Below are 576716 nucleotides of genomic sequence, written 5' to 3' on the forward strand. Positions count from 1 at the left end.
CCCTCGCTGTCATCTCGAGTTCCGCTCTCACTGTGCCGGTATGACGGCTTTCACCCAGGCACTCGTCCCTCTTCCTTGTTACAGGATAGAGGATTGAGTGATTTAATAGTGTGGATGTGGCTCCGTTTCATCTGTGTCAGCTCTTGGGTGGTGTCGACAGTTACAGTGGAGGTTCATGCACTGTAACTGTGATTATTTGAATGTGGCTTATTTACACAAGACGGTGGACATAGACACATTGGGGATATGTACATGAGATAAAATAAATATATAATAACTTCTTATAATATTTATAATATACATAGTATAATTAAATGCTAAAACTGAATGGAGAATGCATATAATTATGGAAATAAGATAATCATAATTATGGAATAAGATATATAAATAAAAACGTATATAGACATAACTAAATATAATAATAATGAAAATAAAAATAAAAATAATAAAACTAAATATAAATAAAAATCGAAATAAAAATAAAAATAAAATAAAACTAAGAAGTAAGAGTAGAAATAGAAAGAGAAATTAAAAATTGTTATGAAAATAAAGGTTAATGTGTATAAAATAATAAAAATAAGAATATGAAAATGATAAATGATACTAGAATAAGAATAGACAAAAACAAAACCAAAACAGAACAAACCAAAACGGAAGCAGGAGCAACCTATGAATATAACTACGACTATAACTACGGTTACTATGGGGATTCCTTGTCAAGTTGTATGGTATGAAGTGGACATTCGGGTTATTACTGTGGTTGTTTGGGATAGGCCTGAAGAGGCGGTGGCGGCCCCTTGACTGTTTCATAGGAAGGCTGCTATATCAAAGTCCACGTTCAAACCCTTGGGGGTTAATGTTCCCATATTGTAGATGATCTTTGTTTCTTCTTTGGTTAGGTCTTTGTCTTGATTACCCCCTCTCCAGTCGATTTTCACTTTCTTAAGGCCGATAAATTTCAGGGATCTTGGATCGCTGTTGTGTTTTTCTATATAATGTGTCGGAACGCTGTGATTGGTCTTTTTGTTGGTGATGTTGCAGATGTGGTCTTGAATGCGTGTGTGTAATTTCCGCTTTGTCTTCCCTATATATTGAAGCCCACAGGGGCATTCCAACATATAGATCACCCCCTCAGTGTTGCAGGTTATACGGTCTCTGATCTTGTGGGTTCTTTTGTTCGCTGTGGAGACTACTTCTTTTGTGATTCTTGTGCCAACAGGTGGTGTTTTCTTACATGCTGTGCAACAGCCGCATCTTGAAAATCCTTTGGTGTTTGATATCGATTTTTGATTCGAGATGTTCGTGGTGGGGTCCAGATGACTCTTCACTAGTGCCGATCTTATTGTGTCTGTTCTTCTGTAGACAATATGAGGGACTTGCGGTAGTACGTCTTTCAATTCTTCATCTCCCTGCAGGATATGCCAGTGTCTTTTTAGACTAGCTTCCAGTAGTCTGCTTTGGGTGGAATACTCGGATATGAACAGGAGCTTCATATTTTTCTCTTCCTTTTCTTTTTCTCTGTATGTGAGTAGTTCTTCTCTTTCTAGTTTGTTGACTCTCTTTCGTTCGTTTTCCAGGAACTCGGGGTTGTAGTCTATCTGTTCGAACTTCAGGATCATTTGTTTGGATTGATTCTCATAGTCCCCTTGTTTGGAACAAATCCGGCGTATCCTTCTCAACTGTCCACCAGGGATATTCTGTTTCCATTTTTTGTGGTGGTTACTGGTGGCCCCTAGGTAGCCATTGCAGTCTGTGGGTTTTATGTAGGTTCTGGTTTCGATCTTACCGTTCTCCACAAAGATGTCCAGATCTAGAAAGTTCACGTTTGTGCTACTGATGGTGCTTGTGAATTCCAGGTTGATCTGGTTGCCATTGATGATTTCTATGAACTTTTTCAGGTCAGCTTCTTCTCCATTCCATATGATTATGACATCGTCAATGTATCTCGCCCATAGGCGTAGATTACTTCTATACATGTTGTTATTCCATATGTTCTCTATTTTCCAATGTGCCAAGAACAGGTTTGCATACGATGGGGCAAATTTGGTCCCCATTGCTGTTCCCTGGCATTGGCGGTAAAAGGTGTCTCCGTACCAAAAGTAATTATGGTTGAGGATGAAGTGGATTGCTTCGATAATGAACTCGATCTGTTCCGAGTTTATCTCCGAGTCCTCTTTCAACCTTTTTCTCACATGCTTGCATCCATCCTCATGTTTGATGCATGTGTAAAGTGCCTTAATGTCACAGGTAGCTAACAGGTATGTGTCTTCCCATTGTACATCTTGAAGCATATTCAGTACCTGCGTTGTGTCCTTGATATAACCCTTCTGTTGTGTTACGATGGGTTGTAGGAACTTGTCGATGTAACCTGATAGGTTTGATGTAATGGATCCGATACCCGCGACTATTGGTCGTCCTGGCGGTTGGTTCACGTCTTTATGGATCTTCGGCAGATGGTAGAATACCGGTATGATGGGGTTTGTTGGTAGAAGGTGGCCATGTTCTTGTTTATTTAGTATTCCTTCTTCCAATCCTTTTCTTAGTAATTTCTCCAGTTCTTTTTTATAAGGGTTTGTGTGGTTCATTCTTAGTTGTTGGTATGTGGTTTCATCTTTCAGTTGTTTTAATGCTTCTGCTTCGTATGCCTCTCTGTCCATTACCACTATACCCCCCCCCCCCCTTTGTGTGCTGGTTTTATTATTATGGAGTATTTTTTTCTTAAAGACTCCATAGCTTCCTTTTCTTGTTTCGTTATGTTCCAATCTGTATTCCTGATTTTTTTCTGGAATTTGTTCAAGATCTTTCTCCACCAGTTTCTCTAAGGTTTTTATGAAGGATCCCTTTAGGTGTCTTGGGAAGAACACCGACTTGTTTTTCAGGTCCGTGTGTATGAATCTGTCTTCAGGATTTCTTTTGCTTTCTTCAGAGTTTTGTTCTTTGTCCCTACTTGTATTGGTTTCTTCCCCTTCTTTGTCCTTCCTTCTGAAATGTTTTTTCAGAGTTAGCTTGCGGACAAACTTGTGTAGGTCTATGAATGTGTTGAACTTCTTTAGTTTATTTGTTGGGGCAAATTTTAGGCCCTTTTCAAGCACCGTGTATTCGGAGGGTGTCAGTTGATATTTGCTTATGTTGAAGATGCCCTTGTATGTCTCTTTTTCGTTTCTCTTCTTTCCTTGGTGTGGCGATTTTTTCTCTTCCCTCTTAGTCTTTCTTCCTCCTCGCTGTCCTCGCTTGTGGAGGTACTTCTTTTTCTCCTTTGTCCTTTTCTGTAGTGTGGTGGATGCGTGGTTTTTGGGATCGCCCCTTGTCTCTGGTTTGGGGCCTGATCCCCATAGACCTGATCTAAAAAATGATCTAGATATTCTTCGGCCGGATCTTCCTCTACTTCAGAGTCCGATATTCTGCATGCAGTGTCTTTTAGCTGTATTCATTTCATCAGGGTGTGGGCCGAAGTATTGTATTCTTCCCTCTCCTGATCTTTTATTCCTTGGTTGAAGCTGATGATCAGGGTTCTGTCTTTGGGGTATTCTTCCCTCTTTCTTTCTTTGTGGGTATGTGGCGGGTTCTTTGTTCCTCTTTTCTCCCGGGAGTCCGGGGAATGTTTGTGTTCTCATCTCTGTGGGTATCGACCTGTGTGGTTTCTATTTCTTGACCCTGATCCTGGTCGGAATCTTGTGTTTCTTACTTCTTTTGTCCCTGGCGGGCCATAGTCTGTTCTTGGTTCTCTTCTGTTGGTTCTTTCTGTTTGCCAGTTTCTATAGTCTTTTTTATAGTCTTCCACATCTCTTCTGAATTTTTTCTTCTTTTGTTCGATTACCTCTTCTTCAATTCTTTTTAGTTTGTTTTTCGTTAATGCGTCTAATCTTTTGAAGTCCTCATGATTTTTTAGAGGTTGGATTTTGCTTTGGATTTCTTCCATTTCTTTACCCAGTGTTCTTATGGATTCTTCTCTGTCTTCTATAATAAGTTTGATAAGAGTGTTTGAACATACATCTAGTGTGGTATTCCATCTTTTGAGGAAATTCTCGTTGTTTGAGAGGAATTTGGGTTTCTTGATGGTTCTTAGACCTCTTGGTATCATCCTTTGTTCTAGATATTTGTTTAAGGTGGTGCTTTCCCACCACTGTTTGATTTCCAATGTCTCTAATTTTTCCAGTCTAAGGTACAGTAAGCAGAAGCTCTCTGCAGAGGTAGGTGTCTCTGGTGACTGTGAGTAACCTGCGGTGTCCGCGAAGGTCTCCAGGTGCTTGTACCTTTCTTCTCTGTTCAGTGCCATCCTTTTTCAGGTGTGATGATTTGGGGGTGGGGGAAATTAGGGCTGAGGGGGGGGCGGGGGTCTGGTCCCTCAGTAGTGTCGGTTTTGGGGTGGGATAAGTATCCCAATTATTCGGTTGGGCTGCTGTCACTCCAGTAGTGTATAGAACAAGCAGAGGTGGGGGGGGGGGGGGGGTGAGATGACTGCGCCACAAACCTGTGAAATTGTGAGTTAGCTGCTTGGTGTGTGGGTACACTACAAATACCCGAAGTCGTATGGAGTAGGCAAGTGGGGATGTACACCCTGCGCTTTACTAACAATATTCAAATAATATACATACACGTAGGTTGTGATAAAAAAATTTATTCAATTTTATTTCCAACGGATTTAACAATATAAAAGAACAGTTTGAATAGCAATAAATTATCACTATAATGGTGTTTAAAATACTCTAAATAATGCTCAATTTAAAAATAATAATAACTAGATGACTGCTACTACCGGTATACACACACAAAAGGACAGGGGGTCACAGGACAAACATTTATAGTCCTGGTGCACTGGCCAAGTTGGTGTAGATATAGTAGCTTTGTTCAAAGTCTTGAAAGCTCGTTAGAGCGGTTGGGAGAAAATACCTGTTCCCAGGGTACAAGGGGTCTGCCGGCAGACTTACCCGTCAATGCCGTGTTGACATAGGCAGGATCTCCACATGCATCGACTAGTTTCGCCAAACAGGCTTCTTCAGGATGGTGTGTGTGGTTTGTGCCCCTGCAGGCTGGGGTTTAAGTACGATTTTCCTGATACTTTTTCATTTGCAAGCTGGTCGCAAGGTGATTGACATGAATTGGGTGTGTGGGGATGGTAACCATGCATCTCTTATATATTTAGCCAGATCCGTCACTCAAAAGCAGTGTAGGTAATGGTGGGCGGGGTTCCACGGGTGATTGACAGGCCCATCCACCGTTATCCACAATGCAGAACCTGCATTACAAGTTCTACACATCCTATGTCCTACACAAAGCTCCTGTCCCTTACTCTCCCACCACTCCCCATGTCTGGCCAAATACCACCCAAACCCCGCCCCATGGCTGAACACCACCCCTTCCACCCGAGCACACTGACTGTGACCCAGGAGCTCCGTACACAGGAGGACAGCGTGCACTTTGGCAACCAGGCTGCAGTGGCTCATCTGTACTCTCTCCTCCTGCCAGCTCCTTCCTCCCTGGCCAGACATCCACAGTGAGTACTTCTGTACTCAGCGTACAGCCCCTCCTGAAGGTGTCATGGCACCCCCCACATGGGGGGGTGCCCGCGATTTTCAGTAGGGGGGGTCGCTGGTGGGGGGAGGGGTGCCCGCGATTTTCGGGAGGGGGGGTCGCGGGTGGGGGAGGGGTGCCCGCGAATTTCGGGAGGGAGGGTCGCGGGTGGGGTGCCCGCGATTTTCGGGAGGAGTGCCGCCAAATTTTGGGAGGGGTTGTCGCGGGTGGGGGGAGGGGTGCCCGCGGATTTCAAGAGGGGGGGCGCGGGTGGGGAGAGGGGTGCCCGCCAATTTCGGGAGGGGGGGTCACGGGTGGGGGGAGGGGTGCCCGCGAATCGGGGGGTTGTGTGTGTCATGGGTGGGGGGAGGGGTGCCCGCAAATTTCAGGAGGGGTGTCCGCGAATTGAGGGGGGGTGTCGCGGTGGGGGGAGGGGTGCCCGCAAATTGGGGGGGGGGTGTCATGGGTGGGGGGAGGGGTGCCTGCAAATTTCGGAAGGGGGGGTGCCCGTGAAATGGGGGGGGGTGTCGCGGGTGGGGGGAGGGGTGCCTGCGAATTTCGGGAGGGGGGGTCACGGGTAGGGGGAGGGGTGCCCGCGAATTGGGGGGTTGTCGGGGAGGGGTGCCCGCAAATTTCGGGAGGGGGGGGTCACGGGTGGGGGGAGGGGTGCCCGTGAATTGGGGTGTGTGTGTCGCTGGTGGGGGGAGGGGTGCCCGCAAATTTCGGGAGGGGGGGTCTCGGGTGGGGGGAGGGGTGCCCACGAAAGGGATTCTCTCGCTCTGCGATCTATCTCTCTCTGCGATCCCTCTCTCTCTCTGCGATCCCTCTCTCTCTATCTCTCTGTGACCCCTCTCTCTCTCTGCGATCCCTCTCTCTCTGCGATCCCTTTCTATCTCTCTCTGCGATCTCTATCTCAATTACACTAGATCTCACACTCACATATATTTCTACTTCTAATGGGGCGTAGCCCCTCACGACGGTGTGAAGAGCGCCCGGAGGGCGCGATGAATCACCTAGTTTACTATAAGTGCCTAAAAAAATGCCAGGAGTGTCAGGGAAACTGCTAGGGGTGCCAAAGGCTATTATAGAAGGGTGTGTGACATCATCTCCAGCCCAGATATGCCTTTGTTCCTTACAGCGTAGAGTAAAGCTGTGTAAACATGGGGCGAATTTAAGCACATATTGCTGGCAATATGGTCGCTGAGCGACTATATTGGCAGTGATTTGTATGTGCTGTGGGCGATAAATCGCCGGTTGCGCACTCCCGTGTTCAGCCCCTAATGGTCGCTGGTCGCAGGAGCATGCTGCGGCTTCCCCGGCAGAGTCTCCATTTCATCAGCGACCATCTCTGGTCACTGATGAAAACGGGACACTGAGCAATATATTGCACCGTGTGTACACAGCTTATGTCTCTGGCTAATCTGAGCCTGTGATGACTTGTGTCTAGTGTAAAAATCATTAGATGGTGAGCCTGTTACATTGGGTTTTGGACATATGGTACTTGTTTCCTAGCACGGCGCCCGTCTTGTTGATCGCATGCCTTAAGTTTAAGGTACTTAAGGCATGCGATCAACCCGATGGACCTGATTTTATGTCAATCACCAGTGTATTTGCCGGTGAAAGACAAAATCGCGTTGATCGGGTCCATCGCGGGCCATTATAATGGCCCGCGACACGACCGACGCGATCAACGCGATTTTCCCATAGAGAATAATGTTAAATTACTTTTTAAAGTTAAAATCGGGTTGATCAACCCGATTTTACATAGGGAACAATGGGATATGGGTCAATATGGCCAATTTCTCATTGTAGAGGGTTAAAAAGTATGGTTAATGTCCCCCCATTGTTAACGCCACCCCACTATTGACGCCAACCCGAAGCGTGGCGAGCGCAGCGAGCTTGCGAGGGGCGGCGGTACGTGTCCTCCGACCTTTTCATACCCCCACTATCCACCTCGGCGTGGAGTTGATTTTATATAGTGTGGCAAGCGCAGCGAACCACCGTGCCCGAAGCGTGGCGAGCGCAGCAAGCCCCGCGAGGGAACGCGTATACCTGTGAAGTTATGCGCGTCCGTTGGCCACGCTTCGGGCTTGCCACACTATATAAAATCAACTCCACGCCGACGTGGATAGTGGGGGTATGAAAAGGTCGGAGGACGCGTACCGCCGCCCCTCGCGGGCTCGCTGCGCTCGCCACGCTTCGGGTTGGCGTCAATAGTGGGATGGCGTTAACAATGGGGGGCCATTTAAAGCATCAGGGGGGTTTGCTATTAAAATGGGGGGTATGGGGCTTTTTACATTGAAATCAATGTAAAATCGGGTCTCAGGGACCATTTTACATTGATTCCAATGTAAAAATCGGGTCGATTGCGTCGGTCGCATCGCATGCGATTTGGTTGGCATGCGATACGATCGACGCGATTTTTCCGACCCGATCAATACAATCAAAATCGGTGGTGCCGTGCTAGGAAACAAGTACCGGACATATTTATTTATTACCTTTTATTTATATAGCGCACACATATTCCACAGCGTTTTACAGAGAATATTTGAACATCCACATCAGTCCCTGTCTCACGAGAGACCGCCTGTGGTGAAACACCTTCTTATCAATTCTTATCAATTACCTAGCTCCCCAGGAAGCGGTACATCTGTCAGAACAGACTTAGGTCTACAGTCATTAGGTCGACCCCGGAAGGTCGACTGTCCCCAAGGTCGACAGGGTTAAAGGTCGACATGGCTCAAGATCGACATGGGCCAAGGTCGACATGGTTTTAGGTCGACAGTCATTAGGTCGACGTGAGTTTTTCACTGTTTTTTGACCCGAATGTCGACACAGTCGACATGGACACAGTTGAAGTTGAACCGCAGCCCCTCGCATCGCTCGCTATGCTTCGGGCACAGTGCCTCGCTGCGCTCGGCACACTATTTTATTCTCCCACCACGCCATAGTGGATGGTAGGGCATGAAATACCGCCTGTCGGCACATGTCGGCTCAAAAAACAGTGAAAAACTCATGTCGACCTAATGACTGTCAACCTTGGCCCATGTCGACCTTGGCCCATGTTGACCTTGAGCCATGTCGACCTTGAGCCATGTCGACCTTTAACCCTGTCGACCTTGGGGACAGTCGACCTTCCGGGTCGACCTAATGACTGTCGACCTAAGTCTGGTCTGACAGATGACCGTTTCCCGCTCCCCACAGGTGATGGCAGGGTAGAGACTAGATCCCCTTCAGTTTTGATTACAGGATGTGATGTTCAGTGAGGGAGGAAGTTGTTAGATGCCCTCAGAATGTTTTTTTTTTATTTTATCTGTAATTCACGTAGGTGTAGGTTATTTTGTTTCATTTTAGCTACGCTTACACGCTTCGGGTACGGCCACAGATTTATATTTTCCCTCCACAGATTTACATTTCCCCTCCACAGATTTATATTCCCCCTCCAGGTATACGTGGACCAAGGGCATGATGGGAAAATTGTCAAAACTGAAGGGGATCTAGACACTACCGTGATTTTTTTGGGCAATCATACAGTACATTACCAGGGAACAGGGCCGCCGACAGGTGGGTGCCCTGGGTACAGCTGTCCCGGGCCCCGGGCTCTGGAGGGGCCCGGGCAGCTGTTCACAGACCCCTGCACCCAGCCACCCTCACCCGGCGCCAGCGGTCAGGTACGCACAATACACAGTGCAGCCTGCAGAGTGCAGAGTCTAGGACACAGGCTCAGCGCTCTGCAGGATGCACTGTGAAGTGTGAGCGCCGGACCTGTGGACACTGAAGGAGCCGGAGGACAATGCGCTGTGGGTGATGGTAAGTAATGGTGGGGTGCTGTCATGCGGGGGGGGGGGGGGGGGGGGCACGGCAGGCGGGTGAAGTGGCTGGGGGTCCGGACTGTAAGTCAGTCCAGGGCCTTAAAATTTCTAAACTGTAAGTCAGTCCCGGGCCCCATAATTTATAGTGGCGGCCCTGCCAGAGAAGTTCAGGAACAGAACATTTTCTCTCTGAATGAGAGGGTCGGGTAGCAAGTATGCTGTGTAGTATGCTGTGGAAGTAAATGGACGGGATGCAGTCAAAATCCCGACGGTCAAAATCCCGACAGGGTCAAAATCCAGAATGGGTCATAATACCGATAAGGACAAAATCCCGACATGGACAAAATCCCGACATTTAAAATCCCGACAGGGTCAAAATCCCGACATATAGAATGTACAAGTGAAACAGTCTACATGACTTTCGGTCGACAGGTGCGAGGTCAACATGGGTTTTTTCACTTTTTTTGAACCGACATGTGCCGACAGGCGGTATTTCATGCCCTACCATCCACTACAGCGTGGTGGGAGAATAAAATAGTGTGCCGAGCGCAGTGAGGCACCGTACCCGACATTCGGGTCAAAAAACTGCAAAAAAACCCATGTCGACCTCGCACCTGTCGACCGAAAGTCATGTAGACTGTTTCACCTGTACATTCTATATGTCGGGATTTTTACCCTGTCGGGATTTTTACCCTGTCGGGATTTAAAATGTCGGGATTTTGACCCTGTCGGGATTTAAAATGTCGGGATTTTGTCTGTGTCGGGATTTTGTCCTTGTCGGTATTTTGACCCATTCGGGATTTTGACCGTCGGGATTTCATACCGAATCCAAATGGACTGCTTTTCCTTACAACTGCGTCAGCATTTTATTTGGTGGAAGGTTACTTGTTGTTCAAACATCAGTGCATTGGGGGTGAATAGCCACATCTATTTGTATAGGAACCCATGGGCCTTATTTTGGTTCACTCTTTCTGACAAAATCCTTCTTAGATGGACAAAACTATGTGCACTGCAGGGGGGCAGATGTAAAATGTGCAGAGAGAATTAGATTTGGGTGAGTTATTTTGTTTCTGTGAAGGGAAAATACAGGCTGCTTTATTTCTACACTGCAATATAGATTTAACTTTGAAGTAAATCCCCACCCAAATCTAATTCTCTCTGCACATGTTACATCTGCCCCCCTGCAGTGCACATGGTTTTGTCCATCTAAGAAGGATTTGGTCAGAAAGAGTGAACTCGAATAAGGCCACATGTCCCTTCTGGATGCACAACTTCCCATTTCTCTATTTTCTGACAGACCATTTACAATAAAAGTGGCTAAATAAAGCAGGACTCTATTTGGAAACTATGTCATGTTACTAGTAGAATACAGGCAAAGCATATTAAGCACATTATACAGAGCTGGAAGGAGTTCCAAAACCCATATTATAATTATCTTTCACGCTTTTGTTATTCTTAGGCACGATCAGCAGTAATCATACCTGAATAGCCTAGGGCTGGGGGATGTGCAGCTGAAGGGCAGCCAGTGACTTTAGCAGGCAGCATGCACGAAGTAAGCATAAAAAAGTAACATGTGCCGCCGGCTACTGGGAGGATCCATCTGTGACTGCTGCAGAGACATTGCTGCCACCATGTGACCACTGACCGTCAGAAGCTTCAGCTATATATAGAGCGGAGGGGAGCACAGTCCTCCTAATCTCTGCTGCAGCAGCGCACGGCTCCATTCATTCACCATGGTGGAAAAATTCTTGGGAACATGGAGGATGGTGGGAAGCAACAATTTTGATGAATATATGAAAGCTCTTGGTGAGTACAAAGACAGGGAGGAAATACATGGCTGAGGTGAATGCTGCGCGGAGATATATATATATTCACACGCACGCAGGTATATAGACATACATTTTCCTACATGCTTGTATTAATGAGTGACAGATGTGCATTAATACCTGGTTAAATTGAAGCTCTAGCTCTAATGGGGGGGCGTCACTGACATATACATAAGTTGAGTCAGAGGTGGTGCTGGGTACCGGTGCATGTAGCATTGCAGCAATGGATTGCACTGTACTGTGCTTTGCAGGGGGATGGAGATGGGCCATGTGCGCAGGCTAGACAGAGCTGAGATGGACGGGAGGGGATGGTGCGAATAGGGTGAGGCAGGGTGCACTGCTACTCTGTTCTACATAGGGCAGGTCTGTGGAAAAACACCGGCTATACAATTCGGTACACAGGTTGTATGATAAAAGTACTATCATTCACATAAAAAAAAAAGTTTATGTGGAATAATATAGAGAAAGAGAAGTGGCAAATGTATAGCACGGTTTGTTTTGTGTGTGTGTGTATATGTATGTATATATATGTATATATATATTTAGAGAAGACTCGCTAATGAATGCAAAAGCATTGTGTTTTATTAACATTATAAGCTGTCCAAATAGATACAAGTCAAGTGACCGGATGGCTTTTTATTTTGTTTACATAAATACTTTTATAATACATTTATGCTTTTTGAGCTGTAGTGGTGCTGAATTTTTGTTAATAGAATTTGGTTAAGGCTTTAAAGTGTGTGCTGATTTTTTTTCTGGCTGGATTATATATATTTCTACACCTAAATTTATACACCATTAATCCAATCCCCGAAACCGGTTAGCTGCAAATATTAAGTATCCCCCTAATGTATAATGGAGGGACCGCAGTATGAATCTTCGATCCCTGCTGCCACCCCTCCTTTCCCACCGGCAGCTGCTTCCCCCATAGGTTTCTATGGGGGATGCGATGCGGCCTAAAGTATAAACATCGAGCAGCATCGCATTGGGTCCTGGGGCTGCCGCCATTCTGATGTGGCGGTAGCCCATTGTTATCTTGGTGCTACAGACCACACAGCCGGAAGTGCAGTGTGGTCAGTGTGGCTCAGCCAGGGGTCAGCACTAACCATGCATGCGCAGACCTCAGGCACCAGGCAAAGCAGATTGGAGCCGATGCAGGGACATACATTCGTCTGGAAAGATTGCATATTGCAATGTGATCCTGGGCAGTAGGTCTAGCCCAGATCGCATTGCATATGTGATCCTATAATAAATAGGCCTCAATATTGGGACAGCATAGGATATTTGCACAAAAGCAAGCACTTTTCTGCGAATTCCGTCCACCGTAAAGTATGACTGCTGCCGTGGTGATTCGCACTCGAGAATTTACCACAATTAATACGATTGACCTCGTATAAATTCCTTAATGTCATATGTTTGTGAAAGGTATTGAGCATCAGTAAGGACATTGAATGCAGCATTTTGCCAAAGAGCATATGTATACTGTGCTGTTAGCTGTATATATTGGTACAGAAGGTGTTGGCACACTATCACAGCACCTCTTAATCCATGCAGTATAGCTTGCGAACAGTTTGAACAATGCCTCTGCACCTAGTTACTCATTCCTCAGCACACTTCCCATAGTTCACTGTGACCTTCGACTTTCCTCTGAGGACATATAACCTGTTTCTGTCTATACTAATACATATCTGCACACTTGACATATTACTCAGGGATTGCAAAGTAGATTTGCCTTAAGTAAAAGTAAACTCAGTAGTTCCTTTAACACACTTGGCAATCCTAAGATCTTGTCTCCGGTTTCGGACCAATGCAATGCGGTGTAAGCTTGATTTGTGTAATTGTCATTCTCAGCAACTGGAAATGACACAAGCAGGGCTGTCCATGACCATTGTGGTGCCCTGGCAAGCATAGGCGTGCGCACGGGGGGTGCCGGGGGTGCACAGGCCCCTCCTAATGACCGGTCAAGCAGTGCATTTTATTTATTTTTATAGCGCCCGGAGTGCTGAAAGCACTTGCTCTGACACCAGTCTGACCGCGCACAGGAAGTGTCAGGGGGTCTCGACTCCTGAAGCCTGCTAGTGCTTCCTGTGCGCGGTCAGGTCCACCACCGGCTCCCGCTTCTCCTGAGAGCCGAGAAGCAGGAAGCCACAACTGTGCCGACTTCCTTAGAGAGATGATGTGATCCACACAGTAGGGGATGGCTGCTGTAAGGAGGGGGCGGTCCGGGGCACGTGATCTCAGCATCAGCAGCCGCTCTCTGCAGAACACTGATGAATCTGTGTCCCCTGCCTGTGGCTGGCCGGCTGCTAGAGCAGGTGATGCAGGGCAGGCAGCATACAAAGAAGGTCAGTGTGGCATGGGTGCAAAGAGTGGAAGTGTACAAATTTCAGAGCCATGACATCTGCCATACTAGCCTGGCTGAGATGCACATCTATTAAAATAAATGTGCATCTCAGCCAGGCTGGTGTGGCAGATGTCATGTAGGGGACACAGTAATATCAGGGGTGGGGGTGAGAGAAGCATGTTCCGCCTGTGTGTCATTACAGACAAGTACAATGCCTGTCCTCTGTATACACCGGAGCCCAACGATCACACCTGCGCGATTTAGCGCCTATTTTACTCTAAGTTACAGGCCAGGGACCCACTTTTACAAAATGAGTTTGTCCCTGGGGACACGCTCTGCTGGACAGCGGCGGGCGGAGGGGAGAGGGATATGGAGACTTGCAGGGATGCTGGGAGCCAATGATAGCCTCTCCTCTTCCCCCTCTCACCCCACATCAACTCATCCCCTCTCACCCGCCATAACCTCACCACCTTTCGCCCGCCATCAACTAACACCCTCTCGCCCTGTCACCACAACCGCTCTCACCCCGTCACCTCACACACCCCTGTCCCCCCACTACCCCCATCACCGCACCTGCTCTCACCTCCCCCCCTGACATAAATAAGTCACCTTCTATTTAGTTTGCATTGATGGACATGCCCAGTAGGTGGTGATGGACATGCCCAGTAGGCGGTGATGGACATGCCCCTCCAATGGTGCACCCCCTAACAAAATGGGCTGCGCACGCCTATGCTGGCAAGATTTAAGCTGGTGTCCTCCTGGAAATAGTGATGCACAAGACCTTACTCAGTACAGTGTTGCCGTACAGTAATTATTGAGTGTATATACAGCCAAACATTACAATTGTACATTACTGGGCATTGTTTCTACTCCCTAAAAGTACTGTAAAAACCTCTGCTATTAATTCAAATAGTACTTGGCACAGCTAGAGGTCGCCTAGTCTGTATATTGGGGGTTATTATAATTCAGTTGATCCCCCGCACGTTCGCGTCTGCACATGCACATAGGTTTTTATGCGCATGTGCAGCCGCCCTACGCGAGTGCCCACAGTGTCTGGGCAGAGGGGTGTGGGGAGGCGGGTCGAGGAATTTGCCTATGGGAACGCCAAGCTTTTCATGGGCGTTCCCATAGTAATTCCCTGATGGTGCGAGGGGGGGGGGGGGGCAGCTGACATCAGCGGATGTGAGCTGCCCACCCTGACCTCGCACAGGGCACCTGCAGATCAGAACATAGCAGTGTCTCAGATCTGCGAGCGCTGAAGAAATAATTTGATGGTCGCTGACCATCGAATGATTTCTCCCCCACACCCAAGGCTGCGAATGGATGATTATGAAATCATACATTCACATGACTGGGGGGGGGGGGGGTGGCCTCTGTGCGGGCGGCGTCTCGGGGACTCGCAAGGCTGCACAACCCACAGCCTTGCGAGTCAACAAGAATAAGGACCATCATCTACCACCAGAGGGCCAGGTGACTGAGGGCTATAAGTGTATATATACTAATCCTCTGTATGGCTGCTCCACAGTAAAGGCAAAATACATTAGGCCGACTTGATGTGCCAAGTTTTGCATGTGATGAATCGCTTGCAATTCATCACATGCAGTCCCACGGGGAGCTGCTGTCAGAGGGAGCCGGGAGGGGGGGGGGGGGCGCGGGCGCGGGCTGCAAGCACAGAGCCAGAGGCAGTGAGTTTACTTACTGCACTGTGAGGGGACCAGATTGCCAGGTAGCGTAGGGGAAGCCGGACCGGGCAGCAGTGAGCGCACATAGTAATAAAACACACAGAAATGAATGGACAGCCAGTGATTGGCTGGGAGCTCTCTGACTGAGAGACCTTTCAGCCAATCACTGACTGTCTCTTCATTTCTATGTGCGCCCGCTGCTGTCCGGCTTCCCCCACGCTACAGGGTCTCTGGTACCCATCACCGCATTCACCGCTCCGTCGCTGCTTGCGGCGATCACCGCCCACTCGCCCAGGTCAGTGCGCCTCCCCTTGCATCAGCCCGCCCCGCTCAGATCCCCATATGCCGCGTCCCCCGCCCGCCTCCAGGCTGCACATAAGATTTACCAAATCTTATGTGCAGCCCGTCCGACCTCCCGACCCGATGCGCACGGGACCGCGCATTGGGTCGGATGGCATGTCTGCACATACGATTTGGCCCGATTTCACTGCCCGATCCATCTGAATCGGGTGAAATCGGGCCCAAATCGCACAGTGTATGGGGGCCTTAAAGGTGAAATAGGAATTCAGTTCAGGTTGGCTGCTGGAAGAACTGCAGTAATATATGCTTCTGCTGTGTGCTGGAGCAGGATAGTGTCATTTGTAAATATAGTAGGCAAGTTGCGCACAATGCGATGGGGTTTCCATAGTCGTTATTGTCACACTTTATTATACAAGAGAGGGTAGTATATGCCCAGATCACTTGCAAGTCGATTATTTGTAATCAATAAACCGTACTGTTAGCAAATTGTAATTTGTCTAATAGCAAATGCCAAATATTAACATCTTTCATGGTTTCTCTGTGTGCACAATGATCCTAAACTTATTGAAACAAATGCTTGATAAATACCAGTACTAAAGTAACATGACCTTTTAAACTAAAGCCCAATACAAATGGGGCGATTATGCATAGCCTCCCTGTGGAACAAAGTTTTTTAGGGAAAGACTGAGAAAAAAATATATATACATTTTTGTGTGGTGCAATGTTATGGGGGCTGAGAGACAAAGGGATCCTTGTACAGGGAAAGAAACACACATACATCCTTGTGCAGGGCCCACGCCAATCTTGAATCAATAAACAGCTATTTGCATATAGTGCCATATGGGCAATCCAAGGAACAAAGAGCACATGATATTCTGCATACAACTGTTTTCTGTCGATGGATTCATCATGTACACATTGGGCTTTGCTATACAAAGATCCCAATGTTCTAGAGCTACTGTACACCTAAGTAATCTTCTCTCACCCATAAAAATTACAACATGTAAGTATACCTGCCAATAATAGGCTGTGTTCCCATGTGCTTATGAGTTTGAGTAGCATCTTAAGCAGATAGGAAAATAGAAATTATTGTAATAAATAAAACATACATGTATTTGTGCATATAACTGGAGTTTTCAGTCCACCTAATGGGCGGCAGGGTAGGGGAAGGTAGACATGGACATTAGGTTGACACATGGGCTAGGTCAACAGTCAAAAAAGGTCGACATTGGGTTTTTCACTTTTTTTCAGAACTGACATGTGCCGATAGGCGGTATTTCCTGCCCTTCCATCCACTAGGGCATAGTAAGGAACTAAAATAGTGTGGCAAGCGTAGCGAGGCACCGTGCCCAAAGCATGGCGAGCATAGCGAGAGCGATGTAGGGGCATTTTTTAGCGATCTAGTGAGATTGCTTAGAAAAAGCCCATACATCGCTCCATGTGTAGGTCCCATAAGTCTCATGGATGTGACCATACATACCTGATCATTGATATGCCTTCTCTAAATGTGTGTAGTGTTAGCTGTTTACATTACTTTGGCTCAGTGTGCTTTTGTGCTTGGATTCAGTGTTGAGAGACAATTGTTACATTGTTATTGTGTCCGGGCTAGCAGATATCTTATGAGTTTGGGGGAGGTGTGACGGTTCATTTTGTAGCACACAAGCTGTGTAGGCTTCACATTGTGTTCACAAGCAGCATGGAAAATGAATTGCTTTATTCACCGCAGCACAGCTGGCATAGAGGGAAATGACATGGTTCCACCATGTCATTTCTAACAACACGAATATAGTTAATAGAATTAGTGTAAGAATATTAGTGTACATGAGCTTTATCATTAGAGAATATACATTTAATAGATATTTCTGTGTTTTTATACCATCCCTGTTGTACACTGATTACTGGAAATTAATATCAGCAGATGTCTAATCTAATTATTATCAATATCATTGGTCAAGAATTAATGATTTAATTCTATATATAGATAAATCACCAGAGATGACAGTGGGAGAATATCTATTTTAATTTCATACATAATCACTAGGTTGGGATAATTTGGTCGACAGTCATTAGGTCGACATGGTTCTAGGTCGAAAGGTCATTAGTTCGACAGGTCATTAGTTCGCCATTGTCTAGGTCGACAGTCAAAAGGTTGACATGAGGTTTTCCACTGTTTTTGACATGAATGTCAACACAGTCGACATGGACACAGTATGAAGTGCACCGCATCCCCTTGCATCGCTCGCTGCGCTCGCAATGCGTCGGGCACGGTGCCTCGCTATGCTCGGCATACTATTTTATTCTCCCACCATGCCCTAGTGGATGGTAGGGCATGAAATACCGCCTGTCTGCACATGTTAGCTAAAAAAAAACAGTGAAAAGCTCCATGTCGACCTTTTGACTGTCGACCTAGACAATGTCGAACTAATGACCTTTCGACCTTTGAACATGTCAACCTAATGATTGTCGAACATAATGCTGTAGACAAAATGACTGCATCCCTTCACCACTATGTCTTCCTTTCTCACAACACAACACTATACTTTGCTAACACCTATAAAAGTTATGTTTTTAACATGTTTGTTTACATCTCAAATAATTGGGACTTAACAGATACACAATTGGTTCAATCAATTATCAAATGTGTACACGGCACCATGCGATTCAATCCGATTTGATTTGCACCCTGTGAACACTGTTGAACACGTTACATCTGCCCACCTGCAGTGCACATGGTTTTGTCCATTAGAGAAAAAAATTGCTTCGCGATCAGGTCTGAATCAGGCTCAATATCAGGACTACATGTGAGCAGTTTATATTAAGTGCTTTCATTTGATCTATCTTCATGCCAAGAATGTAGAATGGGGGCTTGCCAAATCAAAATCACATGCACTATCTGAATGGCTAACATTATATTCACTGTGTGTCTGACCTTCTCATGAAGGTTGTGAGATAAAAGTATGGAAGTTAGTTGTACTTAGCAGGTGTTCATTTATTTTGTTCTCAGAGAGTGTAAAATAGGAAAAAATGTAAATAAACGGGTGTGTCATATATAATGTGTGCTAGGTTTAGGCACTAGTTGGGGGCTAAGAGTCAGGCTGCAGGGGATGGGAGGTTAGTGTTTGGCTGGGGGACAGGGGATTAGGGATAGGTGCTTAGAAGTAGTAAGGTGGTGGGGAGGGGGGTTAGATTTAGATGGTGGGGTGTGAGGCTTAGGTTTAGGCACTAGAAAGTGTTAGGCTTAGGCTGACTAAAAGGATTCCATCCATCGGGATCCACATGTATCCCCCCTCCTATACTGTACCTAGCCTCAATATTCCATGTGGTGGTGTGAGATGCCTGGCACGAGTGAGCCACACCAAGAGGTAGATACTTTGGGGTATATGTACTAAGCCTTGCAGAGTAATAAGTGGAGAGAGAGAGAGGAGTTGATTGGTTGGTACAGGCTGTGTTTAATAAAATGGAGAGAGATAAATTACCAGCTACTACTCCTGTCATTTCTCACTCTCCAAAGCTTAGTACATCTCACCCTTTGTCTTATTCACACAGCCGGTGCAGAGAAACACCATTCAATCTGGTGTTTCTGCACCAAGCGAGTAGTTTTAAATATGTACAGAGTCGTAGATAAAACACATTGGAGCTTGGTGTGAACAAAAGCCACGGCCACTGCATTGTAGCACTTGCATACAGATTCATACTCATTTGCTTACAGCTATATAAGTTTAATATATTAAATTAACCAGTTTTGCAGCTAAGGCATATACTGATAGTGTTCACGCTAGGTTTTTGAGCGGGCAGGGCGCCGGAGGGCGGACCGGGCCCGCCGACGTCACACTTGTGGGCGTTCCTGGGCCGCCGACATCACAAAAGGGGCGTGCCCAGGCTGCGACGCCATGAAAAAAAAGTTGCCGTGATGCTGGGGAAGCGCCGGGCATCGCCGTCTAAGGCGGCGCTGGACTTCCCCGTGCAAGCAGTCGGGGCAGGCTTCAGGCTGTTTTAGCGGAGCGCTGCTAGCGGGGCAGGGCGCATTTTGCCCTTTAAAAATCGGGTAGGGCGTAGCACCCCGCTAAAACAGCCTAGCAGGAACACTATACTGGAGAACAGAAGAGATGGGACCAGGTACACTAAGACGGGCTGTTTGGTGCGACTGAGGCAAAAGTGTATGAGGACACATCTGTATACTGTAAAGTAGCTGTTACAGGAGTCCTGGAGCCTACCCTGAGAATATAATACAATAATTTAGTTTGAAGAGAGTTGTACATGGATTTGTTTATTATGATTTTGTGTTTTTCAGGTGTGGGATTTGCTACCCGCCAAATAGCAAATGTCACCAAACCCACAACTATAATAAGTGCAGAAGGGGACCTTATTGTGCTGCAGACACAGAGCACGTTCAAGAACACAGAGGTGAAATTTAAGCTTAACGAGGAATTTGATGAGACCACGGCAGATGACCGAAAGGTTAAGGTGAGATAGTTTCTTCTTTACCACGTGTACTCTAATGTAATACAGGTCGAGTATCCCTTATCCGAAATGCTGGGTACCACGAGAATTTTGGATAAGCGGTATTTACGTTTTTTTGGAATACTTTTGTTTTTTAATACTTACTATACCTGGTCCCCTGGTGGTGCCCCGATGGTCCCGCAATGTCCACAGTGTCCCCTGGCTTCCAAGGAGGTCTTCAGGATCTTCTTCAGCGGTCCCAGAAGTGCATTGCGCGAGATCGCGGGTGCGCCGTTGATGTCTCTGGTGCTCCCGCGCACTCACGCAATGCACTCCTGGGACCGCTAAAGAAGATACTGAAGTCCGTGTGGACATGGGTGGACTTGGTAAGTATGCAAAAATGGGTAGGGGAAAAAAAACACAGTTTTTGGAATATTTCGGATAACGGATCTACGGATACGGGAGACTCTACCTGTACCAATATAAGGGGAATGTGGATATTCAGTATTATGAAATTAGTTCTATTCTCCTTTCTTACATGATACTGCAGTAAAATAAATTTCTTTCTTGTTGATCTTGTTTTTACCAGGACTTTTTTGTGGAATCCAAAACTGTGTTGAGTACTAAGGGGGTTATCTTGGTTGATTCGCAAGGTTGCGCATTCGCAGCCATGCAAGTCTGCTCAACTCTGAATTGCGAATGATGGCCTGGCCGCCACCCATTTTCGGACGCACTGGCTGTGAATGGATGTTTGACACAAACATCCATTTGCAGCCTGCGGGGGAACACCGACATCATTCAATTGTCGCTCAGAGCAACCTTAAATGTGCATGGGCATTCTGAAGGAAGTGGGCGGGCAACCGACATCCGGTGATGTTAGCTACCCGCCCCTGGCACCCACGTCATCGGGCGTTTTCCATCGGAAAGCCCATGAAACCCTGGGAGTTCCCATGGGCTCCCCACCGGACGCAATATTGCCGTGTATGCACGCACCTTACGCATGCATATGCACATACGCATTTCAAAAACATTGCGCTTGCATGCGAATTCGAATGCGAGCAAACAGACCTGAATAAGAGCAGGACCTTGTACCATTATTATTCTCTGTTCTTGGACCTATGGTGAAAGTTTAAGGGCCCATAAACTATTAATTTTGGCACTGCTGCGACTATTATTATAATTGATATTTGATTTTTTGGTACTTGTTTCCTAGCACGGCGCCCATCGCATCGTATACCATAAGACTAAATATGGTATGTGATGCGATGCGATGCGATGTTGTACAATAAAAAATTGTGTGGCATTGGATGCCATACAATGGCATACATTGTGATGGTATACAATTTTTTTATTTTTTTATTGTACAACCACCCTGATGGGTCCTTACAATGTTAAATGCGCGCCCCCCCCCCCCCCCCCCCCCCCCACACTATCAACGCCAACCCGAAGCGTGGCGATCGCAGCGAGCCCGCGAGGGGCAACGGTATGCGTCCTCCGACCTTTTCATACCCCCACTATCCACGTCGGGGTGGAGTTGATTTTAGATAGTGGCGAAGCGTAGCGGAAAATATGTTAAGTAATACGCATCCCCTCGCAGGGCTCGCTGTGCTCGGCACGCTTCGGGCTCAGTGGCTCGCGGCGCTCGCCGCACTATCTAAAATCAACTCCACGCCGACGTGGAAAGTGGGTTTATGAAAAGGTTGGAGGACGCGTACCGCCGCTGATCGCCACGCTTCGGGTTCACGTTGATAGTGAGGGTGCATTTAACATTGTAAGCACCCATTAGGGTGCTTATACAATTAAAAATCGCATTGCATGCATCGTATGTGGCTATATGGCATGCGATGGCATAAGATGCCAGAAGATGGAAATCTTGGGCGCCGTGCTAGGAAACAAGTACCGATTTTTTAATGGAAAACTGCAGGAACCCGAGTAGCAGAGGAGTGTTTCAGGTTTAAGAAAGATCCTTCCAGAGAAATGTGGAATGACCGCTGTCTCTGTATGGAGGCTGCAGGAGGGATTGGAAGATCTATCCTGCTGCTATAGCTCTAAGTAAAGCAGTCTAGGCCTCCTGACCTTCGCTTTTTAAGAGTTTGGTATATAGGAGTCAGATTGCAGTTCCCCATTAAAAATATTAGGGTCTGCGATGGGCAGGGCTAACTATATTTCTGCATCAGGCTGTTAGAACATAGCAGGCTACCTAACATTGGGCCCGATTCAGGTTGGCACGGTAAGCAGTGAATGTACACTGCTTACCGAGCCATTAGTCACCACCCTGCCGAGGGGTAGGGGGTGTGTTCACTAACACATCCCCTTGCATGCGGCCGTAGGGGATAGAAGTCATTTGATGGTCTCCGACCATTGAATGACTTCTCTCCATGTCGGAAATAAGGAGTCAGTCTAAACTGACTTTTATTTCCCTCGAATTCGACCAAAGACTGGGCGGACGCTGACATCATGTAACAACAGCTGCCCACCCCTGGCAGAGATCGGCCCACCTGCGTCCCCAGGGGAACTCCCAGCGTTTTTATGGGGATGCCCCTGCTGCCGCCCCCTTCCCTACCCTTTTTGAGTGAACGCAGGGCCACTGAACGAAGGTGTTTGTTCAGCGGCCCTGCACATGTGCAAATAGACATATATACGCCGTGGACGGAGCATACCTGAATCGGTTCCATTATGCAGAAACTGCAGTTTGTACATCATTTTATGAAAATAAGAAAGTTGAAAAATAGACCCCTTACACTCACTGACATTTCTGCTACATCATGCCTCTTCTGTTCTCACCAGTAGTTTAGTAAGAGGAAAAGCTGCATACACACTGGCCATTATTCTGGTGCACTCACAAAGCCAAATTCCTTCCCAAATGGACAAAACCATGTGCACTGCAGGGGGGGGGGGGGGGGGGGGGGGGGGTTTTGTCCATTTTAGAAGGAATTTGCCTTTGCGAGAGAATCAGAATAAGGGCCACTATGCGATATGCAGCACTGCTGATATTGGCGGTGCCGCATAAATAAAATAGCTCTAAAACACTGAACAACATCTTTAATTATAGCGGTCAGTGACGTCTCTGGGACCTCCACCAAACCTAGTGTCACTGACGATGTAGTCAGAATTGACTGTATGTTCAGGTGACAGAGGGAACTGTTAAAAACCCATGGGAGGGGGCATCATTAACAATATCATTATTGTGCATAAAATTGCCATTTATTGCATAGTGTGTATCCAGGGTTGCACAAAGCAAGCTTCTGTGTTTGTACACATCCCAATGAATGTTTATGTTCAGTTCAAGTTTCTGTTTACACTACTAACATCTACACATGGGGTAGGAGGGGCATATTGTCCGTGTTAATGTAACTTTTACCTTGTCACACTTGCTACGAGGAAGAATATTGAGGAAGGCTGTGAGCGGTATCGAAATACAAATCCATTTGAACAACCTCCATGTTTTCTATTTGTTAACAATTCTAATTTTTATTAAATATTTACTCTTCTACATATTTATTTCTGTTACTATATTTGTTATTGAGGTGTTGATAGTTAAGAGATAATAATAAACTTTTTACACATAGCCTTTGTAACTTCCATGTTAGTGCTTTACAAATGTAATATTTAGTAAGCTAGTAATTAGTGCCCGAACCTAGCCGCCTCCCTCTATAACAACACCCTATCTTCGTCATTGGACTCTGCCTTCCCTCCCTCCTCTATCCCCCTTTGGTGCTCCAACCCCCAACTGTGGCACTCGCCTATCACCCGATTCCTTAAAAAGTGCTCTCGCACTGCTGAGCGCTTCTGGAAGAAATGACGCTCCCTTGCGGATTATCTCCATTTCAAATTCATTCTTTCTTCCTTCAGCTCTGCCCTTGCTCTGGCCAAGGAATCCTACTTTAAGTCCCTCATCCTTTCCCAATCATCCAACCCCCGCAGGCTCTTCGCCACATTCAACTCCTTGCTCTTCCCCCCTCCTCCAGCTCTTCCGTCCTTCATCGTAGCCGCTGATTTTGCTACCTACTTTTCAACCAAAATCTCCTCTCTAAGGACTGCCATCACTGCTGCCATGACCTCACCCTCTCCCTCCTCCCCTCCTACATCTCCACTCCCCTCCGTCCCATCTCCTGGTTCACCTCATACCTCTCCGATCGCTCCTTCTCTGTCTCCACTCCGAGCTCCTCCTTTCCTACCACCCCGCAGCCAGTTGGTGTTCCCCAACGGTCAGTCCTTGGCCCTCTCCTCTTCTCCCTCTACGCCACCTCTCTGGGCAACCTCATCAGCTCCTATGGCTTCCATTACCACCTTTATGCTGATGATACCCTAATCTATCTCTCCTCCCCCAACCTATCCCCATCACTCCTGTCCAAGGTCTCCGAATGCCTCACGGCCATCTCAGCCTGGATGACCCAACACTTCCTGAAACTAAACATGGCTAAAACTGAACTTCTAATCTTCCATCCCACGAACATCCCCTCTTCGCCAACTATCTCCATCAGCATTGGTGAAACCGAGATCACCTCCACCGACCAAACGCGCTGCCTCAGTGTCATCATTTGACGCGACCAAAATTCTCATTCACTCTCTTGTCATCTCCCGCCTTGACTACTGTAACATCCTTCTCTCTGGGCTACCTCTCGCCCGCCTCGCCCCTCTCCAATCCATTCTTAACGCTGCTGCTAGGCTCATCTTCCTCTCCCACCGCTCCACCTCCGCCTCCCCTCTGTCTATCTCTTCACTGGCTCCCAATTCCTTTCCGGGTTCTCTTTAAACTCCTCACCACCACCTACAAGGCTCTCTCCTCCTCCACAGCTCCTTTCCTCTCTTCACTGATCTCTATCCACACTCCCTCCCATCCTCTTCGCTCCGCCGCTGACTGACCTCTCACCTAATCACCTCCTCCCACTCCCGTGTCCAAGACTTCTCTCGCGCTGCACCCCTGAACTGGAACAACCTCCTGCCACCCATCAGGCTTTCTGATTCCCTTACCTCCTTCAAGCGCTCCCTCTAAACCCACTTCTTCCGACTGGCCTATCCCTCCTCCTCCTAACCTCTTTTGCTCCTCCTATCCTGCCTACCCTACCCCTCCATCCGTTCCTACTAATCCTATTGTTTTTCGTTCCTCCACCCACCTCCTTTTAGTCTGTTAACTCTTATGAGTAGGGCCCTCCTTCCTCAGTACTCACCCTACCTCTTTACCTCACCAGTGCTCCTGCCCTGTTCTTCCGTTCCTCTACTTCATCTTCAGTCTCCTCGACAATTTCAACACCTACTTCAGAACTGATGCTGATTTTAGTTCTACCAGCTATACCCTATTTATGCTGTATTTTATCAACACACCATGTACGTTACCTTGTAATTTGTTTTTTGTTTGCTATGTACGGTGCTGCGGACACCTTGTGGCGCCTTATAAACGTACTACTACTAGTGATGGGCTTATATACAACAAGTACCTTGACTCCTTGAAAGCACACTTTATAAATAACTTACAACAGAAGGCTTCATGGGGTTCTCATTAATTATAAGTAAATGTTTTGTCTATTTGATCATGGCTGCAGGCAATGCACCTTTCTTACTATGCGTTGCATCTTCTGTGATGCTTAATTTTTTTCATGATATTGCCAAAATTATACTGTGGCACAAAGAGGTCCAGCATTATCAATATATCAGTATTAATTTGCCATTGCATGCCATTATTTACCATTATTTGCCTACTTACTTTCAGTAGGTAACCATCTTAATACACTCTCTCATTGTATGCCTTCTACCTGCCTCCCCTATAAAAACTGTTTACTCTGTTTTTGCTTTCCTACCCACCATTTGTACACTTGTTGTCCATCTCCCTTACCACCACTTGCTAGTGCAGGGGTGGGCAACTAATCAGAGACAGTAATACATAAAAATATGATATGGTAAGACAAAGAGCCAATATCATGCAGAAAATGGGCATGGCCTAGCTCCCACAAGGCCACGCCCCATGTATTAATGAGTTGTGGTCTAGCTAGCCCAGGGCCATGCCCCATTTTTGTGTTCATGCCTTTAAAATGACATTTGTAGGAGCATGACGTTGTGTCATACCTTAGTTTTCAGTTATGCTGAGGGTGAGACAAGCACATTGAAAATGCTAAATTTACATAATCTTCCCAATTAAAAAAAAACTATTATCTTTTCCCTTTGCTGTCATTTTTTTTTTTTTTTACTTGGACTTCTGACAATCCTTGTTTTCAAAAACTATTTTTAATTCTGGCTTGTATGTGAAGCTGTCTGCAGTAATTCTCTCACATGTCCCAGTAAGAACAGATTTTCTGGCACTTATTTCAGTGTTGAAAAAAGAGCCCCCCACACCCTCTCTGCTATGCAGACCTGCTCTGACATCCAGTCACCGAACCCACTCTGCCATCTTGCCACTGCACTCAGACTCTCATCCCCTTGTTCATGTCTCATGTCATTTATTTGTCTCCACTCTCCTACCATTAGGTCGACATTCAAAAGGTTGACCACTAATGGTTGACAGTCAAAAAGTTGACACATGAAAAAGGTCGACATGCATTAGGTTGACATGGGAAATGGTCGACATGAGTTTTTGTGTGTGTGTGTGTGTGTGTGTGTGTGTTTTTTTTTTTTTTATCTGACTTGTTCATACTTTACCATCCCAGTGGGCATAGTGGGGGAATATAATAGCGTGCCGAGTGCAGTAAGGGTCCGCAGTACACTTATACGTTGTCCATGTCAACACAGACACCAAAAAAAACCCTTAAAAACTAATTGTGATCATGTCGACCTAATGCTTATTCATGTGTCGACCTTTTGACTTGACACTGTCGACCTAATGACCATACCAATCCTACCTACTGTTCTCGCAGCCCTCTCCCCTAGCACCTTCATGGCAGCTTTCACCTACTAAGTGGTCCTTTAGCACAAAATCCCTCTACTCCTGCTAGTCATGCTGTCACTATTGGGAACAGGTTCCATCCTTTACTCCGTCACTCACCTTGCTTCCCAGCTGTATTGTGTACTGAGGATCATGGTTCTAATTATTAAGCCCTGTACACACTGAGCAATTGATCAGTGAGCTATATATCGGTAAGCCGTAAGCGATATATTGCTCAGTGACCAAATTGCTGAGTGTCCCGTTTTCACCAGTGATGGTCGCTGATGAAAATGAGACACTGTGCTGGGGGAAGCCATTGGCACTGGGAAGCCGCCGGGGAAGCAGCTGGTTTGCAGGTGCATAGTCCTGCAACCATCGACCACTACAGGGCTGGTCGTGAGAGCGCACTTCCGTCGCCCTGTTTGCACGGGGATATGGTCTCTCAGTGACCATATTCCCGGCGATTCTGGCTAGTCCCATAAGTAAGGTGCTGTGGACCACTTGTAGCATCTTAGAAATAATGTGTAATTGTAATAACTGCATAATTTATACAGCAGGGAAAAACTATGCCATCTACCTTTGTGATTGCTACTGCTGTGACTGTAGAGATGTTCTGCTTGTAACCTCCTCACTCTTCTCTTGATGCTTTTTGAAGGTGAAATGTTTAGGCCCATTCAAAGCACCTTAGACTAATCGTCAGTCCAAGTGTAGAGCAAGTGGTAGCTGAGAGATATATCGGTGATGAAAATGAGACACTCTGCCAGGGAAAGCCACTGGTGCTGGGAAGCCGCTGGGGGAAGCAACTGGTGGTAGACCAGCGACTACTACAGGGCCGGTCATGGGAGCACACTCCCGGTGACCGTCGCCCTGTTTGCACCTCCTCACTTGTCTTAATGCTTTTTTTTTTTTGTATAATCTGTTTTTATTGAAAATCTACAGAAAGAACAGTCTGAGATAAGTTATAAGCATAGATCCATGTGTCTCGACACAGCGAGGCAAGGACATTTTAAATAAAGGAGACATGAATTAATCACATCTAGTAAAGTTGCAACTTATCATTAAATATATTACATTCTAAGAAATGTGGAAGAACAAAGTAGGATATATAGTGTACAATCAAAACAGTGTAAGGAAATGAAGACATAAGGGATTCTTTTTTTAAGGTGAAATGTTTAGGCCCGTTCGTAGCACCAGGCTAATTGTCAGTCCCAGTGCTGTTAGAAATAATAGTGTTGGGATCGTCCATAACCATTACAATGAAGGACATACGCTGTCACTGGTTAGAGGTGCATCAATGTAAGTAATTGTGGATACACTGAAAGTTAGATTAAGTACATATGCTATAAGTTGTAAATAAATTGTGGTTAGTGAGATATCAACCATTCATTGAGATGCAACAGTGCAACTCAAGCACAGGTTCTTAGTAGTATAGTGTTTTAAGGACAGGCTGCAACTGTGCCAAGAAATATTTATCAGCTGACATCACAAGCTCTGGAAAGAAGTAGATGGATTTTGCATGGGCTTTAGAATGGAAACTATTTTACAGGCCGACTGTTCCAAAGTTGGTGGAAAGTTATGCATCTTGGCTTATCATCAATGTGTCTGGAAGTAGAGTGGCTTGGAATTCTAAAAACTGCTTCGGGAAAGAATGTTAAAAATGTATCTTTTAGATTACCCAATGGTGACCTGAATTTACCTTGTATTCTTCTAATTTAAAAGGGCACTAGAACTATTGAAAAATGCATATTTTGCATTATTATTATTATTAATTATATAATTATTATTAATACATTTTAAATAAGTAACAAAAAATATCTCCATTGATCTGACTTGTTTTATTTCTGAAGTTATGCACCTGTAAATAGCAGAGGAAGGCAATGGTAAGGCAGTGCTTTTCAACCTTTTTTCAACACAGACCACACCAAACAAGATTTTAACCACCATCAGGCCCCCACAGGAAATAACAAACCCATTGCCCCTCATATGAATAAACAATCACACTGGTCCCCACAGATAACAAAATAAATACAACTTTGATGGTGGCTGTAAACTGGTGTGGACTAGATCTGGTGGCACACTTGAGAACAGCTCAAGGCACACTAGTGTGCCATGGCACAGTGGCTGGAAAACACTGGGGTAAAGGATTGCATGTGCTGTACTTCTTTTCCTGCAACTAGTAATGCCTAAACTGCTGACTTTTATTTAGTGCCTGATCCTTGCACCAGATGTCACTTACAGGTCTATTTACTAAGCTATGAAGATGGATAAAGTACTAAACAAATATCTCTTGTAACATGGTATTAGGTGTTGATTGGAGGGTACTTTTTTATCTCTCTCCAAGGCTAAGTAAATAGACCTCATATATGAATAATTGTATATACAGTATATCTCCACATTCTGCAGTAATGTAGGATGTCTTAGCACAGCAATGTATTTAAAAGAGTATTATGGCAACACACCTCTCCGGTGAATTCTACCCAGCTATATCCTATAAAGTTCTGATGGCCATTTTGCATCTGAAGGAGATCTTCGTTCAAGCAAACTATGCATGTGTGATGATGTCCAGAGGACATGGGACGTATAAGTCACCAAAGCGCAATCGTCAGATAGTGCTATGTGTTATTAAACAAAAGCTCAATAGCTTTTTTTACTCAGTAGGTGAGGTACATGCTACGGTAAATTTTCTGGAAATATCAGAAGCCAATGAAGTCACCAATATTTTTGGAAAGTGAGAGGGAGTGCACACATCTGGAGGAAACTCACGCAAGTACAGGGAGAACATGCAAATTACCAGGAGAGGGCCCTGAATGTGAACCCATGAACTCTAACCCAGGAACATAGTGAAGCTAAGGGTCAGATCTACAACTTGATCAGCCCTTCCACATGTGCACTTGCAGTGATCGATATGGATGACCAACTGTTAGGATACCATTGGTCAGGATCCTGATGCCGGCATTCCGAAGGAGAGAATCTCCACAGGGATCTTGCAGCTTGACCTTAACCCCCACACCCCACCACCTAAACCTAAGTGCCTTAACCTAACCCCCCTCTCCGCAACCTAACCCCCTAACCTTCCCTTCCCCACAGCCTAACCCCAAGTCCCAGCTCCAGTGGCTAAATGTAATACACCCCAGCTGCAAGCTAGTGGCCCCCTCATACTAAGTGATTGGATGGTGGCTGTCAGAATTCTGGAGTCGGCATCCTGATCTATTTGATGTTCCAGCGTCGGTCTTCTAATAGCAGTCAGCATCCTGAACGCCGGGATGCGGCCTGTATCCCGTCTAATGAGTACTACACAGTATACCAGTTTAAGAATTAAAAAAAAAATTGCCTTTCAGAACAATGCATTTGTAATAGGGATCAATACAATATACAAACCTAATTCCATAATAAAAAAAAACAAATCTCCATTAATTGTTATCCTTCCTACACACATCTGCCTTCTAAATCTAAGATCCTGTGACTGAGCCTTCCAGCCATAAAGAATTTGGCACAGGAAGAACTTGCTGCTCACATGTTTTTGCTTTTCTGCTCTGGTAATTGCTTGCTGAATGTAGCTGTCATATGAGTGAACATCAGAACTGTTCCCCATCGCTCACCTTATATGCCCATAATACCCATGTTAGCAGCCTGTCTGGATGCCAGGCCAATAGTCTCCCCTCTTATGCATGGAGAAATAAACATTTTTTATTTTGCAGTGAATAAAATCTGTTCCCACACACTATTCAAAGAAAGCCCTGTGTCCCCCTAATAATATAAACAATTAAAACTGTGCTTGGGCACCTAAAGGTGGTGGCTATTGAAATAGACACACTGAAACCCTCCACATTTGGTTATGTAGGTGTGAAACCTCTATGGTCATTAAGTGGTTACAGTGATGAAGTACGGATGGTGTAATGGTTAGAATTACTGCCGCCCTGAGGTTCACGCGATTTCCACCATGTCCCCGTACTTGCGTGTGTTTCCTCCGGTTACTCCAGTTTCCTCCCATATTACAAAAATATACTGGTAAGTTATTTGGCTCCTGACAAATTAACTGTAGAATGCCTGTGTGTGTGCGTGTACATGTGGTAGGGAATATAGATTGTAAGCTCCACTGGGGCAGGGACTGATGTGAATGTTCAAATATTCCCTGTAAGATGCTGCGGAAGATGTGTGCGCTATACAAGAAACTGATAATAAATAAATAATAATACACAAATCTCCCTGCTGTGGACACATCACCAGCTGTTTTCATTTACAGTACTGGCTCAAGCGCAAGACCAACAGGAGAGCAGCGCTCAGGACAAATGTAATCCAATAACCCTGACTCCTGGGGCATCACTACAACTTAACTATTCCTATACCCCAGTTTAGTAGCAACAGTGATTCTATATTGTAATAACCCTTCTACTTTGTAGGGGGCTGTGGCCCCATGTAAATAAAGGAGGAAGATGATGATGATGATAATTTTGTATGTATGTATGTTCCAGCATAAACCTGGAATGCCTGGCGCAATTTACACCAATCTTTGTACACCTATGACATGCAATCTGAAAAAAAAATACTGTGACACCCCTAGCACCCCGGTGGGCCCAAAAAGGGGTCTGGCCACTACTCAATGTGGGTCAGAGTCAGGGAAGCAAGATATGACAGATGCATAACATAGAGGGGGTGGAGGACATTGACTGGCGTCAGATTAGGGACCTTATTCCGGTCGACAAACAAAGCTGCAAAATCAACTGCTTTGCTGCCACAATGAACGCGCCCCCCCCCTCACACACTGAGATCCCCTGCACGCTGCAGATGGATGTTTAACTTAAACATCCATTCACAGCTGGCTTGCAGGGAGGAAATCATTTGATGGTCGCCACCCATCAAATGATTTCTACAGTGCTCACAGACCTAAGACACCTCTATGGTGTGGACAGCTGATGTCAGTGCCCCTCCCCCGCACCCACGTCTTTGGGAAATGCCCATGAAATCCTGAGCATTCCCATGGGCACAGCCCATCACCGCCGCTCCCCCTGCCCGCACTGCAGTTCGCCTTGCTCGCTCACAACAAGCATCTGCACAGGTGCATAAATACACATGTGCAGACACTAAACAGCGCTCTCCCATGCGAATGTGCAGGAGAGCGAACCAATTACGATAGCCCCCTAGGTTTACGTCCACTTAGATCCCCAATCCCAACCCTGTCAGGGCCCCAAAAAAGGGGTCCGACCACTACATAGTGGGTCAGGGATCAACATATGGCAAAGTTGTATAACATAGAGAGTGTAGAGGATATTGATTGGGTCCAGATTAGGTTCACAACCACTAACATCCGCAATCCCGACGCCGCCGGGATGCCCAAAAAGGTCATTGAGTCCTGTTAGAGAAAGTGCGCACAGCCAAACCCGAGCAACACCAGGTACCTCAGCTAGTAATAATAATATTGATGAACCTGTGATTGAAAATGAAAAAGCCATATTTACAACACTTGGGTGCTCATTTATCAACTAATTGTGACTGATAAAACTTGTGTATAATAAATGGGGCTCCAGCCAATCAACTCCTTGTGTTTGAAAAATTACATTTGGAAACTGGCTGGAGCAGTATTTATCATACGCAATAAGTTTTATCTTTCACAATGAGTTTTAACACTCGTTATTAATTGGGCCCCATGGTCAGAGGATTGGACCCATTGCCACTGTTGATAAATTGTGTTTTGATTGTGTATCATTAAATTCTCTCCGGTGGAGCTTAACATATAAACATTCTTTGTTTAGTCCCTGGTGACTTTAGAGGATGGTAAACTAAAGCATGTGCAGAAATGGGATGGGAAGGAGACCTCACTGGTAAGAGAAGTTAATGAAGACAAACTTGTTTTGGTGAGTACATAAATATCGTATGTGGGTGTGTGTGTGTGGATAAATAGATATATCTGCACACATTTGCAAGCAAAACCTGTAAAGTTGTTGGAATTTTGTATATTTTAGACTTTTTCTTTTCCCCCTCAACATTTAATAATTTTAGGCTACAAGTGAACTGACCTGTTCTGTATGATTTGACCTCTACACCTGACATTGGGGCAGATGTATTAAACCTGGAGAAGAGATTAACTGGAGATAAAGCGGAAGGATATAACGCACCAGCCAGTCAGCTGTGTTTTGAAATATGACAGTTGGGAGTTGATTGGCTGGTATGTTATCTCCTATCCACTTTTTCTCCAGTTTATCTCTTAATACATCTGCTTAATACTTCTGCCCCATTGTATGAAAGTTGATCTACCTTTTACCTTTAGTTAAAGCAATTAATCATGTGTATTTGCTTAGGTATCTTGGTTAAACCACTCTTAACCCTTGTGCCACTAGAAAGGAATGCAAGTTAGCACATGCCTACTACTGAGAGAGCATTCTGTTCCCTCCAGTGAGTAACAGACACGATACTTTGATGAAATGAACCCACCTAATGTAATCTAAGTACTGCAAACTACATAAGGAATATAAACTAAACTAAGATGTCCTTCTGGAATTATCCAGATTTAATCATCCACAGAATTTGTGTAAATCATTGTGCCCCAGATTAAAGGTACCAGGGTGGATCAATAAGTACCTGTATTTGAAGACAGGTGGCATTGTTGAGGAAAGTTGGTATTAATATCATGTACTACCATCTTTCAAACAACGCCATACCAAATTTCAGATCGATTCATAGGTTAGGTTTTTTTCCCCACGACAATGCACCAGCTCACTCATCCGGAATTGTTGCGGTCAAATTGCATGAATTGCACTATGAATTGTTGCCGCATCCACCATACTCGTCCGACTTGGCTCCCTGCGACTTTTCTGTTCCCTAACCTGAAAATGTGGCTCACTGGATAAAAATTCAACTCAAACGAGGAGGTCATCATCGAGACGAAGCCTACATGAGTTTGACAAACCGTATCTTTTAGAGGGTTTAAAGAAATGGCAGGGACGTTGGGAAAAGTGTGTTGCCACGAAAGGAGATTATGTTGAAAAAGAAATAAAACATTTTGTGAAAAATTTTCATCTTCATTCTTAACACAGGTACTTATTGATCCACCCTGGTATATAATGGCAGGCCTATGCCATGTTGCATATGCTTGTTGCATTCACTATCCCCATACCCTCTAACATCTCTGAGGTAAAAACCAGTACAGGAGGTGTGGCCATAGATAGAGAGGCGTGACCATGGCTAAAGGGGGAGTGGACATGCCCCCTTTACTATCCACTAAACAAATTGGGATACGTAGAGTCCCATCAGTCACTGCTGATTGGCTTCACAAGGCATGCAAGGGCTTGTAGTCTCCCCGCAGCCTGCCATGATGTCACCTCACTGCAGTCTATACCCAAGCAGGGGGCGGCAGGCTTACCGTGTACGGGAGATGTAGTCCTGGCTGGACCCTCCCGCATGCTTCCCGTGGCGCAACCTGCGGTGTCATGAACTACAACTCCCGGAGTCCCTGCGGCCTCCTCGGCTGACTGATAGTGGTACTGGGGTTTTTAGTTGGTTCAGACCGCTTAAACAGTACTGTACCGGCTAAATCTGTACAGTTGCAGGCTAGGTATCTCATTGGTGCTATTACTATCAGGTACAGCTACAACAATCTAACAATTATACTTACTGTTTTCCTTTATGGATAATTGTACGCTGGACAACAATCTGTGTAATTGACAATCAAATTGAGTGAATTCAGGAGTGTCCCTAGCAGTGTTATCAGTTAGAATGAAACAATGATTATAATGCTGGTTACACACTAAATAAGCCTGAATCGTGGCAAACAAAATGATATGTTGGCCAGGCGCACACCTTAAACAATATATTGTGGGACTGCCCGACATACCTGTATAGTTCAGTGGCCTCATCCTAGAACATGCTGTCTTTAAGACATCTTCTTATCTGCCTGCACTGTAAGCAGAAGAGAAGTTATAAACAATGCCCAGGGGCACGCAATAGTGCTTACACACTACATGTCTCAGAATGACAAAACATACAATATATTGTCTAGTGCAGCGGTTCTCAAACTGTGGGTCCTGACCTTCTCAGCATGGGGTCGCGACTCCATGTTGGTGGCCATCAGACTGATGACTTTTCTAATCTCAGTCAGTGATTCAAGGAGTCAGAACAATCTGTTGAATTGTCTGTTATATTAGACTTCTCCCATCCTGTGTTCCTCCACAATGCTGCCATGTCTGCTGCCTACACATGTGATGTGATGACCTTCTGCCTCAACTTGCTGGGGTCCAGTAAATATTTTGGTACTTATGTATTATCTGGACTCCCATGTTAAATGCACCCCATTTTTTCATACCCCTACTATCCAACTACGCATGGAGTTGATTTTATATAGTGTGGCGAGCGCAGCGAGCCACCGTGCCCGAAGCGTGGTGAGCGCAGCGAGCCCCGCGAGGGGACGCGGTCTCATAAGAAAAACGGGAGTCCAGATATTACATAAGTACCAATATTTTTATTGTCTGATGGGGTCCCAGAGCAAAATAGTTTGAGGACCCCTGGTCTAGTGTGTGCCCAGCTTATGTACTTGTACTTGTGTTTCTTCAACCTGCCCCATCATTATATCCTTAGTACATGGCTCACATGACTCTCAAATGAAAAAACAAAACCAGATAATCATGTGATCTGAAATTGTTCTGCCCATAAAATCCACCTCCTACATCCTTTTTAAGGTTTTAAATAAGTTTAGAGGTCTATTCATGAAAAAAGAGGTTACCATCAACAAATGTGGGCTATCTCCAGCGGATCTCCTGACAGTGCAGCCACATACAGTAATATGAGTAATTATGTTGAAAGTACAGAAAGCACAGCTTTCTGGTTCTCTAATAAAATTTGCCATCTCAGTATTGAGTGCAGAGGGTCTCGATGTGAGAAGATGTATCTTGGGCATTGATGTATCAAGTAGGGAAGTTGCCCATAAAAAAACGGAACTTTCATGTAGCACCCTTTCGCAGGCGTGATATAGTAACCCTATAGGGCGGATGCACTAAAGGAAAAATGCGGTAAAATCCATGTTATCAGGGTTGGTACTTGTTTCCTAGCACGGCCACAAAAATCTTTGGGATCGTGTACCTTTAAGTTAAGGTACACGATCCCCGCGATGGACCCGATTTCCTTTAAAATCAGGTCCATTTTGCCGGCAAAGGAAAAATCGGGGGCATCGCGTCGGTCGGGACCATTAACATTGGTCCTGACGCGACCGACGCGATGCCCCCGATTTTGCCATAGGCTTCAATGTTAAAATATTTTTTAACATTGAAATCGGGAGCATCGCGTCGGTCTTGTGCCATTATAATGGCACAAGATGAGATGGACTTGATTAAGTCCATCTCACATAGGAAAAAATGTGAAATGGGCCAATATGACCCATTTCACATTATATATGGCCCCGTCGTCACCCCACGATAGACGCCAACCCGAAGCGTGGCGAGCCCGCGAGGGGCGGCTGTGCGCGTCCTCCGACCTTTTCATTCCCCTACTATCCACGTTGTGTTGAGAATATATAGTGTGGCGAGCGGACGCGTATACCTGTGAAGTTATACGCGTCCCCACGCGGGGCTCGCCACGCTTCGGGCTCGTGGCTTGCTGCGCTCGCCACACTATATATTCTCAACTCCACGCCGACGTGGATAGTAGGGGAATGAAAAGGTCGGAGGACGCGCACCGCCGCCACGCTTCGGGTTGGCGTCTATCGTGGGGTGGGGTTTACGTTGTAAAATTTGGGGGTCTAGGGAATATTTTAAATTGAATCCAATGTAAAATCGGGTCCCAGGGACCCTATTCACATTTCATTCAATTAAAAAATCGGGTCGGTCGCATCGATCGCATCGCATGCGACCAAATCGCATGCGATGCGATCGACGCGATTTTTCTGACACGACCACCCCGATGGAAATCGGTGTGGCCGTGCTAGGAAACAAGTACCTCAGGGTTTTTACTGCATTTTTGTATGCCTAAAAATCTGCACAGTGGGTTTTCGCTGCAGGGGGTATTGCCAGAAAAGGCTGGTGATATCCCATAGAATCCTATGGGCTTCTTACCGTGACCCGCCGCTGCCCTTCACAGACCCCGCTAACTGCCCCACTCACCTGTGTCCGAGCAGCCTCCTGCTGTGCTGCATGGACCAGTGACCTTCTCCTTAGCTCCGTACATCCCCTTCCGGATGCAGGGAGGAGGAGGAGGCAGAGCCCGCCCTGCAGCAGCAGCCGGGTAGGAGGAGGGGGGAGCCACCGGGGACCCGCTTACCCTCTGCCGGCTGCTTCGCAAAGGAGAGTGGGGCAGTGGATGTTAGTGCATTCCCCCCCATAGTCCTGTGCCATATTCATCTATGTGTACATTGATGAGAAACAGGTGAACTGTATACTCCTGCACATAAATATCTAAGTGTATAACAAAATCTAAATTGTAGAGAATATGATTGGACTCTGTTGTCTAACAATTGTTTTTCTCTCTTGAAACAGACTCTAACCCTGGGAGACGTTGTCAGCACGCGCCATTATGAAAAGGCTTAACAACCAGACACACTCTACTTTTTGAATATTGTTTTGTTCAATCGAAGTTGAATGTCTTTGTGATTATAACACTCCTTCATCTTTTCCTGTGTCCTTTTACACCCGATGGGCTGCAGTATTATATACCTACAGTATGTGAATTCTGAGTGTAGCAGTCGCCATAGACTTGGCTAAAACGCTGTTTTACTCCAGTGCCAAATATGGCTGCTACCTGGTTTTTGCAGATTTTTTCATTGGTACTGAACATGGAGATTATCCACTTCCACCGTACATAAATGGAATCCTTCTGCTGTTTTAGATGGATTAAGTTGAAATGTGACTTATCCTGTGGATGCCACAATCTAGTTCATGTTATGTCACATCTTCTGTCTCCTCCTCTGCTAGCTCTCTGTTTCTTCTCCTTTCAGCCTCCAGATATTTTCCTGGCTCTAAGTCTCTTCTACTATTCCTCTCTATTTTTATTTCATCCAATAAAGTCTGAAAAACATGTATGGTCTTAGCTGGACAGCAATCATTGAACTCAATAGAGCTCTGCTGGATGTACAAAAGCCTGTACACACTGGGCAATAACATGAGTAATATCTCTAATTTTAGCCCTTCTGAATGATATTGCTAGTTTCATCACCTAGCATGTATGCTGTACCTGACGGCCGATGCAATAATGACTCCCTCCCCTGTCTATGCATGTACAGAGAAGGGAGCGGATTGTTAATGAGGGCAGTGCTGCAGAATGCCCCGCCATTGCTTGTCGCCTCCCAGAATCGGCATGTGTGTATGCACTTGCCGATGGTGGGTCCTGCTACCGCCGATATCAGCGGCAGTTGGGACCGCCCACTGTGTACGGGCACTAAGATCCAGTGCTTCTATATTCCACACGTGTACACCAAGGCATTATTGATCTACACCATTAATACAAAAGACAGGTGCTATTGTCAAAGTTATTGTCTAACAAGAAAAATGAGCCATACACACAATAAAAGTCTTGACTGTGCCTTGTAATAGGCTATTAAGCAGAGTCCTTTTAGTAGGTTGCTGTGAGACAAATAACATTTACTCATGTGTTGGCAAAGCTACTCCTCCTACTATACCACAGGTTCCAGGCATAAGGCACATGACCAGCTAGTGTATGTGACCTTGGTAATAATAATATTACCCTACTTCTAAATTTCTCATAACTGCCTAGAAAGGGACACTTGTGAATGATATAGGTTATTACAGGGATGGAGTAAGTAATGTTTGCTGTGCTTAAAACTTATGGGGTTTACTATATCATTTGGAGATAATCGAGCTAGAAGGTGTTGAAAATGATAATACAATGTGTAACGTCAGTGTTGGAAAGAAAAATATGCTTGCTAAACTGCCGTATAAACGGCCCAGTAGTTGTAAGCTACAGTATATAAAGAAAGAAGTCAGTATTTCCCCCTGCATGCAAGAAAAATTGCATTTTCACCTCTTATGCCCCTTTCAGACCGCACCTTTTACCCGTCATTTTGCAGTTTTTTTACCGTTTTGAAACGGTAATTTGTGCAGTCTGAATGGTGCAGAGTGAATTTATCGGTTCTATTGAACTGGTATTTCTAAACAGTAATAAAGCAGGGTCCTACCCGTTTCAGACCCGTTTTTTTTTTTTCATCCACTGTTTTCTATGGATTAAAACTGGTTCAGTGTTGTGAAGGAACAAAAACTGCATTGAAATACCGTTTAAGGACAGAAACTGCACTGAAATACCGTTTAAAGACATGCAGTTTGAAAGGGGTTTTAGCTGGCAGACCCGTTTTTAGAAACATTTTAAAATACCTGGTCAAAGCCAGTTTTGCGGTCTGAAAGCAATTTCATCTTGATGAGGCATAGACTGTTTTTTTCAAAAACAGACCAATACCATATCTGTGGGTGCTGTCCTAGCTGCTGCTACAGAGGGGAGTGTGAATCCCTCTAAAGAATATCAAAACAATAAAAAAAAGAGGGGATGGAGCAGCGCTGGGTTTCAGAGAAGGAATAACTCATACACATGAAAAATTAACAATTTATTAAAAGCAAATATATTTTAGCTCAAACATAAAAACAATGTTAAATAAGATGAGAAGATTATTCAAACAAATTCAATACTGCATTTCTCTATTTTAAGAGTGAGTAAGATCTCAAATGAGATAAAGGTGAAGTCTCTATTGAGACCTGAATGTTTCCCAAAGTTGGATTGAATTTGAGCTCAAATATACTGTATGTGCTTTTAATAAATGGTTAATTTTTCATGTGTATGAGTTATTTCTTCAGTGAAACCCAGCGCTGCTCCATTCCCTCTTTTTTTATTGTTTTGCTAGACTGTTTTTTCCCCTTCCAGGTTCTAGATTGTGGCTTTACTAGAAAGCCCTTAGGGTCATATATTTTTTTCTCCTGCAATAAGAGATGATTGATGGTCTTTATTTATAACCTACTTTCTGGGCCAAGTACCTTTCTGGGGAGTGGGTACAGGATACTGGTAGTCAACCATCCCATTGTTGTAACCTGATCCAACCTGGCATACTTACGTTCAGGATTTCAGCTGTTGGAATTCCAGCATGGCAGTCCGACTGGTGTCAGAATCTCATCCTTGGGAAGCTAACAACGTCCCCTTCTTGGATTAGGAGCCGGTCCCTACAATGTTTAAAAGTAAATTGATGATGCGATCAATATTTTTTTCAAGAGACCAGTGGCCTACTGTGTATGTGTGATGTGTCGGGGAGATATCTAGCTGGGGAGACAGCTAGGTCTATCTGACTAGCTGCTGAGGCCAAGCTCCAATGCCATAGCAGCATATGGGTACTACTTTGCAGTCAGAAATGGTGTGACAGTTGATAAATATGTCCAAATAAAATAGTGGCACTTCCGCAGTTATAAAGCATTAAAGCCTTATTGTTTATTTAGAAGAACAGTAACTAGTCTACTCTGCCTTACTATTGCCATAGTCTATAGCTACTATTTTCACTGACATTATAAACCTATTTGCCCTCTACATAGTTGTATGGATATTAAAGGTCTGAATAATCTCAGATGCTTAGTTTTAAAATGAATAAACCAATGGTTATGTCAGTATTCTGTTATATGCCTGTTGTGGAGGTTACACTACATTCTGACCATTACAACTTAGTATGTGTTTGCTGTTATGTCTGTTTATAGCAGGACAATGATTCACACTCTGATTGTCATTTCAAGTGGGATCTTACATCATACTTGGCTCCTCTCCAAGAATACATACAGATAGTGGTAGATGCTCAAATTAGGTCAGTAAAACTTTTCAGGTGCATGCAAGGGAGGGGTTAATACTTAGTAAGTAACAAGACATTGGTTCCCCCGGCACACTGAATAGTTTTAGCAACCAATCTTGAACACTACATGATAATAGAATTCAGAGATATTGGTTACATATACCTGCGCAGGTGTATGATATGCCCCCAAGCCGCGTCAAGGCTTCTCTGTATATTGGGGGTCCCTAGCGCTATATCTAGGTGCAGGGTGTGGCACCCCAAAAACTATCATAAGCTAGGAGGCCCAGTGCAGCATGCCAGTGAGATACTAAGTGTTAATAATTAGTGATAGGAAGCCGAAGCTATACATAAAGAGAAAGATAAATGAAATGTAATTAAAATAAGAGAGAGAGAGTGTTAGTGAGGGAAAAGTGTTAATAGAATGTAAGGGCATGCCGCACTAAAGCCACCCAGCCCATCCAGTCCAGGAGCACCGCACCCCACACCACTGTTACCCTAAATTGGGTTTACAATTAGTCAGCAAGGAGCCACATGATAATGGCTCCTTACTTGGTATATCTGAACTAAGAGCTACCTACCTTGGAGCAACCCTAGACTACTCCATGTGGCATATCAGGACCTACATCTCCGCCTAATACAGGCTCCTCTCTGCCTCTCACAACATACATACAGATAGTGGTAGATGCTCAAATTAGTTCAGTAAAACTTTTCAGGTGCATGCAAGGGAGGGGTTAATACTTAGTAAGTAACAAGACATTGGTTCCCCCGGCACACTGAATAGTTTTAGCAACCAATCTTGAACACTACATGATAATAGAATTCAGAGATATTGGTTACATATACCTGCGCAGATGTATGATATGCCCCCAAGCCGCTTACATTTAGGGGCCAGGTTGCTGAGTGGGCGGCCGGGCTGATTGGGAGGCCGGGTTCGCTGAGTGGGCGAGTGGGAGTCCTGCTGGGTTGCCGGGCTCATACAGCATGGTGGCCGGGAAGGCTGGGTGGACGGATGTGTAGGGATGGCCATCAACTATCAATGATTCAAAATCATTAATGGTTCATGGCCGATGTTGAATACTTTTGCCATCGATGGAACAGCAAAACAACTGAGCATAGCTCCGCCCCTGACACCCTCGAAGCCCTTCCCCTGTGTTTTGATTGGCCCACAGGCCAATCAAACACAATGGATGACCATCGATATGTAAAAATATCGATGGCCATCCATTGCATAGTTTAGCACTATTGATGGCCAGTTGCCGAATTGCCATCGATGGCAATGGCAACGATGGCCATGCCTGTGCCCTGCGCAGTGCGACCTCGTCACGCTGCGCAGTACGACCTTGTCACGCTGCGCAGTGCTGCACTGCCGGAAATGAGAGAAGCCGGGCAGCATCTGAGCAAGTGCTCAGACGCTGCCCGGCATTAGACTGCGCATGCGCAGTCTAATCCCGGGATTGGAGTTTCCAATCACGGGATATAAATCATTCATTTGCAGATTTTATTATTCCCATGTTATGTGTTTTTTGTACTCCCAAAATGGTCTCTGACAAAAAAACAACAACAATAAAAATGTTTGTTGAAATATAAAATTTACTTCAATATGAAATGTACTGTATACGCTAGCTAATGTGTCCAGTTTCAGATGAGCAAAGTTTTGCTGGATGGAACATTTTACCCCTTTTGAAAATCCCTGCTTAATGGGTGGGTGCAAATAACTGTCACAGTTTCCACAATGTCTAGAAGGTGATTTTCCAGAGCACAATGGTGATGCATTGTAAATAGCAGTCAGACTATTTGCCACATAACTCCCAAAAAGAAGCAACTGATTACAATGCCAATATAATTCTGAAAAACTATGGACCAAAAGCTTTAATTTTGTATTTTAAGTCACTCACAAAAGCCATCCTTATGATGTTAATATATAGATATTGGCCTTTACCTGCAACTTTCTCTGCATGTATTTTGTATTTAATGAAGTTCATGTTACTGTAGAGCATCCCTGTATACAATATTTGTTTTTCGGCTGTATTGCTTTTGTAATGCACTCATTACCTCTCTTCTTATCGAAGTTCTCTTCTTGAAGCACTTGTAGGTAAGTCATTTTCTCAGACACAGAGTCCAAGATCAGTCAAACACAATAATCTTTAAACAAAAGGTCACGCGTATAAGGTGACATGGTAAGCCTCTCCTTTAAGTAGGGAATACAATGAAAGCACAGTAACCAGGTACAACAAGCGATAACAAAAGTTAGTTATTAAAAAGAATTGTTCACAGTTACAATACAGTTACACTCACTATGGACACCAAATAGATATTTATTGCACTACAACTGCTTATATCTTGCTGCTGTAAATTAAAGTAGCAAAAGATTGGGCCTGATTTCCACCTGATTGCATGGAAGTGAATTAGCATCCCCTTGCGAATAGTTAGCCTCCTCCCTGTCTAAGTATTGTACTGCCCTTCGCACGTGTGCAAATAGTGCTAGATCAGTTTTACTGCTGCAAATCCATTTACTAGCTGTTCCCCATCAAATAATTTTACACTGGGCACCACCGTTCACAGCCATCGCATAGCTCAGGACTTACTCTGCGCCTGCGATGAAAGCAGCCTAATCAAGGCCAGAACTGATATCACACACCGTTCCCTAAAACTTGGGCACACCTGCGTTAGCACTTCCACTACACGGCCCATTGACAACACCAGACACCAGCTTACTGTCAATCACCTTGCGAATGGCTAGCGAAGGAAAGAAGTATCAGGATTCCTTTGCTTGCAGGCTTCACACACGTGCATTGCGACCCAGATGCATGTGCAGATGCTTGACAATCGGCCATGCTGCGAATTCGCAGTCTAGTGAATAAGGCCCATTGGGTGACATTCTATGGGATGAGATAAATTCGCTTTTTTTTATCGCAAAACTTCGCCCTTTTTCAAATCGCAAGATTGGGCAGTTTTTCGCATATTTAATGAGATGCGAAAAACGGGCCAAATAGTGCGAATAGGTGCAAGGTGGTGCGATGTCTTTAGTCCTGCAAATGTGCGATTTTCATGTCTGAAAATCGCACTTTTGCAGGGAAGCGCAAAGTAAAAAAAAAAAATCGAGCGCGGGGTCCCCCGCCAGAGCATAACCAGCCCCGGACTCATTGAGCCGGTGCTGGTGACATAAAATCAGGGTCCCCGACAAATAGGGGTCCCCTTGATTTAATGAAACCAGCACCAGGCTCAAGGTCCGGCGCTGGTTCCCAAAATACGGGGGACAAAATGACTAGGGGTCCCCCGTATTTTAAGAACCAGCACCGGACCCAACCAGCCAGCAGGGTAATGCCACAGCCGGGGGACACTTATTATATAAGGTCCCGCGGCCAAAGCATTATCCCCGTGGCTGGTCAGCATGGGCAGGGGTCCTGGGGAAGTGGGGACCCCCCCAATGAAGGGGTCCCCCCCCTCCAGGACTTACCAGCCCATGCTGAAAGTACGGGGCTGTCCCCGATGCCCCTGGGCGGTAGGCATCGGGCTGATGGATTGTGTAAAAAAAAGAAGATAAACTATTGTTTTCTACTGGCGAACTATGAGTCCCAGCAAGCCTACCCCGCATGCTGGGACTTGGAGAACCACAAGTCCCAGCATGCGGGGCATTAAAGGGCCCGCTGGCACTTGTAGTTCTACAGTACAAAAAATAGTTAACAAAAACACACTGACACCCTGTAAAATAAAAGTTTAATACACACATAACACACACATACTGATACTTACCTACCTTGAGCCCGTAGGTCGGTCCCTGGGTCCGGGCTCCAGGGCAGAAGAGTCCGGTTCCGGCTCCTGATTGGCCGCTAGCCGGCCAATGGAATCATTCTGAGAAGAGGCGCGGAAGATGAACATCTCTGCGCCTCTTCAGTCCGAGAGCGGGTACCACAGCAGCCGGGAGCAGCGCGTCTGCCGGAGAGGATGCCGATGTCGTCGCCGGGGACCAGGTGAGTAGGATTTCCTTCCTCAGGTACCCCTGTGGACTTCATCGGATCCTGGACCCCGGAACAGCCCCGGAACCCCAGGACAAGCCCCGGAACCAGGACCAAGGCCCTGGAACCGGACTCTTCTGCTCTGGAGCCCCGGACCCAGGATCCAGGGACCGACCTACGGGCTCAAGGTAGGTAAGGATCAGTATGTGTGTGTTATGTGTGTATTAAACTTTTATTTTACAGGGTGTCAGTGTGTTTTTAACTATTTTTTGTACTGTAGAACTACAAGTGCCAGCGGGCCCTTTAATGCCCCGCATGCTGGGACTTGTGGTTCTCCAAGTCCCAGCATGCGGGGTAGGCTTGCTGGGACTCATAGTTCTACAGTATAAGACAATAGTTTTTATTCTTTTTTTTTACACTTTTCATCAGCCCGATGCCCACCGCCCAGGGGCATCGGGGACAGCCCCAGACTTTCAGCATGGGCTGGTAAGTCCTGGAGGGGGGGGACCCCTTCATTGGGGGGGTCCCCACTTCCCCAGGACCCCTGCCCATGCTGACCAGCCACGGGACCTTATATAATAAGTGTCCCCCGGCTGTGGCATTACCCTGCTGGCTGGTTGGGTCCGGTGCTGGTTCTTAAAATACGGGGGACCCCTAGTCATTTTGTCCCCCGTATTTTGGGAATCAGCGCCGGACCTTGAGCCTGGTGCTGGTTTCATTAAATCAAGGGGACCCCTATTTGTCGGGGACCCTGATTTTATGTCACCAGCACCGGCTCAATGAGCCCGGGGCTGGTTATGCTCGGGCGGGGGACCCCGCGCTCGTTTTTTTTTTTTTTAACTGTTTATTTATTTATTTTCACCAGAAACCTGCACAGAACATTGCGATCTGTGCAGGTTTCTGGCTAATTCGCCCATCAGAACCTGGTCTGATTTTTGGGCGAATTATAGTCACACTTTATACAAATCGCATACCATTAAATATGCGATTTGTATACTTTTCCATGTAAAAACATCTGGATGCGATGTGCTGCGAAAAGCAGCCATCGCATTTCCAGTGTGTCCAACTTGTTGCCAAAAATCGCAATTTTTCACATTTTCGGACCTCATTAAATATGCGAAAATGTAAAAAAATGCGATTTCGGAAGTTTTTGCGAGAAAATTCGCAAAAGTCAGATTATCTCATCCCATAGAATGTCACCCAACGTCTCTTAGTTGGTGCACAAGAAAAATTTATTATTTGTTAAAATATACCTTTTCATTCTAAATCCCTCCGTTTTGTGAAATATGAAGGTAAAATCGAAAAGGGTGCAGTGATAAAAAAGATATTAAAAACGTGTCGCTGTATGTTTCTTATATCTTTTTAATTTATATTCAAATATAAGATTATTTTACAGATATGCCAGTGCAGATATAGAGGAGTGTCAGTCAGTTAAACAGAATTGTTTTAATAGCGAGCAGAACCTTATTAAACTGATCTTACTGGATAAGAAGCTGCAATGAGGGCTTGTGCTCTAAAGGCCCCCATACACTATTATGATATGGCCCTTTTTCACACAATTTCGACTGATGCACACCTTGAAAAAGGGGTTATCTGGCTCTGCAACGTCGGACACCATTCTACAAATAATGTTTTGAACAAATTAACTCATGGTGTGCCGCTAACATCTACATATTACATCGGAGGGCACCCACGGCAGCCGACCACCACACAGAGAGTGCCAGGCTGATTTCCCCAAATCTAACCTCTGTACATGTTACATTTGCTCTATCTGCAGTGCAGCATGATTTTATCCATCAGTAACAATTGCAGCCTTGCTGACAGGTCTGAATCAGGGACATTGTTTGGGTCGGATGCAGTGTCAGTCTGATACAGTGTGGGTTGGAAACAGTGCAAGTCGCATATAGAACAGTTTGGATACAGTGCGGGATATAGTGTATTGGATACAGTGCAGGTTGCATACAGTATGGGTCGGATACATCCATAGTACACTTGCTGTGACATGGGGTGTTGGCATAGGAGGGTTGCTGTCTGTGACCTCAGAGTCGTATACTCAGTTCAAGGGTGGCAGTGTCAGAAATTGGAGGGAGAAGATGGTGTCGGCAATGTAGGAGTGCTGACCTACACTGCCAACGTCTCCCCACTCTGCAGACTAGGAGGGTGCCAGCGGTACTTCAGGGGCAAACGCAGGATTTTCAGAAGGGGGTTTCCAGAGGGGCGGAGCAAAGCACGAAGATGGACACTTAGGTGACCCAGTATATGCCGGATCAGTTAAAGTATTATAGATAGACCAAATGTATATTAATAATATATATATATATATATATATATATATATATATATATATATATATATATATATATATATATATATATATATACACACACACACACACACACACACATATATATATATGGAGGATGGGTAAACCGCACACACAAACTTGAAGGAAGGACTGAGTGCCAGGCTCAGATATGTGGAGTAATGTAGCAAAGACAAAACTGATAGCCAGCAACTTCCGATTTTTTGAAAAAATATCAAAACATTTTTTAATTTTTTAAGTGCAGAGTGACAAAAAAAATCATAAAGAGGAGTCCAGTGTAAGCATAGTATACTTCGCGGTCATAAAGAGACATAGGGGATAGAGACCGGTCCTCCTCCACCAACGGTCATCGCACGACAGATGTTTCGGTGCTAGGACAGCACCTTAGTCATGTGCAAGAGACCAGATAGATCTGTGTGGATATTTAAGTCAGAGGGGGGGAAGCGCTGATTGGTCCAAAAACGCGAGTAGAAGCGGAGACGGCAGAGACCGGAAGCCGGAAGTGCCGCGACTTCCGCCCAAAGTTGCCGATACGTCATTCCGGCAGACGTCCAGTATGCGTCAGCAGATGCAACGCTCCGGAAGCGTAACCAAGGCAACCTGCTATGATAACAATAAACAAATACCGCTACGCCCAACTAATTACGTATTGCAAGTGTTAATTCACTGAGCGGGCATAAGAGCGGTTTAAAGAGAAAAAATAGCACAGTATCGACCATAGCCAGCGCTTTCCCCATGACCTAATGACACAAACATATAAGACATAACAAACGGACAAAGACAAACAAACAGGGAGTAGACAGAGAGATCGGTACATGATAGACATAAAGAAGTAATGAAAACATTTTTAGAAAACGGGAATGCATATTAGTACAGTAGCGAACGCAGGGGGGGTTTCTGAGTACCCAGAAACCCCCCCCAGGAGTCTAAGGGCCCTAGGCTGAAAGCTGAGGGTCCCCTCTTTTCATGGGTACAAGAATTTTAAAAATCGGCCCTTGGGAACCGGAGATATCTGACTTCAAAGCAGTGGTCCCCATCCAAGCCTGTTAATTGCTCTTCCCAGCCAGATATTTCAGGTTCTGTCTGATTTAGAGTATTTCTGGGGATATATTCCAAAAGCTAGGACTCTCCCACTTTGAAGGACACTAGTAGCTTGTATCTACTGTTCCCAGAACCAGAGATATCAGCCTTCCAGCAGCTGGTTACTGCTCCAGTTCCACACACCTGGTATGTAGTTTTATATACTCGTTGGTAGATTGCTCTGCCTCCTGAACTCTGATCCCCTAGTCCCCAATACTATTTGGTAGGTGGGATTCTCTAGTTTTTAATTCCATTAAAATCTAAGAAATCTATTTTTAGGAACTGGAGATATCTGCAGTCAAGCAAGCTGTCCTCCCACCAGAAAATTATAAATAATAAGCCCACTCCACTATACACCCCTCCTTATGGATCAGGGCCCCTTCATTCAGCCCAATGCCCCCTTCTCCCACCCCATCTCCCACCATCTGTGCAGTAAAGGGGTAATAAGTGGAAATTACTGATCCAGGCCCTACATGCTGAGCGGTTGATATAATACCCCCTACCACCCGTGGGACATCAAAGCCTCCCCCACCCCTACCGCTGGAGGATCGGTAGGTGCCCCAATACATTGCTATGCCCAGGGGTCTACACTGCTGTTGATGCCCCTGTATGTATGTATGTATGTATGTATATATATATAATTATTATTTATATACATTTGGTATATCTATAATACTTTAACTGACCCGGCATATACTGGGTCACCTAAGTGTCCATCTCCGTGCGTTGCTCCGCCCCTCTGGAAACCCCCTTCTGAAAATCCTGCGTTTGCCCCTGTAGTAAGCCACCATCAGGTTCAGATCATAGAAAACAATGAAGAGAAAATTCTTCATTTAAGCCATGCGGAGCAAGGGAATGTAATCTGTGTATCCACATACACTCCTTCTGTAAAAGCAGCTTGCCCCTATCCCCTCCACGCCTCTGACAGCGGGCGGGCGGCAGTATAAACAGCTGCTCCCTGCATCGTGCACACACTGTCCTCCTACTGCAACCTGCCCCCTCTTTCTCATGGACACTTGCGCTGAGGCATGTAGCGCTGTCTATGAATGCCTGGATGACATGTCATGTCCGGATCTGCCCCCTACCCATTGCTCCCTGCACCTGACACCTGCACCTGTCAAACAAATGACGAACAGGCAGCAGCGCCGCCCTTCCTTCCCTTCTCAGTGTGCTGTGCAAGTGCCACTGCCAGTCCTCAACACTCCGCCCCCTCCTCTCCTTTTCTTCCATCTCCTCCTTCTCTCCCCTTCAGTCACGAGAGGGGTATAATGGCATCCTCAGCGCCTGCCTACGCAGATAGAAGAGGAGGGACTGCACAAGAGTTAAACAGCAAAAAACAGTGAGTCTTTTATTATACATGTTTATAATTTTTTTTTAATAATTGTAGATTTTTTCTCTTTTAATTTAGCCATTTTTTAAATAATGGGCTGGGTTATGTTCCTAAAGGTTGCCATACACACTGCAATAGCAACGTGCGATGCGATGTGCGCTCCCACGGGCATCGCATCGCACAGTACAAAAAGTATGTGCTGCATATACTTTTTGTACTGCTTTCGGATTGCATCGCACACACATTGCATGCTTGCCGTGCGATGCGAGCTAGCACATAATGTATGCGTGTCACACCAGGGGACTCAGTCGACAAGACTGAGACCTCTGGTGGGGACCTGGACCGGTACCTGAACCGGGGAGGTTGGAGAGGACCCTTGCGCATGGAGTGCGCGACAGTGCACCCAGAGCCAATAAGCAGTCAGAGGTAAAATACAACCGGAGTTTATTTGCAGATGGTTGTAATATAAACAGACAGTAAAGTATGCAGGAGAAATAACAGAGTTCATGCAGATTGCAATACTTTACAGATGTGATGTGATGTGGGATCGATGGTGGAACATCGGATGTGAAGACTGTGGGTCCGGAATGACGGACGGAAGACTTGAGCTTGACTGTGGGTCCGGAATGACGGACGGAAGCTTGGCTTGGAGATCCGGAATATCGATGATGATGTGGGAACATCGGATTCGGGTATCGGATATGGAAGGAGACTGTGGGTCCGGAATGACGGACGGGAGATGACTGTGGGTCCGGAATGACGGACGGAAGCAGGAGATCCGGAATATCGGACTAGCGATGAAACATCGATGGTGGATGATGCTGGAGCATCGGAAGGACCAGAGTCCCGGAGCTAGGCTTGGTCGCTGGGCTGAAGAGGTAGGATCACAGGCGATGGAATAACCTGGACTTCACAGGAGATGGAACAACCTGGAACACACTGCAGCATGGAAGACAACACCAGCATAGAAATACACTTGCACGGAGACAAGGACAGCTGACCATACACTGGAGACAACTGAAGCACTAGCAATGGTTCTGAGAGCTCCCAGCATACTTATCCCCACTGGGTGGCCAGGACTGGCCGAGGAAGTATGACAGGGAGATCAGAACCAACAGGATTGGACAGCACAGACATGTGACTGGGAAGAACATGGCAGCCCCCATGTCTGCTATGGCGGGAAAGTGTGTTTGTGCACACCATGCTGGATACTGGGAGCAATGGCGGCGGACAGGTGGATTGCCGTGCACTGGGGACTGTCACTGGGAGACAGGAGGCCGGCAGAGATGACGTCTGGACCGCAAGCTGAACCTGCGGAGCCGGTAAGAAAGTCTGTCTGACAGCTCGGATCGTGACAGCACCCCCCCCCCTTTAAGGGTGGCCCCAGGACACCTTTTAGGCTTGCGGGGAAACTTGGAGTGGAACGCCCGGATGAGTCTGGGAGCATGGACATCGATGGCATTGGTCCATGATCGCTCTTCGGGGCCGTAGCCCTTCCAATCGATCAGATATTGCAGACGACCATATCGGATGCGAGAGTCCAAGATTTTACTGACCTCATATTCTGTTCCACGCTGGGTGCAAACCTTAGGAGCCTTGGAAAGCTTGGAATGAAAGCTATTCAGAACCAGCGGCTTGAGCAGCGAAATGTGGAATGTAGCTGGCACTTTCAAATAGGGCGGCAACTTGAGCTTGTAAGCTACTGGATTGACGACTCGCTCAACTGGGAAAGGACCAATATATCGGGGAGCGAACTTCATCGATGGCACTCTCAATCGAAGATTCTTGGTTGACAACCAGACACAATCTCCTGGACGGAGGGCTGGCACAGCTCTGCGTTTCCTGTCGGCAAATTTTTTGTACCTGCTTGAAGCCTTCAGAAGTGAAGAACGAATGAGCTTCCAGGATTTGACGAATTGCCGGATGGTCGTGTCGACCGCTGGAACAGAGGACACAGGTTGCAGAGTGAAGTCAGGAACTTGAGGATGAAACCCATAATTGGCAAGGAATGGAGTGACATTTGATGAAGAATGATATTGGTTATTATGACAGAACTCTGCCCATGGAAGGAGTTGAGCCCAGTCATCTTGGGAAGAAGAGACATATGTGCGGAGAAATGCTTCAAGGTCCTGATTCACCCTCTCCGTTTGGCCATTGGTTTGAGGGTGGTAGGCTGTGGAAAACTTTAACTTGATTTGAAGCAAGGAGCACAGGCTTCGCCAGAACTTGGCTACGAATTGGACTCCTCTATCGGAGATGATTTCAAGAGGCAGCCCATGAAGCTTGAATATCTCTTTGATGAAGAGCTGGGACAGCTTGGAAGCTGACGGAAGACCGGTGAGGGGAACGAAGTGAGCCATCTTGGTGAACCGGTCAACAATCACCCAGATGGTGGTGAACTTGTCAGACTCTGGAAGATCAGTTACAAAGTCCATAGAGATATGCGTCCAAGGACGATGTGGCACTGACAGTGGCCTCAATTGCCCAGGAGGAGACTGACGACTGGTCTTGTGCTGAGCACATTTAGCACAAGAGGAAACAAAGTCCTGTACATCCTGTTTGAGGGACGGCCACCAGTAGGACCTGGTGATAAACTCGTAAGTTTTCTGAATGCCTGCATGGCCAGCGAATTTTGAAGAATGCGCCCAACAGAGCAACTTCTTTCTTAGAGCTGGCTTTACATATCTTTTCCCTGTAGGGGGCGTGAGATTTGAAACTCTCGTTGCGGAGAAGGCCACTGGATCAATAATGAAATGTTGATGTGTGGACTTAGACTCACTTTCTTGCTCCCATGAGCGGGAAAGGGCATCAGCTTTTTGGTTTTGTGTCCCTGGACAGAACGACAGCTTGAAACGGAACCTGGAAAAGAAAAGTGTCCATCTGGCTTGACGGGGATTTAAACATTGAGCAGACTTGAGATACAGAAGATTCTTATGGTCTGTGATAATTGTGATCTCATGAACAGCGCCCTCTAGAAGATATCTCCATTCTTCTAATGCCAACTTGATGGCGAGGAGCTCTTGGGTCACCGATGGCATAGTTACGCTCTGCAGGCAGGAACTTACGGGAGTAGAACCCACAGGGATGAAGACGACCATCGGGCGCTTTCTGCGAGAGGACTGCCCCAACACCCACGGAGGAGGCATCAACCTCGAGAATAAAGGGCAAGGTGGTATCAGGTTGTCTTAAAACAGGAGCGGAAGTGAACCTCTGTTTCAACAGATGGAAGGCTTCGATGGCTTCTGCCGGCCACTTCGCTGGATTAGACCCCTTTTTCGTTAAGGCAGTGATGGGAGCCACAATAGACGAGAAATTACGAATGAATTTTCTGTAATAATTGGCAAAACCCAGGAAACGTTGAATACCTTTCAGCGAAGAGGGAATTGGCCAATCTTGGATGGCCTGCAGTTTTCCTGGGTCCATTTGAAGACCAGAACCGGAGACAATGTACCCTAGGAAGGGTATAGACTTCACCTCGAAGACACACTTCTCCAGTTTACAGTAGAGATGATTTGCTCGCAGCCGGGACAGAACCTCTTTGACCCAATAACGATGTTCTGTGATGTTATTGGCGTAGATTAAAAGGTCATCGAGATATACAACTACATGACGATACAGAATGTCCTGAAAAATCTCATTGACATAGTGCTGGAACACGGCTGGGACATTGCTGAGCCCGAAGGGCATGACGAGGTACTCATAGTGGCCATCTCGGGTATTAAACGCCGTCTTCCACTCGTCGCCCTCTCGTATGCGGATGAGATTATATGCACCCCTCAGGTCGAGTTTCGTGAAGATGGTTGCACCGCTGACACGGTCAAACAGCTCGGTGATGAGGGGCAACGGATATCGGTTCTTAACTGTAATGTCATTGAGGCCGCGATAATCAATGCAGGGACGTAGGCCTCCATCCTTCTTCTTTACGAAGAAGAACCCTGCGCCAGCAGGGGAAGTCGAAGGACGGATGAATCCCTTTGCCAGATTTTCCTTGATGTAATTGGTCATGGCTTGAGTCTCTGGAAGAGAGAGAGGATAAGTTCTACCTCTGGGTGGTTCTTTGCCTGGGATAAGGTCGATAGGGCAATCCCACGGTCTGTGAGGAGGTAGGACATCAGCGCCAGACTTGCTGAATACATCTGAGTACTCTTGGTAGGGAAGAGGCGGAAGGTCTGCTGCATCGGCTGAAGAATGACGAGCTGGGAGTACCTTTTGGAGACAGGTACCGGAGCAGGAAGGATCCCAGGAAAGGATTTCCGATGTCTTCCAATCAAGACGAGGATTGTGAAGACGGAGCCAGGGTAAACCCAGAACCAGAGCATGAGTGGCTCATGGTAAAACCAGGAAGGACAAAAGTTCAGTGTGCAGGACTCCCACTTTTACTGTAAGTGGCAAAGTTCTGCGGGAGACTGTCGCATCAGGAATCCTACTGCCATCCACAGCAGTAAGGAAGACAGTCTTGGAAAGACTTTCAGTGGGTAACCCCCACTTGCGGACCAGATATTGCCCGACGGAGCGGGATCCCTGTCTGAGACGGAGGAGTTCAGTGGAGGCAGATGCTGATCGCCCAGGCTCATCGAAGATACGCCGGAATGTTGACACAAAGTCCTTGTAATTGGACAGGATGGCATCAGATCTTTCCCATAAGGGAGACGCCCATTCTAACGCTGCTCCACACAGGAGGGAGATGATGTAGGCGATCTTGACCCTTTCAGTAGGGAAGTTGCTGGGTTGCAGCTCGAAGTGAATCTCACACTGATTGAGAAAACCTCGACAGGTCTTGGGGTTCCCATCATACTTGGTGGGGACAGACAGATGAAGGCGAGGTGCAGCAGCCATTACAGGAGGATGAACTGGACTTGGAAGTTCTCTGACAGGCTCAGGGCCACTGAGAGTGGTCTGTAGCTTATCCAGCCGGGAAGACAGATCTTGCAGACAATGAATCACTTGGCTCTGCGCAGCCTCTTGCTGATCCAAGCGAACAGCCAGTTGCTGTACAGGGCTGGGTGGAGATGCTTGGTTTGCGGCTGGATCCATTTGGCTAGTGCTTACTGTCACACCAGGGGACTCAGTCGACAAGACTGAGACCTCTGGTGGGGACCTGGACCGGTACCTGAACCGGGGAGGTTGGAGAGGACCCTTGCGCATGGAGTGCGCGACAGTGCACCCAGAGCCAATAAGCAGTCAGAGGTAAAATACAACCGGAGTTTATTTGCAGATGGTTGTAATATAAACAGACAGTAAAGTATGCAGGAGAAATAACAGAGTTCAGGCAGATTGCAATACTTTACGGATGTGATGTGATGTGGGATCGATGGTGGAACATCGGATGTGAAGACTGTGGGTCCGGAATGACGGACGGAAGACTTGAGCTTGACTGTGGGTCCGGAATGACGGACGGAAGCTTGGCTTGGAGATCCGGAATATCGGACTATCGATGATGATGTGGGAACATCGGATTCGGGTATCGGATATGGAAGGAGACTGTGGGTCCGGAATGACGGACGGGAGATGACTGTGGGTCCGGAATGACGGACGGAAGCAGGAGATCCGGAATATCGGACTAGCGATGAAACATCGATGGTGGATGATGCTGGAGCATCGGAAGGACCAGAGTCCCGGAGCTAGGCTTGGTCGCTGGGCTGAAGAGGCAGGATCACAGGCGATGGAATAACCTGGACTTCACAGGAGATGGAACAACCTGGAACACACTGCAGCATGGAAGACAACACCAGCATAGAAATACACTTGCACGGAGACAAGGACAGCTGACCATACACTGGAGACAACTGAAGCACTAGCAATGGTTCTGAGAGCTCCCAGCATACTTATCCCCACTGGGTGGCCAGGATTGGCCGAGGAAGTATGACAGGGAGATCAGAACCAACAGGATTGGACAGCACAGACATGTGACTGGGAAGAACATGGCAGCCCCCATGTCTGCTATGGCGGGAAAGTGTGTTTGTGCACACCATGCTGGATACTGGGAGCAATGGCGGCGGACAGGTGGATTGCCGTGCACTGGGGACTGTCACTGGGAGACAGGAGGCCGGCAGAGATGACGTCTGGACCGCAAGCTGAACCTGCGGAGGCACTTAGCCGGTAAGAAAGTCTGTCTGACAGCTCGGATCGTGACAATGCAATTCTCGCAGTGTGTATGGTCACCTTTTGTGCCTGCAACATTTTGCGGACACAGCACTGAGATGGTGTATGCATACATGTACATGCACCCGAGATCCTCCATAGGATCGCATGTTGTATTTGCTCCCACAATCGGGCTGCAGCTTGTTGCAATGGCAATGTGAAAGGGCGCAAAATTTATGGTTTACAGGAGGGCGCCGGACACCCTAGCACCGGCCCTGCCCGCGGGTGGTAGGGGGTATTATATCAACCTCTCATGTAGAGCCTGGATCAGTAATTTCCACTAATTACCCCTTTACTGCACAGATGGTGGGAGATGGGGTGGGAGAAGGGGGCATTGGGCTGAATGAAGGGGCCCTGATACATAACTACCAGGGTGGTAGAGGATGTTTAATACGCAGAGGAGGGGTGTATAGTGGAGTGGGCTTATTATTCATAATTTCTGGTGGGAGGATAGCTTGCTTGACTGCAGATATCTCCAGTTCCCAGCAATAGATTTCTTAGATTTTAATGGAATTAAAAACAAGAGAATCCCACCTACCAAATGGTATTAGGGACTAGTGGATCAGAGTTCAGGAGGCAGAGCAATCTGCCAACGAGTATATAAAACTACATACCAGGTGTGTGGAGCTGGAGCAGTAACCAGCTGCTGGAAGGCTGATATCTCTGGTTCTGGGAACACTAGAGACAAGCTACTAGTGTCTATCAAAGGGTGAAGAGTCCCAGCTTTTGGAATATATCCTTAGAAAAACTTTTAGTCAGACAGAACCTGAAATATCTGACTGGGAAGAGCAATTAACAGGCTTGGACGGGGACCACTGCTTTGAAGTCAGATATCTCCGGTTCCCAAGGGCCGATTTTTAAAATTCTTGTACCCATGGAAAGAAGGGACCCTCAGCTTTCAGGCTCGGGCCCTTCGACTCCTGGGGGGGGGGGGTTTCTGGGTACTCTGCGTGCGCTACTGGTACTTCCATAATGAAGATATGTTGTGTGCAAGGCACTGCTGGCACACACCTAGTTATGGCCCTGCTGCATGTTTTTTCAATAGTGTTTTACAGGGTTATATAAAAGCAGTCAATAATTCAAGCAGTGAAACTGGTTGATACAGAATATTTAGAACAATGTCCAGCATACATCTTTATGTGCACATGCAGTAAACTATTCCATCCCAGAGGTCGACATCCCAGCTAACTGGTAAGCTGGGTATATAAACCACAAAGTTATCAGGATACTCACAAATGGAGGGATAAAACCTGGAGTATTTCAATGTGCTATCTGTCCACATATATTTGACACTAAGAGGAGCTTTTTGCTAGCAAAAAAAAAGTAAAGTTTACGGTTGGAACGTCAATAGCATCTTATAGTGCCAAAGTTCCATGGGTCAGTAGAGAATAGCAACTAACATAAGTAGTTAGCGACAACATTTTTATGTTATGCCACATACTTGAACACTTCTCACATCCATCCATTCTGGTACCTCATGTGATCACTGGCTGCATTTGTCTGAAGTCTCCAGAGAAAATGATTTTGGTTCCGCCCATAAATCTGCCGTCATTTGTACAACATTTTAGGAAATAAGCTCAATGGCACTTTTTAACTCTTGTACGTAAGGGTTTACTTTATCAAGTATTATTTGTAGCTCTGATACAATGGGGGAAATTTACTAAGAACGAACGGGTACGAATGGTCAAATTCGTACCCATTCGATGTGAAAACCGTAAGTATTTCACACATTGACAAATTTACGAATGTACGAATGCGAACAATTCATATTTCTGTCATATGTATTTTTTATCATTTCTAAAAAAATATGAATGGATACACCATCGATAGAATACAGCCATTAAAACCTATTCTTTTCAATGGGACCGACAAATTTACTAATTATTCGTACTGGAGAATACGAATCACTAGTACATATGAATTTCAAATAGACCATGTTTTTTGGTCATAGTTAAGGGATGCCTGCATGGATCAGTCAGATCTGTTCAGGCTTCTTAGTGTAAAAAATAGAATAAATAAATAATTTTAAAAAATAGCGTGGGGTCCCCGCCCCACAGCTAAACCCAGCCCCGGGCTCAAAGTATCGGTCCTGGTTTTAGAAATTGAGAGGCCAGAAATGTTGGGGTTCCCCCAGATTTCTAAAACCAGCACCAGGCTCAAGGGACAGTCCTAGTTCCCAAAATCCAGGGGACAAAATGACTAGGGGTCCTCTGTATTTTAAGAACCAGCATCGGGCCCAAATAGCCAACAGAGTAATGCCACAGCCAGGGGAAACTATATTAGTTCCCCCGGCCAAAGCATTCACCCTATGGCTGGTCAGGCCAGAAAGGAACCCCCCCGCCCAAATGAAGGGGCTCCCCTCCAGAATTAACTATGCTCATTCTGAAGCCCGGAGTTGTAACAAACGGAGCACCAATACCATTCCAAATAGTAACAAGCACTGAATGTAGTGTTTACATTCTCACTCCGAAGTGCGCTATTGGCTGCCTAGCGAACAATCAGGAAGCTGACTTACTAAAAGCCGGCTCCTGATTGGCTGCTAGGTGGCCAATAGTGCACTTCAGTGTAAAAAGAGTTGAATTTACTTGAAGTACCTGGATGCCTACAGGGAAAGGGAAGGACGTGATTTACACAAAGGTGTAATTTCCTTCAACAGGTACCCTTATGGAATATCTACTTTACCAGTGGACGGATAACTACGTGTCAAGGTAGATGAGTATAGTATGTATAGGTTGTGTGATAAAGTTATATATTTCCAGGGTGTCAGTGTGTTTATTTAACTATTTGAAACTACAAGTTCCAGCGGGCCCTTTAATGCCCCCGCATGCTGGGACTTTGGTTACCCAGGTTCATGCATGCAGTGCAGGCTTACTGGGACTCATAATTCCATAACAGTACATAAAAGTTACCATTTCCATCAGCATGGTGCATAGCACCCTGAGGCACCGGGGACAGCCTCAGGCTGGGCAGGGTTAATTCTGGAGTGGGGACCCCTTCATTGGGGATGGTCCCCACTCCCCCAGGGTCCCTGCCTGGATTGACCACCCATACGGTGAATTCTTTGGCGAGATAAACTAATATAACTAGTTTCTCCCGGTTGTGGCATCACCCGGCTGGCTGTTTGAGCCCGGGGCAGGTTCTCCAAATATGGGAGACCCCTAGTAATTTTGTCTCCTTGGTTTTGGGCTCTTAAGTGATGTGCTGGTTTTTTAAATCATTTTTCGCTTCTCAATCTCTAAAACCAGGACCAGGTATTTGAGCTCGGGACTGGTTCTTGCTGTGGGGAAGGGGGGAACCCCTGCCTTTTTTTAAAATTAGTTATGAATTATTTTTTTTACAATAGATGGGGGGGGGGGGGCAGGTGCTGGGTAGAGACGTGGTGAACAGATGTGGGAATAGGGGCAGTTGCAGGGCAGAGGGGTCAGATGGTGCGGAGATGGGGACAGATGCTGGGGAGCTACTGATAGGGGGAAAGATGATGGGCAGAGAGGGATAGGGGGAAATGTGATAGGCAGGGCAAGGGGGCAGATACTGGGAAGGGAGAAGGGGACAGGTGTTAGGGAGAGAGGGGCAGATGGGCATATGCTGTGCAGAGAGGGTGGACATATATGGGGAGAGGGACAGATGCTGGATAGAGAGAGGGGGTACATATGTGGGGAGAGGGAGCAGATGCTTGGTAGAGAGGGATTGGGGACAGGTGATGGGCACAGAGAGGGGGTACAAATGCTGAGCAGAGAGTTTGAGATATGCTAGGCAGAGACAGAGGGGAGAGATGATGAACAGCGAAAAGTGGACAGATGGTTGGTAGAGAAAGGTGGACAGATGGTGGGAAGGGAGAGGGGGGACAGATGGTGGGCAGTGAGAGTGGGGACAGATGATGGGAAGATTGGGGGGACAGATGGTGGGCAGGGATAGTGAGGACAGATGATGGGAAGATTGGGGGGGGGGGGGGGCGGCAGATCCTGGACAGGGAGAAGGGGACAGATCCTGGCCTGGGAGGGGGGTGAGAGAGTGAGAGTGAATGAAGCTGCAGGAAAAAGCCGGAGCTACAGAGACAATGGAGCCTGGAGGCATATTCACAGGCAGGTCCATGCTGTGAAATCCTCTATTTTTCACAGATCAGAGGAGCTCCTCCAATCAGGGGCACTTCTATCCAGCATGTGCCCTACTGAGTTGAAGGTGGGAAGGGCTATCACCGCAGTAAGTAGGAAGGTGCTGGTGCAGGGACTTCCTCTGCTGCTGCTCTCAGTACCCAATGTAAGCCCTCTCCCCTCTGCTGCCAGTACCGATGCTGTTCTACAGGCACAGCAGCAGTCAGCGCAAATCCCTTCAGACAGCAGCAGAGTTGCAGAGCAGGGAGAGTGCCTATACAGCCCGGCACCCAGCGGCGTAACTATAATTTGGGCGCCCCCCCTCCACCACCCCGGCGGCGGCCGCCCATGCCCCCCCCCATCCCCTGCATATTTACCTGTATTCACTGCGCTGGTCCCGGCTCCCCTCCTGGCTTCATTCTGATGCTAAACACGGACCATCACAAAATTGCCGCCCCCATACAGCAGACATTTTCATAGAACAGTTTGCTATATGGGGGCGGACATTTTATGATAGCCCGTCGAAATAGCATCAGAATGAAGCCAGGGGAGCCGGGACCACCGCAGCGAACATAGGTAAAGCTGCAGGGGATGGGGCATTATAATAGCACCGCAGCCTCCCGGCGCCCGCACTTACCCAGCGCCTCCCCACGACTGCGGGGGCTGCGGTGCTGTAGTAATGCCACTGCCGGCGCCTCCCTGCTTTGCAGGCTCTGCTGTGCGGGTAGCGCCGGCCCTGCTGGTCGTACTAGTCACTAGTGCAGCGGTTCTCAAACTGTGGGTCCTGACCCCAAAGTGGGTCCCGATCTTCTTAGTATGGGGTCGCGACTCCATGTTGCTGATCATCAGGATGATGACTTTTCTTTTCTCAGTCAAGTGTTCAAGGAGTCTGAAAAATCTGTTGAATTGTCTGTTATTTTAGACTCCTCCCATCATGTTGTGCCTCCACAATGCTGCTATGTATGTGCTGTCTGCTGACTACACATGTGATGTGATGACCTTCTGCAAAAACTTGCTGGGGTCCTGTCATTATTTTTATTGTTTGATGGGGTCCCAGAGCAAAATAGTTTGAGGACCCCTGCACTAGTGTGTACCCAGCCTAACTGTCATTGTACAGACTGTGTTTGAAAAATTAATTGATTGGCTAGGGCTTTATTTCTGTCCTCTTTATCTCTCTATGTTCTTATTAAAAAAAAAGTGAATTTACGTTTTGAATATGGAACATTCTTGGTTTGAGCCTGTAAATAAATAATCTGCAATTACATATATACAAAGGAATTTGTATCATTGATTGCTGGTTGCACAGACCCTACAAGATAGTAAGTTTGCTCTGGATTTTATACATAGACATTAATGGCCCGATTCAGAACTGAACGGCCAGATCCAAATTCGGATGCTAGCCAATGATTGGGTTATTTAACATCCCCACAGGACTTTGTACAACAACCTGCAAGTCTGGGGTGAGATAGGGCACAAGTTGCAATACAATGCAGTGTATCAATGCCAGCAACATCAACTTGTCCCCACAGTCTCTGGCCATAGTGCTATGGGAAAGGCTTTCTGTTGCAGGATTTAAAACACTTGTCAAAACAGAAGATGATTGGAAGGAACATCTGTTTACAAGAAACCTTGGATTTGGGAGGTTTATATACAAACAGGACCCAAATCATACAGCAAAAGCCAAATGGGAGAATAGCATAATTTAGCATAAAACAGCATAATCCCATACACAAATTTTATTTTATATACATAGTGGGAATAAGGAAATACTGAGTAAATACTAGGGAATTATCTCTGGGGAGGAGTCGCTCATACTTTCTTTTATAAGATCAGCACCTTCACCAACCATAGCGAACACTCTCCAAGCAGGGGCAGATTTAGGGGTGAGGGCGCCCATAGGCACAAAAATAATGGTCACCCCCCTGCCTAATTGTATTATTTTTATTGACTAGTTATAAGTTCTCATTTGATGATTGCCAATATAATAGAATAATAAAAAAAAGCCACCAACTGTAACATTTTTTTTTTATTATGTATACATATTTACTAAGTAGGATAACTTACAGGGGCGGTATATACATGTCCTATCCATTTAGACTCTATTGAAGATGGAACATCGTAGAGTACAGTGGAAACATTTTGCAGTTACTGGTACATTTCAGGCTGATAGTACTATCATATGCATCCAAATGCCACCCCAAGGCACGTGTCACGGCTAAAGGGCTGGATGGAGTCGTGCGGTGCACAGGAACCGGAGACGGACCAGGAGGAGTAGGATTGAAACGTGCAGGTTTAATAACTGATTTCATAAATGATAAACTTCACTCAAATACTTCTTTAAGTGACAGTTGGAATAAATTAAATAGAGTCCAGCACAATACTAATAACGGGCAGGGAAATCTGGAAACGTATACTTGGTGAGCCAGAGTACATAGATGAGGATCCGGAAGGAGGTTGATTTGATGACAGAAGAAATGGATCCGGATGACTGAAAGATGATGGAATGAATGAGTTGTATGAAGGAGGACAGCGGAAAGCTGTGCAGGGTAATTCTGGGACACAAGCAGGAATAAGCACTAGGTAGGACTTGCAGCATTGGTGTCAGGAGAAAACTTCCTTGTAGCAAGATGCAGGGAGCAAGGCACCAGAGTCAGGAGAGAAAGAGCCAGGATCCGGGAATCAGCTAGGAGTTGTGAATGACTCCAAAGACTCATTGCACTGACACTGAACAGCCTAGGCAGATCCCCTATATCCCCAGGGGATGGCTGCCATTGGCTGTCAGCACAGGATGAGGAGGGAACCTCCACTCTGGGCCAATCTGTCTCCTGCCCTCAACCAAGATGGCGACGCCGGCCTCCCGGCACCACTACTGCTGCCATCCCTACCCAGAGCTGCTGCTACCCGCACACCGCAGACCGGAGCCTGCACACGCTAGCCGGCGGCGGGCGCGGACGGGTGAGTACTGTACCCGCCGCGCTCCGTCGCGGCTACGTGTGACAGTACCCCCCCTTTTCAGGGTGACCCCAGGGCGCCTATGGGCCTTGTGCGGATTTCTCTGGAGAAATTGCTTTACCAGTTTTGGAGCGTGCAAATCAATGGAATCCACCCAAGAGTTCTCTTCGGGACCAAACCCAACCCATTCCACCAGATACTGGGTACGAGAATTGCGGCAACGAGAGTCTATAATGCGTCTTACCTCGAATTCAGACCCACTTTCGGAGTTAATCTTGGGCGGTTTGGGAATCTTCTTTTGATAAGAGTTCAACCTTAAAGGCTTGAGGAGGGACACATGGAAGGAATTCGAAATCCTTAGGGAAGGAGGAAGTTGAAGTCTATAAGCGACAGGATTAATGACTTGGATGATAGGGTATGGCCCAATGAACCGGGGAGCCAGCTTCATAGAGGGCAGACGGAGGCGTATATGGCGGGTAGACAGCCATACCCGGTCTCCGACTTTCAATCTGGGCGCTGCCCTTCTTTTCCTGTCTGCCATCCTCTTGTATCGGGCGGAAGATTTAAGAAGAGCGGTGTGGACATCCGACCAGATTTTAGCAAAGCGTTGTAATGAAGTGGTTGCTGCAGGAACTTCGGAAGAGGATAATTCTGAGAAATCCGGAGATCGTGGATGTTTGCCGAATACTGTAAAGAAGGGGGTGGTTCCGGAGGAAGAGTGATAGGAGTTGTTATGCATATATTCTGCCCACGGGAGAAGATCCACCCAGTCATCTTGGGACGACGAGACAAACAGTCGGATAAAGGCCTCCAAGTCTTGATTCACCCGTTCTGTCTGGCCATTGGTCTGGGGATGAAAGGCAGTGGAAAACTTGAGTTTGACCTGTACCGCGGCACAGAGAGCTCTCCAGAACTTTGCAACGAACTGTACTCCGCGGTCGGATACAATCTCTTTGGGCAGTCCGTGAAGTTTAAAAATGGTTGAGATAAATAGCTGAGCCAGTACTGGAGCAGAGGGGAGACCTTTTAGTGGGAAAAAATGGACCATTTTCGAGAATCGGTCGACCACTACCCAGATTGCGGTATGACCTTTTGAGGGAGGTAGTTCGCAAATGAAGTCCATTGACAGATGGGTCCATGGTTCTGTGGGAATGGTTAGAGGGCGGAGAGGACCAGCGGGAGTTGTTCTGGGCACCTTATGCTGAGCACATCTTACACAAGAAGCGACGAAGTTGGTTACGTCGTGGCGGATGGTTGGCCACCAATAAGAACGTGACAGGAACATCAAGGTCTTTTGTGCTCCTGCGTGCCCTGCGAAGCGGGAAGAATGTGCCCATGACAATATTTTCTTGCGGAGTTCGGGGGGAACGAACGTTTTACCTGGAGGAGGAGATGGCTGTACGGTTACTTGGGCGAAGACCAGCGGATCGAGGATTGGACGAGGAGGTGTCTCTAGGTCAGAGGTCGTCTCAAAGGAGCGGGATAGAGCGTCTGCCTTAGTATTCGTGGTTCCAGGTCGGAATTTAATTTGGAAGTCAAAGCGTTCAAAAAACATGGCCCAACGGGCTTGGCGGGCAGTAAGGCACTGAGCCTGTTTAAGAAAGGACAGATTTTTGTGGTCTGAATACACGGTGATCTTATGCCGTGCCCCCTCCAGAAGGTATCGCCACTCCTCTAACGCAGTTTTGACTGCAAGCAACTCCTGTTCCCCGATGGGGTAATTCTTCTCTGCCGGGAGGAATTTTTTGGAGAGGAAGGCACAAGGGTGTAATTCTTGATCCTCACCTTTTTGTGACAAGATGGCCCCGATCCCTTCCGAGGATGCGTCCACCTCGAGAATGAAGGGCCTGTCGAGGTCTGGTTGGAGGAGGATTGGTGCCGTTATGAATGCTCTCTTTAACTGCTGGAAGGCAGAGGATGCTTCTGGCGACCATCGGCTTGGATCAGCTCCCTTGCAAGTGAGAGCAGTGAGGGGAGCAGCGATAGTAGAGAAGTTCCGGATAAATCGCCGGTAATAGTTTGAGAACCCTAGGAATCTCTGAATTCCTTTGAGTGTTGTGGGGGCTGCCCAGTCTTGGATGGCTCTCACCTTTTCTGGGTCCATTTCTATCCCAGTGGCGGAGAGAATGTGACCCAAGAATGGAATGGACGTGACCTCAAAAACGCACTTCTCCAACTTGCAGAACAGTTGATTTTGGCGAAGACGTCGTAGGACTTCGGACACTGTCTGTCTGTGAAGTTGAAGATTTGGAGAGAAGATGAGTATATCGTCTAGATAGACTACGATGGAGTGGTACAGCAAGTCCCGAAAGATATCATTTACAAACTGTTGGAAGACGGCGGGGGCGTTACAAAGGCCGAAGGGCATCACCAGGTATTCATAGTGGCCGTCGCGCGTGTTAAAAGCCGTCTTCCACTCGTCACCTGGACGGATCCGGATCAAATTGTAGGCCCCTCGCAAGTCCAATTTAGTAAAGATTGCTGCCCCTCTGATCTTGTCGAATAGTTCTGCGATAAGGGGTAAGGGATAGCGGTTTTTAATGGTGATGTCGTTCAGGCCCCTATAGTCGATACATGGCCGAAGACCGCCATCCTTCTTTTTCACAAAGAAAAACCCGGCCCCGGCCGGAGAAGTAGATGGTCGAATGAAACCTTTGTTTAAGTTCTCTTGAATGTACGAGGACATGGCCTCAGTCTCAGGTAGCGACAGGGGATAGATGCGGCCACGAGGAGGGAATTTCCCGGCCACCAGCTCTATCGGGCAGTCCCAAGGACGGTGAGGAGGCAGGGTGTCGGCACCACCTTTACTGAATACATCTGTAAATGAACGATATGGTGCGGGTATCGACAAGGGTGGAGCTGAAGAGGATGAAGGATAGTTACCCTCACGTTGTGGATGGGTCTGGTAGACCGGAAGGATCTGAGGAATGCAAGTAGACTGGCAATCTGTTCCCCAGGCCTTGACCTCCATATTGGTCCAATCGATGTGTGGGTTATGTTTGGAGAGCCAGGGAAGGCCCAGGACCATTTGGTGTGAGGACTGTGGAAGAATGAAGAATTCGAGGGTCTCTTGATGTAGAGCTCCTATGAGCAGTGTCACCGGGGTGGTCTGATGGGTGATTTGTCCACTACGAATTCGACTCCCATCCACTGCAGTGAGGACCAGCGAGTGATCCAGGGGTTGCACAGGCAGGGCATGTTGGGTGACAAAAGAAGAAGAAAGGAAGTTTCCCGCTGCTCCAGAGTCCAATAGGGCCTGAACTCTTTTTCTCCCTTGGGGACACACAAGGGTAACCGGAATGGTGGAATCAGAAGAAGAGGGAGATGGAAGCAAGACTCCTAATCGGACCTCCCTCGGGGAGATTAGGAGCGGTCGTTTCCCGGCCGCAGCGGGCAGGAAGCCAATAAGTGAGCTGAGGAGCCACAGTACATGCATAGATTCTCTCGCCGTCTTCGGGACTTCTCTTCGAGAGAGAGACGGGAGCGGTTGATTTGCATGGGCTCATCTGTTGACACCGCAGGAGGCGGGGTTGGTTTGGAGGCTGGTGCGACATTGGAAGGAAATCGAGGGCGAAGGCGATCAGAGCGATTCCTCTCAAGTTGGCGTTCTTGGAGTCGCAGATCGACTTTGTTACATAATGAAATGAGTTCAGCCAGGGTGGAAGGAGAATCGCGAGTTGCTAACTCGTCCTTGATGCGCCCGGCTAGGCCGTTCCAGAAGGCAGAAACGAGAGCCTCTTCGTTCCATCTGAGTTCGGAAGCCAGGGTTTGAAATTGTACGACATATTGTCCCACTGGGCGACTGCCCTGACGAATCCTTAGGATCTCTGTGGCTGCGGAGGACACTCTGCCAGGCTCGTCGAAGATGCGACGGAAGGAGGCCACAAACTCTTCATAGTTATTGAGGATGGGATCCGCACGCTCCCAAAGGGGGGACACCCACTCCAGGGCTGGACCCGCCAGTAGGGACACGATGTAAGCCACCCGAGTCTTGGGAGAGGGGAAATTGGAAGGCTGGAGGGTAAAATGGACGTCACATTGATTCAGGAATCCTCGACACCCCCTCGGGGACCCGTCATATTTACTGGGGGTTGACAGGTGTAGATGGTGAGGAGCAGCTGGCCCAGGGGGAGCAGCAGAGGCCGAAGCTCCGGAGGTTGGTGCTGCTGAAACTGAGGGAGCCACCTGAGGTGATGACAAGGTCTGGAGAAATTGAGCCACTTGACGCTGGGTAGTCTCTACTTGTTCCAATCGAGCCATGATGCCTTGAAGAACATCCGTCATGGAGGCCTGTGCTTCACCCGATTCCATCGGGTCAGTGCAAACTGTCACGGCTAAAGGGCTGGATGGAGTCGTGCGGTGCACAGGAACCGGAGACGGACCAGGAGGAGTAGGATTGAAACGTGCAGGTTTAATAACTGATTTCATAAATGATAAACTTCACTCAAATACTTCTTTAAGTGACAGTTGGAATAAATTAAATAGAGTCCAGCACAATACTAATAACGGGCAGGGAAATCTGGAAACGTATACTTGGTGAGCCAGAGTACATAGATGAGGATCCGGAAGGAGGTTGATTTGATGACAGAAGAAATGGATCCGGATGACTGAAAGATGATGGAATGAATGAGTTGTATGAAGGAGGACAGCGGAAAGCTGTGCAGGGTAATTCTGGGACACAAGCAGGAACAAGCACTAGGTAGGACTTGCAGCATTGGTGTCAGGAGAAAACTTCCTTGTAGCAAGATGCAGGGAGCAAGGCACCAGAGTCAGGAGAGAAAGAGCCAGGATCCGGGAATCAGCTAGGAGTTGTGAATGACTCCAAAGACTCATTGCACTGACACTGAACAGCCTAGGCAGATCCCCTATATCCCCAGGGGATGGCTGCCATTGGCTGTCAGCACAGGATGAGGAGGGAACCTCCACTCTGGGCCAATCTGTCTCCTGCCCTCAACCAAGATGGCGACGCCGGCCTCCCGGCACCACTACTGCTGCCATCCCTACCCAGAGCTGCTGCTACCCGCACACCGCAGACCGGAGCCTGCACACGCTAGCCGGCGGCGGGCGCGGACGGGTGAGTACTGTACCCGCCGCGCTCCGTCGCGGCTACGTGTGACAGCACGTGCCTCATGTGCCTAATGGAAAATTCAGCACGGTCTCCAAGGGTTCCAACAGGTTGAGGAGGTTAGTGTAGAAGGGTGATTGAGGGAACAGTCTGTCTCCATTAAGCAGTGAAAATTTATTTTGTGCATCACTTTAAGATAGGGGGGAGATGCTGCTTGTTTCCAGGACTGTGTGTGAGCAGCGAAGGCTGCGATGCAGACATGGTGTAGATTAGGGTATTGTGCGGAAGAGGAACATCAGCTTGGGAAGTAGTGACATCTTGAGGGCAGCTATCCGACCCAGACAGGATATCTCCTAGTTAAGCCAAGATTTGGATATGGATGAAATTGAGTTTAGGAGTGGGGGGATATTAGCCTCAAAAACTGAGGAAGAGGGGGGGGGGTGAGAATACGAACACCTAGGTAGCGAAAGGCAGCAGATTGACAATTATATTGGTATAGAGAGCGTAAAGTGTCAATGGAGTGGTCTAAATTAATGGGGAGGGCATCGGTCTTGGTTGTATTCAGTTTATAATATGACGCTAAGGAATATGCATTTAAAATGTTATGTAAATAGGGAGGGGTTTCAACCGGTTTCGACATTAGTAAAAGGACATCATCCGCAAACATGCAGAGCTTGTGGGAAGCTAAACCAAACTGAAGCCCCGGGAAGTGCGGGTCCGCACGGATCTTAGCTGCTAATGGTTCTATAGCTAGCACAAAAATAAGGGGGGAGAGGAGGCAGCCTTGTCGAGTCCCATTGTGGATTGGGAAGGGGTTGGATTGAAAGCCATTACTATAAACACAAGCAGATGGAGAACTATAGAGAGCAAGAACAGAGGAGAGTATCCGATCTTGCAGGCCAAACCTCATTAAGACCTTGCGCATGTAAGTCCAGTAAAGGCGATCGAAGGCCTTCTTCGCATCTAAAGATAGTAAGAGAAGGCCCTGGTCTTTTGAAAGGGAGTCAATGAGATCGAAAACTGTATGGGTGTTGTCTGTTGCTTGTATCCCAGGGACAAATCCCACTTGGTCTGGGTGGATCAATGAGGAAAGAAGAGCATTTAAATGGGAGGCTATGAGTTTAGCATAAATGTTTACGTTACCATTTAATAAGGAGATTGGGCAGTAGTTTTGGCAGAGGGAAGGGTCTTTTCCAGGTTTGGGTATAGTGACAATTTGGGCTTCTAACATTTATCTGGGGATGGTACCACAGGAAGTAATTTCCTTATAGACGTTAAGGAGTGTGGGAACCAGGAGGTCGTGGAAGGAAATGTAGAAGTCGTTAATAAAACCGTCAGGGCCAGGCACCTTATTTTTGGGGAGGGATTTAATAGTAGCGAGAATTTCGTCCTGGTTCCATGGGGCATTTAGGGTTTCTAATTGTTCATCAGTAATGGAGGGTAGGTTTAGGTCGGCTAAGAAGGAGTTGATCGTTGTGAGAGTATTTTGGGGTTTGGAAATGTCAGTAGTAAGGTTATAGAGCTGGGAGTAGAAAGAGGCAAATTGGTTAGATATTTCAGATGGGTTGGAAATCTTCGAGTTAGTGGGTGTCTTAATACATTGAAATCTATTTCTAGCTTGTTGTACACGCAGTTTACGGGCAAGCATTTTACCCGATCTATTACCTACCAGGTAAAACTTTTGCCTGAGTCTATTTAGATCAGCTTGTGTACGGGCTAAAATGAGTTTCTGGAGTTGGGATCTAACCTCAGTAAGCTTTTCTGGAGAAATTTTGAGGGTTTAGTTTTGTTTTGATTCTCCAGATCCTTTAAGTTAGATTCAAGGTCAGCTATCTTTTGATGGTGTAATTTTTTAAGCCTAGCTCCTGCCTGTATAGCCGCTCCCTTGGTAATTGCCTTCAAAGAGCACCAGTAGTTCATGGTAGACGTGTCTGAGGTTGAGAATGACAGTGTTGGAACAATTTGATGGAGTCTGCGATAATCTGTTCAGACATTGGGTCGGTCAATAGGTGGGGGGGGGGAGCCTCCAGGGGGGGGGGGGGGGGGAGAAAACTGTTGAAGAATGTCCCAGTGTGAAGGGTAATTGGAGCATGGTTCGACCAGGTGATGGGGAGGATATCACTTGATCTAGCTAGTTGGAGGGTCCATTTATCTGAGAGAATATAGTCAATACGGGGAGTATGTGTTGTGTACCGGGGAGTGGTAAGTGTACCCTCAACCTGAGGAGTTATGTACACGCCAGATATCATACAAATCATATTCCGCTGTTAAGTTCCGAAATGCTAAAGAGGTGGAAGAGGGGATGGCGGGGCAGAAGGGGGATTAGCGGACTTGTCAAGTTTAAAGTCTAAAGGCCCCCATACACTAGGGCGACTTGTCCTTAGGACAAGTCGCCCCTGACTTCCCCCTGAGCTTCCCCGGCTGCTCCCCGGGGGAGCTTGATTAGATTGGCACTTGATGTGCCATTTTTTACATGTGATAAATCGTCTCGATTTATCACATGTAAAAAACCCGGGGAGCAGGGGGAGGGGGGGCTTCAGAGCAGGGCTGCTGGTGGGAGCAGGGGGGGCTGGGGACGCTGCGGGGGACACAGGCGGCACATAGAGACACAGGCGGCACATAGAGCCGGGCAGAGGGAGCTGGGAGCTGTCAGTGCTAGAAAAAAAGCCTATACAATGAATGGGCAGCCTGTGATTGGCTGAGCGCACTCTCAGCCAATTGCTGACTGGCTGAGAGAGCGCTCAGCCAATTCACAGGCTGCCCATTCATTGTATGGGCTTTTTTTTTAATTCAGTGCTGACAGCTCCCGGCTCCCCCTGCCCGGCTCTATGCCGCCTGTGTCACCCACAGCTCTATGCCGCCTGTGTCACCGCAGTGTCCCCAGCGTCCGGCTGTGTCACCCCAGCGTCCCGGCTCTATGCCGCCTGTGTCACCCCAGCGTCCCGCAGCGTCCCCAGCCGCTGCGTACCCAGCATCCCGCAGCGTCCCCCGCTCCCTCCACCGCCGCCCCACTAGGTCCCAAGTCGGGTGGTCGGACGTGCAGCAGGTCCGACCACCCGACGCAGATCCGATGCGCACGGGACCGCGCATCGGATCTGAGGGGACATCAAAACTATACGATTTTGGTCCGATTTCGCCCAGATCCGACTGATCTGGCTGAAATCGGACCAAAATCGGCTAGTGTATGGGGGCCTTTAGTCAAGGTTAAAATCTCCCATAAGGAGGAGGGATCCTTTACAGACTCTGAATCTCTGTGCAGAGTATACGGAGAAAGGGTATTTGGTTTGAATTGGGGGCATAGACAGAGACTAAAAGTAACCAGCTTATCATCTAGAGATCCTATTAAAATAAGATTGTGCCCATTTTTATCTGCTATCTGGGAGTGCAGGGTGAAAGAGAGAATTTTTAAATAGTATAGCCACCCCATTCCTTTTGAAAGGACCATTAGTAAAATAGGCGGTAGGATACTGGCGGTCTTTGAGTACAGGGGGGCGTAGGGACGAGAAGTGGGTCTCTTGAAGTGAAACAATGTCTGCTTTCTGTTTACTAAAGTATCTCAACGCTAATCTCTGTTTATTGGGGGAGTTCAATCCTTTGAAATTAAAAGATATAACTGTATGAATGGGAAGGTAGAAAATAGCTATAGGGGTCGCACGATATACTAAATGAAGTATGTAGAAGTTGGGCAGAGGGCAGTGAGACAATGTTGGCTAACCTGGGGAGGTTGGTGACCAAGGGGAATCTGCGATCTTGTCTTTGAAGGTTTCCAGGTTGATTTGTTGTTGGTCATGGGCTGTAATAAGGTAATTGTGAGAGGAAACTGGTTGCTCCAGCTTTCTTTCCAAATGGTCAGTGCTCTCTCCAATAGCCCTGACATCTGACTTAACTTTGCGTAACGCAGCTGAGAAGTCTAATGATAACTCAGGGCCTTATTCTAGTTCACTCTTTCTGACAAAATCCTTCTTAGATAGACAAAACCATGTGCACTGTAGGGGGGCATATGTAAAATGTGCAGAGAGAATAAGATTTGGGTGGGGTTTTACTTCAAAGTAAAAAGTAAGATCTATATTGCAGTGTAAAAATAAAGCAGTCAGTATTTACCCTGCACAGAAACAAAATAACTCACCCAAATCTAATTCTCTCTGCACATTTTACATCTGCCCCCCTGCAGTGCACATGGTTTTGTCCATCTAAGAAGGATTTTGTCAGAAGAGTGAACTAGAATAAGGCCCTAAGTTTTAAGTGTGGCTAGTGCCTGATAGAGTGTCTTCACAGTGAGAGGAGATTCAGATTCAGGATCAAACTTGGGTAATGGAGGGGAGGATTGCGAGGTGTTCGCCATGGGTGTTTGAATCTTAGACTTCCCAACTACTTTAGTGGAGACAGAAGTGGGTTTCTGAGAAGAGAAGGTCACCTTCGGTGGGAGAATGCCTTTAGATCTCTTTGACAACATACTGATATATCACAATGTCCAGGGCGAGAAGGGCTGGAGGACAACCTGATAGATCGTGTAGGTTTATTAGGTAAGCATCAGAGCCATGGGTGGCAAGAATGCATCGCAACAATTAATGCAGCAGCACTTATATAGATGTAGAAAGGAGGCTGACCCGTAGGCACAATAGAGTGCTTTATAGGTAAGTACCAGAAAGAGTAAGTCAGCCCCTGAGATGGGCAGAGGGAGGGGAAATGCCTTGCCAATTAGAGGTGCTGGGGTTCAGCAGTGCGGAGGTGGTAAAACAGCGCAGAGTCTGGGCTAAACCTTGTTACTCCTCTGGAGGATGTGTGTATCTGTACGCCCAGCAGCAGAGGGAAAGGAGGACCCACAGGTGCAACATAAGGCCACAGCAGCACGGGGGGCCCCTGCACTACCCAACACCCCGGCCGCACCGCAGACAACAGTGCACACTCAGCAAGTCAGAGCAGGACTGGGCAGCAGAGCGCAAGGACAAGCGGCACGACGCTACTCAAAGCTCCCCGCTGCCACACTTTCGCTCTCAGCAGTCCCCACAGATGTGAGGGAGGCGAACTCACCAAGGGATAGCCGGGTCTGCATGGCGTAGCAGGGGTGTGCGGAGTCAGTCCCAACCCCCTGTAGGCACCACCGAGTGGATCCAGAGGTTTCTGGCGCCACAAAGCTTGGCACCCGGGGAGGCTCCAAACTCCAGGTCCCGGAAGAAGACCTAGGCCGCAAGCCGCAGAAGCCATGGGAATGGCACCAGAGCCTGGTGATGTTGCTGCTAGCTGATATGGCTGCCAAGCCACGCCTAAGCAGATGTTTTTAAACCCTGCTCAACACTATCAAATTTAAATAATCCATTTCAAATCCTACACTATTTTGAAGTAATAAAATTCAAATTGTATTATCATTTTTGGAGTTTTTTTTTTTATGAATACCTACATCCACAATCCAGATATTTGTGGTTTCAGAAAGGTAGATTAATGCCGATGCAAGAACTCCAAAGTTAAATTTTGGTGGTGGATTTATAAAGCCAAACCATCTACACAGATTTGTTTGCAGTTGTGCTGGGTCAGTAATTATCCCAGCCATTAAGGAAAAGCAGTGGGCTGCTGAGGTAACCAGGCAGATGCCAGGTCCACATCACATAAGCCCAGAATGACCTCAAATTTAAGGCCCCCATACACTAGGCAATTCACCTGCAATTTAGGCTCATTTTCTGCTATTGCAACGATCAATGTCAGTAAAAGACCACAAATTACAGGTGAATGAAAGGTTTTATGCACAGTCCCATGCACATAGCACTGGAGCCTGCAAGTTGCACCGGCTGCACAAACAATCTCTTGGATTGCTTAAGAGCTCGGTGGCCTTGGCCAGGATTGCATGCGTCACGGGCGGCTATAGGGGTGGAATTGCAGATGACTTCTCCATGGAGAGAAGTACCTGTAGTGTATGGCCATTTTTAGAGGAAGGTGGTAAAATGCACTTCCCATTAGACCAGGCATGTCCAAGCTGTGGCCCCTCAGCTGTTGCAAAACTACATATCCCATCATGCCTTGTCATAGTTTTTGCTTTCCCTAATAGCAAAACTGTGGCAAGGCATGATGGGACTTGTAGTATTACAACAGTAGGAGGGCCATAGTTTGGAAATGCCTGCATTAGACATTACTGAAGGCCTGATGCAGTTCTATTACAGAAGTCAGTTTCCAAATACATAATCAGGTGATCTTTTAAAATGCTCAAAGTGTTATTCAAAACTTCATACAAACAATGCAGAACTATCTTCTAGGCCAGTGGTTCCCAACCCTGGTCCTCAAGTACCCCCAACAGTACACATTTTCCAGGTCTCCACACAGAATAACATGTGAAATAATTAGCGCCACCTGTGGATCTTTTCAAATGTGCCTGAATAAGCTGTGCACCTGCCGGGTGACCTGGAAAATGTGTACTGTTGGGGGTACTTCAGGACCAGGGTTGGGAACTACTGTTCTAGGCTGAGTGACATCATTGGGTGTAATCTGTTATAGCTTGTAAGCATTGTGAGTGTTAACATACATGTTAACTGTCCACTACATACCATTGATTCTACCAGTTTGTCCAACAATAACTTTCAGAAATCTTTTTCCAGTAATAAAGGAATAGCATTACATACAAGTTATATTCAGATGGTGGGACTACAGCTACTGTATTGTGCACAGCTCTGCCGAAAACTAAGGGCCACAAGGTACAATATGCAGTTTAGTTTGTAAAAATGACAGGTATCAGAGAGTACCATAGTTGGTTGGGAGGGTACAACCTGATAGAATGTTACTCCATGTTTTTGAAGAAAATAACCATGCCTGACCCTATATTCATGTACATACAAATGTAGTTGTGCTGATTTTACCCACAAGCTACTGCATCGTGATTGTGTCTTGCCTCAGCAAGCAGTGACCCCTTCACCTGATCCTTTAGATTGCAGGTACCTGCACACACACCCACGGACAGGATATTTGCAGAAAATGAGTTGTGGTTGCCGCAAATAGAATGCAGGATCAGTGCGGACACACCTGTAACTTTTGGAAAAACATGTCAAGCATTGGGCAGATTCATTTACACAGAAAGGGTGTGCTTGGTAAGAACCAAATATAGATCGGACTTTTCATTTTAACAATCCGTTTTTAATATGAGAATGCAGCCTTAAGCCCACACTGGGCCCGCACTAGAAGAACTGAAGAGCGTAAATGCCATATAACCATCTGTAACTACGTTGCTGGAGAAGTGGCTTCCTGCTGCTCTGGAAAGGACATAAAAAGCAGTCTCACGCTCAGCAGGCCATAACTTGTGACAGTGGCCTCTTTGCTCATTCCCTGTGTTTGTGCTTCTTGGGTTTTTTCTTCTTTTTCTTGGAGCTCTTTTTGTTCTTCTCAGCATGGCGTCTTTTCTTTTTGGAGGGCTCAGATTCTGAACTACTAGAACTGGAGCTTGAGGAGTTGTCGGAGTCAGATGAATCCTCTTTGTCTTTCCGGTGTGCTTTTCTCTTCTTCTCTTTTTCCTGTTGTGAAAACAAGAAAGAAGACCGGATGATGCCGTTATGAGAACTAAAACTTTGAAAAAAAAAAACACTACAAGATGCTTAAAAATTCTTACAGTAAGGTCAGAGAGTTAACATGGCTTCTGTGTATCACAAATAAGTGAAATGAAAAAGGACTTGGCTCAGTTTTAGGAGAAAGACAAAAGAAAAGCTTGTGTGCATGTGGTGAGTTGTAACACGCAGTCACTGCCACAGCATTGCCATTTATTTTTTACATTAAAAAATGTAAATAAAATGACTGAAGTTTCCATGCTGCTGACATTGTAGTGACATTATTGTAGGCGTAAGGTCAGAACTCATAACAGGCTTTATACACTATGGTATGAATGCACACATACTTTTGACAGAATATGAATGCATATTGTATCCTACAGCTTTTAAACTTGTATGAGCAGAGCCCTTTTCCCTTTGTCCTCTATAGGACACACACACACACACACACACACACACACACACACACACACACTGTAATTTGGTATCCTATTGTCAATTTTATCCCCATGTATAGTCCATATAATAATAATAATAATAATACTAATATTGGCTCAAGTGGAGGCACTGGAGGATGAGGTTTACAGTGGCACAGGGTCACAGTCCCTCTCCTAGAAAGCGTGCTGCTCCCTTCAGACTACACCTCCTTCCTTCACAAAGGAAACCCTGTTTGAGAGTACTAGACCCTCCCAAACTGAATAACCCAAGCATGGCCAACACACCCAGTTAGGGTTCTGGTGACTGAACTCTGCTCGTTAGTAATTATATCAACCCAACATAAGTATACTAACTTCAGAACAGGAAGGATAGGTACGCCACTAATCTTTTTAGAATCCATCTATTCGTTTTGTAAATATTTGCTCATGATGTAATGGTGGTGGCACTCCAAATTTTTATTGTCTAGTTGCACTAACTGTCCAGCACCCAAAGGGTGGGTGCTCTAGGAACATTTTGGAAAGTCTACGACTTAACTGACAGGACACACTGAGGAACTGTTTATTTATATTGTTGCAGTGTCACAAAGTAGCATCTGGAAAATGGCAGTAAACATAAAAAGAGTAGAGCTGCTGTTGTAATACAAGAGTGATCAGACACCCAGCAGTCTCCCGGATTGAAGGTAAGGGTGTACACACGATGGGATTTCGGCACGTGATTTTGACTGTTCAAAGTCTCCTAGAAGGTTAGCCAAAATCACATGGTTTTAAACATGCAGCCAATCCTGATGCACCAAACCACTAAGTCATAATTGCCTAGCAAACTAGACTGTGCAGGCAAGGCAATTTTAACTAGATCACAGACTATCATAATAAATATAGACAAAATTGCCAGTGCATCTAGTCAAAATAGCTTAGACATAAGCTTAGTGAAAATTTGTGCCATGTGTACACACCTCTAGAGGGAAGAGGTTTTCCAATCTGCATCTGATTACACTTACCAGACCCAGGAAACTGTGACCAGTGCAACGGGAGGGCTGACGGTCATCAGATCTGTGTTGCTGTTGTGACCACAGGTGCCATAAAGTGAGCTGCGCAGCTTCGCTTCAGTTCTTTATTATTGTACTATGTGCTGCTCACAAACAGCACAGTGAATGTTTTACTCCAATTATTACTGATAAATGCTCCACACCTACCCAAACCTCTGTGTTACTACAATGGGTTATCTGTACAATATATTACCTTCTTTTTTTTCTTAGCAGGACTGTCACTCTTCCTGCGATCACCACCCTCATCATCTTCATCCTCCTCTGGTAACAAACTGTATTTTGTTCCTCCAGGCTGAACATAACAGTCTTGAGCAAAGTGACCTGCAATAACCAGTGCAATAATGTAGCTAGGCAATTGTTTTGTTATGAACATAAATATCTCATCAAATTCAAATCCTGAGAAAATTCTATTTTTAGGAATATTTTTGTGTAGCTGTAGCTATAAAATAGGAATAATCTGCCTATATGTTGCCCTACATTTACAGTACTTTATACCATACTGGTATCATTTATAGAATGTGTCCATGTGACTCTGAAACACTGCCATCTGTTGGCAGCAAGTGAAACTACATCTACTAACTTTGGAAGCATTTGCCTTGAGCAGGCTTACTAGTATACTAGATGTCCTCATACAATATGGGCCTTATTCAGGTTTGTTTACGTTAGCACAGAGGATGATGTTTTGTTAGTGTGCATTCACATTTCTGCGCATGTGCATAGGCAGGGTGCATGCACCCACGGTGAACAGAATCATAGTGGGGGGGCGGAGAGAGGCATGGGGCACCAGGCAGCACCATTAGCATATGGGAATGCCCAGCATTTCATGGGCATTCCCATGAAAATGCTGGGCATGACAGACTTGCGGGGGGCGGGCAGCTGACATCACCAGATGGCAGCTGCCCGTCCAATTCCCCCTGAATGTGCACGCATATGTACAGTGGGGATCGAAAGTTTGGGCAACCCAGGCAAAATTTTATTTTAATGTGCAAAAAGAAGCCAAGGAAAGATGGAAAAATCTCCAAAAGGCATAAAATAACAGATTAGACATTCTTATAACATGTTCAAAATAACAGAAAACAAAAAAATGGTGTCTGCAAAAGTTTGGGCACCCGGCAGAGTTAATACCTTGTACTGCCCCCTTTGGCAAGTATCACAGCTTGTAAATGCTTTTTGTAGCCAGCTAAGAGTCTTTCAATTTTTGTTTCAGGTACCTTCGCCCATTCTTCCTTACAAAAGTCTTCCAGTTCTTTGAGATTCCTGGGCTGTCTGTGACGCACTGCTCTATTAAGGTCTATCCATAGATTTTCAATTATGTTGAGGTCAGGAGATTGTGAAGGTTTACACCTCTTGATGTAATCCACCGTGGATTTTGAGGTGTGTTTAGGATCATTATCCATTTGTAGAAGCCAGCCTCTCTTTAACTTCAGCTTTTTCACAGATGGCATCAAGTTAGCGTCCAACATTTGCTGGAATCTTATTGAATCCATTTTGCCTTCTACTCATGAAATGTTCCCAGCGCCACTGGCTGCAATACAAACCCAAAAGCATGATTGATCCACCCCCATGCTTAACTGTTGGACAGAGGTTCTTTTCATTAAATTCTGTGCCCTTCCTTCTCCAAACGTACCTTTGCTCATTCCGGCCAAAAAGTTATATTTTAACCTCATTGGTCCACAGAAATTGATTCCAAAATGCATCAGGCTTGTCTATATGTTCATTTGCAAACTTCAAACGCTGATTTTTGTGGTGAGGACATAGAAGAGGTTTTCTTCTGATGAATCTTCCATGAAGACCATATTTGTATCTCTTTATAGTGGAATAGTGTACCACAACTCCAGTGTCTGCCATATCTTCCTGGAGGGATCGTGCAGTCAAACGTGGATTTTGACTTACTTTTCTCACAATCCTGCGAGCAGTTCGGTCTGATATTTTTCTTGGTCTTCCAGATCTTGCTTTAACTTGCACTGTTACCAATGACCATGCCATTTCTTAATTACATTCCGAACAAAGGATATGGGCATCTGATAATGCTTTGCTATCTCCTTATAGCCTTCTCCTACTTTGTGAGTGTCAACTATTCTCAGTTTCAGTGTTCTACACAACTGCTTAGAGCTGGGGTAGCCAACCCTAGTCCTCGAGAGCTACCAACAGTGCATGTTTTGCAGGTCTCCTCACAGAATCACAAGTGAGCTAAAGCTCCATCTGTGTATCTTGTAAAATGTGTCAGTGATTAATGAATGCAGCTGTGCAGCAGCTAGGTTGTCTGGAAAATGTGAACTGTTGGTAGCTCTCGAGATTGACATCACCTGGTCTTTTCAGACGATGATTGACCATGACACTGTCACTCACTCAGTGTCACTCAGCTGTTCAAAGGGGGTGGTGCATGCTATAAACTCTGCAGGGTGCCTAAACTTTTGCAGACGCCATTTTTTGTTTTTGGCTATTTTGAAAATGATGGAAATAAAATCAAAATTTTTTGACATGTTATAAGAATGTCTAATCTGTAATTTCATGCCTTTTGGAGATTAAAATTATTTTTTGCCTGGGGTGCCCAAACTTTCGATCCCCACTGTATGGTTGCTCAGAGCAACCTTACATATGCGTGCACCTTCCACATCTTTCGATGGTCGGCGACCATCAAAAGATGTGGGAAGTTCCCCCTGGCCTGCGAATGGATGTTACTGTGTAACATCCATTTGCATGCCCTTGCATGCGAATCGTGTTTGCAAACGGGTGGCACCAGCCAACCATTGGCATGGTTGGGTTTGGTGGACTGGCAAGGGTGCAAATTTGCAGCCTTGCAAATCAACCAGTATAACCCCCTATTGCTGCAGATGTGCTAAACAGCCCTTCCCCGTGTGCCAGATGCACAGTCTCTGGTACAGACTGAGTGGTGCTTATCTGCGTCTGCGGAGCAAATCAGACACAAATGTAGAGAAAACATTGCTCACTCATGCAGGGCATCTCGAGCCACATGGCGTATGACCACACATCTGTAAGGGAGATGGCATTGTAGCTAGAAATACAGTACACAACTCCCGCTATATGGATCTAGTGACAAAGAAGGGAATCTCACCTGATCTAACATTCAACAGAGCCTACTGCGCATGTGCAAATCTCCGGTAAAATGGCGCGACAGCCATTTTACTGGAAATATCCAGTGCTGGACTGCGGAGGGTAAGTATTAAAAACAAAATGTGGGCAGTGTGCGATTGTGGGCCCCTCATACTGCCACATTATAAATATGCCCATGTATGCTATGTTTGGATTATTGAATCCCAAGATCAGGAATATATTACATTAGATAAAAAACACACACAGACTGGATTTAATCTTTTTTTCACATCACTATGTCTTTTTTTTAATACACTTTACTGTATTTTATAGACTCTGATATTTTGCTCCATTTAGCTCTGACACAGGGCACTTTCTAACTATTAAGACGAGACTTGGATATACTCCCTATATAGCTACATGATACTAGACTAGGAATGGATTTGTTTCTTGTGGAAGGACAAGTGAATCCTTTTGAACTGGATTTCTATTTTTCTACTTACCTGATTTCCAATAGATGTGGACACTTTTGATCCCTCCTGAGACTACAAAGGGTAAACCTTTATCTTGGTGTGGGAATCCCTTACCTGTATTGATCTATAATCAGTTTTTATAATGTGCTCTCAAATTGCCCGGTCTAAGGGTTAGATTTACTAAAGAGCTTATAGAAATGCTGATGTTGCCCATAGCAACCAATCAGATTCTACTTCTCATTTATCTAGTTCCTTCTAGAAAATGATAGCTAGAATGTTATTGGTTGCTATGGGTAACCGCTTCAATTTTGTGAACCTGCATTTTAGTAAATATACCCCTAAAGATGGCTATACATCTACAGATGTATTGCCCGATCGGGATTATTGGAACAAAACCTGGTATTGGATGAGAGCAAATGACCATTTGCTTCAAAATGCTGGAAAACGGCCAAACTGTCATTCAGATATTACCAGGTTTTTGTTCCAACCAGCCAGATCTGTCAATAAATCTGTAGATGTGTGGACAGCTTTAGTCATTAACTCTTAAGTAAAGTAAAAAAACAATCAGGTCAGTATTTCCCACCATGGAATTGTGGTGCAATATATAAAAGAATAACAACTGAGACATGTACTTGAAGAACCAACCTTTACAACCGCACTTCTTACACACAGTATTCAGCACGGCTTCCAATATAATCTTCTGCTTGCTGTAGTCCGTGAATTGACGTCTTTTCCGGTCATCCTGCCTAACAGAAGGACAAGTCAGTGTATGATGGGGTAAATGTAATGGCCTGCAAACTGCAGGCAATGGCAGGTACCCAGCAAGTTACACAATGTTTTTAATAGCAATCTTTTAAAAAGTAAAACAAGCTAAGAACCCACCAATGTTTGCAGCACCTAGACTATTACATTCCCCATTATAAATGTAATGTCAGCAGACTGCATTTCTAATGTTCGAAGTGGAATGGCAAGATAATGAACATCACTTACTCCAAAATCACATTGTTTGAGTCCAGATCTTTCCCGGTTCCTTGATTCACGACTTTCATGGATAAGGAGATTTTTTCCTTTCCATCTCTTATCTGGAATATGAATAAAAGCCATCAGAACCTTGCTTTCTTCTATTGCCAATTGTAGTGCTGCCACCTATTGCTTACAATTAGTAGCTACTTATCACAGGTGCTTACTAACACGTCAATGGCTGGATTTGGTAATTACGTTCTGTAGATTGGCCAGGCTAGAATGTGTATTGTGGAGTAATCTATTTGTTGTTGTTTAAGCATTGCTAAATACTGTTTAATGTGTACGCTTTTCACCCCCTATGTACAGCATTATGGAAATGGTTTGCAAAAAGCCATAAAACTGCACCACACCTATAATGGAACTGGAGTCTTACCTTCAGCTATTTGGAAAGAATGAAGGTGATTTTCTCTGGACAGCTGCCGACCTGACCTGTTGTGCGCCCACTTCCTTAGCTAGTGCACCCCAACCTGCTGTTCCTGTAAAGCCATATCCTCCCCTTCTGAATTATGCAGCAATGCCTTAGCAGCGGTGTCTTACTGGGAATGGGTCATTGGGTCGACAGGCCTTAGGTTGACACATGAAAATGTTGACATGTCTATGCTCGACAGGGTCAGAAGGATGACACAAGCATTAGGTCGACAGTCAAATGGTCAACATGGGTTTTTCAATTTTTTTTGTCCCAAATGTCAACACAGTCGACATGGGCACAGAAAAAGTGCTAGGCTTCGGGATTGGCACACATCTATTCTCCCTCCACACTCTAGTGAATGGCAGGGTATGAAACACTGCTTGTTGGCACACGTTGGCTCAAAATAACCCTGAAAAACTCACGTTGACCTTTTGATTGTTGACCTTCCCATTGTCAACCAAAGGCTTGTGTCGACCTTTTGATCCTGCCGACCTTAGGCATGTCCACCTTTTTCACATGTCGAGCTAAGGCCTGTCGACCTTAATAGTGGCGATCTAATGACCGTATACTGTCTTACTGCCATATTCTGCTTAATTTCATATTAAAAAAAAGTGTGCGTGCAATGTGTTTATTTCAAGTGTTTTTGTACATTAGAAGACGTGTGTGTGTGCGTGCGAGAGACTGGTAGCGAATAGCTTTCCATTAAACATTAAAAGTAACTAAAAAATAAAAGAAATAATTTTCTTTGATTTCTGACTAAACTGAATTTTTATACTTATTTCAAATCCTTTTCCCTAGTCCATTGGAAGACATTAGATCATATAACTGCACCTTCTAAGATATGTTGTACCGATTTCTTGCAGATTTGAACAGTGTTTGCAGTTCCTGTTATTTGTCAATGTGCAAGCATGTTTATATCATATTTATGCATGAAAATGATATTTGGGACAGACAAAAATTTTTTTATCTGAAAGATAATGGAGTATTATATGTCCAGTGCAATTGCGTAATCAGAATGAGGCTCAAATCTTTCTGGTGTGTATCTAGATAAACTTAAAACGTTCAAGGTCCTCCCCTCTACACCCCAGTTGCTGCCTAGGAGTTTAGCATTTTCCTTACAAAGCCTCAAAAGGTTAAAACCAAAGGTAACTAATGGGAGAGCAGAGAACAATGGCCTCCAATGAGAACCACAATCTGAAGGATATGAGAAAGAAACAAAACCAAAGAGCAGAGGAGTCCCAGTGCCCCCAACAGACTACAAAAAAAGATGTTGCAAATGTACAAAAATCCCATTTTCTCTTCTATCCACTGGAGCATACTGCATTACCCTGGAGAGGTCTCTAAAGGCCCATACACACACTGGGCGACTTTGAGCTCAAAGTCGCTCAAAACAGCAAGTTTGAGCAGCTTCCAGCTCAAAGCCGCCGAGTGTGCATGCCCCGGCGGTGAGTGCTGCTGCGCACTCCCGCATCATCATCGGGAAAGCTGTTCATCTGCTCGTAATACCAGCAGATGAGCGGCTTTGAGGACGGATTTGCATATCGTTGCGCTATGCAAAGCGGTCCGCCCTCGTGTTGACTGCGCCGGGCAGGGGGAAAGCTGCTCAGTGTGTATGCACTGAGCGGCTTTCCCCCCAGTGATGAACGTGATCATCGCTGTTCATACATAGTGTATGGACCTTAAGGAAGAATATTCGCAGATGTTGTTGTTATCGATTATTTCCAATCAATCCTTTATGTAAAAATATATGACCAGATCTTGTTTGTACCTCACGACTGATGACCTTCACCCACACTCTCTCGCCAACATCAACCACTTCTGAAGGCCGGTCAACATGGGAGGATGACATGTGTGTCTTATGTACAAGGCCTTGTAAAGAGAGAGAGAGAGAGAGAGAGAGAGAGAGAGAGAGAGAGAGAGAGAGAGAGAGAGAGAGAGAGAGAGAGAGAAGAAAAAAATTTAAATGGGCTGATTCAGAGTTGCATGCGGATGGTATCTGTGATATATTGTACTGAGAGGCTAATGCAGGTTGGATCAATAAATAGAGGAAACGCAGTGGACTGCGAGCAAATAGCTGGCACTCAGTATAAAAGAAAAATGCCCAGCGCAAATTTGCAAATCACTATGCATTCGCAATAGGTAAGACCTTAACACTGAGTAAATTAGAGGCTTCTACTAATCTGCGAAAAAGACAGGCTCAAAATATTCAGCGCTTACGTCAGAGGTCCTCCCTAAAAATGCCTTGGCAATCCTGCGTCTTTCCAACCACTTCCAGAATGTTTTGCCAGCTTCCTGTCAGTAAAACTGTGGTTGCAGTTTAATACGCAGTTTCAGCCTGAGCAGTTTGACGATAATGGTTCGATTTGCATTTTCTCAAATCAGCAATCCATCCTGGATTATACCCTGTGTTTGAGCAGAGGAGCTTCTTAGCAGCTACGTTGTTTCACAGTCATACGTATCTTATTCATATCTCCACTTGTGGCTGTATGGCTATAACAGAGTGGCAACTGGGCACTTGCATTCAGAAAGAGTGGGCTAATTAGAATGGAGCATACTTGAAGTTCTCAAATAGAGCACTAGTACAAATATACGCTAATAGTCATGGTGCTTTCTCAGCAGATAGACTGGGGCAATGCAGTTGTGTAAATGCAAATTATTCTGAATTCATATTTGTTTAAAAGGAGGCAGAGGGGTACATTTACTAAAGTGTGAGAGACGTTGCCCATAGCAACTAATCAGATTCTAGCCATTATCCATGGCTAGAAGGTGCTAGATAAATGACAAGTAGAATCAGATTGGTTGCTATGGGCAACATCTGTCACTCCTAAAAACTCCCAATGTATTAAATGTACCCCAAAGTGTCCGACTTCCTTGCAATTCTGAAAACTTTATGTATGCAGTCATACAGATTATTACCAATTATAGGAATGGCCATGGCTATAAAGCATAACTTTGCTTACCTTGCTTTCTGCAGCCTGGAATTTTAATAAATGCTCCATAATCTGTCACATTTGCAACCTGTGGACAAATAGACAATGTTATTGTTTAGAAGAACTTTTGATATTAACTTTTGATATCCTTACAAAAAAAAAGGATCAAATATGGTTGGAGGTAACATATTTAAAAAAGGGGCAGACTAGATGGGCCAAGTGGTTCTTATCTGCCGTCAAATTCTATGTTTCTAAGAAATGGGTAACCAAAGTAATGTTACAAAGCCATGGTTCTGTTAAAACTTTCTAGAAGAAATGAGTGTATACTATATCAGTATGGGGTCCCTGAACGGTATGGATGCCAATCCTGGAGCATCCCAGGAATTGGGATTGAAAAATGCTCAATCACAGGATTGGCATTCCTGATTTTAAAATCCCCCAAAATGGCCACACCGCACATTCAGGGGTAGATTTATTAAACTCGGAGAAGTGATAAACTGGTTTTTATCACCAACCAATGAGTTCCTACCTGTGAAGCTACAGGCTTGGTTTGAAAAATGACAGGTAAGAGCTGATTGGCCGGTGATAAAAACCAGACAGTTTATCACTTCACCGAGCTTAAAAAATCTGCCCCTCACTTACTAGCCCAGCGGCCAGAGCGGGGCAGGAGACAGGGGTGTGCGACTTAGCTGGGATGCCATTGAAAGCAGGCGGCCTGGTGCGTGAGGCTCGTGGCCCAGGACAGCGGAAGTTGGCAGATGGGAGTGACGCGGCCTGCGCAGTGTGACCTCTGACAGTCACGCTGCACAGAGCTGCAGGCCGGGCATCGGGATTAGCCAGGCAGCATTTGAGCGGGTGCTTAGATGCTGCCTGGCATTAGACTACGCAAGCGCAGTCTAATACTGAATTTCCTGGATTGGATACTCCAATCCTGTGATTGAAATCCTGACAAATTTGGTGCCAAATCCCGGAATCCCCCCGATCCCAATCCCGGGATTGGCCACTCTACTGAACAGTGATCAGGATCACTAAATTATATTTTTAAAATATCTTAAACTGTTTATTTGCCTACTGTAGCCCATATATCATGTTTATGTAAGAGGGTGTTTTACCACTTATATCTCAAATACTGGCATTACCTTTAACAGACCTATATTGCATGGCTTACATTTATGGAGTGTAAGGGGCCTACACACTGGACAATTTCCGCCCATTTTGTAAGCGATTTGACTAGATCGCTTAGAAAACGACCCACATTGCTCCATGTGCAGTGGCATTAGCTATCAGCAGCTCAGCATGTTGCTATTACTGGGCGATTAAGATCTTGCATGCAGGATCAATTCAGTTAGATAGCCGTTCAGTGCCAGTGTTCTCACCGGAGATCATTGGCCCTGAGAGATCCCTTAGCACACATCGCTGTGCAGTGCTGAGTGATCTACATTGCTCAAATCGCTCAGCACAGTCACCCCATATGTAGGCCCCATAAGGGACTAGTTTTACATGGCAGAAGTATCACACTGAAGATCTGATTTATAAAGTAGACTTCTAAGCACTGTAATACTCTCTTGTTTTCAATTAGATTTCTTTTGGGATAAGTTGGGAAACCCCTCTAGTTCTCTTTAGGGCATTGAGATTGGGTAAGCATTGGCGCTGCCCTTATATTCATATTTACAGATTCAAAATGAGTAATACATAATGCAATATATTAAGGAGACGTAAATCTTTTACCTCGCCTTGAAAGATTTCATATAGTGCTGGTACATCTTCCATTGCTGTTCAAGTTTGGTATTATAACCGTGGCTTCATATTATTCTGATCTAATAATATGTCTGTACCTGCAAAAGAAAGTGCCATTGTTAGCTTTGGTTTCTTCATTTTACATCATGCGAATGGTTTAAGCAATTGACTAAGCAATTTTGGCTAGATGCAGTGGACATTTTTTAACTAAGCAATTTTGTCTAACTAATGATAGAAGACCTAGTCAAAATTGCTTTGCCTTCATATAACTATGCTAGGAGATACTGACTTAAGCAAACGTGGCGACCCAGCTATTTAGCTAAGCGACGTATTTCAGCAAGATCGTGCAGCAAATATCGCATGTGTTCCGTGATATTTTGTGCTGAGTGGAGCACAATATATATATATTTCTATAGGCAAAGTCCTGTGATCTAGTGAAAGAGAGTGCTTTCCCTGCAGGAGATAGCGATGCACGGGACAATGCACCGCCATCTCTGCACGGCATACAACACAGAGTGATCATTGCTCCATTTCTAAGCGATCTAGTCAAACCGCTTAGAAAAAGGTCTGAAATCACCCTGTGTGTATGCCCAGTGTTTTTATGTGGACACCCATAAAATGCTGGGTGTTCCTCTGCTACAGTCCCCCGCCCTCCCTACACGCAGTCCATGGCCCAGCGAGTATGTAACTCGTCAAAGCTGTCCGGTGCCGGGGTAAGCAACCTGAGTTATTGCCATGTCAACCAGGGTTGGTTTGCGGTGTGAAAAGACCACTGACCAAATTCCTGGGTCAAGCAACCCGGCATTTCTCGTGAGGTAGCTCCGCTGCGGCTGTTGGTTGCAGTAGCTCTCAGCTGTCCCAGTGATTCAGTCCTCCCGTTCTCCTCCAAGGTGTGGTCTGCAGCCACAGCCCCGGTGATGTCGGTGAGTAATCCATACAGTCAGCGCCCGGCCCCTTTTACACTGCCCTTAGCTTCACCGTAGGTTTGGGGAGGAGACATCTCCAGCAAGAGGCCGGGGATGTTTGTGGTTTGGGCTTGGCAGCACGAGCAGTGTCTATATAACCTCAGCACACGACCCTTCCCTCTCCTCAATGTGGTCTAATCCTCAAAGTGCAACTGAAGCGTGTAGTGGGTTCCTTTCCTCTTTTATGGCCCCCAGCTTCTGGTGCCTGTCTCCATATCCCCATTCACCTGTCTCCATGCCCAGTTTCTGCCTCTGCATTGGTCTACATGCCTTCTTTGTCACTGTCTATACATCCTTACTGCTACTCTGTCTTCATGCCACCTTTGCCTCTGTCTTAATGCCCCACCTGCCATTCTCTCTGTCTCAGCGTTCTGTGTCTGTTTAATACGAACACTAACCATGTGCGACACTGGGCATGGCACAGTGATATGTGACTGCATGGGCTACTCAGTTAGAAACTTTATTTGGGGGCCCCCTAAAAATGTTGTTATTGGTCCTACAAAGTTCTAGTTACGACCCTGATTGGTACGAATACGGTCAATTTATCCAGCGGGTTAGAAATGTGTATAGTTACCATTCCATGTGCCAAGAATTTTCCTATGTTACAGGTCTGTTAATAGCATGTGCATTAAAGACAGCACACAGTGCCTTCCTTTTTGCTTCCTCTTCCTGCGCAGTGTGTGTACACAACAGCACACGTTCCACCCACCCAACACTACACTGGTTTCTATTAGCCCACTAGCCTGTCCTTCAACACACACAGCCACTTCCTGAGTTCGTGGACGGCATCCGGTTAGCCAGCTCAGAGTAGCGGTGATAGCTGGTAGGTAAGATGCGGCTTCCTATGGGTCCGCTATCACTGACTATGCTCTGCAGCACGCCGCTAACGTTGTCGTGTTTCCCCAATCCCCAGTCGGACTCGGATAGACCGCAAAGCAGTGGGAGGGGGCGGGACCAGTAGCGCTGCTGCGTCATCATCAGCACATCCTCTCGTGGGATCTCGCCTCCATAGTCTCTCTGCTCTCTGCCTACAGGTTTTTGGTTTCACTTTCTGTTTGGAAGCGGAGAAGTCAGCGGCCAATAACCAGCAGTACAGCAGGAGACTGAAGTTCTTATTCGGCCAGTCTCTTATTCACATCTTATTCGAGCTCCAGCTTTTCAGGACATTCACTTTTACAAGGGTTGATGAGTTTGGGCCATAAGTTGCCTACCTGACCCTCTGCATGTGGGAGAAAATGCTCTGTTCCTGGACTTCCCTGGTAATGTATGATTGCCAGCACCTGTATACCTCCCAACATGACCCTCTCCAGGAGGGACACATTGCTCTGCTCCTGGACTTCCCTCTTAATTTTGATTGCCATCTCCTGTGGAGAAATGCCCTTCTTATTAGTTACCCTGTTCAAAAACAGGTGATGGCAATCATATTAAGAGGAAAATCCAGCAGCAGAGTACTTTGTTCCTCCTGGCATGGGTCATGTTGGGAGGTATGCACCTGTGGGGAGCTAGCGGTAAAGGTATTTCACCACAGGTAATTACCAGGCAGGGAAGCACAGGAACAGAGCATTTTCTCCCGCATGGAGAGGGTCAGATAGGCAAGTATGGTTTGGGCCACAAATTTGACACCTGAAATCAACAGAGGGGTGCATACTTGCCTACCTGACCTCTCCGTGTGGGAGAAAATACTCTTTTCCTGTGCTTCCCTGGTAATGTATGATTGCCATCACCTGTGGTGAAACACCTTTACCTAGCTCTCCACAGGTGATGGCAATCATACATTACCAGGGAAGTCCAGGACACCTCAACAGAGGGGTGTTACTAGCATGTGAATCAAAAATGCGGGCAAAATGGGCACATACACCATTTTGTCTTGTATCATTTTGAATAAGCTGCAGTTTTACAAGGGTTACCAAGTCTTGGGCCACAACTTTGCCACCTGAAATCAACAGAGGAGTGTCACGAACATAAGACCCAAGTGTATTTTGCCTGGCCCAATGCAGATTTGGCCATGAAATACATGGGAAAAGTGGGCAAATACAAAATAAGTAAAACCACATGATATTGCACAGACTATCTGGGTAAATGCATCAAGTATACATAAGTGCAATTTCAGAATCCAAAAACCAACGATCTTTTAACGACATAATGCAGATTTCTTGTACATGAAAAAGAAAAAAATATACAGAAGGACCTTATACTGTAGTAGGTCTAATATTCAACTTAAAGTCCAATATTACATAAAACGTTCTTAAAGGATGGCATGGTAGGGATTCCCAAAGTTTTTGAATTCTGGCACCCCAAAGGATCAGAAATGTTTCTTTATATCTCATCCTTAGGATCAGTTATGTGGTAATGGACAGGATTCACTGCTGTTTGTCCAATTTTGACTATTATAATGGACATAAAAAACTTGAATTGGTCCTGGACCACCAACCCAGGGCACCCCTGCAAGTCCACCAAGGCACCCCAGGGTGCCACTGCACACAGTTTGGGAACCACTGGCCTAGGATCTATAGATTTGTGATGTGTAGCTTCTATGGATGTACCTTTGGTGCATATATTTTAGCAATGGAGGCTTACATGAAGCATACTTTATGTAAATGCTTAATTTACATATAAAGATATCTTAAATGCAAGAGTGCTTTAGGATGCTCAAAGCTTACATGTATATGTGGGTTATCCTCACATCAAGGTATCTTTATTATCGTCATTCGATATCTGTCAAACAAATGGTAGTGGCATATAAAGTATTTTTAAATATAAAAAGAGATAAATAAAGGTATGGAGCAAGCCACAGATGTTATGAATCTAAACACAGATAGCCTTGCTGGGAGAGATGGAAAATAAAAGACCCGGGTATAATGCTGACCAGTAGGTTCTCTGTGGTAGTGGTGGCAGCTCCAACTATAGCCAGTAACATCACACCAATGCGTTTCTACACAACGGGTGAGATTAAATGCCGCCCGCGTTCAGTGACAGTGCGAGTTCGGTGGACAATTTTTAAAGGGGAATTAACTTACAAGGCAAAACCATACTTTGAAAGTTAATTCCCCTTTAATAAAGTCAGAGTTCAGCGGACTGCTCGCACTGCCGCTGAACTCGGGTGGCTTAAATCTTGCCCAAAGTGTCTTTTTCAAGGTGATCTAAAGTGGGCAAATAGACATAATAATGTATCATTTTGAATAAATAGCTGTACTTTTGCAAGGGTTAATAAGTCTTGCGCCACAAATTTGACACCTGAAATCAACAGAGGGGTGTCTTACATATGACCCAGGTGCATTTTGCCTGGCCGAACGCTGATTTGGGCATGATATACACAGGCACAGTGGGCACAGACATCATAATGTCTCATTTTGAATAAGTAGCTGTAACGAGTCTTGGGCCACATATTTGAGACCTGAAAACAAATTTGATTAAGTAAAAAGTGTCCCCTGGCTGTGGCATGACACTGCGGGCTTTTGGAGCCCGGTGTTGGTTCCAAAATATGGGGGTCTCCCAGGTTTTTGTCACCTATATTTTGGAACGAGGACCGGTCCAAGAGTCTCGGGCTAATGTCAGAAATACAGGGGACCCCTATGCTTTTTTCCCCCCTTATTTTTGGGGAATGCAGTCATTTGGTCTACAGCATGATGGTTGACGGTCATTAGGTCGACATGGAATAAGGTCGACATGGGTCTTGGTCGAAAGTCATTGGTTCGACAGGTCGTTAGTTCGACAGTGTCTAGGTCGACATGGGGTTTTTCACTGTTTTTTGAGCCGACATGTGCCAACAGGCGGTATTTCATGCCCTACCCTCCACTAGGGCATGGTGGGAGAATAAAATAGTGGGCCGAGCATAGCGAGGCACTGTGCCTGATGCACTTTAAACTATGTCCATGTCGACGGTGTTGACATTCAGGTAAAAAACTGTGAAAAACCCCATGTCAACCTTTTGACTGTCGACCTAATGACCTGTCAACCTAATGACCTGTCAAACTATGACCTTTCAACTTATAACCATGTCGACCTTTTCCCATGTCGACCTAGATCCATGTCAGCCTAATGACTTTCGACCATCATGCTGTAAACCAAATGATCCCAACTTTATTTTTGGAACCCAGTTCGGCTCAATGAACCCAGGACTGGTTATGCTCATTAGTAGGGACCCCACGCCATTTTTATTTATTTTACTAAATACTGCACACTTCCATGTTTAAAAAAATCACATGTCTAAAAATGTGCACATTATCAGTACGGATAGTGTAATGGTTAGCATTACTGCCTCACAGCACTGAGGTCATGGGTTCGATTCCCACCATAGCCGTAACTGTGTGGAGTTTGTATTTTCTTGCTGTACTTGTGTGGGTTTTCTTCTGGGTACTCCTGTTTCCTCTCACAATCCAAAAATATACTGGTAGGTTAATTGTCTCCTAATAAAATGAACCCTAGAACATCTGTGTGTGTGTACACATGTGGTAGGGAATATACTGTAGATTGTAAGCTCCACTAGGGCAGGGACTGTTCAAATATTCTCTGTAAAGCGCTGCAGAATATGTGTGCGCTATATAAGAAACTTAATAAATAATAATGATTACTAAAATATCACACATGTCCACTAATTTGCATTTTCATGACTAAAACTTTCCACCCACAAATTTGCATTCCATTTAAATAGTTGATTTTTTAAAACAATGTGCAATTTCGAAAAATACAATATTGTGCAATTTCAGAACCTTACTAAAAATTGCATCTCATTAAATGCCACCCTAGATGGCAATTTGGATTAATATAATTTGTTATAATACGACATTAATTTACATGCAATTTCTGGGGTTTGTGTTACTATTGTGCCATCTACTTTTTGTAGTTCAACGACTGTACTAGCATTTCAATTTCCTTGTGCAAGGAAAGCTAGGTACAGTAATTGCCTGGTCTATCTCCTGTAGCATATAATGAATGCGAGGCATATAAATGTTTGTAGTGTACTTTTTCTACCAAATAGTTTTTCCACTACCTCTGATCACCAACCAAGCAATCCTGGAGGTATCTAACCTACCGCTAAGGTATTGCAATTCAGCTGTAACACAGCCGTTTTCTCATTCTATTTCCCTTTTCTTAAAAAATGTTTTTAAGCAAGAGACTCTTTTAATCAAGTCCCTTGAAGGAAAGTATTAAATGTAGCACATAAAAGCACTGCAGATACACCATCAGCGTTTATTTAAATAAACTCTTTCCATGCAGCCTCTAAATCTGAACCTGTTCCCATGCCTGTTAAGCAGAAGAGGTTACATTTCCGGGTTGGGATCATTTGGTCTACAGCATGATGGTCAAGTCATTAGGTCGACATGGGAAAAGGTCGACATGGTTGTAGGCTTCCTGAGGAAGCCACTGAAGGAGAAACGCGTTGAGAGGGGACTTAAAGGCTGATATTTTCATCAAGCTATCGGATTGGTCTCGTATATGATCGCAGTGTTGGCGGTCGGAGAAATTCGTCGCTGAAACTACAAGCTACAGATACCCCTGGATTACAATAAGTATTACCACAATACTCATGTGCACATGTTGTGGGGACTTGAACTCTGACCTTTAATCCTACTAATTAGCTCTGTCAATGAGCAACAAAAATCTGCAATTGCATGCATAACAAAACTAACCAGTTTGTGTGTTTTGTGTGTCTATATTGGCCAAATATCGTATTTTAATATGTAAATTTTATTAAATTTTTCCTATATTCAGTACAGCGCTGTTCCTTTTTTTTTTTGCTTCTGTTTAGCTGTCCTGCATGCAGCAGCCCTCTACACTTGTTAATGTATCCTGGTTACCTGGTGACAGCACAGCCCACACATTGCTGGACCCACGTTATATTTTATTTGAAGTCTCATGTGACTTTTAAGGTTATCTGGACATTCCTATTTGTGCACTCCAGTGGTGTGCTAGCCACCACCATTTTGCAACCCTGTCGAGATGTCCGGTCCCTTGCAAAGAATCCTCCTGGCTATTAACGCCTCCACCCACAGGCTCCTCATTAAAATCAGTGCACTGATGGCTGAGCCTGTGAGCCCTAACCCTGTGGTCTGTGCTCCTCTTGTGACAGCTCCACTTCTGGACCCAGCTACTCAGGATGGGGCCTCCCCTGCATCTGTTACCAGCCTTCTGATTCCTACTATTGGGGAATATTCACAAATCTGTTGTACGGCTATACCACTAGCTGTGAAGCAACGACACCTTTTGCTGCATTGCTCCTTTTCCCTATCTATTGGTTGTTGGCTGAATGGAATAACCTTGGTTCTGGACACTTATTATATACTTAAGCTGGAACATTCTACTTATGGATCTTCTCTACTCCCAATATCCAGAATTAGTTTCATGCCTGCCTTCAGAGCCTTTCTGCAACTCCTGAGCTCTCCGGCTTCAGGTCCCAATATTTCTGCTCCGCATGTAAATATCCTCAGGAACATGATGGAGCAAATACTGACTGATCTCCTGCTTTTTCCCATGCAAGATGGGTCAATACTGGCCTTCTTACTTTCGCCGTTATTGGTTCTAAATATTGACCAGATTAATAGTTGGTAGATATATTTTGTCTTACTATTATGTATACGCACCTTATTTGTATTTTTGCAGCAGACACTTAGAGGGAAATTTACTAAAGGAAATTTGTAAAAAAAAAAATAGGTGTATTTGTATCCAGAAATACACTTATTTTTGACATTTACTATCCCGAAAATATGTCAATTCGTATTCATATTGATGTGCTATCAATACGAATACGAATTGCCGTATTTTCGGGATAGTAAATGTGAAAAATAAGTGTATTTCTGGATACAAATACACCTATTTTTTTTTTACAAATTTCCTTTAGTAAATTTCCCCCTTAATCTCTAATATGTGTCCCTGTACTATATCCTGTATAAGTAAAATTGTTAGTTCTGATGGTGGAAAAGCTGCATTCTGATCTGCCTCCACTTGAGGTCTGAGTCCATTGCCCCCCGACATATCCTTATTACAATACTCTGACATGGGGGGGGGGGGGGGGGGGGAGGGAGGGAGAGAGAGGGCCTTATTCGAGTTCACTCTTTCTGACAAAATCCTTCTTAGATGGACAAAACCATGTGCACTGCAGGGGGGCAGATGTAACTTGTGCAGATCTAATTAGATTTGGGTGGGGTTTTACTTCAAAGTGAGATCTATATTGCAGTGTTAAAATAAAGCAGCCAGTATTTACCCTGCAAAGAATCACCAAATCTATTTCTATCTGTACATGTTACATCTGCCCCACCTGCAGTGCACATGGTTTTGTCCATCTAAGAAGGATTTTGTCAGAAAGAGTGAACTCGAATAATTTATTTGGTTGTATTAATATTTAAAATTATAACTCTGTAACCGTGCTCCATTATCTCCTGTGTTATGTATGCCCGGATGGCGCCTTCGGGCTAAAATGCTTAATTCAGAGTGACAAAAGGAGCCAATACAGCCTAATTTGTTTTTTCTCTGTATATATTATCCTATGTACACTCAAGATATTGCTTTTTTCGTTAAGCTATTTGTTCACCTTGTCGCTGTCAGGAATCTGTATGTATGTTCTCAAAAATGCAAAACGTTCAATAAAAAATTACTGAATAAAAAAAAAAAAGAAAGAAATATAAAAGATACTATAATAAATCACTAATAATTTACAATAAAAAGATAATAATTAAAACATCAGTCCTCTTTAGGAAGGAGGATCAGTGCGAAATGGGCTCTTTCAAAAGGGTTCTCCGCACCCAATGTTTGCCTCCAAATAAATTCTTGGAGGTATGACTGCAACATGTGGCGTGCCGTACCCCTCTGACGCTTGTTGCGCCACTTGCACGCTCCCCACATGTGTTCGATATTTTGCATATGCACGCCTGTTGTAGGATCTACAAAATTGTACCTATGGTTCACTTGTGCATGGTAATACCCTGCACCTTGCAGTTCCTCAGTGGTGTAACCCCTCCAACAGTCACTATAAATAGTGGTGCCTGCCTCGATGTTGTCCACAATCACCGCCATCAATGTGGCAGCATCTCTCCGAGGCACCATACACAGAAAGCACTGGCCCATCTCATGGCAGACGCCAAAAACCCACTGCTGTGGGAGCATGCGGCCAACATTATATTTCCTGTGGACAAACATGGATTCGTCGACCTCCACGATCTTCCTGGGCCCGCCAATCTGGCGCTGCGGCTGCGCCAGGAGGTCACACTGTTATATAAGACGGCAGTCTTTTTCGACATATCCAGCTCGTCCTGGCAAAACTGGATTGGCCCAGGCATAAATGACCATGGTGACGAAAGACAAGCAGCACCCCGGGAACCAGTGCACCGCTTGCACGCTCAACTTCAATCTGCAGACTTTAACGTAGCAGCACCACATGTTCTCTCGGACAGAAAGCCTCATAGCGTGTCCGTTATCACACATCTGCACCACGGGAAGGAGGTTGTGCCCTTGAAAGAACGCTATCGCCTCCTCCTCCGACTGATGCAGCGTAAACAAATTCAGCGCAGATGCCATTTCAGCCAAAATAAGCAAATCACCAATAGAAATAAGCAAATAAGCAGGAAAAAAGCACTAGCTCACAAATGCACGTCCTCTCCTCTCACAAAATCACCCTCAGAGTGATTTCTGTGAGGATGTGACAGGGGGCGGGATTACCAGTGAGGGTAAACATTGACCCAGATGAGGTAAACAGTGATCTAGATGAGCCAGACAGCGGGAAACAGTGAGCGGGAATGGGAGTGAGTGAAACCGCATCGCATGTCACTATATAGCGGCATGAGATGTGCTTTCACTACGTTAGCGTACGTAGAAAATCTGAGCGCTGTGCTAGGAAACAAGTACCCAAGATTTTTACCACATTTTCACGTTAATGCATCCCATCCACTGTCCAATGAAGTATCTATGATATTATTGTAATCACCTAGACATGGGGGGTTATTCTAGTTCACTAGCAAAGGACTAGTGAACTAATGGACAAAACCATATGCACTGCCGGTGGGGCAGAGAATTAGATTTGGGTGGGGTTTGTACTTCAAACTGATATCTATATTGCAGTGTAAAAATAAAGCAGCCAGTATTTACCCTGCACAGAAGCAATAAAACACCCAAATCTAACTCTGCACATGTTACATCTGCCCCACCTGCAGTGCACATGGTTTTGTCCATTAGAGAGTGATTGTGCCACTGCGAGTGAACTAGAATAACCCCTATATTGTAGAGACATCGGTGAAGAGGCCATAAATGCAGATGCTTTTTTAATAACAAACTGCGAATAAGGAGGTGGCATATAGACTGCTAATGGGAATGGAATTTAAGCAGCATTTTAGGAACATATCTTCCCCATGGGTCTGTTTGTACATTTTCTTTATGAAAATAGATACCCCCCTGTACGAAGATGTATGGGTAGAATGAAAAGCCCAACAAACCTGGGTTTTTTCAAGAGTTGGGATTGTATGGTTATGGATCATTAGGTCACCAGCAAGTAGGTAGACACCACTAGGTCGACCTAAATAAAGGTCGACATGGGTTAAGTTGACAGGGTCATTAGGTCAACATGGGTAAGGTCAACAGTGGAAAAGTCTACATTTTTTTTCACCCATATGTCGACACAGTCAACATAAACACGAAAACGTAGAACCATATCCCATCGCATGGCTCGCCATGCTTTGGGCATGGTGCCTCTTTATGCTCGGCACACTATTTTGTTCTCCCACCGTTCCCTAGTGGATGGTAAGGCATGAAATACCGCCTGTTGGCACATGTTGTGTCTACTTGCATACCACCGTGCCCCCTCGCATGGCTCGCTGTGCTTGCCATGCTTCGGGTACGGTGCTTCGCTACGTTCGGCACAATATTTTATTCTCCCACCACGCCCTAGTGGATGTAGAGCATGAAATACCACCTGTCGGCACATGTCGGCTCAAAAAACAGTAAAATAATTGTCGAACATTTGACTGTCTAACCCATGACCCTGTCGACCTTACCCATGTCGACCTAATGTCATGTTGACTTACCTGCATGGTGTCAACCTAATGCTTTTCAACCTACTTGGTGGTGACCCAATGACCGTATACCGATTTTTACCACCCTCCAGGTGAGTCTCCACGAGGCAGATTATATCAGAATTACATTGCTTTATTTGCCGAAGAACAAGAGATCTCTGTATTTTGTTGTTAAGACCTCTCACATTCCATGAGAGACTACTGATTGTAGCCATATTAAACACGGAATGGTAGTTCAGCAGCCGTCCAGAAAACACATTGTCAATTGAACATCTTAAATCTTTATTATAACATTTTTAATAGAGCCACACAAACACAATACACATAAATACATAACTGAACTGGCTTTTATCTGGGCTGGAGATGGCTGAAAATGTGATGCCCGCATAGACATCAGTCCAATGGCATTCCCAGGGGAACACCCATAAAACAATGGGTGTTTCCCTTTCCCACCCCTGCCCAGATGAATACCTGGTGGGTGTAATACTTGCCGAAGGTGTTCGCATAGCGGGACTGCATATGCGCATTTTTCGCATGCGCAGACCTGCACCATTGGACCCAGGTACGAATTCAGAAAGGTAAGTATGAATCTAAATCAGGCCCTATGTCTCTTCTCTCTCTCTCCCAGGTTCCCCTATTCATTCTCTCCCCCCTCTCACCCTATTCCTTCTCTTTCTCCTCTCCCATTTCACCCTATTCCTTCTCTCTCCCCCTTCCTCTTATTTGACCCTATACCGTCTCTCTCGCCTCTCCCCCTTTTTTCTTCTCTCTTCCTCCTCTCCAATTTCTCCTTATTCATACTGTATCTTTCTCGCTCCCATTTCTCCCTTTTTCTTCTCCCTGTATCCCATCTCACCCTATTAATCATCTAAATCCCCCATCTCCTCCTATGCCAACTTTTGCTTTCTGATCTCCTATTACTTCTTTCTCTCCCGACTATTACTTGTGTTTTGCTCCAACATTTCTTTCTATTTCATATCTTTATTCTTCCACTCTTGCTCTCACACAAACCCATTTCCTACCTCCCCCAATAGGAATCATTATGGGTGTGTGGTGTGGAGCGGGGGTTGGCACTTGGCCCGCCTATTTGTCTGTCCCAGGCCCCACAATTTCTGATGGCTAACCTAATCTCTCTGGCACTAATATGGGAATTTTTCTAAGGGGCACTAATGTGGGCAATGTGTTAGGGGCACTACTGGGGAAATTATCTGTAAAGGACATCACTGGGTGCATAATATGAAATGGGCATTATGGTGTAATGGGAATTACGGTGTGTGGTATAATGTGTAATGGGCATTACATGTATGCCATAATGTGTAGTGGGTATTACATGGGTAGCATAATGTGTAATGGGCCTTAAATTTTAAGTAAACAAAACAAAAATACACTATGCATTTTTTGTGTGTGTTTGCGGGACGACCATATTTTTGCATCTGGGCCCACAATTCGCTTGTTCAGCCTTCATCCAGTCCTCACCAGTGCCCATCGTCAGGAGCTCCCAGCAGGCCGAGCCCCCCAGCCTCTGCGATAAGAAGCGCTTGTGCTACGATTTCCTGGTAAATGAAAAGGGGTGCCCAGAGCGTGGAGCAAGTGCAGGCACCGTGAAACCCTGGAGAGGATCTATCAGGATGGATGAACAGGAGAGCTCCACACACAGCATACTACTCCATGCTATGTCATGGCAACTCTCCCCAACATCTGATATTTTAATAACTAATCTTATCAATACACAATAATATAATATTATAATTTCGGATCCTGCGCCAGTAACACTAAGATTTTCACATGCCACATCAGCAGACCATTTATTTAAGCTCTATTTAAACACAAAATGGGCAGAATATGTTGATGACAACATTGAACATTGGTACTCTCCTCTTTTATTTTGAGAATCTTCGAAGACAGACATATAGGCCCTTATTCAGAACTGATTGCAGTACAAATTTGTTTGGAAAACGGACAAAACCATGTGCACTACAGGTGGGGCAGATGTAACATGTGCAGAAAGAGTAAAATTTGGGTGGGGTGTGTTGAAACTGAAATCTAAATTGCATTGTAAAAATAATGCAGCCAGTATTTACCCTGCACAGAAACAAAATAACTTACAGAAATCTAACTCTCTCAGCACATATTACATTTGCCCCACCTGCAGTGCACATGGTTTTGCCCATTTTCCAAACAAATTTGTACTGCGATCAGATCTGAATAAAGGCCTTAGGGTTATGTTGCTAGAATGAGCAAATAATCTGTGACCATATGTAATTCTTTTAGAGATGATGTCTCCTCTGTGTATTCTTCAAGCCCGGGAGATGATACCTTGGAGTCTCATTAACCAGCTTGACAATTACTGGAAAGTTTCCTCTTGACTCAAGCCAAAAACTTCTTTGAAATATCCAAACATAAATACTACAGATGGGCTAACAAAGTAGGCAATTGCTGGGCTCTATGGAGGTCATACAAACCTGTTTGCAGGCCGATTATCAAACAACAGCGCATGTGCACCGATGCAGTGTGCATGTGCGAGACAGTTGCCCAAATGCAACGAGCAAAGGCTAGCTTTTGCTCGCTGCTCGCAGGGTGATTGGCATTTAGGGGTGTGCTGCTGCCATTTTATTGGAGTTCCCCAGAAAATGCAGGTGTCCCCAGCCGTTAGGAGGGAAGGACGCTGAGCACTAAGGGAGTTCTGGCTCACTCAGCGCTACCAGCAGGGGGGGGGGGGGATCATTCAATGGTGAAAGATTTTTTCCAGTGTACACAGCTGCATATGCATTCGCAGTCGTGCACAGGGACAGGGGAGTGCGCGCATTTAGCGGGCGGTGGCTACCTGCTGACTGGGCTCCGGACACTTACAGCCCAGCAAGCAGGTCTGAATCAGGCTCGTGAAAATCAGAAATCGTGTAGTGGCCATTATATATTTGAGAGTCATAAACCTGTAACAGACTCTAAACATACCTTGGATCTATTTAATTAATATCATGATCATTCATATACTGCTCATACAATAGATCTGGATCTTTGAAACCATATTCTACAAGAGGCCCGTCTTCGACAATTGTCACATTGCTCAACGTGATCAATTAAATGAAGAAATTACCACAAAAGGAAATATCTTTGGTTTTTAAAGGCCTTTAAAGGCCATAAGGCTCCAGCCCTGCCAGTTTGACGGGTGACTATCACATAATTCTGCATATAATTAATTCAAGGCCAGGAGAATGGGTACTTATGTATTATCTGGGCTCCCATGTTAAATGCACCCCATTTTTTCATACCCCTACTATCCAACTACGCATGGAGTTGATTTTATATAGTGTGGCGAGCGCAGCGAGCCACCGTGCCCGAAGCGTGGCGAGCGCAGCAAGCCCCGCGAGGGGACACAGTCTCATAAGAAAAACGGGAGCCCAGATATTACATAAGTACCGGAGAATGTTATACAGATACTCTCCTCACTACCCTACATTTAATGAGTCATGCACAATATTATTACCAAAATAAGGAAGAGATCCTCAATTGTTAGGTAAAATTGTTAAACATAGATGTAAAAATGTTATCTAAAATAATGGCAAATAATTTGCAAATAATTTTGCCAGTCCTGTTACCGAATCATCAATTGGGTTTTGTAACTGGTATTTTGTAAGAGCAATTAGGTCTGCGTTTTTAGCCACGGTATCTTCAGAGCAATGCGTATTTCATAAAATCTATCTTTTTTTTTTATTATTATTATTGGTCCGCAAATACTTTGCTTCTGATTAATGATTTAAATAATTACAAAATAATTATGCATAGAGGTACATGCCAAATATGTCCTCTCTCACACCTAGTATCCATCTATCGCTTGATCCTTCAGGGTTGGACTGATTTTCAGGGAATTATCATTGGCTCCCACACAATATCACTCATTATAAATTATACACTTATGACAATGACTCTGGCTTGAAGATAGACACAAATAAGTCAGTAAGTATATTGTTGTGTTCGGAAGGCTCCAATAAATTGTAAAGAAATTTGTTATTTATAAGATAGGCATCTCCTCCTCTGAGCTCCCTAGGCATTACCATAACCAAGAATCTAGCTGATTTATACAAATATAATATACTTAGGACGAGTTTAACTCGAGAGCTACCAACAAGTTAATGTTTTCCAGGTCTCCTCACAGAATGGTAAGTGAAGTGATGTTAAATTGTGTTGTTAGTGACTAATGAATGCATCTGGGCACCTGCTAGATGGTCTGGAAAAAAATAACAGTTGGTAGCTCTCGAGGACTGAAGTTGGCTACCCCTGGTTTAAGGGATGGGAACACTATGGGGCAGATGTATGAACGTTCGATATGGGGGAGAAGGGGTATTAGCGCACGTTATGTGCACTGATACCGCTTCTCCCCCATGTATGAAGCAGCCAGCGTGTGGTAATGGACAGGGGCGCTATGCTAGCAGGCCGAATGTATGAACGGTCAGCATCGCTGACCGTTCCGCACGAAGCCGGTTTTGGCTTCGCCAGCATCATGCTGGCGAAGCCCTATCTAAACAGCAGGGACAGCGCTGTCCCTGCTGTCAGCTGTGGGCTGCGCTGGGGATCTCGCGTGAACAGCGAGATCCCTCGCATGCCCAGTGCGGCCGGCCGGGGGACAGGAGATAGCGCATCAGTATTAACTGATGCGCTATCTCCAGAAAGGGACATCGCCGAAGGGGGGAGTTAACGCTCCCCCGCTTCGGCAGACAAGATGTTAATACATCTTGTCGATGTCCCTTCCTGCTTCGCCTCGCTATTGAGGCGAAGCAGGAAGTATCATAGCGGCGCGATAAGCGCTGCTATGATACATCTGCCCCAGTATTTCTACCATGATGAGAACTAAGGGACCTAGACTAGGATTATTCATTGGATAGAATAAAAAGCAATTTCTTAATCTGAATCTTCACACATTCCTGTTGACCATACTGCCTCACAATCTAAGATGGGACAATGATTATTTTCTCAACTCGTGGCATTTCCTTAAAGTCTCTTGCAAACTCCTATATTCTATTTATATACATATACTATATAAATAGTATGTGTGTGATTTAAACTGGTCCGTTTATTATTTATTAACAGTTTCTTATATAGCGCAGCATATTCTGTTGCGCTTTACAAGTCTCAGCATTCTGCTCTGCATAAATCCCCTATGAGCCCATTGCAGCAGTATACAATGTATGTGATTTAAACTGGTCCGTTCACTACAAGTCTCAGCATTCTGCTCTGCATAAATCCCCTATGAGCCCATTGCAGCAGTATACAATGTATGTGATTTAAACTGGTATCTAAAACACTATAACTGATAATCTGTATTTTGGCCATTGCATAACAAATGTTGTATTGTTAATGTGTTTCTAGTTTTATAGTACCTGTTTGAAGCTGTGTTCAGTGAGGCATAATTTATTGTAGTATGTGTCTTGGCTAGTGTTTATGTTACACAGGCCTTGATTAGCTGGTCATGTGACCTCAGCTGTAGTCTATCCTAATTAGACCTGCTATATCTGGTCATATAGAAGGCAGTCCACTGCCTGGGCAGTTCTTTAATTGAGGAATTTCCGAGGTGAAAATTTACAAAGTGGGATTTACTTATAAAGAACCGTTATAAAACAGTTGAAAAACATTGAACAACATCAAACACGGTAATACAATACTTATTCCACATTATTTCAAAACAATATCCACTTTACCTAGTCACCAACAGACAAACTATCACATCATGCTCACCACAATGCAAGAGAAAGTTTGCCTTAGGCGCTAGAGATAACTGGGGTGTAACTTGCTACCCAGCAGCCACCACGTGAGAGGGTTGCCAACCTCTAAAATTACAGAAACACAAACAAAAACGTGGGGCGCTCTTGGGTACCAGGATGATAAAATTTATTAAACACACAGTATTACAAATAACACACAATTAATACACAATAATGCATGAAAAATAAAAAATTTCAAATTAAAAATAAGAATAAAAGTAAAGATAGAAGATAGGTAGATAAAAGCACATCCGATTAATTAAGGTGCAAATATTTACTCAGATTTTTCCACAAGAGTGACTTTCTTCTTTGCCCTTTTAATAGGGTCTAGCAGATGGATATACACAAAGGTATAGGATTCAGTTCCTTATATAGGGATTACAGTGTCCACTTATTTTACTGAGACCAGGTGTAAATACAGATGGCTAGTGTGCACACTATAATTGATGTTGCAGGGTAGTGCTTGGCAAAAAGCGGTATTTTTGAAGTCAGACTGGGAACAAGGACTTCTGTTTTTAAATATGGTGAAACAGTGTCCGTCCTATCTCCTTTTAAGTTCTTACCAGTAGATGTTTGCTGGCGTTTCAAACTTTCACTGGATGGAAGGGTCAGCACCGCAGCGCCCGCTCTCTCTTTCCTCCGCTTGGCTTTAGGAAATGATGTTACCATTCAGCCGGTTAATGAGATGCAGCAAGAGCCGCTTCCTCCTGCAGCCTTCTCCGCTTGGAGACTCACACGGCACTCTGCCACAGCGTCCGTGGGTAGCGATGGACTTTGCGGCTTGGAGGGAGTGTATGTAGTCGGCTCAGCGTCTAGCGGGTATTCTGGTGTAGACAGGCACACAACAAGCCCTTACAGATCTCATAGACAACATTAATGACCGTGAAGGCCCTATTAAATTTACCTACCAGTTAGGAGGACAGAAGGTGAACTACTTGGATGTGAACATAGAGCTAAAAGACAATCGGGTAGTGACCACAGTGTTCCATAAAGAAACAGACAGGAACACCCTGCTGAAAGCAAATAGTAACCACCCACCAGCTCTCAAGCGTAGCTTGCCCAAATCACAGATGATGAGGGTGGCCAGAATCCATAGTGACACCACCACGGTGAGCCAGGAATTGGACAAAATGGTTGACAAGTTTGCTTCAAGGGGGTATGCAAGGTCTATCCTTAATAAACAAAAACAACAGGTAATGGAAATCCCACGAGAACATTATCAATATACAGGAGAAAAAAACTGGGTGTTACAGATGCCCTTCCTGCACCGCCTGTAGCTATGTGGAAACTGGCTCTACGTTTAAACACCCTCAGACAGGCCAGACATATCAGATCAAGCACGTAGTGAATTGTAAGACACCTTACATTATATACATTATTATGTGCCCTTGTGGCAAATTCTATGTGGGCCGGACGATAGTTAACCTACGTGTCCACTCGGAAATCTTGGCTTGTCTACAAGGAAAAGAAATAAACCAGCCGGTAGCCCGACACTTTAAAAACAGCGGGCACACATTGGCCCAATTAAAGTGCAAAATCATCGACCATGTGCCACCATTGGTCCAGGGAGGAGACAGACAGAAGATTCTAACACAGCGAGAGTCCCAGTGGATCTGCAGATTGAATACGATGGCACCACAGGGACTCAATGAGATGATCGCCTGGAACTCCTTTGTGTAAAACCAATAACAGGCAGAGATATTCATTTATAACCAAGTGGGAATGGCAGTTGGTAGTCGCCCTTGTAGTTGTAATATATGATATTGAGTGTATAGTCGCCCTTGTAGTTGTAATATATGATATTGAGTGTATTGTGTTAGACAGGCTTGTTATCATCACGACGATACAGTAAATAGAGATATTATAAAATACAGCCACATATCGGAGGAGCGCTTGTATGTCCACACGATGCAATGTGCATACAGATCATTGATTTATAGTTCAATATTGCGGTGAGAGCTATTTCAATATTTGTATACACACTGTCTTTTAAAAAGTAGCTCCAGCACGTTTTTTGTAAGATTGTTTCACAGTATTTTTATCCAACCGAGTTTTAACAGTTGGTCTTATGTTTTACACACAGACACGGCACGTCTAGCAGAAGCCGGCACCAAGCATCCAGGGTTACCAGGGTAACGGCCTGACGTCACAGTGGGCTGCGCCCGTGGTCCCGGAAGCTGGAGACCGCAGACGCCGGCATGTCCCCACACAGCTACTAAAGGTAAGAGAGCAGACTGCTCTGGTTTATTCACTGCACCTTTGGCACCATTTGCACATAACAGCGCATCCTGACGAAAAGGCAACATGCCTTGAAACGTTGAAGATTATGCGGTACTTATGTATTATCTGGGCTCCCATGTTAAATGCACCCCATTTTTTCATACCCCTACTATCCAACTACGCATGGAGTTGATTTTATATAGTGTGGCGAGCGCAGCGAGCCACCGTGCCCGAAGCGTGGCGAGCCCCGCGAGGGGACACGGTCTCATAAGAAAAATGGGAGCCCAGATATTACATAAGTACCGATTATGCTGTAACCTATTGCACTTTGAATAGATTAAACCTTATTACCAAATCCGTGAGTGCCGTTCTCTTCCCCTGTGCCTGGGCTCAGGACAGGGGTCCAAGATTACCTATATATATATATATATATATATATATATATATATATATATATATATATATATATATATATAAAAATTGAACAATGTTTGTGTGTGTATGGATGTTCCAAGATAACTCTTGAACGCATTAACTAATCATCTTCAAACTTTGCACACTGCCGTATCATCTTGAGGGACCATCTAAGTTCGAAGATGGGTTTAATCTGACGACTTGCCGTTATAAGGGTCCATGTTATTTCTGAAGTTTTCATGCATTGTGATGTGTCGTTGGAATGCTTATGAATTTCGGAATACAACACAATAAACAGACTCCCTTAAGTGGACCCTTAAAGGCCTATAAAAACTACAAAACATTTGACAAACTGAAATAAATAAGTGACAGAGTGGTCTGTAAATCAAACACTGTAGATATCCTGTGAAATCCATGTGAGACTGATCCCCAGTCCGTAATTTTTTTCTCTTGATTGTTTGCTTATTCATTGAGGGTTTTTGGATCTTCTGTACCTGCTGCAGCAGCTCCTGCCCTGCTGTTTGGCAAGGGTAGGTGGATAGTTGGAGATAGTGGCAAGGGTAGGCGGAAAGTGGCAAGGGTAGGTGGATAGTTGGAGACTTGCTGTGCCTGTTACAGAAGCTTCTGCACTGCTGTGGTTGGGTAGGTGGATGTAGTTGGAGACCTGCTATGGAAGGAGATCCCCCCCCCAGACGGTTCTGGAATATACTGTAGGATTGACTAAGTTTAGGCTGACATTGCCATGATCGGCCACTAGTGGTGGTTGAAGGTGTCTAGTTAGATGCCTAAACCTGGTCTAAAGTGTCTAGTTAGACAATGACAGGAAATTGAGTAGCAAGGTCAACATGAGTTCTTTTTTGGTGCCAAATGTCACAGGGGTCCCTGTGGACACTTGCTGCGCTCACCATGCTTCCCAGATTTAGGGATATATTTACTAATGTGCAAGTATACAGTACAGAAGTGCAGATGTTGCCCAAAAAAACTACTATTAATCTATTATCTTCTACAAGATAACATATAGAACCTGATTGGTTGCTTTTAGCAACATCTCCACTTCTAGAAACCTAAACTTTGGTAAATATACCATTAACTGTAAAATCACATTATATACATCTGTGAGAAATTCATTTACAACAAGGTTGTAAACGTAACAGAAGGTCTGCGACACTCTTGTAGTTAAGCAAGCATATTGGTTGATGGACACAATGTTTTCGGTCTTCTATTTACTGCACAAAATACTATATTGTATATCATCTAGATACCTTGCTGGTAAGGTATGCGGTCATTGGGTCTACAGCACGTTGGTCGACAAGCATTGGGTCGACACTGTTAGGTCGAGATGGTTCTAGGTCGACAGGTCATTAGGTTGGCGCAAGCATTAGGTCAACAGTCAAAAGGTCGACACTGGGGTTTTCACTGTTTGTGAGCCGACATGTGCCGACAGGAGGTTTTTCGTGCCCTACCATCCACTAGGGCAGTGGTTCCCAACCTTTTTTCTCTCCCGTACCCCTTGATTAGGCTTTTCATTGATAAGTACCCCCTCCTCTCATTTTGAAATATGGACAGTACTTCGCGGTATGCAGAGCCTCATGCATGTCCTTATATTAAAGAGGAGCGGAGGAGTAGTATACAGCAAGGAATCATGCCCTTCTGTGTCTAGACACTGGCGTGTATTATCTCCAGGATTCCAGCTAACACCGGTAGGATTAATGCCGCTGCTTCCTCCATCTTTGTTATTGCTGGGCAGATGACTGCTGATGTCTGAGGGAAGCATAGGAATCTACCAGTGGATTGCTGGTCAGACATATGACACAACATGGTTTGTCTCCATGGCAATGGGTCTTCTTCAGCCATCAAAAGACCTTTTCATCGCCATTACCAATATTATTTTCAAGTCCCCCAACTGGTCTGCAGAGTACCCCCAGGTGTACTAGTACCCCAGGTTGGGAACCACTGCACTAGGGCATGGTGGGAGAATAAAATAGTGGGCCTGAAGCATAGCGAGTGCTGCGAGGGGATGCGGTGAATTGGAAACTGTGTCCATGTCGACATTTGTGTAAAAAAAATCCCATGTTGACCTTTTGACTGTCAACATATACACTGTCAACCTGATGCTTGTGTCGACATATTGACCTGTCAACCTAAACCCATGTCGGCCTAGAACCATGCCGACCAACTTGCTGTAGACAATTGATCCCAACCCGCTGGTGAGAGGTCAATAGAACAGAAACCAGCACAGACAAAACTCTTGTTAAATCTGTGTTTCCGTTTAAAAAAAAAAAAAAGAAACCAGCAACATGAGCACCATCAAATTATCTATATTATTCCTTAAGGAAGGTGTCTCTGATCTTCTGGTTGCTGCCTCCGGTGAGCCACACACCTCAGTTATCTCTCCTTCTGGGATATCCTCGGCTCATCCTCATACCCTGGTGGGTAATCCGCAACCATCTTGTCTCCAGTCATCCAATTCTTAAACACCCAATCGTCAGCCATTCAATCATCCAAGGCTCCAATAGTCAATCATCCAATCGTCAATCATCCAATCTTCACCTCTTTCAGTGGTCAATAATCCAGGTATTCCTATTCATTTATTCAAGTATTCATATCGTTGTTTATACAAAGGACTGCATCCAAGTTATCATCTTTCACAAGATTACCATCTTATTTAGTTCTTGAAAAACCAAAGACTGTTATTTTGTTTATTACCGTATACCAGAGACTCTTTGCTATTATTATTATTCCATCTATTCCAAGAAGTATTGATGTTTGTATGACTTTGTTTATTAAACCTGCTAATTTTAACCATACTTCTGCTGGTCCCGCCTCTGTTCCCGAGAACCACACGACACCATCAGAACCCATAATTGCTACAGTTTGTTTTGACCTGATGGAGTCAAGCAGAGATCAGGGGACACCCATGGATCTCCTACAGAGTGTGGTTAGTCGTTTAGAGCAACTTGAATCCACACAACAGCAGATGGGCCAATATCTACAAACTTTGGCATCTTCCATGGCCCTATCTACTACTGCCGCCAGTTCTTCATCTACTACAACAACCATTGAGACTTCTTCAGCTTCCTCCTCTCAAACGGCTACTGGGCATTTATAGTTACCTACGCCCAACAAATACGATGGATCTCCCAAAACTTGCAGAGGTTTTTTAAATCAATGTGACGTCCATTTCACGCTGCAATCATCTCTCTTACCAAATGCCAAGGCCAAGGTGGCTTACATCGTCTCCCTTCTTACAGGGACAGCTTTGGAATGGGTTTCACCACTGTGGGAGAGATCTAATATATTACTTTCCAACTATTCTGCCTTCATTTCCACCTTCAGAAGAATATTCGACGAGCCGGGCAGAGTATCTTCTGCGGCTTCAGAGATTCTACGAATCAGTCAGGGCAGTCAGCCTGTCGGACAATATGTTGTTCAGTTTCAAACCATCCCTTCTGAATTATCATGGAATGAGGAAGCTCTGCCGTCTGTGCTCTGGGACAGTTTGTCTGGCCGTTTAAAAGATTAACTTACCATCCGCGACAGACCCGATACTTTGGCTGAATTAATTTCACTTTGAAACAAAATAGATCTTAGTCTACAAGAACGCCAGTTGAAAAGAAATCGTTTTGGTCATTCACGTTCTCGGTCCTTTGCTGGCCATACATCTTCTTCTAGACCTACATCTACCGTGTCACCACCTGCTGATGAACCTATGCAAATCAACCGATTTCGTTTATCAGGAGAAGAAAAGACTTGTAGAAAGAAAGAAAATCTGTGTATGTACTGTGGTTCAGCTACCCATCTTGTCACTTCCTGCAACCACCGTCTGGGAAATGATCGCTCCTAGTCGCCAAGGAGGAGTACCGACTAGGAGTATTATTGCCATCCTCCAATTCAGTTGATTCTACCATCTTTGTCAACCTTATTATGCCACAAAGAATAATCAGAATAAAGGCCCTGCTAGATTCTGGAGCAGCAGGGAATTTCATCTCTTCAAGACTCACTACTCAATTCCTGTACAGACTTTAGACCAACCAGTCTATCTCCCCCCCAGTAGACGGCAGTCAAATTCTCCATGGACATATTTCTTTTGTAACACATCCATTGGAACTCCAGATAGAGCCAGCCCATCGTGAATTCCTAGAACTCCTTGTTATCTCCAAAACTTCCCATGATATTGTTCTAGGAATGCCCTGGCTGTCTAATCATAATCCTCATATCGACTGGTCTACCATGAAAATAAAAGCATGGGGTTCAAGTTGCCTTCCTCAAACAATTCCTTGGTAGCAAGTCCTTTCATCAGCGCCTTCGTCATCATCGTCATCCTCGTCACCATCTCATTCTTTGTCATTGTTACCTCCACAATATCAGCAATTCTGTCTTCAGCAAAGGTGGAGCCTACACTCTTTCTCCTCTTTCTCCTCACCGACAGTGGGACTGTCCCATCGAGTTAATTCCCGGGAAGACTCCTCCCAGGGGTCGTGTTTACCCTCTGTCACTCCCTGAGACCAAGGCCATGTCAGACTATATCAAGGAGAATCTTGAAAAAGGATTCATTAGACCTTCCACCTCGCCAGCAGGAGTGGGTTTCTTTTTTGTCAAAAAGAAGGATGGTTCCTTGAGACCATGCATAGACTACCGTGGCTTAAATGACATTACAATTAAAATCGATACCCGCTTCCACTCATCACAGAGCTGTTTGACCAAGTTAAGGGTACCACAGTTTTTGACAAATTTGATCTCCGAGGTGCTTATAATTTGATACACACACAAGGAGACGAGTGGAAAACCGCTGTTAACACTCGTGATGGACACTATGCGTACTTGGTAATGCCCTTTGGTCTCTGTAATACCCCTGCCATATTTCAACAGTTCGTAAATGACATCTTCCGAGACATGCTGTATTCCTCTGTGGTAGTTTATTTGGACGACATCCATCTTTTCATCCAATCTACTTCAGCATAGAAGAACGGTGAGAGAAGTATTACGTTGCCTTCGACAAAATCAACTATTTTGCAAATTAGAAAAATGTATTTTTGAAGTCTTCTCCATCCCTTTCCTGGAACATATCCTGTCTAGTACCGGCGTATAAATGGATCCTGAAAAGGTAAAAGCTGTGGTCGATTGGATGGCTCCCAGTACTCTCAAAGGAATCCAGCGCTTCTTAGGCTTCTCCAACTATTATAGACTATTCATCAGAGACTTTTGTACCATTGTACCAGCACCACTCACAGCTCTTACCAAAAAAGGAGCAGATCCAGCTCATTGGTAGCCTAAAGCACTCCAAGCGTTTCAACTACTCAAGCAAGCCTTTATTTCTGCTCCCATTCTTTTGCAGCCCAATGTTACCAAGCCCTTCGAGCTAGAAGTGGATGCCTCTTCTGAAGGGATAGGGGCTATTCTTTCTCAGCAAAATGAAAACCAAGAACTCCATCCTTGTGCATATTTTTCAAAATAATTATTACCAGCTGAAAAGAACTTCTATCGGTGAAGAAGAATTACTAGCAGTTAAATTGGCCTTTGAAGAGTGGAGATAGTTACTGGAAGGTGCTCGTCATAAAATTATTGTGCACTCTGATCATAAGAATCTTTCCTTTCTACGTAATGTCTTACATCCCGACAAGCACGATGGGTGATGTTCTTTGAATGTTTTAAGTTCCAGATTAAATTTCGTCCAGGAACCCTGAATGGGAAAGCAGATGCATTGGGGGAAATTTACTAAAGGAAATTTGGGTACTTATGTATTATCTGGGCTCCCATGTTAAATGCACCCCATTTTTTCATACCCCTACTATCCAACTATGCATGGAGTTTATTTTATATAGTGTGGCGAGCGCAGCGAGCCACCGTGCCCGAAGCGTGGTGAGCGCAGTGAGCCCCGCGAGGGGACGCGGTCTCATAAGAAAAACGGGAGCCCAGATATTACATAAGTAACGAAATTTGTAAAAAAAATAGGTGTTATTGTATCCAGAAATACACTTATTTTTGACATTTACTATCCCGAAAATACGGCAATTCGTATTCGTATTGATGTGCTATCAATACCAATACGAATTGCCGTATTTTCGGGATAGTAAATGTCCAAAATAAGTGTATTTCTGGATACAAATACACCTATTTTTTTTTACAAATTGCCTTTAGTAAATTCCCCCCATTGTCTCGCTCTTTTGATTCTATCAAAGTGCAACCAATTGCTCCACAGACCATTCTCAATCCTGTTGTCTTTGCTCAAACTTCAACTCATCCTGTACCACCTCCTGGCAAGACGTTTGTACCACAGAACCTTCAGAAGAAAATATGGTACTTGTTTCCTGGTGCGGCGCCAGTCGTGGGTCATCGCATACCTTAAGTTAAGGTATGCGATGGATGCGACCAACGCGATTTAACATTGAATGCATTGTATTCAATGTTAAATTCCTATGTAAAATCGGGTCCATTGTATGCCATTATAATGGCATACAATGCGACCGATGCGATGGACCCGATTTTACATAGGGAACAATGTTAAATGGCCCAATGGACCAGATTTTGATTGTATACCCACCCTGATGGGTAATTTGTATGTAAAATGCCCACCATTGTTAACGGCACCCCACGATGAACGCCAACCCAAAGCATGGCGAGCGGCGGCGGTACGCGTCCTCCGACCTTTTCATACCCTCACTATCCACGTCGGCGTGGAGTTTATTTTATATAGTGTGGCGAGCGCAGCGAGCCACCGAGCCCGAAGCGTGGTGAGCGCAGCGGGCCCCGCAAGGGTATGTGTAATAATGGGGGGGGGGGGCATTTGACCCATCAGGGTGGGGATACAATGAAAATTGGGGTCTGGAGGGCATTTAACATTGGGGCCAATGTAAAATCGGGTCTCAGGGACCATTTTACATTGGTTCCAATGTAAAAATCGCGTTGATCGCATCGCATGCGATTTGGTTGCATGCGATGGACGCGATTTTTTGGGACCCGATGGATACAATTTTTATTGCTGGCGCCGTGCTAGGAAACAAGTACCGAAAATATTGGCGTGGGCTCATTCATCTCATTTCATTGGTCACTCCGGCATTCAAAAGACTTTGTCATTTCTTCTTTGTTCTTATTGGTGGCCTTCTATTCAAGCGGACGTAACCAACTTAGTCTCTTCCTGTGTGAGATGTGCCCAATACAATACATCCTGTTCTTCTCCTTCAGGTCCACTTTGTCCGCTGCCAATACCCACAGAGCCATGGACTCGTTTATCTATGGACTTCATCTCACTCAATTACCTCCTTAAAAGGGACATTCAGTCATCTGGGTTGTCGTGGAATGATTTTCAAAAATGGCTCATTTCTTTCCATTAAAATCTCTTCCTTCAGCACCAGTTTTAGCACAACTTTTCATTAAAACAATCTTTAAATTACATGGACTTCCAAAAGAGATCATCTCGGATCGAGGTGTAAAGTTTGTCGCCAGATTCTGGAGATCCCTATGTGACGCAGTCCAGATTAAACTCAAGTTTTTCACTGCATACCACCCTCAGACCAACGGGCAAACTGAACGGGTAAACCAAGATCTGGAGGCCTTCATCCGTCTTTTTGTGTCTTCTTCACAGGACGACTGGCTATAACTGCTTCCCTGGGCAGAGTACGCCCATAACAATTCTTATCATTCTTCTTCAGGTACCACTCCATTCTTCACTGTGTATGGGAAACATCCTCGTTCTCCAGACTTCACTGATCTACCTGCTGTTGAAGTGCCTGCTGTAACATCCTCTCATCGGTTTACTAAAATCTGGTCAAATGTGCATGAATCTCTTCTCAAAACTTCAGTGCAATATAAAATATATGCAGATACAAAGAGACGTGTTGCCTCTTTCTTCCAGAGAAATCCTCACAAGACTCATAAGCGTCCTGGGTCCACTCTGAAAGTAGGGGGTACTGTCACGCGCCGCGGTGGCTTAGCACGTCCGTGTCCGGCTGGCGTGTGTCCACTGGGGTCCTGATCGGATGAGCAGTGATGGTGATGTGCAGCTGTGAGTGGCACGCAGAGATTCAAACAAGAGGCGTGGCAGTCCAGCTGTCAAGAGGCTGACACCGAGTGTAGTGTCGCCATCTTGGTTAAGGGCGTAAGCAGTATTTGCCAGGTCAGGACTTTCCCTCCCATTCTGACCAGTTGTCCTATGGCAGTCCTTCCCTTGGTATAAAGGGGAGCTGCTAGGTTCATCTGTGTCAGAACATCTTGTTTCGTGAGCCTGCAAGCAAGAGGAAGTTCCTGGCCATCCTAGTGCCTATGCACTGTGCTCCAGCTGGTTGTTCCTGCTGGTCTCTGATCTTCTGGTTGCTGCCTCCGGTGAGCCACACACCTCAGTTTTCTCTCCTTCTGGGATATCCTCAGCTCATCCTTATACCCTGGTGAGTAATCTGCAACCATCTTGTCTCCAGACATCCAATTCTCAAACACCCAATCGTCAGCCATTCAATCATCCAACCATCCAGTCCTCCAATCATCCAATTGTCAATCATCCAATCTTCACCTTTTTCAGTCGTCAATCATCCAGTATTCAAGTATTCATATTGTTGTTTATACAAAAGGACTGCATCCAAGTTATCATCTTTCGCAAGATTACCATCTTATTTACTTCTTGCAATACCAGACTGTTATTTTGTTTAATACTGTATACCAGAGACGCTTTGTTATTATTATTATTCCATCTATTCCAAGAAGTATTGATGCCAGTTAGATTATACTTTGTATGACTCCTTTTATTAAACCTGCTAGTTTTAACCATACTTCTGCTGGTCCCGCCTCTGTTCCTGAGAACCGCACGACACCATCAGAACCCATAATTGTTACAGAAGGTGATACAATCACAAATAATTAAGTCGTATAGACGTAGCAGATTTTTATTTTGCGTAAGTTATTAACACCAAACATATAAACATATAAACAATCACAAATCTTATGATATTTGAAAGTGGTAAATTGTCCAACAAGTACAGTATAACAACATATAACATTTTCTTAAAACGTATAAAACAATAAAATGAAACTCCATATCCCGTATTGTTGCCTTGTTTTCTACTTGAAGCAGAGTTTCTTGTAGACTCTAAAATAAAAAACAATTGTAGGTAAAGTTAAAAAAGCAATACAAAAAGCAAAAAAGTACTTATCTAAGCTAAAACAAGGCGATTTAACTCTTTAGAGATCATAGCATTTTATGCCTTAACGAACTTGGATCATGCAAAAAAGTGTGCTTGATAAAACAGATACTGTACATGTATTGTTTTCAATTCTGTGTAGGACACAAGTGAAATAAAGGTGGACTGTCAGCCAAGGGTCCACTGCTGGTACACATCTAAAATATTATTTGAAGCCAACACAAGACAGTTCCCTCAGGACGATCCAACTGCTGTGCACATCTCTTCAGGTTATTTCTACTAAAATATCAAATACATCTGTGTACACTTCTTACTTGTAAACCGCAGAGCAGGGGTGGCCAAACCTGTCCTCAAGATCTACCATGTTTTCCAGGCAACCTGTGGATCTATAGTAGGAATGAATGCAGCATGTTTTACAATGTGACAGTTAGTAATGACTACAGCTGTGCACCAGCTAGGTAACCTGGAAAACGTGGACCGTTGGTAGATCTCGAGGACCGGTTTGGCCACCCCTGCTGCAGAGGAATCTATCTGGTGAATCTTCCAGCAAATGAATGGTTAAAGGACTGTATTACAAAAACAAAAATAATTGTGACAACATTACTATCTATATCTACTTCCAAAAAAGAATTTTGGGTTAAAAGACTCAAATCGATATAACTTTAACACCACCCCCCCCCCCCCACCAATTTTTTTTAATTATATTTAAAAAAAAAAAAAGAAGAGAAATCACCAGTCATCACAAAGGCAGCAAATGGAAAAAGGTCCGGTGAATGGACAAAGGCCCTTATTCAGATCTGATCGCAGTACAAATTTGTTCTCAAAATGGGCAAAACCATGTGCACTGCAGGTGGGGCAGATGTAACATGTGCATAGAGAGTTAGATTTGTGTGAGTTATTTTGTTTCTGTGCAGGGTAAATACTGGCTGCATTATTTTTACACTGCAAGTTACATTTCAGTTTCAACACATCTCACCCAAATGTAACTCTATCTGCACATGTTACATGAGCCCCACCTGCAGTGCACATGGTTTTTGCCCATTTTGAGAACAAATTTGTTCTGCGATCAGATCTGAATAAGTTCCAAAGTCCATTATTTTAAGTAATCAAAGTGAGTCCATTGTTATGATGTCAAATTAATAATTCACACACACTATATATTTTCCATAGACAACTAAAATATTGCAATTTCACATGTCCCATAAATTTTTCCGGTGAGCACACAAATCTGTGAATTCACAGAGCCACCATTTTGTGAGTGACAGTAATCTTACCCAGAGAGTGCTGAATCTGCAGTTACCCCCAACGGGGTAATGGAAGTTGGGTTCTTTGATAAGATAAGACTGCATATGGGATAACTAGGAACAGTATAGGAACTCCATATAGGCGTAATGATGAAGTCACTGAAGAGGATAACAGGTAAGTATGGACTGGCTCTGATTGATGCTGACCCAACAATGGAGACTGCTTGAAGAAGTCACTGCAGGTAAGTATGCTCTGGTAATTATCACTAGTGTAGTCACTGGAGAGGTTCACCAATGATGATAATAGCAACAGCAGATATCTGCCTATGGTGGAAGTATTGATGCTAAAGTGAGAATTAGGAGCAGACAGGATCCGATTGCAGGTAGACTGAATAGCAGGTATTGTAGATGATCAGGTAGAAACATGTACACTGTAATGGAGGATGCAATATCCTATACTGGATTCAGGTTGCAGCATAGTGAGTGGAAAGCCGCAGGTGCTTGAGAATAGCAGAAGTACTCAGAGAGTTAAGAATGCTGCCTCTCTAAGGACAACATTGCACTGACTGACTTCTGGGTTCAGCCTCTGCCTTTTTATCAGCAGAACATGCAGATGATTGGCTGCAGAGGGATGATGTCAGAGATGGCTGACTGAGGATTGGCTTGAGAGCATGTCAGTGGATCCAAGATGCCCACGACTGGCTTCCACATGGAGAGGCCTGAGGCCTGTACTGGAGCGGGGACCCAGCATCAGATGCCGCACTGACCAGGACGCACCCGCTGAGATGACATCGTGGGGATCACTGGTCGCGCACACCCACCGCTGGACAGGCACTGGAGTGCTGCAGGAAGATGGAAGGTGACCTCGAGCCATGACACCCACAGGGCGTGATGGCATACCATATTTGTAATGACTTCCTCTTTCATTATTATTATTTTTATAGCGTCACAAGGGATCTATAGCGCCCAATTACAGAATACATAAATAAATAAGCAAAATAGTAGATTACAGAAGAGGACAACTACAGGGTAAATAAATATAGCTGCATCAAGCAGAGGACACTGAAATAACTATAGGATTGGTGCCATCAAAGAAGGTGGAGAAGCAGAGAGGGATAAGTTAAAAGAGAACATGCCTTCTCCTCCTTAAACCCCATTTCTTATACATCCCTTATCCTTCTAACCCCCTCTCACATACATTACTACCTCGGGACCTGATGGACATAATCTTTGTGTGTAAATATGACAACTGTGCTATAGAGATTAAAGCAATTATTTCTCAGAATTTATGGTCCATATATTATGTGAGTTTTTAACTCCAAGACCAGAGCTTTTACCTTTGAGAACAGATATAGGAAGAATAGAACTTTAAAGAATATATTAGCAGACAGCCATTTTAAAGCTAGAAAAGATAATGGGACTCTAAATAAGTATGAATGGTTACCAAAGAAACCATCTGGATTTTTAGATGCGATGAGTCAAGATGCACAATGTGATCATAAAGTGCACTTGGAAAGTATTCACAGCGCTTCACTTTCCCAACATTTTTTTATGTTACAGCCTTATTCCAAAATGGAATAAAAATTTTTTTCCCCAAAAAAATTCTAAACAAATTCCCATAAAAATGTATAAAAAAATATAAGAATGTATAATAATTCACAGATTTTGCTCAATACTTTGTTGATGCACCTTTGGCAGCAATTACAGCCTCCAGTCTTTTTGAATATAATGCCACAAGCTTGACACACCTATCTTTGGGCAGGTTCACCCATTTCACTTTGCAGCACCTCTCAAGCTCTATCAGGTTGGATGGGAAGAATCGGTGCACAGCCATTTTCAGATCGTTCAGGAAATGTTCAATCGGATTCAAGTCTGGGCCACTCAAGGACATTCACATAGTTGTCCTGAAGCCATTCCTTTGATATCTTGGGTGGGTGCTTTCGGTCATTTTCCTGCTGAAATATGAACTGTCACCCCAGTCCTGAGGTCAAGAGAGCTGCATTCATCTTTTCCTCTATCCCAACTTGTCTCCCAGGTCCTGCCGCTAAAATAACATACCCACGGCATGATGCTGCCACCACCATGCTTCACTGTACGGATGGTAATAGCCTGGTGATGAGCGGGACCTGGTTTTATCCAAACATGACACCTGGCATTCACACTGAAAAGTCAATCTTTGTCTCATCAGACCAGAGAATTTTGTTTCTCGTGGTCTGAGAATCCTTCAGAAGCATTTTGGCAAACTCCAGGCAGGCTGCCATGTGCTTTTTACTAAGGAGTGGCTTCCGTCTGGCCACTCTAACATACAGGCCTGATTGGTGGATTGCTGCAGAGACGGTTGTCCTTTTGGAAAAGTCTCCTCTCTTGACAGAGGGGGATTCTGTAGCTCTGACATAGGGCCTTATTCTAGTTCACTCTTTCTGACAAAATCCTTCTTAGAAGGACAAAACCATGTGCACTGCAGGGGGGCAGATGTAAAATGTGCAGAGAGAATTAGATTTGGGTGAGTTATTTTGTTTCTGTGCAAGGTAAATACTGGCTGCTTTATTTTTACACTGCAATTTAGATCTCACTGTGAAGTAAAACCCCACCCAAATCTAACTCTCTCTGCACAAGTATCATCTGCCCCACCTGCAGTGCACATGGTTTTGTCCATCTAAGAAGGATTTTGTCAGAAAGATTGAACAAGAATAAGGCCCATAGTGACCATAGAATTCTTGGTCACCTCCTTGACTAGGGCCCTTCTCTCCTGATCACTCAGATTAGACGGCTGTCCAGCTCGAGGAAAAGTCCTCTTAGTTCCGAACTTTTTTATATTACGGATCATGGAGGCCACTGTGCTCACTGGGACCTTCAAAGCAGCAGATATTTTTCTGTACCCTTCCCCAGATTTGTGCCTCAAGACAATCCTGTTTTAAAGGTCTACAGACAATTCCTTTGACTCCATGCTTGGTTTGTGCTCTGACATGCATGTGGAACCTTATATAAACAGGTGTGTGCCTTTCTAAATCATGTCCAATCAAACTGAATCTAGCCAAAAAAAGTCAGAATTTGCATGTTTTGTGTAATTCGCACGTGTGAATTGCTGTATAGATTGCACTTTTTTCTGTGGAATTCGCACATTTTGACCTGTCGGTTTTTATTCACACTTCAAGTCTCATCCAGATGTTTTCCCATGATAAAGTATATAACTCGCAAATGTTATAGGGTGCGATTTTTGGTAAACGGTTCAGGGGAGGAGCCAAGAAGGTCAACAAACATCTCAGCTCCTGTCCCGGTGATGTCTACAGCCTAAGAAGTGGATGATCTTTGCCGGAGGCCTCGGGTGAGTATAATTTCCTTCAACAGTGACACCCAAATGGATTCTACATGGAAAAGAGGACTGGCCTTAGGTGGAATCCATAGGTGAGTATGAGTGATTGAATGCAGAAGGAAATAAAGTTTTATTTTCCTGGTGTGTCAGTGTGTTGTTTTTTTATGTTTAGATGTTGGTCCCAGTCCTAAAAGATCTCATTATAGTATGAAAAATCATATATACAAAATGTCAAGCATTCTGGTTATGGGAGACTCAATTTGTATTACATTATGGTTATATTTGTTGCATTATATATTATTGAGGCTCCAATAAGTTCATTTGTTTTTTTTTCTATAAATTGTGAAGATGAATAGACCTCATATCAGTTACATACACCACATTATGGAGGACAGGAGTAATTTCTCATGCCCAGCTGCTAAATCTGATTCCACTCTGTAATATCTGTGAATGCGGCATACTTTACAGGACATTAATGTACGGCTATGGCTTAATTAATATGGCTACCCATGGGTTCCAAGTGAAGGTAAAACAGATACCTACAAGTTAAAGTTATGTGGTAAAACTGAATTTCCAAAACTAGACCAACTTCTCCATGTTTTATTCTACATAACCAGTTAGACAGATTTAGACCTCTAGTTTCATATAAATCTAGTAGTCTGGTCTTGTCAAAGATTTTTAAACCTTCTGAAAACTCAGGAGACCCAATCGCCAGACCAATATAGATGAGTATATGCTCCTGCGACTGGTTTGTCCAATTATAGTGCATCAGCAGCAGCCGGTGTGGCAAAAATTGAAAGTTTATAAAGTGGCACAATCCTTTCAGCATATGAAGATTGGAGATGTGTAGTAAAACTGAAAAGATGTGTACACATAGACTGGGTGTTGTATTTGCAGCCTAGGTCTTCAGTACGAATGTGTCCTTCATTCTGGTCTGTGGTTAGATACCCACAGGACAAAGACTTAAGATAAGGTTAAGAACAGGGCATGGCATTGCCAAGCAGCAGACTTGCCTTTTACAGACCGCTCAACTCACCAGTGCAAGCAATGAAAATATTACTCATTCACAACCACTACTAGTATTTTTAATGTATGTAGTCAAAACTTTGGTCAAAATGTAATAGGGTTCAAATTGCGGTAAAATGTTTAACCTGTTTGAGAAACAAAAATAATGGTCTTGGTTACAAAAATACGGGGGGAAAAAAGACTGGGGGTCCCCTGTATTTTGGAATCAGGACCAGGCTTTAACATGCCACAGCTGGGGGGACAATTTTTTACACAAATCCGCACACTCCCATTAAAAAACCCCGTACATTTCCGATTCTAAAAACACCAGCGAATTCTGACTTTGTCTAAAAAAGTCGCACCCTATTTTGGGGCAAAAATTGCTGTGACATTTGCGATTTTTTAGCAGTCTAAAAAAAAAAAAAATAATCACACCCTATTACATTTTGTCCTTTGTGGTCTCTTATACAGAACCTGTGATTATTCACTGTACCTTGAGTTGGATCTTTGGACCATTTGCGGAGAGTTGCACACTTCTGTACTTTCACAGTTAAAACTTTGAGGCAGCAACTCTATGATATAGAAAACAGTTGCAAAGTTGACAATTTTTTTTCTGATAGGCAAACATATAAAATGCACAAAGGCGCAACAGACGACCAGATGTACTATAACATCACTAGCGCTAAGATGAAAGAACATCTCAAATACCGGAGAGGAAGAGTGAACCCCCATCCAGCCTGGCGATTCCTCTCAGACCCCCCCAAATTGCATCAGCCTAGGGCTGATGCGCTTGTGTCTCAGCCCTAGCTTGCTCACTGGTCATGTGCCAGATCTCAAATGCAGCCCAAAGCCAGCAGCCGCAGCAACCCTGAACAGAGCTGCCCCTGCGGTGATGTATTGGCAACGATACCGGAAGCTGTCAATATCGATAGCTGCAGGAGTCAGAATGCTCAGTGCTACTGACAGATCACACATTGCCCGGCATATCTACGCAATATTTTAGATAGCAGCACCAATAATGACAGGGACGCATGCGGTCATACATGGGGAAGTAGTATCAGTACACATAACGTGCAATGAAACCTATCTTCCCCATAACAAGTGTTCTTACATCTACCCCCTTGACCTTATTTCCAATAAAGATCATACAATGACAAAGCTTTAAAAAAAAAAATAATAATAATAATTTTACTTACTGGGTGAAATAGGGCAGGTGAACGACATATGAATTGGTAGAACGGAGTTACCAGCCTAAAAATTTAAAGTATTAAAAACATATTGAAAAAGTCATAAAAAAAGTAAATATTATTTCACATGGCACCATAAGTATTACAATATAAATGTACTGTATATGTACTCATCGTGACATCTATCATGTCTCCACAGTAGCTGAGCTAGCCCTAATCTGCTCTGGGCAAAACACACTAGGCAATACCTACTTCTCTTCAGTAGGACAGAAACTTCTAGAACACACTGCAAAACAAGCGCTGCAACTCCTCTAAATTTTATCTCTAGGTCGCTCTTCATAAAATGACCTTATTCTGATAGAATGTGATATACAGAGGCTGAGAGTATAATGCTACCATTAAAGGGACCCCCCTCAGTTAAAAACAGAATGGTAAACTTTCCAAATCAATAGTACCACACAAGTTTAACGGTCCAGCAGGATACTGTACATCAGTAAGCCAACTTTTATTACCAAGCTGGGATAGGCGTCCAAGGACAGAGACATATATCGTACCCCACAGGACAGTTTTGATGATGGCTTATTCATTTGACACTGGAAATAAACTGAAAAATGCACAACTATAGCTATCTGATGAGGATTACTATAGTTTGTCAGTACTTTTTCTGATTCATATTAAAGATTCTGAAATAATAAGAATATCAAGACAAATCCCATACCCAAGAACAAGGAACAGTATTTTGACTAGATCAGTTAGATACAATTGCTCAGTGAAAATCTCTTGTGCATCTAGTAAAAATGGCAAAGTAAAAAATTGTCTGTGTGTGCACTAATAGGAGAAACACCGGGAGATTTTGGCTAACCTTCTAGGCGATTTTGACTATCAGGACAAATCTCCTGCCAAAATCTCTGTGTGTAGTCCCCTTAAGTGTTCTGTATCTATATCTATGCTAATCACAAGATGTTCCCTAGCTGTATGCATGACTTAATCAAAGTCATTAAGGCCTCTCTCTTGCAGCTATAAGACAGATAAAACAGTTAAGGCCCCCATACACTAGGGCGACTTGTCCTTAGGACAAGTCGCCCCCGACTTCCCCCTGAGCTTCCCCTGCTGCTCCCCGGGGGAGCTTGATTAGATTGGCACTTGATGTGCCATTTTTTACATGTGATAAATCGTCTCGATTCATCACATGTAAAAAAAAACAAGGAGCGGGGGGGGGGGGGGGGGCTACAGAGCAGGGCTGCTGGTGGGAGCAGGGGGGGCTGGGGAAGCTGCGGGGGACACAGGCGGCATAGAGCCGGGCAGAGGGAGCCGGGAGTTGTCAGTGCTAGAAAAAAAAGCCTATACCTGTGATTGGCTGAGCGCTCTCTCAGCCAATTGCTGACTGGCTGAGAAAGCGCTCAGCCAATCACAGGCCGCCCATTCATTGTATGGGCTTTTTTTTTTTTTATTCAGTGCTGACAGCTCCCGGCTCCCCTTGCCCAGCTCTATGCCGCCTGTGTCCCCCGCAGCGTCCCCAGCCCCCCCTGCTCCCTCCACCGCCGCCCCACTAGATCCCAAGTCGGGTGGTCGGACGTGCAGCAGGTCCGACCACCCGACGCAGATCCGATGCGCACGGGACCGCGCATCGGATCTGAGGGGACATCAAAACTAGCCGATTTTGGTCCGATTTCGGCCAGATCCAACTGATCTGGCCGAAATCTGACCAAAATCGGCTAGTGTATGACCTAGAGTTGCCTCATAAAAAAACAGTGCAATATTAGGCATACACACACACACACACACACACACACACACACACACACACAGAGGTGTCCTCTTGTGTTGCTGTAGCATTGCTTGCTGCAATGTAATGTTATGTCACTGAATGCATTTTGTAAGTCACACCCACAGGTAGTCATGTGTCTGCATGCTCCCACTATCCTTTGCGATGCATGCCGACAGCATAACAAAAACACACACAGCTGAGAAAACACTTATTAAAAACAACAAGGAATTCACTTACTGCATGCGGCACTGGGGAACCAAAACCGATTTCCGTGGAAAACAGGGTACTTTTTGCTCCTAAGTTAACTTTTTGATTTGAGGGGCTTATTATAAAAGTTTCATCTATGTTCTTCTTCCTCTTTAACAATGAGAATGACAGATCCTCGCATGCTGCTCTTTTGACTCCTGGAGACTCTGGCGAATTAACCAGAGAAGATACTGTTTCTGATATAGGAGTTTTAGGTTTACTGGGAGTATTCAGGACTAACTTTCGATACAAACTTTCAAAATGCTCATTTGGTTTAAAATGTCCCACTCCAGGGCTGTGTACTACAGGCGCTGCAGAAAAGGAGTGTTTTCTATTTTCAGTGCAAGTCATTTTTGGAATCTGCACTGGTGTTGTGGTGGTTAAGGTCTTTGTTTGGCATACAGTCCTGATATCTTTACTAGGGGTCTTCATTATGCTCACAGATCGATTATTCATGTTGTCATTTGCTTTGGAGATATTTTTTCCAGAGCTGGAAATGTCAGAAAAAGAGTTTTTTCTTGTGAGAGAGAAATTCAACCTAGGAGACTGTATCATGTGTTCTTTGCAGACAGGAGAGTACACCTCCTCATCATCATCATCATCCTCCTCCTCCTCATCATCATCCTCCTCCTCATCATCATCATCCTCCTCATCCTCATCATCCTCCTCCTCCTCCTCATCATCAATGTGATGCTGGTCAATCTTGCCTATGGTTATGGTCTCGTTGTTCAAACTACAATTTTTCTTGGAATAACTTTTTCCAGGGCTGCATACTTTAGGTAAATCAGAAAAAATGGGGCTTCTTGGTTCAGTTGATGTCACTTTTGTATTATGCTCCAAGTATTCTTTGCAAAAGGTAAATGTTACCTCATCAATTTTCTTCAGCTGCTGTTTAGCAAAGGTCGTTCCTGAGAATAGGGTCATTTTACCCATGTAGTAAACAAAGGTCTCATCTAGGCTTGTACCTTTATTACCTTTATTATTCAAGCTTACTCTTCTAGAATTAATGTTGGATAAAAATGTCTTTCCTGGACTTATGCCTTTATTACCCTCAATGAGCATGCTGGCCTTGTTTAAGCTCCCTTTTGTATTATTCACATTGCCATGGAAGGTATTGTCATGACTTGGTATCATATTACTGTTGTTATTCCATGTGAATGTTCCATCCAAGGTAGGAGCAGCTGTATGTAATGGGATACTGCTGGGTAACGAACCAATTTCTTTGTGGTCTACAAGATGGGTTTCGTTCAAGTGCCTTTTCTGCCAAAAGGAGTCATCAGAGGCCTGAGGCATGGTTTTGTCTTCTGTTTCTTCATCACTAGGTCCAGAGTATGGAATAGACTTGGAACATGTTCTGCCCCCAGTTTTCACGCCTGACATTTGTTTCTTTTTAGACTCTGGGTATTTCTGTGAGAGAAGTCCTTTTATAGTAGGGGAAAAAAAATATGTCACTGAGTGTCATTCATATACATATCTTACTGAAATCTTCAAAAAAGCAGCTGCATTAGGAAAATACTGCACACTATACATGAATGTATTTATAATGTTACCATTGTCCATGATATTGAGGAGCAGAAGATGGAGTTATTGGCAGCTAACCAGTGCAGAGTCTCAGCAGGATGACCAGAGCAAAATGGAGTGTTCCGGATTGTGACAATTAGTACTTTTCTTATTGTAGGACAGAAATAGCAACAGGTTCTTTGCTCTTAAGCAGTGTTGGAAACTAACTTATCTGATAGCTTTTTATTTTAAAATGACGGATCTGATATCCAGGTTAGCAGATGGAGGGCTCATTACTTCTGGATGCAGCACTGGTTACCATTTGTTGGGAGTAGGGTGGGGGGGGAGAAAAAATGCTCTTATTGATTTACTTTATTTTTGTTTAAACCAGTTAATCTTTGCATTAATATATTTATGGAAATAAATAAATCATGTATTAGAAACCTTGATCAACCATGTTTTAAGACAATGTTGCTGTGAGCGATCCTCAAAATATCCGCTAAAAATGCCAGCATCGCTCACATAGACTGTTCTTTTAGCATAAATAAATACACATACAGCCCAGTCAATTAATTGAAGTTTAGTTAAAAATTGCACCCAAAAAAGGAAAGGTTGCTGTGAGCTGCGCTGCCATTTTTATAGGATATTTTGAGGATCTCTCACAGCAACGTCGGCACTCAGAGGGTTTCGGAAAACGGTTCGCTTGGCAATTTTCACTCCTATTTCGCCAGATTCCATTGACACTCAAAGGGTTAATGCTGTCTTACATTAATAACATTATTTGGCTTTAATTTGATTTGACATCTTCCAATAAAACTATTTTTTTTATAACATTATATTCCTATATGGGGGGGGGGATCTTTTTAGAAGCGGTACTTTGCTATGGCTTAAAGGTTCGCCAGCGGATGCCCTGTCAGACCCAATGCTGGTGTCCCCTCCCCGATACATGCTCTTATAGTATTAAGTACTATGCTACACATTCTAAAATACACAACGCATAATCTCGATAAGCAGCCAGACCACCAGCTATAACACATGAGATCAGAGATTGCAGGCAATATTACAACAGATAAAAATGGCCTCTAATTGGATACCTACTTATCACTTCTTATAATGAAATAAATCTGATTAGTAATACAAAATGCTAATCACTTTTCAGAGAAACACACACATGAGGAGTTTAGCATTAGCACTGGCATTAAAAAGTTTGACTAAAACACCTGTATTAGTATAATAGCCTTGTATTTGAGAAGTCACGGCACCGTGCCAGTAGTCACAGAATAATAATAATTAAAAAAATTAACAATTGGTTTTGAAACCATGGAATACACCAAGATGGTTTAAATCAGTCAACTGTGGCTGTGAGGAACCAGTTCTTTCTATGATAGCAACCATGCACCTTTGGCCAAAATAGCACTATCAGTATGAGCCTTGCCTAATCTTATTTTCTTCAGTGTTTTTGGGATGGTTTTGGAGGAATGGCATTAGCCAGAGAATCATTACACTATTAAACTGGGTACACACTATGCAATTTTCGCAATTTATATGCACAATAACGATATTATTAACAATATTATCATGCACATGGTCTAGTGGGTGCCCAGTATATCGTTAACGATGGTCACTTCAGCGGGTTGTTAAGAATCTCCCGGTCATCAAAACATGTAGTCAAATCTGACTACATCATCGACGACTGCACAGAATCTGAAATTGTATGCATCTCACCATTCTCAATGCCGATAAAGAGAATTCCTTTACCTTTGTTTTAGTACTGAAAAAAATAATCAAATAATGGTTAATTTCACTCATTCACTTGCTTGTTTGCTTTTTGAAATTATTTGATTTTAATCTGTGAAGGCATGTGGAAGGTAGTCTACACTATGGCTTGTTATAGAATATGAATCTATCATGGTTTTGTAAAAAAAAAAAACACAGAACAATCTCCATGACACAACAGCAATCCGTTTTGGTTTACATTCTACTGATCACTCTAGGTTGCTAGTTTTCATTTAGGAGACCATAAATGAGGATTAACCTATCTCAGGTCTTTTCTCTTTCAGGACAGAACAATTTCCAGGTTTTGGCGACTGGCTCAGGAAGCAAAAATGTTTTTAATACATAATTTACAAGTACAAGAGGTGATCATTTCATGCATTTTTGTTTCAACTCTAACGGACTACTGGTTACTACAGGGGTTCCCAATCTTTTTTGATTCACGGCACCCTAGAGAATCTGAATTGTTTTCACGGCACCCCTAGGTCCCAAAAAAATTTATTAGATTGGGTTTATATGCGATTCTTAGCGTCAGTTATGTGGTAAAGGGCAGTATTTGCTTCTGTTTGTACACATTCTATGACTGGCAGCCACCAGCACTGGTTTTGCTCATAAATAATTAACCATTAATAATTTGAGTTGGTCCTGGACCACCAAGGCGCGGCACCCCTGCAAGTGTCCCGAGGCACCCCAGGGAGCCACGGCACACAGTTTGGGAACCACTGGGTTACTATCTAGAAAAAAGAAATATTCATGGTTCAAACAAAATGAACAAAACTGTAGAGCAAGTATCAATGGGAGCATAACTGTCAGTTACACCAAACTATCTTGCACAGCATGCTACAGTATGTGGGGAGCGTAAAACATTGAATGAGAGAAATTGGAGTTAACGTCTTTTACATTGTGCATGTCACATAGTCAAAATTGCTTTGCATTCACAGTCTATTTTGCGATGCCACACATTATAACCACCTGCTGGGGAATAGGGTGTACACACGGTGCGATTCTGGCTAACTTGCTAGGCAATTTAACAAAATAGTTTGCCTAGCACATCGCACCTTGTGTACATGGCTTTAGAGATTAACATCAACCTGGTAGTAAGAAAATTATACAGGAAAACAGATGCAAATTTATACCTGACTAATAGCAAAGAGTACATATTGTAGAGAGGAATCAACTTAAATAAAAAAAACATAAGTATTGTGTAACAAAGTGGTTCCCAAACGGTGTACCACGGGCGCTTGTGTGGTCCTAGATCAAATGATTTGGTCTGACATCTTTAAAGTCGTGCACTGGCAGTAGCCATAAGGTGCCCCATACATGGTGCGTTTCTGCCTTGCCCATCACATAGTACAAAAGGTATGTGCAGCCCATACTTTTTGTACTAGTTAGCATCACATCTAGATCAAAATACACACTGGAATGTATTCAATGCTAATATGTCGCCGTAAATAAGGGTGAGTGTGCATGTTTTTTTGAGAGTAGTGAAGTTTTCTCTCCTATTTTGTGCTTCCCTGTATTCAACTCTGTTGCTTCTCCAAAAATATTTTGCGAAGCTAACTCAGTTCACCCTGCACTTCTCCCCGGTGTTCGCAATGTCTGTTCAATGGGGATTTTAGTGTCTCTCTCAAAAAAAGTATTCAATGCACAAATTGCGAGTCCTGCTGGTTTCTTTTTTTAGAGATTTTTCCCTCGGCATCTTTTTTAGGTGAACTGTAGGGTTATCTTTGTTAAAGTTGTTATTTTTTTTGTTTCTTATGGTTTATAAATTAAACAAAATGGACTCTAATGTATTTATTGCAAGTGCCATAATGCTGTACTTCTATATTAATTTATTTGGAATTTAATAAGTTATTTTAATGGTAACCAATAAGAAATCATTTTGGAATGCTCCTAGTAATTTCCCATGCTTCCTCTCTTCTTCCTCACCTAACCCCCAAACAGGCTTTTAAACACGCTAACAATTATACAATAAATTAAATAAAAACACAGGGCAAAGAAACAATGCCAAAAGCACAACACAAGGATAAAGGCCAAACAGAACAAAATACACCCGTCTGCACAAACCCAATTAAAATAGTCACACAGCCATTTGTTGTAAAATAAATACTGAACAAAACATTAACCTTTCTAAACCTTTGTAAAAAAAAAGTCCACAAATGCGAGGAACACGCTGCTGAGATGAACACCCTGCTCAGGAATATCCCAGTCTGACCAGCTCACGTGGAGAGCAGGAGAAAACAGATCTCTCCAGTTACAGCGCTCCCATTTGAACTCGCATAATTATGCTAAGTTCGCAAAAGGGGCCGGCGAGCTGGCCACACGTTGAATACTGAGGAAGTCAGATATGAGGAGATAAGAAAAAGTGCCGAGCACTTCAGCGAGATCACAGGGACACAGAACAGTGAGCGGTGAGCCAGACTCTCAAAAAACATTGAATACTCCTCACTGTTGTAGCGGGTCGCATGGGTTTTGAACTAGATGCAATCTACTAAAAAAAACGCACAGAGCATTGCACCATGTGTGGGCACATTTAATGAGACATGGTGGTGTACACAGGCTGCTGCTACACTGCTAGTGTATGGCCATATCTCCCAAAGTCTCTGCCTCCTCTGTAAATGCAGCTTCCAGCAACAGGATGCACTGTACACATACTCCTGGCACCCTGAAGACAGCTATGGAAGTAGTATAAGAGTAATTCTTTCCATCCCCAACTCCCGTCCTTCATGTTTGTTTCACGTCATCTTTAGTTAACTCTCTTATGTCTCTCCATATGTGACTTATTGTATCCGCCTTGTTATGGCTACCACTGACCACTCTGTTGCCCCTCCTCTTTCTCCAACCACCCGCTGTCTACTTGTATAATTTCTCCCATCTTCAGGCCTTTCCTTCTTTTCTGTTCCAAGAAATAGGCAAAACCAGCACCGGCGCCTTGCTATCAGAAGTGTTATAGCTTAACAGCACATAAATGATAATTAAATCTTAAATCTAAAAATGTCAAGTAAGTAATATTTTTGGATTTGAATCAGGTTTGTTCAGTAGCTCAGTATGATTATTTTGGGGAAAGGATCTGAAGTGCAAAAATCCATCTGAAAAAACCCAAGCATAAGACAAGTTTTGCTGCGGAATAGCATATGAAGTTCAGATGGAATCTTTCCACTTACTGTATATCTTACCTGACCTAGGGGTGCTGTGAATAACATTTCTGGAGGCCCGGTCTAAAGGCCTCATTAATTATTAAAGATCAGAACGACAGGTGTAAAGTGTTGCAGAAAATGCACAAGGTAAAATGTTTTTCTAGCGAAAGAAAAAAAGCTGTGACATACATAAACATGATATTAGGTAAACTTGTTCTTTAAAATGTATTTAAAAAAGTGAATACCCTTAAATGAGCACTCTATTTCCACTGGAGAATGTAGAAGGGTGGAGCACATTTTGCGTGAAGAATTTTCACCCTAAAAAAAAAAAACTAATTAGATGCATTTTTCCCTTTATACTTGCTTGAGTGACCCCATCCTTTGTTATACTCCAAGAGATGTTATGCTTGCTATACATATATGTAGAGCATCCAGAAGTGAAAACACACGCACATACATATATGATATTGATACAGGGGGCACAACACTTACCATAATAAACTAACTCACATTAATATACAAATAATCAAATAAATAATTGGGTTTTAGTTCATGTATTGATCAATGCATTTAAGCTTACAGCCCATCGCCAAGGGACCCTATTTCACTGCAGGGCACCTTTTTAAATATGTGGTTGAGATATGTAGATAATTAATACATAACTTTTATTAATATCACTTAAAATTAGCAAAAAGCAAATTGGTATCAATTATACATAATATACAGTCAAGTGGAGGTGATTATTTCTCATTAAAATTAGTCTTAGTTAAATAAAAAGGCGCAATGATATCCCCAAACAATTATTTCAGCAGATGATGCTGTAATAGCAAATATCAAGATAGGGGACAAAGTATTGACTTTTTATTCCATAGCAATGAATTAAATAATGTTTTCAATCAATCAAAAATAACCGTTGCTATTGGAGCAGTACACCACCTATGCTTGCTAATGCATAGGTGGTAACTGGTACACTTGGAAGAAAAGGATGAATAGCTGTGTTCACTGTGTTTGGTGGTGAAATGACAGATGCTTAAACTGAAGGTGGCTTCATTATTTCTGATGTTTGCATGGATGGGTGGTGCAATTTACTGCACCAGGTATTCTTTGGAAGTCAACAAAAGAAAAAAGGGAATGTGATGTCGCGGGTTGTGATGTGCGTATATTACAAAATTGCAATATAAATGAAGTATAAATACTGTCTACTATATCTGGACTGTCGCATCATTTGAACAAAAAAGGTGCCAACCCTCACAGAAAAAAGCAATAATTTTGGGAAATAAATAATAAATACATAAATATCATTTTTTACAGTATACTTCAGGGGTGGGCAATAAGAGGCCCTATTGCGGTTGATAAACTACACATCCCAGCATGCATTACCTTAGTGTTGCTGTTTGGCCATGCTGAAACTGATGCACGGCATGCTGGGATGTGTAGTTCTTTAACAGCTGGAGGGTCGCTTATTGCCCACCCCTGGTCTATTTGCTCTAAGTGCAGCACTTAATTTTTCCGCCAAAAATTGTTGCTCCTTCCTTGGAAGTCTCATATACAAGTATTGGCCTGGCCACTCACTGCTTGGCTTCCAAGATGAAATGAGATTAGGCATTCCAGTGGGGTATGGCAGTATGATGTCGACTAATAGAAATTAGAGTGTATGGTTGTCAGCTTTCAAAGCAGAAAAGAGGATTTTATATTACCTACCAGTAAATCCTTTTCTCGTCCATAGGGTATACTGGGGAATCAAGTAGACAATGAGGTATAGATGGGTTCATAGGAGCTGAGGCACTATAATAAAATTCAACATCCTGTGTGATGGCTCCTCCCCTCTATGCCCCCTCCCACAGCCCAGTCTAGGAAAAATTGTGCAAGAAGGAGACGGTCATCATACTCAGAGAGGAGAAACATTAGTAGAAGTAAACACAACATACAAGCAGTATAACAAGACAAAAAAAAAGGCAATCAAACCTGACCAACACAGGGAAAACGAAGCACAGCGGAGAGCGCCCAGTATACCCTATGGACTAAGAGAAATGGATGAGTAGGTAATATAACATGCTCTTTTCTCTAACGTCCATAGGGTATACTCGGGCATCAAGTTGACAACGGGGACATCCCAAAGCTCCCACAATGGGCGGGAGATTGCGGAGTCCCTTGAAGAACAGAACTGCCGAACTGAAGATGCTCTGAGGCCAGGGTGTCAAACCTATAGAACTTTACAAAGGAGTTGGGTACCCAACCAAGTTGCCGCTCTGCAGAACTACAGAACTGAAATTCCTCGGACAACCGCCCAAGAAGAGCCCACCGACCTAGTAGAATAAGCTGAAATAAAAGCACGACCTGGACAGCAGCTTGTGTGTACGCCTGCTGAATTGTCATCCTAATCCACGTAGCGATAGTTTGTTTTGAGGCAGGATAGCCAATCTTGTTGGCTTTGAACAGGAATAAAATTTTTTTATGATTTTCTGGTACAAGCAGTCCATGAAACATTTTAAAGCCATAACCCCATCAAGCGACTTTAGAGTAGCGGAACCAGCCGTGACCGCTGGTACCACAATGGGCTGTCTGATATGCAAGGCCGACACCGCCTTTGGTAGGAACTTTGGCCTCGTACAAAGCTGAAAGATTAGGTACGGACTTCTGCAGGAAAGGCCCCCCCCAGCTCCGAAACTCTCCTCGCCAAAGCCAGCAACAGAACAGTTTTCCGCGTGAGAAACTTGATATTAACTGAGGACAGAGGTTCAAACCATGAGGATTGTAAAAACTCCAAAACCAGGTACAAATCCCAAGGCACCACCAGTCAAACAAATAGGGTCTGGATGTTAAGTACTCTTTTAAAAAACGTTTGTACCGCAGGAATTAAAGCCAGTTGCGTTTGAAGGTAGAGATTTCTGCTTTATCTATATTCTTCGAGAACCCAGACTTAGTACCAAATCCACAATAGAGTGGAGGTGGATGCGGACACTGTGCTCCAACAGGACTCTGGTAGAAGCTTTGATCAGGAGGTCGTCCAGATAAGGTACAACATTCACCCCATTCAGACGAAGAAATAGCATCATCTCCGCTATGACCTTGGTAAATATTCATGGCGCTGTAGACAGCCCGAAGGGCAAGGCCCAGAATTGATAGTGGTCTTTTTGAACTGCAGATCAAAGATAAGCCTGATGAGGCGGCCAAATTGGTACATGGAGATAGGCATCTAATGATACCAGAAAGTCCTTTTCCTCCAGGCCCGAAATCACCGCCCTTAAAGACTCCATCTTGAACTTGAAAGTTTTTAAGTAACTGAATCAGTTTTTGGATGGCCTCTAATAGAGTCTTCTGAGATTCTTGTAAAACGGGCAAGCCTGACTTGAAGAATCTGAGAGGAGTGAGAGATGCGAACTCTATCTTGTACCCCTGAGTAATCAGGTAGAGCACCCAGAGATGCAGACAAGAAGCCCTGCAAACCAGACTGAAGTGTTGTAGCTGTGCCCCTACCAGTAGATCCCCATAGCAGGAAGGAACCATCATACGGAAGGTTGTGCGGGAGCAGTGGCAAGTCCCTGCTCTTGACAACCTGCTGCGGTTGGTCTTCAGGGTTTTCCTCTGGTGCCTCTGGCAGCATTTGAGGCTCCTCATGCTCTTGACCAAAACCTAGCGGTACAAAAGGACTGCAGGGAAGGACCGGGGTAGCTCTGTCGTTCAGAAGGAGGTGCCCATGGCAGATAAGTAGATTTCCCCGCAGTGGCCTGCGATATCTACTTGTTAAGTTCTTTGCCAAACAAAGCCTTCTACCCCAATCCCCCAATTTTGATTCGGGGTCGGCTGCCCACTGGCGTAGCCATAAGGTTCTACGGGCAGACACAGCCATAGTAGTCGTGCATGCAGCCACAATGCCTATCTCTTTTAGGGCCTCACATAAGAAGTCAGCCGACTCCTGAAGTGTAAGCATGTCCACTTGAGGAACATCCTCCTGCAGGTCAGCCTGGACCGCAGCGGCTCATTTGCTAATGGCCTTTGTGATCCAACATCCAGCAATGACAGGCCTCTGCAAAGCTCCTGCTACTACATAAATAGCCTTTAAAGTAGTGTCTAACTTTCTATCCCGGCGTCTTATAGGGAGGCCATGCACGGGACAGTTAAATCTATCTTTTTGGACAGACGGAACACAAAAGTATACACTGCTGGTGTATTTTCCCATACTCTCCTGTCCTCCTTGTCGGGGAGATTGAGCACTTCCCTAATAGCAAAAATAAGAGATTCTACTCCTTGAGAATGGGCTTCCTCAGGAGTATCCACCTCCCCCTCCTCCTGGTCTCCCTCCTCTGAGTCAGATCTGAGGAGAGGGGGGAGTGTGTGATTCTGAGGAGCTAACCTAGGAGGCTGTGACCTATGTGTAGAGGGAGCAGCCATTAAATCAGAGACTGTCTTTTTGCAGATCCAGTCTCTCTTCCTTTGCAACTGCAAGTTCAGAGGAAACGGAGGACATCATATCCTTTATAAACCTTTATAAACTCTAGCCAAGCAGGCTCTTGAACACTGCTACTGCTCATACTGCCTTTTAATAGAACAGAACAGTAAAAATAAACTGTACCTATATATACAATGCAAAGGTATGACCTCCCAGTAAGCTGCCCAGACCCTGAGAAGGAAGGAAGGAGGGAGGGAGTGAGAGGGAGAGAGAGGGAAGGAGAGAGAGAGAGAGAGAGAGAGAGAGAGAGAGAGAGAGAGAGAGAGAGAGAGAGAGAGAGAGAGAGAGAGAGAGAGAGAGAGAGAGAGAGAGAGAGAGAGAGAGAGAGGGGTGGTGGGGAGAGGGAGAGGGAGAGAGAGAGAGAACCGGCACAGAAGCCCCTATGGAGAGATTTATCTCTTCCAGGCTTTTTGTAAAACACAGACTTGAAGAGTGTGTCCTGCAACAGGACTATCGACTCTCAATATGGCCCCTATAACCTAATGTTACCAGCACAGTGTATCAGGGCCCCAATGCTGCATAGTTGCAGTGCTTGTATCCCTGTAGAAGATGGTGCCGGCTGCTGCTGGTACCGCTCCCCAGAAGCTCCGCCCCCAAGAGAGTGCAGATGCTTCACTGTTCAGGAGAGCGCTTTCACTGCCAGACAGTCTGGGAAGTCCCGTTTGTGGAGATCTCGGCAGCGCTGTGTTTGGCGCTGAGCTGCGGGTGCGCTCGTTAGTCACCATGCAACTGCTGTGCATCACCCTTCAGGAACGGAGTCCTGTCAGTGGGTCACAGACCATTAACCCTGAAAGAGGTTGTACCATGAACAACCTCAGCGCTATAGACAGACTGGTAGTGAGCCAGTACTGTCTGTAAAAATAAAATAAAAACCATTTCCAAGGAATAGAGGGGAGGAGCCAGCACACAGGATATTAAATTTTATTAAAGTGCACTGGCTCCTATGGACCCATCTATACCCCATTGTCTACTTGATTCCCCAGTATATCCTATGGACATAAGAGAAAACCAAGATAGCACTTCTGCTTTCCAGTGTATTACAGACTGAAGGGTTAATCAGCCATCTTGTTTTCATTGAAGGGTTAATCAGCCATCTTGTTTCTCTATGTCTGTCCCTGCTGATTTCAAGGTGGTTATATCCTGGCTCTTTTCCAGTACTCGCTGCTATCATAAACTTTGTTACTTTCCTTAGACACTGTACATTCTGTGCTTTCTCATAACTAACGAATACTACACAAGGCGATGTATAAGCCACCCCACAAAGACACTGCTATTTCCCTACCTCTGCACCAAATATTAACCAATCATGTAATTGAACCAGCGTCGTTTGTTGTGTATAAATATGTTGTTTTCGTCATCATTAAATCAGAGTTCAACCTTGTATCTGTGGTCATCGTTACTGGTCATATCATATGAGGTTACACTCTCACGGAGCTCTAAGGGGTCTTCACACTGAGGTCAAATAAGGTAATTAATAGATCAGACAATCGATACATCGGCGTATGATCGATTCTCTTCAAGTGGGGGCTCGGCCACCGGGATGCGAGGTCCATTCCTACACAGATGTCATAAAGATTTTACAGTCTGCCTGAATCTGTTGTGAGGTTACGGACATACTCGATCCTGAACCTGTGACACCATGCCTGGGGTATGTTGAATGTCTTATATAGAAGTTAGAGTCTTCTATCATAGAAGTTAAAGTCTTCTATTTTTGTGCACATAACCTGATCTGGGATCAGATGCCGTACTTGGAGTACGAAGGAGACCTGGGGTCTTTAGTCTAAATAGTACCTCACTTTGAACGCCCATTCTTTATTGGCCAATTGTCTTTATTGTATTGTCTTAAAGTATAAGTTTTTCTTTCATTCAATATCCCTGTGTGATTGGTGAGTATACACACTCGTGATATCTGTATTTCCTTGTAAACCGTGCGGCTGGTAAGTTCACGCACAATAACTTCACCATTTGTCTAATCTGACTACTGTATGCCAACAGACTTGCGGACTTTATGCTCTCCTTCTCGGAGTAACGCAACGTGAGGCTTCACATACAGTTCTCAGCAACATAACAACAAGACTCTGTCCACCGTCACGTAGACGGTCTGTTGTTTCACTAACATTTTGTACTTTTATATTTAATGGGATGTATCTAGAGGAAATATAGTTCATATAATATTCAGATAAAGACCAACCCTCACAGTCTGCTGCCACAGGTCCCGACCTGCCTGACTGAAGACGGTGCCCCTGGTCTGAGTATTAAGAACTTTCCACGCTCCCATTCATAGTCAGAAATATTGATACACAATCATACCCCGACATGGGTGGAAATAATAGTAAGAATAAAACAGTCTATCCACCCCCATTACCTAGTGAAATATGTAAGGAGTATGTTGCCCACAAATTATTACCTTGTTAATCCATGAGGTGGACAATATAATAGATGGGACTGGAATCAAGTCCCCAGTATTAAAACCCCGATCCCTGCAATATAGTAAACAGCTGCAGATTATCCCCTTAACAAAGCACAGGAGATAACTGACATGTGGAATGAAATCACCGTACACCAGTTCAGCTTTGAAAGATCTATTTTCTATTGAGCTCTCAGGGTGTACGGCGGATTCCTGCTAGGCTTCTGTGTCTTTGCTGGAAGAGGGGGGTTTGAGGGGGAAGCTGCAGTATTGGTCTCTCTCTCCCTAACACTGAACATCGCTGCCTATTGCAGTTTCATGTAAATAGAAACCTACAGTCACTGAATTTTGGAAGAGATTTAAAAGATGCTGGACTGAGGAAACGGGACTATTTCTTGAAATATTCCCTTTACTCATTTCCACCTTTACCAATAACCTACACCCCTCCATTTCCACGCCAGTCAAACAGAATGTCTCTACCTGGACATCTGACAAACTCACTGAATTTAGTGAGCACTTATATGAAAAAGAATCTGCTGGATGTTTTGATATGAAGAAGACTGTCGTCACTTCTACTCACAACTTCCAAAATAATAACAGAGGCCCACCAAATAGACCAAATAGGGGGATCCCACAAAATAACCAGAAAAGACCATATAGACCCCCTCAGGGTCCAACACCCCGTGCGCCTCCATACAACAGAGATTACAACAATACTGGTGCAGTACCAAGACAAACAACTTGTTTCAACTGTGGCCGGAATACACACTGGGCTAGGGACTGTCCACTCCCTCCCCAGAAACCACAACAACCTTACACTCACAGACCCCAACAGGGACCATACAGACCACACTCAACATCAGTTCAAGACCATGTACGTTTCAGAGTGGACTGGTCTGACCCTGCACATTGACGGGGCCCGGAGGAGGGTATCCCATCTTTTGCACAGTTCACTACTCATTGGGAAGATTCACCCCTCATCACATTATATGTTGATGATAAAAAACTGTCCTTTCTAGTAGACAGTGGGGCAACAACCAGTGTTTTGTGTTCTCTTAACTATGATGGTGAACTGCAAAAGACTACTCCTTCAATGGGAATCAACGGGATACCCACTGACACATACCTGACTGACCCAGTTATCATACGCTCTGACAAGGGAAAACACTTAGGGATACACCAATTCAGGATCATCCCAGAATGTCCTGTTAACTTACTGGGCCGTGACTTGTTTAGTAAATTCCACATCTCCATCTCACCCTCTCCACAAGGGAGTGAGCTCCAAGTCACCTCCCCACACTTTGTGTCACTACAAAATACTCTGGACAACTCACTTGATCAAATTGATGATAGAATTTGGGCCATTGGCCCTTATGACACTGGCTTCATACCCTGTACACCATACAAAGCCAAGCTCAAACCAGATACACAACCCGTGTTTTGCAGACAATATCCACTCTCACCAGAAAAGATTGAAGGTCTTAGACCTATGATACATGACTTCCTCGAACAAGGCATACTCAGGTACATTGTCTCACCTTACTCGACACCTATCAACCCTGTTGCTAAGGCCGATGGCTCTGTTAGATTCGTACAAGACTTGAGAAAAGTAAATGATCTCATTGTTCCTATTGCACCCATAGTACCTGACATCAATTCACTCATCTCAGCAATCCCTGCAAACGCAACCCACTTTAATGTCATAGATTTGAAAAACGCATTTTTAGCATTCCTATAGACACAGAGACCCAATTACTCTTTGCTTTTTCATTTGAAGGTAAACAATTAACCTGGTGTCGTTTACCCCAAGGCTATATTGACTCTCCAGTGGTCTATAGCATAATCCTCCAAGCCACATTGGCTCCATGGCACCCCCCCCATAGTTCTGTCCTGCTACAGTATGCAGATGATCTGCTTCTCTGTAGTGTCACCGAGGAGACCAGCCGGTTAGATGGAATCTCATTGTTAAACTGGTTAGCAGAATGTGGACACAAAGTGTCAAGAGAAAAATTGCAATGGTGTAAAACGCATGTCAATTACCTGGGTTTTGTACTCTCTGAGGGAGAAAGAAAAATCAGTCCACAACGCATACAGTCTGTATTGGGCCTGGTCACCCCAACTACCCAGAAGGATATGTTGTCTTTCTTGGGTATGGTAAGTTACTGCAGACAGTGGATCTCTGATTGTTCCTACTATGATAATATCTTGAGACAATGCACACTCAAAGACAAACCCAAGGTTATACAATGGTCAGATGAAATGTATTCTGCATTTAAAAAATTGAAAGAAATGTTAGTACAGAGTCCCGCGCTTGGTCTCCCGGACTATATGTTATCATTTCACTTGTTTGCAAGGGACACATGTACAACTATGGCGGGTGTACTGACCCAACTTCATGGAGGCAAAATGCGCCCAGTCGCATTCTTCTCAAAGGTAATGCCTGTCACTGTGCAAGGAATGCCAGCTTGTCTTCGAGCACTGGCTGCCTGTGCAATGGTTGTTGAGATGTCCACATCACTTACATTGGGACATCCTACTGTGTTACATACCACACATAATGTCCTCTCCATCCTCAAAGGTCTACACACACAACACATGTCTGCCCAAAGACTCAGCGGCTATGAAGTACTCCTACTAGGGAACCCTTCTCTCACTGTAAAATACGCAACAAACACAGAAGGACCTGTCCCTGTACTAAACGCACTTTTAGGTCTTAAAGGACCTGACGACGAGGCGCCGCCTCAACATGACTGTACTCTGACAATTGACTCAGAAACTTCACCCAGACAAGACATGTCGACTGTGCCTATCCCCGATGCCGACATAATATTTGTTGACGGCTCCTGCAGCCGTCCCAATGACAACACGTACCAGGCAGGATATGCAGTGGTTAAACTTCCAAACACCACCCTTGAAGCAAAGACAGTCCCCTTACAGTCAGCACAAGCTGCAGAACTCATTGCACTCACTCGAGCTTGTCACATTTACAAAGACAAACCTGTCACAATTTACACAGACTCCAAATACGCTTACGGAGTTGTTCATGATCATGGTATGATCTGGCAACGCCGAGGCTTCACTGGCGCTGATGGGAAAGGCATATCACATGCGCAACTCATCACAGATCTCTTACACGCAATTACATTACCATCTCAAATTGCCATCCTTCATTGTAAAGCACACACTGGAGGAAAGGATGATATCAGCAAGGGCAACGCTCTTGCTGATACCGCTGCTAAACGTGCTGCCACTATAGCAACATATAACCTCACTCTTGCTGTCATCTCGCCTCCTTCGTTAGATGATACATACCTACTGACAGAATTACAGGCTGCTGCCTCTAATTCAGATCTATCAGATTGGACATATCCAATACTGCAGAAGAATCCACGGACTGGATTAATCTGCAAAGAGGGGAAACCATGTATACCCCAAACCAGTGCATCATTGTTCATAGCACACTACCACGGAGTAGGACACCATAGTATAGTAACAACTACTTTACTCCTCTCCAATGATTTCTACATTACTAATGCAAAAGATCTCATTAAACAATACATCAGTAGATGTATAATATGTCTCAGAAACAACCCAAATAACCCAGACAAAGCAAGACACCAGCACCTAGAATACCCAACCACTCCATTCACTCACCTGCAAATCGATTTTACACATATCAATAATGCAGGAAGACAGGAATATGCCCTGGTCATTGTCGACATGTTTTCTCGGTGGCCAGAAGCATATGCCACTAAATCAGAAGATGCAAAAACAGTAGCCCGCATACTCACGCGAGAAATCATTCCGCGCTGGGGATGCCCGCTTTAAATTAATAGTGATAAAGGTTCAGCCTTCACAGCCAAGGTCACAGCAGAACTAGTCAAAGCACTGCAAATAGAATGGAAGTTTCACATTCCATATCATCCACAGAGTTCCGGTATCGTGGAACGCATGAACCGTACTCTTAAAGATAAACTACGTAAAGCGACAGGAGGTACATTTGCAAAATGGAAACAAGTCCTTCCTATCGTATTGGCTGAAATTAGAATGACACCACAAAAGACTCTAGGTTACTCCCCCTTTGAAATACTAATGGGCAGACCTTTTCCCACGCCCTGGGCAAAGAAACCACTAGTTACAACTGAGGGAGATCTAGACGTAATAAGAGAAGAGTACATTAGATCCCTAATAGAGAAACTTAATGAGTTAGAACAAAATGTTATCTTTAAGAATCCTTCTCATCCACAGATACCCACTCACCCATTCAGGGTTGGAGACAAGGTCGTAGTGAAAGTGTTGCCGAGAAACAAGCACCCCGGAGATTTCACCTACGGTCCAGAAACAGAAGTGGTCGCGGTTACCAGGACGGCTGTCCTCACCGACGAAGGACCAACGTGGATCCATGCATCCAGAGTAAAGAAAATTCCACCTCCACCACACGTCAACACAGAGGTCGACACCGATCCCGAGACTGACACAGACGGGACGAGAGAGGTAATAACGGGAGCCAGTGGCTCTGACCTCCAACTTGGAGAAGACCTGCCGGCTGGAGGTGATGAGGAATCAGGGGTACAACATTCTGAAGCCGAGGACGACGCTACAGGATATGACTCCCCCCACCTTAGCCCTAGTGATTTTATTCGGGCTTGTTCTTTATAACTGTTTTGCTGAAGTTGATATTACTCAGAATGATGGACGTTTTACCTTCTGGTATAATTCTTCTAGTACAACTGTTGCTACTTTCATATTTTCTTATTGTGATATTGTATCTTGTTCAAACAATCAAGGCGGGAATCGAGAAGAACCACCGCTGCCCTGGCTGTGTAACATCCAACACACACCACACGCTGTAAGTCACGTATATATCTGTGTCACTAGTACTTACTGGGGAGATTCTTGCAACTCATGGGGGGCTGTTGGGTGGAACACTAGAGCAGATACCACTGCCTTTAATATCAGCCAAGACTGGGGATATTACCCCGATGTTGGCATCCATAAATGGTCCAATGGTCGATCCTTACTAGCCCGTATGTCCCTACGAAAAAAGGGCACCTGCAATGGCCAATTTATCATTAACTTAGAAAACCCGGCCCCCGGTGATGCCGGACTATATGTCTTGGGTAAATATCAATCAGGGGAAAACGGGGGCCCAAGAGGAAAATTCCATTTAAAGGACATGTACGATAACCCAGAATACACCGCCCTCAAAGCCACTGTAAAACCTAAAACACCACCATCATTCCTTAAACCACATGTCACTACTTTTAATGATATGTTAGCCATTAATAATCCCACGTATGAAGATACCATGTCTATGGAAACAGGTTTCTCTGATGTAAACTATTGGTTAGAATGGATGAAGAATAATGCCCGCAAGGTTAATCAAACTGATTGCTATGTGTGTGGAAAGTCCAGACCCCATTTAGGTACTGTACCCATACACATACCACCTGAACAGGATAAATGCTTTTTTTAGTTTATACACTGACACTGTAATAGAAGAAGCCAAATGTGAACAATGGAAAAAGGAATACCCCATTATGACAAAGAATACCAACCCTGGTAGTACTATAACTATTTACCCCGGTAATTACACTTGTTATTTCTCTAATAGTACTGATCAAAATGTTGTACAATTGAAATTGTTTCCTGATGGGTATTGTGCTGAAAGAAGACATATCACCATACCCACCATGAAGAAATCTTTGGGAGATATTTATTTTATTTGTGGAGACATGAGACTCAGGACAAAGCTGGATAATCCTTGGAAAGGAGAGTGTGCCCTGGCAAAGATCATTATGCCCATACACATTCTCCCAGCCGATTTGCCTGAGCCTCCTCCCACAGATAAACCTAACACAAACTCCAGAAACAAAAGAGAAGCTCCAAAGGAAAGCTTCGATCCACACATATACATAGACACTATTGGTGTCCCCCGGGGAGTTCCAGATGAATTCAAGGCTCGAGATGAAGTCGCTGCTGGCTTTGAGTCTCTGCTTCCCCAGGTGACAATCAATAAGAATGTGAATTGGATAAATTACATATATTATAACCAGCAACGTTTTGTGAATGATACTAGAGATGCTTTAAAAGGTATAGCTGAACAGTTAGAAGCCACTTCTCAAATGACTTTTCAGAATCGTATGGCTTTAGATATGATGCTTGCCGAGAAAGGAGGAACCTGTGTGTACATAGGTAAGATTGATGGATGCTGTACTTATATCCCAGACAACACAGGTCCTAATGGGAAAACTACCCTAGCTATTAAACATCTAGAAGATTTATCCATCGAACTCAAGAAGAACTCAGGTGTCACGGACCCCTGGAGTAGCTGGTTTGGATGGCTAAACGATTGGAAACACGCACTAACACAAATAGGCATGTTTATTCTCATTATAATTATTGTACTTATGATAGTAGGATATTGTGTCTTTCCCATATGTAAGAAGATTGGTTCCAAGTACCTGGATAATGTAACACCTGCTATGTACACTGATCTCGCCAAAAGCCTTCCCTCACCAGAAGATTATAGTGAATATGTTAAAATCCATCGTACCAAACAAGATGCCATCTACAAGAATCAAATTGTCTAAAAAGGACATTGATTCTAAGAGGGGATTGAAGGGTTAATCAGCCATCTTGTTTTCATTGAAGGGTTAATCAGCCATCTTGTTTCTCTATGTCTGTCCCTGCTGATTTCAAGGTGGTTATATCCTGGCTCTTTTCCAGTACTCGCTGCTATCATAAACTTTGTTACTTTCCTTAGACACTGTACATTCTGTGCTTTCTCATAACTAACGAATACTACACAAGGCGATGTATAAGCCACCCCACAAAGACACTGCTATTTCCCTACCTCTGCACCAAATATTAACCAATCATGTAATTGAACCAGCGTCGTTTGTTGTGTATAAATATGTTGTTTTCGTCATCATTAAATCAGAGTTCAACCTTGTATCTGTGGTCATCGTTACTGGTCATATCATATGAGGTTACACTCTCACGGAGCTCTAAGGGGTCTTCACACTGAGGTCAAATAAGGTAATTAATAGATCAGACAATCGATACATCGGCGTATGATCGATTCTCTTCACAGACTCACTGGGGCTCCCTGTTACTTCGTATTTATTTAGCACCTTCTAAAATATAATAGCTAGAATTTGATTGGTTGCCCATAGCAACATACCATCTGAAATAGAACTCCCATCTTATGAAATAAACCCAACGGAGTGTGGAGTAGGCAGCATTAAATGCATGAACTACAGTAAGGAGTTGCATGTAGGAACAATAAGAGCACCTATGGGGAATATATGGCTTTTAAATAGATTGGCCATAGAAAATTACTACTTTTGGGATTCAGCGTCCAAACCATGGCAGATCACTGTGCTAAAATGAAATTCCCTGTAAATTCAATTAAAAAGATTGTCACAGACCATATTCCCATCCCTGTACAGCAGGGCTGGGCAACACCGGCCCTCCAGATGTTAGTGAACTACACATCCCAGGATGCTTTGCATTAGTTTTGCTATGTGGCCATGCTGAAACTGATGCAAGGCATGCTGGGATGTGTAGTTCACTAACATCTGGAGGGCCGGTGTTGCCCAGCCCTTCTGTACAGGGTAAGGAATCAATCACTGGGAATTAAGAAAGATGATTGTTAAACTAAACACCCCCTTGGACTCATTCAGCAATAACGCTATGCATGTTTATTGTAGGCCAGACCCATTCTATATCCTTAGATTAGTTTAGTCATAACATTAACATTATTTTTATCATTATTATGGGCCTTTATTATCCCAATTTTTACATTAGCATGCGGTGTTCAATATTTTGTCCTCTTCTTTTCAATACTGTTCATGAGAGCACTTGGGGGGGAGGAGGGGTCTTTCAGTATATGACCTGACATTATAGGACTCCTTTATGGAGTGCTATGGCTATTTGCTTCCAACAATGTACTATGTTATTTATTTAGCTCATATATCTCTCTGCTGCTTTTGACAATGTTAACCACACACTTCTCATACAAACACTACAATCCCTAGGTCTTAAAGACACAGCCCTCTCTTGGTTCTCATCCTACCTATCTAACTGCTCCTTTAGTGGTTGTTTCTCTGATTCTACCTCCTCTTCGCTACCTCTATCAGTTGGAGTACCTCAGGGTTCAGTTTTAGGTCATCTGCTTTTCTCAATCTATACCTCATCTCTTGGCAAACTAATCAGCTCTTTTGGATTTCAGTATCATCTGTATGCAGATGATACTCAGCTCTACCTATCCTCCCCGGACCTGTCCCCATCTGTATTGAGCCGTGTCTCTGAATGCCTTTCTGCTGTTTCATCCTGGATGTCATCTCGCTACCTCAAACTTAATATTTAAAAAACAGAATGAATTATATTTCCGCTAATAGTAGTTACCAACCTAATATCTCTATTGCTGTTGAGAATATGACAATAACTCGTACCTCTCAAGCTCGCTGCCTAGGTGCTGTCCTTGACTCAGAACTTTCCTTTGTATTCAACATTCAATCTGTCACAAAATCATGCCACATGCACCTAAAAACATATTCAAAATTCGCCCTTACCTTACACAAGATACTGCAAAACCTCTAATCCATGCGATCATCATCTCACGCATTGATTATTGCAATAGTCTCCTTATTGGCCTTCCCCAATACAGACTCTCACCACTACAGTCCATCATGAATGCAGCTGCAAGGCTAATCTTCCTAGCCAGACGTTCATCCTCTGCAAAGCTACTCTGTCAGTCACTTCATTGGTTATCTGTATTCTACCGTATTCAATACAAAATTCTTTAACTTACACACAAATCCATAAACCAAACTACACCAACATACATATCATCTCTTATCTCAAAATATCTTCCAACACGACCTCTACACTCTTCCCAAGATCTAAGTCTCATTCACACTCATTACTCACTACCATTCCTGATTGCAGGACTTTCTTCGGGCTGCACCCACTCTGTGGAATGCCCTCCCAAGCACAATAAGACTCTCCTCCAGTCCTCAAACCTATATGAGTTACCTAAAAACTCACCTCTTCAGGCAAGCTTATCAAATTCCAGAACCAGTCATAGAACCTTGCATTCTGGTGGAATCGAAGCAATAAAGAATACAGTATCTATTCTATCCTTAATGTATCAATGCCTATTTCCCTATAGATTGTAAGCTTGCGAGCAGGGCCCACCTAGCTTTTGACCCTGTTTGTTGTATCACTTTTGTAAAGCACAACGGAATATGTTTAGCCACCACCCACTTGCCTGCACCTCTTGTAATCTGTCTGTCTTCCCTTCCTATTAGATTGTAAGCTCCTCAGAGCAGGGCCCTCTTCCCTCAGTAACCATCTTTGTCCGCATACTCCTCTCCATCATTGGCCACAAGCCTCTAGTAGTATGTTGATTGAGTCCTCACTACTTATATTTAAGCTGTAATGTGTATTGAACTGTGGCGCTCTTTACCTGTACTCTATTTTTGTTATTTATTCAATGGAATGCCAAGTTTTGTCTCTCTATACTGTTCCTAAGTACAGCGCTGCGAAACACTTGTGGCTCCTTATAAATAAAATTATAATAATGATAATAAGCTGTGCTATATAAGAAACTGTTAATAAATAAAAATAAATAAATATCTCAATCTTTTCTGATCTGGGATGGATTCTCCTCTATTTTGACGATTTTTAGACTTATTTATACTTAAGAGCTATTAAGACTGTTGGCTTATTTTATTTATATGTAAAAATTCAGAATGTAAGCAAATGCAAGATCAGAGGGCAAGATCAGAAACCCTTCGGTTCTATTTTAAGGTCTGTGGCAATGAGTGATTCAGGTTATCCTGTAAACGCCTGTGTAGATACTGAATTCTCTTGATGAAAGTTGACATGGACTTTTATAAACATTAGAAAATATGGGTTATACCAGAATATCTAACAATATCTAACAAGTATTCAATGCCTTAAGTAAACCCTGATTTCTATTGAAAGTGGATTGCTTTGATCAACAAGTGCTCAGTGGAGCTTATGCACCCTGTAGGAGGAATATACTGATTGCCTGAATATACACCAGTGTCCAGATAATTGGATAAGCAACTGCTTACTTTTATCCCTCGGACCGAGCTTACAATCATAGTATGGAAGAGCTTTCAAATCCCCATACAATGTCACTACAAAACAGCTTGTTGGTTGGTATAAATATAATCTATTTGAATTCACCTTTTGCAGCACCAACTCATTGCCAATATTTCCTCCTAAGAGAAATAAAAAAGTAAGAATTACTTTAGGGCTATTCAGACGAGCAATAATTTTGGCTAGCCGTATACACTGGATCAGTGGTTCCCAATCTGTGTGCTGTGGCACCCAGGGGTGCCTTGGGAGACCTGCAGGGGGACCTTAGGTTAGTGGTCCAGGACCAATTAAAATTATTTATGGTCAATGCAAAACCGGTGCTGGTGGCTGCCAGTCATAAAATATGTGGACAAACAGAAGCAAATCTTAACCCACACTATTAAGGATGACATCTACACAAGATTTACTTATTTTAATATTAATTTCTAAATTTATCAATAAGAAACTTTTCGCCTAGGGGGCTACAGGTGCCGAATGACTGCTGGACAATCAGAATTCAGACTGACATGGGCTAGCCCACGACCCCCATAAAGGAAGAATAGAACCTGTGGCGAGAGTAGCAAGCCCCCCTCCCCCCCTGTCACAGTACTGGCGGTCAGGATTCCATACCACACCCGGTGCTGCAAAATAAAATTTTGATACTCTAGGTGTCATGATTCAAAAAAGTTTGGGAACCACTGTACTGGATAATAAACAAAAACAAATCCACTAGCATTCTTACCAATGAAAGAATCCTCACTGCAATCATCATCTGGCAACTGTAAAACAAACAAAACAAAAGAAGTGTTAATCTGGCCTCACAAACTGATGATTAATTAATGATCATTAATTACAGGAACAAAACTATGCTTACAGTACATGATTTCTTTGGTGCTATATTTTCTGCACTTGGGGAGGCTTTTTGTATATTCTAAAACGGTTTGCTTTGAAACAAGCTTGGTAATGTGACTGTGGTTTGTGTGGAGTCTATTTTCCCATGCACCCCAGACATACTCATATAACAGAACACTTAACTTAAGCTGGGTACACATTGAGCAATATATCTGCCGTTCCATCAAATGGCTAAAATATTGTGAGCAGACTGCGGGTGTGTACATTCGATATGTCTGAACAGCCAAGCTCACAGAAATAATGCCTTATCCCTGCAACACGGATATATTTACAGATATATTGGGGCATCTGGCCAGTTGTGCAGGGACGGACATCACAGCTGGGCAGACAAAATCAAATACCTGTCCTGCAATGACATTTGGACTGCCATATCAAGTGGTCAATCAGTAATTGCTTCCCCTAATGCTCTGTTAGTGGAACTGCAGAAAGTCACTGTGGTGTGTACACAGCTTCAGTTACACAAAAAGGAATTTATTAATCTACTTTCATTAATTGCTGTATTTAACTGCATGTAAAATTACCATGCCATTATACTTTTAGGTCATAAGAATTTTTAATACTAGCTAAAGTTATATTTTAAATGTCATACTCCTTTATTATCACATTTTTACAATTATCTTTAAATTAAGCTTTTACTAGAGAATATGAAAAGTACACAAAATAAATCTTTGCAAAATCAAGTATACAATATATTCACCTTGTCCTGAAGCAATGGAGTAGTATCGTGGATTTCACTTAGGTTGTTAGAAGAGCCTTCTGTTTATAAAACATTTTTGTCAATCAAACGTGTAGGTATGTTTCAAGAAGAACAATAGCAGTACATGTTTGTTTTTTTTTGTTTTTTTTTAAAGATATTTGGCAGAATGGACTGCAAAGCAGTCATCCTGTGTCTCAAAGAACAAAAACAAAACAAGTTCTCTGGTTTTTACGGGACTGACCATCCCTCTTCAGAGCAGCAGCTGGGTAAAAACAGCTCCTGTCAGGCGCCTTAGGTCCCATCTCACCAAGTGAGCCGGGGCCACACCCCCCTTTTTCATCCTGTGTCTCAAGTACAATAAGCAGTCTGCCCAAAACAGCCAACCAATTCATGGAAATTCAACCATGAGATAACTGGTGCAGGCTAACTGCAAATTACCACATTCATATCAATGTTATCGGGTAATTCAGTTAAGTCCCTTTATTTATAAAGATCTCCGTTACTGGAGTATAAGAATTTTCCTTGCCGTATTGACTGTTTGGTACTTGTTTACTAGCACGGCGCCCATCGGGTCCCATCGCATACCTTAACTTAAGGTATGCGATGGGACCCGACGGACCCGATTTCGGGCTTTTTTTGAGGTTTCCTGACAAATGTAAAATCGGGTCCATCGCATGCCATTATAATGGCATGCGATGTGACCGACGCAACCGACCCGATTTTACATTGTAAGCATTGTATGTAATGTTAAATTCCTATGTAAAATCGGGTTATAATGGCATACAATGCGACCAATGCGATGAACCCGATTTTACATAGTAACCAATGTTAAATGGCCCCCCCATACCCAAGTTTTGATTGTATACAAACCCTGATGGGTAAATTCTATGTCAAATGCCCTCCCCCCCCCTAATGTTAACCGTTTCATACCCCCATTATCCACGTCGGCGTGGAGTTGATTTTATATAGTGTGGCGAGTGCAGCGAGCCCGAAGCGTGGCAAGCGCAGCGAGCCCCGCGTGGGGACGCGCAATACGTCTGAAGTAATGCTCGCCATGCTTCGGGCTCGGTGGCTTGCCACACTATATAAATACAACTCCACGCCGTCGTGGATAGTGGGGGTATGAAAAGGTCGCTGCGCTCGCCACGCTTCAGGTTCACAATGATAGTGGCGTTAACAATGGGGGGGGGGGGGGGGGGGGCAGTTTGCTATATATATATATATATATATATATATATATATATATATGTGGAGAAGGTGCGGCACTCGGCGATGTTACAGAAATAAATCACGGAGCCATATGAGTGGACAACGTTTCAGTTGTATTAAACAACTTTTTTCAAGTCATACATGCATACAAAGAGTGAATAACATACCTTTATAGAAGACATGCATAACCATAGTGAGCAGTGCAGGACGGCGCCGGGCAGGACACAGCGTCAGACCGGGGGCCGCCACTAGTGATGACGTCATTGCGCAGCCGCGTCATTCACGTCAGATCAGTGTACCCTGTCACCATGGGAACTGGTCAGGGAACAAAACAGGAGGACATAAGAGTTAGCAATGTAGCTGTAATGCAACAAACTGTACAACATCATATAATAAGCAATCACAAGCAACGATGTGTAACAGGACAATTACAAATAGAAAACAGAGGCAAACAATTACAATTTAGCGAAAACACGCATATGACAGCATCTCATTAAGCCCTTTGGGAGCAATTACATCTAATTTATGAATCCACTTAGCCTCACATTGGATGAGTTTAAGGGCACGATTGCCACCTCTGATAGACAGGGGAATGGTATCAATGATACGGTATCTCAATGAAGATAAAGGATGCTTGGCAGTGGCGAAATGGCGCGCCACAGGTTGTTCACTAGTGCCAGTGGTGAGGGCTTTGCGAATAGCAGAGCGGTGGGCTGCCATGCGATCCTTGAATTTACATTCGGTTTTCCCTTGTGGTCGACAGAACAAGAGGCAACCAACGTGTTCCGAAACCCCCCCTGGGGACAAGTCGCTAATTTTCAATTTATCATCACATACATTATCTGCCAGTGAGACCAGTTTATTGAACAAAGGACTTTCATTTGTGCCGACAGTCCCTTTTGATCAATTTCAGTGGAACCTTGAACGCACTAACCTGCATCGCAATCTCAAACTCAAAGAGTTTTTTGCACTCCAAGACCAGCCTCAAGCTCCTTTACAGGTATCACTTCCTTCCCAACTCCAGCAATTTAAAGCCCCTTCCACTTTCGACCCGGTGTCGTACAATCCCAGCATCAAGACTTATGTAAGAATGGTTGAGCAAGAGGTTGCTGCACATACTGTTAAACCTCCCCCCATTCATCCTAATCTGACCCCAGCAGAACGTTATGCACTCAAAGCTCTGTCAGAGAATAACAACTTAATAATACGTTGTGCGGACAAAGGAGGAGGCATTGTCCTCCAGGACATTACCGACTACCGCAGGGAAGCAGAATCCCAATTGGCTGATAGAGAGGTCTATACCTTATTGTCTAAAGACCCCACTCCTCTTTTCAGACGGTCCTTGGCCACCACGCTTAAGCAAGCGGTACATTCTGGACTCATGACCCAAGCCACTTGTGACATTCTCATCCCATCTTTTCCTTTGGTCCCTTTGTTTTACACCCTCCCAAAAATCCATAAACGTTTGGTCAATCCCCCCGGGCGCCCCATCATCGCCGCCCGCGATTCCCTTTTCCAACCCACGGCAATTTTTTTGGATTCCCTTCTTCAACCGTTGGTTCAACGTGAGAAAAGCTTTTTGCTGGACACTGGCTCTTTCCTATCAAAGCTCAAAGAACTGCAACACATCCCTGTTAACTGTTGGCTCATTGGACTGGATGTAGTAAGTTTGTACACTTCCATCCCCCACTCTTTTGGTTTACAAGCTACTAAACGTTTTTTGATACGTAGAAGTTCTTTTTCTCTTGATCAAATCAATGTGATTATTGACCTGGAATTGACCTGGAATTAGTCCTCACCAATAATTTTTTCCTATATGATGGGCAGTTCTACAGGCAAGCTCGGGGCTGTGCGATGGGTTCTAGCGCAGCTCCGAGCTATGCCAATATTGTAATGTATGCTATTGAAGATGATGTTTTTTATAATCATAGCAATATCATGGAGAACACTGTATTCCTAGGTCGCTATATAGACGACGTGTTTATTATCTGGTCTGCATCCCATGAAGCATTTGCCTCTTTGATAGCTACCCATAACGCCTCCTCTTGCCCCATCAAATTCACTTTCTCAGCAAGTCAAGAAACCATGAACTTCTTAGACGTTACTGTTTCGCTCACTAACAGTGACATTTGTACCACCCTTTTCAAGAAGGATACCGATAGGAACCTTCCCCTATTATCCTCTAGCTGTCACCAGTCTGGTCTAAAACGCGGTCTGCCATATTCGCAGATGATTCGCATCTTGCGTATCAATAGCAACCGTGAAACTGCCATTGTACAGATAGATGACCTCATTTCCAAGTTTTTAACACGAGGATACAGGTATCCTGACCTTGTCAAGGCCAAAGAGAAAGCTCTGCTGTTTAACCAAAATTCCTTACTTAAGAAAAAGGATACTGCATTACCCAAAACATCCAAACTGCCATGGGTTAACAAATATAATGTTGCTTCTCCCACCATTAATTCCATCTCTAAAAAGCATTGGCCGGTCATTCAGTCTGACCCCCAACTGCCATTTTCCAACTCCTCGCTTATGCCATGCTATTCCCGCGGGAGGAATCTCAAGGACTGGCTGGTTAAAACAGATTTGTCTAAAATTAAACATTCTCATGAGACGGAAACATTCCTGAGTTCGATGCCCATGGGTTGTACCCGTTGCGGATGTGTAACCTGTCAATTTATGCTGGCAGGGAAATCCTTCCCTCACCCCCACACGGGTAAAAGCATCTTAATTAAACACCATGTCAACTGTGATACCACATTCGTGGTTTATCAAATTTTGTGTCCCTGCGGTTTATCCTATGTAGGGAAAACCGAATGTAAATTCAAGGATCGCATGGCAGCCCACCGCTCTGCTATTCGCAAAGCCCTCACCACTGGCACTAGTGAACAACCTGTGGCGCGCCATTTCGCCACTGCCAAGCATCCTTTATCTTCATTGAGATACCGTATCATTGATACCATTCCCCTGTCTATCAGAGGTGGCAATCGTGCCCTTAAACTCATCCAATGTGAGGCTAAGTGGATTCATAAATTAGATGTAATTGCTCCCAAAGGGCTTAATGAGATGCTGTCATATGCGTGTTTTCGCTAAATTGTAATTGTTTGCCTCTGTTTTCTATTTGTAATTGTCCTGTTACACATCGTTGCTTGTGATTGCTTATTATATGATGTTGTACAGTTTGTTGCATTACAGCTACATTGCTAACTCTTATGTCCTCCTGTTTTGTTCCCTGACCAGTTCCCATGGTGACAGGGTACACTGATCTGACGTGAATGACGCGGCTGCGCAATGACGTCATCACTAGTGGCGGCCCCCGGTCTGACGCTGTGTCCTGCCCGGCGCCGTCCTGCACTGCTCACTATGGTTATGCATGTCTTCTATAAAGGTATGTTATTCACTCTTTGTATGCATGTATGACTTGAAAAAAAGTTGTTTAATACAACTGAAACGTTGTCCACTCATATGGCTCCGTGATTTATTTCTGTAACATCGCCGAGTGCCGCACCTTCTCCACTTGTATTATTCCACTCGTGAGGGCACCGGACGCAGTTTTCATCATTGTTGGGAGTGCCTGACCTGCTATCTTTTATATATATATATATATATATATATATATATATATATCCAAATGCCCGGCACTGCCTCCTTAGCGTATACGTTCTGGGTGCCCGCACTATAGATGCATGTAGAATCCCAGTGTAGGTGCGGCACTCCAAATATGCACGATGGCGGTAGGTAAAGAAATAGCTTTTATTTGCTGCGTTTCGATGCTACGCAGGCATCGTTTTCAAGCAGAATATATATATATATATATATATATATATATATATATATATATATATATATATATATATATATATATATAGATAGATAGATAGATAGATAGATATAAATATATATAGCACAGCAGAGGGGGGGAGTTTAGCACTCCAGGCGACTTGTCAGTAATAAATACACTTACTCCACAGCGTAGCGGCACTACATATATATGTACACACACTATTGAGTATTGCGCACAGCACTTAGGTGTTTGATAAATAATCATTACTAATTGACAGACTCAGAGTTATGTTATAACTCAGAGCAAAGTTCAAGTAAAATATAATCGGACTATGGGTCTGATTCTTGTTGGCTCGGAAGGGGCCAAATTCGGACCCGATCCGATGGTGGGGGGGTCTGCGCATGTGTGCATGTGAAAACGCCGGCAGTAAATAGCTTCGGCCCAGGAGCAGCAGTCCCCATAAAAATGCTGGGTGTACCCCTGGGAACGCAGACGGGTCGATGCCTGCCGGTAGTGGGGGGCTGACAGCACATGATGTCAGTGCTTGCCCTGTGTTCGGTGGACACAGATGGAAATAAAAGTCAGTATATACCATCATTTGATGCTTGGTGACTGTCAAATTATTTCTCTCCCCTACGGCTTTCATGGTACCGAGGGGATTCGGCAGCAGGAGCGGGCGGGCATTCAGCCGGCATTAAGTTGCTCAATAAGCAGCAAATGGCAACTGCTTAACAAGCGGTACTAAATCAGGCACTGTATAATAATATATGATGACTTTGCTCAGTGAATGTGTGTCATTTTCACAGACTAGTTAAAGTCAGATCAGCCGTGCATTCTCTAGACTCAGGATCCTGCAGTCTGAGGAGTGGGTCGGTGGCAGGAATAATTCTTCCAGACCAACACCATGTATAAAGTGCCAATGTGCAGTGGCTGGCAGGCAGGCAGGCAGGCAAAGATGTGCAGCCGCTGGGGACCATGGTCACATGACATCCACATCCAACACGCAGAGCATCTTACACCTTTTGCACTATTCAGTACGTATGCCGACCCCCAAGTACCTGCAGCCTGACTTCCCCAGGAGGAGCTCTGCAAAACAAGGCTATTTGTGCATCCCCCAATTCTGATACAATCCCAGAATATCTGGGATGTATAGCAACTCTAATCATAAGGCAACTGAAGAAAATGGCAAGACTATCATTAATCAGCATAGTGGTCAATAACATAAAGATAGGTAGAATGTGGAAGCCATGTCGCATTGCTGTGTAACTCAGATATTACCGCTTTCACATCGCAAATGCATGGCCGCACCCAGGTTTTGGACACGGGTGCGACCCAACATCTGCGCTAACTGCGGCTCACAGCGACCCAGCTTATTGCTGACGTCATCTGAGAGTCAGAGTGGTGGCACATCAGGAGGGGGCTGGGGAGGAGGCAGCACTAAGGTGACGCTGCTGGCTTCTTCATAGAAGTGAATGGGACCCAGGTCGCTCAACCCAGGTTACACATTCACACTGCCTAGCAATCCGGGTCCGACCCAGGTAAAATCCTTCTTTTAACCTAGACCCAGGATATTTCAAAAGGTCCTTTCACACCGCACAGTGACCCGGGTCAACCCGGCAACAACCCAGGTCGGACCCAGGTTATTTGTGCAGTGTAAAAGGGGTATTATGCTGCTTTCACATCGAAAATGCTGGGTTGCACCCGCAATTAGGATACGGGTCCGTCCTGGGTGCAACCCGGTATTTGCGCTGACTGGGGCTCAAGGTGACCCAGCTTGTTGCAGGGTCGCTGAAATCATCTGGTGTGCGGAGCGACAGTGCATCAGGCGGGGAGGAGGGTGCACCCAGGAGACGTTGCTGCCTCCTCCATAGAAGTGAACGGGACCCAGGTCACACCCTTTTTTTCACCCGGGTCGGATTACCGGGTTGCTGGACCCGGAATTTTTCAAAAGGTCCTTTCACATAGCACAGTGACCCGGGTCGACCTGAGTTAATTGTGCGCGGTGAAAGAGGTATTGGTGTGATGGACACGGTACATGCTGATAAGAAGGGATAACAGAAACTGCCACTAGATCAAAAATGGCTACTGACATAGTTACATAGTAGTTAAGGCTGAATAAAGACTTGCGTCCATCTAGTTCAACCTACGTTTTAATAGCTTATCCCTTGTAAAAGAAGGAATATGGTTCTTATTAGTACCCCTGGATATTTTTATCCAATAAATGCTTGTCCAACCTTATTTTGAACGTATTTATTGTATCTGCCAACACCACCTCTCCAGGAAGAGAGTTCCAAAGTTTGACTGCTCTGACCGTAAAGAAATTTTTTCTTTTGAGGGAACGAAATTTTCTTTCCTCTAATCTAAATTCGTGCCCTCGTTTCCTAGATTCCTTTCTTGCAGTAAAAAGGGTGCTTGAGAGTTCCTTATATTTGCCCCTGATATATTTGTACATGTTGAGCATGTCCCCCCTTAAACGTCTCTTCTCTAGTGTAAATAGTCCTAGCTTGCTTAATCTCTCCTCATAGCTTAAATTCTCCATTCCCCTAATAAGCTTTGTTGCTCTTCTTTGGGTTTTTTCCAATTCCATGATGTCCTTTTTATAGTGTGGGGCCCAGAACTGTACTCCATATTCAAGGTGTGGTCTAACCAATGCCTTGTACAGTGGCATAATTACTTTTGAGTCCCTAGTTTCCATGCCCCTTTTAATACATGCTAGAATTCTGTTGGCCTTTTTTGTTGCAATGTGACATTGAACACTGCACCCCAGCTTATTATCTATATGGACTCCTAGATCCTTTTCAAGTGCTGAAGTACCTAATGCCTCCCCGCTTAGGTTGTAACTTGCACACTGGTTACGTCTCCCGAGATGCATAACCTTGCATTTATCCACATTGAACCTCATCTTCCACTTTTTAGCCCACTCATCTAGTTTGTTAAGATCATTTTGAAGTATGTTCACATCCTCTGTTGATTCAATAACTCTACTCAGTTTTGTGTCATCAGCAAAGATGGATACATCGCTGAGAATCCCCATCCCGATATCGTTAATATAAATGTTAAACAAGATGGGCCCCAGTACCGAACCCTGTGGCACTCCACTTAGAACTGGTATCATAGTTGATACTGCGCTGTTCACAACCACTCTTTGTTCTCTATTACACAGCCAGTTCCCTACCCTATTATATTGAGGTTTTCGGAAGTTGATTTCCAGTGAGACCATGTTGTGGTCACTGTTCCCTAGGTGTTACTCTGGTGTTTGAAACTAAATCTATGTTATTTGTTAATACTAAGTCCAATAGTGCCCCATTACGAGTTGGAGCATCTACCGTTTGATTGATAAACTGATCCTTGAGCAAGCTTAGGAACCCACTGCTTTTAGATGATTTACATGTCTCATTTTTCCAGTCAATATCTGGTAAATTAAAATCCCCCATTATTAGTACATGCCCCTGATCTGATGATTTTTTGATTTGGTTTAGGAGTAGAGACTCGTCCCTATCGTTCACGTTTGGCGGTCTGTAGCATACCCCTATTAAAATTTTATTATTGGGTTTTTTATTTTTATCAGTTATCTCTGCCCACACGGCCTCCGAGTTATCTTCTTCTGTATCTGAGATCATAATTTGCCCACAAGATGTTAAGTCCTTTTTTACATAAAGGCACACCCCCCCCGCCCCTTCTATTTTCCCTGTCTTTCCTGTAGAGTGTATATCCCTCCATGCTTAGCGCCCAATCGTGTGACTCATTACACCATCTTTCTTTTATACCAATAATGTCATAGTCGTCCCTAGTGGCCATAGCTTCTAGTTCCCCAATTTTTCCTGCTAAGCTTCTTGCATTAGCCAGTATGCATTTGAGTTTGTGTTTATTATTAGATGCTACCGTTGAGGCTACGTTGGGATCTCGTTTCTCTAATGATTTCTTACTGACTCTATACTGACATATAATGAAAAAAATACACATTAAAGTATTTTTGGTAAACTATACTTAACACTGAAAAAACGTATTTTTAACAATTTAAAGAAAAACAACAATACACATACCACTGGCATATCAAAATATATTTAATCACATAAAAATCACAAAACCTTACCAATACAAGTCCAGTTCAGAGTGACAGAGGAATCCTTAAAAGTAACAAAAAAAAGCAGGTATTAATTTAATTCATAGATTATAGTATGGAAGTGCAACAAAACATGGTATACATCAGCTTTATTGGCAATATCCCTAAAAATTAGTGGATCCTGTGATGGCACATGTGCTTTCCCATGGTGGATACAGTTCTGCAAATGCCAAGCCAAGACTTAGTTAAGCTAAAGGGCTTTATAAAAACTGCAAAACACAGCCAATACAATCATTGCCTTTTTCAGTTTTCAGTATCAACACAATCAGAAGTGCCGGGTTTTACAGCCAGATGTTTTATACATTAATCTCCCTCATTACCTAACACTCGAGAGTCTGACTGCTGAAACTGTCAGGAGCCAACAGATTAGCACCACCTTCAAGGCTGTTCCGTGTTATACCTTTCTGAGGAAGCCGCCGGTAAACAATGCGGAGAAAGGCTTAAAGGACTCTTTGCACCCCTGCCGATTACATCACCGCCCGCTCACCGTCCCGTGGAAGAACCCTGAAGGGCTGCATACTTTGGCTAGGCACCAGCAGCTGGGCTGCCACGTTTTGGATGAAAGGAAGCATTGCAGCTAAAGTGAGGCTGTCTTGTTAGAGCTCACAGGAGCTCATTAATTAATACTGCACCGCATATTCATTTGACTGCTTATTAATTGCGAGTTTTTCAAGCTACTAATCATGCATTCTGTTGACATCTGACCTATCCATAATCAACTATCATATAGCCATGGGAGAGCTAACCAATTGGCTACTTACCTCTAATCATTCCATACATTTCCAATGGAGCTACAGACTTGGACTTACTAATAACTAACACAAGGAGAACTAATAACTGCTGTTTTCTTGCGACTAACAAAATAACTTAAACACTACCTCATAAAGGGCCAGATTCTCTAAGCTTCAAAAGTGATAAAATGGAGAGTGATAAACAGCCAGCCAATCAGCTCCTACCTGACATTTTTCAAACACAGTCTGTGACATAGCAGCTAGGAGCTGATTGGCTGGCTGTTTATCACTCTCTATTTTATCTCTTTTGAAGCTCAGAGAATCTATCCCAAAGTTAGATTTAGTTTGAAGTGTTTATGTGGAATTTTATGATTATATGAATGCATGATATGCTTCTTTTTTAGATTTACCACCCGGTGATTTGTGCAAACTGTATTATTATTATTAATAAGTAAAATATTTTATTTTATATCTCCGAACTGGCGCTGTTTTTTCTTTTGTTCTGTACGCTATTTATGTCATTCTAAATTTGGCTGTAAAATTGTGCACACTCCTCCAATGTGCATTAAGCTTCAATGTTCCACACAGAATTCCACCAATAATTGTATTCAGTGTTTGCCCACCATTGGCTGTTCTTGTCCTGACTGAACACATTCACTTAAATGTTAAGAAAAATTGTATGATTAGCTAGATATTATTAGATATAAGAAAGCACAAAAATAAACAGCGGAATCAGCCACTCAGACTAGTTAGGAAGCCTCTTTTCAGAAGAATCTTGAGATCACTTAAAAAGGTAAATTGCATAGCATAATACTGTATATAAAAAGTATATATATGTATAGGTCTAATATGTGTCTACATTTTATAAACCGTATTATGCTATGTGAATGACCTTCTCAGCATTATTTGCTCTCTTTGATTATTACTGGTTGAGTTCCAAAATACTGTATATAGCTGTGTACATACGGTGCATGCTCCTGCGACCAGCTATTTCCCCCTGAGGCTTCCCCGGCACAGTCTCCTTTCATCAGCAACCATCTCAGCAATATATTACACAGTGTGTACACAGCTTATGAAATATTTCACATACGCTGTCAAATAAGATTAGTTAAATGCCTGTTAAAATGGCAGACACCAGGGCTGGAATATAGGAGGAAAGGGGCAGTCGCTACTCACAAAGGAGCTAGAGGTGTCAAAAGGAGACTCTGTGTGTGAGTGGGGTGTGGTGAATTCCAGATTCCTGTAGGCGGCTTCACCTTTCAAAACAGCCTGCTGCCGTTGGGTGATGTCCCATCTTCTGTACTAGCCAGTTCTGTCTCTCTGCACTGATGCATCTTTGTGAGGATGCTGTGGTCCTGGAATGTCCCAGCATGTTCAACAGGGCTACATCTCCTTCCAGTAATGCATTAGTGAAGACTCAGAAAGACAGAGCCGGCTAGGACAGAGGGTGAGACAACACCCTGCAACGGCAGACTCCTTGGAAAGGTTAACGCTTGGAGGTAAGCGCTCACCCACACTGAAGAGAGAGGGACTGTTAAGATGGAGGAGTTTGTCAACACAACACCGTGTAGGGTGAGGATAGCTGTGCTGCTGGGAGCCAGGGCTCTGTCATGCTGAGAAGGTGGTGTGTGTGTGCATCTCCGTCCCTGTCAGGTGTCCTCAATTGGAGATATTGCAGAACTGGGAGCTAGGGTGCGTCGTTTACATACACTAAAACATATAGATCAAGCTACGCTGTGACTGGGAAGTATTCTTGGAGGGCTGCTATTCTGGCTGAATAGATCATTATGTCATGCAGGAACCCAGTTTGACATAGGGAGTATTCAATTCTGTCCGGATTTATGTATCCAATTGTGGCCGGTTTCTGATGTTTTTTCCACCATGTAGATTTGACTTGATCAAGGTTGGGCTGATTAGCAGCACATGTGGCTTCCTAATAAAAGTGTTTTCAAGGCAGGAGGTCATTGCTCTTGATAGTGGAATAGTTGATTTGCCGGGCTGTGGACTACGATAGGGTCCTCTGAAGCATTCTGAAGAGTTTGAACTATGGTATGATTAACTATATGCTCCTTGCTGTAACTATACTTACCTATGCTGTGTACCTTGTATGCCGTGACCTGCTCCAAAAATAAAGACCAAGACTTCATCTTGATCAAGTGTATGTCTTTCTGTAATTCCTTGTCACAATATATTACCGGAAATGCGTTCCACAGATCTAACTCAGAGCGTACTCTTACCTTTTTCTCTTTTGCACTACCCGAATTTTTTCTTTTTCACTTTATTTAAGCTTATTATCTTTTCCTTTCATCCAGTGTTGGGATCTTAGTTTCTAAATTACACGTATACCCTGTGTCCCAGTGTTATGACGCAGGAAGTGATATCTTATAGGAAAAGGGTATTTAAACCCCTGCAGTTTGGTATGGGATCATGCTGCTTTCAACTGGGGACACAGATCTTTCCAGGATTACCGGTAGGTTGCACTTAATTGGTCCCATATCTTAAATGCTGTATGGATTTTGTTTCTACTTGTGGAATTTTGCTGTTCTATCTATATGTCACTCTGTTAAACTATGCACAACTTGTAATATTTTTTGCACAGTTTGTATATATTGCTTCTGCACCCAATAGTACTACTGATATCATGGTCTTAATGTTCACTTATATGTAATTATGTGCACATTGTCGCTCAAAGTCTGATGATGTTTGTATAACTATCTTAACGAGTCATGAATTACGAATAATGTACCATTATTTCCAGAACGTTCCATTGAAAGCTTGGTTGGGATTTACCCTGTCTAAAACAGTTGTTTTTAGTGATATTCACCTCTGAGTGTCCATTTCTTCTGCTCTATTGGTTTTGACTTCTGGTATATCTATTTGTTATTTATTTATATTTACATTTTTGTATCATTTATTTTAAGTCCCCCAAGATCATAAATATGGGCTTATTGTGACTACACTTGTTTATAGGTTACTATGGAGCTTAATACTTCTGTTTGACAAGGTGTCCGATCCAGAGCCTGATTTTATCAGCCTTTTATAACACAACGTGTTTTTAAATGAATTTTCTGAGAGCTACAGCTCACCCTTTTTAGACCGGATTAGGTATGTAATATGCTTTTAAATACATCTATTTTGGGACATTGAATCCCAACTAATGGGCCCCATACATCAGCAATCACAATTAATGGATTTCCAGATTCAGGGATTTTTTGGCCAGATAAATGGATTATACAATCTATTTGACTTGCCCACACATTACAGATTTATTTCAGTGATCGGCAGATTTTTCCATCTAAAGATTGCATCTTCATATCTGGAAATTGCCCAATCGATTGTCATTTCAGCTGTTCATAATGTAAATAGATGAAGAAGACGAATTGGGAATGCCCACACATATAAAAAAGATCCGCAGATAATACCAGATTATTAAACATGTTTAAAAATCTGATTAAGGGGGGCGTGGCCTAGCTGAAGAACCGAGCAGCAGCAATTTCCCTGCGCTCCTACCCACACTCCGTTTTAGTGGCTTTTTATTATATTTTCTGCCACCCCTCAGCCTCCCCACCGCCTGTACCTTCCTGACGCTGACCTGGGGCGCCGGTGGATGTGCGCTGCGGAGCCGGGAGACGTGGGGAAGCGTCTCTGCGGGTTGCGGCCTTGCCCACCTCCGAAGCCGGGACCTCAATTAGAGTGGCCAGCCGGGATCTGAGCTCCGTGCCGCGGACGGAGGAAACACGGGCGTTTGGAGCCGCGATTTTTGCATCTGCCGCCTCCTCTCCCCTGATCCTGTCCCCGCTGATACCTGTGACCAGATTTAGGGGTGCCGGCTGTCCCTGGAGAGAGGGGTAAGTGCCTGCAGGCCCTGTCAGCTCCGGCTGCCTGTTACAGCGGCGGCCATCTTGGATGTGATCCCCCCTCGGCTCCTGCCGCTGCGTGCGCCCCCTGCACCTGGGCCTTCACCAGCCTCTGTTGGGTGCCCCAGGAGCCCTCTAGAGAGATTGCCCTTCTCTGCCCTGGGGGATCAGCGGGACCCACGGCCCCCATATCATCTATATTCCTCCCTACATCTACTCTGAGGCCTTTGAACCTTGGCGACCCCTGGGTTGCCCCTGAGCAGGCTGGACATTACCAAAAGCCTCTCTCCCTGCACTTAGTGCTGACTGGAGGGTAGATGAGGTCCCCCACTGGTATAGGCTGACGCCCTGCTTAGCAGGTCTGGCAGGGGTCAGCCTCTCATTGCCTGCCCAGAGCCCTGTGCCGCACAACAACCTGTGGCATCCAGACTGGGCTGTCTATTGCCCCACCTGTAACCCATCCTCCTGTTGCTTCTGTGGCCCAGCAGAGCTCTTTTGGATCTGAATCAGAGCTTCACTCCCCAGGAAGCCCCAACCAGCTCGTTATTCTTACTAGCAGCTGTGGTAGCCCCCCTGTTAGCTCCTTCCACAATAGTGGGCTACTTTTCGCAAACCCTCTGGTTGCCCCAGAAGACATCTTCACCTCTACCCAAGATCTGATGGCGTAATCCATTATGATGTGACACTACGCCAGGGCTGGGCAACACCGGCCCTCCAGATGTTGATGAACTACACATCCCAGCATGCCTTGCATCGGTTTCAGCATGGCCACATAGCAAAACTAATGCAAAGCATCCTGGCATGTGTAGTTCATTAACATCTGGAGGGCCGGTGTTGCCCAGCTCTGCACTACGCCCTGCAATGTCACCGCCCATGTGACCCGTAATCTCATGCTCATTTCACAAACAGGCTCCATTCCATTATACTAGTGTGTGAAGTCCTGTCTGACACTGTTTCCAAACTCCACTGAAAATCTCTATCATGTCCCCTAAGAAATCTAAAGAGGTTTCTACCCCTCGGGTCTCTTTTCCTGCTAGGAGGACCACGCAGGCCCTGGGAACATCTCCGGGTACCTCTGTGGCAGCGCTAGCAGCTGACACCCCAGCACGCAGCTTTGGCCTGTCTTTCTTAATGGCAGGTGCCGATTGTGCCCCAGACACCCCACTCACAGCTGGGCTACTCTGTCAGATACTGTCCACCTTCAAATCTGACGTGACCAGAGACTTAACAACTGCGATTCGGGAAGTCAAGACCGATGTAATTGCTGTTGGGGACCGAACAGATCACCTTGAGAGGAAAATGGAGGAGCTGGTGACCTCCCATAATGACCTCCTCTCCTCCTATGACCAACAACAGGCTGAAATTGAAGCAGTTAAAAACAAGATGGCAGATCTCGAGGACAGATCTAGGAGGAACAACAAAAAAATTCAGGGGGATTCCAGACTCCGTATCCAACCCTGAACTGGAGGGTTATGTCACCACGCTGTTCCGCAAACTGCTGCCTTCCGTAGAAGAAAGAGACCTCTTGATCAACCGTGTCCACCGGCTCCCAAGACCTCGCTCAGTCTCGTCTGATCTCCCTAGAGACACCCTCCTCCGCGTACACTTCGTCACCACCAAGGAGCGCATCTTGAGGGCTGAAAGATCGGCCAGGGAGACGGGTACATTGGGAGGCCTACAGATTTTTCCAGACTTATCTGCAATGACGTTAGCCAAAAGAAGAGCACTAGCCCCGATTACTACTGCACTACGAGCCAACGAAATCCCCTACCGTTGGGGTTTCCCTGTGAAGCTTTTGATTACCCATGAAGACTCCACACACACCATCTCGTCACTTGATGCAGGACTCAAGCTCCTTTCAGAATGGGACATTACGGTAAAACACCCACCCACGCCTAAACGGAGTTCCGCTCCCCGTGCGGAATGGGGGGACACTTGAGTGACTATTACACTACCCCTTCGGGGTATATAAGCCATGTGTCCTTTATCTGGACAATCCCTGTCTCCTCACATCCTGGAGTTTGACCCCTTGGCTAAGTATAACAGCCGTTTGTTTATTAGGCTTATTGTCTGTTTAAGTATAACATGCCTTTTGCTACTATCCTTATGATAAAACTGTTTTGTGCTAGCTCTCTGCTAAATGACAGGTTACGTTAATGTTCATACAATATTTTTCAAGTTATGCACTGGTTTGTAGATGTGTTATTCACTAAGCAATTCTCTTATTGGGCCTACATGGGCGGTGGCACTAGGCCACCTATAGAGCCCCCACCTTCTCCCGTACTACTGCATTTGTCTCCCCTTACCTCCCTGCAGTAGTCATGTCGGTCCGATATAATGGACCGTTTTGGTTTAGTATTTTCCCTTTCCTTTTCAATTTGTTCCCTATTCTCCCCCTAAGTTACAGTCCTCCCCCTCACACTAGACTCTGTCTTGTACCTCAAAAATATGTACACCTTACATATCATATAAACGTTATGCTATTTGTTGACCTTTTCACCCAACATTTTGTCCATATGGTTTTATGACGACTAAGATCCTTTCCTTGAATGTCAAGGGACTGAACTCCACCAACAAACGCAAACTTGCCCTCACTTTCTTTCATAAGCAGAGGGGAGACGTGATCGCTCTACAGGAGACTCACTTTACCTCCGTAAACCCCCCTATATTTAGAGATAACAGATATCCTCTGGGATTTTATGCTAGTGGTCAGGTTAAACGTAATGGTGTTGCCATTCTTTTCAGCAATAAAGTGACGTTTGTCCAACACTCCCTCACTGCGGACAAAAATGGGCGTTATTTAATCCTGACTGGACTGCTAGATGACAAACTTGTTACCCTGGTCTCAGTATATGCCCCTAATTCTAACCAGATCCCCTTTTTACGTAAATTATTTCTTCTAATTCGCAAAGTAGCCAAAGGGTCACTACTAATAATGGGAGATTTCAACTTGGTATTAAACCCATATCTAGATAAATCTAACAAACCTTTCACGACTAGGCTACCTCCCCCCCTGGACCTTCCTTAGCATTTCGCAATATACTAACTGAATTCGACCTATATGACATCTGGAGAACTCATAACCCATAGGGCCGCGAATATACCTTTTTTTTCAAACGTCCACAATTCATACTCTAGAATTGACATGCTCTTATGTGACAAATGGACTCTACAACACTCCAAAGACATAGACATCCTCCCCATCACCTGGTCTGACCACGCCCCGATACTGTGGAAATGGTAGTTAAATAACTTCAATATTCCTTCCAGACCTTGGCGCTTAGCTCCCCATCTCCTAACTGACCCGTTGCCCAATAAAATTATTTCGGACAGCATTTCTTCGTACTTCGCTAACAATACCCCGCAAGACACGTCTACATTCACACATTGGTGTGCATTCAAGGCGGTTACTAGGGGTGCGGCTATTCAGGCCGGGGCTGCCCTCAAGAAACGAAACATTCAAAGACAAACAGACTTAGAAAATAAAATTAAGGATTTAGATTGCAAGAACCAATCCTCCCCTTCTGCTGCCCTAAGGAAAGAGCTTTCAGAAGCTCGTAGTCAATTGCAGAAAATGCTCCTGGCCCAAACTCAGTTGGCCTTGAACAGACTCCGTACAAAATTCTACCTACCAGGGAATAAATCTGGGAAAATGTTAGCACGTAAACTGAGAATGCAGCATGCCAAGAATAGGATTAAGCTCATACATTCCCCATCTAAGGAGAAACTTCTAAACCCAAAGGATATCTCTAACCAGTTTGCTAAATATTACTCTCAACTATATAACCTCTCTCTAGACCCAGACACCCCCCAACCCTCCAAAGTGTCTATCTCCTCTTTCCTAGAAGGAGTAAACTTGCCTTCCTTATCCAATGATCAATTAGAAGTCCTAAATGCCCCCTGGTCTCCGTCTGAAGTAGATGCTGCTGTTAAATCCCTACCTAGGGGCAAAGCCCCGGGCCCCGACAGGTTCATCAATAATTTTTACATCACTTACCGCGAAACCCTCACACCCTATCTGACTGATCTTTTCAATGCTATCACATCTTTAGGTTCCCTCCCCAAGGAAATGCTGGAAGCACAAATAATAACCCTAACCAAACCAGGAAAAGATCCAGTCCACTGCCAGAACTATCGTCCGATAGCTCTGCTGAACGGCGATACTAAATTGTTCGCAAAACTTATAGCTCTCAGAATTAAAAATTATTTGCCTATGCTGGTGCACCCGGACCAGACGGGGTTTGTCCCAGGGAGGCAGTCGTCTGATAAAACACGTCGAGTGTTTAATTTAATTGACTCTCTCATGGATGATCAGGGCCTTCTGCTGTTGTCTTTAGACACGGAGAAGGCCTTTACCGCTTAAACTGTGAGTATATGCAGGCTGTCCTCTCTAAATTTGGGTTTCCGAATCAGATTATGTCATCTATTTTGGCATTATATAGTACCCCCACGGCCCGGGTGTTCAGCAATGGCTTTCTCTCAGATCAGTTTCCCATTTCCAATGGAACAAGGCAGGGCTGTCCCCTCTCCCCACTAATATTTGTGCTATCTATTGAACCCCTTGCCTCCAAAATTCGTGCTGACCCTGATCTTCCCGGTCTCCAGTCAGGATCCTCATCGCATAAGCTAAGTCTCTTTGCGGATGATATTTAACTTTTTGTTTCTGATCCCTTACGTACATTACCCCATCTACACGACATTCTCGACAGTTTTAGTAAAGCCTCATACTACAGATTAAACACCACAAAAACTGATACCCTACCCATTAAGTTTGCTGATTCATACCCAATTCTGTCCTCTAAATTTCCCTATAACTGGCAGAAAGTGTCTGTACGCTACCTGGGTATAAATATCCCATCAGACACTGGGAAGGTCTTCGAGCTTAACCTACCACCCCTTCTTAGTTCATTAGAAACGCTTTCCAAATCCTGGCTTGCGTTCGATATCTCATGGATGGGACGCATGGCTGCCTTTACAATGTCCCTATTACCTAAACTCATGTATCTCTTCCGCACGATCCCCTACACTTTCCCGAAAGAGAGCTTGCCAAATGTAACTCTATTATGCTCAAATATATCTGGTCCTCAGGTCCCCCTAAACTGGCTCGCTCTAGGATGACCTAGAGCCAAAGGTGGATTGAACCTCCCAGACCTAGGTTTATACCATGATGCCTGCAAACTGGCCCAGATAAAAACTTTCTTCGAAGCGCACTCAGAATCAAGGTGGGTGGACCCTGAGATATCGCATGCAACGATTTCAATCGATGATCTGTTTAGAATACCTAAACAATTCCGTCCTGATCTCTCCTCACTTCTCCCAACCACTAGGGCCTCCATTGCAACCTGGGATGCATTGATCTCTAGACTCCCCCACCCCATATCTCAACTCCCACTAATTTCATTGAAATCAATATCCAAACTAATACCCAATTTACACCTTGCCAGATGGACCACACTAGGTATTTCAAAACTACGTGATATTTTGGAAGGCCAGCATATCCTCCCTTTCTCTGCCCTTCAGCAGAAATTCTCTCTCCCCAAATCTGAACTACTACATTATTTTCAAATTTGCCACTGGTGGAATACTGCCTATACTTCTAATAGTACACCTAGTAACTTTGATTCACATATCTATTCCCGCCTTAACCTACCAAACTCGAAAGGGGACGTTACATTTTGGTATAGAACATGGATAGACATTCCAAATTCCCCTAAGTCAAATGCACAGACCCACATGTTCCAAGTTCTGTTGGAGACAATGTGGTAATGTCGGTCACATATACCATATATTCTGGTCTTGCCCCCTTCTCACTGTGTTTTGGAAGGAAGTATTTGACCCAGCAAATCAGGTCTTAGACACAGCACTATTACCCACTCCATTAATAGCCTTATTTAATATCTTCCCTGACACGGTCTTACCTAATAAACGCTATGTTCTAGGCCATATATTCATTGCGGCCCGCGCAACCCTGGCCCAGTGCTGGAAACAACCCACCCCTCCTCTACTTTTAAAAGTTACTCAGAAAATTAACTTTAACTTCACCATGGAAACACAATATTCTTCCCACTCTGGCTCTGCATCTGCTTCAATGGCTCACTGGTTGCTTTGGCATGAATATGTTACTATTGGAGCAGGTACATCGCACATTCCCAAATCACCCCAATGTGACCCCCTTCAATTCAACCTTAACGAGATGCAAGCAGAATCTACAGACTCTCCTTGATCCCTTAATTCTCCACTCTACGATCTGCTTGTGTGGTTGCGTTACGTACTTAATGTTTATCTAATTATTTTACTGCTAGATTTATTTGGCAAATATAGATATAGCTTACATTACTATTATGGTTAAATACTTTACCTGATGTTTCTGTTTAGGTCTACTAAATTCTCATTGTGTACCGTATGACGATATTTCTTGTCTGCTTACTTATGTACAGAGTCTATGTACCCTCCCCCCACCTTGTCCCCCCCTGTTCCCTCCCCCCTTGTTTTACTTTATTCTGTAACCCCCCATCAAAAAATTTCAATAAAATATTGATGTTAAAAAAAAAAAAAAAAAATCTGATTAAGCAATCGATTGGCGATCCCTATTAATTTTTGATTGGGATTGCCAAAAGGGGGAGCCCACACATCTAAAATTAATTGTGGCAATCGTCTCCAGATCTCAGGATGGTCACAATTAGTTGCTGATGTATGGGGCCCATAACTTTCTGGACTTTTTTACATCCCTCCCTCCTTTCTCCAAACCCCCTTCTTTGTCTTGTTTCCTCTTCTAGTGGTCAGTTTGACCTCGTATAACATTGAGGTACTGTAGTAAACATTTAATTGACTTATGGTACATGTTTCACCACCTAGATCCAGATCACCCCTGAGGAAGTCCTAACGGACGAAACGCGTAGGGTCGATTCTGTACAACTACTTTCTGGTGTTGGATCTATATGATTTTATGAAATTTTGTTTTGCATATTGAAGCAAAACTCTATGTATTAACAACTTGAATAAAAACAGATTTTTATCATTGTGTATTTTCTGTGGTGGAAAAACAACATTGGGCGCACTTCTGCTTTCTTTCCTGTCTTGTCCTTATCTTCTGTACCTCTATTAACAGCAAGGCACCATAGAAGCGCTGCCCCATTACTAGCACAGAAAAAAGGTCACACCCACCCCGCCCCCATATATATATATATATATATATATATATATATACTCTGGAATCTTACACTAAATACAGTATTTGAGAAACAGACAGTCATAGTTATGGATTTGAGGGAAACGATAACCCTTTCTCAACCTCATCACTATTGTCTATTGCTCTATTTCGAGAATTGATCCCACTACATGTTTTAAAAATCCTTGAATATAAACTATTAGGGCCTACACACATAGGGTAATCACTCAGCACACAGCACTGCATAGCGATTTGCCACTGAGTGATCTCTCATGGCCAATGTTCTCCAGTGAGATGCTGCACCTATCATTTACCAAGATAAGATATAGTGGTCGTTCTTCTCAATTCACTTTAAAACAAAAATATTTTTTTTACCTGTTTTTGTTTCTTCTGTGCACGAGGGCCTAGAGAAAAAAAATAAGGGAAAACAGAAATTAAAACGTGACTTATATTATATAGGGGCTATTCACAATAAGGGCCAGATTGCAGGGGGGGGCGGGAGCTGTAACATTCCCACTGAAGTAGGGATGTAATTGGTGTTTAAACTCCAAAACAGTCAAAATACCGTTGCCCGAAATCATGCACCCGTCGGAATTCCGATGCCGGAATACAGACATCCCAAATGCAAATATACAGCTAGCATTCTAAGCGTCTGTCTACAGGACCCAACCCCTTCAGTAGCAGCCTTACTTTCCACGCTTGTTGCTGGCTTCTGTGCAATTGTGGGCTGAGGTCACATGGCTCAGAGCTGCTGGTCAGATGGTGGTGGGATGAGGACTAGGACCCATGGTACTAGATAAATGATTACATCTACACGTCTATAAATCCTCATTGAAGTAAAAAAAAATCCCAAGGAGTGAGAGCCAGCATATAAATGTAAAAAAAAAAAAAAAAGTTATTTTTCTCTTTATACAGAAAGCAGCAGTACAAAGCCAAGGCACGGATAATTCATCCCATAATAAGGAATCATGGAGACAAAAAGGTACCACACTGCTTTTCTTGACCTGCGTGAAAGCATTGTGCCTTTGACCTTGTATGATTCCCAAAGAGGTCTCTGTATCTCTATATCATGGGTCTTCAAACTGCGGCCCTCCAGATGTTGTGAAACTACAAATCCCAGCATGCCTTGCCACAGTTTTAACACTCCCTTATAGCAAAACTGTGGCAAGGCATGCTGGGATGTGTAGTTTCACAACATCTGGAGGGCCACAGTTTGAAGACCAATGCTCTATATCATCTGTGCAGACTTCAGGACAAGGTATAATCCATCACAGACGTGCAGCTAAAACATTATGGTCCCCAGGGCAACATTTTGGAGGGGGCCCAGCACTAATGCTTCTAGGAAACATCTGCCTGCACCATAGTGACCTCTTCCTCCATTAATGCTATTCTTCATAGTAGAGCTCTAGTTATGCTATACCCGTCAGTAGTGTTATTTGCCATGGCAACACTAAAGTAGCTCTAACCCTATTGGTAGATATGAATATTACACAGCAGCCACAAGACTGCAGGGCTGAGACAGTGGCAGTTTATAGCTAATGTAAAGAAAGGGGAGAAGGGTGGGGCTACCAGTCACCTCCTGATGCAGAAAATACCACTTTGTGTGGTATACCACTTTCAGCAGCATGTCCCTTTCTGGAACAGTACTAGTCTCGGAGATCTATTCCACTCATTGGCTCATTTAAAAAGGCTTTTATCGAGGCAAATCCTACTGTCTGATGGTGCCACCGATTAGCACAGATGTGCCTGTGGGGATGAGACACTAGTTTGGGGAAAATTTTTTTTTTTAAGAATTTACTGTTTGAGTCCATCCTGGTGGCACAGCTAACCATGGGATGTAGAGGGTCCAGAGCAGTTAAGGCTCCTATGCTGTATCTTTAAAACACAGGCGCCTCCCCTGCTGCATCCCAGAAGACTTTCAGTTCAACTAGAAAAGAGGCCACTAGGAAAACACTACACAGCATAATGCATGAACCACATAAAATGTAAGCAAACCATAAAACACTGACAGGAACTATGTCAGAAATCTGGATGGCCCCAGAGAAAGGGAACTGAACAGTAAGTTCTTACAAAAATGAGATTTATGTCTTACCTGGTAAATCTCTTTCTTTGAGGACATCAGGGGCCACAGCTTTACAGTGGGTAATAGGAGTGGGAGAGAGCTCCAGCACCCTAGAGGATAACTTTAATTGCCTCCTAGGCAGCCAGGCTCCTCCCCTCCTATACCCCGCCTCCAGGCCAATGACCTCGGGTTTTTTTAACAAGCCATGGCAGGAGACAAGAGAGAAGGAAGAGAAGCACCACACAGAGACACATTCTGAAACATGTTAGTACCCTCAACAGAGGAGTAATATAACCAGTGAAACGTAACTTTAACGTAACTGAAGCAGGTGCGGTAGGGAGTGATCCCTGTGGCCCCTGATGTCCTCGAAGAAAGAGATTTACCAGGTAAGACATAAATCTCATTTCCTCCTTCGGGAGACATCAGGGGCCACAGCTTTACAGTGGGACGTCCTAAAGCAGCCACCTATGGGTGGGGACGCGCCTGTGCCGCAGCCAACACACTCAAACGTATCAAAAGCATAAAAACGCAAGAAAGTAGCAGCTGACGACCATGTCGCAGCTCTGCAAATTTGCTCAGCTGTTGCACCGCCCCGAACAGCCCAAGACGCCCCCACAGACCTGGTGGAATGTGCCCGGATACCATCCGGAACCGGAAGGGAGGCGCCCAGGTATGCCTGCCTGATAACAGAACGAAGCCAGCAGGCAATAGTCTGTTTAGCGGCAGGCCATCCACGCTTTTGAAAGCCATACAGCACAAAGAGAGAGTGCGATTTGCGAAAGGACCGAGAACGGTGCACATAGATGCGCAACGCCCGGACAACATCCAAGGAGGATTGATCCGGAGACGCATCTGACCCCTGAAAGGCCGGAACCACGATTTCCTGGTTAACATGGAAACTGGACACCACCTTTGGTAAGTGAGAAGGGACGGTACGAAGGACCGCCCGGTCATTATGTAAAACCAGGAAAGGGGACTTACAAGACAGGGCAGACAGATTGGACACCCTCCGAGCTGATGCTATTGCCAATAAGAAAACCGTTTTCCAGGTGAGCCAACACAGGTCCACTGACCGCAAAGGCTCGAATGGTGGTTTCTGAAGCGCAGATAGCACAAGTGAAAGGTCTCAAGGAGCAACCGGGGGAACAAAGGGAGGCTGGATGTGCAAAACCCCCTGCAGGAATGTGCGGACATCCCACAAAAGTGCTAATCTTCGGCGAAACAAGATGGACAAAGCCGAGACTTGAACCTTCAAGGTAGATAAGCGCAATCCAGCCTCCAGGCCCTTCTGTAAGAAAGATAGAATCCGAGCCAGGCGGTAAGACTTAGGATTGAAGTGGCGAGTCCTACACCAAATAAAGTAGGCCCTCCAAACACGATGATAAGCCCTCGCCGAGGAAGCCTTCCTCGCTCTAAGCATGGTGGAGATTACTCACGCATTAAACCCCCTAGATCTCAAGAGGGAGGTTTCAATAGCCACCACGTCAAAGCCAGGCGCCTCAGTTCTGGATGCAAACACGGACCCTGAGAGAGAAGGTCCGGGCGCAATGGCAGACGAATCGGGGGGGCCACGGACAGAGCCTGAAGATCTGAGAACCAAACTCGTCTGGGCCAATGCGGGGCCACCAGGATCAATGTGCCCCCCTCCGCCTTCAGCTTGCGAATCAGTCGCAATAGAAGGGAGAATGGTGGGAAGGCGTACATCAGCCTGAACGGCCACGGAGCGGACAGGGCGTCCACCAAGATGGCGGCCGGGTCGCGAGCCCTGGATCCGTAAAGGGGAACCTTGTGGTTGTGTTGAGAGGCCATCAGGTCCACTTCGGGTAAGCCCCACCGAGGTACCAGCATCTGGAACACCTCCTGATGGAGGGACCATTCGCCGGCATTCAGTGTTTGACGGCTTAGGAAGTCCGTTTCCCAATTCTGGACTCCTGGGATAAAGACCGCTGATAGAGCAGGAATCTTCTTCTCCGCCCACTGAAAGATGCGGGATGTTTCCACCATTGCCCGGCTGCGGGTGCCACCCTGGTGGTTGATATAAGCCACCGTGGTCGCATTATCCGACTGGACCTGCACCCGATGACCCCTCAGCCAGGGTTCTGCCAGGCAAAGAGCTCGGAAGACCGCCCTCAGTTCGAGGACATTGATTTGAAGTAAAGTGAACCTGCTTTTGAGATAATGATTACTATTAATAACCCACAGTCAGGAGCAATGAGTAATCTCTGCTACATAGGTTCTAATTGCGAGCGGCCACTGCTGAAGCTGACACCCTGGAGGAGAGCGTAGCGGAATCAAGAGCTGCCTCGCCTAAGTAGAGGGCAGCCTGATGTATCAACTCTATAGTCGGTAGTAGAGTTTCTGCTGGGGCCCCCTCAGACACCCCTGCTGTGAGGACAGTAGTCCATTTAGTTAGGGCCATAGCCACCCAGGCTGACGCCAGGGCAGGCCTGCCGGCTGCTCCAGCCGTGGTGTAGATAAGCTTCAGGAAGTTTTCCAACTTCCTATCCGCCTGATCCTTAAGAGACGCTGTAGGGATTGGCAACAGAGAGGCTTTCACCAGTTTTGCCACATGAGCGTCTACCCTGGGGGCTGTCTCCCAGGGGGTCCTGTCCTCCTAGGGGAGAGGATAGAGGTAGGAGAAACTTTGTGAATGACAAACCTCCTATTAGGGACCTCCCAAGCTTCCTTAATGACCATGTCAAGATTATCTGACTTGGGAAATAGACTTAAGGAGCGTTTAGGGCGCTTAAATATAGGGCCCGACTCCGCAGGCGGATCAGCGTAGTCGTCTATTAGAAGGACCTTCTTATCCGCTGTAATCAGGCCTGGTACATCAAGGCGAGACGGGGGATCCTCTCTATGAGACGGGGGGTCCTCTCTAACACAGGCATCCCCTATGTCAGCGGTGACGTCAATGGCGTCATCGACGGCCTCCTCCACATAGTCGTCATCTTGATCGTCTTGCTCCTCCTCATCATCATCTGAATCATGCATGAGGAGGGGCCGGAGTGCCGCCGGTCTTTTAACTAAAGACCTGCGTCTATCTGCGGGCAATGAACCCTCCCACTGGGCATCCAATGCTGGGGGGGTTGCACCCGTCGCCGATGAGGACGGCACGGGCCTCTGGGGCAGCGCAGCTGAGACTTTATCAACTAGCTGCGCCATCATCTGCACAAGGGATGAGGCCCAAGCAGGCTCCTGAGAAGAGGCCGTAGGCGTGGGCAGCGCCTGCGCATTGTAGCAGCTTGCGCATAGGCCGTCCTGTACATAGTCCAGGGAAGATAGGCCCGCATTACAGGCTGTGCATGACAGCAATGCTGGGGCGTCCCCCTTCTTGGACTTGCCCTTGTTGGGCATAACTACTGTAAGTACAGGAGGGCTAAGTACAAAATGACACCAAATACACTGCAGCAGCTATTGGGTTAATAAGTACACATATACAGCAAGCATACATAGGCATACAATGCAAATAGAAGGCAAATGGCACTAGGCTCTTGCAGCAGCTATGGCTGACTGGAGCACTCAGTAACTGTGACCTGTGTCCCGCAGGAGAGGTACAGGGGGGACTTGCCCAAGCCTCCTGGCAGTGAAAGAGTGGAACCCCGGGTGGCACTGGAGCTTCTCCGTGTCCCTCCTCATGTGCAGCCAGGCAGACAGGAAGGGATGTCAGTGGCGGGAACTCTCTGTGCGCCAAGCACAGTTCCCTGCCTACTGTCCGCGGAGGAGGGGCTGATGTGGGGGGAGCCACATCCCCCTGCTAGCAAATGGCCCCAGGGAAGGTGTCCTCATGCAGCGCTGGTAAAATGGCGGGGATCCGGCGTGCGTCGAGCAGCCCCGCATACCAGCGCTGCTGCCCACAAACTAATCTCCCTGGTGGGCCAGCGGGACGGGCGGCGAGCCGGCCGCTTGCTAGCACAGCCGGCGGTCACCCCTCGCCGGCTGTAGCAGCCACTCAGTGCGCCTCGCTGCGCTATCGCACACGCTCCCGGCGGGGAGCGTGTATTACTCACAGTGCGTCCCGGCTGTTGTGAAGGGGGCGCCTGTGGTTCCCGGCGTCCGGCTGTGGCTGCAGGCTCCCCAGTGCCTGGGGGCCGCTGCAGGTCCCCACCCGCGGGTGGCGATGCAGCGCCGGACAAGGGTGTTGGAGCCAGCAGTGCAGGGGTCTATTCAGACCCCCAGCGCTGCTGCTCTGACACTTGTTTTAAGTTTTGGATGCTATATAGCAGAACCTCTTTTGGGTGCATCTGGCTCCTGCCAGCACCCTAGAAAAACCGGGGTCCTTGGCCTGGAGGCGGGGTATAGGAGGGGAGGAGCCTGGCTGCATGGGAGGCAGTTAAAGTTATCCTCTAGGGTGCGGGAGCTCTCTCCCACTCCTATTACCCACTGTAAAGCTGTGGCCCCTGATGTCTCCCGAAGGAGAAAATACCTTTTTTTTGTCCATCCTGGTGGCACAGCTAACCAGGATGGAAGGACCACCTGTTGGGAGGGTACACTCAGGTCTGCAGCATGTAAAACTGCTCTCCCAAGAGAATTGGACTCAGAGGCAAACACATGGAAATGGTAGAACATGTGGATAGAGGATCAAGGTAGCAGCCCTGCACAGATGCTCAGCCAAAGTTCGGTGATACACGGCCCAGGAGGACAACACAGCCCTCGTCGGATGGGCATTAATCCAGGCGAACATCGGTCTACCAACATTAGTGTAAGCAAACATTATAACCAACAAGCAATCGTCTATTTAGAAGATGGCTAACCTCGCAAATGAGCATTGTAGAGAACCAGCAATGATCAATCCACCTAAAAGATTAAACTCTAGAGCGGTACAAAGGGTCTGAACCACATCTAAATGTAAAAGTTTATTCCAGTTCTTAGCCTCCAGCAGAGGAGAGAATACTGGAAGAACAATTTCCTGATTAATATGAAAATCTGACATAACCTTTGGAAGAAAGGAGGGCACCGTCTGAAGAACTGTCAGGGAATTGAATTGCGCACTCGTGCAAAGTGTGTTGAACACAAGTGTCCCTATTGGGAATGAACTATAGCCTGTTGTAAGTAAGAGTATATAACACAGAATAGTTTTAGTGCTGGCGACACTTTATGATAGGGTGGAAAGAGGTAAAGTGTCCCTATGCAAATGAGCTAATACCTGTTTCTGCGACACTAAATATGTTTAACACAAAGTACCTATTGTTGAAAACAGTGTGGTAAAGTTGAGAAAGATATAGTATCCTATTGAAAATGAACTATAACCTGTTGTCTAAAACCAAAAGAGTATATCACAGATTGTATCGAGTGTTGGTAACACATCAAGACAAAGTGGAGTGAGATCAAGAGGTGTGCACATAAAACATTTATTGTACACACTAAATTTGCTTATGTATACACATACAATATATGCGTAGGTGGGTGTGGTCACTATGTGGTGACCCCAAGTTCAGGGTAGGGATGGTGCGGGGGGTTCCTTATGGGATGCAGGTTGGTGGTGTGGGCGGCTGTCGTCCTGTCCCGTCCCCAGTGAACATCTGACCTGTGTGTGGGGCGGTGTTCCTCCGGCCCTTACTGCGGTGTTATTGCTGCTGTAGATCCGGTCCTCTTCGAGCCGGGACTTGGTCAGTGTGGCGGAGATACATAGAGGACGTATTGATTATCTTCACTATGCAGGTAGCTGATCTTCTATAGCTCCCATTGTACAAAATCCATTGTTTCCTGCTGTGACTCCAGCACTGGGGGGCCAACTGGGACTGGTCGAGGATCTGCCTCTCGTGGGCTGATCTATGTCAGCCCCCGAAAGGGAGAACGAAAGGGCCGAAACTTCGAAGACCCCCTTCTTGAAGATGATACGGGAAGAAACATACTCTTCCATCTGTAGCCTGACTTGAGTTCTGACTCAAATAAGACTCCGCATGTGAAAGCCAAAGCTTCAAGGGACTACTTGGATTCTAGATCCACTTCCCAAGCCCCAACACTCTAGCAGCAATAGTGGAAGCAGACACACGAGACGCCAACTAGGCCCCATCCTGCACTGCCTCACAGAAATGCTCTGCTGCTCTAAATTGCTTGCTTCTGCCTAGTTCTAAACTGGGACCTCACGTGTGTGAGGCGAACATTATAACCACTGCACTACTATTTGCCACTGTCAGCAGGCAAGGGGTAAAGATTCTCAAATCTACTGGGAACGACAACCCTTTTATCAGGTGTCTACCAGGCCTCCCCAATAATTACTGACAACTCAGAGAACGTCACCACACGTACGCTTTCTCTTAAAATTACCTTCCATCTGTGAAAGTCCCTCATCATCTGCTATATTCAATGTATGACGCACTGCCATAATAAAATGCTGCACTCCCAGTGCTAAGGAATCCAAATCCTCCTTCTGCACCCAGGCCTATCTTCAGAGAAAGTCCCCATCCTCCTAAGAGTCAGGAGGGAATGTGTTAAGGACCGACGCTTAATGTCTTGGATCCTGGAGTTGTTTCCTATAAGAACTCATCTTAATCACACTGCAATAAGGCAGGAGCCCCCTGTTGGAGTGAGGGGGGCTTAGAGAACACTGTGCTGAGGGGAGTAGGAGAACTACTGAGATCCACACGCTGTTTAATTAGAATTTACATTAAATCCGACATGGATGTGTTCAGGACAGTAATCCAAACCAGTTCTGACTGATCAGTCCTCTGTGTCTGAGCACCACTAGGACCAGACTTGCAGTCTGCACACACTGTGTACTGACCCAACTGTCCACATAGCAATTTAACATGTCTTGTAGTTAAAAAAGCATGGCTGAAGCACCTCCCTTAGCAGCTGACCTACACTTAAAAACATATTGTAATAAATCATGCGTAATAAATAATAATGGAACCTAGTGGTACTTATCTGTATATGTGAGCTCCAGACCGTCTGGTGTAATCACAGAAAGGCACCGCTGAAGGAGGAAGCTGTATGTCTGTGATATGTAATGGCACCATAGCTCCGTAGCAGCATGGTTAATGGTGCCCAGTCTTCAGCCAGGATGAGACCCTCTGTCCCTGTTTCGGCGGGGAGACCATGCAATGTAACACCTCTCCCCCCTTAGCTGCTCCCAGTGCTAATCCTCTGGTCTCCACTATGCCTCCCCTTGCTCCGGGATCAAAGTGTCCCGCTGCTCAGGATCCCTGTATCCGGCTGCTGGCATCCAGGAAACCCAGACAACAGCGCTGCCTCCATAGTGGGTACCACCGATTACCCGCAATCTCCCTGTAACTGGGAACCAGTATCATGATCCCAGGGGCCCAGGAAGTCTCCACTAGATAGACGGCAGCGTGGAGCAGAGGGAAAACACAATTCTCCTCTCTGCTCACAGGGCACTGACAGGAGCCGCTTATGTCACCCCCTGCAGCGCTGTAAACAGTGTGAAGGGGTTTTTGGGAAACCCCACACTGTGCCTGCAGCTAGCTAGGTATTAATAAAACTCCTAACTAAATATTTCAAGAGCTGCTTTAGCATTAGCTCTACAGCTTACACTCCCAAACCTAAATGAAAGTCTTGTGGGATGCAGCAGGGGAGGAGCCTGCGAGCTTAAAGATACAGCATAGGTGCCTTGGCTCCTGAGTTCCCACTACATCCCATGGTTAGCTGTGCAACCAGGATGGATGAAAGAAAAATAGATACACACACCCAGCCACATATGCTATACAATACCTTTTTTAAGTATTTATTACATTGCAGACCAGAGCATGGAGTTCTCTTACCTTTTGGCTTTTTGTATGAGAGGTCTACAATAAGATCTTCCTCAAAAAGAGCGTCATACTGTATAGAGAAACAGGATTGCATTAAAAGATTAAAGAAAAATAAATCAATAATTTCTTACAAAACTTTAGACATGTGTCTTCCATGTGAAATGTCCCACCTTTACCACACACATCATGATCTAAAGCTAGGTAATGCTGTGTGACATACTGCAGAGGAGGCCTCGTTAACAATCCCTGTGTCCATTTGGTTTTGACCATAGGTTTATATTTAAGGACACGTGCCTCTGTGGCCATTTTAATGTTACATACATATACTTCCCCATGCAACCATGCTCTTTTCTAGCTGAAAATACATCTTATATGCATTTGAATGTGAATAAGACGCACAAGGAGACTGTGCTGATTCATTTAATATGTATGTATTGGGTAGATTGTGTTTGACTGAGTCTGTATACAACAGAACAGAACTTGTATTGGGAAAAATTTGCAGCCACTACATTGTAGTGCTTCCTAGAGCAACTCATAGACTCAGACGAACACAGATAAACAAGTGCCATATCAATTTAATCAGCAGCCCGATGAAAGTCCTGTAATAGTGAATGGGAGCTGATGATCCGTGCAGAAAAGAGACGCAGATCTTGTGCAGAGTGGAGTGGTCAAGATGGGAGATATTTTGAGATAAGTAAAGAGATATAAGCCAGTGCAGTATGGTTAATAGCGGTATTTGCTAGCAGAAGCATTTTATATTGAATACGGTAAGACACGGGTAACCAATGGAGGGACTGGGAGAGCGGATCAGCAGACGATGAGCATCTTGCTAGGAAGATCAGCCTAGCAGCAGCATTTAGAATGGATTGCAGTGGCGAGAGTCTGTTTTTGGGAGTACCAGTTAGTAGACTATTGCAGTAATCAATGCGGGATATAATGAGTGCATGGATAAGAGATTTAGTAGTGTCTCGTGTGAGATAGGATCGTATTTTGGATGTTTTTTAGATGCATGTAACACGATTTGGTGACAGATTGAATGTAGGGTAGGGTAGATTGTTTGATTGAGTTGTCAACAGTGATGAAGACATCAGGATGGTAACTGTTGGGAATATAAGTAATTCTGTTTTGGAAATATTGAGTTTGAGGTGGCGAGAAGACATCCAAGATAAGATGGCAGAGAGGCATTCAGAGACTCAGCCCAAACCACTGGTGACAACTGTGGGGTTGATAGATAGATTTGAGTATCATCCGCATATAAATGATACTGAAATCCGAAAGAGCTGATGAATTTGCCAAGAGATGATCTATAGATTGAGAAAAAGCAGAGGACCTAAGACTGAGCTTTGCGGAACTCCGACTGACAGAGGTAGTGAAGAGGAAGAAGAGTCGGAGAAGCGAACACTGAAAGAGCGATCAGATAGGTAAGATGTGAACCAAGAAATGGCTGTATCATTAAGACCTAGGGAGTGCAGTGTTTGTATGAGAAGAGTATAATCAACAGTGTCAAACACAGCCGAAAGATTGGTACTTATGTAGTACCAGGGCGCCCACTATGCAATTTGCTTAGTGGCCTATTCTGCGTAAGGAAAAGGCATCACATCGCATGTCCCGTTTTAGTGCCATAAGATGCGTGCGATGCGATCTTCCTAAATAATTTCTTCACTGCTCTCTCGCCCCGGGCTTATCGCATCTCATACCATCGCACCTCAAGCAAAATCGCATGCGATTGCATGCGATTTTATAAGGTGCGATGCCATTAACTTCTACATTGCCATGACATACAATGTGATTTTTAGGCACCCCCCACTATCCATGCCACCCCAAAGCGTGGCGAGCCCCACGAGGGGCAGCGAAACGCATCCTCCCAACTTTTTTATACCCCCCACTATCCACGTCGGCGTGGAGTTGATTTTATATAGTGTGCCGAGTGCAGCAATTTACCAAGCCCCGCGAGGGGACGCGGATTACTTTACATGTATTCCGCATCCGCTCGCCACGCCAACGTGGATAGTGGGTGTATGAAACGGTCGGGAGGATGCGTTCCGCCGCCGCCGCTCGCCAAGCTTTGGGGTGCCGTGGATAGTGGGGGGGTTTTAGGCACATATTCACACCAGCCATACCATACATCTGATACAGTAATGAGGACATGTGTTAACGATAAACTGTAAATTTACTTAATAATTATTTATCAAGAAAACACATTAATTACATTTATAAACAGTCACCAAGAGAAATAAGAATAATGATAAATTATTAATAAAGAAAACACATTAATTACATTTATAAACAGTCATCAAGAGAAGTAACAAGAATAATGATAAATTATTAATCAAGAAAACACATTAATTACATTTATAAACAGTAAATCAAGAGAAGTAACAAAAATAATGATAATTAAGGAAAAAAATACAGTCACTATGAAGGCAGAGAATTTGCCTTGGGCAGGAGCGCAAGAGCATGTAGAATACAGCTAAAGCGATTAGCAGCGCCCAGAGTCTTCTTCCACATGAACTCTTGGAGGTACGACTTCAAATTTTGGTGGGACGTGCTTCTATGGCGCTTGCTTCTCCATTTGCATGCCCCCCACAGCCGCTCTATATTCAGCGTGTGAACCCGAGTCTGGGTCAACAAAGTTAAAGCGGTGGTTCACACGTGCATGCTCATAACCTGCCCACTGTAGCTGCTCCGTGTTATATGCCCTCCAGCAATCTGAATAGATTATCGATCCAGGAGCAACGTAATCATTAATGGCGGCCATCAATGTACTGGCATCTCTCTTCGGAACTGCAGTGACAAAGCAGGCACCTGTCTCCCTGCAGATCCCTCTGAAAATCTCTGTGCTATTTATGCTTTGTGTGATACCCAGTTCTAGGCACCACAGCAGCATACATCATAAATTAGGTCCGGCTCCTATGTCCGGAGCAACACACCAGCGGGAATCATCAGGATGACCTGAGCGGAACTACATATGTGTGTACAGGTTGAGTATCCCGTATCCGAGTATCCGTTATCCGAATTATTCCGAAAACCAGACATTCCAGAAAGTGAAAAAAAATTTTTTTTTTGCTAAAAACTCACTGGGGACATTTGTAACAGCACTACTGGTGACATGATATGTATCTGGCACTATATATGTGCAAGACAATGATTGCTTGGCATTCAAATTCAGTGCTGAGATAGTACACACATTTTGTTTCATGTTTTGAAACCTTGTTTTTTGAAAAAATAAAATATATTTGTGTGTATTTTATGTGGTAAGAAAATATATTTGTGTGTATTTTATGTGTTTATACAGCATACATGCAAGATACTTCAAAATACATAATTGAAATATTAAAATATTCCGAAATACGGAATAATCCGTTATCCAAAATTCTCCTGGTCCCGAGCATTTTGGGATACGGGATACTCAACCTGTACTTGTTGCCACACGTTCCTAGTTTTACCATACAGTCCAATGTCCGGCTGCATAAGTGGTCACTTCCGCTTCCGGTTTTGCGACCAGCGCCGGTCAACGGCGCTTTAGGGATGGCTGCAGGTTGTATGTGCGGCATTCTGAGCTTGTTTACACACACACACACACACACACACACGTACCCATGAGCGGTGGGCATTCACATACTTTAGTCTACATAGTATTTCAGCATTAACACGCCACACCAGAAGTGACATCATTTGCGTGTCACAATGACACGCGGAAGTGATTTGCATTGTTGTGCTTTGGCGCCCTTATGGGTCTCACACCAGGTATAAATAGCACTAGGCCAGCAGGGGTTTCCTTGTTGTAGGAACCTGCTGTGTGGTCCACGCTGTGCCTATTCTTTGACAGATGCAATCGATGTCTAACTCCTGACGAAGGTCCTTATTGGACACAAACGTTAACGTTGAGTATCAATTTTTCTCTTGTTGCATATGAATTCTCAAATACAAACTGATTTATCAAACTGATTTTATCTGCATTTACAAAATACTGGAGAGTGAGTCCTTTTTTTTGTCTGTATACATGGACTCTTCCAAGTTCTGGATGTCACCCTAGAAGTTGCTTTCAAGTTGGATGGAGTGAGATCTTGTACTGTACAAAATATAAATTATATATATATATATATATATATATATATATATATATATATATATATATATATATACACACACACACACACACACACACACACACACACATACACACACACACACCATCACTTTAAGTTCACGTTTATTTAATGTATGCACTTAATATCAATTCCCTATATTTTGTATTTATCTGCTTTTGTATTTATATGCTATTGTTATTATCACTATATGTTAGCTGCGTGGAGAAGGGCGGATACATTGTGACACGCAGGCTGCCTGAGGGTTGCTAAGACAACCTGGCAGACGCGTACATGCGGAGGAAGTAGACACAGTGCCACGTCTCCTTAGCAACTAACATACACAAGATACCGGCGCTCGGACGCTGCTTACGGATTAGGTCACTGATTCAGACGTCGTTTTTGGTGGGATGGACTCCCACCGGCACGAACAACGTCTGGAGTATTTAAGGTTAGTGTGGTATGGTTGTATTTTAAGCCTGACGAAAACATTAATTTGCTGAAACGTTGCTGTGTTGCTTTGCACTAAAGATTTGGATTATATTTCAGCTGGAGTGCTGCTTTTTTCTTGTTCCTTGTATACTGCTGCGGCGGATTGAGGGCACCCGCTGAAGAAATAGTTTGGAGTGTGGCTGTGCTGAACCATCTTGTGGAATATACTACAGCCACACTTATCTATTGGATTGATTCCCAGACCTTCGTGGATATAGATATATATATCATACATACATACATACATACATACACACACACAGGGGAGATTCGGCGGCACTCGCTCCAACAGAAACTGACTCCAAAGAATCAATTGTATGACATGTTTCGGTTTAATACCGTCCTCAGGTATCTGAGGACGGTATTAAACCGAAACATGTCATACAATTGATTCTTTGGAGTCAATTTCTGTTGGAGCGAGTGCCGCCGAATCTCCCCTGTATATTATTGCATCTGCACTGCGGAGGGCACCGCATCTGTTGCTTTGTGACAATGATATTGAGAGTGCCGGTTATCTACATCGGAATATATATATATATATATTTATCTATCTAATATATATATAGATATATATACATATATACACAAACACACACATATAAATAATCTAGAAGATAGATCAACATGGTCTGGAATAACACCATATAGTGGCAGCACGGACGGTGTAATGGTTAGCATTACTGCCTCACAGCGCTGAGGTGATGGGTTTGATTCCCATCATGGCCCTAACTGTGCAGAATTTGTATATTCTCCCCGTGTTTGCGTGGGTTTCCTCCGGGTACTCTGGTTTCCTCCCACAATCCAAAAATATACTGGTAGGTCAATTGGCTTCCATCAAAAAAGAAATTTTTGTAAGAACTTACCGTTCGAATCCCTTTCTCTGATATGGTCCTGGTGACACAGCTCAACAGTGGGATGTAGGAGGGTCCGTAGGAGCCAGGCACCTATCCTAAAGCTTTTGGAGGGTAGGCTCCTCCCTTCTGCATCCCAGACTCCTCAGTTCAATCTTTCAAAGCCACTGGAATACATTAACTCAGTACAAACGCCTGCACATATTATATGCACAATTTCAAAATAACTTTTAACCATATATAACATGAAACATCATGAACCTGGCATACTTACTGAGCGTAAGGGAGGGATCGCTGTGTCACCAGGACCATATCAGAGAAAGGGATTCAAATGGTAAGTTCTTACAAAAATCCCTTTTTCTCTTTCAATGGTCCTGGTGACACAGCTCAACATTGGGACGTTCCAGAGCCAGTCCTTTGGGTGGGTACGCTCAGGTCTGCAGCTCTCATCACTGCTCGCCCGAATGATGCGTCCTCCGACGCGAACTCATGGAACCTATAGAATTTGGCAAAAGTATGAACAGATGACCAAGTGGCAGCCCTGCAAACCTGCTCAGCTGTTGCCCCATGTCGAACCGCCCAAGAGGTGGCGACTGACCTGGTGGTATGCGCATTAATCCTGGCCGGCACAGGCCTACCAACCTTAGTATATGCAAAAGCAATAACAGAACGCAACCACCTAGCAATGGTCTGCTTAGAAGCAGGCCAACCAATTTTGTGTACAACATACAAAACCAACAAAGTATCAGTCTTCCTGACACACTTTACTCTGTCCACATAAATGCGCAATGCGCGCACAACATCCAAATTCCTCATTTTGTCCCTTTTCCTTGAACCCTCTGGGGGTTGAAACACAGGCAGAACTATCTCCTGATTTAGATGAAAAGCAGAGACTACTTTTGGTAAAAATTGGGGTACTGTCCGAAGGACAGCCCTATCATCATGAAATATAAGGAAGGGAGACTTGCAGGACAATGCTCCCAACTCTGATACTCTTTTTGCTGACGCCACCGCCAACAAAAATACCAGCTTCCATGTAAGGAATTTAAGGTCAGCCGACCTTAACGGCTCAAAAGGCGCCTTTTGAAGACACTCCAGAACCAGAGATAAATCCCATGGAGCTACTGGTTGCTTGTAGGGAGGTTTCAATCGAGAAACCCCCTGCAGGAAGGTCTGTACCTCCGGTAACAATGCTATCCTTCTTTGGAAATAAATTGACAAGGCCGAGATCTGCACTTTGAGTGACTGAAGGCTTAACCCAGATGAGAAGCCATCCTGCAAAAACTCCAGCAATTTAGCCAATCTAAATCGCGATTTGTGTGACTTCTGCCTTTCACACCACCTAATATAGGTCTTCCAGACCCTATAATAATTTGCAGAAGACACTGACTTTCTAGCTTTAATCATGGTGTTAACCACAGCCTCTGAGAACCCTTTGTTCCTCAAAATGGCGGTTTCAACAGCCAAGCCGTCAAATTTAGCCGAGCTGAATCCAGATGGTTGAAGGGTCCTTGGTTTAGAAGGTCTGACCTCAGAGGTAGATGCCACGAGTCCACAGACAATCTCTGAAGCCTCGAGTACCAGGACCTCCTTGGCCAATCTGGGGCCACTAAGATCACCGGAATTGCCTGGGCCTGGATCTTTTTCAATACTCTTGCCAGCATTGGAACCGGCGGAAAGACATAAAGTAGATTCCCCTCCCAGGGAATGGTCATAGCATCCACTGCTTCTGCCAGTGGATCTCTCATCCTGGCATAGAACCTGGGCACCTGATGATTGAACCTTGATGCCATCAGGTCCACATCCGGAGTTCCCCATTTCAGTGTAATCTGAAGAAATACTTGTGGGTTCAGGCTCCATTCTCCTTCCAGCAGCTCCTCCCTGCTCAGGAAGTCGGCCTCTATATTCTCCACCCCTGGGATGAATATCGCTGACAACGCTGGAACATTCTGTTCCGCCCACAAGAAGATCCGGGACACCTCCCACATAGCCAGTTTGCTGCGTGTGCCTCCCTGGTGATTCAGGTACGCCACAGCTGTGGGGTTTTCTGTCTGAATCCTTAAAGGGAGAGCCCCTGTAATCTTTCTCCTGTCAGCATTATCACCTTCCACACAGCCCTCAGTTCCAGGATATTGATCGGCAAGGCAGACTCCTCCGAGGTCCATAAGCCCTGCAGACGCAGGTCCAAGACTACTGCCCCCCAGCCCCTGAGACTGGCGTCGGTAGTGACTACCAACCAGCTCCAGGACTGCAGAGACCGACCCCACTGAAGGGAATCCACCTCCATTTCAGGGAAGACTTGGTGAATACCCTTGGTGAATTATCTTGGTGAATACCCTTGGCGCTGTAGCCAGACCGAAGGGCAACGCCTGGAATTGCAAATGCAGGTCTCCTATCGCAAACCTCAATAGAGTCTGATGTTCTGAATGGATGGGAACATGAAGGTATGTGTCCTGGACATCCATGGACGCCAAAAATTCTCCCTGGTCCAGGCTTAGTAGCACAGACCGTAGAGACTCCATTTTGAAATGGTCTACCCACAGATGGATATTTAATTACTTTAAATTTAGAATCGGTCTGAAAGACCCGTCTGGTTTGGGCACCAGAAACAGAGTGGAATAAAAGCCTTTTTTCCACTCCACTCTGGTGACCGGGATCACCACCCCCTTCTCTAAAAGAGAGTGAGCCGCTCCCAAGAGAGCCGCATGTAGCCGAGCCTCCTTTGGTAGTGGTGTGGGAATGAATCTTCTCGGAGGAAGACCTTTGAAGGGAATTCTGTAACCCTGGGATATAATGTCTAATACCCAGGAATCCCGGTCTAACAATGCCCATGCGTCCCTGAACTGTGTCAGACGCCCCCCCCCCCCCCCCACCTTGACCACCGCCGGGCAAATCCCCCGGTAGTCATGCGGCGGGCTTGTCCTCTCCTTTGGTGTTTGGTTTCTTATGAAAGGAACCGAATTTAGATTTTGGGGCCTTGCCCCTGGAGGACTGAAACTTCCCCTGAAGGACTGTCCTCGAAAGGACGCACCTCCTCTAGGGGAGGGCCGAAAGGACGGCCTAAAAGCAGAAAACCTTGATGTCTGCAGGAGCCGGCAGGAAAGTACTTTTGCCTCCCGTGGCTTCCTTAATAATCTCTTCCAGTTCTGAACCAAACAACAGCTTTCCTTTAAAAGCTAATGGGGCAGATGTATTAAGCCTGGTGAAGAGATAAACTGGAGATAAAGTGGAAGGAGATAACGCACCAGCCAATCAGATCCCAACTGTCATATTTCAAACACAGCTGATTGGCTGGTGCGTTAACTCTTCGAAGTTATCTCCACTTTATCTCTTCTCCAGGCTTAATACATCTGCCCCATTGCCTCTAAGGCCTTCTTAGACTCATTATCCGCCTCCCAAGCTTTAAGCCAGAGCACTCTCCTGGCATTGACGGACACTGTGGAAACTCTGGCAGCCATTTTGAGAGATTCCTCCTCAGCCTCAAGCACATACTCTGCAGCTGCTTTAAGCTTCTCCGCAAGTAACAACACACAAGGATCAGTATGTAAAATAGTGCACAGGTCATTGGCCCACACAATCATGGCCTTAGAGACCCAGGCTGAAGCAATCAGAGGGCGGACTGTGTAGCCCACCCCTTCAAAAATTGCCTTGAGGTTACCCTCCAGCTTCTTATCTACGGGGTCCTTAAAGGCTGCCCCCCCCCCTGCACTGGTAGCACAGTGGCTTTTGACAAACGTGCCACAGAAGCATCTACCACTGGAACTTTCTCCCAGAGGTCTGTATGAGCCTCAGGCATGGGGTATAAACTTAAAAATCTCTTTGGCATCTGTAGCCTTTTATCGGGCGTTTTCCAAGCCCCTTCCAATAAATCCTGTAAACAATCATCTGCAGGGAAGGTAACAGCTTCCTTACGCTGCCGTTTAAACACACCTTTTGCAGGAGTTTTATCTTCCACAGACAAATTCAAAGCCTGTTTTACAGCAGTAATCAAATCCTCCACCCCTGCGGCCGAGGAATCCTCAAAATCATCACCCTGCTCCCAGGGAATGTCTGCATATTCTCCTTCCTCCTCAGTAACAAGCTATGGGACTGAATAAGACCTTTTAGGGGTCCCCACAGCATCAACATCTATTTTGTCTAGCAATTCACTAAACCTGCTAATCCCTTTTGCAGTATCCTGCATGACCTGAAGGAAGCCAGGATCTGCCTGGGTCAGAGGCAGGGAGCCAGAGGACTGCTGAGATGATGACATAGGTCTCTGAGAATCTACCAATACATCACTCTGTCTGTCCAGCAATTGCACTAAAGCATTCACAGACCTGCCCAGGGCACTGGCCCATGCAGGCTCCAATTGCTCTACCCTCTGGGGTTCACTCCCCATGGGTCTCACAGCAGCGCAAGTAATACACAAGCCCCCCTTGGCCATCTGCTCAGGGACAAATTTAAGTGTACAAATACTGCAAGCGCTCAATGTATTAAGGGCTCCCTCCCCCAAAACCACAGACTGATGCTCAGACATGATGTAAAGTAACACAGTCACAGCGCATTCACTGTACAGGCGTTTATACCGAGCCAATGCACCCAGTCACTTATCTGTCTGATGGTTTCAGATGTGGGGAAAGCGATGCCCAGGAAATCCAAACACTCTGCCAGGATCTGTCAGCCAGCTCAGCTCCGCTGCAAGCGTTCCGAATGGCGCCAAAACAGAGTGAGGGAAGAGACCAAGTCCCTGCTGCTGCGGGGTCCGTGACTTTTGGCGCCAACCACCCCCAGCCAGCCGCTCCCATTGCAGGATCTCCTAGTTCCAGTTTCTCCCCCTCAGCTGGGGACCACTTGGAACATGCCTGTAACACACTGCTGTCCTCTCATATAGGAGCTCAGTGTGTAAGCTCCGTGGAAAATGGCCGCCGCCATCACGGAGCGCCTGTCCCCCATGATCCCCACCTAGCGTGAAGCCGGTTTCAGAGCGCTCCGGAGCCCAGGCACCTTCTTAAAAGAAGCTGTAAGCGCTGCACAGGGAGGCCAGACAGCGTCTCCCCTGTGCACAGCGAGCTGACAGGACGTGCTTCTGTCAGCTCCTGCTGCGCTGTCAGTGTGAGGATTCAGTGAGAATCCTCACACTGTGCCTACCTAGCTAGTGTAAAAGTTAATAAAATAATAAAAACCCTAACTAACTCTAATCCATCGGCTGCTCCGGCAGCCCTTTAGAATAGCACCCACTCCAGTGGGCACCTAACACGAACTGAGGAGTCTGGGATGCAGAAGGGAGGAGCCTACCCTCCAAAAGCTTTAGGATAGGTGCCTGGCTCCTACGGACCCTCCTACATCCCAATGTTGAGCTGTGTCACCAGGACCATTGAAAGAGAAATTAACCCTAGAGTGCCTGTGTGTGTACACATTTGTGAGTACACATGTGGTAGGGAATATAGATTGTAAGCTCCACTGGGGAAGGGACTGATGTGAATGGTCAAATATACTCTGTAAAGTGCTGCGGAATATGTGTGCGCTATATAAGAAACTGTTAATTAATAAATAAATAATATAGAGGATATGCACAATAATATAGAGGATATGCACAGTCAGCATAGTCAAAAAGTTAAGCAGGGGACTGGACCTTTTTGCACATGTCGCAGTTGCGTCTCCAGAAATAAGGTGTGGTCTTGTGGCAAGGGGTGTAGCCTCACAAGTAACCTCAGGTTTGCACATTGCATTCCTCTGCTGCATGCACCCATATATAAAGGAGAAGGGGGTGTACTTTACTTCAGAAGCTATGCTAGCTGGCATTGTGACAGCCAAAGGCAAGGAATCACTAATAATTGCACACCATGGTTAGTGGTTTAGTGTGACTTGGCGGCATCAATATGGAAGTGCAATGGCTGAAGGTTTGGGTAATCTGGATGATTATTTTCTATCCATCCATGCATAAACTGTTTAGGTATGGTATTCTTTTAGACTCCATTTTGCAGGCATGTCCAGACCACGTTTAATGCTGTCTTTTTAATATAGGATTTAATGGTGGGTTGGTCTTGGAACAGTTTTCGGAAGTTTTCATTTCTCCTGCAGTCTGTGAGTTTTACTTGTACTGTGTTTTATAAGGACCTCACACAGAAACGTTCCAGTCTCGTTAGGTCGTATTAAAGACTTGTCCATGATTCTGTCCCAAGTAAATACTGACTGCATTATTTTTACGCTGCAATTTAGATTTCAGTTTCAACACACCCCACCAAAATCTAACTCTCTCTGCTCGTTTTTGACCATTTTGAGAACAAATTTATACTGCGATAAGGTCTGAATAAGGGCCATTGTCCGCTCTTTGAAAAAGTTGTCTGTGGACGACGAAACGCGTCAGATGTAGTGCTAACAGCCTATCTACTTTGGGATTACAAAAGGACTCTCACTTGAACCAGCCCTCCATATTTCCATCCTTCCCACCGTTGGACATTTACTGGAAAATCCAAGGGAAACCATCACCTGCCAATACATCTGGAGACATTACATCAAGGACTGAATTCCATGGTCCAACAAAAATCAGGATCAAGTCCCAAGAAAACTCCAGCAAGTTTATTGACACCCGCCATCCCAGGTTTCCATTCATTTGTGGGAGATTGCCCTACTCTATTTCTGGAGAGCATTTCTAGGAACAAGTGAGAAACCCCCTGCTGTACAATGGTTATACCTATATGTCCCTTAAATAGGCTGTACACTTTTTATTTGTAAATTGCAATTGCCATTTTTTTTTAAAAAAAGTATCAACCTTTTAGCAACCAGTAAATAAAACAAAATATTTGTGATACCCAATTGGTTATATGTAATTTTGTGTTAGCGCTCCACCATCTGTCTGTCTTCTTGTTCCCTATTTTTTGGGGGTTGACCTCCCCACGGTGTGAGCAGCTTGCCAAACAACTCACCCCAAAGCACCTGTATATACCGCTCCACCTAGGTGGTACAGTATATATACTTTGTTCCATTGTCCGCTCTTCCATGGTGTCAGCCTCCCAGCTCTTATATATACTGCATGAAGTCAAGATGTAGCCTACTACTACTTACTCCGGCAGCTGAGTAGAGTACCAGAAGCTGGATCTGCAGTTTGCAGGTGCACCTATGTGATCTTAGCAGTCCCACGCACCACCTATTGATAAGAGCCAAATTTGGTACTAGCTATAGCAGTAGTAGTAATTATTATTATTTATGTATAGCGCTTTCCTTTAATATAATTCAAAGTGTATCACTATGCAATTAAATATCAATATCTATAACTAGTATTATGAACCTCTAATTTTCCAGGTTGTGAAGTGTTCCAGCTGAAGTCAGAGTTCATTTAAAACCCTCTTTTACTCAAACCCCCTTCCATGTCTCTCACTTCGCCCCAATGTCCTACCACCGCTCAGAATGGCATGAAATGTAATGTTTATGCATATGCCAGGTGAGGTGGTCTGAGTGGCATTTGTTGGTGTATGTGGAAGAAGCAACTTAAATCCACATTGTAGTCGACCACATCAGTACAAAATAAGTTGGTGCTTACCTTTTTACAGATTTCATTCATCCGTTTCAGAAACTTCTCCTGATTTCTTTGAAATGATGCAACTGTATCCATATTTAATATTCAGAGTCTAATGCAGAAACACAAACAAAGCTAAAATTAACATCCAAGTCCCATGTTGCAGAGTATTTCTAAATCCAATCTATTGGTGTGTACACACAGTGCGATTTGGCCTATTGATTTCGACTATATAGTCAAAATCGATAGCAAGTTAGTGTAAATCGTACCGTGTTTTGCCCGCACCCGATACCAATGCACGACCCTGCGGCATCAGAATCGAAAGTAGAAATAGACTGTGCAGCACAGTCTATATCTACTATGTCGGAACAAGGGCCCCCGCTAACCCCAGTGATGTCCCTCCCTGCCAGCTGATGCCGTCACCTTGCACCGCATGTACACACCATAACAGTGCATTTTTACGAAAAATCCCTCGCAGAACAAGTTAAATTATTAAAAGTATTATCAGAGGAAATTTAAAATGTGCATTCTTTAGATTTATCCAGACTGATGATTTCACTCCCTTGATCTGTGAGATACTGCTCTCTCCTGGCTATCTTCCTACCTCTCTCCTTCTAGGTCTCCTCTCATGACTCCACCTCTCCTGTACCTCCACTGACAGTAGGTGTCTCCCAAGGCTCTATTCTTGGGTTTCTTCTTTTCTCTCTATATATTCTCTTTAGGCATGCTCATTCACCCTCCATTATCATCTCTATGCTTATATCTACCTCTCCTCTCCTGATCTCTCTCCTCACTTATATTTCCAACTATCTCTTCTAGGATGTCCCAGTGCTTTCTTAAACATGTTTAGTCTGAGATGATCATCTTCCTACCCTCCCGCATTACTTCACCTTCCACAATTATACTAACTATTGATGGAACAACTATCCTCTCTAGCCACCATGTACACTGCCTTGGTTTTGCTCTTGACTCCTCACTCTCCTTTAAACTACACATTTAAACCTCTCATAGTCCTGTCGTTTCCACCTCAAAAATATTTCCAGAATCAGACCCTTTCTCAACCAGGATGCTACAAAGACCCTCATCCACTCACTAGTCATCTCCAGGCTGGACTACTGTAATCTCCTCCCTTCTCTCCAAACACCCTCTTTCCACTCCAATCTACTGTACCCTCAATGCTGCTACCCAGTTGATCTTTCTCTCCAAACATACTATGTCCACCTCCCCTATCTCTGACTTTCCCAGAGGTGGGTGCCTCTCACATAAGACCCATAGTAAAAAGAATGGCACTCAGGAGTCTTTAAACAAAGTGCAAAAAGATTGTGCTGTATTTAAATATCCAGCAGTCTAAGTTTAGTTGAACGTATCCCCTTCCTTGGTCCTGAGGGAGGGGAAACGTTCCTCGAAACGTAGACTGCTGGATATGTAAATACAGCACAATCTTTTTCAATTTATTCAAAGACTCCAGAGTGCCATTCTTTTTACTATGGGTTATATAATATACACTTTACATTATAAAGAAAATGAAGAATATTATATGAATCCATAGGTGCAAAAGCAGGTAGCAGCAGCTGTTCCGACAGCTGTTTCAACTGGTCTGTGACAGTTTTCATCAGGACACATTAAAATAATTTTCTTCAAAATTGAGTGCCGGTTCTCAATCTTTCCACGTCATGGGGGTAAGTTTATATTGTGTTTGCCTTTATGGACCTGGCACTGGGACCAGAAGAGTAATTGTTGGAATGCCACCCTGTGACCCCACTACTAACTATAATACCACTAGGTAAAAGCTTTCTAACAGGAGAATTTAGAAAAAAATACAAAATAGCTAAATTGTGTTTATATGTCATCCTTTTGTTCAATTATGTGGTGACAGACAGAATTTATTTTGATTTGCAACCACAAGCACTAGTTTTGCCTGTTAGATTGACCATAAATTATTTGAATTGGTCCTGTTCCACAGCACACAGGGCCTTATTCTAGTTCACTCTTTCTGACAAAATCTTTCTTAGATGGACATGTGCACTGCAGGGGGGCAGATGCAATATGTGCAGAGAGAATTAGATTTAGGTGAGTTGTTTTGTTTCTGTGCAGGGTAAATACTGGCTGCTTTATTTTTACACTGCAATAGATAGATCTCACTTTGAAGTAAAACCCCACCCAAATCTAATTCTCTCTGCACAAGTTACATCTGCCCCACCTGCAGTGCACATGGTTTGTCCATCTCAAACCATGGTCTAGAGGTAATAATGGCCCTTTCTACTCCAATTTAAGTAGGATTACGACTGTCCACACAATAGTGGTGCCACATTACACCACAGCCCCTTATACACACTGCAAAACAACAAAGTCCCTTATAAACGTAACACTGTCTGTTCATACTGTTATGCTGGGTACACACTAGACAATATCACTAACGATTATAGTAATATAGTGCATACACACTGAACGATGTCATCATGTCACCGCTCAGAACATGCAGTCATTGACGTAATTAAAATTGAGCTGCATGTACAGACGACAGAAAACCACAGAATTGTGCATCATTATTGATACTGAGTGTAGACTGGATGATATCACAAACTAGAACATTTAGAAGGGCCAAAATTAGCTATATTGCTTATAATATCGCTTTGTGTGGAGATGGGTCGTTGACAGGGCCGGATTTAGGGGTCATGGCCCTCCATAGGCACAAAAAGCATTTACTGTACAGGGTCTAGGGGCGCACTGACATACACACACTGCACAGGGTATAGTGGCACACTGACATACACACACTGTATAGGGTATAGGGGCACACTGACATACACACATAGGGCGGTATTCAATGAGCCTGATTCGCCATGTTTTTATGGCGAATTTGTGCTGTTTGGCGAATTTCTGACTAAAACGGTGAATCACCCTATTCAATGACCACATGGCGAATACATTTGAAGGTTTTTTTCGCCATGATTCACCGAGTAGGAATCGCTATCTTTTTATGGAGAAGTGGAATGTGAACTTTTAAAATAAAGTGTTTTGTTTTTTACATTTGGTGTAAAAAAATCAGGAATTTTATTCTGAGGAGGGGCATGCTACTTTTATTCATGTGCTTTTTTTACACAGCAGCCAGCAGGGGGCGCCGGAGCCGAGCCGCTCATTACATATTCATATATTCACTGCACCCGATGTTACGATCGGGTATAGTGAATATACACTCCCCTGCTGGCACCCCCGGGGGGCAGCCTGTGCTGCCTGGCACCCGGGGAGCCCACCTGCCCCCCACAAACGTTCTGGGCCAGGCAGAGAGACTTCCATCTCTCTGCCTGGCACCGTCCTCAGGCTCCCTGCGGCATTCGCCGCAGGAGCTCATATTCACCAGTCAGGGGCAGCGAGCCCCTGACACGTTGAATACCGGAGCCCGCTGGCTCCGGAACGTGGCGAATGTGCAGCGAATCCTAAAAAGGATTCGCTGCACCTCGCAGGTATTCACATTGAATACCGCCCATAGTGTTCTAGTTTTAGCGGGGCGCTGCACCCTGCCCGATTTCTAAAGGGCAAAATGCACCCTGCCCCTCCAGCAGCGCCCCGCTAAAAGAGCCTGCTGCCTGACTAATGTTGTGCCCGGGGAAGCTCCAGGCACCGCAATCTCGCCGGCGCTAGGCTTCCCCGGCAGCTCACGGACTACGGAGGAAGCCCGGGCACGCCCGCTTTGGTGACGCGGCGGCCCGGGCAAGCCCCCCCCAGCGCCCTGCCCGGTGTCACTCCTAGAGTGAACACTACACACACTGTACACGGTATAGGGGCACACTGACATACACACACTGTACAGGATATAGGGGCACACTGACATACACACACACACACACACTTATTGTACACGCACATTGACACACACAGGGACCAGAGGTCTGACACCCCCCTCCTCCAAAAAGAACAGTACCCGCTGATCTGCCCTGTGGGTGCCCCTGGAGGAGCGTCTCTGGTGGCTGGGGGGGGGGGGGACATCTCCAGTGGGCAGGAGGAGAGCGTCTCCAGTGGGCAGAGCGTCTCATCTCCGGTGGCCAGGAGGGGAACGGGAGCCAGCGACATCTGATGTACCTTCGGTAGTTACCCCAGTGGCTGCCGCCCGTAACAGGTGGGGCCTCTAGGCCATGTATGTATGTATGTATATATATATATATATATATATATATATATATATACACACACACATATACACACACACACACACACACACACACATATACATACATACATACATATATATATATATATATACACACATTATTTTAGATATTTATATATTTACGTAAAATTAAACTTAAGCCCAGCTGAATATTTTTTTTAAAGCAGTCTGGACTGCTCACTGTACAGAGCTGGAGGGAGGCCAGGAGGTGGAAGATTAAGCACACTGCAGGGTTGGGTGCGCCGCTCGGCTCAGCAGCAGCTGTGCAGCCCATTGAATACACAGCAGCCAACAGGCTGTGTGTATAGAAAAGCCAATGGGTGCCGACGGCAGAGAGCCTGAGCTGAGCCAGTGAGTGCACTGAGCACAGCGGAGCCTTCCAGACACCCAGCAGGACCGATGGTGATGTATTGTGCATGGCCGAGCAAACGGGCAGCGCTGCAGCCGACATATGCTGAATCATGTCGGCAGCGCTCGTCACTCGCCATGCTGCAGCCTGTCACTGTATCATTTAACAGACTGTCAGCCTGCCGCGCCGCCCCTAATTGGTGCCGCCCCTAGGCCCATGCCTAGTCACAAATCCGGCCCTGGTCGTTCAGCCAACCAAATTAAAGTCGACATGCATTGGGTCGACTACTGAAAGTCGACAGGGCTTAGGTCGACATAGTAAAGAGGTCGACAGTCAAAAAGGCGACATGAGTTTTTTCCCTTTTTATTTGTACTGAATGTCAACATGGACATTGTATTGGTGCGCTGCTGCGCTCGCCATGCTTCGTGCATGGCGCTTCGCTTCACTATTCTTATCTCCCTCCACCTTTTATGTGTCCACCTAAGCCCGGTTGACCTTCAATGGTTGATCTAACAACCATATACCCTTAAGGTGCCCATACACTGATGCGATTTGGTCCAATTTTGGCCGATTGCAACCAATTGGCCCGTTAAATCGGACCAAAGCGTCTCTCCCTGACATGCAATCGGGTCCGATGCGCGGTCCTGTGTGCATCGGACCTGAAAGCATTGTCGGATGGGCAGGCCATCCAACAAACCATTCTGGGACCTCCCTCCTGGCGGCAAGCTGGGCAGCAAGCAGGGACGCACGATCCATCACAACGGACCGCATGCGTCCCTGCCGCTGGGAAGGTCCCGGCGGCTCGCAGGCTGGCGGGTGTCTGTACACTGTTGCGAGACATCGCAGCAGTATGGGCACCTTTGGTGTGTACCCAGATTTGCTGTTTCTGTTCAAGCTGTTTGTAAATTTGCACTGACACAGTGTATTAGTATTGGCTTCATGAGTCATGGTATATTAGTATTCATTCTAGCACCCACCATCTTTGAAAACCCATGCAGTTCCTCTTCCCTGGATATAAAAGAGGGGTCAGGTGTGAAAGCACCTGTTGGGGCGCCTGTACGTGTTGTTTTGCCAAGCAGCAACCAAAAGAGAGGGAGTGTCAGTCCCTATATGAAGGCACAAATATACAAGTTATTGGTTGCGCTAAATTGATGACAAGGACAAAGGTATTTGCAATAAAAGGGTATACATTTATTAATGAAAAACACACTTACAAAATACTGTATAATAAAAGATTATATATATATGATATATGTTGTAAAATGCTGCATCCGGAAGAATGATGTTAGGGTAACGTCACCTTATTTTGGAAATGTGCTGAGTCCTGCTTTATGGGCCCAAAAGCTTAGATGGGATATTGTGCTTCCTCCAGTTGGGTGATGGGGGTGGCGTGCCTCCCATCCTTTTGGAATATCTGAAGCAGCGTAGATGTCCACTTTCTATGGCAGGTCTTTAAAGAGGTGGCTTTCCTCCAGAGTATAGTGCCGTGCCCGATTGCCGGAGGGATCGCGGGATGATCAGGCTCCCTCTCCCTGGAAGTCCCAGTGAACTTTGCTCAGGAAAAAAACGTGCAGTGTGAATCACCAGCTCCGAATGGCCCAGAAACCGCCGCTAATGCGCTGAAGATGCTGATTCCGTACGCTGAGGAGATAGGTTGCGGTATAACTCAGGAGTCAGGAATAACGCACACTCAGCAGCTGCTGAGTGTGCGTTATTCCTGACTCCTGAGTTATACCACAGCCTAACGCACACTCAGCAGCTGCTGAGTGTGCGTTATTCCTGACTCCTGAGTTATACCGCAACCTAACGCACACTCAGCAGCTGCTGAGTGTGCGTTATTCCTGACTCCTGAGTTATACCGCAGCCTATCTCCTCAGCGTACGGAATCAGCATCTCCAGCACATTAGCGGCGGTTTCTGGGCCATTCGGAGCTGGTGATTCCCACTGCACGTTTTTTTTCCTGAGCAAAGTTCACGCCACCCCCATCACCCAACTGGAGGAAGCACAATATCCCATCTAAGCTTTTGGGCCCATAAAGCAGGACTCAGCACATTTCCAACATCATTATTCCGGATCCAGCATTTTACAATATATATCGTATATATAATATCTTTTATTATACAGTATTTTTTAAGTGTTTTCCATTAATAAATGTACACCCTTTGGTACTTGTGTATTTTGGCAGCGTGCATCGCATACCATAAGGCATGCGATGCGACGCGATATTGTACAATGGCATACAATTTTAAAATTGTATGACATTGTATATGGCATACAATGCGATGCGATTAAACATTGTATAAGCACCCTAATGGGTGCTAACAATGTTAAATGCACCCCCACGCCACCCCCCCACTATAAACGTGAACCCGAAGCGTGGCGAGCGCAGCGAGCCCACGAGGGGCGGCGGTACGCATCCTCCGACCTTTTCATACCCCCACTATCCACGTCGTGTGGAATTGAGAATAGAAAGTGTGGCGAGCGAAGCGAGCCCGAAGCGTGGTGAGCGCAGCGAGCCCCGCGCGGGGACGCGGATACCTGTGAAGCCCGCGAGGGAACTCCGATACCTGTGAAGGTATCCGCGTCTGCTCGCCACGCTTCGGGCTCGGTGGCTCGCCACACTTTCTATTCTCAACTCCACGCTGACGTGGATAGTGGGGGTATGAAAAGGTCGGAGGACGCATACCGCTGCGCTCACCACGCTTCAGGTTCACGTTTATAGTGGGCGGGTGGCGTGGGGGTGCATTTAACATTGTAAGCACTCATTAGGGTGCTTAAAAGCACCCTTTAGGGTGCTTATACAATCTTTCATCGCATATGGGGCAAAAATCGCGTCGCATCGCATGCCATCGGGTGCATGGCATGCGATGCGATGAAAACTTTGCGCGATGGAGATCGGGGGATCCGCCAAAATACACAAGTACCCACCCTTTTATTGCAAATACCTTTGTCCTTGTCATCAATTTAGCGCAACCAATAACTTGTATATTAGTTCCTCTTCCCTGCCTGGGATGTCGCTGTCTGCTGTAGTGCTTCTAGCACAGTGTGGTTTGTATATCAGCATTGATATGTAAACCAGACCTGTGCTAGAAACACCACAGCAGACAGCGACACCCCAGGCAGGGAACATGAACTGCATGGGTTTTCAAAGATGTCGGGTGCTAGAACGAACATAATATTTATATTAAGGCAGCAGTTCTCAGCATAGAGCAGTGGTTCCCAAACTTTAGAAAAAAAATATAAGCTTAGGTAAATAGTTTTTATAGGTCATACTAAGTGGTTATGGACAAGTTTCGCTTCTTGTTGTCCTCATATTTTATGATTGTTAGTCACCAGCACTGGTTTTGCCTATTACATTTATATTCCGCAGCGCTTTACGGAGAATATTTGAATATTCAAATCAGTCCCTGCCCCAGTGGAGCTTACAATCTACTCCCTACCACATGTACACGCGCACACATTCATTCTAGGGTTCATTTTGGTGAGAGTCAATTAACCTACCAGTATATTTTTTGGATTGTGGATTGAGGAAACTGGAGTACCCGGAGTAACCCCACACAAACACAGGGAGAATATAAAAACTGCACAGTTAGGGCCACGGTGGGAATTGAAATCATGACCTCAGTGCTGTGAAGCAGTAATGCTAACCATTACACCATCCGTGCCGCCCAACATGGACCATACAGTAGCTTCCTGCAATTCACTCTGGATGGTCAGTAATAAGGAGTTTCAGGCGAATAACTGTAAAATTATGATCTTATAAGGGCAGTGACAGTAATAAAAGTAATTGGTTCCATTTATCATGGATCGCATATTCAATGTGATCTGGGCGGGATCTTACCGCCAAGGATTGCATTGCAATATCCATCAGCGGGATGTATGAATCTGCACCTGCAGCCAGACCACACATACACAGTGGCCACTTCTGGGGAGAGTTTGGGAACCCCCTGCCCAGCCAGAAAAGCAACCTGTAAAGTATAGGCTACTACTATCTTCAAATGGTGGTAGCTGAAGGGGCCAATATTGTTAAATCAGGCAGCATTGCATCCCCCATAGAAATCAATGGGGTATGCGTCTGCACGTGGGTACAGAGGGATTGCAGCAGGTCCCTCCATACATACATACATACATACATACATACATACATAGGAAGGATATTCAATATTTGCAGCTATCCACTAAAAACAACTGCAAGTATGTAATTACACATGGGCCCCTATAGGTTCCTTCGCTGCATGCAGTTACATCACCAGGGGTACACATTGAATCTCTGCTTGCTTGGAGTCCAACCATGTCTGTTTTTGAGGACATACACTGGTGCACTGCACTTGCCAGGCATTCAGGGAGGCAACATAGGTTGCAGTGCAGATATGTGGCTATGCAGGATGTATGACGGGATGAAAAGATAGACTCCAGTCAAGACCCCCAGCATGTGCAGAAGAAAAAAGCTTCAGTCACTATGAAGGGGTGGGCCCAGTTGTGGTCCTGGTGGCAAATTACTCAGATTAGTGTATATTATACAATTACAGATGCATTCTGCTTTTTTTCTCATTCAGAGCCTCTGCATTAATGATATGATTATGAAAAACACACCAAAAGTATGTGAAAGTAGTGTTTTTTTGGTACTTGTTTCCTTGATCGGCTACACCGATGTTGATCGGGTCGGTCGCATCACGTCGATCGCATTGCATGCGACCAAATCGCATGCGATGCGACCGACGCGATGGCCCCGATATTTACATTGATTGAAATGTGAATAGGGTCCCTAGGACCCTATTTTACATTGGATTCAATGTAAAATTCTCCCCAGACCCCATATTAACCCCCTCAACGGCACCCCACGATTGCCGCCAACCCGAATCGCAGCGAGGGGCGGCGGTACACGTCCTCCAACCTTTTCATACCCCTACTATCCTCGTCGGCGTGGAGTTGAGAATATAAAGTCTCGCTGCGCTCGCCACGCTTCGGGTTGGCGTCAATCGTGGCCATATTGGCCCATTTCCCATTTTTTACCGCATTACAATGTTAAAAATATTTTAACATTGAACCATATGGCTAAATCGGATGGACCCGATTTTGCCTTTGACGGCAAAATGGACCTGATTTCAAAGAAAATCGGGTCCATCGGGGGTAATCGGGTACCTTAAGTTAAGGTACACGATTACCCCCGATTGTGGCCGTTCTAGAAAACAAGTACCGTTTTTTTTTCCCTTTTACAAGAGAATAAAAGTCCAAAAACTTCATAAAATCTACATAAAAAAAATTCAATTCTATACCTCATTCATAAAATGTAAGTGGATAGATGAACATTGCTCAACTGAAAAGTACGCTTCTACCTAGGTCCTCTTTAATGGGTTTCTCTATGACCCATACACACTAATTGATTTTGAGCTGAAAGCAGCTCACTTTTTTGCTGTTTGAGCTGCTTTCAGCTCAAAACCACCTATTGTGTATGGCCGGGCGATGAGCAATGATGCGCACTCCTGCATTATCGCTGGACGCTGCCTTCCTGTTTGACAGGACGGGTGAACTGCTTTCCATAGTTTCCGACTATGGAAAGTCATTCAACCCCGTGAACAGTTCACCGCCCTCAGCGTTGGACAATTGCACTGGACAATTTTCTGGCCAGCGATTTGCACTTCATCAATGGCCATACATGCTGGGCAAAAACACCCAGTGTGTATAGGCCTTTAGACAGTGGTTCCCAAACTGCGTGCCTAGACGGGATGCAGGCAGGCCGAACGCAGATTCCAGAATCCCGACTTACAGCCAGGATCAGTGCTGGAATCCAGACATCAATGAGGATGCCAACGCCTGAATCCAGACTGCTGGCATCTCAAATGCAAATATGCTGAGCGGGTTAGTGCTATGGGAGGGGGCAGGTGTGAGGTTATGGCTGAGGGGGGTGGGTAATGTTAGGTTTAGGCTATACTCAATAGGGATAGTTAGGGCAGTGGTTCCCAACCCTGGTCCTCAAGTACCCCCAACAGTGCACGATTTCCAGGTCTCCACACAGAAGCACAAGTGACATAATTAGATCCACCTGTGGATCTTTAAAAATGTGTCTGAATAATGAGTGCACCTGCTGGGTGACCTGGAAAACGTGCATTGTTGGGGGTACTTGAGGACAACGGTTGGGAACCACTGAGTTAGGGGGAAGTTATGTATACTTACTAGACCCCTGTTGGCAGGCGCACCCGAATCCTGACATTCTAATGCTGGCCACACATCAGACCAACTTTCTTCCAACTAGTTAGTTGGGTGGACTTAAAATCTGGTACTGTATGGGGGCAAATGGCAATAAGCAAACTCAAGTGAATGGGCAATAACATTCAATGAAATCAAATAGGTCCAGCTACTGTACATTGTCTCATTGACAGTTGTCCATTTTCACATTTGGGAAACAAATGACTTAATTACAAATTACATTTGCTCCCATACAATACCAGGTTTTTATTCCATCCAACCAACTAGTTGGATGGTTGGAGGAAAGTTGGTCTGATGTGTGGCCAGCACATCGCATAGATAACGCAGCTTATTAGCGGCATGCTCCGGATGTACGTAACGTATCTTCAACGCTACTCACACAACCTCTCACACCGCAGTCTTAGCACTGGGGATAAGTGAATCGATGTTAATGATGGTAATGAGTTGATACAGATAACGCTGGCGACGCACGTACAGGGGGTAGCGGCCACACTGCCTGCCGCCGATGGCTCTTCCTTCTCCAGACCAGTTCACGTTTTTTCCCGTCTCTTGTACGCACAGCGATTCAAACTATTGCTTGGCCACACCTCCCGCTACTGTCATTGGCTCGGAGACCTGGAGCAGGCAGACGTCACCTACGAGCTGCTGTAAGCCCAGCCACCAATCAGCCAATCGGCTTGCTCTTATTTTTTACTTTATTTTCTCCCTTCATTCTTCAAGAGGGCCATGAGGTTTCTGTCAGCCAATCAGTGTCCTGAATGACCAGGCGCAGGCTGATTACGTAAATACTTGGTGCCGGAAGAACAACGCGGCCAGGACAGGACTAGATTGTTACTCACAGGAGTGGAGGCATAGTGCATAGTGTCGTGAACAGCAGCCTAAGACATGATCGAGCTAAATAAGAGGACAGGGATGGAGCACCGCCGTTAGGGGGGGGGCGCCCCCCCGCCGCCCATGCAACCCCCCCCCCCCTCATTCCCCCACAGCCTTACCTATCGCGCTGGTCCCGGCGGCTCCGTTCTTCTGCTGAGGACCACCAGAAAATGGCCGCCCCCATACAGCAGACAGTTTCAGAGAACCGTGTGCTATTTGGGGGTGGCCATTTTGTGGTGGTCCTCAGCAGAAGAAGAGACCAGCGAGAGGACCAGAGAGATAGGTAAGTCTGGGGGGAGGGGGTAACTATAGCAGTTACGCCGCTGGGATGGAGCTGGTTCCCCTACCTACCAAGAAGCCGTGCAATGATCTGGTGGCGACGGTGAGTGATGAGCATGAGACCTTGGTGTATCCCGCGGCTCCTTTGCAATGCCTGCATTTGGAGGGCTTCTCTAATGGTTCGGTCTAAATTGTAGTGGGCTAAAGGACCTCGGGGTGGAGAGAGGAGGAGCAAGGTCGGAAGAAGGCTCCCAAACGGACCCTCGCGGGTTCGCTTTGCTCGCCACGCTTCGGGCGCGGTGGATCGCTTCGCTTGCCACCTGGTTACTACATACCCTCCAACATTTGAAGGGCAGAAATCGGTACATACACATAAAGGGGGCATGGCCATGGGTAAAGTGGGTGTGGTCACTGGTAAAGGGGTGTGACCATTCCCTTTCTGAATTTGTACTCAGCATTTAAAATAAAAAGTTAAAAAGGATTTCCCAATGTCAGGGCACAGCATATAGAAGTGCACTCACCCTACTAACAGATAAATGAGGCCCTGGATGAGGATGCACCACAGAGGGATGTAAGATGGCATTGTACCCACCTCAGGAGGTCGGAGTCCTTGAAAGTATATTTTCCCGGCTGCACTGTATGTCCCCCTGCATCGGTGGAGGGAGATAGGCAGAAACGCTTGCAGGGCACAGGAGTGGAAGAAGCTGTAACGGCATCTGAGACCGCTCAGTCAGCCCTGCCAGGTTCCTCCAAGATGGCGCCGTCAGAGTAGGGGAAGCAGGCCGCACTCGCCACCACCATGTCTGCACCGACCGCGGAGTCCCATGCTGTGCTAGCTCTCCTCTCTGTGCGCTTGGTGTTTGAAAATCACCACTGCGCATGCCAGAGATTGCTGACACACACGCTGTGATCTCCCCTGTTTGATGTGCGATGGGTCCGCGGTGCCGGCGCGTCACGTTACGATGCGTCGCACGCTGGCCTGAGACCCGCAATGCATCCTTAGGAATGGGTGCACTGCGGGCAGAAAAACCGGTACACTTGAATTTTGCCGGCACAGACCGTTTAAAAACGGTACTGTAGCAGCAAAATCAGTACTGTTGGAGGGTATGTTACTAAAGGCAACCAGTGGTGGCGTGGATAGTGAAGGAGCAAGGCCCCCCCCCCGACAATATGTCTGGGTGATGCACACATTCAGCCGCCACGGCAGTGTGTGCCAGTACATGTTCTTGGGGGAGTATTGTCCTCCTGTAGTTCTTATATTTTATTTATATGTTGAAGGAAGGAGTCTGCAGTGCCTTACAGAGCACAAACAATTTAAAAGTGGACAACATGGACAGGGATTATAAACATCACAGCAGCAGTCATAGCGGTAGTAGATGTAGGAACCCGCGATATGAGTGAGAAGTGATATCAACGCTATTATTACCCCTTTCACACCATAAATGCAGGGACCAATCTGGGAATCAAATACTGGGCACGTGCAGGGACATTCCTGTGTTGGACCCCATTTACACATGCTTTTCAAGCAGGGACATCCTGGGTTGGCACCTTTCATACTGAACCTGGGATGACTCTGCATTTCTATGAGTATGTCATTCAAAATGGCCTTTAAGATGAGCTCATTAGAGAGCGATGCCAGGATCTTTGCAATGTTATGGTATATCTGCCCATCATTATCAGTGCATGTAATTTGGTGCCTGATCTTCTCCTCTTCCCCTTTAATGTTTAGAAGCTCCCTCACCATTTGTTCAAGACATTCTTCGCTTTCAGGGGTTAAATGGCACTGCTGGGGTCTGTTGTGCCACAGAGCTTGCACTGTAACGTCCTGCAGCAGTGTCTCTGAAAATCCACAACAACAGGAAATTGCCATGCGTAGCCACTCAGCATCAGCAAAGGCAACACTGGAAAGAGGCACATGTCCATGCACCCTTCCTACCAGCCAGTATCTTGGGAAGGTCCTGGAAGCAACCCTGGTAGCTAGCAGGGTTGAAATCCAGGCCATGGGTCATGGGATTTTGTCCCTGGACCCTTAAGCTGGGTACACATATGTACAATTTCATTTTTCTTGCGACCTTTTGATCGACCGAATACACGTTCGGCCGTCCGAAACATACGACCGTTCTGCGCGTACACATATGTACAATTTTACTTGCGACGTCCGATGTACTCCCGTCCAAACAATCGCAAGAAGAAGTATATGAGAGACCCTGTAACCCTTTGCCTGCTGTTTTAACTAATGTGCTTTTAATGCCTCACTGCCCAACACTTTAGAGGCATCACTTTAAGACATTAATCAATGTTGAAGTTTTAATAGTGTGTTATGGTGCCCTGCAAAGAGCTTCCAGCCCACTCTATTAAAACTTCAACATTGATTAATGTCTTAAAGTGATGCCTCTAAAGTGTTGGGCAGTGAGGCATTAAAAACACATTAGTTAAAACAGCAGGCAAAGGGTTACAGGGTCTCTCATAATGCAGCATACCACCGTGCTTTGTCAAACTGTCAAGCATATCGATCGAACGTGCGTACACACTTCACTTTTGTTCCGATATGGAGCCGTCCTGTCGGATGAAATATTAAGCAGCAAAGAACCTTCGACCGACCGACCGTGGACGGCCAAGAGCGTTTTTGGCCGTTTATCGATCGCACAGCAGCAATTGGGACAGCGTACACACCTATACAATCGAACGACCGTTTGCCCCCAGATTGGAAGAACGGCCCGACGATTGTACATACAGTATGTGTACCCAGCTTTAAACACTAGCACTACATCCTGGGAATTTTAGCTGGTGTGAAAGGGGTATTAGTGTGTTGATGCAGCTTCTCTCCATTTGTTTCCCTGCCTATATCGGTGCTGTTATCTTTGAAATAGTTAGTGTTCATTCTAGCACCCGCTATCTTTGAAAATCCATGCAGTTACTCTTCCCTGCCTGGGGTGTTGCTGTCTGCTGTGGTGTTTCATGCCGGCAGATAGGTGAAGGGGCGCTGCTCACACTGAGATATTATTTGGGCCCATGGACAGCACACTGTGGGTAATACTTTTGCTGCCTCCCGGCCTAGCCCAAGGAACCGCACTAGCAGATAATACCCTTGCAGAACCGTCTTTTATACATTGGTGACGTGTTTTAGGTTAATGACACAAAGTTAAATAATTAGGTGGTGTGCAGTGCTAGGTGAGGTTACTGTCAGCACTCTAGAAAACTTGAATTGCTAACATAGGTGCTAGCAACATGTAGGTTTACTTAAAACCAGAAGTATCCTGGCAATTATTGTACATTGGCTTTTGATCGTTATTTCAAGATACTCGTTTGGGAAGTGGGGTTATTGAAGACTGATCTTAATAGCAATGGTTATTTTGTAGGGCCCACCAAGATCATCCAGTCTACAAGCACCAATCATGCTGTTGTCTGGACATGAAGGAGAAGTGTACTGCTGCAAATTTCACCCTAACGGACTCACCTTGGCATCTGCAGGATTTTACAGACTTATTCGTAAGTTTTAAGTTAATTTGTTAAAGCGCATAGAAATATTCCTTCTTGGTGAAGATGTTATTTATGATGCTTTTAATAACTTACAATGCAAGGAAAAAGGTTACTAGTTAGTGGTTAGGGCACTAACCCACCAAAATAGCAAAGTTCAAATAATGTATAAAACTTGACAGAGGACAGGCACCAAACATCTTGTATATAAAACACAAAGGTGGCACACTTTTATTAGTTGTAAATATCTGGTCAAACGATTGTATTCTATCAACCAGGGCAGTGTAAAAATATGTAAAGTCTGTTCGAAAAGAAAGTGAATAATCCATTTGCTGGATGGTATAGGGCAGGCATGTCCAAACTGTGGCCCTCCAGATGTTGTGACACTACACATCCCAGCATGCCTTGCCATAGTTTTAGCATTCTCTAATAGTAAAACTGTGGCAATGCATGATGGGACTTGTAGTTTCACAACAGCTGGAGTGCCATAGTTTGGACATACCTGGTATAGGGTTAACTTTATATCTTGGATATAGGCTACCCTATGGGGTTTATTTAATAAGTGTCTGGTTGATAAATGCTGAGCTTCTGATCATGTTTATGGTCTGTTTTAAAGGACAGCGCTATTACTAACAAAATACAGCTTGTAAAGACAGTGCCCTTTTTTAAATTTTAGGAGTGCCAGGTTTGACGTGATATTTTGTAAATAATCCCCCATACCTCATTGGTCAGCAGAGCTTGGACAGATGGTACAGATATCTATAAGACCTATACACATTCCTGCTTTATGAGGAAAGAAGACTAATTGGTATTGTTTTCTTAGAGGTGGGTTACTTTTAGGATCATATTCAGTTGTGTGCATTTTCTTGAAAAACCCTACAGGAATTTAGGCACAGGAGTTTTCCTATTCAATTGAAGGGGAGAAAGTGAGCTGCAGTGATTACTACAGACATCTGTCTTTTTCTCACAGCCCCAAATCCCCAAATTATTATTATTATTATTATATTTTTTTCGAAAGTCAGGACTTTCTCTTGAATACTTTATACAGCCCTCCTAATAACTTAATCTTCTCTAGCATCAGACTGCTTCTTGCACCTGCTAATCGCATACCCTACACTACTGCTCACCTGCAGTGGTACGCAGGACGTGCTAAGGAAAAATAATCAGAAAAAAAAAAAACCTAGGCAAACCTAGTGGCCAATTGCATATGTAAATTAGTGACACAATCGCTTTGTTTTTGGTAACTCAATGTGTTCATAGGCTGTGAATTAAGCTTGGAGCTTGGGAGCATGTAAATAAAAAAAGTAATAGGTGGTTTCTAATTGAACAGAAGCTGTGGCCTATGTAACTACATTACTAGTTAAAAGCCAGTCAAAATTATGGCTTAAGGTCCATACACACTGAGCGGCTTTCCCCCTGCCCATCGCTGTCAGCGGGGAGAGGACGGCTTTGCATAGCACAGCGTTATGCAAAGCCGCTCATCTGTTGGTAATACAAGCAGATGAATGGCTTTCCCAGCGATGATGTGGGAGCAGGCATCGCCTTACACACTTGGCAGCTTTGAGCTGAAAGTTTCAGCTCAAAATCGCCCAGTGTATATGGGCCTTTAGTCTCTATCTGCTACTACCAATATCTGTCTTCACCGCTCCTTCTGTCCATATCCAGAAAGTTTTAAAACCGATCATGTTGGTTTCGCTTTCTGTTGAGAACTAATTTGGTCCGTCAAGTGGCCTCTAGTGGTCACCTGCGGTACTTTACCTCCTAAAAGGTGAAAAATATATATATATAATTTTTTTTTTTTTTTTCAATGAATGTAACATAGAAGTAAAATCTGTGTCCTGTCTGTTTACAGCACTTATATATTGTACTCTTGTTTTTGTTCTGTTGCAGTTCTCTGGAATGTATATGGAGACTGTGATAATTATGCAACCTTAAAGGGTCACAGCGGCGCTGTGATGGAATTGCACTACAATACAGATGGCAGGTACTTTAACCACATAAAAGTAATTTTTTGACACCTAAAGTATAAACAATGTGAAATTGAAATAATTTTTGTGATCATTTTTTCTTTTGGTAGTTTCAAAATAAAAAATACAATGCCTGTGCATAGTACAAATGTTTTTTTTTTTAAATTCAATAATTTTTTATTGTTTTTTTGCAAATTAAACATATAACACATAGTGTTCATTCTAGCACCCGCTATATTTGAAAACCCATGCAGTTCCTCTTCCTTGCCTAGGGTGTCACTGTCTGCTCTGGTATTTCTAGCACAGGTCTGGTTTGCATATCAGTGCTGATATACAGACCACACTGTGCTAGAAGCACTACAGCAGACAGCGACACCCCAGGCAGGGAGGAGGATCTGCATGGGTTTTCAAATATGGCGGGTGCTAGAATGAACACTAACACATAAACCCCCAATGACATACAGAATTTAGTAGGCAAAGCTGGCCTGCGGCAGGATGCTAGCATATTGGTATGACAGAGTGCACAGATAGAATATTGACAATATGAATTGCAACATAGATATAAGGATAGTAGCATTTCTGCAACATAAATATCAGGAATAGCTAAGGAGAGTCCTGCCACAATCGGCTGCCGTCCAATCGACTAGGAGAAAGGAAAAATAAACAAATATACCCAAAAGGACCAAATCAACCCCCAACAACCCCCCACCCTGTATGTCCCGCCCCCAACCTGGGAATACCTGGAGCCCTAAACCTAATATTACCCTTTGTAAACCCACTAAACTACATTTACTAACTACAAGAGCTCCCCCCTCCCCAAGAAATGTGAATCTAGCAGGGTATTTATAAATAAATTGAAGTAAATATCTACTGGCAGGCAGCAAAAAAAAAAAAAAATTGGGTACTCTTTACCTAGAACAATGCCCATCGCGACCATCGCGACCATCGTATGCACTAAAAATCGGGTGCGATACGATGGCCACGATTTCCCATAGGGACCAATGTTAAAAGTGAGATTGGATGCGATTTTAGTGTTCAATGCCTCAATGCCCGCCATTTTTACATAGGAAACAATGTTAAATGGGCCACAGAGCCCAAATAGTCACCGTGAAGTCTGAAATGGCCCCCACAATTGTTAACGCCACCCCACGATCAACGTCAACCCGAAGCGTGGCAAGCGCAGCGAGCCCGCGAGGGGCGGCGGTACGCATCCTCCAACCTTTTCATACCCCCACTATCCACGTCGGCGTGGAGTTGAGAATAGAATAGTGTGGCGAGCGCAGTGAGCCACCGAGCCCGAAGCGTGGCGAGGGGATTCGGATACCTTCACAGTTATACGCGTCCCCTCGCGGGCTTCCCAGGTGTCCATGGCGACGCGGACACCTGTGAAGTCCGCGAAGGGACGTGTTTACCTGTGAAGGTATCCGCGTCCCCTCGCGGGGCTCGCTGCGCTCGCCACGCTTCAGGCTCGGTGGCTCGCTGCGCTCGCCACACTATTCTATTCTCAACTCCACGCCGACGTGGATAGTAGGGGTATGGAAAGGTCGGAGGACGCGTACCGCCGCCCCTCGCGGGCTCGCTGCGCTCGCCACGCTTCGGGTTGACGTTGATCGTGGGGTGGCGTTAACAATTGTGGGTGCCATTTCAGACTTCAAGGGCACTATTAGGGCTCTGTGGCCCATTTAACATTGTTTCCTATGGCCAAATCGCGGGCATTGAGGCATTTAACAGTAAAATCGCGTCCAATCACAGTTTTAACATTGATCCCTATGGGAAAATCGCGGGCATCGCGTCGCACCCGTTTTTTATGTGCCCGCGATGGCCGCGATTTTTTACCCCCGACACCCGCGATTCCAATCGCGGGCGCCGTTCTAGGTAAAGAGTACCAAAAATTGTTACATATATAGGGAGCATCAAGAGATATCTCAAAATTATAGTGTGGCACATGGTATACACTACGTCAGTCTGGGCAACACTCAAAGCCAGGAGAGGAAGGGATTATAGTACTTAAGTAGTCATTGCATACGGCTGTGGCCGGATAGGCTGTGGGCAGATTTTATCTGTGGGCCTAGATTGAAGTGGGCCGTTATTAAAGTGGGAAAAGTGATTCATAACTACAGCGTTATACCAGATTCATCTGACTCATCATCTCTTGTCTCCAACAGGTAACACACTGAACATCTCCTCTGTACTGCAGAGCATTACATCTATTGTGTGGGATTGATTTGTACTACTAGGTAACACACTGAACATCTCCTCTGTACTGCAGAGCATTACATCTATTGTGTGGGATTGATTTGTACTACTAGGTAACACACTGAACATCTCCTCTGTACTGCAGAGCATTACATCTATTGTGTGGGATTGATTTGTACTACTAGGTAACACACTGAACATCTCCTCTGTACTGCAGAGCATTACATCTATTGTGTGGGATTGATTTGTACTACTAGGTAACACACTGAACATCTCCTCTGTGTACATTACAACAGTACCTAGCCTGTGTGTAGGGGGGAATTTATTTTTATTCTAGATGATATATAGTATCCTGGAATGCTAGTTTTGTTTTTCTAAGCCACTTTTATTGCTATGTGTTGTAGGGGGTGGGGACTGAGCGAGTGGATTCCAATTATTGGGAATTGGGAACTCATGCATTGTTAGAGTACTTAAGTAGTCATTGCATACGGCTGTGGCCGGATAGGCTGTGGGCAGATTTTATCTGTGGGCCTAGATTGAAGTGGGCCGTTATTAAAGTGGGAAAACTGATTCATAACTACAGCATTATACCAGCGTTACACCGAAGTGAAACTGAAGGACAAAACAACAACGGAGAAAACCAAAGTCTGCTTTGAGTGAGTTAAATTCATTCACACAACATACTACTCCTGGCTACTTAATCTGGCAATTCAACCATAACATCAGCATTTTACATCTGCAAACAACTTTTACTATCACTGTTAAAGCTTGTACTTGCACTGTCAGTTTTGAAAATGACCAGCTGTACCTCTAATGACCTCACCTCTCCTGCTCTTCCATTGATAGTAGGTGTCCTCTTTCTCTATATATCCATTCTGGGTGAGCTTATGTGCTCACTCGACTTCCGCTATCACATCTATGCTGATAACACTGAAATCTACCTCTCCTCTCCTAATCTCTCTCCCTCTATCCTCACTCATATCTCCAACTGTCTCTCTGCTGTCTACTCTTGGATGACTCAGCGCTTCTTTAGACTTAAAATATCAAAGACTAAGCTGTCATCTTCCCACCCTCCTGCATAAAACCCGACCATCTCTCATCCTAACCTACTGTTTATGCCCACTTCTTCCTCTTCTGTGTCACCCCTGTCTGTCTAACCCTCCCCTTTTAGAATGTAAGCTCTCACGGGCAGGGCCCTCTCTCCTCATGTGCCTTTCTTAGAATATATAAACCACTGCCACCCTGATGATTGCTTCAGTGTCCTGTCCCCTGATGCAACTATCCATATTAAACATGTACTTGTCCTAAACTGTCTTGTAATGTAATTTGTTATGTGTTTTTGATTATAACTATGCTCTGTAAAGCGCTGCGGAATCTGTGTGCGCTATATAAGAAACTGTTAATAAATAAAATAAATTATAGGATCAGGATCTTTACATCAGCAGGTGTGAATATAGGATAAGTTCATAATAGGAGTGCGAGCAAGTCTAGACCGATGGCAAGAACATTGCAGGAAAACGGTACAGTCCTGGGTGGGTAACAACACATATAGAACAATAAAGCAGAGTTTTAGGTTTATTTCCGATTATCGAAGCAGGGTCTTGCTGATATTTAACACAGGTGTCAAGAGAAGTGAAGGCCCTGCAGCTTGCAGTGACACATCACGTAGATAGCGAATTCCACCCAGCTTGCAACAATACAATAAGAGCCGCTGGCATGGCAGTAAAACATGATGAGGTGTAAAGCAGAAAACAGGGATATAATAACATTTTGGACAAGCACAATGAGGAGTGAAAGTAGTAAGGCATATATAAACTGGAATAGCAATTTGGTGGAAGTACAGTGCTAATCTGGCCATCTCACAGTCTCGTAATATAGCAGGATGGGATTACTGTAAATAAAATTAGTCCCGCGTAGACAGCTGTGATGATATCTGGAGCGCGTATGGTACCGTGTATAGGAGACAACCATAGACTTCAGAATTTTAGCAAAGAACTGGAGGCAAATTGTAACTTCGTCAGAGCAAGCAGGGACAACATTCCAATCAGTCACAGGCACGTATAGGTCAATAGGGAAGTATGAGTCCATTGCAGCAGACATTACTGTATCAGGATAAAGCGGAGGACTTGTAGACCCACGTCTCCCTCATAGGCAGAGTTTCGCATATTCTGTAGTGGAGTAAAGAGGATAGAACCCCCCTCCGATCAATACACGGGGTTTTATGTTCCAGTATTGTGGCAGAGGAGGCCAGAGGTTCCATGCGTTTAGGCATATCTCCCATATCGATCACAGCCCGATTCCCAAGGGGTGTCAGGGAGGATGAAACATCTCCCCTCAGATCATCCAGTTGCCGGCATAATCTAGTAGAGGATGTATTTATCTCTCGCAGGATCTGTTGTAGAAGGGATGCCATGTTTAACAAAGCTGGTACTTGTTTAAGATGCGTCACAGGAGACAGAAGTAGATAGGAGTTGGTAGTATAGTCACTGGAAGCTAAGCTGTATTTGAAGAGCCGCAACCAGGTTTCTGCACAGAAAAGATGGCGTCAGCGCGCCAAGTAAGTTGTCGCCGCCCCAACATGAATCCTTTAAGTATAAGTGCTGCAGGGCAATGGAGGAATGTGAGGTCACTTCCGCAGTATTTGGCGGTAGCAGGCTTCGTGCCAAACTACACACAGCCCCTCCGCCCGACGGCTACACGAGCCAGGCAAGATGGCGCCGGCTCTCTCCGTGCGGATCGCGGCAGCAGGTCACCTCGGAAACCGCTAGCTGCTTATCCCGCCAAGCATCTCCGGAGAGGGCACCAGCCCCCCAGTCCGCTTCAACCCCCGGGAGTAGGGCGTCGTATTTTGCAGGATATTTGGCTGTGAGCGACGGAGTCGGAGCTGCAGTAGGCCGCAGCGGATAAAGACCGAGGCAGCGATTCAACAGGGGCACCAGATGGTCAGGTAGATGTTCGCACAGCAGCACCAGCTTCAGAGCCGTTTTACAGGTCAAAAAAAAGGATGGTATACAGGATAAGATGCAGGAGCTCCAGAAAATTGCTACCTGCTCCTAGCTCGTCCAAGCCACGCCCTCGCATAGTACAGCCAGTTATTTATGCCTAATTATGAGCAGTGGATTCATTTAAAGCTCTTTGCGACCTATACTAGCGACAAATGAGTTGAGTACTCTGAGAACTGAACTGTATACCCATGTGGTTCTGTTAGCCATGATGGGCCTACACACTGGGAGATGCGGCGGAGTTTTCAGATAGCCCAGCACATGTGTCAGTGCTGTGTGCTGAGCGATGTTTCAGGGCCAGTGTTCTCACATGAGAACACTTACCCAGACTGACGAGATGCTGGATATTAATCTCAGACATTAGCGATGCATGGGGCCGCACATCGCTATGGCCCCTATATCGCTCCGTGTGTATTTTCTAAGCGATCTAGTAAAAATTCCTTGAAAATCGCTGTTTGTAGGCACCATAATGGGTGGATTATAAAGTATTAACATCATAATACAGAAATAATCTGGCATTTATACTTTGTTATTATTGCTAAAAAAGATGGGTATATCAATGCCCCTTTTTTTTTATTTATTTTTGTTAAGCTTGGGAACTTATTTTATGTACTGAAGCAGTTTGTGTATTTGTCGAAACAATATTTAGGCATTTTCATAGTGTCTTACTACAGATAATGGACTCTAGGCCAATTAAAACTTCTCCAAGATGCACTCAATATATCCTCGAATGTGGTATCATAATGTCTTGTGTGGCATGCTTTCATCGTAACTTCATAGATATAGCGTTACTATTTAAATACTCCTGATATTGGGACTTAAATATATCACATAGTAACTAGTGGGCATATCGTCTATTTGGGAGTCATGTATTATCCCAACTCTCGGTACCCTGGATTTGTTAGATAATCTAAATAGGTAATTTGCGCTGTCTGCAGTGTCACAGTATTTGTGCATTGTATCCATAGGCCCCCCATTGTAAAATGATCTTCCAACCCCATTGAAAATAGACCTCATCACTTCTCCCTTCCAGTGTTCTCCATTAATATTACGCCCTCCCCTCTCCACATCCCCCCCAATGCCAATTTATTGTGTAACCACATACACTCCCAGATCTGTTGGTAAAGAGCATTTATATTAACTTGTAGTTGTTTTGGATTATTTAGGTATTCTAGTTTGAAATGGTACACTTAGTATTTATTTTGGAACAGAGGCCCATTGTCATTACTTATTCCTGTAGCTGTTCTATATGTAAAAATAAATGGAATAAATTACTGAGAGCAGTTGCTTGACCTGAAAGTGTGTTAGGTCTGAAATAGGCAATATTAGCCATTAAGGCAGGGGTTCACAAACTTTGTGGAATCACGGCACCCCAGAGTATCAAAGTTTTTCATGGCAGCCCTAGACCAAAAGTTTCTCATTAAGAAAGTCAGAAAAAATATATAAAGTTGCTAAAATTGTGTTTATAGCTCATCCTTAGGGTCAGTTTTGTGGTAATTATCAGGATTCACCTCAGCTTGTCCACAATTTGGCTATTACTTTGGCCATAACCAACTTAAATTTGATCATGGACCACCAATCCAGGGCACCCCTGGAAGTCCCCCAGGGTGCCACGGCACACAGTTTGGGAACCACTGCAATTAAGGCATTTGTTTTTGTTTCTACATTTTATACACCTCTTGTGCATTTATGTTAACAATGAATTTGGGTTTTTGTTATTTTTTTTTTTTTCCCTCTGCAGTTTACCACACTTAATATAATTTACTAAAAAGGTATTGTGTGGTAAATTCGCTTTATTATAAGTGTCTTGTATGCCTTTTTCACAGCTCGCTCTTCTCTGCTTCAACTGATAAAACTGTAGCAATTTGGGACTGTGAAACAGGAGAGAGAGTGAAACGACTAAAGGGGCACACGTCATTTGTCAATTCTTGTTACCCGGCCAGACGGGGGCCACAGCTGATCCGCACAAGCAGTGACGATGGGACGGTGAAGGTCCGTACGGCTGTTCTGTATTATACGTACTAGAGCAGACACGCTTGAATGTTTTGGGAGGTTCATTCACTTGTTCAAACTTAAATTAAGAAAATACCTCAAAGTTAAAGAGTAAGGAGGGAATTCAATTGATGTCGTTATCCAGCATTATTGTGGATTTTTATTTTTACAGCTGCGATAGCAAAACACATGGGTCCAAGAACCTATCTTGAGTTTTTAAATTGAAACTGGTACATTTTTCGGTACTTGTTTCCTAGCACGGCCACAACGATCATGATCGTGGTCATCGGGTGTAAAATCGGGGGCATCGCGGCCATCGCATGCACTAAAAAATCGGGTGCGATGGGCCAGACGCGATGGCCGCGATTTCCCCATAGAGAACAATGTTAAATGCCTCAATTTACCCGCGATGACCACGATTTCCCATAGGAAACAATGTGAAATGGCTCAATTTACCCAAATTATCATAGGAACAATGGTAAATGGCCCAAAAACACCCCTGAACATTGAAATGTCCCCCCAAAAGTAGTTCACGCCACCCCGCGATCAACGTGAACCCGAAGCGTGGCGAGCGGCGGCGGTATGCACCCTCCGTCCTTTTCATATCCCCACTATCCACGTCGGCGTGGAGTTGAGGATAGAATAGTGTGGTGAGCGCAGCGAGCCACCGAGCCCGAAGCGTGGCAAGCGCACGCGGATACCTGTGAAGCCCGCGAAGGGACGCGTTTACCTGTGAAGGTATCCGCGTCCCCTCGCGGGGCTCGCCACGCTTCGGGCTCGGTGGCTCGCTGCGCTCGCCACACTATTCTATTCTCAACTCCACACCGACGTGGATAGTGGGGGTATGAAAAGGTCGGAGGACGCGTACCGCCGCCCCTCGCGGGCTCGCTGCGCTCGCCACGCTTCGGGTTCACGTTGATCGCGGGGTGGCGTGAACTACTTTTGGGGGGACATGTCAATGTTCAGGGGTGTTTTTTGGGGTTTCTGGCCCATTTACCATTGTTCCCTATGATGATTTGGGTAAATTGACCCATTTAACATTGTTTCCTATGGGAAATCGCGGTCATCGGGGGTAAAGTTAGCCATTTAACATTGTTCCCTATGGGGAAATCGCGGCCATCGCGTGTGGACCATTTAAGCATTTTTTGCCGCATACGACCCGACCGACGCGATTTTCACTGTTTTCAATGCATTTCAATGGAAAAATCGGGGGCATCGCGTCGGTCGCGTCGCAGGCCACTAAAAATTACACCCGATGGCCGCGATTGTGGCCGTGCTAGGAAACCCATTTTTCCTGTAAATTTTTTTTTATAAATTACTTTGGCTGTTAGAAAGAAAAATAAACTATTTAACAAGAGGCTGCTTTTGGGGTTTTTCATCAGTTTGCAGAAACAATGTTTTTTAAGAACCAATAAGAGTCGTAATAGAAATGTAAAGATGGAAGGTTCTATGTCACAAAGTCTGTTCTTATATATTATGGTCAGAAATGGCAGTATGTAGCTGCATTACTTTGGCAGAAGCTGATGACAGTCCAACTGTAGTCGGATTGGGCTCAGGATAAAAACAGAATAGATTAGCAGATCATACAAACTACACTATGTTCCTACCTATTTTATGTTGTGCAGCTCTGGGACTTCAGGAAGAAAGCAGCCGTGCAGACTTTCCTAAATACCTATCAGGTATTGTCTGTTACTTTCAATGACACCAGTGACCAGATAATCTCAGGGGGGATAGATAATGACATAACGGTGAGCGTTTATTCTTTCTAATTTACATATCTTTTACAGTCTGAAATCTTCAATGAAGAAAATGCCCTGTGTATTCTTTCATCATGCATGACACTCTAATATACAGTAATTTATGTGGTACTGAATGAAGCACCAGTTTTCTCCTAATTATCCATGCCTGCTCCATACCAGAGAAGTAGACACGGTGGTAATGTATTGGAGAACAGCACGGGAAAGGTAAACCTTCAATGTAGAACATTCAAGGACCACTGTTCTATACAATAAATAAAAGTATAGAGACCGCAAAGCAAACTGGAAGAAACCTGATAGAAGTCTCAATGTTAGAGGTTCTAGATAAATGTGGTTCTAGATAAATATTAGAGGTTCTAGATAAATGTGGCCATAGAGCAGTGGCGTCAAACTCATGACCCTCCAGCTTTTATGGAACTACACATCCCAGCATGCCCTGCAACAGATTTTATATAATGGATTGCTAAAACTGTGGCAGGGCATGTTGGGATGTGTAGTTTCACAACAGCTGGAGGGCCATAAGTTTGACACCACTGCCATAGAGGGAAGGTTTCTAAGGAATGTTATTCAGCCAGATCAAATTTGGGACAGCTGATATGGACATTCAAACTTACACAATTATTGTCCAATAACCATACAATCCTCTCTGGGAAGAACAAATACTAGACCTATTCATCTAAACCCAGTTTCCAGTCTTCTAAAAACTATATAAAACCGCAACATCTGGATGACACCCCCTGCCCCTGCCAGTATGTATCTCACCAAAGAACTGGGGGTTATGCCTTTTGTGTTCAAAATACTTCATGATAGCCCCAGTTTCCCACTCATGGTTTTAGAGATCGCCTGTGAAGACACTGAGGAGCTCCTAATTTTACTGTTAGGGGTATGTCTTAAAAAGTATATTTTTCTACCTTTTTTAATATAGAGCCTAACCCAGTGGTTCCCAAACTAAATTTATGATGCTTGGCCAAGTGCTATCTAACCCCATAAAGAATGTTATGTGCAAGGTGATAATGCACCAGCCAATCAGCTCCAATATGTAAATTGACAGTTAGGAGCTGTTTGGCTGGAGCATTATCACTTCGCACATAACGTTCTTTATGGGGATAGAAACCACTTCTCCGCTTCTACATTTACCTCTGAGTGCCTAGGCGCCCTGGGGTGCCTTGGGACACTTGCAGGGGTGCCTTGGATTGGTGGTCTAGGACAAATTCATAATAGTTATGGGCAAAGCAATAGGCAAAACCAGAGTTGGTGGCCGCCAGTCATGAAATATTTTCGCAGACAAAAGCAAATATGGTTCCTCACTACAGAACTGATCCTAAGGATAACATATAACACAATTTTCTTAATTTAAATTTTTTTTTGTATTTTTTTAAATGTATCAACAAGAAACATTTGACCTAGGGAAGCCCTGAAAAATGTTGATGCTCTAGGGCAGGTCTGGCCTACCTGTGGCTCTCCAGATGTTGTCAAACTACAAAACCAAACAGAATACCTCCCCAAAAGCCCCAAAACAACCCTACCACAAAACCCCATACCCTGTACAACCCACCCCCAACTTAGGCATACCTGGATCCCTAAAAAATACCTATCCCTCTAACTACTATGGATTATAGGGGAAGGCAAGTTAGTGGCCTTTAGCTATAGTAGCTAATCTATGCCAAACAAAAAGCTAACCTACCTTTCCCGTTTTACCCAACCACCCACCCATCTAACCCCCTAACAATCTATACTACACTATACTATATCCCCTCCCACCCATAGTAACCCACCCAGAGAAAGGATATTAGAAGGAGAACTGCCAGGGGCATAAAGAACAGGATATAATTTGCAGAGTGAAGTGGCCGAAAAGATGTAGTGGCAAAGGGGATAGACAACCTGAGATAAGATTTCAGAGACAATGTGAATATATATGAAGAACATGTTATTATATATGACACCAATCTAAGGGTTATATCTCCCACATCAGAATATACGGATGTAATACATAGCATAGAAATTATGTAAAACACCTGACTACAAAGTGAGGGCTAAATCAGCAATTACTTAAGAAATAATGCAAAGAAAAAGGTTTGTGAGTGAAGTGGAAGATAGCAAACGGAAGCCTTTTTCTTTTCGGTGATGTGATATAGAGTATTAGTCTGGCCAGTCCTTGAGGCCAGTGTAAGAAGGGGGTTTGTTGACATGTACCGAGGCCACAGCCGAAAACCAAAAAGGCACGTCCAAATTCTGGATACTGGCAATAGAGAGATTCATGGAAATAGAATGGATCAACTTAAGTACATAGTAAATATCCAGAACCGGAGTTATTTTGTTCAGCCAAAAACATGCACATTCGTACAAGGAGCAAACAAGTGAGGGGTGTCGTAATTTCACTTCTAGTGGTACAGCTCCATAACGGATATGTAGACAGTCCTCAATAGCAGGAGTCAGAGAGCCAGCAACGGTTGTAGAATACACCTCATCTTGATCAGATAGGTCCACTAGTGGAGCTGTCACAGGTGGTATGCAAGCCATTGGATTAGAGATCATAGGTTCGGCCACCACATCACTAAGTTTGAGGAGCCGCTGGGTGGAGGCGTTGATAGCCTGCAGGATACTTTGCAAGGAGCTAGACATCATGGAAAATTGGCAAAATGGTGGTGGCTAGCACACCACCAAAATACACAGAGGATAGTGTCTAGACAAACCTCAAATGTCACAAATGACTCCAGATAGCAAATGATGCATGTAACTTGTGTCAAGGCTATACTGGGCCGGTGTGTGAAGGATGATAGAACAGGAGATCAGCACTAGTTTCAGGTAGCAGGATATGGCTGAGCGCAGCAGAGCCAGGAGTAGCAGCTCACACAGCCCAGGAGAACACAGGATGGAGACTCCGTCCCCGAAACTTCCACAGTATTTACTGGCAGGAGAGACAGTGGGGCAGCAGCCACTATATTGTGCTCAGCGGGGATCGGTGAGCGGGTAGACAGTAGACACAGTGGGACAGGAGCCGGAGCTATGTGTCACGAGGACTCTCCAAGATAGCGCCCGCTTGCTGGAGAAGGAGCTCAGAGCGCTTAAAGGTGGATCGGTCACCCAAACAGAGCCCATACAGCAAGTCGGATTTAAAGCGGAGCTCGCTTACCCTGCGGCTGTTCCTGAGCTCGGCCAAGCCACGCCCCCCTGTTCTGAAGGCTCTTACCTTCTCTCAAATGCTATGGATAACACAGGTAATACAAAGTGATGAACAGGAGACACTGAAGGGATTGCAATAGTTTGTCCATTTGCATGAGCAATTTGTTAATGTGTTTATTGTCGCTAATATAATTTTGTCTTCAGCTCCAATTGTTCTAATATAATTTTATGGTAAATAAGAACCACTTGGCCTATCTACTCTGCCATATTTTGTTGGGGGGGGGGGGGGGGGTAGCCTCTGCCACCTAACAGGAAGCTATTTCACTTATTCAATTATTTTTTTTTCTCTACACTTTCCCCTGAAGCTACCACCCTTCATTGTCGGCACGTTCTGATAAGTTTCTTTTTTTTTTCTTCCTTCTCCTTCTGAAATTACTATAATACTATTTTTTTCCTCCATATTATACAACTGCTGCTCACCAACGTATGTATTATTCCATACTGTTAAATATATTTAATATGGTCTAGTATACTCCAGTGATGTCAATTGTGCACCATTGAGGAGCCTTTCTGAAAAGGAGTGCACAGGTACTGGTGTTGCTCATTGCTACTACCTGGGTGTTGGTTCTCATTTATGGCCTCAATATAATGTAGTTGATGTGGGCAGTTTCCCATTAATGTTGGTGTTTCCAGTAACACTGTATGGCAATAGGATTGCAGTAGTGAAGTTGTGGGATAGCAAAGACTGGACCCAGCCTTTATAAAATGAAAGCACACCTCTCTCATACATGTGTCTTTATAGTTCGCATTTGGGATGTTCGTCCATTTGCCCCCAAGGAAAGATGTATGAAGATATTCCAAGGGAATGTTCACAATTTTGAAAAGGTAGGTGACTTTCATCCCTTGTCTGCCTCTGCCAGTGTAGATGCTGTTAAAGACACATGTCCTCTTTCCATTACAGAACTTATTGCGTTGTTCATGGTCTTCTGATGGCAGTAAAATAGCCGCAGGATCGGCAGACAGGTAATAGATTTTGTCCGCTATTTCTTGCTCCCCTCTTGCTGTATTTTCCTTAATACAAGCATATAGCAAGTTCTCTGTCCTGTTAACACGCCTCTTCACCTTTTTATATTTGTTGTATTGCAGATTTGTATATGTTTGGGACACCACATCTCGCAGGATTCTCTACAAACTACCTGGCCATGCAGGTTCAGTCAATGAGGTGGTGTTCCACCCTGAAGAGGCCATTGGTGAGTTTCCTCAGATTTATATTAAAGCTGTTGTGCTTGGGGGGGGGTTTTGGATTTTTTTTATTTTTTTTATTCACTGTAAAATCTCTTCCTTGGAATCCATCTGGGGGACGCTGCATCATAACCTCTGGGCTAGATTGTGGAAGTTAGGCACTCTAACCTATCCCACCTCCAGCAGAGCCTCAGTCTACATTTAGCTAAGCTGCAAGGAGGAAACGTATAATAACTTTATAAAAATAAATAAAAAAAGAGGAGGGAGGGATTGCAACATCCCCAGATGGAAAAAAAAATGTAATTGCTAAAAAAAATCCCATTTCCTCTATCATGCATCATTACATCTGGGAATTCCCAAAGCTAACTTACAGGGCAGAGCTTTTGGTGCAGCTGCATTTAAGACATTATGGCCAAACTGGGATTCCTCCAAAACAAAGTTATGGAACTGATTAAAACCTGGTAATTGTCTGCACAGACGACCAGGTCATACTACAGTTGTTCCACTGAGACGGCACGTTGAACGGCCTGAAACGTACCAACAGTGCAAGTCAAATGAGCCTGTAGTTAAGCAGGTATTAGTAAATCTGAAGACTGCTAAGCCTGGCTGATGGTCAGTGACCCAGCAAGCAATGGTGGACTTGGAGGCCAGGCAACCCTGATTTGGTGCATCTACAAGGACCAAAAGACTGAGGCACAACAATGCTATGCGATACAAGTAGATACATAGGGGGATATTCAATCTCCGTCGATCATCTCCCGTGGGGGAGATGCTCGACTGGCCCTATTCAATGCTGTCTTCCCCGACAGCATTGAACAGGGTTTCCTGGCAGAACGAGCCCGACATCTCTAGCTGTCGGGCTCGTTCTGCCGAGAACAGCCGGGAAGTGACGAGCTGCCGGCTGCATCTCGTCACTTCCCGTCCGCAACTCGCGGCCACGCCCCCTTTTCGCTCCCCGGCAGGCGGGACATTGAATCCCGCCTGCGTGTTCTCGGTCAAGCTGACCGAGAACGGGACTGGGTCACGACGGGCGAGCAAGCTCGCCTGCCGTGACCTGAAGATTGAATATCCCCCTTAAAGCCTGAACAACGTCTAACGAGGCCAGTGACGATGCATTCGGTGAAGACAAGCTTGGAATAAAGGCTAGCAAATCAATGTCTTGGTTGAGATGGAATGCAGATACCACCTTAGGCAAAAAGGTTTCATCCGCAAAACCATGCAATCGAATGAAAAACAAGAATTGGTGCCTTGCAAAAGCTCCTAACGCTGGCACCAGACAATATACAAACTCCAAATCCGGTAGTAAATTTTGGAAGTGGCTAAATGTTTGAGTATGTTTGTCAGTGTTGTCTGTACCCTGGGCCACCACCCTTGAAGATTGTGGTGACGACACACAGCGTCCCAACCTTTGAGGCTGGCATACATGGTAACCACATTCCAAATCCAGATGAAAAATGGATTCCTTGGTCAGATTTGGTGTGTAAAGCTTACCACTGGATAGATTGAGGTGTTTGAGTTGACAGAGGAACTGTGTGGCCAGAATGAAATCCATTGAGAACCAGTGATATGTCCAGGCATGAAAATGTAATTTTTTTTTCCCAGCAACAGCATGCAGCGGAGCACCGATGCCTGTGGTACTTTAGAAGAGTGTGTATCCCGTACTGAAGGACCACCACTTTACCCTGAGGACATTTGAACTGTTGCAATGGTAGAGTCCTGACTTTTGATCAACTAATCTAGGGATTGAAGCGTACTGAGCATTGGTTCTGTACACCCGGGGCGATTTCAGGGCGTTTTTCCTAACAATCTGACTTCATTTGACTAGATTGCCTAGAAAATACCCCTACATTGTTCTGTCTGTAGGGACCATAGCGATGTGCAGCCCTGTAGGTCGCAATCACCCAGTAATTCAGATTCTGCATGCTGGATAAATCTAGTTAGATTGCCGTTCAGAGTTCTCACCGGAGAAAACTGGCCCTGACGGAACACTTATCTTGCATCGCTGTAGAGTGTTGTGTACAGCACACAACATTCTACAGTGTCCTGTGTACCGAGAACAGCCAGTGTCCCACCAGCTTGCTGGAGAGAGGGAGATGGTGTCAGAGTTATTGCAGGGCAGTTTGGTAAGAAGCTTATAGAATGTAGCCCTGTGAGGGAGCCAATAAAAAACCCACCTATGGGTACACACAGGGCTTGTCTGAGAAGGCTCACAAAATGGTGGTTCTCCATTTCAGGGGCAAAGCTCAGCATCAAAAATGGCACCCCAGCCCTGATTTAAGTAAGCCCCAACTCTTTCCTCACTAGCACTAAGAGCCACCACACTGCAGCTTGGCCCTAAGCCTAATCTCCTTCTGCCTAGCAGCCTAACCCTATGTACCCCCACTAGTGCCTAAACCCTAACCACCACCTTCACTTGCCTGACCCCCAACCCTTTTTACCTATACTCGCCAATTGGGGTGCAGTCTGTCTGAATTCTGGTATTGGCATCCTGAATCTTTCTTAATTCCAGCCTCTCTTCTCAAGGCATGGACCCATGGCATACCTATGATTGTGTTTTATTAGTCTATACCAGTGTAATGTAATTGATCAAATTTTGTGACTATTTTTATTTTTGTTCATTTACAGTTCTTTCTGCATCAAGTGACAAAAGACTGTACATGGGAGAAATCCAGTGATCGCACATCTATTTTAGCATGGCATACTTAACTCTGTTGTACTCAGATGAAGGGCTAGTTCCCAGAGCCATACCATTACTAGCTCCAGACTGTGGTCACTTATTTTTATTTTTTTTATCCATACATTTTTGATTTCTTCAAAGAAAATGTACAAGATATTTACTGTTGCGTGTTTTTTTTGTTTGTTTTTTAAGTGAAAAATCAAATTGTGTATATGGAAATGCATTTCACTTGGTCTTCTCAATATATGCATACCCCAACCACCTAATGTCAACTCATTTTGTTTAGGAATTACTGGTACAAGCAAAGTTTGCCTCATATTTGAGGTGTTTCTACTATATATTGTTTTTTTTTTTTTTTTTTTTTTACAAGATAAACATTTTTATGTTTTGAATGGTGGTTTATTTTATTACTTCATAGGAGTCAGAGTTCTTTTAGCTGACATGTTCTACATTTCACTCAAATATTTTTTGATTATTTTTTTTCTTAGATGTTATTCAAATATAGAAGTCCAACTATTCAGGCCATTCTCTTCCCCACACCTAATCTTACCACATAAGCTGCTCCTTCACAATGCTTTATCAAGCTCTAACCAGCCATAAGTATCTCAAACAGACTCCAGCAATTTTTTGTTTTAAAAACCATACTGAAATTTTCTAGATTCAGACATGAAAAATACTGGCTAGCGTTAGCCTGCTGAAAATTTTTTATGAGATTTCCATGACTTTACCAAACCTGGAAACTCTTGTAAGCATAAAAAACTGAGACTCTAAGCTAGGTTAGTAGTTACCAAACCTTTTTGAATCATGGCACCTTAGAGTAGCATTTTTTTTTTGTTCTTCTTTTAAGGCACTCCTAATCCAAAAGTTTGATACATTGTACAATATATTGAACTGAGGAAATTCTGCTTACCTATTGTTACCATTCGATTCTGTTGTGTAGCAGTGGATATAGTTGTGGTTGTGATTGGCCAAATTTTACAATTGGTAGCCATCACTACTGCGTTTGCCAGATGACAGTCAGTACTCTGACATTTGAATCCTGACCGAGGCTATTTTCCCTCATGGGGCTACATGACTAATGGGTAAATAGAACCATTAACGAGCCACTGAGGCCGCAGTGAGCCCACAAAGGGCCCGGCGGTCAGAATTCCAACTGTTGGCCTGTTTTACCACACCCAGTTTTGCCTAGCATGGTGAATAAAACTAATTTTGTTTTGGTGCTTGATCACCAACCCAAGGTGCCCTGGCAAGAGGCACCCCAGTGTGCCTAGGCACGCAATTTTGGGACCATTGCCCTAGATTCATATTTAGTTTAAATAAATTGTTTGTTAAACTCTAAGTATTTGTATTAAACAATATTTTATTATAAAGCCACTCCATAATACATCTAGGTTATCCTACAGCAATATAGGGGTAGTCCAGTGCTGTTCAGTGCAAGGAGGAGTGTTGGGAATTGGGTTGAGAGGCGGATTGTGTGGAGAAGTGCAAATAAAGTTTGGAGTAACAAGAATATGAACAGAGGGGACACTGGGAAGTAGCTAGGGTGTAAAGTGTGACTAGTAACTGGGGCACTAGGGAGACAGCTGGGTAAATAGGGTATTTTTTTAAACACTGAATACACCTATCATAAGGTGCAAATTAATGACTTTGCTTATACAAGAGTACATCAGTAGACATGTGTATTATGACACTAGTCAGTTGATAAGGAAAGGTTTTAAAGTAAGATTTCTACCCTCAAAGAGCATAGCATCAAATGCTGGCAGTTTAAAGTGTTAATGCTGATATTAATATAACCAGAAGGACAATAAGTGAAATGCGCAGTTTACATACTCTTTCCGTAACTTGCGTACCCTTTATCCCTAGCTATGTGAGAACAAAGCATAGCGCAGCGTAGCGGACCTTTTCCTTGTGTTGTACACGCTGGATCAGTGCCAGTAATAGGATATCCAGATTGTGCAAATGAGAGTAAGTCTGACCCTTTGACAAACACGGTGACAGATACAGGTTTATGAAGCCCATTGCTGACATCACACACACACACCTTCCTTTGAAACGCTTTGGTTTTTTTTTCTGATGCTCCCAGAAAACAGCAGGTGTTCACCTCCAAACGCTGACTTCCTGTCACACAAAATGTAAGGGGATTGTGATTTAGATGTGTGAGATTTTTTTCGCTGTTTAATCTCGCGTATGATGTGTGCTGCGATCCATACACTTGCGCGGTCGTTCAATATTTGCAAATTCACACAATAGGGATCAGGTCTGAATCAGCCTTAAATTCTGGATGGAGCTCAATAGTATGAATATTATGTAGGTGCTATGTTGGATGGTTTGGTTGTGATGTCAAAATACAGCCATTCAGAAAATAAGTAGTGTCTATGGTTGTTTTACTCTTACCAATCAGTGAAGAACATTCCTGGGTCTAACCAGCTGACTCCCACACAATGGGTCTGATTCAAGATCAGAACTTTGCAAAACTACAACTGCTGTTGGTGGCTTCCCCGCAACACTCCTGTAAGATTTTGCGGGCACATTGTTATTGTAAAAGGGCTTCCCTATACAGCAGGGGTGGGTAACTTTTTTTTGTGCCAAGGGCCGTTTGTCTGGGGAAAAAATCCTTCGAGGGCCATATGTAAAAATGTATCTTACAAATTGTCCTGCTGGAGCCGTCCCATGCTCCAGATGTTGTAGAACTACATCTGACATAGGAGAAAATGTGGCAATGCATGTTGGGACATGTAGTTTCACAACATCTGGAGGGCCACAGGTTGAAGACCCATGCTCTAGCGGCTGCCGCTGAATAGGACTGACAGTCTTCGGCTGCTGTTGATTAAGAGGAATCTCACGTGAACTACCGACCTCTTGCGAGAATTCCCTTGTACTTGACTCCTGGCAAAGCCACCGGGCGGGTGGGAGGGCCACTCACACCGGCTATGGGGGCTGCATAAGGCCCCCGGGCCTGAGGTTCCCCACCCCTGCTATACAGCAGAGTGCTCGCATACCCCTGGTTGCTCTGCAGCCTAGCTGTAAAGACAGATGCAAAGCAGCCATTTCTTGGGTCGACCCCACTCAGGTGCCGCGTCCTCATGGAGTTGTCAAGACCTTGCCAACAAAACAGTTGCTCTGTGTACTGCTTCCATTTGTTTTGTTTTGTTTTTTTGCAATGCGGCGGCAATACATCATAGCCTTGTGCACTGGGGCATGCTCATATCTGCAAATTGCAATATACATTTACAACTGAATTGTGCCTAATATCCAGTTTCAGACCAGTAAGGGGACCTTCATTATTGTGGGTGCCATATAGCACACCACGGCAAAAATCCAGTAATTATTTTATAGTGTTAATTCCAAATAGATAGTAACACTGAATAAAGCACTATTGTAGGAATAATTATAGGACTTTTACAAGAGCTACAAAGTCATGTTGTAGTGCATGTAAGATATACGTGCACAGTGCATTAGTTGGTCACTGTGTAACCAACTCAAGCTTTGAAGCTGTGGCCACCTGGTGAGGCTAGCAATAAAGAAAGGAGTCGGGGGGGGGGGTGTATTATTCGCCTGGCATAGTTACAAACAGGGCGATATTATAAACTTCATCACCAAAATTAACTGGTACTCTTTACCTAGAACGGCGCCCGCGATCAGAATCGCGGGCGTCGGGGGTAAAAAATCGCGGTAATCGCGGGCATCGCGGGTAAATCGCGGGTACATCAAAATCGGGTACCCGCGATTACCGCGATTTTCCCATAGGGAACAATGTTAAAAAGTCAGATTGATCGCGATTTTGCATTCAATGCCTCAATGCCCGCGATTTTCCCATAGGAATCAATGTTAAATGGGCTACAGAGCCCAAATAGCCCCAATTAACCCTTAAATGTCCCCCAAATTTTTGTACGCCACCCCACGATCCACGCCAACCCGAAGCGTGGCGAGCGCAGCGGTACGCGTCCTCCGACCTTTTCATGCCCTACTATCCACGTCGGCGTGGAGTTGAGAATAGAATAGTGTGGCGAGCGCAGCGAGCCACCGAGCCCGAAGCGTGGCGAGCGGACGCGGATACCTTCACAGGTAAACGCGTCCCTTCGCGGGCTTCACAGGTGTCGGCGTCGCCACGGACACCTGTGAAGTCCGCGAGGGGACGCGTATAACTGTGAAGGTATCCGCGTCCCCTCGCGGGGCTCGCTGCGCTCGCCACGCTTCGGGCTCGGTGGCTCGCTGCGCTCGCCACACTATTCTATTCTCAACTCCACGCCGACGTGGATAGTAGGGCATGAAAAGGTCGGAGGACGCGTACCGCCGCCCCTCGCGGGCTCGCTGCGCTCGCCACGCTTCGGGTTGGCGTGGATCGTGGGGTGGCGTACAAAAATTTGGGGGACATTTAAGGGTTAATTGGGGCTATTTGGGCTCTGTAGCCCATTTAACATTGATTCCTATGGGAAAATCGCGGGCATTGAGGCATTGAATGCAAAATCGCGATCAATCTGACTTTTTAACATTGTTCCCTATGGGGTAATCGCGGGCATCGCGTCGCGGCCGTTTATGTGCTGCCCGCGATGTCGCGATCAACGCGATGGGCGCCGTTCTAGGTAAAGAGTACCAATTAACTTTATCCTATTGCTTTGTGTGTAACCACCTTAACACTTTACCCTTTTTGTCAGACAGCAAAAAATGTGCCATAGACACTACAGGGGAAAGTTAACTAAAGCTTCTACAAATGAAAAGAGGTGATGTTGCTCAGAGCAACCAATCAGATTCTGTCTATGATTTTTAGGAAGAAATATAGAAATTATGGAATCTTGATTGGTTGCCATGGGCAACATCACTTTTTACATTTTGAGAAATTTTAGTAAAATTCATAAGTATAAAATGCTGAGAAACCATTTCTAACAAAAATAGATATACAAGTAAAGAGGGAGAAGAGCACCAAAAAACCAGCAGAAAGAATAACCAGCAGAATAGTAGTCCCAGTGGGATTAAAAACAAAGAAGATACCAGCGCTAGAGGATAAGAAGAAAAACCAGAGTGGAAGCGAACACCTAAGCTCTGTAGCTTGCAAAATACCAGGTTTTTGCCCTCCACTGCCATAATAAAGTCTTCACAAATCAAACTGACAAGGGCCAGCTGTGCAGCAGTGCTGAGCCCTACAAGAAGAGGTTGGCAAAGAAGGTGCAACTCTTTGCAGACAAGGGACAGACAAAACAGGTAAGGCTTCAGTGGGCAGGCCCGGCAACAGGGAGGGGGGGGACCAAAGGGAGCAGCTGTCCCGGGCCCGATGTCCTGAGGGGCCCCAAAACTAGACCCCCACTCAGCCCACAGCCAGTCTGTCCCACACTTTGCAGAAGCCCTGCCCTAGCTCAGATGCTCATCCTCGTTCAGACACATAGAACTCATGGGGGTGGAGCTATAGGTGAACTGTGGGTCGGGGAAGGAGATACAGGGACTTGTTGGGGTGGAGCTACATGGTTTGGGGGTGGAGTTAAGTGGTACGCAGCAGGCTGCTGAGCCTAAGGGCAAGGGGGAGAAGAGAGGCTGCTACAGGGCCACCCAGCCAGTGAGACTGCACTCTGTGGGTGTTTCTAAGGTAAGAGTGATTGTGTGTATATATGTGTGTGGTTTGTTAGGGATAGACTGCAGGGGTGCAGTAAGAGTTAGGCTGCAGAGGTAGGGTAAGGGACCACATCCGTGTAATAAAGCACAGGGTAAGGGAGCACATCAGTGTAATAGAGCGCAGGTCACAAGGTGAAGGAGTGGGTCAGTGTGATATAACATAGGCCACAGTGCGTCCAGTTTATGTTCCAGTATGGTGGTTTGATAGCATTTAATGAGTTGTATGAGGCCCCAAGATTTCTGTTGCTGGCCCTGGTCACGACGGCAGCTCAGCTCTGGTTCCTGCTCCGCCCATAGGATTTGTGAAGTTAGTGTAGGACAGCGGTTCTCAAGCTTTTTTCTCTCCTGTGCCCTTTGAATAGGCTTTTCATTCATGAGAACCCTCTCCACTCAATTTGAAATATCCACAGTACTTACGAGTGGAGTGGAAGTGGGTGGTTGGCTTATTTTTTATGTGTGTCCTTATATTAAGGAGCAGCGGAGGAATAGTGTGCGTCAGTAATGGGGTCCCTCTGTGTGTGGCCTCTGGCTGTGTAATGTTTCTGGGGTTCCCGCTATCACCTGTAGGAATAATGCTGCTGCTTCCTCCATCCATGTCAGCATGGGGCAGATGAAAAATGATGTCTGAGGGCAGCACGGGTAGCTCCCAGTGGATTGCTGGTGGGGCAAAAGCATGAGGAGACGATGATGACACGGCAGCTGGATCCAGAAGTGATGTGACATGGTTCATCTCCACAGCAATGGGAGACTTCTTACCCCATCTGGAGACTTCTTCCTCTTCTTCTGCCATTACCAATATAATTTGCAAGTACCCCCAACTGGTCTGCAGTGTACCCCAGGTTCGGAACCAGTGGTTTAGAAGACAGCTTTATGTTTACACTGTATGTAGATTTCTGTTTGAACACAGACCACCCAAATCTAAACTCTCTCTCTGCACGTTACATCTGCCCCACCTGCAGTGCAACATGGTTTTGTCCATTTGTGTGCTTTTTGCTTTGCTAACAGAGCTAGCCCACATTGCAATTGCAAATTAGTTTGCGATGAATCCAGTGGACGTCTTTATTTCTGGGTAGCAGCAACACTTGCTAACATTAGCCATTCCACAGCCTAGAAAATTGCACTCTCTAAAGTATTAGCAAACAAACATGAATTAGACCCTTTGTTTGATAGCATTACAGTAAGTGGTGCTCTAGCTACAGCTGCTGGGACTGGACGCTACAGAATTGTTCAGCAGCGATACAATCATACTACATTGCCATTAGTTATTTCTAACTAAGTACCCATGATGTCCGGCATCCAGAAGCTGCATCTAGAAAGCGCCCTAATATTCGCAAAGAAAAGATTTTTTTTTTCCTGCTGATTATTCTTATATTATTACACTGAACTTCGTTAAATATAGAGTAGGGTGAGGCTGTGGGGGGGGGGGGGTTAGTTAGGCATTTATCCATTGAAATGTACCCAACACGATATATGGATAGATACAGTAATAGTATCATGGGTTCAATTCTCAACATGGACCTGACTGTGGAGATTGTATATTCCCCCCCATGCTTGCTCTCTGGGTAAACCGGTTTCCTCTCACTGTAAAAAAAAATATAGAGGGAGGATGTCAATGTGATAAAGAACACACTGCAGGGTAAGGGAGTGCATCAGTGTAGTAGAACACAGGGTAAGGGAGTGCATCAGTGTAACAGAGGACAGGGGTGACATCCTGCAAAATGATTGTATATATATACTGTGCCTTCACAGAAGGCGATAAAAACTATCTTAGAAAGCATGACTTTTATTATATAACTTATGGTATATCAATTTAATGGACTGTGCCACCTGGAGAAGCTAAATACCAGATCAATTCAAATGTCCTGTACAGAGAGGCTTGAGGACAGACATAAACAAAATCCATGTCAATAAAGTTATCTGGCTCGTGGAGTAGCAGGCATAAGCAGGGCAGGCGACAGGGGGGGTCAAGGGGGACACCTGTACCGGGCCCCAAGCTTGTGAGGGGCCCCAAAGTTCTGACGGGCTGTAAGCATAGCTGCGGCAGTGCCTAGAAATGGTTTATAAAGGCACCCACCTGGATTCCTGTAAGGGTACTTACCCAGACACCCGTCCAGTATTAGTGAATATTAATTGTGTCTTTTGTAATAATAAAAAAAACACATTCAATAAGTGGTATACAAAAAATGTTCTTCTCAAGGGGGCGTTGTTAGGGGGTCCTGAAGATATCAGTGTACCGGGCCCCAAGATTTCTGTTGCCAGCCCTGGGCATAAGGAAGCGCGAGGAGAAAGGGAGATAAGAAAACAGCTGGTAAAGGCTGTTATGGCAGTTCCCCTCAGAAAAGGAGAAGTTAACAGCAGAGCTAAGCAGCAGGCAGGGCGGACAGCGGTGCTGGAGAGCAAGGACGGAGCTTACCAGCAGGAGAGATCAGGCCAGGCAGTCCCCAGCCAACCTGGTGTGCCGAAGCTGAGGAGGTGCGGCGGTGCAGGTTTAGTAGCAGCAGACAGAAGCTCCAGGTGGAGAAGTCCGGTCCGATGGGCGGCATCGTGATAAGGAGGCGGGCCGAGTCAGTGAAGAGCCGAATCCTGCAGCGTCATCGCTGGGCGGCATCCGGAGGCGGAGATCCGGCAACCCTGCGGCCTAACGAGAGAAGGAGGGGTGTGGTGAGTAACACCTCCCCAGTCCAGCCTCTGGCAGAGTCTATAGTTCAGCCAGACATAGGGAGGAGGCGGCAGCTGAGGCGGAGGGCTGAGCCGCAGTGACGCAGCAGTTTAGTGACAGGCTGTAGGCCTGAGGGGACGGATGTCAAGGTGGGGGGAAGTTCTGCCCCAGACTTCCCTGTCATGGTAAAAGGGAGAGCAGCCCACAGAACTGTATTCACGGAGATGGCACAGGGCACATATTAGACAGAGTGGGCAAATAAGGGGACAGAGAGTGCAGCCTCCAAGTATACGTCGCCCAGCACCTTGCTCTGGACTGTGCAACATTGTAGCCACGCCATAAGCTGACAGCCTATGATAGAGGGGAACTGTCAGTTACAAAGAGATAAACTGAGCGGTAGAGATAATAACATCAGATGCTAGGTATAGCGCATCCATCGACAATAGTAGCTAACTACTAGGGCTAAACCCGGCTTAAGCCAGGGGACGCCCACTGCGGTGACCAGAGTTAACCAGCACAAAGTACAGAGTCAGCATAGGCATTGGTGAAAGTGAAAGTAGCTATTTTAGCTAGCGGCTTATTGAGTGCAGTGTTATTCCTTCTCCGATCTATTTGTGAAGGAGGGCTAAACCCGACTTAAAGGTCAGGGGACGCCCACAGAAGATTCAATATTCACCGCCTCGTAGAGAAAGGTCAGCCGGAGGATCTAGTTCAGCAAAGGGCTAATTCTTCAGTCGTCCCTCAGGATAGTCAAGGTTCTCTTTCTAACATAGTCTGTGCACAGTGAAGTTCAGTGAGTTCTATAACTACAGTATATGCTGCAGCAGCTTGTATAGTGACAGGGATAGACTGTTGTGAACTGAAGAGACACCTAGTGGTTACTGGCTAATATAGTTCAAGATTGATATAGTAGAAAGTTATATAGCATTAGAGTATTGGAGGCTGACTAAGCCTTGGCTGGCTATAGAAATCTGGCTTTAGAAATTTTGTCAGAATTCAAAGTAGGAAGATTCTAAGTAGGAATATACAACCGCACACTGTCGCCTAGACTTAGCCTGGACTTGCTGTGACATAACTCCCGTCTTATTCTCTTCTCATTGCAGGTAAAATTCCATTCATGCAACAGTCATATTTGAACTAGCATCACTGTGATTAGTATACTGCTTTGTCCTAGGTAAAATTCCATTCATGCAACAGTCATATTTGAACTAGCATCACTGTGATTAGTATACTGCTTTGTCCTAGGTAAAATTCCATTCATGCAACAGTCATATTTGAACTAGCATCACTGTGATTAGTATACTGCTTTGTCCTAGGTAAAATTCCATTCATGCAACAGTCATATTTGAACTAGCATCACTGTGATTAGTATACTGCTTTGTCCTAGGTAAAATTCCATTCATGCAACAGTCATATTTGAACTAGCATCACTGTGATTAGTATACTGCTTTGTCCTAGGTAAAATTCCATTCATGCAACAGTCATATTTGAACTAGCATCACTGTGATTAGTATACTGCTTTGTCCTAGGTAAAATTCCATTCATGCAACAGTCATATTTGAACTAGCATCACTGTGATTAGTATACTGCTTTGTCCTAGGTAAAATTCCATTCATGCAACAGTCATATTTGAACTAGCATCACTGTGATTAGTATACTGCTTTGTCCTAGGTAAAATTCCAATCATGCAACAGTCATATTTGAACTAGCATCACTGTGATTAGTATACTGCTTTGTCCTAGGTAAAATTTCATTCATGCAACAGTCATATTTGAACTAGCATCACTGTGATTAGTATACTGCTTTGTCCTAGGTAAAATTCCATTCATGCAACAGTCATATTTGAACTAGCATCACTGTGATTAGTATACTGCTTTGTCCTAGGTAAAATTCCATTCATGCAACAGTCATATTTGAACTAGCATCACTGTGATTAGTATACTGCTTTGTCCTAGGTAAAATTCCATTCATGCAACAGTCATATTTGAACTAGCATCACTGTGATTAGTATACTGCTTTGTCCTAGGTAAAATTCCATTCATGCAACAGTCATATTTGAACTAGCATCACTGTGATTAGTATACTGCTTTGTCCTAGGTAAAATTTTCATTCATGCAACAGTCATATTTGAACTAGCATCACTGTGATTAGTATACTGCTTTGTCCTAGGTAAAATTTCATTCATGCAACAGTCATATTTGAACTAGCATCACTGTGATTAGTATACTGCTTTGTCCTAGGTAAAATTCCATTCATGCAACAGTCATATTTGAACTAGCATCACTGTGATTAGTATACTGCTTTGTCCTAGGTAAAATTCCATTCATGCAACAGTCATATTTGAACTAGCATCACTGTGATTAGTATACTGCTTTGTCCTAGGTACAATTCCATTCATGCAACAGTCATATTTGAACTAGCATCACTGTGATTAGTATACTGCTTTGTCCTAGGTAAAATTCCATTCATGCAACAGTCATATTTGAACTAGCATCACTGTGATTAGTATACTGCTTTGTCCTAGGTAAAATTCCATTCATGCAACAGTCATATTTGAACTAGCATCACTGTGATTAGTATACTGCTTTGTCCTAGGTAAAATTCCATTCATGCAACAGTCATATTTGAACTAGCATCACTGTGATTAGTATACTGCTTTGTCCTAGGTAAAATTCCATTCATGCAACAGTCATATTTGAACTAGCATCACTGTGATTAGTATACTGCTTTGTCCTAGGTAAAATTCCATTCATGCAACAGTCATATTTGAACTAGCATCACTGTGATTAGTATACTGCTTTGTCCTAGGTAAAATTCCATTCATGCAACAGTCATATTTGAACTAGCATCACTGTGATTAGTATACTGCTTTGTCCTAGGTAAAATTCCATTCATGCAACAGTCATATTTGAACTAGCATCACTGTGATTAGTATACTGCTTTGTCCTAGGTAAAATTCCATTCATGCAACAGTCATATTTGAACTAGCATCACTGTGATTAGTATACTGCTTTGTCCTAGGTAAAATTCCATTCATGCAACAGTCATATTTGAACTAGCATCACTGTGATTAGTATACTGCTTTGTCCTAGGTAAAATTCCATTCATGCAACAGTCATATTTGAACTAGCATCACTGTGATTAGTATACTGCTTTGTCCTAGGTAAAATTCCATTCATGCAACAGTCATATTTGAACTAGCATCACTGTGATTAGTATCTTGATTTGTCCTAGGTAAAATTCCATTCATGCAACAGTCATATTTGAACTAGCATCACTGTGATTAGTATCTTGCTTTGTCTTAGGTAAAATTCCATTCATGCAACAGTCATATTTGAACTAGCATCACTGTGATTAGTATACTGCTTTGTCCTAGGTAAAATTCCATTCATGCAACAGTCATATTTAAACTAGCATCACTGTGATTAGTATCTTGCTTTGTCTTAGGTAAATGTACAAATTTATTTTTAAAATTAGATAGTGACTTAAAATTGACTAGTGACTTGGACATGGTCTGTAACATCTCACCATTTGCTTATCTCAGTTTTATTGCTCACTTTCTCTAGTGGGAGAGGGGCATTGGGTGCGGTCTTAATTACTGAAGTTAGAAACAGCTTTTACAGATCTACTTATTAGAGTATTGGAGGCTGACTAAGCCTTGGCTGGCTATAGAAATCTGGCTTTAGAAATTTTGTCAGAATTCAAAGTAGGAAGATTCTAAGTAGGAATATACAACCGCACACTGTCGCCTAGACTTAGCCTGGTCTTAAACTGGACAGAAACTGAAGGAAACTACAATCAACACAAGTGCAACTCTTAACTGCTAAAACTTTGAATATTACTCTTTCTGCTTGCATTTGCACTGTCTGTTTTAAAAATGCCCAGCTGTACCTCTAATGACTTTAGCTCTCCTGCTCTTCCATTGATAATAGGTGTCCCCCAACATTTTATTCTTGGCCCTCTTCTTCTCTGTCTCTACATGTCCTCCCTGGGTGAGCTTATTTGCTCACTTAACTTCCACTACCACCTCTATGCTGATAATACTAAAATCTACCGATCCTTTCCTGATCTCTCTCCCTCTATCCTCACTCATACCTCCAACTGTTTCTCTGCTGTCTACTCTTGGATGACCCAGCACTTTTTTAGACTTAAAATATTAAAGACTAAGCTGACCTCTTCCCACCCTCCTGCATAAAACCTGACAATCTCTCAACCTAACCTGTCTAAGCTCACTTCTTCGCCTTCTGTGTCACCCCAGTCTGTCTAACCCTCCCCTTTAGAATGTAAGCTCTCACGAGCAGGGCCCTCTCTCCTTATGTGCCTTTCTTAGAATATATAAACCTCTGCCACCCTGATAATTGCTTCAGTGTCCTGTCCCCTGGTGCACCTATCCATATTAACCATGTACTTGTCCGAAACTGTCTTGTACTGTAATTTGTTATGTGTTTTTGATTATAACTATGCTCTGTAAAGCGCTGCGGAATCTGTGTGCGCTATATAAGAAACTGTTAATAAATAAATATAGCATAATTGATGGAATTTACACTGTATTAATATTTGAGCTTACCTGTTGGTAGGAATTAGTGTAGCTCGAACTTATAGAGTCTTAAAAGTAACTAAACTGTTATTAGCATTTAGCGATACACTCAGAGAGGAGTAACCTTATTGCGCAATAATACCATAAGTATGTGCTAAGTATAATCCGTGAGCTTTAGATAAGGAAAGTTTATATCGTAGAAAGCGACTGTTATTTAAATGTGTTAACCTGTGACAACCAAGGTAAGATTGCATGATCTTGGAACCAAGGAAGGCAGAAAGAGGAACCGGATATCCTGCAGGGAATTCACGTTCCGGTCTACTAAAGTCTGAGCTGCAATCTGGTTGTTAAACCTTAGGCATCTGTTTGTCGCTTATATTGTGTAAGTCATTTTATTTGTGTAATTGTCCTTGTGAAATCGTTATAATAAATAAAACGGTTCAACTATACGTGGTTTTACCTGGAAGAAAGAAAAAGTTAAGTCACCTATTGACCTTCATACTTACCTGGTCGTAAGGAGGGGTGAGAAGGGTAACGGTGTGCGTCATTGTTATAGAGCACAGGGTAAGGGAGAGTGTCAGTGTAATAGATCGCAGGCTGTGGGGTGAGGGAGTGTGTCAGTGTGATAGAACGCAGGCCACAGTGCTTCCAGTTTATGGTCCAGCAAAGGGGGTTGATAGTGTTGGAGGAGGTGCGGGCCCTCAGATATATCATTGCATGGGGCCCCAAGATTTCTGTTGCAGGCCCTGTCTGTGGGGCACATGTATTTGATAGTCATTAGGCCAGAATTGATTTGGCAAGCTCTGGGGTACTATGCCCCATCCCACACCTTACTGACAAATTAAGTTAGTTACAAACTTCCAATTGCTAAATTAGTCATTGGTTGGGGGTGGGGTTGTCGCTGGAGGTGCCTGAACAAAGATGCAGTGACTTCTAGTGAAATCACTACTTCCCACAGTCCTTTAATTGTGGTGTGGGCTTTTTTAAATCTCCTGCCGCCAATTGAGTTCTTCCCTATTAGTGAAGCATTAGCTGTAACATGGACATTATTATGATGTGGAGAAGGGAGTCAGTGCAGTAGTAGTGTTATGGAACTGTTAAAAACTGATGAGGAAGATTGTGAAGTGCCTCCTGAATAGTTGTGACATTCCTTTGCCCATTTAATCTTGCACCATATAAATTTGTGCAGATAAATTAACAAATTTTGTTTACTGTAGTAGACAAACAGTGTTGCCAAATCGCCAAAATTGAGTTCTCCCTAAAGATGCCCTGACACAGATAGATATCGGATCCAATCTGATATCTATCCAATTTAATTTGAAATTCAGTACACCCCTGATCATGGTCACACACAGAACATTTGAGTAAACAATCCGAGGATTTACTCTTTTTAGTGTGGCCATAATCAGGGGTTTTTGGGGTCTGCTGCTCCACCTGCCACTGGACCCCCCACACTCCTGAAGCTGGCATACAGAGAGAGAGGCTGGTGCTGACAGGCCGAGAGAGCTCTCTCAGCCAATCGGCAGCCACTCTATTTTGTGGTGGAGGTGCGGTGCCCAGGGGGATACCAATGCTGGGACATGGCCACATCATTCATCATGCCTACACAGGGTCATTCATCATTCCGCCCGCTGAAGGGAACAGCAGGCTCGATGAACAACCCAAGGACACCCGTATTGGATCATCATTAAGCCCACACGCGGTAAGTTTTTAAACAATTGGTCGATGCTAATAGTCAGAAATGGACATATTGTTAAAAAAAAACTCTTACTGTGTGTGGGCACCTTAGGGGCCTGATTCAGACCCGTTCGATAGGCAGCAGTTAAGTGCCACCCTCCACTCCGATGAACGCCCCGCGCCACCCACATCCCCTCGGTAACATGCGAAAGGGTGAGTCTGAGAACACATCCTCTCGCGACTATCAAATGATTTCTCTCCCCTTTGGAAATTAAACTCAGTGAAAACTTTCTTGGATGGCTCGTACTGGACCTGATGCAGGTTCCTGGATATCCTTGGTAGACACCGTAGTGCATGGGTCTTCAAACTGCGGCCCTCCAGATGTTGTGAAACTACAAACCCCAGCATGCCTTGCCACAGTTTTGCTATAAGGGAGTGTTAAAACTGTGGCAAGGCATGCTGGGATTTGTAGTTTCACAACATCTGGAGGGCCACAGTTTGAAGACCCATGCCGTAGTGTGTCAAGAAAAATTTGCACATATTTCCAGGCAAACAACAGGCAAATTTTTATAAAATTTGGGATAGATGGCTTGTCTCCCCATATGGAAAGGGTGCTCACTTGTCTATAGTGCAATCTAGCTAAAATGATAGTATACGATGACTTTTAGTATATCGATTCCAGCTTTTTATTTATATATAACCAATGTTTGTTATGTCATTACTCAACAGTTGAACCTGGTATTTGCAGTATTTTAATACAATCTATATTACAAATGTGTTTGTTTGCTGTAAAAACTATGCCTTCTGTTTGTAGATTTTATTATTTCAGTCTGTGCTTTTGAAAAGTGTTGTATTGTGCTTCCTTTTTTTTGTATTTGTTTTGTTTTGTTATCTCTTGATAAACAAATAAAGATTATTGAATTAAAAAAAGTCAGTGAAAACTGAAGGTGCCCATACACGTTACAATTATTGTATACAATATCACATCTCATAGCATATCGGTTTTGCGATGAAATCAGATGAGATGAGATCTAGTACAAAAAGTATGTGCTGCACATACTTTTTGTACTAGATCTCATCTCATCTGATCTCATCGCAAAACCAATATGCTATGTGATATTGTATACAATATTGTATACAATAATTGTAACGTGTATGGGCACCTTGAATTTTATTTCAGCCACAGATGGCTGAATATGGGGCTGGCGCTAATGTCATATGACAACAGTTGCCGACCCCAAGCAGGCATCGGCTCACCTGCATTCCCAGGGGAACGCCCAGCGTTTTCATGGAGTTGCCCATAAAATGGTGAGCATTCCATTGTCCACTCCAGCCAGGGACGTGCAGTCAGGGGAGGCAGGGGAGGCAGAGCCTCCCCTGTCATTAATGATTAATATAATAATACAATTCAAAGAAAATACTTATGACACATATTATGTGTCATAAGTCTATGCTTTGTATTATTATAATCATTTACCAATTTTTTTTTATTAGTTTATGAGGCATCGAGAGCGATGCCTCCCGCTGTCTATATTAAAGCAGCAGACACAGGGGCGGGCAGTGGGCAGGGCTGAGCTCCGGGGCTGTAAACGCTCATTTAGAAAACTCATATAGGCGGCACCTATGGCAGTGCCTCGGTGACAGGGACGTGCATTCTGCCTATATGAAAGCACACCCCTGTCACTGAGGCAGAAGTGATTGGGCACAGTGGTGCTGTCTCAGTGACAAGGGCGTGCTTTCATATAGGCAGAAAGCACGTCCCTGACCGTCACCGTAGCTCTTCTATAGGTGAGGTGCCCGCCGTTTATAGCACAGTCACAGTGCAATTTTTATAAGTGTTTTGCCGGGGGGGCAATCGTATTGCAGTTTAAGAGTATAATTTTACCCATCGGTCGTGATGTCCCTGTACGACTGCTGCCTGTGGCAATGTTTCCTTCTCACTATACACTATATTCAGGTAGAACAGTATGGCATAGAATGGCAAATGCCCATGGATCACATCATGTTTGCTGAAAATCAAATATCTCTATGTCTGTTACTGTGCATTTTTTAAAGAAAGGATGTTGCTATTGGCAACCAATCATAATCTATTCTTTTAGCCCCTTCTACAAGATAATAGTTCGTATCTGATTAGTTGCCCATAGCAACATCTGAGATAGACCGCCCGTCCTAATGAATTCCCCCCGATATCTCATCCTTTTGAGGTTATTTCAACACAACAAAGCAACTAGCTACTTGCCAGAAGGCTGTTATAATATATAATATAATATTTTTGGTTGGAAAGTGTTAAACCGTGAGCTAAGAGCTCGCTGTTCATATAATATTTATCTGGCCTAGCACAGAGTTGGGAATATGTCATGTGAATCCTGCCTTATCTGGACCATCAATTATTTACCTGCCAGGTGAGGAGGATCTGTTCACAAATATACTTGCCATTTACCCTGCTTATATTTTCGATTGTAAGCTCCACTGGGGCAGGGACTGATGTGAATTGCCAAATATATTCTGTAAAGCGCTGCGGAATATGTGTGCGCTATATAAAGAACTGGTAATAAATAAATACAGATACAGTATATAGCCATCTTTGCTTTCTCATTTTCAAAGTCTATCCTAAGGAAGTCACTGAAAATCTTTAAAGTTTTGGGAGAAGTAGACATAGCATCCAATCAGTTCTACCTATTCTTTTATAGGATGCGCTTGAAAAATGCTTTCTCAAAAAGCTGATTGGTTGCTGTAGGTAACTTCTCCAGTGGTCCACTTCGACACTCTTTTTTACGTGCTTGATGCCTCATCAACGACTTACTTGTGCAAGTACTTAATTTACACCATAATCTTCTCTCATACTAAGATTCCCAGTGATACTTTGCAAGCTGTTATAAGAGTGACAGTAAATTGCACTCATTATACAGTGGTTAGTGGATGTAAGGGTATGGTCAGACTAGGGCATGAAGGGCAAACCAGGGAAAAGTAATGCTAAGGGCCTGCTGACGGCATAATGCTGACGAGTGGTGGCATAATGCTGAAGTGGTGTGCAAAGGCTCTTGAATACTGTAGGTTTGGCCAGATGCCTGAGGGACAGAATGAAAGACGAATATCAGCACTGCATCACCTCACTTAAAAGATGCAGGGCAGACAGGGCCATATTAAGGCTTGGGAGGACCTGGGGTACTTAAGACAGGGGGGGGGGGGGGGGACACTGATAAAAATAATATTAGATTGCGCATACTTCCCAATGTGACACATTCCAGGAGGCACAAAATGCTATCTGGACTTCCTCTTTATATATGATCGGGGGTCACCTGTGTCGAACTATGTAATTTGTATTAAAGGAATTTCAGCACAGGTGATTGCAATCATAAATTAAGTGGGAAGTCCAGGTAGAGAGGATGGGGTCATATTGGGATGTATGGCTTATGTATATTAGATTTAAACTAATAGTTTAATAATGGCTGGGTACAGGGTCGGTGCTAGGGTGTTTGGCGCCCCCCTGCAAACTATAAATGTGAGCCCTCTCTCCCATACCTTATAAAAGAGAGCACATGCTGTAGGCAAATGCCACAAAAATGGGAGTGATTCAAAAGGGTTTTGTCCCTTATTCACATTACAACACAAAGTAGAGCACATTATTTAATGTTCATTCTAGCACCTCATATCTTTCAAAACCTGTGCAATTCCTCTTCACAGCCTGGGGTGTCGTTCTCTGCTGTGCTGCTGCTAGCACAGGGTGATCTGTATTTCAGCACTGATATGCAGACCAGACTTGCTAGAAGAACCACAGCAGAGTTAAACAACGTATGGCAGGGAATAGGAGCACAGCACAGATTTTGAAAGATGCAGTACACTGGAATAAACACTAATATTGTTACTTCAGACAATAGTACCCCTTACACACATTATGCTACACAATAGTGACCCTACAGTAGTGTACAGAAGTGAAGCTGGCACCTAATGCACACAGCAGAGACCCTTGCACATAATGCCCACAGTAGTGACCCTCACACATAATGCACACAGTGGTGCCCCTCACACATAATGCATACAGTGGTGCCCCTCACACAATAGTGCCCCTACATTAGTGTTCAGAAGTACCCCTTGCACATAATGCCTACAGTAGTGCGTTTTACACATAATGCACAGTAGTGCCCCTTACACATAAAGCCTTATTCTAGTTCTGACAAAATGCTTCTTAGATGGACAAAACCATGTGCACTGCAGGTGGGGCAGATGTTACTTGTGCAGAGAGAATTAGATTTGGGTGGGGTTTTACTTCAAAGTGAGATCTATATTGCAGTGTAAAAATAAAGCAGCCAGTATTTACCCTGCACAGAAACAAAATAACTCACCCAAATCTAATTCTCCCTGCACATTTTACACCTGCCCCCCTGCAGTGCACATGGGGCCTTATTTTGGTTAATTCTTTCTGACAAAATCCTTCTTAGATGGGCAAAACCATGTGCACTGCAGGTGGGGCAGATGTAACATGTGCAGAGAGAATTCGATTTGGGTGGGGTTTTACTTCAAAGTGAGATCTATATTGCAGTGTAAAAATAAAGCAGTCAGTATTTTCCCTGCACAGAAACAAAATTACTCACCCAAATCTAATTCTCTCTGCACATGTTACATCTGCCCCCCCTGCAGTGCACATGGTTTTGTCCATCTAAGAAGGATTTTGTCAGAAAGAATGAACCAAAATAAGGCCCATGGTTTTGTCCATCTAAGAAGGATTTTGCCAGAAAGAGTGAACTAGAATAAGGCCCATAATGCCCACAGTAGTGACGCTTACACATAGGGGGTTATTCTGCTTGGTACGGTGGGATCGTATACGGGCGGATCAGGTTTTTTTTTTTTATTTGCGCATGCGTAGCTTTTGCAATGCGCATGTGTGGCGACCTCACACCGCTCACGGACGGGTCTCTCCGTGCGAAAAAACCTGTCCGCAAGAGCACGTCATTGTGTGCGGCAAGTGGGCGTTTTTATGGGAGAGGCCAGAATAATGAGGAAAACTGGGCGTACACGGGGCTGTGCACACAAAATGCACGGTGCCACAACCGCCTCGATCGGCGAACGCACCGTGCATTTTGGCCCAAAAACAGGCGGACACCAAAGATAGCTCCAGACCTCCCCTAGAGATACCGTATGAGAGCGGACGCCTGGGGAATGTAATAAGCAATGCTGCAGGCTATTAAGTGAAAACCATTATTTCACTACCTGCAAGCCACACACAGCCCTCAAACACATTGGAACCTTATCTTTCTACACTTCAACATGTAAAGGTTGCTTTAATTTTAGGTAAGATTTATTCTAAGACCTGCTTATATATGTCAAGGTAGTTATTTTATAACCATCTACACCCATTCAGAAAGTGTTTTTGTATACTTTAAAAAGCAGGACACTCAATTCACAGAAGTCGACATGTGTCAACTTTTTTACTGTAACACAAACATAACTTTATTTAAAAGTTAAACCAATGTGGGGACACATAGATAGTGAGAAAAATGCCACATTAGAACATAATAAATATACATGTAATGAGGGTTAAAATGTTGTTTTATTTGGTTCTTTAATAAGGTAGACAATTGAGGTAATAGAAAACAATTATTGAATAACAGTTAGAATAAGTAATTAATTGTCTTAATTATAGTTCAAAGGCAAGATTTGCAGGCCCATATATGTGAAGGGTATGCCACCATGCACGGACGTACGCTCCCTCGCATGATCGGTGACACACGCTGAGTTTTCCATTGAAAAAAGGCGAGACCCATCCGTGCACTGTGGCGTACGCTCAGATATACGGAAGGTGTCTGTGTGAAAACAGACAACATCCGTCCGTACACGGTGGCGTACGCTGATGTACGCCAGGTATCGGTGGCTAAGAGGGAGATCCGTCCGTGCACGGTGGCGTACGCTCAAGTGTACGCCACTCCCCATTGTCGGTGTTTGTGACCGTCCGTGTGCGGCTGTTCTGTGGGCGGACTTTCGCTCACTGCGAGCATACGGGAAACGTACGGTGAAACGGACTGTACGTACGTTTCACCGACCTAACCAGAATAAGGCCCTAAGTGAGCCTCACCTACACTTACATCACATGACTAGACAGTGAATGAGGCAGCATGGCAGGAAGAGCTGTCCTGAAGATAGGTACTAATGATGGGAAGCTGATAGGCTAGAAAGAGAATCTGAGATGCCAGTGGGGGGTCCAGGCGGGATTGGTGAGAGGGAGATACTGGCACTGGCCCATTACACACCCCACTGGCCCCAGTCTCACTTTCCTTTGCCATGACTGACATAGATTCAGTTTTCCCTCTCCAAAAACGTCTGCAGTCCCACAATGCTTAGTCTGCTTGTGCATTATTGTGCCTCCTCTTAGTTAGCATATGCATCAGTGTTCCACACCACACCCCTTCCCCCCATCCTAATAAATTGTATACAGTATGTATTAGTACATAAATCACAGAGGGTGATCAATAATGGGTTGCACATAAGTCAGTATAAAATTGGCACATTGGGGGTTATTTTGTTTGACACACACAGATGCAAATTCGCATTTAGTGCTATTTTTAGCTTAGTGCACATGTTCAGAGAATGCATTGCGCATGTGCCACCCTGTTAGGACGCTGAAGCTTGCATCGCTGCAAGCATATATCCATTTACAAGTCCCATACTAAATCAAGGCGTGTTGTGGGTGTCACAATGGCCGTGGCCTCGCGGCTCTGTGAAAATGGGCATAAACCTAGGCGTATGCAAAGGGAGTGGTCCAAAAGTGATGGGTGTTGTTTTCACAAACCTACGCATACGATAGCAGTATTGGCCAGAAACATTAATTCGCAAATCAGGGCCGGCCTTAGGCATAGGCACACTAGGCAATTGCCTAGGGCATTTGGAATTCCTAGGGGCATCAGCAGCTTCTGCTGATTAAAATGATATGCAGCATGCCTATATTCTGTGTGAGTGAGGCTGTATCTGCATATGAAATAGTGTATTCATGGAAATCACTGTAACACAGCATTCTGTATGCAGGTACAGCCACAGTCGCACACAAAATATAGGCATGCCGCATATCATTTTAATCATCGGAAGCTCCTTGTGTGTGCTGGTCATAACAATGCAAATAAGACGAATTTTCAGCAAAAAAGGCACCCAACGTTAGCAGAAGGGCCAGGAGCTGCATGATGTATGAGGAAACATCTGAATCCAAGCAGAGGCAGAGGTCACAGTATTAGCGGCTGTGCGAGTGCGGTCTGCGGGTGGGTTGGTTGTGCAATAGTGTTCGGCATATGTGTAAGGGGCATTATGTGTGTCATGTATAAATGCATTAATAATGTGCGACATATGTGTAACAAGCATTATGTGTGTCATGTGTATAAGGGCATTAATAATGTGCGACATGTGTAATGGGCATTTTGTGTGTCATGTGTATAAGGGCATTAATAATGTGAAACATATGCGTAAGGGGCATTATGTGTGTCATGTGTATGAAGGGCATTAATAAAGGTTGGCATAATGTGTAAGGGGCATTACGGTTATAAGGACATAAATAATGTGTGTCATGTGTAAGGGGCATTACTGTGTGGTATTATCAGGGGTGCCGAGAGAAAGGGGTAGGGGGTACAAATTACCCAGGCCAAAGCCTGATGGGAGGGCCCAGTGGGGGCCCTGGGCCCCCTCCCCTTAAGTGACAGCAGCAGCTGCAGCTCTTCTCCTCTGCCCAGCACACACTGCTTTGTGCTGGGTTGCAGTGTGGCCATGGAGGTGGTTAAAATACAATATTTTCTCAGGATTTTTTTCTAAGGGTATAATTTGATGAGTAATGTATATAAGGTAAAGTGGTACTACAATGTGATGTAACATGAATAAGGGACACTCTCACATGATATAATGTGAATAAAGTTGCACTACTGTGTGGCATAATTTGAATTTGGGGTAAAATTGTGTGGCCATGCCCCTTCCCAGCAAGAACGCACCCCTATTTGGGCTGCGCACCAAATGTGTGCACTGTTTCTATTTAAAATATTGCAGGTAGGAGCACCAAAATGATGACTGCTATGATGAGGGTTGATGGTGCTGGGAAAGGGGAGCAGTGTCAGAGGCGGAACTAGTGGCGGTGCTAGGGGGCACCAGCCAAAATCTTGCCTAGGGCATCATTTAGGCTAGGGCCGGCTCTGTCGCAAATCTAAGTGATTCCTAGGTGTCTCCTGGCTGCAACCAAATAGCCCAGCTTACGCAAGACAATTGCTAAAACATACACACTACTGAGCCAAACAACGTACTTGTTTCTGTCATTAATCGGGCTAAATCTATTATCAAGGCCAGGGGTAGCCAACTCCAGTCCTCGAGAGCTACCAACAGTTAACGTTTTCCAGGTCTTCTCACAGAATCACAAGTAAAGTAATTAGCTCCACCTGTGGATCATTTATAATGTGTCAGTCAGTAATGAGTGCACCTGTGCCCCAGCTTGGTGATCCAGAAAACGTGAACTGTTGGTAGCTCTCGAGGACTGGAGTTGGCTACCACTCAAGGCCATTCCTGATTTTGTCCATTTGCATTATTTTAGCAACATTCTAAATACAGTACCTATACATTAAAACATGGGAATATACAATAACAATACAACTCGCAACTCATTTTTATTACCTCAAACACATTTAATGTAGTAGCATATCTGATGGTACTTATTTAATATCTGGACGTTTTTCTTATGAGACCGCGTCCCCTCGCGGGGCTCGCTGCGCTCACCACGCTTCGGGCACGGTGGCTCGATACGCTCGCCACACTATATAAAATCAACTCCATGCGTAGTTGGATAGTAGGGGTATGAAAAAAATTGGGTGCATTTAACATGGGATTCCAGATAATACATAAGTACCTATCTGATTTCATCCAGGGCCGGTGCAAGGCACCGGAGCGCCCCAGGCGAGTTGGGGTGGGGGCGCCCCGGTGCCCTGGAGGTTGGGGGGGTGGTACCTGTATTATAAAACTGGCGGCGTCGGCGTCCCTGCAGTGCTGGAGCGGGCAGAGGTGTCCATGCCTCGGGGGTACCTGCGGCACTGTCACTGTGTATAAAGCTGCTGGCAGCGGCGGGGTCCCTGCAGTGAATAGAGAATAACTAGCTCTATGCGGCGGTGCGGGAAGCGCTTCTGAACTTTGAAAACACTTGCCGCACGCTGATTGGCTGAATCTCAGCCAATCAGCGTGCAGCAAGTGTTTTCAAACCCAGAAGCGCTTCCCGCGCCGCCGCATAGCGCTAGTTATTCTCTATTCACTGCAGGGACCCTGCCGCCGCCAGCAGCAGCTTTATACACAGTGACAGCACCGCAGGTACCCCCGCGGCATGGACACCCCTGCCCGATCCAGCACCTGCCCGCTCCAGCACTGCAGGGACGCCGACGCCGCCAGCTATATGCACATGCTGGGGGTGAGGGGCGAACTGCCGCCCTCCAGGTGCCGGTGCCCTAGGCAAATGCCTAGTGGTGGCGCCGGCCCTGGTTACATCCCATCAGGACTGTCCTGTAATCTGGTAAACGGCCATGCTATGGAATTTCCTTATGTATCCCTCCTATTATCCCTATACATTGTAAGCTTGCGAGCAGGGCCCTCCTACCTCTATGTCGGTCTGTTTCTACCCAGTTTGTCTAATCACTGTTGTTTCCAATTGTAAAAGCAATGGAATATGCTGCGCTATATAAGAAACTGTAAATAAAGCTCCTAGCTAACCTAGTTAAGGCAGCCATGGGCTACAAGCCCATTTCTTTCATAAAAACTGAACAAAATACTTCCACCACAGATCCGCCCTAGATTGCCACTGCCTTCTTGACCTATTTTGAATCTTTATATCAGGCACCTCCAATGTACCCCCTCAATATTACACACTTTTTGGAAAAAGCGCACCTCCCCCTATTATCACCCGAGAACAAAGACGTTTTGATTTCCCCTGTCACTGCTTTTGAAGTAGATAACATTATCAAATCTTTGCCTTAAAATAAACCCCTGGCCCGGACGGTCTCTTGGCCTCTTATTATAAGATGCTGACTGATCAGGTTACCCCAGATTTAGTTAAACTGTACAATTCAATTCTCATGGGACATCCTGCCCCCGCTTCGTTTAATGAAGCACGGATCATAGTTATACCTAAACCCAATAAAGACCCTACTTTGGTGTCCTCTTACAGGCCCATATCTCTCCTCAATCACGATCTGAAAATCTTTACAAAGATTATAGCCTCTTGCCTCCGAAGAGTCTTATGTGGGGTACACACCACTGGAAGAACAAAAATTTGTATGTGTACCCAGCGCTGGACTAATGGAGCTGCTGGTCTATTGTGACGGGTTAACGCCCAGAAAACCCAAATATACAATGCACAGAAAAAAAGATTTAACAATAGACTAGCGCTATAAGAAAACCAAATAAATATATCTGGAATATGAAGCAGGATTCTGCAACAGAATTCTTCCTGGTGTTATCAATGATAAGAACTTACAATGAAATTCTATCAGGTGTTCACGTAATGGTTTCTTTAGTAATAGCTTCAGGGTAGCAGGGAATGGACGGCATGAAATCAACTTACATTTGCGTTCTGTCTCGCGTTCATAACAAAGGTTTCTTTTACCAATGGGCGCCAGATGACAGGTAACAGGAAAATTTATTCACAAGAAGTAATCCAACATGGATCCATACGATAAAAAGTAGAAGTTTAAAAAAAGTCCAAAGAAGCAGTCAGTAGCTGGAACAGACGTGCGGCGGCTTCTCCCGTAGTAACAGGCGTGCTGCAGAAACGCCGGCAGGGGAGATCCGTGTGATGCCGCTGTGTGGAGTCCGGCTTGCTGATGCTGCTGAGCGGTCTAATCAACGCGTTTCGGATATTACCATATATCCTTTTTCAAGATGTGCCCAAGAGGGCACATCTTGAAAAAGGATATATGGTAATATCCGAAACGCGTTGATTAGACCGCTCAGCAGCATCAGCAAGCCGGACTCCACACAGCGGCATCACACGGATCTCCCCTGCCGGCGTTTCTGCAGCACGCCTGTTACTACGGGAGAAGCCGCCGCACGTCTGTTCCAGCTACTGACTGCTTCTTTGGACTTTTTTTAAACTTCTACTTTTTATCGTATGGATCCATGTTGGATTACTTCTTGTGAATAAATTTTCCTGTTACCTGTCATCTGGCGCCCATTGGTAAAAGAAACCTTTGTTATGAACGCGAGACAGAACGCAAATGTAAGTTGATTTCATGCCGTCCATTCCCTGCTACCCTGAAGCTATTACTAAAGAAACCATTACGTGAACACCTGATAGAATTTCATTGTAAGTTCTTATCATTGATAACACCAGGAAGAATTCTGTTGCAGAATCCTGCTTCATATTCCAGATATATTTATTTGGTTTTCTTATAGCGCTAGTCTATTGTTAAATCTTTTTTTCTGTGCGGGGTACACACCACGACTACCCGCTCACGATGCACATTGTGAGCGGGTCGTCAGTGTTTCTTCAGACACGCTCACGATGATGCGGGGGGGCGCGACCCGCTCACGATGTGCACCGTGAGCGGGTCCGATCCGATGGCGACCCGCACCCGGCTGTATGGTCGTTATTCAGATCCTACCTGCAGCAGGTAGGATCTGAATAACGACCGACCCACCCGCGGGACCGCGCATCGGATCGGTCCACACCAGGACAGAAAAGGGCCCAATCACCACACAATCTACATCCAATTGGTCGGAATCGGATCTAGATTGAGGGGATCGGGCCCTAGTCGTCCTGGTGTGTACCAGGCATTACCCTCCCTTCTCCTACCGCAATAGACAGGGTTCCTTAGGAATCGACATTCAAGTACATAATGTTCGGTCCCTACTAGCGGCCATGATAAATACCCACTAGTTCCAACATATTGACACAATCGTTTTCAGTTGTGATGCAGACAAGGCCTTCGACCGGGTGTCATGGTAATATTTAAAAGCTTTATTTCAGGCCCAAAACTATGGCTCGGATTTTATTCACGTATTTCAGACCTTATACCACACTCCCTCTGCATTCCTAACCATTAACATTTCGAATACCAACTGCTTTCAACTATTTAGGGGCACCCGTCAGGGATGTCCACTCTCCCCCTTGTTGTTCAACGTGGCACTAGACCCTCTTCTCATTTTTGGCTAACAGGGGATGGAAGGGTGTCCAGCTAGCACAGACAGAACTCAAGGTATCTGCATTCGCTGACCACCTTTTTTTTTTTTTCCATCAATAAATTTTTATTGGTACAGAAAGTATATATGGGGTACAAAAAGAAAAAGGGGACATTTCAGGGGGGGAGGGGGAGGGGGAAACATGGACTTCAGTCGTATCACATTACAATTCGGCAAACAACACAAAACATTACATGTCGCTGCACAGAACGACCAGTACAGAGAACATGTTGATGGACAAGACAAAGCATGACGACCATGTTAGTCTTAAGAGCTATAGGTAGGTCATACAGTGGATAGGGAAGGAGCAGGCCTGAGGCTTAGGACCTGGGACGGGGAGGCCTCTGGGGATCCTATCAAGCTAAACTGTGTGGGGGGTAGGGAGGTTGTGGAAGGTAAAAAACCTTCGCCTTCTGTGGTATAAATGTACCATGGTAGCCAACGGGGATGGGAGTGGGGGGGTCCCGGAGGGGAGGAAAGTGAGCAGGTTTCCATAAGGAAATGGTGATTTGTTTTCAAGATGACCTGGAGGAGGGATGGGGGGGAAGATTGTTTCCATTGTTGGGCTAGGTTTGCCCGTGCCGCAATGAGTATATGTCCGAGAACGTATGCTTTTTCTGTTGGGACCTCGGAGGGAAACAGGTGAAATAGAGCAATACTTGGTGCTGGGGTCAGTTTCAGCTGAAGGACCTTATCGATTAACCTGAATACCTCGTCCCAGTACGACCTAAGCTTGAGACAAGACCAGAAGATATGATATATGTTGCCCACACAGCCACATCGTCTCCAACACTGGTTGGAGCAGGATGGCCAGAAGGTGTGGAGGCGGTCGGGGGTCAGGTAGAGGCGGTTGATGAGCTTAATATGCATCTCTGTATGGTTGAGGCAGCGGGACATTGAGTAGGAGGATAGAAAGATCCGGCACCACTGGGAAGGCGAGAATGTCTCGCCTAGGTCCGCCTCCCACTTCCTATGGGCAGAGGTCTTAGAAAACACAGGGGGGGTTACCAATACTTTATACCAAAAGGAAAAATCTCCTGTGGAGTGTAATAGGGCCGGTCTGGAGAGAGCTACCTGTGAGAGTGCATCCGGTGTAGAGTAACTGTGGAAGTTGGTTTTCCACCAATGTGCTAGCTGTAAATAGTGGTACTGTTCTGTATTGGGAAGTGAAAAGCGGTGTTGGAGGATAGTGAAGGGAATCATGGTGCGGGCTTCCAAAACGTCCCCCATTGAGACAATTCCGCAGGACTTCCAGACAGTCAGATGGAGGTTGGGGATCAACTTTGCCACTGTGGTGATGGGAAGGGTAGTAATAAGGAAAGTCGGGTCGGGGAGGGTAGTAGACAATTGGTCCCACACGTGTAGAGTGGCTTTAGTGGAAGGGAGTAGATTCGGAAGGGTAGTTCTAACATGTTTTGGAATCTTAAACAGTTCTGATAGAGGTATGTGGGGGGAGCGGGATTGTTCGATGTTTACCCAAGCCCTCGGGGAGGAGAGGTCAGTGTAGTATTTAATTGGGGCCAGTAGGCAGGCTGACTGGTAGTGGGATAGGTCGGGGAGGTCTAGTCCACCAAAGGCTCTGGGGATCGACATTTTGGAGCGAGCCATTGCTGGGGGCTTGGCTGACCAGACATACTTCGTCAAGATGGAGGAAGCAAGTTGCAGAGATTTTTTGGGGAAAGTGTAGGGGATTGTGCGGAATAGATACATTAGTTTGGGAAGAAGGGACATCTTAAATGCCGCCATGCGTCCCAACCAGGAAATTTCGAACGATAGCCAGGATTTAGAAATGGCGGCCAGGGATGTAAGAAGTGGGGTTAAGTTGGCTTCGAAGACATCGGCCATGTGGGGTGTGATATGTATGCCTAGGTATTTTATCGACTTGGCTTGCCAATTGTATTTGTAGGTGGCTTTGAGGTGGGGTAAGGAGCTGGCGAGGTTTATTGGGAGGGCGTCAGTTTTTGTTGTGTTAAGTTTGTAATAGGAAGCCGCACTGTATGAAGTGAGTGCTGTGTGGAGGAATGGGAGGGAGGTGATAGGGCTGGTCACAAAAAGCAGTACGTCATCCGCAAAGAGGCTGAGCTTGTGGCTAGTAGGGCCTACGTGTAGACCCGGCAGGTTAGGATTGTTGCGGATGGAAATGGCCAGGGGTTCTATAGAGAGAACAAAGATCAATGGGGAGAGAGGGCATCCCTGTCTGGTGCCGTTGGAAATCTTAAAAGGGTCTGACAGGAAGCCGTTGCTGAACACCCGGGCCGACGGGGAGCTATATAATGATAGAATTGACGTGAGGATCCGATCTCTGAAGCCGAAGCGTGTCAACACCTCCTGCATATACTTCCAGTTTAATCTATCGAACGCTTTTTCAGCGTCTAGGGATAGGAGGAGGAGATCTTGCTCGGCAGAGAGGGAGTCGATCAGGTCGAACACTCTCCTGATGTTATCTGAAGCCTGGCGGCCTGGGACAAATCCCGTTTGGTCCGGGTGTACCAGCAAGGGCAAAAAGTTATTGATACGGAGAGCCATTAATTTGGTAAATAATTTAATATCATTATTCAATAGAGCAATAGGGCGGTAGTTTTGACATAGGGACGAATTTTTGCCTGTTTTTGGGATGGTTACTATGCGGGCTTCTAATAATTCAGGGGGGGCATATCCAGTTGAGGATAATTCATTAAAAAGATTGGTAAGATATAGGACTAGGAGGTCATTGAAAGAGATATAGAAATCTGCTATGAACCCATCGGGTCCGGGGGCCTTATTGCGGGGGAGAGATTTAATCGCTGAGTGGATCTCTGCTTGTGTCCAGGGGGCGTTGAGGGATTCTAGTTGGTCAGGGGTGAGGGAAGGGAACTGTAGGTCATCTAGGAAGTTGGAGATGGAGTCGGTAGAGGGCTGTGGTGTGGAGGGGTCTGTAGATAGATTGTATAGCTTGGAGTAATACTCTGCGAATTGGTTGGCGATAGCTTTAGGATTGCAAATTTTCTCATTAGTGGGGGAGATGATACATTTGATTCTGTTCCTGGCTTGTTGGGCACAAAGCTTGCGGGCAAGCATTCTGCCTGACCTGTTACTCGAGAGGTAGAATTTGTGGCGCAGCCTGTTCAGGGCAGTTTGGGTGCGTGCGTGGAGGAGTTTTTGGAGTTGGCTACGTACAGCTGCTAATTCCTTCTTTAACAGGCCAGAGGGAGAGGTTTTGTTTTGGGCTTCAAGGGCGATCAATTTAGCCTCTAGGGCCTTTTGAGCCATCATGGTTCTACGCTTTAAGTTGGCCCCTGCTTGTATAGCTGCGCCTCTGGTGACCGCTTTAAAGGCGCACCAGTGGTTGGTAATGGAAGTGTCGTTCGGCGAGTTGTTAGTCATATAGGAATTGATTGCCGTCAAGATGGTGTTTTTCGCTGTGGGGTCTGTTAATAAATGTGGGAATAGCCGCCACGGCCTGGGGGGGATTTTGGACGGGCGAAAGTCCCAGTGCCAGACAACAGGGGCATGGTCGGACCATGTGATTGGGAGGATGTCGACTCCTGTTGTGTGTTGCAGGGACCATTTGTCGCAGAGGACAAAGTCGATCCTAGAGTATGTGTTGTGTACCGGGGAGTAAAAAGTATACTCCCGTCCAGTTGGGTAGGTCGTTCTCCAGGTGTCATAGAGGTCAAATTCTGCCAGAAGGTTGCGAAATGCTAGGGATGCGTTGGTGGAAGAGGATTGGTGGGAGGTGGGTTGTCGGGATTTGTCCACTGTAGGGTCTAGGGTCAAGTTAAAGTCACCCAAAAGTATCAGCGAGCCCTTGGCTTCTTTTCTAACTAGGGAGAATAGCTTACGTAGGAAGGGAATCTGGTTTGAGTTGGGAGCATAAATGCAGACGATAGTGGATAGTCTGTCTTCAAGGAGGCCCGTCAGGAGTAAGTATCTGCCATTCTTATCGGCTATCTGGGAGTGGAGGACAAAGGGGGTGTGTTTATTGAATAGGAGCGCCACACCGTTCTGCTTAGCGGGGCCATTGGCAAAATGAGTCACTGGGTAGTTTGAGTCTTTAAAGGTAGGGGGTCTGGGGGAGGCAAAATGCGTCTCCTGCAGGGCGACAATGTCTGCTTTTTGCTTATGGAAGTAAGACAGGGCTAATCTACGCTTGTTGGGAGAATTCAGTCCTTTGACATTTAATGAAAGGAATTTAGGCATTATAAGGGATCCAGAGGGTGCTATTGAACGCCATAGAGTACTCAGTTGGCGTGTCGGGACTAAGGGGCAGATCGGTGTCAGTTACTGAAGTCCGTAGGTAGGGGAGGTAAAGGGGAAAGAGGGTGTGGGGGGGGAGGGGGACAGAGAACAGAATAAGGGTTGGGGCAAAAGGAAAGGTAAAACAAAAGGGTCCAGTATATGGGACCCGCATGACTACTGCAGGGGGGTGGAGAACGGGGGTTTCTTGCAGTAGTATAGGAGTAGTAGGGGGGTGGCCTGGTTTCCTGAAAAGGGAGGAACCAAGGCTGCCACTCATAACTTCAAACATATAAGAGAAAAAAACTGTATAATTATAGAGTCTAACATACTGTAGGTTAGTTAATACTAAGAACAATATTACAGCTATATAACATAACCTATGACATAACTAGATATCTATTGTGTAACTGCCCGCAGTTTGGTCGTGCAACAAGCAGACCGATACCATTATAAACATCTAATGGGCTGAAAAGAACACGTCTAATGGACTAAGTTCCTAGGGCCCTGCTTCATTGATCAAGTAAATATTGAACAGAATACTTATCAAACGATCCTCATCCTGGTGGAGAGGAAGCAGGGGGAGGGGCGAAGAAGTCCATTGAAGTATAGTGCAGGGACTAGCTGGATGCATCGTAATTCCTCAGGTGTCTGTCCATTCCGTACGTAGGGTCTGCGGGCGTTTTGATTCTTGGGGTCTGGTTACCGAAATGTCCCAATCCAGCAAAAGCTTGACTCCTGCATCTAGGGAGGACACGGTGTAGGTGGTATCTTCGTAGTATATGATGAGCTTGACTGGGAATCCCCAGCGGTACCGAATGTCGTGGGAACGTAGTGCCGAGGTGATGGGGGCAAATGCCCTTCTGCTAGCCAGGGTTGCAGGGGAGAAATCTTGAAACAGTTGTAGGCCGCCAAGGGTGTCGTTGCTCTTTTGTTCTCGGGCTGCTCTTAGGACTTGTTCTTTTATTGTGAAGAAGTGAACTCGGAGGAGTGTGTCTTTAGGTAAGTCGGCTGGGACTGTCTTAGGTCTGGGGAGCCGATGGATGCGGTCAATGAGGAGGTCTTTGGGGTCTGCGGAGGGAAGAAGCTTGCGGAACAAGGAGGTGGCGTAACCTTCGAGTTCAGAGTTGGCACTGAGTCGGGTATGCCCCTGATCTTAATGTTGTTGCGTCTGGATCTGTCCTCCAGGTCCGCAAGTTTGGATTTGAACTGGGCAATCTCTTGTTGCTGGCGGTCATGTGAGGATATAAGGTCATTGTGGGATGTGACCAATTACTCCATTTTCCTTTCCAGGTGGTCTGTTCTGTCACCTATCGCCACTAGCTCTGTCTTCACTTCGCGGATGGCAAGCTCTAGGTCTTTGGCTATTTCAGCTTGAAACGCGGAGAAGGCCTGGCATAAAGATTTGACCGTGACAGGTTCATCTGAGTCGGCATCTATCCCAGACATTCCAGGGTGGTTCAGCTCACCAATTGTTCCCAGGGGGGAAGGCGTGTGCTTGGGGGAGCTAGGGTGGGGTATTGGGATTTGGGAGGATCGCCTGGAGGACATGGAGATCTTCACAGGGACATTGTCCTTGGTTCTCTTAGAAGGCATCTTGATATTGTAGGCACGGTGGAATTGGGGGAAGGAGAAGGTGTGGTACCGCTGGGGTGATTATCCTGAGTTAGATAGGAATGCTTGACATTAGGGGGTGGGCGCTAGGAAGTGGCAGCCATGGAGGTAGATAGATCACATTTGGACAGACAGATGGGAGCCTCTTATGTAGATTATAGTGGTTGCGTGGTTGTAGGCCCTGGGTATGGGCAGGCAGGGGTCAATCCAGGGGTGTATAGTGTCTCCTCTGAGTTGTCTTCAAGGCTCTGGCAGGGTGGCGATGAGAGGGGTCTGAGTGCTTTGAGCCTGGTGGGCAGACCTGGGGCACACCGATCTATGAGGGAGCTTTGGGATTCAGGTGGGTGTTCCCCATGCAGGGCCTCTGTGTGGGTGCTGTGTAGGGTGGCCAATCCCGGGATCGGGATCGGCGGGATCCCGGGATTTGGCCCCAAAATGTCCGGGATTTCAATCCCGGGATTGGAGTATCCAATCCCGGGATTTCGACCCCGGCGTGCGGCCTGCGCAGCGTGACCTCTGACTGTCACGCTGCGCAGGCCACAGCAGCCTATCACAGGTGACTGCTTCCGGCCGCACTAACCTCCCCTCCTGCAAGCTTCACCGTCCGCAGCGCTATGTGCCCCACTCCAGCCCGCCTATGTGAGGTAATCTGCGGGGCTGCAGCAGGCACCCCCCGCAGCGCTGCTCTGTCCGCCCGCCCGCCCATGTCGATGCCCGCCCACCCCCCATGTCGATGCCCGCCCACCCCTTGTCGATGCCCGCCCGACCATGTCCACCCCTCCCCTGCCATGTCGATTAAACGGGTGGACAGGGCATGTTTTTCTTTTAGGGATGCCAATCCCGGGATCCCGAGAATCCCGGGATTGAGCATTTTTCAATCCCGAAATCCGGGATTGAAAAAATGCCCCGGGATTGGCATCCCTAGTGCTGTGGGATGAGGGGTCAGAGCTGGGCTGTGGAGCCCAAGTGTTCCCCCGGAGTAGGCCCCTGCAGGGGTCTCAGTCACGTGGGCAGGGCAGAGCCTGCAGTGTAATGGCGGCGGTGGGGGTCTGCCAGGAGTTGCCTGGTCTTAGGTTGGAGTGGGGATGCGGTGTCTTGGGGTCAGGCTCCCCTGCCCCTGGGTACTCACTGTCGATTCAGAGCTGTTCCCGCAGCCCCAGCTTCACATGCAGCGACGATGGTGGTCCGGTCTGTCCGTCCCTGAGGCGGCCGCCACCGCAGCGTCACCCCGGCAGTGGACAGGACCAGTAGTTCGGGCGGCAGCGAGGGATTGAGCGGGTCTCGGTGGCAGGTAGGCGGCTTCCGTGCGCTCCGGATCTGTGTGCGGCGCGCTCCGGCCGCGACGCGAAAATCTAGTCCCCGGTTACGGCTCCCAGTCTAGGCCGCAACCTGCAGAAGCGCTGAAAAGCGCTTCCCGGCTCTGCGGCAGGGGTCGTGGGTAGCCGGAGGCGCCGGGGAGATGTGGTGCTGCTTTCTGGGGAGGGGATCTGCAGGGGAAGGGGTGATTCAGGCGGTTTTTAGTGCCGATTCTAGGGAGCTCACTCGCAGCACGTCTTCCCTGCTCGGCTTCCAGGCCACGCCCGCTGACCACCTTTTATTATACATGTCTAACCCCAAGCAGGCGATCCCAATATTGTTACCACTCCTGTCAGAATTTGAAAAAGTGGGTGGTTTTAAGATAAACTACACTAAATCGGAAGCACTGGCCTTTTTTGTGCCAGAAGCAAAATTAATGGCTTGCGATATTGTCAGTTGCTTTGAAACAACATCTGTGTCCGCTCGCCACGCTTCGGGCTCGGTGGCTCGCTGCGCTCGCCACACTATATAAAATCAACTCCACACCCTAGTGGATAATGGGGTAATGAAATGGATAGTAAATCGCATGCGATATCGGATGTCAAATCGCATGCGATCTAGTGGCGCCGTGAAACTACACAAGTACCTTAGTTCCTTTCATTTTAAATGGGCCCCAAGAGATTTGATTACTTACCTGGGTATAAAAATTCCACCACATCCCTCTCAGCTATATTCATTAAACTATGGTCCATTGTGGTCTAAAACAACTGCTGATTTCACTAGATGGACTCATCTGCCTCTGTCTTACTTCAGTAGAAAAAGGGGGGGGGGGGGGGGGAGTGAAATAAATCACTCAGTAGCGCTGGCTAGCTATACCAGAGGGATCTGTAACAATATCCAGTGATATATTATATTCCAAGTGTGGCTGCTGCCACCTTATCAGAGAGATTGTGTTTCTCTGTATAGCCAAACAAACAAAAAATGTGTGAAGATAGTGAATCCCCACTAGATGGCGCTGCCACACTTTCACAATAAAACTCTATTTTAGAGATATATGCTGTTTTTTTAAACAATTTTAGTTTAATAAAAAACCATGGTATAAACAATCAATGAATGCGCATTTTACATATGATAAATTACACTCAAATATGACGTACTAGACACACAACATAAAACATATATAATAGCTTAAACACGAGCTGGCTATGAGGCTTAGGCTGCATGTATATTTCCTTATGAGACAATAAAAACTATTGAGCAAATAATTACCAGTCCGCATGGATGCTTTCCATCTAGTGGGGATTCACTATCTTCACACATTTTTTGTTTACTTCAGTAGATGCTATTTATATAAAATTGTTACTTTCCCCCGATTTCTTTATGTCCTACAAATGCTCCCAATTATCCCACCCAAAAAAAGATATTGTCAAATTATTGTCAACAATGTACCAAAAAAAAAGGGAATTGGGGGACTTAATTTACCGTGCCTCAGAACATACGCCATAACTGCCAACTACAGGATAGCTATTGATTGGATGATGGGGACAAACACCTTCACTAACAATTCTAATGAGCAGAACTTTATCCCAAGTATCCATTTGGTGTCTTTATTACATATGACTCCCCGTGCCCTTCCTGAATCAGTGAGAGACAATGCCCGCCTTAACTCCACTTGCATGGCAAGGAGATTGACAAGGTCCACTCTGAAGACCTCTAAACAAATAGCCATTTTCCTCCCTCTATGGGGCAACCCTAGTTTCCCTCAAAATCAGTTTACAAATGTGTTTAAATCATGGTACTCGGGTGGTCTCAAGTATGTGGTTCATCTTTTCGCGGTAGATTCACTGACACCCCTAACTCACACACAACTACGGGACAAGGTTCCACATCTGCAGATACCACAGTTTGCGTATGGTCAGGCTATGCACAATCGATATTGACACAGTCTCGGATTGATAACGCGTTCTGCAACCTGGACAGACTTTTACATGCACGATTAGATGGACCTATCCCGACCTCCCACATTTATGATCTCTGTCGCTCAAACCTGTCCTTAGAACAAGCACCAAGAGGTTTGTTGAAATGGCAATCAGACTTTCCTGACTTGACTATGAAAACCATGTTAAAATCTTACCAGTTTTTAAACAAATGCCTGGCCTCCACATCCTACATGGAGATGCACCAGAAGAATCTACACCGATCTACTGGCAATCCCCCCCCCCCATATATATATGGTACTTGTGTATTATAGCGGCGCCCCCGATGTACATCGCGCAATGTTTTTATCGCATCGCATGCCATGCACCCGATGGCATGCAATGCGACGCGATTTTGGCCCCCTATGCGATGAAACATTGTATAAGCACCCAAACGGTGCTTTTAAGCACCCAAATGGGTGCTTACAATGTTAAATGCACCCCCACGCCACCCCCCCCCACTATAAACCTGAACCCGAAGCGTGGCGAACGCAGCGGTACGCGTCCTCCCACCTTTTCATACCCCCACTATCCACGTCGGCGTGGAGTTGAGAATAGAAAGTGTGGCGGTTGCTCGCTGCGCTCGCCACACTTTCTATTCTCATCTCCACACCGACGTGGATAGTGGGGGTATGAAAAGGTCGGAGGACGTGTACCGCTGCGCTCGCCACGCTTCGGGTTCACGAATATAGTGAGGGGGTGGCGTTTAACATTGTAAGCGCCCATTAGGGTGCTAATACAATTTTTAATCGCATCGCATTGTATGCCATACACAATGTATGACATTGTACAATATAGCGCGATATCGCGTCGCATCGCATCCAATCACATGCCTTATGGTATGCGATGGGCGCCGCTATAATACACAAGTACCATATATACATATACAGGGCTATTTTTGTGCAGTCTCCAGCAGGAACTGAGGCCCTTATTCTAGTTCACTCTTTCAGACAAAATATTTCTTAGATGGACAAAACCATGTGCACTGCAGGTAGGCAGGTGTTACTTGTGCAGAGATAATTAGATTTGGGTGGGGTTTTACACCTGCCTCACCTGCAGTGCACATGGTTTTGTCCATCTAAGAAATATTTTGTCTGAAAGAGTGAACTAGAATAAGGGCCTCAGTTCCTGCTGGAGCCTGCACAAAAATAGCCCTGTATATATATATATATATATAGACATCGCCGGCGCTCTGCACACACTAAATTAACTGATATTAATTAATAGTGGAGATTTAGTTCATGAATTGATCAATGCATTTAGGCCTGCAGCCCCCTTCACGGGACCCCACTTTTCTGCAGGTCCTAACACTATCGCTCAAAATGGCTACAATACACACAGCTATCACATTAACGTTTGATTCCAGGCATGCTATCTGGTCTAAAGCTCACAGCAGACTATGCTTCTCAGGACAGAGGCAGATCACTCTAGCACGTGATCATTCCTAACCTTTCTAATCCCTCCCCCCTGCACTGATAGGCCTTATGCCCACCTCATTTCCATAACACATGACTATCTACTAAAGTGCAGCCTGCAGGAACCCATTAGTGGTTTATGTTCACCTCACTGCTTAATTAGCATTCTGTGTTTATTTCTCTCATTAGTATATTAACCACGATGGGATTGCTGGCACCAGATTTCTTATAAAGTTACTGTCAACAAAGTGACTGTAAATACTGCATCCCAAGAAGAATCACTGAAGTGACATAAACACTTACATTAGAGGCCATGCTTTTATGGATAATCTTCACCTAGGCCTTTATTCAGATCTGATCGCAGTACAAATTTGTTTGGAAAATGGGCAAAACCATGTGCACTGCAGGTGGGGCAGATGTAACATGTGCAGAGAGAGTTAGATTTGTGTGAGTTTTTACACTGCAATTTAGATTTCAGTTTCAACACTAGATTTCTCTAGAGGGGCGGGCGCCAATATAGATGGAAAAATTTAGTAGTCGAAATGTTTTAGTTCAAAAAAGCTTATATATTATAGCTGCAGTATTCAATGATGTGTAAGTGTAAACACATCTAATTGGTTTAGGTCTGATTCACAAACTGTGGATCAGACACATAGACCCAAGTAGAGACAATTTTGAACAATGGGAATTCTGTGCTGATTGCTTCAATTAACCCTAGGTCGAATTCACAATAATGGATTCCAATGCTTGTTTATAAATATATTAATTTTATTTCAATTAGCTATCAATATGAAAAAATAATAAAATGTAGGTGGCCACCTTAATTCAAATATAATACATTCAATAGCGCATTTCTATTTCAAAAAAATTTTTTGTAACCAACAATGAACAATATATGATAATAAAAAGACTATATATGTATTTCAAATATTATACTGCCTTTAGGTAAACCATACAACCTGTACTGGGAATGACCTGTGAATTTTTCAATATATTGTGATCCCAGTAATGGAGAATATAGTAATCTGGATTTGTAATGAATTGCCGGTCCGGGCTCCACTGACCAATGTAATGTGTAATTGATATCCACAGCAGTAGTAATGCCTATGTGGCGTGCTCCCCTTCTCTCAGGCTGCTGTGTGGCAAGTCTATCGGCGACTGTGGATATACTACGGTCTTTGGAGTGGCAGATGGACTCTGCTGCTGTCACCCGCAGGCCGTTCCAGGAGACACAGTGAGCCAGTAGCGCACGCAGGGGGGGGGGGGGGGGGGGGGGTTTCTGAGTACCCAGAACTCCCCCAGGAATCTGAGGGCCCTAGTCTGAAAGCTGAGGGTCCCCTCTTTCCATGGGTACAAGAATTTTAAAAATCGGCCCTGGGGAACCGGAGATATCTGACTTCAAAGCAGTGGTCCCCATCCAAGCCTGTTAATTGCTCTCCCCAGTCAGATATTTCAGTTTCTGTCTGACGTACAGTTTTTCTGAGGGTATATTCCAAAAGCTGGGACTCTCCCCCTTTGAGGGATACTAGAAGCTTGTCTCTACTGTGCCCAGAACCTTCCAGCAGCTGGTTACTGCTCCAGCTTCACACACCTGGGGCGAAATGCAATAGGGTGCGTTTTTTTTCGTAAGAAAAAAATCACACCAAATCGCACATTAAAAAAAAAAAAATCGCAATTTTTGCCGCGATTTCGCATATGTAATGAGATGCGAATTCACGGCAAAAAAGTGTGATATGGTTCGATTTCGGGCGATTTTTACTCATGAAAATGTGCGCATTTTCAGTCATGAAAATGTGCACATTTTAAAACATGCGACTTTGAGTTAAAAAAAAAAATAAAAAACGGGAAAAAACGTGGGGTCCCCCCTCCTGAGCATAACCAGCCCCGGGCTGAAAGAGCCGGTCCTGGTTTCATAAAATCACAGAAACAAGCAAGTCGGGGTTCTGTGTATTTTATAAAACCAGCACCAGGCTCAAGGGCCGGTCCTGGTTCCCAAAATACGGGGGACAAAATGACTAGGGGTCCCCCGTATTTCAAGAACCAGCACCGGGCCCAACCAGCCAGCAGGGTAATGCCACAGCCGAGGGGAGACTTTTTATACAAGTCCCCCCGGCCAAAGCATTCACCCCCTGACCGGTCAGCATGGGCAGGGGTCCTGGGGAAGTGGGGACCCCCCCAAAGAAGGGGTCCCCCCCCTCCAGAACTTACCTGCCCATGCTGAAGCCCAGGGCTGTCTTCGATGCCCCTGGGCGGTGGGCATCGAGCTGATGATTGTGTAGAAAATAGAGAAAAACTATTGTATACTGCTGTGGAACTATGAGTCCCAGCAAGCCTGCACCACATGCAGGGACTTGGAGAACCACAAGTCCCAGCATGTGGGGCAATAAAGGGCCCGCTGGGAATTGTAGTCCCACAGTAGCACAAATAGTTAAATAAATACACAAACACACGTACAGTACAACTTTATTACACACGGAGCCCATTCATCCATACTCACCTACTGTATGTTGCAATGAAGGATAGGTCCCCTTCTCCAGTAGAATCCACTGGGGTACCTGTGGAGAGAAAACATACTCACAGATGTCTTCTCCGGGAGCCCTGCAGCACTGTAATCATGGTCCGGTGTTGTGTTTACATCTGGGGCTCCGACTCCAGACCGGGACTTAGCCCCACCCACCAGCCAATGATGGTCCAGCATGGGGGTTTTCCTGGACCATGATTGGATGGAGGGCACCTGGAGAAGCGCTGAAGACGTCCGGTGAGTATGTTTTCTCTCCACAGGTACCCCAGTGGATTCTACTGGAGAAGGGGTTTGTTTCTGTTTTTATTTAATTTTTCGTTTATCTTTTGTATATTTTCTTTATGTATTTTTTTTACACATGTTCCCTTGATTTTTATTGTATATGCTTATGTAGCCGTATGTTGCGGGTCCAATAGGCTGTGAGCTAAGACGCACACGATGCATGAACCTCGGGAAAGCAGCGTCCTCAGGTTGCTATGCAACCACCTGGTAGGGCCGGCGAGTATCATCATGCTGCGCCGTAGCCAGGTGAGGACTGCGCTCGAGGTGATTGCAAAGTGGGCGGTGGATGCGACGCTGTGGAGACCTACATAAGGTGAGACACTAGCAATGTATGTTTGTATGTCTTCCTCCTGACGACGGGGTAACAGTCCCCGAAACGTTGAGGACAATAAAGCCATTTTTACCAAGTCCCGGTAGTGCCGTGTCTGGATTCCTCTACCGTTGAGGTGTGGATCTGCTATATATATATATATATATAAATTGAACAATGTTTGTGTGTGTATGGATGTTCCAAGATAAATCTCGAACCCATTAACTAATCATCTTCTAACTTTGCACACTGCCGTATCATCTTGAGGGACCATCTAAGTTCGAAGATGGGTTGCCGTTATAAGGGGCCATGTTATTTCTGTTGTTTTCATGCATTGTGATGTGTCGTTGGAATGCTTATGACTTTCGGAATACAACACAATAAACAGACTCCCTTAAGTGGACCCTTAAAGGCCTATAAAAACTACAAAACATTTGACAAACTGAAATAAATAAGTGACAGAGTGGTCTGTAAATCAAACACTGTAGATATCCTGTGAAATTCATGTGAGACTGATCCCCAGTCCGTAATTTTTTTCTCTTGATTGTTTGCTTATTCATTGAGGGTTTTCGGGATCTTCTGTACCTGCTGCAGCAGCTCCTGCCCTGCTGTTTGGCAAGGGTAGGTGGATAGTTGGAGATAGTGGCAAGGGTAGGTGGATAGTGGCAAGGGTAGGTGGATAGTTGGAGATAGTGGCAAGGGTAGGTGGATAGTTGGAGACTTGCTGTGCCTGTTACAGAAGCTTCTGCACTGCTGTGGTTGGGTAGGTGGATGTAGTTGGAGACCTGCTATGGAAGGAGATCCCCCCCCCCCCAAACGGTTCTGGGATATACTGTAGGATTTACTAAGTTTAGGCTGACATTGCCATGATCGACCACTAGTGGTGGTTGAAGGTGTCTAGTTAGATGCCTAAACTTGGTCGAAAGTGTCTAGTTAGTCAATGACAGGAAATTGACACCTGAGAATGGTCGATGGGAACGTATTCGACAGTAGCAAGGTCAACATGAGTTCTTTTTTGGTGCCAAATGTCACAGGGGTCCCTGTGGACACTTGCTGCGCTCACCATGCTTCCCAGATTTAGGGATATATTTACTAATGTGCAAGTATACAGTACAGAAGTGCAGATGTTGCCCCAAAAAAATCAGATTCTACTATTATCTATTACCTTCTACAAGATAACATATAGAACCTGATTGGTTGCTTTTAGCAACATCTCCACTTCTAGAAACCTACACTTTAGTAAATATACCATTAACTGTTAAATCACATTATATATTGGTCGACAAGCATTAGGTCGACACCGTTAGGTTGAGATGGTTCTAGGTCGACAGGTCATTAGGTTGGCGCAAGCATTAGGTCAACAGTCAAAAGGTCGACACTGGGGTTTTCACTGTTTTGTGAGCCGACAGGCAGTATTTCGTGCCCTACCATCCACTAGGGCAGTGGTTCCCAACCTTTTTTCTCTCCCGTACCCCTTGATTAGGCTTTTCATTGATAAGTACCCCCTCCTCTCATTTTGAAATATGGACAGTACTTCACGGTATGCGGATCCTTGTGTATGTCCTTATATTAAGGAGGAGCGGAGGAGTATTATACAGCAAGGAATCATGCCCTTCTGTGTCTAGACACTGGCGTGTATTATCTCCAGGATTCCCGCTAACACCGGTAGGATTAATGCCGCTGCTTCCTCCACCTCTGTTAGTGCTGGGCAGATGACTGCTGATGTCTGAGGGCAGCATGGGAATCTCCCAGTGGATTGCTGGTCAGACATATGACACAACATGGTTTGTCTCCATGGCAATGGGTCTTCTTCAGCCATCAAAAGACCTTTTCATCGCCATTACCAATATTATTTTCAAGTCCCCCAACTGGTCTGCAGAGTACCCCCAGGTTGGGAACCACTGCACTAGGGCATGGTGGGAGAATAAAATAGGGTACTTCTGTACTTTCACGGCGCCAGCATGGCGCCGCGCGTCGAGTCCCCTTGCGGGGCTCGCTTCGCTCGCCCACGCTGCGGGCTCGGTGGCTCGCTACGCTCGCCACGCTAATTAAAATCAACTCCATGCCAACATGGATAGTGGAGGTATGAACTATCCATGTTGGCATGGCGTTAACTTCGTTTATTTTACTTAGTTAGTGGCGAGCGTAACCCGGAAGTACGCCATGCTGGCGCCGTGAAAGTAAAGAAGTACCTAAAATAGTGTGCCTGAAGCATAGCGAGTGCTGCGAGGGGATGCGGTGCATTGGAAACTGTGTCCATGTCGACATTCGTGTAAAAAAAAAATATCCCATGTTGACCTTTTGACTGTCGACATATATACTGTCAACCTAATGCTTGTGTCGACATATTGACCTGTCGACCTAAACCCATTTTGGCCGAGAACCATGCCGACCAACTTGCTGTAGACCAAACGATCCCAACCCGCTGGTGAGAGGTCAATACAACAGAAACCAGCACAGACAAAACTCGTGTAAAATCTGTGTTTCCGTTTAAAAAAAAAAGAAAAAGAAACCAGCAACATGAGCACCATCAAATTATCTGTATTATTCCTGAAGGAAGGTGTCTCTGATCTTCTGGTTGCTGCCTCCGGTGAGCCACACACCTCAGTTATCTCTCCTTCTGGGATATCCTCGGCTCATCCTCATACCCTGGTGGGTATGTCTCCAGTCATCCAATTCTGTTAAACACCCAATCGTCAGCCATTCAATCATCCAACCATCCAATCCTCCAGTAGTCAATCATCCAATCGTCAATCATCCAATCTTCACCTCTTTCAGTGGCCAATAATCCAGGTATTCCTATTCATTTATTCAAGTATTCATATCGTTGTTTATACAAAGGACTGCATCCAAGTTATCATCTTTCGCAAGATTACCATCTTATTTAGTTCTTGAAATACCAAAGACTGTTATTTTGTTTATTACCGTATACCAGAGACTCTTTGCTATTATTATTATTCCATCTATTCCAAGAATTATTGATGTTTGTATGACTTTGTTTATTTAACCTGCTAATTTTAACCATACCTCTGCTGGTCCCGCCTCTGTTCCTGAGAACCACACGACACCATCAGAACCCATAATTGCTACAGTTTGTTCTGACCTGATGGAGTCAAGCAGAGATTGGGGGACACCCATGGATCTCCTACAGAGTGTGGTTAGTCGTTTAGAGCAACTTGAATCCACACAACAGCAGATGGACCAATATCTACAAACTTTGGCATCTTCCATGGCCCTATCTACTACTGCCGCCAGTTCTTCATCTACTACAACAACCATTGAGACTTCTTCAGCTTCCTCCGCTCAAATGGCTACTGGGCATTTATAGTTACCTACGCCCAACAAATACGATGGATCTTCCAAAACTTGCAGAGGTTTTTTAAATCAATATGACGTCCATTTCACGTTGCAATCATCTCTCTTCCCAAATGCCAAGGCCAAGGTGGCTTACGTCGTCTCCCTTCTTACAGGGACAGCTTTGGAATGGGTTTCACCACTGTGGGAGAGATCTGATATATTACTTTCCAACTATTCTGCCTTCATTTCCACCTTTAGAAGAATATTCGACGAGCCGGGCAGAGTATCTTCTGCGGCTACAGAGATTCTATGAATCCGTAAGGGCAGTCGGCCTGTCGGACAATATGTTGTTCAGTTCCAAACCATCGCTTCTGAATTATCATGGAATGAGGAAGCTCTGCCATCTGTGCTCTGGAACAGTTTGTCTGGCCGTTTAAAAGATTAACTTAACATCCGCGACAGACCCGATACTTTGGATGAATTAATTTCACTTTGTACCAAAATAGATCTTAGTCTACAAGAATGACAGTTGGAAAGAAATCATTTTGATCATTCACGTTCTCGGTCCTTTGCTGGCCATACATCTTCTTCTAGACCTACATCTACCGTGTCACCAACTGCTGATGAACCTATGCAAATCAACTGATTTTGTTTATCAGGAGAATAAAAGAGTTGTAGAAAGAAAGAAAATCTATGTATGTACCGTGGTTCAGCTACCCATCTTGTCACTTCCTGCAACCACCGTCTGGGAAATGATCGCTCCTAGTCGCCAAGGAGGAATACCGACTAGGAGTATTATTGCCATCCTCCAATTCAGTTGATTTTACCATCTTTGTCAACCTTATTATGCCACAAAGAACAATCAGAATAAAGGCCCTGCTAGGTTCTGGAGCAGCAGGGTATTTCATCTCTTCCAGACTCACTACTCAATTCTCTATTCCTGTACAGACTTTAGACCAACCAGTCTATCTCCCCCAGTAGACGGCAGTCGAATTCTTCATGGACATATATCTTTTATAACACATCCATTGGAACTCCAGATAGAGCCAGCCCATCGTGAATTCCTAGAACTCCTTGTTATCTCCAAAACTTCCCATGATATTGTTCTAGGAATGCCCTGGCTGTCTAAACATAATCCTCATATCGACTGGTCTACCATGAAAATAAAAGCATGGGGTTCAAGTTGTTCCTCCTGCATTCCTCAAACAATTCCTTGGTAGCAAGTCCTTTCATCAGTGCCTTCGTCATCATCTTCATCCTCATCACCATCTCCTTCTTTGTCATTGTTATCTCCACAATATAAAGCAATTCTCTGATGTCTTCAGCAAAGGTGGAGCTGACACTCTTTCTCCTCACCTACAGTGGGACTGTCCCATCGAGTTAATTCCCGGGAAGACTCCTCCCAGGGGTCGTGTTTACCCTCTGTCACTCCGAGACCAAGGTTATGTCAGACTATATCAAGGATAATCTTGAAAAAGGATTCATTAGACCTTCCACCTCGCCAGCAGGAGTGGGTTTCTTTTTTGTCAAAAAGAAGGATGGTTCATTGAGACCATGCATAGACTACCGTGGCTTAAATGACATTACAATTAAAATCGATACCCGCTTCCACTCATCACAGAGCTGTTTGACAAAGTTAAGGGTGCCACAGTTTTCACCAAATTTGATCTCCAAGGTGCTTATAATTTGATACACATTCGCCAAGGAGACGAGTGGAAAACCGCATTTAACACTCGTGATGGACACTATGCGTACTTGGTAATGCCCTTTGGTCTCTGTAATACCCCTGCCGTATTTCAACAGTTCGTAAATTACATCTTCCGAGACATGCTGTATTCTTCTGTGGTAGTTTATTTGGACGACATCCTCATCTTTTCATCCAATCTACTTCAGCATAGAAGAACGGTGAGAAAGATCTACACGCTCCCAAACTTGTTGCCTCTTTCTTCCAGAGAAATCCTCACAAGACTCATAAGCGACTTGGATCCACTCTGAAAGGAGGGGGTACTGTCAGGCGCCGCGGTGGCTTAGCACGTCCGTGTTCGCCGACGGCTGGCGTGTGTCCACTGGGGTCCTGATCGGATGAGCAGTGATGGTGATGTGCAGCTGTGAGTGGCACGCAGAGATTCAAACAAGAGGCGTGGCAGTCCAGCACCGTTCTTGGTTAAGGGCGTAAGCAGTATTTGCCAGGTCAGGACTTTCCCTCCCATTCTGACCAGTTGTCCTATGGCAGTCCTTCCCTTGGTATAAAGGGGAGCTGCCTAGGTTCATCTGTGTCAGAACATCTTGTTTCATGAGCCTGCAAGCAAGAGGAAGTTCCTGGCCATCCTAGTGCCTATGCACTGTGCTCCAGCTGGTTGTTCCTGCTGGTCTCTGATCTTCTGGTTGCTGCCTCCGGTGAGCCACACACCTCAGTTATCTCTCCTTCTGGGATATCCTCAGCTCATCCTCATACCCTGGTGAGTAATCTGCAACCATCTTGTCTCCAGACATCCAATTCTCAAACACCCAATCGTCAGCCATTCAATCATCCAACCATCCAGTCCTCCAATCATCCAATTGTCAATCATCCAATCTTCACCTTTTTCAGTCGTCAATCATCCAGGTATTCCTATTCATTTATTCAAGTATTCATATTGTTGTTTATACAAAAGGACTGCATCCAAGTTATCATCTTTCGCAAGATTACCATCTTATTTACTTCTTGCAATACCAGACTGTTATTGTGTTTATTACCGTATACCAGAGACGCTTTGTTATTATTATTATTCCATCTATTCCAAGAAGTATTGATGCCAGTTAGATTATACTTTGTATGACTCCTTTTATTAAACCTGCTAGTTTTAACCATACTTCTGCTGGTCCCGCCTCTGTTCCTGAGAACCGCACGACACCATCAGAACCCATAATTGTTACAGAAGGTGATACAATCACAAATAATTAAGTCGTATAGCCGTAGCAGATTTTTATTTTGCGTAAGTTATTAACACCAAACATATAAACATATAAACAATCACAAATCTTATGATATTTGGAAGTAGTAAATTGTCCAACAAGTACAGTATAACAACATATAACATTTTCTTAAAACGTATAAAACAATAAAATGAAACTCCATATCCCGTATTGTTGCCTTGTTTTCTACTCTAAGGAGAGTTTCTTGTAGACTCTAAAATAAAAAACAATTGTAGGTAAAGTTAAAAAAGCAATACAAAAAGCAAAAAAGTACTTACCTAAGCTAAAACAAGGCGATTTAACTCTTTAGAGATCATAGCATTTTATGCCTTAACGAACTTGGATCATGCAAAAAAGTGTGCTTGATAAAACAGATACTGTACATGTATTGTTTTCAATTCTGTGTAGGACACAAGTGAAATAAAGGTGGACTGTCAGCCAAGGGTCCACTGCTGGTACACATCTAAAATATTATTTGAAGCCAACACAAGACAGTTCCCTCAGGACGATCCAACTGCTGTGCACATCTCTTCAGGTTATTTCTACTAAAATATCAAATACATCTGTGCACACTTCTTACTTGTAAACCGCAGAGCAGGGGTGGCCAAACCTGTCCTCAAGATCTACCAACGGTGCATGTTTTCCAGGCAACCTGTGGATCTATAGTAGGAATGAATGCAGCATGTTTTACAATGTGACAGTTAGTAATGACTACAGCTGTGCACCAGCTAGGTAACCTGGAAAACGTGGACCATTGGTAGATCTCGAGGACCGGTTTGGCCGTAGAGGAATCTATCTGGTGAATCTTCCAGCAAATGAATGGTTAAAGGACTGTATTACAAAAACAAAAATAATTGTGACAACATTACTATCTATATCTACTTCCAAAAAAGAATGTTGGGTTAAAAGACTCAAATCGATATAACTTTAACCCCCCCCCCCCCCCACCAATTTTTTTTATTATATATATATATATATAAAAAAAAAAGACGAGAAATCACCAGTGAGTGAAAACACAAAGCCAGCAAATGGAAATAAGTCCGGTGAATGAACAAAGGCCCTTATTCAGATCTGATCGCAGTACAAATTTGTTCTCAAAATGGGCAAAACCATGTGCACTGCAGGTGGGGCAGATGTAACATGTGCATAGAGAGTTAGATTTGTGTGAGTTATTTTGTTTCTGTGCAGGGTAAATACTGGCTGCATTATTTTTACACTGCAAGTTACATTTCAGTTTCAACACATCTCACCCAAATGTAACTCTATCTGCACATGTTACATGAGCCCCACCTGCAGTGCACATGGTTTTTGCCCATTTTGAGAACAAATTTGTTCTGCGATCAGATCTGAATAAGTTCCAAAGTCCATTATTTTAAGTAATCAAAGTGAGTCCATTGTTATGATGTCAAATTAATAATTCACACACACTATATATTTTCCATAGACAACTAAAATATTGCAATTTCACATTTTTCCGGTGAGCACACAAATCTGTGAATTCACAGCTCCACCATTTTGTGAGTGACAGTAATCTTACCCAGAAAGTGCTGAATCTGCAGTTACCCCCGAACGGGGCAATGGAAGTTGGGTTCTTTGATAAGATAAGACTGCATATGGGATAACTAGGAACAGTATAGGAACTCCATATAGGCATAATGATGAAGTCACTGAAGAGGATAACAGGTAAGTATGGACTGGCTCTGATTGATGCTGACCCAACAATGGAGACTGCTGGAAGAAGTCACTGCAGGTAAGTATGCTCTGGTAATTATCACTAGTGTAGTCACTGGAGAGGTTCAGCAATGATGATAATGGCAACAGCAGATATCTGCCTATGGTGGAAGTATTGATGTTGTCTCTCTGAATGGTGACTGGTAACTATAGTGAGAATTAGGAGCAGACAGGATCCGATTGCAGGTAGACTGAATAGCAGGTATTGTAGATGATCAGGTAGAAACAGGTACACTGTAATGGAGGATGCAATATCCTATACTGGATTCAGGTTGCAGCAGAGTGAGTGGAAAGCCGCAGGTGCTTGAGAATAGCAGAAGTACTCAGAGAGTTAAGAATGCTGCCTCTCTAAGGACAACATTGCACTGACTGACTTCTGGGTTCAGCCTCTGCCTTTTTATCAGCAGAACATGCAGATGATTGGCTGCAGAGGGATGATGTCAGAGATGGCTGACTGAGGATTGGCTTGAGAGCATGTCAGCGGATCCAAGATGCCCGCGACTGGCTTCCACGTGGAGAGGCCGGGGACCCAGCATCAGATGCCGCACTGACCAGGACGCACCCGCTGAGATGACATCGTGGGGATCACTGGTCGCGCACACCCACCGCTGGACAGGCACTGGAGTGCTGCAGGAAGATGGAAGATGACCTCGAGCCATGACACCCACAGGGCGTGATGGCATACCATATTTGTAATGACTTCCTCTTTCATTATTATTATTTTTATAGCGTCACAAGGGATCTATAGCGCCCAATTACAGAATACATAAATAAATAAGCAAAATAGTAGATTACAGAAGAGGACAACTACAGGGTAAATAAATATAGCTGCATCAGCAGAGGACACTGGAATAACTATAGGATTGGTGCCATCAAAGAAGGTGGAGAAGCAGAGAGGGATAAGTTAAAAGAGAACATGCCTTCTCCTCCTTAAACCCCATTTCTTATACATCCCTTATCCTTCTAACCCCCTCTCACATACATTACTACCTCGGGACCTGATGGACATAATCTTTGTGTGTAAATATGACAACTGTGCTATAGAGGTTAAAGCAATTATTTCTCAGAATTTATGGTCCATATATTATGTGAGTTTTTAACTCCAAGACCAGAGCTTTTACCTTTGAGAACAGATATAGGAAGAATAGAACTTTAAAGAATATATTAGCAGACAGTCATTTTAAAGCTATAAAAGATAATGGGACTCTAAATAAGTATGAATGGTTACCAAAGAAATCATCTGGATTTTTAGATGCGATGAGTCAAGATGCACAATGTGATCATAAAGTGCACTTGGAAAGTATTCACAGCGCTTCACTTTCCCAACATTTTTTTATGTTACAGCCTTATTCCAAAATGGAATAAATTTATTTTTTTCCCAAAAAAATTCTAAACAAATTCCCAGAAAAATGTATAAAAAAATATAAGAATGTATAATAATTCACAGATTTTGCTCAATACTTTGTTGATGCACCTTTGGCAGCAATTACAGCCTCCTGTCTTTTTGAATATAATGCCACAAGCTTGACACACCTACTGTATCTTTGGGCAGGTTCACCCATTTCACTTTGCAGCACCTCTCAAGCTCTATCAGGTTGGATGGGAAGAATCGGTGCACAGCCATTTTCAGATCGTTCAGGAAATGTTCAATCGGATTCAAGTCTGGGCCACTCAAGGACATTCACATAGTTGTCCTGAAGCCATTCCTTTGATATCTTGGGTGGGTGCTTTCGGTCATTTTCCTGCTGAAATATGAACTGTCACCCCAGTCCTGAGGTCAAGAGAGCTGCATTCATCTTTTCCTCTATCCCAACTTGTCTCCCAGGTCCTGCCGCTAAAATAACATACCCACGGCATGATGCTGCCACCACCATGCTTCACTGTATGGATGGTAATGGCCTGGTGATGAGCAGGACCTGGTTTTATCCAAACATGACACCTGGCATTCACACTGAAAAGTCAATCTTTGTCTCATCAGACCAGAGAATTTTGTTTCTCGTGGTCTGAGAATCCTTCAGAAGCATTTTGGCAAACTCCAGGCAGGCTGCCATGTGCTTTTTACTAAGGAGTGGCTTCCGTCTGGCCACTCTGCCATACAGGCCTGATTGGTGGATTGCTGCAGAGATGGTTGTCCTTTTGGAAAGGTCTCCTCTCTTGACAGAGGGGGATTCTGTAGCTCTGACATAGGGCCTTATTCTAGTTCACTCTTTCTGACAAAATCCTTCTTAGAAGGACAAAACCATGTGCACTGCATGGGGGCAGACGTAAAATGTGCAGAGAGAATTAGATTTTGGTGAGTTATTTTGTTTCTGTGCAAGGTAAATACTGGCTGCTTTTTTTTTACACTGCAATTTAGATCTCACTTTGAAGTAAAACCCCACCCAAATCTAACTCTCTCTGCACAAGTATCATCTTCCCTACCTGCAGTGCACATGGGCCCTTATTCTGGTTGGTGCGGTAATATCCGCGTGCGTTCGTGCCGCCGATGTTTTGTGTCTGCGCATGTGCCGAGGCGTCTCTGCGCATGTGCGAGCGGGGCGTACGGGCAAATTCCGCAAGAAATGTGTACACTACGAACAGGGGGGGGAGAGGGGCGTGAAGGGCTATTTGGGCTCATTACCATATGCATACGCCCCGCGTTTCATGGGCGTTCCCATGAAAACGCTGGGCGCCCGTATGGTAATGCGGCCGTGACGCCCGTGTAGGGGGCGGACATATGACATTGCCGGATGTCAGCTGCCCGCCCAGATCCCTGCTTTTGCACGGAGAAATGCCCGTGTGGTCTGAGGTTGCGGGAGCTGGTGGATCACTCGGTCCTGCATTCGATGGTCTGCGACCATCGAATGATGGGGGAGGTTACCTGAGATGGAGGAGGTGTATTCCATGAAAAATACACTTGCGGTCCGTGCGGACAGCTTCTTACCGCGTTCGGACGGAGTTGGCGATCCGTATGGAAGGCGGGGTTTCGGACGCACGGTCCTGGCCGCATATTCGGATCCGGCCGCACCGATCAGAATACGGGCCATGGTTTTGTCCATCTAAGAAGGATTTTGTCAGAAAGAGTGAACAAGAATAAGGCCCATAGTGACCATAGAATTCTTGGTCACCTCCTTGACTAGGGCCCTTCTCTCCTGATCACTCAGATTAGACGGCTTACCAGCTCGAGGAAAAGTCCTCTAAGTTCCGAACTTTTTTATATTACGGATCATGGAGGCCACTGTGCTCACTGGGACCTTCAAAGTAGCAGATATTTTTCTGTACCCTCAGATTTGTGCCTCAAGACAATCCTGTCTCAAAGGTCTACAGACAATTCCTTTGACTCCATGCTTGGTTTGTGCTCTGACATGCACTGTCAGGTGTGGGACCTTATATAAACAGGTGTGTGCCTCTCTAAATCATGTCCAATAAAACTGAATCTAGCCAAAAAAAGTCAAAAGAATTTGCATGTTTTGTGTAATTCGCACGTGTGAATTGCTGTACAGATTGCACTTTTTGCTGTGGAATTCGCACATTTTGACCTGTCGGTTTTTATTCACACTTCGTCTCATCCAGATGTTTTCCTATGATAAAGTATATAACTCGCAAATGTAATAGGGTGCAATTTTTGGTAAACGGTTCAGGGGAGGAGCCAAGAAGGTCAACAAACATCTCAGCTCCTGTCCCGATGATGTCTGCAGCCTAAGAAGTGGATGATCTTTGCCGGAGGCCTCGGGTGAGTATAATTTCCTTCAACAGTGACACCCAATTGGATTCTACATGGACAAGAGGACTGGCCCCCGGTGGAATCCATAGGTGAGTATGAGTGATTGAATGCAGAAGGAAATAAAGTTTTATTTTCCTGGTGTGTCAGTGTGTTTTTTTTATGTTTAGATGTTGGTCCCAGTCCCAGTCCTAAAAGATCTCATTATAGTATGAAAAATCATATATACAAAATGTCAAGCATTCTGGTTATGGGAGACTCAATTTTATGGTTATATTTGTTGCATTATATATTATTGAGGCCCCAATCAGTTCATCTGTTTTTTTTTTTTCTATAAATTGTGAAGATGAATAGACCTCATATCAGTTACATACACCACATTGTGGAGGACAGGAGTAATTTCTCATGAACAGCTGCTAAATCTGATTCCACTCTGTAATGTCTGTGAATGCGGCATACTTTACAGGACATTAATGTACGGCTATGGCTTAATTAATATGGCTACCCATGGGTTCCAAGTGAAGGTAAAACAGATACCTACAAGTTAAAGTTATGTGGTAAAACTGAATTTCCAATACTCGACCAACTTCTCCAAGTTTTATTCTATATAACCTCCGGGCCAACCAGTTAGTCAGACTTTGTCAGAGTGTGTACGCTTACAAAACCCCTAGTTTCATATAAATCTAGTAGTCTGGTCTTGTCAAAGATTTTTAAACCTTCTGAAAACTCAGGAGACCCAATCGCTAGACCAATATAGATGAGTGTATGCTACTGCGACTGGTTTGTCCAATTATAGTGCATCAGCAGCAAGCGGTGTGGCAAAAACTGAAAGTTTATAAAGTGGCACAATCCTTTCAGCATGTGAAGATTGGAGATGTGTAGTAAAACTGAAAAGATGTGTACACATAGACTGGGTGTTGTATTTGCAGCCTAGGTCTCCAGTACGAATGTGTCCTTCATTCTGGTCTGTGGTTAGATACCCACAGGACAAAGACTTAAGATAAGGTTAAGAACAGGGCATGGCATTGCCAAGCGGCAGACTTGCCTTTTTCAGACCGCTCAACTCACCAGTGCAAGCAATGAAAATATTACTCATTCACAACCACTACTAGTATGTAGTCAACACTTTGGTCAAATGTAATAGGGTTCAAATTGCGGTAAAATGTTTGACCTGTTTGAGAAAACATTTGGATGCGATTTTGAATGTGTGATTTTTTTAAAAGAAAACATCAAAATTGCAAATATAATTAAAACGACCAAAAATAGCAAAACAAATAGACAGAGTTTGACAGAACCATGCACAGATCAGTGAGATCTGTGCATGCTTCCGTCCAAAAAAGTGTGTTAAAGTAAAAAAAGAAAAAAAACGAAAAAAAAAAACAGCGTGGGGTCCCCCTCCCTCCAAGCATAACCAGCCCCAGGGTCATTGAGCTAGTACAGGTTCCCCAAATACGGGGGAAAATCATGGGGATCCCCTGTATTTAAGAAACCAGCACTAGGCTCTTGGACTGGTCTTGGTTACAAAAATACGGGGGGAAAAAAGACTGGGGGTCCCCTCTATTTTGGAATCAGCACCAGGCTTTAACATGCCACAGCTGGGGGGACAATTTTTTACACAAATCCGCACACTCCCATTAAAAAAAAAAAAAAATCGCACATTCATGTTACTAAATACCCGTACATTTCCGATTCTAAAAACACCAGAAATCGCAAGCGAATTCTGACTTTGTCTAAAAAAGTCGCACCCTATTTTGGGGCAAAAATTGCTGTGACTTTTGCGATTTTTTAGCGGTCTAAAAAAATAAATAAATCACACCCTATTACATTTTGTCCTTTGTGGTCTCTTATACAGAACCTGTGATTATTCACTGTACCTTGAGTTGGATCTTTGGCCCATTTGCGGAGAGTTGCACACTTCTGTACTTTCACAGTTAAAACTTTGAGGCGGCAACTCTAAGATATAGAAAACAGTTGCAAAGTTGAAATTTTTTTTTCTGTTAGGCAAACATATAAAATGCACAAAGGCGCAACAGACCACCAGATGTACTATAACATCACTAGCGCTAAGATGAAAGAACATCTCAAATACCGGAGAGGAAAAGTGAACCCCCATCCACCCCGGCGATTCCTCTCAGACCCCCCCAAATTGCATCAGCCTAGGGCTGATGCGCTTGTGTCTCAGCCCTGGCTTGCTCACTGGTCATGTGCCAGATCTCAAATGCAGCCCAAAGCCAGCAGCAGCCGCAACCCTGAACAGAGCTGCCCCTGCGGTGATGTATTGGCAATGATACAGGAAGCTGTCAATATCGATAGCTGCAGGAGTCAGAATGCTCAGTGCTACTGACAGATCACACATTGCCCGGCATATCTACGCAATATTTTAGATAGCAGCACCAATAATGACAGGGACGCATGCGGTCATACATGGGGAAGTAGTATCAGTACACATAACGTGCAATGAAACCTATCTTCCCCATAACAAGTGTTCTTACATCTACCCCCTTGACCTTATTTCCAATAAAGATCATACAATGACAAAGCTTTAAAAAAAAAAAAAAAATAATAATAATAATAATAATTTTACTTACTGGGTGAAATAGGGCAGGTGAACGACATATCAATTGGTAGAACGGAGTTACCAGCCTAAAAATTTAAAGTATTAAAAACATATTGAAAAAGTCATAAAATAAGTAAATATTATTTCACATGGCACCATAAGTATTACAATATAAATGTACTGTATATGTACTCATCGTGACATCTATCATGTCTCCACAGTAGCTGAGCTAGCCCTAATCTGCTCTGGGCAAAACACACTAGGCAATACCTACTTCTCTTCAGTAGGACAGAAACTTCTAGAACACACTGCAAAACAAGTGCTGCAACTCCTCTAAATTTTATCTCTAGGTCGCTCTTCACAAAATGACCTTATTCTGATAGAATGTGATATACAGAGGCTGAGAGTATAACGCTACCATTAAAGGGACCCCCCTCAGTTAAAAACAGAATGGTAAACTTTCCAAATCAATAGTACCACACAAGTTTAACGGTCCAGCAGGATACTGTACATCAGTAAGCCAAATTTTATTACCAAGCTGGGATAGGCGTCCAAGGACAGAGACATATATCGTACCCCACAGGACAGTTTTGATGATGGCTTATTCATTTGACACTGGAAATAAATTGAAAAATGCACAACTAAAGCTATCTGATGAGGATTACTATAATTTGTCAGTACTTTTTCTGATTCATATTAAAGATTCTGAAATAATAAGAATATCAAGACAAATCCCATACCCAAGAACAAGGAACAGTATTTTGACTAGATCAGTTAGATACAATTGCTCAGTGAAAATCTCTTGTGCATCTAGTCAAAATGGCAAAGTAAAAAATTGTCTGTGTGTGCACTAATAGGAGAAACACCGGGAGATTTTGGCTAACTTTCTTTTTGACTATCTAGACAAATCTCCTGCCAAAATCTCTGTGTGTAGTCCCCTTAAGTGTTCTGTATCTATATCTATGCTAAACACAAGATGTTCCCTAGCTGTATGCATGGCTTAATCAAAGTCATTAAGGCCTCTCTCCTGCAGCTATAAGACAGATAAAACAGTTAAGGCCCCCATACACTAGGGCGTCTTGTCCTTAGGACAAGTCGCCCCCGACTTCCCCCTGAGCTTCCCCGGCTGCTCCCCGGGGGAGCTTGATTAGATTGGCACTTGATGTGCCATTTTTTACATGTGATAAATCGTCTCGATTCATCATATGTAAAAAAAAAACAGGGAGCGGGGGGGCTACAGAGCAGGGCTGCTGGTGGGAGCAGGGGGGGCTGGGGACGCTGCGGGGGACGCTGCGGGGGACACAGGCGGCATAGAGCCGGGCAGAGGGAGCCGGGAGTTGTCAGTGCTAGAAAAAAAGCCTATACAATGAATGGGCAGCCTGTGATTGGCTGAGCGCTCTCTCAGCCAATTGCTGACTGGCTGAGAAAGCACTCAGCCAATCACAGGCCGCCCATTCATTGTATGGGCTTTTTTTTTTTATTCAGTGCTGACAGCTCCCGGCTCCCCTTGCCCAGCTCTATGCCGCCTGTGTCCCCCGCAGCATCCCCAGCCCCCCCTGCTCCCTTCACCGCCGCCCCAATAGATCCCAAGTCGGGTGGTCGGACGTGCAGCAGGTCCGACCACCCGACGCAGATCCGATGCGCATGGGACCGCGCATCGGATCTGAGGGGACATCAAAACTAGCCGATTTTGGTCCGATTTCGGCCAGATCCGACTGATCTGGCCGAAATCTGACCAAAATCAGTTAGTGTATGGGGGCTTTTACATTTGTTTGAAAGAGAAGGTTGTACTAGATGACCTAGAGTTGCCTCATAAAAAACAGTGCAATATTAGGCATACACACACACACACACACACACACACACACACACACACACACAGAGGTGTCCTCTTGTGTTGCTGTAGCATTGCTTGCTGCAATGTAATGTTATGTCACTGAATGCATTTTCTAAGTCACACCCACAGGTAGTCATGTCTCTGCGTGCTCCCACTATCCTTTGCGATGCATGCCGACAGCATAACAAAAACAGACACAGCTGAGAAAACACTTATTAAAAACAACAAGGAATTCACTTACTGCATGCGGCACTGGGGAACCAAAACCGATTTCCGTGGAAAACAGGGTACTTTTTGCTCCTAAGTTAACTTTTTGATTTGAGGGGCTTATTATAAAAGTTTCATCTATGTTCTTCTTCCTCTTTAATAATGAGAATGACAGATCCTCGCATGCTGCTCTTTTGACTCCTGGAGACTCTGGCGAATTAACCAGAGAAGATACTGTTTCTGATATAGGAGTTTTAGGTTTACTGGGAGTATCCAGGACTAACTTTCGATACAAACTTTCAAAATGCTCATTTGGTTTAAAATGCCCCACTCCAGGGCTGTGCACTACAGGCGCTGCAGAAAAGGAGGGTTTTCTATTTTCAGTGCAAGTCATGATATCTTCACTAGGGGTCTTCATTATGCTCACAGATCGATTATTCATGTTGTCATTTGCTTTGGAGATATTTTTTCCAGAGCTGGAAATGTCAGAAAAAGAGTTTTTTCTTGTGAGAAAGAAATTCAACCTAGGAGACTGTATCATGTGTTCTTTGCAGACAGAAGAGTACACCTCCTCCTCCTCATCATCCTCCTCCTCCTCATCATCCTCCTCCTCCTCATCCTCCTCCTCCTCATCATCCTCCTCCTCCTCCTCATCATAATCATCATCCTCCTCCTCCTCATCATCCACCTCCTCCTCATCCTCATCATCATCAGGACTTGGTATCATATTACTGTTGTTATTCCATGTGAATATTCCATCCAAAGTAGGAGCAGCTGTATGTAATGGGATACTGCCGGGTAACGAACCAATTTCTTTGTGGTCTACAAGATGGGTTTCGTTCAAGTGCCTTTTCTGCCAAAAGGAGTCATCAGAGGCCTGAGGCATGGTTTTGGCTTCTGTTTCTTCATCACTAGGTCCAGAGTATGGAATAGACTTGGAATATGTTCTGCCCCCAGTTTTCACGCCTGACATTTGTTTCTTTTTAGACTCTGGGTATTTCTGTGAGAGAAGTCCTTTTAGTAGGGAAAAAAAAATATGTCACTGAAGTGTCATTCATATACATATCTTACTGAAATCTTCAAATAAAATAACAAAAAAGCAGCTGCATTAGGAAAATACTGCACACTATACATGAATGTATTTATAATGTTACCATTGTCCATGATATTGAGGAGCAGAAGATGGAGTTATTGGCAGCTAACCAGTGCAGAGTCTCAGCAGGATGACCAGAGCAAAATGGAGTGTTCCGGATTGTGACAATTAGTACTTTTCTTATTGTAGGACAGAAATAGCAACAGGTTCTTTGCTCTTGAGCAGTGTTGGAAACTAACTTATCTGATAGCTTTTTATTTTAAAATGACGGATCTGATATCCAGGTTAGCAGATGGAGGGCTCATTACTTCTGGATGCAGCACCGGTTACCATTTGTTGGGAGTAGGGTTGGGGGGAGAAAAAATGCTCTTATTGATTTACTTTATTTTTGTTTAAACCAGTTAATGCCCCTTTCCCACTGGAGCTAAAAAACGGTAAATTGCAGATTTTCAGCGCAATTTACCGTTTTAAAGCTGGGTACACATATGTACAATTTAATTTTTCTTGCGACCGTTCGATCGACCGAATACACGTTCGGCAGTCCGAAACATACGACCGATCTGCGCGTACACATATGTACAATTTTACTTGCGACGTCCGATGTACTCCCGTCCAAACAATCGCAAGAAAAAGATTGTACCACCGTACACACTCTCCCGTTCTGGCTATTCGCACGATAAAAATGTACACAACATTATCATAATGGGCTGGATTTAAAAGAGCATACCAAAACAAGGCGTGATCACGGAACAAAGAATCGTTCGTGTAGTACAGTGAATAGAGCCGTGACTATTCAGATCATTGCTAGCTGTACTGGATATACGTACGTACGTTCGTTCGTCTATCGGTGCATTTGGGCCTTTTTAATCATGAGCTTGAGGAGAAGGAAGGCTCGTGCGTGCATTTTGGCTGCTATGGCCATTAGATTGCGGGCTATTAAAAAAAGAAAAAGGACCAAGAATCGGAGCTGCTGGACCAGAGACTGGCTTCTGAGGAGAGACACCTTCTCCCACATGCCATTGCTACAGGAGATACGGGAGAACAATCCTGATGATTTCAGGAATTATCTCCGTATGGATGACGCTACCTTTATGGAGCTGCTGACACTGGTTACCCCTTTAATAGAGAGAGAGGACACCTATTTCAGGAGGCCCATTTCTGCAGAGCAGAGACTGGTGGCAACGCTGCGTTACCTGGCAACAGGCAGGACCCTTGCCGACCTGAGATTCACCACCGCAATATCATCTCAAGCGCTGGGGTTGATAATACCAGACACCTGTGATGCCATCGTCCAAGTTCTTCAGGACAAATACATGAAGGTAAATATGGAAATTACATACATGTCCCCCATATGTATAGCTGTGCACATACCTGTACCCTATATGTATATCTTTACAATGCCTGTTGATTTAATCTTTTACACCAGTGGGTGGGGGGTCATTTTGATAAGGCGGGTAATAGCTTTGAGGCTGCAATGGGGGAGGGCTGATGGGTCTAAAATCAACCAAACAGATTATTAATACGCATATACTTTTATATTGCAGTTTCCATCGACCAAGGAGGAGTGGCAAAATATTGCACGTGATTTCCGTGATCTATGGAATTTCCCTAATTGTGGTGGAGCTATCGATGGCAAACACGTCAGGATCATGCCCCCTGCAAAGAGTGGATCTTTTTATTATAATTATAAGGGGTTCTTCAGCATTGTTCTAATGGCCATCGCTAATGCCCGATACGAGTTTGTATTTGTGGACATTGGGAAAAATGGTAGAGTTTCAGATGGAGGAGCCCTGGAGAATACCTTTTTCCACGACCAACTGAAAAAAAATGAACTGAATCTGCCAGAGCGGACTGAAAATGAGCACGGTTTGAACTTTGTTTTTGTGGCGGATGAGGCCTTTGCATTGCACCCTAATGTCCTTAAACCCTACCCACAAAGGGCACTGAACAGGGAACGACGCATTTTTAACTATCGCCTGTCACGTGCCAGGCGAGTGGTTGAAAATGCGTTTGGGATTCTGAGTAATAAATTCAGAATTTTTCACAGTCCCATCAATCTGCGCCTAGATAAGATTGACAAAGTGGTGCTGGCCTGTTGTGTGCTGCACAACTACATGCGCAGAAAAGCGGTGCACACACAACAACTGGGGGCTACAGTGGACGAGAGCCAAGTTGTTGACGAGCCTATTGGTCTGACAGCTTTGGCAACTAATTTAAACACCAGAAATGCATCAACGCAAGCAAAGTTGTCAAGAGACGAGTACTTGAATTATTTCAATGGTGTTGGGGCTGTGGAGTGGCAGAATGACATGATTGCTTAAAAATGTACCTTTTTGTCATTGTAAATATATTGTTTTTTGGTGTGTAATAATCAATATTTTGCCAATAAAATTTGTATACTCACAGTTCCGCACAAGTTGTCCTCTGCGTCTTCTTGCAGCAAGGAGGGGGAGGTGGAGGCCGAATCACGGCAAGTGAGTGGTAGTACTCAGGTGCCAGGCATTCCTGGAGGGCACAATGCCACGGCACCTGGAGTGCAGACTGTACCCAGTACTGGTGTTTATGTACTAGCAAGTAGTTGCTCCACCACACCTATTTCTATGCCAATTTCTCCTGGTACTTTGTACGTATGTATATCTGTGCCCTATAGTCACCCTGCATGGTAAATGATATTTTCACACGGACACCAACTAGATTACAGAATTTTTAATTTTTATATAAATTATTAACTTATAAACTTATAAAAAATATAACATAAATAACAAGTAAATAAATAATAAAGAAATACTTAAACATAAAAATATTTAAAACAATAATGCACTTAAATAAACTATATAAAATATTTACATATGGTGGTAAACTTGTCCCACCCCATAATCCCCTGTATCCATCGGTGGTTGGGAGGGAGATGGACTTTCCAATAAACTCTGGAAGGGGCCACCAGGTGGACCTGGTGGGAGCGTATTAGCCAACGTTGCCGGTTGGTGCTGCCTTTGCCCAGTTGGTGGCTGTAAATGTTGATACTGGGGATATTGCACCGGGTGAAATACCGCTTGTTGGGGTATAGGAGCTGGGCTGATGGGTTGAAATTCAACCCTAGGCAGAGGGGTCTCATCGGTGAGACGTGTGTTCCGGGACAGAGTCCCCACACGGGCCCGGTACAGCGTCTCATAAAATATGCGCTCTACCTCCACCCTTGTAGCCGGGTCCAACTTTCGCAAATTGTCAGCTAATACACTCCCCACCCGGTCCGCATCATCCTCATCCATGCTCATCAATCTGTTGGCAGACTCCAGGATCTTGGTGGTTGCCACGTCCGCAGCATCTGGAGTCTGCCTCGGCCTTTTGCGCCCTCTTCTTGATGGCGCTTCTGCTGGAGGTTGAGCGCTTGTTTGCGGTTCAGCGCTGGTCATGGCGGTTGGTGTGGGGGTGGAGCAGAGGGCCGGTGAAGGCAGCTGTGATGCCACCTCCAGCGATGCCGAAGATTCATCCTTGGCAAATAGCGATGGCTGTAACAAAACAAGATGACAATGATGTATCACTATCGATTTTTAAGACTTCCATATATTTTTATATCTACGCAGAAGAACGCAGCCCATACACCACCATGTTGCTGCCATGGATGAAAGTGAGCTAGTTGAAGAGGCGTTATGACTGGCATCTCTGGAAACTAATTATTTAGATACCAGACATACCAAATACTAATTTAAACACCAGAAATGCATCTATGCGTGCTAAATTAACAGGGATGAATACATGCAGAATTTTATTGGTGTTGGCGCTGTGGATTGGCAGAATGATATTATTCCGTTAATTTTAGACAACAAAAAATATTACAATAATCCGCGCCAGAAAGACTACAACAGTGTAGATACCAGGGATTACCAATGCCAACCAAAAGTTCCAAATACAAAAAATGTGGTAAATGCACTTGCGATGTCTGAATATTGATCACTGTGTTCTCAGGCGGATAAGAGTATAGCTCCACCACTGAGAAGAACCAGAATTAGGGCCACAGAGAAGGTCAAATTGACGATGTATAACCAAAAGGGGGGGGTATCGCCCCCTGCAACTGACCTCTCTGTTGTGCCTAACAGAGAGGTCAGCTGCAGGGGGCGATACCCCCCCTTTTAATTTTACATGTTCACAATTTTTATACTGTACTTGCTGTTATATTTATCTGGTTTGAAAAAAAAATTTAAAATAAAATCCGTCTACTTACTGTGCCGCAAATGGTGTCATCAGAAACCTCTTGGTTGCACGCGGAGGTGGAGGGGGCAGGCTGGTTCCTTGAAGTGTTGCTGACCGAATCCCTGGGCAGCTCCTGGTCCACCGTGAAGGCCAGCAGGTCGTAGTACCACAGCCTGGGCACATAGACTTGGTCTGCCCCTGCCCCAGACCGCTTTGAGGACTCAACCTTATTCAGTTCTTTTTTAAAGACGGTCCTCATATTGGCAATCCGAGTCCGGACCCACTCTACATTTGCTGTGGGGTAGTATGTCTGGCTCACCCTCACCAGCTCCTCCAGAGCAGATAGCCTCTTCTGCCGATTGGAATGGTCTCTGGATTTTGTGTTCCAGAGACAATTTTGATCCCTGTAGGCCTCAATGAAATCCTTCATGAACTCGACATTTTTTTCTGCCATGGTTGAATTTCTGTTCCAAAAAATAAAATAAAAAGGCATATTATTTTCTTGATACACAAAGCACACCATAAACCATTTAATGTACAGGTGTTCAGTCTGTGGGCCACTAGATATACTGTAGCTATAGTACAGGAGTTGAAACTCTGTGGGACATAGGATACACGGTCACTACAAGCCCCAGCATACCCATGGCCCACAGATTGAAGTCCCTGTCATAGAAAACTACACATTTTGTTTTAATACTCACCGAAATAATTTTCGATACAGTCCGGAAAATTCGCTGCGCTGCTCCGATCAATCCAACAGCAACGACGGAATATTCTTTCGTGCTGAACGTGGCTTGAAACACAGTGATTGGATGAGCACACGAATCTCCGCCCCACTCACGTGCTTCGCGTCACACAGACACGGGACATCGAGGAGCCATGTCGGAGGGTCTGGCGCCACCGCATATGGGGGAGGCCAGTACAGAACCTACAGAACCTTTGTTTTCCAATTCAGCACTGATAACAACAGATAAAGAAATCGCTGACAACAAGGAGAAAAAAGTGACGCGCGCATCCGCCATGTCATCTGCAGAGGTGGAACTGATGGTCAAAATGCTGGATAGAAGGGACTACGATTGTTCGAGAAAAACATACCCCAAGACAAATTATAGAAAAGAAATTATTATGCAGCGTGTATGCAAGGAGATAAAGGAGAAGTTTGGGAAAAGAAGGTCCAAATACCAGCTCCAAAAACGGTGGTCGGACCTGAAGCACAAGGAGCAGGCCAAGCTCAAGAAAATTCGTGGAATTATTAAAAGAAGTGAGTCCAATGCCCTAGGTAGCTTTATTAATATACTGTCATGATCCATTACATTTTGTGTGTTTTGCTGACATGTTGCTTGTTTTTACTCAGAGGAAATCCATCCCAGGAGAAGACATGAGGAAGGCAGAGACAGGGCCTCCAACCTAAAAATAAAGAAGGAGAGTACAACAGGTAAGGTTTTGTACCAGCACACCAACAGAACAACACATGTTTTATACACACAACAAGGGGTAGTAATATGTCACTTTACCTTGTCACTATAGATGATATCCAGGCTGCGCAGCCGATGGAAGGGACCGCAGAGGGCCACCAAGTGATTGCGATCACCAGCAGTGTAGATGGTGAGTGTATACTGCAAATCATCTTTATGGGATAGTGACGTATCATTTGTGGAAAGGTAAACCTTTCTTTATCTGTACTTATTATAGATATCATCGAGATTTCAGATGTCAGTGCAGAGGGGGAGAAGAACACACCATCACCTGACACGTCCAGCGACGAAAGCACAATGCAAGAAAACATGACACAAGTCCATAAATGTCTACAAGAACTAAGCGGAAAAGTCCATACCGTAGCCCAAAAAATTTCAAAAATCCAAAAAGGCGTAGCAGTAGTACACTCTTTATATGAGAAAATTTACAACGGTTTGCATTGTAAAGTCAAAAAATAGAAGCATGGTGCATGTCGTGGCAAGCAGTCTCACGGCAGCAACGCATCCCATGTGAGCAGGCCGGGATGTTCCCATGTGATGCGTTGCTGCCGTGGGCCCGCTTTCCACTACATACACCACCATGTTCAAATGTGTTTTTATGTTTTTTGGGTGGGTGGGCTTTCCTGCTAAACCTTCACACGTGGCACTTATGTCATGGCAAGCAGTCTCACGGCAGCAACGCATCCCATGTGCGCAGGCCGGGATGTTCCCATGTGATGCGTTGCTGCCGTGGGCCCGCTTTCCACTACATACACCACCATGTTCAAATGTGTTTTTATGTTTTTTGGGTGGGTGGGCTTTCCTGCTAAACCTTCACACGTGGCACTTATGTCATGGCAAGCAGTCCCACGGCAGCAATGCATCCCATGTGAGCAGGCCGGGATGTTCCCATGTGATGCGTTGCTGCCGTGGGCCCGCTTTCCACTACATACACCACCATGTTCAAATGTGTTTTTATGTTTTTTGGGTGGGTGGGCGTTCCTGCTACACCTTAACGCAAGCACCTGTATAGAGAAAATATGTCCATTTGCACATTTAGATTTTGGCAGGTACCACAGCTGATATACTGCATGTTTTTTGGATGGGTGGGCTTTCCTGCTAAACCTTCACACGTGGCACTTATGTCATGGCAAGCAGTCCCACGGCAGCAATGCATCACATGTGAGCAGGCCGGGATGTTCCCATGTGATGCGTTGCTGCCGTGGGCCCGCTTTCCACTACATACACCACCATGTTCAAATGTGTTTTTATGTTTTTTGGGTGGGTGGGCGTTCCTGCTACACCTTAACGCAAGCACCTGTATGTGATACTCTGTTCAGGTCCGACCACCCAAATAAACAAAGTGTTCACAGTATTTTTTGTCAGTATTTCTTAATAAATGTTAAGTGTTTATGCAGAACAATGAACATCACATATCTATCTATCTATCTATCTATCTATCTATCTACTTCTATAACTATATCTGTCAGGAATGCACACACAACGATTATTTATTTCAAAAGGAATGCACACACAACGAATATTCTTTAACAGCATGGCGCGGAAAGTACGGGGGAGAAGACTTCCTGTTGTTTACATGCTGCGCTGATGGAGGGATGACGCAGCTAGTCAACACCCACATGGGCGTGCTGCTTTTGGGAGGAATGATCGCAGGAACGGGCTGCATATCGATCGAATGTGCGTACACATGTCACTTTTCTTTCGATATGGAGCCGTCCTGTCGGAAGAATATTAAGCAGCAAAGAACCTGCGACCGACCGACCGTGGACGGCCAAGAGCGTTTTTGGCCGTTTATCGATCGCAACGAAGGGATCGGGACAGCGTACACATATATACAATCGAACGGCCGTTCGTCCGCAGATCGGAAGAACGGCCCGACGATTGTACATATGTGTACCCAGCTTTAGGCTGCAGTGGGAAAGTGCCAGAGTTGAAATACCGTTTAAAGTTAAATGGTATTTCAACCCATTTTTAAAGCAGAGTCCTACACGTTAAAATAACGTTTAAGAGGCAGTGGGAATGCCTCTTAAACGTTATTTAGCCTCCAGGCAGTCCCAGTGCCTGATGAGACCTAGTAGTTCTCACTTTGTGCATGTGTAATGAGTGCACGTGCATAATAAAGAGCTGCTCATTACATATGCGCATATGTAATGAGCGGCTCATTAGTATGCACGTGCACTCATTACATATGCGCAAAGTGAGAACTACCAGTTCTCATCATGCACTGGGACTGCCTGTACCCCGCATGGACCCTGCATGGACCCCCGCTGCCTCCCCACTGCCCTGCATCCCCGTGCAGGTAAGTACAAGGGGAGGGGAGGAGGGGGCACAGGGCAGGTACGGGGGTTAGGCACTCTTTACACTTGGGGTGGGATTAGGCACTCTTTACACTGGGGGGGGGGGGGGGGGGGTTAGGCACTCTACATTTTACACGGTTCACTGCAATGGGAATGGTACTTAAATGGTATTTAAAACGGTAATCTGCTGCAGTGGGAATGCTAATACCGTTTTAAATACCATTTAAGATTACCGGTACTTTAAACTGGTCTGCAGTGGGAAAGCAGCATTAGTCTTTGCATTAATATATTTATGGAAATAAATAAATCATGTATTAGAAACCTTGATCAACCATGTTTTAAGACAATGCTGCTGTGAGCGATCCTCAAAATATCCGCTAAAAGTGCCAGCATCGCTCACAGAGACTGTTCTTTTAGCATAAATAAATACAAATACAGCCAAGTCAATTAATTGAAGTTTAGTTAAATATTGCACCCAAAACAGGAAAGGTTGCTGTGAGCAGGGCTGCCATTTTTAACGGATATTTTGAGGATCTCTCACAGCAATGTTGGCACTCAGAGGGTTTCGGAAAACGGTTCGCTTGGCAATTTTCACTCCTATTTCGCCAGATTCCATTGACACTCAAAGGGTTAATGCTGTCTTACATTAATAACATTATTTGGCTTTAATTTGATTTATTTGACATCTTCCAATAAAACTATTTTTTTTTATAACATTATATTCCTATTATGGGGGGGGGGGGATCTTTTTAGAAGCAGTACTTTACTATGGCTTAAAGGTTCGCCAGCGGCTGCCCTGTCAGACCCAATGCTGGTGTCCCCTCCCCGATACATGCTCTTATAGTATTAAGTACTATGCTACACATTCTAAAATACACAACGCATAATCTCGATAAGCAGCCAGACCACCAGCTATAACACATGAGATCAGAGATTGCAGGCAATATTACAACAGATAAAAATGGCCTCTAATTGGATACCTACTTATCACTTCTTATAATGAAATAAATCTGATTAGTAATACAAAATGCTAATCACTTTTCAGAGAAACACACACATGAGGAGTTTAGCATTAGCACTGGCATTAAACAGTTTGGGCGGTATTCAATGAGATGAATCGTTTGTCACAGCGATTCTGTTTTTTCATTCGCCTGCCAATCGCCGTTTTTTTGCTGTCAATCGCCATGCATGGGGATTCGTGGGGAGTCGCCGAGTCACCCTATTCAACGTGGCTGAGAATCGCCGGCCCTAACGGCGATTCTCAGCCAACCCTGCGTTTCCCAAAGCAGCGTCAGTAATGTCGTCAGTGTTTAAAAAAAAGCAGTGAAATGCAATAGAAATGCAAATTACCCTGAATAAACGCATTCCAATACAGCAGACGCCAAAATCGGGGTAATCTGCACAAAGGGCAAATGAAGGAGTGAGGTGGGGAGGAGAATCATGGGTAAGTGAGGTGCACCATGGGTAAGAACAGTGCTTTGTGGGAGAATACCTCAAAAAATTAAATATATATTTGTATAGCACTTCTACGACCATGACATCACACAAGGGCAGCAAATAATAATACATTACACTTGCACAGTTAAATAGAACACTTAAAACCAATTATTTGACATGTTCCTATCAAAGTTCACCAGAAAAAAATGACGAGGGACACTCGGAGAGGAACGGCGATATGTAACAAGAAAAAGGAATCGCCAACTTCACATTGAATACACTTTTGGCGATTCCCCTCGACTACCGTCGATTCCCCATGCAAAATCCTATAGACTAAAAACGGCGATTTTTAGAGAATTACATTTGGCGATTGGTGCATCATTCACCGGTCCTCAACGGCGATTATAGGTCATTGAATAGGGTGATTCGCTTATACAGCTCATAAAATCGCCGGCACACATGAAAAAAACACAGAATCGCCATAAAACTTGGCGATTCTGGCTCATTGAATACCGCCCTTTGACTAAAACACCTGTATTAGTATAATAGCCTTGTATTTGAGAAGTCACGGCACCGTGCCAGTAGTCACAGAATAATAATAATAAAAAAAACAGGGATTTTGTACTTACCGTAAATCCTTTTCTCCGAGTCCACAGGTGTCACTGGAGTTACACTGGGGAATAGAAGGCGACCACAGGGAGCATGGGCACTTTAAAATAATTAATCAGTGTGACCAACTCCTCCCCTTCTACTTCCCCTCCCAGGCAGTCATAAAGATCGTGCCCGAAAGGGAGCAGAAAGATATAACACACATCCGAGAGGAGGTTCATCACAACATAACATCATTCAATACGTATAGTAGAAAAAGAATATATATATGAAAAAACAAACACACACACAGAGTCAAACCAGACGAGACAGGTGTGTAATAACCATGTTTAAATAACCCTGACAAGGGAAAACTCCAGAGGTTACCCAATAGGAACCTAACACTGAACGTAACAGGTGGAGAACAGCGCTGAGGTGGGCGTCCAGTGACACCTGTGGACTCGGAGAAAAGGATTTACGGTAAGTACAAAATCCCTGTTTCTCCTTCATCCACTAGGTGTCACTGGAGTTACACTGGGGACGTCCCAGAGCTTTCAACCCGGGTGGGTGAGCGCTGAGATCCCCTTAAAACAGAGCGGCCAAACTGAGAAGCTGGTGCCGCAAAGGTATCAAACCTATAAAAGCGCACAACGGTGTGCCGACCTGACCATGTCGCAGCACGACAGAGCTGTTGCAAGGAGACCCCACGGGCAGCCGCCCATGAAGGACCCACCGATCTGGTGGAGTGCCCACCTATGTTAGTAGGAGGCGTCTGAGCCTCAGCAAGGTATGCCTGACGAATAGTCAGACGGATCCATCTGGCCAGCGTTTGCTTTGAAGCTGGCCATCCACGACGCACTGGGTCGTAGGTAACAAACAAGACATCCGTCTTGCGAAGAGAGGCCGTGCGAGAGACATAAATCCGCAGGGCCCTCACCACATCCAAAGTCCTATCCTCAGGTGAAGCCTCTGTGAATGCTGGAACCACTATGGGTTGGTTCACGTGGAACGCTGAGACCACCTTTGGAAGGAAGGAGAGACTGGTACGGAGCTCTGCTCTGTCCGGGTGAAACTGGAGGAACGGTGAGCGACAAGAAAGCGCCCCCAGTTCCGAAACGCGCCTGGCCGAGGCCAGAGCCAAAAGAAGAACCACCTTCCAAGTGAGATATCGAAGATCCACCTCTTCTAACGGCTCAAAAATCGATGACCTCAAGTACCTGAGGACCAACTCTAGGTCCCAGGGAGCCGTAGGCGGACGAATAGGGGGCTGAAGCCTCAGCACCCCCTGGAAAAACGTGTGGACTTCCGGAATGAGAGCTATACGTTTCTGGAAAAAAACTGAAAGTGCTGAAACCTGCACCTTAAGTGTATTCAGTCTAAGTCCAGAGTTTAACCCCTCCTGTAAAAACAGGAGCAACCGAGCCTTCTTGAATAGAGTAGAGGACACTCTGCGTCTTTCGCACCACGCCACATAGGATCTCCAAATACGATGATAGTGTCTGGAGGTGACTTCCTTCCTGGCCCTCATCATTGTAGGTATCACCGCCCTAGGGATACCTGCATGTCTAAAGATGGACCTCTCAGCAGCCACGCCGTCAAATGTAGACGTCCTAAATCTGGGTAGATGAAGGGACCCTGACTGAGGAGGTCCTCTTGAAAAGGTAGCGGACACGGCTCGTCGATTAGAAGATCCGTCAGGTTGGTGTACCACGAGCGCCGGGGCCAATCCGGCGCTATCAGAAGCGCTGTTACCCCCTCCCTGCGAATGCGCTGTAATACCCGAGGTATCAGCGGAAAGGGAGGAAAGAGGTAAATGAACTGGAACGACCAAGTGGCGACCAGAGCGTCCACCCCTGCGGCCTGAGGATCTCGAGTCCGCACGAAGTATGTTGGGAGCTGGAAGTTGTGGCGGGACGCCATCAGATCCGCCTGCGGACACCCCCAACGATGTACTAGGGACTGAAATACCTGAGGGTTGAGGCACCACTCCCCCTGGTGGGCATGTTGCCGACTTAGAAAGTCGGCCTCCCAATTGTCTACTCCGGGGATGAACACCGCTGACAAGGCCTGAGCATGATTCTGAGCCCAGAGGATGATCCTGCTTACTTCCTTCATCGCCGCCTTGCTCCGAGTGCCGCCCTGTTTGTTTATGTAGGCGACGGCTGTGGCGTTGTCGGACTGAACTCTGATTGCTCTGCTCCGCAGCAGGTGTCCCGCCTGCAGAAGAGCATAGTAGACTGCTCTGAGTTCCAGCACATTGATGGAGAGTAAACTCTCCTGCCTCGTCCATAAACCCTGGAACTGGTGTTCCAGCGTTACCGCCCCCCAGCCTCGAAGGCTGGCGTCTGTGGTGAGGAGAGTCCACTCCCATATGCCGAACCTCCTGCCCCTTTGCAGGTTTTCGGAGTTGAGCCACCACAGCAGAGACAGACGGGCTCGAGGAGACAGGGTCACCCGCTGCTGAAGATGCAGGTGGGACCCTGACCACTGGTGAAGGAGAGACAACTGGAATTGGCGCGAGTGGAAGCGGCCATATTGTACCGCCTCGAAGGAGGACACCATCTTCCCCAAGAGTCTGGTGCAAAGGTGCACCGTTACCTGTGGCCGTCGCAAGACCGACCTGACCAGGACCTGCAGGGACTGAACTTTGTCTGGTGGTAGAAAAACCTTCATCTGCTGGGTGTCCAGAATCATCCCCAAAAAGAGAAGACGTTGGGACGGCTGTAGCTGAGACTTTGCAAAGTTCAGAATCCACCCATGACTGATGAGAGTCTCCTGGGTGAGTCGTATGTTGGACAACAGGGCCTCCCTCGAACGATTCTTCAGAAGAAGATCGTCCAAGTAGGGGATGATGGTAATCCCCTGTGCCCTGAGGACCTCCATCATCACCTTGGTGAAGACCCTGGGGGCCGATGAGAGCCCGAACGGCAGGGCCTGGAACTGCCAGTGTTGTTCCTGTATTGCGAACCGGAGGAAGGCCTGGTGAGGAGACCAGATGGGGATGTGCAGGTATGCGTCCCTGATATCCAAGGATACCAGGAACTCTCCCTGTTCCAGTCCCTGAATCACCGACTGCAGGGACTCCATCTTGAATTTGACCGCTTGTAGAAATGGATTCAAATCCTTTAGATTTAGTATAGGCCTTACCGAGCCATCCGGCTTCGGCACAAGGAAAAGACTGGAGTAGTATCCATGAGTACGCTGATCCTCGGGTACTGGTATCACAACTCCCGTTGTCCGCAGCTTGTTGATTGCTGACAACAGAAGTTGCGCCTTGTCTCCTGAGACTGGGAGACCGGTCTTGAAAAACCTGTTTGGAGGGACTAACCTGAAATGGATCTTGTAACCCTGGGTCACGAGATCCCTTACCCACGAGTCCTGACAAGACTGCAGCCAGATGTGACAGAAGGACAGCAGTCGGGCCCCGACTCTGGGATCCCCCAAATGAGACCGTGGACAGTCATGCGGCTGGCTTTGAGGACTTGGGCTCCTGGACAGCTGCCGAGGCGCCTCTGCCTCGTCCTCTGGAGCCTCTAGATGGAGCTCCGCCTCTGGAACGACCTCTGAATCTGGTCGTAGGCCGAAAGGACCGAAAGGAGGGCCTTTGAGGGGTCCTGCGTGTAGCTGGAGGAGCCGCTGAGGGAAGGAAGTGGGACTTACGCCCCGTTGCTTGGGAGATCCACTTGTCGAGCTCTGGCCCGAAAAGAACCTCCCCATTGAATGCCAGGGCCTCCACAGCACGCTTGGACTCTGCGTCAGCCTGCCATTGGCGTAACCAGAGAGCTCTGCGAGCTGATATAGATAAGGCCGAAACCTTGGCTGCAACCATGCAGACGTCAGAAGAGGCGTCTATTAGATAATTGGATGCCTCCTGGATCTGTTCAGCCAGCTGAACAATAGAAGCAGGGTCAGAGCCCTCACGGACCTCTGTTAGGATCTGAGAAGCCCATACCCCCATGGCTTTATTTACCCAGCACCCGACCTGGGCCGGACGCTGAATAATTCCAGCTGCTGAAAAAATGTTCTTAAGGGTTACTTCCAACTTACGGTCAGAAGTATCCTTAAGAGTAGTTGCACCCGGCACCGGGAGAACCGTCTTTTTGGACAGTCGAGAGACTGAAGAGTCCACTACTGGAGGAATCTCGACCCTCTTTCTACCCTCTGGTGGAAGAGGATAAGCAGCCAGAAACCTCTGAGGTACCTGGAATTTTTTATCAGGATGATTCCAAGCCTGCAATATATGTTCATCCAACTCCTCCGCTGGGGGGAAGGTGGGTGACTGCCTTTGTCTCTTTCCAAAGAAAGAAGGACGAGCAGGAATGTCTGTGTCATCTGACACCTTGCAGGCAACCTTTACCATATGTATAAGGTCCTCCAGACCTGGAGTGGCTGGGGCCGGCTCTTGCGTAACTAACGCCTGAGCCTCAGGTTCCACATCATCATCATCATCATCATAATTATCTGGAAGGGCAAATTCGCCCTCCTCCAGATCAGGCATATCATCATACTCTCCAGAATCCCTAGAGGGCTGTAATACCCTTTTCCTGAGTAAAGGCCCCCATACACTATGCGATTTTCGGCCGATTTCATCCGATGTTGGCACTTTGGGCCGATAAATCGGGTGAAATCGGCCCAAAATCGCATGTGTTTGACATCTGATCTGATGCGCGGTCCCGTGCGCATCGGATCTGATCAGATGGTCGGACCTGCAGAACATAAGATATATCGGCATCTGACCCATCATGGGTACATCGTGGGTGCTTTTGCACCCATGATGTATCAGATCCGATATATCTCTATATGTTTGGAGTCCTCCTCCCACCCCCCGCAGTACGCGTACATAGCCGGAAGCCGCCGCAGCTTCCTGTCAGGCAGTCACTGTCTGAAATTAAATACTACACGCGTCGGAACCCAGCCTTACCGGCGCCGCTGTGCACCTGTCACTCAGCTGCTCCCTGCTGCCGCGTCCTCCGCTCCAGCCGCTCCCGCGTCCTCCGCTCCAGCACGCAGTGACAGCGGCTGTATACTTTGCCACTGACTGCTGCGCGGCTCCCTGGGTCACCCACTCGGCTCCTAGGCTCAGATCACTCCGGCGCAACAGACTGCCTGCAGTCCGCCTCGGTGCCCCAGCGATATGAACGCTCCAGCCACTCCTGCACGCTGTATACTTTGCTACTGCTGCCACCTCCCTGGTTCACCCACTCCACTCCGGCCGCAACAGACTGCCTGCAGTCCGCCTCGGTGCCCCAGCGATGTGAACGCTCCAAAATGTTTTTAGCTGAGTGGACTCACAAAGCTTCTCTCTAGAAGACAGATCTTCTAAGGTGACAGGTAAAAGCTGTCCCGACTGAACTTGGCACCAGGCCAGGACCAGGGGTTTGCAGATGACAGCTAGTATCTGTCGGGATGGGTATAGTCTGCCAGCAGTTTGAGGTAAAGCATTCAGATGCTGTGAGCATCTGTGGCTGGATGTCAGAAAATAAATGCTCTGAACATTCTCAATAAAGTGAGAAGTGTATAGTGATATATTTCAATGATAGCCTCCTATAGATGGATTGGCTTGAGAAAGCTGGTGCCAACTGTGAGAGTTAACACATTTTCCATAATTTTACTACTGAGAAAAATATTATTTTCTTTCATACATGCTCCTTTCATACACCTATTTCTGGCCACCTCCGCTGAGAGAAGAAAGCTGCCTCAGCGTCGCTGCACCTAAAGAAACTGGTGAAACCTTTATTATAAGATAAAAAAATAGAAACCGGCTCCAGGTCTCCTGGCACAGGGGACGTGGACTCGTAGGGACAGCTAAAGGCCCCCATACATTAGGCCGACTTGTCCTTAGGACATGTTGAACCTAATTCTCCTGTGAGCCGCCCGGGAGCTCCCTGGGAGGCTCACATACAATTCGGCACTTGATGAGCCAAATTTTACATGTGATAAATCGCTTGCGATTTATCATATGTAACGGGGAGCTGAAGCGGGTGGTGAGGAGCAGGGGGCAGGCGGTGAGGGGCAGGAGGGCGGCAGTGATCCTCATCAGGAGGAGCAGTGGAGCGGCCAGCGGGTAACTGAGCGCTTAGCTGGCGGCGCCGGCGAGTGCTGACCTCCCTGTATGCATATGCCTGCCTGCCTGACAGGCATATGCATGCAGACACCGGGAGAGCAGTGGGGCGGGCAGCAGGTCCCTGAGCGCTTAGCTGGCGGCACCGGCGAGTGCTGACCTGGCCGGGTGGTGTGATCACAGATATCAGCAGCGCTGCGGGACGGGCAGTGCAGTGGCGGGTATTAGATTTTTAAAATACCTGTCAAATGACTGGCCAGTCTCTGATTGGCTGAGAGCTCTCAGCCAATCAGAGACTGGCCAGTCATTTGACAGGTATTTTAAAAATCTAATACCCGCCACTGTACTGCCCGTCCAGTCCCGCAGCGCTGCTGATATCTATGATCACACCACCCGGCCAGGTCAGCACTCGCCGGTGCCGCCAGCTAAGTGCTCAGGGACCTGCTGCCCGCCCCCACTGCTCCCCCGGTGTCTGCATGCATATGCCTGTCAGGCGGGCAGGCATATGCATACAGGGAGGTCGGACGTGATCTTATGTGCAGACCGTCCGACCTCCCTGATCCGATCCTATGCGCACGGGATCGCGCATCGGATCGGATCAGATATCACACACCTGCGTTTTTGTGCCGATTTCACCCGGTTATCGGCCCAAAGTGCCGAAATCGGATGAAATCGTCCCAAAATCGCATAGGATCAGGGAAGCTAGGGCATGTGGCTTTGTAATCACATGACACTGTGCATCAGATAAATCACATGTGATTTATCTGATGCAAATTGGATGTAAAAAATGGCACATCAAGTGTCAAATTGTATGTAGGCCTCCTGTGAAGCTGCCGGGGAAGTTCAAGGGAAATCAGATGCAATTTACAGGTCAGATAAATCTTACTAGTGTATGGGGGCCTTAAGGTAGGGGGATTTTGCCTAGAAGATGAAGCAATGGCGCCCTCTGCTGGTGTCAAGGCCTTTGTTAAGCTCTGCACAGCAGAAGTCAAGGAAGCCTGTTGAGTTCTGGAAGTTTCTCTGTCCTTTTGAGCTGCAGAGAGCTCGCAAGCTAAATGAGACATCACATCAGCTAATTGTGATGCCCAAACAGGGGTATGAACGGGGGACTCTGGAGCTGGGGGTAAAGCAGCGCATTTATCACATACAGAGTCTCCCTCCTTAGAAGGTGTAAATTTAACAGCACACTTCTTGCAAGTAACCAGGGGCGGATTGGACCACCGGGAAACCGGGCCATTTCCCGGTGGGCCGGCCCCTAATAGTCACTAAAAGGCCGCTCACCCCATTGGCGGGGCCGCAGACCGCCATCTCTGCGGTTAACGGGCGGCCGTGGCCGCAGCACTGTGCCCCAAACAAATATGGCTGCGGGCAGCCTCGGCTATTACAGAAATAAAAATGGCCGCGGGAGTGCTGGTGCGCATGTGCGACCGCACGCAGCTGCTCCCGCGGTTCTGTGTGTGGCAAGCACTCACTGTGAGGATGGTTGCGCAGGGAGGCTCTCTCCCTGCTGTACATCCCCAGCCGCTTCTGTCCTCAGACTCTGTAGCTGCCGGCTGCCAGTACACTGTCACACTACATTAGAGGCAGCAGCGCCGGCAGCACAGAGCTCTCTCCCTGGCTTCCAACCCACTTTCATGTGTCATCAGTCATGACAGCAGGGACTGGAAAGGGGGCGGAGCAACACGGAGTTGAGGGGCGGGGCTACACGAGTGGAAGGGGGCGGAGCTACACGGGAGCACACATCTAATGAAAGGAAGAAGTAGATGAAGTGCCAGCCAGCTTGATTTTAAGGTAACTAAAGTGTGAGAGAGAGGTTCATACTGTGAGGCATATGTATAATGGACATCACGGTGTGGGGCATATGTATAATGGACATCACGGTGTGGGGCATATGTATAATGGACATCACGGTGTGGGCATATGTATAATGGGCATCAGGGTGTGCGGCATATGTATAATGGGCATCACGGCGTGTGGCATATGTATAATGGAGCATCACGGTGTGGCATATGTATAATGGGCATCACAGTGTGCGGCATATGTATAATGGGCATCACAGCGTGTGGCATATGTATAATGGAGTATCACGGTGTGTGGCATATGTATAATGGACATCTCTGTGTGGGGCATATGTATAATGGACATCACGGTGTGGGGCATATGTATAATGGACATCATGGTGTGGGCATATGTATAATGGGCATCAGGGTGTGCGGCATATGTATAATGGGCATCACGGCGTGTGGCATATGTATAATGGAGCATCACAGTGTGGCATATGTATAATGGGCATCACAGTGTGCGGCATATGTATAATGGGCATCACGGCGTGTGGCATATGTATAATGGAGTATCACGGTGTGTGGCATATGTATAATGGACATCACGGTGTGAGGCATATATATAATGGGCATCACGTGTGTGTGGCATATGTATAATGGGCATCACGGTGTGCGGCACAAGTATAATGGGCATCACGGTGTGCGGCATATGTATAATGGCATCAGGGTGTGCGGCATATGTATAATGGGCATCACGGTGTGCGACATATGTATTATGGCATCAGGGTGTGCGGCATATGTATAATGGGCATCACGGTGTGCGACATATGTATAATGGCATCAGGGTGTGCGGCATATGTATAATGGACATCACGGTGTGGGGCATATGTATAATGGACATCACGGTGTGGGCATATGTATAATGGGCATCAGGGTGTGCGGCATATGTATAATGGGCATCACGGCGTGTGGCATATGTATAATGGAGCATCACGGTGCGGCATATGTATAATGGGCATCACAGTGTGCGGCATATGTATAATGGGCATCACGGCGTGTGGCATATGTATAATGGCCATCATGGTGTGTGGCATATGTATAATGGAGTATCACGGTGTGTGGCATATGTATAATGGACATCTCTGTGTGGGGCATATGTATAATGGACATCACGGTGTGGGGCATATGTATAATGGACATCACGGTGTGGGCATATGTATAATGGGCATCAGGATGTGCGGCATATGTATAATGGGCATCACGGCGTGTGGCATATGTATAATGGAGCATCACGGTGTGGCATATGTATAATGGGCATCACAGTGTGCGGCATATGTATAATGGGCATCACGGCGTGTGGCATATGTATAATGGAGTATCACGGTGTGTGGCATATGTATAATGGACATCACGGTGTGAGGCATATGTATAATGGGCATCACGTGTGTGTGGCATATGTATAATGGGCATCACGGTGTGCGGCACAAGTATAATGGGCATCACGGTGTGCGGCATATGTATAATGGCATCAGGGTGTGCGGCATATGTATAATGGGCATCAGGGTGTGCGACATATGTATAATGGCATCAGGGTGTGCGGCATATGTATAATGGGCATCACGGTGTGCGGCATATGTATAATGGGCATCACGGTGTGCGGCATATGTATAATGGGCATCACGGTGTGCGGCATATGTATAATGGCATCAGGGTGTGCGGCATATCTATAATGGGCATCAGGGTGTGCGGCATATGTATAATGGGCATCACGGTGTGCGGCATATGTATAATGGCATCAGGATGTGTGGCATATGTATAATGGGCATCACGGTGTATGGCATATCTATAATGGGCATCACTGTCTCCTCCACCACTTTGTGACTCCCCTCCCTGCATCCCCTGCCACTCTGCATCCCCCCTCCTACCCTGCATCCTGTGCCACCATGCCCCCTCACACTCTGCGTCCTGTGCCACCCTGTGTAAGTCCTCACTCCCTTCGTTCTCAGCCACTCTGCATCTCCCCTCCCAGCATTCTACGGCACCCTCCATCCCCCCCTCCCTCCCTGCATCCTCTTCCACCCTGCCACTCTACTGTGTTGGGAGACCCCCTGTCACCCCCCCCCCCCCCCATCTCTATCTCCCCAGCCCCACAGGCTGTAGAATAAACGCTGTACGCATGCGCCTATTCTGCAGCCTGAGGGGCTGGGGACATAGCCAGCAGCTAAGAGAGCCACTAGCCATGCCCTCACAGCGGCAAAAATTGGGCGTGGCCTTGTTGGAATAGGCCACACCCCCATATTGATAGGCCACACCCCCTAAAAATTCGGCAGCGCCTCCGGCGCGCAACAACACTCCCCCCCCCCCCCTCTTAGGGCTGCTTCAAGATTTTTCCCGGGCTGGTTTTAATTCCCAATCCGCCCCTGCAAGTAACCCTCTTGGAGCTACCCCCTGCCATGGTTCAACAGAACACCCAGCAATCACCACACACTACCAGACTGATCACAGATAGTAGGTATAGGATAGGCAGCAATATATTATGCTGGAAGGGAGAGACAGTGAAAGTAAAAGAGCTGTCACAGAGCTTTGTACAGCGCTATGGCATATACCTAGGAGCGCTATAGCTCTAAGTTTGAGACACAGCCCAAACTGTCTCCACCTAGCTCTAATCCCCACTGTAACTCACAGACCGGATAGAGCGTTCAGCAGGACGGTCACCAGGGGACAGGAATCGCCCAACTGCAGTCAGGATAGATCTGCAGCGCAACTGTGGAGCCTCCAGCAGCGTGTTCAAACGGCGCCAAATGTCCAAGATGGCCGCCGCGACTTGCAGGAACGCTGGGGTATGCCAAGGCCTGCTGGGAAGTACCGCGCGGTAACTCCGCCCCCCGCCTGGCAGCTCCGTCACCCATAATGGCGCCAGGTTTAAAAAACCCTCTGCTGCACCGCCGTTTGTGTCCCTGACCTTCCTCTAATAGGAAGGCAGGGTAATACTCACAGTGCTGCGGCCATGCCGTCGGCGGTGGGGCTGGGGGAGGATCGGGTGCACGCTGCGTGAGAGCGGCGCCCGTTACAGCTCCAGAGACGGTGGTCTCTGTCAGCCAGGGAGCCGGGCGCAAACCCTTAAGCAGCAGCCGGCTCCCTCCGGCAGGCTCCCACGTCGCAGGCAGATAGTAGCAGCAACTATCTGCCTGTCCTCAAAGGCAAAACTTGCTGCTTTATGCCCTAATTATCAAAAAGCCCAGGAGATGAGCCAAATGTGACCTGCTCCCTTTTGGGCACAATCTAAGACTGCCTGGGAGGGGAAGTAGAAGGGGAGGAGTTGGTCACACTGATTAATTATTTTAAAGTGCCCATGCTCCCTGTGGTTGCCTTCTATTCCCCAGTGTAACTCCAGTGACACCTAGTGGATGAAGGAGAAATTAACAATTGGTTTTGAAACCATGGAATACACCAAGATGGTTTAAATCAGTCAACTGTGGCTGTGAGGAACCAGTTCTTTCTATAATAGCAACCATGCACCTTTGGCCAAAATAGCACTATCAGTATGAGCCTTGCCTAATCTTATTTTCTTCAGTGTTTTGGGGATGGTTTTGGAGGAAAGGCATTAGCCAGAGAATCATTACACTATTAAACTGGGTACACACTATGCAATTTTCGCAATTTATATGCACAATAACGATATTATTAACAATATTATCATGCACATGGTCTAGTGGGTGCCCACTATATTGTTTTTTTTTATTTTTTTTAATGTTTAAACATTTTTATTGAAGTTTCAAATAATGTAGATATTACAATAAGAGTATACATTGACTGGGTATCATAAAGGTAAGTAATGGAAGATGTATCAAACCAGTTTTCCTTAAATCTGTCTACCCTGTCAAGCGTTTTTAAACATGGGATATCAATCAAACAGGTGGGGCGGGGGGATGGGGTAGAGAGGGGAAGGGGTGGGGTGGGGGGGTGGGTAGGGTGAAGGGAGGTTCTAGGAGGGGAGAGGGTTAACTTAAGATCCTTACAATAGAACAATTTTATATTTCAAAACCGTTATAACAATGTTATGAGTTTGACATCAATGTTTAACCTGACGTGGACTAGACACACTGGGAGTTAGGTGAAGGAAGGGGGGGTGGGGGGGGGGGTGGAATAAGTCGTGGTATGGAACTCTGATGACAATATAGTATGACGGGTTTCTTAGGTCTTCATCCTTGGAGGATTAAAGGATCTTCTGATCTCGACCGCGCAGTCCTGTAAACCAGCTAGATGTCTCGTGACAATCGTGTTAAGATAAGCGAGTGGATTGGGTATGAGTCATCTCCAGAGGGTACAGTCTACTCTGAGGCTAGCCTCATCCTTGGTGTATTGTTAGTCTAGACTAGCTCTTAAGGCAAAATCTATTTAGTTGTGTCAGCTCTGCCATGACTGCTATGTGTTTGGGTAACATTTTGCCTTTGTATTGGATCTAGGGTGTGGATAAAGGGTTCCCAGATTCTTATGAATTTCTGATAGCTAAAAAATGGGTCGAGCTGGACTGACCTCCTGTCATATAGCGCTAATTGGAGAAGTTTAGAATGTAGTTCAGTTATGGAGGGAGTTGAGGTTGAGATCCAGTGTATTAATATTAATTTTTTAGCTAGGGTTAGGCATATTGTGAGAAGCGGGATATTTTTTGAGAAAGTTGGGGGGAAGTGCCAGGCGGAGTAATTTAAGCATAGACATGCCAGAGGGTCAATGGATATTTTAATTTTGAACATGTTATTAATATAGTTTATGGTCTTCCTCCAGAACTTTAGTATCTTGGAGCAAGCCCAGAAGCAATGGAAAAATTTCGCATTCCCCAGTCTGCATTTGGGACACTTGCCGGTTGCATCTTTTGCCATGTATATTGTTTGTGCTGGTGCATAATATATGCGATGCATTACCTTGAAGTGGACCTCTTGCAGATAGGGGGATCGAAGAACTTTCATGTCTTTAGCAAAGTTTTGAAAGATGTCGTCTACAGTGTGGGTTTCTGGGAGGTCTTGTCTCCACATGTCTTGAAGGTGTTGTAGGTGTTTAGTTGTGTGGGTTTGGAGTATAGGGTCATATATGTGTGCTATTTTGAAGTCTTGTGTTTGTATTTTATTAAAGAAGTGGAGTAGGGGGTCAGAGTGATTTGTGAGGGTTATGGAGAGAGATAGCGGGCCTGTGTAATGCCTTACTTGTAAGTACATAAAGAAGTGTGATTTGGGGAGGTCATACCTGGATTGCAGTCTGTCGAAGGTAAAGATGGTCCCTCCGGGGTCGAACAGCTTCGTGGCCATGTCTAATCCCTTGCGTTTCCATTCTGAGAAGCCTCGGTTCGAAGTTGATGGGGGGAAGTTGGGGTTGCCCCAAATCGGAATAAATGGGGATATTGTGGGGTCTCTGTCTAGTTTTTTATTTACCTGTAGCCACGCGTCATAAGTGTCTCGGAATAATATGTGTTGTAGTACTATGGTAGGAATTTGTTTGGGTTTTGAGTGGATGAGAGCGCTAGGGGCGTATGGGTGGCATATGGCTTTGTCTAGGTCAGGGTCTGTGTATGAGGAGTGGTCACTTAGCCAGTCTGAAATGTATCAGAAATGTATTGACCATGCGTACGCTTGGAAGTCTGGGATTTTTAAACCCCCTTTATCTGCGGGGAGGTGCGATTCTGGCTAACTTGCTAGGCAATTTAACAAAATAGTTTGCCTAGCACATCGCACCTTGTGTACATGGCTTTAGAGATTAACATCAATCTGGTAGTAAGAAAATTATACAGGAAAACAGATGCAAATTTATACCTGACTAATAGCAAAGAGTATATATTGTAGAGAGGAATCAACTTAAAAAAACAACAAAAAAAAAAACAACATAAGCATTGTGTAACAAAGTGGTTCCCAAACGGTGTACCACGGGCGCTTGTGTGGTCCTAGATCCAATGATTTGGTCTGACATCTTTAAAGTCGTGCACTGGCAGTAGCCATAAGGTGCCCCATACATGGTGCGTTTCTGCCTTGCACATCACATAGTACAAAAGGTATGTGCAGCCCATACTTTTTGTATTCGTTAGCATCACATCTAGATCAAAATACACACTGTTGTAGCGGGTCGCATGGGTTTTGAACTAGATGCAATCTACTAAAAAAAACGCACAGAGCATTGCACCATGTGTGGGCACATTTAATGAGACATGGTGGTGTACACAGGCTGCTGCTACACTGCTAGTGTATGGCCATATCTCCCAAAGTCTCTGCCTCCTCTGTAAATGCAGCTTCCAGCAACAGGCTGCACTGTACACATACTCCTGGCACCCTGAAGACAGCTATGGAAGTAGTATAAGAGTAATTCTTTCCATCCCCAACTCCCGTCCTTCATGTTTGTTTCACGTCATCTTTAGTTAATACAATAAGGCACATATGGAGAGACATAAGAGAGTTATGTCTCTCCATATGTGCCTTATTGTATCCGCCTTGTTATGGCTACCACTGACCACTCTGTTGCCCCTCCTCTTTCTCCAACCACCTGCTGTCCACTTGTATCATTTCTCCCATCTTCAGGCCTTTCCTTCTTTTCTGTTCCAAGAAATAGGCAAAACCAGCACCGGCGCCTTGCTATCAGAAGTGTTATAGCTTAACAGCACATAAATGATAATTAAATCTTAAATCTAAAAATGTCAAGTAAGTAATATTTTTGGATTTGAATCAGGTTTGTTCAGTAGCTCAGTATGATTATTTTGGGGAAAGGATCTGAAGTGCAAAAATCCATCTGAAAAAACCCAAGCATAAGACAAGTTTTGCTGCGGGATAGCATATGAAGTTCAGATGAAATCTTTCCACTTACTGTATATCTTACCTGACCTAGGGGTGCTGTGAATAACATTTCTGGAGGCCCGGTCTAAAGGCCTCATTAATTATTAAAGATCAGAACGACAGGTGTAAAGTGTTGCAGAAAATGCACAAGGTAAAATGTTTTTCTAGCGAAAGAAAAAAAGCTGTGACATACATAAACATGATATTAGGTAAACTTGTTCTTTAAAATGTATTTAAAAAAGTGAATACCCTTAAATGAGCACTCTATTTCCACTGGAGAATGTAGAAGGGTGGAGCACATTTTGCGTGAAGAATTTTCACCCTAAAAAAACAACAAATTAGATGCATTTTCCCTTTATACTTGCTTGAGTGACCCCATCCTTTGTCATACCCCAGAGATGTTATGCTTGCTATACATATATGTAAAGCATCCAGAAGTGAAAACAGACGCAGACACATATATGATATTGATACAGGGGGCACAACACTTACCATAATAAACTAACTCACATTAATATACAAATAATCAAATAAATAATTGGGTTTTAGTTCATGTATTGATCAATGCATTTAAGCTTACAGCCCATCGCCAAGGGACCCTATTTCACTGCAGGGCACCTTTTTAAATATGTGGTTGAGATATGTAAATAATTAATACATAACTTTTATTAATATCACTTAAAATTAGCAAAAAGCAAATTGGTATCAATTATACATAATATACAATCAAGTGGAGGTGATTATTTCTCATTAAAATTAGTCTTAGTTAAATAAAAAGGCGCAATGATATCCCCAAACAATTATTTCAGCAGATGATGCTGTAATAGCAAATATCAAGATAGGGGACAAAGTATTGACTTTTTATTCCATAGCAATGAATTAAATAATGTTTTCAATCAATCAAAAATAACCATTGCTATTGGAGCAGTACACCACCTATGCTTGCTAATGCATAGGTGGTAACTGGTACTCTTGGAAGAAAAGGATGAATAGCTGTGTTCACTGTGTCTGGTGGTGAAATTACACATGCTTAAACTGAAGATGGCTTCATTATTTCTGATGTTTGCATGGATGGGTGGTGCAATTTACTGCACCAGGTATTCTTTGGAAGTCAACAAAAGAAAAAAGGGAATGTGATGTCGCGGGTTGTGATGTGCGTATATTACAAAATTGCAATATAAATGAAGTATAAATACTGTCTACTATATCTGGACTGTCGCATCATTTGAACAAAAAAGGTGCCAACCCTCACAGAAAAAAGCAATAATTTTGGGAAATAAATAATAAATACATAAATATGATTTTTTACAGTATACTTCAGGGGCGGGCAATAAGCGGCCCTATTGCGGTTGATGAACTACACATCCCAGCATGCATTACCTTAGTGTTGCTGTTTGGCCATGCTGAAACTGATGCACGGCATGCTGGGATGTGTAGTTCATCAACAGCTGGAGGGTCGCTTATTGCCCACCCCTGGTCTACTTGCTCTAAGTGCAGCCAAAAATTGTTGCTCCTTCCTTGGAAGTCTCATATACAAGTATTGGCCTGGCCACTCACCGCTTGGCTTCCAAGATGAAATGAGATTAGGCATTCCAGTGTGGTATGGCAGTATGATGTCGACCAATAGAAATTAGAGTGTATGGTTGTCAGCTTTCAAAGCAGAAAAGAGGATTTTATATTACCTACCAGTAAATCCTTTTCTTATCCATAGGGTATACTGGGGAATCAAGTAGACAATGGGGTATAGATGGGTTCATAGGAGCTGATGCACTATAATAAAATTCAACATTTTGTGTGATGGCTCCTCCCCTCTATGCCCCCTCCCACAGCCCAGTCTAGGAAAAACTGTGCAAGAAGGAGACGGTCATACTCAGAGAGGAGAAACATTAGTAGAAGTAAACACAACATACAAGCAGTATAACAAGACAAAAAAAAAAAGGCAATCAAACCTGACCAACACAGGGAAAACGAAGCACAGCGGAGAGCGCCCAGTATACCCTATGGACTACGAGAAATGGATTCACCGTAGGTAATATAACATGCTCTTTTCTCTAACGTCCATAGGGTATACTCGGGCATCAAGTTGACAACGGGGACATCTCAAAGCTCCCACAATGGACGGGAGATTGCGGAGTCCCTTGAAGAACAGAACTGCCGAACTGAAGATGCTCTGAGGCCAGGGTGTCAAACCTATAGAACTTTACAAAGGAGTTGGGTACCCAACCAAGTTGCCGCTCTGCAGAACTACAGAACTGAAATTCCTCGGACAACCGCCCAAGAAGAGCCCACCGACCTAGTAGAATAAGCTGAAATAAAAGCACGACCTGGACAGCAGCTTGTGTGTACGCCTGCTGAATTGTCATCCTAATCCACGTAGCAATAGTTTGTTTTGAGGCAGGATAGCCAATTTTGTTGGCTTTGAACAGGAAAAAAAAATTATGATTTTCTGGTACAAGCAGTCCATGAAACATTTTAAAGTCATAACCCCATCAAGCGACTTTAGAGTAGCAGAACCAGCCGTGACCGCTGGTACCACAATGGGCTGTCTGATATGCAAGGCCGACACCGCCTTTGGTAGGAACTTTGGCCTCGTACAAAGCTGAAAGATTAGGTTCAGACTTCTGCAGGAAAGGCCCCCCAGCTCTGAAACTCTCCTCGCCAAAGCCAGCAATAGAACAGTTTTCTGCGTGAGAAACTTGATATCAACTGAGGACAGAGGTTCAAACCATGAGGATTGTAAAAACTCCAAAACCAGGTTCAGATCCCAAGGCACCACCAGTCAAACAAATAGGGTCTGGATGTTAAGTACTCTTTTAAAAAACGTTTGTACCGCAGGAATTAACACCAGTTGCGTTTGAAGGTAGAGATTTCTGCTTTATCTATATTCTTCCAGAGAACCCAGACGTAGTACCAAATACACAATAGAGTGGAGGTGGTTGCGGACACTGTGCTCCAACAGGACTCTGGTAGAGGCTTTGATCAGGAGGTCGTTCCAGATAAGGTACAAAATTCACCCCATTCAGACGAAGAAATAGCATCATCTCCGCCATGACCTTGGTAAATATTCGTGGCGTTGTAGACAGCCCGAAGGGCAAGGCCCAGAATTGATAGTGGTCTTTTTGAACTGCAGATCAAAGATAAGCCTGATGAGGCTGATGAGGCGGCCAAATTGGTACATGGAGATAGGCATCTAATGATACCAGAAAGTCCTTTTCCTCCAGGCCCGAAATCACCGCCCTTAAAGACTCCATCTTGAACTTGAAAGTTTTTAAGTAACTGAATCAGTTTTTGGATGGCCTCTAATAGAGTCTTCTGAGATTCTTGTAAAACTGGCAAGCCTGACTTGAAGAATCTGAGAGGAGTGAGAGATGCGAACATATCTTGTACCCCTGAGTAATCAGGTAGAGCACCCGGAGATGCAGACAAGAAGCCCTGCAAACCAGACTGAAGTGTTGTAGCTGTGCCCCTACCAGTAGATCCCCGTAGCAGGAAGGAACCAGTGTTAGGAACAGGGAGATCTCGCCTACCCTAACTCCGTTGTCACCCCTTGGAGTTGGCGGATGCGTGCTAAGCTAACCTTCACCAATAATAGCCGCGTTCGTGGGAGCCCATTAGTCAGGCTCCCACCCCGATGCCACCTGGTCTTACTAATGACAATGCAGCCGCCAAGGCCAGAGGTAAACAAGGGGAAATCTACATAACAACCAAGGAGGCGAGAACCACCCTGCCCCACGGAGGGGGTGTCAGTGGATAGCGGACTGAGCTGGGACCCGCTGTGCTAATGCTGTGGGCAACGGGCAAGACAATGTACCGTGACCAAGCTGACCAGTATCACTATACACGAGGTGTACCCAGATGCTAAGCAAGAGTAACAATACACGGTATGCTGACACAATAAGAACTGATGACGGGTGTAACAATACACAATATGCTGACACAATAAGAACTGCTGACGGGTGTAACAATACACAATATGCTGACACAATAAGAACTGCTGACGGGTGTAACAATACACAATATGCTGACACAATAAGAACTGCTGACGGGTGTAACAATACACAGTATGATGATACAATAAGAACTGCTGACGGGTGTAACAATACACAGTATGATGATACAATAGATAAATGACAATAAGGGAGGCAAGGAGTGGGAATCTCCCAACTTATCTGAAAACCAAGAGATCGGCAGGCAGACACAGGCAAGGATCCTGGAGGCAGCCAGGAACAGGTACTGGAAACAGGAGCCAAGAGTGGGCAGGAACCTGGAACCGGAAACACTCAGGACGCCAAATCAAGAGCTATAGCCGGCGTCTGAGTGCCCCAGCAATCCAGTTTAAATAGCGCGCCAAGCGCTACCCTGACGCTGCGTGCGGCGTCATGCACACCCCTTCCTCCCTGCGGCCGCCAGGCGTCCCCCGTCGCCTTGGCAACCGCTGCGGCAGGGGAGGAAGGGGTTGTACGCCGGCAGCCTGATGTCCGTCATTGCCTGCCGGAAGCTCCCGGCTGATGACGCGACGGCGTCGAGGTAACCCGGCAACCGCCGGAAGAACTTCAGAGGAGACTGCCGGGCGAGCGGAGGCGCTGCCCGTGCAGCTCCTAACAGTACCCCCCCCTTGAGGAGGGGTCACCGAACCCTTAGACCCAGGTTTGAACGGGAAGGTCTTAAAGAACTCTGCTTTGAGCCTGGGCGCATGTAACAATCGCTCAGGCACCCAAGACCTCTCCTCTTCTCCGAACCCTTTCCAATGGACCAAAAATTTCAGTTGACCCCGAACAACCTTGGAATCCAATATCTGCTCTACTATGAATTCTTTGTGCCCTTGAATGAGGACTGGTTTGCGGTTCGGAGCAGGCCCTGATTGGGGAGCCATCGAGGCTGGTTTAAGAAGAGAACAATGAAAGACATTATTGATCCGCAATGCTCTGGGGAGCTGCAACCTAAATGCCACCGGATTGACTTGAGCCGTGATCAAAAATGGACCGATGAACCTGGGCCCTAATTTTGGACATCTCTGGCGAAGCTTGATGTGGCGAGTAGACAACCACACCTTTTGCCCCACTCGGAAAAAACATGGTCTCCTATGTTTGTCAAAGAAAATTTTTGAACGTGCTGAAGACTGCCTAAGAGCCAAATGAACCTTTTGCCATGACTTCCTAAGGAAGGACACTGTGGAAAAGGGCGGCCGAGAGGAATCCCTTGGAACAAAGAAGGAGTTGCACTTGGGATGGAACCCGAAATTACACAAAAAAGGCGAGCTCTTGGAGGCCACATGATAAGAGTTGTTATAAGCAAATTCTGCCAAAGGTACCAGTTCGGCCCAATTGCTCTGACATTTGGAGACGAAGCAGCGTAAATATTGCTCCAAGGCCTGATTGACCCTTTCGGTCTGTCCGTTGGACTGTGGGTGATGCCCGGAGGAAAGACTGACCTGTATTCCTAAACCGGAACAAAAACTTCTCCAGAACCTGGCCACAAACTGAGACCCCCTGTCTGAAACTATATCCAAGGGAAGGCCATGGAGTCTGAAAATATGCGAGATAAAGAGCTGTGCCAACTCTTTAGCAGTGGGGAGTTTACGCAAGGGTATAAAATGTGCCATCTTGCTAAAGCAGTCGACCGTGACCCAAATGGTGGTAAAACGAGTAGAAGAAGGAAGGTCGACAATGAAGTCCATAGAAATATGGGACCATGGCCTTTCTGGAATGGACAACGGCAGGAGTGTACCCACTGGTGATGATCTGGAAGACTTATGTCGAGCACATACCGGACAAGAAGAGATAAACAGAGCAACATCCTGTTTTATGGTGGGCCACCAAACCACCCTGGACAAGTGCTCAAGGGTCTTGGTAACGCCAGGGTGTCCAGTGACCCTACTGGAATGAAAGTCTTTGAGGACCAATCTTCTGAGGTGTTTAGGAATAAACAGTCTATTATGTGGAGTCCCCTGAGGAGCAGAGGGCTGGGAAGCCAGGACACGGGAGGCCAAGTCCTGAGTCAGACCCGCAAAAATGACAGAAGACGGGACAATGGGTGTATCTTTAAGTCCAGCACTCTGATAAGTCTGGAAACTACGAGATAACGCATCAGCTTTGACATTTTTGGGGCCGGGTTTGAAAGTAATGATGAATTGAAACCTGGTAAAGAACAACGCCCACCGGGCTTGTCGTGGGTTTAATCGTTTAGCAGACTCGATGTAGGCTAAGTTTTTATGGTCAGTGATCACAGTGATGATGTGTTTGGCCCCTTCTAACCAATGACGCCACTCCTCAAAGGCCCACTTAATGGCCAACAATTCACGATTCCCGACATCATAGTTCCTTTCGGCTGAGGAGAACTTACGGGAGAAGAAGGCGCAAGGATGAATTTTCTGATCATGAATGTCCTTCTGAGAAAGGACAGCTCCAGCCCCTACATCCGAGGCGTCAACCTCCACAATGAAAGGAATTCTGGGATCCGGGTGATGTAAGACAGGAGCTGAGCAGAAGGCCTTCTTTAACTTATGAAAGGATTCGACGGCCTGTGGGGACCAAACTTCTGGATTGGCTCCCTTGCGAGTCAGTTCCACAATGGGGGCAACAATGTCAGAAAAGGACCGGATGAATCTCCGGTAATAATTAGAGAATCCTAAGAATCTTTGGATGGCCTTGAGATTGTTTGGACGAGCCCAGGACATGATGGCCTGAACCTTGCTGGGGTCCATGGAAAAACCCTTAGGAGAGATGACATAACCCAGAAAAGAGACTTGAGCAATTTCGAATTCACACTTTTCGAGTTTGGCGTATAATTGATTTTCACGCAACTTCTGAAGGATCAGGCGGACGTGTTGCCGATGTTCAGGAAGTGACTTGGAAAAAATCAAAATGTCGTCTAAGTAAACCACAGCAAATACCCCCAGGTACGGCCGGAGTACTTCATTGATGAAATCCTGAAAGACTGCAGGAGCGTTGGCCAAGCCGAACGGCATCACAAGATATTTGTAGTGACCTGAATGTGTGTTAAAGGCTGTCTTCCACTCATCTCCCTTTCTAATCCTGATGAGGTTATATGCTCCTCTAAGATCAATCTTGGAAAACACCATCGCCTCCCGGATTTGATCAAACAAAACAGAGATGAGTGGTAACGGATAGGAATTTTTTACAGTAATTTTGTTCAAGGCCCTATAGTCTATACAGGGACGCAAAGATCCATCTTTTTTTTCAACAAAAAAAAACCCTGCACCTACGGGAGATTTAGAAGGACGAATGAATCCTTTTTCAAGACTCTCACTTATGTATGAATCCATGGCCTGGGATTCAGGTTCTGAGAGGGCATATAGACGTCCCTTGGGCAATCTGGCATTGGGAACTAAGTCTATAGTACAATCAAAGGGACGGTGAGGGGGCAACGTATCTGCTTCCTTCTTGGAAAACACATCGGCAAAGTCTCTGTAGGGTACAGGTAAAGAAGAAAAAACGGGAAGGACAAGACGAAGAGGAAGAGAGAGACAATGATCAGAACAGGAAGAGCCCCAACGTGTGATTTCTCCTGTGGTCCAGTCGATACTGGGATTGTGCTTCCTAAGCCATGGTAACCCCAGGACGAGTGGCGTGAGCGGACAGTGAAACAACAGAAAAGAAATCTCTTCCGAATGAAGAGCCCCCACCGAAAGCTGGAGAGGAGTGCACGCGGTAACACTGCCGTTGGCGAGTGGCTGACCATCCAGGCCACAAACCGACAAGGAATTGACCAGGGAAATGGGTTTGAGCCCCAACGAACAAACCAGACCCCTGTCAATAAAATTGCCGGCTGCACCGCAATCAACAAAGGCAGTGGTAGCGATAGTGCAGTTATTACAGGTGACAGAAACCTGAATAATGATCGAGTCTAGGGGAGAAAAACAAGATAGGCCCAAGTGAGTTTCCCCAAACCCACTTAGGCCCTGTCTTTTCCCGCCTTCAACGGACAGACTACTGCACGGTGACCCTGACCTCCACAATACATACAGAGACCCTTCAGCCTCCTACGATTCTTTTCTGCGGCAGGTAAACGTGTAGCCCCAATCTGCATGGGTTCGTCACAAGCAACCTCCGAGGGCTCCCCCAGTGATGTGGAGGGATATACCCCGGAGACCCTCTCCCTCTGGCGTTCCCGGAACCTCCGATCTACCTTGATGGCTAACTCCATAATTTCATCAAGGGAGGTCGGGGTAGGGTAGTGAACCAATGCATCTTTTAACGTTTCAGATAAGCCGATGCGAAACTGACTACGGAGTGCTGGGTCATTCCAACCAGAGTCAATGGCCCACCTCCTGAATTGGGTACAATAAGCCTCTGCGTTACTCTGACACTGCCGTAGTGCCCTCAGGTTGGCTTCGGCTGAGGCAGCACGGTCTGGGTCGTCGTAAAGCAACCCCATGGCAGAAAAAAAAGCATTCACAGAGGTAAGGGCCTCGGACCCTGCGGGAAGGCCAAACGCCCAGGTCTGAGGGTCCCCTTGTAACAGGGAGATGACCATTCCCACACGCTGGGATTCCAAGCCGGAGGAGGCCGGGCGGAGTTTGAAATAAAGTTTACACGACTCTCTAAAGTTAAAAAACTGGGAACGCTCCCCGGAAAACCGGTCCGGGAGACTCAACTTGGGTTCGGGGTTTCTGGATGAGGATAAGACCCCTTGTACCCGTTCCTCTTGTGAGTTTACCCGGAGGGTCAATTTCTGAAGCTCTTGAGTAAGAGTATGCATCTGCCCCGCTAAAGCGTGATTAGCAGCCTGCTGGGCCGGATCCATGATAGCTGACTGGAAGTTGGATGAAGTATGGGGCCGGCTATAATGTTAGGAACAGGGAGATCTCGCCTACCCTAACTCCGTTGTCACCCCTTGGAGTTGGCGGATGCGTGCTAAGCTAACCTTCACCAATAATAGCCGCGTTCGTGGGAGCCCGTTAGTCTGGCTCCCACCCCGATGCCACCTGGTCTTACTAATGACAACGCAGCCGCCAAGGCCAGAGGTAAACAAGGGGAAATCTACATAACAACCAAGGAGGCGAGAACCACCCTGCCCCACGGAGGGGGTGTCAGTGGATAGCGGACTGAGCTGGGACCCGCTGTGCTAATTCTGTGGGCAACGGGCAAGACAATGTACCGTGACCAAGCTGACCAGTATCACTATACACGAGGTGTACCCAGATGCTAAGCAAGAGTAACAATACACGGTATGCTGACACAATAAGAACTGATGACGGGTGTAACAATACACAATATGCTGACACAATAAGAACTGCTGACGGGTGTAACAATACACAATATGCTGACACAATAAGAACTGCTGACGGGTGTAACAATACACAATATGCTGACACAATAAGAACTGCTGACGGGTGTAACAATACACAGTATGATGATACAATAAGAACTGCTGACGGGTGTAACAATACACAGTATGATGATACAATAGATAAATGACAATAAGGGAGGCAAGGAGTGGGAATCTCCCAACTTATCTGAAAACCAAGAGATCGGCAGGCAGACACAGGCAAGGATCCTGGAGGCAGCCAGGAACAGGTACTGGAAACAGGAGCCAAGAGTGGGCAGGAACCTGGAACCGGAAACACTCAGGACGCCAAATCAAGAGCTATAGCCGGCGTCTGAGTGCCCCAGCAATCCAGTTTAAATAGCGCGCCAAGCGCTACCCTGACGCTGCGTGCGGCGTCATGCACACCCCTTCCTCCCTGCGGCCGCCAGGCGTCCCCCGTCGCCTTGGCAACCGCTGCGGCAGGGGAGGAAGGGGTTGTACGCCGGCAGCCTGATGTCCGTCATTGCCTGCCGGAAGCTCCCGGCTGATGACGCGACGGCGTCGAGGTAACCCGGCAACCGCCGGAAGAACTTCAGAGGAGACTGCCGGGCGAGCGGAGGCGCTGCCCGTGCAGCTCCTAACAACCAGTGGCAAGTCCCTGCTCTTGACAACCTGCTGTGGTTGGTCTTCAGGGTTTTCCTCTGGTGCCTCTGGCAGCATTTGAGGCTCCTCATGCTCTTGACCAAAACCTAGCGGTACAAAAGGACTGCAGGGAAGGACCGGGGTAGCTCCGTCGTTCAGAAGGAGGTGCCCATGGCAGATAAGTAGATTTCCCCGCAGTGGCCTGCGATATCTACTTGTTAAGTTCTTTGCCAAACAAAGCCTTCTACCCCAATCCCCCAATTTTGATTCGGGGTCGGCTGCCCACTGGCGTAGCCATAAGGTTCTACGGGCAGACACAGCCATAGTAGTCATGCATGCAGCCACAACGCCTATCTCTTTTAGGGCCTCACATAAGAAGTCAGCCGACTCCTGAAGTGTAAGCATGTCCACTTGAGGAACATCCTCCTGCAGGTCAGCCTGGACCGCAGCGGCTCATTTGCTAATGGCCTTTGTGATCCAACATCCAGCAATGACAGGCCTCTGCAAAGCTCCTGCTACTACATAAATAGCCTTTAAAGTAGTGTCTAACTTTCTATCCCAGGGTCTTATAGGGAGGCCAATCACGGGACAGTTAAATCTATCTTTTTGGACAGACGGAACACAAAAGTATAAACTGCCGGTGTATTTTCCCATACTCTCCTGTCCTCCTTGTCGGGGAGATTGAGCACTTCCCTAATAGCAAAAATAAGAGATTCTACTCTTTGAGAATGAGCTTCCTCAGGAATATCCACGTCCCCCTCCTCCTGGTCTCCCTCCTCTGAGTTAGATCTGAGGAGAGGGGGGAGTGTGTGATTCTGAGGAGCTAACCTAGGAGGCTGTGACCTATGTGTAGAGGGAGCAGCCATTAAATCAGAGACTGTCTTTTTGCAGATCCAGTCTCTCTTCCTTTGCAACTGCAAGTTCAGAGGAAACGGAGGACATCATATCCTTTATAAACCTTTATAAACTCTAGCCAAGCAGGCTCCTGAACACTGCTACTGCTCATACTGCCTTTTAATAGAACAGAACAGTAAAAATAAACTGTACCTATATATTCATATATACAATGCAAAGGTATGACCTCCCAGCCAGCTGCCCAGACCCTGGGAAGGAAGGAGGGAGGGAGTGAGAGAGAGGGAAGGAGAGAGAGAGAGAGGGGTGGTGGGGAGAGGGAGAGAGAGAGAGAGAGAGAGAGAGAGAGAGAGAGAGAGAGAGAGAGAGAGAGAACCGTCACAGAAGCCCCTATGGAGAGATTTATCTCTTCCAGGCTTTTTGTAAAACACAGACTTGAAGAGTGTGTCCTGCAACAGGACTATCGACTCTCAATATGGCCCCTATAACCTCATGTTACCAGCACAGTGTATCAGGGCCCCAATGCTGCATAGTTGCAGTGCCTGTATCCCTGTAGAAGATGGTGCCGGCTGCTGCTGGTACCGCTCCCCAGAAGCTCCGCCCCCAAGATAGTGAAGATGCTTCACTGTTCAGGAGAGCGCTTTTACTGCCAGACAGTCTGGGAAGTCCCGTTTGTGGAGATCTCGGCAGCGCTGTGTTTGGCGCTGAGCTGCGGGTGCGCTCGTTAGTCACCATGCAACTGCTGTGCATCACCCTTCAGGAACGGAGTCCTGTCAGTGGGTCACAGACCATTAACCCTGAAAGAGGTTGTACCATGAACAACCTCAGCGCTATAGACAGACTGGTAGTGAGCCAGTACTGTCTAAAAATAAAATAAAAACCATTTCCAAGGAATAGAGGGGAGGAGCCAGCACACAGGATATTGAATTTTATTAAAGTGCACTGGCTCCTATGGACCCATCTATACCCCATTGTCTACTTGATTCCCTAGTATATCCTATGGACATAAGAGAAAACCAAGATAGCACTTCTGCTTTCCAGTGTATTATAGACTCACTGGGGCTCACTGTTACTTCGTATTTATTTAGCACCTTCTAAAATATAATAGCTAGAATTTGATTGGTTGCCCATAGCAACATACCATCTGAAATAGAACTCCCATCTTATGAAATAAACCCAACGGAGTGTGGAGTAGGCGGCATTAAATGCATGAACTACACTTTTCACTTTATTTAAGCTTATTATCTTTTCCTTTCATCCAGTGTTGGGATCTTAGTTTCTAAATTACACGTATACCCTGTGTCCCAGTGTTATGACGCAGGAAGTGATCATATAGGAAAAGGGTATTTAAACCAATGCAGTTTGGTATGGGATCATGCTGCTTTCAACTGGGGACACAGATCTTTCCAGGATTACCGGTAGGTTGCACTTAATTGGTCCCATATCTTAAATGCTGTATGGATTTTGTTTCTACTTGTGGAATTTTGCTGTTCTATCTATATGTCACTCTGTTAAACTATGCACAACTTGTAATATTTTTTGCACAGTTTGTATATATTGCTTCTGCACCCAATAGTACTACTGATATCATGGTCTTAAAAATGTTCACTTATATGTAATTATGTGCACATTGTCGCTCAAAGTCTGATGATGTTTGTATAACTATCTTAACGAGTCATGAATTACGAATAATGTACCATTATTTCCAGAACGTTCCATTGAAAGCTTGGTTCAGATTTATCCTGTCTAAAACGGTTGTTTTTAGTGATATTCACCTCTGAGTGTCCATTTCTTCTGCTCTATTGGTTTTGACTTCTGGTATATCTATTTTTTATTTATTTATATTTACATTTTTGTATGATTTATTTTAAGTCCCCCAAGATCATAAATACGGGCTTATTGTGACTACACTTGTTTATAGGTTACTATGGAGCTTAATACTTCTGTTTGACAAGGTGTCCGATCCAGAGCCTGATTTTATCAGCCTTTTATAACACAAAGTGTTTTTGAATGAATGTTCTGAGAGCTACAGCTCACCCTTTTTAGACCGGATTAGGTGTGTAATATGCTTTTAAATACATCTATTTTGGGACATTGAATCCCAACTAATGGGCCCCATACATCAGCAATCACAATTAATGGATTTCCAGATTCAGGGATTTTTTGGCCAGATAAATGGATTATACAATCTATTTGACTTGCCCACACATTACAGATTTATTTCAGTGATCGGCAGATTTTTCCATCTAAAGATTGCATCTTCATATCTGGAAATTGCCCAATCGATTGTCATTTCAGCTGTTCATAATGTAAATAGATGAAGAAGACGAATTGGGAATGCCCACACATATAAAAAAGATCCGCAGATAATACCAGATTATTAAACATGTTTAAAAATCTGATTAAGCAATCGATTGCGATCCCTATTAATTTTGAATTGGGATTGCCAAAAGGGGGAGCCCCACACATCTAAAATTAATTGTGGCAATCATCTCCAGATCTCACAGGATGGTCACAATTAATTGCTGATGTATGGGGCCCATAACTTTCTGGACTTTTTTACATCCCTCCCTAATTTCTTCAAACCCCCTTCTTTGTCTAGTTTCCTCCTCTAGTGGTCAGTTTGACCTCGTATAACATTGAGGTACTGTAGTAAACATTTAATTGACTTATGGTACATGTTTCACCACCTAGATCCAGATCACCCCTGAGAAAGTCCTAACGGACGAAACGCGTAGGGTCGATTCTGTACAACTACTTTCTGGTGTTGGATCTATATGATTTTATGAAAAAGGGATTTTTGTAAGAACTTACCGTTCGAATCCCTTTCTCTGATATGGTCCTGGTGACACAGCTCAACACTGGGATGTAGGAGGGTCCGAAGGAGCCAGGCACCTATCCTAAAGCTTTAGAGGGTAGGCTCCTCCCCTACTGCATCCCTGGACTCTTCAGTTCAATCTTTCAAAGCCACTGGAATACATTAACTCAGTACAAACGCCTGCACATATTATATGCACATTCTATAACAGAAACTGTTAACTTTTAACCATTTTAACATGAACATCATGAACTTCTGGCATACTTACTGAGCGTAAGGGAGGGATCGCTGTGTCACCAGGACCATATCAGAGAAAGGGATTCGAACGGTAAGTTCTTACAAAAATCCCTTTTTCTCTTTCAATGGTCCTGGTGACACAGCTCAACACTGGGACGTTCCAGAGCCGGTCCTTTGGGAGGGTACGCTCAGGTCTGCAGCTCTCAGCACTGCTCGCCCGAATGATGCGTCCTCCGACGCGAACTCATGGAATCTATAGAATTTGGCAAATGTGTGAACAGATGACCAAGTGGCAGCTCTGCAAACCTGCTCAGCTGTGGCCCCATGTCGGACCGCCCAAGAGGTGGCAACTGACCTGGTGGTATGCGCATTTATTCTGGCCGGTACAGGCCTACCCACTTTGGTGTATGCAAAGGCTATCACAGAACGCAACCACCTAGCAATGGTCTGCTTAGATGCAGGCCACCCAATTTTATGTACGTCATACAGTACCAATAAAGTGTCAGTTTTCCTAACACTCTTCACTCTGTCCACATATATGCGTAAGGCACGCACAACATCCAAAGTCTTCAACTTGTCCCTTTTCTTGGAACCCTCTGGGGGTTGAAACACAGGTAGAACTATCTCCTGATTTAAATGGAAGGCAGAGACTACCTTCGGTAAAAATTGCGGCACTGTTCTCAGAACAGCCCTGTCATCGTGAAAAATTAAGAAGGGAGGTTTGCATGACAAAGCTCCCAGCTCTGACACCCTTTTAGCAGATGCTACTGCTAACAAAAACACTAACTTCCACGTGAGAAACTTAAAGTCAGCCGACCTTAAAGGCTCAAAAGGTGCCTTCTGAAGGCAATCCAAAACCAGTGACAGATCCCAAGGTGCTACTGGTTGCTTGTAAGGGGGTTTCAGTCTGGATACCCCTTGTAAAAAAGTTTGAATCTCCGGTAAAATGGCAATTCTTTTTTGAAAATAGATGGACAAGGCCGAAATCTGCACCTTCAACGACTGAAGGCTTAGGCCCGAAGAAAATCCATCTTGTAGAAAATCTAACATTTTTGATAATTTGAAGTGAGATGTGTGAACTTTTTGCCTCTCACACCATCTAATATAAGTCTTCCAGACTCTATAATAATTTGCCGAAGAAAACAGCTTTTCTGGCTTTTATCATAGTCTGCACTACTGCATCAGAAAATCCTTTCTTTTTTAAAATGGCGGTTTCAATAACCAAGCCGTCAAAATCAATCGATCGGAATCCAGGTGATTGAATGGGCCTTGTCTTAACAGGTCTGGTCTCAGAGGTAGACGCCATGAATCCACTGATAACCTCTGAAGCCTCGAGTACCAAGACCTCCTTGGCCAATCTGGGGCCACAAGGATCACCGGAACCTTCTGGTCCTGTACCCTCTTCAACAGTCTCGCTAACATTGGAATTGGAGGGAATGCATAAAGAAGGTCTCCCTGCCAATGAGTAGTCATGGCATCCACTGCCTCTGCTAGCGGATCTCTCGTTCTGGCATAGAACCTGGGCACCTGATGGTTGAACCTGGATGCCATTAGGTCCAAATCCGGAGTTCCCCACCTTGCCGTGATCTGGTGAAACACCTGAGGATGTAGGCTCCATTCTCCTTCCTTGAGCTCCTCCCTGCTCAGGAAGTCTGCTTCTATATTCTCCACTCCTGGAATGAATATAGCCGATACGGCAGGAACATTCTGTTCCGCCCATAGGAAGATTCTGGACACCTCCCACATGGCCAATCTGCTGCGTGTACCTCCCTGATGATTCAGATACGCCACAGCTGTGGCATTGTCGGTCTGAATCCTCAAGGGGAGGTTCCTTAACCTGTCTCCCGCCAAGGAAATCACTTTCCAGACAGCTCTCAGCTCCAAGATGTTGATTGGTAACACTGATTCGTCTGCCGTCCACAGGCCCTGCAGCCTGAGATCCAGGGCTACTGCCCCCCAGCCCCTGAGACTGGCATCGGTAGTTACTACCAACCAGTCCCAGGTCTGTAATGACCGACCCCACTGAAGGGAATCTACCTCTGTCCACCATTTCAAGGAGTCCCGAGTGTCCGCAGACAGCACTATCAACTCCGTCTTCATGGTCAAAGTGTTTCCTGACCAGGCTGACAAAATGTTCCATTGGAATACTCGTGAGTGGAACCTGGCAAATTGAAGCGTTTCGAATGACGCCACCATTTTCCCCAGGAGTTTGAGGCACCTCCACACTGACAAGCTCGGAGCTCTGAGAATCTCCTGAACTAGAGTGACCAGATCCCTGGCCTTTATCTCCGGGAGAAATACCCGATGGAGATGGGTATCCAGTATGACTCCCAAGAACTGGATCCTCTGTGATGGTACCAACTGAGATTTTTGTAAGTTTAAAATCCAGCCGTGAGCCTGCAAAAAATTGATGGCCTCTTTCAAGTGACTTTGAAGCAGGGTTGCTGACTCTGCCTTGAACAGGAGATCGTCCAAATAGGGTATTACTGTGATTCCCCTGAGCCTCAGCACTGCCGCCATCACTGACATTATCTTTGTAAATACCCTTGGCGCGGTTGCTAGCCCAAAGGGTAACGCCCGGAACTGTAAATGCATCTCCTATGGCAAATCGCAACAGCGTCTGATGTTCCGGGTGAATGGGAACGTGCAGATATGCGTCTTGGACATCCATGGACGCCAGAAATTCTCCCTGGTCCAGACTCAGGAGAACAGACCTCAAAGACTCCATTTTGAAATGGTCTACCCATAGGTGAACATTTAAGGACTTCAAATTTAGTATTGGTCTGAAAGACCCGTCTGGTTTGGGCACCAGGAACAGCGTGGAGTAAAATCCTTTCTTCCACTCTGCCCTGGGAACCGGAATTACCACCCCTTTTTTCAAAAGGGAATGAGCCGCTCTCATCAGAGCTGTGCGCAGGAGCGCCTGCTTTGGTATGGGTGTGGGGATGAACCTCTTCGGAGGCCGCCCTCTGAAAGGGATTTTGTAACCCTGGGTAATGATCTCTAAGACCCAGGAATCCTGGTCTAGAGAAGCCCAAGCGTCCCTGAAGTGTGTGAGACGCCCCCCCACCTTTATCCCTGCCGGGCTTATCCCCAGGCAGTCATGCGGAGGGTTTATCCTCTCCTTTAGAGGCAGGCTTCTTATGGAAAGAGCCAAACTTGGACCTTTGAGATTTGCCCCTGGAGGTCTGAAACTTTCCCCTGAACGATTGTCCCCGAAAGGACGCACCACCTCTAGGGGAGGGCCGAAAGGACGGCCTAAAAGCAGCGAATCTGGATGACTGCTTTGTTGAGGAGGCCGGCAGAAAAGTACTCTTGCCGCCTGTGGCTTGTTTTATAATCTCCTCAAGCTCAGAACCAAAAAGTAACTTTCCCTTGAAAGCTAACAATTCTAGGGCCTTTTTGGACTCATTGTCCGCTTCCCAGGCCTTAAGCCAGAGCACTCTCCTGGCATTTATAGAGACTGTGGACACTCTGGTAGCCATTTTAAGAGCTTCCTCTTCTGCTTCCACCGCATATTCTGCAGCGGCCTTAATCTTTTCTGCTACCAGCAAAGCACCAGGGTCAGCCTGCAGCATGGTGCATAACTCACCAGCCTACTCTATAATGGCCTTAGAGACCCAGGCTGAAGCAATAAGGGGCCGCAGGGTAAACCCCACCCCTTCAAAAATAGCTTTGAGGTTTCCCTCGAGCTTTTTATCCACAGAATCCTTAAAAGCTGCACCACCCTGTACAGGCAATACCGTAGCTTTTGATAAACGTGCCACTGAAGCATCCACAACAGGCACCTTTTCCCAGAGTTCAGAATGAGACTCCGGCATGGGGTACAGACTAAGGAATCTCTTGGGCATCTGTAGCCTCTTATCTGGGGTTTTCCAAGCCCCTTCCAATAGTTCCTGTAACCCCTCATCTGAGGGAAAAGTAACAGCCTCCTTCCGCTGTCGCTTAAAAACACCCTTAACAGGGGTCTTATCCTCAACAGACAGTTTTAACGCCTGTTTTACAGCTACAATGAGATCCTCTATACCAGCAGCAGAGGTCTCTTCAAAATCATCACCCTGGTCCCAGGGTGTGTCAGTATACTCTCCTTCCTCCTCCTCTACCACATTAGGCATAGCATAAGACCTTTTAGGGGTCCCTGCAACATCATCCATTTTGTCCAGTATTTCACTGAATCTGTTGATCCCCTTAGCAGTATCCTGCATCACCTGAATAAGCGCAGGATCTGCCTGGGTAAGAGGCAAGGAGCCAGACGACTGCTGAGATGATGGCATAGGTCTCTGTGATTCTACCAGCACATCACTCTGCCTGTCCAGAAGCTGCACCAAAGCGTTTACAGACCTGCCTAGGGCACTGGCCCACGCAGGTTCACTCTGCTCTGCCCTATGGTGTTCACTGCCCATGGGTCTCACATCAGCGCAAGTAATACATAAGCCCCCCTTGGCCATCTGCTCAGGGACAAACTTTTGTGTGCAAACATTGCACGCGCTCAGTGCACTAAGGGCTCCCTCCCCCAAAACCACAGCCTGATGCTCAGACATGATGCAAGTGAAAAATATATATATCTCAATATACACAGTGCAAACAATTGTACAAGCGCTTATACAAAGTCAATGCACCCAGTCACTTAGCTGTCTGTAGGTTTCAACTGCGGGGAAGCGATGCCCAGGAAATCCAAGTCACTCTGCCAGGATCAATTAGCCAGCTCAGCTCCGCTGCAAGCGTTCTGAAAGGCGCCAAAGTCAGAGTGAAGGAAGAGACCAAAAGTCCCTGCTGCTGCGGGGTCCGTGACCTTTTGGCGCCAACCACCCCCAGCTAGCCGCTCCTTAGGTAGGATTTCCTTGTTCCAGTGTCTCCCCCTCAAATGGGGACCACTTGGAACATGCCTGTCACAGCGCTGCTGTCCTCTCAGTCAGGAGCTCAGCGTGTAAGCTCCGCATAAAATGGCCGCCGCCATCACGGAGCGCCTGTCCCCCATGATCCCCACCTAACTGTGGAGCCGGTTTCAGGATGCTCCGGAGCCCAGGCAGCCTCATAAAAGAGGCTAAAAGCGCTGCACAGGGAGGCCAGACAGCGTCTACCCTGTGCACAGAGAGCTGACAGGACGCGCTTCTGTCAGCTCCTGCTGCGCTAGCAGTGTGAGGATTCACTATGAGAATCCTCACACTGTGCCTACCTAGCTAGGGCAATAGTTAATAAAATAATAAAAAATCCCCTAACTACTCTATTTCTTCGGCTGCTCCCGCAGCCCTTTAGAATAGCACCCACTCCAGTGGGCACCTAACACGAACTGAAGAGTCCAGGGATGCAGTAGGGGAGGAGCCTACCCTCTAAAGCTTTAGGATAGGTGCCTGGCTCCTTCGGACCCTCCTACATCCCAGTGTTGAGCTGTGTCACCAGGACCATTGAAAGAGAAATTTAGTTTTGCATATTGAAGCAAAACTCTATGTATTAACAACTTGAATAAAAACAGATTTTTATCATTGTGTATTTTCTGTGGTGGAAAAACAACATTGGGCGCACTTCTACTTTCTTTCCGGTCTTGTCCTTATCTTCTGTACCTCTATTAACAGCAAGGCACCATAGAAGCGCTGCCCCATTACTAGCACAGAAAAAAGGTCACACCCACCCCGCCCCTATATATATATATGTGTATGTGTGTGCTCTGGATTCTTACACTGAGGTTAATATAAATACAGTATTTGAGAAACAGACAGTCATAGTTATGGATTTGAGGGAAACGATAACCCTTTTTCAACCTCATCACTATTGTCTATTGCTCTATTTCGAGAATTGATCCCACTACATGTTTTAATCATCCTTGAATATAAACTATTAGGGCCTACACACAAAGGGTAATGTGCTGATCACTCAGCACACAGCACTGCATAGCGATTTGCCACTGAGTAATCTCTCATGGCCAATGTTCTCCAGTGAGATGCTGCACCTATCATTAACCAAGATAAGATATAGTGGTTGTTCTTCTCAATTCACTTTAAAACAAAATTATTATTTTTTTACCTGTTTTTGTTTTTTCTGTGCACGAGGGCCTAGAGAAAAAAATAAGGGAAAACAGAAATTAAAACATGACTTATATTATATAGGGGCTATTCACAATAAGGGCCAGATTGCAGGGGGGGCGGGAGCTGTAACATTCCCACTGAAGTAGGGATGTAGTTGGTGTTTAAAATCCAAATTCCAACAGTCAAAATACCGTTGCCCGAAATCATGCACCCGTTGGAATTCCGATGCCGGAATACAGACATCCCAAATGCAAATATACAGCTGGCATTCTAAGCGTCTGTCTACAGGACCCAACCCCTTCAGTAGCAGCCTTACTTTCCACGCTTGTTGCTGGCTTCTGTGCAATTGTGGACTGAGGTCACATGGCTCAGAGCTGCTGGTCAGATGGTGGAGGGATGAGGACTAGGACCCATGATACTAGATAAATGATTACATCTACACGTCTATGAATCCTCACTGAAGTAAAAAAAAATCCCAAGGAGTGAGAGCCAGCATATAAATGTAAAAAAAAAAAAAAAGGTTCTCCTTTTTCTCTTTATACAGAAAGCAGCAGTACAAAGCCAAGGCACGGATAATTCATCCCATAATAACGAAACATGGAGACAAAAAGGTACCACACTGCTTTTCTTGACCTGCGTGAAAGCATTGTGCCTTTGACCTTGTATGATTCCTAAAGAGGTCTCTGTATCTCTATATCATCTGTGCAGACTTCAGGACAAGGTATAATCCATCACAGACGTGCAGCTAAAACATTATGGTCCCCATGGCAACATTTTGGAGGGGGCCCAGCACTAATGCTTCTAGGAAACATCTGCCTGCACCATAGTGACCTCTTCCTCCATTAATGCTATTCTTCATAGTAGAGCTCTAGTTATGCTATACCCGTCAGTAGTGTTATTTGCCATGGCAACACTAAAGTAGCTCTAACCCTATTGGTAGATATGAATATTACACAGCAGCCACAAGACTGCAGGGCTGAGACAGTGACAGTTTATAGCTAATGTAAAGAAAGGGGAGAAGGGTGGGGTTACCAGTCACCTCCTGATGCAGAAAATACCACTTTGTGTGGTATACCACTTTCAGCAGCATGTCCCTTTCTGGAACAGTACTAGTCTCGGAGATCTATTCCACTCATTGGCTCATTTAAAAAGGCTTTTATCAAGGCAAATCCTACTGTCTGATGGTGCCACCGATTAGCACAGATGTGCCTGTGGGGGGGGGGGGTGAGACACTAGTTTGGAAAAAAACATTGGTACTCTTTACCTAGAACGGCGCCCGTCGCGGGCATCGCGGGTACATTTATGCCTGCCCGCGACGCGACCGACGCGATGCCCGCGATTTTCCCATTGAAAACCATGTTAAACCTGAAAAATCGCGTCGGTCGCGTCGCGGCCGGCCATAAACGTACCCGCGATGCCCGCGACGCGATGCTCCCGATTTCCCATAGGAAGCAATGTTAAAAGCCGCGATGGACCCGATTTTAGTGTTAAATGCCTCAATCCACCCGATTTGGCCATAGGAATCCATGTTAAATGGGCTACAGAGCCCATTAACCCTTAAATGTCCCCCCAAATTTTTAACGCCACCCCACGATCAACGCCAACCCGAAGCGTGGCGAGCGCAGCGAGCCCGCGAGGGGCGGCGGTACGCGTCCTCCGACCTTTTCATGCCCTACTATCCACGTCGGCGTGGTGTGAGAATAGAATAGTGTGGCGAGCGCAGCGAGCCACCGAGCCCGAAGCGTGGCGAGCGCCACGCGGACACCTGTGAAGCCCGCGAGGGGACGCGTATAACTGTGAAGGTATCCGCGTCCCCTCGCGGGGCTCGCTGCGCTCGCCACGCTTCGGGCTCGGTGGCTCGCTGCGCTCGCCACACTATTCTATTCTCAACTCCACGCCGACGTGGATAGTAGGGCATGAAAAGGTCGTAGGACGCGTACCGCCGCCCCTCGCGGGCTCGCTGCGCTCGCCACGCTTCGGGTTGGCGTGGATCGTGGGGTGGCGTACAAAAATTGGGGGGACATTTAAGGGTTAATTGGGGCTATTTGGGCTCTGTAGCCCATTTAACATTGATTCCTATGGGAAAATCGCGGGCATTGAGGCATTTAACGCTAAAATCGCGGTCAATCAGGCTTTTTAACATTGTTCTCTATGGGAAAATCGCGGTAATCGCGGGTACCCGATTTTGATGTACCCGCGATTTACCCGCGATGCCGCGATTTTACCCGCGATGCCCGCGATTTCAATCGTGGGCGCCGTTCTAGGTAAAGAGTACCAAAACATTTTTTATTAAGAACTTACCGTTTGAGTCCATCCTGGTGGCACAGCTAACCATGGGATGTAGAGGGTCCAGAGCAGTCAAGGCTCCTATGCTGTATCTTTAAAACACAGGCGCCTCCCCTGCTGCATCCCAGAAGACTTTCAGTTCAACTAGAAAAGAGGCCACTAGGAAAACACGGTACTCTTTACCTAGAACGGCGCCCACGATTGAAATCGCGGGCATCGCGGGTAAAATCGCGGTAATCGCGGCATCGCGGGTAAATCGCGGGTACATCAAAATCGGGTACCCGCGATTACCGCGATTTTCCCATAGAGAACAATGTTAAAAAGCCTGATTGACCGCGATTTTAGCGTTAAATGCCTCAATGCCCGCGATTTTCCCATAGGAATCAATGTTAAATGGGCTACAGAGCCCAAATAGCCCCAATTAACCCTTAAATGTCCCCCCAATTTTTGTACGCCACCCCACGATCCACGCCAACCCGAAGCGTGGCGAGCGCAGCGAGCCCGCGAGGGGCGCCGGTACGCGTCCTACGACCTTTTCATGCCCTACTATCCACGTCGGCGTGGAGTTGAGAATAGAATAGTGTGGCGAGCGCAGCGAGCCACCGAGCCCGAAGCGTGGCGAGCGCAGCGAGCCCCGCGAGGGGACGCGGATACCTTCACAGTTATACGCGTCCCCTCGCGGGCTTCACAGGTGTCCGCGTGGCCACGGACACCTGTGAAGCCCGCGAGGGGACGCGCTTACCTGTGAAGGTATCCGCGTCCCCTCGCGGGGCTCGCTGCGCTCGCCACGCTTCGGGCTCGGTGGCTCGCTGCGCTCGCCACACTATTCTATTCTCACACCACGCCGACGTGGATAGTAGGGCATGAAAAGGTCGGAGGACGCGTACCGCCGCCCCTCGCGGGCTCGCTGCGCTCGCCACGCTTCGGGTTGGCGTTGATCGTGGGGTGGCGTTAAAAATTTGGGGGGACATTTAAGGGTTAATGGGCTCTGTAGCCCATTTAACATTGATTCCTATGGCCAAATCGGGTGGATTGAGGCATTTAACACTAAAATCGGGTCCATCGCGGCTTTTAACATTGCTTCCTATGGGAAATCGGGAGCATCGCGTCGCGGGCATCGCGGGTACGTTTATGGCCGGCCGCGACGCGACCGACGCGATTTTTCAGGTTTAACATGGTTTTCAATGGGAAAATCGCGGGCATCGCGTCGGTCGCGTCGCGGGCAGGCATAAATGTACCCGCGATGCCCGCGACGGGCGCCGTTCTAGGTAAAGAGTACCGAAAACACTACTCAGCATAATGCATGAACCACGTAAAATGTACGCAAACCATAAAACACTGACAGGAACTATGTCAGAAATCTGGATGGCCCCAGAGAAAGGGAACTGAACAGTAAGTTCTTACAAAAATACCTTTTTTTTTCGTCCATCCTGGTGGCACAGCTAACCAGGATGGAAGGACCACTTGTTGGGAGGATACACTCAGGTCTGCAGCATGTAAAACTGCTCTCCCAAGAGAATTGGACTCAGAGGCAAACACATGGAAATGGTAGAACATGTGGATAGATGATCAAGGTAGCAGCCCTGCACAGATGCTCAGCCAAAGCTCGGTGATACACGGCCCAGGAGGACAACACAGCCCTCGTCGGATGGGCATTAATCCAGGCGAACATCGGTCTATCAACATTAGTGTAAGCAAACATTATAACCAACAAGCAATCGTCTATTTAGAAGACGGCTAACCTCGCAAATGAGCATCGTAGAGAACCAGCAATGATCAATCCACCTAAAATAATTCCAGTTCTTAGCCTCCAGCAGAGGAGAGAATACTGGAAGAACAATTTCCTGATTAATATGAAAATCTGACATAACCTTCGGAAGAAAGGAGGGCACCGTCTGAAGAACTGTCAGGGAATTGAATTGCGCACTCGTGCAAAGTGTGTTGAACACAAGTGTCCCTATTGGGAATGAACTATAGCCTGTTGTAAGTAAGAGTATATAACACAGAATAGTTTTAGTGCTGGCGACACTTTATGATAGGGTGGAAAGAGGTAAAGTGTCCCTATGCAAATGAGCTAATACCTGTTTCTGCGACACTAAATATGTTTAACACAAAGTACCTATTGTTGAAAACAGTGTGGTAAAGTTGAGAAAGATATAGTATCCTATTGAAAATGAACTATAACCTGTTGTCTAAAACCAAAAGAGTATATCACAGATTGTATCGAGTGTTGGTAACACATCAAGACAAAGTGGAGTGAGATCAAGAGGTGTGCACATAAAACATTTATTGTACACACTAAATTTGCTTATGTATACACATACAATATATGCGTAGGTGGGTGTGGTCACTATGTGGTGACCCCAAGTTCAGGGTAGGGATGGTGCGGGGGGTTCCTTATGGGATGCAGGTTGGTGGTGTGGGCGGCTGTCGTCCTGTCCCGTCCCCTCCGCAGTGAACATCTGACCTGTGTGTGGAGCGGTGTTCCTCCGGCCTTACTGCGGTGTTATTGCTGCTGTAGATCCGGTCCTCTTCGAGCCGGGACTTGGTCAGTGTGGCGGAGATACATAGAGGACGTATTGATTATCTATGCAGGTAGCTGATCTTCTATAGCTCCCATTGTACAAAATCCATTGTTTCCTGCTGTGACTCCAGCACTGGGGGGCCAACTGGGACTGGTCGAGGATCTGCCTCTCGTGGGCTGATCTATGTCAGCCCCCGAAAGGGAGAACGAAAGGGCCGAAACTTCGAAGACCCCCTTCTTGAAGATGATACGGGAAGAAACATACTCTTCCATCTGTAGCCTGACTTGAGTTCTGACTCAAATAAGACTCCGCATGTGAAAGCCAAAGCTTCAAGGGACTACTTGGATTCTAGATCCACTTCCCAAGCCCCAACACTCTAGCAGCAATAGTGGAAGCAGACACACGAGACGCCAACTAGGCCCCATCCTGCACTGCCTCACAGAAATGCTCTGCTGCTCTAAATTGCTTGCTTCTGCCTAGTTCTAAACTGGGACCTCACGTGTGTGAGGCGAACTTTATAACCACTGCACTACTATTTGCCACTGTCAGCAGGCAAGGGGTAAAGATTCTCAAATCTACTGGGAACGACAACCCTTTTATCAGGTGTCTACCAGGCCTCCCCAATAATTAATGACAACTCAGAGAACGTCACCACACGTACGTAATGTGAATACCGGCGAGGTGCAGCGAATCCTGTTTAGGATTCGCTGCACATTCGCCACGTTCCGGAGCCTCGCCGGCTCCGGTATTCAAAGAGTCAGGGGCTCGCTGCCCCTGACCAGCGAATATGAGCTCCTGCGGCGAACGCCGCAGGGAGCCAGAGGACGGTGGCAGGCAGGGAGATGGAAGTCTCTCTGCCTGCCCCAGAGCGTATGTGGGGGGAGGTGGGCTCCCCGGGTGCCAGGCAGCACAGGCTGCCCCCCGGGGGTGCCAGCAGGGGACCGGGTGTATTCACTACACCCGATCGTGCATATGTAACGATCGGGTGCAGTGAATATATGAATATCTAATGAGCGGCTCGGCTCCAGCGCCCCCTGCTGGCTGCTGTGTAAAAAAAAAAATATATATATATATATATATATATTTTAATTAAATATATATTCATGTGCTTGCAGCACATGAATAAAAATAGCATGCCCCTCCTCAGAATAAAATTCCTGATTTTTTTACACCAAATGTAAAAAACAAAACCCTTTATTTTAAAAGTTCACATTCCACTTCTCCATAAAAAGATAGCGATTGCTACTCGGTGAATCATGGTGAAAAAAACCTTCATATGTATTCGCCATCTGGTCATTGAATAGGGTGATTCACCGTTTTAGTCAAAAATTCGCCAAACAGCACAAATTCGCCATAAAAACATGGCGAATCAGGCTCATTGAATACCGCCCAATGTATGACGCACTGCCATAATAAAATGCTGAACTCCCAGTGCTAAGGAATCAAAATCCTCCTTCTGTACCCAGGCCTATCTTCAGAGAAAGTCCCCATCCTCCAGGAGGGAATGTGTTAAGGACCGACGCTTGGATCCTGGAGTTGTTCCCTATAAGAACTCATCTTAATCACACTGCAATAAGGCAGGAGCCCCCTGTTGGAGTGAGGGGGGCTTAGAGAACACTGTGCTGAGAGGAGTAGGAGAACTACTGAGATCCACACGCTATTTAATTAGAATTTACATTAAATCCGACATGGATGTGTTCAGGACAGTAATCCAAACCGGTTCTGACTGATCAGTCCTCTGTGTCTGAGCACCACTAGGACCAGACTTGCAGTCTGCACACACTGTGTACTGACCCAATTGTCCACATAGCAATTTAACATGTCTTGTAATTAAAAAAGCATGGCTGAAGCACCTCCCTTAGCAGCTGACCTACACTTAAAAACATATTGTAATAAATCATGCGTAATAAATAATAATGGAACCTAGTGGTACTTATCTGTATATGTGAGCTCCAGACCGTCTGGTGTAATCACAGAAAGGCACCGCTGAAGGAGGAAGCTGTATGTCTGTGATATGTAATGGCACCATAGCTCCGTAGCAGCATGGTTAATGGTGCCCAGACTTCAGTCAGGATGAGACCCTCTGACCCTGTTTCGGTGGGGAGACCATGCAATGTAACACCTCTCCCCCCTTAGCTGCTCCCAGTGCTAATCCTCTGGTCTCCACTATGCCTCCCCTTGCTCCGGGATCAAAGTGTCCCGCTGCTCAGGATCCCTGTATCCGGCTGCTGGCATCCAGGAAACCCAGACAACAGCGCTGCCTCCATAGTGGGTACCACCGATTACCCGCAACCTCCCTGTAACTGGGAACCAGTATCGTGATCCCAGGGGCCCAGGAAGTCTCCACTAGATAGACGGCAGCGTGGAGCAGAGGGAAAACACAATTCTCCTCTCTGCTCACAGGGCACTGACAGGAGCCGCTTATGTCACCCCCTGCAGCGCTGTAAACAGTGTGAAGGGGTTTTTGTGAAACCCCACACTGTGCCTGCAGCTAGCTAGGTATTAATAAAACTCCTAACTAAATATTTCAAGAGCTGCTTTAGCATTAGCTCTACAGCTTACACTCCCAAACCTAAATTAAAGTCTTGTGGGATGCAGCAGGGGAGGAGCCTGCGAGCTTAAAGATACAGCATAGGTGCCTTGGCTCCTGAGTTCCCACTACATCCCATGGTTAGCTGTGCAACCAGGATGGACGAAAGAAAAATAGATACACACACCCAGCCACATATGCTATACAAAACCTTTTTTAAGTATTTATTACATTGCAGACCAGAGCATGGAGTTCTCTTACCTTTTGGCTTTTTGTATGAGAGGTCTACAATAAGATCTTCCTCAAAAAGAACGTCATACTGTATAGAGAAACAGGATTGCATTAAAAGATTAAAGAAAAATAAATCAATAATTTCTTACAAAACTTTAGACATGTGTCTTCCATGTGAAATGTCCCACCTTTACCACACACATCATGATCTAAAGCTAGGTAATGCTGTGTGACATACTGCAGAGGAGGCCTCGTTAACAATCCCTGTGTCCATTTGATTTTGACCATAGGTTTATGTTTAAGGACACGTGCCTCTGTGGCCATTTTAATGTTACATACATATACTTCCCCATGCAACCATGCTCTTTTCTAGCTGAAAATACATCTTATATGCATTTGAATGTGAATAAGACGCACAAGGAGACTGTGCTGATTCATTTAATATGTGTGTATTGGGTAGATTGTGTTTGACTGAGTCTGTCTACAACAGAACAGAACTTGTATTGCAGCCACTACATTGTAGTGCTTCCTAGGGCAACTCATAGACTCAGACGCACACAGATAAACAAATGCCATATCAATTTAATCAGCAGCCTCCTCGTGCATCCTATTAATATACTGTAGCATTGCTAATATATTTATTATTTATTTGGGAGCAGCCCGATGAAAGTCCTGTAATAGTGAATGGGAGCTGATGATCCGTGCAGAAAAGAGACGCAGATCTTGTGCAGAGTGGAGTGGTCAAGATGGGAGATATTTTGAGATAAGTAAAGAGATATAAGCCGGTGCAGTATGGTTAATAGCGGTATTTGCTAGCAGAAGCATTTTATATTGAATACGGTAAGACACAGGTAACCAATGGAGTGACTGGGAGAGCGGATCAGCAGACGATGAGCATCTTGCTAGGAAGATCAACCTAGCAGCAGCATTTAGAATGGATTGCAGTGGCGAGAGTCTGTTCTTGGGAGTACCAGTTAGGAGACTATTGCAGTAATCAATGCGGGATATAATGAGTGCATGGATAAGAGATTTAGTAGTGTCTCGTGTGAGATAGGATCGTATTTTGGATGTTTTTTAGATGCATGTAACACGATTTGGTGACAGATTGAATGTGGGGAACAAAGGACACTTCAGAGTCGAGGATGACCCCTAAGCAACGAGCTTGTAGGGTAGGGTAGATTGTCGAGTTGTCAACAGTGATGAAGACATCAAGATGGTAACTGTTGGGAATATAAGTAATTCTGTTTTGGAAATATTGAGTTTGAGGTGGCGAGAAGACATCCAAGATAAGATGGCAGAGAGTCATTCAGAGACTCAGCCCAAAACCACTGGTGACAACTGTGGGGTTGATAGATAGATTTGAGTATCATCCGCATATAAATGATACTGAAATCCGAAAGAGCTGATGAGTTTGCCAAGAGATGATCTATAGATTGAGAAAAAGCAGAGGACCTAAGACTGAGCTTTGCGGAACTCCGACTGACAGAGGTAGTGAAGAGGAAGAAGAGTCGGAGAAGCGAACACTGAAAGAGCGATCAGATAGGTAAGATGTGAACCAAGAAATGGCTTTATCATTAAGACCTAGGGAGTGCAATGTTTGTATGAGAAGAGTATAATCAACAGTGTCAACCACAGCAGAAAGATCGGTACTTATGTAGTAAGCAAGCAATTTGCTTAGTGGCCTATTCTGCGTAAGGAAAAGGCATCACATCGCATGTCCCGTTTTAGTGCCATAAGATGCGTGCGATGCGATCTTCCTAAATAATTTCTTCACTGCTCTCTCGCCCCGGGCTTATCGCATCTCATGCAATTGCACCTCATGCAAAATCGCATGCGATAGCATGCGATTTTATAAGGTGCGATGCCATTAACTTCTACATTGCCATGACATACAATGTGATTTTTAGGCACCCCCCACTATCCACGCCACCCCAAAGCGTGGCGAGCCCCACGAGGTGCAGCGAAACGCATCCTCCCAACCTTTTCATACCCCCCACTATCCACGTCGGCGTGGAGTTGATTTAATATAGTGTGCCGAGCGCAGCGATTTACCAAGCCCTGCGAGGGGACGCGGATTACTTTACATGTATTCCGCATCCGCTCGCCACGCCAACGTGGATAGTGGGTGTATGAAACGGTCCGCCGCCGGCGGCCAAGCTTTGGGGTGCCGTGGATAGTGGGCGGCTTTTAGGAACACATACACACCAGCCATACCATACATCTGATACAGTAATGAGGACATGTGTTAACGATAAACTGTATATTTACTTAATAATTATTAATCAAGAAAACACATTAATTACATTTATAAACAGTCACCAAGAGAAGTAACAAGAATAATGATAAATTATTAATCAAGAAAACACATTAATTACATTTATAAACAGTAAATCAAGAGAAGTAACAAAAATAATGATAATTAATTAAGGGAAAAAATAGAGTCACTATGAAGGCAGAGAATTTGCCTTGGGCAGGAGCGCAAGAGCATGTAGAATACAGCTAAAGCGATTAGCAGTGCCCAGAGTCTTCTTCCACATGAACTCTTGGAGGTACGACTTCAAATTTTGGTGGGACGTGCTTCTATGGCGCTTGCTTCTCCATTTGCATGCCCCCCACAGCCGCTCTATATTCAGCGTGTGAACCCCTGAGTCTGGGTCAACAAAGTTAAAGCGGTGGTTCACACGTGCGTGCTCATAACCTGCCCGCTGTAGCTGCTCCGTGTTATAAGCCCTCCAGCAATCTGAATAGATTATCGATCCAGGAGCAACGTAATCATTAATGGCGGCCATCAATGTACTGGCATCTCTCTTCGGAACTGCAGTGACAAAGCAGGCACCTGTCTCCCTGCAGATCCCTCTGAAAATCTCTGTGCTATTTATGCTTTGTGTGATACCCAGTTCTAGGCACCACAGCAGCATACATCATAAATTAGGTCCGGCTCCTATGTCCGGAGCAACACACCAGCGGGAATCATCAGGATGACCTGAGAGGAACTACATATGTGTGTACTTGTTGCCACACGTTCCTAGTTTTACCATACAGTCCAGTGTCCAGCTGCATAAGTGGTCACTTCCGCTTCCGGTTTTGCGACCAGCGCCGGTCATCGGCGCTTTAGGGACGGCTGCAGGTTGCATGTGCGGCGTTCTGAGCTTGTTTACACACACAGTGTTACGCTGGGTGGCTGGTAGAACGTCAGGCGTGAGCCCGTAGCCGGGACCGCCGGTCAGGACGGCCACAGCGAACCCTACACTCTCTCTGTTGGGTTCCTCTGGCAGATGACTGGCCACTGCGAGAGCTAGTGTTCACCTGTGGCCGCCGCGTCCGAAGGAGCGAGTTATGCCCGCTCCAGCCCCGATGCAGCCAGGTCTTATGTTGGGACAAGTGACCAGCGATCGTCAGAGGTAACACAAGAGGCGACTCTAACTACAGGGCCTAACTGAAAATGACACACCCTGACTGCCGGCACCAAGCCAAGGACGGGGATGCGACCCAGTCGCAAACACAAAGAAGATAACACGGGGAATTACCACCATGCGAAAAAATACTAAACCAAAAGAATTCCCCAAAACACCAGAGGAACGTAACAGGAGATATGCCCTGCCTAAAAATAAGAAATAAAGAGAAGTACAGAATGAATCCTGTTGCTAACAGAGACCAACAGGGTAGGTCCGAGAACACGGGGACCAAATCTCAAACAAAGAAATGGCTGGGTAGCCAAGGTGTAACATAAGGAAAACAAAAGGTAATAAGCCCCAAAAACAGGGGATAAAGGGTAAAGCTCCTAAAGGAGCACTCACGTGACCCCAGGAGGGGGAGCAGGGTGAACCAAGGCTGGAAAGTACCAGGACTGACACCAGAAGACTCTTGGAAGCAGGGTCTGGAAACAGGCAAGGCGACCAGGATAGCTGAGTGAACAAGCTATAACCGGCGCCATCTTGCCTGTGAGCATCCCTTAAAAGGGATACTACAGCCAATGGGGATGTCCCTGCATGACCCAGCCCCCGGCTACTTAGTAGCATCAGGTGGCCGAGCGCGCGACTCCCGGCGTCCCCTGTTGCTAGGCAACCGCTGGGCGGCTGCAGGGGAGCGCCGGGAGCTAATATACAGATGCCCGCGCCGGGCGGAAGTGATGTCACTCCGCCGGGCGGAAGTGACCGTCGGACGCTCGGCTGAGCCGGGCGGAAGCACTGTGTGCACCTCCTGTGCACCCGCCCCTGGCCGCCGAGCGTCAGGAACAGCCGGAGAGCCCCTGCAGCGGCGCACCCGCCGGGCGGAAGTACCCCCTGGACGCTCGGCTGAGTCAGGCGGAAGCACGGTGTGCACCTCCTGTGCACCCGCCCCCGGCCACCGAACGTCAGCGCAGGTAACAGTACCCCCCCCCCCCCTTGAGGAGGGGTCAACAAACCCCTACCACCGGGTTTGTATGGAAATTCCCGAAAGAATAGCCTCTTAAGATTGGGGGCATGCAAATCCTTCTCGGGAACCCACAACCTTTCTTCAGGACCGAAGCCTCTCCAATGCACTAAAAACTGCAGAGAACCTCTACAGAACTTAGAATCCAGTATCTTCTCCACCTGAAATCCTGCTGTCCCCGCACCATCACCAGAGAGGACCCAGGGGAAATCCTGCAAGGAAACCTTGGTGAGAAGAACACCGGTTTCAGCAGAGAGGCGTGGAAAGTGCTGGCAATCTTGAGGGATTTGGGCTGCGAAAGGCCACCGGATTAACCCTCTTTACAATACGAAAGGGACCAATATACCTTGGCCCTAATCTCGCCGACTGTTGGTGGAGTTTGATATTACGGGTGGATAACCACACCCAGTCACCAACTTTGAATTGGCAAGGACGTCTGGACTTGTCAGCGAACACTTTCTCCTTCAAGGCAGCTTCCTTAAGAGCCTCATTGGTTCTTTTCCAGATAACTCTGAGGTGAGAAACAGAAGAAAAAGACGACTTGGGGACTTCTGGTCCAAAAGCATTGGCCCGTGGATGAAAACCAAAAACCACAAAAAAGGGGGAGGCTTTCGATGCAGAGTGGTAGGCATTATTATACGCGAATTCTGCTAATGGCAAAAAGCTCACCCAATCATTTTGCAGTTTGGACACAAAACATCTTATGTACTGCTTGAGGGATTGATTCAGTCGCTCCGTCTGTCCGTTCGATTGCAGATGAAACGCTGAGGTTAGACTGATCTTTATTTTGAGAGAGGAGCAAAAAAGTCTCCAGAATTTTGCCACAAACTGTGGACCTCGATCTGAAACAATATCGGAAGGCAAACCATGAAGCCTGAACACATGTTGTAAGAACAACCCGACCAACTCCTTGTTTCAGCGCCACAAAGTGTGCCATTTTAGAAAATCTGTCAATGATGACCCAGATAACTTGACACTGAGATGACACAGGTAACCCAACTATGAAATCCATGGCCAGGTGAGACCACGGCCTGGAAGGAACGGATAAGGGGATAAGAACCCCAAGGGGCCGGGACCTAGGAACTTTATGTTGGGCACACACTGGACAAGACAGCACAAATTCCCTGGCATCCTGTGCCATCCCTGGCCACCAAACCACCCGGGATAAAAGATCTAAGGTTTTAACAATCCCAGGATGACCAGCAATTTTGGAATCATGCAGTTCTGACAAAACCCTACGTCGAAGAGATTCGGGTACAAATAATCGAGAAGCTGGGGTTTGGGCAGGAGCCTGATCTTGACGAATTAACCCCTCCAACGTCTGATTGATCCCTGCATGTATACAAGTTGCTGGCAAAATAGGAATTTTGCTAGTCTTGATCTCGTGTTGGGGAAGAAAACAGCGAGAAAGGGCGTCAGCTCTACTGTTCTTTGAACCAGGCACGTAGGAGATAATGAAGTTAAACCGCATAAAGAACAGTGCCCAGCGGGCTTGCCGAGCATTGAGCCTTTTGGCTGTTTCAATGTATTGTAAGTTCTTGTGGTCAGTAAGAACCAATATTTGGTGAATAGCTCCTTCCAACCAGTGAAGCCATTCGTCAAAGGCCCATTTGACCGCAAGCAATTCTCTATTCCCTACGTCGTAATTAGTCTCAGCCGAAGAGAATTTTCTGGACATGAACGCACAGGGATGTACTTCTTGAGACTCCGGATCTCTTTGGGACAGAACAACTCCGGCCCCTACTTCGGAGGCATCCACCTCTACTATGAAGGGGAGATCTGGGTCCGGATGTCTCAATACGGGAGCTGAGACGAAGGCCTGTTTAAGAGCCTGGAAGGCCCGCTCCACTTGTGGAGACCATTTGGATGGATCGGCCCCTTTCTTGGTTAGAGCAACCAAGGGCGCTACTATAGAAGAAAAAGAATGGATAAAGCGCCTATAATAGTTGGCAAATCCAAGAAATCGTTGGACAGCCTTCAAGTTGGTGGGTCGGGACCAATCCACGATGGCTTGTAGTTTCTTGGTATCCATCCAAAATCCCTCAGAGGAAATTATGTATCCCAGGAATGATACTTGGGACACCTCAAACTCGCATTTTTCCAGTTTTGCGAACAGCTGGTTCTCCCTTAATTTTTGTAGAACTTGTCTCACTTGGCTCCTATGAGAATGTAAGGATTCTGGGAGTGTCCCCGCCAATCTAACTCCGTTGCCTCTGGCTGGAATCGACGGACGTGTACAAGGCTAGGCTTCACATGGGCCCGTCTCGGCTGAAGGGCGAATTAGGTCCGCCACACTCCGCTACAGCCAGGTCTTAGGTATGGACAACACGTCCGCCGAGGCCAGGAGAGAGCAAGGGGACAACCTAACTAAACACCAGAAACGGGGAACTCCCAGAAACCCCAGGGGAGCAACAATGCTCAGCAGATGACACAAAATGGCAACAATGCCTGAGAGATGTAATATAAAGAAATGGCAACAATGCTTGAGAGATGTTATATAAAGAAATAGCAACAATGCTCAGGAGGTGATATAAAAATGGCAACAATGCTTGAGAGATGTTATATAAAGAAATAGCAACAATGCTTAGAAGAAGATATCAAAAATGGCAACAATGCTTGAAAGATGTAATATAAGAAAATGGCAATAATGCTGAATGAGATGTACAATAAAGAAGAATGCCAAACAGCAGGAGGGAAACACAGGGTGACCCCTGACTTTTATCTGGAGAGATGACGGTGTCACAGACAAGCCCCTGCAGACTTCTGAGGATGATGACTCTCACAGCAGGGCACACTAAAGGAATCTCAGACACGGCAGGACAAAACCAGGCAAGGCAGACCAGGCAGGGAACAACAGGGATTCTTCCGACAGGAACCAGGACCAGGAACACAATCTTAGCAAACAGCTGAAAGAACGCTATAACCGGCGTCTGTGTGAGAAAGACGCCGGCTTATATTTGAATTAGCCGCCCCCTGTGGCGACATCACTTCCTGTCCGCCCTGCAGAGTCTTCCCCCTGCAGAGACGGCCGGAGCGGAAGTTCGGGGCGTTGCCTAGCAACATCCCCAAAGCTTCCTGATGACGCGCGTTGGAAGATGGCCGCCGTCCTAGCAGCGCAGACGCTGCCGAGGGACCTGGACGGCGGCGACGCCAGGTACGGCGCCTAACAGTACCCCCCCCTTGAGGAGGGATCAAGGGACCCCCAGCCCTGGGTTTATGAGGAAATTCTTCAAAAAATCTTTTCTTAAGTGAAGGAGCGTGGAGCTCGTTGTCCGGAATCCAGGATCTCTCCTCCGGGCCATATCCTTTCCAGTGCACCAGAAATCTGAGCTGATTGCGAGTCACCTTGGAATCAAGAATCCTTTCTATCACAAACTCCTTGCGACCTTGAACCAGGACAGGTGCGGGTCTCTGGCGCCTGGGCTGAGAAGCCTGCTTGAAAAGGGAGCAATGAAAGGTATTGTGAATCTTCATGGTTCGGGGCAGTTGGAGCCTGAAAGCCACTGGGTTGATTTGACTGATAATTTTAAAAGGACCAATAAAGCGGGGACCAAGTTTCTGAGAGACCTGGCGAATCTTAATGTTCCGGGTTGAGAGCAAAACCCAGTCTCCTGCTCTAAATGGGCAGGGCCTCCTGTGTTGATCGGAGAACCGTTTGGCAGATGCCGATGAAGCAAGAAGAGCTTTATGAACCTTGCTCCAAATGGCCCTTTTCTGTGACAACCAAGAACCACCCCCAGAAGATCCGGGATCAAAAGAATTGGCTCTGGGGTGTTGACCAGAGTTACAGAAAAATGGAGACATCTTTGAAGCTGAATGCCATGCATTATTATAGGCAAACTCCGCGAAAGGCAGATGCTCCGACCAATTATTCTGGCATTTGGAAGCGTAACATCTTAAAAATTGCTCGAGGGACTGATTGACTCTCTCAGTCTGTCCATTCGACTGGGGATGATACCCAGAAGATGGACTGAGGTTGATGCCTAAAGCAGTACAGAGGAACTTCCAAAACTTGGCGACAAACTGTACCCCCCTATCCGAGACAATATCCATAGGGAGACCATGGAGACGAAAGACATGCAACACAAATAATGCAGCCAATTTTTGGGCGGAGGGAAGACCGACCAGGGGAACAAAATGCACCATTTTGCTGAAGCGGTCCACTACTACCCAGATGGTATCATGACCGGAGGAAGAGGGTAAATCCACAATAAAATCCATGGAGATATGGGTCCATGGTTTTACAGGACAAGATAAAGGAAGAAGTTGACCCGTGGGAGGGGTGCGGAGGGACTTGTTTCTGGCACAGACCTCGCAGGACTTGGCAAAAGATTCCACATCCCCCCTCATTGATGGCCACCATACTGAACGAGAGATCAAATCCAATGTCTTAGCACAACCAGGATGACCTGCATTCTTGGCCGCATGAAACTCAGCAAGAACTTTCCCTCGGAGTCTGGAGGGCACAAACAATCTCCCCGAGGGGGTGAGATCGGGTGCCTCCGTTTGTGCCCGTAAGACTTTATCCAGGAGTGTTTGAGCGATACCAACATAAATCCGCGAAGATGGAATAATGGTCTCAAGCGCCGTTTCCCTGTCCTGAAGACCCAAAAAACTCCTAGACAAGGCGTCTGCCTTGACGTTTCTGGAACCCGGCCTAAAGGTGATGCGAAAATTGAATCGAGCAAAGAATAACGCCCACCTCGCCTGACGGGCATTAAGCCTCTTGGCATCCTGTAGATAAGAGAGGTTTTTATGATCAGTAAAAATGGTCACCTGAAATTTAGCTCCCTCCAACCAGTGCCTCCACTCCTCCAGAGCACACTTTATGGCCAGGAGTTCCCTGTTCCCCACATCGTAATTGCACTCCGCGGAAGAGAATTTATGAGAATGGAATGAACAGGGATGTAAAAGACCATCCTTTTACATCCTTTTGTTCTTGGAAATTCCCTCATATAAATAGAGGATCCATAATATAATGAATATACATCAATGGCACAGTGCATCTAAATTGATATGTTTTCCTTATTAAAAATGGACAGGGATAAAAATATCCGTATCACCTAATTCTGAGGGATTATATTAATTGTGCTTATAAAAAGATGTCATGTATATATAAAATTCTATACTTGCTGCTTATTATAACTGTTATGAATAATTTCCACATCATTAGCTCTCTCTATTAACGTTTATAAACATTGATACTAATTTTACCATCTGATAAAAATTCCTGATCTCTGACCTCGCTTTCTTTAGGGTTCTCTTACTTGATTGGGATTTTCAATATAGGCTTTATACTTTGGTTGAATCACGCAATATATATTTCTCAGTCAATTTATCATATACATATGTTCGATACTGATTTGATACTTCCATTATGGGGTCTAACTTTGGAACGCATGTGCGCTCCAAATGTGGGAGTAGTCAGTTTGATTGATCAGATATCCCGTTCACGTGACCATCCATGTCACGTAATGACGCTGTAATGGATAGGTGTACACGGAGGATAGCGCCGTCATATGACGCGACCCTCTGCGTCTCCAACATGACCATTCATTCCTTAAAGCTGCCATTTACTTCCGGGATATAGGCGGAAGTGATTGTACCCCATTGCATTTGGAACGCATTATGCGTTCCACAGTCACGCTGATTGTACATAACGGGTTTATACACACTTCTATGTTCCCCAATGTCCTTTACAATATTTATGCTGCCGATGACGCCATGTAACCATCCGGAAACTTCCTTAATTATCCCCCTATATGATGAATATTCCTCTATCTAGTGTGTCAGTATCCCGATCACGTGACCTCCGCAAGTCACGTGACCGGAGTTGAATATAATAAAAGTCTTTTTTCTGCATACAATTTTGAATGCATATTAAATTACTTATATTAATTGATAAGTTATATGTCTGCCTACCTATTTCTTATATTGATTTTCTGCTTATTTTGTGAGTTTGAATTGTCAAATTGCATCTCACAGGTGCACTAATTTACTCATTAAGGAAGGTATATATACCTGAACCAGGTACACAGTCCCCCACACCTTTGATAAAGCTGCAGGACGCAGTGAAACGCGTTAGGTGAATTCCCCCTTCCCATCCTTGCCTCAGGACATTGCTGTGGAAATCTACTCCATTGTGGACATTCACTTACTATCTTTCATCTGAACATCATCTAAAGGCGGACACCGTGCTCCAAGACACCGCTGGTAAACAACATCCAAACCAGTGAGGTTTTCTTCTTGGACACGGAAGCCATATCGTATCCATTGCTGGAATTACATTGGTCATATCGCCACAGTTACATCACTCCGGTGTTTGAGATACCCACCATCTGTCTCACACCCCAAAATAGAGGACTGATTCCATCTTGCGATCCCTGACCCCTCCAGCGGCACATCAAGCAGCCGCATACATCGTGAGGACTTTCCAGCTATAACACCACTCCTCAAAAAGGATGTAGACCAGAGAGCGGGATCTGCACCCTTCTTAGTGAGTGCAACGATGGGCGCAACAATATCTGAGAACGCAGGAATGAACCTGCGATAGTAGTTCGCGAATCCCAGAAACCTCTGGACTGCTTTCAGAGTTGTGGGCTGCACCCAATCCATGATAGCCTGATCTTTGGCAGGATCCATACAGAAGCCCTCCGGGGAAATACTATGGACCTCAAACTCACACTTTTCGAGTTTAGCATAGAGACAGTTCTCTCTGAGTCTCTGTAAAACCCTTAACATGTACTCTATGTTGTTCCAAAGACGAAGAAAAAATCAGGATGTCGTCCAGATAAACGACCACAAAAATCCCCAAAAAATCCCGGAGGACGTCATTAATGAAGTCTTGAAAGACCGCAGGTGCATTGGCCAACCCAAAGGGCATCACGAGATATTCATAATGACCAGTGTGAGTGTTAAAAGCGGTCTTCCACTCATCCCCTGCTTTGATTCTAATCAAATTATACGCACCTCGGAGATCTATCTTTGAAAAAACAGTAGCAGAGCGCAATTGATCAAACAAGACGGAGATCAAAGGCAACGGGTAAGAGTTTTTAACAGAAATCAAGTTAAGCTGTCTGTAATCAATACATGGACGTAAGGTCCCATCTTTCTTGCCAACAAAAAAACCCCCCGCCCCTACAGGAGACTTTGAGGGACGAATAAACCCCTTTTTTAAGTTGTCGGCTATATACTCCTCCATCGCCTTTGCTTCGGGTAAGGACAAGGAGTACAAACGACTGATGGCACAGTCGTAAGGCCGATGGGGTGGTAAAGTCTCTGCCTCCTTCTTGGAGAATACATCAGAAAAAGAAACATAAGGAGCAGGAAGCAGTGGATTGGCGAAACTTGAGATCCTGACAGGGAGGTGTAGACATGAGTCAGCGCATGACCCACCCCACCGCAGCAGTTCCCCAGTCTGCCAATCGAAATGAGGGTTATGTCATTTTAACCAAGGCAAGCCAAGCACCACAGGAGCTAAGGGACTATGAATAACAAGGAATTCTAATTTCTCAGAATGGGTGGAACCTATGCTTAGGTCTAAGGGCACGGTACGATGGGAGATCAGTCCCTTGGGAAGAAGACTACCATCCAAGCATGAAAACAGATAACTCGGAAGGAAGTGGGACTAATGGAATGGCAAGATCCTGAACCAACCGAGAATCAATGAAATTCCCGGCTGCTCCACTATCCACAAAAGCTTGGGATTCCCACCGTTGAACCCCTGGACCTAAACATACTAATAACAAAAGAGAATTATTGGGAGACAAGCGGGACTGGCCTAAGAGGATTCCTCCCCTAACCCCTAGGCCCTGGCGTTTCCCGGACGCTCTGGGCATGTGCCCACCAGGTGCCCCTTACCCCCACAATACAAACACAAGCCTAAGGAACGTCGACGTGCCTTCTCCTGGTTCGATAAGCGAGATGCACCAATCTGCATTGGTTCTTCAGACCCGCCCACCATCTCTCCTCCTGTATCGGCAAGAGGATAAGAAGGCAACTCTCGCTCCGAACGCCTCTCTCTGATGCGTCTGTCGATGCGTATCACAAACTGCATCAAGTCATCTAGAGAAGCTGCCGCGGGATACTGAACCAGGAAATCTTTGACCTGATCTGCTAGGCCAAGACGGAATTGACTCCGCAGTGCAGGATCATTCCAAGTGGTATCCCCAGCGTAGCGACGGAATTCGGAGCAATAGGCTTCTGCAGTACGGCGACCTTGTCTTAAGGCCCTGATGTGAGCCTCAGCGGAGGCTGCTTTATCGGGATCATCATACAGCACCCCCATAGCTGTAAAAAATGCATCCACAGTACTGAGCTCAGGACTATCTGCCCCTAAACCAAAGGCCCATGTCTGTGGATCCCCTTGGAGTAGGGAGACTACCAACCCGACCTTCTGAGTCTCGGAGCCTGAAGAACGGACGGAAAATAGGAATTTAATACCTACCGGTAATTCCTTTTCACGTAGTCCTTATGGGATACTGGGAATGGTCTTAAGACATTGGGTATTAGAGGGTATCCGCAGGAGACAGGCACATCTATAACTTTGAAGCTGGGTGTGCTGGCCCCTCCCCTCTGATTCCCCACCCAGGAACCAGTTAATGGAAAAACTGTGCCCGAAGGAGAATGTACATATGAGAGGAATAACTTATATGTCACCTATGTAAACATAAGTGTGAATAGTGTGGTGAGATTTATGCCAGCACACCCGCATTCATTCAAAATAAAAACAACTATAATACCACCAACTGGATGGATTTTCTTTAACAAAGGTCACTGAACTAGACCTTAGAACCAGAAGACAATAAGTCAACTTCTGAACTGTATAAGCAGAATAAAGCTGCAGCCAGACCCCCGCACAGGGCGGGCGCCCAGTATCCCATAAGGACTACGTGAAAAGGAATTACCGGTAGGTATTAAATTCCTATTTTCACTAACGTCCTTGATGGGATACTGGGAATGGTCTTAAGACATTGGGGATGTCCCAAAGCTTCCAGAACGGGAGGGTACGTGCGGAGACTGCTGCAATACTGCCTGCCCAAACTGGGTATCCTCTTTGGCCAAGGCATCAAACTTGTAAAATTTTACAAAGGTGTGTTGCCCCGACCATGTAGCAGCTCTACAGAGCTGACACACCCCGAGCAGCCGCCCAGGATGCGCCCACCGATCTGGTGGAATGAGCCTTTAAAACCGGAGGTGTCGGCATGCCTGCCGTCACATAGGCTTGTTGGATTGTAGTCCTAATCCATCTAGCAATGGATTGCTTAGATGCAGGGTGTCCTTTCTTTTGTGCGTCATACAGAATGAATAGACAATCTGTCTTCCTGATCCTTGACGTCCTCTGGACATACACACGCAAGACACGCACCACATCCAGGGATACCGGAATATCCGGTGAACTAGATGCAGACGGGACTACAATTGGCTGATTTAGGTGAAAGGAAGAAATCACCTTAGGGAGAAACCGCGGGTTTGTTCTCAACTCCGCTCTGTCTGAGTGAAAAATTAGATAGGGGCTCTTACAGGAAAGGGCTCCCAATTCAGACACTCTCCTAGCCGAGGCTAGGGCCAAAAGGACCACCGCCTTCCAGGTGATATACCTCAATTCTATCGACTCCAAAGGTTCAAACCAGGAGGATTGAAGGAAGGTTAGGACGACGTCCAAACTCCAAGGAGGTGTAGGAGGTACAAAGGGAGGCTGGATGCGAAGCACTCCCTGAAGGAATGTTTGTACTTCCGGGATGACAGCCAATTTTCTTTGGAAGAAAATGGACAGGGCCGAAATCTGGACTTTTAGTGAGCCCAGACGGAGACCCAAATCCAATCCCGCTTGTAAGAAGCACAATAACCTGTTCAGGTTAAACTTTGCTGGGGGGACCTTCTGCTCCTCACACCAACCCACGTATTTTCTCCAGATTTTGTAGTAGTGGGTGTTTGTTACCGGCTTTCTGGCCTGAATCATCGTGGTGATAACTGATGAATGCAGACCCTTCTGAGCTAAGATTTTCCGCTCAGCCTCCACGCCGACAAACGTAGCCGCCCTAAATCTTGGAAGACGCAAGGGCCCTGTGTGAGTAGATCTCTCCTTAGAGGCAGGGGCCAAGGATCCTCGATCAGGCTCTGTAGATCCGAGAACCAAGCCCTTCTTGGCCAGTCCGGAGCCACCAGAATGGCTTCCACTCCCTGACTTCGAATCCTTTTTAGAACTCTTGTCAGTAGTGGTATGGGTGGAAACAGATACACCAAGGGAAACACCCATGGAATTGTCAGGGCGTCTATCGCCGCTGCGCAGGGATCCCTGGTCCTTGTGCAGTACATGGGGACCTTGTGGTTTAACCGGGATGCCATCAGATCTATCGATGGCTGGCCCCAACGGTCCACAATTGCTGCAAACACCTGTGAATTCAGGCTCCATTCCCCGGGGTGGAGGGCGTGACGGCTCAGAAAGTCCGCCTCCCAATTGTCCACACCCGGGATAAAGATGGCCGACAGAGCCACCACGTACATTTCCGCCCAGGCCAGGATCTTGGAAACTTCCTTCATGCAAGTCCTGCTTTTCGTGCCTCCCTGGCGATTTATGTAGGCCACAGTAGTGGCGTTGTCGGACTGTATCTGGAGCGCCCGACCTTGGAGAAGATCCTGGGCCTGCAATACTGCATTGTATACAGCTCTCAGCTCCAGGATATTGATGTGGAGTCTCGCTTCCCACCGAGTCCACTGACCTTGAAAGGTTCTGTCCATGGTCACAGCACCCCCTCCCAGCAGACTCGCATCTGTCGTGAGTCGCACCCAATCCTGGATGCCAAATCTCCGACCTGCCAGCAGGTTCGACTCCTGAGTCCACCATAGAAGGGACTGGCGTGACTGATGCGACAGAGAAATCCTCTTGTACATCAGGAGATGGGAGCCCGACCATTTTGACAACAGATCCAGTTGGAACACCCTGGTGTGAAAGCGCCCGAACTGAATGGCCTCGAAGGTGGCCACCATTCTGCCCAATAACTGGATGCATTGGTGAACCGTCACCTGAGGTTTTGCCAAAATCCCCATCACCAGGGATTGTATGGCTTCCATCTTCTCCCGGGGGAGGAAAATCCTTTTCACCTCTGTGTCCAGGAACATTCCCAGAAAGAGGATACGCCACGACGGCGTCAAAGAGGACTTGGGGATATTCAGGATCCACCCATGCTCGGATAAAACCTGTCTGGTTCTTGCTATATCCTGTAGCAGGACCTGTTCCGACCTTGCTTTGATCAGCAAGTCGTCCAGGTAGGGGATAATGTTGACCCCCGACCTCCTGAGCAGTACCATCATCTCTGCCATCACCTTCGTGAACACACGCGGCGCTGATGACAGGCCGAATGGCAGCGCTCTGAATTGTAAGTGCAGATCTTTCAGCGCAAACCTCAGGAAAGCCTGATGTGGACCCCAAATTGGTATGTGGAGGTAGGCGTCCTTCACATCCAGCGATGCTAAGAACTCTCCCTCCTCCAGGCTTGCTATTACTGCCCGGAGGGACTCCATCTTGAATTTGTAAACCCTTAAAAAAGGGTTTAGAGACTTTAAATTTAAAATGGGGCGTACCGAGCCGTCCGGCTTCGGCACGAGGAACAGATTGGAGTAGTAACCCCTTCCTTGTTCCTCCAATGGGACAGGTGTGATAACCTGTGACGTCAGTAGGCGTTGTATTGCCTGCTGCAGGTTCACTCGATCTGCCTGTAGGGCCGGCAGACCTGATTTGAAGAACCTGTGAGGGGGAGGTTTTTCGAATTCCAACCTGTAGCCGTTGGTAATAAGATCTCTCACCCAGGAATCCAGGTGAGAGACTGACCATACTTGGCTGAAAGCTGACAGACGACCCCCCACCTCGCAAGTGACTCCAGGGTCGGAACCCGAGTCATGCTGCCGGCTTAGAAGCGGAGGCATTAGCGGCACGATCCTGAGATCCTGTGCTGGCGGGCTTCCTGAACCTGCCACGGCCCCCTCTGGCGGCCGAGCTGGAGCCTCTCACCCTCTGCCTGGGCCTGGAAGGCCGAAAGGACTGAGAAGCCTGAAAGGACTGGGACGCATGGCCCTGAAAGGAACGTTTAGCGTGAGTGGAAGCCGTCGGCAGAAAAGTCGACTTGCCGGCTGTAGCCTTGGATATAAGGTCGTCAAGTTCGCTACCAAATAACTTTTCTCCCTTAAAAGGCAAACTTTCCACACTACGTTTGGACTCTGGATCAGCTACCCACTGTCTTAACCAGAGGGCCCTGCGGCCTGAAACCGCCATTGCGGAAGAGCGAGCGTTTATAGCTCCAAGCTCCTTTTGAGTGTCACACAGGATCTTTGCAGTATCCTGGATATGGCGAAGTCTTTCTCCGACCTGCGCCATTGACATATCGGCCAGCATGCCTTCCTGGATTTGAGAAGCCCATGTATAAATGGACTTTGCCATCCAACAACTGGCGAGGACAGGTCTCTGAGATGCCCCACTCGCTGTGTACATGGACTTAAGGGTAGTATCCAGTTTTTTGTCTGTACTATCCTTTAGGGTTGCTGCCCCTGGAACGGGGAGAACCACCTTCTTGGACAGTCTGGACACTGATGCATCCACAACCGGAGGCTCTTCCCACACCGCTCTAGTGGCGGGATCAAAGGGAAAGTTGGACTTAAACCTTTTAGACAGCTGGAAACGTTTTTCAGGTTGTTTCCAAGCCTCCTTAAACGTCTCATCAAGGTCAACTTGTTCAGGATAAACAATTTGCTGTTTCCTTTGAGACCCAAAAAACGGGTCACCTTCCTGCATGTCTGCTAAGGGAAGGTCTAATACTTCTCTTATTGCTGTAATAAGAGGTTCTGGGCCTCTAAGAGATGACTGTGAATCAGGGATCAGAGCCCCGTCGTCCACATTATCATCTGTGTCGTCACCCGCCTGCAGATCATCATCTGAATCAGGCAACATGGCGGTCGCAGCCCGCTTCCGTGACTGGCCCGTGGTGGTATTGATATTATCCACCCGTGCGGCTAGAACTGTTAAGTCCTGCTGCACCTGTTTGGTCTGCATTGTATTTGCAGCCAATTGCGTTGACACTGCCTGCAGCATGGTTTTAATGCCTGCCGCCCACTCAGGCTCCTGTGAGTCTGATTGAGGAGTACCACTGATCTGAGGTGGAACCCCTGCCCCACTCGTTTGAGTGGACATGCATTCCTCACAAGTAATCTGTGAGGTGGACTTAGGCACAAACTTGCTGCTGCAAATGAGACAGGTTAACTTCCTCACCATGTTGAAGGAATAAGTAACCTTTCTTCCACAAACACACCACAATCACAATGAAATAAATATATATATATATTCAATGTGCAGTGTATAGCAGCTATATATGTGTGAGCTCTATCACTGGAAGTGTGTAGCTTAACAAGCACGTGGGGGAGCGCTCAGATTATACTGAGGAGACCAGCACACCCTGTACAACCTTAACTCCTATGTAGGAGTTGGTACAACGCACAAACACAGTACAGTTAGTGATCAATTAAGCGATCTTAGCGCTAAATACACTTGCTGTTTTCTGCAGATTTCCTCTGTCCAACACCTCAACGCTGAGGAGTGTATCTGGAGACAGTAATGGCGCCCAGGGAGAAGCAGGAAGTAGTGTATGCGCGCTCAGAGCTCTGGCCTCGCTCCGCTGAAGCCCCGCCCCCCTGTGATGGCGCAGGGGCTTCACTGATCTTTATACTGGCGCTGGCTGTCAGTTTTAATGGCGCCCTTACACTGAACAGCGTTTTATAGTGGGATCTGCACTGGTAGCCCAGGGACTGTCACCCCCAGCCAGTCTGTGACAGGGGGTCTGCGCAGCCCCTGTGCAGGGTACCGCGTCTGCCGCCGCCGCCATCTTGCCGCACAATGAGCCGGGGTACCCCACTGTGGGGACCCCGGTTTCTACTCACCACAGACGTCTTCGGACTGTGTCAGGAGTGTGCGGCATGCTGGGGGTGAGTATCACTGCAGCGCAATGCCCGTGAGTACAAACACCCTCTCAGGACAGTGGTCCTGCAGCAGGGACAGCTCGGTACCTTAAGAGGCCTGCAGCTGAACCCTTCTCAACTGACTCCCTCGAAGCAGGGATACTGTGAAGTCCAACACAGTAACCCCAAAATAATAAAAGAAAGTAAACTGAAGACAAACTCTCTGGAGCTCCAGCAGTGTGCATCCTCTCCTGAGGGCACATTTTTCTAAACTGGTTCCTGGGTGGGGAATCAGAGGGGAGGAGCCAGCACACCCAGCTTCAAAGTTATAGATGTGCCTGTCTCCTGCGGATACCCTCTAATACCCAATGTCTTAAGACCATTCCCAGTATCCCATCAAGGACGTTAGTGAAATATAATTTACAGCTCTCCCTAAAATTGAAGAAAAGCGGTCGGGTAGATTCATCTTAGGCTCCTTTATAGGTTGGGAAATAACAGGGACTACTCTTCTAACCTCCTCCTGTGTCTCCACTCGCAGGGACAATTCTACCATCTGCTGCGTGAGGAGACGGACCTGGTCAGAGAGTACTTGAGCTGGGCTCCCTGCCGTGGGATCCATGATGGGTGTAAAGACAAAAACCCTAGCACAACAACTGAGTACAAGGAGATCCTCCAGAACAGCTGGGGATCCTAATATGGCCGGTTATAATGTAAGGATTCTGGGAGTGTCCCCGCCAATCTAACTCCGTTGCCTCTGGCTGGAATCGACGGACGTGTGCAAGGCTAGGCTTCACCTGGGCCCGTCTCGGCTGAAGGGCGAATTAGGTCTGCCCCACTCCGCTACAGGCAGGTCCTAGGTATGGACAACACGTCCGCCGAGGCCAGGAGAGAGCAAGGGGACAACCTAACTAAACACCAGAAACGGGGAACTCCCAGAAACCCCAGGGGAGCAACAATGCTCAGCAGATGACACAAAATGGCAACAATGCCTGAGAGATGTAATATAAAGAAATGGCAACAATGCTTGAGAGATGTTATATAAAGAAATAGCAACAATGCTCAGGAGGTGATATAAAAATGGCAACAATGCTTGAGAGATGTTATATAAAGAAATAGCAACAATGCTTAGAAGAAGATATCAAAAATGGCAACAATGCTTGAAAGATGTAATATAAGAAAATGGCAATAATGCTGAATGAGATGTACAATAAAGATGTACAATAAAGAAGAATGCCAAACAGCAGGAGTCTTCCCCCTGCAGAGACGGCCGGAGCGGAAGTTCGGGGCGTTGCCTAGCAACGTCCCCAAAGCTTCCTGATGATGCGCGTTGGAAGATGGCCGCCGTCCTAGCAGCGCAGACGCTGCCGAGGGACCTGGACGGCGGCGACGCCAGGTACGGCGCCTAACAGCGAATTCACATCTCGGGAAAAAATCAAAATGTCGTCCAAGTACACGACCACGAATTGACCCAAAAAATCACGGAGGACGTCATTAATGAGATCTTGAAAGACGGCAGGGGCGTTGGAAAGACCGAAAGGCATTACTAGGTACTCGTAATGCCCAGATTGAGTACTAAATGCCATCTTCCATTCGTCCCCTTCCTTGATTCGAATAAGATTGTACACACCTCTGAGATCAATCCTGGTAAAGATGGTGGCAGATCTTAATTGATCAAAGATTACCGAAATCAAGGGAAGAGGATATGTGTTTTTCACCGTGATTTTGTTAAGCGCACGGAAAGCAATACAAGGCCTGAGAGAGCCATCTTTCTTTTCTACAAAAAAGAAGCCGGCACTAAGGGGTGATTTTGAGGGTCGGATGAAGCCCTTCTTAAGGCTTTCCTGGACGTATTCTTCCATAGCCTTGGTCTCGGGGATAGACAAGGCATACAACCTCCCATTAGGCAGAGGAGCATGGGGAATTAACTTGATGGCACAGTCGTAGGAACGATGTGGAGGGAGATTGTCTGCTTTTCCCTTCGAGAAGACATCAGAAGAATCCATATAAGAAGAAGGAATCTCGGAAAGAGACATAGCAGCTTGGACCAACGGGATGTGCACACATTGTTCGGAGCAGAAAGGACTCCAACGAGCAATCTCTCCAGAACTCCAATCAATGACCGGGTTATGTTTTACTAACCAAGGATGACCCAAGACGATGGGGACACCCGGACAAGAGGTCAATAAAAATGTAATTTCTTCAGAATGACACAAACCTACGGTAAGCCGCACTAAAGGAGTTTGAAAGGAAATATCCCCGTTGGAAAGCACATTCCCGTCTAAACCCCGCAGGGTGATAAAACCATTGAGTCTGAGAAGGGGAATACCAAGACTACGGGCTAAAGAAATGTCTAAGAAGTTTCCTGCAGCACCACTGTCAATAAAGGCAGTCCCAGAAAAAATATTCTCTTGAAAAGAGATGCAACAAGGAGCTAGTAACGAATCTTGAGAGGAAAAAAGCTGAAGGCCTAAGTGAACCCTCTCCACATTCACTTGGCCTCAGCTTTTACTGGCCTAACTGGACAATTGCGGAGAAGATGCCCTTTGCCTCCACAATATAGGCAAAGGCCGGTACTGAACCGACGGGCTCTTTCTTCAGGGGAGATGCGAGTCGCCCCTATTTGCATGGGTTCTTCGCTGTCCTCGGGAACCAATGGAAGCGGACGTACTTGAGCCCCTCGCTCGGACCTTCGCTCGCATAGGTGGCGGTCAATGCGAATAGCCAACTCCATTAATTTATCTAGAGAGGTGGGCACTGGATACTGGATTAGGCTATCCTTGATGGCATCAGAAAGCCTACAACGGAATTGACTCCATAAAGCAGAGTCATTCCAGCCGCAGTCATTAGACCAACGGCGGAATTCTGTACAGTAAGCCTCCGCTGGGTCTCTTCCCTGTTTAAGGGCCTGGAGATGGGTTTCCGCAGAAGCTTCTCTGTCAGGATCATCGTAGAGTAAGCCCAGGGACGTAAAGAAACTCTCCACCGTCGCCAAGACTGGACTATCGGCCGGGAGACCAAAGGCCCAGGTTTGAGGAACTCCTTGCAGGAGTGACATTACTAAGCCCACTCGCTGGGTTTCTGAACCAGAGGACCGATGTCTTAGTCGAAAATACAGTTTACAACTCTCACGGAAGTTAAAAAAGGCCCTACGATCCCCGGAAAAACGGTCAGGCAAATTAACTTTGGGTTCCAGAACCCCTGGATCTGGAGATCGGATCCTTTGCTCCTGAGTAGCAACTTTCAAAGATAAATCTCGCACCATCTGAGTTAAACCCTGCACCTGGTCTGAAAAAGTCTGAGGAGTGGGATTCATTTCTAAGTCTGCCTGAATGGTTGCTATATAAAAGAAAAATGTATATAACCTCTATGGCCGGTTATAATGTTACGCTGGGTGGCTGGTAGCACGTCAGGCGTGAGCCCGTAGCCGGGACCGCTGGTCAGGATGGCCACAGCGAACCCTACACTCTCTCTGTTGGGTTCCTCTGGCAGATGACTGGCCACTGCGAGAGCTAGTGTTCACCTGTGGCCGCCGCATCCGAAGGAGCGAGTTATGCCCGCTCCACCCACGATGCAGCCAGGTCTTATGTTCGGACAAGTGACCAGCGATCGTCAGAGGTAACACAAGAGGCGACTCTAACTACAGGGCCTAACTGAAATGACACACCCTGACCAAGCCAAGGACGGGGATGCGACCCAGTCGCAAACACAAAGAAGATAACACGGGGAATTACCACCATGCGAAAAAATACTAAACCAAAATAATCCCCAAAACGACAGAGGAACGTAACAGGAGATATGCCCTGCCTAAAAATAAGAAATAAAGAGAAGTACAGAATGAATCCTGTTGCTAACAGAGACCAACAGGGTAGGTCCGAGAACACGGGGACCAAATCTCAAACAAAGAAATGGCTGGGTAGCCAAGGTGTAACATAAGGAAAACAAAAGGTAATAAGCCCCAAAAACAGGGGATAAAGGGTAAAGCTCCTAAAGGAGCACTCACGTGACCCCAGGAGGGGGAGCAGGGTGAACCAAGGCTGGGAAGTACCAGGACTGACACCAGAAGACTCTTGGAAGCAGGGTCTGGAAACAGGCAAGGCGACCAGGATAGCTGAGTGAACAAGCTATAACCGGCGCCATCTTGCCTGTGAGCATCCCTTAAAAGGGATACTACAGCCAATGGGGATATCCCTGCATGACCCAGCCCCCGGCTACTTAGTAGCATCAGGTGGCCGAGCGCGCGTTCCCGGTGTCCCCTGTTGCTAGGCAACCGCTGGGCGGCTGCAGGGGAGCGCCGGGAGCTAATATGCAGATGCCCGCGCCGGGCGGAAGTGATGTCACTCCGGACGCTCGGCTGAGCCGGGCGGAAGCACTGTGTGCACCTCCTGTGCACCCGCCCCCCCCGAGCGTCAGGAACAGCCGGAGAGCCCCTGCAGCAGCGCACCCGCCGGGCGGAAGTACCCGCTGGACGCTCGGCTGAGTCGGGCGGAAGCGTGGTGTGCACCTCCTGTGCACCCGCCCCCGGCCGCCGAGCGTCAGCGCAGGTAACAAACAGGTACCCATGAGTGGTGGGCATTCACATACTTTAGTCTACATAGTATTTCAGCATTAACACGCCACACCAAAAGTGACGTCATTTGCGTGTCACAATGACACGCGGAAGTGATTTGCATTGTTGTGCTTTGGCGCCCTTATGGGTCTCACACCAGGTATATATAGCACTAGGCCAGCAGGGGTTTCCTTGCTGTAGGAACCTGCTGTGTGGTCCACGCTGTGCCTATTCTTTGACAGATGCAATCGATGTCTAACTCCTGACGAAGGTCCTTATTGGACAGAAATGTTAACGTTGAGTATCAATTTTTCTCTTGTTGCATATGAATTATCAAATACAAACTGATTTATCAAACTGATTTTATCTGCATTTACAAAATACTGGAGAGTGCGTCCTTTTTTTTGTCTGAATACATGGACTCTTCCAAGTTCTGGATGTCACCCTAGAAGTTGCTTTCAAGTTGGATGGAGTGCGATCTTGTACTGTACAAATTATATATATATATATATATATATATATATATATATATATATATATATATATATATATATATATATATGTGTATGTGTATATATATATATATATATATATATATATATATACATACACACACACACAAAACATCACTTTAAGTTCACGTTTATTCAATGTATGCACTTAATATCAATTCCCTATATTTTGTATTTATCTGCTTTTGTATTTATATGCTATTGTTATTATCACTATATGTTAGCTGCGTGGAGAAGGGCGGATACATTGTGACACGCAGACTGCCTGAGGGTTGCTAAGACAACCTGGCAGACGCGTACATGCGGAGGAAGTAGACACAGTGACGCGTCTCCTTAGCAACTAACATACACAAGATACCGGCGCTCGGACGCTGCTTACGGATTAGGTCACTGATTCGGACGTCGTTTCCAGTGGGATGGACTCCCACCGGCACGAACAACGTCTGGAGGTATTTAAGGTTAGTGTGGTATGGTTGTATTTTAAGCCTGACGAAAACATTAATTTGTTGAAACGTTGCTGTGTTGCTCTGCACTAAAGATTTGGATTATATTTAAGCTGGAGTGCTGCTTTTTTCTTGTTCCTTGTATACCGCTGCGACGGATTGCGGGCACCCGCTGAAGAAATAGTTTGGAGTGTGGCTGTGCTGAACCATCTTGTGGAATATATATATATATATATATATATGGAGAAATGGGGGGTTTTCAGGGTGCGCTAAAGACCTTATATGATTGAACTGTACAATTCAAATGACAGTAAAAAAAAGGATTTTGGGTACCTACCGGTAAATCCTTTTCTCGTAGGCCATATGGGATACTGGGTTCACTACTATGGGGATTGAGACCTCCGCAGGAGAGACAGGCACATAAAAAAACTTTCAGTGTGGGTGCACTGGCTCCTCCCCTCAATCTCCCTCCACTAGTCAGTTAATGCAAAAACTGTGCCGAAGGAGAGCATGTGAGGAGTATGTGATAATGTATTGTGGTGAGATTCATCCAGCACACCCAAACGAAACAAAAACATATAAAAGGTGAGTCCTAACAACTTCAGAGGACACCTGTAACTAGAAAAAAAGTCTATAGACATATCCATCCTATAGAGAACAAGGCAACAAGCCTAACAATGAAGTAGGATCTGACAGCAGAAAAGCTGCACCGAGGCGGGCTCCCAGTATCCCATATGGACTACGAGAAAAGGATTTACCGGTAGGTACCCAAAATCCTATTTTCTCTACCGTCCAATGGGATACTGGGTTCACTACTATGGGGAGGTCCCAAAGCTACCAGAACGGGAGGGAACGTGCGGAGTCTGCAGTAGAACCGCATTCCCGAACTGGGAATCCTCCCTGGCCAGGGTGTCAAACTTATAGAACTTCACAAATGTGTGTTGCCCTGACCAAGTTGCTGCCCTGCAGAGTTGCATTGCCGACACCCCTCGAGCCGCTGCCCAAGAGGTACCTACAGACCTGGTTGAATGAGCCTTTACTGAAAAGGGAAGCGATAAACCAGCTGATGCATAAGCCTGTTGGATAGTACATCTTATCCACCTGGCAATGGTACGCGTTGAAGCAGGTAAACCCTTCTTCTGCGCATCATAAAGCACAAAAAGGCTGTCCGTTTTCCGGATCCTAGCTGTGCGCTTGACATACCCCCTAAGGGTGAGGACCACATCCAAAGAATCTGGTATATCCAGGTGTGCCGCGCTAGAAGGGACCACGATAGGTTGGTTTAGGTGAAAACCTGACACCACCTTTGGAAGGAATTGTGGTCTAGTCCTGAGCTCCGCCCTATCGTTGTGGAACACAAGGTAAGGGCTGCGACATGATAAGGCCCCTAGCTCGGACACCCTCCTGGCCGAAGCTAGAGCCAGCAGAACAACAGTCTTCCAAGTGAGGTGTCGTAGCTCAGACTCCTCCAGTGGAACAAACCGGGCTGATTTTAAGAAAGAAAGGACTACCTCCAAATCCCATGGTGCAGTGGGAGGCACAAAGGGGGGCTGGATCCTTAGAACACCCTGTAAGAAGGTTTGCACTTCCGGCAAGGCCGCAACCTTTCTCTGGAAAAACACAGACAGCGCGGAGATTTGGACCTTTAAGGAACCCAATCTGAGTCCCTTATCCAACCCAGCCTGAAGGAAGCGTAGCAGGTTGTTTAAACGAAAACTGGCCGGAGGCAAGTCATTCTTCTCGCACCAGGCAATATATCTTCGCCATATTACATGATAATGAGAAGCTGTCACCGGCTTCCTGGCTTTGATCATTGTAGTGACGACAGAGGGATGGAGACCCTTGTGGACTAAGATCTGCCGCTCAACCTCCAGGCCGTTAAACGTAGCCGCTGTAAGTCCTGAAAGACAAACGGGCCCTGGAGGAGCAGGTCTTTTCTTAGGGGCAGACGCCACGGGTCTTCCACTAGCATGGCCTGAATGTCCCCGTACCAGGCCCTTCTTGGCCAATCTGGTGCCACCAGTATGGCCTCCGTCCCCTGATGCCGGAGCCGCTTTAGCACCCGAGCCAACAATGGGAGAGGTGGGAACAGGTACACCAATTGGAAATCCCAGGTCCAGGTGAGAGCGTCCACCGCTATCGCCCCTGGGTCTCTGGTCCGTGCACAGTACATCGCTACCTTGTGGTTCAGTCGTGAAGCCATCAGGTCGATCTGAGGGAGCCCCCACAGATCCACTATGGCATCGAACACTTGAGTGTGAAGGCCCCACTCTCCCGGGTGAAGATCGTGACGACTCAGGAAGTCCGCCTCCCAATTGTCGACCCCCTGGATAAAAATGGCAGACAGGGCCTGGACATTCTGTTCCGCCCAGGACAGAATCTTTGACGCTTCTCTCATGCAAGGCATGCTCTTGGTACCACCCTGCCGGTTTATATAGGCCACAGTGGTGGCATTGTCTGACTGGACCTGGATCGCCTTGCCCTGTAACAATGGAGCTGCCTGCAACAGGGCATAGTAGACCGCCCTCAACTCCAGCTTGTTGATATGAAGGCCTGACTCCAGTGGAGACCATCGACCCTGGAGGCGGACTCCCTGTGTCACAGCCCCCCAGCCCCTTAGGCTGGCGTCCGTGGTTACCAGAATCCAGTCCTGGATCTGGAACCGTCTGCCTGCCAACAGATTGGATGAATCTAGCCACCACTGTAGCGAGATCCTGGTTCTTGTTGCAAGGCCAATCCTTCTGCGCGTCTGCAGGGGGGAGCCGGACCATTTTGTCAGAATATCCAATTGAAGGACCCTGGAGTGGAAACGGCCAAATTGTATTGCTTCGAATGAAGCCACCATCTTGCCTAGAAGCCGGAGGCAAAGATGGATCTGTACCAGAGGAGACTGTAGGACCTCCCTGACCAGCTGTTGTATTGCACTGACCTTTTCCATCGGCAGAAAGACTTTTTGTTCCGATGTATCCAGGATCATGCCCAAGAAAATCATCCTCTGGGTCGGAACCAGCGATGATTTGGACATGTTCAGGATCCACCCGTGGTCTCTTAGCACCTGTATGGACAGATTGAGAGCACTGCTTAAAGCCTCTGCCGACCCTGCCTTTATTAGCAGGTCGTCCAGGTATGGCACGACATTCACCCTTCGAAGCCTGAGTAGTGACATCATTTCCGCCATTACCTTTGTGAAAACCCGCGGGGCAGTTGACAAGCCGAAAGGCAAGGCCCGGAATTGGTAATGGTCGTTCCCCAAGGCAAACCTGAGATAGATTTGGTGTGGGAGCCAGATGGGGATGTGTAAATAGGCGTCCTTGACGTATATAGAGGCCAAGAACTCCCCTCTCTCTAGACTGGCGATCACGGAGCGCAAGGACTCCATCCTGAACTTGAACACACGCAGGATGGGGTTCAGTGACTTTAGATTCAGGATGGGCCTTACTGAGCCGTCTGGCTACGGTACCAGGAATAAGTTGGAATAATATCCCTGGCCCTGCTCCGTGCTTGGCACCGGTACAATTACCTGAGACTGAAGCAGCCTGGTAATGGCCCCCTGAAGGAGAACCTGATCCTCCTGGGATGCTGGAAGGGCCGACCTGAAGTATCTTCTGGGAGGGGGTTTGTCGAATTCCAGCCTGTAACCTAGAGAAATGAGACCCCTGGCCCAGGAATCCAGACCAGAGGCGTCCCACACATGGCTGAAATGCAACAATGCCCTCCCACCGCTAGAGAGTCTCGTGGCGGGAAAACCCCGTCATGCTGCAGGCTTAGAGGAAGCTGCGGCATTTGGACGGTCCTGGGTGCTGGAGGTGTTAGGCTTCCTAAACTTGCCTCTCGTGCCTCTGTTGGCATTGGAGGCGCCCCTAGCCTTAGGCGAAACCTGTTCCCACGAAAGGACTGCTGGGAAGTACCTGTAAAGGTACGCTTTGCAACCGTGGGAGGTGATGGAAGGAAGGTAGATTTCCCTGCCGTGGCCTTGGAAATCCAACCGTCTAATTCACTCCCAAAAAGCCATTCTCCTGTAAAGGGAATACCCTCCACACTCTTCTTTGAATCTACATCCGCAGACCACTGACGTAGCCACAAGGCCCGTCTGGCTGAAACCGCCATGGCTGAATTGCGCGCGTTTATTGCGCCCAATTCCTTTTGCGCCTCGCACAGGATCTTAGCGGTATCCTGAATGTGACGCAGGCTGTCGCCTATCTGGGCCACAGTCATGTCACCCAACAACCCTTCCTGAATCTGGGTTGACCAGGTATGAATGGCCTTAGCCATCCAGCAGCTGGCTAAAACTGGGCGCTGGGAGGCCCCACTAGCCGTATATATGGACTTGAGGGTAGCTTCCAGCCTCCTGTCCGCCCCGTCCTTAAGGGTGGATACACCTGGGACTGGTAGCAACACCTTTTTAGAAAGGCGGGAGACAGATGAGTCCACTACCGGTGGCTCCTCCCACTTCTTCCTGCCCAAAGGTTCAAAAGGATAAGCATTTGTGAACCGCTTTGAAAGAGTAAACCTCTTATCAGGGTTTTGCCATGCAGCCCTGAAAACAGTTTCTAACTCCGCCTGCTCAGGGAAGTACACTGGCTGTTTCCTCTGAGTCATGAAGAAAGGATCTCCTTCTGCGGATGCCTCCACTGGGAGATCTAAAACATCCCTGATGGCCCTGATAAGCGGTTCAGGACCATGCACTGCTGCCTCAGGGTCTGGTTCCTGCAGAACCTGCTCCTCACCCTCCTCCAGTATGTCCTCATCATCATCATCTGAATCAGGGGCCATCGCAGTAGCCGGCCTTTTTTGAGGCTGTGCGGGAGGAGGAGGTACATTAAGGGTATGAAGAATATCCACCCTGGCAGCTAACATGGACAATTCCCTCTGAACCCTCTGCGTTTGCTGAGTGTTAGTGGAAAGCTGTGAAGCCACAGAATCCAACAAAGTCTTTATGTTGGAGGCCCAAACAGGCTCCTGCTCGTCAGCCTGAGACGGCCCCACAAGCTGTGGGGGCACCCCACTGATCTGAGTGTCAGCACTACTGGGCTGTGGTGACATACAAGCCTCACAAGTAACCTGGGACTGTGATTTGGGCACAAACTTGGTGCTACACACCATACAAGTGAACCTTTTCACCATGATGAGACAGTACTACAGTGTACAGCAGTACAACACAACCCCCACGCAGTCACACACGTGCACACACCACACCGCTGGATGTAAAACAGACTATGTGCTTGTTTTATGTGTGTCCTGTAACTAATCAGTGGGGGAAAAAACAGAGCAATTGGGGAACCAAGTGCACCCTTAACCTGAACTCACAGATCTGGGTGAGCTGGTAACGCTAAACACAGTGATATAAACAACACAGTGTCTAAATAAGCCAGATAGCGCAGCAGCCGTGCTGCAAGGACCCGGATCCACCACGCCAGTGAGGAGCCCTCTGTAATGGAGTCTGGCAGCGTGTGAAGAAGCAGGAAGTGACAGCGTGCGCCCAGCAGAGCTTGGTCCCGCTCTGAGTGAAGCCCCGCCCCCCTGTACACGGAGCTGGCGCTTCCATAAATTTATACTGACATATTAATATATAATAAAGGTGTAATATTATATACATATAACCTGAGGGATGTCCCTGGTGGTCCAGCGGCAGCACCCCTATCCCCTCATTAACTTAAGCTTTGAAGTCACAGCTCAATATTAGCAAGTGACACTTTTTTTGTATATGGCCAATGTTGGGCCATTTTAGTCACGATGCAATTGACATATTGTATAATGTAACAGTTTTGTACTAAATGGATAATACCTATGTTTTGAACCCGTAAAATCGACCAGCAGGCATTCAAGATTGGATTTCATATGTTTATACCTAATTCATGCCAGCTCGGCAGTAATCATCCTATAGCTGTATGTTTGGTAGCTTAAAAATTCTCTTCAGCTAATTGGATATACATTTCATTTCCATTATCAGATACCTTTTGCACATCAAGAATTTTATTTCCATACTCATATGCACTACGGCTGGTGGTATGTATTGTCTACTTAAATCTGTCCCCCCTTTTTCTGATGTCTTCGGTCAAATTGATGTTATATTGAGGATTCTATTGGTTCCAATTGTAGGACACCACGTCCATTTCTGTAAACCCATCGAGTCTCTACAGCCAAAATATTGTGCCTAGTAGTATCCTAGCGTTCGACCATTTTTTTGGTATGTGATCCAAAAGGATCTATTTGTTCCAAATATAATCTCCGTCCTTCTATCCTACACCTGCCGCTCTCTTTCTTTTATATTTTATTTTCCAGCTAACTTTTTTTTAAAAATTGAAAAAAGTGTTTTTACTTATCAAGAATGCTGTATTGATTTTTTTATGTATTGTAACTTACAGTTTGACCATCGTATTGTACCATGCCCCTGAGGAAGTCGTGTGAACGACGAAACGCGTTGGGCTTAACTGACGTTTATGGACATCCGTCTACTGTTTAATTGTACAAATTGTTGTCATACCATCGGTTCACAGTAACTGTAATCGGACCTTGTTTATATACTGCTACGCTCCTGTGAGCAACCTTTTAATAAATTGTTTTTTACTGTCATTTAAATTGTACAGTTCAATCATATAAGGTCTTTAGCGCACCCTGAAAACCCCCCATTTCTCCATTTCTTTAACCGGGTCCCATCTAACAGGGGATCCTTTCAGGGTTGCAGCTCTTTTCATTACTCCCATTGAGCGCACTGTGTGGCCCCCCCTTTGCCATTTCCCATATATATATATATATATATATATATATATATATATATATATATATATATATATATATATATATATATATATATATATATACACACACACAAAACATCAGCTCAGAATACAAGGTGATCCTTCCACTACAGCCACACTCTTATCTATTGGATTGATTCCCAGACCTTCGTGGATATATATATATATATATATATATATATATATATATATATATATACACACACACAGGGGAGATTCGGCGGCACTCGCTCCAACAGAAACTGACTCCAAAGAATCAATTGTATGACATGTTTCGGTTTAATACCGTCCTCAGGTATCTGAGGACGGTATTAAACCGAAACATGTCATACAAATGATTCTTTGGAGTCAGTTTCTGTTGGAGCGAGTGCCGCCGAATCTCCCCTGTATATTATTGCATCTGCGCTGCGGAGGGCACCGCATCTGTTGCTTTGTGACAGTGACATTGAGAGTGCTGGTTATCTACATCGGAATATATATATATATCTAATATATATAGATATATATACACACACACACATATAAATAATCTAGAAGATAGATCAACATGGTCTGGAACAACACCATATAGTGGCAGCACGGACGGTGTAATGGTTAGCATTACTGCCTCACAGCGCTGAGGTGATGGGTTTGATTCCCATCATGGCCCTAACTGTGCAGAATTTGTATATTCTCCCTGTGTTTGCGTGGGTTTCCTCCGGGTACTCTGGTTTCCTCCCACAATCCAAAAATATACTGGTAGGTAAATTTGCTTCCATCAAAATTAACCCTAGAATGCCTGTGTGTGTGTACACATGTGGTAGGGAATATAGATTGTAAGCTCCACTGGGGCAGGGACTGATGTGAATGGTCAAATATACTCTGTAAAGCGCTGCACCCATCTATAAAGGAGAAGGGGGTGTACTTTACTTCAGAAGCTATGCTAGCTGGCATTGTGACAGCCAAAGGCAAGGAATCACTAATAATTGCACACCATGGTTAGTGGTTTAGCGTGACTTGGCGGCATCAATATGGAAGTGCAATGGCTGAAGGTTTGGGTAATCTGGATGATTATTTTCTATCCATCCATGCATAAACTGTTTAGGTATGGTATTCTTTTAGACTCCATTTTGCAGGCATGTCCAGACCACGTTTAATGCTGTCTTTTTAATATAGGATTTAATGGTGGGTTGGTCTTGGAACAGTTTTCGGAAGTTTTCATTTCTCCTGCAGTCTGTGAGTTTTACTTGTACTGTGTTTTATAAGGACCTCACACAGAAAAGTTCCAGTCTCGTTAGGTCGTATTAAAAGACTTGTCCATGATTCTGTCCCAAGTAAATACTGACTGCATTATTTTTACGTTGCAATTTAGATTTCAGTTTCAACACACCCCACCAAAATCTAACTCTCTCTGCACGTTTTTGCCCATTTTGAGAACAAATTTATACTGCGATCAGGTCTATAAGGGCCATTGTCTGCTCTTCCATGGTGTCAGCCTCCCAGCTCTTATATATACTGCATGAAGTCAAGATGTAGCCTACTACTACTTACTCCGGCAGCTGAGTAGAGTCCCAGGAGCTGGATCTGCAGTTTGCAGGTGCACCTATGTGATCTTAGCAGTCCCACGCACCACCTATTGATAAGAGCCAAATTTGGTACTAGCTATAGCAGTAGTAGTAATTATTATTATTTATTTATAGCGCTTTCCTTTAATATAATTCAAAGTGTATCACTATGCAAATAAATATCAATATCTATAACTAGTATTATGAACCTCTAATTTTCCAGGTTGTGAAGTGTTCCAGCTGAAGTCAGAGTTCATTTAAAACCCTATTTTACTCAAACCCCCTTCCATGTCTCTCACTTCGCCCCAATGTCCTACCACCGCTCAGAATGGCATGAAATGTAATGTTTATGCATATGCCAGGTGAGGTGGTCTGAGTGGCATTTGTTGGTGTATGTGGAAGAAGCAACTTAAATCCACATTGTAGTCGACCACATCAGTACAAAATAAGTTGGTGCTTACCTTTTTAAAGATTTCATTCATCCGTTTCAGAAACCTCTCCCGATGTCTTTGAACTGATGCAGCTTTAACCATATTTAATATTCAGAGTCTAATGCAGAAACACAAACAAAGCTAAAATTAACATCCAAGTCCCATGCTGCAGAGTATTTCTAAATCCAATCTATTGGTGTGTACACACAGTGCGATTTGGCCTATTGATTTTGACTATCTAGTCAAAATCGATAGCAAGTTAGTGTAAATCGTACCGTGTTTTGCCCGCACCCGATACCAATGCACGACCCTGTGGCATCAGAATCGAATGTAGAAATAGACAGTGCAGCACAGTCTATATCTACTATGTCGGAACAAGGGCCCCCGCTAACCCCAGTGATGTCCCTCCCTGCCAGCTGATGCCGTCACCTTGCACCGCATGTACACACCATAACAGTGCATTTTTACGAAATATCCCTCGCAGAACAAGTTAAATTATTAAAGGAATTATCAGAGGAAATTTAAAATGTGCATTCTTTAGAGTTATCCAGACTGATGATTTCACTCTCTTGATCTGTGAGATACTGCTCTCTCCTGGCTATCTTCATACCTCTCTCCTTCTAGGTCTCCTCTCATGACTCCACCTCTCCTGTACCTCCACTGACAGTAGGTGTCTCCCAAGGCTCTATTCTTGGGTTTCTTCTTTTCTCTCTATACATTCTCTTTAGGCATGCTCATTCACCCTCCATTATCATCTCTATGCTCATATCTACCTCTCCTCTCCTGATCTCTCTCCTCACTTATATTTCCAACTATCTCTTCTAGGATGTCCCAGTGCTTTCTTAAACATGTTTAGTCTGAGATGATCATCTTCCTACCCTCCCGCATTACTTCACCTTCCACAATTATACTAACTATTGATTGAACAACTTTCCTCTCTAGCCACCATGTACACTGCCTTGGTTTTGCTCTTGACTCCTCACTCTCCTTTAAACTACACATTTAAACCTCCCATAGTCCCATCGTTTCCACCTCAAAAATATTTCCAGAATCAGACCCTTTCTCAACCAGGATGCTACAAAGACCCTCATCCACTCACTAGTCATCTCCAGGCTGGACTACTGTAATCTCCTCCTTTCTCTCCAAACACCCTCTTTCCACTCCAATCTACTGTACCCTCAATGCTGCTACCCAGTTCATCTTTCTCTCCAGACATACTATGTCCACCTCCCCTCTCTTACAAGCCCTTTCCCTTTAGAATACAAATAAAACTCCTCATGCCCACTTATAAAGCCCTCAACCATTCCTCTCCCATTTTACATATCTGACCTTATATCTCTTTACACTCCCACCCACCATCTCCACTCCACAAATACACTCTGCCTCTCCTGCCAACTGGTTACTTCCTCCCATTCCTGCCTCCAAGATTTTGGCCGCGGTGTTCCTATTTTCTACCTTTTTTGTATATTTATATCAGACTCTGCACCCTTATTAAACTTTAATCAGTCTCTTAAGACCCACTTCTTTAATAAAACCAGCCATCTCTCATCCTAACCTTCTGTTTATGCTTACTTCTGCAGCTTCTGTGTCACTCCTGTCTGTCTGCCCCTCCCCTTTAGAATGTAAGCTGCCATTCAACTCAGCGAATTGAAAAAAACGAATGCACCAGAAGGAGAGTTCAATGTTTAATTTTGCTTCATGAAATGCCATCAAGATACCCTAATGACATTTCGTGAAGCAAGACAAAACACGAAAACTTCTGGTGTATTCGGTTTTTTTTTTCAAATCTCTGAGTGCCGCGCCTATTGTAAGTTGTATATTTCCATTGGATATATGGAAGTGGGGGCACCAGAGTAATTTGATTTGATTGAAATAGTGCCGGGTCTGCCACGATATATATGTACAGTGATCCCCGGCACTCTGTTGTAGCCCTGACCTGAGCAATCTTGCTCCAGGTGACTTTCCCAGAGGTGGGTGCCTCTCACATAAGACCCATAGTAAAAAGAATGGCACTCAGGAGTCTTTAAACAAAGTGCAAAAAGATTGTGCTGTATTTAAATATCCAGCCGTCTAAGTTTAGTTGAACGTATCCCCTTCCTTGGTCCTGAGGGAGGGGAAACGTTCCTCGAAACGTAGACTGCTGGATATGTAAATACAGCACAATCTTTTTCAATTTATTCAAAGACTCCAGAGTGCCATTCTTTTTACTATGGGTTATATAATATACACTTTACATTATAAAGAAAATGAAGAATATTATATGAATCCATAGGTGCAAAAGCAGGTAGCAGCAGCTGTTCCGACAGCTGTTTCAACTGGTCTGTGACAGTTTTCATCAGGGCACATTAAAATAATTTTCTTCAAAATTGAGTGCCGGTTCTCAATCTTTCCACGTCATGGGGGTAAGTGTATATTGTGTTTGCCTTTATGGACCTGGCACTGGGACCAGAAGAGTAATTATTGGAATGCCACCCTGTGACCCCACTGCTAACTATAATACCCCTAGGTAAAAGCTTTCTAACAGGAGAATTTAGAAAAAAATACAAAATTAGCTAAATTGTGTTTATATGTCATCCTTTTGTTCAATTATGTGGTGACAGACAGAATTTATTTCGATTTGCAACCACAAGCACTAGTTTTGCCTGTTAGATTGACCATAAATTATTTGAATTGGTCCTGTTCCATAGCACACAGGGCCTTATTCTATTTCACTCTTTCTGACAAAATCCTTCTTAGATGGACAAAACCATGTGCACTGCAGGGGGGCAGATGCAACATGTGCAGATAGAATTAAATTTAGGTGAGTTGTTTTATTCCTGTGCAGGGTAAATACTGGCTGCTTTATTTTTACACTGCAATATAGATCTCACTTTGAAGTAAAACCCTACCCAAATCGAATTCTCTCTGCACAAGTTACATCTGCACCACCTGCAGTGCACATGGTTTGTCCATCTCAAACCATGGTCTAGAGGTAATAATGGCCCTTTCTACTCCAATTGAAGTAGGATTCCGACTGTCCACACAATAGTGGTGCCACATTACACCACAGCCCCTTATACACACTGCAAAACAACAAAGCCCCTTATAAACGTAACACTGTCTGTTCATACTGTTATGCTGGGTACACACTAGACAATATCACTAACGATTATAGTAATATAGTGCATACACACTGAACGATGTCATCATGTCACCGCTCAGAACATGCAGTCATTGACGTAATTAAAATTGAGCTGCATGTACAGACGACAGAAAACCACAGAAGTGTGCATCATTATTGATACTGAGTGTAGACTGGATGATATCACAAACTAGAACATTTAGAAGGGCCAAAATTAGCTATATTGCTTGTAATATCGCTTAGTGTGGAGATGGGTCGTTGACAGGGCCGGATTTAGGGGTCATGGCACCCCTAGGCACAACGTTTTTGGCCACCCCCCTCCCCACAAAAAAGCATATACTGTACAGGGTCTAGGGGCGCACTGACATACACACACTGTACAGGGTATAGTGGCACACTGACATACACACACACTGTACAGGGTATATGGGCACACTGACATACACACACTGTATAGGGTATAGGGGCACACTGACATACACACACTGTACACGGTATAGGGGCACACTGACATACACACACACTGTACAGGGTATAGGGGCACACTGACATACACACACTGTATAGGGTATAGGGGCACACTGACATACACACACACACACTGTACACGGTATAGGGGCACACTGACATACACACACACACACTTATTGTACACGCACATTGACACACACAGGGACCAGAAGCCTGACACCCCCCTCCTCCAAAAAGGAACAGTACCCGCTGATCTGCCCTGTGGGTGCCCCTGGAGGAGCGTCTCTGGTGGCTGGGGGGGACGTCTCCAGTGGGCAGGGGGAGAGCGTCTCCAGTGGGCAGAGCGTCTCATCTCCGGTGGCCAGGAGGGGAACGGGAGCCAGCGACCTCTGATGTACCTTCGGTAGTTACCCCAGTGGCTGCCGTATATATATATATATATATATATACACATCGGTGGTCTGGCACTCCTAATAATGAAAACAGCAATGTCCCGGGTGCCCTCACAAGTAAATAATATAGACGTGCAGAGGTGCGGCACTCCTGGTATAAATGAAGACTCGTAATCGGGAAATTTCCACAACGTTTCAGTTCATTAGAACTTTTTTCAAGTGTACCACTTGAAAAAAGTTCTAATGAACTGAAACGTTGTGGAAATTTCCCGATTACGAGTCTTCATTTATACCAGGAGTGCCGCACCTCTGCACGTCTATATATATATATATATATATATATATATATATATATATATATATATATATATATATATATATATATATATATATATATATACACACACACACACACATATACACACATTATTTTAGATATTTATATATTTCAGTAAAATTAAACTTAAGCCCAGCTGAATATTTTTTTTAAAGCAGTCTGGACTGCTCACTGTACAGAGCTGGAGGGAGGCCAGGAGGTGAAGGATTAAGCACACTGCAGGGACGGGTGCGCCGCTCGGCTCAGCAGCAGCTGTGCAGCCCATTGAATACACAGCAGCCAACAGGGGGATGCAGTCAATTTGCCGGCGGTCGGGATCCCGACACTGGAATCCCGACCGCCGAAATCCCGAAACTTTCTCCCTCCGTGGGTGTCCACGACACCCATAGAGGGAGAATAAAATAGCGTGCCGAGCGTAGCGAGGCACCGGGCCCGCTGCGTGGTGAGCGCAGCGAGCCCGCAAGGGGGGACGCTCCACGTCCCCCCCATGTCGGGATTCCAGTGTCGGGATTCCGACCGCCGGCATTACGTATCGGACCCCCAACAGGCTGTGTGTATAAAAAAGCCAATGGGTGCCGACGGCAGAGAGCCTGAGCTGAGCCAGTGAGTGCACTGAGCACAGCGGAGCCTTCCAGACACCCAGCAGGACCGATGGTGATGTATTGTGCATGGCCGAGCAAACAGGCAGTGCTGCAGCCGACATAAGCTGAATCATGTCGGCAGCGCTCGTCACTCGCCATGCTGCAGCCTGTCACTGTATCATTTAACAGATTGTCAGCCTGCCGCGCCGCCCCTAATTGGTGCCGCCCCTAGGCCCATGCCTAGTCACAAATCCGGCCCTGGTCGTTCAGCCAACCAAATTAAAGTCGACATGCATTGGGTCGACTACTGAAAGTCGACAGGGCTTAGGTCGACATAGTAAAGAGGTCGACAGTCAAAAAGGCGACATGAGTTTTTCCCTTTTTATTTGTACTGAATGTCAACATGGACATTGTATTGGTGCGCTGCTGCGCTCGCCATGCTTCGTGCATGGCGCTTCGCTTCACTATTCTTATCTCCCTCCACCTTTTATGTGTCCACCTAAGCCCGGTCGACCTTCAGTGGTTGATCTAACAACCATATAACCTTAAGGTGCCCGTACACTGAGGCGATTTGGTCCAATTTCGGCCGATTGCAACCAAATGACCCATTAAATCGGACCAAATCGTCTCTCCCTGACATGCAATCGGGTCCGACGCGCGGCCCTGCGTGCATCGGACCTGACCGCGTGGTTGGATGGGCTGGCCGTCCAACCACCCATTCTGGGACCTCCCTCCTGGCGGCAAGCAGGGACACACGATCCATCACAACGGACCACATGCAGGCTGTCGGGTGTCCGTACACTGTTGCGAGACATCGCAGCAGTATGGGCACCTTTAGTGTGTACCCAGATTTGCTGTTTCTGTTCAAGCTGTTTGTAAATTTGCACTGACACAGTGTATTGGTATTGGCTTCATGAGTTATGGTATATTATGTCCCTTTCAGACCGCACTTTGTAAACGGTATATTGCCGTTTTTTTACCGTTTTAAAACGGTAATCTGTGCGGTCTGAAAGGTGCAGGACCACTTAACCGGTACCGTTTTTTCTAACCGGTTAAAATGCAGGGTCCTACCTGTTTCAGAACCGGTATTTTAGGCTCAAAATCGGGTCTGAAACGGTATTTAGGACCCAGCCAATAAGCTGGGTCCTAAATTCAGCGCAGTGAATATTTAATGAGCGCTCATTAAATATTCACAGTACTGGAGCCGCCCCGCGCCCCCCCCCCATTGGAAAATGGCTGCCCCCATACGAAAGACAGTTTTTTTTAAACAGGTTTTCCTATGGGGCAGCCATTTTCTGAAAGACACTTTTTTCATAAGTGCTTCCGACCATACTAAACTGCAGTGCCGGGATCCACAACGGAGGTACCGGCTGCACGGGGGGTAGGTCGACACGGGTGGGAAGCGTCGACACGCGCGGGGTCGACACGCGCGCGGGGGGGAGCTGCACGGAGGGGAGGGCTGAAGGCTGCACTGGCTGTGACCCTGTATTTGGAAAGTTTCCAAAAACGGGTCTGCCAGTGTCAAAAAATCGGCACTTAAACGGTAATATACCGTTTAAGAGCTGCGGTGTGAAAAGGGTTTTATCTGGCAGACCCGTTTTTGGAAACGTTTTCTAATACAGGGTCAAAGCCAGTTATGCGGTCTGAAAGCAGCATTAGTGTTCATTCTAGCACCCACCATCTTTGAAAACCCATGCAGTTCCTCTTCCCTGGATATAAAAGAGGGGTCAGGTGTGAAAGCACCTGTTGGGGCGTCTGTACGTGTTGTTTTGCCAAGCAGCAACCAAAAGAGAGGGAGTGTCAGTCCCTATATGAAGGCACAAATATACAAGTTATTGGTTGCGCTAAATTGATGACAAGGACAAAGGTATTTGCAATAAAAGGGTGTACATTTATTAATGAAAAACACACTTACAAAATACTGTATAATAAAAGATTATATATATATATATATATACATACACGATATATGTTGTAAAATGCTGCATCCGGAATAATGATGTTAGGATAACGTCACCTTATTTTGGAAATGTGCTGAGTCCTGCTTTATGGGCCCAAAAGCTTAGATGGGATATTGTGCTTCCTCCAGTTGGGTGATGGGGGTGGCGTGCCTCCCGTCCTTTTGGAATATCTGAAGCAGCGTAGATGTCCACTTTCTATGGCAGGTCTTTAAAGAGGTGGCTTTCCTCCAGAGTATAGTGCCGTGCCCGATTGCCGGAGGGATCGCGGGATGATCAGGCTCCCTCTCCCTGGAAGTCCCAGTGAACTTTGCTCAGGAAAAAAACGTGCAGTGGGAATCACCAGCTCTGAATGGCCCAGAAACCGCCGCTAATGTGCTGGAGATGCTGATTCCGTACGCTGAGGAGATAGGCTGCGGTATAACTCAGGAGTCAGGAATAACGCACACTCAGCAGCTGCTGAGCGTGCGTTATTCCTGACTCCTGAGTTATACCGCAGGCTAACGCACACTCAGCAGCTGCTGAGTGTGCGTTATTCCTGACTCCTGAGTTATCTCCTCAGCGTGCGGAATCAGCATCTCCAGCGCATTAGCGGCGGTTTCTGGGCCATTCGGAGCTGGTGATTCCCACTGCACGTTTTTTTTCCTGAGCAAAGTTCACTGGGACTTGCAGGGAGAGGCAGCCTGATCATCATTTCTTCTTTAAAAATCCCGAGAGTGCCGCACAAAATTGCACCTTATCTACACCTACAGGTGAGGGCACAGGGTGAAGTTTACGAAGTCTCAACGGTTGAGTGCCAGATACCAAATTGCATCTATATATATATATATATATATATATATATATATATATATATATACACACACAAATTTGTATTCAGACACTAGGCGCTCTTCATATGGGCATAATTTTGTAGATCATAGGAAAAAAAAAAATATTTTCTCTACTTCCCTTTGTATTGTGATGGACACCTCTTCTGATGATATTCCTTGTTCTTTTTTTCTCTTTTTTCTCCTTCTGCTCTTCTTTATTGTGTCTCCTCAAGTGGATTTTGGAATATGTGGAAAATACATATATTGTGTTATATCTTTTCAGACTGTATATAAAATAAAGACTTTCTTTTCCTTGATGATTTTAACGGCGTACCAAAACTCACTATAGGGAGTGCATAGACAGGTGTATCAAGGTATCTTTATGGGTGACACGCACCCGTACTCACGATGAAATCTGCGATATGACACTCATCAAGGTTTCTTTTTTCTTTCGTTTTCCAAAAGGATTTTTATTGATGCAGATAATTTTTAAAACAAGAGATTTTAAAATATATATCCGAAATATATATCTGAGCAAATATAACTGAATTGGACCACAGTACCGAATCTGGTGGTGATAATGTGCAGTCAACTCCCCCACAAGGTATTCCGGATCCTAATGGAGGTGGACCAGCACCTAAACACTCACCCGATCCTGATTGTAGTCCTCCAGTCTTTACACACTTAGGTCTGAGGCAACATGTTTCGAGACTGCATGTCTCTTCGTCAGGGCTCTGACGAAGAGACATGCAGTCTCGAAACATGTTGCCTCAGACCTAAGTGTGTAAAGACTGGAGGACTACAATCAGGATCGGGTGAGTGTTTAGGTGCTGGTCCACCTCCATTAGGATCCGGAATACCTTGTGGGGGAGTTGACTGCACATTATCACCACCAGATTCGGTACTGTGGTCCAATTCAGTTATATTTGCTCAGATATATATTTCGGATATATATTTTAAAATCTCTTGTTTTAAAAATTATCTGCATCAATAAAAATCCTTTTGGAAAACGAAAGAAAAAAGAAACCTTGATGAGTGTCATATCGCAGATTTCATCGTGAGTACGGGTGCGTGTCACCCATAAAGATACCTTGATACACCTGTCTATGCACTCCCTATAGTGAGTTTTGGTACGCCGTTAAAATCATCAAGGAAAAGAAAGTCTTTATTTTATATACAGTCTGAAAAGATATAACACAATATATGTATTTTCCACATATTCCAAAATCCACTTGAGGAGACACAATAAAGAAGAGCAGAAGGAGAAAAAAGAGAAAAAAAGAACAAGGAATATCATCAGAAGAGGTGTCCATCACAATACAAAGGGAAGTAGAGAAAATATTATTTTTTTTTTTTCCCTATGATCTACAAAATTATGCCCATATGAAGAGCGCCTAGTGTCTGAATACAAATTTGTGTATATTTTGTGTTCCTTTGTGGGGGTACTTGAGGGTAAGACCCCAAGATATTCAGAAGGGCGAACTTCAGACCATTTAGCGCTACGGTAACCTTCACCCCAGTTTTTTTTCCATATATATATATATATATATATATATATCTATATATAATCTTTTATTATACAGTATTTTTTAAGTGTGTTTTTCATTAATAAATGTACACCCTTTTATTGCAAATACCTTTGTCCTTGTCATCATTTTAGCGCAACCAATAACTTGTATATTAGTTCCTCTTCCCTGCCTGGGATGTTGCTGTCTGCTGTAGTGCTTCTAGCACAGTGTGGTCTGTATATCAGCATTGATATGTAAACCAGACCTGTGCTAGAAACACCACAGCAGACAGCGACACCCCAGGCAGGGAACATGAACTGCATGGGTTTTCAAAGATGGCGGGTGCTAGAACGAACATAATATTTATATTAAGGCAGCTTGTTATAGTATGCACATGTTCTCAGCATAGAGCAGTGGTTCCCAAACTTTAGAAAAAAAATATAAGCTTAGGTAAATAGTTTTTATAGGTCATACTAAGTGGTTATGGACAAGTTTTGCTTCTTGTTGTCCTCATATTTTATGATTGTTAGTCAGCAGCACTGGTTTTGACTATTACATTTTATTACCAGTTATTTATATAATGCACACATATTCCGCAGCGCTTTACAGAGAATATTTGAATATTCAAATCAGTCCCTGCCCCAGTGGAGCTTACAATCTACTCCCTACCACATGTACACGCGCACACATTCATTCTAGGGTTCATTTTGGTGAGAGTCAATTAACCTACCAGTATATTTTTTGGATTGTGGGAGGAAACTGGAGTACCCGGAGTAACCCCACACAAGCACAGGGAGAATATAAAAACTGCACAGTTAGGGCCACGGTGGGAATTGAAATCATGACCTCAGTGCTGTGAAGCAGTAATGCTAACCATTACACCATCCGTGCCGCCCAACATGGACCATACAGTAGCTTCCTGCAATTCACTCTGGATGGTCAGTAATAAGGAGTTTCAGGCGAATAACTGTAAAATTATGATCTTATAAGGGCAGTGAGAGTAATATAAGTAATTGGTTCCATTTATCCTGGATCGCATATTCAATGTGATCTGGGCGGGATCTTACCGCCAAGGATTGCATTGCAATATCCATCAGCGGGATGTATGAATCTGCACCTGCAGCCAGACCACACATACACAGTGGCCACTTCTGGGGAGGGTTTGGGAACCCCCTGCCCAGCCAGAAAAGCAACCTGTAAAGTATAGGCTACTACTATCTTCAAATGGTGGTAGCTGAAGGGGCCAATATTGTTAAATCAGGCAGCATTGCATCCCCCATAGAAATCAATGGGGTATGCGTCTGCATGTGGGTACAGAGGGATTGCAGCAGGTCCCTCCATACATACATACATACATACATACATAGGAAGGATACTTAATATTTGCAGCTAACCACTAAAAACAACTGCAAGTATGTAATTACACATGGGCCCCTATAGGTTCCTTCGCTGCATGCAGTTACATCACCAGGGGTACACATTGAATCTCTGCTTGCTTGGAGTCCAACCATGTCTGTTTTGAGGACATACACTGGTGCACTGCACTTGCCAGGCATTCAGGGAGGCAACATAGGTTGCAGTGCAGATATGTGGCTATGCAGGATGTATGACGGGATGAAAAGATAGACTCCAGTCAAGACCCCCAGCATGTGCAGAAGAAAAAAGCTTCAGTCACTATGAAGGGGTGGGCCCAGTTGTGGTCCTGGTGGCAAATTACTCATATTAGTGTATATTATACAATTACAGATGCATTCTGCTTTTTTTCTCATTCAGAGCCTCTGCATTAATGATATGATTATGAAAAACACACCAAAAGTATGTGAAAGTAGTGTTTTTTTTTTCCCTTTTACAAGAGAATAAAAGTCCAAAAACTTGTCATAAAATCTACATAAAAAATAAATCAATTCCATACCTCATTCATAAAATGTAAGTGGATAGATGAACATTGCTCAACTGAAAAGTACGCTTCTACCTAGGTCCTCTTTAATGGGTTTCTCTATGACCCATACACACTAATTGATTTTGAGCTGAAAGCAGCTCACTTTTTTGCTGTTTGAGCTGCTTTCAGCTCAAAACCACCTATTGTGTATGGCCGGGCGATGAGCAATGATGCGCACTCCTGCATTATCGCTGGATGCTGCCTTCTTGTTTGACAGGACGAGTGAACTGCTTTCCATAGTTTCCAACTATGGAAAGTCGTTCAACCCCGTGAACAGTTCACCGCCCTCAGCGTTGGACAATTGCACTGGACAATTTTCTGGCCAGCGATTTGCACTTCATCGATGGCCATACATGCTGGGCAAAAACACCCAGTGTGTATAGGCATTGCCAGGGGTGTCCTGTTTGGCGGGGCTGCTCTGACACCTGTCAACAGGGAGAACAAAAGAATACAGCTGCATTGTCCGTGGATGTAATAATAATCGGAACAGTCTGGACCACACAGGGCATCTCCCCTTCCCCATGTCCCTGGTGAAAGCGATCACAGGGACCCCCCAGGACAGGACACCACAAGTTCCGGAATGCAGTTTGATGTCCAGTCCGGCATTCCGGGGTCTGGTCCGGGTCCAGTTTTTACTTAGGGCGGGATGTACTAAGGGGAGAATGCAGTAAAACGCCTGTTTTACCGCATTTTCCTATGTATTAAAACCCTGCTGCCTCGTTACCGCAGGGAAGGGTATCACCACCTTTGGGTGGCGATACCCTATAGAAGCCTATGGGCTTCTTTTTGCCGCCCGACACCTCCGCCGCAAACCCGCCTACCCCCTCCCTCTGGGTTACCTGGTCCAGGTCGTCCTGGACCCGGAAGGTAAGCCCTTCCTCCCCCTAGTGACGCCGCCGGACGTCCTTACGGCTGCAGGGGGGAGGAGGAGGCGCCGTGGACAGCCTGCTTAGCTGTCCCCGGCGTGAGGGGAGAGCCAGGTGGCAGGGAGGTGACGGAGACCCCCCGCACACCAGAGTACAGGTATTGCGGGGGGGCTCCGTCACCGCTTCGCGATGCCAGCCGCATATGTTAGTACATATGCGCTGGCATCTCGGCGGACAGCCGGCGATGTATATTAATGCATCCCGCCCAGAGTCCCCTGTTGGCATTCCTTCTATTGGCATACCGATATCAGTATTCTAAATTCAGGCATCCCATCTGCCGGTCATCCATATTTATCTAGGTACCATGGGGTTCCTCAAGGCTCTTGCAGGGGGTTCCCTCAAAGTGAAAAGAAAAAAACAGTACTAGTGGCTGCCAATCATAAAAATGGTTTTGGAAACACTGCTGTAATGCATTCTTCCCCACCCTATTCTATTAAATAGCAAGGCGCACCCGACTCCTGACAGTCTAATGCTGGCCACACATCAGACCAACTTTCCTCCAACTAGTTAGTTGGGTGGACTTAAAATCTAGTACTGTATGGGGGCAAATGGCAATAAGTAAACTCAAGAGAATGGGCAAAAACATTCAATGAAATCAAATAGGGCCAGCTACTGTACACTGTCTGATTGACAGTTGTCCATTTTCACATTTGGGAAACAAATGACAGAGGGCGGGATGTATTAATATACATTGCCGCCCTTCGCCTAACAGCCGCCGCGATGCTGTCGGATATGTACTAACATATGCGGCTAGCGGTGACCTCGCGATACCTGTGATGTGGTCCGCGGGGGTCTCCGTCACCTCCCGGCGGCTGCCAGCGTCCCCCTGCATCTCCTCCTCCCCCCTGAAGCCAGATGTCCTCCGGCTGTGACACCTGGGGGAAGAGGAGATCAGAGGACGGGAGGGGGCGTGCAGACGGCGATACCCTACAATGCGTTGACGGGGCGGCGGGGTTTTAATACATAGGGAAATGCGGTAAAACAGGTGTTTTACCGCATTTTCCCTTTAGTACATCCCGCCCTTAATTACAAATTACATTGGCTCCCATACAATACCAGGTTTTTATTCCATCCAACCAACTAGTTGGATGGTTGGAGGAAAGTTGATCTGATGTGTGGCCAGCACATCACATAACGCAGCTTATTAGCGGCATGCTCCGGATGTACGTAACCATAGGCGAATCTAGAAATATGCTAATGGATGGTCCCAGAATATATTCTATGGTTAAAAAAGGATATGTGTCCTAATTTCAGGGGGTGTGGCTTAATATGGGCATAATAAGACTAATAATAATAATAAGACTCATAAATGCTGCAAACGCATACACACAAGGCTATCCAATTATCTGAGATAATGTGATTTATTTCTACCTCCTGATTTCTACCTCTGAGTCCTGCCCTAGTGCCCTGTCAGGCATGAATCATGCCTGACAGGGCACTATGGCAGGGCAGGAGGTAGAAAAATCAGGAGGTAGAAAATCACAGGTATTCCAGGCAGGCCATAATTCTTTTTACCCCCACACAAACATCACCAGAGCCACCAGACAGCCAATTCCTACCCTACTCCGTTTGAAGAATAAGAAAGAGGACTCTGAGTTGGAACCCCCGCGTGATCCCTGCTGTGCTGGCTGCGCTGCAATGTCACGCGCTCTAGCCGCACGTGGAGGACGGCGAGCTGCTGCTTTGGCGGAGGAGGGCACATGAGCAGAGCACTGCTCACGCTCCGCAAAGGACCATGGGAGGAGCTGCGTGCAACCGGGCATGTGCGCAGCTCTCCCGTCCTGTCACTGTGGCCATGTTTGATTACTCTTCCTAAAAAAAACATTTAGGCAGCGGCGCAGCAGCACTTAAAAAATTATTAAAGGAAAAGATGCCGGGCAGTCTAATGGGTGGTCCGGTGCACCCGGGGACCACCCCCTAGATTCGCCTATGTACGTAACGTATCTTCAACGCTACTCACACAACCTCTCACACCGCAGTCTTAGCACTGGGAATAAGTGAATCGATGTTAATGATGGTAATGAGTTGATACAGATAACGCTGGCGACGCACGTACAGGGTGTAGCGGCCACACTGCCTGCCGCCGATGGCTCTTCAAGTTCTTTCAGGTCACGTTTTTTCCCGTCCGCGTCTCTTGTACGCACAGCGATTCAAACTATTGCTTGGCCACACCTCCCGCTACTGTCATTGGCTCGGAGACCTGGAGCAGGCTGACGTCACCTACGAGCTGCTGTAAGCCCAGCCACCAATCAGCCAATTGCTCTTGCTCTTATTTTTTACTTTATTTTCTCCCTTCATTCTTAAAGAGGGCCATGAGGTTTCCGTCAGCCAATCAGTGTCCTGAATGGCCAGGCGCAGGCTGATTACGTAAATACTTGGTGCCGGAAGAACAACGCGGCCAGGACAGGACTAGATTGTTGCTCACAGGAGTGGAGGCATAGTGCATAGTGTCGTGATCAGCAGCCTAAGACATGATCGAGATAAATAAGAGGAAAGGGATGGAGCTGGTTCCCCTACCTGCCAAGAAGCCGCGCAATGAGCTGGTGGCGACGGTGAGTGATGAGCATGAGACCTTGGTGTATCCCGCGGCTCCTTGCAACGCCTGCATTTGGAGGGCTTCTCTAATGGTTCGGTCTAAATTGTAGTGGGCTAAAGGACCCCCCCCCCCCCCCCCCCCCCAGACAATACGTCTGGGTGATACACACTAGACATGGGCAACTCTGCTCTTTTCCGTGAGCGGCTCTCGACGGTTCCACTCACGGGAAAGAGCCGGTTCTTTAGAACGGCTCTCGAGTTTTATTTTATTTTTTACGGTAATCATAATAATAAAATCAGTATTAAAAACAAAATCTATTCAGTTTGGTTACCCATGTTCTGGCCACGGCGTTCAGAAGAGTATATGTATGTATATGTGTATATGTGTGTGTGTGTATGTGTATATATATATTATATATATATATATATATATATATATATATGTGTGTATATATATATATATATATATATATATATATATATATATATATATATATATATATATATATATATAACACACTTCTGCTGAATGCCGTGGCCGCACCATGGGTAACAAAACTAAACAGATTTTTTTATTTTTTATATATATATCTGATATTGTTGTTGTTGTTATGATTAACGTTAAAAAAAAAGAGTTGTGAGGCTTTGAGCGGCCAGCAAACTATGAGCCGCAAGAGCTGAGCCAGGAGAGCCGGTGGCAGGAGTCCTTGATCCTCCCACCGGCTCTCCCTGCTCATACCTCCCTGCTCCACCACCGGCTCTCCCTGTTTCCTGGAGCAAGACAGTTCTTCCAATCACTGATAGTGATTGGAAAAGAAGAACTGTGTAACTCCAGGAGCCGCCACTCAATTGTAACAGCTCACGGCTCAGCAGGCTCATTTGGAAGAGCCGGCTCCTGCGTGAGCTACCCATCTCTAATACACACATTCAGCCGCCACTGCAGTGTGTGTCAGTACATGTTCTTAGGGGAGTATTGTCCTCCTACAGTTCTTATGACATTTTATTTATATGTTGAAGGAAGGAGTCTGCAGTGCCTTACAGAGCACAAACAGGACAATTTAAAAGTTGACAACATGGACAGGGATTATAAACATCACAGCAGCAGTCATAGCGGTAGTAGATTTAGGAACCCAGGATATGAGTGAGAAGTGATATCAACGCTATTATTACCCCTTTCACGCCAGAAATGCAGGGAACAATCCGGGAATCAAATTCTGGGCACGTGCAGGGACATTCCTGTGTTGGACCCCATTTACACATGCTTTTCAAGCAGGGACATTCTGGGTTGGCACCTTTCATACTGAACCTGGGATGACTCTGCATTTCTATGAGTATGTCATTCAAAATGGCCTTTAAGATGAGCTCATTAGAGAGCGATGCCAGGATCTTTGCAATGTTATGGTATATCTGCCCATCATTATCATTGCATGTAATTTGGTGCCTGATCTCCTCTGCCCCTATAATGTTTTAGAAGCTCCCTCACCATTTGTTCAAGACATTCTTCGCTTTCAGACGTTAAATGGCACTGCTGGGGTCTGTTGTGCCACAGAGCTTGCACTGTAACTTCCTGCAGCTGTGTCTCTGAAAATCCACAACAACAGGAAATTGCCATGCGTAGCCACTCAGCATCAGCAAAGGCAACACTGGAAAGAGGCACATGTCCCTGCACCCTTCCTACCAGCCAGTATCTTGGGAAGGTCCTGGGAGCAACCCTGGTAGCTAGCAGGGTTGAAATCCAGGCCATGGGTTCTGGGATTTTGTCCCTGGACCCTTAAACACCAGCACTACATCCTGGGAATTTTAGCTGGTGTGAAAGGGGTATTAGTGTGTTGATGCAGCTTCTCTCCATTTGTTTCCCTGCCTATATCGGTGCTGTTATCTTTGAAATAGTGTTCATTCTAGCACCCGCTATCTTTGAAAATCCATGCAGTTCCTCTTCCCTGCCTGGGGTGTTGCTGTCTGCTGTGGTGTTTAATGCCAGAAGAGAGGTGAAGGAAAGCAGGGGCGCCGCTCACACTGAGATATTATTTGGGCCCATGGACACCACACTGTGGGTAATACTTTTGCTGCCTCCCGGCCTAGCCCAAGGAACCGCACTAGCAGATAATACCCTTGCAGAACTGTCTTTTATACATTGGTGATGTTTTTTAGGTTAATGACACAAAGTTAAATAATTAGGTGGTGTGCAGTGCTAGGTGAGGTGACTGTCAGCACTCTAGAAAACTTGCTAACATAGGTGCTAGCAACATGTAGGTTTACTTTAAACCAGAAGTATCCTGGCAATTATTGTACATTGGCTTTTGATCGTTATTTCAAGATACTCGTTTGGGGAGTGGGGTTATTGAAGACTGATCTTAATTGCAATGGTTATTTTGTAGGGCCCACCAAGATCATCCAGTCTACAAGCACCAATCATGCTGTTGTCTGGACATGAAGGAGAAGTATACTGCTGCAAATTTCACCCTAACGGACTCACCTTGGCATCTTCAGGATTTGACAGACTTATTCGTAAGTTTTAAGTTAATTTGTTTAGGCGCATAGAAATATTCCTTCTTGGTGAAGATGTTATTTCTAATGCTTTTAATAACTTACAATGCCAGGAAAAAGGTTACTAGTTAGTGGTTAGGGCACTAACCCACCAAAATAGCAAAGTTCACCAAACAACTTGTATATAAAACACACAAAGGTGGTACACTTTTTTTAGTTGTAAATATCTGGTCAAACTATTGTATTCTATCAACCAGGGCAGTGGAAAAATATGTAAAGTCTGTTCGAAAAGAAAGTGAATAATCCATTTGTGTATGGTATAGTGCAGGCATGTCCAAACTGTGGCCCTCCAGATGTTGTGACACTACACATCCCAGCATACCTTGCCATAGTTTTAGCATTCCCTAATAGTAAAACTGTGGCAATGCATGATGGGACTTGTAGTTTCACAACAGCTGGAGGGCCATAGTTTGGACATACCTGGTATAGGGTTAACTTTATATCTTGGATATAGGCTACCCTATGGGGTTTATTTAAGAAGTGTCTGGTTGATAAATGCTGAGCTTCTGATCATGTTTATGGTCTGTTTTAAAGGACAGCGCTATTACTAACAAAATACAACTTGTAAAGACAGTGCCCTTTTTTAAATTTTAGGAGTGCCAGGTTTGATGTGATATTTTGTAAATAATCCCCCATACCTCATTGGTCAGCAGAGCTTGGACAGATGGTACAGATATCTATAAGACCTATACACATTCCTGCTTTATGAGGAAAGAAGACTAATTGGTATTGTTTTCTTAGAGGTGGGTTACTTTTAGGATCATATTCAGTTGTGTGCATTTTCTTGAAAAACCCTACAGGAATTTAGGCACAGGAGTTTTCCTATTCAATTGAAGGGGAGAAAGTGAGCTGCAGTGATTACTACAGACATCTGTCTTTTTCTCACAACCCCACATCCCCAAATTATTATTATTATTATTATTATTAATATTTTTTTTTTTTTTTTTTTTTGAAAGTCAGGACTTTCTCTTGAATACTTTATACAGCCCTCCTAATGACTAAGCAATTTGGAGTTTCCAATTAGTTTTAATTCTTAATCTTCTCTAGCATCAGACTGCTTCTTGCATCTGCTAACCGCATACCCTACACTACTGCTCACCTGCAGTGGTACGCAGGACGTGCTAAGGAAAAATAATCAGAAAAAAAAAAAACCTAGGCAAACCTAGTGGCCAATTGCATATGTAAATTAGTGACACAATCGCATTGTTTTTGGTAACTCAATGTGTTCATAGGCTGTGAATTAAGCTTGGAGCTTGGGAGCATGTAAATTTAAAAAGTAATAGGTGGTTTCTAATTGAACAGAAGCTGTGGCCTATGTAACTACATTACTAGTTAAAAGCCAGTCAAAATTATGGCTTAAGGTCCATACACACTGAGCGGCTTTCCCCCTGCCCATCGCTGTCAGCGGGGAGAGGACGGCTTTGCATAGCACAGCGTTATGCAAAGCCGCTCATCTGTTGGTAATACAAGCAGATGAATGGCTTTCCCAGCGATGATGTGGGAGCGCGCATCGCCTTACACACTTGGCAGCTTTGAGCTGAAAGTTTCAGCTCAAAATCGCCCAGTGTATATGGGCCTTTAGTCTCTATCTGCTACTACCAATATCTGTCTTCACCGCTCCTTCTGTCCATATCCAGAAAGTTTTCATGTTGGTTTTCGGTTTCTGTTGAGAACTAATTTGGTCCGTCAAGTGGCCTCCAGTGGTCACCTGCGGTACTTTACCTCCTAAAAGGTGAAAAATATATATATTTTTTTTTCAATGAATGTAACATAGAAGTAAAATATATGTCCTGTCTGTTTGCAGCACTTCTATATTGTACTCTTGTTTTTATTCTGTTGCAGTTCTCTGGAATGTATATGGAGACTGTGATAATTATGCAACCTTAAAGGGTCACAGCGGCGCTGTGATGGAATTGCACTACAATACAGATGGCAGGTACTTTAACCACATAAAAGTCATTGTTTGACACAAAAATGTGAAATTGAAATAATTTTTGTGATCATTTTTTCTTTTGGTAGTTTCAAAAAAAAATTGAAAAAAAAAAATACAATGGCTGTGCATAGTACAAATGTTACCTACAGCCAGTTATTTATGCCTAATTATGAGCAGTGGATTCATTTAAAGCTCTTTGCGACATATACTAGCGACAAATGAGTGGAGTACTCTGAGAACTGAACTGTGTACCCATGTGGTTCTGTTACCCATGATGGGCCTACACACTGGGAGATGCGGCAGAGTTTTCAGATAGCCCAGCACATGTGTCAGTGCTGTGTGCTGAGCGATGTTTCAGGGCCAGTGTTCTCACATGAGAACACTTACCCAGACTGACGAGATGCTGGATATTAATCTCGGACATTAGCGATGCACATCGCTATGGCCCCTATATCGCTCTGTGTGTATTTTCTAAGCAATCTAGTAAAAATTCCTTGACTATCGCGGTTTGTAGGCACCATAATGGGTGGATTATATAGTAATAACATCATAATACAGAAATAATCTGGCCTATATACTTTGTTATTATTGCTAAAAAAGATGGGTATATCAATGTTCCTTTTTTATTTATTTTGTTAAGCTTGGGAACTTATTTTATGTACTGAAGCAGTTTGTGTATTTGTCGAAACAATATTTAGGCATTTTCATAGTGTCTTACTACAGATAATGGACTCTAGGCCAATTAAAACTTCTCCAAGATGCACTCAATATATCCTCGAATGTGGTATCATAATGTCTTGTGTGGCATGCTTTCATTGTAACTTCATAGATATAGCGTTACTATTTAAATACTCCTGATATTGGGACTTAAATATATCACATAGTAACTAGTGGGCATATCGTCTATTTGGTAGTCATGTATTATCCCAACTCTCGGTACCCTGGATTTGTTAGATAATCTAAATTGGTAATTTGCGCTGTCTCCAGTGTCACAGTATTTGTGCATTGTATCCATAGGCCCCCCATTGTAAAATGATCTTCCAACCCCATTGACAATAGACCTCATCACTTCTCCCTTCCAGTGTTCTACATTAATATTATGCCCTCCCCTCTCCACATCCCCCCCAATGCCAATTTATTGTGTAACCACATACACTCCCAGATCTGTTGGTAAAGAGCATTTATATTAAATTGTAGTTGTTTTGGATTATTTAGGTATTATAGTTTGAAATGGTACACTTAGTATTTATTTTGGAACAGAGGCCCATTGTCATTACTTATTCCTGTAGCTGTTCTATATGTAAAAATAAATGGAATAAATTACTGAGAGCAGTTGCTTGACCTGAAAGCGTGTTAGGTCTGAAATAGGCAATATTAGCCATTAAGGCAGGGGTTCACAAACTTTGTGGAATCACGGCACCCCAGAGTATCAAAGTTTTTCATGGCACCCCTAGACCAAAAGTTTCTCATTAAGAAAGTCAGAAAAGAAAATATAAAGTTGCTAAAATTGTGTTTATAGCTCATCCTTAGGGTCAGTTTTGTGGTAATTATCAGGATTCACCTCGGTTTGTCCACAATTTGGCTATTACTTTGGCCATAACCTACTTAAATTTGATCATGGACCACCAATCCAGGGCACCCCTGGAAGTCCCCCAGGGTGCCACGGCACACAGTTTGGGAACAATTAAGGCATTTGTTTTTGTTTCTACATTTTATACACCTCTTGTGCATTTATGTTAACAATGAATTTGGGTTTTTGTTATTTTTTTTTCCTCTGCAGTTTACCACACTTAATATAATTTACTAAAAAGGTATTGTGTGGTAAATTTGCTTTATTATAAGTGTCTTGTATGCCTTTTTCACAGCTTGCTCTTCTCTGCTTCAACTGATAAAACTGTAGCAATTTGGGACTGTGAAACAGGAGAGAGAGTGAAACGACTAAAGGGACACACGTCATTTGTCAATTCTTGTTACCCAGCCAGACGGGGGCCACAGCTGATCTGCACGGGCAGTGACGATGGGACGGTGAAGGTCCGTACAGCTGTTCTGTATTATACGTACTAGAGCAGACACACTTTAATGTTTTGGGAGGTTCATTCACTTGTTCAAACTTAAATAAGAAAATACCTCAAAGTTAAAGAGTAAGGAGGGAATTCAATTGATTTATTTTTACAGCTGCGATAGCAAAAACACATGGGTCCAAGAACCTATCTTGAGTTTTTAAATTGAAACTGGTACATTTTTGCTGTAAAAAATGTTTTAATAAATTACTTTGGCTGTTAGAAAGAAAAATAAACTATTTAACAAGAGGCTGCTTTTGGGGTTTTTCATCAGTTTGCAGAAACAATGTTTTCTAAGAAAGAACCAATAAGAGTCGTAATAGAAATGTAAAGATGGAAGGTTCTATGTCACAAAGTATGTTCTTATATATTATGGTCAGAATTGGCAGTATGTAGCTGCATTACTTTGGCAGAAGCTGATGACAGTCCAACTGTAGTCGGATTGGGCTCAGGCTAGATAAAAACAGAATAGATTAGCAGATCATACAAACGACACTATGTTCCTACCTATTTTATGTTGTGCAGCTCTGGGACTTCAGGAAGAAAGCAGCCGTGCAGACTTTCCAAAATACCTATCAGGTATTGTCTGTTACTTTCAATGACACCAGTGACCAGATCATCTCAGGGGGCATAGATAATGACATAAAGGTAAGCGTTTATTCTTTCTAATTTACATATCTTTTACTGTCTGAAATCTTCAATGAAGAAAATGCCCTGTGTATTCTTTCATCATGCATGACACTTTAATATACAGTAGTTTATATGTGGTACTGAATGAAGCACCAGTTTTCTCCTAATTATCCATGCCTGCTCCATACCAGGGAAGTAGACACGGTGGTAATGTATTGGAGAACAGCACGGGAAAGGTAAACCTTCAATGTAGAACATTCAAGGACCACTGTTCTATACAATAAATAAAAGTATAGAGACCACAAAGCAAACCGGAAGAAACCTGATAGAAGTCTCAATATTAGAGGTTCTAGATAAATGTGGTTCTAGATAAATATTAGAGGTTCTAGATAAATGTGGCCATAGAGCAGTGGTGTCAAACTCATGGCCCTCCAGCTTTTATGGAACTACACATCCCAGCATGCCCTGCAACAGATTTTATATAATGGATTGCTAAAACTGTGGCAGGGCATGTTGGGATGTGTAGTTTCACAACAGCTGGAGGGCCATAAGTTTGACACCACTGCCATAGAGGGAAGGTTTCTAAGGAATGTTATTCAGCCAGATCAAATTTGGGACAGCTGATATGGACATTCAAACTTACACAATTATTGTCCAATAACCATACAATCCTCTCTGGGAAGAACAAATACTAGACCTATTCATCTAAACCCAGTTTTCAGTCTTCTAAAAACTATATAAAACAGCAACATCTGGATGACACCCCCTGCCCCTGCCAGTATGTATCTCACCAAAGAACTGGGGGTTATGCCTTTTGTGTTCAAAATACTTCATGATAGCCCCAGTTTCCCACTCATGGTTTTAGAGATCGCCTGTGAAGACACTGAGGAGCTCCTAATTTTACTGTTAGGGGTATGTCTTAAAAAGTATATTTTTCTACCTCTTTTAATATAGAGCCTAACCCAGTGGTTCACAAACTAAATTGATGATGCTTGGCCAAGTGCTATCTAACCCCATAAAGAATGTTATGTGCAAGGTGATAATGCACCAGCCAATCGGCTCCAATATGTAAATTGACAGTTAGGAGCTGTTTGGCTGGAGCATTATCACTTTGCACATAACGTTCTTTATGGGGATAGAAACCACTTCTCAGCTTCTACATTTACCCCTGAGTGCCTAGGCGCCCTGGGGTGCCTTGGGACACTTGCAGGGGTGCCTTGGATTGGTGGTCTAGGACAAATTCATAATAGTTATGGGCAAAGCAATAGGCAAAACCAGAGTGTGTGGCCACCAGTCATGAAATATTTTCGCAGACAAAAGCAAATATGGTTCCTCACTACATAACTGATCCTAAGGATATGTAACACAATTTTCTTAATTTTTTTTTTCTTCAAAATGTATCAACAAGAAACATTTGACCTAGGGGAGCCCTGAAAAATGTTGATGCTCTAGGGCAGGCCTGGCCTACCTGTGGCTCTCCAGATGTTGTCAAACTACAAACCCCATCATTCCTTGAGACAAGTTTTGCAATAAAGGAGTGTTAAAACTGTGGCAAGGCATGCTGGGATTTGTAGTTTCACAACATCTGGAGAGACACAGGTTGGCCTGTCCTGCTCTAGTGTGACATGGTTCAAAAAGGTTTGGGAACCACTGGCCCAACCCAACCCATTGTTGGCTTCTATGAAGTATTCAGAAGACCGTTATCATGCATATAATCCTCGCCTTAATAGTTCAGGGACTGTATAAACTAATTTCTCATTTTCTTTGTCAGGTTTGGGACCTGAGGCAGAATAAGTTGATGTACACGATGAGGGGACATGGGGACTCTGTGACAGGCCTCAGCCTCAGTTCTGAAGGCTCTTACCTTCTCTCAAATGCTATGGATAACACAGGTAATACAAAGTGATGAACAGGAGACACTGAAGGGATTGCAATAGTTTGTCCATTTGCATGAGCAATTTAATAATGTGTTTATTGTCGCTAATATAATTTTGTCTTCAGCTCCAATTTTTCTAATATAATTTTATGGTAAATAAGAACCTCTTGGCCTATCTACTCTGCCATATTTTGTTGGGGGGGGTGTTAGCCTTTCACTTATTCCATTATTTTTTTCCCTCTACACTTTCCCCTGAAGCTACCACCCTTCAGGGTCGGCACGTTCTAATAAGTTTCACTTTTTTTTTTCTTCTCCTTCTGAAATTTCTATAATACTATTTTTTTCCTCCATAATATACAACTGCTGCTCACCAACGTATGTATTATGCCATACTGTTAAATATATTTAATATGAGACTTCCGGTAGGTGGCGCATCCAAGATGGCCACGTTTTAATGGAGCTCCGCTCAACCAGGCTACATCCATCCCCATCCACCCGGATCACGGCCACATATCGCCCCACCAGCCACACGCCTGTCTACCTGACCCTCTTGGGAACAGAAGCAGCGTTGGGGCGGCGGGATTGGATCAAGGGGAGAGCCTATATCCCTACCGGAGTCTGACCCATGCTTGGGCCTTGCAACAGGACACCACCCCCGGCCGGAGAGGGGACAAGCCTCCCGTGACGACCCCTCGGGTAACCCCGGCAACTCACCGGCTAGAGACAGCCTAGCCACAGACGGCCTGAGGAGCGGCGGAGTGCCCGAGACATCCGGCAAATCCACCCAGAGAACAGCCGCGGAGAAGAGGAGTGACGCGGCAGACGAAGACGACGCCGGCGGCGACTCGTACTTGACGGCTGAGAAGGGCGGACTCAACGCGGAAGACCCTCGGGCAGCACGATCCAGACGCCGCTGCCCCGGAGCAGACGGGGTCGAGGTGCGGCGGAGGTGGGGACGGACAGACCCCCCCTGGGTCGGATCGCCGCGCTCCACGCCCCAGACACCGGTGACTCACGCGGCAGAGGTGTGGGCTACCCGCACACGCCGCAGACGCCCTTGCCACCGGGAGGTGGACGACGCACCGAGCCAGGGGACGGAGTGAGTAAATACACCCCCACACATCCCATGCTCCAGACTGAACTCTTCTTGCGGGCCGCAGACCTCTCCCCTCCCCCCCCCCCCCCCCGGCCGGCCTAAGGTCAAACCCGACTCAGCACCACACTAAGTGAGGGTCAAGGTGGTGATCGTTCGGGCTCCCCGCGTGTTGGGCCTCGGCCCCCCCCCGGGACAGAGGCGGGAGACACCCGCAAGGGCCGCGGACCCCCCTCCCATACCTCTTGAAAAGCCGGCCACAGATTCCTGAGGGTTAAAGTGGGAGCACAAGCCTTATACCCCACCCTCACAACAGACATCCCTCTGTCTAGGAACTGAGAAACGCTATTTGACTGCACTAAACGGCCAAGGTCACAGCTCATTATAGGGAGAGACCCCACCAGGCATTAACAGTTACACCCCCACTCCACCTCCCTTTACCTAAACTCCAGAGCATTCTTGCCCTGCCTGGTATACAACATAGGACACCTTCCCTTGAGGAATCACAAGAGACTACCGAGTTGATTCTTTTGAATAAAACCCGGGAAACCCAAGAACTATTTGTCCCCCTCTCCTATACTGAGGTCCGTCATGTGACAGCGACACAGCAGCGATTCCCTTGACCAAATTATTGCGTTCAGCGGGAGAAAAGTGGGACTCTAATCTTATTTGTGCCCTATATTACAACCCACCACAGACAGTCCCAAAGAGCTATAACTAAACAGCTCAACCATCTCTGGGACCCCCTCTGAGGTGAGATCTGCCACATAAACTGTTTGAGGACACTTGGACAATATATCTGGACAACCAGCACATACACCTATAGGTTTATAGGTGGCAGGTACCTTGGGTCGGTGAGTCCACTGACCCGCCGGGGAAGTTCTGTCAATTGATGTGACTGTGTTCAATATTTGTTATCTTTGCTTAATAAGTTGGTGACTAGCGGTCTATAGCACGACATGCAATAGTTGACATATAGTCAAGAAAACTTAGTTAGACAATACCGATCAACACTAGTGTTAGCCCTATACCAATAACATATTTAACGTTGCTACTTGGTGACGGGTGCTGAAACAGTTCCCTCTGTAAACCTTTATCTGTATCAACCTGGTTAAATAGTCTCTGGGAAAGACCCAGGCCAATAACTCCTTTATATTTCCGCTCACCTTTTGACCCCTCCCTCTCTGGGAGGAATAGAACGCTACCCTACCTGATAGGGGACTCCATACTATAGGCACAGATTGGCCACACCAGGAACCCCACACCAGGCGGGTGGGCAGACGGTAGGGCCAGGAATTTACTGTACGTTCAACTTTTTGATAACAGCCCACCTTTAGGGATAAGGTCAATATTTTCCTCTCTAGCTCTATTTTACCCTTTCCATCTTTAAGGCTTTTTAGTTAATGGACAAATTTTTGTCCACACCCCGCCCACATCCTGACCCATCATTAAACTCCAATAGGATGGGCCGCAACAATAAAACAAAACAAATAACTCCAACCCCACAATCATCGCAAACACCTATGGAGACTAGCACCCCACATGACCCAGAACCTCCTTCGAGTCAAATTGGGCTGTCTTCCACAGCACAAGAAATACTGTCTGTTTTGATGCCACACATAGATAAAAAGTTAGACGAGTTCAAAATTTCATTTCAGGCCACTGTGAAAGAGGTCGCCTCTAACACATCCCGAATTGCGGAGCTTGAACAGAGGGTGAGCGATTTGGAAGATACAATGGTAAACACTCAATCTGCCTCTGATTCATCCGACGCAATGATTAGGGAACTCCAGGACAAATTAGAGGACCTGGAAAATAGAAACCGAAGAAACAATCTCCGCTTTATAGGAATTCCTGAAAGCATCAAGCCAAACTCCTTGGCTGATTACCTCACGTCCAAATTACTGTTAGCCTTAGATGTTATTGACACAATAGAGCTTCCGCAAATAGAAAGAGCACACAGAATAGGCCCAGAGAGATCTGACACCAATTCTCGTCCCAGACCAGTTATCGCAAGATATCTGGACTTTAGAGCTAAAGAAACAGTTTTACGAGCATACAAAAAAATGGGACACCTCACAATAGACGGAAACCGTATCCTTATTTTCCAAGACTTCTCAGTAGCAGTGGCCCAGAAACGCAAAGCATTCTCACCGATATGCAAATTTCTAGCAGAATCTAATAAGAGATTCGCACTTCTCTACCCGGCCAAACTTAGAGTCACAGATGGAGGTCATACACACATGTTCGACGACCCGGAAGCAGCAAGGGCACACCTGATGCCTCCTTCCGCCACCCTTAACCCACCAATCATCACGTAAGAGACACATATAAAACTGAACACTATTTACGTATCCCCCTCACTTGGGATGATGCAATCCTGTATTTACTCTAGTATGTTTTATTTACAATTGTTCAACTTGTTGTTTGTTATGCATGACTTACCCACGGACGGCCCCAATAACCCAATTGGGACCCGCCGTAGCAATTTGGTTTGGAAAAATTGGAAAATTTTGTCAAAGCTTTACTTAGATATAATTATTGATTGTTTACACATCACTGTCCTGATTACAATGTTTCTTTTTTACATGCCCATAATGTGTATTGGTAACTACACACAACACAGACCACACAAAATGGAGGAGCCCTCTACTTGCTGGGATGGAGGGCTCTCTTATATGGTAAATGCTTGTCTTTGGGACCTCGCCAGGGCTGGAGTGGGATGACACCAACCAACCCACCTAACCTCCCGTACTCCCCTCCCCCATACTCGATCAAAATAATTTCATGGAACGTACACGGTCTAAACTCCCCAATTAAGAGATGCAGGATAGTGACCCATATGAAACGCTATAAACCTGACGTTATGTTACTGCAGGAGACTCATTGGAAGGCAGGGGAAAACTCAACCTTGAAAGCACCCTGGATAGCAGAATGTATATCTGCCTCACACTCTACTAAAACCAGAGGGGTGGCAGTACTACTCTCAAAAAATATCACGTACTCTATTTTGGACTCAGTCTCAGACCCGGAGGGCAGATTCCTACTCTTAGACGTCAAAATAGGGGACTCAAAATACACCATCCTCAACATATACGCCCCAAACAACCACACTCCAGCCTTCCTCTGTCAAATCTCCCAATTACTAGCGCAGAGAACGCTCTTCCCATTAATCATGGGTGGAGATTTCAACATAGTTAATGACCCCATCATAGACAAATTCCCCTCCCCAAGAGAACCCAATTCCCAAACGTGGAAAACTCTTGATACCTTTTTAACACAGAATCAGTTAGCGGATGTATGGAGACTGTTCCATCCAACAGACAAATCATTCACTTTCCAATCGGGAGTTCACCGCTCCCTCTCTCGTATAGATTATATATTAGTGTCGAACCATCTAGTTACATCCGTCACTTCGGCTAATATAGGCAACATTATAATCTCAGACCATGCCCCCGTAACGCTCTCATTGCATATACCCACCACAAACCCCCTCCATAAAACATGGAGATTTCCCTCATATCTTCTACATTCAGAACACTTCTGCCAATACATAAAACACCATTGGAGAGAATACGTAGAAACCAATATTGCACATTGGGACACACCAGTACTGTTCTGGGAAACAGCTAAGGCTGTCATGAGAGGACATATAACATCCTATATGGCTAGACGTACCCAGGAATTCAAAAAACAGTATACCTCCCTCCAATCCACTATATCCTCATGTCTTGCCACGTACACCTCTAATCCAACAGACGAGAATTACGTTGCACTTCAACAGGCGAAACACCTCCTCGAAGATCTATTACTTGTCCAGGCGCAGAAAAATCTAGAATATACAAAAAACAGATACTACAGGTGGGGTAACCGTACGGGACGCTTACTGGCATACCTAACGAAACCCCCTTACCGAAAAAACCACATCACATCTATTAAAACGCCGACCAGCCCCACACCTCTGACAAAAACACATGAAATAGCCAAAGCATTCCAGGAGTTCTACACCGCTTTATACTCAGCAGAGACCCCGGACCACACAAAAATAGATCAAATGCTTCAAAATGCCAACTTGCCCTCATTATCCCAGAACCAAATTGAAAAACTAGACGCAGATATCACAGCTGAGGAAGTGTCACTAGCCATATCCTCACTCCATACAGGTAAATCCCCGGGCCCGGACGGCTTCTCGGGGGAATTTTACAAAATCCTACAGGTCGATATTACCCCAACTTTATTAGAACTCTACAGAAACATTCATAAGACCCAACCCATATACAAAACATTTAATGAGGCCTTCACCACATTGATCCCTAAGCCAGGGAGGGACCCCACGAAGTTGGACTCCTATCGTCCTATCACACTATTAAATGTAGATTTCAAAATTCTCTCGAAAATCATGGCAACGCGAGTCCAATCCTTCCTATTCGAAATAATATCACCTGTCCAGCTGGGGTTTGTATCAGGCAGGCAGTCAGTAAAGGGCATACGTGCGGCAATAGCTTCAGTAGTAAGCTCCAATCTAAGTCCCAACGCCCCCAACATGTTACTGAGTTTGGACGCCCATAAAGCTTTTGACACTGTCTCATGGCCTTTTCTTTTTCAAGCTTTATCCGCATACTCATTTGGGCCGCACTTCATTAACCTGATCAAATTCTTCTATAGTTCACCACAAACCTCTTTACTCATAAACGGAACTAAAAGCTCCCCCCTACAGATGCATAGAGGGACGAGGCAAGGCTGTCCTCTCTCCCCGATTTTATTCAACCTCTCGCTGGACCCCCTACTAAGAACAATTGAATCCTGGCCAGTACTGCAGGGCATAAAGGTAGGCAACTTAGAGACTAAAATTACGGCATTCGCAGATGATGTCCTTATACACTTAGCGAACCCAAAAAACTCCCTTCGCCCCTTACTGGAATTACTACACAACATGGGCCAATTATCTGGCTTCCAGATAAATCTGGAAAAATCGGAAATTTTATATTTAAAACAAAGATTTACACGCCCTAGGTGGGCAGCGCAACTACCTTTGAAATGGGCGAAAGGTCGCCTGACATACTTGGGTATTGTCCTTCCTAAAAATATCCACAATCTGTACAACCTCAACATTAGTAAAACCATCAAAAACCTCAAAAACGACCTGAATGGCCTGAAACACCTAAACCTGTCGTACTTAGGTAGGGCAAACCTCCTTAGAATGATACATTTTCCCAAACTGCTATATCAGCTTCAGGTACTGCCCCTATTACTTACCAATACAGACATAGCAGCCATCACGAAATTATTCCGCACATTCATATGGAATGACGGAAGGGCAAGAATTGGGATGATAAAGCTTATTCAGCCAAAATGGAATGGAGGTATAAATTTCCCAGACATTCAGACATACAACCGGGCAGCAATATTTAGAAATCTGAAAGACTGGATACTCCTGGATCAAATATACACTAACACTACCTTGGACCAAGGCTTCCTCCCAAATGTCTCCCTAACTGCCTTCCTACACCTGGAAGACAAAGATGTCCCCTCAGAATCACTACTCAATCCCCTTCTAACATCAGTTCGCAAACTTTGGCTCTTACTACGCCATTCTTACAAGCTAAATCCTCAACACACTATACATCTACCTTTTTCAAGGAATCCTCAGTTTCAGGACGGTGCGGCCCCCCCCATTTTCTCAAACTGGAATGATGCAGGCCTCAGGAGGGTAGGACAACTGATAGACACTCAAACACATAAGCCACTCACTTTTGAGGAGGCTTCTAAGACATTCCCGATAATAACTACTTTCAATTTACACTTTATGCAAGCCCAATCATACGTAGATAAAACTTGCAAACTTATACCTGAAAGGGACTGGGTCAATGACCTGGATAATGTATTATTAGCCCCCACTCTTCCCAAAAGAGCAATAGCTACTTACTACAGATTCCTCAGGAAACCTCTTGATTATACATCACAGAAAACGGGCCTCAACCAGTGGTTGGAGCATTTCCCATCCCTGACCATTGACACGCTTTTAAAAACCCTGCAGACTTCTATCACTACATTTCCCATGGCCAGGTTCACTGAAATGTACCTCAATATCTTCCACCGCTCTTACATCTCCCCCCTCAGAGGCTTCCACATGAAATTATTCGAGACTCCAAAATGCCCCAAGTGCAATCATCATCAGGCAGACTTATATCACTGTTTCTGGTCCTGTCCTATGATAATGCAATTCTGGGCAAGAGTTAGAGACTTTGCCAATGAACACTTGGTGAATTATGCCCCATTCAGCCCAGAATGGGCCATCTTCGGCATTCTCCCTGAGGGAATAAGGGTCCCTAAACCGGTGCGGAAATTAATGTTAGCCGTCTCCTCTGCCGCCCGCAAGTCAATTTTACAGGTGTGGATCCAGGGCTCACCCCCGGCCCTGGCGATGTTCAGGGATAAGTTATTTTTTATATTCCACATGGACTGGCTGGAGGCTTCTCTACAGAAAGATTCTCGCACTAAACACTTCTTCTCCACATGGAGTAGCTATATAGATACCTTGCCCTTAGCTACTGAACAGGCCATACACCAAGGTTTCCGAAACACGAAATGGTATGAAGAGCAATTGATACTTAATGATCCTCCAGTGGTGCTGGAATAGCCAAAAGGGTTATATAACTTTGATGAGCCACCCAAACCTCTGACAATTGTATACTTGGTACGACATGATATAATATAATGTAGATATTATAGCAAATGTTGGAAAACCCATTGTCTGTGTTTACACGAAATGTTTAACGAATGAAACAGTGATGTAAAATGTAATGTTCTTTATTGAAAGCTTTGCAATAATAAAAAGTTGTTTAAAAAAAAAAAAAAAATATATTTAATATGGTCTAGTATACTCCAGTGATGTCAATTGTGCACCATTGAGGAGCCTTTCTGAAAAGGAGTGCACAGGTACTGGTGTTGCTCATTGCTACTACCTGGGTGTTGGTTCTCATTTATGGCCTCAATATAATATAGTTGATGTGGGCAGTTTCCCATTAATGTTGGTGTTTCCAGTAACACTGTATGGCAATAGGATTGCACTAGTGAAGTTGTGGGATAGCAAAGACTGGACCCAGCCTTTATAAAATGAAAGCACACCTCTCTCATACATGTGTCTTTATAGTTCGAATTTGGGATGTTCGTCCATTTGCCCCTAAGGAAAGATGTGTGAAGATATTCCAAGGGAATGTTCACAATTTTGAAAAGGTAGGTTACTCTCATCCCTTGTCTGCCTCTGCCAGTGTAGATGTTGTTAAAGACACATGTCCTCTTTCCATTACAGAACTTATTGCGTTGTTCATGGTCTTCTGATGGCAGTAAAATAGCCGCAGGATCGGCAGACAGGTAATAGATTTTTACCGCTATTTCTTGCTCCCCTCTTGTTGTATTTTCCTTAATACAAGCATATAGCAAGTTCTCTGTCCTGTTAACACTCCTTCACCTTATTATATTTGTTGTATTGCAGATTTGTATATGTTTGGGACACCACATCTCGCAGGATTCTCTACAAACTACCTGGCCATGCAGGTTCAGTCAATGAGGTGGTGTTCCACCCTGAAGAGGCCATTGGTGAGTTTCCTCAGATTTATATTAAAGCTGTTGTGCTTGGGGGGGGGGGGGGGGGGTTTATTCACTGTAAAATCTCTTCCTTGAAATCCATCTGGGGGACTCTGCATCATAACCTCTGGGCTAGATTGTGGAAGTTAGGCACTCTAACCTCTCCCACCTCCAGCAGAGCCTCAGTCTACATTTGGCAAGCTACAAGGAGGAAACGTATAATAACTTTATTTTAAAAAAAAAAGGGAGGGAGGGATTGTAACATCCCCAGATGGAAAACAATTTTTAATGTATAAAAAAAATCCCATTTCCTCTATCATGCATCATTACATATGGGAATTCCCAAAGCAAACTTACAGGGCAGGACTTTTTGTGCAGCTGCATTTAAGACATTATGGCCAAACTGGGATTCCTCCAAAACAAAGTTATGGAACTGATTGAAAACCTGGTAATTGTCTGCACAGACGACCAGGTCATAGCTCTGTACAGTTGTTCCACTGAGACGGCACGTTGAATGGCCTGAAATGCACCAACAATGCAAGTCGAATGAGCTTGTAGTTAAGCAGGTATTAGTAAATCTGAAGACTGCTAAGCCTGACTGATGGTCAGTGACCCAGCTAGCAATGGTGGACTTGGAGGCCAGGCAACCCTGATTTGGTGCATCTACAAGGACCAAAAGACTGAGGCACAACAATGCTATGCGAGACAAGTAGATACTTAAAGCCTGAACAATGTCTAACGAGGCCAGTGACGATGCATTCTGTGAAGACAAGCTTGGAATAAAGGCTAGCAAATCAATGTCTTGGTTGAGATGGAATGCAGATACCACCTTAGGCAAAAAGGTTTCAACCATGCCATCGAATGAAAAACAAGAATTGGTGCCTTGCAAAAGCCCCTAACGCTGGCACCAGACAATATACAAACTCCAAATTCGGTAGTAAATTTTGGAAGTGGCTAAAAGTGTGAGTATGTTTGTCAGTGTTGTCTCTACCTTGGGCCACCATCCTTGAAGATGGTGGTGACGACACACAGCGTCCCAACCTGTGAGGCTGGCATACATGGTAACCACATTCCAAATCCAGATGAAAAATGGATTCCTTGGTCAGATTTGGCGTGTAAAGCTTACTACTGGATAGATTGAGGTGTTTGAGTCGACAGAGGAACTGTGTGGCCAGAATAAAATCCATTGAGAACCAGTGATACAGAATCTGAGACTAATGTCCAGGCATGAAAGTGTAATTTTTTTTTTCCCAGCAACAGCATGCAGCGGAGCACCGATGCCTGTGGTACTTTAGAAGAGTGTGTATCCCGTATTGAAGGACCACCACTTTACCCTGAGGACATTTAAACTGTTGCAATGGTAGAGTCCTGACTTGGGAGCATTGGTTCTGTACACCCGGGGCGATTTCAGGGCATTTTTCCGAACAATCTGACTTAATTTCACTAGATTGCCTAGAAAATACCCCTACATTATTCTGTCTGTAGGTCGCAATCACCCAGTAATTCAGATTCAGCATGCTGAATAAATCTAGTTAGATTGCCGTTCAGGGCCTGAGTTCTCACCGGAGAAAACTGGCCCTGACGGAAAACTTATCTTGCATCGCTGTAGAGTGTTGTGTACAGCACACTACATTCTACAGTGTCCTGTGTACAGAGTACAGCCAGTGTCCCACCAGCTTGCTGGAGAGAGGGAGATGGTGTCAGAGTTATTGCAGGGCAGTTTGGTAAGAAGCTTATAGAATATAGCCCTGTGATGGAGCCAATAAAAAACCCACCTATGGGTACACACAGGGCTTGTCTGAGAAGGCTCACAAAATGGTGGTTCTCCATTTCAGTGGCAAAGCTCAGCATCAAAAATGGCACCCCAGCACTGATTTAAGTAAGCCCCAACTCTTTCCTCACTAGCACTAGGAGCCACCACACTGCAGCTTGGCCCTAACCCTAATCTCCTTCTGCCTAGCAGCCTAACCCTATGTACCCCCACTAGTGCCTAAACCCTAACCCCCACCTTCACTTGCCTGACCCCAACCCTTTTGAACAATTCTGGTATTGGCATCCTGAATCTTTCTTAATTCCAGCCTCTCTTCTCAAGGCATGGTCCCATGGCATACCTGTGATTGTGTTTTATTAGTCTATACCAGTGTAATGTAATTGATCAAATTTTGTGACCATTTTTTATTTTTGTTCATTTACAGTTCTTTCTGCATCAAGTGACAAAAGACTGTACATGGGAGAAATCCAGTGATCGCACATCTATTTTAGCGTGGCATACTTAACTCTGTTGTACTCAGATGAAGGGCTAGTTCCCAGAGCCATACCATTACTAGCTCCAGACTGTGGTCACTTATTTTTATTTTTTTTATCCATAGATTTTTGATTTCTTCAAAGAAAATGTACAAGATTTTTACTCTTGCGTGTTTTTTTTTTTTTTTTTTTTTTTTCAAGTGAAAAATCAAATTGTGTATATGGAAAAAAATGCATTTCACTTGGTCTTAATATATGCATACCCCAACCACCTAATATGCATACCCCAACCACCTAATGTCAACTCATTTTGTTTAGGAATTACTGGTACAAGCAAAGTTTGCCTCATATTTGAGGTGTTACTACTATATGTTTTTGTTTTGTTTTTTTACAAGATAAACATTTTTATGTTTTGAATGGTGGTTTATTTTATTTATTTTCACATTACTTCATAGGAGTCAGTTCTTTTAGCTGACATGTTCTACATTTCACCAAAATATTTTTTGATTATTTTTATTCTTAGATGTTATTAAAATATACAAGTCCAACTATTGAGGCCATTCTCTTCCCCACACCTAATCTTACCACATAAGCTGCTCCTTCACAATGCTTCATCAAGCTCTAACCAGCCACAAGTATCTCAAACAGACTCCAGCAATTTTTTGTTTTAAAAACCATACTGAAATTTTCTAGATTCAGACATGAAAAATACTGGCTAGCGTTAAACAGAGCCTGCTGAAAACATTTTATGAGATTTCCATGACTTTACCAAACCTGTAAACTCTTGTAAGCATAAAAAACTGAGACTCTAAGCTAGGTTAGTAGTTACCAAACCTTTTTGAATCATGGCACCAAGAGTATCTTTTTTTTTTTTTTTGTTCTTCTTTCAAGGCACTCCTAGTCCCTTGATAAAGCCTGTTTCTAGATGGGAGAAACACGTGTCGGACTCTATGGAGTCTTGACTAATGCCGTACCTTAATTTGAAATGTCTAACATTGTAAAAATGTATATATGATTGATGTGGAAAGGGGGCGTGTCCTAGGGACTTAGAAATAACAGATAGAGGTATAAGCCTCATATTATGAATATCTGCTAAGAGGAGGGATACTGGGACAGTGGTGTTAATAGTGGAAGAAGCATTACTTCCCAAATATTATTTCAAGTTTAAATAAATATGCGATAACAGCTGAAGAAATCAATCAAAGCTCACAGCATATTCCACTCCTCCTGGGAGTTGGGTGATACAATAATATCATTATCTCCCAACACAGGGGCATTAAATACATTGTATTTATACTGTAGCTCTGCAAGAAAATATAATCAGAGCAGACAGCACATTCCACTCTTCCTGGGCATTGGGGTGAGAAAGTAATGGGCCCTACATACGCAGAGATGTGTGCCAGAGATACATAACGGGAGATTCAGCACAAGAGATTTCACTCTTGTGACTCATTTCAGACAATGAGCCACATACAGAGAGATTTGTGTCAGAGATTCATAATGGGAGATTCAGCACGGGAGATTTCAAATCTGTCACAGAAAGTGAAGTAAAAACACTGCACTTCATCACAAAAATGTTATTATTACTGAACACATCTAGCACATAACTTTATGTCTTCTTTAATAAGTTTCACCTCCCCTAATATGCTACCCCCCCCCCCCCAAAAAAAAAAAATTAAATCATGGTGGCTAGTGGTTCCCCCTGAACCGAATGCAAACCCATATGCAAACTATTAAACGTTGGTGGTACAGTGGGAGCTGACAAAAAAATACTTACCAAGTCCGGGGTCCAGCGTCTCATCCGCTGTCATACAGACAATAATTTTGTAAAAAAAAATGGCATGGGGTCCCCCCCCAGGCATGACCAGCCCCGGGCTTTTTGAGTGGTCCTGGTTCCCAAAATCCAGAGGACAAAGTGCGTGGGGTCCCCCAGATTTTGGGGACCAGCACCAGGCTCTTGAGCTGGCCCTGGTTTCCAAAATACGGGGGACAAAATGAATAGGGGTCCCCCATATTTTGGAGACCAGCACCAGGCTCAACTAGCAGGGGGTGTAATGCCATAGCCAGGGGACACGCTTGATGGTGTCCCGTGGCCAAAGCATTACCCACCCTAACTAGTCAGCCCAGGCCGGGAGTTTTTGGGGAGGTGGGGACCCCCCAAATAAGGGGGTCCCCCCTCTCCAGGGCACCCCAGGCCTGGGCTGCAGCCCGGGGCTATCCCCTGCACCCCTGGGCGGTGGGTGCAGGGTTGATAGCTTATTTAACAGTAATATTGTCTTTTACAGTAGGACTACAGGTCCCAGCAAGCCTGCCCCACATGTGGGCACTTGGGAGAACCACAGGTACCAGCATGTGGGGCATTAAAGGCCCGCCGGTACCTATAGCCCCCCTGTAAAGGAAATATTAAAATAAAACAACAAACACTGGTTTTAAATGTTTTATTTAATAAAAACACAAACACAGAGTTTTTAGTATTTTATTAAACTGCATCTGGTCTTCACCTGGGGGCAGCGGCCCCCTAAGCTCTTTTGCATGGCCGCCGCCTCCCAGGGCTTCTGCCTCTTCATCTGTGTTCTTCACCTGGGGGGCGGCAGCCTTTTAAGCTCTTTTGCATGGCCGCCGCCTCCCAGGGCTTCTGCCTCTTCATCTGTGTTCTTCACCTGGGGGGCGGCAGCCTTTTAAGCTCTTTTGCATGGCCGCCGCCTCCCAGGGCTTCTGCCTCTTCATCTGTGTTCTTCACCTGGGGGGCGGCGGCCTTTTAAGCTCTTTTGCATTGGCCGCGCCTCCCAGGACTTCAGGAGCTCTTCACTCCTCCTCCGCCGTCGGACTGACTGCCCCGACCCTGTCTCGAGCTGGCTAATATAGCCAGCTCTAGGGGGCGGGGCAATGACGCGGCGAGCCGTGATTGGCTGGCCGCGGCCATTTTGAAATTTGAATTTTTTTTTTTTTTTTTATCTCCGTGACCCGTCCCGATGCCGCCGCGCTGCCGCCGAGAGGAGAGGAGAGGTGAGGTGGCGATGGGTGTTCCTGCTGGTGGGGGAGGGAGGTCAGGGGTGGCGGCGGTGCGGGGTGCGGCGGTTCTGCGGTGCGGGGTGCGGCGGGTCTGCGGCGTCCGCAGTCGCTCAGTCCTGCTCATCTGCCCGCAGCCACACATGCGGGAGATGAGCAGGAGCTTTCTGAGCGACTGCTCTGAATTGTACAGCCCGTCCGTTCTGAATCTTGGACAGATTCAGAACGGCGGGTGCGCGCATGTAAATCGCTGTGTGGGCTATATACACAGCGATTTACATGCATCTTCAGGCATTTTCTGAGCGATTTGTTAGAATCGCTCAGAAAATGCCTGAATATCGTGCTGTATGTGGGGGCCATAAGATTCTCATTACCCAAAGACAGGAACAATAAATACATTGTATCGATATTGTGATACACAGTATTGGAACAATGTATGTGACAGTAGCAGATGCAGTTTTGAATAATATCTATTCTGCCTGTCTACATTGTTATCACACCACTTACATCCTCCCAGACACAGGGAACCTCCAAGCCCCTAGGGCCGAACAAAGGCTAAAAACTATATAAAATACAGCTATATAAATAGCATATCAGCCTATATCCCCCCATTAAGTGTAAAACTGGGCTCTGAGATACAAACAGAGTTGCACAGAGGCAATATAGCCCCAAGTATAAATGCAAAATCCAGGGTTTACCTTGTTACATTCAATCTCTATATACGGCTAAGCAAGACTCCACATTTTAAATACTATTTTTCTCACGAAAACTTTTTTTCAATACTCTTTACTCACTATGGCAGGTATTCAATGCCGGTGCGAGCGGCCGGCGAGGGGGTTAAACTGCAAGGATCACAGAAAACCAGTGATCCTCGCAGTTTAACCCCCGCGCCGGCCGCTCGCACTATGCAACATTCAGGGGCAGTCACAGAACGGAGAGGATTCCCCTAAACTGCGAGAGCCGAGGTTAGTGCAGCAAACTCGCTGTAATTAGCCTCGATTCTCGCAGTTTTTGGAGGCACATTCGCAAATTCCCCCTCGCTCAAAAAACGGAGTGAGGGGGAATTTGCGAATGAGGGGGGTCAGTTGAATACTGACAGGGTGAGCGGTGACTGCGAGCAAAAAGTCCTGCTCGCAGTCACCGCTCGCCCACGGCATTGAATATATGCCTATGTATGTTGTCAGTGATTGTTTGTACTTTTAACCTTTATTTCTCCATGTCTACAAATGCTTTATGACCCCGAGTTTCAAACAATAAAAAAAAGTAAGGGCAATTTTTAAGAAAAAATCTTTATAAAAGAACCAATTTTCTTCTTTATGGTACAAAAAATTATTTTGTCCCATTTTTTTGGTGTGCATCTACCCTCGCAACCCCTTTTTGCCTCTCTTCCAAACCTCCTGACATATAGGTTGTTTAAAGATAGCACCCCACCTACCCGAACAAATAAGGTGGACCAGTACCTCCGACAATACAGGAAATCAATAAAGCAGTGTGCAGACTTAACCCCCCCTCCCCCTCCCCCCTCGTCGCTTGTAGTTGCCATGGACCCTGTATAGCCATTCTCAGGACATTTGAGAACCAAGCCCTTCTTGGCCAATGAGGCAGTATTACCATCACTTGTACTTGGTCTTCCCGTATCTTTTTCAGTACCTTGGTTATCAGGGGAAAAGGAGGAAAGAGGTACCCCAGCTTGACATCCCATTTGATTGAGAATGTGTCCAAAGTTGTCGCCTGAGCATGATAATATTTTGAATAGAATCTGCTCACCTTTCTGTTGGAATAGGTGGCCATCAGATAAATATGGAATAGATAAAGTTGGAATAGGTGGCCATCAGATCCACTTCTGATACTCCGAATAACTTTGACATCTGCTGGAACACTTCGTCGTTCAGCTCCTATTCTCCTGGTAATATAGTCTTGCGACTCAGATAATCTGCCATCATGTTCTTTTTGCCCGGTAGGTATACCGCAGAGATCGATCTTAGATTTTTTTTTCTGCCCAAGACATGATCTTTCCTGACATTTTCATCAGTTTCTGACTCCTGGTTCCCCCCTGATGATTTATGTGGGACACCACTGTCACATTGTCGGACATAATTCTGAGATGCGTCCTCTGTATCTTTGGTTCTAACCGCTGTATAGCTTCCCAAACTGCCTGTAGCTCTTTGACATTCGAGGAGTTTCCTGCTTCTTCCCAGGACCATATTCCTTGGACTGAATTCTCGCAGAGATGACCTCCCCACCCGAATAGGCTGGCGTCCGTCGTCAGAACCAGGAAGTGTGGACTTTCTAAACTGGAACTCTTGCTTTCCAAGTCTTGACTCCACCATCTCAATGATTGTGTCACTTGATGAGATACTTTTATGATATGATGATCTCTTAATCCCTTCTTCAGCAAGAACCACTGCAGCGGTCTTGAATTCCACTGAGCCCAGGGAATTATCTTTATGCAAGAGATCATTCCTAGTAGCTGTACTTCCTTTATCAAAGGAATCTTCTTTTCCTCCAAGATCCATTCTATCAAGTTCTTCATCTTCATACACCTCTCGAGTGATAGGGCCACAGAATATTTCTTGGTATCCTTACTCCGAGAAAAATACCGTATTTATCGGCGTATAACACGCACAGGCGTATAACACGCACCTTCATTTTAAGAGGGGATTTCTAAATAAAAACTTTGAAGCAAAATAAGGATAATTGATTATCTGTAAAAAAAAAAAAAAAACCACCTTGAATAACAGAAGCAGGGCAGCACAGTTAGCACCAGAAAACCTTCTCCTCCTCCAGGCTACAGCCAGCGCTTGGTAAGGCTGATGACGCTGCTGTAGCCAGGGAGGAAGGAGTCACTCTGCAGAGCAGGTCACTGGGAGGAGTCTTGAGCGTGCTGCTGCGAGGACCGGACGGTGCGCAGCAGCAGCAGAGGACCGGACGGTGCGCAGCAGCAGAGGACCGGACGGTGCGCAGCAGCAGCAGAGAACCGGACCGCGCACTTCGGCGGATGACATTACTGCCTGCATTACCGGTACTTAACATTATATCGGCGGATGACATTGCTTATATCGGCGTATAACACGCATATCGGCGTATAACACGCATACATCATTTTCCCCCTATTTTCAGGGGGGAAAAGTGCGTGTTATACGCCGATAAATACGGTAATATTTCCTCTACCTCCCCATGGCAGCATACTTCTGGGTTTCCGCCCCCTTGTGTAGATATCTGAAAGGAACAAAAAAGACACTGCCCCCTATATAAGGGACCGCCCCCCTAGGCTCTGTGTCTTTTTTTTTTCCTTTCAGGGTAGATGGATGGCTTACCCTGTGTAGATCATGAGAGCTGGTTCCTCTGCCCAGTGCAGCTGAGAACTTAGTGTATCGTTTTTTGGGGACCCCCACTGCCGAGAGTGGAATGGGACGTCCATCTGCTGTGGGACTCTGCCGCCCAGTGCGGCTAGAGTAGATGTGTGCCCGGTGAAATGTCCGGCGTCTGGAGCGACATGTTCCAGGCACAGGCTGAAGCCGGGACGCGTATGGCGTTCGAGGACGCCGGGCGCGTCATCAGGCGGCGCCCGGTAACGGCGGTGGCGTCTGACGTCACAGGGAGCGCATATGCCGGGCACAAGGTTTTCAAACCAGTCTGCAAACCCTCGAGGTTGCTGCAGACGTATCCTTCATACCAGCAGACAAAGGTAAGGCCCTATGGAAGCAGCAGTGCTGCTAGGGCAATGGCAAATATTTGTTTGAGCTTATGGAGTGTTTTCTTCTAAACAGAGCTCAGCATATTGTTACAAGTGGTATTATGGAGGAAGACAGGAAGCAGCCTGCAGAAGCAGGGTAAGCCAGGAATAGATTATAGCATTGGTGTGCTGGGCTGCTTATTTTGGACAGATTTTTTAGTGATTTTGGTGTTTGACTTATGTAGGTCAGGACCCAGTAAAGAAAAAACGGAAGTGAAAGCCAAATATAAAAGGTTGCATACAGCAAAATGTGTTTTGTGCAAGAAGAACCTGCCGGAGAAATCGTCAGGTTCTACCTATAACAAGTGTAAGGGGGTCCAACAGATGGGATTACCCCAGATGACAGAGCTGGTCTCATTATTAAAGACAGCATTGGCAGATACTTTCGTGGCTAAAAAGGACTATACTAAGGCTTCTGCTAAAAGGAGCAGAGTTGTACTCTCCGATTCAGATGACTCAGAGGCGGGTCCTGCAGTCAGAGCGGAAGAAGAGAGAGAAGTATTTCAAGAAAAGGAAGAAATAGACTTTAACCCGGATCTGCTGGAAAATCTGTTATGCCTTATTAATAAGTCCCTTAATATTGAAGATACCCAGGAAGAAGGGAAACTTCAAGATTTGCTGTTTAAGGATAAAAAGAAAAAAGTGAAGCATTTTCCATTATCAAAAACATTGAAAGAAGTAGTGGAAGAAGAATGGCTTCACCCTGATAAAAAAGTACCAGTACCAATAAGAGTACAAAAGATGTACCCGTTTGACCCTGAGGAGGTTAAAACATGGGAAGAGCCACCGAAGGTGGACGCGGCGATTGCTCGCATATCAAGGAAGACAACACTCCCGCTAGAGCAGGCATTCCCAACCACGGTCCTCAAGGCACACCAACAGTGCAGGTTTTAGTGATATCCAGGCTTTAGCACAGATGGTTTAATCAGAATCCCTCAGATACTAATTAAGTCACCTGTGCTCAAGCCTGGATATCTACAAAACCTGCACTGTTGGTGTGCCTTGAGGACCGTGGTTGGGAATACCTGCGCTAGAGGATGCGAATGTGTTTAAAGACTCTATGGAGCAGAAAATAGAGATGAACTTAAGAAAGCAGCATGTGACTGCGGGCGCTGCGATAAAAACATCCTCAGCGATGGCGATTACATCAAGGGTACTTAGGTCCTGGGTCCAGGACCTTGAGTCTGATATGATAGATGGAATTACAAGGGCAGAACTTATGAAAATGGTGCAGAACATTCAGATGGCAGTAGAGTTCCTTTGCGATGCCTCTCTAGATGGTGTACGGCTGGCGGCGAGGTCTAGCGCAAATAACACCGTGACAAGGAGAGCGCTCTGGCTGAAGCCATGGGCAGCAAATAATCAAAGAATAAGTTGTTATCTATACCCTTCCAAGGCAAGTACCTGTTTGGTCAGCAATTGGACGAAATTATTACAAAAATATCAGGTGGTAAGTCAGTATGGCTACCCCAAGATAAGACTGCAAGGAGAGGACAGTTTAATAAAAGCTTCCGATATTCAACGGCAGATTATAAGGAAGCGAAAACGTATAGACCGGGTCGTAGCTTTAGGAGGCCCTGGTTCGGAAATAGAAGTACTTTTCTTGGTCAAAGGGGCAGAGAAGGCAGACACAATGACGCCAGGGACAGGGTTGGCGGCAGACTGATGTATTACAAACAAGTCTGGTGCCAATCGACCCAGGACAGGTGGGTACTAGAAGTCGTCTCTTCAGGCTACAAAATAGAGTTTATCAAGCTGCCGGGAGATTGGATGGAAGAATCACCTGTCCCAAGCAACTGGGAAGAAAGATCAGCGTTATTAAGCAGTCTACAAGTCATGATAGACCAAGGTGTGGTAAGAAGAGTACCAAAACAACAAGAAAACCAGGGGTGGCACTCGAGGTTTTTTGTGGTAGAAAAACTTTCAGGGGGTTCAGGACGATACTGGACCTGAGAAGGTTGAATACTTTTGTCCAAACAAAGAAATTCAAAATGGAATCAATCAGAAACATTCTTCCAGATATAGAAAAAGGAGCCTATTTGACAACAATAGACTTAAAAGATGCATACCTGCATATTCCAATATTCTTAGGACACCAAAAATACTTGAGGTTCAGACTAAGAGGAAAAACCTTATCAGTTCATGTCTCTGCCGTTCGGCCTATCAACGTCGCCCAGAACATTCACAAAGGTATTGGTGGTGCTGGTAGCCAATTTAAGAATACAAGGGGTGTCTATATGGCCGTATCTGGACGATCTTCTCATCATGGCAAGGTCAGAAGTACAGGCGAATCAGCATACGAGGTTAGTGCTGGAGTACCTCAAAGAACATGGCTGGCTGATAAATTATCAAAAAAGTCATCTCAAACCGTCACAAAAAGTAAAGTATTTGGGAATGGTCTTAGATACGCAGTCCATGCGTGTGATACTGACAGAAGACAGGCGTCAAAGATTGATCAAAGAAGTAAGAAGCATGTTAAAGGAGAATGTAAGTCATACAGAGGAATGTATGCGAGTGCTAGGACTTATGTCGGCAGCAATAGAAGCTATACCAGGGGCAAGGTTCCACATGCGGGCACTACAAGAATGCTTTCTAGAACAATGGGATGGAGACGAAAAAAACAAGAAGCAAAAGATTTTCTTGTCAAAAGAAGCGAAAGCAGATCTCAGATGGTGGAACAACATGGAGAGATTAAGCCGGGGGAAGTCGTTTGCAACTCAGACACAAATTATGGTGACCACGGATGCCAGCAAGAAAGGCTGGGGGGCCGTGTGCGAACAATGGACAGCACAAGGAGAATGGAATATGGAAGCAAGCCAGAGCCATTCCAATATAAGAGAAATGAGGGCGGTTGTGATGGCATGCAAAAAATTTCAAAAGGAACTTATAAACAGAGAGGTTGTAATAAGATCGGACAAACAGGGGGGAACAAGGAGCAAAGCCCTGATGATGGAAGCAGCAAGGGTACTGCAGTGGGCGGAGAGACATGTGGTAAACCTCAAGGCTGTCTTCATTGCAGGGAAGGAGAATCGGTTAGCCGATACTCTAAGCCAGTGTTTTTCAACCAGTGTGCCGTGGCACACTAGTGTGCCTTGAGCTGTTCTCAAGTGTGCCCCCACATCTAGAGATGCCCAAACCCATTTACAGCCACCACCAGTTCAAATGTTATTTACTGGTCTCTTCTTTTCATGTAAAGGGTCAATGTATTTATTTTTGTTATTTGTGGGGATCAGTGTGATTGTTTTTAATGTGGGGGCCAATAGGTTTGTTTTTTTCCTGTGGTGGCCAATGTGTTTTGCCCTGTGGGGATCTTAGGGTGTGCCTTGGCAATTTTAAAGTCCTATTTAGTGTGCCGCGAGGTAAAAAGGTTGAAAATCACTGCTCTAAGCAGAAGCAGGATAGCCCCAGGAGAATGGGAGCTTTCGCCAGAGGTGTTCGCAACGATTGTGAGGAAATGGGGCCTTCCACAAGTGGACTTAATGGCGACAGAAAAGAATGCGAAGGTGCCTTGTTACTTCTCCGGATATTGGGAACCAGGATCATGGAAGATGGATGCACTGTCGGAAAAATGGGAGGTGGAACTAGCATACGTCTTTCCACAGTTTCCGGTCATTCACAGGTTGCTCAACAAGCAGAGAGAGATCCAGGGTGATTGCGATCCTACCCTACTGGCCAAGGAGATCGTGGTTTGCGAAACTAACCCAAATGGCGATAGAAGAACCATGGGTACTGCCAGATTGCAAGGATCTAATACAGCAGGGCCGATATTACCAAAGACAACCAGACAACTGGAAGCGAACGGCTTGGTTGCTGAAACCAGGACGTTGAAAAGAAAGGGATTTTCGGAAAAAGTAGTAAGTACACTTTTAAAAGCAAGAAAATATTCAACGTCTAGCTCATATTACAGGACGTGGAGGAAGTATGTACACTTCTGCAGATCAGGGAGCAAGGATGAGAGGAAAATAAACACAATTCTGGAGTTTCTACAAGCAGGATTGGAGAAGAACCTGTCAGCTAGCTCTCTGAGGGTGCAGATATCAGCACTAAGTGCTATCCTGGATATGAAAATTGCAGACAACAGATATATTCAAAGGTTTGTGCAGGCGATTAAGAGAATCAGGCCAGTGTTTCATAACCCGCTGGCACCATGGGACCTTAATATGGTCTTAAATGTTCTGACAGAGGCACCGTTTGAACCCTTAGAGGAGGTATCTTTTAAATTTCTCACTATCAAGGTAGTTTTCTTGGTAGCAATTACCTCCTCAAGGAGGGTCTCAGAATTGCAGGCGTTATGGGCGGAAGAGCCTTTCCTCAACTTCTTTGAACATAGAGCAGTGTTGAGGACAAACCCTCACTTTCTGCCAAAGGTTGTTTCAAAATTCCATATGAACCAGGAGATAGTATTACCTGCCTTCTGCAAGAATCCGACAAATTCCAAAGAGGCAAGGTTGCATAATTTGGATGTAAGCAGGGCGTTAAAGATATATATAAAAAGATCAGAGTCCTGGAGGAAGTCGAAAAAACTGTTTGTACTTACAGAAGGAATAAAAAAGGGGCTAGGAGCAACGAAAATAACCATATCCAGATGGATAAGAACATGTATATGTGAAGCATATAAGATTAGAAAATTAGATCCTCCGGTGGGGCTAAAAGCCCACTCGACGAGAGCATTGGCAGCGTCATGGGCAGAAAAAGGGGCAGCATCGCTGGAAGAAGTGTGTAAGGCAGCATGCTGGTCCTCGTCACACACGTTCACCAAACACTATAGGGTGGATGTGGCGGCTACTGAAGACTCGAAACTAGGAAGAAGAATTCTTAGTGCAGTAATTTAAAAAAAAAAATGCTAGTCATAAAGAAGAAGATGGAGTCATATTGTAGATACGGTGAATAAACCAGTATCCTTTTTATTTTTTGTTGATTATACCCGTCCAGTGGAGTAAAACTGCTAGGGTAGACCCAGAAGTATGCTGCCATGGGGAGGTAGAGGAAAGTAGATATTATTACCTGTTAATAGGCTTTCCTCTACTCCACCATGGCAGCTGTTTTCCCAGCCCTGAATTAAAGGGTTGAGTGAGTTATTTAATATTATTATGTGTATTGTTTAAGCTTGTAAAATGAAAGACACAGAGCCTAGGGGGGCGGTCCCTTATATAGGGGGCAGTGTCTTTTTTGTTCCTTTCAGATATCTACCCAAGGGGGCGGAAACCCAGAAGTATGCTGCCATGGTGGAGTAGAGGAAAGCCTATTAACAGGTAATAATCTGTACTTTCTGGTTGGACACAACTGGCTTTTGTCTTTGTTTATTAACCAACCATGGACCTGCAAGGTCTTTATCGTCAGACTCAGACTTTGTTTCACTTCTTCTACCGAGTTTCCAGCTACTAACAAGTTGTCTAAATACGGCCATATTTGGACTTTTTGCTTTCTCAATTCTGCCACCAGTGTGATTAACACCTTGGTGAAGACTCTTGGGGAGGTCCTTAGTCCGAATGGGAGACACGTAAATTGGAAGTGTTGGCCGGCCACAAAAAGCCTCAGGAACCTTCTGTGTTCTACACAAATCGGGATGTGGTAGTACGCATCCTTGAGGTCGATTGACGCTAGATATTCGCCCTTTTTTATTCCTGCGACTATGGATTTCAGACACTCCATACGAAATTGTATTTTTCTGATTAAGCCATTCAGGTCCCTCAAATCCAGAATCGTCTGAATCCTCCATTTTTTTTTTCTACTAGAAATAGGTTGGAATAGAAACCTTTCTTGTGATGTATTTCTGGCACCAATTAGATCGCCTTCTGTTCTAACAGTTGATTTATCTTCACATACAGAGCTGATCTTTTTTCTTTTTCAATTGGCATTCTGGACTTCAGAAATCTGTTTTGCCAGGGAGTTTGTATGAATTCGATATGGTAACCTTGCTGAATTATCTTCAGAACCCATTTGTCTGTTATAGTGTCTTCCCACTCCTTCCCGAATTGCAACAGTCTGGCTCCTATTTCCAACGTCTGACAATAGTCATGATCTTCCTCCTTTTATCAGACTGGAAACGCCCACGAAAGGCTTGGCGCGAGGTATTGGATCCGCCTCTTCTGTACCAGGCCTGTAACTTTTGGCTTCTCTATATGACTGTTTACCAGTACCTGGATAAGGGAAACTATTTCTTCTATCTTGAGAAAGACGCACCGATTTTTCCACCTGATAGTTTTTGTATCATTATATCCAGTTTTGAGCCGAATAAAAAGTTTCCTTCAAATTGCAATGTTGTGAGCTTGTACTTAGAATTCGCGTCCGCGCTCCATGGTTTAAGCCATAGGGCTCTTCTTGCGGTTACCCCAGCAGCCATAGCCTTTGCCGCAAAAGCAATGGAATCCAATGAGGCCTCACACAGGTAGTCTATAGATTTTTGCATAATGTCCAGACTCTTTAATAGATAGTGTTTTGAAATTCTTTCATCCACATCTGTATGTAGGTTGGTTGCCCACAATCTCAGTGCTCTAGAGACCGACGCCACTGCTACTGTAGATTTGAGTGATCCTGCGGATGCAGTATGGACCTTTCTCAAGGCATTCTCGATTTTCCTATCCATGGAGTCCTTGAAGGCCGCTGCGTCTTCTACCAGAATTGTTGATCTTGAGGTAAGTTCCGCTACTGCGGCGTCTACCTTAGGTATAGAGCACCATCCCAGGAACTCATCATCCTTGTATGGATACATTTTATCCACCCGGTTCCCCAGCGTCCGCTTCTTATCCATGTTCGTCCACTCTTTGGCAACCGTCTCTCTCACCATCTTGTGGACTGGGAATGTTCTCCCCTTCTTCCCTCTATCCTCAAACAAGGGATTTTTCTCCTCTGACGTTCCGGGTTCTTCTTTATAGTTCATAGCCTTAAATATATTTTTCCATACATTTTTGACTAATTCTAGATTTAAAGACCTTCTATTTCTCCCGACTCATCCGTGGAATCCTTTTCCACACATTCCACTTCTTCAGTTGATCCTTCCTCCTGACTGAATTCAGCTTGAGCCCTAGATCTCTTCTGGGTCTGTAATTGTGCAAACTCCTCTTTTGACACAAATGACTCTTTCATCCAGTCCATAAGTTCTTTAAGAACATCTGATTGTTTCCCTTTCTTTTCTACTTTACTTTGCCCTGCTTCACAATCTCCACATAAATCATTTGCATCAGCCCAGAAAAAATCCTTATCACACAACATACAAGAGGTTTGAATAAACTTCTTTTTTGTTGACCTCTTTTTCGGAATAGCAGATAGTTCCACTTTCTGTTCAGCAGACACACTACAAAAAATATAAAGCACTTAGGGGGAAATTTACTAAAGGGAATTTGTAAAAAAAATAGGTGTATTTGTATTTAGAAATACACTTATTTTTGACATTTACTATCCCGAAAATACAGCAATTCGTATTCGTATTGATGTGCTATCAATACGAATACGAATTGACGTATTTTCGGGATAGTAAATGTAAAAAATGAGTGTATTTCTGGATACAAATACACCTATTTTTTTACAAATTTCCTTTAGTAAATTTCCCCCTAAGTATCTAAAAAATAAATTCAACTAATGCCCAAAAAACAAAGGGCTTACCTCTGAGGGGCATTATCCAGCTTAGGGGGAGAATGCACATCCATAGTGGCAAGCAGCAGTCACAGCTTCCAAACAGTGCAATTCACGCTGTACTCAGCGTTTTTTTTAAATAGGGCGCTATAACCCTTTGTTCCCTGGTATTCCCTATTCAGGATGACCAAGAGGAACTAATCATGCTTCCCCATGTTTCTCGGGGAAGCATTTACCTGACGCACCTCCGGCGTCTCTGGGCGGAAGTGACACTGCCGCGAACTTCCGCCCCTTCTGCTTAGTCTGTTTGGAGCGTGCAGATGCGGCCTCCGGCCCGGTCTGCACCTACTCCAATGCTGGACCCTGTGTATCGCGCTGATGCCAAACAGCTCCATGGCTTCCTTCAGGTCATTCTTTTCCATGCAAGCACTCGCCGTTTTACTGCTCCACTGTCATATACCACAGCTTCCTTCCTTATATAGCGCTGGCTTTCTAGGCAGGTAAAATGCACAAACACAGATTCAACTAGTTTGGCAACTTCCTCTCCCCCGGGGAGCCACCCCTTCAGCTCCATGCTGCTAGAGGTAACCCTGGTTGAAATCAAATAAACACCTACTCTGTCCTTCTCTAACGGAGACAGGAAAAAAGACATGGAGGGGGTATTATACCCCAAGGTGGGCGGTCCTAGAGAAAATTATCCTGTCTAAATCTATGGGGGAAGGGAACATCCCAGTGTTATGGCTGCCATGGGGATCGTAGAAGAAAACTAATTTTGTTTTGGTGCTTGATCACCAACCCAAGGTGCCCCGGCAAGAGGCACCCCAGTGTGCCTAGGCACGCAATTTTGGGACCATTGCCCTAGATTCATATTTACTTTAAATAAATTGTTTGTTAAACTCAAAGTATTTGTATTAAACAATATTTTATTATAAGGCTACTCCATAATACATTTTGGTTATCCTACAGCTGGGGTAGTCCTCGAGAGCTACCAACAGTGCATGTTTTGCAGGTCTCCTCACAGAATCACAAGTGAGCTAATTAGCTCCATCTGTGTATCTTTTAAAATGTGTCAGTGATTAATGAGTGCAGCTGTGCAGCAGCTAGGTTGTCTGGAAAATGTGAACTGTTGGTAGTTCTAGAGGGCTAGGGTTGGCTACCACTGTCCTACAGCAATATAGGGGTAGTCCAGTGCTGTTCAGTGCAAGGAGTGTTGGGAATTGGGTTGAGAGGCGGATTGTGTGGAGAAGTGCAAATAAAGTTTGGAGTAACAAGAATATGAGGGGACACTGGTAAGTAGCTAGGGTGTAAAGTGTGACTAGTAACTGGGGCACTAGGGAGACAGCTGGGTAAATAGGGTATTTTTTTAAACCCTGAATACACCTATCATAAGGTGCAAATTAATGACTTTGCTTATACAAGAGTACATCAGTAGACGTGTATTATGACACTAGTCAGTTGATAAGGAAAGGTTTTAAAGTAAGATTTCTACCTTCAAAGAGCATAGCATCAAATGCTGGCAGTATAAAGCAAGAAGCTTTTTTGTTGAAATCTTATTTTTATCCTTGAATTGAGTCACTTGTGGCTGGATCAGTATTGTACAGTTATGAAGGATACAACAAACAATCCACTTCTAATTTCTGTTTAATTTTACTTTCAAGTAATGGGTAAGTTTTGTTACTGGTGCAACCAAACAAAGTAATTTTACTTTTCATTCAGCAATCTAGTATTGTGGTAGCTCCAGCCTGCTTGGTGTAATAACTTGTCTCGAATAAGTGAATGGCTAATCCAAACCCTTCCTTGCCCATTTGACTTCAGTATATCATGATATCCATGTTTCTGTAGGAATAACAGGATTCAAGAGAAAAGCCTATGGCTGTAATTATTTTAAGAAGGCAACAATGTAAATACCCTACTGCATAATCACTATAGAATGTGTAAGCTATAGAATATCCGTATCACACCGCAGTGCCGGCTCACAGCTGGGATTTTGTATGCTGGTGCAACCCTGCTGAAACCACTTTGAGACCAATGGCCCAACCTGGCTTACACCCCTCTTTTACGAAGATATCCTGGGTCGATATGTGGAGACGTGCATCGCCCCCGGGAGATGTTCTTATCTCCCAGCTCCGTCTCCCGAGGATGTTAACCACCCAGCTTTATGTCAGGGCGCCAATGTGAAAGTGTTTGCAAGCCGGATCGCACCCAGGTGAGACCTGGCTTGCTAATGTAAAAGGGGTATTATTTTCTGGTCTATGATGTCTTTGTAGGTATGGGATAAGGGAATTTCCAAGTGCCGGCTTTTGCGTTGCTGTGACTGTGTCGCACTGCAACCAGTGTTAAACCCTGCTTAGTACTCTGGTGGAAATGCTGGGTAGTTCATCCTGGGTTATTTCAACTAGATCCTTTCAGACTGTGCAAAATTTTAGGTTGCTGCGTGCGGAAGTGTAGAAATTCTTTCTACTAGCTGAATGAAGAAAAAAGATTTAATTCAGCTAGTAGAAAGAATTTCTTTACGGTCAGAACAGTCAAACTCTGGAACTCTGTTCCCAGAGAGGTGGTAACGGCTGGCTCATTAAATGTGTTCAAGGCAAAGTTGGACAAACATTTACTGGAGAAAAACATCCATGGGTACAAATAAGAAATATAATCTGTCTATAAAATATCAGAACCTACCAAATCAGCAATGGATATCTATACCAGGTTGAACTAGATGGACGCAAGTCTTTTTTCAGCCTTACCTACTATGTAACTATGTATTGCTGCCAGTCTATAAAGGGTTGACCGTTGATGAAAAAGGTTTGGATACAACCGCACCAAGCATTCACATTGACAGATTTTATGCTATGGGATTTGGGTCATAACCCAAGTGCATAAATAAAGGACATTTTGAAAGGTTGATGCGGTCTTAAGGTCCATACACACTGGGCGACTATGGACAGCGATGATCGCGTTTATGGCTGCGGGAAAAGCCGCTCAGTGTGTATGCACCTTAAGTCGGAGGAGGAGAGAACGGCGTTGCGGAGCGCTATGCAAAGCCGTCCTGAAAGCCGCTCATCTGCTGGTATAACCAGCAGATGAATGGCTTTCCCGGCAATTTTGCAGGAGTGTGCAGCAGCGCTCATCGCCGGGCCATACACACTGGGTGGCTTTGAGCTGAAAGCTGCTCAAACCTGCTGTGTATGGGCCTTTAGTGTTGTCTTAAATTTTATATGCTTATGTTTTTCAAGGCTTTTAATAGAAACTGAAATTGCGCATAAAATATTAATCTTTTAAATTCAATAACACAAGTCATATGGTGTCCTTATGGAGAGATTGTTTATTAACATTTGTATAACACCGGCATTGCAATGCAGATCTCATCGTAGTATACCATGAAGAATTGATCCAGGTCATTTAAACATAGAAAGTAATTATAACAATTTTGAAAAATAGGTGTGGCTTAAAGACTAATAGATATGACTATATGGGTGGGTCCTGTTCCTCTGTGGGCATGTGTACAGGTGCATGGTTTTGGCTATATCTCAAACCTCCTTTTTGGCAACTTATTATCCATTTTATTCCTACTCTGTGACGATGTTCAATTTATTGCTACTTGGAGGAGAACCACGTAGAGCTTGAGCCAGGTCAACCTTGGTACGTTTTCTGTCTGAACTGATCAACTTGGGTTGAAAATCCGAGGACTTTGACACAGGTAATTACCAGGGTTTTTACTATGTCCAATAAGGGTTGACGGCTGCCTGAAATGGTGTGACCTGGGTGGTTAAAGCTGGGTTATAGTAAATGTTGGTGATTGGAGGAGCTAATGAAGCACTGTTTGATTGGCTGAGCAGGTGGGTCTCTGATTGGATGAATTAGGGAGGCACTGGTGTCTGAGGTCATTAGGGAGCTGCAGTAGAAACAGCATGGCACACTGGAAGGAGGAGGAAATGGGAGAGCTTCTGGCAGTTAGAGGGGAGGGGGAGAATCACAGGCTCATTACTGGGACTGTCAAGAATGCCACAGCATTTACCCATGGTTAATGCAATGCAGAGAGCATTCACCACCCACTTATAATAACCTCATCTTTGTGTGCTGGAATCAGCCCATTTCTTACTACACAGAGTTGATACTTGCTACACACAATATATTGCAGGTCTGACCAGGATTCTGAGTGAAAGATGTCAACCTGGGAATAGCTCTGATTAAATGTGCTGTGTGAAAGGAGGAAAGGAGCTTGGACCCAGTTTGAAATATCTGTCCAGTAGCTTCATTATGCTTCTAATGAATAGTGAAGAAGCATTGCCCTTGGTAAAATATGGAGATTGTCATGCCACATTTTAAGTGCTAAGGTTTGGGGGTCTACTTGATAGTACTTAGAACCTTACAGAAATTCTTGTAAGTATCTCTGAGCAACTATTAAAGTCTACCTAACAGTTCCTACTGGCAAATTCATAAACCTAAACATGAATAGGTTTGTACATCAACCGTGCTACTGCAATAAACGTGAAGTGTTTAAGCGACCAGTGTACAGATAATGGGTGTCAGCCTAAACTGGTTAATTGAGCAGATGGTAGGGTTTTGTCTTGCAGAAAGGGTGTGGGACACTTAATGTAAACTATCTTCAAATCTGCTATACTCCTATATTGAGCCCTACTCCATAGACGAGAATCATGGAGTTGCAGGGGGAGCATACATTTACATCTATAGTTTATGTTAAGTGCCATCTCCAGCAACAACCTGCAATCCCATGACCCAGCGTCCCCCAGCCTGCTTAAGATAAAAGTATTAATAAGTGACCAAAATCGTTGTGATGTGTGAGTAGAAAAGAAATACCTAAATACTTATTCAATTTGAAAAGAATGTATGTAGAACCAAGATCTAAAGGTTCATACACACTGGGTGATTTTGCAGATGAGCGGCTTTTCTGTCGATGATGCGGGAGCGCTCCTCGCCGGGCTGTACACACTGGGTGGCTTTGAGCTGAAAGCTGCTCAAAGTTGCTGATTTGAGCGACTTTCAGCTCAAAGTTGCCCAGTGTGTATGGGTCTTAAGAATTCTAACATGTCATGACAAGAGACCTGATTCAGACCTGATCACACATCTGCAAGTAGTTAGCCGCTGCCAAGACAGTGTGAAAACCCACCCCATGCAAATCTGTGAGTGAAATGCAATAAAATCGCTATTCGATATCATGTTGCACAACTATATGCATTTTACAAACCGTCAATTGATTTTTTTTTCCAGATTGTGCAAATGAGAGTCAGAGTGTGTACACACGGTTCGATGTTCTGTGCGACCGATGTACGATTCGATGTTTTGTCCGATTTTTACTTTTCCCTTTTTTTTGTTTTTTCTCTACTCCTTAAGATATTCCTTAAGATATGCTTAAGATTTTGACTTTTTACCATACAATTTGCTATGCGATTTCCTATGTGCCTTAAGATTTGCTTAAGATTTTGACTAAGCGATTTTGACTTAACAACAGGATGACTGACAGGGCCCTGGAAATCGTATAGCACATCGCATCTTAAGCATATCGCAAGGCACATACGATGCATGCGATATGCTTGCGATTTGTGCTAGGTAGAGTGTGCTGCCCACTCTATCTCCCCTCCGATCTCTCCTTAAACGGGAGCGCGCATCAGGCTAGGAAGCCCTTACAATGCATACAATCAGTATGCGATATGTATGCGATATGGCTTCCGATGTTGACGATATCGTCAACATCGGAAGCCATATCGAACCGTGTGTACACACTATTAGTCTGACCCTTTGACAAACACTGTGACAGATGCAGGTTTATGAAGCCCATTGCTGACATCACACACACCTTCCTTTGAAACGCTTTGGGTTTTTTTTTCTGATGTTCCCAGAAAACAGAAGGTGTTCACCTCCAAACGCTGACTTCCTGTCACACACAATGTAAGGGGATTGTGATTTAGATGTGTGAGATTTTTTTCGCTGTTTAATCTCGCGTATGATGTGTGCTGCGATCCATACACTTGCGCGGTCGTTCAATATTTGAAAATTCACACAATAGGGATCAGGTCTGAATCAGTACGAAGAGAAAAATTTGAGCGCTAGGGACAGGTGTACTGTGCTGCGTACAGATGGCTGCCTTCTGGTAGAGGGATGCCGCCCTCACTAAAGGTAGACAAAGAGAACAAAGGACCAGTGGGCGCCAAAACAATTTATTAAACCAAAAAACACAGTAAATACAATTACAATAAAAAACAGTAATTTGCATGCATGCAGCAATTCAATAAAATAATTCTAAAAAGCCATTTCACTGCATTAGCATGAGAGGTATTGATAATTACCAGTTCCTGATTGGATGGAAAAATTGCCAGGTGTGGGCAGGTGTTACAGTCTCGCACAGATTTGTTGTAAGCAAGATTTTATAGATATTTCCAGGTGGAATTGGGGCTTTCAGGATGGACCCACACCGTATATATCACAGGGATTCCTTGATGGTACTTGGTATTGTCTCCTCCACTCACCTGGGCAGGTGCAAATTTGCCCAATGGATGTATCAAGTAGGTGCCTGATATATTTTAACACCCTTTTGGTCCGAGTGCTGCAGTAGCCAGTGGCCCGACTCTGGACTCCACTGTATTAGTAGCCAGCCCAGCCTTTCTGTGTGCTGGTGTGGACAGCGTAGATATCCAGTGCACACAGCGGCTGACACACTTGCTTCCCAGCCGGCTGCCTGCGTGCACAGTATAGGCTTGAATGCCGCAAATAACTATCAGTCAGCTGGCATAAGTACCACAAGCTTCTGGTGCAGACAGCAGCTGCTGGACTCACTTCCCAGTCGGCTGTCTGTGTATGCAGTGGGGACCTGAATGCCGCAGATAAATATCAGTCAGGCGGCGGGCTGATGGTATCGGTGTAGCGCCCTACAGGTCCTCAACTGCTGATCCTCCTCTCTGGGCTCCTTAAAGACGCGTTTCGCTGCGCTCAGGCAGCTTTATCAATTTCAGGAATAAGGAGTATGGTTTGAAGGGTGGTTTTATACACACCACTTGATTTACCACAGGTGTGTTTCTCCTTTGCAGGTGGCAATTAAATGGCTAAGATTCCTGCCTTCCTTAGCAATTGGGAGGCGGCTACATTTAAGTATATAGTAGTTACACAGCTTAAAAATTCACATGTTATGTTTTTTTGGGTCATTTATTTTTCAAATAGTGAAAGAGATGCCTTTCCCTTTAAATTAGAGTGTGTGCTCATATGGCCCTTTGAAATAATGATAGAATCATGTGGTGAAATAGAACTAACTGGATACATGTAAATTAAGTAACAGTCTGTCAGTGTTAACAAAAAAAACAAAAAAAAAAAAAAATAAATGACCCAAAAAAACGTAACATGTGAATTTTTAAGCTGTGTAACTACTATATACTTAAATGTAGCCGCCTCCCAATTGCTAAGGAAGGCAGGAATCTTAGCCATTTAATTGCCACCTGCAAAGGAGAAACACACCTGTGGTAAATCAAGTGGTGTGTATAAAACCACCCTTCAAACCATACTCCTTATTCCTGAAATTGATAAAGCTGCCTGAGCGCAGCGAAACGAGTCTTTAAGGAGCCCAGAGAGGAGGATCAGCAGTTGAGGACCTGTAGGGCGCTACACCGATACCATCAGCCCGCCGCCTGACTGATATTTATCTGCGGCATTCAGGTCCCCACTGCATACACAGACAGCCGACTGGGAAGTGAGTCCAGCAGCTGCTGTCTGCACCAGAAGCTTGTGGTACTTATGCCAGCTGACTGATAGTTATTTGCGGCATTCAAGCCTATACTGTGCACGCAGGCAGCCGGCTGGGAAGCAAGTGTGTCAGCCGCTGTGTGCACTGGATATCTACGCTGTCCACACCAGCACACAGAAAGGCTGGGCTGGCTACTAATACAGTGGAGTCCAGAGTCGGGCCACTGGCTACTGCAGCACTCGGACCAAAAGGGTGTTAAAATATATCAGGCACCTACTTGATACATCCATTGGGCAAATTTGCACCTGCCCGGGTGAGTGGAGGAGACAATACCAAGTACCATCAAGGAATCCCTGTGATATATACGGTGTGGGTCCATCCTGAAAGCCCCAATTCCACCTGGAAATATCTATAAAATCTTGCTTACAACAAATCTGTGCGAGACTGTAACACCTGCCCACACCTGGCAATTTTTCCATCCAATCAGGAACTGGTAATTATCAATACCTCTCATGCTAATGCAGTGAAATGGCTTTTTAGAATTATTTTATTGAATTGCTACATGCATGCAAATTACTGTTTTTTATTGTAATTGTATTTACTGTGTTTTTTGGTTTAATAAATTGTTTTAGCGTACAGAAGGCGCCCACTGGTCCTTTGTTCTCTATCAGGTCTGAATCAGCCTTAAATTCTGGATAGAGCTCAATAGTATGAATATTATGTAGGTGCTATGTCGGGCAAAAGCATGAGGAGACGATGATGACACGGCAGCTGGATCCAGAAGTGATGTGATATGGTTCATCTCCACAGCAATGGGAGACTTCTTAGCCCATCTGGAGACTTCTTCCTTCTTCTGCCATTACCAATATAATTTTCAAGTACCCCCAACTGGTCTGCAGTGTACCCCAGGTTCGGAACCACTGGTTTAGAAGACAGCTTTATGTTTACACTGTATGTAGATTTCTGTTTGAACACAGACCACCCAAATCTAAACTCTCTCTCTGCACGTTACATCTTCCCCACCTGCAGTGCAACATTTGTGTGCTTTTTGCTTTGCTAACAGAGCCGGCCCACATTGCAATTGCAAATGAGTTTGCGATGAATCCAGTGGACGTCTGTATTCATTTCTGGGTAGCAGCAACACTTGCTAACATTAGCCATCCCACAGCCTAGAAAATTGCACTAGCTAAAGTATTAGCAAACAAACATGAATTAGACCCTTTGTTTGATAGCATTACAGTAAGTGGTGCTCTAGCTACAGCTGCTGGGACTGGGCGCTACAGAATTGTTCAGCAGCGATACATTCATACTACATTGCCATTAGTTATCTCTAACTAAGTGCCTTATTCTGCTTGGTACGGTGCGACCGTATACGGGTGGATCAGGCTTTTTTTTTTCATCTGCGCATGCGTAGCTTTCGCTATGCGCATGTGCGGCGACCTCACACCGCTCACGGACGGTTCTCTCCGTGTGAAAAAACCTGTCCGCAAGAGTTCGGTCATTGTGCGCGGCATGGGGCATTTTTAAAGGAGCGACCGGAATAATGAGGAAAACTGGGCGTAAACATGGGCATACACGGGGTTGTGCACCAAAAATGTACGGTGCTACAACCGCTCGATCGGCGGCCCAAAAACAGGTGGACACCAAAGATCGCTCCAGACCACCCCTAGAGATACCGTATGAGAGCGGACGCCTGGGTCTGCTAATTAACGCTGATTACTACACCTGAATGTAATAAGCAATGCTGCAGGCTATTAAGTGAAAACCATGATTTCACTTCCTGCAAGCCACACACAGCCCTCAAACACATTGGAAGCATATCTTTCTACACTTCTCAACATGTAAAGGTTGGTTTAATTTTAGGTAAGATTCATTCTAAGACCTGCTTATATATGTCAAGGTAGTTATTTTATAACCATCTACAACCATTCAGTCAGTAAGTGTTTTTGTATACTTTAAAAAGCAGGACACTCAATTCACAGAAGTCGACATGTGTCAACTTTTTCACTGTAACACCAACATAACTTTATTTAAAACTAAAACCGATGTGGGGACACGTAGATAGTGATTAAAATGCAACATTAGAACATAATAAATATACATGTAATGAGGGTTAAAATGTTGTTTTATTAGGGTGTTTATTAAGGTAGACAATTGAGTTAATAGAAAACAATTATAGAATAATTAATTGTCTTAATTATAGTTCAAAGGCAAGATTTGCAGTGCCATATATGTGAAGGGTATGCCACCGTGCAAGGACGTACGCTCACTCACACGATCAGTGACACACGCTAAGTTTTCCATTGAAAAAAAGGCGAGACCCGTCCGTGCAATGCGGCATACGGTGGCGTACGCTCTCTTGTACGCCAGTTAACGGTGTCTAAGAGGAGACCCGTCCATATACGGTGGCGTGCGCTCAAGTGTACGCCACTCCCCATTATCGGTGTTTGTGACCGTCTGTATGCGGCTGTTCTGTGAGCGGACTTTCGCTCACCATCCGCGTACGGGAAAAGTACGGTGAAACAGACCGTACGTACGTTTCACCGACCTAACCAGAATAAGGCCCTAACTACCCATGATGTCCAGCATCCAGAAGCTGCATCTAGAAAGCACCCTAATATTCGCAAAGAAAAGATTTTTTGGTACTTGTGTACTATCACGGCGCCTATCGCATCGCAGACCATAAGCCATGCGATGCGACACGATTGGCAGCCGATGGTATTCAATTTAAAATTGTATATGGCATACAATGCGATGCAATTTTAAATTGTATAAGCACCCTAATGGGGGCTTACAATGTTAAATGCACCCCCACACCACCCTCACTATCCACGTCGGCGTGGAGTTGATTTTAAATAGTGTGTGTGTGTGTGTGTGTGTGTGTGTGGAGGGGGGGTAGTTAGGCATCTGTCAGGATTTTGTCCATTGAGTTGTACCCAACACAATATATGGATAGATACAGTAATAGTATCATGGGTTCAATTCTCAACATGGACCTGACTGTGGAGATTGTATATTGCCCCCCATGTTTGCTCTCTGGGTAAACCGGTTTCCTCTCAATGTAAAAACAATAGAGGGTGGGTGTCAATGTGATAGAGAACACACTGCAGGGTAAGGGAGTGCATCAGTGTAACAGAGGACAGGGTAAGGGAGTGCATCAGTGTAACAGAGGACAGGGTAAGGGAGCGTGTCAGTGTAGTAGAGCACAGGGTAAGGGTGCGCATCAGTGTAATAGAGCACAGGCTGTGGGGTGAGGGAGTGTGTCAGTGTGATAGAACGCAGGCCACAGTGCTTCCAGTTTATGGTCCAGCAAGGGGGGGTTGATAGCTTTGGAGGAGGTGCGGGCCCTCAGAGATATCATTGCATGGGGCCCCAAGATTTCTGTTGCAGGCCCTGTTTGTGGGGCACGTGTATTTGATAGTCATTAGGCCAGAATTGATTTGGCAAGCTCTGGGGTACTATGCCCCATCCCACACCTTACTGACCAATTAAGTTAGTTACAAACTTTTAATTGCTAAATTAGTCCTTGGTTGGGGGTGGGGTTGTCGCTGGAGGTGCCTGAACAAAGATGCAGTGACTTCTAGTGAAATCACTACTTCCCACAGTCCTTCAATTGTGGTGTGGGCTTTTTTAAATCTCCTGCCGCCAATTGAGTTCTTCCCTATTAGTGAAGCATTAGCTGTAACATGGACATTATTATGATGTGGAGAAGGGAATCAGTGCAGTAGTAGTGTTATGGAACTGTTGTAAAAACTGATGAGGAAGATTGTGAAGTGCCTCCTTAATAGTTGTGACATTCCTTTGCCCATTTAATCTTGCACCATATAAATTTGCGCAGATAAATTAACAAATTTTGTTTACTGTAATAGACAAACAGTGTTGCCAAATTGCCAAAATTGAGTTCTCCCTAAAGATGTCCTCACACAGATAGATATCGGATATCTATCCAATTTCATTTGAAATTCAGTACACCCCTGATCATGGTCACACACAGAACATTTGAGTAAACAATCAGAGGATTTACTATTTTTAGTGTGGCCATAATCTGGGGTTTTTGGGGTCTGCTGCTCCACCTGCCACTGGACCCCCCACACTCCTGAAGCTGGCATACAGAGAGAGAGGCTGGTGCTGATAGGCCGAGAGAGCTCTCTCAGCCAATCCCAGCCACTCTATTAATTTGAGGTGGAGGTGCGGTGCCCAGGGGGATACCGATGCTGGGACATGGCCACATCATTCATCATGCCTACACAGGGTCATTCATCGTTCCGCCCGCTGAAGGGATCAGCAGGTTCAATGAACAACCCAAGGACACCCGTATTGGATCATCATTAAGCCCACAGGCGGTACGTTTTTAAACGATTGTTCAGAAATGGACATATTGTTTAAAAAAAACTCTTACCGTGTGTGGGCACCTTAGGAGCCTGATTCAGACTCATTCGATAGGCAGTGGTTAAGGTCCACCCTCCACCCCGACGAACACCCCGCACCGCCCATATCCCCTAGGTAACATGCGAGGGGATGTGTCTGAGAACACATCCCCTCGCCGACTATCCCCTCGCCGAAAAATGATTTCTCTCACCTTTGGAAATTAAACTCAGTGAAAACTTTCTTGGATGGCTCGTACTGGACCTGATGCAGGTTCCTGGATATCCTTGGCAAAACACCGTAGTGTGTCATGAAATATTTGCATATATTTCCAGGAAAACACCAGACAAATTTTGATAAAATTTGGGATAGATGGCTTGTCGCCCCATACAGAAAGCATGCTCACTTGTCTATAGTGCAATCTAGCTAAATTGATAGTATACGATGACTTTTAGTATATCGAATTCTTCCTCACATTTCCCCTGAATCTTCCTCCCTCTAGTTTCAGTGCATGTCCTCATGTTCTGTTGCTCCTCTTCCTGTGAAGAATGTCTCCCACCTGTACCTTGTTAAAACCCTTGATATATTTGAAAGTTTCTATCATGTCCCCCCTTTCCCTTCTCTGCTCCAAAGTATACATATTAAGATCTTTTAGTCTTTCCTGGTACATTTTGTGATGTAGGCCATGCACCATTTGGCTGAATATGGGGCTGGCGCTAATGTCATATGACAACAGTTGCCGACCCCAAGCAGGCATCGGCTCCCCTGCGTTCCCAGGGGAACGCCCAGCGTTTACATGGAGATGCCCATAAAATGGTGAGCATTCCATTGTCCACTCCAGCCCACCCCCTCTGGAGCAAACGGTGTGAAACTCACTGATGCTGTTCACCCCTGTCAGGTTTCCACATGTGCATGCATGCTCATGCAGAAGACCCCCCACCATTGGAAAGGGACCAAGTTTGGCCCCTTGCGATTGGGAAAATGTTTAAATAATTTTTTCCTACTCCAACACTCATTAGACTCAATAAAAGCGTCTTCATACAGTTGCTTGCAGCAGCTTAGCATATGTGATCCATAAGCAATGCATATGCAGCAGATGCATACCACCCCCTGCCTGCATTTGCGAATGCAATCGTATTGCAGTTTAAGAGTATAATTTTACCCATCGGTCATGATGTCCCTGTACGACTGCTGCCTGTGGCAATGTTTCCTTCTCACTATACACCATATTCAGGTAGAACAGTATGGCATAGAATGGCAAATGTCCATGGATCACATCATGTTTGCTGAAAATCAAATATCTCTATGTCTGTTACTGTGCATTTTTTAAAGAAAGGATGTTACTATTGGCAACCAATCATAATCTATTCCTTGAGCACATTCTACAAGATAATAGATCGTATCTGATTAGTTGCCCATAGCAACATCTGAGATAGACCGCCCGTCCTAATGAATTCCTCCCGATATCTCATCCTTTTGTTATTTCAACAATTGTAGAAACACAACAAAGCAACTAGCTACTTGCCAGAAGGCTGTTATAATATATAATATAATATTTTTGGTTGGAAAGTGTTAAACCGTGAGCTAAGAGCTCGCTGTTCATATAATATTTATCTGGCCTAGCACAGAGTTGGGAATATGTCATGTGAATCCTGCCTTATCTGGACCATCAATTATTTACCTGCCAGGTGAGGAGGATCTGTTCACAAATATACTTGCCATTTACCCTGCTTATATTTTAGATTGTAAGCTCCACTGGGGCAGGGACTGATGTGAATTGCCAAATATATTCTGTAAAGCGCTGCGGAATATGTGTGCGCTATATAAAGAACTGGTAATAAATAAATACAGATACAGTATATAGCCATCTTTGCTTTCTCATTTTCAAAGTCTATCCTAAGGAAGTCACTGAAAATCTTTAAAGTTTTGGGAAAAGTTGACATAGCATCCAATCAGTTCTACCTATTCTTTTATAGGATGCGCTTGAAAAATGCTTTCTCAAAGCTGATTGGTTGCTGTAACTTCTCCAATGGTCCACTTCGCCACTCTTTTACCTGCTTGATGCCTCATCAACGACTTACTTGTGCAAGTACTTCATTTACACCATAATCTTCTCTTTGTGCCTATTTTTCTCGTAAGTTCTCTTCGGCAGAAAGGAATTACGACGTTGGCAATAGAGAACTTCTGGCCATAAAATGGGCATTTGAGGAATGGCGTCATTGGCTTGAGGGAGCAGAGCATCTCATCACTGTAATCACAGATCACAAAAACCTGGCGTACATCGAATCGGCCAAACGATTAAACCCTCGTCAAGCACGCTGGGCTCTGTTTTTTGCCAGGTTCCGATTCGTTATCACTTTTAGACCAGGTCCCAAGAACATCAAAGCTGACGCACTTTCTCGTAGCTTTCAGACCACTCAAGGTGCCAGACCAGATGCTGTGCCTATTGTCCCGTCTTCTGTTATTATTGCTGGTCTGACCCAGGAATTGGCAGCACGCGTCCTCGCTTCTCAGTCCTCTGCTCACCGGTTGACACCGCAGGATCGGCTTTTTGTTTCCAAGAGTCTACGAGAGTTGGTCCTCAAGGATTTTCATTCTAGTAGACTTGCTGGACATCCAGGTACCACCAAGACCCTTGAACACTTGTCCAGAGCAGTCTGGTGGCCCACCATGAAACAGGACGTTTCCTCTTGTCCGATTTGTGCTCGGCACAAGTCCTCTCGATTATCACCGGTGGGGCAACTCCTTCCTTTGTCTATTCCGGAGAGACCATGGTCCCATATTTCTATGGATTTCATCGTCGACCTTCCTCCTTCGGCCCACTTCACCACCATTTGGGTCACGGTCGATCGTTTTAGCAAAATGGCACATTTTGTACCTTTGCGCAAGCTCCCCACTGCCAAAGAGTTAGGCCAATTGTTCATTACTCACATTTTTAGACTTCATGGTCTCCCCAGGGACATAGTTTCGGACAGGGGTTCTCAGTTCGTGGCCAGGTTTTGGAGAAGTTTTTGTTCCAGTCTGGGGATTCAGCTCAGTCCTCTGGGTATCACCCACAATCCAACGGACAAACCGAAAGGACCAACCAGGCCTTGGAGCAATATTTACGCTGCTTCGTATCTAAGTGTCAGAGTAATTGGGCAGAGCTGGTACCTTTAGCCGAGTTCTCTTATAACAACGCTTATCATGTGTCATCCAAAAGGTCGCCTTTTCTCTGTAATTTTGGGTTTCATCCTAAATTAATTCCTTCGACATTCCCATGAATGCAGCTCAGTCTTCCTCTTCTGCAGTCTCTCTTCTCAGAGAGTCTTGGAAGAAGGTTCATATCGCCCTTAAACAGTCCTCTGCACGGTCCAAAGTCTTTTTCGATAGGCACAGGAGGCCATGTTTGTTTAGGATTGGGCAAAAGGTTTGGTTGTCAACTCGGAATATCAAGCTTCGTCAGAGGTGTCCGAAACTGGGCCCCAAATTCATCGGACCTTTCCTCATTATTGAACAAATCAACCCGGTAGCATTCAGGTTGCAGTTACCCAGGTCTTTGAGAATTAATAATGTGTTCCATTGCTCCCTTTTCAAGCTTGTCTCTACACTTTTTCACCCGAGGCAGCGCGGTAGACCAGTCCTTGTTAAGGGCCATAAGGAATTTGTGGTAGAACGCATTTTAGATTCCAAAGTCATTCGGGGACAGCTTAAGTTTCTGGTTCATTGGCAGGGCTTCGGGGATGAAGAGAGGTCTTGGGTTCCTGACAGGTTGTTACACGCTCCCAGGTTAAGGGCGGAATTTTTTAACAGATTTCCTTTGAAGCCTGGCAGTAAGGGTTTGGTGACCCCTCCTCAAGGGAGGGGTACTGTCAGGCCTCGCGCGAGTAGCCCGGCGGTTTCCCTGCAGCACGTCCTGGCTGTTCCCAGGCAGCCGGGACGCCCTCGCGTCATTGGTCGCGGCCGCGCCATCATGCCGCGACATCCAGCAGACGCCGCCGTGCGTCCAGGTCCGCCTCCTCAGTCTCTTCCCCCACAGCGGTTGCCTAGGCGACGGAGGACGTCAGGCAACCAGGCGGAAGGGGAAGACTCCGGCTCAGCCGTCCGCCCACCTGATTAGCCGCAGCTGCTCACCATTGGCCGGCGTTCTATTTAAACCTTTTCACCAGGACACTCAGACGCCTGTTATAGTTCATGCCTTGCGTTCTGAGTAATGGGCATTGCTGTGTTTGGCATAATGGGCCTTGCTGTGTTTGGCATAATGGGCCTTGCTGTGTTTGGCATAATGTGTAATGGGCATTGCTGTGTTTGGCGTAATGGGCATTGCTCTGTTTGGCATAATGTGTAATGGGCATTGCCGTGTTTGGCGTAATGGGCATGTCTGTGTTTGGCATAATGTGTAATGGGCTTTAAATCAGAAGTAAACAAAATAAATGGACAATATGAGTTTTTTTGTGTGGGGGTGGGGGGGGGGGGGCAAACCATACCTTTGCACCTGGGCCCACAACTCGCTTGTTCCACCTCTGAGTGAGTGTCTGTGAATGTCCGCACATACAGTGCAGCAGACAGCAGCAGCCGCTCAGCACTTGGAGGCTGAGTCAGTTGTCTCCTGGCTGCACTGTGCACGGACCTTACTGCGCATGCGCGGCCCCATTATGAAACCTGCTCTTCATTGTGCTGTGGCTGCTTCCTGCCCTGGCCCTGCCTAGTGCCCTCTTGTCACAGCAGGAGACAGAGGCAGAGCACGACGGGTCAGTTGGAGAAGCCAAGTCCCCACCTGAAGTGAGCCATATCACTTCAATCCTGCGGCATCCATATATGGTTGTGACTTTATTTGCATGTACTGTTACACAGAGTAATTAGAATATTAAAATTGAAATAGGCCGGAGATTATGGTGCGGCTGAGAGACGTTTTATATTGTAGCGAATGCCAATAGATGATGGTAGACACACCCATTGGACGATGTTAGACATGCCCAATAGGTGGTGCTTGACACAACCCTTTTGTTTGATGGCGCACCCTCGAATAAAATGTGCTGTGCAGGCCTATGGCCGCAAGCTTAGTGCCCTGACTGCTAGTGAGCCCAGTCGCCACAGACAAACAGATGACGGGAATCCCTGACATCCCCGGCTCTTTTCTAGTATTCCAGTGTCTTATATTTGGCAATACATTTATTGGTACATAGAGAAGAGGGTTGTGTGGGTTTGAGATTATGTGGGGGGCCCCAGAAATATCAGTATACAGGGCCCCAAGATTTCTGTTGCCGGCCCTGCTAATGATGGGAAGCTGATAGGCTAGAAAGAGTATCTGAGATGCCAGTGGGGTGTCCAGGCGGGATTGGTGAGAGGGAGATACTGGCACTGGCCCATTACACACCCCACTGGCCCCACTCTCACTTGCCTTTGCCATGACTGCTGTAGATTCAGTTTTCCCTCTCCAAAAACATCTGCAGTCCCACAATGTTTAGTCTGCTTGTGCATTATTGTGCCTCCTCTTAGTTAGCATATGCATCACAGGGTTCGCAAATACTCGCTATAGCGAGTATTTTACCCACTTTGGAGCACCAGGGACTCATTTTTTATGAATGGCTGGGTCCCCTGGGACACGCTCCACCCATTTTGGCATGCACGCCGTGTTAATATGTGTGACAAGGGTGGAGGGATCTGTGAAGATCTGTGAAGTTGTGATGCGACCGTGAAGATACAGCGTGACTTACGGCCGTTTCACACATCTGCTGTGCGCAAAAATGAAAGGGTCCCTGTCACCGCAGAGTCTTAGGCAGCATTGCACGGAAGCCGCGTAAGCTGGCTCCTGCACTGTGCCTCAACAACAGACGGCTGGAGCCAACACCAGAAGCAGCTGCTCAGCAGGGGAACAGAGCTGCGGCTGGTGTGAGGACGGAGCAAGAGGAACTGAAACCAGCATTCGGGGCCAGAACCAGGGAGGTGTGACAGTGAGGACGGAGCAGACCCGGGCAGGAAGTAGAGGTAAGAGGGGTGCGCAGTCCATTTAGCAGGCTGCTTGGCTGTGTCATGTAAGGGGATTTATTGCTAGCAGGACACTGGCTGCAGACTTTCCTCCTCCTCTCCTACCTCGCGGTGCTGCTCTCTTGTGTGTCACTGTCACCTCATCCAGGCTCTGAGTGCTGGCTATTAATGGCCCACTTGTCCCCTCCTCCCCTCACTGCAAGGTTGGCAGAGAGGCTGCAGCTTGCCAATTAACTCTTAACAGGCAGAGCTGCCTGTAGGAGAGGAGCCGATAGACTCTGCTGGGATTTCACTAACCCTCCTGTTCCTGCTGCCATTAATTTTGTTCTAGAAACAATGGACAGGGGCAGAATCCTGATTGGTGCAGCACAGGTGTCCCTATTCCGACATTATGCCTTTTTCTAGTATAGGTGTATCTTGCTTTATGTGAGAGTGCAAATTGCCAATTGATATCTCCCCAACCCACAATAGCCACAGATTTGGGGTGCCCAAATCTAGGTTTGCTTACCATAAAAAAAAAATAGGCACAGACTGGCCCTTGGCTCAGGGGAGAGGAGGCTTCATTCCGTTGGGACCCAGAAAAGGTCAAGTAGGACCCCGATTTTTGTAAGTGAGGGGTCCCAGGGACCCATAATTTTGGGGGGGTTTCGCGATCACTGCATCAGTGTTCCACACCACACCCCTTCCCCCATCCTAATAAATTCTATACAGTACGTATTAGTACATAAATCACAGAGGGTGATCAATAATGGGTTGCACATAAGTCAGTATAAAATTGGCACATTGGGGGTTATTTTGGTTGACACGCACAGATGCAAATTCGCATTTAGTGCTATTTTAAGCTTAGTGCACATATTCAGAGAATGCATTGCGCATGTGCCACCCTGTTAGGACGCTGAAGCTTGCATCGCTGCAAGCATAAATCCATTTGCAAGTCCAAATACTAAATCAAGGCGTGTTGTGGGTGTCACAATGGGCGTGGCCTCGTGGCACTGTGAAAATGGGCATAAACCTAGGCGTATGCAAGGGGAGTGGTACAAAAGTGATGGGTGTTTTCACAAACCTACGCATACAATAGCAGTATTGGCCAGAAAAATTAATTCGCAAATCTAAGTGATTCCTAGGTGTCTCCTGGCTGCAACCAAATAGCTCAGATTACGCAAGACAATTGCTAAAACATACACACTACTGAGCCAAACAACGTACTTGTTTCTGTCATTAATCGGGCTAAATCTATTATCAAGGCCAGGGGTAGCCAACTCCAGTCCTCGAGAGCTACCAACAGTGGACGTTTTCCAGGTCTTCTCACAGAATCACAAGTAAAGTAATTAGCTCCACCTGTGGATCATTTATAATGTGTCAGTCAGTAATGAGTGCACCTGTGCCCCAGCTTGGTGATCCAGAAAACGTGAACTGTTGGTAGCTCTCGAGGACTGGAGTTGGCTACCACTGACCAAGGCCATTCCTGATTTTGTCCATTTGCATTATTTTAGCAGCATTCTAAATACAGTACATATACATTAAAACATGGGAATATACAATAACAATACAACTCACAACTCATTTTTATTACCTCAAACACATTTAATGTAGTAGCATATCTGATTACATCCCATCAGGACTCTCCTGTAATCTAGTGGGACTGCCATGCTATGGAATTCTTTCCTTATGTATCCCTCCTATTATCCCTATAGATTGTAAGCTTGCGAGCAGGGCCCTCCTACCTCTATGTCGTTCTGTTTCTACCCAGTTTGTTTAATCACTGTTGTATCCAATTGTAAAAGCAATGGAATATGCTGCGCTATATAAGAAACTGTAAATAAAGCTCCTAGCTAACCTAGTTAAGGCAGCCATGGGCCACAAGCCCATTTCTTTCATAAAAACTGAACAAAATACTTCCACCACAGATCCGCCACAGATTGCCACTGCCTTCTTGACCTATTTTGAATCTTTATAGCAGGCACCTCCAATGTACCCCCTCAATATTACACACTTTTTGGAAAAAGCGCACCTCCCCCTATTATCACCTGAGAACAAAGACGTTTTGATGTCCTCTGTCACTGCTTTTGAAGCAGATAACATTATCAAATCTTTGCCTTAAAATAAACCCCTGGCACGGACGGTCTCTTGGCCTCTTATGATAAGATGCTGACTGATCAGGTTGACTGATCATCCTGCCCCCGCTTCGTTTAATGAAGCACGGATCATAGTTATACCTAAACCCAATAAAGACCCTACTTTGGTGTCCTCTTACAGGCCCATATCTCTCCTCAATCAGGATCTGAAAATCTTTACAAAGATTATAGCTTCTTGCCTCCGAAGAGTCTTACCCTCCCTTCTCCTACCGCAATAGACAGGGTTCCTTAGGAATCGACATTCAGTACATAATGTTCAGTCCCTACTAGCGGCCATGATAAATACCCACCAGTCCCAACATAATGACACAATCGTTCTCAGTTGTGATGCAGACAAGGCCTTCGACCGGGTGTCATGGCAATATTTAAAAGCTTTATTTCAGGCCCAAAACTATGGCTCGGATTTTATTCATGTATTTCAGACCTTATACCACACTCCCTCTGCATTCCTAACCATTAACATTTTAAATACCAACTGCTTTCAATTATTTAGGGGCACCCGTCAGGGGTCAGGGATGTCCACTCTCCCCCTTGTTGTTCAACATGGCCCTAGACCCTCTTCTCATTTTTGGCTAACAGGGGATGGAAGGGTGTCCAGCTAGCACAGACAGAACTCAAGGTATCTGCATTCGCTGACCACCTTTTATTATACATGTCTAACCCCAAGCAGGCGATCCCAATATTGTCCACTTGCATGGCAAGGAGATTGACAAGGTCCACTCTGAAGACCTCTAAACAAATATCCATTTTCCTCCCTCTATGGGGCAACCCTAGTTTCCCTAAAAATCAGTTTACAAATGTGTTTAAATCATGGTACTCGGGTGGTCTCAAGTATGTGGTTCATCTTTTCGCGGTGGATTCACTGACACCCCTAACTCACACACAACTACGGGACAAGGTTCCACATCTGCAGATACCACAGTTTGCATATGGTCAGGCTATGCACAATCGATATTGACACAGTCTCGGATTGATAACGCGTTATGCAACCTGGACAGACTTTTACATGCACGATTAGATAGACCTATCCCGACCTCCCACATTTATGATCTCTGTCGCTCAAACCTGTCCTTAGAACAAGCACCAAGAGGTTTGTTGAAATGGCAATCAGACTTTCCTGACTTGACTATGAAAATTATGTTAAAAACTTACCAGTTTTTAAACAAATGCCTGGCCTCCACATCCTACATGGAGATGCCCCAGAAGATTCTACACAGATCTTATTTTACGCCAAGACTTAAGCTCCTCATAGAGGCTGGGCTGGCAAACACCCCCCCCCCTATATATATATATATATATATATATATATATATATATATATATATCCAAAGAAATAGCAGGCGTCACTCAGAGGCTTGTGATGAAAGTGTCACAGTGCTTTTAATTCACATCTACGTTTCAGGGCAGTCCCCTTCGTCAGGATAAGTGAGTAAATGTGTGTAAACAGTTTAAATACAGTGTCAGTTACTTACCGCCTCCTCCCGTCCGTGCGCTGGTCTCGGAGTTTTCCTTCCGGCGGAACTGACGCGCTGAGTTAGACTCGGCGTCATGGTAAAAAATTGACAAAAACAGTATGGGCATCAGGCCCGTAGGTGGTCACTATGACCCTCCATACCCCACAGTAATGTAACCAGAATGCTGCTCCTGATTCAAACCTGGCGGCGCTAATAATATAATGTGCTGCCATGAGGGCTTTACTGCAATCTATTTTATTTAAGTTAGTGCCCTATTGAACTTATTGTTTTGATGGACTCCCTCACTCATGGGTCCTGACCCGTAGGTGCCCCATGTGTTTTTACTAGGCTGGTGGCATGAGTCACCCGTCATGATGGTAAAGCGATGAGGATCTATTGAAGAAATGAGAATCTATTAAAGGAAGTTAATCAGGCCCAGTGATTCGTTTAGTCCCTTAGGTTTCAAGGTATTGAGATGAAAAATCAATTTTGTCTCAAGTTGGAGTAACAGTTTGCCCCTGTTTCCTCCTCGCATATTGAGCGGGACGTGGTCCACAATTTTGTATTTCAATGTGGCCATCCCATGTTTTAAATTGGCAAAGTGCCGGGCCACCGGTTGTTCACTGGTGCCACTACTTAATGCTGTGCGGATGGCAAGTCGGTGCTGTGCCATGCGGGTTTTGAATTGGCATTCTGTCTTGCTGACGTAGTACAACCCGCATGGACACATAATGACATATACAACATATGTTGTGTAGCAAGTGAGCGGCCATTTAATCTTGACCTTTTGACCTGACTGGGGGTGCAGGATATAATCACCCGTTGCCATGTAGTTACAGGGAACACAGCCTAAGCACCTGAAGCATCCATTACCTCTTGAAAGAAAGTTGGGGGGTGAAGTTTTCTTGAACTTAGTTAGGTCAGTTTTGACCACCATGTCCCTGATGTTGCGACTTCTGGAAAAGCTTGGCATAAGATGGGTGTTTGACGAAGGGGACTGCCCCGAAACGTAGATGTGAATTAAAAGCACTGTGACACTGTGTTCTGTCCCTGCAGCACGTCCTGGCTGTTCCCAGGCAGCCGGGACGCCCTCGCGTCATTGGTCGCGGCCGCGCCATCATGCCGCGACATCCAGCAGACGCCGCCGTGCGTCCAGGTCCGCCTCCTCAGTCTCTTCCCCCACAGCGGTTGCCTAGGCGACGGAGGACGTCAGGCAACCAGGCGGAAGGGGAAGACTCCGGCTCAGCCGTCCGCCCACCTGATTAGCCGCAGCTGCTCACCATTGGCCGGCGTTCTATTTAAACCTTTTCACCAGGACACTCAGACGCCTGTTATAGTTCATGCCTTGCGTTCTGAGTAATGGGCATTGCTGTGTTTGGCATAATGGGCCTTGCTGTGTTTGGCATAATGGGCCTTGCTGTGTTTGGCATAATGTGTAATGGGCATTGCTGTGTTTGGCGTAATGGGCATTGCTCTGTTTGGCATAATGTGTAATGGGCATTGCCGTGTTTGGCGTAATGGGCATGTCTGTGTTTGGCATAATGTGTAATGGGCTTTAAATCAGAAGTAAACAAAATAAATGGACAATATGAGTTTTTTTGTGTGGGGGTGGGGGGGGGGGGGCAAACCATACCTTTGCACCTGGGCCCACAACTCGCTTGTTCCACCTCTGAGTGAGTGTCTGTGAATGTCCGCACATACAGTGCAGCAGACAGCAGCAGCCGCTCAGCACTTGGAGGCTGAGTCAGTTGTCTCCTGGCTGCACTGTGCACGGACCTTACTGCGCATGCGCGGCCCCATTATGAAACCTGCTCTTCATTGTGCTGTGGCTGCTTCCTGCCCTGGCCCTGCCTAGTGCCCTCTTGTCACAGCAGGAGACAGAGGCAGAGCACGACGGGTCAGTTGGAGAAGCCAAGTCCCCACCTGAAGTGAGCCATATCACTTCAATCCTGCGGCATCCATATATGGTTGTGACTTTATTTGCATGTACTGTTACACAGAGTAATTAGAATATTAAAATTGAAATAGGCCGGAGATTATGGTGCGGCTGAGAGACGTTTTATATTGTAGCGAATGCCAATAGATGATGGTAGACACACCCATTGGACGATGTTAGACATGCCCAATAGGTGGTGCTTGACACAACCCTTTTGTTTGATGGCGCACCCTCGAATAAAATGTGCTGTGCAGGCCTATGGCCGCAAGCTTAGTGCCCTGACTGCTAGTGAGCCCAGTCGCCACAGACAAACAGATGACGGGAATCCCTGACATCCCCGGCTCTTTTCTAGTATTCCAGTGTCTTATATTTGGCAATACATTTATTGGTACATAGAGAAGAGGGTTGTGTGGGTTTGAGATTATGTGGGGGGCCCCAGAAATATCAGTATACAGGGCCCCAAGATTTCTGTTGCCGGCCCTGCTAATGATGGGAAGCTGATAGGCTAGAAAGAGTATCTGAGATGCCAGTGGGGTGTCCAGGCGGGATTGGTGAGAGGGAGATACTGGCACTGGCCCATTACACACCCCACTGGCCCCACTCTCACTTGCCTTTGCCATGACTGCTGTAGATTCAGTTTTCCCTCTCCAAAAACATCTGCAGTCCCACAATGTTTAGTCTGCTTGTGCATTATTGTGCCTCCTCTTAGTTAGCATATGCATCACAGGGTTCGCAAATACTCGCTATAGCGAGTATTTTACCCACTTTGGAGCACCAGGGACTCATTTTTTATGAATGGCTGGGTCCCCTGGGACACGCTCCACCCATTTTGGCATGCACGCCGTGTTAATATGTGTGACAAGGGTGGAGGGATCTGTGAAGATCTGTGAAGTTGTGATGCGACCGTGAAGATACAGCGTGACTTACGGCCGTTTCACACATCTGCTGTGCGCAAAAATGAAAGGGTCCCTGTCACCGCAGAGTCTTAGGCAGCATTGCACGGAAGCCGCGTAAGCTGGCTCCTGCACTGTGCCTCAACAACAGACGGCTGGAGCCAACACCAGAAGCAGCTGCTCAGCAGGGGAACAGAGCTGCGGCTGGTGTGAGGACGGAGCAAGAGGAACTGAAACCAGCATTCGGGGCCAGAACCAGGGAGGTGTGACAGTGAGGACGGAGCAGACCCGGGCAGGAAGTAGAGGTAAGAGGGGTGCGCAGTCCATTTAGCAGGCTGCTTGGCTGTGTCATGTAAGGGGATTTATTGCTAGCAGGACACTGGCTGCAGACTTTCCTCCTCCTCTCCTACCTCGCGGTGCTGCTCTCTTGTGTGTCACTGTCACCTCATCCAGGCTCTGAGTGCTGGCTATTAATGGCCCACTTGTCCCCTCCTCCCCTCACTGCAAGGTTGGCAGAGAGGCTGCAGCTTGCCAATTAACTCTTAACAGGCAGAGCTGCCTGTAGGAGAGGAGCCGATAGACTCTGCTGGGATTTCACTAACCCTCCTGTTCCTGCTGCCATTAATTTTAATTTTGTTCTAGAAACAATGGACAGGGGCAGAATCCTGATTGGTGCAGCACAGGTGTCCCTATTCCGACATTATGCCTTTTTCTAGTATAGGTGTATCTTGCTTTATGTGAGAGTGCAAATTGCCAATTGATATCTCCCCAACCCACAATAGCCACAGATTTGGGGTGCCCAAATCTAGGTTTGCTTACCATAAAAAAAAAATAGGCACAGACTGGCCCTTGGCTCAGGGGAGAGGAGGCTTCATTCCGTTGGGACCCAGAAAAGGTCAAGTAGGACCCCGATTTTTGTAAGTGAGGGGTCCCAGGGACCCATAATTTTGGGGGGGTTTCGCGATCACTGCATCAGTGTTCCACACCACACCCCTTCCCCCATCCTAATAAATTCTATACAGTACGTATTAGTACATAAATCACAGAGGGTGATCAATAATGGGTTGCACATAAGTCAGTATAAAATTGGCACATTGGGGGTTATTTTGGTTGACACGCACAGATGCAAATTCGCATTTAGTGCTATTTTAAGCTTAGTGCACATATTCAGAGAATGCATTGCGCATGTGCCACCCTGTTAGGACGCTGAAGCTTGCATCGCTGCAAGCATAAATCCATTTGCAAGTCCAAATACTAAATCAAGGCGTGTTGTGGGTGTCACAATGGGCGTGGCCTCGTGGCACTGTGAAAATGGGCATAAACCTAGGCGTATGCAAGGGGAGTGGTACAAAAGTGATGGGTGTTTTCACAAACCTACGCATACAATAGCAGTATTGGCCAGAAAAATTAATTCGCAAATCTAAGTGATTCCTAGGTGTCTCCTGGCTGCAACCAAATAGCTCAGATTACGCAAGACAATTGCTAAAACATACACACTACTGAGCCAAACAACGTACTTGTTTCTGTCATTAATCGGGCTAAATCTATTATCAAGGCCAGGGGTAGCCAACTCCAGTCCTCGAGAGCTACCAACAGTGGACGTTTTCCAGGTCTTCTCACAGAATCACAAGTAAAGTAATTAGCTCCACCTGTGGATCATTTATAATGTGTCAGTCAGTAATGAGTGCACCTGTGCCCCAGCTTGGTGATCCAGAAAACGTGAACTGTTGGTAGCTCTCGAGGACTGGAGTTGGCTACCACTGACCAAGGCCATTCCTGATTTTGTCCATTTGCATTATTTTAGCAGCATTCTAAATACAGTACATATACATTAAAACATGGGAATATACAATAACAATACAACTCACAACTCATTTTTATTACCTCAAACACATTTAATGTAGTAGCATATCTGATTACATCCCATCAGGACTCTCCTGTAATCTGGTGGGACTGCCATGCTATGGAATTCTTTCCTTATGTATCCCTCCTATTATCCCTATAGAGTGTAAGCTTGCGAGCAGGGCCCTCCTACCTCTATGTCGTTCTGTTTCTACCCAGTTTGTTTAATCACTGTTGTATCCAATTGTAAAAGCAATGGAATATGCTGCGCTATATAAGAAACTGTAAATAAAGCTCCTAGCTAACCTAGTTAAGGCAGCCATGGGCCACAAGCCCATTTCTTTCATAAAAACTGAACAAAATACTTCCACCACAGATCCGCCACATATTGCCACTGCCTTCTTGACCTATTTTGAATCTTTATAGCAGGCACCTCCAATGTACCCCCTCAATATTACACACTTTTTGGAAAAAGCGCACCTCCCCCTATTATCACCTGAGAACAAAGACGTTTTGATGTCCTCTGTCACTGCTTTTGAAGCAGATAACATTATCAAATCTTTGCCTTAAAATAAACCCCTGGCACGGACGGTCTCTTGGCCTCTTATGATAAGATGCTGACTGATCAGGTTGACTGATCATCCTGCCCCCGCTTCGTTTAATGAAGCACGGATCATAGTTATACCTAAACCCAATAAAGACCCTACTTTGGTGTCCTCTTACAGGCCCATATCTCTCCTCAATCAGGATCTGAAAATCTTTACAAAGATTATAGCTTCTTGCCTCCGAAGAGTCTTACCCTCCCTTCTCCTACCGCAATAGACAGGGTTCCTTAGGAATCGACATTCAGTACATAATGTTCAGTCCCTACTAGCGGCCATGATAAATACCCACCAGTCCCAACATAATGACACAATCGTTCTCAGTTGTGATGCAGACAAGGCCTTCGACCGGGTGTCATGGCAATATTTAAAAGCTTTATTTCAGGCCCAAAACTATGGCTCGGATTTTATTCATGTATTTCAGACCTTATACCACACTCCCTCTGCATTCCTAACCATTAACATTTTAAATACCAACTGCTTTCAATTATTTAGGGGCACCCGTCAGGGGTCAGGGATGTCCACTCTCCCCCTTGTTGTTCAACATGGCCCTAGACCCTCTTCTCATTTTTGGCTAACAGGGGATGGAAGGGTGTCCAGCTAGCACAGACAGAACTCAAGGTATCTGCATTCGCTGACCACCTTTTATTATACATGTCTAACCCCAAGCAGGCGATCCCAATATTGTCCACTTGCATGGCAAGGAGATTGACAAGGTCCACTCTGAAGACCTCTAAACAAATATCCATTTTCCTCCCTCTATGGGGCAACCCTAGTTTCCCTAAAAATCAGTTTACAAATGTGTTTAAATCATGGTACTCGGGTGGTCTCAAGTATGTGGTTCATCTTTTCGCGGTGGATTCACTGACACCCCTAACTCACACACAACTACGGGACAAGGTTCCACATCTGCAGATACCACAGTTTGCATATGGTCAGTCTATGCACAATCGATATTGACACAGTCTCGGATTGATAACGCGTTATGCAACCTGGACAGACTTTTACATGCACGATTAGATAGACCTATCCCGACCTCCCACATTTATGATCTCTGTCGCTCAAACCTGTCCTTAGAACAAGCACCAAGAGGTTTGTTGAAATGGCAATCAGACTTTCCTGACTTGACTATGAAAATTATGTTAAAAACTTACCAGTTTTTAAACAAATGCCTGGCCTCCACATCCTACATGGAGATGCCCCAGAAGATTCTACACAGATCTTATTTTACGCCAAGACTTAAGCTCCTCATAGAGGCTGGGCTGGCAAACACCCCCCCCCCCTATATATATATATATATATATATATATATATATATATATATATATATATATATATATATATATATATATATATATATATATATATATATATCCAAAGAAATAGCAGGCGTCACTCAGAGGCTTGTGATGAAAGTGTCACAGTGCTTTTAATTCACATCTACGTTTCAGGGCAGTCCCCTTCGTCAGGATAAGTGAGTAAATGTGTGTAAACAGTTTAAATACAGTGTCAGTTACTTACCGCCTCCTCCCGTCCGTGCGCTGGTCTCGGAGTTTTCCTTCCGGCGGAACTGACGCGCTGAGTTAGACTCGGCGTCATGGTAAAAAATTGACAAAAACAGTATGGGCATCAGGCCCGTAGGTGGTCACTATGACCCTCCATACCCCACAGTAATGTAACCAGAATGCTGCTCCTGATTCAAACCTGGCGGCGCTAATAATATAATGTGCTGCCATGAGGGCTTTACTGCAATCTATTTTATTTAAGTTAGTGCCCTATTGAACTTATTGTTTTGATGGACTCCCTCACTCATGGGTCCTGACCCGTAGGTGCCCCATGTGTTTTTACTAGGCTGGTGGCATGAGTCACCCGTCATGATGGTAAAGCGATGAGGATCTATTGAAGAAATGAGAATCTATTAAAGGAAGTTAATCAGGCCCAGTGATTCGTTTAGTCCCTTAGGTTTCAAGGTATTGAGATGAAAAATCAATTTTGTCTCAAGTTGGAGTAACAGTTTGCCCCTGTTTCCTCCTCGCATATTGAGCGGGACGTGGTCCACAATTTTGTATTTCAATGTGGCCATCCCATGTTTTAAATTGGCAAAGTGCCGGGCCACCGGTTGTTCACTGGTGCCACTACTTAATGCTGTGCGGATGGCAAGTCGGTGCTGTGCCATGCGGGTTTTGAATTGGCATTCTGTCTTGCTGACGTAGTACAACCCGCATGGACACATAATGACATATACAACATATGTTGTGTAGCAAGTGAGCGGCCATTTAATCTTGACCTTTTGACCTGACTGGGGGTGCAGGATATAATCACCCGTCGCCATGTAGTTACAGGGAACACAGCCTAAGCACCTGAAGCATCCATTACCTCTTGAAAGAAAGTTGGGGGGTGAAGTTTTCTTGAACTTAGTTAGGTCAGTTTTGACCACCATGTCCCTGATGTTGCGACTTCTGGAAAAGCTTGGCATAAGATGGGTGTTTGACGAAGGGGACTGCCCCGAAACGTAGATGTGAATTAAAAGCACTGTGACACTGTGTTCTGTCCCTCTCAATCACACTGATGTTGTCCCCCCTGCCTTCCCTTCCCTCGCTCATATGACCTGCGGGCTGTAGCCAGCCTCGGAGCCTGCGTACTGACTCCTGCGGCTCACTTGCTCAGCCACTCTCTCCCCCCCCCAAAACTTGATGAAAAGGCTGCAGGGGTAGGGAGGGTTACGGATCATGCCAGTGTGATAGAGCGCAGGCCATAGGCTAAGGGAGTGCGTCAGTGTGATAGATTGCAGGGTGAGGGATTGAAACAGTGTGATAGAACGCATGTCACAGGGTGAGGGATTGCATCAGTGGGATAGAACGCAGGCCGCAGGGTGAGGGAGTGCATCAGTATGATAGAACGCAGGCCGCAGGGTAAGGGAGTTATACGTCAATGTGATAGAACGTAGGCCGCAGGGTGAGGGAGTGCGTCAGTGTGATAGAATGTGATAGAACGCAGGCCGCAGGGTGAGGGAGTGGGTCAGTGCGTGATAGAACGCAGGCCGCAGGGTGAGGGAGTGCGTCAGTGTGATAGAACACAGGCGGTAGGGTGAGGGAGTGCGTCAGTGTGATAGAATGTGATAGAACGCAGGCCGCAGGGTGAGGGAGTGGGTCAGTGCGTGATAGAACGCAGGCCGCAGGGTGAGGGAGTGCGTCAGTGTGATAGAACGCAGGCCGCAGGGTGAGGGAGTGCGTCAGTGTGATAGAACACAGGCCGCAGGGTGAGGGATTGCGTCAGTGTGATAGAACGCATGTCGCAGGGAGGGAGTGCGTCAGTGTGATAGAAAAGTGGCCGCAGGGTGAGGGATTGCGTCAGTGTGATAGAATGCAGGCTGCAGGGTGAGAGAGTGCGTCAGTGTGTTATAGAATGTATGCCGCAGGGTGAGGGATTGCGTCAGTGTGATAGAACGCATGTCGCAGGGTGAGGGAGTGCATCAGTGTGATAGAACGCAGTCCGTGGGCTGAGGGAGCATGTCAGTGTGATAGAATGACACTAGATTTCTCTAGAGGGGCGGGCGCTAATATAGATGGAAATATTTAGTAGTCAAAATGTTTTAGTTAAAAAAAGCTTATATAGGATTTAGAAAACAGAAACCGGAGGAATAACCTCCGATTCATAGGCATCCCTGAAAGCATTAAGCCAAATATGCTGTCAGACTATCTTACCTCCAAATTATTACTAGCACTAGATGTATCGGACACAGTTGACTTCCCTAACATAGAGCAAGTGCATAGAATCGGACCAGAAAGGGCGGACCCCAATTCGCACGCCAGGCCAGTAATAGCATGATATCTTGACTTCAGAACAAAAGAATTGATACTACGTGCTTACAAGAAAATGGAGCAACTCACAATTGATGGCACTCGTGTACTCATATTCCAAGATTTTTCTGTGGCAGTAGCCCAGAAAAATAAGGCATTCTCCCCAATATGTAAATTCTTGGTGGACTCTCATAGGAGATTCGCCTTATTGTACCTGGCCAAACTACGGGTAACGGACAATGGACGTACCCTATTGTTCGATGACCCTGAAGCCGCAAGAGCGCACCTAATGCCATCAATTGGTTCTCCTAGCTCACCAGTGAAAACTTGAGCTTCTCCACAATACTGCTGCAATACTTTTATTGTTTCTCCCTATGCTAGACTAATTAATGCTAAGTTTATTATTGTTAGGTATATCGTTACTGTTGTATAGTTCACATCCGGTCGGTTCTGATACCCCAATCAGAGCTCACCGGGAAAGTTTGGTTTGGAAAATATGGAAAATGTTGTCAAGGCTTCGCATGTTACTTACAACTCATTATTTTTTTGCCATTGCTGCTCGAAATACATTGCTATATCAGACAATTCATCCATTCTTCCAATCTATCTGACTCTCTGAACCAGTATTTAAAATAATTTGCCGGCTAATTGACACCATTGAAGTCGACTGAGCTACTATAGTCTGCACTATTGGGATCCCAATTCATGTTTATTCCCCTTTTTTTAATTTATATGTTTTAATAAGTGTTTTTTATGTACTATATCAAAATGTATTTCTATATATCTTGTTTCTATATATAAAATTTGAAAGAAGCAACAGTGTGTCCATTACTCATTTTATTCAGCCAAGTTAAGTTTGTTTCTTAATATTATTGTGAAATTCAGCAGCGCAATCCACTTCAACCCCTGCTATATCAGACATGTCTAATCTATCAGATATGGGGTTTACCACATGTCGCGACACGGTCCTGCACTCGCTGGGATGGAGGGCCGTCTTGTATGTTTAATCTTTGTTTTAATGTCTTTGCCAGGGCTGGGGTAGGATGACACCACTCATTCCCACTACCCTACCATACTCATCCCCCCCACATTCTATTAACGTATTATCCTGGAATGTGTGCGACCTAAACTCCCCAATCAAAAGTATAATGACCCAGATAAAACATCATGACCCAGATATCATCCTATTACAGGAGACCCACTGGAAAGCCGATGAGGACTCAACACTTAGGGCACCATGGATTGCAGAGTGCATATCGGCCCCCTACGTCACCAAATCTCTAAAAAATTGGTTTATTCTGTTACTGATTCAATCTTAGGGCAGATTCCTGCTATTAGACATCCGGATAGGAGACTCGGCATACACTATCTTAAATATATACGCCCCCAACACCCAGGCCCCAGATTTTCTCTGCCAGGTCTCCCAACTACTAGCACAACGATCACACTTTAATGTAGTCAAATACCCCACATTGGATAAACTACCACCCCCACGGACTACCTCTTCCAACATATGGACAGCATTCAATACATTCTTAACCCAAACACATGTGACTGATGCATGGAGGCTATTTCACCCCACTGACAAATCATACACATTTCACTCGGGAGTCCATCACTCATTCTCACGGATAGACTATATCCTTGTAGCAGACCACCTAATTTCTTCTGTTACCTCAGCTAACATAGGAGACATCCTAATCTCAGATCATGCCCCCATAAACATATCCCTCAACATATCTTCTACGAACCCGCTACACAGATCTTGGAGATTTCCCTCATATCTCTTTCACTCAGAAAACTTTTGTCAATATCTAAAACACCACTGGTTGGATTACATGGACACTAACATAGAACATTGGGACACGCCGGTGCTGTTTTGGGAAGCTGCAAAATCGGTAATGAGGGGACACATAATAGCATATGTGGCCAAATGCTACAAAACCTCCAGAACACAATACAAATCCCTCCATACCAATATGACCTCTTGCCTTAACTCTTATATTTCCAACCCCAATGATGACAATCACACAGCTTACCAACAGGCGAAACACCTTCTTGAAGACTTCCTGCTCTCAAAAGCTCAAAGACATCTTGATTTCACTAAAAATAGATATTATAGATGGGGTAACCGCACCGGACGTTTATTAGCAAATTTAACCAAACCCTTCCATCGCAGGAGTCACATCACATCTATAAATCAAACTAGCAATTCCCCACCACATTCTATACTCGGCTGACCCCCCAGACTACGCACAAATGGACCAACTACTTAGAGACTCTAGACTACCCTCTCTCTCCCAATCCCAAATAGAAATGTTAGACAAAGCCAACACATCCCTTCAAACAAATAAATCCCTGGGGCCAGACGGATTTTCTGGGGAATATTATAAAATATTACAACCAGACATCATTCCGACACTGTTAGAACTCTACCAGTCTATCCATAAGTCCCAACCCTCTTATCCCACGTTTAACGCGGCATACACGACAATTCTTAAACCCGGACGTGACTCCACGAAGTTGGACTCATACCGCCCTATTACTCTTTTAAATGTAGATTTTAAGCTCCTATCTAAAATTATGGCAACTAGAATACAGTCCTTCTTTTCCGAAATCATCTCACCCACCCAAATGGGGTTTGTTGCGGGACGACAATCCGTTAAGGGTATTCGCACTGCAATTGCCTCGGTAATTGCTTCCAATCTCCACCCCAATGCCCCACACATGTTACTGAGCCTAGACGCCCATAAGGCATTTGATACCGTTTCTTGGCCCTTCTTATTCCTAACACTATCATCCTATTCTTTTGGACCTCATTTCATAAATCTGGTAAAAAATTTCTACAACACCCCAGACACCTCCTTACTTATTAACGGAACCAAGAGCACACCCATCCGGATGTACAGAGGGACTAGGCAGGGATGCCCCCCTCTCCCCGATCTTGTTTAACCTTTCCTTAGACCCCATACTCAGACTAATTGACTCTTGGCCCACCCTACAGGGAATACGCATAGGCAATATGGAAATTTAAATGACTGCATTCGCCGACGATGTCTTAATATACATAGCAAACCCCCAAACCTCTTTACGCCCTCTCCTAGATCTTTTACGTAGCCCAGGTCGGCTGTCCGGGTTCCAAATTAATCTGGAAAAGTCTGAAATTTTATATCTGAAGCAGGGGTTTACCCGCCCCAAGTGGGCTTCACAGTTACCCATGAGATGGGCTAAAGGTCGCCTGACTTATTTAGGCATAACCCTACCCAAAAATATACAAAATCTGTATACCTATAACATAAGCAAAACTATCAAAAATCTCGCCAGAGACTTAAACAGAATGGGCCATCTCCAGCTGTCCTACCTGGGCAGGGCGAACCTCCTGCGAATGATATATTTCCCTAAACTCCTATATCAAATCCAAGTTTTGCCTCTTCTACTTACTAAATGTGACACCCTCACTATAACAAAACTGTTCCGAACTTTTATTTGGAACAAGGGAAGAGCAAGGATTGGAATGATAAAATTAACTCAACCCAAATGGAAGGGCAGCATTAATTTCCCGGAAATATAACGATATATAATCAAGCGGCGGTATTCAGATACCTTAAAGACTGGCTACTCACGAATCACACTTACGCTAATACCACCCTAGAACAAAACTTTCTACCCCATACCTCCCTAACCGCCTTTCTACACCTAGAAGATAGGGACATCCCTCTGGAAATACACTTTAATCCCCTCCTGATGTCAGTCCATAAATTATGGCTAACTTTACGCCACTCTTTTCACTTGAACCCAAATCATTCCATACATCTGCCTTTCCTACGAAACCCCCAATTCCATGATGGCAACACTCCACCCCTCTTTACAAGTTGGAAAAATGCAGGACTATATAGAGTCGGACAGATAGTAGATGCCCAAACTCACAAACCACTCACTGTCTTAGAAGCCTCTAGAGACTTTCCAATAATAACCACACTTAACCTAAACTTTATTCAAGCCCAATCATACACTGACTAAATTTCCAAACTTATCCCGGAAAGAGATTGGAATAGTGATCTTGACAATGTACTCTTGCCCCCCCCCTGCCCAAAAAAGCGATCTCTACTTACTACAAATTCCTCCGAAAGCCTATCGACTATTCATCACAACGCACAGGCCTTAACCAATGGTTAGAACACTTCCCTTCCCAGACACTCTGTTAAAGACCTTACAGACCTCAATCACGACATTACCAATGGCCAAATTCTCGGAAATGTACCTAAACATTTTCCACCGATCATACATTTCTCCCTCACGAGGGTTCCAGATGCAAATCCTAGACTCTCCAGGATGCACCAGATGTAATAACCTTCAAGCAGACCTATATCACTGCTTCTGGGATTACCTGTTAGTTAAGAGATTCTGGACCGACGTCTGTGATTTCGCCAATGAGCATTTGGTAAATTACACTCCGCTCACCCCAGAATGGGCCATATTTGGCATCCTACCAAAGGAAATTAGAGCCTCTAAACCCATCAAAAAACGAATGCTGGCAATTTCTTCGGCTGCCCGCAAAACAATCCTTCAAGTATGGATCCAAACTTCCCCTCCAGCCTTGGCAATGTTCAAAGATAAGCTGTTTTTTATTTTCCACATGGATTGGTTGGAGGCCTCCCTCCAAAAGGACTCACGTACCAAACAGTTCTTTGCTACCTGGAACAGTTATATGGACGGGCTTCCCTGTTGGGGGGCGTGCCTACAGTGATCGCGTCATTTTAGCCCCGCCGTGCAATGCCGGTATTTCAGGCATTGCACGGTGGGGGGCGGGGTTAAAATGACGCGATCGCGTCATTTTACTCACGGACCCCCCCGCCGAGGGACGGATTGCGGGGGATTGGGGTTAATGCGGGAGGGTTGCCAACCCTGTTTTAACCACGTGGGATTGCTGGCATCAGATTTCTTATAAAGTTACTGTCAACAAAGTGACTGTAAATACTGCATCCCAAGAAGAATCACTGAAGTGACATAAACACTTACATTAGAGGCCATGCTTTTATGGATAATCTTCTCCTAGACCTTTATTCAGATCTGATCGCAGTACAAATTTGTTTGGAAAATGGGCAAAACCATGTGCACTGCAGGTGGGGCAGATGTAACATGCCCTGAATAAGGGCCCTAGCGTAGGGATAATACAAGTCTAAATGGTCCGACAGATAGCAGTGGCACACATTGGCGGATTTCTGACACTTTTTTGTTTTACTTTAGCTTCTGTCCACCGCCGCCGAAAAGAATTTACAGCCAGGCAGAGAGCAGAGAGCTGCCCGGCTGTATTGTTAGGACACTGCAGCAGCCCTAGGTCCTGATTCCCGGCTATTTTAAATCTTGCGCTGCTGCAGTTGCCTGCTGGGTCCGCAAGCCAATCTGAGCTTGCTCGCGGTCCAGCGCGCAATCAGGAGACACCACTCCTGATTGTCTATTGGATCGCGAGCGAGTTCCCCGGGAGTCGGGACCTAGAGCTGCTGCAGGCCCGGTGACAGGGGGGTCAAGGGGGACAGCCGTCCCTGGCCCCGACGACCTGAGGCCCACCACCCCCCAATCAGCCTTCTGTCCCTCTCAATCACACTGATGTTGTCCCCCCTGCCTTCCCTTCCCTCGCTCATATGACCTGCGGGCTGTAGCCAGCCTCAGAGCCTGCGTCCTGACTCCTGCGGCTCACTTGCTCAGCCACTCTCCCCCCCCCCCAAAACTTGATGAAAAGGCTGCAGGGGTAGGGAGGGTTACGGATCATGCCAGTGTGATAGAGCGCAGGCCATAGGCTAAGGGAGTGCGTCAGTGTGATAGATTGCAGGGTGAGGGATTGAAACAGTGTGATAGAACGCATGTCACAGGGTGAGGGATTGCATCAGTGGGATAGAACGCAGGCCGCAGGGTGAGGGAGTGCATCAGTATGATAGAACGCAGGGTAAGGGAGTGCGTCAATGTGATAGAACGCAGGCCGCAGGGTGAGGGAGTGCGTCAGTGTGATAGAACACAGGCGGTAGGGTGAGGGAGTGCGTCAGTGTGATAGAACACAGGCCGCAGGGTGAGGGATTGTGTCAGTGTGATAGAACGCATGTCGCAGGGAGGGAGTGCGTCAGTGTGATAGAACAGTGGCCGCAGGGTGAGGGATTGCGTCAGTGTGATAGAATGCAGGCTGCAGGGTGAGAGAGTGTGTCACTGTGTTATAGAATGTATGCCGCAGGGTGAGGGATTGCGTCAGTGTGATAGAACGCATGTCGCAGGGTGAGGGAGTGCATCAGTGTGATAGAACGCAGTCCGTGGGCTGAGGGAGCATGTCAGTGTGATAGAATGACACTAGATTTCTCTAGAGGGGCGGGCGCTAATATAGATGGAAAAATTTAGTAGTCAAAATGTTTTAGTTAAAAAAAGCTTATATAGGATTTAGAAAACAGAAACCGGAGGAATAACCTCCGATTCATAGGCATCCCTGAAAGCATTAAGCCAAATATGCTGTCAGACTATCTTACCTCCAAATTATTACTAGCACTGGATGTATCGGACACAGTTGACTTCCCTAACATAGAGCGAGTGCATAGAATCGGACCAGAAAGGGCGGACCCCAATTCGCACGCCAGGCCAGTAATAGCATGATATCTTGACTTCAGAACAAAAGAATTGATAGTACGTGCTTACAAGAAAATGGAGCAACTCACAATTGATGGCACTCGTGTACTCATATTCCAAGATTTTTCTGTGGCAGTAGCCCAGAAACGTAAGGCATTCTCCCCAATATGTAAATTCTTGGTGGACTCTCATAGGAGATTTGCCTTATTGTACCCGGCCAAACTACGGGTAACGGACAATGGACGTACCCTATTGTTCGATGACCCTGAAGCCGCAAGAGCGCACCTAATGCCATCAATTGGTTCTCCTAGCTCACCAGTGAAAACTTGAGCTTCTCCACAATACTGCTGCAATACTTTATTGTTTCTCCCTATGCTAGACTAATTAATGCTAAGTTTATTATTGTTAGGTATATCGTTACTGTTGTATAGTTCACATCCGGTCGGTTCTGATACCCCAATCAGAGCTCACCGGGAAAGTTTGGTTTGGAAAATATGGAAAATGTCAAGGCTTCGCATGTTACTTACAACTCATTATTTTTTTGCCATTGCTGCTCGAAATACATTGCTATATCAGACAATTCCTCCATTCTTCCAATCTATCTGACTCTCTGAACCAGTATTTAAAATAATTTGCCGGCTAATTGACACCATTGAAGTCGACTGAGCTACTATAGTCTGCACTATTGGGATCCCAATTCATGTTTATTCCCCTTTTTTTAATTGATATGTTTTAATAAGTGTTTTTTATGTACTATATCAAAATGTATTTCTATATATCTTGTTTCTATATATAAAATTTGAAAGAAGCAACAGTGTGTCCATTACTCATTTTATTCAGCCAAGTTAAGTTTGTTTCTTAATATTATTGTGAAATTCAGCAGCGCAATCCACTTCAACCCCTGCTATATCAGACATGTCTAATCTATCAGATATGGGGTTTACCACATGTCGCAACACGGTCCTGCACTCGCTGGGATGGAGGGCCGTCTTGTATGTTTAATCTTTGTTTTAATGTCTTTGCCAGGGCTGGGGTAGGATGACACCACTCATTCCCACTACCCTACCATACTCATCCCCCCCACATTCTATTAACGTATTATCCTGGAATGTGTGCGACCTAAACTCCCCAATCAAAAGTATAATGACCCAGATAAAACATCATGACCCAGATATCATCCTATTACAGGAGACCCACTGGAAAGCCGATGAGGACTCAACACTTAGGGCACCATGGATTGCAGAGTGCATATCGGCCCCCTACGTCACCAAATCTCTAAAAAATTGGTTTATTCTGTTACTGATTCAATCTTAGGGCAGATTCCTGCTATTAGACATCCGGATAGGAGACTCGGCATACACTATCTTAAATATATACGCCCCCAACACCCAGGCCCCAGATTTTCTCTGCCAGGTCTCCCAACTACTAGCACAATGATCACACTTTAATGTAGTCAAATACCCCACATTGGATAAACTACCACCCCCACGGACTACCTCTTCCAACATATGGACAGCATTCAATACATTCTTAACCCAAACACATGTGACTGATGCATGGAGGCTATTTCACCCCACTGACAAATCATACACATTTCACTCGGGAGTCCATCACTCATTCTCACGGATAGACTATATCCTTGTAGCAGACCACCTAATTTCTTCTGTTACCTCAGCTAACATAGGAGACATCCTAATCTCAGATCACGCCCCCATAAACATATCCCTCAACATATATTCTACGAACCCGCTACACAGTTCTTGGAGATTTCCCTCATATCTTTCACTCAGAAAACTTTTGTCAATATCTAAAACACCACTGGTTGGATTACATGGACACTAACATAGAACATTGGGACACGCCGGTGCTGTTTTGGGAAGCTGCAAAATCGGTAATGAGGGGACACATAATAGCATATGTGGCCAAATGGAACAAAACCTCCAGAACACAATCCAAATCCCTCCATACCAATATGACCTCTTGCCTTACCTCTTATATTTCCAACCCCAACGTTGACAATCACACAGCTTACCAACAGGCGAAACACCTTCTTGAAGACTTCGTGCTCTCAAAAGCTCAAAGACATCTTGATTTCACTAAAAATAGATATTATAGATGGGGTAACCGCACCGGACGTTTATTAGCAAATTTAACCAAACCCTTCCATCGCAGGAGTCACATCACATCTATAAATCAAACTAGCGAATCCCCACCACATTCTATACTCGGCTGATCCCCCAGACTACGCACAAATGGACCAACTACTTAGAGACTCTAGACTACCCTCTCTCTCCCATTCCCAAATAGAAATGATAGACAAAGCCAACACATCCCTTCAAACAAATAAATCCCCGGGGCCAGACGGATTTTCTGGGGAATATTATAAAATATTACAACCAGACATCATTCCGACACTGTTAGAACTCTACCAGACTATCCATAAGTCCCAACCCTCTTATCCCACGTTTAACGCGGCATACACGACAATTCTTAAACCCGGATGTGACTCCACGAAGTTGGACTCATACCGCCCTATTACTCTTTTAAATGTAGATTTTAAGCTCCTATCTAAAATTATGGCAACTAGAATACAGTCCTTCTTTTCGGAAATCATCTCACCCACCCAAATGGGGTTTGTCGCGGGACGACAATCCGTTAAGGGTATTCGCACTGCAATTGCCTCGGTAATTGCTTCCAATCTCCACCCCAATGCCCCACACATGTTACTGAGCCTAGACGCCCATAAGGCATTTGATACTGTTTCTTGGCCCTTCTTATTCCTAACACTATCAGCCTATTCTTTTGGACCTCATTTTATAAATCTGGTAAAAATTTTCTACAACACCCCAGACACCTCCTTACTTATTAACGGAACCAAGAGCACACCCATCCGGATGTACAGAGGGACTAGGCAGGGGATGCCCCCTCTCCCCAATCTTGTTTAACCTTTCCTTAGACCCCATACTCAGACTAATTGACTCTTGGCCCACCCTACAGGGAATACGCGTAGGCAATATGGAAATTAAAACGACTGCATTCGCCGACGATGTCTTAATATACATAGCAAACCCCCAAACCTCTTTACGCCCTCTCCTAGATCTTTTTTTACGTAGCTCAGGTCGGCTGTCCGGGTTCCAAATTAATCTGGAAAAGTCTGAAATTGTATATCTGAAGCAGGGGTTTACCCGCCCCAAGTGGGCTTCACAGTTACCCATGAGATGGGCTAAAGGTCGCCTGACTTATTTAGGCATAACCCTACCCAAAAATATACAAAATCTGTATACCTATAACATAAGCAAAACTATCAAAAATCTCGCCAGAGACTTAAACAGAATGGGCCATCTCCAGCTGTCCTACCTGGGCAGGCGAACCTCCTGCGAATGATATATTTCCCTAAACTCCTATATCAAATCCAAGTTTTGCCTCTTCTACTTACTAAATGTGACACCCTGACTATAACAAAACTGTTCCGAACTTTTATTTTGAACAAGGGAAGAGCAAGGATTGGAATGATAAAATTAACTCAACCCAAATGGAATGGCGGCATTAATTTCCCGGATATAACGATATATAATCAAGCGGCGGTATTCAGATACCTTAAAGACTGGCTACTCACGAATCACACTTACGCTAACACCACCCTAGAACAAAACTTTCTACCCCATACCTCCCTAACCGCCTTTCTACACCTAGAAGATAGGGACATCCCTCCGGAAATACACTTTAATCCCCTCCTGATGTCAGTCCGTAAATTATGGCCAACTTTACGCCACTCTTTTCACTTGAACCCAAATCATTCCATACATCTGCCTTTCCTACGAAACCCCCAATTCCATGATGGCAACACTCCACCCCTCTTTACAAGTTGGAAAAATGCAGGACTATATAGAGTCGGACAGTTAATAGACGCCCAAACTCACAAACCACTCACTGTCTTAGAAGCCTCTAGAGACTTTCCAATAATAACCACACTTAACCTAAACTTTATTCAAGCCCAATCATACACTGACAAAATTTCCAAACTTATCCCGGAAAGAGATTGGAATAGTGATCTTGACAATGTACTCTTGGCCCCCCCCCTGCCCAAAAAAGCGGTCTCTACTTACTACAAATTCCTCCGAAAGCCTATCGACTATTCATCACAACGCACAGGCCTTAACCAATGGTTAGAACACTTCCCTTCCCAGACACTCTGTTAAAGACCTTACAGACCTCAATCACGACATTACCAATGGCCAAATTCTCGGAAATGTACCTAAACATTTTCCACCGATCATACATTTCTCCCTCACGAGGGTTCCAGATGCAAATCCTAGACTCTCCAGGATGCACCAGATGTAATAACCTTCAAGCAGACCTATATCACTGCTTCTGGGATTGCCTGTTAGTTAAGAGATTCTGGACCGACGTCCATGATTTCGAAAATGAGCATTTGGTAAATTACACTCCGCTCACCCCAGAATGGGCCATATTTGGCATCCTACCAAAGGAAATTAGAGCCCCTAAACCCATCAAAAAACGAATGCTGGCAATTTCTTCGGCTGCCAGCAAAACAATCCTTCAAGTATGGATCCAAACTTCCCCTCCAGCCTTGGCAATGTTCAAAGATAAGCTGTTTTTTATTTTCCACATGGATTGGTTGGAGGCCTCCCTCCAAAAGGACTCACGTACCAAACAGTTCTTTGCTACCTGGAACAGTTATATGGAAACCTTACCCATGTCGACCAAGCAAACTCTCCATCAATGTTTCCAAAATACTCGCTGGTACAAAGAACAGATGTTAATTAGGGGGTTATTCTAGTTCACTCTTTCTGACAAAATCCTTCTTAGATGGACAAAACCATGTGCACTGCAGGGGGCAGATGTAAAATGTGTAGAGAGAATTAGATTTGGGTGAGTTATTTTGTTTCTGTGCAGGGTAAATACTGGCTGCTTTATGTTTTCACTGCAATATAGATCTCACTTTGAAGTAAAACCCCACCCAAATCTAATTATCTCTGCACATGTTACATCTGCCCCACCTGCCGTGCACATGGTTTTGCCCATCTAAGAAGGATTTTGTCAGAAAGAATGAACCAAAATAAGGCCCATGGTTTTGTCCATCTAAGAAGGATTTTGTCAGAAAGAGTGAACTATGAACTAGAATAACCCCCTTAATGATCCTCCGCTAGTCCTAGAATAAGGTGTTATCTTCTTCCGTTAAGTTCGATATTTTGTACACGTTATAACAATAATAATAAGAAAACTTATTATTACCATGTAACCTAACCTCACCTCATGTATCTGTAAATTTGATATCTGAACCACATGCCTGAATGCACAGCAATGTATCATGTTTTGAATTGATGCTTTGACATAATAAAAAAGTTGTTAAAAAAAAAAAAGCTTATATATTATAGCTGCAGTATTCAATGATGTGTAAGTGTAAACACATCTAATTGGTCTAGGTCTGATTCACAAACTGTGGATCAGACACATAGACCCAAGTAGAGACAATTTTGAACAATGGGAATTCTGTGCTGATTGCTTCAATTAACCTTAGGTGGAATTCACAATAATGGATTCCAATGCTTGTTTATAAATATATTAATTTTATTTCAATTAGCTATCAATATGAAAACAATAATAAAATGTAGGTGGCTACCTTACTTCAAATATAATACATTTAATAGCACATTTCTATTTCTAAAAAAATATTTTTAACCAACAATGAACAATATATTATAATCAAAATACTATATATGTATTTATAATATTATACTGCCTTTAAGTAAACCATACAACCTGTATTGGGAATGACCTGTGAATTTTTCAATATATTGTGATCCCAGTTATGGAGAATATAGTAATCTGGATTTGTAATGAATTGCCGGTCCGGGCTCCACTGACCAATGTAATGTGTAATTGATATCCACAGCGGTAGTAATGCCTATGTGCCGTTGTCAGGAGACACAGTAAGCAGAAGTATGTGCTGGGGGACGCCACGTCTTTCACCCGTGGCATGCTCCCCTTCTCTCTGGCTGCTGTGTGGCAAGTCTATCGGTGGCTGTGGATAGAGTATGGTCTTTGGAGTGGCAGATGGACTCTGCGGCTTTCACCTGCAGGCCGTTCCAGGAGACACGGTGAGCAGTTGGTACGTGCTGGTGGACGCCACGTCTCTCACCCGTGGCATACTCTCCCTCTCTCCGGCTGATGTACGGCAAGTCGGTCTGCGGCTGTGAAGTGGGTACGGTCTTGGGAGTAGTGCAGCGGCAGATGGATGGTGCGGCTTTGACCCGCGGTGCCCCTCCAATTTTCGACCTGCACCTGATCGCCTCTGACCTGAATGGCGGATATTGTATCACAGGCGCCTCTCACCTGCATCCACGTCAGTCTCTTTCGCAGAGGTGATATGCAGGTGTGTCCAAACTCCCTTCTGGGTCTGCCTGTGGGTATGGCTGATTTTGCTGAATGTCCGATATAATCAATGTAACGTCCTTTATGGATGTTACACTGAGGTGGAACTAGTTCAGTTCAGCTCTGCCTTGGCCCTTGCACAGTAATTTTAGCAGAAAATAATTATATTTTGCATAGGAGTACCGAAAACACTGCCACTGGCCCTGACTCTGCCTGGTGGGGGGAGGGGCGTAATTAGGTGGCAGATGGAAAAGAGTTCCCCCACCTCTCCAGGACCCATTTTAGCCCTACATATTGGTACTTAATAAATACTAGGGACCGCCAAGTTGTATATACACATGCAAATATAATATCTGTTGCATCAGGGGTGTCTTAAGAGAAGAAGAGGCCCTATGCAGCCTCATCCAGCCAGGCGGGAGCAGCGGGGTCTGAGCAGTAGAGTGCTTAGACCCTACAGCGCATGCGCAGATCTCTGGATAAATGGTGGGTGGCCAGTTTTCCAGCGATTTCCGCACCAGGAGTCTGCACTAAAGCACTTAGACTCCATTGTTCATGCGCAGATCACTGGAAAAATGGTGCGGAGACCATTTTTCTGGCAGTTGCTGCAGCGCTGCTGCCTCCATCGCAGCAGCAGCTGAAGCTCCTTAGGACAGAGGTGCCACACCCCACAGGAACTTACCATTATGAAGTCCTAAGGAGTCCTCTGTCCTAAGGAGCTTCAGAGTAGAACAAGGGCGACCCTGCCACATGCTGGATTGTAAGGAGAAGGCAGGGCATCCAGGAGAGAGCTGGGTAGAGCAGGGCTTGATCCTCAGGCCTGGTCAGGGCATGGAAGAAGAGGGGAAGTGCGGACTGGCTGAGCAAAAGGGGGTGGGGCTTGCTTCTCTAACCTGTCAGTGACAGAGCAGGGTACAGGGAAAGCTGGGATTGGATTGCCGGAGGTGAAGAAGGGGGTGGGACTTGCTATGCCAACTTTGCTGTGACAGACAGTGCAAGGTACAGGGAAAGCTGGGACTGAGCTGCCTTAGAGGGAGAAGGGGGTGGGGCTTGCTACTCCAACTTTGATGGGATGGACAGGGCAGGGTATAGGGAAAGATGGGACTGAGCTGCCTTAGGGGAGAAAGGCTTGATACCCCGATCATGCTGGTACAGACAGGGCAGAGCACAGGGAAAGCTGGGACTGGGCCAGTGGCGGATCTAGACTTCTCTTCTGGGGGGGGTTACTGTTTAAACTTGACACTCCCCCTCCAGTCCTGACTCCTCCCTTTCCCATTCCTGACTCCTCGTATTGTAAGACACAATGGGGCAGATGTATTAAGCCTTAACAAGAGATAAATGCAAGGGTGAGATAAACATCCAGCCAATCAGCTCCTTACTGACTTTTTTCAAACACAGGCTGTAACATGGCAGTTAGCAGGTGATTGGCTGGACATTTATCTCTCCTTATCACCCTTGCATTTATCTCTTGTTAAGGCTTAATACATCTGCCCCAATAATAATAATAATAATAATAATAATAATAATAATAATAATAATAATAATAATAAAAGATAATAATAAATGTAAAAGAAAAAAACCTGTATGGGGGGGGTCTGCATTGCACACATATACACAGTACTCCACAAACACACATGTACATTTGACATCACACACACAGCTCTCCTGAAATACATACATAGTGTATCACACATACAAACACACTGTATGTGCAGCCGGACACACCAGCAGCCGGAGAGTTCACCCACAAGGGAGCTCCATTCTGTGGCTGCTCCAGCTCATCAGACGACTTCACCCTGAAACCGGGCACACACCCACCATGTGCCCGCCAGGCAGTGCTGCAGACACAGCCCACCCCACAATGTCTGTGAGCAATCAGGGTGGAAAACCACCTAATTTACAGCCCACCAGCCAATAGGATGGCAGGATGGGGAGAGAAAGCCCGGCTATATCAGCTACTGGGTGAGAGAGGCGGCGTCATAATCTCCCCATCATCACTACAATCATTACTTAGTAGGTTCGGGTGCAGATGCGGCCAGCGGCAGTGAGGAGTATACCCTCTGCAGTGATTTCACTGGCCTAGGGGGGCGACCGCCCCGTTCACCCCCCTTAAATCCGCCCCTGGACTGAGCTGCTTTAAGGGAACAGGGGGCGGGGCTTGCTCCTCCGACATAGCATAGCGTACAGAGAAAGCTGGGAGTTAGTTGCCTGAGGAGAAGGGGGCAGGGCCTGGTACAATAACCCAGCTGGGACAGGGTAGGGTACAGGTAAAGTTGGGACTGGGCTGCCTGAGGGGAGAAGGGAGGCAGAGCTTGCTCCCCAAATCTGGGACAAAAACACACACTGAGCAGCGTAGAAGGGAAACAGAGCACTGTACGCTCTGTCACTGTGTGCCATCTCTGCAGCCACTGTATGACAGGCCCCTCACTGCTAAGCTGCCGCTGATCACACTGCTGGTCCAGCCGCATATAAATGACTCATTTACCCCTACATTGTGAGGTAGGGTGCAGCCAATGAAGGCTGCAGGAGGACCGGGCCACTGGTAAACTGTCCCGTTACAATCTGGGACAGCGCTGAGGCTGCTTCGCGCTTACAATGCTGTTGCATGAGTTATATAGGATATAAAAAAATAGTTTTTTCGATTTGTTACCTGTCTGGTATGTACATCCAGTTTTTTAGATTTTTACAGAATATTCTACATGTATAGTGATTTCGTATACTTGTGATAAATTTTGGCATTCTCTACCACCTGCAGCTTAACCCCTGATGAAGTCTTTGTAAGACAAAACGCGTAGGGTTGAGCTTACCTTGTATTGTCTTAAACTAATAGATGTGGACCATGAAATTTTAATGAATTTTTAATAAAAACACATATTGTATCGTCACCAATTGTGTACATCTCTCAATACTTGTTCAAACTATTAGTGAATATCATTAGCACTCTCCATTTACTCAGATTTTATATATATATATATATATATATATATATATATATATATATATATATATATATATATATACAAAATGTAGATCCAGACTGCGCACAGACACAAGCTTCAGAATATAGGAGTGCGTCCTTGGGTCAGGATGTAGTGCAGCTCTCTCCAAATAAAGCCAGACCTTAGCTTTAATTGTCCCAATCACATGTAGAAAGAAATTGGAGAAAAAGCGCAGATATGAGCAAAGTGTAAAACAAATTTTACTAAAAGTGCAGGCTCACATACATCATAGATAACAGCAAACAGCTTGCCACAGTGATATCCAACACGGTGCACCAACGACTTGAATAGCCGGGACCAGCCTGACGGCGGCGAAAAGGCTGGTCCCGGCTATTCAAGTCGTTGGTGCACCGTGTTGGATATCACTGTGGCAAGCTGTTTGCTGTTATCTATGATGTATGTGAGCCTGCACTTTTAGTAAAATTTGTTTTACACTTTGCTCATATCTGCGCTTTTTCTCCAATTTCTTTCTACATATATATATATATATATATATATATATAGACTTGTGATGTGCCGGGCACTGCTTCCCTTGTGCGTTGCTGGTCGGGTGCCGGTGTCTAACAGGTATGTAGACTTCGTAGGGTGGACACAGCACTCCAGACTCGTAGGAATTCAAAAGTACAAAAGTTTATTGAAGATGGCAACGTTTCAATGCGTGTGCCTTTTCGTCAGGCTCAATATACATACAAACATACACTGAATAAATACCTTATCAAGGTGTGTCACGTGGGGGGGCAGGTTTCTAGGCACCGCCTCTCACGTGTGTGAGTGTGCTTACAGGTACTAGGTAATGAGCAACACGCCCATCAGGGCGTGTGTTCCTGTCCCATGTACGTGAACCATTATCCCACGCTCAAATATGCTGGTGGTCGACATAGTGCAGTAGACTTTATATAATTTACATAAATATCACATTTATCGTACATAGTGAAAAATATATATATAAATAATACAAAGTGGCAGAAAAATAATAACAAAAAATTCACTAAAAGCTGGCTGAAAAATTTAAAGTGGCAAAAAGTATATATATATATATATATATATATATATATATATATATATATATATATATATATATATTATCAAGTACACTGTCTACACAGTGTCAACTAATACATAAATATAATATGTATATAACAAAAGTGATATCAAGAACATGTATATGTGTTTCCCTGCTGGGGATGGTGGGTATGGATATAACAACATAGATATTCCACCGGGAGGGATGCTGACCGACCATAATTCTGATATGTGTTATATCACAATAGTACATTAAGACCCGAATATTTGTTCAGCCCTTTGGGGGCCACAGTGCCCAGTTTAGCAATCCAGCGTGCTTCACACTTGAGCAACTGTTGTCCCCTATTGCCGCCCCGAATAGATGCAGGGATGTGGTCTATCATACGATATTTGATGGATGATAGATTAGGTTGTGCTTGTAAGAAATGTCTTGAGACCGGCTGATCTGAGGACCCTTTGGATAGCGCTTTACGGATCGATGACCTGTGAGCCGTCATCCGATCCTTAAATGGTCTTTCGGTCTTTCCTATATAGGAAAGACCACATGGACAAATTATTTGGTATACCGTGAATGGCGTGTTACAAGTTAGCAAGTGTCTGATAGCTATTGGTTTTCCTGTTTGTGGATGATTAACTGTGGATCCTGGGATAAGGAAACTGCAGGTAGTACAGATACACCTGATGCAACCCACCCTGTTAGAAAATCTTTCAGTGGTGAACATAGACGCGTCTGATTTAACCAGTATGTCCCTAATGTTTTTGGACCTCTTAAAACTAGGTAATAAGGAGGTTTGTGACAGACCCAGTGCTGGATCCGCCTGGACCAATGGCCAGTGTTTGCGTACAATCTGTGTGGCTATCGGACTCTGGCTGTTATACGTGGTTACCCATGGCGTGTTGCTCCTTACCTAGTACCTGTAAGCACACTCACACACGTGAGAGGCGGTGCCTAGACACCTGCCCCCCCACGTGACACACCTTGGTAAGGTATTTATTCAGTGTATGTTTGTTTGTATGTATATTGAGCCTGATGAAAATGCACACGCATTGAAACGTTGCCATCTTCAATAAACTTTTGTACTTTTGAATTCCTACGAGTCTGAAGTGCTGCGTCCACCCTACGAAGTCTATCTATATATATATATATATATATATATATATATATATATATATATATATATATATATATATACACACACACAGTAAGTATATATATGAAGTTTGGCAATCAGGCGTCACTCGGGGATTCAATGCAAAAAGTTATAGCTTTATTCCTTTTCACAGTAAATATATATATATATTTACAGTAAGTTGGTCGACACAAGCATTAGGTCGACATGGTCTAGGTCGACAGTCATTAGGTTGACATGGGGTTTTTGACTTTTTTTTGAGCGGACATGTACCAACAGGTGGTATTTCATGCCCTACCATCCACTAGGGCATGGTGGGAGAATAAAATAGTGCCCGAAGCATGGGAGCGCAGTGAGCCATGCGAGGGGATGTGGTGCACATTAACCAGTGTCAACATTCGGGTAAAAAAAAACACGTCGACCTTATGACTGGTGACCTAATGCTTGTGTCGACACAATGCTTGTGTCGACCTAAATCCATGTCGACCTATAACCATGTCGACATATCCCCATGTCGACCTAATGACTGTAGACTTGCTGTAGACCAAATGATCCCAACCCTTTGAATGCAGATGGGCTCATGTAAACAAAGTGCAAGAGCAGAATATCATTTGCTGCCTTACATTGGGACTAATTCAGCAGGATCGCTAATCAGATAATTCTCAATCTGTTTGATCCTTAAATGGCTGTGTGTGCGCAACATTCGCATTGCGCATTGAATTGGTGGAAATATATGTACGCATAGAAATTGCAGAGTAGCCACAGCCGTTTTGCGGTCCCAGAGTCGACAATGTCTAGGTCGACAGTCAATAGGTCCACCACTAATGGTCAACAGTGACTTGGTCGACACCTAAGAATGGTCGACATGAGTATTTAAGGTGGCTTTTCATGTCATCCATGACCATGTCGACCTAAAGTTTGTGTCGACCTGTCAATGTCGACCTGGGGTTGACCATTCAAAAGTGGTCAACCTAGTGACCGTTGACGGGGAGACGGGGAGCTCAGCGTGGTGCGGACTGCGGATGCAGGGGGAGAAATGAGATGGAGAGCCCCTGGCGCCAAGTGACGCCATCTGCCCGGCGGGGAGAGTAGCATCGGCTGCATCGGGTCAGCCTGGAGGTCCCGCTGGCAGCCCTGAGTGGTCGGAGCGGAGGACAGGATGGAGCAGAGGATGGAGCAGGCAAAGAGGATGCCCCCAGCATAGCATCCCCTTGGCTGGGAACAGGCAGCAGAACAACGGCTGCGGCACCCAGTGGTGAGTCCCGGCTGCCGCCCTCCCCTCTCAAGTGGTACAGAATGGCGCAGCCTGCACGGAGGAGGATAATGGGTGCCTCCGGCGCGGGTGTCCCCCTCCCCCCTCACCCAGGCGACAGGCGGCCAAACAACGGCAGCGGCCACACCAGAGGGCAGAGGAGGAAGCTGCGCCTCCCCCCCAGCTCCCCCTCTGAAGCTCAGGATGCGCACAGGACCCGGCCACAGGCGTACATCTCGGCCCACGGCATGGCCTCCAGAGGCGGTGACCCCCCCACCGGCACCTAGCCGACTCTCATTGGTGGCGTCCCCCCCTCCCCCAAGGGAGAAGGTACAATTACACCATCGGTGGCAGCGGCGTGGAACCCAGCCTAAAGAGGTCCCAACTCCAGCCCCAGGCCTCACTGACTCTCCCCAGGCCTCACTGACTCACTCTCCCCCTGCCCCCCAGCCCCCCCCCCCCACACACACTGGTTCTCCCACAGGAAGATGGCGCCGCAAATGGCTGCCAAGGAAAATGTGCACTCAGCCTATGTAACCCTATGTCTCCCTTGTGATAACCATACTGTCTCTGCTATACTGTGCTGTCTTGCTCTATTGTTACATACCTGGCTGCTGCAATGACCAGTGGCGCCGCTGATGGCTGCCTAGGCGCTGTGCAGTTGGCAGGTATGTGTTCCCTATGTGATAAATATACTGTCCCTGTTTATATTGCTACCTACCGGGCTGCTGCAACGACCAGTGGCGCCATGGACGGCTGCCTAGGCGTTGTGCAGCTTTGATGAGTATGTGCTCCCTGTGTGATAAACTGTACTGTCCCTGCTTATGTTGTTAACCACCTGGCTGCTGCAACGACCAGTGGTGCCGCTGATGGCTGCCTAGGCGCTGTGCAGCCCGGCGGGCATGTGGTTCCTGCATGTAATGTCTTAATGTAATGTATGCAATGCCCCCCCCCCCCCCATCATCCCTACCTGATGCTGCACTGTAATCCACAAAAAATTCCTAGTGTGCGCAAGCATACATGGCCAATAAAGTTGATTCTGATTCTGATTCTGATTCTAGACATTGTCTACCATCTATACCGTAACTACCGCAGTTTGATTAACAGGAATTTAGCATTTAGAGGCTGAAATATTGTGTTTTCTGGGTGTGTCTGAAAAACTGCAGGCGCGCCCAGGTGTCTTTGGGGTCTATGCCTTCAGCGACGACCACTTCCAGCCTGATTCTTGAGAAGATTAGTGGAAGCCCTAGACTGGTGCTTAAAGGAAAAAAAAATTCATGGTTCGGTTTTTGTGAATGGCTCTGCGAATACATCACTATTTGCAATGCACTTGGAATTTAGCAAGGGGCGTTTTTATTTTCTGTCTGGGCGGTGGCTTTCTGCTCGCAGTCCACTGCGTTTTATTTAATTAGCAATCCATGCTGAATTAGGCCCATTTCCAGATGTTTCTCTAACTAGACAGCTAGTTTGGTGGTTGGAAAGATAATACGGTGTTTGGCCTGCTAAAGTAAATTAAGGTGAGAGAAGTGCAAAATACCTACTGAATTATACCTAATTGTTAACAAACATTTTTTATACGCTTTTAGCAAATATATGGTAGTATGCACATAGCAACTTTTTTTTACGCAGTCAGTATTTATTGAAGTCAAACAACCAACACACATTGTGATATAAACAATTCCATAGGGACAGTGGCGGAAGTTCTTCCCAGTTGCCCGGAGGCAAGATAAATATTGGTGACCCCCCAACACACACACACACACACACACACACACACACACACCTACACACACCAACCTTCTATAAATTTATGTATGCATGTGTGTATGTATATTATGTATATTATGTTTAAAAATAAAGAAACTGTGACATCTATGGTCCTGCTGGGAGGGGGAGTCAGCTACAGAAGTGATATCAATGGCTTTCAATTAACTGATTCAAACTTGTAGGGGAGCCCCCTTTGGAGCAGGAGCCCGGCGGCAGATGACTCCATTGCCTCCCAAAGATCTGCCTCTGCATATGGACATCAAGGAATAGAAAGGATGTCAAATCAAAATAAACATTAAGGGCCAGATTCTCTAAGCTTCAAAAGTTATAAAATGGAGAGTGATAAACAGCCAGCCAATCAGCTGCTGCCTGACATTTTTTCAAACACATTCTGTGACATGGCAGGTAGGAGCTGATTGGCTGGCTGTTTATCACTCTCCATTTTATCACTTTTGAAGCTTAGAGAATCTGTCCCATAGTCCCATACAAGAATGCTGATAGAACAAAAACATAGACATCACTCAATTAGCAGATAGAAACTTAATCATTTTAGCAATTAAACACTCTGCATGGATCTGCTTTTTTTCTACAATATCCATTATTTTATATGATCAATATCAATATTTTCAGTGGTTATTTTTAATGGGAAATCCTTTCATGTCCACAAAATACCACAATGTTTTCAGTGGTTGTCTTTAATAGGGAAATAGTGTAGTGATTCCAAAGGGGTCAGATGACTATTCTAAAAATGGGGATTATGGGTTTGTTATGGGCATTAACCCAGTCCAGTTGGTAGATGATCACTTTATAGCACTGGTATTAACTAGGTGGAATTATGTTTAATGTAGCGGATAAGCACTAGATAAAAATGTTTCTACTGTAGGTAAACTTGGTTAAGGTCTGGAAGAATCTCAAAGGTGAAAAAGGGCAGCAAAAGCTATTTCTGCAATACAGCCAGAGGAAGGTAGGATAATGGATTACATCAACCATAATGAATTGCAGAATAGCTTTTTGAAAGGAAGTCGAGGGTTACTGAGCAACTTCATATTGTACAAAAACAAAGCAATTCACTGATTCGTCACATGCTTATACTGAGATTTTTCCATCAAATCCCGCGATTGTGAATTTGGGATGCAGAGCAAGGATGCAGGAGAGAGGTGAAAGAGGACCAGTGTACAAGGTCTGTACAATGCTGCATTCACACAGAATGGATCTGCTTTTCTTCTGCAATGTAACAAAAGAGATTTTGCAGCTGGCACTCGTTCTCTGGTGGGTATTAAAAGGGGGGCGGCAAACGAATTCTGGTCTGCAGCCCCCTCTCTTGTTCTCGTTTACCTCCTCCTCCTCCTCCTCTCTCCACACCCAGGGACTGGCCAGGAAGGAGTGTATAGCATGCTCCCTACTACACAAGAGGAGGGAGGGTGAGTCCTTATAGGGTGGGTGTGTGTGTGGCTTGTCCTCCCTGCCTGCCACTCCTATCCTCCCCCTCTCATACACAAAACACACAATAGACCAACACAAAGAGGACATAAGGTTGAATGCTCCTCCTCTCCCATATAGCATGTATATTTGTAGGGTGGCATCCCTAAACATGGTCCTGTAACCCATCAGGCCTTTTCTCTACAGGGACAATGCACAATATCCTAGGCTGAGGAGCTGACATTTTTAGGATTCCCTATCAGATGAGGATTCTCTACACAAAAGCCTGCTATTTGTAGGATCAAAATCCATCCACTATGGGCAAATGCACTGGGAGATGTACCTTGGTTGGGATCTGCTGTCTGCAGCTGGTAAGTTACAACAATAACCGGTGTGATGGGATTCCAGGAACCATTAACAGGATTAACACATCATTCCTACATTTACACTAATGATGCTGCAACTGACTTCATCCTATGACATCCATATTCTTACTTATCATATTGTAAGATCCTCTACCAGTTAGCATGGTATATGGAAATCCCACCTGCAAATCTGGTTGTACATTTACATTGTAGGCTTATTGGCCAGTGTTGCAATTATTATTATTATTATTATTATTATTATTATTATTATTATTATTATTATTGTTATTATCATCATTATTATTACTACTAATGTAAGGAATGTGTTTGCATACTGCTGTCACGTGTACCATTGAATATTATATGTACTTACAGATAAATATATGTATGTAATGTACTATGTTTTAGTGTATTTCAATATTTCTAACAATTTGAATGAAAAATGTTTTTTAAGTTTTTTTATTTACATAAACAGTACTCATTATTAAACATGGAGGCAACTCCAGGAAACTTTAACATTATGTACAAAATGTCATTTCAATTGCAGTATAATTAAACAGAATCCATTGCGAATGAAGCTTAATGTATTATATTAGTCAAATATACTCTTTTAAATTCTCTTTAGCCAGACAACCGTTATTACAATGTCTACCTAGACAGTAACGGCGTGAGGTTATGTAACTGGATGAATTTTTGGTTTTGACAGATTCTGTCCGAAATTTCTTGAAAGATTTTGACCACAAGTAAACCCACTCCCAACTAAAAGTTGTGTATTGTATATTGTTCAATCTTTTTAAGCAGAGCATATTAATAAAGCTTTTGCAGCAGGTTTAATTACTTTGGACTGAAGTTCACCGATAGGATAGCTACAGTATGAAAGCAAAAGTTGTCAGTGCTATCTAAAGCAATCATAGTATGTTGATGTATTGTTAATATGCAACATTGCGTAGTGTTGGTGAAAGTCGCTGGATTTTATGATTTTTGTATTTTATGTTTGCCGACCATCAAATGATTTTTAAACTTGCGGCATCTGGTCTGAGAACTGGGCGGACGGCTGATGTCCTCTGGCACGTGTCCGCCTGCCCACATCCATCATGCCCAACCCCACCATTCAAGCGCCGCGGAGACTATGCAAGTCTCCAAAGGTGCCCGCACAGAAGCCCTGCACATGCGCATAAGCGAATATGCGCATTCGCAGTGCTTCACTATTGGCCCCCATTGCAAACTTGAAGGGTACCTTTGGTAATCAGAATCAGGCCCTTAAATATGTTTCAGAAGACCAGTACAATAGGGCTAAATCAGCATCATTTGTAGATTAGTGAAAATCGCAAATAGCAACTTTTGGGAATCTGCACAAGCGCGCATGCCGTAAAGTGCCTGCATGTGCCCAAAATATGTGGTCGCTTTGGGAAATTGCGAACACAGTGTAAGGGCCTTCGGGAGGTGGTGGTGGAGTGCTGCAGAGGCACGATCCAGACAATGTAGGTAATGCAGACCGGTTGGGTGGTGGCATGGCGACTGCGTCACTTCACAAGTGGCTGATGCGACCTAAAAGATGGCCATCCATTGACTAGCTTCGTAGCTAGGCTGCGTAGCCAGGGGGTAATCCTTTATGTTCAAGCACTTTGCACACGACCAAAGTGCAAAATCTTCCGGGCCCCTCAGAGCGTGCATGCGGCCCTGCCCTGTGCTGAGTGTCGTCCCCCCCCCCCCCCCGCAGGCTACCAGCAGCAGCTGTAATTCTGCAAATTTTAGCAAAATTGCAACTGATACTGAATTAGGCCCAATGGGCTAGATTTATTATAGCAGCGCTAAATGCGCCGGTATAACAGTTCCTGCTTCGCCTCATTAGCGAGGCGAAGCAGGAGGGGACACCGACAAGATGTACTAACACCATGCCGGCCAAAGTAGGGGAGCGCTAACTCCCCCCTCCGGTGATGTCCCCTCCTGGAGACAGCGCATCAGTTAATACTGATGCGCTGTCTCCTTCCCCCCCTGTCCGGCTCACTGTGCATGCGCTGGATCTCGCTACTCTCGCGAGATCCCCAGCGCAGCTCAGAGCCAGCAGCAGGGACAGAGCTGTGCCTGCTGTAGGCATAGGGCATCGCCGCCTGCAGCTGTCAAAGTCGATAGCTGCAGGCGGCGGAACTGTCAGTGATGCTGACCGTTCATAAATTAGGCAGGAGGCAGGCGGCAGGCGTGCAGTATGAAATATCGTAGCTGCGCTATGCCTCCTGCCCCACACCACCGCACGTTAGGTACCCGCTCGGCGGTTGTCATAGATCAGGGGAAGCAATATCCCCTGCTTTAGCGCATGGGGATAATGCATATGCCCCTGATTGCCACTTCCTAAATCTACCCCAATGTTAGATATTAATTTTCATTAACGTATATAGCAAGTTCCAAAACAAGTATGATAGACCCAGGGCTCATAGTAAAATAAGCAAGTTCCTTACCCAAATATAACTTTTTTGTCCACCGTGTTAATCCTTGCAGCATTAAGTTTTAGTGTAAATTAGTGCGCCAGCATAATAATTACAGCAGTATTATTTATCCTCCGCTAGGAGAAAGATAATGATTATGTAGAATTTATAGATTACAGATGGTTTTCTTTTGTGTGCCCCCTGCAAAATATAGAGCATAAGTTACTAGCACAGTTTTTCCAAAATTGAGTGCTGGGGCACCCTGGGGTATTTTGGGACACTTGCAGGGGTGGTTTGGGTTGGTGGTCCAGAATCAATTCAAATTGTTTATGTGCAATGTAATAGACAAAACCAGCTTGACCGATGACTTGTTCCCAGTGTAAAAATCATTCGATGGTAAGCTTGTTTTGATGGGGTTTGGACATATTCGCACAGCTGCAGCCATACACATCCATACGCACAATGAGCCCGTTAATTCGCAAGACGGGATTCCACTCTAGTGGGGTGGCGTCTTAGCGGAACGCTGGCCGTACGAATTTGCGCCTGTGCGATCAGGTCTGAATTGGGCCCAATGTCTGCATATGAGTGGGACCTGTAATCAGGGCCGGCGCCACCACTAGGCAAACCTAGGCATTTGCCTAGGGCGCCGGCCACTGGAGGGCGGAAAATGCCGCCCGGGTACCTGTCCTACCGGCGCTGTCTATTTCAATCTGGCGGCGGAGGCAGCGGGGGTCCCTGCAGTCTATTAAAAATCACGAGCGCTATCCGCCGGGCTATGCGGAAGCGCTTCTAGTGTGAAAACTCTGGCAGCACGGCGCACGCTGATCTCAGCCAATCAGCGTGCTGCCAGTGTTTTCACACTAGAAGCGCTTCCGCATAGCCCGGCGGATAGCGCTCGTGATTTTTAATAGACTGCAGGGACCCCCGCTGCCTCCGCCGCCAGATTGAAATAGACAGCGCCGGTAGGACAGGTACCACCCCACACCTCACACACACCATCCACCCCCCCCCCCCCCCCGGCACCGGGGCGCCCCCAGCCCGACTCGCCTGGGGCGCTCCGGTGCCTTGCACCGGCCCTGCCTGTAATACTGTAGTCCTTGGTCCTGTCAGGTAAAAGAACATATCCAGTGACAGTAATAGAACAGTATCACCCAGTGGCATAATAAGTAAAAATGAGCCATGGTATTTCTCCAGAAACATCACTCAATAGAAAATTCGGTACTTATGTAGTATCTGGGCTGCCGATTTTGTGATTGTATGCCTACCTTAAGGCATACAATCAGATGCGATTCGATGCGATTTTGCATAGGATTCAATGTTAAGAAGGTCCTGTTCATTTCCCCACTATCCAAGTGGGCATAGAGTTGACTTTATATAGCGTGGCGAGCGCAGCGAGCCACCGATCCCGAAGCGTGGCGAGCGAAGCGAGCCCCGCGAGGGGACGCATATTTCTTAAAAAGTATTCTGTGTCCCCTCGGGCTCGGTGGCTCGCTACGCTCGCCACAGGTTTATATCCAACTCCATGCCCACTTGGATAGTGGGGAAAGGAAAAGGACCCCTTTTTCCCATTGAATTCTATGTTAAAATGGACTCAGACCATTTTAACATTGAATCCTATGGAAAAATCTTGACCATCGCATCACATACGATTTGGTCGCATGCGATGCGATGCGATCCGATCCGATTTCTAAATCGGACGCCCAGATACTACATAAGTACCGAAAAATCATTTTATGCTCAAACAACCCCGTGTTGGTATTTCCTGTGAAATATTGGTAGTGATATTTTCAGTGCAGGAAATAGTCTTCTAATTGGCTGGTCTAGATCAACCAATCAGGATTACTTAATCAGGCAAAGTTGTTGCCATCATAGATAGCCTTAACTCATGTAAACCATTGGGTGATGTTGGCAGTCCATGGCACTGCCATATTTCTAGTGGCATGATACCCACATGTCATTTTTATAACAGGAGATACATTAAGAATAATTTTATTCTCATAATGTCAAAATATGGCCCCTGACATTGAACTGAATAGGTGACTACAAAATTAATTTCTGTGTTTAAAACAGTCAAGTTAAATTCTAGTGTGATGGTTTAACAACACTATTGTGGTTTAAACCTTTGTGGGTACTGTAAAATGTATTATGTTTATGGATTGTATTTGTTCTAAAGCCGGTATTATTGTTTGTAGAGTGAATAGCAGCCAAATTATTATCTAACGTTACAAAAGCGACAGCAGTACAGCAATAATTGCACACCCTTCTAGTAACAAATATACTATTTTACTTTATTAATCCAGGTAAATGGTATATCTGCACTTATTTAAAACACAACTTTAAAGACATATCTCTCTCTAATAATTATAATGATAATATTTCTCTTTCTGACTACTGACATTGAACATAAAACACTATACAATGATAATGAGCATGTGCACATTATTAATGGTTTATTTAATGATCTTGACTATTTCCACATAGAATATGCTTCACTAAATAATGATAATGAGCATTTCTCTTTTATTACAAGCTTTCCCTGACTTCCACTTTAATGCAGAAGGCTTATGAAAAATTAATTCTGTGAGGCTGGATGACTGACTTGTTGTGGGAATTCTCATGCTCTGCAACACTGACATTCCCATCCTGCCTCTGACCTTTAGCCTTTGCCCTGTCTCAGATTCCTTATCCTTCTTATGTCTCATCCTGGAAATGAATAGGGTCCCTTAGCATAGATTCAATCTACACACATATGTGTCTAATCAATGCACCCTTCCATATTATTTTGGGTAATAGTGTATTTCCCTCAATCCAATAATTACTTGTTTATAATGTTTAATGAGGTCTTTCCCATAAAAAGCTGTGTTTGCTGGGAAAACCCTGTTTAGAGCTGTCTGAGCACGCCCATGTCTGCACAAACCATACAAATATGCTGTACTGATGAAGATCAATTATTCCTAGAACAAATATATTTCATAACAATATACAGGATAAACAAAAAAAGAAACAAGGCATGCTAACAATGTACCATACTTGCCTACTTTTGAAAACTAAGTTCAGGGAGATTATAGTTGGTAGTAGAATTTTGCAAAGCGCTCCATTGAGGAGGCGTGTTATGCTTCTCCCAAAGTGCGTGTCTAGTTCCATATATGGAAAGATCGTGAGTAGAGATTGTGAATGTGGCACCTAGAAATGTGGGTGTGTACTGCTACATCTGAGAGGAATCTTTTAAAATGACTTATATCCAAATGTAGATGAGCCCAAAGCAGTTAGTAAGAAATACTATACTTGCTAAAGTGCTGGGAAATGGTGCTGATGATTCAATGTAAAGTTATCTGTCTCTCATTCCTTTTTTCCCAAAAATGTAACAGTGTAATGTGGGCTAGGTGAAATTAGTGAGATTGATAGACTAATGAGGGAGAGAGTAGGGTTACCACCTTTTTGTTGAGAGATTCCCGGATAGTGGCCCGCCCCTTGACCCACCCACTGACTTGCCCTAGCCCCGCCCCTTGACCCGCCATTTTCCTGTTTTTGTTAACATTGTCCTCAATTCTATTCTTGATTTTGCACACTATAATGCCCCTTACACGTTAAGCCACACACCGTGATGCCCATTACTCGTTATGCCACACCCCATGATGTCCATTACATGTTACATCACACACTGTGATGCCCATTACACGTTATAACAGGGCTAGACAAAAAAAATTTGAATCTAGGAGCCAGGATGAAAGTGTAGGAGCCAGACAAAATCAAAATAAGGACTGTCCGGAGTAATCCCAGAGGGGTGTTAACCCTGGGAGAGAGGGAGATTCCTGCTATTTCAGGGAGTCTCCTGCAGCATGCAGGAGGGTAGGCATCTATGCGATATATACATATACTGTATTTTAAGAATTGTTGTTTTTAATTAAATATCATACATTGACACGGATAAGCAGTCACCATGGGTGAGATGTGTCAAATCTTGTAGAGAAATAAAGTGGAGAAAAATAAAACACCAACCACTCAAACACAACCTTTAAAACGTCAGTTAACAGCGGTTTGGTGGGTACTTTGGGGGAAATTTACTAAGAATACGAATGCAAAAAGTTGCATTCGTATTCTTAATACGAATGAATACAACTGCATACATCGTATGCCAAGTCGTGTTCTGGAGGGGGATTTACAAAGCAGTCAAATACGACTGCTTTGTAACCCTCCGATGGCGTATATACGGCCGCTAATATGAATTCCTACAGGCAGTCTGCACGGATCAGCCAGATCCGTGCAGGCTGCAAGGTGTAAAAACAAATTGTAAATTGAATAAATAAAAAAAATAAAAAAACGGCGTGGGGTCCCCCCCACAGCTGAAACCAGCACCAGGCTGACAGAGCCTGGGGCCGGTAGTTAAAAATCAGGGAACCTGACAAATAGGGGTTCCCCGATTTTTAACAACCAGCCCCAGGCTCCAGGTCCGGGGCTGGTTCCCAAAATACGGGGGACAAAATGACTAGGGGTCCCCCGTATTTTAAGAACCAGCCCCAGGCCAAACCAGCCAGCAGGGTAATGCCACAGCCGGGGGGAGACTTTGTATACAAGTCCCCCCGGCCAAAGCATTAACCCCCTGACTGGTCAGCCTGGCCAGTGGTATAAAAGGGGTATACGTTGCACTATGACAGTTTTTGAACAGACCCAGGGCGAGATGTACCAAGCCTTGAAAAGTGATAAATTGGAGAGCGATAACCCACCAACCAATCAGCTCCTATCTTTTATTTCTCAAACCCAGCCTGTAGCATGACAGTTAGTAGCTTATTGGCTGGTGGTTTATCAATCTCCATTTTATCACTTTTCAAGCTTACTGCATCTGGCCTACAGTGAATGAACTGAGACATAGAGACTCATTCCATTCAGGTGCGGTATGATTTGCCATCACTGCTGCTTTCTTGGAAGCAGCAGTGATAGCGCTGTATGGTTATGCAGCAATATGCGTCTATTGCAAGCAGACGCCTCCTACTGCAGTAGGGATCTGATGGACCTGTGCCCAACATAGTATCAGATCTCTCTCCCATAATCTGGTGGTTTATGGCACAGATAGTGCCCTGCAAGCCGCCCATCGCAGAGACCAGGGAATCTTCGCCTTACAACGGAGAACCCTGATCTCTTTCCACCCCATAAATGAAGGGGGGACACCACCATTTTCACAAATGGAGGCCAATGACCCCCTCCCTGCCCCAGAACGGCAGCAGAATGTCTGCTTCTCTGCAAACCACTCTTGAAGGTTTGCTATAGATGCTGGTTGTGCTGAGAGATGTATCCGTCCTTTAAGCAAATGTATTAGTTGCTGACATAGACACTGCTTCCCTGCACTGAGACATACTGTAGCTGCACCTGCCTAGCTCCCGTGTTAAGTTTCTATTACCCCTTTCACATCTCCAAAATAACCCGGGAAATTGCCAGGTTGCTGACCCGGGTTTGATGTGAAAGTGCTGGAGCTGGTTCTGGTCGAGATCCCAATTCCAACCCCGCATAGCAATGTGAAAGGGGTATATTCCAGCAGGGATGGACATCCATACCTCCCAACTTCTAGGGAAACGGAGGAGGGACAGAGGGATGCGCACCGTAGACTCGCCAAAAAGTTTTGCCGCTATGGGGGCATGACCCAGAGGCTCTGTGAGCCTTTAGCCAAACCCCAGCCCTCTGGCTGTGAGAATAGACGCTGTGCGCATGCGCACAGCATTTATTCACCGCTGCTCAGCAGCCGGCAAGGGGGACTCCCAACAGCCCCCCTGCCACGGGACAGCCGGCCATGGGAGGGACGCGGGAATGTCCCCCGAACACCGGGACATTCCCACAGATTTTGGGACTGCTGGGAGGTATGGACATTGGAAAACCCACCATCAAATGAATTCAACCCAAGTTATAGTTTACTAGCCATAACATCAAAACCAATAATTTGGACTTCTAAAACTTGGGTGTCTATTTACTAAGCCTTGTAGCGAGATAAAGTGGACAGAGATAAATTACCAGCCAAACAGCTCCTAACTCCATGGTACAGACTGATTGAAACATGAGAGGAGATGGTTAGTAGGTACTTAGGGCGAGATGTACTAACGGGAAAATGTGGTAAAACCCCCGTTTTACTGCATTTTCCTATGCACTATTACCCGGCCGCCACGTCACCGCAGTGTAGGGTATCGCCACCTTTGGGTAGCGATACCCTATAGAATTTTCTAAAAGAAACAGCCACTATAAAATAGTGTTAATTTAGGCGCTATCTGATGTATACAAGAAATATAGTTTTTTTATAAATAAAAATGATAAAAATTAAAAAAATAATTTTTTATATAGGTAAAAGTATAACTCAGCTGCAGTTCTCTTTTATGCACAAGTGTGTGTGTGCATAGAATTATCTCACATCCGTGCACAGAGAGATTTAGTCTCATGCACTGATGTAGTGATAAAACAAATATAGAGCCAAAAAAGATTAGAGTTACTGCGCTATTATCCAATTAATTATTGCACCATGGATGAATACACTCACACAAATAAATTAGAATTGCTCAATGGTATATCACATTTATTATAAAGATATATTTTTTTATATATATATTTTAAGTGCTCCCAGTCCAGCATCCACGACCTGCTAACTTATATGGTCAAAATGCAAATATAACCTCAGATATTGTAGCTGTGGGTATTACAGTTAGTGTCTCTGGATAATATTTTTCAATTAGTTGAATATATAGCAGCAGGATAAATAGCAGCATTCCAAAAACAAGGTAACCCTGTTTAGGGTATTAGATGGAGTGATAGATTCTGTATGCTTCGCTCACCTGCGCTTTTGTGCGCTCGATGGACTTGGAGTGAGTCACAGCTGGAGTGTCCCTCCGGTTGGTGTGGGTGAGTGGGGAGCTGGACCCTGGATGTTAAGGCTGGTCACTGCTCAACCCACCTTGCCCGAGCCTGTTGTTTGAATAAGCAGTGGCTGGCATCTCTCTCACCGGCGCAGCCGACTGCCGGCTCTCACCCTGGAGTTCTCCGCTGGCGCTTGCTGTTACTTCCTTCGGCTGGTAGGCGTCTGCTCAGTTTGGGATGCTCCCCCCTTGTAGCTTTGGTGAGCGCTGAGAGGTACAGGTCAGGTGTGCTGGAAGTAAGGGAGACACTTGGCTTCCTTTAACGCGTTTCGCCCTAACAGAGGGCTTTTTCAAAGATACTTCCTTCCGGCTGCAGGGGGGAGCAGGAGGCGCCGGGGACAGCTTGCTTAGGTGTACCCGGCGTGAGGGATGCAGGAGGGGGCAGGGAGGTGACGGAGACCCCGCGCACACCACATTCCAGGTATCGCGGGGGGCCTCCGTTACCGCATTGCGATGCCAGCCGCATATGTTAGTACATATGCGGCGGCATACATATGTATTTTAATACATCTCGCCCTTAATCTCCATCCAATTTTTCTCTTTCCAAGGCATTAGTAAACAGACCCTGTGGAACAGATGTGTCCTCCAGTATACAACTCGCAGCAGGGCCTGGTCAGTGCATAGTGAGCGGGGCTAGCACAGATAAGGGGTGTGCAGGGGTGTGGCAGTACTAATCATGTCATTGTGGCCCCGCCCTCGATATACAGTGCTGAGAAACAGGTGTTGTATAGCATGGGTTCCCCTCCCTTTGACCTGGTGGGGAAAGCAAGAGACTTGCCCACCTTTGTGGGGAGGGGCTGGGAATGCGACTCAATTTTCGAGAGCTGACCGTCTGTTTTCAGAAGGATAGGCAAGTATGTTTTATTGGTGGTGTAGTAGTTAGACAAATTATATTTTAGGGACAATTTTACTTCGAATTTACTTTAATTTGAGGAGGAGGAGGCGCCGGGGACAGCTTGCTTAGCTGTCCCCGGCAGGAGGGGGCAGGGAGGTGACGGAGACCCCGCGCACACCACATTCCAGGTATCGCGGGCGGCCTCCGTCACCGCCTCGCGATGCCAGCCGCATATGCTAGTACATAAAATCTGTAGGTAAAATCTCTTAATATTGCACTTGTGCTCTATTCAAGTAAAAATAAATAATAAAAACAAAACAGAATATTAAATCATTAGCTATTACAGGTGGGTACAAGACAAAATAATCAGGACATGACAAATAATTAGCTTTGACATCACTAACCATGCCTCTATTCATGAATCCACTAATCCACATAAGGATACCGGGCGAATGTTTAATTGTTTTTGTCAACTCCGCACTGGCTCATCAGCCAAGAATATTATGTGCCATCTGAGGGGCAGATTTATTAAGCTTGGAGAAGAGATAAACTGGAGATAAAGCGGAGAAAAGGTAAAAGTAGATAAAGCACCAGCCAATCAACTCCCAACTGTCTTTTTCAAACACAGCTGATTGGCTGGTGCTTTATCTCCTTTTACCTTTTCTCCGCTTTATCTCCAGTTTATCTCTTCTCCAAGCTTAATAAATCTGATAATCCCTAAAGCAGACTACTGGGAAGTGAAAACAGTACCTATGTTATCTAGAAGAAGAAGATAGATCTATCTGTATTTTCCAAGATCACAGCAATATACTGTACCTATCTCAAATCCAGCACAGGGAGCCTGCTGCTTAGTCATATACACTAAAGGGCCTGTAGGCACTGGGCCATCTGGAGCACTGCAGAGCAAGCTAAATGATTCTCCAATTATTTTGCAGGTCCAGAAAGAAAGCCTGCAGAGGTCAGGGGCAAGAGCAGGATTCTGGAGGGGGGTTTACGATTTTTTTTTAGAGTGAATGTCGCCAGCAAATGAAGCATGCAAATGAACATGTAAGAAGCTTTAGTCTGCCCCAAACAAAGTTCAGTTTATGCACACTTGCCTACTTTTGAAAACTAGTTTCAGGGAGATTATAGTTGGTAGAAGAATTTTGCACAGCGCCCCATTGAGGGGGCGTGTCATGCTCCACCCAAAGGGCTTGTCTAGTTCCATATATGGAGAGATTGTGAACGTGGCAACTAGAAGCGTGGGTGTGTATTGCTTTATCTGAGAGTAATCTTTTAAAATTACTTATATCCAAATGTAGATGAGCCCCAGAGTTAGTAAGAGCTACTGTACTTGGTAAAGTGCTGGGAAATAGTGCTGATGATTCAGTGTAATTGTATCTGTCTTTCATTGCTTTTTTCCCAAAAAATGCAACAGTGTAATGTGGGCTAGGTTAAATGAGGGAGATTGCTAGACTAATGAGGGAGAGAGGGAGATTGCTGCTATTTCAGGGAGTCTCCTGCAGAATGCAGGAGGGTAGGCAGCTATGAGTTTATGTTACTACAGCACTTCAGTCATATGCAGGCCCAGTGATCACAGTAAGCTACTTACCAGATCATCTGTCTGGTACAATGACTGAGTACTCAGATCCACAGACACAAGCAGACTTGGCAGGAGAATCTGCAGCCACTTGGAGCCATTCCACCCTTTATACTGCATGTAATGGCTGATTACCAGGCTGTGGGGAAGGGTTTTATGGACATCTGGAAAGTCCCTCTGAGTTGCCTATGGAGATATCCTTATCTGCATAGACTGTCAATAAATAGTAGAACTGTGATCAGGTGGCTGGGCTCTTTCTTTCTAACCTGATCCATTTTCCACAGTGGTGTCACTTTGTCAGGGCTGCCACCAGCAGGGCCGGCGCCACCACTAGGCAGGTCTAGGCATTTGCCTAGGGCGCCAGCCACTGGAGGGCGGCAGTTCGCCCCTCACCCCCATGTGCAAAGGGGGTACCTGCTGCACCGTCTGGGGAGCGGGCAGGGGGGTCCATGCTGTGTATACCTGTGGTGCTGTGTATAAAGCTGGCGGCAGTGGGGAGTCCCTGCAGTGAACAAGAAATAACTAGCGCTATCCACCGGGCTATGCGGCAGCACGGGAAGCGCTGCCGGGTTTGAAAACACTGGCTGCACGCTGATTGGCTGAGATTCAGCCAATCAGCATGCAGCCAGTGTTTTCAAAACAGAAGCGCTTCCCGCGCCGCCGCATAGCGCTAGTTATTTCTTATTCACTGCAGGGACCCCCCACCGCCGCCAGCTTTATACACAGCGCCGCAGGTACCCGCGCGGCAAGGACACAACTGCAGGCTCCTGTCAGACGCCAGCAGGACCCCCCCGCTCCCCAGACGGCGCAACAGGTACCCCCCCGGCACCGGGGCGCCCCCACCCCGACTCGCCTGGGGTGCTCCGGTGCCTTGCACCGGCTCTGGCCACCAGAAATTGTGGGCCCCCGGACCGACAAAATAGGCATGACTTCTCTTCCCTTTCTCAAAACCCCAGAATTACTGGTGACACATCTGGTGGCCGGAACACTCAACCTTTACATTGCTTCAAACAAAGCACTGTTATTGAGCTAACAGCCAGAAATTCATCTCTGTACAGACAAATAAAGTCAGGTCACGAGTGAATGTACATTGGTCTTGAAAACCTATAGAGGTGATGGCATTACACATGCATATATACAATTCCTAATAACATCCTCTTCTTGAGTGGCATATTATACCCCAATAAAATAGGCAACACAAAATAAAGACACAAAGATACAAATTATTGATAAATTGATTTAATATATAAGTGTCAATGTGAGAAACCTGTTCCCTTTATTTACATATACCAAACAGGAGTCAGTGCGTGGTCAGTAAGCCACCGTATTTTAACACACTTTATTCTGTCTTTGTATTCACCTACTATTCACCTACTTGTGTGTTTTATATATTTTCGCCAGTTTAACCAGAATAATAAAGGTTATATTTTATCTCTACTTGTGAGAGACCATAGAGGAGCACCACATAATAGACATTCTTTTCTCTCTTTTTTTTTGCTCAAACATACCTCCCAACTGTCCCGATTATTTGCTGGCCACTGCACATTCATGGCAGGTCTGAATTACCCCCTTAATCACAGTATTTCTCCTAATACCAGTATAAGGAGACTGGTGAATAGACAAGCCAATCCCACTTACTTTGTTCTATAGGAATTGAAAAAATCTCAATCGCTTGGTTACTGGGATAACTAGGATTACGTTGATCAATAAAAAAAAGTGCTGCATATAAGAACTGAAGATGCAGCTAATGACCAGTATGCTGGGAGTGCAGATCTTATGATAGATCTTATGTGAAATTACACACATAAGATCTATCGTGTGCCTGGGAAGCTGCCAGGGAAATTGTGACAAGATCTGGATCGGAAGCTGGTCATTCTGATGTATGGCATGTTTAAGAAAAAAAGATTAATTGACTCAACCTCCTCCTGCTTTATCCAGTACAAAATAATCCACTCCAAAAGCACAGCAACAGCAGACCACACACAGAACAGTTTGGCAGCTTGGCTTGCCTTTGGCAGAGCAAAAGAGTGTAATGCAAGCAGGGTCTTGTCCTCCTCTGCTTAAGCACGCAGGTGCTTCCGAAGGTGTCGACTGGTGTGGCGCTGCACAGCTTGGGGGTTTATCCATTGCGCATGCGCACAGCGTCTATTCCCGCAGCCAGGGGGCTGGGGGCATGGCTAGAGGCTCACAGAGCCTCTGGGTCATACCCCCATAGCGGCAAAATGGGGGCGTGGCCTCGTGGGAGAGCCGCGATTATAGGCCACACCCCCAAAATTAGGTCACACCCCCGAAATTTCCGGCGCACCTCCGGCGCGCGGCAGCAGTGTCCCGCATCGTGCACGTCAGAAGTTGGGAGTTATGCCTACATGCAATATTTCTTAAAATGTACAGTACCTCCCAAAATGTCTGCTGCCTCAGAGGAAACAGTTGTGAAGAATGCTAAAGGAGGTGGTGACCATTTTGTGTGGGACATTTAACAGAGGCTCAGGGAAAGATGTAACATTACTGTGTGGGGCATAATATAGTGTCAGGGGCATAACTGTGGAGTATAGTATTTATTATTAGCAGTTTCTTCAATAGCACAGCAAATTCCTTTGCACTTTACAATTGGAAACAGTGATAAAACAAACTGGGTAGTTAGAGACAGTCAGATAAGTAGGAGGGCCATGCTTGCAAGCTTACAATCTAATATGCTGTCAGGGGCACATCTGTGTGGCATAATATAGTGTAAGATTCAATACTGTGGTGCAAGTGACATAACTGTGGGCCTAATATGGTGTAAGGGACATGACTGTGTGAGGCATAACATGGTGCAATGGTTATTACTGTGAGGTGCATAATATTGTGTGGCAAAATATGGTGTAAGGGTCCCTATTTTGTGGGATATAATAAGCTATAAAGGACACTTAATGTTATTAGGGACTTTAAGGTGTATGGCATAATGTGTAAGAGACGTTTCAGTGTAGCATAATGTGTAAGGGACATTATAGTGTGGTGTATAATGTGTAATGGGCATTACTATAAGTGACCAAGAATATAAGGAGCTTGAATCTGAGGGTGAAAAACTGGAGGTAGTCTGTTCATGCAAGACTGCGCCTCTCGCAGTGAGGCCATGCACAATGGGCCTGATTCAGTATGGATTGCTTGTGTAATCTGCAGTGTAGTTTCCAGTTGGTCAGGAAACTGCACACTTGTAGGATCAGTGCATGTGATGTGCAGTGCAGTTCCTGCAATCATATCGTAGTTATGTTAACTCCACTGCCTGACTGACCAGGCCAAGGACTGCTTTGCAAGGGGCAGTCTGATTAAGATTAGACTCACTCAGGCTGCATTTGCTGAGAAGCATTGCATCACAGTTTTCAGTGAAAGCAAATGCAGGCGGGGGGTTGTATGCACCTCTTATTGCATTTGCATTGCTATGAATACATACCTCCCAAATGTCCCTCTTTTCGCGGGAATGTCCTGTTTTTTGGGACGTTCCCAGATCCCTCCCGGGGCCAGCATTATCCCGCAGCGGGGGGGGGGGGGGGCAGTTGGGAGTTCCCCCTGTCCTCTGTGAATAGATATTCCCAGAGCACCCTCTTGCTGCGAGGTCACGCCCCCAAAATTTCAGACACACGACTCTGACGTGTGAAGCGGCTCTCCTTACGATGGCTCAATGTTGGGAGGTATGTGAATGGCATAAGCTAAGCTGCTGGGAGCAACTCATCAATTTCTGATCCATAATGAATCAGGCCCATTGCTGCAAAGTCATGCCCTTTTTTATATTTAAAACATCCATGTGGGGGGGGGGGGGGGGGGTGTTTATACATTTTACTGTTTGCACAGTAAGCCAAATTGCTTATAAAGCTGTAAACAGAACCTGCTGGGCAGTATAGAATTAGAAGAAGGGGTATACTCAGGGCCAGTGCAAGGTTTTTTGGCACCCTAGGAAAAATGTCAGACTACTTCCACCCGCACACCAATAGCGACTTTCCAGAACCTCAGGTGAAAGTGTGGAGGGGGAATCATAGAAGTTTAGCACCTGCCATTTGCTTTAAGTTCAACAAAGATGTCAAGGGGAAGTTTTCTAAAATGGGAGGTCTATTTTACATGGGATGTTGCTATGGGCAACCAACCAGTCTCTGTCTTTTATCTACTAGAGCCGGGATTTTCAACCTGTTTCACACTGAAAAGACTTTAAAAGTGCCAAGGCACACAATCAAGTCCCCACAGGAAAAAAAAAACAAGCACAGTGACCCCCCCCACAGTAATGCACAGTGACCCCCCCCCCACAGTAGTGCAAACACAGTGCTCCCAAAGTAGTGCAAACACAGTGCTCCCAAAGTAGTGCAAACACAGTGCCCCCCTCAGTAGTGCAAACAAAGTGCCCCCCCCCCCCCCCCACACTGTAGTGCAGACACAGTGGCCACCCACAGTAGTGAATCAAACACACTGCCCTGCACAGTATTCCAAATACAATGGACTAAATAACTAAACACACTGGCTCCTACCTGTGCAATGGTGCTATGGGGACAAAGAAGGCTCATATTGCAGGAGACTGAACTGTGAGAAGGGGGCAGAACTATGCAAGTGGGTATAGGGGCAAGTGTACGGGCAGACAGGCAGGGGCGCGCATGCTGTGGGGGGGGGGCACTGACGTGACGTGCTATGAAGTTGCATTTGAGCCGCAGGTCACAAGCCGCATCTGAGCCACCAGGCCAAAACTATGTTAATTTATAGCAGCAGATGAAACCAGACTTATCAACCGCTCACGGCACACCAGTGTGCCGCGGCACAGCGGTTTAAAACTGCTGTTCTAGAGGGTGCTAAATAAATAAGAAGAAGTTTCTGATTGGTTGTCCATAGCAACTTCCCATGTGAAATAGAACTCCCATCTTAGTAAATTTCCCTTTCAGAATCATCCTTAATTTTGTCATAGACTAAGGGTCCTGCCTAAAGCTGCTTAGAGCTGCTTAATGGTAGAGCTGGCCCTACACATTAATGTATAATACCACATATTTACAACAGTTCTGAGTGTGAGAGAATGGCAGACACATGTAACCTGTAGTCTTTCTTCTACAATTAATACTATGCCTTTCTGCAAGACTGTCAAAGACTGTCAGAGCTATGCACTTTCTTCCTACTGTTGCAATCGGCTATAAATGGTTGAAAGGGAGAACGGAGGGGACATTTAGTTAAGTGTACATTTTTCAGTTATTTTATGAGTATTATTCAGCTCAGTAATGCATAACCTTTTCTGTATGGTGATTTCAAATGACTTTGCAAGTGAACTGTGGGTGAAATAGTGAAGGTTAGAAATTAATTGACCGCACCATAAAAGCACTCAAATATATTGCATGGTCAGGAACAGCAGCAAATGAGATAACTGATTATATTGTACAGGACTGTTAATTATAAAAACTATGGCCCGGATGTAATGAAGTCCGATTTCGGCAGCAATGCTGGATGCTGTCCGAACTCTGACTTTTTTTGTAAAAGGGCTATCATTTTTAAGGCAAAACCATGCTCACCCTTTTAAAAAAACATCCACGCTAGTCTGGCATCCCACACGGTCGCCGAATGCGGACTTCATTACATGTGACCATATAGGTAAACAATGGTCTATATATTCATATTAACCCTCTGAGTGTCAACATATCTGTGAGAGATGTTCAAAATATCCGCTAAAGATACCAGCATTGCTCATATATTTTATATTAATTCAAATAAAAAATGTGTAAAAAAAGATAATATTTCCTATATAAGGTCAATGTGATGAAAAAAAATGTTTGCTTGGCAATTTTCACACCTATTATAACAAATTCCTTCACAGGGTAATGTAGCTGATTAAATGATTATCAAAATTATTTTTAAAATGCATTTCATTGGAATTCTGTACCAGTTCTAAGCAGTTGGACATCTCATCCTATAACTATTGTGGAACACATTTTGCACCTTACAATTGCAGAGTAGTGGGAAAGCTCATTTCTAGGTACTTGTTCCTTATGTAAAAACTAGAGATGTGCGGCGGCCACTTTTTCGGGTTTTGGTTTTGGATCTGGATCTCCCTTCGTGTTTTGGATCTGGATTGGTTTTGGCAAAACGACCCTTGTGGGTTTTGGTTTTGGTTTTGGATCTGGATTTTTATGAAAAAATGCTAAAAATGGCTAAAATAACAGAATTTGGGCCTGTTTTTGCCCCTAAAGTATTATTAACCTCAATAACATTAGTTTCCACTCATTTCTAGTCAATTTTGATCACTTCACAGCTTACAAAATTGTTTTCATTTACTGTAGTTGGGCCAAAAGGGTATACCGAGGTAGCTGGATGACTAAGCTAGGCGACAGCAGTCGGCATCACATACATGTGGACCTTACACTTCCAACCTGGCAGAGCGGCACTGCAGGGGCAGACAGGGTGGCAGTTTAATAAACTATCCCAAAAAAAAGAAAAATGCTCCAAACAGCAAATACAAAGAGGTATCGGCCTTGTCATGACTGGTGGTAGCAGCTTCAGCACTCCCACTATTTCCTCCTCCATCATCCTCCAAAAATGTGTTTTTATTTTATTTATTACTTTTACTTATTTTTCTTACTTTACACTGGACACAGCCTGTCACACTGGACACAGCCCCTTGGACACTGGACACTGCCCCTGGACACAGCCCCTGGACACTGCCCCTGGACACTGGACACAGCCTGTCACCCTGGACACAGCCCCTGGACAATGGACACAGCCTCTGGACACAGCTCCTGTACACTGGACACAGCCGTCACACTGGACACAGCCCCTGGACAATGGACACAGCCGTCACACTGGACACAGCCTCTGGACACCGCCCCTGGACACAGCTCCTGTACACTGGACAATGGATATATGTCACGCTGGACACTGGATATATGCCGTCACACAATGGTTAGATGTCACACTGGCCACTGGATATATGTCGTCACACTGGACACAGGATATATGTCATCACACTGGACACAGGATATATGTCGTCACACTGGACACTGGATATATGTCGTCACAGTGGACACAGGATATATGTCGTCACACTGGACAATGGATATATGTCACGCTGGACACAGGATATATGTCGTCACACTGGACACAGGATATATGTCGTCACACTGGACACAGGATATATGTCGTCCCACTGGACACAGGATATATGTCGTCACACTGGACAATGGATATAGGTCACGCTGGACACAGGATATATGCCGGCACACATTACATGTCACACTGGACACAGGATATATGTTGTGACTTGTGACACTGGACACAGGATATATTGTCGTCACACTGGCCACTGGATATATGTCGTCACACTGGACACAGGATATATGTCGTCACACTGGACACAGGATATATGTTGTCACACTGGACACAGGATATATGTCGTCACACTGGATATAGGATATATGTCGTCACACTGGATATATGTCGTCACACTGGACACAGGATATATGTCGTCACACTGGACAATGGATATATGTCACGCTGGACACAGGATATATGTCGTCACACTGGACACAGGATATATGTCGTCACACTGGACACAGGATATATGTCGTCACTCTGGACACAGGATATGTCGTCAGTCGTCACATAGGACAGGACACAGGATATATGTCGTGAGTGACTCGTGACACTGGACAATGGATAAGATATAGGCCGTCACACTGGACACAGCCCCTTAATGCTGCCCCTGTACACAGTGTACTACTCAGCAGCACTGCAGCCCCTGCGTGTGAGCACTGCAGCACTGAGTTAGTTAGTTAAATCACAAAAAAAACACAGGGTTCAGGGCTAAATAAAATAAATCACAACACAGGGCTTAGGGCTAAATAAATCACAACAGGGCACGGGCCACAGGACAGCCCCTGGACAGTGGACACTGCAGCCCCTGCATGTGAGCACTGCAACACCTAGTTAGTTAAATCACACTACAGGGCTCAGGCCACAAGTCTACAACACAGGGCAGTGAGGGCAGGTCACGGAGCACAGCACAGCACGGAGCACATGGCATGGAGCACAGCACAGGGCAGTGAGGGCAGGTCACGGAGCACAGCACAGCACGGAGCACATGGCACGGAGTACAGCACAGGGCAGTGAGGGCACAGGTCAGGTCACGGAGCACATGGCACAGAGCACAGCACGGAGCACACGGAGCTTCCCAACCACCCTCTTCCCTCTCCAAGATTGGAGTGAAGATGGCGGGGCGCGCGTGCGTCTTTTATAAGATCCCGCTCCCGCGAGAATCCGACAGCGCGATGATGACGTTCGGCCTCGTTATTGGTCCGGAATTCAGGCGGGAACTCCCGAGCCGGCTCGGATCTGGAATGGATCCCCGATATTAGGATCTGTCGGATCTCGGGAATCCGGACCCGCTCATCTCTAGTAAAAACATTTGAAATCACCCAAAAGTCATAGTTAATACAGTAGTCTTGACGTCGCTACACTTTCATGATAGATTCGAGACATAAATTAAGCTAATAGAGAAGTGCGGCCGCGGGAACAACGCTACACTGACTACGTAACTCCCGCCGTGAAACTACACAAGTGTGTCGTTTCACAGCTAGCTTAAGCTATGTTGTGCATCTATGTCTCCGGCGTCCCTGGCAAGCTTAGAGAGCACCTCTCACACAACGACGGTAACCGCCAGATCCCCTACTCTGGCAGGCGCCGGCGGAGAGGGGATCATGTGGGTGCTGGCGGAGAGGCGCTCCATCTGTCTGAGACGCACAAGCATCTCAGATGCTTGTGCGTCTCAGTAATTCTTGCAGACAGGGCACAGCAACCCTGCCCGTGTCAGCTTCAGGTAGACGGGGTTAAAAGGGCGCATTTGCCTGTGCTCCATGTTACATACTGGCAAATGCCCCGCTAGGGGACGCGTTACGCGTCCTCCTGACCTGCTTTGTACGCCGACGGTGATAGTGGGGGTATGAACAGGTCGGGAGGATGCGTAACGCATCCCCTCATGGGGCTCGCTGCGCTCGCCACGCTTTGGGCTGGCGTGGATAGTGGGGGTGTTTCAGGAACACATTCACACCTATCATGTCAGGCAGGTTAAAATGGTCAATGGTTCTCACACAATGTAATAAGCGCTGACTGGCTATGCTAACTGCGTAACGCTGACTGACTACGCTAACTACGTAAGCTCCGGCTGGCCGTGAACGGGCGGGAACACACCGCTGATAGTAACAGGTACTCCTGACTGACTATGCTAACTACGTAAGCTCTGACTAGCCACAAACGGGCGGGAACACTACGCTGATACTGACAGGGATGCTGATTACACTGCCTACACTGGCAGGGGAACACTACGCTGATTCTGACAGGGATGCTATGTGAACTACGTAACTGCTGCCGTGAAACTACACAAGTACCACACAAAGTACTGCATGCACATACTTTTTTGACTTGCCATATGGAGTGCACAGGATCGTGCATCACTTCACAAGCCATAAGAAACACTATTAAACATGACTATCGACTGGAATCGCGTCTTTCAGTGGGGTATAAGCCGGAAAAGTATAGCTAGGGCCCTTAGGGCACATAGAGCCTCTCTCTCCATATTCATACGGGTATGTGTCATAGGGTTGATAGTAATTAGGTTGAAAGCCAAGAGGTTAATGACTATTGGTCGACAGTCAAAAGGTTAACATGCATTAGGATGATATGGTCAAAATGTCAACACAAGCAGTAGGTGGACATGGAAATGGTTGACATGAGTTTTTTTTATGTTTTATTAGTGAAACTCACCAAAGTCGTTCGCTCCTGGAGTTTGCACATGCGCAAACCCTAAACATCGGGGAAGGGGCTGAATTCGGCCTGCTATGAGCGGGGTCTGAATCGGCCCCTATACCCACTTGAATAGTAAAGTATTATAAACCCCCTTTTTTGGGAAACTTTTTTAAAAACGCACGTTGACATTTTTTGCATAGATCTTTTGACTGTGTTGAACTTTTTCATGCTGACTGTCGACCAATAGTGGTCAACCTATTGACCACATCCCATACAGACTATTAGGGACCCTATAGAGCAGCAGTTCTCAAACTGTGGGTCCTGACCCCAAAGTGCGTCTCGACCTTCTCAGCATGGGGTCACAACTACATATTGCTGACCATCAGGCTGATGACTTCTTTAATCTCAGCCACTGATGCTAAGAAGGCATTTGACAGTGTTTTCTGGTTATTTATGGAGGGAGTCCTGTCGCACCTGGGACTGGGTCCTGAATGCCTTCATAAAATGATGGTGCTTTCCCATTTCTCCTAAACCCGGATTAGGATTAATGGTGTTTTGTCAGACTCCATAAGGATTAGTAACGGTACCAAACAAGGCTATCCCCTTTCCCCCCTTGTTTTTGTTATTTGCATGGAGGCTCTTGCTCATTCTGCTCGAATTCTAATGTCACAGGCTTCCAAGTAAAGGAGAAAGTTTAGAAATTAGCATTATTTGTGGATGGCCTTTTGTCCGTTCTCTCCAATCTTTCTTTTTAAAATCAACTACTGAAAAAGTAGATACTGTACGCCTAACAAAACTCATTTGCCTTTGCATTGCATGATTCTAGTCTCAAGTACCTTGGAGTCAGCCTTAACAAAGATCTCTCCAACTTTTTTGCAGACAACTTCAGGCCCTTACTTCAGACCATGTGCTCTGAGTTTAGGAATTGGGGGAGGACCATTTGTTGTTTGGGAAGAGTTAGTATCATGTAGTTGAATGTTCTCCCCTGAGTTTTATATTTACTACTGACACTCCCTATCCATATCCCCATGCATTGGTTTTGTGAGTTGCACAACACGGTCAGAGAATTTGTTTGTGGAGGCAGAAAACCGCACTTCAAACATGCTCTCTTATTCCAATGTAAATACATTGGAGGATTACAACTTCCCCATTTCCCCTCATATTTTGATGCAATCATGCTGACTAGAATAATCGCCTGGACGAGGTCTGAGGATGATTGACACTGGGTTCAATTGGAGGGTTACTCTGTCTCTGCTGCTCTTTAACTGTATCCATGGTGATCCAGGGTGCCTATTTTATCCCATCCCACAGTTGGCCCAAGTGGAACAAGTTGAGGAGACATCCATCCCTGGATCTCCTCCTCTACCTCTTCTTTGACCCCTACTTTTGAAAGCATGTGTCTGACATCTATACGACCATTTCCTGTCCACGTGCTATGAATTAATAATTGCTTACCCTGACCCCTCTAAATTTTTGAGCAACTGGGAACGTGACTTGAAGATCTCCTTTACCCCTCTGGAGTGTAATAAGATATTTATCAACTCCTTCGCTTGCTCAGTTAGCTATTCAGTTATTGAAATGCAATATAAGGTGGTTTCTTGTTGGAACAGGTGTCCTCAAATTTTAGCAAATATGTTCCTTAATGTTTCTGATAATTCTTGACGATTTAATTCTACCGAAAAAATTGCCCTTACATATTTGGTGGGAATGTCTAGCCCTGCGCCCTTTCTGGGAAAAGGTTTGGAATGTGCAGTCCCTACTGTCCCTTCCTATTGGCTCTTGAACTTATATCCTGGCCTCCTAGCTATTTACAAAAAGTACTTGCTTAAATTCCATATTAGCGCTGCGAAAACAGTAATTCCTGTTCATTGGAAATCTACAGCCCCCCCCCCCCCCCCCTCATTGAAAAAATGGTTCTATAGGATCGACTTATACATTGATCCATGTAGACTTATACATGGATATGGAAGATCTTTGCCTAGCTGTGGAGAAACATTAGGAGTTTATTTCCGTAGCTTATACTCCAGAGTTGGTTTAAGGTCTGGACGCAATCGGTATGCTACTCAAACCCTCCACCCCTTCGTCCTCCCCTTGCTTTCCTTCCCCCTTTACTGTGTGGTCTTTTTCTTCTTACATGGGTTTTGTTTTGGGTGTGTGTGTGATATTGTTTGAGAGTTTATCATTCATTTAGCTGAGATATAATTTTGTTAGATATTTGTTTATACTTGTTTGAGATGGTATTTCTATTCTAATGGTTTCTGTTCATTGCTCGTTTTATGTTTGTCTCCAAAAACTCAATATGATTTACATAGATTTAAAAAGCATGAGAAGAGACACCTGTAAAGCTGGGTACACACCGGATGACATTCAAAACAATTTAGCTGATTCCGAAGCGCCTGTGAATGCCAAAATCAAAATGTCGTCCAGTGTTTACGCACACTGCTGCTGCCGATGCACATTTCTGTGTGCCATAAGTGACATCCTTCATTGTCCTGCATGTACAGACGACGGATGATGTCATTGACTAATAGCGAGAGCCATGCTGCAGAATGCAGCTTGACCCCCCTCTCCCCCACCGCTGTTGCTGACAGCATTGGCAAGTGTATTTGCCGATGCTGGCAACCACCGAATCCCCATCACTGACCATCTTCCTGGGTACACACATCGTCCAGTGTGCACCTAGCTAGTACGAATGTTAGTTGCATCATCACTTGGCACTGTAGTGAAGAAGGTCTATTAATCAAAAATATCTATAACTTAAAAAGAAGAGGTGTCATCTGAGAGGGTCAACATCGGTGATACTTGGCCATAGTCATGGCATTCAGCGAGGATTGATAGCTATGGTGAATCCAGTTGTTTTAGTGGATTTGGGGATCTCTAGCCATTAAAAAATAGACCTCTTGAGCTCTCAGTATTAAATTGCAGCATCTTAATTACTAACTGCCAATAGCAGCAATTCTGTTTCAACATGGCTTGTTTGGTCAACTAAATGCTCCATTATATTACCAAAATGTACCTGACCTATTATTACTGTAGAATGTTACAGGTCTAAGGATTAGCATAGACTAGACACAGCACCCCTCCTTGTTAGCTGTTACCTGTGAGTTTCAAGAAATACCACCCCCACCCCCCTTCCCCATCCAAAAAAAGAAAGAAAAGAAAACAGTATAAAAAAATATATAATGGCATATAAGGTAATGCAGTATGGCGATGGATAGAGGCACATCTTTCTGTAATTAGTAATTTGGCCTTTTTCTGTTTTCTTTTTTTATAGGTTTTCTATATGACTTTCTTAAGAATCACAGGAGAGAGTATCAATTGTGTTATCTGATAATAAGTGTTTTGTTTCTAGCGGCTTTATCTGTAATGGATATGGATGATTGTTCTCTATGCATAAAGCAAAATATATGTAGCGTCCAATAGCACATTAATGCATGTGTTCATATTCATACCCCTGTGCCCACCTAACTGCCCTGGGAGCCGGACCATTTACCACACAGATTTTTGTTTGTATTTTATGACAGGCAGCAGCACTGCAAAGACAAATCTTTGACTTCCTCGGCTACCAGTGGGCTCCTATATTAGCTAATTTCCTGCATATTATGGCCGTCATCCTGGGGATATTTGGCACGCTACATTATAGATCAAGGTACCTAATATTGGTAAGTAAACCTGTCAATGCACATTTTCTTCAAAGGACCACTACTAGTTGACTGAAGGAAACATCTATATATATATGTCTAGTGTCCATGAGTCTCCGAAACACTGACATCTGCTGACAGAGAGTGAAACTACATCTCTTTCTCGCACATGCACAAACACAGAAGGAAGCAGACTAGCCTTCGAAGCTTTTGCTCGGAAGTGCTTACTAGTATGTAATGTGGATATATGCCACTAATCTGATTAATGTTGAAAAAAGATCAATCTGTTAAGAACTTGCATTTTGCCTGACTGTAACCTCCGCAGGCTCAGTTTGTATTTACAACAATTTACTATTGATAAACTATTTTGCCTGCAGTTCCAGACAAGTGGCATGATTATTGATTTTCAAAAAACGACAACTATGAAGAACGATGAAAATATAAAAATTGTTGAAATTCATGTCACATTTAAGCTAGACACACAAAATAAATCATGGTAAGCTACAGTAGACTGATGGATGTGCAAGAAGAACCAGAGTACAAGTGGCTACAATATACATTATAGTCATTATCCAGCAAGATACCCATAATGCAGCATTACTGGACAGGCCTGATGCTTTTGTGCCATCTACAAAGTTATTAGGGATCAATTGTTGGTAAATAATTTTTCCTACGAATGTGTCTCACATTTCTGTTAAACAGATTTCTGGAGTTATAGGTGTCTAACAATGGAAGAAAAGCCCTTCAATCCGCAATGTGATAATTGATTATATTGCATGAATGCATCAATTATCGCTGGTAGGGACAGAGCTCATAAGAAAGCTATGTACCTACGATACTGCTCTGCAGTCTTATCATGGGGAATTTTTTTTTTAAGTACCCCAACTATGTTCTGTACTTGCGCAGCACTGACATCACCACCACTACTGCTGCCGACTCCCCCCCCCATTGCAACTGCCCCCTACCCAATTCCCAGGCACACACACATGCTCCCCACCCCCATCACCACCGCTGCTTAAACCCGCAGAACTAGAAAGTGTGATTGGAGGGCTGACAGTCGTCGGATCCTTTTCCTACTATGACCCACAGTGCTATAAAGTGAGTTGCTGCTTTGCAGCCCCACTTTATATCACTGGGGGGGAAAAGGTTGACATGGGTTTTCACGTTTTCGTCGCCTATGTCGACACAGGTTGACATGAACAACGTATAGATGTACTACGTCCCCTTGCATGTCTCACTTCACTCACCATGCCTTGGGCACACAATTATAATCTATATGTCCACTTGGTAAAGAATGAAAAAACACCTTTAAAAAAAAAAAAACATTGGAAAAACACATGTTGAGCCTTTTCTATGTCGACAAATAGCTTGTGTCAACCTTTTGACTATGTTGACCTAAGGTATATCGACCGTTTTCATGTGTCGACCTATGGCCTGCGGACTGCATCCGACACAGTCTATGAGAAATATGTAGGTAATACTTCACTGCAGCGTTATCAGATTAATTGTATGGTCTCAATTCTCTTCCACTGTGCTTTCAACCTTTGGAAATGTAATAATATTAGTACTTTTCTGTACAGTCCTAGCTATATTATCTGTCACTACAACTTTGTAATAATATTAGTACTTTTCTGTACAGTCCTAGCTATATTATCTGTCACTACAACTTTGTAATAATATTAGTACTTTTCTGTACAGTCCTAGCTATATTATCTGTCACTACAACTTTGTAATAATATTAGTACTTTTCTGTACAGTCCTAGCTATCTGTCACTACAACTTTGCTTACAACTATGCTAATACAGAGATTTTTTTTTTTTTTTTTTTACAAATTGCATGTAGTATTCTGTGTGGCTGGCATTATGGGTGGCGTGGAATGCCTTCATAATCTGTTTCTACCTAGAAGTGGGACACTTATCACAGGTAAGTCTTCATTACTCTGACTCGTTAAGTTATTTCTGTATATAATAATATGATTATATTATGTCAGTTTAAGTATGATACTAAGCTTAATATTCTAGCAAAAAAAGTCACTGTCCCTCCATCCTCTCTACAGAATCTCTAAAACAAATACATCCTCTTGCTTCTCTTACATATTTGTCTAGTTTCCTGGACACTACAATTTTGTTTGATTTTTCACTAGTTATAAATCAGCCAATATGACTGTTTATACCCCCACTATCCACGTCGGCGTGGAGTTGAGCTTATAAAGTGTGGCATCGAGCCACCGAGCACGAAGCGTGGCGTGTGGATGCGTAATACACATTAAGTAATCCACGTCCCCTCGTGGGGCTCGCTGTGCCCGCCATGCTTCAGGCTCATTTTACGCGTTCCCTCGCGGGGCTCGCTGCGCTCACCACACTTTATAAAATCAACTCCCCACCGACGTGAATAGTGGGGTTATGAACAGGTTAGGAGGGCGCGTATCACGTCCCCGCGCGGGGCTTGCTCGCCACCCTTCGGGGTGATGTGGATAGTGGAGGTGTGCTAAATTGCCATTGCATCGCATGCGTTCGAATGCGATTTGCATGCAATGCGATCCGCGGGCAGGGGTGCTGTGAAAATGCACAAGTACCATCGCATCCCACGCAAATCGCATACAATGCGATGCGATCCTACTACGCTGAATAGGATAGTACATTAAATACTTAGTGGGCGCTGTGATATTACACAAGTACCGTACTTTTCAATGGCTCTATGTAAGCAGCATTTGGTTTTGATAGTAAATGTGGTTAACCAAACCACTCCTAAACAAATGAGGTGTAGCAGAGAGTTTTTGTTTAAATTCGATTTTTTTTAGGTCCTGTTCATTTGGGCACCATTTATATTTGACATATTAATTTGGATTCCAAGAAAATCTAAACCATTTCTAAGCAAGCGCAGGGTTGAAATGGCGCACAGGGTTACAGGGGATTAGGTTCCAGACTGTACACTTGAATTATACATTGTATATATGTTACATAATACTACATCGGTGCCTCTGTGCTGGCTGGCTACACCCCTGAGCATGGCCCCCTACCACTACATTCCTCCAGTGGGCCCTTTAAGCCCTAGTCTGACAGTGAGCCCAGGTACCTAGGGCCTGATTCAGACCTGTTTTGTAGTCTGCGTACTGTCACAGCCTCGCAAACAGGTCAGAAACACCTCTTGCCCCATCAACGCCTGCCCCCCCCCCCCCGCACGCCGCCCACATCTCCTCGCTAGCATGCGAGGGGATGTGCATGAGAACACATCACCTCTGACATGTGGCCAAAGGGGAGAGAAATCATTTGATGGTCACTGACTATCGAATGATTTCTCTCCCCTTCAAAAATAAGAGTCAGTCTGAACTGACTATTATTTCCCCCAGAGATAGCCGAAAAGGGGGCAGACGCTGATGTCAGCCACCCACCCCGAGCAGGCATTGGCCCACCTGTGTTCCCAGGGGAACGCCCAGCATTTTCATGAGGACGCTCATAAAACGCTGGGTGTTCCCCTGATACCGCCCCCTCCTTCCCCTACCTGTGCAAACATCTCGGCAGGTGTGATCCTCACCGGAGGCATTCGCACAGGGGGTCTGCACATGCGCAGACCCCCCACCATCGGAATAAGGCCGAATTCCCAAGGAACCTGTTCTGGGTCTTCCACTGGATGGATTTGAAAAAAAAAAAAAGTTGACAGTTACGTTAAAGTAATTGATAACTTTTTAGTTAAGAGCTAGAAAATGTAATCCCAGACACCGCTTACATCCATACCTAATGAAAAAAACGTGCTATAGGCAAGAACAAAAAAGCTAATATACCAACGAGGAATTTAAATATAAGTGCATTTAATAGTGCACACAAAAAACTAAAGATGTGCAGGTCCTGATTTACTCGGATTTACCCGGAATGCAAAACGGGATCTTATTTGCTATCCAGCTGTCACATATTTTGGAGCAAAAACATGTGACAGCAAATAGCCAATAAGATCCTGTTTTGAGTATCGGGTAAAGCCGAGTAAATCTGAGTTAATCCGGACCTGCAAATCTTTACAAAAACCATTATATATATATAAACATTTTAGAAGAACATATTGTAACCACAAACACCAATATATAAGATGTTAACTGGATTGACTGGAACGTGTAGAGGGGTGTCCACAGGGATTAACATATTCTCCAATAGTTGATTATCAGTATCAGACTTTTATCCATGGCTCCCCTAGGCCAAAAGTTTTTTACTGAGAAATTAAATAAATTGTATATTAAATTAAATACATTGGGGGGGGGGGGGTATACAATGTGCCGCTGCTATTTCCGACGTGGGAAATAGCGGCGGCTCCGCATTGATGCGGGATCACGGCGGAGAAGCTGTCGGGCCCGTTGTGCCGATAACGGCAGTGGATTGTCGTTATCCGGGCTGCAGATCGACAATCCATGTGCATTTTCGCGCCACACCCCTTTGCGCCCATTGGCAGGGCGGGACATTGAATCCCAGAAATACAGATTTGGAACGTTCCTTAGGCGCTTGGGAATTATACGTGTGATATCACACTATCAATTTTTTTCCTCTCCTTTTTTGGTATCATCATTCTTGGAGAGGAGGAGATGTTAAAATTCCCAAGCGCCCAAGGAACCTTCCAAATCTGTATTTCTGGTATTGTATGTTCTCTCTATTGAATTGGTTCTTCAATTTTGGTAACGGACCTCAAGCTGCTTGTAGCGCACGGTATATAAGAACACAAACTTGTTTGCTTTGTTTCTGGGACATTGAATTCCGTCTGTCGTTATGCGGTCGAACTGACCGCAAACGGGCCAGGATCGCGGCTGTCGGTGGGGATCAACAGCCGTGATCCCAGATCGCATACCCCCCATTGTGTTTAAAAAACATCTTTAAGTTTATTTATGTAGTGAGGGTCACAATTTGCTCCTGTTTGTCCACATAAGTTATGATTGGCAGCCACAAGCACTGGTTTTGCCTATTACATTGACAATAATTAATTTGAATTAATCCTGGGCAACCAACCCGAGACACCCCTGCAAGAATCACCCAGGGGTCGATGTATGAAGCTGTGATAACGGAGGATAAGTAATAAAGTGCCTGGTACTTTATCACCGGCCAATCAGCTCTTGACTGTTAAGTTACAGGCTAGGTTTAAAAAGGGACAGGTAGAAGCTGATTGGCCAGTGATAAAGTACCAGGCACCTTATCACTTCTCCGTTATCACTGCTTAAAGTGCATACATCTACCCCACAGTTTGGGAACCACTGGCCTCACCCCAATCTTGGAACAGGGATAGCCAGTACATTTGAGACCAAATGATTTTGTGCCTATATGAACCTGGAGCACAACTAACAGGAAGCCCAAATTAACTGGAGCACAAAATGTATGGAGCCAAAATTAACTGGAAAACACAAATAAAACACCTCTAATAGCAGCAAAGGGATGTTTGTACAAGTGCTCTTATGTTATTCTCTTTATATTATTCAACCATTCATATTATTATATGTTTATCTATGCTAGTCAGAAGTAATTATGTAATTCCTGCTTTATGTTTCTAGCACAGGGACTTGATAATGAACTTTAACACCTCCCTGCATCGATCATGGTGGATGGAGAATGGACCAGGCTGCCTAGTGACACCCGTGCGAGCACCACCTCTGTCAATGGCTGATCATCATATGATAACAGTGACTGGGTGTCTCCTTGACTATCCTTATATTGAAGCTTTGAGCAGTGCATTACAGATATTTCTGGCGGTGAGTATGCATGTGAGGGAAATTAAAGAGCTCACTGGATTGCCTGCGTCATTGATTGGTCACAATTAGTATTTTACAGTATGTAGGCTTAAAAGTATTCAATGTTTAAATGGTAGCTCAAGTGAGGGTTGACCTTTACACATTACAAATGCAAGCTGGCTTCCAGCCAATCTGTGGCCTTCACTTTTCTGGCTGGTTTTGTGTATGGTTGTTGGTAGTAGTATGTTACAGCCAGATACAGAGATTTTCTGCAATTCCATACACGCTTCGGGATACATGCACACGTCAGAGGCCAATGCCGACCTCAAGGCCCAATATACAAAGGAATGGCTCATGACCCACACGCTCCTGGCATCCTGTCGACCTGCAACATGGTACAAGAAATTAACCACAATGTCAACAACGGCAAACTAACCACATGCATTCACAAGGGTAAAGTTTTTGAGGACCATGGCACCAGACCTTGAGGCACAAAACACAAAACCCCCCGGAGTAATCTATCAGGTACGCCATGACAAATTATAATTAAGGCCGAATTGTGCCCCCCGGGGGAATGTGAAACACCTGCAACCATGGTCCTGCAAAGTGACAGAAAGAGTTGGCTGAATGTACCTGCGAAAGACTGCAGTGAGCCATCGACCCAGGGACTGAATCTCTGGATCGGAGCGGCCTGCCGCAGCTGCAGAAGCAGCAGCCCCGATCCTAAAGGAATGTGACGCAAACTCCTTCGCATCGAGGCCCAAGGCCCCCAGCGCCCAGCTCAAAACATGACAGAACTGGAATTTAGTAAGCGGAGACCCGTCCTCATGCATCAACCAATGCGTCAGGTCTGTCAGGACGCACTGGTGCAAAAACCAAAGCCAACTCCACCGGGCACACCCCTTCAACCGCACACGGGAGCAAAGACAGCCACCAGCCTGATCAGTCTTGGATCGTCGCATGTGACAAAGAACTGAATCCTCCTGGACCACCACATCGGTCACATTAGCTGCATTTGGCGAGGGGGCACGCTTTGACGGCACCACCAGCTCCCCGATCCTAAAGGCCCCATGATACGCCATTGCATATGCCAACTGAAACAGCTGCACCTCGTAGCGAGGGTAGCTTATGTCCCGGAGGGCGCTCAACACTGGTGGAAGCAATGTGATATCGATAGGACGCCTTCAGTCAGTGACCACCGGTGAGTCCCGCTGCCAGCCCCACAAAGCCCTGGACACCAGAAACAGCTCAACAGAATAGCCCAACAGCGGCAACAGAATAGCCCAACAAATAAAAGTGCCAGACAAAAGCCACCATAGCCGCCCTAGGCATCTTACCTGCCTGCTCGGAGGATAGCCTGAATTGCTCCCACTCATGCCACCCATCCTGGTAGCATCGCAAGGTCCTGGGCGCAATGGCCCACATGGCTAAGCCCTCCATGCCGACCTGATCATTTGCCAAACATAAGGGGGACAGAACTCACTAACTAGAGAAGCAGCAGGGGCCAAGGACCGAAACCTTGCCCAATCGCCCCTAGATAGCGCATCAGCTATAGAATTCTCCACCCCGGCACATGCCTGGCAAGGAACTGGATGTTCGCAAGACCAATCATGACAATAGTCGCAGCACAGGGAGGGAGGATGAACCTTGGTGATTAATCGCTTTAACCACACCAAGGTTATCACACCAAAACACTATACTGGAATCCTTCAGGCTATCCCCCACAGTTCAGGCGCCACCACTATGGGAAATAACTCGAGCAGCAGCATGTTTTTAGTTAGGCCTTCGGAGACCCAATCCACTGGCCATGGCGCAGCGCACCATGACCCGTGCAAATAGGCTCCAAAACCAATCCCCCGGCAGCGTCCGTGAACAACTCCAATTGAGCATTGCTATCCCTCTTCAGTTCTGCCAACAAGCGCACAAAATGGAGAGGGTGCCGGATCCCAGCCATGGCATGCTCGAGCTTTCGACAGAAAACTCGACCCATGAGAATCACCCTACAGGCAAAATGCAGCAAACCTAGCAGCGACTGCAGCTGGTGCAACCTAAGCTTGCCTGTGCATAAAGCCACTGAGACTACCCCTTGCAGCTGTACGAGCTTTTCAAGGGGCATCCTGCAGCAGCCACATACCGTATCGATCTCTATCCCTAAGAAAGACAGGCATGTGCCCGGCCCTTCCGTCTTGTCCGCAGCTATCGGAACCCTGAAAAACCTAAACAGTCTCTGCACCGAATCAAGCAGCGCCCCGCACCACGGTGACCCCATAGGAAATCGTCCAAGTAATGCGAAATGCCGGACTCGACCATTTTCCTTTCTGCGCACCAATGCAAAAAGGTGCCGAATTGCTCAAAATAAGCGCAGGAAATCGAACAGCCCACAGAAAGCCGACTCCACATCAATCTTTGCTAGCAAAGCCCCCACAGCAAAACTAGGCACAAGCCTAAGGCCGGCTCAAAACACTGATAACGGACTCGGCACAATTCCTCAGGAATCGCGTCATTCACCGATGAGCCTGGCGGGTGGGACAAATGCTGGATAAACTTACCTGACTCCTTCTTCGGGACCACCCCAACCAGGGAGAGCACCATTCCCAACCCAACTCCCTTAGCCACTTTTTCGAGCACTATTTGGGGCATGTCCACTGCCGACTTTAGGTTCCTGGGGGACGCAGTGGTGACCACACCTTGAATCTTGAGGTGGAAGCCATACCGAAAGCCGTCCTCCAGGAAAGCTGTGCTGGCCCTGTCCGGGTAATCGCGTAACCAGCTGGCCATGCAATCCACCCGAACCGGGGAAGGGGCCTTACTGAGGAGCAACCCCGTCCGCCGGCCTGGGGGTAGCACCCCCTGCCTGCTGTGGGGGCAATCTTTGATGGGATGGGGACCCCAGCAATGGGAGCAGGCATTTTCTCTCTAATTCCCACAATAAAAATATGGGGTAAACATTGCAGTGTAAAAATAAAGCAGCCAGCGTTTACCCTGCACAGAAACAATATAACTACCCAAAATTCTCAGCACATTACATTTGCCCCACCTGAAGTGCATATGTGTTTGCCCATTAGGAGAATATTTTGCTTTTGAGATCCTTACTGAATAACCTCCAATATACTATACAATGGGGTAAAGCACACTAGTTGGGCATATACGTATATTGGCTGCTCATCTTACAGTGATCACTTAGAAGTGGTTTCATATATAGCATATGATATGCCTGTTATATCATTTACAATATTGGGGGAATTATTTTGTCAACATATTCCTTTTAAATATGGAAATTATAAGATTATAACTGTTTATACAGATGGTATTTCAGGAGTTTATTCTGTACATACAGTATTATAATATATGAAAGTAACGTATTTGAAACCATTAGATACATTAGCTATACCAGTTTTGTAGACCTTTTATACTTGAATATATATTTCCCCTGTGGGGTGTTTTATGACATGTTAACAACCAGAATGGCAATATTCATTATACAAGTTCTGAATGTCAACATTTAGCATACTGACCTGTTCATTCTGAGGATAGTCTTAACCCTAACTCCAATTACAGCTTTAAGGTGGCCATACACACGCAGATTTACCTTCAGATCTGGCTGGTTGGAACAAAAACATGGTTATGGATGAGAGCAAATGACAGTTGACCATTTACTTGGAAAAGCTGGAAAACTGTCACTCATCCATAACCAGGTTTTTGTTCCAACCAGCCAGATCCGAAGATAAATCTTACTAGTGTATGGGCACCTTTACTCTAACACTGATTGAAGCCTAACTTTAACCCCACTTTTAGCCTAACCCTGACAATAACTGCAGTCTAACACTAACCCTAATTGTACCGTAACACTAATCTCAACTGCAGCCTAACCCTAACCTTAATTGCAACATAACCCCAATTGCAGCATAAAGCGCACACACGAGGCTGACCTGGCTATTTTTGCTGAGCGACGTGCTATAGCGCGATCTCTCAGCACACATCGCAGTACATCCATGATGCTGTATGCTGAGCGATCGTGCTGGGTGGAGCTTTGCCTATTGTTTATTGGCAAAGCCTTGCTATCTAGCAGGAATGCCAGTGCAAGCACCGGCTTTCCCTATGGGCGATAGCGACACGCTGGACCGCGCATTGCCGTCGCACCGTGGCTATACACATGGATCGATCAGTGCTACATTTCTAAGCAATCTACACAAATGGGGCTGTGTCTATTCCCCTCAACTCTAACTTTAACTGCCGCTTAACCCTAACCCCAGTTGCAGCCTAACCCTGACAATAATTGCAGCCTACCCCTAATTTAATGTGAAATCAACTTTTTGGAATGTTCATCATTCTGACAGTGTCAAAATGATCAATGACTGCACTGACTGACATTGTGCATATTCTGAACATGCTGACAATATAATGTCCATATTTTAAATGTCAACATTCTGGCTACCTCCCCCTGTGTATTATGCATATAAATCAAATATATATTTTGTCAGATTTATGATTGATCTCTACTTCTTGTACTTTTCCTCACCATCTACTAAAGTATTTATACCCCACTCTTCTTCTTTTCCATTCACTGTCAGCTTTTTGGTTTTGTGTATGCCTGTTACGTCAGCAAAGTTTTCATGGATGAAGAAGACAGCTGTGAGTATTACTTCTCATATTCCTTCATCAGTTATTGCACTATACGTATATAACAAGGGAGTGAGAATGTTCTAGAACTAGCATATAGTATAGACCTACACAAAGAATGACATTCATTATTGAGTCCAGTTATCTCAACTGCATTTGGGCATCATATCAGAAAAAAAACCTGGGGGCAGCATTGACATTGGGGGTTGTGGCTATTTGTGCATCTGCAAACTGAAAGCTGTGCCAAGTTGGCACTGCCAACCATTGATTATACACAAGTCGCCACAAATGTCAGAATTAATACCAGTACTTGCAGTAGCCACATGCTAAGGCCCCATATACTTATGTGATTTGGCCCGATTTCACCTAATTCTGAAGGATCGGGCCGAGAAACCTGCCAATATAACCAGTGTTTCTCATCGCATCTGATCATGCGGATAAGATCCACATGTCGGACCTGCCTGTTGGGGGGGATTTAATGGCAATACACTGTGGCAACTTCACAAAGTAGCGTATGGCCACCTTAAGAAACAGGCTTCCCATCCCCTGTATGCACATCTCAGAATTGCATGGAAGAATAGATACACTCTCATAACACTCTCACAAAACAAAGCAGGTCCATCTGCTTACATTGCTGCCACCCAATTTCATGGAAATGCAGATCCAGCCGTGTTCTCTACGACTCAAAATAGGACAGATTTACGCAAACATGAGTAAATTCTATGATGTGCTATTCAAGTCAAATTACAGCTTACTGCATATGTCATATAGCAATTTTTTCTTTTTTAAATATGACGTATGAGTAAATAGATCGGACGTATGACAAGATTGGCGTGACGTGTGACAAGACGGATATAATGTATGATAAGAGGGATAGGATGTATGACGAGATTGACATGGCGTATAACGAAATGGATATGATGTATGATGAGATGCATGTGATTAATAACGAGAAGTATATGATGTATGGTGGGTCGGATATAAACAAACAATACTACATATTAAGGGGTCCATTTAATAACATTATTTTTACTAAAATGATGTTAAAGAGGGTTTTGTAACATTTTTAGCATTAGTATTTAGTATCTCCGAAAGGGCTTTTGGTGCAGATTTCATGATGTACAGCTCCAAACCCTTTAGTTGACATTCCCATACCTATAATGGGAAATAGAATCTGGGCAAATATACAGGGCTTTGTTGTAAGCCCTGTCCCTGAATTCTATTATTGATATATCAGTGCAATGTAGTAAATTATTGTATTACGAATTGGGCCGATATTATGACCGCACATCGGTATCCTCAGATGTGGATGTTGAAAAATGGTCCCCTTAATATTAAAGCTGTTTTTTCCAATATTTTCAAATATCTTTAGCTCCTGAAACTCTTTTTAAAGCTGTGAGTATATAATTCGATTTTTGACATGTAACATAATAAATAGCATAGCATTTTAGAATGATTCAGTCTTTTTTTCACAAACTAATTTTTTTTTATTCATAGAAGTAAAAATAAGCATAAAAATACACAACAGTGGTTGCAATGCGTCTTCCATAGTCATATAGAAATCAACTCTCTGTATCCAACGGTATATAGGCAGTTGTATGGAAGTCCTCCAAAAGCAAGCGATAGTAGCCCTAGCTGCGTTTACTAAGTGCATATCCATCAAGCTGAGGAGCCAATATTCAGGAGTCTCTGGAACTGGGCATCCAGTGAGCTCACAAAAATTTTTGTGGACATGTTGCCAAAAACAGTCAGTAAATGACATTGCCACCATATGTGGAGGGGACTGCCCCACAGGGCTGCCATCAGGAATTCTGGGGCCCGGGACTCATTTCCAGTCCGGGCCCCCTCCTCACTTGACTTACCTTAACCCGGCTCCTGCTCCCCCATCTCCTCTTCCGCTGAGCTGCAGCCCGGAGATCTCAGAGCGCAGGCTTCTTCAACTCAGGATGCTGGCGGCCAATTAAAATGCAGCACTGGCTGATGAGCCAATCAGAGCTTGTGTACCGGCAGTAGATCTGACTGGCTGCTATTACGCAAGCTCTGATTGGTTCAAAAGCCAGTGCAGCATTTTAATTGCCTGTCGGCATCCTGGGTTGAATAAGCCTGTGCTACGGTACCTGCTTTGTTCAGCGCACTAAGCGCAGCAGAGGCAGTCGGGGGGGGGGGGTGGGTGCCCTTCTAGAGGCCAGGGCCCGGGACAGCTGTACCCACAGCACCCCCCTATTGGTGGCCCTGCTGCCCCATGATTGTTTACATCGCCAGCATAGGGCACATACTGTACAGTTGGAAACATTCGGTGTACTTGCTCAGGGAAGCAATACCATCGACACATTATTTTGGTTACTTGTTTAGTTTCACGGTGGCAGCTCTATGCCACATTTTTAACTTAAGCTACGTTGTCAGCGTAGCCGCTGTGAAACTACACTGGGAGCAGGGGGAGCAGGGGGGTGGGTGACAGAGGGAGCTTTGTTTTATACTTACCGTCCTCTGGATGGCGATTCCCGCGGGCAATGGTCACTCCCCGGCGACAGCTTTCAGTCCCCCTCCTCCGGCAGTCACTCCCCGGCGTCAGCATATTGCCACTGGGGAAGCATCACATGGATTCCCTGCTACCCCGGCGGCACTACGCTAATTGCGTACATTGTCCGCTGCCAGTGCCAGAGGAGGGGGACTGAACGCTGCCGCCGGGGAGTGTCTGCTGGAGGGGGGGACGGGACTGAACGCTGCCCATCAGTGGACTTGATGGACGTGGTGGCCGGGCCGGAGGAGGGGAAGTATAAAGCACAACACACATTTCTCCCACTATCCACGTCATATCCCCACTATTCACGTCATACCCCCAGTATCCACGTTGGCGTGGAGTTGATATTACAAAGTGTGGCAAGCGCAGCGAGGCACCGAGCCCGTATCCGCGTCCACTCGCCACGCTTCGGGTGCGGTGGCTTGCTGCGCTCGCCACACTTTATAAAACCAACTCCACGCGGACGTGGATACTGGGGGTATGACGTGGATAGTGGGGATGGCGAATTGACAAATGTGTACCAAAATATATGGGACCACTGGTCCTCTGAGAATTCATGCTGAAGGTCTCTATGCCAGTCTTTAATGAAAGTAGGAGCTGGGAGGGAAAGGCTGGCCAAACAAATCTGGTATAGATGTGAGATCATGTGTCTGGATGTGGAATCAGCTAAGCATAAGTTTTCAAAGAGGGTGGGCTTCCACCCTATAGAACGCTTTGGTGAAGAAGCCATAAAATGTCTTAATTGCAAGTAAGCCCAAAAGCAACTAGAGGGTAGGTCAAAGGTCTGGGTCAGTTTGGTAAAGGAATGGAGACCAGTGGGACTTATAAGGTGTGACAATCTTGTAATACCAGCCTTGGCCCATAGGGAAAGAGATGACTGAGATAGTGAATTTGAAGGTAAATCTGGGTGAAATAAAGGTTGGTAAATGTTTATACATTTTCCAATAATGCAAAGATTTTCTTATAGGTTCTTCTGCACCCAAATCATGTGGACACAGCCACATTTTGGCTAAAGCCATGTACACTAGGCAATGTGTGCACCCAGTGATATTCTGAGCCATATATTTTACTTTATCTTATAGTGTGGTGCTTAATCTATGGGAAGAACACATGAGCCCATCAAAAATGGCAGCAAGGTCTTTCCCTGGGGCTCTAGCTAGGTAGGAGAGATTAGTAAAATGTAACAGTGAAAGTGCAGCTTTAAAGGGAAAGATAATTAACATATTTAATCATAGTTTTCCTTTATGGTAATTAGTAATAAATGAGTATGCCTTAAGTACTGTTGGAGAAAGTGTGCTATATAAAAGAAATCATACTTAGTTACTATTAATCACCATCTTGTTTCATTCTGCAGTTGATTTCATTGGCTCCTATGATTCCTATGGATATCAGGCACCCATGAAGACCTCACACCTCCAATTGCAGCCACTGTACAAGTGAGTCACAGTATTAATGCCTGCCACATACAGTACCTTGCCACCTGTTGTGTTATTGTGTGCCAGTCACTATGAAATACTGCATTTCTAAATTGTAGTAAACCAACTCCAAGGTGAACTACAGTACCATGGGAACTAATGACTTACCGTTTTTAGATGTTTTCATATTTTCTAACACTGTCCCATTTCTTTGCTTCTACAGGCCTGGCTAGATGTCTCCTGCAATTCTACATTCACTGCACATCCTCTCGAGTCAAAGCCCTTCCCGTATCTCTTCATGTCTCATTTAGATTCTCCAGTTATATTCCGGATCATTGGTCAAGATGCCTTAAAATACCAAAACACAGCAGTAGTGGGTTGCACACATTTAATATTCCAACAATGTTTGATGTCACTGATGGCATAGATTGGCAATAAAATGAGAGGTACTCCTGTGCCAGTAACACCATGACTGTCAAGGTTTCAAACACTGATGATTGGAGAGTAGAGGTAACGAGCATGGCTGCCTCTGAGTTTGGATGAAAAAAGAATCTGTACAATGTAATTCCAGTAATTAGTAAAAGCTATTCATAGACTAGTATGAAGCAGGAATGTGATCTAATTATGTTTCAGCTTTATGACTTCTTATCATTTTAAAAAGAGCAATAGACCCTGATAAAAAAAAACACAGAAAGAAAAAACAGATATTAGGTGATATTCACATGTTGAGAGTGACCAGCTTCCACCTACCAGCTTACTTACTTATGTTCAAATACTAGAATAGTCAATGACTACATTTGTAGCTATGTCATTTGAGTGACAAACAAAAAAGAAGTGACATCTGTGTGGCTTTATGTTCTTGTCTTTGGACCAGGCTTAAAATAATAGCTTGCCTGTCTTTTTCTGGTCAGCAATCTAGTAATATAGCCGATTATCACATATTTTCCTTCCGGTGCTAGTTACCTGAAGGTCTGCTTCATTTTCCTACTTTTCCAACTGCAATACACTGGCCTTAATGAAATTATTAATGTATGGTATGGTACCGATCACATTATGTAGCCCAGGTTATTACAGGTAAAAAGTAGCAGATCATAGTCTCACTTAGTATCACCAACACCTTCACATAGGATATATTAACTAGTGAATGTGAGTTGCTATTACACATTGCTAATCTAATATGTATGATAACCCATAGATTTATTTGACAAGCGAAATGGAAGCTAAGGGTAGTTTACTAGAGAAACCAGGAAGTTATACCTTTCCCAGGGGCGTAACTAAATATTTATAGGCTCCATAGCAAAAGTTTGTAAGGGCCCCCTATTTAGCTACTGATGGTGATAAATGTATGTAAAACATATTACTTATACAGTAAAGATGGGCCCCCATTAGCCTTGGGCCCCATAGCAGCTGCACTCCCTGCACCTATGGTTACGCCCTTGCCCTTTGTCTACAAAGTACCCGCCCTGAATTCAGTACTTACACTGAATATTATGGGTTCCTGTTTCGTAATTTAAAAATGTGCAAACAATTTGTTAACTGGCAAAGTTTTAAACACAGTTCCGATAACTATTTTATTATTACTGCAGAAAGACCATCACAACATTGTGTTAATGATCCATCTTTTCTGCAAGCCAATGTACTTTAAGCTCCTCAGCATATTAGACTGATGCAGAGTGAGTTCTACATCACTTTTATATATTGTAACTTGTGTACATTTTCTGTACGCATGCTCACAAAGTGAACACGTGCATATACGCCTTATGACTGGAGAGGTGGAACTGGGGATGGGAAGGGTTCGTTTGACATAGTGATTTTAGACCAATGCGATCCATGGAGACCTGCAGGAACATGCATACTGTAGATGCCTATTAGGAGGAGCTTTTGCTCCTGCCAGAGGACAGTTGCAAATACACGCCGATGACGATGATGATGATGATGATGAAGATGACTTGGCGTAAATGTGATGCAGAGTCTTCCAATAAGGACACGTTTATATGTGTAGAGCTGTGCACATACTGTATGAAGAAAACACTTTTTATCTTTTCCATTTATACCTATTTTGCAAACAACTTGGCACCAGCTTCTACCTTGTCATTCCTATTAGAAATGCCAGTGACCTCACCTGTGTAGAAATTGGGATATTCGGTATCTGCACTCCTAAGAGAACACAATGAATGCAGTTTATAAATGGTGCTCTAAGCCATGAACTCTGGGATAGGAGGCAGCAAGGCAAAACTGAAATGTGCTCTTGCAATATTGTTTTAAATAGCAGGTACGCAGCAATGATGACTCCAGTCTAAAGATCACATTTCCTATTTTTACTATGCTCCCATGTACATTAACAAAATAATTGGCCAGACAAGTTGTCATTCAATTGTTGCTAGTTATTGGCCAAGAACAATAATCATCTAGGAACTATTGTCTAACCCTGAAATGAAATTGATGATGCACTTAATTCAAAAGTGCATACTAAAACGTAAATAACTGACAAAAGTGACAATCTAAGTTTGTAAACAGAAAAATCACCATTATAAGGAAACAGGCTAACATATTAAACAAGTCAACAGGGGCTTGTTTATTTTAGATGTATTTCTTAGGGGCCACATCATTGCTGAAGTAAATTAATGCTGAATGCTACACATAATGTATAACACTACACCAATGAATATGTAACACCACCGCAACTAAAGCACTGTAAATGGCAATGTTCTAAGAAGGTCACTTTGTTCAGAACTCGGAGGGAATTTCGTGGGTTTAGAGATTATTTTATGTGTTTACTGTGTTGGGTATTTTCTCTTTTTTTGAAATGTGCAAACTTACTACTGGATAATATGGATCAAGGGTTTATTATTTAGCCTTAATAGTACCTAAAGTCACTGTTGCAGCAGCTTTGAAGGACATTTCAGGAAAATATTTTAATATTTAATATGAGCAGTTTGTATAGATATCTGCAGGAGAGCAATAGCACATATTCGGTTTACAAATCAGTGTGTTCATTTCTACCCATTTACTGTTATTTTGTTACACATGAAATTTCTACCATTGTATGAAGGGGAAGTTAGCATGGCGTGCACTGTAGCCATGATGTCATAATAATATAATAGTGTGTGCACTGGGGATGGGAGCAGGGGTGGACATAAAGGAACCAGAAACACATATTGATCAGAGAAGTATTATTAAATGGGCCGAATTGGAAGGCACAAAATTGACACTGGTGTGATAAGGTAAATTGTGATGTGTGCACCAGCTTATCTGGCAGTGTCACTATAAGAACACCATAGCATCCATACATAAGCACAAAAGGGAATAAAGCAATGCCAGTGTCTGCTCTGTGCCTCTGTATGCATGTTATATTGTAAATGTGGGAAGGGGTGTTTGTTTTAGTATGTGTACATGTATAGTTGTGAAGTATCACCATGTCTGCACTACATATATCTGTGATGGGTACAGAGAGGGGTACTGTACAACAGTACCACAGTATAATCTCTGGTATACATGTACATACAACAAATTATAGTGCAACTGCAAAGAGATTCCACAGCAATGCTACCTTATAAAGAGAGTAACAGGTCCTTCTGATTTCTGGGATAGGAGGAAAATGCTCCCTGGTCTAATTTAATGTATGTAAGGGATTTCTTTTATAATGTACCTCAGATTATGTCCATTTTTGTATATTTGAATTAAATAGTGTTTTGATTCTTTCCCTGCATTTCTTTATTTTGTTGCTGAAAAGTGACCAGAGTTAGGGATTTGGCACTTGCATGCAAAGCCATTTTATTCTGGACATTTTACTTATTTATTCTGCTCCTATAACTCTATCATGTAAAGGATGGAAAACAAGGTATTGACAGAACTCTCAAAACTGAAGGTGGATAAATCAATAAGGCAAGATGGTATACATCCAAGCATAATAAAGAGATCTTAAAGATGTGCTTATAGCATCATTAGCAGAATTATTCAACCAGTCACTAGCTACAAGTACAATTCCAGAGGACTGGAAAAGAGTAATGATACCACTGCACAAAAGTAGAAGAAAGAAAAAAAGGTAAAATAAAGGAAAAAACAAATAGAAAAAAAATAGACAGCGCTATAGGACTATACTGAAAACATATAAAATATTTATTAATTAATAACAATCACAATATAAAAAAAATTTATACGACAAAATATCACCGGCCGGTGTTCATTGCACATAAAAGATTCTCACTATTCTTTTGACACACAATGATTAATAGCTTATAAGCATAGGCGAATCTAGAATTATGGTAATGAGTGGTCCCAGAACTAGACATAACAGAAGGGGGACCTTTGCGCGGCGCAGCAAAAAGGGTGTGTGGCCTCATGGGAAGGAGGTGTGGCATCACAAAAAGGGGTGTGGTATTACACTTTAGACCATACACAGTAATGCCCATTACACATTTTAGCAAACTCCGTAATACCCATTACACATAAAAGAAGGGAGAAAGAAGGAGATTTTTGTTGGTCGCACAAGACATAATATGGTGGACCCCCTGGAGTGATTTGTGAGAACACAGTATGGTCTTTCACTTTATTGGGGGTGTGCTACCACGGACATATGGGTAATGAGGATTCAAAAAGGAGAGAAAAGAGATGTCCTTTGTAGGTGCACCAAAAAAAGATAATAAAACTTAACCTTTATTAATGATTAATCTAAGAACTGCGAGATAAAAATACAAACATATAGCAACAAACAAAGGTGGGGTTCACACAATTTTAAAACTAGGTGGCGGGCAGATGTGGCAGAGACTTTAAAGCCACACGCCGTAATGCCAATTACACATAAGGCCACACACCATAATGCCCATTACACATTGTGCCACACATGATGATGCACATTACATACTATATAACAAACCGTAATGCCCATTACATATTTACCACATAAGTGCTGCTTACCTACGTGCTCATTGCTAGGGGGTTCTTGCTTGATTGCACCATAGTACCCATTACACATGATGCCGCACACCATAGTACCCATTACACATGATGCCGCACACCATAGTACCCATTACACATGATGCTGCGCACCATAGTACCCATTACACATGATGCTGCACACATAATGCCCCTTACACATGATGCTGCACACATAATGCCCCTTACACATCAGTGACGTGCGGTGAGGTCATTGCCTGGGGAGGCAATAACCTCACTGCACGTCACTGATTCTATATGGCCTCACAGGCATGGGACACCTCCAGCCTCTCTCCCTGCACGCCGGCCCCCAGGATTACCTGCAACAAGTGGCAGTCCGTCAGCTGCTCGTGTATCAGTGCTGCAGATCGGGCTGTTCCGGGCTGATGAGGGAGGTCATGCGGACTATCATGGGATGCCCCCCCAGCGGCCGCCGGTCCCTCCCTCCCACCACCCGGCGGACTCACCTGTCCTCGGCGGTGGCGGCGGCCAGTCCTTTCGGCGGTGAGACGGATGAGTGACATCTGCTTTCTCCCTGCAGGTGCCGAACTCCCCACTACCCGCGCTGCTGCATCCCTCCAGGGCCCTGCATGTATGTGATTGGACAGCGGATCCAGCACTGGATCTGCTGGCCCAATCACATCTGGGGGCGTGCGTTTATACTGGTGCCGCTGTCATTGCGGCATCAGTATAAGTGCCGCTTCCCCATTCATTTTCAATGGGCTTTTACAGCCCATTGCTGCACCCTGCCCCCTGCCCTCCCCTACCCGCCCCCCGCTGTCCGGAGTTTTAATGTTAACAGCGGGAGGCACCTCTCCCGCTGCCTCCCACCCTCACATGCAGCAGTGCAAGAAGGTGAGAGGCAGGGGGAGAGGTAGAAATGATGAAAATAATAAAAGAAGATATATAAATATCTCCTTTTTATTATTTTCATCATTATGACAGGGGAGGCTCTGCCTCCCCTGCCTCCCCTGATGGAACGTGCCTGTTACACATGATGCTGCACACTGTAATGCCCCTTACACATTAAGCCACACATTATGCGTAATGCCCCCCCATACCGCCACTTGTAGCGTCCCTTAAGCAATGCCCCCAAAAAGTGCCACTTACTGTAAACTTTTATATGAGCCTTCGCTGCAGGGAGAGATGGAGAGCAATGCAGCTGCTTCTATGGGGAGAGGAGCAGAGTGCAGTGCAGAGCACGCTCCCACTCCCCTCCTGATGTCTCCTCTAGCCGAGTGGACATTTGAAATATTGTGCGCGCTGTTGTTGTGTGTGTGATGTCGGGGAAGCACGCCGGGCGCCAGCACCACATGATTAAAGGGGGGGGGGGGCGGGCTGAGGTGAAAGCGGGGAGAAGAATTGGAGCAGAAGCTGCAGGGGTGATAGTCATTGACAGCTGGGCAGAGAGCAGGGGGCTGCCCGGCTGTATTCAGAGCACTGCAGGACACGGCTATTTGAAATAATACCGCTTTCACAACAGAAAATGCAGGGATTTACTCGGGAATATGGTCCCAGGATCATGCAGGGACATTCCCAGGCTGACCCCTTATACACCAGCCTAGTCCCTGCATTTTCTGGTGTGAGGGGGAGAAAAAACCACTCCCCTCTCCCTACCCCCCTTTAACCAACCAGCTATATCTTTGGAACCAACTGACCAATTTACACCAGTATCATATTGAAGAACTTTTGAGTTGGCTTTGAATGATTTTGGTCCCGTGAAACTGGGCTGTTTGGTTCCAGAGAAATCTGCCCTCAAAGAACATAAACAGTCTTGAAATTACATTTAAGAAAAAAAAAAAAAAAACGGTTTAACCTCAATATCCCTGGAACCAATTAACCCATATGGATCCAGCCTGGTATCAGATTGAAGGCTCAGCGAATTGGGTTTGACTGAGATCAACCTCAAGGTTCAGTGATGCTGAAGGGGGAACTGGCAGCCGTTGGAACTGGGTGGGGGGCCGAATTAGCGGGTCCCATGTTATCCTATAGGGAAAACGTCCCAGCTTTGCCTGGCAGTATCTCCGGTTCCCAGCTGGCTAGAGACACGGGGCTGGGCTCGTTGGAAAGCCCCAGCCCTCAGCTACCTGTGCACCCCCGGACCACCCCCTAGATTCGCCTATGCTTATAAGGGATCAAGGTAAATTTGCACAAGGATACACACACTAGATTAGAAGCCACATTTCACAGCTCCGTTACGTAATTAAGCTGGGTTAGTGAGTAACTTTGTTAAAGCTCAGCATGAGCAGCAGCTTGCAGCTCCTCAGAGCCTATATAGTTCCTAGTGATAGGATTTTTGTAGTTGTAGGTGCAGCAATTGGGCAGCCGTATTAGGCAAAAGCAGCTGTTAGTAGATTAGTAGTTCCCTTATGCATAGATTAGCAGTTCCCCTATGCGGGGGAGCAGGTGTAGTAGAGCGAAAACAATTTGAAGTATACTTTTTGCTTGATTTGTACAGCCAAATGGCACAGTCCCTTTGCGCTACCTGGAGCGGGTCCCCGGCTGCTGGCGCTTCCCCAATAATACAGCCTTCTCTGGGAGTCCTCTGCTCTGGTCTCTGGGTTTCCGGCCGGAAGTGCTTGTGCGTGATTATGTAGCTGGATGACGCGTTTCCCCGCCTTGCTGAATAATCGGCGGCTTCCTCAGATGATTACATAATGGAAACCCTTACAAGAAAGTTGTGAAATGTCTTTAATCAAAAAAGTTACAGGATCCCAAACAGCATAGAAATACTGGGGCCAAACACATTTTATTGACTTTTCTGACTCAGTGACTAAAATAATAAAGTAGGGGCTGTAGCATATCTAGACTTTAGTAAGGCAGTTGACCTTGTCCTACATTGCAGACTGCTAAATAAACTTGAAAGTGTGGGATTTGATTATGAGTTTGAAGAAACTCAGGAGCCCGAGGTGTGCTCCCTACCACCAGTGCTGTGCCTAAACACGTGCAAAGGGGGCCGTGCGATCGAAGTGGGCCATCTCCCGAAGGAGACGGGCCCCCTTTTTTCCCCTAACCCCTCTCAACCATAAGGCCGAAGAGGGGAAAATAGGGAACGGTGGGTCCTCTTCGCCGAAGCTTAGAGAGACCCTCATTCCTCAACCCCCGGAAGGGTTAGGACGGTGGGTCCTCCGCACCCGAAGGTTTGGAGAGACCCTCAGTAGACTTCCCTCCGCCTTGCGGCTCGGGGTCGTCCTCGGGGGGCACGAAGCTCTCCCCAAAAGGCGAGAGCTTCGGCACATTGGGGAAATGGAAGGCCCGAAAGGGTCGACCACACTACCCAAAAAACGTGACACACTACACAAAAAACAAGGAACGTGAAAAGTGACAAACGTGAGAGGGGAAGAGAAATAAATAATAAAGATACCTCAGCCAGAGGGCCGGGGTGGGGTTGTGAACAAAAATTGTCCTACCTCATCCAAAAGGACGAGGTAAGGACGTGAAGCATCGCCTGAAGGGAAAGTGCGCAGTGCAAGTGCTTACTAGTGCATGGTGATTTTGGGATCACCCGTGCATGTTCGGCACCCCCAAGTTTCCCCGGGGGCACAGTGCAGCCTCGGACTCCAAGCAACCGACCGATCAGCGTCCGACCAAGGTTTCTCTGTTCCCATCGTAGGGCATTTTCCAGCCCCTGGCATGGGAATGGGTACTCCACTGGGCATTTCGACTGACTCCCTTAGGGGCTGCGACCCCCTCGGAAGAGCAATCTACTCAGTCTCAGTGTTTCTCCGATCCCAAGGTTAAGGTACTAAGCTGGGCCTTTCGCGGTCTCCCCATCAGAGGCTACAAATCTCTGGAACAGGAGCCATCTACTCAGTCCCAGCCTTTCTCCGCTCCTTGGGAATGGATACTAGACTGAGCCTTTCGCTGTCTCATCCTTCGTGGGCTACGAACCCCGTCAAGAGAGTCAAACTACTAGGCCCAGTGTTTCTCCCCCCCTCTTACCAGTGGATTTACGGAAACAACACCTCCTACCAAAGGCAGAGGTGAGGTACTCAGCCAGACTTTTCACCACTCCCAGGCAAAAAAGAGGGGTCCCACACCCTCCGCCCATCAGAGCAGCTACTCAGTCCAGCCTTTCTCTATTCTCTGCCAGAGGCCAGTCCATACCCACTGATAAGAACAGATACTACACTTGATCTTAGCCAAAAGGCCGAGAAGCGATTTGGGATTTGATTATAAAACAGTTAAAAGGATAAGAATCTTTTTGCAGGAAAGGATACAGAAGTAAAAAAAATTGAAGCGCATTCTATGGAGGGGAATGCTACTAGTGGAGAGTACCCCAGGGATCTGTTCTTGGACCAGTCCTCTTAAATATCTTTGTTGGTGGCATTGCAAATGTTATTGAAGAAATTGATTCCTTTTCACAGATGACACAAAGATATGCAACAGGGTAGACACACCAGGAGGGGTGATACGAATTATTGAGGATTTGTAGATTTGAGGAATGGTCAAGAACATGGCAATTACCATTTAATGTTAAAAAATGCAAAATCATGCACTTGGGCCTCAAAAAGCCAAAGGCTAAATATAATATCATGATATTATAATAGAAACTACTGAGGAGGAAAGGAATCTAGGTGTCACTATTTTGTGTGACTTAAAGTCAAGGAAATAGGGAGAAGAATCAGTAGCAGGAAAAAAATAAATAATGCCATTGTGTAGGTCATTGGTATGGCCTCATCTGGTATGCTGCGGTAAATTGTCAAGCCTGGGGGTTGAGGGTGACCCTGGCAACCCTCAGTCGTTGAGGCAGGAGTGTGAGACATATTCGCCTGAGAAAGACTGAGCCTAAAGGTGTGAACAGGACAAAAAGGTAAGTATGATAAAATAAGTCTCTATTATTTAGGCACGCACAGACAACGGCGGCAGTTGGTAATGACTTTGTATAATAGATAGCCACATAGAAACACACAATTGTGCAGAGTCTCTAAGTCAATATAATTCTACACACGCAGATATGGAGATGAGGTAACTGATGTATAACATCTATGGTGGCAGTCATGGAAGATGCACAAAAGCTGACTGATCCTGAGATACAGCAACAGATGACTTGGAATGCAGAAAGAGTACTGACTGGAGTGTGCAGAGTGGATGATAATAATTGATGATGATGAGTGGAACAATCGATTTTGAACATGATGGATTAATGTTGAAGAGGAACAATGGATGTTGAAGATTAACAATCAATGGTGAGTTGAGCAATCGATGTTGAAGATGAACAATCGATATTGAAGATTAGAATGCTGAATGATGATAGTACATCACAAGAGAGCTGGAAGAATGATGCTGGGACATCAACAGGAGCCAGGCGACACCTCAGGACAGTAAATGGTGCTGGTGTCTTTAAGGTGGAGCACAGTCACAGGAGCTGGAAACCTGACAAATGTGGAGTGCATTCTTATAACTGCATAGGAGTACAGATTGGCTGGCCAATTACCCAGGAAGCAGGCTGCAGCGGATTGGCTGGGAAAGACCTATGTGATACAGGTTGAGTATCTCTTATCCAAATATCCATTATCCAAATTATTCCGAAACATTCCAGAAAGTGAAAAAAATGTACTTATTTTTGCTAAAAACTTAATGGGGATATTTGTAACCGCACTACCGAGGACATGATATGTAACTGGCACTAAATATGTGCAAGACAATAATTGCTTGGCATTCAAATTCAGTACCTGAGATTGTACACAAATTTTGTTTCATGTTTTGAAACCTTGCTTTATGCACAAATAAAATATATGTGTGTGCATTTCATGTGTTTTATGTGTTTATACAGCATAAATGCAAGATACTTCAAAATACATAATTGAAATATAAAAATATTGTGAAATACGGAATAATCCACTATACAAAATTCTCCTGGTCCCAAGCATTGTGGATAAGGGATACTCAACCTGTACTGGCAAACATGGCTGCACCCATGTTTGGCTGTGGATAGAAAAGTTATACTGCTTTTGCATCGCAAACCCTCTCTGACCCGGTATTGAAAACATTTTTGAAATGGACTTGAGCAAACTAAAAACATTTCACATCCCATGGTGGATCCGGTTTATTACCGGGTTGGTTGCTTTCACACTCAACCCGATTCACCCATAGAAAATAGTGTAATGTCATTTGGAATGCAGCACCACTCCTATTTTTGTTGTGGTGGACCCTAGTAAGGGCCTTGAATTTGTTAAAAAGTTGCTGGGTGGTCCACTGGTAATGTGGCACCCCAGAGCAGTGACTATCCTAGGTTCCACTTTTGAACAGTGTAAACCAGTGCAGACTGAGCTGCTACACTTTTGACCTGGATACTAAGCAACCAGGCTGGGTACAAACTGGAGGACTCTGAGACCCAGGATCACTGCTGCTGCCTGGAATGTGCTGGAAGTCAGAAAGTGCTAGCATTGGCTGACATGCACCATGTGATATCAGATGCTAGAGAGAGCTACAGGAAGTCATGTGAGCTACAGTGTGCTGCAGAGAGCTCAGAGGAGCCTGGGTACTAGAGATGGGCAAAACGGGTCACTAAGACGAGCCAAGATCCAGCGGATCACTCCGTGAAAAGATCCAGAACTTTTAGACGGATGATCGACTCACTTTGAAAGAAGGGCTAATTTGATAATAAAGAAGCATAATTTGTTTTACAATCATTTATTGACTTTTTTTTTTAAACATTTTTTTTTTAAACAGTGAGCTGAACAAATAAGAACATACATGACCGAGTAAAACACTGATCAATGGCTGGGTGCAGAATCGCCATCGATGGCAACCTGCACCGATGGCCATCCCTAGCAGCAGCAGCCTTGTTTTTCTTTCTTTTACTTGCAGTAGCAGCACTGTAACTCAGGGCCTTATTCTAGTTCACTCTTTGTGACAAAATCCTTCTTAGATGGACAAAACCATGTGCACTGCAGGTGGGGGGCAGATGTAACTTGTGCAGAGAGAATTCGATTTGGGTGGGGTTTTACTTCAAAGTGAGATCTACAGTATATTGCAGTGTAGAAATAAAGCAGCCAGTATTTTACCTGCACAGAAACAAAATAACTCACCCAAATCTAATTCTCTCTGCACATGTTACATTTGCCCCCCTACAGTGCACATCTAAGAAGGATTTTGTCAGAAAGAGTGAACTAGAATAAGGCCCTCAGTCTCCACAGTTAGTACATCTCAGCTGCCACAGGTGGCAATGATGAGATCAGGCAAATGCATTGTAATGAAAATTGAAACTGAAAGTAAAAGAATGACGGTTCACCGTTTTTGTGATCGGCGACTCACTCACTCTTTTGTGGGTTCCGTCTAAAAGATCCGATTCGTTCGCGAACGACCCATTTCTACTGAGTACAGAACAGAGGGCCTTATTCTGGTTGAGTCGGATGGCTCCGAATGCATACAGAAGGCCGATGGTTGGTCTGAAAAAGTTGAATGAGACTAGACCTTCTGTGCGCCTAGGCAGCCTAAAGGGAATTACACCTAATTGATATCCCTAAAATATCAAATAGGGATAAAATACAAAAAACAAAGTGCAGGTGTTCTTCCCAAGTGGCGCCCCAGTAAGAAGAGTACGTCCCTGTTAATAAAGGGACGATCCTCTTCTCCGTATGTGTAAGATATTGTATAATACCGCCACGCTCCTTCTGATCGGAAGGGGATCCTCTTCTCCGTATCAGATAGACTAACCAAATGATTGTGTATTCCTGGACCACCCGCAGGTAACCATATTTCCTCCCCGATTATGGATACCGGAAAAAATGGATATAAAGAGGCACATAGAGTAATACCGTTTATTCAACAAAAAGCATAAAATTACAGTGAGTGAGGTAGACAGTGGCTAATTACCAAGTTGGTGGAGAACTAGGGGGAACCAAGTTCTCAAAAGCGCATGGAAAGGTAGGTAGGTACCCGGGATGTACCTCCACGTCCAGGCTAATGGGTAATAGATCCAGTGTCCGATCCTCAGTAAAAACAACAGGCAACAGGAGCTCCAAGCACGCTTTCGATCATCTGCTGTGATCTTCTTCAAAGGGAGTGCTCCTGTTTGCCACTCCTTCCTATTTAACATAGCAGCATCCAATCACATTTACGTAGTGATTAGCCCACCCTGAATTTACACCAATCAAATGTAAGGCAACTTAAAACAAAGTCTGTACGTTTAATCTATAAGTCCCGCCCGGAAGTACCTCACTTCCGGGTTGCGTTCCAGTCACTTTCTGTGTAGACGCGATCCCGGAAGTTCCACACTTCCGGGTTGCGTTCCACACATTCAACATATAGACGCTAGACCGGAAGCGTCCCACTTCCGGGTTGCGTCTCATGAAATCAATCCCCCAGGTCTCGATAAGCATTGCTGTAACGCCACATCACTTCCTCCGGAAGTGTGGCTCCGTATAGTCCTCAGCACCATCTTGGTAGGGGAAAACGGCAAAACGATCATAATATGAGGAACAGAGTGTCTCCATCTATGTGTTCACAAACGCCATTTTGTTGGTTGGACGCATCACTTTATATTTTATTCAATTCGTCCCAACTTTGATGTTTTAATAGGTGTTTGGCTCACTGGTATTCTGGAGACAAGTCAGAATGAATGGAGTTTTGATCATCACCACACAGGGATCCCAATGGGGCAAATGTCCTCAAAATTAAAGCAGAGAAACATATATAAACAAAGGTCAGAAAGTGCACACATTGTGCAAAATAGCAAATAATATAAAACACATCATAAATGGATTCAGTATTGAATCCCGGCGGTCGGGATCCCGGCGTTCAGAATCCCGACGCCGGAATCCCGCTGCGCTCGCCACACAGCGGGCCTGGTGCCTCGCTATGCTCGGCACACTAATTTATTCTCAATCCAGGGGTGTCGTGGACACCCCAGGAGGGAGAATGTGTCGGCATTTCGGCGGTCGGGATTCCGGCGTCGGGATTCTGAACGCCGGGATCCCGACCGCCGGGATCGTAACTGCATCCCATCATAAATATATGAGAGTTTAAAAAGATGGCATAATACATGTTTAAAAATGGATAAAATATCAAAGAAACCATTTGACCTCAAAGTCCATGTTAAGTCCACCAGGAGTGAGGGTATTCAATTCATATATACATTTCATTTCTTCCCTCGCTAAGGTGCTTGCCAGATTTCTATTACGGACATTAGTGTTAATTTGTTTTAATCCTAGAAATTTAACAATATGATTACATGAAGAATCATGTTTGGCTTTAAAATGTTGTGGTAAGGAATGTGATTCCAGACCTTTCTTTATATTATTCAGATGTTCACCTATCCTTATTTTCAAAGGTCTGGAGGTGCGTCCGATGTAAAATAAGTTGCATGAGCATTCCACAGCATATATTACGTTTTTGCTGTTGCATGTAATGAAGTCATCTATTGTAAAAGGGACCCCATTAATGGTCACCGTAGTATATTTTGAGGTGCCATTGCTTTTGATTTCACGGCATCCTTTACATAATCCACACCTGTGGAATCCTTTCGTCAGTGTTCTCCCCTTATTTGGGGCAGTTATCAGTGCACTGCGAACAATTTTATTCCTCATATTAGGGGCTTTCCTATATATACATTTGGGACGATCTGGTAGGATTTCCCCCAGTATAGGGTCTTTTTTTAAAATCCCCCAATTTTTTTAAAAAGATCTTTCTAATGTTTTAAACTGTGCATTAAAACCAGTGATAAAAGCACAGCTAAAATTGTCCGTATTTGTCCTGGTGGGCTTAAAATCTTTTAAAAGTTCATTTCTTTCTACAGTTATGGTGTCTTGTGCATTTTTGTTAATAAAGGTGGGGTCATATCCACTGGTTGGCCGATGGTTGGTATTTGCGCATGTGTGAACACTTCACACGTCCAAACACGGTGTGAGGTCCGTGCAGAAAATGATCATACGGAACCATCCGAGCAGGGGGTGGAGAGGGGCGTGAAGGCCTGTTTGGGCTCATTACCATATGCGTACACCCCGCGTTTCATGGGCGTTCCAATGAAAACGCTGGGCGTACATATGGTAATCCGGCCGTGATGCACGTGTGGGGGGCGGACAGCTGACATAGCCGGATCCCAGCTGCCCGCTCATATCCCTGCATTTCCACGGAGAAATGCCCGAGTGGTCTAGAGCACTCGGTGCTGCCCGAGCACTCGGTCCAGAATTCGATGATCGGCGACCATCGAATGATGGGGGATGTTCTCACAGATCACATAGCCTTTGGCTTAGGTCCGAGGTTTATTAGATGGGTTTTTTTGTTATATCAGTCTCCACAAGCTAGAATATCAGTTAATGGTCAGACTTCAGAACCATTCTCTATATCTAGGGGTACCCGACAGCGATGTCCCCTTTTGCCCTTATTGTTTGCGGTTGCTATTGAACCAATTGCCTGTAAGCTACGAGAACTGTTGGTTGCCAATGATGAGAGGAGAGTGTTGAATAGCAATATTATCTCTTTGTATGCAGATGACTTATTGGTCGGCATTGCCGACTATACTAATCAGCTACCGGTAGTAATCAAGACTATTCAGGAGTTTGGATGCTTCTCGGGCCTGACAATAAATTATGGAAAGTCACAACTTTTAGTAACCAGGAACGTAGACGACTGTACTGTGCATCACAACTTGGGTATCCCGTTGGTCGATAAATTTAGCTATTTGGGGATAGTTGTTTCGAGTACTCCCAATAATTATATCACGCAAAACCTAGATCCTATTATCGCAGAGACCAGAATTAGATGTAAAAATTGGATGAGACTCCCACTTACAGTTATTGCTCGGACCAATTTGGTTAAAATGGTGATTTTGCCCAAGTTTCTTTATATTTTTATGCACTCGCCCATTCTCATCAAGGACGAAGTATTTCGGAGTATTAACCGCATGATTTCCTCTTTTGTTTGGAGAAATAAAACTCCAAGAATTAAAATGTCCTATTTGATGGGCGAGCGTACTAAAGGGGGGATGGCCATGCCCAATTTTAAAATGTACTATTTTGCGGCTCAGCTCGCTCATTTGAGGACCTGGGTTAAAGGGGATGTATACAACCCTGAACTGGTGGGATATATGAACAACTTATCCCCTGGACATTCACCCCTACAGGCCATTTTGACAAAGGCAGCCCAGAGTAATCTTCCCCCAGTAGTCAAACAACTTAGATACATATGGCAATGGGTGAACAGAAAAATGGAATTTGATGATATTGACCCTGATACACACATATGTTCAATGATCCCGTTTATTAATTTATCCCTAAACCAGGGTAGTAGGATATGGGGGCACTATGGGATCCATGCAATTGCGCAGATAACTAATGGTAACGAACTGAAATCCTTTTCTCAGTTGCAATCGGAATTTGCACTTCCTAAGTCCATGTTTTATAGATATTTGCAGATCAGAAGTGCTTTTATGCAACAGAACAGAATAAAGGCGATTACCCTGGCCGAGTCGCCTATTAAAAAGTTTATTAACTCACTGGGCAACTGCAAATGCTTATCCAAATGTTATAAATTTCTTATGGCAAGTACTCAATGTGCTGATATGACTGGTTTGCTCCACAGGTGGAGTGTTAATATTCCTGAGGTCAATGCAGAGAACTGGAATCTAGCTTTGATCGCCCCATGCTTAGCAACAAATTCCCTTAGAATTCAGCAAATACAATTAAATATTTTGTATAGAACATACATAACTCCAGATAAATTATGCAAGTTCACACCGGGTAGTTGCAACCGGTGTCCAAAGTGCTGTATGGTGGGCTGTGGCTTTTGGCATCTCCTTTGGGAGAGTGTCCAAAAGTTTTGGAATGGAATCAGGATAATCTTAAGGGCTTTGGGGCTTTCTGATCAATGCTTTTTACCAGGGGCTGCTATTTTGGGGATTTGGCCGAGTAGTATTCAGTCGGAATTTAAACGGCTGCTGATTAATCTCTGCGCTATTGCAAAGGTGATAATCGCTCGTTCGTGGATGGCTAAAAAGGGTCCAAGGTTACAGGAATGGATTACACAGGTCAACTTAACTATGGAACACGAGAAACATATGCACTTTTCCAGAAATTCAACTAATACGTTTTTTGACATTTGGGGTAAATGGTATAACTCTAAGTATCATCAGGTCATAAATGCCTCTGTCTGACTGGTTACCAGTCAGCCATTCATCTATTCTGTTAATTATGTGCGGTTCTTGTTAACATAACAATAGATGCACTATTTGGTATGATGCACACAATCGACACATTAATAACCAAAGTGGCTCTCTCTGTCAATCTTTGATATAGGACTTTCCTATTATTATATATTGATGTAAATAGTATAGAATAGCTATCAAAATAGTGGACACAATACGTATAATTATATTTTAGCTGACTATTAAATTTAAGGACACTGTATATTGTTAAAAGCGTGCACAAATAGCTGGCATAGCTATGTAATAGTATTTATATTTTGTGGTATTTTGTTGCTTAATTACTGCACTGAACATTCATGTCCTTGGACATATTATAACACTTGCACTATATTGTATTATTTAGTTGGTAAAATAACGTGATTTTTTTTTCTTTATTACTTCTCAATACTAGGCCCATAAATGAATGCACCATTAACACTAAAGGCACTCATATATAATGTTTTGATTATAATAGGTATAGTTTTATTCCAGATATGTAGGCTATTCAATTAAATAGAACCGAAAATATGTAATAATATGAAATTTCAGGATAGATTAATTATATTTCTAGTAGCACGGATAACCCTGGAAATGTAGCTGGTAATTGCCAGGTAAACTTTGTACAGACAAGGACCTATTTTAGTGTATAAAATTGGAAGGATCAATTTGAACTATCGATGTAATTGTTTAATGCTGCTTTGTGTATGCTCTCAAATATGTCATTTGTGTTGTCTGTGTAAATATGTCTTGTGTAAATTTATAAATTTTCAATAAAGATGATTAAAAAAAAAATACTGGGTCTGAGTCTCAAACTGCAAAAAAGATCGCCTTTGAACCATGTAGGATCCTTCTTTTTAATCGGGCTCAAATACCGGGTTTTTGGACTTGGTATTTTGACTATGGAGCTCTCATGCACCTAGAACCGGTTTGACATGCTTAAAAATAGGCAATAGACCATGTTATAGATACGGTGTGAATGGGTAGAAGTTTGTATGCATTATGTCTGTGGCCTGCTGCAATGGTTGTGACAACAGGCAGTGTGGGGAACTGGGACGGACAACCAATAAGAGGGGGCTGAGCAGACACCATGACAGTGGCACCAGAACCAAAGGAGAGAGTCTCAAGTGATGGCATGCAGCAGCACAGATGGAAGCTGGGACTAGAACACAGACACAGTCTGTGAAGACACTTCAAAGGTAAATAAGTATGCTTTATTACCTGGATTATGACAGCACCCTACATCCCTTTAAGGGTGGTCCCAGGACACCTCTTAGGCTTTTGAGAAAATCTGAAATGGAAGGCCTGGACCAAATTGGGCGCATGGACATCTGAAGCATTAGTCCACGATCTTTCTATGGACCCATACCCTTCCCAATAAATTAGGTATTGAAGATGTCCATAGCGAAATAGGGAGTCAATAATCTTGGTGACCTCAAACTCAACACCCTGGTGAGTTTGGACTTTGGAAAGCTTTGAAAGATTCACATGGTAGCAACTGATAATTAGAAGCTTCAGCAAAGACATGGATTTTCAGGTAGTCTCAGTTTGTATGCAACCAGATTGATGATTTGCCCAATCTGAAAGGCACCTATGTAGCGATGAGCAAATTTCATGGGCGGTACATTGAGTCTTAAGTTCTTGTTGGAAAGCCAGATGCAGACTCCTTTCTTGAGAACTGGAATAGCTTTACGGTTCCTATCAGCAAAGTTTTTTTCTTCTGATGGAATCCTTTTGGAGAGTCAAACGAATATTTTTCTAATTTTTGGAGAATTGCTGGAGGGTGAGATCCACAGCAGGTACAGATGAAGCTGGTAATGTCTGAAAATTCTTGGTGAACCGGTCAGCCACCACCCAGAGGGTACTGAATTTATTGGACTCATTAAGATCTGTGACATGTCCCATTGACAAATGAGTCCAAGGCTGATGAGGTACAGAAAGAGGAATTTATATAACAATATAGACATAGGCGTGCGCAAGGGGGGTGCCGGGGGTGCACAGGCACCTCCTAATCATAGCTGAGGGATGGGGCTTTCCAACGAGCCCAGCCCCGTGTCTCTAGCCCCCTGGGAACCGGAGATACTGCCAGGCAAAGCTGGAACGTTTTCCCTATAGAATAACATGGGATCCGCTAATTCCGACCCCCACCCAGTTCAATGGCTGCCAGTTCCCCCTTCGGCATCACTGAAGCTCGAGGTTGATTTCAGTCGAACCCAAATCGCTGGGCCTTCAATCTGATACCAGGCGGATCCATATGGATTATTTGATTCCAGGGATATTGAGGTTAAACCGTTTTTTTTTTTTTTTTGTATGTGTGTGTGTGTGTGTGTGTGTGTATACTATGTGTGCGGGCGGGCATTTGCCCCTGGGCACTTGGGGTACAAGTGTCCCGTGCCCGCCACAGCCTCCTTCCCTTTTGAGCGGCTGACCAGGTAAAGTAGCTTCAGTGTGCGGCGTGCAGCATCCGGCCAGCGGCTCAAAAGGGAAGGAGGCTGCGGCTCCGGTGGGCATCTTATAAGAAGAGTGCACAGCGCTACCCGGAAGTGCGGATTCACGGGAGCGCTGGTGTGCAATGCGCACCCCCAGCAATGAGCATGAAACTCCCCTTGTCAACGAGCATTTAACCACCCCCTTCCCAGGGAGCATGTGACTCCTGGCAAAGAACATTTCACATCCCCCCCCCATGGCATAATCTGTAATGGCCATCACAGTCTGAGGCGTAACGTGTAATGGGCATCATGGTGTGAGGCGTAACATGTAATGGGAATTACACGTACAACGTGTAATGGGCATTATGGAATGTGGTATACTATGTAATGGCTGTGTGATGTGTAATATGCATGTAAGTATGTGTTAATTTTTGGCGCGCGCCTTCGACGTGCACAGTCCCTATTGTCCCTGTTTTAATCATATTTTTTTTAAGCCCTAACATAATTTGTAATGGTCATTACGGTGTGTGGCATGTGTGATGGGCATTATTGTGCGTGACATTATGTCTAGTGTGTTTCATTATGTGTAATAATAGGAGATGATGAACACGCCCAGTAGATAGTGATGGACACGCCCCCTCCAATGGTGCACCCCCTAATAAAACGGGCTGCGCACGCCTATGAATATAGATATTTAGAAGATGACCCCTATCAGCACAGTGCTGCCCCTCTAATGTACTATCCCTGTGTCCTCACCTATAATCTTAAACATACTGTAGATACAGACAGAGTTGTGGGAGTTCCAAACTGTGAGGCGCAAACTTGATGAGGTGCTGGATAGAATCAGTGATACATGTAATTCTTTCACGTTCTATTTTCCCTGTTATTCCTTTATTCTGACTCCTTTCGGCATGTTTGAAAAAATGCAGAAAAGTTTGGAAAGATGGTGATTCACTAATATTCCATACATTTGTTTGTATTATGATAAATAATAGGGTGGTAATTGGGTGTACGCAACTCAAAAGTATTGTGATGTAAATGTCCATAGCGTTTTCTTTATCTCTTATCCTCGTGTCCTCAGATGTGACGATAATCTCGTGTGGATTCATATATGGAAGAAAATGTATAAAGACAATGGCCCTTATGCTAGTTGATTCGGACGGATGCATATTTCGGACAGGAACCGAGTGTTCTTAGCCCTGCCTAAAGTACGGATCACTCACACCGTCCGAATGCGGTAAGACACCGAGCGTATGGACCGCGAGTGTATGTTTAATGTGAACACCTCCTTCATCTGTGGGAACCTCCCCCATCCTCTGATGGTCACCGATCATCGAATGATGGACCAAGTGGTCAGGCAGCACCGAGTGCTCCAGAGCACTCGGACATTTTTCCGTATAAAAGCAGGGATATGGGCGGGCAGCTGACATCCGGCTATGTCAGTTGTCCCCCCCACGTGCGTCACGGCCGCATTACCATGTGTACGCCTAGCATTTTCATGGGTACACCCATGAAACTCAGGGCGTACGCATATGGTAATGAGCCCAAACAGCCCTTCACGCTCCTCTGCTCGGATGGTTCTGTAAGATGGTTTTCTGCGCGGACCTCACTCCGTCTTCGGACGGGCGATGCGTTCACCACACTAAAAGGAGGTGGGTGGACGAACGAAAAACAATAGGATAATTGGGAACGGATGGAGGGGTAGGGTAGGAAGGATAGGAGGAGCGAAAGAGGTTAGGAGGAGGAGGGATAGGCTAGTTGGAAGAAGTGGGTTTTGAGGGAGTTCTTGAAGGGGGTAAGGGAATCAGAAAGCCTGATGGGTGGCGGGAGGTTATTCCAGTGCAGGGGGACAGCACGAGAGAAGTCTTGGACACGGGAGTGGGAGGAGGTGATTAGGTGAGAGGTCAGGCGGCGGTCAACGGCGGAGCGAAGAGGACAGGAGGGAGTGTGGATAGAGATCAGTGAAGAGAGGTAAGGAGCGGTGGAGGAGGAGAGAGCCTTGTAGGTGGTGATGAGGGGTTTAAAGAGAAAGGAATGGGGAGTCAGTGAAGAGATAGACAGAGGGGGGAGGTGGAGGTAGAGCGGCGGGAGAGGAAAATGAGCCTAGCAGCGGAGTTAAGAATGGATTGGAGAGGGGCGAGGTGGGCGAGAGGTAGCCCGGAGAGAAGGATGTTGCAGTAGTCAAGGCGGGAGATGACAAGAGAGTGAATGAGTACCCTGTGTACCCTGTCAGTTTGAAATTCATGCTGGGCTATCAATAGCATAACGTACAGACCTGTTGGTTGACACAGGGTATCTACATTCTGTGAAACAGCAAATAACTTTCTCACAATATGAACTATTGTAACACTGCAAGAGCACTTTAACTGGAGATATAAAGCACTCTCATATCTCATCTGTTAAAAACAGGGGCCAGCAAGGACTCTGTGGAACTTTTTTTTTTTCTTTTTTTTTTTTTCTCTCCCCTTTTTCCTCTTACGCTGAAATGGGTAAAACTACAAACGCTGCCGCTGCAGCGGCAGCTGCCAAATTAGAGAAATATTCACGTACTACCCATACTTCTAAATCAGCAGCACAGAGCGCTCCAAGCTCTCCATCTCCACATCAAGAACTAGAAACATCTATTAACGAGCCCACGCAGCCAACTCAACAAATACTCCAAGCAATAGCTGCATCTGAGCACAGCGTGTCCGAAAAAATCGGTCAAGTACAAATAGATGTCTCCCTTCTAAGAGCGGACATGCAAAAAATCCGTGAACGGGAAGAGACAAAACAGCGAATATCACTAATAAAGGACAACAACGTGCCATTAATCAAGAAGGTGGAAGACCTGTCCTCTCAAGTGGCAAATATACAAACCAAACTTTCAGATATGGAAGGAAGACTTCGCCGAAACAATATCCACATAGTGTGCCTTCCGGAATGGGTGGAAGGAGCAAACCCCTGAAAAATTTGTGGAAGAATGGCTGGCTAAAACTTTCACTCGGGAGGCCTTCTCTCAGCAATTTGCGATAGAAAGGGTGCACCGAATACCATCAAAACCCCGACAACCTGGAGCACCCGCCCGTACAATGATTGCCCGACTATTGCACTTCAAAGACAGAGACACTGCTATGCGTCTAGCACGGGTTAAGGGTCCAATATACCATGACAAACAAATGATATCTATATATCCCGATTTTGCAATAGAAGTGCAAAAGAACAGAGCTAGCTTCATCCAGATTAAACAGCGCTTGAGAGAACACAACATACAGTACGCCACGCTTTTTCCAGCCCGGCTGCGTGTTATATTTGAAAATTCCACACACTTCTTTTCCTGTCCTAAGGAGGCAGAAGGATGGTTGGAACAACACTCGAAAGCATCAAAATAATTTCTGACTGGCTTTTGAGGATAAAAGGGAGGGGAACGTTATGTGTATCTTGTGTCTTTTTTTTTCTCTCTCTCTCTCTTTTTTTTTTTTGCTCTCTCCCTCTCTCTTTCTCTTCTTTTCCCTATCCTTAATTTTCATAACTCCATCAGGAAAACCAAAAATAGAACGCGGGAGTTTCCAATAATGTTGAATATAGCTTGGGGAACTGGGTTTGTGTTCCTTATAAACCCCCAGGTTTGCAAGAGTAATCTAGTGGTTTATGTGATAGTATTGTTTTGGTCTGTCTATGTTTTATTTTTTTGAGTGATAGCTGAGGGGAAGATGGGATTCAGGTATGCCGCTTGTCTTAGAGGTTATACAGGGTGGGGGAGGGGTGAAAAAGAATGTCATGTAGTGTAGTACGTTTGTGTAATTGTACAAGTATGTATGTCAATAATGTATTAGGTACAGTTCATCTATATGCAACCAATAGGAGGTTATACCATAATGTGTGGTTATCCTGGTTATTTTGCCTCAGCCACCTTACTTTCTCCCCTCAAGAATCTAAAAATGGGTTCAAAAAGGGTAAACGGACTACGCTGTATAAGCTGGAATGTCCATGGATTAAATAATAAAATCAAGAGATCCTTAGTAATGACCCAGTTAAAAAAATACTGTGTAGATATTGCCTGTTTGACAGAAACACACTTATATGGGGAAAAGATACATGCACTAAAAAAAACCTGGATAGGTACAACGTTTCATGCTACGTTCACTCAGAGCGCTCGAGGAGTAGCAGTCCTAATAAGAAAGAATGTGCAATTTAAGCTTGAGACAAGCCTGATAGACCCATATGGTAGATTTATTTTTCTAAAGGCTACTATATATCAGCAACCAATATATATTATTGTGGTGTATGTCCCCCCACCATACAATAACGATATTCTTTTAAAGGCAGCTCTGTTTATATCTACAGCACCGGAGATCCCAGTAGTCTGTATGGGAGACTTCAATAATGTAATGAGTATAAGCCTTGACAGGTGGAGAGTGACTAACGCTGTCAGGGTAAACCCAGCAGATACTACGGCATTCTCAAGGTTGATAACGGAGCTGGGCTGGGTAGATATATGGAGGGAGCGTAATCTTAATACTCTACAATTTTCCTGCCACTCAACCTCCTTTAATACTTTATTGAGAATAGGTCTGGTATTGATCTCCCCCATACTGGCCCCAGCAGTAAATTAAATTAAGGGTGACATTCTATGGGATGAGATTTGTGTTTTTTGGCGAATATTAGTAAAAAAAATGGCGACATCGCATTTTTCCTTGAAATCGCATATTTAAGGGTATTTTAGGATGCGCTAAGGGACGGATATCACATCGTGGGTGACATTTATTAGAGATCGATGTTGGGTTTTTGGCGATTTTTATCGCAAAAACGGCCGTTTTTTTATTTTTGCGTCAATCGATTTTTTTTTAACTCCAGAATTCGCATCCAGATGTTTTCCCCATTGAAAAATATACAATTCGCATTTTTAATGAGATGCAAATTTGGAAATCGCCACAAAAAATGGTCTAAAGTTGAAAAAAAAAAATAGACCTGATCCTGACTGGCGATTTTGTCAGAAACATGGCGATTTTGTCAGACCCATGCACAGATCATTGTGATCTGTGTATGGTTCTTTGGTAAAATATGTGTAAAAGTAATAAAAAAAATTGGCGTGAGGTCCCCCTCCTGTACATAACCAGCCCCGGACTCTTGGACCGGTCCTGGTTCCAAAAATACGGGGGACAAAAAATCTGGGGGTCCCCCGTATTTTGAAACCAGCACCGGGCTCCAACAGCCCCCAGTGTCATGCCACAGCCGGGGGACACTTTTTACACAAGGTCCCCCAGCCGTACCATGAGCACCGTGGCTGGTCAGCCTTGGACGGGGTACCTGGAGGAGTGGGGACCCCCCCAATAAAGGGGTCCCCCCCCCAGGCTTCACCCGTCCAGGGCTGAAGCCCGGGGCTGTCACCGGCGTCCCTTGCCATTGGACGCCGGCCTGATATGGTTAAATTCACATTCCTAACATTGCTTAATACAGGAGAACTACAAGTGCCAGCAGACCTCCCCCGCATGCTGGGACTTGGAGAACCACAAGTCCCAGCATGCGGGGCATTAATGGGCCCGCTGGGACTTGTAGTCCACCTGTAAAAAGAATGTTAAAATAAAACACACACACACACAGAAAAGTAAAACTTTATTACATACACACACATCCACACACCTCACTTTTACACCGCTATACATACCGATCCAGGATCCTGCGCTGGTCTCCCTCCTGCACAGCCGGCTCCCCCCGCACTGACAGCGGGCTGAATCGGCTTCCTCTGATGCAGCTAACAGCTTCTGTCGGGACCTTGTGTAAAAAGTGTCCCCCGGCTGTGACATGACACTGGGGGATGTTGGAGCCCGGTGCTGGTTTCAAAATACGGGGGACCCCCAGATTTTTTGTCCCCCGTATTTTTGGAACCAGGACCGGTCCAAGAGTCCGGGGCTGGTTTCAGAAATACAGGGGACCCCTACGCTTTTTGTCCCCCGTATTTTTGGAACCAGGTCCGCTCAATGAGCCTGGGGCTGGTTATCTACAGGAGGGGGGACCTCACGACAATTTTTTTTTTTTTTAAATCACAAAATCGCACATTTTAACAAAATTGCACCTTTTCATGACTAAAAAAATCGCACTTTTCATCCTGAAAATCGCCCTACATCGCACTTTCTCGCACTTTTCATGCCGGAATACACACCTCATTAAATATGCGATTTCGCTGCAAAAATGAGATTTTAAAAAACGGCGATACAGGGCGATTTGAGCAAAAATCGCATTTTCGGAAAAATGGTCAACACAATAAATCTCGCCCATTATTTGCGATAACTCATGCGGACCAAAAGTGTGTGAAAAATTCACATTTTTATCGCATCCAGATGTTTTCGTACAGAAAAGTATACAAATCGCTTATTTAATGGGTTGCGTTTTCGCAAATCGCACTTTTAAGGTGTTTAATAATCACACTTTTTTCAGACCAGGTTCTGTTGGGCGATTTGGCCCAGAACTCACTTTGGTCAAGTGCACAAATGGTTAATTTCAGCACAGGTGCCCTCAATTTCACTCAGAAACACCCCTACATATACCCCAACATCATTAAGGACACCTGTGAGGGTTTGAGACATGGAGAATTTGCAGAGTGGTTTTGAGTTGCTCATTTGTGATGTGGCCCATTTGGAGGAGCTGCGCAGGAGGGAGGAAGCTGCACACCAGATCCAGGTAGCCCCCCGACTACTGCGTACCCCACGTATGTATCGTGCTCGGCTGTACCTGGACTCCCTCGGATCAACAGGTTGTGGGGTGAGCAGGTGAGAGATGATTTGGACCCTTTCGGGGGGGGCAACTATGCAGTGTCTGGGCTGCAGAAATTAATGTGTACCCTCTATTATTTGGCCACAGGCTCCACTCAGTCTGTGACCTCATGGTCCTTGGGGGTATCACAGCCCACTTTCTCTAAGCATTTTACTCAAGTGTTACTTGCTTTAAAGAAGTTGTGACGGACATACATCAGATTCCCACGTTCTGAGTTGGAGTGGCAGGACCACAAGGTGGCTTTCTATAGACTCTCAGCATTCCCTCACGTACTGGGAGCTATAGACTGCACACACATTGGGATTAGGGCACCGCATGTGCGGGGCCACGTCTATGTCAATAGGCGTGGGCGGCACTCCCTGAACGTGCAGGTTGTATGTGATGCTCATCTGAAAATCCTAAGTGTTGTCGCAGGCTTTCCTGGGAACTGCCATGACGCCTATATTCTGAGGCACTCAGCCCTCTGGAACCGATTTACCCAACAACAAATGCCAGAAGGCTGGCTACTTGGTAAGTACATTTTTACATATCACCCTCTCTGTCCTTATTTGTACCTGCTCAAATGTGTGTGTTTCCAGTTTCACAAGCATATTGCTGTTGTCCCAGTGTCTCCTGTTTGCGCAATGCACATACCTTATCATATAAGGCAATAACTTCCTATCTGTGTTTTAGGTGACTCAGGATATGGGTGTGTTTCCTGGCTCATGACACCATTGTGCTCCCCAGAAGGCCCTGCACAGCACCGGTATAATGAAGCCCATATTGCAACCCGCAATGTGGTGGAGCGTACATTTGGCGGATTGAAAAGTAGATTCCGGTGTTTGGACCGGTCATCGGGTACGCTGCTTTACCACCCTGCAAAAGTAGTGATGATCGTCCAGGCTTGCTGCATGTTACACAAAATAGCCCTGTCCCAACCTGCCTATGTGGAGGAGGAACATGCAGCAGTCGTGCAGGAAGCCCAACCTACCACACCTCGGGTAGTGAGGGGTAGGCAGAGGGGGAATCTGGTGCGTACACAAATCATCAGGCGTTACTTTTCTGGTAAGCACATGTGCCCTGTATTCCAACATGTACCTTTGCTGTAAGTGTACTCATAAACAAATTATTTAGCAATACCATCTGTTTCCACCCAAATTTAGCCTAATACACAGAGCCCAATGGATGCAGCTGGTGGTGCTGACCTATCCCTTGCTGTAATCAACCTTGTAAGTACATTTGTAACATGTATGAATTAAGTTTGCTCTAAAACATGGCTCACCTGGTGGTGTGGAACTACACGTGCCAGCATGCCCTGACACACAATAACCATCACAGTCCAAACAATGAGTGCCAGAGCTTGCTGGAATATGTAGTTCCACAACCTTTGACGGTCTAGAAGTTACCCAACACTACTTTTCAGCAATCCCATTGTCATATACCATTACACTATGTCATATTTCACAGAACAATTGCATTAAAAATAATACACAGACCTAAATTGGCTAATGCACCCATCCCTAGATTCATCCTCTTCCCACTCTAACAGGGCAGACAAATGGCACCGCAAAGTTTGCTGAGCCTTACATGAACACCAATTAGTTGACACTTGGAGGTTACGTCACCCAACTGATCCTGACTACACTTTCTACTCACACCCTCACGACACCTACACTAGGATAGACTACCTCTTATTAGAACACCAGCACCTACATATGTTGGTTGACGTGCAAATCGGACATATTACGTGGTCAGACCATGCCCCCGTTTTTCTTACCCTTATGTTAGTCCAAAACCAACTCACTCTGCGCACATGGCGACTGAATGAACTCCTTCTTCAAGACTCCTATTGCACTGACCAACTAAAACAATGTATTGTTGAATATATCAAACTTAGGGCCTTATTCTGATCGGTGCGGATATTCCCGCATGCGGACGGACCACCGATGTTGATCGTCTGCGCATGTGCAGAGGTCACTCTGCGCATGTGCAGGCGATTTCGCCGCACGGATTCTTTATACGCCGCACAGGGGGCGTAGAGGGGCGTGAGGGGCTACTTAGCCTCATTACCCTATGCATACGCCCCGCGTTTCATGGGCGTTCCCATGCAAACGCGGGGCGTATGCATGGTAATGAGGCCGTGACGCGTGGGTACGGGGCGGGCATCTGACATCGCCGGATATCAGCTGCCCGCCCCCATACATGATTTCACACGGACAAGTGTCCGTGTGGTCTTGTGTTGCGGGACCTGGTGGAGCGTGCGGCCCTGCATTCGATGTTCGGCGACCATCGAATGCAGGGGCTGCTCCCAAGACGGAGGAGGCGTATCCCCGTCCAATTTCATGCGGATCGCCACATATCCGCGTACGGACGGCAGGTGGCGATCCGTATGGAAGGCGGGGATTCGCCTGCACGGTTGCGGCCGCATATTCTGATCGGGCCGCACCGATCAGAATAAGGCCCTTAATGACACTCCTGACACTTCAGCGGTTACATTATGGGAAGCGCATAAATGTGTCATTAGAGGGAAACTAATCCAGCTTGGCACGTATGTTAAGAAACAGAAAGAGGAACAAAAAAAGAGGTTGTTGCAAACGATCCATGACTTGGAAACCAAACATAAGAACTCCCTAACTCGTGAGGTACTTCAAGAGCTTACTGAAGCCAGACACGCTCTAAACAAACTTATGTCAGACAAGATCAAAATGGACTATACTAAATGTAGAAGTCGCTTCTTTCAGTGGGGTAACAAACCCAGTAAAATGTTGGCAAGAGCACTGAGGGCACAGAGGGCCTCCATGCATATTCAAGAGGTTGTAGACGACTGTGGACAGAAATGCCACTTGACATCTGACATTGCGAAAGCTTTCCAGACCTATTACTCCAAACTATATAACTTGATGGACGGCTCTACAGACGCCTCCAGTCAAATAACCGACGACACGCTCTTGACCTATCTTAGAAATTCGACTTTTCCAAAGATCTCAGAGGATGAGGCGAACCATCTAGACAGGCCTTTCACTCAGGAGGAACTGATTGAGATGATTAAGTGCACGCCATCAGGGAAAAGTCCAGGGCCGGACGACCTTCCGATCACATATTACAAAACTTTTAGTGAGTCTTTGCTGCCCATTATGCTTCGAGCCTTCAATGCAATTACAGACACAATGTCATTCTCTGCTCAGTCATTAGAAGCCTATATCACTGTAATCCCTAAAGAAGATAAAGACCCTTCCCTCTGCCCAAGCTACAGGCCCATTTCTCTCTTAAACGTAGACTTAAAATTATACGCTAAATTAATTTCCAACAGACTGAAACTACTATTACCGGATGTAATCCACACTGACCAGGTAGGGTTTGTGATGGGTCGGGAAGCCCGTGACAACACCACCAAGATGTTAAATTTAATCTATCAGTCAACCCGGGCCTCTGCCCATACAATGCTATTATCTACCGACGCTGAAAAGGCTTTCGACCGGGTAGACTGGAGATTTATGAAAAGCCTACTAGAACACATAGGTCTAAAACCCACTACTCTACATAGGATACTGGCTCTCTACAGTAACCCCACAGCCAGAATTAAGGTCCATGGGAGCCTGTCAGACCCAGTCTATCTCAAACGGGACACGTCAAGGCTGCCCATTGTCCCCCCTGTTATTCGTCTTATGCATGGAGGCCCTCGCAAGATCCATACGTGCAAATCCATGTATTGAAGGTCTGCAGATAGCTGATACGGAATACAAGTTGGCATTGTTTGCTGACGACCTTTTAGCGATTATTACCAACCCAAAGATCTCCCTGCCAAATCTAATGAAGGAATTCAAAGTCTTTGGAGACTTATCCCACTTTAAAATCAATTATAGTAAATCGACTGCTCTTAACCTCACCATCCCCACAGACACGCAAACTCACTTAAAGCAGACGTTCCCTTTTAAGTGGCATCCCACATACATTAAGTACCTAGGGGTTCTCCTCCCAAAACGCCTCACATCGGTCTGCTCTCTAAACTTCAACCCGACATTTACCAAAATCCGACATGAACTTTCCTCATGGTCCTCTAAAGGCATATCTTGGTTAGGGAGGATCAATGTAATTAAAATGAATATTTTACCCCGCATCCTATATCTTCTACAGGCATTGCCGATCCTAATCCCTAGGAGCTGGTTTGTAGAACTTCACCGGATGGTTCGAAATTTTGCATGGAGTGGCAGATCCCCCAGATTCAGACATGACTACTTATTCAGAAGGAAACATTTGGGAGGCTTCCAACTCCCCCACTTTGAAACTTATTATGTAGCCATTTCGTTAGGTAGAATTTACGAATGGGCCAATCCAAAGTCAACAAAACAATGGGTGACCATAGAAAACTCATTTTCAAAAGCTCTTGATATATGGAAACGAAACAGAAGTAAGAAACACATTTCGTCAATTTATTCCCCTATGACCCCCCTGTTTGATAACCCAAAGTTTTTACCAGGAGACTCTAAAATGGCTTTCAAGTCATGGACTGAGGCAGGCATCTCGAGAATAGGTCAACTTTACAACTTTTCGGGGGTGTTGCCATTCCCGGAGGTCCAATCCAAATGGCTCCTCTCCAACAAGGAAATTTGGAGATATCTCCCAGTTAAACATTTCCTTCAATGTGGGGATATGATGGGGGCTGGCTCTAGAGACCTGACACCCTTCGAACAACTAGTTAGCTTACAGAACATGTCAACACACCTTACATCCCACATATATAAATACTTAATTGAAAAGCAATTCCCCACTTTGCCAAAATTCACCACAAACTGGGTTAACGACCTGAACCTGACAATCAGTGAGTCTCAGTGGACTTCCATTTTTGAGAAATCGTGGAGCAGCTCCACCAACATACTTACTCTAGAAACACACTTCAAAGTCATCTCACGTTGGTACCGCTGCCCATCCATGTTTCCAAAATGTTTCCTAGGGTCCCAGCAACCTGCTGGAGATGTGGCTCTGATATTGGTTCCCCGCTACATATTTGGTGGTCATGTCCATCGCTACGACCCTTCTGGAATGATGTGATTGAAACCACAAAAGAAATACTGGGTCCAGAGATCCCAGACAGTCCAGAATTCTGGCTTCTAAACTTACATCCCTCCCCACTATCTAAATACAAAAAATCCGTACTGAAATACCTCAACAGCGCAGCGAAAGCAGTAATACCAGTCCATTGGAAATCAGCCTACCCACCATCCCTTTTAAACTGGTTCCAAAGAATAGAGTTCTACAGAGCAATGGATGATATTATAATGTCTTCCCCTGACAAATTTCAAACATACTCCATGATCTGGCTCCCTTGGCTAGAGTTCTGTGAAACAGACAAATATAAAAGTATCGTTAATATGCCTCAACCTCCGTCCTGAGCCCAAACACACCAATAGGACACAGCGCAACACCCACTAGATGCTCCTGATGGTTCCCTCAACAATCTTATTCCCCTTCCCCCCTATCTTCTCTCTTTTTCTCCCCCCCCCCTCTTCTTTAACATGCAAAAAAAAAAAAATAATAATAATAATAATACACAGACAAAATGGTATGCGTTTAGACATTTTTACTGCAGTATAGTATGTCATAAACAACCTGCATTTTTGTCACTCAAACATTCAAACTGTCGGGGATGTAACAAGATGTATTGCATATTCGATGCAAATTAAAAATGAATAAAAAATATGACCTATTTTCTCCCACCATCAGGCCACCCTAAACCACTTCTTGAAGCTGCACCCAGGCCACCCCGGGTCCTAATACTCCGACGGGGTGGGGAAGTGGGGGAGCCACTTACTGGGGGGCTAGATACACTACTCAGTGTAGATGCTGCTGCACCTATGACATTGCCTTCCATCTGCTGAAGTTGGGCCTGCATACCTATTAAGGCATTGGTCTGCGCTGTGCATGATTGGCTAAGTGCAGCTATACTTTGCGCAAGGCTGCCAATATGGCTATTCTGTTCCCTTACAGCAGAAGTAAGATCTGCAAAACGGGTGTCAATGCTATTAGCCATGCGCACATGAGTACCTACACCAACCCGTACACTCCTTGAAATTTTTCTTAATTAAAGAAAAGTGTGACGCATGTACCCCTGGATGTTCCCTATTTGCAGGCTTTGGGAGGCCATAAATTCAATTTGTTTCTCCTTGAAATTTACCAAGGAGTTAGCTACTTGTGCAGCAGAAGCTGCTGTATGGGGTGTGTTTGTGGGTGGGGGTGGGTTGGGAGTCACCCCACTTGGGGGAAGATCACTCTGTGATGACGTCTGTATTTCCTCCTCAGCCGCAAAGGTCTCCACGGGTTCGAGAATGATGTCCATTTCGTCCAACATCATCCTAGAGGATTCTGTTGGTTGTGTTCCTAGTTGTACAGTACCTGTGGATACAGATGAAGAGGTAAGTACTGATGCATATATAGGCCAGACTCTCTTCAGTACTGTTTTTGAAAGGGCTTGAGATGCTGAACGCACATACCTAGGGGTATTATGTACTTACACATGTACCCCGATACTGCATGTAACATTGACATTAATAATAAGTGAGATGGCTAGGTCAGATTACATTCATTTCCATTGCAATGTAGCAGCAGGAGATGAATGTAGTGTGAGATATTGTTGATGTGATATGGGTGTGTGTACTGTATGTATAATGACCTGTTTTTTGTTCATTCACCTGCTTCCACAGATTCTGCTCCAACGGGCCTTCTTTTCTTTGATGCGTGAGCACTTCGGGACCGACAAAACGTGAAAGGAAAGATGGCCAGCCATTATGTACCTTGCAATGGATAAGCATTTATGGCAAAAATGCATTGAAATGACATTACTGGACAATACTTCCTTTGGTTAAGGACTATATTATTTAGTCCCCACATTATTTGACATATGTTTTTCACCTGAATTTTTAGTTAGATTATTATTAAACTATTGGACACATTACAACTGGTGGATAATCTGTGGTATGTAGGTATGGCAGCTAAACCACCAGTACACCAATGTTTTTTGGCCCACATACATGTTAAGCTGCTAGAAAGAATGTTAAAGTGTTGATCAATATCAGCAGTTGTGGAACTACAAGGCCCAGCATTATGACCAATTTGAAAGTAGGAGCAGGCAATTTTTTGTGCTTGACCTTGCTGGCCCATGTAGTTCCACAGCAGCACTTTACTTAGCATAACAATACAAGGGAACATTACAGTTTGAAAACATTGGCATGTATGTTTAAGATTGCATGTGGTCACACTTACCAGCTCTGGATGGCGTTGGCGGCCTATCGGTATCCGCGACGTGCATGCCAGGCAGGACCTCAGGGGGTATGATTCTTTTGAGCTTGACCTCACAGGACCTGTAGCAAACAGTGGTGGGGCTTCCTCCGCCAGTCTTGGTGGCCTCCTCCAACTCCATGGCCATTTTACTTTTGAGCTGTCTCTTGATGTCACTGAACCTCTTCTTGACATTTCTGACCAGGCGCTTGTGCTGGCTTACAGCGTTCACCGCCTGGGTGATGTCCTTCCACATAGCCCTTTTCCGCTGTGCAGTGCTCTTGTGGTGACTTTTCCCCAGTAACCGGTCAAACACGGGTATGATAGCCCAGACAAGCGCAGCATTTTCCTCGTAGGAGAATCTGACCTTTCGGCCACTTTTTGTGCGGCCAGCTTCTACCTCCTCCTCCTCCTCCTCCTCATTTTCTACTCCAGCCATGTACCCCTCCTCCTCCATGCCAGTGTCTTCCTCCTCCTCACCTCCATCTTCCTCCACCTCTGACATGTGGCCCTCCTGCAGCTGCTCTGGGGTATGGAATAGGTCCTGGGTATAGGATGGGGATGTCAGCGGATCCTCCACCTCCTCCTGCTGGGGCTGGTCCGCCAGGGCCTGGTCTGGGGCTGGCCTTGCTGTGGCCATGCTGCCTGTCACACTGCTGCCACTCCCTGTAATGGAGGACGACCTCAGCAGTCCTCTGCTGCCTCTCCCACTTGGCTGGCTGCTGCCACTGCTCCCTCTGCCACTGCTCCCTCTGCCACTGCTCACTCTGCCACTCCTCACTCTGCCACTCCTCACTCTGCCACTCCTCACTCTGCCACCAACACCTCTTCCTCTGCTCACACTGCCACTGCTCCTCTCCATGCTCCTTACTTCCTATCAAAGAGTGAAATGGCACCAGTGCCCCTTTATATAGGGGGTGTGATGCATAATGGAGGGGACAGAGGTGGGCCAATAGGTTAGGGGGTTCTTAGTCATGCGGAGACAGTTTTGTAAATCGCACTCCGGTTGTTCCAAAACTCGCACATGACCGGCGGAAGAAATCACACTTTTTTGTGTCATAAATTCGCACCACTTCGCCGCAAATCGCACTACATCGCACTTTTCAGCCTCCAAATCGCATTCCATTAAATATGCGATTTATTACCAAAAAATGCGAATTAAAAAAGTGCGAATAGCGGCGATGTGGTGCGAGATAAAAAAATGCGCATTTATCTCATCCCATAGAATGTCACCCTAAGTATTTACCAAGAGGTATATCAGATCACTCTCCAGTGTTACTGGAGCTTGATCTGAATCAAGAACGGGGACCAGGGACATGGAAACTTAATCCATATTGGTTAAAAGTAATAGGAGTGAACCAGGAGATGATCGACACCTGGGAGGGATATAAAACTGACAATAAAGCCCACCATGATGTGGGCATTTATCATGATGCCATTAAAGCAGTTATAAGGGGAACATTCATAAAAAAAATCACTGAAATTAAACGAAATAGCAAAAAAAGAGACTGTTTTAGAAACTAAGGGGGAAATTTACTAAGATGATTTTGTAGAAAAAAATCGTATTTTCCTACGAAAATACGATTTTTTTCGGTGTATTTGTATTTTTGGCATTTACTATGCCAAAAATACAAATATTCGTATTCATATTGATGGGACATTCGTATTTACAAATACGAATGTCTACACCATCGATAGAATACGACAGGAATCACCATTCAAAAGAATGGTGGTTCCTGATTTACTAAGCAGCCGTATTGAAAATACGGCTGCTAATTAGTGTAAAACTGCCATGAATATATGGCAGGAAAATACACTTTATTTTCCTGTCGTATTTGGCAGAAGCCTGCACGGATCAGTCAGATCCGTGCAGGCTTTGGTGTAAAAAAAAATAGTTAAATAAATACACACTGACACATATGAAAAATAAAAGTTTAATACATACATTACACACATACTGATACTTACCTATCTTGATCCCGTAGGTAGGTCCCAGGGTCCGGTCCGGTGGCTTGGTTCCGGGGCCTTGGTTTGGGGGCTGGTCCTGGTCCGGGGCTCCAGGGCTGAAGAGTCCGGGGTCCAGGATCCGTTGTAATCCAAAGGGGTACCTGGGGAAGGAAATCCTACTCACCTGCTCCTTTTATTTTTCATATGTGTCAGTGTGTATTTATTTAACCATTTTTTTTACAGTGGAAATACAAGACCCAGCGGGCCCTTTAATGCCCCGCAGGCTGGGACTTGTAGTTCTCCAAGTCCCAGCTTGCGGGGGAGGCTTGCTGGGACTCATAGTTCCACAGTTTAAAACAATAGTTTTTTCATCTATTTTTTTACACCAGTATCAGCTCGATGCCCACCGCCCAGGGGCATCAAGGACAGCACCAGGCTTCAGCCTGGTCAGGTAAGTCCTGGAGGGGGGGACCCCTTTATTGGGGGTCCCCACTCCCCCAGGGCCCCTGGCCAGGCTGACCGGTCAGGGGGTTAATGCTTTGGCCGCGGGACCTTATATAAGGCTGTGGCATTACCCTGCTGGCTGGTTGTGCCTGGGGCTGGTTCTTAAAATACGGGGGACCCCTACTCATTTTGTCCCCCGTATTTTGGGAACCAGCACCGGACCTGGAGCCTGGGGCTGGTTGTTAAAAATCGGGGAACACCTATTTGTCGGGTTCCCTGATTTTTAATTACCGGCCCGGCTCCTTCAGCCTGATGCTGGTTATGGCTGTGGGGGGAACCCCACGCCATTTTTTTTATTTATTTATTTTTATTTCTAATTTTTTTTTACACTCTGCTTCCTGCACGGATCTGACTGATCCATGCAGGCTGCCTGTAGGAATTCGTATTAGCAGCTGTATATACGGCCAGCTAATACGAATTAATACGACATCGGACAGTTACAAAGCAGTCGTATATGACTGCTTTGTAAATCTCCTCCGGAACACGACTTTGCATACGAGGTATGCAGTCGTATTCATTTGTAGCAAGAATACGAATACAATTATTTGTATTCGTATTCTTAGTAAATTTCCCCCTAAATGTCAACAACTTGAGTCTATGGGGGAAATTTACTAAAGGAAATTTGTAAAAAAATAGGTGTATATGTATCCAGAAATACACTTATTTTTGACATTTACTATCCCGAAAATACGGCAATTCGTATTCGTTTTGATGTGCTATCAATACGAATACGAATTGCCGTATTTTCGGGATAGTAAATGACAAAAATAAGTGTTTTTCTGGATACGAATACACCTATTTTTTACAAATTTCCTTTAGTAAATTTCCCCCTATATATGTACACTCTCAGTCCATAAGTGACAGGGGCAGATTGCTGGACGCACAGGAGGAATGGACAGAATATCTGTACAGTAAATCCAGAGGGAAATTATTATTCTCCAGGCACCAGCATTATTTTCAATCAGAAAAAGGGGGAAAACAACTTGCATTCATGGCCAAGGAAGTTAATAACAATAAGATAATTACATGTATTTTAAATTCTACATGGGAAGCATGTCATACTGGTAAGGACATAACAGAGGTGTTTACTAACTATTATTCTAACTTATATAAGTCCCGAGAGACCCAGCCTAGCGATTGTACACAGTTCTACCTAGATCAAATTGAGTTAAACCCATTGCCTGAGGCAAAAACCCCAAACCTAGAAGCAATATTTACAATGCAGGAAGTGAAGGAAGCGATCCTCTCTCTTCCCTCGTCAAAGACGCCAGGGAGAGACGGGATCCCTATAGAAGTATATAAAACAAATGGAGATTTTTTTATACCATATTTAACAGAGTTGTTTAATACAATATTGGAATGGGGCAACCTTCCTTCTACTATGTCCGAGACAATAATTATCGTAATACTTAAGAAGGATAAGGACCCCCTCTCCCCGGAGTCATATAGGCCAATCTCATTGTTGAATACGGATGTCAAAATAATTGCTAAGATATTGGCAACTAGGCTAAATACAGTTATATCATCAATTATACATCCGGACCAAACCGGATTTATGCCCGGCAGATCTACCACACAAAATATACGTCAACTGTTTTGTCATCTCCAAAGAGAGGGGGGAGGGAATCGGGGGCCTTTGTCGTATCCTTGGATGCGGCAAAGGCTTTCGATACAGTGGAATGGAACTACTTGTGGGCCGTACTGAACAAATATGCTTTCGGACCAAAATTTATTAGCTGGATAAAGCTCTTATATTCTGCTCCGGGAGCAAGAGTTGCAGTCAACGGATTTGTGTCAGACACGTTTAAACTGAGCAGGGAAACTAGGCAGGGGTGCCCCTTATCCCCTGCATTATTTGCTATTGAAATTGAGCCATTGGCTTCCATTATACGTTCAAACTCAGAGATAAGCGGGATTAAAATAGGGGACTCAGAGGACGTAATTGCATTATATGCAGATGATATGTTGTTATTTTTAGCGGACGCAGATAAATCACTGCGCGCCCTATTAGATACAGTGACTAACTTTGGTACTCACTCAGGCCTAAAAATAAATTGGGACAAATCAAATATATTTCCAGTTTCTGTCAATATACCAGATACATTTTATGAAAAAAGTCGGTTAAACTGGACATTAAAATTTAAATACCTAGGGATATGGGTGACTCCTCAGGCAAAAGAGTATATAGCATTGAATGTCGACCCAATAACGGAGGCCTTTAAAGCAAGAATGCGCACCTGGAAAAAGCTACCAATAATTGTTATGGGCCGAATAAACATGTTTAAAATGATAACCCAACCGAAATACCTATATGTATGGCAAAACTCCCCTACATATTTACATAAGAAACTGTTCACAGATATAGTATAGTATCCTCTTTTATATGGAAAGATAAACCCGCCCGAGTAGCACTAAAAACTTTATGTAAATCAAAAGAAATGGGGGGCTTGTCTCTCCCGAATCTTAGAAATTACTATATGGCTTCCCAATTGGCAAATTTAACCGGTTGGGCCTCTAATAATATCGATAAGACACTACAAGTCCTCTTAAAAGAACAATTTGGACAGATAGACTACCCCTTGCACATACTATTATCAGGGACAAAAACAAACAGATTACTCCCCTTGGTGCGCCAAGCTATATTAGTATGGAGAAGTGTACATATAATGGGGGAAATTTACTAAAGAAAATTTGTAAAAAATAGGTGTATTTGTATTTAGAAATACACTTATTTTTGACATTTACTATCCCGGAAATAAGGCAATTCGTAGTCGTATTGATAGCACATCAATACGACTATGAATTGCCAAATTTTCAGGATAGTAAATGTCAAAAATAAGTGTATTTCTAAATACAAATACCCCTATTTTTTTACAAATTTCCTTTTGTAAATGTCCCCCAATATATAAAAGCAGTGGTATAGAAAATGAATCTCCCCTTTGGAATAACAATAATTATCCAGAATTGGTCAAAATTACATCAGATAATATATGGCAATATAATGGGATAAATAACGTTGGACAGCTCTATACTAGCGGATATTTTAAATCATTCGCCCAGATCCAGAGAGAATTTAACATTTCACATAAAAAAAATTCAGATATTTACAACTACGTCACGCTATTTACAAACAATTCAAGGGTCTTACATTAGAAGTATATTCATCCCCTATTAAAACGCTGATAAAGAGAACAAACGGTAAAGGGCAAATATCCTGACTCTATACTAACATCAATAATAATCAATATCTAGATGTGTCGGATCACCTTAAAGGAAAATGGGAAAAAGATATAGGCCCAATCATGGGGGAACAATGGAAAAAAACAAATATCAACAAATACACTACTATACACTACTACAGTGGTTCCCAACCTAGGGTACAAGTACCCCTGGGGGTACTCTGCAGACCAGTTGGGGGTACTTGAAAATAACATTGGTAATGGCGGAAGAAGGAAAAGTCTTTTGATGGCGGCAGAAGACTCCCATTACCATGGAGACGAACCACGTTGTGTCACTTTTGGTTTTGTCTGCAGCGTCATTAGTGTCTCCTTTTGCTTTTACCTGACCAGCAATCCACTAGGAGCTACTGTACCTACGCTGGCCTCAAACATCAGCAATCATCTGCCCCATGTCAGGTGTCGAGAAAGCAGTGGCATTAATCCTACAGGCATTAGTGGGAACCCCGATGACAGTGCACAGCCAGCGGCCAGACACAGAGGATTATTGACTGCATACTACTCCTCCACTACTCCTTAATATAAGGACACGCATTAGTACACGCATACTGCTCTCTTCCACTACACTCGTAAGTACTGTGGATACTGTATTTCAAATTGAGATGAGACGGTACTCATAAATTAAAATTCTAATCAAGGGGTACGGGAGATAAAAAAGGTTGGGAACCACTGCACTACTATATCCTGCATAGGGTATATCGAACACCAGAAACACTCTTTAGATGTGGCTTGAGAATGAATGCTTGTTGCCCAAAGTGTGGGGAGGATGAGGCAGGATTCTGGCACCTGATATGGGAATGTCCCGCTTTGTCTGTATTTTAGAAGAGAGTTTGGAATGTTGTTATGTCCACAGTCTTGATCAATATACAATATGGTCCCAGAGATTGTATCTTCGGTTAGGAATTGAAAGAACTTTGTTCCAAAGAGATGTATCAATATGTCATGTGCATGTTCACACTGGTTAAGGTCATAATTGCCCGTGTATGGTTCTCACCAAAACAACCAGAAATAGCAAAATGGGTCGAACTAGTAAACGAAGTACACAGGCATGAGAAATATATGCTTCACAAACTAAATGCAATCTCTGTATATCATGCTAAATGGGATGGCTGGCGCCGATCAAAAATGGATAAACCCTAGGAAGTAGATGGTGTTATGTGAAGCTTTATAGTAAATATTAAATTATGTATAGTAGAGTATTTAAGTAATCTAGAAACAGAGGAACTAAGCTTGTCAGTGTATGATGCCGCAATATACGCTAGATTAGGCATATTGATAAATAATATTTCACTCTCCCTCCTAAATGTGGTAACAATTAAAGACCTTCTTTCCCCCTTTAAAGGTGGTAATAGATATAATTTACACTAAATACTCACATGCTTATAGCAATAAAAATAAGACACCTAGGGTGACATTCTATGGGATGAGATTTATAGACTTTTGCGAGTTTTTTCGCAAAAACGGCCGAAATCGCATTTTTTTGCATTTTCGCATATTTAATGAGCTGCGAAAATGTGAAAAAAGTGCGATTTTTGCCAACAAGTTGGACACACTGGAAATGCGATGGCTGCTTTTCGCAGCACATCGCATCCAGATGTTTTCACATGGAAAAGTATACAAATCGCATATTTAATGGTATGCGATTTGTATAAAGTGTGTCTATAATTCGCCCAAAAATCAGACCAGGTTCTGATGGGCGAATTAGTCAGAACCCTGCACAGATCGCAATGATCTGTGCAGGGTTCTGGTGTAAAAAAAAACAAAAAAAACAGTTAAAATAAAAAAAAAACAAGCGCGGGGTCCCCCGCCAGAGCATAACCAGCCCCGGGCTCATTGAGCCGGTGCTGGTGACATAAAATCAGGGTCCCCGACAAGTAACACCTGCCCCACCTGCAGTGCACATGGTTTTGCCCATCTAAGAAGGATTTTGTCAGAAAGAATGAACCAAAATAAGGCCCCAAGATAGAAAACTGTATCTATGTTGCATATATGTAATGTTAACTGTATGTGGAATGTATGTTAAATGTTGTAACCTTTTTTTTTTTTATGTATGGAAAATTGAATAAAGAGTATTGAATATAAAAAGTAAAGTAGCTTCCCAAGAACAGAGGATGCGTCCTCCAGAGCCAGGGGTTCAAGAACCCAAGAAGAACCTGCCAGACCGGTTTTCAGGGGATCGTAAGGCCTTCTTTAATTTCCGTGAAAGCTATAAATTGTACTTTCAGCTTCGGCCTAGGTCCACCGGGTCCCAATGTGTAGGTCTGGTCATATCTTTACTCCAGGGGGACCCTCAGACTTGGGCCTTTGGACTACCCTCCGATAGTCCAGCCTTGTCCTCAGTCGACAGCTTTTTTAGTTCTCTTGGTTTGCTGTAAGATGATCCCGACAGGGAGGCCTTCTGCAGAGACTCATCTCCAGGCCCTTAAGCAAGGGAAGGACCCGGTAGAGATCTATTGCACAGAATTCCGCCGCTGGTCTAACGACTGCGGATGGAACGACCCTGCATTGCGAAGTCAATTTCGCTGTGGCTTGTCTGATGACATCAAGGACTGCCTTATTCAGTACCCTGCACCTAACTGTCTGGATAAGTTAATGGAGTTATCCATCAGAATTGACCGTTGCCTCTGTGAGCGGAGGTCAAGCGGGGTTCACTAACCCGGTTCCCTATGTCCCCGCGGTCCAAGAGGAAAGCAAGGAGCCGATGCAACTTGGGGCGGCCCGCATTACCCCGGAGGAAAGGGCCCGCCGACTCGGTTCTGACCTATGTTTGTATTGTGGGTGCAAGGGGCATATCCTCCAAAACTGTCCCAATAGGCCAGTAAAAGCCCGGGCCAAGTGAACGAGGAGAGGGTTCACTTAGGCCTCCAGCTTTTTTCCTCTCTCGACTCCTAACTAGTACTGGGGTGTATTTCTTTTCAGGGTAGCAAGTTTTCCGGATCCGTGTTTATTGACAGCGGTGCGGCTGGAAATTTTCTGGATATCACCATCGCCCAGAGTTTGGGCATCCCACAGCTCAAGCTCCCCATGCCTGTTACCTTACGGGGTTTCGACGGTAGTGTCCTCTCCAATGGGGCCGTATCTTTTCAGACTCCTCCCTTGCTGCTGACCATCGGCTTATTTCATCAAGAGGAGATTTCCTTCTTGTTAACATCGTGTCCTTCAGTCCCCATAGGGTTGGGGTTCCCTTGGTTGAAAAGACACAACCCCATCATTGATTGGAGTCTAGGGGAGATTGCTCTTTGGAGTTCTAACTGTAGCAAGCACTGTTTCCACACTTCACTCCCTTTAGCTTCTATCTCACTCTCCTAGATTCCCTCTCCTTATCAATATTTTTCGGATGTATTCGCAAAGGGTAAAGCGGACAGTTTGCCACCACATCGTGCATACGACTGTGCTATTCAGTTATTTCCTAACGCTCCCTTGCCCAAGGGCAGACTGTACGCCTTGTCCATCCCGGAGACTAAAGCCATGGACGATTACATCCAGGAGAGTATTTCGAAGGGGTTCATTCGGCCGTCCAAGTCTCCTCTCAGAGCCGGATTCTTTTTTGTGGCTAACAAGGATGGTTCGTTAAGACCCTGTATTGATTTCCATGCCCTCAATAAAATCATAGTGAAGAACACCTATCCTCTCCCCTTGATTGCAGTACTTTTTGACCAGCTATGGTCCGCAACCATTTTTACCAAAATCGACCTTAGGGGTGCTTATAAGCTCATAAGAATCAAGGAAGGGGATGAGTGGAAGACGGCCTTCAGTACTGAAACAGGGCACTATGAGTATCTGGTAATGCCTTTCGGCCTCTCCAATGCCCCAGCCGTCTTTCAGGACCTTATTAACGATGTCCTTCGTGATTTCTTGGGGAAGTTCGTGGTCGTCTATTTAGACGATATTTAAATTTTTTCTCAAGATCTGGAATCGCATAGAACGCAAGTGCGTCAGGTTCTGCAGAAACTGCGGGAAAATCAGTTATTCGCTAAACTTGAAATATGCGAGTTTGAGGTAACCCAGGTATCCTTTTTAGGGTACATAATTTCCTCTCGAGGGTTTCAAATGGACCCTAAGAAACTGCAAGCCATTGTGGATAGGGTCCGTCCCACTAATTTGAAGGCAGTCCAGCGGTTTCTTGGGTTTGCCAACTATTATAGGCGCTTCATCTATTCGTTCTCATCCATTGTGGCGCCATTGGTGGCCTGGACCAAGAAAGGGGCGGATCTCTCTGTGTGGAACCCCCAGGTGGAGCAGGCTTTCAAGACCTTGAAGCAGGCCTTCATTTCGGCCCCGGTCCTTAAGCATCCTAATCCCGATCTGCCTTTCATTGTTTAAGTGGATGCCTCCGAAGTAGGGGCTGGGGCAGTCCTGTCCCAAAGGGATCCTGAGTCCTGTCCCAAGGGATCTGAGTCACCCTTGTGCCTACATGTCCAGGAAATTTTCCCAGGCGGAGTCCAACTATGATGTGGGTAACAGGAAGTTACTCGCCATCAAGTGGGCCTTTGACGAGTGGCGACATTGGCTGGAAGGGGCTGCCCATCAGATTCTCGTCTTGACAGATCATAAGAATCTGCAGTATATTGAAACGGCTAAGAGGCTGAACGCCTGGCAAGCCCGATGGGCCCTCTTCTTCATGCGTTTCAATTTCATTATTTCCTATAGACCTGGTTCGATGAACATCAGAGCGGACGCTCTTTCCCGATATTTTCTTCCCCAACATGAGAGTAGGTTCAGCAAAGGACCCATCATATAGGCATCTTGTATTCATGCTGGAGTAAGTCAAACCCTGGACAGTCTTCTTCGCCAGGCTCAGGGACAAGCTCCTGCCCAAACTCCTGAGAACCAGTTATTTGTTCCTCCATCTTTAAGATGCAGAGTTCTTGCCGAGTGTCACGATTCTAAGATTGCTGGTCATCCAGGAGTGTTTAAAACTCTCGCTCTTCTTTCTCGTGTTGTCTGGTGGCCAGGTATGTCTCAAGACACCAAAGAATTTGTGTTGTCCTGTCCGGACTGTGCCCGGCATAAAGTCCCACGGTCACGACCAGTAGGGGAATTGGGCCTTGGTCGCACTTGGCCATGGACTTTATTGTGGGGCTACCGGTCTCGTCCCACTGTCAGGTCATCTGGGTCGTCATTGATAGGTTCTCTAAGATGGCACACTTTGTGGCCTTAAGGCGGTTACCCTAAGTAGGGAGCTGGTCACTTTGTTTTTGCAGCATATTTTTAGATTGCATGGTTTACCCAGTGATATTGTTTCCGACTGTGGTCCGCAATTTGTGGCACAATTTTGGAGACTGTTCTGTTCTGCCTTAAAAGTGAAGACCAGTCTTACTTCTGCGTTTCATCCGCAGGCCAATGGGCAAACTGAGCGTCTGAATCAGTCCCTCAAACAATACTTGAGGTGTTTTGCATCCAAATTGCAAAATGATTGGGCAAATTTTTTACCGCTAGCCGAATTTGCGTATAACAACGCACACCATTCGGCCTCTAAGACCTCACCCTTTTTTGCAGTTTATGGATTGCATCCGCGGGCCAACTCTTTGGGACCTGATGCCCCCAGGTCTACTTCCTCGTCTGCCTCTCGACATTTGGAGGGGTATCCACATGGCCCTTAAGGAAGCTTATTTTAGAGAGAAGGTAGAGAGAAGGTATTTGCGGACAAATCCAGACATCCTTGCCGTTTTAAGGTGGGTAACTGGGTGTGGCTATCTACCCGTAATATCAAGCTTCACCAACCTTCGGCGAGATTGGGGCCTCGATTCATTGGTCCTTTTCGGATTGCCAAGAGGGTTAATCCGGTAGCGTTTCGTCCCTGAGAACAAATAATAATGCACGCATATGACAGTAACATAGCATAAGTAACCATCTAGAAAAGATAATACCAGGCTCAGAAATTGGAGCCTTAGTTATGTAAGGCCATGAAGGTTTGCCTCAGGAAGAGCTCTGGCAAGGGGGGGAGGCCAATAGGGAGGCCACCAGTGTCCAACCAGGCCGAAGGGGGGACTTTTTATCTCCAAGTTTTGATCACAGATGGGGGTACATAAATGTCCTCACAGTAAAAATATAGTTCTGACGCAACCAGGCATGTTAAAGTGAAGAAAAAAGAGAGAACAACCCTCATGGGTATATAATGGCGTCCATTAACTTGGCGGTCTATAAAGGGGAGAGGTAGTGATTAAGAAGAATCTGGACCCGCTGTTGAGAACGACTCCTGGGCCAATTCCATCAGAAATCCCTCCGTGTCTTTAGGGGTGCTGAATTCTTTAAATGAGGTGCCCGAAAAGATTTGCAGCTTAACTGGGTAGAGGATGGCATACTTAGTGTGTTCTTTCACCTGGCCTGTACATAAGGGTGAGAATTCACATCTGGCCCTTGTGACTTCCCCGGAGAAGTCCTGGAATATGAACAATTTGTTACCGTCCCATTGTAAAGACCTGTTTTGTCTGAACGCAGCCCATATAGCTTCTTTATGTTGGTAATTCAAGCATTTAAAAATTACCGCCCTTGGTCTGGCATTAGATTCATCAAGTGCCAGGCCCAGTCTATGTGCACTTTCAAATATAATGCCTGCGCAGGCTTCCTCAATATGTAGTAGGGCCAGGAGGGTGGTTATCAGGAAGGTGTATAAGGCCGGTCCCTTAAGGGTTTCAGGGAGTCCTATGACTCGTAGGCTATTGCGTCTCGAGCGATTTTCCAAATCGTAAATTTTAGCTTGCATTATATATGCATTTTTTTTTGCAAAGTGTCAGTCAGTAGCGCATGCAGGGGGGTTTCTGAATACCCAGAAACCCCCCCAGGAGTCTAAGGACCTTAGTCTGAAAGCTGAGGGTCCCCTCTTTCCGTGGGTACAAGAATTTTAAAAATCGGCCCTTTGGGAACCGGAGATATCTGACTTCAAAATAGTGGTCCCCATCCAAGCCTGTTAATTGCTCTTCCCAGTCAGATATTTCAGGTTCTTTCTGAGTTTTTCTGAGGGTATATTCCAAAAGCTGTGAGATATCAGCCTTCCAGCAGCTGGTTACTGCTCCAGCTCCACACACCTGGTATGTAGATTTATATGCTCGTTGGTAGATTGCTCTGCCTCCTGAAGTCTGATCCCCTAGTGCCCAATAGCATTTGGTAGGTGGGATTCTCTAGTTTTTAATTCCATTAAAATCTAAGAAATCTATTTCCGGGAACTGGAGATATCTGTAGTCAAGCAAGCTGTCCTCCCACCATAAAATTATGAATAATAAGCCCACTCCACTATACACCCCTCCTCTGCATATTAAACATCCTGTACAACCCTGGAAGTTATGTATCAGGGCCCCTTCATTCAGCCCAATGCCCCCTTCTCCCACCCCATCTCCCACCATCTGTACAGTAAAGGGGTAATTAGTGGAAATTACTGATCCAGGCCCTACATGCTGAGTGGTTGATATAATACCCCCTGCCACCCACGGGACATCAAAGCTTCCCCCACCCCTACCGCTGGAGGATCGGTAGGGGCCCCAATACATTGCTATGCCCAGGGGTCTACACTGCTGTTATATATGTGTGTGTGTGTGTGTGTATGTGTATATATATATATATCTATTGGGAAGTGGAGGAAAAACAGCGCTTCATAGTGCATTAAACAGAGTTTTTTAATTAGGACAATAAAATATCCACGGTACAATTCAGAATAGCCCCGTACCAAGATTATGCACTCTGTGGGCTGGGTACCACACGGTTTGTAATAAGCACAACACAGGCATATACTGCTCACATAACCATCGATGGACTCGAATGGACCTCTATCGATGCGCCGCCACGCTGGATTGCAGGACGGGGAACGAGAAGCCACAGCCGGAGAACACGTCTGGGAGGCAGGTAACAGGAGCGACATAAGCCACGCCCTGACGCGTTTCGTCACAAAGACTTCGTCAGAATATATATATATATATTTTAAATAAATTTGGTCTATCTATAATACTTTAACTGACCCGGTATATACTGGGTCACCTAAGTGTCCATCTCCGTGCTTTGCTCCACCCTTCTGGAATCCCCCTTCTGAAAATCCTGCATTTGCTCCTGTCAGTATTTGCTTTCAGTGTGTGAATATCTTGGAAGACTTCCCCAATGTGTGCTTCATTAGCGTTCACCCGTTTAGTGGCCTGCTTCAGCTGGGATTTGATATCTTGGACTGCCTGTTGCAGCTTAGCAGCATGGGCGTCCAGTATAGGGTTAATGGTTTCTTGAATAGCCCTCACCATGTCTTCATAGATACGTGGGACTGATTGGGGCTGCTGCGATTGAGAAGGGAAAAGTGCAGGCTGTGTAAGAGGTGTGTAGGGGGTTTCAGCGACACTCACTTGATTCAGGCGCGTGTCCTTCACTGTGCCCTGGGAGCCGGCGGCAATGTTGGATTGGCTTCTCTGCTGGAGAGGCAGCTGGCGCAGCGCTCTGTCCGGCTGCTGAGTGTGGAGATACTTCTCCATTATAGTGAGGAGGCTTCCCCGGTGTCTGCCCGACAGCTTTAGCTGTGAGTGCGTGTGAGATGCGGCGTGCAGAAGCTAAGAAGGCTGGGGCGGTAGCGGAGCTCAGCTCTCTGCTGCCTTCCCCATCAGCGCCGGAAGCGGAAGTCCCCTTTGTGTTGCATTTTACCGACGTCAAGTCCAGTCAAGTCAGTTTATTATTATCAGCAAAAGGACACACTCTTTACAGATGAAATGACAGTGTAAATAGAGTATCAGTGCAGTAAGAACAGTATCCATATATGAACACAGATAAAACATATACAATATATACATAAAATAATCAACAAAACAGCATTTATACATTTAACATGTGTACAGCGGATGGAAGGAAGCTATCATGTAGACGTGCCCTCAAACTTCTAAACCTTTTTTGTGAAGGTCATTTCTCAAATACCCTAGAAAAAGGATGGCTCGTATCTGATAAAATATTTCTCGATCTTTTTAAAACTCTTGATCTATAAAGCTTCAGAACCAGGACATTTGGGGTGACATTCTATGGGATGCGTTTGTTTTTTTTTGCGATTTTTTCTCGCAAAAACGTCCGAAATCGCATGTTCCCATTTTTGCATATTTAATGAGCTGTGAAAATGTGAAAAAAGTGCAATTTTGGCCAACAAATTTGACATTCTGGAAATGCGATGGCTGTTTTTCGCAGCACCAGATGTTTTCACATTGAAAATAATACAAATCGCATATTTAATGGTATGCGATTTGTATAAATGTGTCTAAAAATCGCCCAAAAATCAGACCAGGTTCTGATGGGCGAATTAGCCAGAACCCTGCACAGATCATTGAGATCTGTGAAGGGTTCTGGTGGAAAAAAAGGGTTAAACAGTTTAAAAAAAAAAAAACTGCGCGAGGTCCCCCACCAGAGCATAACCAGCCCCGGGCTCATTGAGCCGGTGCTGGTGACATAAAATCACGGTCCCCGACAAATAGGGGTCCCCTTGATTTAATGAAACCAGCACCAGGCTCAATGTCCGGCGCTGGTTCCCAAAATACGGGGGACAAAATGACTAGGGGTCCCCCGCATTTCAAGAACCAGCACCAGACCCAACCAGCCAGCAGGGTAATGCCACAGCCGGGGGACACTTATTATATAAGGTCCCGCGGCCAAAGCATTATCCCCCTGGCTGGTCAGCATGGGCAGGGGTCCTGGGGAAGTGGGGACCCCCCCAAAGAAGGGGTCCCCCCCTCCAGGACTTACCAGCCCATGCTTAAAGTCCAGGGCTGTCCCCGATGCCCCTGGGCGGTGGGCATCGGGCTGATGAAAAGTGTAAAAAAAGAATAAAAACGATTGTCTTATACTGTAGAACTATGAGTCCCAGCAAGCCTACCCCGCATGCTGGGACTTGGAGAACCACAAGTCACAGCATGCGGCACTTGTAGTTCCACAGTACAAAAAATAGTTAAATAAAACACACACTGACACCCAGAAAAATAAACGTTTAATACATCCACAGCCCACACATACTGATACTTACCTACCTTGAGACTGTGGGTCGGTCCCTGGTTCCGGGGCTCCTGGGCTGAAGATTCCGGGGTCCTGGATCCGTAGTAATCCTAAGGGGTACCTGAGGAAGGAAATCCTACTCACCTGGTCCCCGGCATCTTCAGCTCCAGACGTGCTGCTCCCGGCTGGTACCCGCTCACAGACTGGAGAGGCGCAGAGATGTTCATCTTCTGCTCCTCTCCTCAGACTGATTCTATTGGCCGCCTAGCGGCCAATCAGGAGCCGACTCTCTCGGCTCCTGATGGGCCGCTAGGCATCTCTGCGCCTCTCAGTCCGTGAGCGGGTACCAGCCGGGAGCAGCGCGTCTGGAGCTGAAGATGCCGGGGTCGTCGCCGGGGACCAGGTGAGTAGGATTTCCTTCCTCAGTTACCCCTTAGGATTACTACGGATCCAGGACCCCGGAATCTTCAGCCCAGGACCCCCGGACCAGCCCCGGAACCAGGACCAAGGCCCCGGATCTGGACTCTTCAGCCCTGGAGCCCCGGAACCAGGGCCAAGACCCCGGAACCGGACTCTTCAGCCCTGGAGCCCCGGACCAGCCCCGGAACCAGGGACCGACCCACGGTCTCAAGGTAGGTAAGTATCAGTATGTGTGGGCTGTGGATGTATTAAACGTTTATTTTTCTGGGTGTCAGTGTGTGTTTTATTTAACTATTTCTAGTACTGTGGAACTACAAGTGCCAGCGGGCCCTTTAATGCCCCGCATGCTGGGACTTGTGGTTCTCCAAGTCCCAGCATGTGGGGTAGGCTTGCTGGGACTCATAGTTCTACAGTATAAGACAATAGTTTTTATTCTTTTTTTACACTTTTCACCAGCCCGATGCCCACTGCCCAGGGGCATCGGGGACAGCCCCGGACTTTCAGCATGGGCTGGTAAGTCCTGGAGGGGGGGACCCCTTCTTTGGGGGGATCCCCACTTCCCCAGGACCCCTGCCCATGCTGACCAGCCAGGGGGATAATGCTTTGGCCGCGGGACCTTATATAATAAGTGTCCCCCGGCTGTGGCATTACCCTGCTGGCTGGTTGGGTCTGGTGCTGGTTCTTGAAATGCGGGGGACCCCTAGTCATTTTGTCCCCCATATTTTGGGAACCAGCGCCGGACCTTGAGCCATTAAATCAAGGGGACCCCTATTTGTCGGGGACCGTGATTTTATGTCACCAGCACCGGCTCAATGAGCCCGGGGCTGGTTACGCTTGGGGGGGACCCGCGCAGTTTTTTTTTTTTTTTTTAATTGCGATTTCCTGCAAATGTGCGATTTTCAGACCTCAAAATCGCACATTTTCAGGACTAAAGAAATCGCATCAAATCGCACCTATTTGCACTATTTGGGCCGTTTTTCGCATCTCATTAAATATGCGAAAAACGGCCCAATCTTGCGATTTTCAAAAGTGCGATACGATGCGATTAAACATTGTATAAGCACCCTAATGGGCCCGAAGCGTGGCGAGCGCAGCGAGCCCCGCGAGGGGACGCGGATACCTGTGAAGCCCGCGAAGGGACGCGTTTACCTGTGAAGGTATCCGCGTGCGCTCGCCACGCTTCGGGCTCGGTGGCTCGCTGCGCTCGCCACACTATTCTATTCTCAACTCCACGCCGACGTGGATAGTGGGGGTATGAAAAGGTCGTAGGACGCGTACCGCCGCCCCGCGCGGGCTCGCTGCGCTCGCCACGCTTCGGGTTCACGTTTATAGTGGGGGGGTGGCGTGGGGATGCATTTAACATTGTAAGCACCCATTTGGGTGCTCAAAAGCACCCTTTAGGGTACTTATACGATTTTTGGTCGTATAGGGGGTCAAAATCGCGTCGCATCGCATGCCATCGGGTGCATGGCATGCGATGCGATCTGTTCGTCGTACGACGGACATCGGGGGCGCCGCCAAAATACACAAGTATCCCTTTTTTTATTTTTCTTATTTTCGTGTAAAGTAATTTAATTTAACTGTGTTGTTTAGTAAAAATTTTAAATTTTATTCACTTAAAAAAAGCGCAGCAAAACCTTTCTTTCTGTTTTTTGCTTTCCAAGATTCCAGTAAATATAATGGGTGAGATTTAATGGGATGAGAGATTCAGAAAGTGAGAGATTTGGTGAAAAATCTCCAGTTTTTTTAAAGCGGCAATCATTTACACTTTTGTAAATCAAACTGCTTTTGCAGTGTAAATGATTGCCGCTTTAAAAAAACTGGAGATTCCTCACCAAGGGTGACATTCTATGGATTGAGATTTCTGTTTTTTGGCGTTAATTAGTAAACAAAATGGCGATATCGCATTTTTCCGTCAAATCGCCTATTTAATAGGATGCGCTAAGGGGCTGAAATCGCATATTATGTGCGTTAACGCATGCGGACCAAAAGTGCGAGATTAATTCGCATTTATATCGCATCCAGATGTTTTCGTACAGAAAAGTATACAAATCGCTTATTTAATGCAATGCGTTTTCGAAAATCGCACTTTTTAGGTGTCTTATTTCAGACCAGGTTCTGTTTGGCGATTTGGCCCAGAACTCACTTTGGTCAAGTGCACACATGGTTAATTTCAGCACAGGTGCCCTCATTTTCACTCAGAAACACCCCTACATAAACCCCAACATCATTAAGGACACCTGTGAGGGTTTGAGACATGGAGATTTTGCAGAGTGGTTTGGAGTTGCTTATCTATGATGTGGCCCATTTGGAGGCGCTGCGCAGGAGGGAGGAAGCTGCACGCCAGATCCAGGTAGCCCCCCGACTACTGCGTACCCCACGTATGTATCGTGCTCGGCTGTACCTGGACTTCCTCTCGGATCAACAGGTTGTGGGGATGTTTAGGCTGAACCGCATTAACCTGTTGGACTTATATGAGCAGGTGAGAGATGATTTGGACCCTTTTGGGGGAGGCAACTATGCAGTGTCTGGGCTGCACAAATTAATGTGTGCCCTCTACTATTTGGCCACAGGCTCCACTCAGTCTGTGACCTCATGGTCCTTGGGGGTATCACAGGCCACTTTCTCTAAGCATTTTACTCAAGTGTTACTTGCTTTAAAGAAGTTGTGGCGGACATACATCAGATTCCCCAGTTCTGAGTTAGAGTGGCAGGACCACAAGGTGGCTTTCTATAGACTCTCAGCATTCCCTCACGTGCTGGGAGCTATAGACTGCACACACATTGGGATTATTGCACCGCACGTGCGGGGCCACGTCTACGTCAATAGGCGTGGGCGGCACTCCCTGAACGTGCAGGTTGTTTCCAATGCTCACCTCAAAATCCTGAGTGTTGTTGCAGGCTTTCCTGGGAACTGCCATGACGCCTATATTCTGAGGCACTCAGCCCTCTGGAACCGATTTACCGACCACCAAATGCCAGAGGGCTGGCTACTAGGTAAGTACCTTTTTACATATTACCCTGTCTGTCCTTATTTGCAACTGCTGTAATGTGTGTGTTTCCTGTTTCACAAGCATATTGTTCTTCTACCAGTGTGTCCTGTTTGCAAAAAACACATACCTTACCATATAAGGCAATCACTTCCTATCTGTGTTTTAGGTGACTCAGGATATGGGTGTGTTTCCTGGCTCATGACACCTTTGCGCTCCCCAGAGGGCCCTGCACAGCACCGGTATAATGAAGCCCATATTGCAATCCTGCAATGTGGTGGAGTGCACATTTGGCGTTTTGAAGAGTAGATTCCGGTGTTTGGACCGGTCATTGGGTACGCTGCTTTACCACCCTGCCAAAGTAGTGATGATCGTCCAGGCTTGCTGCATGTTGCACAACATATCCCTGACCCAACCTGCCTATGTGGAGGAGGAACATGCAGCAGTCGTGCAGGAAGCCCAACCTACCACACCTCGGGTAGTGAGGGGTACGCAGAGGGGGAATCTGGTGCGAACACACATCATCAGCCGTTACTTTTCTGGTAAGCACATGTGCCCTGTATTCCAAAATGTACCTTTGCTGTAAGTGTACTCATAAACAAATTATTTACCAATACCATCTGTTTCCACCCACATTTAGCCTAATACACAGAGGCCAACGGATGCAGCTGGTGGTGCTGACCTATCCCTTGCTGGTATAAAGCTTGTAAGTACATTTGATACATGTATGAATTACGTTTGCTGAAAAACATGGCTCACCGGTGTTGTGGAACTACACGTGCCAGCATGCCATGACACACTATAACCATTACAGTCCAAACCATGAGTGTCAGAGCTTGCTGGAATATGTAGTTCCACAACCTTTGACGGGCCAGGAGTTACCCCACACTACTTTACAGCAATCCCATTGTCATATACCATTACACTATGTCATAATTGACACAACAATTGGTTGATAAATAATACACTGACACAATGGTATGCAGTTAGACATTTTTACTGCAGTAACTATGTCAGAAGCAATCTGCATTTTTGCCAGTAAAACATTAAAACTGTCGGGGGATGTAACAAGATGTATTGCATATTACAAAATTATCAAAAAAATGACCTATCTTCTCCCAGCATCAGGCAACCCTACACCACTTCTAGAACCTGCACCCAGCCCACCACGGGTCCTAATACTCCGACGGGGTGGGGAAGCCACTTATTGGTGTGCTAGATACACTACTGAGAGTTGATGCTGCGCCACCTCCGACATTGGCTTCCAGCTGCTGTAGTTGGGCCTGCATACCTATTAAGGCATTGGTCTGTGCTGTGCATGATTGGCTTAGTGCAGCTATACTTTGCGCAAGGCTGCCAATATGGCTATTCTGTTCCCTTACAGCAGAAGTTAGATTTGCAAAACGGGTGTCAATGCTATTAGCAATGCGCACATGAGTGCCTACACCTACCCGTACACTATGTGCAATTTTTCGTAATTGAAGAAACGTGTCACGCATGTACCCCTGGATGTTACCCATTTGCAGGCTTTGGGAGGCCATAAATTCGATTTGTTTGTCCTTGAAATTGACCAAGGAGTTAGCTACTTGGGAAGCAGAAGTTGCTGTATGGGGTGTGTTTGTGGGTGGGGGTGGGTTGGGAGACACCCCACTTGGGGGAAGATCACTCTGTGATGAGGTCTGTATTTCCTCCTCTGCCGCAAAGGTCTCCAAGGGTTCAAGAATGATGTCCATTTCGTCCAACACCATCATTGAAGAATCAGTTTGATCTGTTCCTAGTTGTCTAGTACCTGTGGATACAGATGAGGAGGTAAGTACTGATGCATATATAGGCCAGACTCTCTTCAGTACTGTTTTAGAAAGGGCTTCAGATGCTGGACGCACATACCTAGGGGTTTTATGTACTTACACATGTACCCCGATACAGCATGTAACATTGACAATAATAATAAGTCACATGCCTAGCTCAGATTACATTCATTTCCGTTGCAATGTAGCAGCAGGAGATGAATGTAGTGTGAGATATTGTTGATGTGACATGGGTGTGTGTACTGTATGTGTAATGGCGTGTTTTTTGATCATTTACCTGCTTCCACAGATTCAGCAGCAACGGGCCTTCTTGTCTTGGATGCGTTTGCACTTCGGGATGGACAATCTGTGAAAGGAAAGATGGGCAGGCATTATGGACCTTGCAATGGATAAGCATTTACGGCAAACATGCATTGAAATGACATTAATGGACAATACTTCATTTGGATAAGGACTACATTATTTATTCCCAACATTATTATTATTTATTTTTTTCCCAGATTATTTTGTTAGAGTATTATTAAACTATTGTACACATTACAACTATTGGATAATCTGTGGTATGTAGGCATGGCAGCTAAACCACCAGCACACCTATGTGTTTTTGGCCACATACATGTTAGGCTGCTAGAAAGAATGTTACAGTGTTGATCAATATCAGCAGTTGTGGAACTACAAGGCCCAGCATTATGAGCAATTTGAAAGTAGGAGCAGGCAATTTCTTGTGCATGACCTTGCTGGGCTATGTAGTTCCACAGCTGCACTTTACTTAGCATAACAATTCAAGTGAAGATTACAGTTAGAAAACATTGGCATGTTTTTTAAGATTGCATGTGGTCACACTTACCAGCTCTGGATGGCGTTTGCGGCCTATTGGTATCCGCCACGTGCATGCCAGGCAGGACCTCAGGGGGTATGATGCGCTTCAACTTCACCTCATAGGATGTGTGGTGGGCTTCCTCCGCCAGTCTTGGTGGCCTCCTCCAACTCCATGGCCATTTTACTTTTCAGCTGCCTTTTGATGTCATTGAATCTCTTCTTGACATTTCTGACCAGGCGCTTGTGCTGACTTACAGCGTTCACCGCCTGGGTGATGTCCTTCCACATAGCTCTTTTGCGCTGTGCAGTGGTCTTGTGGTGAGTTTTCCCAAGTAACCGGTCAAAAACAAGCATGATAGCCCGGACAAGCGCAGCATTTTCCTCGTAGGAGAATCTGACCTTTCGGCCACTTTTTGTGCGGCCAGCTTCTACCTCCTCCTCCTCCTCAGTTTCTACTCCAGCCATGTACCCCTCCTCCTCCATGCCAATGTCTTCCTCCTCCACACCTCCATCTTCCTCCACCTCTGACATGTGGCCCTCCTGCAGCTGCTGTGGGGTATGGGCAAGGTCTTGGCTATAGGATGGGGATGCCAGCGGATCCTCCACCTCCTCCTGCTGGGGCTGGACGGCCAGGGCCTGGTCTGGGGCTGGCCTTGCTGTGGCCATGCTGCCTGCCACACTGCTGGCTCTCCCACTTGGCTGGCTGCTGACACTTCTCCCTCTGCCACTGCTCCCTCTGCCACTGCTCCCTCTGCCACTCCTCACTCTGCCACTGCTCCCTCTGCCACTGCTCCCTCTGCCACTCCTCACTCTGCCACCAACACCTCTTCCTCTACTCACACTGCCACTGCTCCTCTCCATGCTCCTTACTTCCTATCAAAGAGTGAAATGGCACCAGTGCCCCTTTATATAGGGGGTGTGATGCATAATGGAGGGGACAGAGGTGGGCCAATAGGTTGGGGGGTTCTTAGTCATGCGGAGACAGATTTGTAAATCGCACTCCGGTTGGTCCAAAACTCGCACATGACCGGCGGAAGAAATCGCACTTTTTTGTTACTTAAATTTGCACCGCCGCAAATCACACCACTTCGCACTTTTCAGCCTCCAAAGCGCATCACATTAAATATGTGATTTATTACAAAAAAATGCGATTTTAAAAAGGGCGAATAGCGGCGATGTGGTGCGGTAAAAAAACATGCGCATTTATCTCAATCCATAGAATGTCACCCCAAATCTCTCACTTTCTGAATCTCTCATCCTATTAAATCTCACCCAATATATTTACCTAACGGATCACCAGCCGGAGATTTTAAAATGAAGTCAGAATGACGGTTAATAAGAATTGCAACAAAAGTAGGGGATCTGCCCTAGGTCCAACATTTTTAAGCTTTCGTCTAGAGAGCAGAGCACAACCACAGAGTTATCTCGGGCTGTGCAACTTTGGAAGGAAATGTACATTTTTATGCATCACTTGTCACGATAATACATCTCAGTCTTGGGGTGCATTGCATATGCATGTATCTCCAAGGAAAAAATCCATAAGCAGGATCACAAATCGGTAAATGTATCATGCTTGGGTAAGCCAAGAAAGTCAAATATACAGTCTAAAAAGAGGAAGCTTATAAAGTCAAGAGATATATATGTTCCAAGCAGCACCACTTAAAATAAACCTGGAAATAATTGCACGGAAAGTATCTCACATTGGCTATGCCAACAGCTGGAGATGTGCCTGAAACAGAGACTACCTATGTAAACATCCAACTACAGAAATACATTTCTGTAAGATCAAACAGTGGAAACCTATCTAAAAGATATTAAGGAGAGTTTGCAAATATCACACCACAAAATACTAGGCAGCAAAGCCAAGAAATTACAGTGAATGGAAATCAGCAACAGACAAGCAGATAACATCACACAATAACAACAATACCATGAACTGCAGTCAACAGGTACAGTCACCACAAACCAGACAAGATCAAATGGATCGTAGGCAGAAAAATGAAAGCAGATGGGACCATACGAGGCTCATGTTGTGGCAAAAGGGTATAAAGTATGCAAAGGTCTGGAGTTGACTACAGAGAAACCTACTCTCATATGGCAAACTACGGAAAAACGGATTTTTGTAAGAAGTTACCGTTCAAATCCCTTTCTCTGATATGGTCCTGGTGACACAGCTCACATTGGAATGTAGGAGGGTCCGCAGGAGCCAGGCACCTATGCTAAATCTTTTTAGAGAGGTAGGCTCCTCCCATCGCATCCCAAAATCCTCAGTTCAACTTTCAAAGCCAATGGAATACATTAACTCAGTACAACGCCTGAACATATTATATGCACAAAAAACTTTAACTTAACCATTATAACATGACACATCATGAAAACGGCAATACTTACTGAGCGTAAGGGAGGGATCACTGTGTCACCAGGACCATATCAGAGAAAGGGATTCAAACAGTTTTTATCTTTTAATGGTCCTGGTGACACAGCTCACATTGGGACGTTCAAGAGCCGGTCCTTTGGGAGGGTACGCTCAGGTTTGCTGTCCTCATCACTGCTCGCCCGAATGATGCGTCCTCCGACACAAACTCATGGAACCTATAGAATTTGGCAAAAGTGTGAACAGATGACCAAGTGGCAGCCCTGCATACTTGCTCAGCCGTAGCCACATGGAGCACCGCCCAAGAGGTAGCAACCAACCTGGTGGTATGTGCGTTTATTCTGGCCGGTACCAGCCTACCAACCTTAGTATATGCAAAAGCAATAACTGATCTTAGCCACCTAGCAATGGTCTGTTTTGAAGCGGGCCAGCCTATTTTCTGTACATCGTACAAAACCAGTAAAGTATCCGTCTTCCGGAAAACTTTAACTCTGTCCACATAAATGTGCAAAGCGCGAACCACATCCAAATTCCTCAATTTGTCCCTTTTCTTGGAACCCTCGGGGGGGTTGAAACACAGGAAGAACAATATCCTGATTTAAATGGAAAGTAGAAACCACTTTTGGTAAAAATGTAGGCACTGTTCTCAGCACAGCCCTGTCATCATGGAAAATTAAGAAAGGAGACTTACAAGACAATGCTCCCAACTCTGAAACTCTCTTAGCAGAGGAAATAGCTAACAAAAATATCATCTTCCAGGTTTGAAATTTTAGGTCAGCCGACCTTAACGGTTCAAAAGGAAGCTTTTGAAGAATTTCCAACACCAGAGATAAATCCCATGGTGCTACTGGTTGTTTGTATGGAGGTTTTAACCTGGTAACCCCTTGAAGAAAGGTTTGTACCTCCGGAATCATGGCCACTCGTTTCTGAAAGAAAATAGATAAGGCCGAAATCTGAACTTTAAGAGACTGGAGACTCAGTCCCAAAGAAAAACCATCCTGAAGAAATTCAAACAACTTAGTTAACTTGAACCTAGCCATGTGAGTCTTCTGATGCTCACACCACCGAATATACGTCTTCCAGACCCTGTAATAATTAGCTGAAGACACTGACTTCCTAGCCTTGATCATAGTATTTATCACCGCCTCAGAAAATCCTTTATTCTTTAAAATGGTGGAGGCACACCCGATGCAAATGTGTGTCTAGAAGGACTCCCAAGAACTGAATCCTTTGGGATGGAACCAGTTGTGTGTTTGAAAATTCAACAGCCAGCCGTGAAGCTGCAGAAACTGAATAGCCTCTGTCAAGTGCTGTTGTAATTTCACTGCCGATTCCGCCTTGAACAACAGATCATCCAAATAAGGTATCACTATAATACCCTTCAAACGGAGAACGGCTGCCATAACAGACATGATCTTTGTGAATACCCTCGGAGCCGTTGCCAGCCCAAAGGGTAGAGTCTGAAACTGGTAGTGCAGATCTCCTATTGCAAAGCGTAGAAGAGACTGATGTTCCCGGTAAATGGGCACGTATAAATACGCGTCCTGGATGTCCATGGACACCAAAAATTCTCCTTGGTCTAGGCTCACTAGTACTGACCTCAGAGACTCCATTTTGAAATGGTCCACCCACAGGTGGAGATTTAACGACTTTAAATTCAGAATGGGTCTGAATGATCCATCTGGCTTGGGTACTAAGAAAAGAATAGAATAAAATACTTTCTTTCTCTCTTCCCGTGGCACCGGAACCACCACTCCTTTTCTAGAAGAGACTGAGCTGCCACTAAAAGAGCAGTCCTGAGCCTTGACTCCTTTGGAAGTGGCATGGGTAAGAACCTTCTTGGAGGAACACCCCTGAAAGGTATTTTGTATCCCTGAGAGACAATGTCCAGAACCCAATGATCCTGATCGAACAAGGCCCAGGTGTCCCGAAACTGTAAGAGGCGACCCCCCACTCTGAGGACAGAAGGAGGAGTCCCCAGGTAGTCATGCCGAGGGCTTGTCTTCCCCGTTGGTGCTCTGTTCCTTATTAAATTCACCAAAGCGAGATTTTGGGGCCTTTCCTTTCCCCGACTGAAATTTTCCTCTGTAAGAGTGTCCTCGAAAGGACGCACCTCTTCTAGGGAAGGGACGAAAGAGCAGCCGAAAAGCCAAAATATTTGAGTTTTGCTTAGCCGAGGGAGCAGGGAGAAAGGTAGCCTGCCTAATAATTTCCTCCAGCTCGGAGCCAAAAAGCAGTTTTCCTTTAAATGCTAAGGCCTCTAAGGCATTTTTAGACTCATTATCCGCTTCCCATGCTTTAAACCACAGAACTCTCCTGGCATTTACAGAGATAGCGGGCACCTTAGAAGCCATCGTAAGAGCTTCTTCCTCAGCTTCCAAGACATATTCAGCTGCCACCTTCAACTTTTCTGCCAGAAGCAAGACTCCTGGATCTGCGTGCACCATTGTACACAAACTGCCCGCCCATACAATCATGGCTTTTGAAACCCATGCAGAAGCGATAAGAGGCCTGAGAGTGAATCCCACCCCCTCAAACATAGCTTTAAGGTTTCCTTCAAGCTTCTTTTCCACGGGGTCCTTAAAAGCCGCACCGCCTTGAACAGGAAGCACTATAGCTTTTGAAAGTCTGGCAACGAGGCATCCAGCAAAGGAACCTTTTCCCAGAGATTAACATGCTCCTCAGGCATAGGATAAAGACTTAAAAACCGTTTAGGCATCTGGAGTCTTTTATCGGGCGTTTTCCAAGCCCCCTCCAAAAGATCCTGTAAACCTTCATCTGATGGGAAGGTAACAGCCTCTCTGCGCTGCCTTTTAAACACCCCTTTAAAAGGAGTCTTGTCCTCCTCTGACAAGTTTAAGGCCTGCTTCACTGCAGAAATCAAGTCCTCCACTCCGGGGGCCGAAGCATCATCAATATCATCACCCTGTTCACAGGGAATATCAGAAGTACACTCCCCCTCTTCACCCGAATCTATCGGTATAAGGGGAACTGAATAAGACTGTCTGGAAGTCCCTTAAGAATCATTGTCAAATTTATCCAGCAGTGCTGATACATTTTGCAGTATCCTGCATTACTTGCAGCAAACCAGGCTCTGCTTGAGTTAAAGTCAAGGAGCCCGAGGAATGTTGAGAGGTCTAGGAGAAGAAACCAAAACATCTCTCTGCTTATCCAACAACTGCACTAAGGCAGTAACCGACCTGCCTAAGGCACTGGCCCACGCAGGTTCTGTCTGCTCTACCCTCTGAGATACATTTCCCATGGGTCTCACAGCTGCGTAAGCAGGGCACAATCCCCCTTGAGTCACCTGTTCAGGGGTAATTTGAAGTGCACAATTACTGCACGTGCTCAATGTGTAAAGGGCTCCCTCCCCCAAAGCTACAGACTGTTGCTCGGTCATGAAAATAAACTCACACAGTGCAAAATGACAGGCGCGTAGTACTGAGAGAATATATTGCAGCACTTATCTGTCTGTAGCTCCTGAAGCTTCCTCCAGAATGCAGGGGGTAGCAATGCCCAGGAGAATCGATCACTCAGCTAGAAACAGCGCTTCAGCTCCGCAGTCAGTGTCTCCCAAAACGGCGCCAAGCAGAGTGAGGGAAGAGACCATCTGTCCCTGCTACAACGGGGTCTGTGGATTTTGGCGCCAAAACTAGCCCCCTGTAGCCGCTCCCATCTGCGGATCCTCCTATTCCCATTGTCTCCCCTCCGAATGGGGACCACATGGAATCGCCCGCAGGCCCTGTAACAAGCTGCTGTCTTTTTTGTATAAAGAGCTCAGCTTGCAAACCCCTGTAAAATGGCCCCTGCCATAACGGAGCGCCTGTCCTCCATGATCCTCACCTGCGTGAAGCCCGTTCAGGGACACCCCAGGGCCCAGGCAGCCTCTTAAGAGAGACTGAGAGCGCTGCACAGAGAAGCAGACAGTGTCTCCTCCGTGCGCAGGGAGCTGACAGGATGCGCTTCTGTCAGCCCCTGCTGTGCTGGCAGTGTGAGGATTCTAATAGAATCCTCACACTGTGTCCTACCTAAAGTGTAAAATTAATTAAATAAAAAACACCTAACTACCTCTAATCTTCGGCTGCACAGCAGCCCTTCAGCATAGCACCCACTCCGGTAGGCACCTAAAATGAACTGAGGATTCTGGGATGCGATGGGAGGAGCCTACCCCTCTAAAAAGATTTAGCATAGGTGCCTGGCTCCTGCGTACCCGCCTACATCCCAATGTGAGCTGTGTCACCAGGACCATTGAAAGAGAAAAGTACACTTAAGTCATTGTCATATCTTCCTTATGCTGTTATAACAAACAGAATTTGACTCAGCTAACTTGAATGGAGAATGTCAGAGAATAAAACCATGTAACCTTCACACAGTGGCATAAGTTCATCCCAGTTGCCCAGAGGCAAGATACATGTTGGTGCCCCCCTCACCATGCCTTTTTTAAAGGTTGCGTTCAGTGGGCGGTGTTTACCTGTTCGCTAGGCAGCGAACATACACAGCCTAGCAAACAGGACTGAACCAGGACCTTAGTGTTAAGTGCATATCCTTAAGACACACACCCTTTTCTTTTTTTTTTTATTTTCTTTCTTACCCCACTTATGCAGCTGCATGGTAAACTCCCACCCATCTTGGGGCCGTTTCTGCCTTACAAATGTACCTTAAAAGGACAAAAAAGAAGGAAAAAAATAAAAATAAAAAAATAAACGTAAAAAATAAAATAAAAAGAGAAAAAAAGAAAATAAATGAATAAGTAAATAAAGAAGGATACATACATTGACTGCCCGAATACACCACCTTTTAACCTAGTTTTATAGTTCTCACCCGCCGCCCATACCCTACCAAGCCTACAAGTACCATATCTGTTCTTATTTGGATTTATTGTCCTAACTTGTTAATACTTTTTTCCTTGTGGAGCCGATAAACGACCAAGTATAGATATACTCAACCCCACTCAGTATACATGAAGAAAGAAAGAAAAGAGAAAGAGAAAAAAAAAAAAAAAAAAAAAAAAGAGAAGAGGGAAGAAGGAAACTATTCATCCAGCCAGCGGCCCCAATCTTTATAAAATTTACTCATTGTCCCCCTACACATATGAATATACTTCTCATGTTTTACAGTAAAGTCCATTAGTGCTCTCCATTCCTCATATAATGGACCAACCTCTGCCAACCAGGTCCTAGCGATTATGACTTTGGCCAATGCACACGCATTATTAATAAAGGCCTTATCCTCATTGGGGGTATGCCCATTACTTTGCACATTTAACAAACAAGCTCTATTTGTCAAATGCCCCTTATTCACCCCCACTCCTACTAGTGTTTGTATCACCTTCTCCCAAAAACTTTGTACCTTTGGACACTCCCACACCAAATGATAAAATGAGCCTGGGAGGGATTTACATTTCGGGCATAATTCCGATGTTCTGCCCCGAATTTCATTAATCTAGTCGTTGTCATATAGGCCCGATGCAGTATAAACAGCTGGACCTGTTGCACTCTCACTGCATTTGTTGCTTTGGACACTGACGCCATTGCCTTAATCCAATCATCTGTTTCTATCAAGCCTATATCCCCCTCCCATTTCACTCGGAGACCATCTAAATCATCTCCCTCCCCCTGCAGTAACCGGTTATAAATTGTGGAAATTCGCTTATTTTTCTTATCTGATCTAAGTATTTTCTTGAGTGGGGACGTCCCAAACCTTGGTGAATTATTAGCAAAATGGGCCCCCAAGGCATCCCTTAGCTGTAGATATCTAAAGAAGTAGTTTGTGGGAATTGCATATTCCTCCTGTAGTTGCTTAAAGGTTTTAAATATATTATTATAATACAGCTGGCTTACAGCATTGATCCCTTTGGAACCCCAAACTGCAGCCACCTGAAGAGATTTCACTTCTTTTATACCCTGCGAATCATTAAGGGGATACTCTTCATCTATTTCATTAAACCCCACCATCTTATTCACTGCTCTCCAGATCTTTACTGTCTGGATTACTATGGGAGAATCGTTTTTATGGGTCTGTCCCTTCACTAGTTTCTGCAGGGGTGTTATCCCCTTCTCGTACTGCGTAACCGCCATTACCACCGCCTCGTTCTTGTATATAGGCCCTACCCAATCCTCTAGTAATGTACATTGACTAGCCATATAATACCATTTCAGATTGGGCAGGGCAAGACCCCCTTTATCTCTTTTTCTAGTTAAGATTTGCAGTCTAATTTTTGAACGAGCATTATTCCAAATAAACGAGACTAATATGCTATTAATTTTCCTAAAATAGGAATCCGGAACATATTCTGGCGACTGCTGTAAAGTGTAAAGAAATTTCGGGAGCACCACCATTTTTATCAAGTTTACTCTGCCTGACGTTGTCAAGGGGAGTTTACTCCAGACTTTTATTTTCTTCGAGAGGTGCCCCACTAAAGGATCTAGGTTTAATTTCTTATATTCACCTGGGGCACGGGATATCCATACCCCCAGATATCTAAAGGATTCCACCCACCTAAGAGGGGTATCAATTGTAGGAGAGTGTGAATCACTTGCTCTAATTGCAAAAATACTGGACTTATTCCAATTCACACTAAAACCTGAATATCCACCAAATTCCGCGATGACACTCATAACCGGCGATGCTGCCCTGACACCATCGGCCAGAAATAATAAAATATCGTCGGCATAGAGTGCCACCACGTCCTCCGTATCCCCAGTCTTAAATCCCTCTATTTCGGGGTGTTGTCTCATAATACACGCCAGTGGTTCTATAGCCAAGGCAAATAGAACCGGCGAAAGCGGGTATCCTTGCCTTGTACCTCTATACAAGGGAAATGGTTCTGATATATGTCCATTTATCGCCATCCTGGCCCTTGGGTCTGTATAGAGTAGTTTTACCCACTTTATGAATCTTGGCCCAATTCCCATTGCCCCCATCACCTCCCAGAGGTAAGGCCACTCGACCGCGTCAAAAGCTTTGACCGCGTCGAGCGACATCACCACCGGGAGGGGACGGTCCGCATGTGGGGCCTGCAAATGTAGATACAACTTACGCAAATTGATCGACGTCGCCTTCCCCGGCATAAAGCCGGTTTGGTCTGAGTGGACCAGCCTATCCGTGCGTCTGTATAGTCTAGTTGCCAATACTTTCGCCAGAATTTTTGCCTCAGTGGCTATTAAGGAGATCGGTCTATATGACTCTAACGATAGTGAATTTTTTTCTGCTTTCAATAAAACCACTATTTTAGCATCGAGCATAGATTTAGGGAGACAATTATTTTCATATCCTGCATTAAAGGTCTCTAATAGCCAGGGGGCCAGCATTTCTGAATATTTTTTATATATTTCAGCCGGGATGCCGTCAAGCCCCGGAGATTTACCCCCTGGCAGGGTCCCAATAGCCTCCCTCACTTCTGTTATATTAATGGGGGCCTCCAGCTGCATCATGTCTTCATATGCTAGTTTTGGCAGCCGTATATTTCTCAAATACTCCCTTATTTCTAACTGGGTGCAGTCTATTCTGGATTCATAGATTGTCCTAAAGTACTCACAAAAGGTGTTACTAATTTCATTACTCTCACATAATTCTCTCCCGCTTGGGTCTATTATTCTTACGATTATATTAGACGGATTATCAATTTGTGCGAGTTGAGCCAAGAACCTCCCCGATCTATCTGATGTTGCGTATCTAATCTGAGAACTATGTAGCATCATTTTAGCATTTTCCTCCTTCACACAATTGACCCATCGCTCCTTTGCTTCTAGCCACTCTTTTTTCGACTCCGCATCCTTACTCATTAAGTACCCCTTCTCTCGGACATCACACTCCACTTCTAACTTATGTATTTTAGCCCGGCTTTCTCTTTTTAATTCACTAATGCTTTTTTTTAAACTCCCCCTCATACATGCTTTGAAACAATCCCATACATTATCTGCTGAGGTAGTACCTCTATTTAACTCCCAATACTCCTTCCATTCCTCCTGATAATTCATCCTCCCCTCTAGTTTATCCATCCACCTTGCATCGAATCTCCAGAAGGAATTCCTTCTACCATCACCATCCATCAGTTCCAGGGATATCGGGGAGTGATCCGAGATACCCCTGGTTTTATATTCCACATTTAACACTTTAGGCATTAATTTTAAGGATATAAGCATCAGATCGATCCTGGAGAAGGAATGGAAGGTGGATGAAAAACACGAATATTGAACTGTCTCTGGGTTCCTTTCCCTCCACGGATCGACCCACCCCAGACTTTTAACAAATATATCGAACCCTTTATTATTCCTAATGCCCACCGTGGGCGCCGCACTCCACCTGTCCCGCTGTATATCCAAGATATTATTAAAGTCCCCAGTACAAATTACTGGGAGATCTGGTGCGTCAGCTATAAACTCAGTTGCCTTTTTTAATACTTCGAATGAAAATGGAGGAGGAATGTACATCACCAACAATAGCACCTGACTAGAGTGTATGGTGCAATCGAGGAAGATGTATCGCCCATTAGGATCAATCCTTTTGCGATTACATATAAATGGAAGAGATTTTTGAATCAGAATAGATACCCCCCTAGAGGATGTAGTAAAGGGGGCATGAAACGTCACCCCCACCCAGGTTTTTTTTAAGCATAGTAAATTACTCCCTGTTAAATGAGTTTCAACTTATGTCTGCATTATACTGCTTAACCTGTTTCAACACAAGGGATCTCTTAATTTTATTATTCATACCCCTCACATTCCAAGAGGTAATCACCACCATCTTATCTCACACAGCTTCATTTTTAGCCACCATCTTAAACATCGCCCACTCAATTGGTTGTTATGTACTCTCTTCCAAATGACCTTTTCACACTCCTTTAATCGCCACCATTTACAGAGTACACAACAAAACACAGAAAAAAATGATCTTAGTGTTTTATACCCTAACAATATTATCCTACTATTACCACGGGTTATAACCTCCTCACACATTTGATCACCTCCACTCTGAATAGTACCAAAACAGATTAAAGCAAAAAGTAATCTTGGCCACTCATGCCATAGTAAATCAACTGAAACCATAGCGCTCGTACAGAATGCCATGTGTGGTTTTTGCCACCACCTCATTAGGTTATGGGAGCTCGGTGAGCTATCTAGTCGGGCAGACCATTCATACACTTTATACACACACCCCCCCCTCCTCCCCCCGCCCTGCATACCATACCCCCCTTGGCATACTTGTACCCTATAACACAACACACAACTGAAAGAGAAAAAATACAAGAAAATTAACCCTGCAAGGGAAGAACACCCATCGCAGAGCAAAAAAAGAAAAAAGAAAAAAAAAGACAAAAAAAAACTGTCGCACCACATCTAAGGGGCTATGCTCTTTTAAGGCTCACCAAAAGGCGGTGAGCCCCCTGGACTACATTTGACATATTATGACCAAGTTGCTTTATACATCCTTATTAATTTGTTGCTAATTGTTGGGGCCCAGGGGCCCATTTATCAATCCAGGCTGCAGCCTCATTTACTGTCTGGAAAAAGATTGTTTCGTTCCCTGCGACGACTCTCAGCTTTGCTGGGAATATCATGGAATATTTGAGCCCCTTTTCACGGAGCCTACGCTTAATCTCAAAAAACTTAGCCCGATCTTTCTGTACTTCAATTGCGAAGTCTGGGAATAACGAGAGTTTAGCTCCATTGTACTCCAGAGGGCCCTTTTGTCTGGCTAATCGAAGCACAGTGTCCCGGTCCTGAAAGTTCATGAGTTTCATGATAATAGTCCGTGGTGGAGCTCCGGGAGGAGGGGGTCTAAAGGGAACCCGATGGGCTCTTTCAATAACAAAAATTTT

The 576716-nt window shown here is 45.3% G+C and overlaps 7 protein-coding genes and 1 pseudogene across 21 annotated transcripts; 4 read left to right on the forward strand and 4 right to left on the reverse strand.

The window, feature by feature from the left end:
* Nucleotides 1-10951: 10951 nt before the first annotated feature.
* FABP3 (fatty acid binding protein 3) lies at nucleotides 10952-37765 on the forward strand. Its single transcript, XM_083173380.1, has 4 exons — nucleotides 10952-11129; nucleotides 19764-19936; nucleotides 32519-32620; nucleotides 37226-37765. Exons 1-4 carry the CDS (start codon nucleotides 11057-11059, stop codon nucleotides 37274-37276), a joined length of 399 nt encoding a protein of 132 aa, XP_083029506.1. The 5' UTR covers nucleotides 10952-11056; the 3' UTR covers nucleotides 37277-37765.
* Nucleotides 37766-74550: 36785 nt separating this feature from the next.
* On the reverse strand, nucleotides 74551-87988 carry ZCCHC17 (zinc finger CCHC-type containing 17). The gene is made up of 8 exons (XM_083173381.1): nucleotides 87625-87988; nucleotides 86077-86183; nucleotides 84379-84436; nucleotides 83187-83287; nucleotides 80977-81068; nucleotides 80632-80732; nucleotides 76653-76780; nucleotides 74551-74946 (listed from the first exon to the last, which is right to left on the reverse strand). The coding sequence occupies exons 2-8, from the start codon at nucleotides 86116-86118 to the stop codon at nucleotides 74755-74757; spliced, it is 714 nt and encodes a 237-aa protein (XP_083029507.1). The 5' UTR covers nucleotides 86119-86183; nucleotides 87625-87988; the 3' UTR covers nucleotides 74551-74754.
* Nucleotides 87989-114285: 26297 nt separating this feature from the next.
* LOC146060320 (uncharacterized) lies at nucleotides 114286-381864 on the reverse strand. 7 transcript variants are annotated; one of them, XM_083173388.1, is made up of 13 exons: nucleotides 381614-381864; nucleotides 367543-367630; nucleotides 178980-179037; nucleotides 169569-169597; nucleotides 157408-157441; nucleotides 148322-148380; nucleotides 147455-147491; nucleotides 146821-146855; nucleotides 129985-130057; nucleotides 123321-124750; nucleotides 121325-121379; nucleotides 120622-120700; nucleotides 114286-114514 (listed from the first exon to the last, which is right to left on the reverse strand). In XM_083173388.1, the coding sequence occupies exons 2-13, from the start codon at nucleotides 367612-367614 to the stop codon at nucleotides 114487-114489; spliced, it is 1989 nt and encodes a 662-aa protein (XP_083029514.1). In that variant the 5' UTR covers nucleotides 367615-367630; nucleotides 381614-381864; the 3' UTR covers nucleotides 114286-114486. The 7 variants fall into 7 exon arrangements, with proteins under 7 accessions (XP_083029514.1, XP_083029515.1, XP_083029513.1 ...); XM_083173389.1 differs by having other exon boundaries at nucleotides 381518-381647; XM_083173387.1 differs by lacking the exon at nucleotides 381614-381864 and adding an exon at nucleotides 381117-381273.
* LOC146059289 (U5 small nuclear ribonucleoprotein 40 kDa protein-like) lies at nucleotides 203315-225597 on the forward strand. Its single transcript, XM_083171401.1, has 10 exons — nucleotides 203315-203875; nucleotides 207132-207261; nucleotides 209140-209233; nucleotides 216241-216406; nucleotides 218032-218154; nucleotides 221138-221381; nucleotides 222089-222171; nucleotides 222248-222309; nucleotides 222433-222536; nucleotides 225154-225597. The coding sequence occupies exons 1-10, from the start codon at nucleotides 203822-203824 to the stop codon at nucleotides 225201-225203; spliced, it is 1110 nt and encodes a 369-aa protein (XP_083027527.1). The 5' UTR covers nucleotides 203315-203821; the 3' UTR covers nucleotides 225204-225597.
* On the reverse strand, nucleotides 271726-329773 carry LOC146060321 (uncharacterized). 2 transcript variants are annotated; one of them, XM_083173390.1, is made up of 7 exons: nucleotides 329651-329773; nucleotides 327348-327376; nucleotides 307757-307829; nucleotides 281807-282786; nucleotides 279760-279814; nucleotides 279046-279124; nucleotides 271726-271954 (listed from the first exon to the last, which is right to left on the reverse strand). In XM_083173390.1, exons 1-7 carry the CDS (start codon nucleotides 329682-329684, stop codon nucleotides 271927-271929), a joined length of 1278 nt encoding a protein of 425 aa, XP_083029516.1. In that variant the 5' UTR covers nucleotides 329685-329773; the 3' UTR covers nucleotides 271726-271926. The 2 variants fall into 2 exon arrangements, with proteins under 2 accessions (XP_083029516.1, XP_083029517.1); XM_083173391.1 differs by lacking the exon at nucleotides 329651-329773 and adding an exon at nucleotides 327666-327803.
* A 4-nt stretch (nucleotides 381865-381868) lies between the features above and the next one.
* LOC146060322 (U5 small nuclear ribonucleoprotein 40 kDa protein) lies at nucleotides 381869-402479 on the forward strand. Of its 2 annotated transcripts, none has more exons than XM_083173394.1 (10): nucleotides 381869-382109; nucleotides 384471-384600; nucleotides 386482-386575; nucleotides 388438-388603; nucleotides 389158-389280; nucleotides 391034-391154; nucleotides 399385-399467; nucleotides 399544-399605; nucleotides 399727-399830; nucleotides 401073-401226. In XM_083173394.1, the coding sequence occupies exons 1-10, from the start codon at nucleotides 382029-382031 to the stop codon at nucleotides 401111-401113; spliced, it is 1005 nt and encodes a 334-aa protein (XP_083029520.1). In that variant the 5' UTR covers nucleotides 381869-382028; the 3' UTR covers nucleotides 401114-401226. The 2 variants fall into 2 exon arrangements, with proteins under 2 accessions (XP_083029520.1, XP_083029518.1); XM_083173392.1 differs by lacking the exon at nucleotides 401073-401226 and adding an exon at nucleotides 402014-402479 and having other exon boundaries at nucleotides 381871-382109.
* Nucleotides 402480-469297: 66818 nt separating this feature from the next.
* Nucleotides 469298-513069, forward strand: NKAIN1 (sodium/potassium transporting ATPase interacting 1). Of its 7 annotated transcripts, none has more exons than XM_083173398.1 (8): nucleotides 469356-469407; nucleotides 469854-470017; nucleotides 494998-495135; nucleotides 496957-497037; nucleotides 500636-500833; nucleotides 505384-505444; nucleotides 509308-509389; nucleotides 509592-513069. In XM_083173398.1, exons 2-8 carry the CDS (start codon nucleotides 469964-469966, stop codon nucleotides 509599-509601), a joined length of 624 nt encoding a protein of 207 aa, XP_083029524.1. In that variant the 5' UTR covers nucleotides 469356-469407; nucleotides 469854-469963; the 3' UTR covers nucleotides 509602-513069. The 7 variants fall into 7 exon arrangements, with proteins under 7 accessions (XP_083029525.1, XP_083029524.1, XP_083029526.1 ...); XM_083173397.1 differs by having other exon boundaries at nucleotides 469373-469496; XM_083173396.1 differs by lacking the exon at nucleotides 469356-469407 and adding an exon at nucleotides 469559-469648.
* A 5260-nt stretch (nucleotides 513070-518329) lies between these two features.
* On the reverse strand, nucleotides 518330-518465 carry LOC146060867 (U2 spliceosomal RNA; annotated as a pseudogene).
* Nucleotides 518466-576716: the final 58251 nt, after the last annotated feature.

The sequence above is a fragment of the Crinia signifera genome, chromosome 2 (genome assembly GCF_055691185.1).
Source record: "Crinia signifera chromosome 2, ASM5569118v1, whole genome shotgun sequence".
In the NCBI taxonomy this organism is placed as follows: Eukaryota; Metazoa; Chordata; class Amphibia; order Anura; family Myobatrachidae; genus Crinia; species Crinia signifera.

Coding starts and splice junctions, on each gene's coding strand:
- FABP3 (XM_083173380.1), top strand. CDS start 11,057: ATGGTGGAAAAATTCTTGGGAACATGGAGGATGGTGGGAAGCAACAAT. Junction 11,130..19,763: donor TGAATATATGAAAGCTCTTG/GTGAGTACAAAG, acceptor TGTGTTTTTCAG/GTGTGGGATTTGCTACCCGC. Junction 32,621..37,225: donor ATGAAGACAAACTTGTTTTG/GTGAGTACATAA, acceptor CTCTTGAAACAG/ACTCTAACCCTGGGAGACGT.
- ZCCHC17 (XM_083173381.1), bottom strand. CDS start 86,118: ATGGAAGATGTACCAGCACTATATGAAATCTTTCAAGGCGAG. Junction 76,781..80,631: donor TAAGAAGTGCGGTTGTAAAG/GTTGGTTCTTCA, acceptor TGGTTATTGCAG/GTCACTTTGCTCAAGACTGT. Junction 74,947..76,652: donor CTGCTAAGAAAAAAAAGAAG/GTAATATATTGT, acceptor TTTTCACAACAG/GAAAAAGAGAAGAAGAGAAA.
- LOC146059289 (XM_083171401.1), top strand. CDS start 203,822: ATGGAGCTGGTTCCCCTACCTACCAAGAAGCCGTGCAATGATCTGGTG. Junction 207,262..209,139: donor AGGATTTTACAGACTTATTC/GTAAGTTTTAAG, acceptor GTTCTGTTGCAG/TTCTCTGGAATGTATATGGA. Junction 222,172..222,247: donor ATGTTCACAATTTTGAAAAG/GTAGGTGACTTT, acceptor TTTCCATTACAG/AACTTATTGCGTTGTTCATG.
- LOC146060321 (XM_083173390.1), bottom strand. CDS start 329,684: ATGGTTAGCTGTGCCACCAGGATGGACTCAAACG. Junction 307,830..327,347: donor CACAGAAAAAACAAAAACAG/GTAAAAAAATAA, acceptor TTGTTTTTTTAG/GGTGAAAATTCTTCACGCAA. Junction 282,787..307,756: donor AATAGAGTGCTCATTTAAGG/GTATTCACTTTT, acceptor CCCTACTAAAAG/GACTTCTCTCACAGAAATAC.
- LOC146060320 (XM_083173388.1), bottom strand. CDS start 367,614: ATGGTTAAAGCTGCATCAGTTCAAAGACATCGGGAGAGGTTTCTGAAA. Junction 157,442..169,568: donor CACAGAAGAAACAAAAACAG/GTAAAAAAAATA, acceptor GTTACTTTTAAG/GATTCCTCTGTCACTCTGAA. Junction 124,751..129,984: donor AATAGAGTGCTCATTTAAGG/GTATTCACTTTT, acceptor CTACTATAAAAG/GACTTCTCTCACAGAAATAC.
- LOC146060322 (XM_083173392.1), top strand. CDS start 382,029: ATGATCGAGATAAATAAGAGGAAAGGGATGGAGCTGGTTCCCCTACCT. Junction 391,155..399,384: donor AAATGCTATGGATAACACAG/GTAATACAAAGT, acceptor GTGTCTTTATAG/TTCGAATTTGGGATGTTCGT. Junction 399,468..399,543: donor ATGTTCACAATTTTGAAAAG/GTAGGTTACTCT, acceptor TTTCCATTACAG/AACTTATTGCGTTGTTCATG.
- NKAIN1 (XM_083173398.1), top strand. CDS start 469,964: ATGGGCAAATGCACTGGGAGATGTACCTTGGTTGGGATCTGCTGTCTG. Junction 470,018..494,997: donor GGATCTGCTGTCTGCAGCTG/GTAAGTTACAAC, acceptor ATTTTATGACAG/GCAGCAGCACTGCAAAGACA. Junction 505,445..509,307: donor CATGGATGAAGAAGACAGCT/GTGAGTATTACT, acceptor TTCATTCTGCAG/TTGATTTCATTGGCTCCTAT.